At 38.9% G+C, this 417500-nt stretch overlaps 4 protein-coding genes across 11 annotated transcripts in view; 2 read left to right on the top strand and 2 right to left on the bottom strand.

Annotated features, from left to right (window-relative positions):
- The first annotated feature begins 57792 nt into the window (after positions 1–57792).
- On the top strand, positions 57793–60915 carry LOC123752540 (uncharacterized). The gene is made up of 4 exons (XM_069335035.1): positions 57793–57988; positions 59318–59447; positions 59586–59760; positions 60464–60915. Exons 1-4 carry the CDS (start codon positions 57793–57795, stop codon positions 60677–60679), a joined length of 717 nt encoding a protein of 238 aa, XP_069191136.1. The 3' UTR covers positions 60680–60915.
- A 33922-nt stretch (positions 60916–94837) lies between these two features.
- Positions 94838–363504, top strand: LOC123751257 (uncharacterized). 8 transcript variants are annotated; one of them, XM_069332835.1, is made up of 13 exons: positions 94838–95156; positions 95639–95973; positions 321353–321469; positions 326418–326564; positions 330771–330864; positions 338273–338435; positions 338801–338848; positions 349732–349956; positions 350704–350785; positions 353202–353234; positions 357610–357881; positions 360983–361191; positions 361539–363504. In XM_069332835.1, exons 4-13 carry the CDS (start codon positions 326423–326425, stop codon positions 361927–361929), a joined length of 1659 nt encoding a protein of 552 aa, XP_069188936.1. In that variant the 5' UTR covers positions 94838–95156; positions 95639–95973; positions 321353–321469; positions 326418–326422; the 3' UTR covers positions 361930–363504. The 8 variants fall into 8 exon arrangements, with proteins under 8 accessions (XP_069188936.1, XP_069188953.1, XP_069188958.1 ...); XM_069332852.1 differs by having other exon boundaries at positions 361542–363504; XM_069332857.1 differs by having other exon boundaries at positions 360986–361191.
- Positions 363505–380024: 16520 nt separating this feature from the next.
- On the bottom strand, positions 380025–397256 carry LOC123751217 (uncharacterized). Its single transcript, XM_045733320.2, has 5 exons — positions 397125–397256; positions 391904–392086; positions 390974–391141; positions 386182–386269; positions 380025–384851 (listed from the first exon to the last, which is right to left on the bottom strand). Exons 2-5 carry the CDS (start codon positions 392065–392067, stop codon positions 383706–383708), a joined length of 1566 nt encoding a protein of 521 aa, XP_045589276.2. The 5' UTR covers positions 392068–392086; positions 397125–397256; the 3' UTR covers positions 380025–383705.
- Positions 397257–409288: 12032 nt separating this feature from the next.
- Positions 409289–417500, bottom strand: part of LOC123751238 (uncharacterized) — a 26373-nt gene continuing 18161 nt past the window's right edge. The window contains exons 4-5 of the mRNA XM_045733340.2: positions 415795–415882; positions 409289–412950 (exon numbers count right to left, since the gene is read on the bottom strand). Coding sequence (XP_045589296.1) covers positions 411805–412950; positions 415795–415882 — 1234 coding nt within the window. The 3' untranslated portion in view covers positions 409289–411804. The remainder of the gene's footprint in view (positions 412951–415794; positions 415883–417500) is intronic.

A 417500-nucleotide genomic window follows, 5' to 3' on the forward strand; every position in this document is an offset into this window, starting at 1 on the left:
GTGTACTCTCAGTTTATATACACCATAAAGCAGTGTACACCTCACGTTGAACACATCTTTCGTCGAGTAGAAGTGAGAGAGGAAGACAATGTACGACAAGGGGAAAGGTGAGGATAAAGTAGGAAAGGAGTAAGAGAACACGTAAAACCTGTAAACAATCAGCCAGTGAAGCGGAACTATGATAAAAGTTAACGCACAAGTGACGAACAAGTATGCAGGCGATAAGTCACAATAACGTGGCTGAAGAATGTTGACCAGACCACACACTAGAAGGTGAAGGGACGACGCTGTTTCGGTCCGTCCTGGACCATTCTCAAGTCAATTGTGAGAATGAACCATTCTCAATCGACTTGAGAATGGTCCAGGACGGACCGAAACGTCGTCGTCCCTTCACCTTCTAGTATGTGGTCTGGTCAACGAGCAAGTAATAAATCCAACTAGAGTTCAACAATGCAATAATATAACACAGGGCTACACTAATACATTAAGAAACAAATTGAATTAATAGTTATACTTGACATTAATAAGACTGGCGTGCAGGAAGACTGGTCCTGCCATCCAAGGCGGGAGGAGACACTACTGGTATAAATGAGAGAGCGTGCAACATTTTCAACATTAAGCGTGCAAAATTTCACAGGTCGAGTGATGCTAAAGGGAGTCCACACTAAGGAGCCCCCGCCCGGAACACCAGGGCCGGTCTTCCTACAGAAAAAGCCTGAACATAGACTTTTTCCCTTGCTTAAAAAATATTATAGTTCCCGCTACTCAAGATGGCTTCGGTGTAATTTAAAGGTTCAGTATTCAACATTAATTACCCTAAGTATATATAGATTTTTTTAGATCTCTTTTCGTGAAAAATCTAAATTTAAAATATAAAATTATCTTATTTTCATAAATGTGTTTATAGATTTGGCCTGAAATATAATATGAAATCATGTGGATTTGTCAACAATTTAACGGGAAAATGGGAATAAAGTTAATAAGTATGTTTTTCGAAAGGAAATTTGTTACTGAAATATTTCGATCACAAACAAGCTTTTACCTGCTTGCTCGAGCGCACTCGCGCGCTCGCGCGCTCGCGTGTGTTTATTTACTATTTATATCTGCAGAATCGAGATACTGGCTCTTGTTCCCTGCCTTTCTAACCAAATTTATTTTTCTCCTACTATGTCTACTGCACATATTTCTCATGTACACGCGTGCGCGCACACACACACACACACACACAGGAAGCAGCCCGTAGCAGCTGTCTAACTCTCAGGTACCTATTTCTTGCTAGGTGAACAGGTACACCAAGGGGAAGGAAACTCTGCCCATTTTTTTCCGCCTAAGCCGGAGACCGAACCAGGGACCTTAAGACTACAACCCCAGAGCACTGACCATTCTGCTGCCATGCTCCGTGTGTGTGTGTGTGTGTGTGTGTGTGTGTGTGTGTGTGTGTGTGTGTGTGTGTGTGTGTGTGTGTGTGTGTGTGTGTGTGTGTGAGTAGGTAAATGTCCACTAGATTTTGTTCTGTTTTTTGACAACGGCTTCCCTATGCTTGGATAATTTTCCTCTCATAATGTTGTCCATCATTATCATGTTTGCCTCATTCCTAGTTACACCTCCGTCCGCCAAGCTCAGGTTCGAACCTTGAAGAATTTCGATGGATCTTCTCTTATTTACTTTTAGGCTTCTACTGTATCAATGAGTAACAGTATTTCAGCAACAGGTTCATCTTATGCAGAGGAAGACAGAGAGACAGATACACAGGGAGACAGACAAACAAATATAAATACAGAGACAGTAGCATTTTGTAAATTTATGTTTTTGTAAATTTATATATAAAATTTATATATTTCGATAATGTAGCTGGTGGGTACAGCTCTCCCAGGTACACACGCTGCTAATTACATTAAGCAAGAAGTAATGTAACACAGTATTTCAGTTTACTTGCAAGCAGCAGACGATGGACTTTTGCAACAGAGAAGTGCACTACTATATATAATACAAAATATATATATATTTAAATATATGTATATAATAAATTAGAAATTAATTCAATATATTTCAATAATGGTCTTGCACACACAAATTTGCTGATATCTTGCAAACTAGATAACAAAATATAAACTCTATATATATATATAAAGAAGAATTCATGGGTTATTGAGATAGAGAACTTCAGGTGATCATTGAGGACACGGGCCTTGTAATTACCTGAGGCAGTAATAACCGAAGTGGCCCAGGACTTGGGAAGACGAGGCAACAAGTCTCGTTACGAACCACGACCAATCAGGGGCATTGCTGCTAACGATCAGACATGCCGTTAATTGCTGGTAAATTGTGCGTTAGATGGCCCTTCGTATTTATTTCAAGGCTTTTAGGTAAGTAAATACAACACTTTAATAGAGGAGTACAGACTATTGACCAGGCGATACTGAGCCTTATAGGCTATATTAGACCAAGTGCGGGTTGGCACACTTTCTCGAGACATACATGCTATTTTAGACGAGGGATTAGTAATATACTTTCGTCTGTTGCAGTCTGTAAGGCTGTAACAGACCAGTTACACTTTTGTAACTGGTGTAGACAAAAGTGTAGTAACACTTTTGTAGTAACACACATTAATATGAAACATTCAATTATGAATTCGGGACATTAATTATACAAAAGAAACTCTATACATGTGCACATACTCTGAAGCTATACACCAAGAAGACACTAACAGACTTACCCTTAATCACTTTGAACACACAGCCCTTGTAGCAGGGAAGGGATTTCGACTAGCTTTAAAGTACTTGTCAACAAGTTGTCTTTCTGTGACAGTAATTTGTTAATAATGACAGGTATCCATCTGAGGGTATCACTGTTTTCCCTGCTGATATGTTCTTTACTGTATTTACTGTATCGTGTTGATTTATTGCACATTTATTCCCTTTATGTGGAAAGACATCATTTACCAGTGAATTTTTTTTTTCATTTGAATATTTGAGCATCAGACTGGCTCCGAGATTGTGCTGAGTGTGATGATTGGTTCAGGTTTGATTTGATATATGAATATCTATCTCCACCTCTCTCTCTTTCTCTCTGTCTATGTCTGTCTCTCTCTGTCTCTGCCTCTCTCTCTCTGTCTCTGTCTCTGTCTCTGTCTCTCTCTCTGTCTCTCTGTCTCTCTCTCTTTCTCTCTCTCTCTCTCTCTCTCTCTCTCTCTCTCTCTCTCTCTCTCTCTCTCTCTCTCTCTCTCTCTCTCTCTCTCTCTCTCTCTCTCACTTTGCCCCTGTGTGTCTCTCCCGCCTCCTTCAATGGTCACCAGCCTCATTATATATGCGCGGCAAGGGTAAGTATCTGTTTCATCTCTGGAGCGTAGAGTTACCACCAGATATTATGCTGCCACAATTTGCTGAGCACACGAACCCACTCACACACACACACACACCACACGGGGTCTGGTAGCTGAGTGGACAGCGCGCCGGACTCGTAATTCTGTGGCCCGGGTTCGATTCCCGGCGGAGGAGGAAAACAAATGAGTAAAGTTTATTTTACCCTGAAGCCTCTGTTACCAAGCATAAAATAGGTACCTGTGACCTATTTTATTTATTGATTGACAGTTGAGAGGGAGGATCAAATAGCCAGAGCTCAACCCCCGCAAGCACAACTAGGTGAGTACAACTAGGTGAGTACACACGGCTGTGTGAGGGAGCCTCATGGCTGGGTAGACAGCGTTCTGGAGTCGTAGTCCAAAGGGCCCTGGTTCTATTCCCGGCGGAGGCGAAAACAAATGGGCAGAGTTTCTTTCATCCTGATGGCTCTGTTCATCTAGAAGAAAATAGGTTCCTGGGAGTCAAACAGCTGCTACGGGCTGCTTCCTGTGTGTGTGTGTGTGTGTGTGTGTGTGTGTGTGTGTGTGTGTGTGTGTGTGTGTGTGTTAGAGAGAAATATATGTAGTAGAGGAAAAAGAGGAAATAGATTGGTTAGAAAAACGGGGTCCAGGAGCTAATATCTTGATTCTGCCGTCACAAATAGTAAAATACAAATAATAAATACACTCTAGTTTGCTACACACTAGATGAGAACAACTAGGTGAGTACACACACACACAGCACCCAACCTAGAAACCACCAAAGCGTAGACCGTCTGTTTTTCAATGTTTTGAATACATAATGGTCATTAAATCTGAACTACCTTGTTTAAAAGGAGAGTTTGCTATAGCGAGAGCATACAAGGACTACAGCCTCAGCCAAACTAATAACTACAGGAGACAGTGCATGCACCATAGTCATTGTACTATTGTATTATGGTTTTATGTTTACATATTTACATATAACATATATATAAGCACTGAGCTTAGTGTCTGAAATACCTGTTCTCTCACCTAATAGGTGGGCTTTTTATGTAATCGACCAATTCGTTCAAATTGCAATCTATTAGTAACAATTCCTGCATCATAGTTGTAGTAACGTATTATAGGTGCATCGTTTTCGATAGGTTAGGTTAGGTTAGGTTACTTGAGCTCGTTCGTCTCTGGTTAGACAAAACAATTGGGTATTTTACAGAGTGGCAAAGGGAGAGAATCAGTTGAATAAACAAAGTGTCCGATCACACTACTCACACGCCTCTCTGGTCACCCTGTTCTCTACATTTATCACTGTAAAATAGTGCAACTGTTTTTATCTAACCACAAACGTACGAATCAAAGCATCCCGTCCATTTTAGTGCATCCTGTGCTGTTAGTGCATTCTAACCTGTTGACGCAAATTCATAGAAAACGATATTATTACGGTGCTAACTATCATTAATGCATTGAGTTTTTACCTTATTGGATAAATCCGGGGAAAAAGTGACCCATTAGGTAAGAATATAAATAATTTTCATAGTTGACAATTGAACCAATTCCCGCGTTAATACTTCAATCACATAACATTACAAAGACTACAATTAACGCCTGTATTATACTGGAATAATCCTGTCCCGTTTTACATGATTAACGCCCTGCAAGACTATTAGTGTCGGCCAGATACATCACTAAAACTAGCAGCTCTCATATGTAAAGTAACTAGTTTTCAAATGCATATTTTGTTGCCTTGGTACTTAACCCCAACAATAACAGATTGTTCGGTCTAGACCTATGACGCCACAAGGTCCAGTAGCTTGGTGCTCCCAGTGACCGCCAGTAACAGTTTCCTTTAGGTTAAATTAGGTAAAAGTCATGTAAGGTAATTAAAATGAGAAAGCGCTAAATAATTACGACTATATAGCACAAGGAAGGGATATGTGAATAAGAATTTGGGAGTGGATGAAGAAAAGGAATGATGTCCACTCACTTGGGCAGTCGGGATTGAACGCCGTCTTGTAAGATCGAAGCCGTCGCTATACCGACCAGGTCAAGGACAAGTAAAAAATAATAAAGAATGGGCAGTTTGGTTCCTTCTAGTTTCGAGTTTCACAACGCCGGCCTCTTGCGTATAGCTAAAAGTAGTAAATCTTGTTATATGTGTTAACTTGCGAAAAAAAGGTTAATGTTGATATTGGAATAAACCTAAATTTTGCACAACATTAATACTGAAAAAAATAACATAAAATACTGTTATTCATAAAATACTGTAATTAACATAATACTGTTAACATACAAATTACAAAAAATTCGACAAATTTAAAATGAATAAGAGCATCTACCACCAGTGATGAGTGCTGGTGAAGATGGCTTGGTGAGTGAAATAATCTGCAGGTGTAATCCGACAGGAGTTCCGGGCGGTCCACAGCTGTTATTTTGTCTAAGTAATACAGACATGTCTCCCAATGGTCACTACACCACGAGTAATACACCTATACTCGGGACCTCTATTCCCGCCAAACACACACCGAAACTACGACGTTGGTACAACGTTCGAACAAGTTTTAACCTAACCAGATATAACAACAAATATAGCAAGTTGTAACAACGTTATAATACGTCATAAACACATTAAGCCAAGATGTAACAACTTTATTTCAAGTTGTAACCAGCGGAAAATAGAGACAGTTTCGGTTTGTTTCCAGGGTTGTCCCTTATACATTTCTGGTAATTTCAGCTACAACTTGTCCTACAATTGGCAGAACAAGAGGTGAGAGAACGCTAAGTCATTACGACTATATAACACTTGTAAGGGGTCAGGATAAGGATTAGGGATGGGACTTGTCCTACGAAAAACCTTTTGTACGTCGGTCACAAGGGTGTAGCGAATATGTTCTCGTAATTAGCGAGGTTTCACTTTTGTATATCTAAATGAATTAGAATGATCTATTTATAATACTCTCTACTGGAGGTGAGTGCTATACAGGAGGCGAGTGAGTCAGGAAGTAGTGTGGAGGCGCCGCCCATCCGGGGGGGGGGGAGAAGGGAGCACATCCCCCCTCAGGTTCACGCCCGCATCGTCCTCACTGAGACACAGTGACTGCTCACCTCCCCTATACACCACAATATACTTCCAAACACCACCATACAAGTTCCTCCACAGTAACTTTCGTTAAACTTGAAGTGGTTTTTCCCAAACTGTTTTCAGCCCGTTCTCATAAACAAATGTTAAATGACCGTTAATCTAGGCGTCAAACTCCCTTGTTAATGATTGATAAATGCTTTATACAGAACTTGTTCTCAGACCAGGCTGGTTAGGTTAAGTTAGATTAGGTGTTTAGGTTCTGTTGCCGATTATTTGTATTTGTAGTACGTGGGTGAAGCATTTATAGCGTTGTGGTTCGAATAAAATTCGTCAGTGAAACACTTGTTCCGGAAGTGTTCGAACGTCAACAGTTGTGAGTCGTGTGTCAACCGTTTTTCATTCATAAACAGGGAATATGGCGGCAGGATTAACGAGCAGTTGCCCTTGTTGTTGAGGACGGGCTGTTAAATTGGTAAATGCGATTTTGGGGTCTGTCACTGATGGAATGACCATTGGTTGAACACAGGTTGATGGTCGAACCGCACCTCTGTAACTGCTTCACCCGCGAACGACAAATGCTTATAGTATATAATAATGTTTATATATTAAACGTCGTTCTACCGTCCTTCCCAACCACTTGGGCTGGTCGGTAGAACGACGATCTCGCTTCATGCAGGTCGGCGTTCAATCCCCGACCGTCCAAATGGTTGGGCACCATTCCTTCCCTCCCCTGTCCCATCCCAAATCCTTATCCTAACCCCTTCCCAGTGCTATATAGTCGTAATGGCTTGGCACTTCCCCCTGATAATTCCTCCTCTGTTCCCATCCCCCCCCCATGCAGGAGAGAAGGGGGAGGGACCTGCTGCATGGGTAACAGCTTCTCCTCCTCCTAACATACCCTGGAGTGGCCACTCCAGACCAACAACCATATCGCAACTCCATAATCTCCTGAGACTGATGGATCCCTACCACTACTAATCTGTATATAAGAAAATGCTAGTTTTGATTACGCAGTTCACTAAAACTGGTAAAATGTGTGTTTGAGGTCGGCCGGGAATGGTCAAGTATTTTCTAAGTATAGGTGGTGAGGGAATAAGTGTACTGGCTGGTGAGACAAATATCTTATGGGTACTACACATGCTCGGACCTGAGACCAGAGACTATTTTGGCCTCCGGAGCGCTGTTAAAGATGAGTTCTCACAACTTGCTCTTTGTTACCGGTAAATCGAAGCTTTTGAGCCACTGATTGGTGCGGCCTGGGCTGATTGGTGCGTCCTTAGTTGATTGGTGAGCTCTGGGAGGATTGTGGCGCCGTGCAATGATTGTGGAACCCTGGAATTAATTGGTATGCTTTGGGCTGATTGGTGCGACCTGGGCTGAATTGTGCTTCCAGGGTTGATTGGTGCAATCTGGGAGGATTGGTGCGTCCTAAGTGGGTTAGTGCATTCTGAGGTGATTGGTGCCCCGTAGAGCTGTGTGATGCGCCCTAGGCCGAATGGTAGGCGGTGGGCTGATTGGTGGACAGTGAGGTGATCGGTGGGTGGTGAACTGATAGATGAACTCAGGGATAATATTTGCAGGTATTGTATTAAATGAGGTTTTTAAAGTGCTGCTAGGCAGATAATTGGCTCATTAGTAGGCGTGTCGAAGAATGGGCTGTAGGTTGAGTGACAGGCGGTGGGTTGAGTGACAGGCGCTGGGTTGAGTGACAGACGGTGGGTTGAGTGACAGGTAGTGGGTTAAGAGACACTTGGTGGGATGAATGAGAGGTCGAGGTATGTTGAGTGGCAGGTATTGGGTTGAGTGCTAGGTGCATGGTTGAATGAAACCCTATAGGTCTAGTGACAGTCGGTGGGTTGAGTGACAGATTGTGGCCTGAGTGACAGGTTGTGGGTTGAGTGACAGTCGGTGGGTTGAGTGACCGGTGATGGGTTGAGTGACAGATGGTGGACAGAGTGACAATTGAGTTTATCTTGAATTGAAACATCTCTGTTCTCAACATATTTATACCATTTCCTACCACATAAAAACACTGTAATTTATGTTCATTCAAATATCCTTTAATATCAATATAAAAACCCTTTTTCACCTTTGTTTGGATTAGTGTCCTAGAAAGAGAAAAGATATCCTCCAATAGTACATGTATTTACATAGGATATCTAACTGGTCACTTTGCTTCATATTATCCCATGAAGCAAAGTGAAATTTAGAGATAATAGCTCATCTGTTTGTTAAAAATAATTATGAAAATGTGGGCTCATTTAAGGTGAGAGTAAGTATGATCACACAAATACATGACTGAGAATATAAGTCCAATAGGTGCGAGTAATTGGCCAAAAACTGCAAGGGACTATGTGGTTAATTTCGACAGGGATGAGTATAAGGCTTCACAACGCCAGAGGAGGTTAGATTGTTCCCTACGACAAAAAAAGACAAATTGTTACAATGCAAGAGGGAAATTTAATTTGATTTCAATACGACAGGTTTGATATGATACCAATACGAGAAGTTTGATGTGATAACAATACGAAAGGTTTAATGTGATATGGTAAGAATATGGTACCAATATGGATACAATATGCCAGGGGACGAGGGGACATGCTAACAAAATAACAGGGGGCGAGAGGGTAAGGGAATACTACAGCACAGTTGTGAGATATGGTTACACAGCATTATATAAAATCTCCCTCTGCTCTCTAGATGAAATACCGCACATTAGAACACCAGACAGCCAACCCTTATGCAATAAATAATCCTCCAGTGTACTTAATAAAACAGATAAAACCAACCATGACTGGCTAGGACCTCAACAGAGAAAAATTTCATAAGATCTTATCACGCTTTAAAATTTTTATAAACGCTCCGGAGCATTATCAAACCCTGCTTGTATCCTGCCGGAGTTTACCAAGGCTGAACAGAACACTACATATCCCTTTAGATATCAGGAAAAGTGTGCTGGCGCTCGACCAAGACACAGCACGCTTGAGCCTTATCGCCGACAGAACAATATTAGGCGAATCTTAAACCTAATACGCCCCCTAGCCTTATAGATATTTATTAAACGCCTTTAATTCGGTCCCGGATTATAGAGCTCAGGGAGCGCTGTGCGGGGCGATGTTTACTTGGCAAACTTTCACTAATGTTGATGTTGTGTAAACACGACGGCGCTCTACTTGGTAATGATTCAGCGACACTAGTGGCGATCGCATCGAAATTGGAGAGTTTCAAACACTGAGTATTGGTGATACTAATTATACAATATCGGTGTACAAATGATTGGCGTAACTGCATTCACCAGGACTCATGTCATATAGGATGAGTACAGTGTTCAGAGTTCTTAAATGTTCTTCAAGTTCTTCCACCACTGGTCAGAGTTCTTAAATGTTCTTCAAGTTCTTCCACCCCTTCCTTCTCAACACGTCCTTCAGCTCCTCCCTGCCCTTCATGCCCCTTCAATTGCCTCTGGCCCCTTATGCCCCCTTCAGTTGCCTCTGGCCTCTCATGCCCCTTCAGTTGCCTCTGGCCCCTCATGCCCTTCAGTTGCCTCTGGCCCCTCATGCCCCTTCAGTTGCCTCTGCCCCCTCATGCCCCTTCAGTTGCCTCTGGCCCCTCATGCCCCTTCAGTTGCCTCTGGCCCCAACATATCGGTGTAGGCCGCGGCACCAGACGTCTGGGCTGGGCCAACATTAGCCTGATTATCGTCGAGGTCTCTCCAGGATATTGGCTTGATTCCCCTGAGTTATGTCACGTACCGGCAGTATCAGGACGATCAGGATCAAAGATTGGCTGTGTCAGGGCGAACAGAACTACAGCCGGGCTGTATAAGGACGATATTTCTCCAAAGATAGGCGGTATCAGTGCAACCCGCCCACATACGAGCTGTATCAGGGGGGATAAGGCTTGTAGACGGGCTGTCTCAGGGATGATCATCTTAAGAGATGCTATATCAAGATGATAATTGGTAATCATGCTCACCCTGACCACAGATAGACTGTGCCAGACTGAGCAGTTCCCCCAGACGAGCGGTCAGGGCTATCATGACCACAGACCACAACAGAGGTCCATATTAAACAGAGCTGGCCCACTGATTTACTGTATCTGGATGAATGACAGGGTGAACATGCGTGACGTATGGTGACATGTATGGCCACAGGCAGGTTGTATGCTGATGAGAATGGCCAGTTGGGCTGTATCAGAACTCTCAGTGCCACAGATCATTGCACCATCGCGATCTGGCCATGTAATTATGCCCGTTAGATTATCGTAATATGATGACATGTTTAAGACTTTCAAGTTGCTTCTTTGATGAGGTAAATCAGCCTGAAGTCTCCTGTAAGGTGATGCTCTCCTCCATTAAAGAACAATAATAATAACTCGTGAAAATAGTCCTTAAAAGAGCCTTACCTACTTTACTTCCAGCACCACCAGTTGTAATGAATACCTATGAATATATTGAACTATTTATATCTATTTCTAACATAGAAATGTTATATGTTACTTGCTCCTGTTATATCTAATAGCTATTTATATCCACCCGAACTCATTCATATATGGAAAAGCGTCAATAAATATTTGCCATCAGTCTGTATCACCCAATTTCCAAAATTTTAATAGACCATTTACAGACAAAATATATTGAGTTCCACTCAGACATAGCCCTGTGATAACGTGGTCAATCACTGGTACATATTAATTTATAACTTCCTCTGATCCCAGAGATAACTGAAATCACTTTATATATTATATGACAAAACATTATCCGAGGTATGAATTTTGAGAAAAAATTAACCTTAAAAATTGTTGGTAATTATAAAAGTCGTGATATTTTTTGTTTTTTCTTGATATTTGACCTTTATATAGTGGATTTTATATATGTTTGTTGTTTAACTCAGTTACCCAGTTTATTGCTAAGTTTTCTATTGATACGCTTGCTACGTCATCTCGTGTGACGTCATGTGTTGCGTCATCTCTTGTGACGTCATATGTTTCGTCATCTTATGTGACGTCATATATTATGGCATTTCGTGTTACGCCAACTGATATTACTTTATCTCACGTTATGTTATCTAATGTTACGTTATCTAATGTTACGTTATAAAATGTTATGTTATATAATGTTAATTCTTTTAATTTTTACGTCGCTTCCTCTTAGTACATTCTCATATGCTGTTACGTTCATATATTACGTCATATAGACCTTTTAGGTTATCGTCTGATACGTTATCTCCAGATACGTCATCTGTTTCATTTCGTCACTTCCTTCTGAAGCGTCATCAGCTACGTCACCTTCTCCATTTTGCCTTCTCCTGTTTCGTCTCCTCTTTGTACGTCATCTCCTGTTCTAGGAAAAGAGATTTGTAAAAGGAAAAGGTCTGAAAATCATTGCTATCGGCCATTCCCAGGTGAGGGATGTAGACCCTCACTTGTAGATGTTGATGTACATCTACATCTCACTTCTCTACATCACACATGCAGATGTAGATCTCCCTCACATTCCCAGGTGAGGGATGTAGATTCCTTTTGTTGATGGAATGTTCATAAGTGGATGAGAGTGTATGGTCTTGGGGCTGGTGAAGGAGATTTGGTGGGCAGGACGGAATGTAATTTGACAGTGGGATCAATCCCAAACTCTGACTTTCTGATGGCAGTACTGACAATATAATGGGTAGATGGAACTTATTAATAGGTAGCAGACAATGATTCAGTTTCATTGCTGTAGGTAAGAAATCTAAACTATATATTAGAAAATGAAGAAACGGCGAAGTTTCTTTCTGTTCTGTAAAATTATCGTCTCTATAATAGTCCAGGAGGGAAAGAATCGTAGTAGTTTCTTAATTTTCTTAGGTATGGTTTGAATATCTTATAAATAGATTAAATTTAGCACTAGACAGTATTAGAGAATGCGGAGGAGTTCCCATCGTGTGCGGAGAACCTCCAATGGCCTGTGCTGAAGGGTGTAGGGTAGTCAAGTGCAATTAGGATTAACAAGTGACATGAAAGGCTTTATTTTCATCACCAAAAAAAATCATCATTCAATAACAACTGGGACTTGTTCATTGGCCAAAACTCTATTTGAGGGACGGAGTTCATCTGTTTAGGGAGACAGTAGAGTACTTGTTAAAAGAAGCAAGCAGCAGGAATTTTATACTATGAGACATCGGCAACTTCCCACCTTACAACTGCAGCATCCTTGCCTGCCTCTGCTTAAACTCTCCAGTAATAACAACAACTGCAAAAGTCACAGTCAGTTACACATCCGTGTATACTCTGCCAGTAGCAGAACAAGGCATTTTATTCCTAACACAAACATTGAGTTTTGAGAAACAGTCTTGAAAGAGAAAATTTCTCCTAAAAGACATTCAGTTAAACAAACTGAAGGTGACAGTCGAAGAATGAAGCAAATTTTGACTATTTTCGTTTTAAATAAACAGTTTTCGTGGTTGATTGGACTGTGTGTGTCAACACACCAGGAGAGCTCCGTGTTGCAGGTTGTCACCCACGGGAGCCTCCAGTCTGTCCTTACCTGCCTGGTCCATTCAGCTCTTACCTTGAAGATGATTCCATTCAGTCCTTACCTGGATGATTCCATTCAGTCCTTACCTGGATGGTTCCATTCAGTCCTTACCTGGATGGTTCCATTCAGTCCTTACATGGATGGTTCCATTCAGTCCTTACTTGGATGGTTCTATTCTGATCTTTCCTAGACATCCTGTCCTTACCAGGATGGTTCCATTCTATCCTTTATTGGGTAATCATTTATCAGATTTAAATGTTTTTCAGACATGCATCGCTTATTTCAATATTATTTACACGTATATTGGAAAATAAAGTTCACCAATAATTAACCCAATAATTACTCCAACTTCCCAGATTTGTTTCAGAGGTCATATTAGTCTAAATAATATTAACAATAAACCCACCTCCCTTATCCACCCCCCACTCCCCCTCTCTTCTACTCCTCTTCTCTCCACCAGTTAATGTATCTGTTTTTTCTATTAACTATCTTCTTCACAGTAATCTCAAATGGTTGCCTTTATAATGCAAATCATTAATACTGTAAACTTTATTGAAGCTTGCTCCAAGCGTTTGACCTCAAACCTCTAACAAACAGGCATTCTCTCATATATATTTTCTCAAGTGAATTTAGATTTATATTCGCGATTTATTCCTCGCTCGCCCTCTCTCCCACTATATATATAAATATATATATATATATATATATATATATATATATATATATATATATATATATATATATGTCGTACCTAGTAGCCAGAACGCACTTCTCAGCCTACTATGCAAGGCCCGATTTGCCTAATAAGCCAAGTTTTACTGAATTAATATATTTTCTCTAATTTTTTTCTCATGAAATGATAAAGCTACCCATTTCATTATGTATGAGGTCAATTTTATTTTATTGGAGTTAAAATTAACGTAGATATATGAACGAACCTAACCAACCCTACCTAACCTAACCTAACCTATCTTTATAGGTTAGGTTAGGTAGCCGAAAAAGTAGGTTAGGTTAGGTTAGGTAGCCGAAAAAGTAGGTTAGGTTAGGTAGTCGAAAAACAATTAATTCATGAAAACTTGGCTTATTAGGCAAATCGGGCCTTGCATAGTAGGCTGAGAAGTGCTTTCTGGCTACTAGGTACGACATATATATATATATATATATATATATATATATATATATATATATATATATATATATATATATATATATATATATATATATATATAGCGAGAGGGAGAGGAAAAGAGCCCGAAAGAAATGGAAAGAGAGTGATGGAAAGCAACAGATATTGATAGAGGATGAGACCGTGTGTGTGTGTGGGCGTGCGTGTGTGTGTGTGTGTGGGTGCGTGCGTTTACACGTACAAATATATGTTTGCATAAATATTCACTGTAAATATACAAGAGCACTATTCCCATTTCTTCCCAAAATCAACCACCACACCGTGAAAGAGACTGATGAGATGGGCCGCGAGAGATATGCAGAGAAGAGAGCTAACACTCCTTGCATGGCTGGACCAATTGCAAAATTAGAATGCCTGCAATGTTTTATCGAAAGATATAGAGATGTTCGCTACAGGGAACTCTTGAACTGTCAGTTATCTTGCATATGTAACTTATGGAAGTGAGTGGTATGAATTATATATTTAAATGTTTTTCAGGAAGTTAATTTACAAAATGTAATAAAATATTGACACGTAAGACATTAATATGTGTGACAGAACGAGAAAAATAGAATGTGATAGAATGGATATAAAGTATTCACCAGATACCTGGTATAGTAGAGACGTCATAATCTCAGGATGAGACTTACTACAGTACATAAACCTGACCAAATGAGAGCTATGAGAGATGTACCATAATCATAGATGACCTATTACAGGTGCCAGAAATACGCGATGAGAGAGACCTGCACCTATTAATGTACGTCCATTTTCCTACGAATTTAAACCAATACGAAAGTTAGTTATTAACTTTCAGCAACCAATTTAAATTGTCTTCTTGGATTTTTTTTGTACAAATTGGAATGTATGAAAATTATCTTCACGCTCCAGCCTTCTACAATGACCGTCCCGTGACTTAAAACCAGGTCTAAGAACTGCCCAGAGAGAAGCAATAATCCTCTAGCGACTTACGTCAAGGAAAAAACAAGTCTGAGGTAGATACAATGAGGCTAAAATGATCTAAGCCAGTCCAAAGGCAATCTAGGTAGATACAATGAAGCTACAATGTTCAAAGCCAGTCTGCGAAGAGACAATGAAGCTACAGTGATCTAATTCAGGTTCAAACCTAACTCGCAAGTTGCCTATACCTTGTCGAGGACCAAACTGATGAGGCAACGAGTCTAAGCCAGGCCTTAAACTTGTCTTGGACTAAGCAATGAGCCTTAGATTTGTCCCTGACCTGTGAAGATTCACTGAGCCTTGGCATGGCCCAAGGACCGTCTCAGAAAGACTCTCAAGGGCCAGGGCCTTCCTCAAAGTCAAGTCTGGATAGAAACACTAATTCACTCGAGGCGTCAATCAGGTATTCATCCGCTGAATCAGGAAGTATTCTCGTACTTAACTCATTTACGTATTTCTTACCATTTCAGTCCAATTCATATGGATCGTCTAGAAACGTCTTGTTACACTTAATGCAAAACGAATTATCTATACGGAATAAAAAAATTTAAATTTGAAAGCTGCTCCATAAATGATAATGTCGCACGACTGGCAATCAGCATAAGTGCTCCACGAAACATGGCATTAGCATTTCTTGGTGATTCTTTTGAAACAACTTGCAAGGAACTCGAATAGAATATGTTCATAATTTACACGTGGATGATACTGTTATAATTATCACTTTTTATATATTAAATAATACGTTTCGTATTATAATACTAATTATTATTGTTACTATTGATATTATAGTGTAATCAGAATAAGTTTTACCTATTATTATTAATTTGTTATTATTTTGAAGAATTATCATTATATATAATATTAGTGTTATGAACTTTCTATTTTTATTACTAGAGAATTACAGTTATTTAGAACATCATTTACATTATTATTATTATTATTATTATTTTGGGAAATTAGTAATAGTCACGAGAGGATTCGAACCTGCACACTGGGTACTCCCAAACCCACGCCTTAGACTACTTCACCACAACATGGTGATAAGGAATACAACCATGGGTTCAACTAAATCCTCCGAGAGTCCAGCTCAGAAGCCCAACCTGAATTTCACACATTGTCCCCCAAACATTCTGGCTGAGGTCTAGGAGTTCTGTCTCCAACGTTTCTCTTCAAAGATTAACGTGATGAATCAATGAGAAAATCTGTAGGAGCCATGAGAAGGAGTCGAACCTGCTCTCTGGGTATTCCCAATCCCACGCTTTAGAACTGGGTCTCCAGTCTTTAGATATAATATTTTCCTATTATTTTTACACTCAAACGCGTACAGGTCTCAAGAATGGACATATTAGTTGTAATTTACAATGTCATTCTTGATTGTACCCAACTCCTTAGGACGAAGCTGTATCTTGCCCTCCTTCGAAACAAGGCCACATTTCATTGGTGTACGTCATAAAATATTCAGTTGCTTGTAAAAAAAACTGAGTATTTATGATTACACGAACTTGTAAATGAAATATTGTTTACTGCACGAACCTCTGAATGGATGTGTCTCATTGAACGAGCGTTACGAGCAAATATTGCTAATTACTCAGACTTTTTTTGAGTGAATATTCCTCAATGCGTGAATTTTAGTGACAAAAGTTAGACAAACAAAGGTCCTAATGTAACATAAGATAACCCCATGTACCGTGCTCCTTTGTCTTGGGTAAAAGTCAAAGTATGAAAGACTTAGTCAGCACGTATAATAATGTAAGCATGTTTTCTATCACCTGTTTGAATGTATTTTTAACAATTATAGTCCGAGCATAGATCGGACTATAATTGTTAAAAATATTTTTGCCCTTTTGCTCTACGCGAGGTTTCTGTCCACGCTGAGCTGGCCTTAGGACACCTGCATTATCAATTGACAGATGTACCACCCCAGTCAAACTCCCCACCTGATAATGTCCTCGGAGCGGATATATAATTGTTAAAATTCGAACGGCTCTTCGTATGAAGAGCCCTGTATTAATAGTTGTGAACTCTTTATTAATAAAAGTTTTTAAAAAAATTTACTAATGAATTTTGCTTCAACCGATTTAAATCATTCTTCCTCAGTTCATCCAAAGCTATTTTAGCCAATATTCCAACGCAATTAGTTAACACAATTTTTCAAAATACGCAAAAAATGTGCAACTCTCTCCTCGGCTCAACTCTAAAGACCATTACCAAGCTTGGGCAACGGTCAAAGCCACTGGGTAAGGATCGAGATCACCCATTTCCCTTCCTCCGTATACATAATGTTCGAACCCGCTATCAGAAACTTCACGGTCAGGTTAAAGTTGAAGCCATTGGCAAACGTTTTAGCATTTTAGTTCGCGTTTTTCCTTGTAATTTATTACAAGGAAACTTACTTGCACATGTTTTTATTTATTTGTGCTGAACTTTAGTATTCAGATGCTTTATTCGATACAAATTTATAGAATTTGTTACCTTGAATATATAAATTGAACAACATATAGTTCTTAATCTAGAAGATAACACACACACACACACACACACTATATGAAAGATATACCGTAGAATTCTAATAAGTATTTTAATATCAATATCTGTAAGAGAAAATGTCTGTACGTTTCACCGAGGTTGAAGGCCAGATGTCCTGGGCTAGCCTCATTAAAGATTTCAGGATTAACTATAAATTTATCATAAGTGGCATAGTGGGACTTGGGCGGTCCATAGTGCTTGGATAGTAATATAGGTGACAGGTTGCACAACAATTTTAATGAAAATGGGAATCAACCTATAATATGCAAATATACAGTTTAAATAGTCCATGACGAAACTCATTTAATACATGAAAATAGTATCGTCATTTCATAGAAAGGCGGAGAGGAGGAAGAAAAAATATGAAATTGTTAAAATTGAATGAATTGTTTACCGATATGGATACAAAGAGAGAGTAAAACTTGACTGAGCACAAATTACAACACGAAACTCAAAATTTATACTGGGAAAGTTCAGGCTCATGATGCAAACAGGTACTCGGGTTCTTAATAGAGTTGCAGTAATGTAGTAGAGCTACCAACACTAAAGATGGGCGAGGTCAACAAGTTCGTTGTCAAGTTGTAACCTGGGGATAAACACGAACATCCGTGGGAATGTTTACATATCAAAAACACCTGATCACTTTGACGTCTTATTAAAACCCCACCTTTAAACTCATACTTTTAATTGTTCACATCATACGGTTCACTTTCAGGACTTTTCTTGTGCTTTCTCACTGCATGTATAGTTACGGTTCACTTAGAATGGTCCCATTGTGGGTTGAGGCTTGAGTTCTCGCATTTATAACCACTCGTTCTCCCTCGGAAAAAGAGAGAACGCTACTCTCGCGTTCATTCTCTCTCGTTCTACTCTCCCCTCGCTACTCGTTCATTCAGGGAAGTATTCCTTAAGCATCATGGTCTTCACTAGCATATTTAGCCAGCACCGGTCTCATCCTCACCGCTTTCTGCTCTCGCAGCTTCCTGCTCTCATCACCTGCTCTCAAACCTACCTGCCCCCTGATACCAACCTGCCCTGACACCAACCTGCCTTGACACCAACCTGCCTTGACACCAACCTGCCCCTCACAGTCACCTGCTCTCACAACACATTCTGTGTTTGCAAGGAAATTTTTGGACACAATATTAAGGAATTTGTTATGATTTAGGAAAAAGTACCATAATATTTTAATCTAGAATCGGAAAATCTGTATTATAAGTTCATCCTCTCAAACGTCTTCCAGTTTCTCCAAGAAAATCCTAAGGTTAGGGATTCTAAACTGAATTAAATCTTAATTTTTAAGTTGAAGAACAATATCTCGTTTTTCCTGCGTCGCCTCCTTCATTCTCTGAAGAAGGAATAGCAAAGGCAGATGGCATAATTGATGGAAAATGGATTTTCTATATTTCTACCGACCATTATGAAGCCAGTATCGACAGCAGCTGTCTCCATGAGGGGAACAAAAAAGCAGTGATGTGTGTGCGTGCGTAGGCATGTGATTGTGCGTGCGTAGGCATGTGATTGTGCGTGCGTAAGCATGTGATTGTGCGTGCGTAGGCATGTGATTGTGCGTGCGTAGGCATGTGATTGTGCGTGCGTAGGCATGTGATTGTGCGTGCGTAGGCATGTGATTGTGCATGCGTAGGCCTGTGATTGTGCATGCGTAGGCATGTAATTGTGTATACGCATGTAAGTGTTTGTGTGTTTCCTTGTAAGCCCGTGCCTATTTTTACCTGCGTGTTGTTATGTATACGTATTTATTTTTAAGCATTTGTATGCACGCGAGTACAATTTTGTCCTCCCTACCATTCCCCACTCCCTAGTTCAATGCGTTCTTAAATGATTTGAAGTTCCCATCAGAGAAATGGGAACATCAAATGATCTGATGTTCCCATCACTGCAAAATAAGAAGAACAGTTAAAAATATGAAAAAACAAATAAAAAATAACAAAATATACTATACTCACGAAATGAACGGTATTGTAAACAACACAGCTCAATTCCGATGCAATGTCACACAAAATAATTAAATCAAATTGAAAATAAATCAAAATCTATGTAAATTAAATTTATCAATGCCATTGGAAACATTGAAATGGAAACGTAACATATTTAGCATTGAGAAGGTTGCTTTTACGAGCAACAGATGGCGCTATATTTCCAAAAAAGCATGTTTTTAACTGTTACAGGTACGGTATCTATATATATATATATATATATATATATATATATATATATATATATATATATATATATATATATATATATATATATAAACACGTGCGTATTCCAATGGAACATTGTGTCAAAATTTTAAAGCAATCGGTGAGGAACTTTTGAAGATTAGCGATTTTTGACAAACGAACATTTACATTTTTATTTATATAGATATCTGTGTGTGTGTGTGTGTGTGTGTGTGTGTGTGTGTGTGTGTGTGTGTGTGTGTGTGTCTAAGTGCTTTCCAAACAATGACGTGAAATTTAACTATTTTTGCCGCGGCTGTTAGCTTTTTCGTGATTGTAATGTAATTGTTCTGCCGTTCAAATAATTTGTCGAGTCTGTCCCTTAATTTGTTGACGTGGGAGACTTTAACTTTCAGTGTATTCCACATGTTGATTGCTCCAACACCGAACAAAAACTTCCACATAATTCTTCGATACATTTGCGTTTTGAGCATCCATTTGTCCTGTGTTTTTATCAGTTTAAAGAGGCTGTCTTTATCACCAATAATGACATAAAAACATGAAATTGGCAGTTTAAATACCTTTGGTTCGATAGTATTATTAATATATAACTAGTATAATTCCATTAGGATTTTTTTACCAAGAAAATGTGCAAACTTTTTCTGTGATTGCTCTTGATATCAACACATTATCTGTGTTGAGAAACATATGCTTGAGAGGACAATTGGTCTGGAAAAACCAGTCCATCCATTCAGATTTATTACAAGTAGCAAAATGTGGCTCAATTATTTTTCGTCCATCGATTCACGATACAATGTTGCAGGGAGCGTGAACACGAGAACAGGGCCGGTCCAGCAGGGAACGACTCAAAGTGTTCTTCCTTGCTTAGTCTACATAAATAGGGTGCTATTCTTTGTTTAATCTGCACTTGTAGTGCTGTTCTTTGTTTAATCTGCACGTGTAGTGTTATTCTTTGTTTAATCTGCACGTGTAGTGTTATTCTTTGTTTAATCTGCACGTGTAGTGTTATTCTTTGTTTAATCTGCACGTGTAGTGTTATTCTTTGTTTAATCTGCACGTGTAGAGTACTCACCCATCACACACCGACAATGAACTTCATTATCTTACCCATAATACTTTCCCCTATCATTCCCTCAAGGTAGCCTCGCTTTATGTAGGGTTACGTTCGATTCACGAATAGTCAAAGTGATTTATGATTTAAATATGAGCTTATATAAAATGCTACTGAATTTTCTCCTATTCCCAACTCACCAGTTTAGCCTTGTTCTCAACATCTGTTTATCTACAATTTACAATTTTCAAAATGCTATTTCTTCCTTTTTCTCAATACACACATTTATACCCTTCTTCAACACTCTTCTTTCTACCCTACTCTCAATACCCTCGTTGCTTCCCTATTCTCAAAACACCCGCTTCTACCCTGTTTCATCACATGGTTCTTCCAATTCATCCGTTAAAGTGATGAATGGCACGTTAGCATCACCTCTACATGATCACAGGTATTAAATCAACGACTGAACATGAGTCCGTTTTAGTAGCGCGAGAGAGGTTATGCGCACTGACATATTGTCCACTTCCACAGGATAATAGATGTAACTCTCTCCATAAATTTGATGCATAAGACTATTTATCAAACATATTGTGTGGCTGTTGGGGAATTAGTTTGAGATTTCTGACCGTATGTTGACCCTAGACAATCATGCGGAGGTCATATTTGATTCGGTAATGATGGAATTAAATGAGTGTTTGTGTGTTTGTGTAGTATCCTAGTTGTGCTTGCGGGGGGTTGAGCTCTGGCTCCTTGGTCCGGCCTGGACCAATGTACAGATTCCTGAGCCTCCTGGGGTCTATTATATCTGCTTTTGAAACTGTGTATGGAGTCAGCCTCCACCACATCATTGTCTAATGCATTCCACCTGTTAACCATTCTGACACTGAAAACGTTTTTTCTAACGTGGCTCATTTGGGTACTCAGTCTCCACCTGTGTCACCTTGTTCGCGTACCACCCGTGTTAAACAGTTTATCCTTAACTACCTTGTCAATTCCTCTGAGAATTTTGTAGGTGGTGATCATGTCTCCCCTTACTCTTCTGTCTTCCAGTGTCGAAGAAACTGGAAGATAGTGTGGTAGTATGGAAGACACTGGTAGCGTGTGTGGGATAGAAGACACAGATATGCTTTTTTCTCTCTCAATATATCTCTCTCTCTCTCTCTCTCCCTCTCTCTCTCTCTCTCTCTCTCTCTCTCTCTCTCTCTCTCTCTTATTTTTCCTTCCCTTTCATTCTCTGTCGAACACGTACATTTACGTTTACATTAGAGAGAAGGGGAGGGCTCACTGGGAAGTGTGTCAAGGAAAACCCAGCACAAGACGCCGCCAGAGCAGCAGGCGCCGGCCCTCTAAGGAGAGGAGCAGAGCCTTTGCCTCTCTCTCCCTCTCTATGGTTTGTGTGTGTGTGTGTGTGTGTGTGTGTGTGTGTGTGTGTGTGTGTGTGTGTGTGTGTGTGTGTGTGTGTGTGTGTGTGTGTGTTTGTGCAAGGCTGAGAATCTCTGTGAAGTTAATCATTTTAATTATCAAAAATTTACATTGATTATCAAGAGCTTGTTAAATATTGGATTAAAACACAATGAAAAAACATTTGACAAAACTTGATCACACATTTATGTTCTGTGAAAACCTTAATAAAGTTGAATTAGCTATAAATTATTCATTCAAAAACTGCGCATATTGGCTGATAATTTATATGATTGAGATTTATGGTCATATCTAAAATGACTTTGCCTATTAAAATAATAATAATAATAATAATAAGAACAAGAATAATAATTATAATAATAATAAATTATTATTATTATTATAATTATTATTATTATTATTATTATTATTATTATTATATCACATTGAGTGTTTGAAATATTGTAAAGATAAAATATTGAGACTATTATGTAATATAGTCAAAACCGTTTTTCCTGAGTTTCTATCTAAAGTTTCTATCTAAAATAAATATTTTAAAACATCAGAACCAATAGTAAAAAAATACAATTAACTTTAATTGCCATTAAATACATTAATATTGCTAAACGAATAAACATTGATGTGTATTATTTATGTTGTCATCTTCAAATGTCAATTAAATCTAGAGAATGCAACCAGGGATTATATATATATATATATATATATATATATATATATATATATATATATATGCATATATATATATATATATATATATATATATATATATATGCATATATATATATATATATATATATATATATATATATATATATATATATATATATATATATATATATATATAATACTTCCAGCTTCTAGGTTTAAATGCACTGAGCATTCTAGACTAATGTTAAGGGCTAGAGTATACTTGCTGGCAGGCTAATAATTTAGTGCTACGCCTTTGTAAACCGCTCGCAGGCTTTGAGCCAAAAAACAGCCAGAGAACGTGCAATTTCTTATGTTTTACAAGAATCTGTTCCTATCTTCCATACAGCTGATATTGCTTGCAAGCAGCTGGGATGCCAACGTTCGTGGTTATTCGTTTCAGGGGGAGACTCGCCGGAAGGTCCTGGCAAACGGTTCAAGCAGATAATTGAAGAGATGAAACAAAATCTTTCACAGCCTCAGAAACGAATCAGCAGTAGTGATGATGAAGATGCCTCAGATTCTTGAGAAACTTTACGTTACGCTTCGAATATAACGGAGGTACATAGGCCAATTGGAACAAAAATAAATAGGATCTATGAAGCGCATCTGGTTTACATAAAAATTACTTTAAATCATTAGTAGCTTCGGAAAATTAAAATGTTCACCTCAGGTATTTGGACTTAAGAGCGCCATATGTGTTGTATCAGACTTCACTGGTGTGCCACAGTCCGGGGCAGGATGACTATTAGTCTTACATATGTCCTATTGGAAATGGCTGGTCTATTTGTGTAATCTCCCATCCAGTCACAAATCAGACCTAACTGGGATTAACTTGCCTCAGCGAGCACCGGGCACCTCATTAACTCAAACACCCAATAATGTATGTTATATATTTGATATATATAATTAAACGTCCTTATATAAAGCCAAGAAAATATTTTTTACGACATTAAAAGCTTCTATATATTATTAATTTTTGTTATTGATAAAATGTTTTTCAGTTAAGCAAGATTGAGGGAAAACAGTGTTTGCCACACTCGCATCTCACCTGTCTCATCAACACTATTCAACACTGGCATTTATATTCAAAACACCTCAGTATAATTTCTTGTCGCGGCCACTTTAGTAATCTACATACTAATTATTTCCCGAAGCAGAAGTTTGCTCCAACTCATCCAGTCGGTTCTCAAACTTGTATGTCTCTGACCAAGTCTCTGCAGTCAGACATTTTAACTCCAAACCATTAATGATCCTCCCATCACTCATCTAAAAAAATTACCCCGTGAATAAATAAAGGTAAATACTTCTCAATATCGCTATGAATCGATCCCGGAATTACATGAAAGAGATGGAGCTCGGAGAGTCCATCTTGTAGGCCAAGTATTTACACCGTCACCACTCACTGGGGGGAAACCTTACGTCATAATATTTAGCTCTTCAGAAACTCTTGGATTTTAAATCTCTTTCAAGCAAGTCAATTTTCAGCAATCCCTAATGCACCTTCTCCTTTCGTCTCGCGTGAATAAGCAAGGTTTAATCATAGCTCGCAATCACTCAGGGATTCAGCTCACTTTTAAACTTGTCAGAATTACTTTGATTGAAAAAAAAAAATAGTTTTTACCTCCCGTTCTTTCTAACATTGGCGCTTAACAAAAACTGTGTTCTCCCTGCCCCAGAACACAGGATCATATTTTCCTTTAATTGCCTTAACATTTTTCTCGTGCAAGTAATTATTGAATATTCCAGTTTCGAGAGGAATTAATATTTACAACCAGGAAATATTTTCTGATTACGGCATAACACGCAGACATTGCCATTATCAGCATTTGAAACTTAATCCGCAACAGTTTATACAAATCACTACAACACTGGCTGGACTAGACAGCTGAATAACATGTAAATCAAACGTATATTTTTAGGCATAAAGTGAGTGAACATTTTGGTTAACAATTTGAATGATGATAAATTGTAAAGATAAAGTGAGGTTTAACATTAGAGCGATAAGACATATATTGGTAATACTTAAATAAAAGATTATTTTAAATAGAACTAATAAAAACTAATGATACCATGGCGTATATATTTGCAAACATTCAACATTCTTTCCCGGCAGATTATGGGGATATTCCACATGAAAATGACTCGGAACACACTGCTCATATAACATCAAAATGTCTTCAGTAGCACTCAAAAGGCCTACCAGCAATTCATCTCCCTGTTAAGTACTCTGTTCGTAATTCCAAACATACAACTGGGGATCTCCCTGCACTCTTTGCTTACTAGTTGTGTTTACTATCCTTTAGACCTGCTACGCCATTTTACATGTCACTCATTCCTAATATGTATCTCCTAACAGTTATGTTTATACTTATGGAACAGTAGTAGTGGCCAGTGACAAGTGAGTGCCTTGAAAAAGAGTTGACTGAGTTTACAGAATTGGTCATTTCTTTCAGAGAAAAAGATATCATTCGTTTGTGAATTATTTCCTCAAGTGTGAGTGTGGACATTAGGCCAGGTAGGAGATCGCAATGTGTGGGAGGATGGGAACCCAAGATATGTTTAGAACATTTCCTCCTTTCACAATCAAGCTTACTAAGGTCAGCATTTTCTATGCAGCATAGGTCGTATCCATACAAGCTTAGCCAATTATACTGTTAATAATTTATATAACTTTGCTTCTGACAAGGTATGATGATGACCAAATTCTTTATTGATGACGATTGTTCTGACCCTCAGGTCCTTAATAGAATAAAAAAATAGACTAGATGCCCATTGATTATAAAATGTACCCCAGTTCCTGATGAGAATAATTTCCTGGACAGTGACTACCTAGTAATTTTATAGTGGGAGCCAGTGAGTTAAAACCAACCGCAGCATATTTCGCACCATTAAACGTTAGGTTGTATTCTGCACTAGTTCTTTCACACATTTCAATCAAATTTTCCATAATATCTTTGGTCGGTGCGAGTTGAACTAGATCATCAGCATAACAGAAAACATTGGCCTTAGTACTTAGAAAACATAGACATAAGCTTACGCGACAGGCAGCTCTCCTTGCTCTTAACTCTTTTTAAGAATGGATCACAATAGCAAACAAAACTGATCATTAAAAGCACTTTCTTTGACACCCAATATTAGGAGAAATTTTCAGGAAGGACATTACTCCATTTCACATCGAACTTTAATACCCAATAAAAATACATCAAGTATTTTTAGCGATGTAGCGATGAGAAGACTGTTTTTTCTGATAAACAATTCTCTAAAAGGTTTGATACATTCAACTTTGTCAAGAGTTTTTACGGCAACCAGAACCAGAGAGAGAACATAGCTACTCTCTGAGTTGAAGCAATAATAATTGAGCTAGAGATCGTATATGCATAATTAATTATTGTGGACGAATTGAACAAAGACATTAAGCTTAATCTGAAGTTAATAAAAACTAAGCTGTGTGATAAAGTATATTTGTGTAATCTGGTGTGAAGTTGCGAGTGAATGATAAGTCTAGACTATGTATGATAATTGGAAATTATAGGTATAAATATACATAACTACTAAAAGTAAAAGGCTTCACCCATTGCATTCTTCGTAAGTAGCTCTTAGTGTTTAACGAACGGTAATCTCTGATTTCTAGAAGGTGAAGGGATGACGACGTTTCGGTCCGTCCTGGACTATTCTCAAGTCGATTGTGATTTGCGACACAATCGACTTGAGAATGGTCCAGGACGGACCGAAACGTCGTCATCCCTTCACCTTCTAGTGTGTGGTCTGGTCAACATACTTTAGCCACGTTATTGTGACTTATCGCCTGCACTTTGATTTCTAGTTGAACGCGGACAAAGCAAGTGCTAAAGAAGACAGCCGAGTGTTCTGAAAATAGGAGGATATGCTAAATATTTCGCCATAAACAGCACCGGTTGATTTATTGCTAGCAAGTGGAAATGCCAGGAAATTGCTTACTGGAAAAACTTGTCACAATGCCGCAGGTGTAAGAATGACCCAATATATGCGTAAGTGTATTGATAAGTGTATAACCAAAATAATTTTTGGATGTAAGGTGCACCTCTACCTCAAGGTGCTCCATTAATAGACATCGTTGAGATTATGCTCCCCTGGGGCACGCCAGAGGATGTCGAGGTTACAGATGAATGCTCAGTTATCCTGATTTTAGGGAAATGTGGGTCGGGGTCCGAGGCATCACTATCCCTACCTTGAACAACACAAGGTCTGTGCTCATATGAATTAATGTAAGCAGGGTAATGGGGTTTACCCCGCTAGCTAACGCTGGATATAGAATCGCTCCACCGTTACTAAACTATTCTTTTTCCCTTTAAGTCAGAATGTCTAATACTCGTTAGTAAGTGGAAATGTCATTAGCATCTCCTCCTATGCTGCAAGAATGAGCGTTTTCGAGTTTCTTAAAATAAAATAATCTCTGTAAAATTTAGTATATGCGGCTGGTATTTAAATTGTGAATATTTTGATAATATTTTAATGCGAAGCGTCACGTGAAATGGAAGAGATTATATTCCGTGTCAAATATTATTTTCAGTTATTTTTGGGGATGATATGAAATCGGTCGACTTGCATGAGCTGGATTTAATTTAATATCGTGATGGCAACATATTTGTGGAGTGATTGTTGATGTCTGTCATCCACACGTGTGTGTTTGTGACGCTCAAGCGCTGACATCAACACACACACACACAAACACACACACTCACACACACACACACACACACACACACACACACACACACACACACACACACACACACACACACACACATACACACATACATCTTGGACGTCTGGTAGCTGAGAGGACCGCGTGCAGTACTCGTAGTCCTAAAGCCCGGGTTCGATTCCCGGACCAAGCAGAAACAAATGGGCAAAGTTTCCTTCACCCTGAATGCCCCTGTTATCTAGCAGTAAATAGGTACCTGGTAATCAGACAGCTGCTACGGGCTGCTTCCTGGAGATGAGTGCATGTATTGGAGAGAAATATATATTATAGACATAATAGAAGAACAAATAAATTGGTTAGAAAGGATAGGTCCAAGAGCTAACAGCTCGAGTATGCAGTTGCAAATAGTAAACACAAACATTAAACACACGGCATGAAAGAAATACATGGAAAACAAAATAGAACGGAACTATGGCATAAATACGAGAGAGTGGAACTTATGAACATAAATTCGGCGAGAAGCAGAGAAGAAATATGAGAGCGATATTGCCTTCAAGGCCAAGGATCAGTCTGAACTACAGTATAGCCACACAAGGTGAATGAAGTCGGAAAATGAGCAAGTGATAAGACTCCACATAAATGGAGGAAGTCACACAAAGACTGGTTAAGGAAGTGTGTGACGAACACAACGGAAGTGAAGAAGTTTCTAAGAAGTCTCCGAGATAGAACCAGAGCTGCCCCCAGATCTACGACTCCGATGGAACAGGCGCTAACATTAGAAAGATTGATTGGAATAGAAGATACAACGGAGAAATTAAAGAAACAATTTCAGGAGCCTCATGCTGGCTCCTGAAATTGATATGGAGAATATGTTCATTTAAAGAACATGTCTATCAACGATCTCTCATTCCTAGGATGAATAACATTACAACTGAAGTTACTCGACACGTATATACGCATGAAATATACTTACTCGACACGTATATACGCATGAAATATAATTACTCTTCACGTATTTACGCATGAAATATACTTACTCGACACATATACGCATGAAATATAATTACTCGTCACGTATTTACGCATGAAATCGCGTCAATCGACCGAACGGACGCCTAGGTATTCACTTGGCTCCAGCTTCGTCCAATTACTAACTTGGAGTAAACATTAATGTGTATTCTTAATGGAAGCAAATAATATTCTCATCAAATAGATGAGTTTCTTGGATCAGACTTCAAAGGAGCAAATGTTGGACACGTTTTCATAGGTGGAAGTTTCATTAGAAATATTAATGCAATTTCTATGGAATCTGTCTTAGTTTAAAGCGAAAGAGACAGGAATATAAACCAACTCAAAAGCAACGTTAGCCGATACAAGGTTTGTTAAATACTTTAAACATAAACTGGCAATGATTATCACCAATACTCTGCGTTAGCAAGATGTATAAGAGCCGTCAAGCAAAGCAAAACCCACAATCATCTTGTGAGGGATCAAGTGATAGAGAGGTTATCTTGAGATGATTTCGGGGCTTAATGTCCCCGTTGCCCGGTCCTCGACCAGGCCTCCATCCCCAGGAAGCAGCCTGTGACAGCTGACTAACTCCCAGGTACTTATTTACTGCTAGGTAACAGGGCCATCAGGGTGAAAGAAACTTTGCCCATTGTTTCTCGCCGGCGCCCGGAATCGAACTCGGGACTACAGGATCACGCGCCCAGTGTTCTGTCCGCTCAGCCACCAGGTTAGCCGAGAGGGTTAAACCATCAGATGACAACTTTTCAGGGGAATCTGGCAGGATATCTTCTGTGCCTGAAGCAGCCCGAGCTGATGGGATATCTTCCTTGTCAGGCACGCCACAGTCTAATGTGATATATGATTTGACAGTGACAGGAGCGTTACAAGCTAATATCATATCTTCCCCTTGAAAGATAACAGCGCAACAAGGTAGCATGAAATATTCCTTCAAAGTGACATGTGCGTTACAAGCTAATATGATGTCTTCCCCCTTCGGTGATACCAGCGCCACAAGGTAGCATGGTATATTCCTTCACAGCGTTAAAAGATAATATGATTTCTTCCCCTTCAAAGATAACAGCGCCACAAGGTAGTAGGATATCTTCCTCCACAGGAACAGAAACGCTATCGGCTGGTCTGATAACTTCTTCGTCAGAGAGTGGCGCGTCTGGAGAGTTAAAAGGCTGCTGGAGCCCAATGTTTACACAATGGTACGCCAATTGTCTTGGCAAGCGCATGGGTCAGTGAGCACAGAAGAGGACTCACTCAGGCATTAAACACTAAACAAAAGCCAACGTTGCCTCAAATGCCGAACTCGATTCACTGAAGCGTCCGGAACACTCGTCTGGGGATAACATTATTCTGGAGAGCTTTGGTGGCCAGTTTACCTTTCGATATCATCGGGTCTTTGATGCTCAGATAACCCCTAATTGGGCTAACACGCCGCTCACTGAACGCCACAAGAGGATTTGGAATTACATGGGTAAAGATTTGAATACTCTAGTAACTTGAAGGTTTTCCACGGAACACAATACAAATTGCTATCATCCTTCGAATGAGGCGACTCGATTTCAAGATCTTAATAGTTTGTAAAGGCATGACATCGAAATCATTCAATATGTTCTGACAACTTCCATCCTTACAAAATCTTCATCTGCATTAATTTCTTGCTAGGAGAACCATGGATAATATTGGAGATGTGTAAAACTAGTTAAGCAAATAAGTCATTCCAATTCCTCTCGGGGAAAGCTGAAACCAATAGCTGACTTGTATCGGAAACAGCAAGATGCTCATACCCAGCAATCGTGATTTTGAACCAAACTTTGCAATATTTCGAGGCTCAAGGGTACGACGGACAGAGAGATGGTCTCACACTGATTCTAGTTAGAAGAAAAGTTGATGTACTTATGCAATGCTCTTTAATTAATTCTGAATGTACATGTGAAGTGTTATCATGATAAATGGGGATTGGTAAATATGTCAATGTTTCATGATAAATGGGGATACATACAGGTGAAAATGTTTCATGATATATAAGGATAGGTACTGGTGTGAATGTTTCATAATTACTGTGGAGAGGAACAGTTGAGAATAATACATGGTAACGAGGAACAGGTTAGACTGGTTATGATGTATAGTGGAAGTTAGTAGGAAATAAATGGGATAGGAACAAGTGAAATTGGAGCATCATAAATAATTAACTTCCAGGCGAGATTGATGTCATATAAATGGGGTATGAGCAGAATGTGAATCACTATTGTTAAATGGGGTAATATAACTAAATTAACAGTACAATTGCAACTGGATATGTACAGATGTGATTGTGCGGCTCAAGTTATAAAATATGCGAACATAAGAAAAATATTAATAAGTAACAGTTCAAGTTACTCTCTCAACCAAAAACTAACTTAGTTTCATACTTTTCCTCTCACTTACCCATACCTCTCACCAATCCTTCTCTTGTCACTTACCCTTCACCTCTCCTTAATTTCACCTTCCCACTTACTCAGTTATGACTTGCTAAGTGTATATGACGGACCAAAGAGTTGTCATTCTCACTTCATCTGTGTTGAGTTATGTGTTTTGAGTCACATTTGGGTCACAATCGACTTGAGGATGGTCCAGGATGGACCGAAACGTCGTCGTCCCTTCAACTTCTAGTGTGCGGTCTGGTCAACATACTTCAGCCACGTTATTGTGACTCATCGCCTGCATTTGGGTCACATTATTATGATTTGGTCTCTGCATGTATATGAATGCGTTTAGATTGATTTAGAGGCTGCATCGTATATGCCCTAATAGAGTACAATACTCTCACACTAATGAAATCCAATGCTCACCCTTAATGGCGTTTCTTCGGACAATACAACACCACATTTTACAACAGTACATTACCTCATATAAATATTAAACAACAACCATACAAAGTTAATGAATGAGTTATAGGCCAGCAATTATATTTTTTTCATAATATACAGAATTAACTTTTTTGATAAAGCTTAAAGGAATATCTTTTGTGAAGTAGTTGATTAGCAAATGAAGTGGACGGTATAATGAGCAACATCATTTGCAAATCCTGGCTTCCATATCATTTGCTTACTGTAGTTTACACTTCATTGTTCATCATGGCGCCACTTGCTCTTCACTTCGAAAATTCGTCATCCACTTTAGTTTCTAATCCTGTCTTCCACTTAAGTTGATGCCACATTAAGTAGCTAAATTGTAAGTAGCGCCACGACAAGTAAATGAAGTGGAAGTGACAATTAGCAACTGAAGTGGACAGCATACTTGTCATGGAAGCATAATATATGCTGAATTGTAAACAAATTAAATAGAAAATACCCATTCTTGTCATTACTATTTTAATAATTCCGTGATAAATGCTCCTACTTTGTGTTCTGTGACTGCCAAAGGTTTTCGATTCTAAACTTAAATTGTCAGCAAATAAAAATAGCCAGCAGTTGGAAGGACAAAGATGCTACAAGTATGTAAACTAAAATAGAATAGGAACAGATCTACAATGAAATTAATAAAGCTCAATCATCAGGGCCCCCTAATCCCGGAAGGGCCCCTGAAGTAACTTTAGTACACAACGTTTACAAATTTTGGGTCTTTATATCAGATTTAATACAAACGTGAGGTGTTGACCAGACCACACACTAGAAAGTGAAGGTACGACGACGATTTGGTCCGTCCTGAACCATTCTCAAGTCGATTGTGAAGAATGCTCCAGGACGGACCGAAACGTCGTCGTCCCTTCACTTTCTAGTGTGTGGTCTGGTCAACATACTTCAGCCACGTTATTGTGACTCCTCGTCTGCACAAACTTGAGGGGATCTGTGATGGAATAACCCCATACAGAAAAATACCAGCGTCTGCCTAGACCTCATTGCTGGTTGCGAAGGAGCTACCATGACAATTCAGGCTTCAGGACACAACATATGTTGTATCCTCAGCTGCAATAGGACTCGTGATGGATGAAACTGATTACGGTTCATCTTTCCTTACCTGGGTTCTTTTCCCCTCACATTGGATCACCATCTCTCACCTGATATGACATCATGTTCCCTCATCCAGGGGTTCATTTTCCCCACAGATGGCCTCATCTTTCCTCACCAATTCTCACCTTACCTCACCTGTACTCGTATTCCCTCATGTCGCCACATTTACGGGAAAACAGTACTTAATCGACCTGCAACAGGTCTCACAGATCTCTACCTGTGCCAGAGATAATCTACTCGCACAATCTTCCAGCTACAGGTATCATCTACCAATGCCAGGCATTAGCTACCAACACCATGGATCATCTACCAACACCATACATCATCTACCAGCACCATGTATCATCTACCAACACCATGCATCATCTACCAACACCATGCATCATCTACCAACACCATGCATCATCTACCAACACCATACATCATCTACCAACACCATGCATCATCTACCAACACCATGCATCATCTACCAACACCATGCATCACCTACCAACACCATACATCATCTACCAGCACCATGTATCATCTACCAACACCATGCATCATCTACCAACACCATGCATCATCTACCAACACCATGCATCATCTACCAACACCATGCATCATCTACCAACACCATGCATCATCTACCAACACCTACACCAGGCAGCCAGTTACCCAGTTTATCAAACTTATATGATACAGGTCATAGTCAAGGGGAAAATACCATTATGTTGGCTCTGTTGAAACTTCTGTTGCAACATCAACAGCTTCTAACGGTAGGATGATGTGGCCTCGATGTTCGATGATAGAGATATAATTACTGCCCTTCATATAGTTGTTTAAATAATAAGGCTTTCAAACAGCTGACCAAACACTGGGTAATTATCTTTTCAGATAATTGCGATTCAAGCGCAATGTAGCAATTTAAACTATGAACAACTAAGACTAGATGGTATATTTGTATTCACTTAATTCTTCAGTTGTGGCAAGTACTTGAACCTCCACTCGCGTGTTATAAAGACAGTGCTGTACCACAGTACCACCACACCACAAAGTGAGTGATGCTACACTGGACCATCACAACACATAAGGGACAGCATTTTTTTCAAATGACTAAAGTTTTTTTTTCTTGGTGGGCTTGGGCTACTTGGTCCGCTATCTTATCAAGTGTTATGTTCAGTTGCCTGAAACTTGGACTTGATGAAGGAGATGACCACGGAGCCAGTGTGCAGTCGGGTAAAGAGCTGAATTAGGGTGGGTAATATTCTTTTCCACTCTTGTATATATACGTGAGTCTGTGTAGGTGCTTAAGTAACACAGGTTCTTAAGTTCATTCAACCTTATGTTACATAGGTTCGTTTATTCTCTATGTATGAGTCTCGACATATTGTGTGTGTGTATGTGTGTACTCGCCTGTTATGTACTCTCCTATTTGTGCTTGCGGGTTGAGCTCTGGCTCTTTGGTCCCTCCTCTCAATCGTCAATAAACTGTTGTACAGATTGCTGAGCCTACTGGGCTCTATCATATCTACATTTGAAACTGTGTATGGAGTCAGCCTCCACCACATCACTTCCTAATGCATTCCATTTACTAACTACTCTGACACTGAAAAAGTTCTTTCTAACGTCTCTGTGGCTCATTTGGGTACTCAGCTTCCACCTGTGTCCCCTTGTTCGCGTCCCACCAGTGTTGAATAGTTCATCCTTGTTTACCCGGTCGATTCCCCTGAGGATTTTGTAGGTTGTGATCATGTCCCCCCTTACTCTTCTGTCTTCCAGTGTCGTAAGGTGCATTTCCCATGTGTGTGTGCACACATGTGTGTGTGTGTGTGTGTGTTTACTAGTTGTGTTTACTAGTTGTGTTTTTGCTGGGGTTGAGCTTTGCTCTTTCGGCCAGCCTCTCAACTGTCAATCAACTGTTTACTAACTACTTATTTTTTTTCCCCCACACCACACACACACACCCCAGGAAGCAGCCCGTGACAGCTGACTAACTCCCAGGTACCTATTTACTGCTAGGTAACAGGGGCACTTAGGGTGAAAGAAACTTTGCCCATTTGTTTCTGCCTCGTGCGGGAATCGAACCCGCGCCACAGAATTACGAGTCCTGCGCGCTATCCACCAGGCTACGAGGCCCCTGTACGTGTGTGTGTGTGTGTGTGTGTGTGTGTGTGTACTCACCTATTTGTACTCACCTATTTGTGCTTGCGGGGGTTGAGCTTTGGCTCTTTGGTCCAGCCTCTCAACAGATCAATCAACTGGTGTACAGGTTCCTGAGCCTAATGGGCTCTAATGGGGTCTAATGGGCTGTGTGTGTGTGTGTGTGTGTGTGTGTGTGTGTGTGTGTGTGTGTGTGTGTATTCAGCGAATTAAGACTAGCAATGATCAACTCCAAAATAAAAAATCTAGAGATATGATTGTAGTGGGTGCTGGCACAATCAATATATACGCTTCATTTTAAACTTTAAACTCCAAACATTCGACAGTAGAGTAAAACAACAAGCATATTCGTCTTCAAAGAGTTGAATACAAACAAAAATTTCCTAATTTCGTCGACATTGAGATGAAACAAACAAACTCACAAAAAAAACTAAACATGTCACTAACAGAGTCACACAAAATCAGACAAACACACGAAGTCTCTTTATATATAAACACGACACACGAATGAAATACTAATATGAACTAATCAGATCACAGAGACAAGTAGAAGTTTGATGTAAAATTGCTAATATAGACAAACTTATCTTTGTGTTACGTGTCATAACAATGTGTTAGATGCCATAATAGTGTGTTAGGTGCCATAACAATGTGTTAGATGCCACAACAATGTGTTAGATGCCATAACAATGTGTTAGATGCCACAACAATGTGTTAGATGCCAAAACAATGTGTTAGATGCCATAACAATGTGTTAGATGCCACAACAATGTGTTAGATGCCACAACAATGTGTTAGATGCCATAATAATGTGTTAGATGCCATAGCCATAACAATGTGTTAGATGCCAAAACAATGTGTTAGATGCCATAACAATGTGTTAGATGCCACAACAATGTGTTAGATGCCACAACAATGTGTTAGATGACATAATAATGTGTTAGATGCCATAGCCATAACAATGTGTTAGATGCCATAACAATGTGTTAGATGCCATAACAATATGTTAGATGCCATAACAATGTGTTAGATGCCATAACAATGTGTTAGATGCCACAACAATGTGTTAGATGCCATAATAATGTGTTAGATGCCATAATGTGTTAGATGCCACAACAATGTGTTAGATGCCACAACAATGTGTTAGATGCCACAACAATGTGTTAGATGCCATAACAATGTGTTAGATGCCATAACAATGTGTTAGATGCCATAACAATGTGTTAGATGCCATAACAATGTGTTAGATGCCATAACAATGTGTTAGATGCCATAACAATGTGTTAGATGCCATAACAATGTGTTGAATGCCATAACAATGTGTTAGATGCCACAACAATGTGTTAGATGCCACAACAATGTGTTAGATGCCATAATAATGTGTTAGATGCCATAACAATGTGTTAGATGCCATAACAATGTGTTAGATGCCATAGTAGTGTGTTAGATGCCATAATAGTGTGTTAGGTGCCATAACAATGTGTTAGGTGCCATAATAATGTATTAGATGCCACAATAATGTGTTAGGTGCCATATCAATGTGTTAGATGCCATAGCAAATTTCCAATAATAATTTTTCCGGTGGTTATCAAAGTTATGGTATAAGAACCTTAGCTTATAACTCCAGAAACAGTACAGAGCACTGTAGCACTTGTTCACAACGCCTCAGTGAACAACTTGTTCTCCCAATCAAAATAATTTAAGCCATGGTTGTAAAAGTGTTATGAAGTTTCCCCTCCCCCCCTCTTTCCCCTGCATATGTAGGCGATGAATCACAATAACGTGGTTGAAGTATGTTGACCAATCCACACACTAGAAGGTGAAGGGACGACGACGTTTCGGTCCGTCCTGGACCATTCTCAAGTATCAATCTCAATGGATTGTCTTCCATTCTCAAGACAATCGACTTGAGAATGGTCCAGGACGGACCGAAAGGTCGTCGTCCTTTCATTTTTTAGTGTGTGGATTGGTCCCTTGCATATACGTTAAGGTGACTGCGTATAGCGACTAAGCATGAGTATAGTAATATATGTATATAATTTATTTTATTTACTGCAAAATTTCGATTTTAATTGGGTAATTGGATTCTGGTACTGGAGCGTAGCGAACACAGCTATACTGCTGTGTTTGCTACGCTCCGGCTGCTATACTGACAGGTGAGCTATGCTACAACAGCTAAACTTCTGTGTACAGTAAACTGTGGCCGCAATATACTGACAGGGAATTTTTCCTGTGACAATTGACAGGAGCAATACTGAACAGTCTGTGCGTGTTCACGCTGAGTGGACACTCCTCACTTTTAATTGTATTTTTCTCCCGAATTCCTTTGTTTTTTGTTCTTTTAGTGTATTATACTGTGTGTTTTTGTGTATGTTTGTGTGTTTGTGTGTGTGTATGTGTGTGTGTGTGTGTGTGTGTGTGTGTGTGTGTGTGTGTGTGTGTGTGTGTGTGAATTCGCCTGCGACTCTTTTTTTTCCTATTGGTTTGAGATACACTCTTAGAACCCCGCCCTTTCATCCCAATCTTTTCAACTGCAATGAATTCTGACTAATTTCTCTATCATATCTACTTTCGAAATTAATAATAGAGTACAACTCTACAATCTGCTGCTGCTTCTTTTATTTTCGTATTCTTCTTACACTAAGAAAAAACCGCACGTATGTGGCTCATCAGTTTCTTAAACATCCATTCTCTTTTGTTCATTAAAAAATCATTGTTCATGTTTCCTCTCTATCTAAATTTTCTTAATCCTAGCGAAGTTAGTGCTGGATATTTCTTCTTTATTAATTCTCCATCCATGGCAGTTTTAGGTCGAGCCTCATTACAAACCTCTATACATTTTCAAGTTTCGTTATTTAATTTTTGAGAAGAAGTTCCTCTGACACGTGTCTCAAGTGGGAAGGAGAAAGGAGGCCTGGTTCTATATCCTCTCCCAGGTTTGGTTCTCTTGTTATTACAGGGAACAAGTTTCCCTTCCTTGTAAAGTCTTTCAGGTTTTCTGTCACCTGTTCCCATTTGATTCGCCTTACATCTGATGATGTTTAAATAAAGAAGTCATTTCTCGAGAAAAAAACTCTCCAACAAAGCTAACTCATTTTGGAGATAGATAAGCTGCAGATAGATAGTTCAAGATAGTTGAGCTATCCTGAGCAGTCCCGATCTTGTCATTTATTTTCCGTCGTCTGCAAACATCGACACAGAACCCAACTCCTATAGTTAGGTCATTAACATTAATTATTATATGTATGTGTGTGTGTGTGTGTGTGTGTGTGTGTGTGTGTGTGTGTGTGTGTGTGTGTGTGTGTGTGTGTACGTTTTTACGAACCCAATAATGTGTGTGCTTCTTTCAGTTTGACTATGAAAACGGCATCGACCTTACCTTTTCATTAAGCAGTGAAGAAAGTAGAAGTCCAATGGTGTCAAGGATATTCACACTCCAGTTGTCCATTATTCCTGCCTCTCGTTATTTTTCCTTGAAACTTTCACACGCGGAACTTCATTTAAGAACTTTTCATTTGCATAAATTAACATTTGATAAAGAGTAATTTCCTAGCTCACTTACACGACTCTAGTGTCAAAGTCAGATCTTCATATTTGAAAAACCCGAGTATAATTTCCTATACGATATACTCAAACTGTACATATTGTTTGGTATTGTATTTGCACTTTTATATGTATAAGTATATCATATTGTATATGATCCGTTATGTTCACTGTTTTCCATTGAGCAAGTATCAACATAATTCCTATAAGTATGTGACGAGGAAGTAGGTGGTTGTGACACCATCAACCACCATCACCACCATCACCACCACCACAGGTCAGACAGTCGTCACCAACACCACCACCACCACAGGTCAGTCAGTCATCACCACCACCACCACAGGTCAGACAGTCGTCACCACCAGCATCACCACAGGTCACAGTCATCACCAGCAACACCACCACAGGTCACAGTCATCACCACCAGCACCACCAGCAACACCACCACAGGTCAGACAGTCATCACCACCAGCACCACCACCACAGGTCAGACAGTCATCACCACCACCACCACAGGTCAGACAGTCATCACCACCAGCACCACCACCACAGGTCAGACAGTCGTCACCACCAACACCACCATCACAGGTCAGACAGTCATCACCACCAGCACCAGCACCACAGGTAAGACAGTCACCACCACCACAGGTCAGACAGTCACCACCACCACAGGTCAGACAGTCACCACCACCACCACCACAGGTCACAGTCGTCACCACCAACACACATGTCAGCTCAGAACTAAACTACTCACATCACCACTACCTACCACTTCTCTCTGTGGTTCAGTATTTCTTCAAGATTTTGTTAAATTTAACGATTTATCTTTCCTTAGTCTGTCTCTCAGTATCAGTTAAACAAAAGTTTTTAGAACAAGATGTTACGTTAAAATAACCAGCCCGTCTTTATTAACAATGGCCAAAGGCTCGTTAATCCAGCCGCCAAAGCCTTTGTCTTTAAATGAAGAAGACTTTACACACGAATCACAACAGATATATGTACTTGAATAGTGCTTCATTCGCGTCATCTGCTTGAAGCACACCTCTCTAAATGCTTCACCAACGAGCTGTAAATAACCCAAGTTTTTTCTAACCGTTCAACACATTATAATATGTAATAAAATTGCCATATATTTCAGGAAATGCAAAAGTATAATGTTCAGAACGTTAAAGTTGACGAATACGTTTTTGAGATCGGCCGCTGCCTGGACGAGTCTGGCCACAGGACAGGTAATAACCAAGAGACCCTAAACACCTAATCTAACCTAGACCTAACTATACATAGAAGTTCAATAGAAAACTCCTTCTGAAGATCTATTAATATACGAAAGTACTTAAGGAAATTCCTGTTTCAATTTCCCTCCGTGGTCTGACACTGTCATATTTTTAATCACGTGTTTATTTTCGTGATTTCCACACATAGAAGTTTAATGAATGTTAATATTAATTTACAAACTAACCAAATTTTAACTCCCAGTACGTTAAAGTTGACGAATGCATCTTGGGGTAATGCCGCCGCTTTAACGACCTTGGCGTGAAAACAGTTTGACAAATACAAATAATTGCCAAAGGTATCTAAACACTTGACCTAACCTACACCAAAATAAGCAAAATATGCTAATTTATAGTATTAATTTATGTTTAATAATTTTTTATTTGCAGGTCGGCGTTCAATCCCCGACAGTCCAAGTAGTTGGGCACATTCCTCCCCCCCCCCGTCCTATTCCAAATCCTTATCCTGACCCCTTCCAAGTGCTATATAGTCGTAATGGCTTTGCGTTTTCTCCTGATAGTTCCCATCCTTTAAGATATTTTTATTTATAATGAACAGCATGTATGTTAAAATTTGGGAATGTGTCTATGGGGGTCGGCCGTTGGATGGAAGAGCATTAGAGGAGAACCAGTGGAGACTAACCAGGAGCGAATGTTGCTACCTCACTCTTTATTTCAGGTATATGTAGTTTCGATGAATATATGACTTGTTTTACATGTAAAGTATATATGTTGTTTGTTGCCGAGAATATCTCACTATTCCTATGGAATATGAATCTGAGTGTCCGATAGCTAGTAAACAGAGAGTTTGAGAGTCACCCCAGACCAAGGACATATATATATATATACATGTAGAGTCTGAGAGCTGACACGTAAAGTGTCTGAGAGCTGACACGTAAAGGGTCTGAGAGCAGCAAAATACAGTGTCTGAGAGCAGAAACGTACCGTATCTGACAGAAAGTTACGTACAAGGTCTGAGAGCAGCAACAAACAATGTCTGAGAGCTGGCACGTACAGTGTCTGAGAGCCACCACGTACAGTGCCTGAGAGCCACCACGTACAGTGTCTGAGACCCACCACGTACAGTGTCTGAGAGCCGTCACGTACAGTGTTTGAGAGCCACCACGTACAGTGTCTGAGAGCCACCACGTACAGTGTCTGAGAGCCACCACGTACAGTGTCTGAGAGCCACCACGTACAGTGTCTGAGAGCCACCACGTACAGTGTCTGAGAGCCACCACGTACAGTGTCTGAGAGCCACCACGTACAGTGTCTGAGAGCCACCACGTACAGTGTCTGAGAGCCACCACGTACAGTGTCTGAGAGCCGTCACGTACAGTCTGCAAGCTGGCATTTACACAAAACGTTTGGCTCGTCGTAACTGGCACTGAAATTTCCGATTTAATGCTTCACTCATAATCAATATTGATTCTGAGAGCTGATCTAATAGTAGAGTGATGTGATTTTCTCTTTAATGGACACACCACCGCGGTCTCTAATTATGTTCTTAAAATCACAGTGACTTTAGTTTTCACCTCTTAGTGTACTTCCTTTCTCTGTCTCATAGACAGTACTGTGTGTGTCTCATTGACAGTACTTTGTATCTCCATAGACAGTACTGTGCGTTTCATAGACATTAGTGTGTACCTCATAGAGTACAGAATGTCTATCATAGAGTAAAGAATGTCTCTCATAAACTACAAAATGTCTTTCATAAACAGTAATGTCTCTCAAAGATATTAGTGTGTTTCTTATTGAGAGCAGTGTGCCCCTCACAGACAGCAGGGGTATTGTCTCTCATAAACAGTATTGCATGCCTCATAAACTACAGTCTGTATGTATCTCATTGACAATAGTTTGTTTCTCATTGACAGTACTATATGTTTCATTGATAGTAATGTGTCTTTCAATGATAATTAATATCTTGTGTCTTACAGACAGTATTGTGCCTGTCATGGAGAGTACAGTGTCTCTCATGGGCAATAGTATGTCTCTCATAGACAGTAGAGTATGTCTCATAAACAGTGGTGAATGTAAAATGCCAACCACACTATTGTGGATAATAACATTTCAGCCATTTGGGCACTAGGAGACTTGAACCGTGAACCCCAGTAACTTTTGTCTCCCGCTCCTGGTGTTGGCGGTTCTAGACACCAAGTGCCCAAGTGAATGAAACAATAGTGAATGTCTATGTAACAATAGTGTGTATGTGTATCAGTTACATTTGTGTGTCTGTCATTGACAGTAGTAAGTCTGTCATAGACAGTAGTGCGTCTTTGATAGACAGCTATGAATGTTTCATGGACAGTTGGGTATGTCTATGAACAGTAATGTATGTTTAATAAACAAAAGTGTGTCTCCCATTGACAGTAGAGTATTTCTCAAAGACCTCTGTGTATCTCGTAGAGAGTATAGGGCTTCTCGCATAGACAGTTATGTGCGTCTCTCTCTTGGACAGTATTGTGTCTCATAAACATAAGTGTCACCTAGACAGTAGAGTCTAATATAAACAGCAGTGTCTCCCTTAGACTGTAGAATATGTGTTTCATAGACAGTAGTGTATCTCATTGACAGACGTGAGTCTCTCATTGACCATAGTGTGCCATTGAGTAGTGTATATCTCATAGACAGATTTACCCGATTCCTTTACTGTTTTTAATAGACGGAAGTAACCCTTCTTTCTCTCTTACTCTCAAATACATGAAAATATATTGTCACTCTCACTTATAGGTGTATGTTTTTTCTCTTTGTTTTCCTCTACGAACAAACGAAATACATTTCTCCCATCGTCACAGTGAGAGAGAGGTAACCCTTCCTTTACTATCTCTCTCATGGATTGGTGAAACTGTTACTATTCTCTTTCTCAAAATCAGCAACCATCTATTTCACATATATGGTAATGTTTAAGTCACTTTCCCTTGACAGAGAGGAGCAACGTATGCCTCTTACACCTTAATAGACAGTGAGTATGTCTTAAATATAGTTCTAAGGTAATAAAAGACAAAGGTAAAATTTCCATAACAAAATTATATATCCAACTGATTGGAAAAACAGTTTTTTCGGTCATTCAGGGGCTGGCAAAAAGTTCGTAACTGTCTTTCATGGAAATTTATAGCTTTCCATTACTATATATTTACTATTTACAATTACTGTATATATATATATATATATATATATATATATATATATATATATATATATAATATATATATATATATATATATATATATATATATATATATATATATATATATATATATATATATATATATATTTACACAGGACGAATATTTCAGTCATTATTCCCCACAAAGAGCTTTTCGTCTCACAGACAATACCATCGTCATCACCATTACTTATTACTAACAAAGAAATGATGTAAGTTACAATTTAACATGATAGAACAATCATTCAATACTCTAACATAGTAAAGCAGTCCCTCCACCCCTTCTCACAGACAAAAGTTCCGCCACTCACCCACAAATAAGAGTACACTCACCAGAAATCCCTCACAGTCAAGAAAGACCGGACTACCACTCTCACTCAGTGCCCTCACCTTTACTCTCACAGAGGAAACAGCATCCCCACCACTCTCTCACAGAGAAACAGCCCCCCCCCCATCCTCTCACAGAAAAACAGCATCCCCATCCTCTCACAGAGAAACAGCATCCCATCACCATCCTCTCACAGAGAAACAGCATCCCCATCCTCTCACAGAGAAACAGCATCCCCATCACCATTCTCTCACAGAGAAACAGCATCCCATCACCATTCTCTCATAGAGAAACAGCATCCCCATCCTCTCACAGAGAAACAGCATCCCCATCCTCTCACAGAGAAACAGCATCCCCATCACCATTCTCTCACAGAGAAACAGCATCCCCACTATTCTCTCACAGAGAAACAGCATCGCCATCCCCATCCTCTCGCAGAGAAACAACATCCCCACCACCACTCTCACAGCCACAGAGTGATCCTCCAACTTTCTATCACCCTCAGAGACAATAGTACCTCGCCCCTCCCAAAACTCCCTCACGTGTCCAAGGGCACACTTTCAACCATATAATTTCTTTCTATCAATAGTACATGAAAGTTTTGTTCCCATGTCTGTCTGGATTAAAATATATTCGTCTGGAACAGGTTTTGTGGTGGTATACTTAAGAGAAAACCTCAACCAACATTTCACCTGGAGATAGACACGTACCGTGTTAACTAAACACTATTCAGCTCCATTATTATCTCGATAACAGACTCCAAGTCCTAGCATCTGGTGAGGGAGACAGATTCTTATCACAGCTGCGATAAAGTGAATCAAATCAATAACTAACGAGGATGCAAACGGATGTTTGGTTCATAGTGGGATATCTCCTTAATCCCGAGACTCTTGGGCCCTTCGAAGTGATGTGCTCAAGATCAAATCTAGCGAGAATAGGATTATGATTTCCTTTAGTTTACTAACTCTCCAATATTCAGTGTCTTCGGAAAAATCCACAGGCATCACGATTGTAATATGTACTGCATAGTCTTTCATCCATTCCAATTTATTTTCAATACACGAATATTTTCGCGGTGGCGAAAAAAAGCGTGATCGCGAACGCGAGTGAGATCACCGTGGACCCACCGCCAGCGAGGCGCACATCCGCCCTACACCGAGCCACTAGCACAACTGACCAGACTCCACCCGCCTCACCGCCGCCTCCGGCCTCCGACCGCAACGTGAGAAATTATTTTTTTGCAGTCACACTGCCTAGGCCTGTGGCACAAGTTGGGCTATTAGAGCCGTGATTTATGGCGGGCAGTACCATGCATGACGCCAGGGCTTTACTAGCCCTCAGTTTACACTTAAACACGGAATTACACCCAAGAACAATGTTGAGGTTGACGGCTGTATGGTTGAATGCCTTGCCCTGGTACACATAGGTATTGGGCACATTACTGCTGGGCATCACTGGGTACAGAATAGTACTGCCTCCAGGCAACTGTCTCGTGGCATACAGTCGTACAGTTAGTTTAGTTCATTTATTATGCAGTCTATACTAATCTTGTGGGCGGTAGTGGAAAGGGTTACAGAGGCACATAATGGGTTCAGGGACTAAACATTACACTTCATTTAGCTGAGCCATCTTGATGGGCTAGTTGCAAAATTTAATACACATCGTCGTACAGAGAATGTAATTTTTTATTTCAGTATCCATCACCTATAGCAGCTAAATCACGAAGCATGAATCGCTTTCTCATAATATTTTGCTTTAAATAAATTTTTTCGCTAGAATATAATACTTAAACCTTTGCCACTTTGAATCATATGAATTATATGAATGACAAATTATTAATGGTTGTTTCTATTTACCTCCCGAAATATACAGATAAGTAAATTCTGAAGCCAAAATTTCAATCATAACGTCCGAGAAAATTTACCTCAGAGTATCTTATCTTCTATAGTCGAGAGATAGAGTGCTTGCACAACAACAGCCAACACACACACCAAATTACACTCTGCCATTTCTGAAATCACGGCGAAACTTTCATTACAATCCCCAGCCATCATAGGAACAATAGAGATTGGTAAGCTGCTATGGACTTATTGGCCAATAAATGAGGTGCTTCACCTTTTCCTCATCTCAGACTTTATGTCCAGAAACATGAAACTTTGTAACCATTTGAACTCTGCCAATCATGATGTTAACGAGATTTAACGAACTCTTAGCGTCAGAACAAATTTAATTATAAAAATGAACTTTGGAGAGTTAATTTTTCGACTTCCTTCTCAAATGAAGAAAAATAGAGATGATTCGCGCTAGAATCAATGATCTCACCCTTTCGGTCACACACACACACACACACACTATATATATATGCATATATATATATATATATATATATATATATATATATATATATATATATATATATATATATATATATATATATATATATGCAGAATAACCACATGTGAAAAAATAGAAAATGCTTAACGCGTTTTCGGCTAATTCGCCTTCATCAGAGCAAAGTAGAATGAAGTTTTTCATTCTACTTTGCTCTGATGAAGGCGAATTAGCCGAAAACGCGTTAAGCATTTTCTATTTTTTCACATGTGGTTATTCTGCATACTTGGATCAGTGTTTTTGTGATCATTGTTGCATATATATATATATATATATATATATATATATATATATATATATATATATATATATATATATATATATATATATATACATATCTTATATATTATATATAGAGAGATATGATGAAATACAACCATTTTTGTTTGGTACATCCCCGTGTGCCCTGAAAAAGAAGGGGGAAGGGATGAGACCCATCCCCGTCGGTAATGCTCTCCGCCGCCAAGTTACAAGGGCTGCTTTGAGAAGTATCAGAATGGAAGCAGCCACCATGCTGCAACCTAACCAGCTGGGGTTTGAAGTCTTCCAAGGCTGTGAAGCAGCGGCCCATGCTGCACGAGCCTACATTAGTTCTCTTACTGAAGACCAGGCAGTAGTAACATTAGATTTCAAAAACGCTTTCAACTCGGTCAAAAAGGAAATAGTCCTCACCGCAGTCCAGGAACATTACACCTAGCATTCTTCCCTTTGTGTCAGCAGGTTACAGCATAAACTCAACCCTCCTGTTGGCAAATACGAAGTCACCTCAGCAGAGTGAATTCAACAAGGAGTCATACCCTTCAAGCTTTGGGCTGTTGTAAGATGGGGCGCACCTCAGAAAGTAGGTTAGTCTCGTAAGGAATAGACATTTAGTGAGGAGATAAAAAGCATCGTTTGCATCGATGTCATCTGTTTTCCATCCACCTGAGGTCTGTGATTTTCTTGTCGAGGATCTCCTCAATGGCGTTAGACCCGAGGAGGGCTCCAAGGAGAGTGCTGATGACAGCCCTAATGACATGAGCTCAGGGCAGGATGGATCTTATGCTAGCTATGATGTCTGGGTTGGAGGAGACTACTTCACACTTGGGAGGGTTTAGGAAGAGACCCAGGCTTACTTCTTGCTTCTTTATTTTTATGATGTCTTCCAAGAGGTGGTCTAGGGGGGCCAACTATAGTGCCATCATGAAAAAAACTGATGATTATATATGTATATATATATATGTGACCGAAAAAGTTAGATTAATAATTCTATCAAGAATTTTCTCAATATTTCTTATGTTTCTTTTCACTGTCGATGGTAATTGAAAAATCAGTTCTCCAAAATTCATTTTTATTTCTAGTCTGACCCGACACTTGAACGCGTTTCGTAATTTTTTTCAGAAAAAACATTTTCAATGTTATAAAAAATAAATGTTATGTACAGAGGTAAATTAGTGGGTATAAGCAGAGAGCCTGCATGGCAAGTGAGATGTTAGGATACTGTAGTGGATGAAGTGATAGGCCAAAGATTTATGTAAAGTGCAGAGGTCAATAAACAGCAAAATTGAGGAAAGGTTTTTTACGGGAATGTTGGGGCAAGTGATGAAGGCAGACAGGTGGGACGAGTAAATTCGAATGAATCTAGGGAGCAGGGAACGAGTGTGTGAGGTAAAGGGTGCGAGAATGTGAGGAAATGTGTAGTAAGAGTATGAGGGAGCGGGAAGGGAGTGTGTGAGGGGCGGGGAGGGAGTGTGTGAGGGGCGGGGAGGGAGTGTATGATTGGGCAGGGAGGGAGTGTGTGAGGGGGCGGAAGGGAGTGTGTGAGGGAGGCGAGAAGGGAGTGTGTGAAGGGGGCGGGAAGGGAGTGTGTGAGTGAGCAGAGAGGGAGTGTGTGAGGGGCGGGGAGGGAGTGTGTGAGTGAGCAGAAAGGGAGTGTGAGAGAGAAGGGAGTGTGGCAACACATGGGACATGGTAGAGTACAAAACTGGTTGGTAGCGAGTTTGTTTCCCAAGACGTTGCTGTGGTATCGTTAGAGGCAACATCGTGGGATGTGGTAAGTCCCACTGTTCTACTGAATTCAATTCAGTTGTAAATGAAGAAGTTCAGTCATGAGTCAGCTAAGTTTATCCGTAAAATATGCGTATTACTCATTAAATAATCTCTAGCTTTGTCACATTTAATTTTGTATATGGAATTAGAGTAAAACAAAAAACATACTAATTATACTGTAACCTTCCATCACTTTATATTAAATCACGTTACTTTTTCATTTATATTTTAATGAAGCTTTATGTTATACGTCCGTTGTGGCTTTATTCTAGATACTAAACTCACCGTTAACAGACGCTCCAAGTATTGAATGAGGAGGCAAGATCAGTGCAAAAGTGGGGGAACGGTACTTATCATTGAGTATATTTGGCTAACCGTTACTAGGCTTCCTTACCCGATGCTAAACAAACTAAACCTTTAGCTTTCTAAGCAAACAGCTACAGCGTCGAAATGATAAATTAATAACGTTTACAAATGTCGAGTACTGTATGTGGTGCGTTGTTTACAATATTGATGTGTAAACTGTTATGCATGAGCACTTGTTGATAGATCAAGTGAGTAATTCAGTGTTACGAGAGAGCAGCATTATTATTTCATAGCTTGGGTATTGATTTTTGTCCGCCACAACCAGAAGCAGAAGAGATTTCTTGATATATCTTGTACTGAAATGCCTGATACAAAGGCATTTACCAAATGGTTCTACTACTGTGAAGATACACTATTGCTTTCTGTTTACACAGGTCACAGCTTGATAATATTTTTTCTGTTCATTTTAATTAATAATTACGAAAGTAATTTGTATAATTTTTGCAAATATGTTTACAAATCTGAACATATTTACCTGAGGGTATCTATTATAGATATATATAATATAGATATATTATATCTATATTATAGATATATATAATATAGATATAATAGAGGCCACTAGATAGATAAGCCATCTATCTAGTGGCCTTATCTGGGACAGGAAGACGGTGGCTTATCACAGATGCCTAACCTCATTTTTTCCTGCTGATTTTATCCAACTGGATTTTGAACTGAACATTTACTGCTTCGGTGGGTACGCGGTTCCATGGATTTATAACCCTATGGGTGAAAAAGCATCTTCTATTTCCTTCCTACATTGTGGCTTCCTGAGCTTGGAGCTGTTGCCCTTTGCATGAGTTACATTTGACCTTTCAGAGACGTGGTCTGGATTAAAATCCTCCAACTTGTCCAGTGTATTAAAAACTTCGATGAGATCAGCCTTGTAATGCCTAGTTTGCAGTGTAGCTAACTCCTGTGGCCCTCAATCGTTCCTGGTATGAGAGTCGACTTAGTTCTGGGAGGATTTTTGGTGAACTATCTTGAGGTTATCTTGAGTTGATTTCGGGGCTTTAGTGTCCCAGCGGCCCGGTCCTCGACCAGGCTTCCACCGTCGGTAAGCAGCCCGTGACATCTGACTAACTCCCAGGTACCTATTTAGTGCTAGGTAACAGGGGCATAGGGTGAAAGAAACTCTGCCCATCGTTTCTCGCCGGAGCTCGGGATGGAACCCTCGACCACAGGATCACGTGTGCAGCGTGCTGTCCGTTCGACCGGCCGGTTCCCATGAGAAAGTTCAACTATGTTGAACTTTCTCCAGAGTAGATGTGTCCTTTAGAAGATAAGGCCACCGAGCTTCAATATATTATCGGGGAGCGCCAGATATTTCAAGAGTTGAATAACAACTTTCTTTTCATAGAAATCAAATGCTAGCTCGACTATTTCTAGAGTTTGGGTGTATTTTTTATATTTACTCCAGTCCTCACTTGCCCAACTTTCACTGGCTGGTCGATTGTGCCTCCAACGATCTTTACTTCATCAATCTTTTTCTCGTCAATATATAATACGAACGTTAGTCAATATTTGACCTATATATTCTTACTATATTAATAGTTAACGTGAAGATGCCAAGGTTGACGGCACTGTTCTAAACGCCACGCCCACTACCCCTTATTATTCTTCGTGTGGGCTTACCCCCCATTTATCGCGTTTTTTTCACCCTTTAAAGCCTTTCTCTTCACCCTTTAAAGTCTTACTCTTCACCTACATGTATTTGTCCGTACATGACCCCATAAAGGAATAAACCCAATACACTCAGCACAATCCATAATGATACCTTCTAAATCACAATAATTTGATAAACTAGACTCATCTTTATTGGACCTGAACGATGTAACTAAGCAAACCATTCCTAATTAAAGCAGATCGATCGTTACTCAATAACATATACCTGTATTAAAGCCAAATTAACTTCATTGAAACATTTTCACTGAATGAATTAAGTTATTCACTCGACAAAAACAAATCGTGTCTCAGTAAACAAAGGGACATTAAAGGTTAAAGAATGCGCCCGAAAGCACTGAAACTGCGTCGTGTGCAGGATAAATGGACCTAATTAAAAGAATAGAATGCAATAAGAGCCGCAGAGGTAATGAATTTATCCTTAAGAAGGTGGACGTTAACGAACGTACCAAGACAGTGGTCGTCAACGAACGCACTCAAGAACGAAAAGATCTTAACTTAATCTTCTCTTAATGGGGCTTCTGGCAATTCATCTCTAGCAAATTATTGTCAAAGGACAGAGACTTGACTTGGAGGCTGAGTGCACACAAGGAATGCTGGTAGCTGGGAGGCTGAGTGCACACAAGTAATGCTGCTAGCTGGAAGGCTGAGTGCACACAAGTAATGCTGCTAGCTGGAAGGCTGAGTGCACACAAGTAATGCTGCTAGCTGGAAGGCTGAGTGCACACAAGTAATGCTGGTAGCTGGGAGGCTGAGTGCACACAAGTAATGCTGCTAGCTGGAAGGCTGAGTGCACACAAGTAATGCTGCTAGCTGGGAGGCTGAGTGCACACAAGGAATGCTGCTAGCTGGGAGGCTGAGTGCACACAAGTAATGCTGCTAGCTGGAAGGCTGAGTGCACACAAGTAATGCTGCTAGCTGGAAGGCTGAGTGCACACAAGTAATGCTGCTAGTTGGGAGGCTGAGTGCAAACAAGGAATACTGCTCACTGGGAGGCTGAGTGCACACAAGTAATGCTGCTAGCTGGGAGGCTGAGTGCAAACAAGGAATGCTGCTAGTTGGGAGGAAGAGTGCACACAAATAACAGTGCCAGCATGGAGGCAGATTGCACACTTGGGACGCTGCTAGCATGGAGGCAGAGTGCACACTTGGGACGCTGCTAGCATGGAGGCAGAGTGCACACTTGGGACGCTGCTATCATGGAGGCAGAGTGCACACAATTAACACTGCTAGCTGGGAGTGCACACAGGGACGTTCCTATAAGCTTGTGAGATCTGCGTCACCGAGAAGTTAACGAACCGCACCTGGGAGCACTGACATGTCTTGTAGACAAAGAATCTTAACGATATTCAGTACTTGATTATGTATAACTGAGTTATGCATATCTTTAAATATCTTTGTATACCTGTTCTGCAGTGCACTTTAGTTTGAGAAGCACGACCGAACAGTTTAAGCTCAACCCCCGCATGCAACATTTGCTCAGTACACATCCACAGGACTCAAGCACACATGCAGATATACATAAAGGAAAAATGCACTGAATCACTCACGTCGGCAGCACCTGAAAGCAAAGCTTGCAGTCACTGCAGGCCTCAGAACGTGATGTAACCCTAACGAAATCAATTCAGAATGGAAGGGTCTTCTCTTAGTGTTAAAGTCCGGCCTCTCCGCTTACTGGCATTCGTCTACTATTGACTTCGTGGTATTAAATAATGTCTTCCAGCATATCTCTTATCTTGAGGTTATCTTGAGATGATTTCGGGGCTTAGCGTCCCCGCGGCCCGGTCCTCGACCAGGCCTCCTTTTTGTTACACATCCCCCCAGGAAGCAGCCCATAAAAGCTGACTAACTCCCTGGTACCTATTTACTGCTAGGTAACAGGGGCATCAAGATGAAAGAAACTCTGCCTATTTGTTTCCGCCTCTACCGGGGATCGAACGGGACGACCTAAAAGTTACCTTAATAACAAAGAACAGCACACTAACCGACCAGTAAGTTTTCTGGAGGACACAGAAGAACGCCACAGGTACTAACAGGCAAGGTACCCGGTGAACATAAAAGAACAGCATACTTAATCAAAGAGTTTACCAGGTGAAAGATTGAGAATACAAAAAAGTAAACCGTAAGTTTTTCCTAACTTTTGTTGAATATTGAGTTACTGTACTTTGCAGTTAAGTGCCTCGTTGATGAGCGCTGCAATGAATAAATTATTACCAATATGCTTCCGCGTGTGTCTTGCATGAAAATGTTTCTTCTTATGAAGCAAAACCCGTTTTCTCCTCAAGATTATATTAGATGCTAATTAAAGATTTGAGGGAGAACTTGATAAAACCTTGTAATTGGATCACCAAAGATGGAGGAAGAATCGTATACTGTGGTGTCCTCGGCATACAAGCTCAGTTTCGGTTCAAAATAATGTTTATGTGATAAGGCAGCTAAGAGAAGCCCAATGTAACAACCCAACTTGAGCAAATGCTGATAATGAGCAGAACTAACTTCTTGTCGAGGCGTGAGACAAGATTCTTCAGAAGTCAATATAAATAGTGTATATTCTAATTTAATAATAATCAAATTTCATAATTCGGGAAAAAATATGTGTTCTAGAATTATACTTGAATCTATCTCTATAAGAGAGAATGTCTGACTCTTTTCAACTTGTCTGCCTCTCCGGTCGGGAGCCGGTCGGCCGAGCGGACAGCACGCTGGACTTGTGATCCTTTGGTCCTGGGTTCGATCCCAGGCGCCGGCGAGAAACAATGGGCAGAGTTTCTTTCACCCTATGCCCCTGTTACCTAGCAGTAAAATAGGTACCTGGGTGTTAGTCAGCTGTCACGGGCTGCTTCCTGGGGATGGAGGCCTGGTCGAGCACCGGGCCGCGGGGGCACTAAAAAGCCCTGAAATCATCTCAAGATAACCTCAAGATAACCTCTCTGTGCCTGTCCGAAGTAGGAGACAAGACGCTTGGGGCTAGTCTCACTCAACTTTGCACTGGAAACGGTAAAGGGAACGGACGGACACAGGCTAGTTTAAGTCAGCCGAGGTATACTCGCAGTTTTATCAGAGTCAGGAGTGAAATATTTGGAGTGAATCCCATAGAGTTTTCAGCGTTAGAAATAATACATTTCCTGGATCTTTGAAACTGTGGAAGAATCGACTGCTTAATTAAGATAAAGTTTCTCTGGAGACTTGACAGAATACTTTCAAGTATTTCCTTCAGTTATTTCAATGACTCTCGGGGAGACTAATTTAAATTACCGTCATCTCTCACAGGTTCTAAACATATTAAACAATACTATATTTGGTTCACGAACAGCTGAATAAATTGGCAAATACTTTGGGATAAGAGGAACACTTAGTCATGCCAGCTGAACTCTGGTTTTCCAGAGGACAGCTTGACGTTGTCACTAAAATTATATTTTTCACAACTAAAAGATCCCGGGAACGAATTTTGCAACTGGATGATTATTACATTAGGAGTTCAGTCACATTTCCTTCCACCTGATCCCTCTGATCACCTAGCAGTAAATATAATTATTGTTTTATAACTCTAGCTTATCAATAGCCCAATCGAGCAAAAAAACAAAAAAGTCTGCCAGGGACCTCCGTCAAAAGAGGAACCGTACGTACACCACGGCCAGATTACGCACTTGGAGCAGTCAAGAATCGCCAGCTCCAGGCACCTCTTGACCAAGACGACGCCAGACACATTTTCTGCCAGAAGATCAAACCGGAAAAGCGAAAAAAAACTATCAACTTTTCAGTCAAGCGAAGTTCGCCAGGTGTTGCATCAATCTGCTCAAAATTCGTGACGTGTCCAGACAGTTTCCAGGCAGATCCGATATCTAGACGTCTGCTCGTCGTCAAAGTTCAAACAGGATTACCGGCTTAACGAAATTTCCCTAAAACGCAATGAAAAATTATCCGAAACATATATAATAATATTTTGCTTGGGTGTCCCTTCAAAAAATATATTTTCTTTGAGGTAAACTGCATATTCATTCTCTTTGACTAGAAACGCAGTAACTAATGAAAAATCGTTCGACTGAGATTAAAAAAAAACAGTTGTTTTTAATAATAATTAATTGTGCCGGGACAGGCAGCCAGTGCATATAAACATGTTAGGCTTATATCGAAGGATCAGAGGCGGCGTTGGCAGGGTTGATTGGTGGATATAAGGATGGGAGTATGTTAAAAGTCTCGGGAAGGGATGGAAGGACAGGTGAAGTGGATTAGAATGGAAGGGGGAAGGTGTAATGTTGGCACGTGATGAGAAAGATTGGTGTGGGAAAGGGAGGTGGAATGGAGTAGAGCATTGCAAGGAGGGAAAGAGGATGAGACATTAGGAGATAAGACAGTGTACTGCATGTAAGAGAAGAAATAGATGGAATAAATATGAGAGGGGAGAGGAAGGGTTGAAATATGTAAGAGGGGGGTAGGTGTAGGGGTTGATTAGGTAAGAAAAGAACAGTGATGGCTTGGGTATAGGTACGTCAGTGTGGTGTGAGTAATGAAGGAGGGGATGGAGTAGGTACAGAAAGGGCAGGGATGGTGTAGGATAGGTGAGGAGGTGATGATGGTACGAGGAAAGGTTTGTGTGTGGAAGGGGATGGTGTAAAGGATAGGAGTTGTGGTGTGGGTAAGGGAGAGCAGAGATAGGGCAGATAACGGGTGATATAGGTACTGAGGGAGATGAAGAAGGTATTTGTGAGTAGGTAAAGGACAGGGATAGAGTTAGTAGCAAAGTAGAAGGGTAAATTTTCGTAGGGAAGGTGATGGGTTAGAGTAGGTAACTGAATGGGAGGGATGGAGTGGGCAAGGATAAGAGAAATGGAGTGGGAAATTAAGGTGAAAAAGTGGAATGGGTGAAGGAGGTTGGAGTCAGAAAATGGGAAGGGTGGAATGTGGAAAGAGAGGGAAGGTAATCCTGCACTGGGAGGAAAGGTAAAGTGATTATGGGATGTGCTAGACGTGGTATTGGGAAAAAAACTTACAGGTAAATCATTAAGTATACTTTAGTCCTGAAACTGGTCCAGAAAGAAAATAAACTCTTAATTTATATACACCGAAAAGCATAATACTCCTCTTAGTGTACATGTTCCTAGTAAGTAGAGCTTAACTAGTAACGAAAAATACTAGTGGAGGATGGTCGGTGGTAATGGCGTAGTCACACTGCTTTACACAATAAAAATATTATTTTATTTACTTATATATTGTATTATTTATATATACAATATTTCTTACATTCTTGTACAGCCACTAGCATGCATAGCGTCTCGGGCAAGTCCTTAATCCTAATATACCCTGGAATACGACCAGTGAAATCGTTTATCAACCAGGTACCCATTTTACTGTTGGGTTAAAAAGACACTTCAGTTAAAGTTTTGCACGCAGTAAATGCTCCCTGGCCAGGATACGAACCCAGGCCAAAGTACTTGCGAAACGCCAGGCGAGCGTCTTACCACTACGCCACGGGGGTTTGGCTTATTGACTACGCGGACACTACTAATATTAGAAATACATTCTCAGGTCAGCCAGTCTCCTGGTAGTCGCACTTACCTATTTCATGAAATCTAGCTTTTTAAGTAGCATGTACTTGACAAACTTTTAATATAATGTTATTATATTATTGTCGGGTTATTTTAGAGTTTTTGATTGAAGTCATAGAGTCTTATTAAAGCTATACCGTTGATTGCTGTTGAAATTAATGGCTTTGATTGAGATCATTAATTTTAATTTATAGTGACTAATGTTCCTTGGTTTGGTTGCATTAGTGGCCCCTCTGTCTCATGGTCTTTACTGCTGTCAATTACAGACTTCGTATACACATTGCTCAGTTATTCCCACTCAACACGTGTTTAGGTCCTGAGTACCTAATGGCCTTCAAGTGGCACTCCAGGTGAAACAGTGTGATTGATTTTCTCGTAAATTTGTGTGTGAACTGGCAATCCTATTTTGCTGATACTACAAGTAAAATTTGATTATAGTGAAAACAACGAATATAGTCCGTGCTTTATTTGATTATTTATTGTTTATGTTTTGATTTATATAATAAAGGTTAATTATTTTTGTTTAATATATACTGAAGGAGGAAATAGAGGAACTTGAGAAAAAGGTGAAAATATTGGCTAATGTTGGTTCCTGGATTATCTCACTGGCCCGTGTGAAACATTTGGACGGGAGAGATGGTGGGAAGTGATGACAGTTGGAGGGAAAATTCGTAAGTGTATGACACTTCTAGTGGTGACAATGGTGCAGCTGGACGCTTGCGTTGGTGACGCTTTGTTCAGTCAGTTGTACTCACCTAGTTGTACTCATCTAGTTGTAATTGCAGGGGATTGAGCTCTGACTCTATGAGCCCGCCTCTCAACTTTCAATCAATCGACTGTTTTTGTTTTTTATTTATTTATTCCAAACACACACACACACACACACACACACACACACACACACACACACACACACACACACACACACACACACACACACACACAGGAAGCAACTCCCAGGTACCTATTCACTGCTAGGTTAACAGGTGCATCAGGGTGAAAGAAACTCTGCTTATTTGTTTCCGCTTCCGCCGGGGGTCGAACCCCGGACGCTTAAGACTAGAAATTCCGAGCACGGTCAACTCAGCCGTCAGGCCCCTTAAAGTTGTGTGTAGATAAGCCGTCAATTGTGTGTAGATAAACGTGTTTGTTGGGTATTGACTGGAACATTATTCCGAGTATTGTAATACACAGATGTCTTCAATAAAGTATAGGTTAGTGGGAATTAGTTTAGCTTAGCAATAATGTTGTTCAATGAATGATGAACATCTGTGACTACTTTAATGAATTCTAATTGCTGGCATAGAATGAGAGCCAAACTCATGTGCACTAACGTTAATGAAAAATTATATATTACTGATCCATTGCAAGTAACTTGGGGAGGCTGATATCTAAATAAGAAAACAAGCTTGTAGATAACATTTCACTTTCATTAAAATCCATTCATTAACTCATCTTGGAGCAGTTAGGGAATAAATGCTGTTAGTGTAGGAAATGATGACCCAAACAGAAGACTATCAGATCATCATGGGCCAACATCCCAAGTCAGGCACAACGTTTATATAACAATTCGTAACATTATATAACATTAGAGCCCACATAACAGTTGTTAGCCTTCAAGACCTATTACTTGCTCAAGAATAAAATAATAGATGGATTACAGTGTAAAAACAGAATTCAGAGTAGAGGTTAATTGTCTACTTGTTAATTGGTTAATTAACTCTGAGGGTTAACTGTAGTCAGTTAACTAGAAGTTAATTGACTAGAAGTTAATTGACCACTATGTAAAATTCAAAAAGTTTTTTTCCATGCCCCAAGATTATAATTCCTTCTCAGTCAGCAGAATGACCGATATTAATCATAGTATTAATATATTATTTTTCAGTTATGTTTCATAGTTCAATTTGAGTTAATTTAATATATTTACGAGGCCACTTTTGCTATCTCTGACGTTCATCTTATCACATCCATTTACAAGAAATTACAAAAATTAATTATAAATGATCTCTCCGAATTTGGAAATCAAAGGTGTTACATCTGGAGTAAGTTACCTGGTAGACAATAAACGTGGAATCGGGGATTGGTTTGAAGCGTTCGTTACCTATACAATATGGGGTTTGGGTGGATGTAACTTGAGTTGTCTCGTTTTGGCCAATAAAAGCTGCCTCTTATTGGTCAATGGAAATCCAGTGTTTATTTAGGCAGGAATTCATTGTTCATAAAATTTTAGATAAGTCACTTTTACCACCTTCATTCGAGCATGAGTTATAAACTAACAGTAGTGGCGACTGAACGGTTTGTGCAAATTGAGTACAATTTTAAGCTCTTTTCCCTTCTCAGCACAATTACATTTTTTTTAAATTACTTCATGAATTATATTAATACGCAGAATATTTAGAGTCATAGTAAGCAGTTTAATATTTGTACTGTAATAGATACAAAATTAAATGTTGACAGAGTACAGATTGGCAACACGGACAGTCTCCATGAACACAGGTTAAACAAAGCTTCTGTATCACGTCAAGCTGTGCACTAAACGAAAGGGTACTTAGGGGCCCTTAGTGACTTCGATCACTAGAGACGGCCGTTACACCCCCTCACTCAGGGTCCGTCACCAGCGCCGGATACACGCTGCCTCACTTACATGCAGATAGTGTTGCTACACCTGCAGAATTCCTCTGCCACCAGTGAACTCTGCTACCATGGGCTATTTGAAAGAAGCATGGATGGTCCTTTTGATTGGCGCGGGTGCGCTAGGGTCTAAGGTGGCTGTTGGGTTTGTGTCAGAGTGTGTCTCCCAGTACTGGACACCAGACCATCAGACGTACTCAGCAGTTTCGGAAATCATCTGCGCTTTCCACTGCTACAACAAGAAAGCCCTCGAGTACAGCTATGATGGTAAGTAATAATAAATGAGTAATACCTAAGTTGAGAAAAACATTTTTCTTAGCATTGATGCCTGATATGTAGCATCATATTAGTATGCTTCAATATAGATAATTCAGAGAGGACATACGCATCGATACATATATTCACAAACATATGAACATATTTTCTGTGTCTTAAGAGAATGTCCAGAACAAAGGGAGGCACTTAACAGAACCTCAGCACTTAGAAGAGCCAGAGAGATACATGCAGTGTGTTCAGTGTGTTATAATATAGTGTATCACACTGACAGGAGGGAGTAAAAGCTATCGATATAAGATGTAAATGAAAACGCAAAAAATGCTCAATTGCCGTCGACCTTTTTCAATAACCCCGCCCACATTTGCAGGAGAAATGGTCTGGGGTTCAGAACGGACGTAGGACCAAGTTAAATGCTAAATGTTAGAGTTAAATACTAGCTATTATAGACACCCCTCATGTTATTTTCATGAGGTCAAGTGTGAAATATGTGGTGAAAATATCTATAGAGTTTTTAATAATAATAATAATATATTTAGGATAAAACCCCACACTTGTGTATTTATAAAATTTATGTAAAGAAAATGCATAGTCTTTCGCATTCCCCTGAGTGATTTGTCAAGGTCTGAGTATGTGGTTAAGACGAGACTTACATCTCAACGTCTAATAAAATTATTTATTAGCAGACGATGAGTCACAATAACGTGGCTAAAGTAAGTTGACCAGACCACACACTAGAAGGTGAAGGGACGACGACGTTTCGGTCCGTCCTGGACCATTCTCAAGTCGATTCTTGTTATTATTCTAATAAATCATATTATTTATTAGACGTTGAAATGTATCTAACCGAATTGGCACCGGCGGCTCCCTAGACACACGCACTACCTATTAACCGACGACGATCTTAAGAAGCATGAGAACTATAAGTTATACTGAAATCGCATGATGATTGTAAGTCTTCCACCTGGAGGCCACAATTGAAGTTTCACATGATGGCTCTTGGCACTCTGGGGAAGGTAATGGTGTTTCCGCTGAAAGTTCAATAGAACTTCTAGTTGAAATAATTTTAAGTGGGACACCATATTATTATTTCTACGCACAATTTCGTCTCGAGTAGTCTGTTGCTATACATCACATAATATAACTAAAACTACCAACCATACTTCTGCAACTATTTCACTATAAAAAAAGTTTATTTGGCGAGTAACTTACGCGAACACCTGTCTGAATGTGCTTACCTTCACAATCATACTTGCACACACAAACCCGTTAAGCTACACAAACATACAAGAACTGAAAGGGCAATAAATTTACTATGTACAGAGGGGACATGCACGATAATAGGGGAAGGACTCGGCTCCAGCTCCCAAGCCGTCACCTACGTCGAGTCTCTTCTGAACGAGACGCTGGAGGAGATCGCTTACTCTAAGACGACATACACATGCGCCACTTGGTATTGGTAAATATTATTATTTTTGAAAATGCGTATCTGTTTGATTCAAAAGTGAATGTGATTTTGTATTGGTATAGATAAGTGGCTATTGTTTTGTGTTTATTATTAAAAAAAGAGATATTGGTAACTAATTCACAGGAAGGTTGGTAGTTTTGCTGTGGATGGCAGATTGGACGTCGACAGCATGTCTGAAAATGCTGATACCATCCTTTACCCTTGGTGGGTGGTAGACCTCGGCCAGACTCGCCTCATCAGTTACCTCAACATCTATACGCGACAAAATTGTTGTTCTGAAAGATTCCACGACATTGAGGTAAGTCTACTAGTCAAATATTAAAGTTTATGTAATTAAACATATTATCATCATAATTATCAGTTGCTTCAATGAAGGTAGAGAGGCATCAACCAAGAGAAGGGATGACTAGAGAGAGATAAAAACAACACTCATCGATTTACCAAAGGAAAGGTGTTAGGTAGAATTATCAAGAGAATACACTATTTATCTCCAGAACTGTTGATTGTAGCAGTGATCCTCGTGAATAATCATAAACTCTAACTATATTAATGTGCTTACAACCCGTAGCTCTTGTCTCCTACATCATCGCTTGTTCTGTTGTCTCTCAGTTACAGTTTCTTCACAAACTTATAAATTAAGAACCACACCAGTTGGTGTTAACATTCTGTAAGGAATGTGCAGTAGCAGATGTATGTTTTTGGCTCATTAAATCCGTCCTTCAAAAGTTATTTATCGCTGCTATTGATGGCTTATTCGAAATATTAACAGCTGTACACAAAAACTTAACCTATTGCACTTGTTAATTAAAGTTCTCTGAAGGTTTAACATAAGCTTTCTTCAGTTCCATTTAATCTTATATTCCTATGTCATCAAACTTTAAACGGCTTAAGGAGACAATTCTTAAGAAAAACATTTATATGAATTGGTTCCTATTGTCTCATAAACACTGTTAAATTTAAAAAAAAAATCGAGTTATTATTAATAGATTTCTATTTCTCAGATCCGTGTGGGCGCCACACTTGAGGCTAGCGGAAACTTCTCATCTTACACGCTCTTCTCCACGTACAAAGGTCCATACAGCACGACCCTCGGTAGTCTCTACTGCTTCAGGAAAGACGGGGTGGTCGGTAGGTTCATCAGCATCCAGCGTGTGACTCCAGAACTTGCTGATCATCTGCAGCTTATAGAAGTCTTCGTGTGGGCAAAGATGAAATAATTCATTGTACATATAAAAAAATTGATATCATGATTTTATGAAGAGAAAACACAATAGTTAAAACAAAGGAGGATTGGTTTTGTTTTCATTAGAACTTGTTTTTATTAGAACTTTTCTGATACGACCTGGTTATCGATATTTACTTGAAATGTGTCACGCTGTTATGGCTAACAACTTTCAGCCCATGTAATTATACTAAGAATTTGCATCAATTTAGTCTGCCACAGTTGGAGACATTCGCGGGAAAATATGTAATTTTTTTAAATCACGATTAAATATGAAATATAACATTATTTAGTTTGTCATTACTATAACTACTTTCACTATACACTACCGTCGTCGTTTCACTAGTCTAAGGTCATTACGATATGTCTTCTCTAGAACACTAAGCGCCTGACCTAGGCTTCAATATGTTCAGCCATATTTCACTCGCTTTAATAACACATAATTGGGTCAACTACAGGATGTGTTATTCCACAATTCATGAATGGTGAGTTTTCCTGGTCTAATAAAACACTTATGAGTTAGAACCGCTAAAGCTGTGTGGTTTGGTACATTCCTTATTATCCTACAAAAAAGTGTAAAATCTAGACTCTTTCCCTCCCCTATTATGGCTTATTCTGGCTAATTTCGTTAATCATTATTGGTCCTTTCCAGTATTTTCTCTTCTCTGCCTCATCTTTGCTATTATTGTAGGTGGGTCAAATTACTTTAGATAGCTTTTTGTTGTAATTACTTCGTTCTGACTACTTGAATTATTGATGAAGGGGACATAAATAACTGAATTTTTATTATAATAATCATCTTTCGGTATAACAGGTTCCTATATGTCACCATTAGGTCTCTGTATGTCACCATTAGGTCCCTGTATGTCATCATACAGGTTTCTGTATGTCACCCCTCAGTACTATAGTACTTAATGTTTGCCTTTATTTATATTAGGTACTGTAGCATTTGACTGGTTTTGCTGTCTCCGTCGTGATTGACAATATGAAGCCAAAAATTATTAGACAACCCATTGCCACTTATACCATGGTTAGCGTTAAACAATTTCCGTTTTCTTGGTATAAAATAAACAAAGAAAACGATCAGTCTTGTGTGTCTACGATCATTAGTTATCTACCTACTGGTCAATTAGATGTGCTGATGTGGTGTCAAACATTAACTCCCTTAAAATGCTATTCCAGATATTAATAAATCCTAAAATTTATATTACTTTTAAAATGGCTTATTGAACTCGCCTCAATTGTCATTGTGTTTTCATTCCGAATATCGTCTTTTTATCCACTGGCAAATCTACTCAATATCTTCAACAAAGATATATTTTTCCCTATTTATTCTTGCCTTCAGCGATGTTTGCTGATATCCTCCCCGACTTTCGCTATTAATGTGTCCCATCAGTATTGAGTCTTGTAAAATATTTATGAACTATTTTATCTGTTATTTGAGGCTCCAGGTCGGAGCTCCATTTCAAGTGCTGGTCTTACATTAGATAAATAATGTCTTCCAGTCCTCTTTATCAAGGAGCCTGAAAGTTATTTTGGTATTTTCCAATATGGCAAATTTACTTTTTTCTTTGTTCAAATGTGTTACACTCGCCAAGCTTTAGTTATGTGTACTCGCATATTTGTCTCACTATTAATCTGTAATGTACAGAGGGTAGGAGGCTCCTTCTCCTGTTGCTGTCCTAAATGTCTTGTATTTGTCAGGTCTTGGTCTCTGCCTGGCCTTGGTCGAGCACCATCGTCACGAGTACTGCACAACGCCTCCAATAAGCTACACTAATACAACTATTATTACTACTTATGCTAGTACTACTGCTGCTGCTAGTACAATAGCTACTAGTACTACTGCTGCTAGTACTTCTGCTGCTAGTGCTACTGCTGCTAGTACTACTGTTGCTAGTACAACTGCTGCTATTATTACTACTATTTCAACTACCATACCTGCCATAATTACTAATACAAAAAGTTATATAAATAATAAATTTATTAACAAAGCGTTATCTGGAGGGAAATTAGTGTGCTATTAATCACCCAGGACTCTTGCAGCGTGTCAAGGAACCTCAATCATTAGTGTTATATATGGATAATGCGTTGACTCATGAGTCTTAAACACTGATGAGATATATCTGTGGTTGTAGAACCGATGGGTTATATCTGAGGTTCTAGCACCGTGGATTATGTGACACTGATGGATTACGTTTTAGGTTCTAGTACTGATGAGTTATATCTGATGTTTAAGGAAGTTTATCGACATATTCTTTGTTTCCTAAAAGTTATCCAATGAGATGTAATGAGGGATATAAATGAGATATAGGGATACAATGAGATATAAACAAAAATTAACTTTCGAATAACAGTTTCAAAAGCACATACATACAACGGCAACCCATCCTATCAAAAATATAGTTCTTATGGCAATTATTTGGTCAAGCATAAAAAGAGATTTCTTGTATCCAAAAAGATCATATTTTGTATAATTAAAATATCGTAAATGACACACTAAAAATTTTGGAGTTTAACTGAAGAACCTGACCCGACCTGACTTGACGTAATTTAACCAGTTCAAGCACTCCAAGACCTGGTATTCGCTATCATATTCATAATAAAAACAATATATGTACTAATATATGTACCGTTGAAATATTTAAGTATGATTTTGGCTTATTTTCTTGTTGGCTACTGAAGTCTATTTTAGAATGTTGACTAAATAATTACTGTACATTGGATGTGCATTAATGTGGGTAAGTTCTATGATTGGAACTCTCTCAAAAGTTGGAATGAATATTATGGTAAAAGAACTTTGAAAGGAAACACACATACACAACCTGGCTGGTAGAGTATGTTCATGTTTAAACGTTATACCTAAAAATTATATGTCTAGTTAGTAAAAGTAGTAAATTACCGTGGTTCGGAGAAAATATTTCATCATCAGTGCTTTAAAATGAACTTGTTATTTAATTGTTAATCCTTTGGACATTTAGGATGAGGGAATGTGTATATTTAGATATCGTTTTCAAACATTATATATATTTCATTCTATTCGACGTCTTTGATTCATAATTCGAAAGATGTTTTCAGTAAATTGAATCTCACAACACCTTCTCACTTGCTACCCAGCCACTATTATAACGAATCGCAGTGCAGTCACGAAATAGACCAATAGAGCCAATGATTCCCTCAAGGTCATGCAATCAAACCCTATTTTAAATACACATAATCATATTATCGAAGTATCCATGACTGTGGGCACCAAGTGCTTTGATAATTTTGGAAAACAACGCCACTCTGTTCCCAGAGACCTCTGACAGTCCAGAAACAGACATGCGTCAGCAGACTTGATCTCCAGCCAGATGTTATGTCCCTCAGGAGCGTGGCCTGCACACACCGCAGAGGCTCTGAACGTGCTCACGAGCACAGTCCGCTGGACATGGGTTAAAGTGTGATATCTTATCTAAGATAAAGATATTTACTGTGGACTGATTGAAGATTGACACAACTCGATCATCGTATTTATTAAAATAATGTTTTTTTCTATATTCTGCTAGATATATTGTATTAAAAATATTCAACTGAATGTAATGTTTGTTCGACTGTCCAGGATTGGAGGCCAGTGGCTTGGTGCTACCCTTAATTAAACTTCTCGGGATTAAAAGTGATTTTATGCGGTCATTGGAGGTCGGAGTCTGGCCTAGTGCCTCTCTCGAAAGTTATGGGACGAGCGTCGGGGGTGTCTCTTCCTTAGCACACTCTTCACGTTTTCTGTGAAAGTGAAATATGACGTGCACAGTCCGTAGACTATCGCTCGTTTATTTCTGTTTTCTATCTTATTCACACTCGTGTTGATGATGATATCATCATAATGCACCCAGAGTTTGCCAGTGCAGTCTACATATCACATGCCTCTGTATGACTAACCATCTGTGTGATTTTTTTTAGCAACACGTAACTAGCTTTATTGACACACTGTACTCCTTATCATATAGTCTAAGGTAGCTGCACAAATGCAGATGTACCTATTGTCTTAAAAACAAAAACAAAATCCTAAATTTACATTTAAAATTTATGTTCATATGGCATATTTTCATTGTGGGTGCAAACCTCTTGATTGCAATGATAGGAGGAGAAATGGAGATCTCCCTCCCTTTCTACGATATCTCTTCCATTCTACGATATCTCTCCCTATCTCTACCTCCACCACTTGGGGTGGACGGTAGAGCGACGGTCTCGCTTCATGCAAGTCGGCGTTTAATCCTCGACCGTCCATGTGGTTGGGAACCATTCCTTTCCCCCGTCCCCACCCAAATCCTTATCTTGAGCCGCTTCCCAATGCTATATAGTCGTAATGGCTTGGCGAATCTGTAACCATTTGTATTATATTGTCTTCTTTACATTGCGCTCAATACAATTCCTATGACCAGTCATGGTCATGCTGACGCCCATCACAATGGCCATCAGCATGGTCATTTTCATGCTGACGGCCATCACAATGCTGCACCACTCACCACTAGAGGTCTCTGCACACTCTGGATGTAGTTAAACTGGTCCCAACCCATCAGGTTTGCTTGAATCACAGTTGGATGTTTAAGTTAGTTATCTTCCTCTGGCAAGGACTGGCTCTACAAATATTCTTCGCAGGAAACTATATCTTAGCTGCTCACTTTGCTATCTCTAACACTGGACTCTTTACTTCTAGAGTGGCTTCTTGCTTCTTGGGTGGAGGCCTGGTCGAGGACCGGGCCGCGGGGACACTAAGCCCCGAAATTATCTCAAGATCTCAAGATATTGCCACGCAGTATACTTCTTGCCACGCAGTATACTTCTTACCACTCAGTATACTTCTTACCACGCAGTATACTTCTTGCCACGCAGTATACTTCTTGCTACGCAGTATACTTCTTGCCACGCAGTATACTTCTTGCCACGCAGTATACTTCTTGCCAGGCAGTATACTTCTTGCCATGCAGTATACTTCTTGCCTCGCAGTATACTTCTTGCCATGCAGTATACTTCTTGCCATGAAGCCCGTCCTCCCAAGACAAAGGGTCGAGTGACAGTTCCCAGGGTCAATGAACTGCCCCACATCCTCCTCCTCCCTCGGGAGTCACAGCATCTCAAGTCTCACCGTGATGGACGGGCCAGAGTGAATCTCAGCAAGTCAGATCAAATACCAGCATCCGGGGCCGCCTGACCCCTAGCCCCGCTCTACGGTCACGAAGATCAGGCTGATGCGACGACACTCGGACTCCATCTATCTTGAGAGTTGGTTATCATGGGTTATCTCCATTGGTTATTAGTTATCTCCATATTTAAAATTTCTGACTAAGGTAGATCCCTTGTTATTCAAAAAGTTGTAGATTACACAATCAATTCATATACTACTGCTTCCTATCTACTTTTAACTGAAAGATGCTCCCACGCTTAGAAGATGCTTAGAAGAAGCTTAGGAGATGCTTAGAAGATGCTTAGGAGATGCTTATAAGATCCTTAGGAGATCCTTAGGAGATCTTTAGGAGATGTATGCATGTTTCCTGACGGCAGGAGAAGTATTATTACAACGACGGTACCCTAGCGGAGAGCAGGTGAGAAGGGTAGACTTTAGAAATGATGTACAATATCTGTAGTAAAAATGATTACATTGATGTGGGAAGTATGTGATTGGGGGAGATTTGGGATGCTGGGAGGATGCATGTGAGCAGGGAAGGGAAAGATGTGTGTGGGGAAGATTGGGAGGGTAGTTTGGTGGGTGAGGGCTAGGAATGTGGGTGGGGAAGATGGGGAGAGTCTCAGTTGGTAGAGGGACACGTGGGAAAGGTGTGTGTGTGAGAGGAGAGAGATGAGAAGGGTGTATGCTGGGATGGATACAGGGTGAAGATGTATACAGTAATGAAGACAGAGAGCTTGAGACAGATAGACACATCGATGAATGGAGATGTGTGTTGAGAGGCAAGGAAGGTATGTTTATTTGTAGGGTATGATGGGGAGGGTGTGTTAGGGAAGACCTGGGCACCCAGTCAATCAGGGCACTGATTGACTGGGTACCTCTCCCAGACCACTATATCTAAATGTTATATCTAACCTTACTTTCTTAAATTACAAACACCGTCAAGGAAGGATATTCGGTGATAATACTGTCATCTTATACACAAGAACCTCACAATAAAGTGATATGTGTCTACGAGAAAGTTGCATATAGTGGTCCAGGGGCTAAGGCGTGTGTCTAGGGTTACCTAAATCGTTACCCAGGATAAATAAGAGATTGGCTCCCTGCTGTTAACCCAACTACTTGGGCTGAACGGTAGAGCCACGGTCTTGCTTCATGCAGGTCATCGTTCAATCCCCGACGGTCCAAGTGGTTGGCCACCATTCCTTCCCCACTGTCCCATCCCAAACCCTTATCCTGACCATTCCAAGCGCTAAATAGTCGTAATGGCTTGGTACTGCCTCCTCATAGTTCCCCTTCCTTCCTTCCTTCCTTCCTTCCTTCCTTCCTTCCTTCCTTCCTTCCTTCCTTGCTGTTAGAGGCCAGACGGTTGTTGTTACCCTCACTTAGTTCCAGATATATTATTCACATGTATACTGAGTAGTTTCCATTTTAGTGTTGTACCTGGCATTGTCCCATTGTCATGACATATAATGAAATATGGCACTTAACAATACCTGTGGAAACTGAAATGTGGGTTTGATTGTCCATAGAGTGAATTACCAACTTGTTTCTCGGCAAATGTCGACATAGACTCATCGTCGATATCGTTGATTCAACGTCTATTCGACGTCAATTACGTTGATTCAACATCGATAATGTTAATTAAATGTTAGTTAAACGTTACTAGAGTGTGTGTTGACCACTAGAAGAGAACGAGAGGAATAAAAATATAGAAAACGGGATAGATGGGAGCAAAGATTGGGAGGTTGGCCCCCTTGGTAGCATTTTTACCTAAAATTATTGTATTCATCAATTTATTGTATACGCCAACATATTGCATGCATCAATTTATTTGATAAAATATATTGTATTCACAAATTTATATTTTATGGATGGAATATGTGCATCTTTTTATTCTTTCGTACAAAAAATCCTGAATTTTCCATTCCAGTACTTGAAATCGTAATACAGTTCCCCATAGTAAAGGAGAAGTATTGGTATCGTAATACAGTTCCCCACAGTAAAGGAGAAGTATTGGTATCGTAATACAGTTCACCATAGTAAAGGAGAAGTATTGGTATCGTAATACAGTTCACCACAGTAAAGGAGAAGTATTGGTATCGTAATACAGTTCACCACAGTAAAGGAGAAGTGTCGGGGTTGCGATGCAATTTACCTCACTAAAGAAGAAGTATTGGTATCAAGCCGAAACGAATTACAATTAGAATGATGTTTTGGAATCAATGGTTAATGTGTTCGTGATTATGTTAATATGTCCGTTACTCTGTGGTTGTCCCTAAGACTGCTAGAGGGTTCGGGATTCTGTCTGTTGATCTCTAAGTACTGTCCTAGTTGTGCTTGCAGGGGTTGAGCTTCGGCTCTTTGGTCCTGCTGCGATTTGTCTGACTAACATCAGCAGTTAACAATTAGTGTGTCTGACTAACATCAGCAGTTAACAATTAGTGTGTCTGACTAACATCAGCAGTTAACAATTAGTGTGTCTGACTAACATCAGCAGTTAACAATTAGTCTGTCTGACTAACAGTGCTGCTGTCAGTCTGTCAGTGAGGCTGTTAGCCTGTTAGTGAAGTTGATTTGTCTGTCAATGCGACTCTTCTTATGTCCCAGCCATCTCGGCATTTAAGTTACGTGGTGTATATCTCTAGAGCTTGAACGGCATTGCAGATTTGGATGAAGCTCCAGATTTACTATTGATTTGAAGATCCATTGCTTTAATACCTGACTTGCCGAAGCTAATTTGACAGTTGCACATATTGGGCAACTTGAAATACTAGTTTACTATTTATCAGTTACCGTTACATGACAGCAGTGAGGCAAACATGTGTCAAATTATCACTCCATTCTTCAGTTTATTTATACATTCTGATTATTTACTGATCAAAATTGGATATGGTCATTTTCAGATATTGGCTAATATGAAAATATAATGTTTATTTGTAATTGCTTAACTTTACAAATAATAGCCACGGTAATCAGATTTTTATCAACTTGATAAAAAATGTAATATTAGTATGATTAAATGAATGGTAGAAGCGCAATTAGTGAAAAAAAAATTGTGAAAAAAATTATAGTAAACAGCAGATATAGAAAGCAGGTGAGAGCTCCCGGTTCTAAAAATTTCGTGTAACTGAGATATTTAATTGATGAATTCACATTACAAGTAAATAAGTTCATAGAAAAAAAAAAATTGCCTCAACGAATAACAAACTCGTTGCAATGTAAGTTATTCTTAGTTATACATAGATGATGCGTTTTCCAATGGTAATCAATATATTTATTACAAAAGAACATCAATGACCGACCTTGAGAAACAGAAGTTGAAAAGTAGAAAATAATGCAAATAAAACCTTACCAAGGATGATCTAACTTAACCTAGCCAATCCTGACGCTACATCAACTAACCTAACTAACACCATCTCTCCCACAGGTCCCTGTGGATGGTCCTTGTACCAACATCTCACTAGCGACTTTCTATTTGAAAATGTTTCTGTTAAAAATCTATTTAGTAGCATAGTACCTAACGACACAATTACTGATGAGGGGACCCTCAAAGCGAGTGTTGTACTGAGAGCGTGTGAGTGCGAGTGCGTCCACACGAGTGCGTGTGAGGTCGCCCTCATGTCGAGTGGGCTGCTGATGGAGTGTAAGGTCGCTCTCATCCTTCGTCATATTGAGTGTGCTGCTGATATTGTGTAAGGTCGCCCTCATCCTCCCTCATGTCAAGCGCGCTGCTGATGGAGAGAGAGGTCGGCCCTCATCCTTCGTCAAGTCTAGCACGCTAGGCATCATCTTTAAGGTTGTACAGAAGCATGTTGATAGACGGTCCCCCAAGCGAGCATGTTTGCCTGGCAGGCCGACATTTGCAGACACGGTGAGAGGCGGAGTATCGACACTCCTTCCTCCGGGTTTCCCTCGTAACGTTTTCGCCGCGTCAGTCCGTAATGAATGACAGCATATTGGGAAATGTTCATCACACCATCTTCACCCAGCATGACCGACATTCACTTGTGAGCTGAACGGTAGAATGTGATGCATGCGCTTGATACACGCTTTTGGGCAAAAATGGAGTTCTTATATTTATGGTTCTTTGTCAGATTCTTTCACCTCCCAAATCTTTCGCTACTTAAAGTTGTCTAAACTGTCTGCAACCCTTCCCTTCCCTGTGGTCCGCCCGAGCCACATGATCAAATTATTCCTCCCTTGTATATCCTTCTCAGGGGACCTACTAACGTGTCTGTGCAATGAGCTTTACCTAGTCCATCTCAACACATAATATTATCAGTCCGTTCTCTCACATACATTCCCTGTGATATACTAATCGTTTTTGGGTGAGGTGATATGGCACAAACGTTTTGGGTGAGGTGAAACATAAGACAGAACACAAAACAATAGGATGAGAACATAAGAATGGATGTAACTGCAGAAGGCCTATTGGCCCATACTTCCTCTTGTTGCTTCCATATTGGTTCGGGGTCTTGAAGTGGGTAGATTATAGTTGTGCATTAATTGGCTGTTGATTGCTGGTGTTGACTTCTTGATGTGTAGTGCCTCGCTGATATCGAGTCTCCTGATATCGCTGTATTTATCGATGATTTTTGTGTTGCTTGTTAAGATTTCTCTGGTGATGGTCTGGTTGTGAGAAGAGATTATATGTTCCTTGATGGAGCCCTGTTGTTTGTACATAGTTAATCGCCTAGAAAGAGACGTTGTTGGCTTGCCTATATACTGAGTTCTTTGGGGCTTAGTCTCCAAGCGGGCACGTGAAAGCCCGCGTCGTCTATGCCTGAAGTCTGTGGCGTTGTCTATGCTATGAAGAGGAATAGAGGTCGAAAGAGGGAGAAGGGATAGGGGAAGATTGATGCGAGAAACTTTTCAATATTGACGTTTTTAAGTTGTGTAGTTTTTTTAGGGAGAGGACTAGTTGTTTTTAATAGTTTCTTAATGCTAATAAACTTTTCTTTGCCTAAATTACAAAATTTACATGTAAATGGGTGTTGTGCAAGAAGTCCTCATATATTCTTGATTAGTTCGTTGTCGTAATGAACAGAAGCTCAGGGTGGATGGTCTAAGGAAAGCAGGTGCGGACGGGTTCCTCTCTCCTACTATAAAACGTTCACAGCACACACACACACACACACACACACACACACACACACACACACACACACACACACACACACACACACACACACACTCACGCACAGGTATTGAGAGGGTAGAAAAATGTCAGCTATTGAGTATGGGAGGCACACAAAAATTGGGAGGCAGGTGGAAACTTAGTACCCAAATGAGCCACAGGGACGTTAGAGAAAATAGCTTCTGTGTAAGAGAAGTTAACAAATAGAATGCATTAGGAAATGGTGTGGTGGAGGTAGACTCCGTACACTATTTCATATGAACATTTGATACAGCTCAATAGGCTCACGAATCTGCACACCAGTAGATTGAGATTTGAGAGGCAGGACCACAGAGCTGAAGCTCAACTTCCTCAAGCACAACTAAGTGATTACACACACGAACAATGGAACAGATATAAACACACACAGTGTAAGAAACACACAGATCCAAGTGAATAGCATTACAAGAGGACACAAGAATCGACCCATACAGAAATATACACAGGCACAGACAGGCAATATACAGGCTTACACAGGTGGAAACTGAGTGCCCAAATGAGTCACATAGATATTAGAAAGAACTTTTTTAGTGTAAGAGTAGTTGATAAATGGAATGCATTAGGAAGTGATGTGGTGGAGGCTGACTCCATACACAATTTCAAGTGTAGATATGAGAGAGACCAGTAGGCTCTGGAACCTGTAAACCCCTTGATTGACAGTTGAGAGGCGGGACCAAATAGGCATACACAGGCACACACAGGCAACATACACACACACACAGGCAACATACACACACACACAGGCAACTTACACACACACAGGCAACATACAGGCATACACAGACACACACAGGCAACATACAGGCACACACAGGTATACAGGCACACACAGGGATACACAGGCACAAAGGGACACAGTATTCCATTCGACTGCTGTATTGCTGTCGTAATTGTGTTTCCCAAAGCTCTTTTTCCACGTTAAAGTGTCGAAAACACCCACACAAAAATTTGTTCGTGAGTTTATTCTGAAGAATGCTAAATTATCGCTGAATATGAAATAATGCAGGCATTGTGGCCCCTTAAATTCATACTAGGATACCTCAAACTGTTAGTGACTCGCACGAATCTAACCGGAATACATGTATAAATAATATGTGGGAGGCGGGTCAGCCTGGACCGGGGGATTTGCCTCAACTTTAAAGTAGTCAGGTCGATGACGAATAATAGGGAGGGTCACTGGTGTTGACACCTGCACTATTGCCTGCCATTGTCAATTACTTTAGCCTCAGTTCGGGTGCTGGAAGTTCACGAAGTTTCTTGGATATTCAATACTGAAAGCAGGTTTTCGTGGAGGGTTGGGTGGAGGAGAATATTTCGTCTGAAGTGTAAAGATGTTGGCTGTCGAGATCCAGCTTTAAGTCAATGTGCCCTTGGTACTGGCAACAGGTGCGCACGCAGGCGTTATGGTGGTGATGCTTTGGGGATTTTATTGATTTAATCAACCATTAGTTATCTGTTTTCCTTCATTCGGTGTTAGTGGGAAATATATATATATATATATATATATATATATATATATATATATATATATATATTACATTTTCAAAGACTTTAGTTTACACACACAACTATGTATATATATATATATATATATATATATATATATATATATATATATATATATATATGTCGTACCTAGTAGCCAGAACTCACTTCTCAGCCTACTATGCAAGGCCCGATTTGCCTAATAAGCCAAGTTTTCATGAATTAATGTTTTTTCGTCTACCTAACCTACCTAACCTAACCTAACCTAGCTTTTTTTGGCTACCTAACCTAACCTTACCTATAAAGATAGGTTAGGTTAGGTTAGGTAGGGTTGGTTAGGTTCGGTCATATATCTACGTTAATTTTAAATCCAATAATTTTTTTTTTACCTCATACATAATGAAATGGGTAGCTTTATCATTTCATAAGAAAAAAATTATAGAAAATATAATAATTCAGGAAAACTTGGCTTATTAGGCAAATCGCGCCATGCATAGTAGGCTGAGAAGTGAGTTCTGGCTACTAGGTACGACATATATATATATATATATATATATATATATATATATATATATATATATATATATATTACATTTTCAAAGACTTTAGTTTACACACACAACTATGTATATATATATATATATATATATATATATATATATATATATATATATATATATATATATATATATATATATATATTACATTTTCAAAGACTTTAGTTTACACACACAACTATAACTGAATATATATATATATATATATATATATATATATATATATATATATATATATATATATATATATATATATATATATATATATATACATATATATATATATATATATGTATGTCGTACCTAGTAGCCAGAACGTACTTTTCTGCCTACTATGCAAGGCCCGGTTTGCCTAATAAGCCAAGTTTTCATGAATTAATTGTTTTTCGACTACCTAACCTACCTAACCTAACCTAACCTAACTTTTTCGGCTACCTAACCTAACCTAACCTATAAAGATAGGTTAGGTTAGGTTAGGTAGGGTTGGTTAAGTTCGGTCATATATCTACGTTAATTTTTACTCCAATAAAAAAAATTGACCTCATACATAATGAAATGGGTAGCTTTATCATTTCATAAGAAAAAAAATAGAGAAAATATATTAATTCAGGAAAACTTGGCTTATTAGGCAAATCGGGCCTTGCATAGTAGGCTGGGAAGTGCGTTCTGGCTACTAGGTACGACATATATATATATATATATATATATATATATATATATATATATATATATATATATATATATATATATTAGTATATTTTGGTAGCAGTCTTTCCTGTAGACATATATTATTAAATATGATCGAAAAAGTAAGATTAATAATTCTAACACGAATTTTCTCAATATTTCTTATGTTTCTTTTCACTGTCGATGGTAATTGAAAAATCAATTCTCCAAAATTCATTTTTATTTCTAGTCTGACGCGACATTTGAACGCGTTTCGTAATAACTTATTACAGTTTCAAAGACTTTTGTTTACACACACACACACACACAACTATAACCTGCAAACACTAAACAGAGGTATTACTATGCTATGATTTAAACAACTTTCATTTTATTTTATATGGTGACCTCGAACTCGTATCTCTGGAGTATCAAACTCCTTAGATATGAGTTCAAGCCCAAATCGTTTCCACAGAATTTGGAATGTGCATTATTAATAAAAAACAAATAAAAGCTAGAGTTAAAAGTGTCAATTGAATATTTGTGATCTAATTACCAGTCCACAGAAAATTATATCTGTTTTTTTCTGCTAATGAAGATGATTTACAGCGAATTAATGAAAATAATTCTTGGAAAAAGTCCTCAGATGAGATACTCTTGGGATGAAGAGTTTTTCTAGAGATGAAAGAGATGATCTGAAGGCAATACTTAACAAGACACGCACCTGAAGAGGCGGCAGGAGATCTCAATTTTAATTAGTAAGTCATATATCTGAAATGTCGACTGAGAGCTGAGGATGAAATTCTCAAAATCATTTTTGAATATATCTGCCTCTTCTGCTAGGATGAAAGACGTATTTAATTAATTGTGTCAGAGGATAGGCAGCCAGAGTTTATTTATCCACGTTTGGATAAATAATAATAATAATAAACGTCAGCGAATAATTTAAGAATTCTAGCCGAGGACGAACACTTAAATAAGTGACATGAAATGAGATGTATATACTTAGGAGATGTCAAGTGACGCTAGCAGGACGTCGTGACCTCACTTGAGTCATTAGAGGTGATTGTAATTTGTTGATCTCTTGAGAAAAGTGAGAATATAGTTCCCTGTGTTAGTGGTGGAGCGAAGGCTGCTTGTTTACAAGTGTGAGGAAGCTGTTGGGGACTTAGCGAACCATTTCTCTGTGATTTAGATAATTAGAGGCGGCCTGGAAGTGAGTGTTTGGTCGAGCCTTTGTGGAACTCTAATTGTGGTGCTTCGTGAAGAGGAAGGAAGCAAGCAGGCGCTTCTGTTGTGGAGCCTGCTGGGCGACTCCATGTACTCAAGTCAGGAGCAGATGAGCTGTGAGACAGTCTTAAAGAAACTTTGTTGGACGTCTTAGAGGGCCAGAGTTGAACGCCCTCGAGCTACGAGTTCTGTGATAAGCTCATGTATCAGCTGTTATAGTGGTTGCCTGTGCTTGTGTGCCCAGGGATCATGGCAAGTGTTTATGCATGTAGGATATACATTTTTATTGAGCCCGTTAGCAAATATAAGGAATTAGAGTTGAGAGAACATGCTGGAGGGAGGATTGGTACATCCTTCCTTGCCGAAGGTCAAGTGGTAACTGAGGGGCGGAGGCCCCAAGCATCGCCCCAGGATCCAGCATCGTGTCAAGACATATTCACAGTGTGGACTCGTCCAGGAAGGGGGATGCCATCGCGGCGACGCCTCCATCCGAGATGTCGGATGGAGGCACACTCGATTCTTAATTCTACGATCAGGTGACAAAGATTAAGCAAGAAAGAGAAGGATGGACGGACTGCATTTTTTGGACTGTCGGAAAGCCTTTGACAAAGTACCCCATAAAAGGCTGATGCATAAGCTGGAAAAACAGGTAGGAGTAACTGGTACGGCGTTCCAGTGGATAAGGGAGTACCTAAGCAATAGGAAGCTGAGAGTTACAGTGAGGGGTGAGACCTCTATATTCGGAACTATCCTGTTTCTGGTATACGTAAATGATCTCCTAGATGATATAGACTCATTCCTCTCAATGTTTGCTAACAACGCCAATATTATGAGAAGGATTAAGACAGAGGAGGACAGCTTGAGGCATCAAGAAGACCTGGACAAGCTACGGGAATAGTCGAACAAATGGTTGTTAGAGTTTAACCCAAGCAAATGTAATATAATGAAGATAGGTGTAGGGAGCAGGAGACCAGATACAAGGAAACATTTGGGAGATGAAATACTTCAAGAGTCAGAGAGAGAGAAAGACCTGGGGGTTGATGTCACGCCTAACCTGTCCCCTGATGCCCATATCAAGAGGATAACATCAGCGACATATGCAAGGTTGGCTAACATAAGAACGACCTTTAGAAACTAATCAAGTATAAGACTAAACTGGAAAAGGTTCAAAGGTTTGCCACCAGACGAGTACCCAAACTGAAGGGTATGATCTACGAGAAGAGACTACGGGAATTAAACCTCACGTCACTGGGAGACCCAACAGTTAGAGGGGACATGATCACCACATACAAGATTCTCAGAGGAATTGATAGGGTAGATAAAGACCAACTATTTAACACGAGGGGCACATGCTATAGGGAAAACAGGTGGAAATTGAGTGCACAAATGAGCCACAGTAACGTTAGAAAGCATTTTATCAGTGTCAGAGTAGTAGACAAATGGAATACATTAGGCAGTGATGTGGTGGAGGCTGGCTCCATAGACAGCTTCAAGTGTAGATATGATAGAGCCCAGTAGGCTCATGAACCTGTACATTAGTTAATGGACATTACGAGAGGAGGACCAAAGAGCCAGAGCTAAACCCCCGCAAGCACAACTAGGTGAATACAACTCGGTGAATACAGTCACAAGTGGGAATTGCAGTAAAAAAAAATCCAACAAAAACCTTGGAATAGCAAAATAAAACTTTGACCTCAAGGAAAAGAAGGAAGTTATGCAAGTTGTTATACAAGTCTCTCGCTTGGATAATTTTATCCAAGCACGGAAGCCTTATCTTCAGAGAGACACATCTTCTTTTAAACACACTCCTGTTTTCCTTTCAGGACTCGACATATACTGGCAATAACCACTACCTCCAGAGCAAAAAAGAAAATACTCAATGATTAACATTTAAAGTAATTGTACGCTTATGCCAACGGAATTGCAATTGAAAGTGAAGACTTACAAGAAAGGTCTCAGAAAACGACCACATAATTGCAATGAGGAAAGCGAAATTGGGTTATAGATGATGTGATATTAGAGCGACGTCAGGATATGTGAGCGAAGAGAATGGACATGGGAGGAGACGTCAAATAACTGCTAATGAAAGAGGACGGGAATTATCAGGGGGGGGGGAATGCCAAGCCATTGCGACTGGGGTCCGGATAAGGATCTGGGATGAGACGGAGGGGAAGGAATGGTGCCCAACTACTTGGACGGTCGGGGATTGAACGCCGACCTGCATGTTAATGAAAGAGTAATACTAGCACAGGGCTTAGCTTTCAACATGAGAGGGCATTCACCTGTCTACTGAACGATACACTGCGGGGAAATGCCCATAGGGACCGAAACGTCGTCGTCCCTTCACCTTCTAGTATGTGGTCTGGTCCACATACTTTAGCCACGTTATTGTGACTCATCGCCTGCGAAATCCCCATATTTTTCCAAGTCATCAAAATAGCCGTTCATGCACTGGCTCCCAGCAGTGCCTCCAGCATCCTGCTGCCTCTCGACTCTCCCTACACTATGTGGGGACCGCCACGTCTGCCATGACACTCGGCGCTCTGAAAATAATTCACATATACACGCCTGGAAGTCAAGGGGGTTAAATGCCTGCCATGGGGTGGCGGGTACTAGTGGGATATAAATACTCCTAACGATATTTTGTGCCAATATAATATATATCTTTTACATACTTTCTTTTAGCACTAAATAACACTGTTTAAAGCTGAATTAGAAGCGCTGCGCTTTCACGAAGTATATTATGTGTTAAAGAATTAGTGAGGGAACTCTTTTATGTAGATGTGAACTGTGTGAGGGTAACGCCCTGGCCTCCTCCTCCCTCTGCTCTCAAGTGAGAGTCGCGTCTCGCGTAACTACAAAATTTTAGCAAATATTATTTTATATTTGGGCTTCATCGAAATATTTTAATATGACTAAATCTAATGACAAATAGTTGAAAACATAAATACAACGCCAATGACGTCAGTGGTGCGGTACAGAGGTATACACACAATGACTTAATCAACAGGAGAATAACAGTGGATATACCATAGAAGTGAAGTAAAATGAAGAATTATTTTACAAAAAATATATTGATTCTGAAACTTTAACTATCACTGCAAGCTGAACGAGGTGAGTTAACCGTGGTTCGTATGTATATTTGTATATCATCATACACACACACACACAGCTAGTCCCAGAACTAAGAGGCATGAGTTATAAGGAAAGGCTGAGGGAATTGCACCTCACGTCGTTGTAAGACAGAAGAGTTCGGGGAGACATGATCATCACATTCAAAATTCTCAGAGGATTTGACAGGGTGGACAAGGATGGATTATGTAACACAGGGGCACACGCACAAGGGGACACAGGTGGAAGCTGAGAACCCAAATGAGCCACAGAGACATTAGAAAAACCTTTTCAAGTGTCAGAGAAGGTAGTAAATGGAATGCACTAGGAAGTGATGTGGTGGAGGCTGACTCCATACACAGTTTCATATATAGATATGATAGAACCCAGTAGGCTCAGAAATCTGTTCACCAGTTGATTGACAGTTGAGAGGCGTCACACACACACACACACACACACACACACACTCACACACACACACACACACACACACACACACACACACACACACACACACACATACACACACATACACACACACACACACACACTCGAAACTATATTCTTATACAATTGTCAGTATATTGTGCAGCTTAAGATCCATTTCAGCCAGAATAAAGAAATTCATTTTCATATGTTTGACAACACAAGATGCTATTATTATTCTCCTAAAAACTTAAATACGTTTAACAATATTTCTAGCTTTTAAACTTCCTTGACACAGTCATATTACCTTTGGCGTGCAATGGACTGGATTTATCACCCAGCGGTATGTTGTTTCTGTGTTGATTAACCCGTCTTGCTGGCAATCACCTCAGGGTAATGTTTTCAATTAATCTGGTTCAACCAGGCCGTGGGAGCTGCGCCGCCATGAATCTCTGAAGGTGTGGAAGCTAGGAATGTCAATAAGCAACCCATCCCCGGGGCTAATGCTGGTCCAGGCTCCGGCCTACCTCAACCCATCCCCGGGGCTAATGCTGGTCCAGGCTCCGGCCTACCCCAACCCATCCCCGGGGCTAATGCTGGTCCAGGCTCCGGCCTACCCCAACCCATCCCCGGGGCTAATGCTGGTCCAGGCTCCGGCCTACCTCAACCCATCTCAGGCAATGCTGGTCCAAGCTGCGTCTTTTCTGGTTGTGGCTAATGCACGTGTCACTTCCTAAAACACGTTTCTTCCCAGAAGTGAAACTTGTTTCCTGTCGACACGGGCTTTGGAAGTCAGGGCGGTGAGAGTCCTTACAGAGAGAGATAAGATGTATTTCACGGCACTATCTGGTGCCATTAACATGATTCAGCCTCCTGCCGTTTAGGTGTGACCAAAAACAGTGCCTGGGCGTAGAGCAGCGGCCAGGCACTGTTCGACTCATAGAGCATCTCCACAACTCCATCCCAGAAAATAACAAGCGGTGTTGCTTACGGCTAGAATTTATTTTATCTTATTCAATCTTTAAAGATTAAATTTCAACATGAAAATAACATTCTAAACAGACACACAGGCTAAACCATTTTAAATAACAATATATCGTTTATCTTAATTATATGTTGACTGCAGAGGGAAGTGGTTGATGATGTATGGATAGAAGATCACTAGCTAGTATAAGCCATTTATACTTGATTATAATATACTGAAGTTTCCAACAGTGGCCGAGAATACTCACAACTTTAATATTTACAAAATAAATACAAACAAGACCCCCTTGGATAGCGTGGAAAAAAGAGTTCACGGTCGATGAGGCGGAGGCTGACTTAAATTGAGGTTCAATCTTCTTTCCTTTGTTGCCATGATCTACGGTACAATCGATGTCTGGGGAGCTGGAGAGGAGGCAAGTCAGAAGCCCCGAGGTGAAGCCAATTAATTTTAGGGATCCAACTTCTTGGTGTGGCCGAGGGGCAGCTACTCACACAAGGAGCGGGTGTTCTTGGTGTGGGCGAGAGGCAGCTGCTCACACAAGGAGCGGGTGTTCTTGGTGTGGGCGAGGGGCAGCTGCACACACAGGGAGTGGGGTGTTCTTGGTGTGGGCGAGGGGCAGCTGCTCACACAAGGAGCGGGTGTTCTTGGTGTGGGCGAGGGGCAGCTGCTCACACAGGGAGCGGGTGTTCTTAGTGTGGGCGAGGGGCAGCTGCACACACAGGGAGCGAGTGTTCTTGGTGTGGGCGAGGGGCAGCTGCACACACAGGGAGTGGGGTGTTCTTGGTGTGGGCGAGGGGCAGCTGCTCACACAAGGAGCGGGTGTTCTTGGTGTGGGCGAGGGGCAGCTGCTCACACAGGGAGCGGGTGTTCTTAGTGTGGGCGAGGGACAGCTGCACACACAGGGAGTGGGTGTTCTTGGTGTGGGCGAGGAGCAGCTGCACACACAAACAGCGGGTGTTCCTTGTGCCGAAAATGGCAGCTGGATACTCCTCTGATGTGAAAGTCTTTAACAATGCGCATATTACTACATCTTGATGCCCTTCTTGTCTTAACTGATTGATTGAGTTCCCAACTTATTTAAATAAGGATTTGGGTATATTACTCTTATTATAGTTCTCTGTTTTTTTCATTCGCTTTTACCCTTATCGTTTTCGTGTTAGTCTGTGATTGGATATCCTCTCTTACACAATATATCAAATCTTCTTTCTCATTGGCAGCAATTGCACTGCCTTTTATGTCTGTTCTGTCAACTTGATAGAGTTTATATTCTTTTGATTCGACGAGTAGGTCCCTTGAGTCGATATTGAACCTTGTTTCAGCGACTGATATTAAATCTTGCTTTCCAGTGAACATCAGTGCTCTCAGGTAACTCAGATCTTGTACTTCACTGCTCTGGAGTTAATATGGTGAACCTTTAGATATCTTTCAGTGACATTCTTCTAACAAAGAAATCCTTTTGTTTGCTCATACTGAAACGAAATTGTTTATTATGGTTTCTGCGACCTCTATAATTTCCATTTGGAGTTATTTTTTCTGTTATTTGTATATAAACCACTATCTATTCGCCATTTAAAGTATGTATATACCATTTTCTCCAAATGTATAAGTATATGTTGCTACCTTCTGGTGGTGGCAACCTTAAAAAATTGAAAACCTACTCCTGCCTCATTTCTTGTATTCTTGGAGGAGAAAATTTTACCTACACAGCATACCTGAAAATACTCAATAATCTATATCCTCATACCCTCGTTGTTGTGATATGCAGCTTCATACTTCAATGTTCAAGTTCTCTAGTGTGGTCCCATTCAAGTTCCCGTCCTATAAAACGTATAAATAGTTCAAAGTCTCAACCACCACTTTCATAATTAATTTGCTGTCCTTTGCCTTGGTCCAATCTTATCGTTTACCAACAATTTTTCAAGCTTAAACTGCTGAACGCCCTGTTTCACCTACACCCTCAGTGTAATTAATTTCTGACCTCATCACCAGACAGAGGTTGCACAGGCCTTTAGGTGGAGTCCAGACTGTGCAATGATTGATTATAGAATTATCAATTTTTCTTTATTGTTAAAATTGTCTATGGCGTGAAATCATTTTGGAGACTTATTTATGTATCCTGTTAATGTGACTCACCAATAAAGAACGTGTTTCATGGTCAGTTAACGTGACTCGCGGATATACCACGTGACTCGCCGGCATAAAACGAGATTTTATGTATCATAAGAGCATAAAACGTGATTTACTTACATAAAATAAGGCTCATCGGTATTCACCGTGATCTCCTCATATACACTGAGACTCGCGGTTATACTTTAAGACTCACGGAAATATATTATAAATCAAGAACTTGCAGCGTGACTCACGAGCAAGCAATATTACTCACAGGCCTATATTAAAAAAAGGTATCCGGTTTTTTAATCTAATTTACTTTATGAAAATAATGTTAAATTTATTGACTTGATGTCCGCTAGCAGCAAAACTATATAAGGAAGACAATCATCCATGAATATTCAGGATTTTCCAACCTGTCTTGTAAGGAACCTATTGGGCCTTAATTGATTGTTTTCGTTATCGACTGCCATTGAAGAATCCCGACTTTGAATCCCGGGCGGAACAGAAGTAGTTAGGCACGTTTCCTTTCACCGAACACCTCTTCACCTAGCACTAAATAGATACACTGGGAGTTATAACACTGTTGTAGGGTTATACCCTTGGGAAGGTCAGTAGTTTGACATTGGATGGACCTCTCTCTCTCTCTCTCTCTCTCTCTCTCTCTCTCTCTCTCTCTCTCTCTCTCTCTCTCTCTCTCTCTCTTTATATATGTTCACAGGCTGTATGTCCCCGGCCTACATTTGAACTGAATATTTTTCAGTGTATCAAAGGCTTCGGGAGAATACGGCAGTTCAGGGTCATCACAATACAATAGGTTGCAGAAAAATACAAATTCAAAGGTCCTCCACAGAATTTAAGAACTCAGGTTCATTGTAAGATTTGCCCAGGATCTTACAGGAGCTCTTACCATAGACATCAGACTTCATATGTTAGAAAACTTTGCCGGTAATGATAAGTTTCCTAACAGTCTCTAAGTAATTCTTTCATTAAGCATGTTTTGGATGACACTTTCACTAAACATTTTATAAATGACGTTTTGACTTAACATTCAAGGACAACACTTTTACTAAACATTCTAAGGACGACACTTTTATTGAACATTCTTTAGATGAAGCATACACTAAACATTCTTCCAAAACACTATATGAAAAACTACACAAATATTGACATAATATAAGTCAAACATATTTTCTGCAATAGTAAAGTCTTTTAAGCAACGAATCTCGGCGATTTTATATATGAAACTAGTCCAAAGGTAATTAGCAGACTCTTTGCTCAACCTCTTACAGGAACCTGATGTCAGTTTGGTCTCTGAAGAGTTCCTGAGAGATGCTAGAGGAGTCTAGTGTTCCTCTTGCTCTCAGATCAAAGGGGAAGAAGAGTATCAAGTATGTTTTGGGACTGATACACACACACACACACACACACACACACACACACACACACACACACACACACACACACACACATACACACACATACACACACATACACACACATACACACACACACATACACACACACACATATATATATATATATATATATATATATATATATATATATATATATATATATATATATATATATATATATATATATATATATATATACATATTAATATATTTTGGTAGCAGTCTTTCTTGTAAACATATGTTCTTGCATATGACTGAAAGGGTAAAATTAATAATTCTAACACGAAACTTCTCAATATTTCTTACGTTTTTCTTCACTGTCGAGGGTATTTGAAAAATTAACTCTCCAAAGTTCATTTTTTGCATTTTTATTTATGGGCTGACGCATGGAAGTGTTTCGCAAAACTTCTCACATTTTCAAAGACTGATTTTTATGAACTCCGTTTCATGCTTATATTTGTTTTTGGGTGAGGTGATAGGATACAAATGTTTTGGGTTAGGTGACAGGAAGCAAATCAATGGGAAAAGACTGAACAGGAAACAATGAGTATAAATGTGGTATACATTTTATCTGCTTGATTCTGTGCTGGTTTGGGGTCTTGAAGTGGGTAGAATGTAATTATGTGTTAATAGGCTGTTGATTGTTGGTTTTTACTTTTTGATGTGTAGTGCCTCGCTGATGTCGAGCCTCCTGTTATCGTTGTATCTGTCGATAATTTCTGTGTTGCTTGTTAAGATTTCTCCGGTGATGGTCTGGTTGTGTGAGGAGATTATATGCTCCGTAATGGAGCCCTGTTGATTGTGCATTGTTAATCGCCTAGAAAGAGACGTTGTTGTCTTGCCTATGTACTGAGATCTTTGAGGCTGACAGTCCCCAAGTGGGCATATGAAGGCATAGACGAAGTTGGTTTTATTTCAAGGCGTTTCGTCTGGTGTCTGGAGAGTTCTTCATGAAGAACTCTCGATGAAGTCGAAACCACAATTCACCACAATACCACCCACACGGGACTATTTAAAACAAGCTCTACACATAGAAGATTTACTTGCTCTTCATGTCCGTGCCACCTCTTGGGTGGCTTGATCATCAATCATCGAAGATACATCAACTGAACTCATCTTTGCTGAAACATCTGACGAGTCATCAGCTGGTGAGGTGCAGCGTGTTGAGGTCACGGCATATGAAAGCCTCGCCGTCTCTAGCGTGCATGTGTATGCTGCTGCAACATCAGTCTTTCCAGCAACAATGGGTCATATGTTTACATTCTGAAGCGTTGATGATCTGGGGTGTTGGTGATTGTATAGCATGATGGTGGACGGATTAGGGGGCAGGTAGATGATGGCTAGGTGGATGACATCCACTTAGCAATCTTCCACAGCCTCTCAACGTCTTTATTCTCTCTTTCTCTCTCTCTCTCTCTCTCTCTCTCTCTCTCTCTCTCTCTCTCTCTCTCTCTCTCTCTCTCTCTCTCTCTCTCTCCCTAGAAAGGACCTATCTCTCCTTCCCTTTCCACTACCCCCACTACCACTATTATTAGTCACTAATAACACAATAAGAACACTTTAGTTCATCAATACACAGCAATAAAGTCTTAGGGAAACTGTATCATCAAAGTTTTGGGGGTTTAAAGGTATCAATTATAATAATTTTAATAATTTAATAATATTTAATAATATTAATATTATTATTAATAAATTAATAATAATATTAATAATATTTAATAATTTATAATAATAAAGCTTATAATTTTGTTATTTTGGCATAATCAGCTCATATAGTTTTCTTATATGACAAAAATAATAATAATAATAATAATAATTAGAATATTAAAAATAATTCAGAGTTGTTATATAGTATTACGAAACTTTTGCCAGAGTCATGTTTTGCACTCTTTTTACCGACGCCTGTCCCGATCCGTCCATGTTGGACATGTCCCCAGCAGTAATTACAGACAGACAAACCGACTTTTCCCATTTATCGACCCCAAAAGATTGCGCCATTAAATGTTGGCGCCCAGGTCGACCCGGTGCATGTGTAAACCCGGTTCTGGGTAGGGAGAAGGAATGGACATGGTGGCAGATGAGATAAGGGGAGCTGAGAAAGCTTCTGGCTTGGGTGAGGGGAACAGCCATGATGCTAGGTGAAGTGAGGGGAAATGAGCAAGGGGCCAGATTCACGAAGCAGTTACGCAAGTACTTACGAACCTTGGGCTAGATTCACGAAGCAGTTACGCAAGTACTTACGAACCTGTACACCTTTCCTCAATCTTTGACGCTCTTCTTCTTGAGGTTATCTTGAGATGATTTCGGGGCTTTTCAGTATCCCCGCGGCCCGGTCCTCGACCAGGCCTCCACCCCCAGGAAGCAGCCCGTGACAGCTGACTAACACCCAGGTACCTATTTTACTGCTAGGTAACAGGGGCATAGGGGGAAAGGAACTCTGCCCATTATTTATCGCCGGCGCCCGAGATCGAACCCGGGACCACAGGATCACAAATCCAGTGTGCTGTCCGCTCGGCCGAACGGCTCCCTCTTGGTTACATTTATTAAACAGCTTACAAGCATGAAAACATCCTAATCAACTGTTGTTACTGCTATAAACAGCCATCCTGGTGCTTCGAAGCTGATTAACTCTTTTAACAATTGTAAACAAAGCCGCCAAAGATTGAGAAATGATGTACAGGTTCGTAAGTGCTTTCGTAACTGCTTCGTGAATCTGGCCCAAGGTTCAGGGAGAGGAGAGGAGAAATGACACTAGGTGAGGTATGTATGGAAGCAAAGGAACTGAACAAAAGGGCGTGGGTGAACTTCCGAAATACCAGAACACCAGAAAGCAGAGAGAGAGATACCAGAGAACCAGGAATGAGTATGTTAGTGTTAGAAGAGAAGCAGAGTAAAATTATGAAAATGATATAACTAAGCCAAGACCGATCCAAAGCTACTCCTCAGTCACATAAGGAGGAAAACAACTGATAAAGTGCAGATAATTTAACTTAGAACAGGTGAGGACAGGTATACAAAGAATGACAAAGAGGTGTGTGAAGAACTCAACAAGAGGTTCCAGGAGGTCTGCACAATAGAACAAGGTGAGGTCACTGCGCTAGGAGAGGGGGCAGTAAAGCAGGCGGCCTTGGAAAGGTTCGTAATTACGAGAGATGAGGTCAAGAGACACCCGTTGGATCTAGATGTGAGAAAGGCTGTTCGTCCAGACGGGATCTCATCATGGGTACTGAAAGAGTGTGCAGAGGCACTTTGCTTGCCACTCTCCACAGTGTTAGTAAGTTACTGGAGACGGGAGACCTACCAGAAATATGAAAGACGACTAATGTGGTCCCAATATAGAAAAAGGGTGACAGACAAGAAGACAGACAAGAAACACACACACATACACACACACACACCAAACACACACACACACCCACCAAACAAACACAGAGGCACACACACACACACACCCACACCCACACAGGTGAGTTCACACACACACCAAACACACACGCATCCCCACCAAACACACACACACCCACCAACCCACCAAACACACACACACCCACCAACCCACCAAACACACACACACCCACCAACCCACCAAACACACATACACACACACACCAAACACCCTCACACCCCCACCAAAGTAGTTAGTAAACAGTTGATTGACAGTTGAGAGGCGGGCCGAAAGAGCAAAGCTCAACCCCCGTAAAAACACAACTAGTAAACACACACACACACACCCCTACCAAACACACACACACCCACCAACCCACCAAACACACACACACCCCCACCCACCAAACACACACACACACCCACCAAACACACACACACCCCCACCAAACACACACACACCCACCAACCCACCAAACACACACACACACCCCCACCAAACACACACACACCCCCACCAAACACACACACACAGAGTCACACACACACACACACAAGCAGGAGAGTGTATATTATAGAAGCGGTGGGGAGGCAGGCCAGGACTGTGGTGCGGTTGCCGTTGTCAACATACAGTGATGATGAAGACAGCTTCACCACGGCCACCTCCCCTCTTGTCTGGTCCTCGCCAGGTGCTAGTTGCACTCCAGGTCTAACCCAACCTCCCTAAACTTAGTACTCTATTGAGCTTAAGGAGAAAATGAGTGTAGAACTTAGATCAAGACAAATATTGACTTGAATAAATACATTTTCGCTAATAGTTTACGTAAATGAACTTCATTTTAGTTTACGTCATTAAATATTCAGTTGGATTGTACGTTCCTTTCGTACAAGCCATTGTCCGGTAAACTATATATATTTAGGTATAAGATACATTTAGGATCATTACTCTACTCACATGGTTTGAAGACTTCTAGTGTTCAAAAGTCTGAAGACTTCTAGTCTTCAGACGTTAGTTAATTTCAGCATTCTTAGTTCTATATGCCCAGGCTTAAGGTCATCAGAATTTCGAGAGAGCAGAATTTATGATATTCCCGGATTTTTTTTCTAAATCTGAAGTTGGCCATTCCCGTGATTTTTCCCTGGTTACAGTCTCATTTTTTAAGTGTCACAGTTATCGCATTGGTAATATAATGTAACACTTGTTGACCAGACCACACACTAGAAGTTGAAGGGACGACGACGTTTCGATCCGTCCTGGATCATTCTCAAGTCGATTGTATAATGTAACACTGTATAACACTGTATAATGTAATAATGTAACACTTATTCCCAGAATGTATAAAAATATCGTGCAATATTGTCCAGTCGTGAAAAAAAACAATGGGTATTCAGTGTTTTATCCATTAATTATTAGATTAATTTTAAATGGCTGACTCTGAATAGGATAAATTAAATATTAACATTTTGCGTGCAGCTTCAAAATGTAATTGTTTGATTTGATATGTAATGTTCTTTTAATAATGATAAACATGTAATATTCTTAGTATGAATTCGTGCTGGAGAGGTTTTTAGTAAATGTTAGATTTCTTAGTAGCATACTTTGACACCGTGAAATACAATATATGACCAGTCAGTGACAGCGTAGCAGTTCACTGTTCAAAACAAAGCAGCATAAGATGTGAATAGGCCACAGTATGGAATTTCCTTCTCCAGTACCGCACGAACATTAATTTGACTCATCAATGCAAGCATAGCAAAATTGCCTTCCCCATTTTCTCTAACAGTTGTTAGTGGGCATTGTCTAGGCAATTTTACAAGTATTAATACCGGTGTGTTAATATTAGTCACCATATTACCTGTTGGTCATTTTTGTCTGTAGCTTATGATATTAACATTCTATTGGGGGGGGTAGAAATAGCCTAATACATCTCTTAGAGATGTATTTCTTTCTTGTCTCAATAAACATACTTTACGTTGAATAACATTATGTCTTCGTGTTCAGCAGTGAATATCACAATTGAATTGAGAATGGTCCAAAGGGTCTGGCCAATGGTCCAAGACGGACCGAAACGTCGTCGTCCCTTCACTTTCTAGTGTGAGGTTTGGTCAACGAATATCAATCGTTTATCTTATGTCCAACAACGTTCAAGATGTTACAGACGAGGCATTAAAACTTTGTCAATATGTTCCCGAGGTTATGATGGGAAATTTGGTCTCCGTAATTCACTATGAAATGTTTATCAGTCAGATGTTTACAGAGCATTTCTATTATGTTTAAATTATGTACAATTTATAAATATACAATATGAATATTTATTAATGATTTCCTCGGTAAAGTATTAATAAATACCGATACAGATACAGAGATTGTATCTGTAAAAATGATACAGGAATTGACTACTAACTACTGGTCAGCGAGATGACTACTAACTACTCTCTACGAGGTCAGAGTGTATTAAACCAAACTGACGCATGAAAGCTCACGATTGCTTCCCCATGATCGATGAACACTATCTGCTCCTCAGTGCTCGGCATCGATGTACCAGAATTTAAATAATTCTTTCACGTTCTATTTCCGCCTTCCTCCTCCATTCCTTGATGACCATCATGCCAGAATTCCTGCCGAATTCTTTAAAGGCCTCAGTAATTGAAAAACTTCACTTGAGACATTTTGTCTTGGCCTCCAACAAAGAGCCGAGAACAAAGGGTAATCAATAAGCAGGTTTGAGGTGTCGTGTGTGGATGAAAGTAAGGAAAGGCTGGCAGAGTTTCCTTGGGAACTGTTAAGCCATCCAGTGAGTCTGACGAAGGGATGCTTTCATACAGCACACAAGGGCATACAGGAAAAACAATTTAAACATCAGCTACGATGCCTAATTCTTGTCGCAACACATGTTCTCCAACAGTTCCAACACCTGCCAAAAGCTGCCTCAGCTGCTGCTTGAGCAAACAAATATATCTGCTGCTACTCCCGCCAACAGCAGCACCAACTGCTGTTCTTCCTACAAATAGCTGCCCAATAGGCTCCATAAAGAGATAGATTTCTCAGGTGATTCCCTTGCCAACAGCTACCTCTGCTGCTACTGCAACCAATAGCTGCTGGAGCCGATTAGCCAATAACTGATGGAGTCGATTAGCCAATAGCTACTCCTGCCAATTAGCCAATAGCTGCTCTAACCAATTAGCCAATAGCTGCTCCTGCCAATTAGCCAATAGCTGATCCAGCCAATTAGCCAATAGCTATTCCTGCCAATTAGCCAATAGCTATTCCTGCCAATTAGCCAATAGCTGATCAGTCAATTAGCTAATAGCTACTCCAGCCCATTAGCCTCGATTAAAAATATATGTATTGTGTTACCCAAGAGGACTAATGTATGTATGATATTCACATTGAGAACAAATTTATGTATGGTATTGACCCGGAGTACTAATTGTTGTATGATATTAGTCCAGAATACAAATTGATGCTTTGCAGAGCCAGGTGTGCTAAATGTATATATGATATTAGCTTCGAATATCATGTGTATGTATTGTATTAGCCAAGAGCTCAAACATATGCATGGTTTTAAACTAGTAATAATTATGTAAAGAATTTCATATGTATTGGTAACGCTTGAATTGTTTTACTTAAATGTTTTGAAATTATAAGACAAATGTTTCTAATTTGTTCGTGCAAATTTAAACTATTTTGTTTATAATCAATAATGCCATGTTTTTAGTTCATAAAATTTTATTATGCCATTAAATCTTCACATAAATTTTCTTCGAAAGACTGTGTATATTTACATCTATTAAATGGAACTATTAATGTACCATTTTGTCTCACGAAGAAAAATGCATGCAATGTTGTATTCCGAAAACATTTTGACTGAAGTGAATGAGGCATGTGATAAATAACAAATCGAATCATTGACCAATAAACCCAATGTTTCTGCTTGAATTTGATGATTCCTCAGTAGAACTACAAAAGATTACAGATGAATTCACAAAATAGATCATTAGATGCAAACAAATTTGATTATGGTAAGCTTATGCTGGTATTAATAATATAAAGCATGACTTTGAAAGGAAGTGATTGTTATTACAGCAAATTCTATAATTTGGAAAAGCTGCTCCATATGTATATTATATTATTAAAGAAAATTACCTTTGAGCAATGTTTGACCATCTTTGCCATTAATTTAAAAGGCATTTTGTTTCGATTAATATTAGACAATGCAGAATTCAAAAGTTTTGTGGTAATCAAAATTATCATAATCTTTGTCTTCAATCGTCTCTTATTCCTATCCTTTTACGACTAAACAACCTTAGCTTGTCAAGTGGTAGATATGAAATATAAGAAGAGGGAACTAAGAGGAAACTAACACCGCAAGTTAATTTAGATTGTTACCACTTAATAATTGCCCCATCCCTTCTACCAGTTCCCTCCCCCTGACGCCCCACCTCAACTACTCAATCATCTAAGTGAAAGTCAATATGTTTGTCATGTGAGAGACATGTTGACCACCAAGAGAAACGAAGAAACATACACAGGCAGCTAAGAAACTGGGCGCAAATCTGCTCTAGGACCATTATGTGTACTAACTCACTTGACTTAATTGCTCCATTAACAGAATGTTAGTTTATTGTTCATCAGGAGGGCAATGGTAGCCACTCATCAACGAAGTCAACACAATGTGATGAGGCGTATCTTATGAACCTAGGGTGAGATCCGAGTTCAGGGAACAGTTAATTATTGTTCTGTTTGTATCCTGATATACTGATGTTTTCATCCCTTTATATTGTAATGTTTTATCCCGTTACACTGTTATGCTTACTTCCCGATATATTGCTATGTTTATATCGCGTTTCATTCTTATGTTTATACGGCGTTACATTGTTATGTTTATATCTCGTTAGAGTATCGTGTTCATATTCCATTTCACTAGATCAATCTCACATTACATTTGGTCAATATCTCTTTAAATTTGGTCAATATTCCGTTACATTTGGGTCAATAACCCGCTACATTGGGTCAATATTCCATTACATTGTACATAGGACAGAACAATTTTAAATTCCTCTTCCCGTTCTCTGAGAATTTGCATGTTTGTGTGCTATGAAGTTAAACTGCTTCTTTATAGGCAGAGGACCGGGTGAGCTACATTGTCATGCTGGCACTGTTGGAGATGGGCCTCCAACAGCCAGCTCCTTGCTGACTGGAGACTGGCTGGTTAGGCGATAAAAGCAAGAGGCCAGACAAGGTCTTTGCATGTATCTACAATTACCTCGTAAACCCTCTTGGTACATACGACGAGGAAGGAGCATTGCACTAGCGTATGACTTCTATGTAACCGGCCATTAACTTCACGGTCTGTAAACTACGTCGCCAAAGTCGTCTCTGTGCTGGAATGAGCCTAAATGAAGCTAGGAGAGAGGGAGAGAGAGAGAGAGAGAGAGAATCTTTAGTGCCTCACGTCCCCGGATAACGAATGTTCAGGACGTGGGTACAGGATTGGTTTGAGGGGTTCCTGGTTCTCTATCCCTGTCTATTTCTGTCTCCGTCAGTCTGTCTCTGTATGTGTATGCACGTGTATGTTTCCGTATCAGTTTGTCGCTGATACGGAATTATTTATTTGTTGCCTGTCTGCAAGTCTGCTTGTCTGAGTGTCTCCATATATATACGGTAGCTAACGGTCTTTCTTGAAGACATATAGTATTTAATAAGACAGTATGGCTGAGAACATTGATTCTAGCACGAGTCTTCTTTATTTTCCTTGTTTTTATTCACTTGAGAATGAAGTTAAAAAATTATATCTTTAAAGTTGGGTTTGCAGTGTTAATATGGCCTGACGCTAAGAGATGCGTTTTATTGACCATTATTAACCTTTTCAATGGCAAATCACAAGTGAATGCAATTTTAGAACAGCAGAATATATGACTGGTAATGAAGTGAATTACTTCTCTTTGAGCCAATAGGCTCACTGCAGCTTTCCATTATCCTATGTTTCAATGAAGGCTGGGGCAGTATGTTGGATATCCCCTAGTCTACCCTACACCCCACAAACACTTCCCGGTTCAACCCACCACCCATATATCCTCCCCGCCTTCTGCCAAAACTCACATGGCCATTCCGTCACCTCTCAGCATACTCACACCCTTCTTGTCTCCTCCCAGCACCCCAGCACATAGTATATTCTCTGTCTCCTCTCAGCACACTCTTGCTCTCTCCGTGTGCACTCTCCCTGCAGGCCCTACAAGTCTCCATCTTCTCTTCACACGCATGCCGCCCCATCTCTACCTTTCATGTACACACACACACTCCCTGCCTCCTCTCTTCCAGGTCACACAAGGCCTGCTAATCTCCACCTTCCCAGCTCAAACACGCCCTTCCAGTTTCCACCTTCCCAGCTCACATACCTCCTCCCGATTCACCCTCCCAGCTCATACACCCCCTCCCGATCTCCTCCGATCTCCACCATCAATGTAACTATTTTGTCATATGCACTATATCAATCGCTTTAGTGAAAAGGTTTTGAAAAGAAGGCAAATCTCGTTTGAACACAGATTTTCTAAGTCTTTAACGGAATTAGTGAATTTCACGTTAAACTCTACGGACTTTAAAAAGAACATTTCACTTTCTTAGATTTCGTATAGGAGGGGCATTGGGGTGGTACTCACCTTGTTGGACTACTCTATTTGTGCTTGCGTGGGTTGAGTTTCGGCTCTTTGGTCCCCCCCCTCTCAACTGTCAGTCTACTGGTGTCAGTCTACTGTTGTAGATTGTAGACTGTCAATCCTGAGCTAATTGAGCTCTATTCTCCTCTATAAGGAATATTTTTATGTTCACGTTCCTGAGGTTATTGAGCTCTATCATATCTACATTTGAAACCGTAGACCATCTCGCACTGGACCATGCCACACTGGACCATGCCACACTGGACCATACCACACTGGACCATGCCACACTGGACCATGCCACACTGGACCATACCACACTGGACCATGCCACACTGGACCATGCCACACTGGACCATGCCACACTGGATCATGCCACACTGGACCATGCCACACTGGACCATGCCACACTGGACCATGCCACACTGGACCATGCCACACTGGACCACGCCACACTGGACCATGCCACACTGGACCATGCCACACTGGACCACGCCACACTGGACCATGCCACACTGGACCATATAACAGATCCCCTGACATATACCACCTCACTAAAGACCTCTGGAACCACAAATAAAATACTCTAGATCAACCACAGGATTAAACTACGTCTGGACAAATCATATTCCTATTTTCAGTGATAATATTGATCACTTGTTTAAACCACACAGATATTGTAATGTTCTCCTTCTTATCCCCACCTTACCCTTCTTCCTCCTCTGCATCATTCCTCACCCTCGAGACCCCAGCCAGGCAGGGAACACTGGATGGCCCGTGTGTCTGGCCCTCACTACAAGCACTACTTGGTCCTCCCTCTCAGTGGGACGAAAGCTGGGGAAAGTGATAGCGCTTGAAGAGACGTGGACAAAGTTTTGTTGAGAACTGCCGGTGGGGATGGAGTCCTCGCTACTCTCTCAGTGTCTAGCGAGGCTCCACGCTTCCCCCAGCTGTAGGCTGTTGTGTCTTACTGAGCGGGCTGCCAACATTCAAAATGAGAGTTATTCTTGTTGCTAATTTTGTTTTTAACATTCTTCAAGGTTTTATTGTTTTATGCATTCTATACACTTGTTTTGCACAATTAGGGAGTTCAGGAATTTAAATGAGGCAAATTATCTTGATTTAATTTATTTTGTTCAATTAATCTTGTTCAATTTTCCTATTCGTCAATAAACACATTCGATATATCTAGTTCTAAACATTATGGATCATAAGCTGGCATCCGCAACACAGAGATTATTCATTCATTGGCCGACTAACATTTCAAACATGTTCGCTCAGCACATAGATACACGAATAACCAATCCCTCTTTACTATACAGAGACACTATAGCACACTGATAGAGCCATCGTCATCCTCTTACTAACATTATTTCAACTCTACACTTAGTGAAGTTTATTTCTAATGGAAACAGTGAATAAGCTCAACTGACAAACGAGTTGCTGAAGTCACACTTTAGATGAGGTAATGTAGGATAGTCCCTAGCTTGCAGTTTTATGATGAGCATGAGCACGCTTCCTAATGATCTTTGTTCCTAGTTTATAAAGAAAGAGAGAGAGACAGAGAGAGAGAGAGAGAGAGAGAGAGAGAGGATGAGAGAGAGAGAGAGAGAGAGAGAGAGAGAGAGAGAGAGAGAGAGAGAGAGAGAGAGAGAGAGAGAGAGAGAGAGAGTGTGTGTGTACCCGTTCGCCGCCGCGTAGAATCCCACCCCCAGAGAGGGGGGCCGTCAGTATACTCCCCAGCCTGGCACTCCCAACTCTCAGCATCCCACAGTCTCGTCCGCGTTCCAGGGAGGGTCAGACGTCCTGTCGCCGGTCCTTCCGTTTTCCATCCCCTCTCTCAACGTTATTTTTAAATCGTCTTTTGTTGTCCTCAAGTGCCACTATTACTCGCTACTGCCTGTGTCTTCTCAGAAACTTCAGCGTGTGCAGTAAAGTGCTCAGTCGTAGAGTATGTGGCTCAAGATGTATCTGGTGGAAGATGTGCTTACCAATATGTGAAGTGGAAGAGGAATGGAATCTGTTATTGGTGCTAACGATGGCGTCATTTTAATTAGCAAGAAATGTGTTTTTTTCTTTAGTGAACTTATGAACGTCTATCTATGTGAGTATATATGTATATATATATATACACACAGACAAGCGTACACACACACACACTCACACACACACACACATACATACATACATATATATATATATATATATATATATATATATATATATATATATATATATATATATACATACATATATATATATATATATATATATATATATATATATATATATATATATATATATATATATATACATACGTATATATATATATATTCATATATATTTATTTATATATATATATTATATATTTATTTATATGACAATGTCAGACCACGAAGGAAAAATGAAACAGGAAATTTCCTTAAGTACTTTCGTATATTAAATACATCTTCAGAAGGTCTATTTTTCCTTCGTGGTCTGACATTGTCACATTCTTAATCACGTGTTTATTTTCGTGATATACACACATTTATTTATATATATATATATATATATAAATATATATATATACATATTCCTTTATAGGAATGTGTTGTGGGAACCGAGTTTTAAATAATATTATGGATTAACTTAATAATTTCTGACTGAATAACATACTCGAGTTTTTGTCATAGAAGAAACAAGCACATCGAGATACCCAAAATAATCGAAAAAAATAACTATTAAGAAACTTGTACATGTATCCATTAACAAATCTATAAACATAGACCTTTTGTGTCACAAACATTAGTAATCCACCCGCCAGCGTGTAGAAGCCTAAGACATATATCTTAATCCACCGGATAAGAAGAGTGAAGTTGAGGCATTAAGGAGGTGGCATATGGTGGGGCGCCACCTGCCATGACCAGGACCTAACACAGGTAGGTACAGTAGTAACAACATTGGCATATTGTGTTATTTGAAAGTGTAGGTGGCGCCAGCCGTCGGCGGCTCGTGCTTACTGGCCAGCGTGACAATAACTGCGTTTGTTGCTCACTAACGCTTGTCATCACTGTCAAATTCTCTTGAATGTATATCACAGGCATTTAGAATATGTTTCAACATGTACTCTAAACTAATTTCAGTTATTCATGCTCGTATTTCTTCACAATTTTAAGAGCTTTCTGATTTAACAGTTTATCATATTAATGATCATATATATGCATATGTGTGTGTGAGTGTAAACACACACACACACACACACACACACACACACACACACACATACGCACACACACACACACACACGCACACACACACACACACACACGCACACACACGCACGCACACACACACGCACACACACACACACACACACATATATATATATATATATATATATATATATATATATATATATATATATATATATATATATATATATATATATATATACATACATACATACTACATACATAGTAAGCACGTCTTGGCCTACTTTGCAAGGGCCGATTTGCCTAACAAGCCATGTTTTCCTAAACTTTATAATATATATATATATATATATATATATATATATATATATATATATGTCGTACCTAATAGCCAGAACGCACTTCTCAGCCTACTATGCAAGGCCCGATTTGCCTAATAAGCCAAGTTTTCATGAATTAATTGTTTTTCGACTACCTAACCTACCTAACCTAACCTAACCTAACTTTTTCGGCTACCTAACCTAACCTAACCTATAAAGATAGGTTAGGTTAGGTTAGGTAGGGTTGGTTAGGTTCGGTCATATATCTACGTTAATTTTAACTCCAATAAAAAAAAATTTACCTCATACATAATGAAATGAGTAGCTTTATCTTTTCATAAGAAAAAAAATAGAGAAAATATATTAATTCATGAAAACTTGGCTTATTAGGCAAATCGGGCCTTGCATAGTAGGCTGAGAAGTGCGTTCTGGCTACTAGGTACGACATATATATATATATATATATATATATATATATATATATGTCGTACCTAGTAGCCAGAACACACTTCTCAGCCTACTGGGCAAGGCCCGAATTGCCTCATAGGCCTAGTGATTTTCTTTATTTTCAATAAAGTGTTTAAAATAAGTTTACTTGAATTATAATTATTATATTATATTAAGAACATAAATTATTGACTTAATTGTGTTAGTTTAGGCTAGGTTAAGATAGGTTAGGTTAGATTAGGTAGGGTTGGTTAGGTTCGGTCATGTATCTACGTTAGTTTTAACTCAAATTTAAAAAAAAATAACTGATACATAATGAAATGGATAGCTTTATCAGTTCATAAGAAAAAAATATTGAAAAATATATAAATTCAGGAAAATTTGGCTTATTAGGCAAATCGGGCCTTGCATAGTAGGCTGAGTACGACGTTCTGGCTGTTAGGTATATATATATATATATATATATATATATATATATATATATATATATATATATATATATATATATATATATATATATATATATAAAAGAACTCTTTGACCCGACCACGATTCTAACCCCTGGTGCCCAAGATCACCCCTTGCTGAACAGGGAGTGCGTCAAAGGGTGATTACATAAGCACAAGGGAGGGGAAAGGTGGGATGGGGGTGGGACGAACAGTGAGGGGAAGAGGGGGGATAACTTCGGGGTAAGGGGAAGGGCTGAGGGCACCCAAGGCTCCGCTGGTTACACCCTTCTATTATATATGTAAAATAAAACTATATGCTGGCTTCCTCGACTTGTCTTTCTGTCTCTCTTTAGAGGCCAGGTATGCTTAGAGCAAACCTCACCCAACTTAACAGGGTGACGAGTCTGGGGTATGGGATGAACGTAAGCTGGTCGGAGGCACCATAACCCAAGAAAGAACGAAGCTTCACGATCACATACTGACCCCCATGACTCATTTTGCCACTGCCTTCCAGCATAATATTTGAAAAGTAATAAACTTAAACTAAAAATTTCTTTCATGTAGTAATAGGAAGTATAATGCATTGATCGCAGGAAAATTAATATAAGTTTTCTAATCATAATACTTCGCCTGTAGCAGGATAAAATAGACGAGCCTTCTACAGCCTAATCAAGCCCCGAAACTTTATCAAAGCCAAAGAGATGCTGTTAAAAATTTTAAGATTTCACACCTTCCTCCCAATGGCGGAGCACAATAATATGAAATATTTATATTATATGTGCATGAGAGAGAGAGAGTCAGAGTCAGCAAAAAAGACAGTGACAGTCAGAGAGAGACACAAACAGAATAAGAAAGAGACAGGGATATAGACAGAAGCAGAGTTTGACCTGCAGAGAAATCATGTCACTCAAGAAAAAGAGAGACAGATAAAGGAGGACAAGAACACACAAAGAAGCAGACAGAGTCAGAGATAGGGAGAGAAAGATGGATAACGGCGAAGAAATAGATGTTTGATGAAAGGGAAGGAGAACGGGAGGATGTTTGAAGAGAAGGTTAACAAGAGAGGAGAGATGTGAATGGAGATATTATAGGAGAATTAGAGGAGAAAGGGGAAGAGTGTGTGAGAGGAGGGAGAGACTGAGAGGAAGAGGGGTTGAGAGGTGAAGAAACCTGGAGAGGAGGGGGAGGGAAATGGAAAGAGAATGGAAGATATAGAAAGAGAGAGAGAGGGGAGGATAGTGAGAGGGGTGGAGAGGGAATGGGTGGAGAGAGACATAAGTGCAGGTGGAGAGTAGGAAAAGCAAATGATAGGTGAGAGAAGGTGGAGAATGGCAGAGAGGGAGTAGATGGACAACAGAGTGAAATATTTGAAAGGGAAGATCTTAAGTGTTACAAACAGAAATCACAATAGCGTGATGCATCAAATGAACAAATCAACAAGTGCCGTGACGAGGGTTCGAACCTACGTCCGAGAGGATCCCAGACGAGCCTTAATCGACTGTGCCACATCATGGTTAAAAGAAATGTTGACAGAGCCCGGGTGCATAGGGGAATTGTGTAAAACCGTGGTTTGTGTCTCGGAGAGGCTGCAGGCTCCGTGTGAGGTCAGTAGAACTCCCAGTTGCAATTCTCTCTAACCATGTCGTGGCACAGTCGATTAAGGCGCGTATGGAATCCTCTCGGACAAAATTTCGAACCGTCATCACGGCCCTTGTGGTTTTGTTCATCTTGAGTGCTAGTGGTGAGGGGGGGGGGAATTTTGAGAGATTGGGGAATGGGAGGGAGTGGTAGAAAGGGAAGATGACAAGGGTGAGGAGAGAATTGGAGCAAGAAGGGAGGGAGCAGAAGAGAGATGTTAAAGAGGAGAGAGAAGAGGAAAGAAACAAAGAGAGGTTAGAGAGGGAGATAGATGGAGAGCGGGGGAAAGATAAGAAGAGAAAAGTTGGATAGAGAAAGCAGGTTAAGAGAAGGAGGAAGTAGAAGAGTGGCTCAGTTGGGAACCTCTTATCACTGTAACGGTTCCCACTACACTATTCATATCTCTACTATACTGATGTGCCTAGAATGCAAACCTTCCATCTGAACATTCTTTTGCATGTATCAAAATAGCCCAAATATATAAACAAAGCATAAAGTCTACGGACTTTGCGTTTAACATTTCAGTTCCTCTGCGAAAGTGAAGTGGCCAGTTCCTCTTCAGACACCAATCACCATATGAGACTCTCCATAAGATCTACAATCACCATAAAATATTGCATGTAACCCGTCCTAAACGGCTGTAATAAATCCTTGGACAGACAAATTAGCTGACAGAAATATCTTGTATTGATAGTGGAGAGTATTAACCAGTGCCGAGGTCTGTCTGTCTGTCTCTCTACATCCCTCCCTCCTTCCCTCCCTCCCTTCCTCTCCCTCCCTTCCTCTCCCTCTCTCCCTCCCTCTCTCATTCATTCCCTCCCTCCACTTCTTCCATTGTCCCCTGCTTCTCTCACATTCCCTCTTTCATCACATTCTCACTGACCTAATTCATATTCTCTTTCATGTTCCTTCTCCCTCACATCCACCCACCTTGTATTCTCCTTCCCAGTTCCCCTTCCTTCCATTTCTCACTCCTTCCCTCCTCCCATTCTCCCTTCCTTTCCCCCTTTTCGTCCCAACTTCTCATTTTCCATTTCTACTTCCCTCCCATTCGTCCTTTCTCCAACTATCCCTACTTACATCCTCCCTTCCATACTCCCTCACTTCCATTCTCCCTCTCTTCCATTCTTTCTCTATCTATCCCTCTTTGTCTCACTCTATTTCTGTGTCTCTATCATTTCTGTGTCTTCTATCTCCCTCTACCTCTTCCTCTCAGTCTGTCACCTCTCTCTCTCTCCTCCTATCCTTCTCAATCTCCCTCTCCCTCTCTGATCTTATCTCTCTTTCCCTCTTTTTCCCTGTGTCCCATTCCTTCTGTCTCCTTCTGTCCTTCTCTTTTCCTCTCTTTCTCCTTCTCATGCCCACCCACTTGGGCTGGACGGTAGAGCGACGGTCTCGCTTCATGCAGGTCGGGGTTCAGTCCCCCGACCGTCCAAGTAGTTGGTCACCATTTCTTTTCCCCGTCCCATCCCAAATCCTTATCCTGACCCCTTCCAAATATTATATAGTTGTAAGAGCTTAGAGCTATATAGTCGTAACGGCTCTTCATCTCCGTCTGTCTGCCTCTCGCTCTTCGTTTTTCTCTCTCTCTCTCTGTCTCTCTCTCTCTCTCTCTCTCTCTCTCTCTCTCTCTCTCTCTCTCTCTCTCTCTCTCTCTCTCTCTCTCTCTCTCTCTCGCTCTCTCTCTCTCCCTCTCTCTCTTGTCTCCTCATCTGTCTTATTCTCCCTCTAATGCGTCTCATTCTCTCTCTCCATTTGTGTCTCTCTCTCCCTCTTCGTAAATGTCTCCCGTTATATCTCCCTCTCCCTCTCTTCCTCTCTCCCTCCTTCTTTCTCTTTCTTCTATCTCTTTCTCTCACAGTCACTCTTTCTCCATATAACTCTTTTCTTTCTCTTACTGTCTCTCTACACTCTCTCTCCAACCTCAATCTAGTAAGGATTATTACGTAACTATTGAAATAATCAGGTAATTCGCATTAAGGTTTTAAAAATGTTATCTCTAAAACGTTGTATAAAATACATTAGGAAATGTTTCATTAAAAAGTTATTGCCTCATATTTGATATCAGTGTTCATAAATTCTCAAAAACGTTCATGAAACCAAATATAAAGCACTTTTAATACAAAAAATGTCGCTTTTAAAATGTTACAAAAATACCAAATTTTTCTTCTAGGTTTATGTATAAACCTAGAAGAAATGTATAATTATCTGGTATGTATAATTATATAGGAAGTCAGGGTCAGAGGTATGTCTGAAGACCCTCTGACCAACTAGGTAAAGGAAGGTATCCACTTTGTGTCAGAGTCTTAATCATATATGAATGAGTTAGGTTAGGTGCCTGTTAGACGGTTGGTGTGAAATGACCCCAATGATGTTCAGTGATGTTGTCTCACTGATGTTGTGATGATGTTGTTGTCACTGTGATGTTGTCACCCCTTGAAATTCTAGGTTCAATTTACCATTACAAATGCCATCACAGACTCTGTATTCAATGTGTAAACAATTGATGAATGCATTTCTTCAGGTAATCTATCCATGTTTTGTTTTTGTTTTTTGAATAAGTAAGCTTTAAACACTAGAGTAAAGAACTTCTTAACTCTTACTGAATAACTATCCCCTAATAAAAAAAATGAGTAAATGATTCCTAAATGAGAAACTGCATCAATATGTATAAAATTATAAAATATTCTCAATTAACAATAAGTAGTGAATGTGCGCGGAATTTAAGTTTGTTGAAAGCCTTGTGTCAATAAAATTATTTGCAAAATTGTTGTTGCAATGAGAACTTCCGGTGAATCTTGCACTTTGTGAAGATTAAAAAAAACTCGAGTAGATGTTATCAGCTTTCGTTGTAAGTGAAGCAATTACACTGTCTTTGTATATGACTGGAATGAATTAAGAAAATTTTTTTGTGATTTCAGTGATGTTTTTTATAATATACTCATCAACACAAAAACATATTACACCTTTTTTTTAATTGAAAATATGTTATGAAGTGTATCACTTTCTTAATGAACTGTATATGTTCAATTTCTTCTTCAATTGTTTACCATTATTTACTAGAACCTGAAGGCCTAAAATCCTTCTCTAGCTTACGAGTTTACAAACCATTCCTAACTCAACAGTTTACCATTCACCTCTAGTTCATCTGTTTATCTTTCTTTCTAGCACAAACGTTTACCATTCTTCTCTTCTTCATAAAGCAGGTTACCAATATCCTCTAGTTCATCTGTTTACCATCTTTGTCTACCTCGTAAGTTAACAGTTTACAATCCTGCTAAAGGTAATTAATTTATCACCCCGTTCTAAGGCACCTCGCATATATATATATTTATATATATATATATATATATATATATATATATATATATATATATATATATATATATATATATATATATATATATATATATATGTCGTACCTAGTAGCCAGAACGCACTTCTCAGCCTACTATGCAAGGCCCGATTTGCCTAATAAGCCAAGTTTTCCTGAATTAACATATTTTCTCTAATTTTTTTCTTATGAAATGATAAAGCTACCCATTTCATTATGTATGAGGTCAATTGTTTTTTATTGGAGTTAAAATTAACGTATATGACCGAACCTAACCAACCCTACCTAACCTAACCTAACCTATCTTTATAGGTTAGGTTAGGTTAGGTAGCCGAAAAAGTTAGGTTAGGTTAGGTTAGGTAGGTTAGGTAATCGAAAAACAATTAATTCATAAAAACTTGGCTTATTGGGCAAATCGGGCCTTGCATAGTTGGCTGAGAAGTGCATTCTGGCTATTAGGTACGATATATATATATATATATATATATATATATATATATATATATATATATATATATATATATATATATAATGATATATTCATCCTAATAAAAGACCCAGATGGACTAATTGACTTAAAAAGTCATCTAGAGAGAGAGAGTCAGTACTCCGATTTACCCATAAAAATAGTGAAAATAACAGTCAACCATTCCTATACGAACTAATAAAAAAGGAGTATCTCTAAGCACCAGCGTATATAATAAGCCAACAAACATAGGATTAAGCCTAAACGGTAGGAGTGAGTGCCGCCTGTTACGGCCACTATGGGCCAGTAACCGGGGTTCTTGATGTTATAGCGTCTTTTATAGTATCCGACCCCAAGTCGGTAGTCTGATTTCCAGGGCTGGTAGTAGTGCAATACATAAATAAGAGGGGGATACACGAGACACGGTTCCTTTCACCAATATATTCACCTTCACAATAAATAAATATATAAATAGCTTTTTTCTACACTTATGTACAACAATGTCTCTTTCGCGCACGACACAAATGCGTTAGCAGTGTTCGTCAACTCCAGTGTTTCCACCGTCCCACTACCTTGTCCACTTGTACTGGAACTGAACTATATGGACGATATGCAACTGAAAACTAGTTTTCAGTTGCATATAGTCCTGGGGACCATTCAGGCTTGCTCGCATTTGTGTTCCTCACGTGTGCCCCAAAGAATGAGGTGATATAAAATGCTGTGCCCAAGATTACCATCCGAGTGCCGGCGGGGAAGTGGTTCAAATAGCTTCGGCTATCACTTCCTTTTTGTCCGGTCGTGATGGTCAAGTGGATTAAAGCGTCCTGTACATACCAGTTGCGTTGCTCCTGGCAGTATGGGTTCGAGTCACTTCTGGGGTGTGAGTTTTCAGTTATATATATATATATATATATATATATATATATATATATATATATATATATATATATATATATATATATATATATATGTGTGTGTGTGTGTGTGTGTGTGTATATCACGAAAATAAACACGTGATTAAAAATGTGACAATGTCAGACCACGGAGGAAAAATGAAACAGGAATTTCCTTAAGTACTTTCGTATATTAATACATCTTCAGAAGGAGTCAAGACTCCTTCTGAAGATGTATTAATATACGAAAGTACTTAAGGAAATTCATGTTTCATTTTTCCTCCGTGGTCTGACATTGTCATATATATATATATATATATATATATATATATATATATATATATATATATATATATATATATATATATATATATATATGTATATATGTGTGTGTATGTGTGTGTGGTGTGTGTGTGTGTGTATGTGTGTGTGTGTGTGTATGTATGTGTGTATATATATATGTGTGTGTGTGCGTGTGTGTGTGTTCAACGTTCTGTTGAATCCTCCCCCTTCCTACGAATCCAGTCTTAGCAGGTCTTAACACCTCCTATTAACCTTTGTCTAAGAATGTCTAACCACCAACCAACATTGTCCAACCATTACCAACAAACTTTATCTAACCTAACATCTTAAAAAATGACCAAAGGTTATGTCTCATTTTAGCACATATATATTCACTTTTCCAAAGCTTTACTCCCTTCAAATATTGTGACGAAATACAAGAAAAAACAGAAGACGTGGTTGAACGAAGAGACAAAACAAAGAGACGTGATGGAGAAAATGTTAAAACAAATATCTCAGTATAATCAGCCGGCCACCTGTGGCTGGGTTTTTGGAGGTTAGTCTCTCCCATCTTGTCGGTGAGGGAACACATCCACACACCAGCGGGATGGACTTGGGTGGTGGAGGCTCTCTGGCCTATCTTGATGGCTTTGCCCTTCTTCCCTCTTCATGGCGGCACTCTCCAGTTGATGGTGAAGAATGAGAGACGCAAATTAGAGGGGAGGGCTGGGTTGTTGGGGGAACTATCACTCTCCCTTCTTGACGACAGTGTCACTGGCTCTTAGCCAGATAGTGAGAAGTAAAAACCAACTATCACACACAGGGAAGATTTGGAACACTTTCACGTTTCTTCATTTTGAGATTGGAAGCCCACTCGTCTGAGTAGAAGATAGGGTTTTCGGGGCGCTCTTCTCTATTTCATAGTGAGGGAATAGTGTTGGAGTGAGTGATGACACTTTTGAAGAAGGTATCAAGCACTTATCCTTTGAACGATGGCACCTACACTCTCAAGTTCTCTTCACATTAGCTCTTTCTACTCCTACTTTGATTGGTATGTACAACAACGTTCTCGCAGGTCTCTGTTCGACTCCCGATGGTTCAAGTGATTAGGCATAGTTCCTTCGCTGCGTCCTCTTATCCCTTCAAAGTTCTATATACTCATATTGGTTTCACGTTTTAACCTGATAATTATCTTACATTTCAGCCCCCTCTCCTTCCTTCCTCCATCTTGCCTTCACCACCCTCTATCTTTCCTTACTCTGCAGGTTAAACATCACTCTGCAGAAACCTGCCTGTTTAACATCACTCTGCGGGGCGTCTGCATAGTTAAACATCATTAGTTACCGGTGAAGATATACACGCCTCACTTGGGGACTCACAGAGAAGTACCAAAAAATATTTTTGAAGGTATTTTCAAAGCTTATCATCACGATGAGACGTCTCTAAATAGCTGAACACTACTTTGGACCCCCGGAGAGTTCAAAGTTACTTTGCTGGCGCATATATAAGCATTAAATCTCATTCTTAGCAGACTCAAATCTGAGTTAAAAGTCACGCTTTGCAGGAGGATATAAGCATTAAACGTCACCCTTCGGTGGTGCATATCGGCGTTAAACGTCACTCTTTGCAGGAATATATCAGAAACAATTGAGATTCAAATACTCTGGAAGCTATGATTGGTGTAAAACATTACATAGGAAGTTCACTGTTATCTTATAGGGAACAATTCCTACACACAACAGGTAACATACAACAATTTGTTTATGTCTCTGATTCATGTATTCAGTATATGAAAGGTGAAGAGTAGATGTTCACTGCTGATAGTCAGGCCAGCTACAGTGACGTGGTCTGGTAGGTTACAGTGACGTAGTCAGGTAAGCTACAGTGACGTAGTCAGGTAAGCTACAGTGACGTAGTCAGCCCAGCTATAGAGTGACGTAGTCAGGCAAGCTACAGTAACGTATTCAGTCAAGCTACAGTGAAGTAGCCAGACAAGCTACAGTGACGTATTCAGGCAAGCTACAGTGACGTAGTCAGACAATCTACAGTGACGTAGTCAGGCAAGCTACAGTGACGTAGTCAGGTAAGCTACAGTGACGTTAGTCAGGCAAGCTACAGTGACGTCAGTCAGTCAAGCTACAGTGACGTAGTCAGTCAAGCTACAGTGACGTAGTCAGACAAATCTACAGTGACGTAGTCAGACAAGCTACAGTGACGTAGTCAGACAAGCTACAGTGACGTAGTCAGGCAAGCTATAGTGACGTAGTCAGCCAAGCTACAGTGAAGTAGCCAGACAAGCTACAGTGACGTATTCAGTCAAGCTACAGTGACGTAGGTAAGCTACAGTGACGTAGTCAGCCCAGCTAGAGTGACGTAGTCAGGCAAGCTACAGTGACGTATTCAGTCAAGCTACAGTGAAGTAGCCAGACAAGCTACAGTGACGTAGTCAGCCAAATCTACAGTGAAGTAGTCAGACAAGCTACAGTGAAGTAGTCAGACAAGCTATAGTGACGTAGTCAGACAAGCGGCGGTATTACAAACAACGATATAATGTACGTAACTCATTGTGAGTATAAAAATGGTCGCAAAAATAATAACAAACAATTTCGTTCCAGTAAAAGTAATAAAAAAAGTTTTGGTAAAAATATTAGGACGGCCGCGGCCATAAACTTAACACCCTATACTTGTACCACACAAACACTAGAGGTATAAAAACAAAACAGATGAATTAAATGCATTTGTGAACACAGTGCAATAATATCTATTGGTTCTAGCAGAAATAATAATGGGAGCAGACAACAGGCATATTTATACAAATTTAACACGTAAATTATTTCACACTGATAAATTAGACGAAAAACGGGAGGAACAATATAAGGCAAATTAAATGTTAAATGTAGTGTCAAAAAAAAGATTCGAAACTGAATCACATATAAACTGTATGGATAATTTTTTGGAAATAATGATAACTATAGGAATTATATACTGGACTAAACTTATGCATAATGGAAGGGAAGTATATATAAAGTTAAATATACAGAATCTCTATGTCTAAAATGTTTATTATAAGAGACTATAATTTCATATATTAAATTGGACTGATAAAACAAAAAATTGTTGAGACAAATCTGTTTATAATTAACTAAAGACAGCGTAGTGTGATGGGAGGTAAACATGGGAGATGAGCTGTTCTTGGGTCGGGATGTGAGTCTAGAAATGTTTTCTTCATGCCAATAAATTGTTGTACAAATTCAGGTTCTAGTTCAGGTTCATCTTATTTAAAAACATTCATAGTAAACGACAGAAACGTAATGCATTTTTTAAAGTGTTTAGGTTGGATAACAGCGACGCAGGATTAATTATCATGGATCTAAAGAGCTTTTTCAGAAAAAAGCTAAATAAAATAAAATTAAGAAGTATCTGGAACACAAATTTGTTCTGTTAGTATAATATGAAAAAATATAAATAAAAACTATAGAAAATTGTAAAGAGTGTAGCTCAGAAGAATGAAAATAGCTTCAAGAGGATCTATATAGGGTTTTAAAATGGACGAAATTCGGGCAAAATCAGTTTAATGTTGAAAAATGTTCCAAATATAGGCAATAATACTAATTTACCAGATATCAGCTGGAATATGTTGATATTGCGACAGCTGAATGTGAGAATAAATGGGGTCTTGATTAATAGGGAAATTAGGAGAATAAAAATCTTACATATATATGTATGGAATAAAGCTATCAGAATACCGGGAATTATTTCTAGACGTGATAACAGTGAAGCATCTAATGTCATCCCTCAGGTTTATTTTCCACTATAATAGACCCATTTACATTATGCAGCTGTTTCGGTCACCGAATTATTAAATAGACATAAATTCACTTAACTCGTAAAAAAAATGGGAAGAGAAAGGTAATCACAGGAATTAGAAATCTTCCTTGTTAAAACTATGTTATAAGAAGCATTTCTTTAATTTTTTGTACAAGGTGTCAATGACTGTATTATATGCTATCATCAATTAAAAACTCCTGCAATTAACATCAAGTTAACTAGCAGAAAGTTTGATGCAAGTGATTTACCTCGATTTATAGAAACCGTGACGCGATGTATTCCTTATGGACTCTGACAAGGGCTTTGTCTACTCTTGGGGGTCTGTTAGGCTATAATTTGTGTAGGTTAATGACTTAATATAAATGGTGCCTAGTTTGGGTGTTACATTCCAAAGTAGACAACTTTTCCTCTTCACTATGATTGTGGATCTTTGTAGCTGCAGGCAAAATATAAAGTATGTCTCTAAATAAATTCAAAATGCTTATTTAGAACACTTTCCAATTTATTGTCATTATTCCTTACTTGATTTTTTTTCAATGGGACATTCTTCTCCCTATTCTTCATATGATAAATGTATAATAACAATTTTGGACTTATCTCTGACTTGTTATATGAACGTAATAATTAATTTTAGCATTTCTTATATAAATTATAAAAAATCATATTATTTTGATAAATTTTTCTATATAATCCTTTCCATTCTAAATTCGTTTATAGTTTTTTCCCTATACGGTACATGAGTTTAATGTTTATTGATTTTTGCTCAATATTATTCGTCCTAATTGATATTTAATATATTACATTCTATACTACTATTTTAAATTTGTTAACAAGTTATAACTTGCATTTACATAATAAGACATAATAAGCTATTGTTAAATCACCTCCCAGTAGCATGTTGTCACGTTACCACCCAGCAAACACACAGCAAAACTACGACGTTGGGAGAACGTTCGAACAAGTTTTAACACCTCCTAACATGTTATAACAACCAATATAGCAAGTTGTAACAACGTTCTAATACGCCATAAACACGTTAAGCCAAGATGTAACAACTTTATTACAAGTTGTAACAAGCGGAAACTAGGGACTGTTACGGTTGGTATTTCCAGGGAAGGTCATCACATCTGTGTTACAAGGTCCTTACATCTATGTTACAAGGTCATCACATCTATGTTACAAGGTCATCACATCTATGTTACAAGGTCATCACATCTATGTTATAAGGTCATCACATCTGTGTTATAAGGTCATCACATTTGTGTTACAAGGTCATCACATCTATGTTTAAGTCCGTCCAAACCACGCTCACTTCACTCCCTAATCCCATACACTCGGCTCTGCAGTAATCTGAGCACATTAACTAAAATTTATCTCGCTCCATTTTTCCGAGCTATATTAAAAGTTACTTGTTTTTATGTTATTTATTCGAGCTCTTCTGTTGGCCAGCACTAAATATATATAAAAAAGTCGGTGTTGACTCCATAATATTCAATCTAGGGAAACAGCCATCAGCTGATTCTTAAAATATCTTTTGCCTTAGCCTTTCTAGTCATAATAATCCAGTTCATTCTACTAAATTTTTAGTAATCAATAAAACATGCGTGGTTAGACCTAAGTGCTCAAGACATTCTTTCCCATATATGCCTTTCTTTCATGCTGTTGAGATTAGAAGTTCTCTGTTTAACCTGTATTATTTTGATATTATTTGTATTTAATTATATCGATATTCCCTGTTTTACACTATATTATATTTTTTCTCTTACATATATTGATATTTCCGCTCCTCATCTAATCTGTATAAAATATATATATATATATATATATATATATATATATATATATATATATATATATGAAAACATGGGGGGATACATAAGGGATAAATGTGAGATGAAACATAGAGGCTGCAGAAGGCTTATTGGCCCATACGAGGCATCTCCTATCTAAACACAAAGATTAATCCAGTGTAATTGGCCTGTTATGTTGGACATTGTCTTCTGTGTTGGCATCGATATGTTCTTGTTTTCACCTTCATTGTATATATATATATATATATATATATATATATATATATATATATATATATATATATATATATATATATATATATATATATATATATATATATATATGTCGTACCTAGTAGCCAGAACGCACTTCTCAGCCTACTATGCAAGGCCCGATTTGCCTAATAAGCCAAGTTTTCCTGAATTAATTGTTTTTCAACTACCTAACCTACCTAACCTAACCTAACCTAACTTTTTCGGCTACCTAACCAAACCTAACCTATAAAGATAGGTTAGGTTAGGTTAGGTAGGGTTGGTTAGGTTCGGTCATATATCTACGTTAATTTTAACTCCAATAAAAAAAAATTGACCTCATACATAATGAAATGGGTAGCTTTATCATTTCATAAGAAAAAAATTAGAAAAAATATATTAATTCAGGAAAACTTTGCTTATTAGGCAAATCGGGCCTTGCGTAGTAGGCCAAAAAGTGAGTTCTGGCTACTAGGTACGACATATATATATATATATATGACAGTGTCAGACCACGGAGGAAGAATTGAAGCAGGAATTTCCTTCGAAGCAGGAATTTTTTTAGGAAATTTTTTAAGGAAATTCATGTTTCAATTCTTCCTCTGTGGTCTGACAGTCATATTTTTCATAACCTGTTAATTATCGTGATTTACACACACACACATATATATATATATATGTGTGTGTGTGTGTGTGTGTGTGTGTGTGTGTGTGTGTGTGTGTGTGTGTGTGTGTGTGTGTGTATGTGACTCGTTGGTACAGTAAAACATACAACTAACTAAATTACAGTTTTTCATTAAGCCAGTGAAAACACACACATGAACGGTAATTTAGTCGTTTCATTATTACCAACAAAAAATATGATTGAGTTAACCTTCAATGTCCCTACACTCCAACACACTTCTGTGGAGCAATTCATCCTCACTTTGACTCATCACCTAATAGACTTTTTCGCTGTTTATGGGTTGAACCTAATTTAGGTCTAAACTCTCCAGGGGTATTAACGTTGGATTACACACCCTGAGTAGTAACGCAGGGCTAAACATCCAGGGGAACTACTGTAGGTTAAACACCCTGGGTATTAACTAAGGGTTAAATACTCCTGGATACTTACGTAGGGATAAAGACCTAGCGTACTAACGTCGGCTTAAACATCCACGGTACTAACGTGTGTTAAATGCCCAGGGAATTAACGTAGGGTAAAATCCCACGGTATAAACGTCGGGTTAAACAACGAAGTTACAAATCTCATGTTAAACATACAGGGTTCAAACCTCAGGTTAAACGTCCAGGGGACTAACGTCGGGTTAAACATCCAGGATACAAACGTGGGGTTAAACATCCAGGGTACTAACGCAGGATTAAAATCCTCAGGATACAAACGTAAAGTAACATCGAGAATACCCCCGTAGGATTAAACACCAAGGGGGTACTGGAGTAAGGTTAAGGAACATCAATTACAAATTAGTCAACACTGTTGCAAAGGAGATGTTGAGGAGCAGATGAAGCGGTGAGGCAGCCACGAGACGCCCCACGGAGGTGATTAATATTCTATAAGGCTATCGACTTCCATATCTTGATAAAGCAAATCGCTTTCGTTGCTGCACTGGCATGCAAGGCGACGAGGAAGGCTCGTAGGGTTAAAGAGGAACCGTGTGAAGGTTCACAGTTCTGGAACATTCCCGGAGCAGTTCTCTCGCTTAGGAACGTGCATGGAGAGACACAAATCACACGCCTTCGAACCTGAAGCAATCATCTTATTTTCAATGGAAATCCATCGTCTGGGACAAGTGTGAGGTTGAGACGAGGTGACAGTTCCGGTAACCCCTTGAGACAGACTAGTTCTCTACAGAGATTGGTATCATGGAACAACCCGTCCTCTTAAAAATAACGTCACTTTTCGCTCGTATGCGCGCTATGGCCAAATTTGGACGTAATTTGAAATGAAATCGACTCACAAAATTGACCCATTGTCCCGTTTTCTGTTGGAGTCGTCCGGCTCACTCAGCAAGCTTAGAAGAGGAAACTTTCAATTAACGTTTTTCATACCGTTTTAAAACTTTATGAGAATTTCCTGCCCACCTAACCTATCAGAGGATCCTTAACTTACTGTTGCTGAAAAAAAAATCCCAAATTTATTTTCATTTTTTTTCCATTTTTAAATTACGTCCATATTCGGCCATACGGGCAAACGGCCAAAGGCGACGTTCTTTTTAAGAGGACAGGTAACTAAGGTTTTTGGTTCCCATGACTTATTTAATAAATACCAATATGAAGTGCATATTCAGTCAATATGCACTTGACTAAATATAAAGTGCATGGAACACTTGATAGAATCTTGATATTAACTGAGGACTAACATTGGTTGATCAACGCTTTAAAATCAAATATTAAAAGAACCCGTCACATCAGGAGAGAAGGCTCCACAATGCTACAGACTTGCCTTTACAACCAGCTGCGATATACACACAAATTATTCGAAGAGCGTTGAACAGAACACGTGTCCAATGAGGCACTGCTCCTTTGGATACAAACCATTCAGGCGATGTGCTATGTAACACCGGTCTTTGATGGACTACTCTATGAAGATATAGGCCGCAGTTCTAACGGATGTAAGCCCTTGAAATGTTGTGTTATTAAGGTCCTTGGGCAACTGCAGTATATGAGAAGATGCACTCTGGTAGAGCGTTGTAGGAATGCATGCTCTTGGAACCCTGAACGTTAAGTACAGTCTCATGGAGTTCTGCATCATAGGGGTACCGGTTCTTGAGGTTCTTGTGGTTCTGCCTCAAGAACCGGTATCTGTCTGATTGTGTATTACAAATACAGTACGAGGTCAGTAAATTTCAAAAGGAAATTCATAGGGTTAAAATAGATGAATAATAATTTGATCTTTTGTTAACGCTGAAAACATGGATTTATTTTCTGCATTTTGGTATGGAGCCACACATAATAATGTGTGGAACTCTGTTGTTGGAAGATCTTTCAATTACATTTCGTCTACCTTATGTGCAAGTCGTACCGGTCTTTGTTGACTGCATGTGACATTTTTAACCTATATACAGTCTCTGAACCTTGACCAAGCACATAATGGTGTAGTATTTTATATTATCTGACTGATATATTAAGATGTTTTGCCTCATTTAGGGATTTATCAGATACTGTCATGAAGTCGTTCTCTTTAATGTGTTTATTCTGTTACGGGATTGCGGAGAGTGCCAGTTGCCTGGATGTTCGTACTATACGAATAATATCAAGACATTTCTTCCATTATTCGGGTAATCCTTATTCACCATCTCATTAAGGCGTCATTCCCTTGTTGAAGGTCGACGGGTGGCCCCACCTTACTCGGCTTCTCCGAGGCTGGGTGGTGGAGGCTTAGCAGCAACATTGGAAAACCCAGTCGAGAGTGATAGTGTTGGCTTAAAGAAGAGCCACCAGGGAAGGCATCTCCGGCCTCCCGCTCCCTACTGCCTAGCAGCTGGAGTGGGTGATCTAACTCTCTTTGAGTGCTTGTGATTCCAATATGATTGAAGGTAGCTAGTGCGTGTAACCGCGTGACGCCTGAGTGGTTAACAGGGATTGGTTTGAGTGATTGTGATTGGTTTATAGGTGACCTTGGCGGTGTCCGGGGAATGTACGGCTCTTCCCCACTACTCCACAATTCCAGCTTTCCTGCCTCTTCTACCCTCACCTCGGCCCCTCTCTCGCCCTCGTTCCTCCAATCTCCCCAATTGTCTCCCTTCACCCCTTCTGCCCTATTTTACCCCCCTCCCTTTCTCTCACCCTCTTCCCCGTCTGGCCTCCGACCATGAGTGGTACCAGGTGGTGCCTCCTTTCCCCCCTATTCCCTTCTTTCCCTCCCCTTCCCTGCTTCACTCCTATCTCCCTCATTTCACCCCTTATCGTGACCTTGTCCTCTCTCTCTCACCACCATTTCCCTATCCTCCCCCTCCTCTTCCCTGTATTTCTCCCAGTTCTTTCTCCCAGTTTTCCTCGTCTGCTCCCCATCCTTAAACAGACACACATTTCCATAATACTGAATTCTTATTCATCACTTTAAGTTGAAGAATTGTCGGGACTCGGCCACCCCTCCTTTCACTGGCCTTGTAGGGGGTCATTATTTTGTCTTACTCTCTCTTATTAGGATCAATAGGACCGACACCGACCAGCCTATGTCCGTTCTGTTGTCCAGACTATTTTTCCAAAGCTGAGTGAAGCTAGCCCCAAGCATCTGGCCTCCAACCATGGACAGGCAGACAGACTGAAAACAAATAGGAAACTGACATATCCTTATATTTATTAAAGACAGTTTGTGGTGTGTGTATGTCCTCCTTTGACATCCCAGTGGCTAAAGGTGTTTCTCTGGGAAACTGTGATACTTGTATGAGTAATGGTAGTGTATTTAATGGTTCAGGGCGCCTTTAACATCTTAGAATATGATGGTACTTTCTCAGTGAGCTTCTAACACCCTAGAATATGATGGTACTTTCTCAGTGAGCTTCTAACACCATCGAATATGATGGTACACTCTTAGTGAGCTTCTAACACCCACGAATATGATGATACTTTCTCAGGGCGCTTCTGTCACCTCTGAGAATGATAGTATAGTATCAGGGATCTTCTATCAACCCTATAGATAATGCAACGTCCTCAGGACGCTTTAAACTGATTTAGAATTTTCATAACTTCTGATAGACTATACTATTGATAAATGCCTTCTGATGGATACTTTCAGTAGTTGGTTGTGATAATCAATTACATATAATGCCAGTTTCTGAATGGATTACAACACCTTTTTTCTGTGTGTTGTAACAGTCCCAAGCTGTCCTGTGACTCCGTCTGTGAGTCTTTTGCATTTATGTGTATTTTCACACTGACGAACTATCCAACAACAGTAATACTGTTACGCTTCCGTGATCACTTGTATCTAGACCAGGACTTTTGCCCAAAGGGAAGTTTCACTTAACTGTTCCTCTGGGAATTGATTAAGAAAAGCTTGTTGTTTTAATTTTCTAAGGAGAAATCCCCAAGCAGTAAAGAAACACCTTGGCTGAGACTTCATATATTTGTTTTTTACAAAAGTGAAAATAAGGGTTAAATATATAAACGAATAAGTGGGCCCCTAAACACACTTTTCACACTTTAAGTTCATGACAACATTAATAAATATAATATGAACCTTAAATCATAGCACTATTCCACTTCATGTTAAGTACAGACATATAATCAAATCAGGTCAAATAAGATAACATAGGTCGACTCACAGAAATAATAATAAAATATATATTACACTTCATTTGGCACGAAAACTAGACTAAAACTTTAATACAGTTAGAATGTCTCTTATTATTAACATTTACCTCTACATTTTCTAGCACTCTACATGGAATAACGTAAGGCGCTAAGCTGGACTGTAGGTGTAGTAAACTTCCTTAAATTCATACGCTTTTCAACAGATATTTCCCTCCGCCATTTTTGTTACGTATGTTCTGTCAAACACTGACACTCTTCCGAGAGTATGACATGTTTACGTTATTTTAAAATATGAATATTTAGCCTAATAATATATTTTTTAATAGAAATGAGTCGAATATTCGTTAATAAACTGTGTATAAATTACCTACATGTGACAGGGCATAGGCAAGAACAGGACAGGTACTTTCCGGTCCAGTTAAGGCATCGAGTATTTAGACAGGTACAGTACCTATTTGGCTAAGAGGAAGGTACTATTAATACACAGTTTACACAGTCACCGCCGAGACCTTGTCACTCACGCAACATAAAGAATGACTAAAATTTAAATGATTCTTGACTCACGATACTTAAGGGTCGGAACAGTTACGAGCACTGACGAGGTATCCAACATCTGTACGACGTGTTTTACCAATAATAACGAACCAATCAACAACTATCTGGCGATAGATATCGTCACAGGCGGTAGATATCGTCACTGGCGATAGATATCGCCACTGGCGGTAGATATCGCCACTGGCGATCTAAAGGGGTTCGGAGAGTAGAACTCTTGAAAACCACTTCTGTTTACGTATAGGTACAGGCAAACCAGTTGAAGAATAACGAGAATGTTTACCATCAAAGAACGTGGAATGTCTCGGTAAGTGAGTAGCACCATTAAGAAATTAAACAATGTCAACCACTCGATAACAATCATTAGGTCATTAGAAGGAAACTTATCAGGTGGAGGAACACTTACTAAGCTCAAATACCTTTTCCACAACTTTTAGGGAAGACATCGTCCTAGTTAAAACTTGGATAAATTGAAGCCTTTTACGTCTAAACTTTACGAGGTAAAAACAAAGCAATGCATTGGAAAACCTGAACAAAGTGTTTGCCGAGTTCTACATGTGAGTCTGATGGCTGATCTTCCAATCGGTTAAGCTGAACTGGAAGAAAATTAAACTATTGATTTACTCTCCGAGACCTCAAACACCAATTCGGTCATAAAGAAAATGTTGGGAGTAAAAGAGTGTAGCTTGGGTATACTTTGGAGCCTTTTCGCACTGGAAGATGTGACTGTTTGTATCCAGAACTCAGTGTGGCGCCTCTACACGCAGTTATGTGAAACACCGTACAACCTGGACCCAGATTCACGAAGCAGTTACGCAAGCACTTATGATCCTGTACATCTTTTCTCAATTATTGGCCGCTTTGTTTTCAATTGCTAAACAGTTAATGAGCTCCGAAACACCAGGAGGCTGTTTATACCAATAACAACAGTTGATTGACAACTTTTCGTGCTTCTAAACTGTTTAATAAATGTAACCAAAGCCGTCACAGAATCTGGAAAGATGTACACGTTCGTAAGTACTTGCCTAACTGCTTCATGAATCTGGCCCCTGGACTCGCCTTTAAACTCACTACACATTGACACGGGCGACAGTGTGTAGCCTGGACTCACCTTGCAACATCTATGCTCAAGGACCTGCAACAGACTGATACATGGAATCACCGTGAAACTTCTATGCTCTTGGCCGTACGAAAGCTCGCAGTTTTAGGACGTCTCTCTACTGCTTGTTACAAGTGGACGTTACTGGTATGCTTTCAATACTTCAAGTGAGAACTCTCAATAGGACTTGTCAAGAAAAGTTATCGAACTCATACACGCGAGGCAAACGGAGAAGACAGAAACAAATGTTTGATTTCGAGTTCACAACTTGTCAAGACAATTATATTTTCACTTGTAAATAGAAGATATAATAAATTAAATTTTTTAAAGAATATTTGCATCATAAACAAGTCACGTATTTGTAACATCATGCAGAAGTCAAACATCAATAGTCACAAGTCTTCACTCATAATATTCACACAGCTTCTTGATACAAAATTCTAGGATCAGGATTATGATACAAAAGTCAGCAGTCAACATTGTGAGGCACAAGTCAAGTATCATCATCATGAGACACAAGTTTGGTATCAACAGCATACGAGACAAGTTATTTATCAACATCAAGAGACACAAGTCAGGTATCAACATCATGGGACAAGTCACAAGACACCAATAACAACAACAGTTTATAATATTAATATGGAACATCCAAGGTATTTTTAATAACTTTAGCGGAGACTAGTTACACTGGTGCGCGGAGTGTGTATGTGGCTCATCTCTTTCACTCGTGTTTGAAGCAAATATGTATCTCAGTCTCCCTTCCACATCATCTTCTACAACAGTAATTCTCTTTGATTTCTTAACATGTTTACTTTGGTAACCAGTTTAATTATGTGAAGCTTGACATTTGTATAATTTACGTAATGTCTTATTGACAGACCCCCATAATCTTCTCCACCTCCACCTTCTCCTCCTCCTTCTTCTTCTCTTCCTACTCCTCCTCCTCCTTATACTCTTCTTCCTACTTTCTCAGATCCCCGCCACGTCACTCAAACACCTGTGTTTGAGTGACACAGTCATCTGGTGGTATTCATGGGGACTGTCTGGAGATATGCTCACTGATGGACCAAATGTCAGCCTCTCACTCTCAGTACCTCATTCATTTCCTCCTCCATCACCTCCTCCAACACCCTCTCCAACACCCCATCAATCACCTCATATAACACACCCTACATCAACCCTTATAACACCTCTAGCACCCCATACAACACCCCCTACATCACTCAATACAACACCCTACTCCAGCATCCCATACATCAATCTCTAAATTACCCCATACAACGCGCCATTCAACACCCCATTCAATTCGTCCTACATCCTACAACACCCTCATATCACAAGTACTTTTGACATTTCAATTCGACTTGAACTTGAAAATACGATGATTTAGACATTTCAACAGAATAAACACATCCTAAATGTGTTTATAGGCGTATATACAAATTTCTAAGCCTATGAATATTGTCTTATATTCTGGACAATAAAGTATGCATGTATAAACAGGATTTAACGATCATGTGCTGTTGTCGATAGAACTTCAGCCTTAAGACTGAACATTTCTTCAACATTTCACTCCTGACACTTTACCTTTGAAGCCCGAAAATTGACACCTAACGCCTGACACTTCACCCATGATGACTGACAGTTCACGCTTGACACCTGACACTTCACCCCTGATAGTTCACCCTATAAATATATATATATATATATATATATATATATATATATATATATATATATATATATATATATATATATATATATATATATATATATATATATATATTTATATATATATTTATATGCATATGCATATGAACATCTTGCGTTCACGACACTAAATAAAGTATAATCTTTCATGTTCCTCTTCTAGTGACTTCGTGGCAATTTTCCTTGCAACCTTTCCATTACATTTCTTCAGTTATGTAAGCGGTGATGGCTTCTTGAATTTTCAGTATACTTTATCAATAAATAACTCAAACCTTAACTTTCGCAATGTATATATTCTGCAAGTCTTTGAATGTAACTTCATCCTATGATCTGTACCGTTACTGTAACTCATTTGTTGCAATTTCAGCTGTGCTATAACACTTCACTTCCAATTTCAGCTTCACCTAGCCACTTCAGTTCTATTGTAACTCCCCTCCTGTGAGTACAGCTTTAGTTTCAGTAGTCCCTGAACGAGTTCCTGCAGTTAGCTCTCTCTCTGCCTCAGTTGCAACGAGATATTCATTGATATCAAAAGAAATTAAAGATCAAAGCATTTTAATATTAACACATTCTTCCATTTTCATAGTTAATATTTTCATCTAACAAGTACAGAGAACTCCACTACGGCTGGAGTGTGAACCTCAAACACATTTATACTTGAAGATGTAAACACAAAGGCAGTCAGAGCACCACACAGGAACCGGTGGAAGGGGCCGGGTATGCTGCCAAAGGTGCCTGGGTACCATTGCCAATTTGTGGAGGAAATGAAGTTTGAGCACAGGGAAATATGCACTGTGGAGCATGGTAGTGCCTTCCCCAAGGTGCACAGCTCTCTAAGCCCTACTTACCTAGATATACTCACTAGGTTGTAATCACCAAGAACTACTACCTTGTGAGGATCTCGCCTAGATATTCTCTCTAAGATGAACTAACTAAGATAGGTTTGCAGGGAAACGCACGACTTCTATATCCTTGTTTTCAAAATGTTCTTTACGTCGATGCTATTAGTCAGTTCCCACTCTTTTATACTTTTTCAGTTAAAAAATCTGTTGTATTAGCTAAACGACTACTTCGTCTACCATATGATCCTTAGTGATTACTTACTTTCTGACATCTCTCTAACTCATTTTTGTCTCTAGTTTCCTTGTGACCCATTATTCTGATCGCCATGTATTTGAACAAACCTTTCTTTAATTTTTAAATTTCTCATTTAATGTTATCTGTTCTCTTCTTTCGAGTGATGAGGCATAATTCTTATAGCCTTTCTTCTTAGATCATCACAACCTCTTTTGTCCAGACTCTTCTCAATAGTTTTGCATCGCCTGATTGCATTGGCATGATGGAGCCAATTTGTTCTATTAGGTTGTTCACATATATTAGAAAAAAGCATGTTTTCCAGCACCAATCTATGAGGTACTTCACTCATCAACTCTCTATTAAAGTCTCCGCTTTCACAACAATCTTTTGCGCCAATCCTGGAGGATGCTGTTTCACCCACCTTAGAACTCTTGCTGATCAATAAAACTGCTTCTTTAGTTTGATGAGGGACGGAACAGCAGGACAGCATCAAACGTTTTTCGGCAGTTGAATATGCAGTCTGCACGTCCTTCTCTCTGTCTCTCTTGTTTAATTTATACAATATTGTTGAAAAATTCAAATAAGTTGGTCAAGCAGGATTTTCCTTTGCTAAACCCATATATGACTGAATGAAAATGTAGTTCTAGTTGTTTTATTAGCCTGTTTCGGATCAGTCTTTCTAGAAACTAGCACGGCGGGTGCTTATTAATCAGAGTAGTCTATAGTTTAGCGCTTTTTTTGCTTTCCCCAATCGTTTATATAGAGACTGGAATTACCATTTACCCAAATTACAGGTCTCCTGTTTCCAAAGAGGAATTAAATATTATATCAAGGAGACTGCAAAATATCTCTATGGACCTCTTTAGTGCCCAGGATGGTATAATGTGTCATTCTACAGTTTTTGTCACATTTTGTTCCTGTATTTACTTTCATACGTTTTCTTATGGTACTTCCATTTGTGTGAATCTTTGCTGCGGGGAATCCGTTCAGCAACAAAATGATGCTGGAGAACTCGTATATGTAGTGGATGGAAATTTGGAAAGAACGAGTAGGTCCCAGTTTGATGGTGTGGTAAATGAAATGCTTGCAAAGATTGGGGTGGGGGATGAGATAGGGGGCTTGAATGGCGTTGATTATAGTGAAGGTTGAGTAAGGCAAGGTATGCAAATGAAAGGAGAGGCGGGACAATAGGGTTTAATGGGTAAAGGGAGATATATCTGAAGGGGAAGCGGAGTGTGGGAAGGGGCTCGGGCGGAAGCGGCTAGCCATTAACTAAACATGTTTTGTATATAATTTATGTAACGTTTTTATATATATATATATATTTATTCCGAATAGTTGGAAAAGAGTCGAGCATCTCACATATGTATGTTTAATAATAGGAATAATATTTTGCCAATTATTTTGGTATTTTAATGATTCTACAGCTAATATGAGAGTGAGTTTAATTCCCGGAGAATAGCTTTAAATTGTAATTTGTTAATATTTATGTTTTGTGTTCGGTTTAATAAAAGTTAATGAAAAATCTTCCTTTTATACATCTGTGCATATTTTACATATTTTTACATAATGTTAATTTTTTTTTATGTTTAACGATGTCATTCAAAGAACTTTCCCTTCCTTGCAATCCATACAAACTAATCAGGGTTCTGAGGCATAGTTGCCTACGTCCTCTAATCACAATCGAGTGAACTTAAATCAATCCCGAGGCAGGACAAATGTCCGCTTTCAATTAATGCCTCTTTTCTTGTAACCGTAAATAAGTGCTAGGGAGCTCAACAACTGTTGTGGTTTGCATCCCGGGAACCTCGATAACCCAGAGTGCAGGCTTCAACTCCCCAACAATAGGAAATCATATTACAGCACACTAGCAGTGGGATGAAGGAGTGTTCTGTTCTAATCTCAAGTTTGTAATGATTGTTTTGACGGTGTAGTTCCTATGCTTATTAGGCTTAGTTCTTGGTAATCTTGTATAGATGTTTGTAGTATCTGACGTTTGACTGTATTATTTATATTTAATTGTTTTTTGAAATGAGAGTAAAAATACCCCCAGTCACAATTACACGGCTCACGAATTCTATTAACAAGTCCAGTTGCACGACTCACTCTTTCACAGCTGCACCAATCACTGTCACTGAACTGCACAACTCACCATCTCCCAAATGCACCACTCACCATCAATCTCAACAGCTCATCTTTCACTAACATAATTCCACCGTGATTTATGGAGTGTACTCTGATCGTCATAGAAGGAAAACTCTCCTCCAAGGCTCCTCTGTTCGTTCCCAGTCACGTCTTATCTCCTGTTGAATCTGTCATCAGCATCCTTCCTCTATTCTCCAATCGCCAGAGAATCTCCAGATTTTTTCCTTTACTGGCCTGCACTGCCAGCATCCCATTCCTCGCCCAACCTTTTTCCCCGTTGTCATAATAAAGGTGATGATCTCTGCGGGTCGAGTTTGCCTTCATGCGGGAAAAGATCACTCGACTTCCAGGAAATCCTTAGATGTGGAGAATGTGGATGGCAAAATACCCGAAATAAACCTGGAAATAAACCACAGCTGGAAAGGTGGGTATGAAATATGCAGGTGAAACACGTCTGGTTCTCAGTGGGAGCCACAGGTGGAGGGGAGGATCACTCGTGAAGGAGAGAAGTGGGTTGGCAGAGAACACCTGTGGAGAACAGTGGGTGAAAGTTACATTGTGATCAGTGATCGTAGAGGTGGGACGTAGGTGAATATGATGAAATACTCATAAAGCAACAGGTTCCGAGGGTGAAATAATAATAATGATCGGATCATTAGAAATAAGGCAAACGAAATAGAGAAAGATATCACTCTAAGACTTGGAGGCAAGTAATATATCACTGTCACAGAATTAGACTTTGGAGCATGTCACATTTTGGGACTCTGATGGATATCTAACTGTTCAGACTCTGTGATTCAATATATCAAATAATAAGATGTCGGATTTAGTCGTATCACACTCAAATACTTTTATCTGAAACATTCTGAGCTCAGGGACTCATATCTGAAACGTATGACGCTCAGGGACTTATATCTGATAAGTAATCTTGGTCATGGTAATCTTGGTCTTGGTCATCTTGTTACTCGTGAGAATATATTATGATATCAATTAATCATAATATTCGTTTCGTGTGAGGTTCACGGTGAACACTAAGGATGTGGTAGAGGGGGCGCACTTCCACTCAAGTGTATGTTATCTTATGTGTTATGTTGTATGATATCTTGTTACTCCGCCGTAGAGCCAGAAAGGAGAGCATTGGTTATATTAAAGGGATGATGCTTGCATGATTTCCAGAAATCGAGATAAATATAACCTCCTAGATGTAAGTAATAAAGGACTAATCTCCAGAAGATGTTTTCAAAGCCGTTGTAAATTATTTGCTCACAGAGGACAAAGACGAGCAATTTGTGCAAGAGAAACCATCAACTCCTGTGCAGACGATGAGTCACAATAACGTGGCTAAAGTATGTTGACCAGACCACATACTAGAAGGTGAAGGGACGACGACGTTTCGGTCCGTCCTGGACCATTCTCAAGTTGATTGAGAATGGTCCAGGACGGACCGAAACGTCGTCGTCCCTTCACCTTCTAGTGTGTGGTCTGGTCAACACTCCATAATTATATATATATATATATTATATGAGAAATGTACCAAAACTCAGATACAAAGAATGAGAACTTTCATTTTCCGAGAGCGTGACGTAAGAGCCATTACAGAGTCAAGAAAGTGAGAAATGTCGTGCACATATTCAAAAAGGGGGAGATATATCTTGTTGAGGAGTCAGAACGAGAGATATTATGATCAGAAGCTGGGAGGGAAAACCATTACGCCCAGAGCGGAGAACGTATACAACTCTCAAACTCTGGTACAAAAGAAATAGCTTGTTTAAAGAACGTGAGTGAAGAGTTAGCTCATCACTTCATTCATGTTGTATAAGGGAGCTATCTTTTCACTCACGTTCTATAAGGGCGCTATCTTTTCACTCACGTTCTATAAGAGCGCTATCTCTTCACACTCGTTCTTATAAACGAGCAATCTCTTCACTAGCGTTTTATAAGCGAGCTATCTTTTCACTAGCGTTCCATAAGCATAATATATCTTCACTGGTGTTCTATAAGCTTGCTATCTGCTTATTAGCGTTGTATAAGCGTGCTATCTCTTAACCGGCGTTCTATAAGCGAGCTATATCTTCACAAGCGTTCTATGAGCGACCTAACTTTTCAATCGCATTATATAAACAAGAGAAAGCTTGCTTATATGACGCGGGTGATGAGACAGTTGGAAGCAGCTCTTGACCAGAATGCATAATATCAAACCCAAAGACTGGGCCGAGAGAGATAACGTATATGGGGAATGGAAACAGTTACAACTATAGACTGTAATAAGCAAGATAAACCCTCAAAAAAGTGGATTTCGACAAAAATCAGATAAAACTCTAAAACTTATATATAAGCAATAACGTTCCCGTTAGTTATGGCCTCGTTAAAGATGCTGGTAATCTCAATAGGAAAAATGGAAATTGAAAGTGACGAATGAGTTTGAGGGAGTTAGGAGACTCATGCTAGACCGAAAGTGAGATAGCAACAGACAAAAAATGAAAAGGATTTTGACAGTAAAATGAATATAAGGACACAAAAAAAAGAATTTGTGTTCAATATCTGTGTTCTTGTCTTGTGCCGGGGTTTTCGTACTAGGCGTGTGATTGTGTATTGTGCCTGGGATTTGTCCTGTGCCAAGGGTTTGTCCAGGTTCTGTGTTTGTGGTTTGTGCTTATATTTTGTCTGGGACTGTGTTTTTATTCTGTTTAAAAAAAATCGTGAAAGATTTTTTTGTCCTGTGTCTAATGGTTTGTGCTGTGTCTGATGATTTTCCCGTGTTTTCCCCATTTCTGGTACCTGTGTTTTCCCCATTTTCGGTACCTGTGTTTTCCCCATTTTTGGTACCTGTGTTTTCCCCATTTCTGGTACCAGTGTTTTCCCATTTCTGGTACCTGTGTTTTCCCCATTTTCGGTACCTGTGTTTTCCCTATTTCCCGTACCTGTGTTTTCCCCATTTCCGGTACCTGTGTTTTTTCCATTTCTGGCGTTTTTTCTTCGACTCTAATTTTGTCGTGTTTTTGAGTGTAATGATGTGCCCGAAATTTTTCCTATGCTCGTCATTTTGTACTGTGGCTGTGAGGTTGTCTTGTGTCTGTGCTTTTCCTCTGTGTCTCAGTTGCTATCCTTACTTTTGTGTAATGTTTCTTTAATTTTGACCTATAACTATATCTTGCTGCAGTGAATACCCATACATCCTGAACCAGTGTTCCCTTCGTTGTATTTTTGTCCTGAAATTGTGTTTGGTCCAATGTTTGAGCTTTTAGCCTCCAGCTGAACACGGAAACAGTAGCAACAGTGTGAGGGGCGGCAGGTCTGTGTAGGACGGAACATGAAAGCCCTTTCATATGCTCAAAGAGAAGTAGTAATCCACGACAGTGTTTGCCTTCTCTCCCAAATGGTCGCACCTGCCAACAAGTTACTAAAACCCCTCATGCCGTTCGCTGCAAATATACGATATTATTTCCTTACGTAAATATCTGCCTTTGCAATCTCGTCCTAAACAGGAACAGCTAAACAATATGACCCTTTAAACTCTGCTCACAGGTTAGATGTAAACCTTTAACTTTTGTTGTCCAAATACATGTTTGTAAGTTAAACATCTGTTACTTGGGGAAGAGAGGACCGTAAAGTTTGAACATGTTATATTTGTTCTAACTTTAACGGCTGAATATTATAGAAAAAATTATCAGCGATTTCAAAGACCGTCACAAAGGGTATGTGACACAGGTGTGACGTTTATGGTGTGATGTTGAAGTTGTGATGCTGATAATGTGACGCTGAGGATGTAAAGCGGCCGGATGTGAAGCCAAATGTGTACAGATGAAAGCGGAAAGCCGAGTGAGTAAAGTCAAGAGCTGAGAGTGAAAAGAAGTGAGAGTGAAGTTGAAGTTTTGATACTGAGGAATTAAAGCTGAGGATATGGAGCTGTGGGTGTAAAGCTGTGATTGTAAAGCTTAGGATATGAAGCTGCAGGTGTAAATCTGAAGGTCTAAGTTTCACGAAATCTGAGGAAGCAAAGCTCAGGAAATAAAAACTGATGGAGTAAATTTAAGGGAGTTGAGCAACATTGCTCTAAATTGAGCCAATTTTTCAATATATAAACGAAGAATAAATTATCATAAATCAAGGAAAAAGAGATGGATATGGTAACAAATAAATCAAGAAAATAGAGATATACATCACATTCGTTTTACTCAGTATTCAATGTTGATGTTTATTGGTGATTTATATCGCTGAATGATGTATTTCTGTAAACACCTTTAACATACACGATGGCAGAGGTAAAATGAATAATAATTGATTGATCAATTGATTGATGAAAATTAAGCCACCCAAAATGTGGCACGGGCATGAATAGCCCGTATGAATAATAATAGGTAGAGTTGTTGATATATATTCCATGAAGGTGAGAAGAGAAGTGGTTTAATGGTCGTGAGGAATGAGAAATCAAACAACATTTTCATTGATCGGCTGAAGCGGTCGGTGGAATGTAAACAGAGGCAGAACATAATATCATTATATAAGCAGGGCGACATAATCTCTCTTTTTTAGCCTTAGAATGCAAGAAAACTCCAGGAAATTTCAAAACTATCATTTCTACTCACAATTAGACCATCATTAAAGATATCCCGATTAACCAGAGCGAAATAATCGACAGATACAGCAACAAGAGATAATACATAGCAATGCGTATCACATTAAATACTCATGCCAAGTTATCAGACGCCTGCTAATACCTAGGTACCTAAAATCAACATGACTAGGAGAAAACAAATAGTTTACACAGCTAGTTCTCGTGTATTAAGTTATAATTTGTATACATAACTGTTATTTTCAGGAATCATCAAGCTTCCTCTCGATATACCAGTTTTTAGCTGTTTTCGCAGATTTATTATCTCTGAACTCTCTTGAATCAATCTCTTGGTTTCATTGACCCCGATGAAATTTCCAACAATTTCCAGGCACTCTCGCTGATTGGCGACATAGAGGCTCTAACAGCGGGTCGTTCTCTGTTTGTCAGGAATCTGCTTCTGCAAAAGAAAACTGTTCTGAAATTAATAATTTATTATCTGTGGCAACAACTAAATTTGTTTAATTTAAATTCTTCATCTAACACTAAATTATCTTCCAATATAGTAGCAAATTTTGAAAGATACTAAACTTTTACACACACAGACACTAACACTCGGTCATATCACTAATCGTCTGTTTCCATGTCGTAACATCCAATATACTGCCCCAACCATCATGGAAACATAGGAGACTGGTAAGCTACCATGGGACTATTGACCCATAAGTGAGGTCCTTCACCCTCACCTCATCCCCGGCTATATATCCGGCAGCAAAACAAAACCCCTTTCATCAAAAGGGGTGACGGGCTCACCATAGCCTGTGCTACATGGACATTTCGTTCCGAGTACCTCAATCTGAAACAACAACAAATAACAACCCTTCCATCAAATCATCACTGAAGATTACTTTCACCACCATAGCTGTGACCACCCAAGCTGCCACACAAGGTTTCTACTGCTTCGGCTTACATATACAACTCCACTCAGTAAAAGAGGAACGATACCAGTAGAGCCAGCAGTGCTTCAAGTGCTATGAGCTCTCCCACCCCACCAACAAGTGTCAGCACCCCGTTTAGAAGTGCAGCCTTTGTGCACTGGACCATCACTACTCCATATGTACGGCAACAGTCCATCGCTGCTTGCTCTGTGATGGCATTCACCTCTCAATATCCTACCGCTGCCCCCGCAGACAGGAAAGCATCAAGGCCCAGGTTGAAGCCAAGAGAAACAACCCTTCTACCTCTGCGACCAGAGCCTCAGGCGTTCAACCCACCACCTCAGCTCCCACCAACCGACCAGAAGACTTTCCAGCCTTATTAAAGAGTGGCTCCTCCAACCAGGCGACCCAGCCTTTACAATGGGGACCCAAGGCCCCCCACAGGCTCCTTCGCAGCCCCCCGTGCTTCACGTGGAGGCATTATTCCCAGTCTTATTAGACTAGCGGAGAGGCTTGCCGGACCAGACAACCACCGTTTTGTTAGTGAACTGAACATATTATACCTAGCCAATGGCCTGGACTCCATCATAGTCCCTGGCGCAAGTCTCACTGCCTCCACTACCACTCCGGAGACTACCACCAGGACGACGATGAGGTCGATTTCAACTCAGACTCCAGAACCACACAAGACCCAAGCGGTGCAAACAGAGGTAATTCCCTCTCCAGCTCCCAACACTCCCACCATCACTATCTCAGCAGCTGCACTAGCAGACGTGCTGTCTACAAATGTTAACAGCACCACCAACGCTCCTGAAATAGCTTCTACCACCAGTCCACGACACCTGAACCTATCTAAGGCTGCGAGGCGAAAGACGAAAACACCAACAACGGAGGTTATGGACTCCTCAGACGAGGAAATCTTAGCAGGAGCTCCACCGCCGCACCACAGGTACGACATCTACTTGATTCAAGACCTCCTCGTGGAGGCCACCTCACCAAACTCCAACGACAGCACGTCTCAGCCAAAATCTCAGGCAAAGAAAAACGGAAAACATAGATATCTATATTAACCAGCTCCATAACTGGAGCTATTGATACAGATAATGGCTCCAAAGAGCCTCCACTCACGGTTTCACCATAACCCGTGCTACTGGAACTTTTTATTCTGAGTAGCTGAATCTAAAACAACCACAACCCCTTTCACTATAGCCTGTGCTATATGGACATTTTGATCTGAGAAGCTAAATCTAAAACAACGACAACCCATTAAAAAATTAAGGCTATTCATGCCCGTACCACCTCTTGGGTGGTTTAATCTTCATCAATCATCAATCCCTTAAAATTTGCGAGCCCAAAGATCACATTAATTACAAAAATCTACCACTTACGGGTTATTCATGCCCGTGACAGCTCCCTGGGGACTTAATCTACATCATAACAACCCCCTTGACACCATTCAAACTATGCATATGATAATCTTCACAAGAGTTAAGGAAACGTATTACTTAAATTCATGCCAAATAAAATTGTACAAGAAACATTGGAAAGTTTATTTTTCAAATCCTTCAAAAGTGAAGAAAAATGTAAGAAAAAGTAAGAATCATTAACATCAGCCGTGACACAAGGCTCTCAGCCATCAACAGCCTCATGCAGGAGCTGTCTTTCTCATGAACAACGAGCACTCCATCAGTGATCATTCATTCCTAGGCTGACTCGCCTCTGGAACATTTTTTACCAACCTGCTCAACAGGTTGATACATGAGAGATCTGGTCAGCCGATCATATGAAGGCTCTGGTACACAGTTGACTACAGACTCACTCTATTCCTTAAGTGACTGTTACTTAGATTTAACAAAAGATTAAGATTTAGATTTTCATTCCTAAAAAAAATTTAAAGGGAGGTTTTAGATGAGAGAGAGAGAGAGAGAGATCCTGAGACAGGTAGTGGAAAGACAGATAGACATAGATATCTCCTGAAATAGGAAGTAGAAAGACAGTTAGACATAGATATCTCCTGAAGCAGGTAGTAGAAAAACAGATAGACATAGATATCTCCTGAAACAGGTAGTAGAAAGACAGATAGACATAGATATCTCCTGAAACAGGTAGTAGAAAGACAGATAGACATAGATATCTCCTGAAGCAGGTAGTAGAAAAACAGATAGACATAGATATCTCCTGAAACAGGAAGTAGAAAGACAGATAGACATAGATATCTTCTGAAATAGGCAGTAGAAAGACAGATAGACATAGATATCTCTTGAAACAGGCAGTGGAAAGTCAGATAGACATAGATCTCTCCTGAAACAGGTAGTGTGGGGGTGTGACCAGATAGAAACAGTAAGGGGCAACTCATGCCTCTGTGGGATAAGTCTGTCTCCATCCACATCATGAGTATATATCGTAGTGACGTCACTTTAGGACTTTTTAGATGGTCTTTTATAAATATTTATGTCCGCATGCACGTGCCTGGCTGGACTGGAGCGCTCTCAGCTCTACATTTGTCACTGTGAGTGCTTGTGTGTGTGTATTTACCTAGTTGTATTCATCTAGTTGTGCTTGCGGGGGGTTGAGTTCTGGCTCTTTTGGCCCGCCTCTCAACTGCAAATCATCCAACTGGTTTTTTTTTTTACACACACAAACACACACACCCAGGAAGCAGCCCGTAACAGCTGTCTAACTCCCAGGTACCTATTTACTGCTAGGTAATAGATAACAGGTATCTACTGCTAGGTAACAGATAACAGGTATCTATTTACTGCTAGGTAACAGGTAACAGATATCTATTTACTGTTAAGTAACAGGTAAAAGGTACCTATTTACTGCTAGGTAATCAGAGTGAAAGAAACTATGCCAATTTGTTTCCGCTCTCACCGTGGATCGATTCTCGGGCCATAGGATTACGAGTACCGAGCGCTGTCTACTCAGCCACCAGACCCCCATCACACGATTCATATCACGTGTGTGAATGAGCCTGTACTCTCCTATATGTGTTTACAGAATGAATAATAGGCTACCAAGCCCCTGTGCATTCAATGCAATGTCTAATGTTTCTCCGATCAAATTTATATTCAAAATTATGAATTGAATTTGCATCGAGAACTCTCTTATTTAATCCATTTAATTTATTTACGACTCTGACGCTGAAGGAGTTCCTTGTAACGTCCTCGTGAATCATTTGTATCACCAGCGGCCAATACGTCCCGTCAACTGTGTTCAGAGATGCTACGAGTCTGCTTCCCGGGGCACGAACCCTTCTAGATACACAAACCATAATGTAAAACCTGTTGATAATATCCCGCACACTGTTACATGGATTAAGACTATTGCCTGAAGTATTCCTCAGGCGGTGGTGAGAGGCCTTAATGAATCATGCTTTAGGTCGTGTTAAGAATGCTTAATGAATCATGCTTCAGGCGGTGATAAGAGTCCAATAATTAATCATGCTTCAGGCGGTGGTAGGAGTGCTAAAAAAATCATGCTTCAGGCGGTGGTAAGAGTACTTGAGTACTTAATGAATCATGCTACAGGTAGAAGTAAGACTGGTAAGAAAAGTAAGCCTGTAGCCCCAGGAAGACTGTAAGTGAAGCCTACAATAAACGAGGGTTATTGTATTAAATGACTTATTACTTATTACAGAATCTTTATTAGTATCAAATATACGCAATTCATCATAATTTTGGCTGGACTGAAAGTCACATCACAAAACATAGACTGAGTAACGCATATTTTGCATCTTGAGTGGTAACATATTATAACAAAGCATTACATAGAAACTGATTCATTAGCCTTACATCGGTTAAATTTATCTTCAAATGGAAGGAACGAAAAAAAAATAATATTATTTTCCGCCAAATATTAATATGAAAATAAGTTTCACATCGTAAGTTCATCCATGAACTAATATGCATCAAATTCGCTTTAAACACGCAGCTCATTTCACAGGGCGCTAGTTTCAATAGGATTTCTATTTTCAACAAACCACCTTTTTATGACAGAAACTTCTTCATAATATCAAGCATCTGGGGTAACTAAAAAAAAATGTTTGACTAGTTTGCTTGTTCCATCATATTACCCTGCTACATTATAATACATATGTCAATTATTCCTTAGTTTTCGATTAACATGAACCTTGATTAACATGGATCTTTTATAGTTTAAGAAATAGACTCTTCACGAGGAAAATGTAGCATCATGCCAGTGAACTTGTTGCATACATATTCAGAGATAGAAGCTTTCAAACGGGCAATTTTTGCTGTATAAGACCACAAAGGAAAGTGAGCAGAGATTCCAACAAGGGCAGCATTCATAGTGTTGGACAAATGTAAATGGGGCATTGTAGAGTACGCGTGAAGAACTGAGGAGAATACTGATTGCGGCTCCTTTGTAACGTTGCTTTTTACTTAAGAGCTATGGGTTGCAAAACGTTACGGCGAGTATGGATCGACGGTGAGACTAGAGAATACTTCAAGCTTTCATAAACCACTTCAGACAGTCCTTGGTGGAAGTGCAAATCGAAGTGCATTCGTCTGTCATCACGCTAAGAGGAAGTAGTGTATGGCATTGTAAGTACTATGATAAATATAAATAATAAGTAAATTATTAAAGGTACAGTTAACTGCGGAAGAGATTCACATATTTTGAAGAACGGAAATAGATTAAACAAAAAATGCCATGGGAGAATGGAAAAATCAAATAGACAGGGTTTTGGACACTAAAGAAATATCTAGAGCTACTGAGAAATCATTACTCTATTCCTAAAGAGAGGTGGATCAGAGTGAGGTGCGAGAGATCACTAGTGGAACAACCTTATAGAACATCTCCTAAACCAACACGTTAATGGCAAGCTAGAAAACGGTCTCCTTATACTTCCTAGACGGGAGCTAAGTCCCCAAAACGCAAAATAAAGATTAACACATCTTTGATAAATTATAAATGAGGGTTATTGGGCGACCGAGAAAATTATACCGACTGCATCGTCGGAAGAAGAAACTCGAGCTTCAGGGATTATGTTAAGTTTTAAGCTTAGTGACAGATGGAAGAACAGAGGAATACTCTCTAAGAATACGTATCGGCTCATAATAATTTGTTTCATATTATTAATAAGAACCGAGTAAAGGAAATCTTATCTTTATTGAAGATCAGATTAAGAACACCATTCATAATAAACATTGGCGTGTCCTGGAAACTATACTTCAAACATGGAAAAAAAAGACAATCAATTGTCTACTCCAAAGGTATATTTATACCATTCCTTTGGAGAAGATTATCTGGTATATCAGAGTATCTAGTGTAGTTAAGGTAGGAATAAAAGAGGTAAAATTTCTAACTGAAAACATGAAGATCTTGAATCGAAAAGCCTCCAATTTAGGTTATCTTCTAAATTTAGGTTAGCTTCATGTGGCCTTCTCTATCTGACTGAACCTTTTCAGAATGAGACCTTGGCTATAATTATAATCACCCTTTACGCCGAGGACTGGAGACGCAAGACAAGGCTGTCAACCATGAATCAACATAATGGTGATGAGAGGGAAAAAAGTGATATGTAAACTATGTAGTGTTTATGTAATGTGCCTGAGTTAGAGAAGTGTGTGAGGGGAATAACCAATGGAAGCAATCTATATGTAAATGATGGCAGAAAGTAAGTTTCCAGGTGAGATGTTCGTGTGATGTCATAAAGCAACCGCAGGAACATCGCAAGATGCAGCTGGTACCGTTATCCAGAGTCCTACATTAATAATAAATATAAATAAATGTTTATTTAGGTAAGGTACATACATACAAGAGATTTTACAAAGTTGGTTGGATTAATAGATAGAGCTAGTACATACAATGCCTAAAGCCACTGTTACACAAAGCTTTTCGGGCAGGTTCTGCTTCGGGCACATTCTGCTTCGTCTTTGTGAGTGTTCTTTTATTTCGCCTTCCCCTTGTTATTATGAGGAGCTCAGTAAAATCCTCTCTATCCTGACACAAATCTGCAGATCACCAAGAGACATGTCTGAAGATATCACCTTGAACACTGTTGATATTTTATTCCAGCCTCTCTCGTTGACACAGCGGGTAGGCTTGTACTTCCTGTTTCCGATTTATATTTAAAATTATTATCTCCATAATTATTATTTCATGGAATGCCGAAGTGTTCACTGAATGCTCGCATACAGTCATAATATTCACTGACTATTTATATTAATCACCGAATAGTTGCAGACTTTTATATTATTCATTGAATATTTGCAGACATCGAATTATTCACTGAATAACTGGAGACGCCGAATTTTTCATTGATTGCTTGTTAAATGTCCAATTTTTTAATCCGGATACATGTCGATTTACCGAATCTCTTCACATCCATTAGGTTATACATTATATTCTGTGGAGTTGTATTACCTCCTGTGATCAGCCAAAGTCTTCTTTGTTATGTGCTAATCCGGTCGTCTATGTACTTGATATTAACATAATTCAAAATAAACTTGTTATTTTTTAAAGTGTGATCAAGGTGTAATTTCAGTTAAATATCAGATAATGATATAATTTATAAAACTTTAATGCACGTTTCTCATTTTAATGTCACATTTAATATGTATTTGTCTTTCTTCTGTGATATATTAAGTGCATGATTCTATGCATGTTTAGCACAAATATTGAGGGGAATTAATAGTAGTAGCCTCGAATAGTCCAGTATATCTCTCCCTGTTTACTTTATTTTTATGTTCCAGAGTTATTTTATTAACTGACACTGAATTTTCTTTATATTCTGTTGAGAAGGATTTTCTTACAAAGTAATTAAAGGAAACATTTCCATTCAGATTTGTAATTTTAGGGAAAATCGGGGGTTTTCAAAAGTTTTCATGAGATTTTCGTGATACGCTCTGGTCATATTTTGTGAAACTAATATTATTATCACGTTTTGGGATTCTAAAGATTGTGTCTAGGTAATTTTTAATGCGCATCTGCTTGGTAGGTCAACAGAGAGCACAAAAGAAGTATTTATAAATTTCAATACCATTAAGATGAATCAACATATATAGCTCATATTTTATACATGTAATAAATACGAAGGGGACATGAACAGAGTGAAGAAAATTATCTGTTGATTAATTTAACAAAAAAATCAAATATATGGTAAATTTTAGCTCATACATAAGGATTGTAATTACTGAAATTTCAGCGACTAAAGTCAATTACCGGAAATGTAAACAAATAGGTTCAGAATTATAAAATAAACCAAAATATTATTACACACTGAACATGAAAAAGAAACAGAATTCGGGGCAATAAATCCAGTCATGAGGAAAACTGTGATTAGCCCCATAGAAAGTAATATAAAGAAATTAAGAATAAATGATAAAACAAAATTATTTACGAGGAAAAGTTACAAATGACGTGGAGAAAGGAAGAAAAGAGAGTACAAGACACGGACAATAAAGTTTGCATCAAGATCAGAGGAAAATTGCAAACTTTAACAAAAGGATATATGGGACGAACAGCTGAATATGTTTGGGTTGTGGGACGAGAGATGAGCTGTGGGAGGCAGCTGAGTCTCGGGGCTGTGGGACGAGAGGTCAGCTGTGGAGCAGAGCTGAGTGTTGGGGTTGTGGGGCTAAGGTTCAACTATGTTGCTTTAGGGGGGGAGGTCGGGTGAAGGTGGAAGACGAAGTGTTTACCGATCAATACACAGCGCAAGAACTGTGTGTTGCTCTCTGGAGCGTGACAGATATACCGTCCCTTGCAGACGTACAACAGTAACTAGCAGGAGAAGCGAGCACATATGGTAGTTAAGCACTGAGACTTGTAAACAAAAACATGCACACACACACACACACACACACACACACACACACACACACACACACACACACACACACACACACACACACACACACACACACACACACACTTACACACACACAACATGCAACCATTCCTGAACAAAATGCTTCTTCAAAATACTTCTTCAAGTGTTTCATAATGGCGCTGAAAAAATTCCAAATATAAATTTATTTTAAAATTATTTGTGAATTAATATACTTTTAAAACAGTGTCCGAAGGAAATTTTGACTTGCAAGAAAAATTTACGGTTATATTTTAAGACCGCAGCTGCATGGACGGCCAGTTTGGTACGTTAATGGAACATTCTCAACCTTCAATAAACGGAAAATTGAATCATCACATTCAGTTATGAATCCTCATCTAGTTTAACGTTGACCAAAGCAGAGAGTAATGCAGGTGTGTTTTCCTGCACCGTCCTTGCATGATTTACATGTTTCTGTAAGCTAAATCCTATGTTTCTGTAAGCTAAATCCTATGTTTCTGTAAGCTAAATCCTATGTTTCTGTAAGCTAAATCCTATTTTCTGTAAGCTAAATCCTATGTTTCTGTAAGCTAAATCCTATGTTTCTGTAAGCTAAATCCTATGTTTCTGTAAGCTAAATCCTATGTTTCTGTAAGCTAAATCCTATGTTTCTGTAAGCTAAATCCTATGTTTCTGTAAGCTAAATCCTATGTTTCTGTAAGCTAAATCCTATGTTTCTGTAAGATAAATCCTATGTTTCTGTAAGCTAAATCCTATGTTTCTGTAAGCTAAATCCTATGTTTCTGTAAGCTAAATCCTATGTTTCTGTAAGCTAAATCCTATGTTTCTGTAAGCTAAATCCTATGTTTCTGTAAGCTAAATCCTATGTTTCTGTAACCTAAATCCTATGTTTCTGTAAGCTAAATCCTATGTTTCTGTAAGCTAAATCCTATGTTTCTGTAAGCTAAATCCTATGTTTCTGTAAGCTAAATCATATGTTTCTGTAAGCTAAATCATATGTTTCTGTAACCTAAATCATATGTTTTTGTAAGCTAAATCATGTTTATGTAAGCTAAATCATGTTACTTCCTGCTTTCATTATTGTTCACTATATTTTCGGAAATTTGTGATATAGTTTTGATGATTCGGTAGTCTGCTCCTGTTAGTATTGCTTAAATAATAGTAATTACCAGTTATCTATTAAATGGAAGCTGCATATATTTCTCAATACCTGCTAAATGCATTAAGCTTTTAATTGCCAAACAAATAACAGCCAAAAAATTAATAAATTTAAAAAAAATAAAATAATTAAATAATTGAAATAAATAAAAAATTAAAAATTAATAATAATTTTGAAATGAAAAATAAATGAAATTTGAAATGAAATCTTGAAATAAAAATTAATTCTTTCAAGACAAATTCTGTAATTGGTTTCCATTTTCTGAATATAATATATATATATTATATGTTGTCGTAAATGCTTCTGATATACTGATATACGGACAGACAGACAGAAGAAAAAAGAGTAAGACAAAGGAGTAAGGAAATTTTAAGACTGGTGTTCCTGGAGTAAATCGAGCCACTAACAAATCATCGAGAGTGACAAACTTTATGGCTTTCTGGATTTAGTGTCGAAATGCTCTCCACTGAGCTTATTCCACCTTCAGGACTGTTGCAGGGAACATTGTTGCCAGATAGAACATGTGAGAGAAGCAGAAAATAAAAACGTATACAAACAGCTAGTTTGAAATTAATTATTGCGCCGTGTAAACAGGCGCACTATGTCTGTGTTATTAAAAAAAAATGTCCCTTTCTAATCAATTGGAGCTCACGAGGTTAGGAGCTCAGAAACAATGTTAATTTGCGTCCAACTGAGACTGTAAGGAATGATTTCCTTGAATGTAGAAACCATCCAATAGTGTCAGGATAACGACATATCCAGCTTCATCTTCACTGGGACGAAGCTGGAAGTAGATTTGCATGGCACTAGTGTCAAAGATGGGGTTGGGATCCGCAACCTTCAGGACCAACCGTGAGGTATTATTCTCCTGACTTTAAGGAGACTTGGTTTTCTTGGAGGATACAAAACCTGAGGAACACAGCAAATAGACAGAACATATATTCGTCAACCTGCAATCATGACGAGATTTGGATCTATCTGGCATGTGTTCATTGGTACAAAGTGGAGAGTAACAGATTCGATTTTTAGTCTCGAAACTTGTTTCTATTTATCTTCTCTAGTAATAATCCTAAGTATAAAGGACAATGACACGTTTATAGTTGTAAACCTCATGTCATACATGAGGCTTACTGAATGTTGTCACAAAATCCTAAAGGTTTCCAGGAGTTGACTGTTTGTTGCCGACATTATAGAGCCTAGAGTTTAATAGTATTGTTGCCTCTTTGAAAGAGGTCTATGTTGAATCTTTTAAAGTTAATGGTGAAATCTTGTCTAGGCCTTTTACTTTGTTTGCATATAATTCCTCCAGGTGATTATTTAACTTCTCATTACATAAATCTCAATCATCTTAATGGTTTAGACAATATCATCATCACTTGAACGAGCCTTTTAGTTTGGCTTGCTCTAGAAGACCTGGAATCTTTGTTGATTTCGCAAACTGGCATATAACTTTTGGTCTGAACGTTTATATATCTTTTTACATTTAATTCCTTGATAATTTACAGTGACATTTTTGATACACCTCTATAGTACATGCGGCATATTTGTGGTTTTAGTCTGTATTCCATTTTCACACAATAACTTTTTATCGCTCATGGTCCGAGTTTACTTATTTCAAGGCTTCATCAGTGTCCCGCTGCTTCGCATTCCCTTTCTTGCCGTCCTCGCATTATGTGTTGATCCATAAGTTAAAATTGCTCACCAGTGAATATTTCCCAGCAGACATGTACTTCCCGGTGGTTCTATGTATTTATATATTCTGAACAACCTAATTGCATGTGAACCCCTTGATTTGAGTGTGTGTGTGTGAGTGTGTGCGTGTGTGTTGTGTGTGTGTGTGTGTGTGTGTGTGTGTGTGTGTGTGTGTGTGTGTGTTTGAGTGTGTGAGTGAGTGTGCGCGCGTGTTTGTATCTGTCTGTGTGTGTGTGTGTGTGTTTGCTTATTTACTATTTGTGCTTGCATAATCGAGCTTCTATCGCTTAATCCCCGCCTTTGTAACCAATCTAATTTTCCTCTATTATGATTGCAACATATTTTTCTCTCTAACGCACACACACACACACACACACACACACACACACACACACACACACACACACACACACAAACATCCCCATGAAGTAGCTGTCTAACTCCTAGATACCTATTCACTGCTAGGGGGAGCAGGATCATCAGGGTGAAGGAAACTCTGCCCATTTGTTACTACCTATGCCGGGAATCGAACCCGGGCCCTTAGGTCTACGACCCCTGAGCGCTGTCCACGCACCTGTGAGGCCCCAAAGGAAAATGCGTGTGTGTGTATGTGTAGTAATATAGAAAAATATACATTCTAGAGTGGTGGAGAAAATAGAATGGTAGTAAATCTTTGCTGGGATCATTGTATATAACGTTTCCCTGCACCACCACCACCTGCTGCCCGCTTACATATCACACCAACACAAGCATTCCTCTCTCTCTAGTAGGTTTGTTTAACTATACCTACAGACCTTCAGCTCTTTAGGAATGGTGAAGATATTTTCACTCTCGTCTCTCTCTCTCTCTCTCTCTCTCTCTCCTCAAAATAAAACAGAAATTTGAGGTAAAATAATTCCTGTCACAGTTTCACAAAATGAAGAATTGAAAAGGCTGAGTATTATTAGGGAAACAGACGGCTGCCACCACGTCCCAACGGCTGTCTGGATGATTATATATGTTAGGGGTCCCCTGGATGGTGTCAGGGGCTATAGCTGCCAGGAAAGAGTAAAGGGGAAAAGGGTTAGGGCTGTCTGGACAGCTTTATTGAGAGATAAATAATACAAATGGAAGTTTCCAGCTTAAAATATAACTAATGAAAATGACACTATCAGATATAATTCGCTCCAAACCGCCAGGGTCGTGAATTTAAATCGAATCGTCAGGTCATTTGGCTTCCACTACCACTCAGCCACAGCTTCGTCATCAATCATCCTGCGCTTCCCATATGTCAAAATGAAAATGCAACAAAAGGATAAAAATTCCATTGATCCTGAAAAGATTCCCCAGCTTAAAAAAAAATTGCTTCATACCAGTTTCGAAATTATGAAAAATGGGATTTAAATTTCATTATATCACTATTCGCTCATTGTGAGAAACATGTACTGTGGAGGAATACTTTTGTGGTGTGTACAAAGGTTTTTAATGTGCAGAATATAAATGTTCACGTATGCTGGGCTCGGTGACTTAAAGGGGACGAGGAGCCGTGGGTGTTGCAATGTTCTCACTGCCATGTTCTGCTGTGGTGGTGGTGGGAGACTTGTTCTAGCTCTCTGGTTCTGCTGTGGTGGTGGTGGGAGATCTGTTCTAGCTCCCATGTTCTGCTAGCATAACTCACATGTTCTCCAGAAGAGGTGGGAGTTCTGCAACAATTGTAAGTTCTCTAGTGATGACAGATATATTATCACTCTCATGTTGTCCAGTGGCAGGTGGTAGACGTGCATCGTACTCATGTTCTCCGGTGGTGGTGTGTGTCATGTCTCAATCTCCCGTCTAACAGTAGTGGCTGCAGACCAGGAATCCCGTCCCGTCCTACAGTAGTGGTGGCCAAGCATGAATCCTTTTAATTTCCAATATTGGTGGTGGCAGACTAGTAATCCCTCTCACGTCTTACTTTGGTAGTGGCAGACCAGGAATCCCTCTCATGTTTCTAGAGATATCCTGCCTTACTCTAGTACCAACAAGTGTTGTAAATAATTCCGTCATTGTCTATTACTGTCTATTGGTTTATGAGGATCCGTTCATAGTGTACAGCCCTCTAGTGAAGTGTGGAGAATTATTCTCACTTTAGTGTCTTATCGTTGTGATGGATGTCATGATCTTTTACATGTCTTAAGTAACATATGACTTTTTCTTTCAATATCCTTAAATAATTGACAATAAGAAAACTTTGATCTGAAAAGCAAACATCTTTTCACAACATTTTATAAAATGTTTCTTCAGATAATGAAAGTTCGAGTTATAACTTGGCCTTAAGTTTAAATGATGAAACTTCCAGTTTAAATTTCATGCCAAAGTTAATAACACAAGAGGGAAATCCTAATGACAGTGAAGTTGACTCAGTTCTACTCTCAACACTCTGGCACTCTGGTGGCAACACTCCCTCTCTATAAATAAACAATACCAAACACGCCTTTCCTCTCACTTATACAATTATTTGCTTACCACGCAACTAATCTGCAATACCACTGGCTTGAAATATCATTGGATTCTAATACAATTGGCTTGAAATACCACTGACTTCTAATTAATTGGCTTGGAATACAATTGACTCGTAATGTCAATGACTTGTGATACAATCGGCTTGCAGTACAATAAACTTTCAATAAAACTGGCTTGTTATTCTGCTAGCATGCAACACAATTAGCCTGGGAAAGAAATGGATTGTAATAATGCTTTCAAAATCATTGGCTTACTGTACCTGTGAAGCGTAAAACCATTGGCTTGCAATACCATTGATAGGATTAAGGGTTTTGTTAGGTAGACACTAATAACGTGTAATTCTCTATTATTTTACGGCTGAGAGGATGAAAGTCAACAACAGTCTCACTGAACAAAAGTCGTGCGGCATGCGGCAAGATGTTTAGCCTTACTACGCTAGTTAGGATCCACAATAAATGGATTGATAATTTAACAAATCACAGGATAACCCATGATGTATTTATTATGTTCATAATGGTTTGACTAAAATTGGGTTACAGCAGCTGAAAATTTGAGATTTACAAAATAATGTTACAATGTCACGAAGCCAAGATTTTTTTCAGTAAAGAGGATTATTTAATGGAAAAGTATAAATTTGGCTTCACCTAACGTTTATTTCACATGTCACTTATTAATTTCTTGTATATATAGACTCCTCCTAAACACAGTCAAACAACTTGTTGTTAGTAATTACGTAATTGTATTAGCAAGTGCGATTATTTTTCCAGATCTAGAACTTAACGATCTAGAGCTCCCGATCTTTACTTAACTTTACGTTTTCTTCCAAGAGAAACGTTACGTTTTCTTCCAGGAGAAAAGTTCGCCTCCCACAGTGGAGAGCTGGGCTCAGTACCAAGTCCTAGTAGTTCATGCAGTGCCTCTTACAGTCTAATATTTTTATTATTTTTACTACCCCTGGCCTTAAAGCTGTTTCAGGAGGGCGGGGGGAGCAAAGCAAATTTTTACAAGGATTTTCATATATTTTCCCTATAATATTTAACCAGACGAGTGATGTTGACGGATCAGTTGAACAATGATTATATCTATTTACTACATATTTTCAGATCTCAGATGATTGATGCAATCATCACGTTAATCCCTTAATCACGCTAATCACGCCTTAATCACGTTAATCATCATGCTCGTCATGGATATCTGCATAGAGATATGAGCTTCGTTTCATAGGGGTATATACACCTAAAGTTTATTTCAATCTTGAAAAAAGTTTAGGAATGAAGTATACTTGGTAAATGACTAGTAAGTTGTTGTGGTGGCCTTAGTAACAATAAAATAGTTAACTGGCATAAAACTGAGCATTAAGCTACTCTCTGGCTTTGTTGATCTTGTTTGGAATCCTCCTTAGCACCTTAGTCTCCTGGCGTGTGTGATGGAGGGGATATGGAGGCAAGACAATTAAAATGTCGAGTTACCTTTACCTGCCGTGGGAAGTAGGGAAGGCAGGAAGGTCGTCAGGTTATCACCTTCGTCGCCTACCACGGGAGGAGGTGGTGGGAAATGGGGAAGGGGGGAGAAGTGAATTATCAGGGGAAAACACCAAGCCATTACGACTATATAGCACTTGGAAGGGGTCAGGATAAGGATTTGGGATGGGACGGGGGAGGAAAGGAATAGTTCCCAACCACTTGGACGGTCGGGATTGGAACACCGACCTGCATGAAGCGAGACCGGAGAGAAGGGGTAAGTTGTAAGCTCACGCCGCCACTAACTTCCCACTTCACGACCTGCTGAGCAAGGTAAACCAGATAAATAAAGTTCCGAAAGCATTTTCCACTGGCTGGGTAACTGGATTCTTTATTAATCCCTCTTAAATATTTAGCGAGGTTCACTTATTTCAGTAGTTTCTGAACTCTTTAATATTATCATACACGTCAAACTAATTTATTTACTGGTTCGAGGAATCATGTTCATGAAGTGTGAACATTCATGTGACTAATTAATGTTAAACTATAAATATTACTCTACAATTGAGAATGTCATATACATGTGAACAGATCCACAGGAGCCGTGACGAGGGATCGAATCTACGTCGAAGAGAACGTAGGTTCTCCAGCCTCTCCGAGACACAAACCAGGGTTTTACACAATTTACACAATTTACATAATTCGGAGAGGCTGCAGGATCCGAGTAAGGTCAGTAGAACTTCCGGTTGCAATTCTTTTACCATGTCGTAGCTCAGTCGTTTAAGGCAGCGTGTGGGATCCTCGCGATCGTAGGTTCGAACCCTCGTCACGGCCCTTGTGGATTTGTTCATTTGATGCATCACGCTATTGTGATTTCTGTGTGTCATATACATATATCTCAGACCTCGTATGTGTTTAAGGGTGTGAATCGTGTATAAACTATATATAATATTTATATATTATATTTATATAGTATAAACTAAACTATATATAGTGTATAAACTATATATTTTAATCAATACAATTATTTTAGGGATAAGGAAGTTATACATTGGAAATGTTAATTAGCTCATTGAAAAACTGATGTTATGGTAACATTTATTGTACGATCATATTATGAGAGCTCGTTATTGTACTAATCATGATATTTCTCAGGTGGGGAACACCTGATGCTCCGGTTCCTTTGCGTTTTTCTGCATCTCCTTCACTTAGAACGTCTTTATGTATTAGTTTGGAAAACAAATGATGTGTTCAGGCGATGAGTCACAATAACGTGGCTAAAGTAAGTTGACCAGACCACACACTAGAAGGTGAAGGGACGACGACGTTTCGGTCCGTCCTGGACCATTCTCAAGTCGATTGAGAATGAGAATGGTCCAGGACGGACCGAAACGTCATCGTCCCTTCACCTTCTAGTGTGTGGTCTGGTCAACAAATGATGTGTTTATGGGCATAAAAATATATGGCTTAGCGTAATTAGGCGTTCTAGTCTTTCTGCTTTACTTCTACACCCGGGAGCCGGTCGGCCGAGCAAACAGCACACTGGGCTTGTGATCCTGTGGTCCCGGGTTCAATCCCGGGCGCCGGCGAGAAACAATGGGCAGAGTTTCTTTCACCCTATGCCCCTGTTACCTAGCAATAAATAGGTACCTGGGTGTTAGTCAGCTGTCACGGGCTGCTTCCTGGGGGTTGAGGCCTGGTCGAGGATCGAGCCACGGGGACACTAAAAAGCACCGAAATCATCTCAAGATAACCTCAAGATAACCCCCTTTCACCTCTTACTACCACTTCCATCCTCTCTCTTCTCACTCGTCTTCCACGCCTCCTCCTGCTCCCATTCCACTAGTGCATCACACAGATGTTCAGACCCCTAAATTTTGAGTGTGGCTGTACTCACCTAATTGTTCGCACCTAATTGTGCTTGCGGGAGTTGAGCTTCGGCTTTTTAGTCCCACCTCTTAACTGTCAATCAGAGGGTGTACAGATTCCTGAACCTGTACAGATTCTGTATGGTGTGTCTGGCGTGTCTTTCTTATGTCTAGTGTGTCTTCCTGGTGTGTCTTGTGTATGTGTCTGGTACCTTCGTCAAGTGGAGACGAGCCTGGATGAAAAGGTGGTTTTTCACCAATCATGATTTTTACATAATTGAGGCAAAAATTGCACATTGCTAGATGATATCTCTAAAGTGTAGAAGACGTCTTCCACATTTCAGATGATTCCCTTATTTACATATATTATTTATTGAATGGATTTTAAATAATCGCTTACACCTTTTAATTAATTAGTTTATATTGCAATCTTATGTCAGGTTAATTTTCATCACTTTAATCCTGTACATCATATTAGATTGGCTACCCGGCAGTGTCCGGGGTCTCTCCTTCTCTCTATCTCAGAACTTTCACACTCAGAAAACACCCAAAGTAGCCACAACGTCATTTTTACTATTGTTTCTTTAATGCAACGTTGTCACAACTTAGTTAATAAATGTTGCATTTACGTTACGGGACGGGATGTTAAGGACGGTTCATTCCTGATAAAAACTGTATATATATATAGCGATTATAGAGAGTCTGGACATAAATTAGAATGACATCAACTAATATATTGTACAAAAACATATGAAAGAACAAAGAGATGGTTTTAAATTCGAAAACAAGGTGGATCCCTCCTACACTCCTAGAGCTTGGTGGAAGGAGCCTGACGGCTGAGTGGACAGCGCTCAGGATTCGTGGTTCTAAGGTTCCAGGTTCAATCCCCGGCTCAGGCGGAAATAAATGAGCAGAGTTTCTTTCACCCCTGATCTCCTGTTCATCTAGCAGTAAATAGGTACTTGGGAGCTAGACAGCTGCTACGGGCTGCTTCCTGGGGATGTGTAACAAAAACTGACCTGGTCGAGGACCGGGCCGCGGGGGCGCTAAGGCCCTGAAATCATCTCAAGATAACCTCAAGATGGGTACAGTCTCGGCAGGCCTCCATCCGTGGTAAGTGCGTCATCACTGTAAGCTCCAACACGTTCTTGTTTGTCGAGGAGTTTCACGCAAACTTGAATGTCGCGGCGTACTTTAATTTGTTTTTTTCTCTCGGTGGAATTATTTTAAACAGTTTTCAGTTTGTTTTACTGTCATCAAATAATGGGCTATCAAAGAGGCATTTTTGTCGCATATTGTCTTCAGTAGTAAAGTTCGGATAAATAATGACGAAATAGAGAGGAAAGAATTTTGATGAAACTAACGGAAACGGAATTTATTTTTTTGAAATATATTTCATGATTCTGCTTTTAATCTGGAAAGGCTTTTTTATATGGGTAATATATATATATATATATATAACTGAAAACTCACACCCCAGAAGTGACTCGAACCCATACTCCCACAACTGGTATGTACAGGGACGCCTTAATCCGCTTGACCATCACGACCGGACATAAGGAAGTGATAGCCGAGGCTATATGAACCACTTCCCCGCCGGCACTCGGATGGTAATCTTGGGCATAGCATTTTATCAAATCACCTCATTCTTTGGGGCACACGTGAGGAACACAAATGCAAACAAGCCTGAATGGTCCCCAGGACTATATACAACTGAAAACTCACACCCCAGAAGTGACTCGAACCCATACTCCCACAACTGGTATGTACAGGGACGCCTTAATCCGCTTGACCATCACGACCGGACATAAGGAAGTGATAGCCGAGGCTATATGAACCACTTCCCCGCCGGCACTCGGATGGTAATCTTGGGCATAGCATTTTATCAAATCACCTCATTCTTTGGGGCACACGTGAGGAACACAAATGCAAACAAGCCTGAATGGTCCCCAGGACTATATACAACTGAAAACTCACACCCCAGAAGTGACTCGAACCCATACTCCCACAACTGGTATGTACAGGGACGCCTTAATCCGCTTGACCATCACGACCGGACATAAGGAAGTGATAGCCGAGGCTATATGAACCACTTCCCCGCCGGCACTCGGATGGTAATCTTGGGCATAGCATTTTATCAAATCACCTCATTCTTTGGGGCACACGTGAGGAACACAAATGCAAACAAGCCTGAATGGTCCCCAGGACTATATACAACTGAAAACTCACACCCCAGAAGTGACTCGAACCCATACTCCCACAACTGGTATGTACAGGGACGCCTTAATCCGCTTGACCATCACGACCGGACATAAGGAAGTGATAGCCGAGGCTATATGAACCACTTCCCCGCCGGCACTCGGATGGTAATCTTGGGCATAGCATTTTATCAAATCACCTCATTCTTTGGGGCACACGTGAGGAACACAAATGCAAACAAGCCTGAATGGTCCCCAGGACTATATACAACTGAAAACTCACACCCCAGAAGTGACTCGAACCCATACTCCCACAACTGGTATGTACAGGGACGCCTTAATCCGCTTGACCATCACGACCGGACATAAGGAAGTGATAGCCGAGGCTATATGAACCACTTCCCCGCCGGCACTCGGATGGTAATCTTGGGCATAGCATTTTATCAAATCACCTCATTCTTTGGGGCACACGTGAGGAACACAAATGCAAACAAGCCTGAATGGTCCCCAGGACTATATACAACTGAAAACTCACACCCCAGAAGTGACTCGAACCCATACTCCCACAACTGGTATGTACAGGGACGCCTTAATCCGCTTGACCATCACGACCGGACATAAGGAAGTGATAGCCGAGGCTATATGAACCACTTCCCCGCCGGCACTCGGATGGTAATCTTGGGCATAGCATTTTATCAAATCACCTCATTCTTTGGGGCACACGTGAGGAACACAAATGCAAACAAGCCTGAATGGTCCCCAGGACTATATACAACTGAAAACTCACACCCCAGAAGTGACTCGAACCCATACTCCCACAACTGGTATGTACAGGGACGCCTTAATCCGCTTGACCATCACGACCGGACATAAGGAAGTGATAGCCGAGGCTATATGAACCACTTCCCCGCCGGCACTCGGATGGTAATCTTGGGCATAGCATTTTATCAAATCACCTCATTCTTTGGGGCACACGTGAGGAACACAAATGCAAACAAGCCTGAATGGTCCCCAGGACTATATACAACTGAAAACTCACACCCCAGAAGTGACTCGAACCCATACTCCCACAACTGGTATGTACAGGGACGCCTTAATCCGCTTGACCATCACGACCGGACATAAGGAAGTGATAGCCGAGGCTATATGAACCACTTCCCCGCCGGCACTCGGATGGTAATCTTGGGCATAGCATTTTATCAAATCACCTCATTCTTTGGGGCACACGTGAGGAACACAAATGCAAACAAGCCTGAATGGTCCCCAGGACTATATACAATATATAACTATATATATAACTCTTTGACCCGGCCAGGATTCGCACCCGAGTGCCGGCGGGGAAGTGGTTCATATAGCCTCGGCTATCACTTCCTTATGTCCGGTCGTGATGGTCAAGCGGATTAAGGCGTCCCTGTACATACCAGTTGTGGGAGTATGGGTTCGAGTCACTTCTGGGGTGTGAGTTTTCAGTTGTATATAGTCCTGGGGACCATTCAGGCTTGTTTGCATTTGTGTTCCTCACGTGTGCCCCAAAGAATGAGGTGATTTGATAAAATGCTATGCCCAAGATTACCATCCGAGTGCCGGCGGGGAAGTGGTTCATATAGCCTCGGCTATCACTTCCTTATGTCCGGTCGTGATGGTCAAGCGGATTAAGGCGTCCCTGTACATACCAGTTGTGGGAGTATGGGTTCGAGTCACTTCTGGGGTGTGAGTTTTCAGTTGTATATAGTCCTGGGGACCATTCAGGCTTGTTTGCATTTGTGTTCCTCACGTGTGCCCCAAAGAATGAGGTGATTTGATAAAATGCTATGCCCAAGATTACCATCCGAGTGCCGGCGGGGAAGTGGTTCATATAGCCTCGGCTATCACTTCCTTATGTCCGGTCGTGATGGTCAAGCGGATTAAGGCGTCCCTGTACATACCAGTTGTGGGAGTATGGGTTCGAGTCACTTCTGGGGTGTGAGTTTTCAGTTGTATATAGTCCTGGGGACCATTCAGGCTTGTTTGCATTTGTGTTCCTCACGTGTGCCCCAAAGAATGAGGTGATTTGATAAAATGCTATGCCCAAGATTACCATCCGAGTGCCGGCGGGGAAGTGGTTCATATAGCCTCGGCTATCACTTCCTTATGTCCGGTCGTGATGGTCAAGCGGATTAAGGCGTCCCTGTACATACCAGTTGTGGGAGTATGGGTTCGAGTCACTTCTGGGGTGTGAGTTTTCAGTTGTATATAGTCCTGGGGACCATTCAGGCTTGTTTGCATTTGTGTTCCTCACGTGTGCCCCAAAGAATGAGGTGATTTGATAAAATGCTATGCCCAAGATTACCATCCGAGTGCCGGCGGGGAAGTGGTTCATATAGCCTCGGCTATCACTTCCTTATGTCCGGTCGTGATGGTCAAGCGGATTAAGGCGTCCCTGTACATACCAGTTGTGGGAGTATGGGTTCGAGTCACTTCTGGGGTGTGAGTTTTCAGTTGTATATAGTCCTGGGGACCATTCAGGCTTGTTTGCATTTGTGTTCCTCACGTGTGCCCCAAAGAATGAGGTGATTTGATAAAATGCTATGCCCAAGATTACCATCCGAGTGCCGGCGGGGAAGTGGTTCATATAGCCTCGGCTATCACTTCCTTATGTCCGGTCGTGATGGTCAAGCGGATTAAGGCGTCCCTGTACATACCAGTTGTGGGAGTATGGGTTCGAGTCACTTCTGGGGTGTGAGTTTTCAGTTGTATATAGTCCTGGGGACCATTCAGGCTTGTTTGCATATATATATATATATATATATATATATATATATATATATATATATATATATATATATATATATATATATATATATCACTAAGAACTCTTTGACCCGGCCAGGATTCGCACCCATGCCGTCCAGGAATCCTGGACGGCAGAACCAGTTTATGTTTAAGTGAATTAAAAAAACAAATTTTCGAATTTAAACTACATCCTCTCTTAAGGTGTTTCATTTAATATTATGATCAAGTTTCTAGGAGCTTGTATTATTAAGTCTGGCAGAGCGCCTCACTTGGCGTCTATCATTAGACGTCGTAGTGATTGTGCTCCTCAAGGACTCGCTAAGGGATGTCCAATGTTGAGAAGAATGATGAAATATTCTGAGATCTGGGAACTGTGAGGAAGGTTCCACGGAATCACTATCTCTACTCTGAACATCACTAAGTTATCAGTGCTGATACGAATTAATAAGACTACTTACTTATGATTCCTTAAGAATAATTTTACCGTCAATCAGATCACCTTTACTAAAATATTTATTGTTTTTTATTGTCTATTTAGATTCTATAATTACTCTATGTATTAGGCGTCTCTCTTTGGTATTTGAGCCGTTATATACAATTTTACTATTATTAAAATCGGCCCTATGATTAAAATCCCAACAATGGTTAGCAATGGCATCATTCTTAGAAACGATTGTTACTGATTTTTGCGTTCGTTATCACTTTTCAGTAAACCACGACCAATTACACCAACGTACCAATTGCAATCATTACAATTGATCACTCAAACACCATTAACTACATTGTTCTTAATATTATTGTCATTATCAACATTACCATTGCTGCCTCTACCACCATTACCATTACTGCCTCTACCACCATTACCATTGCTGCCTCTACCACCATTACCATTGCTGCCTCTACCACCATTACCATTGCTGCCTCTACCACCATTACCATTGCTGCCTCTACCACCATTACCATTGCTGCCTCTACCACCATTACCATTGCTGCCTCTACCACCATTACCATTGCTGCCTCTACCACCATTACCATTGCTGCCTCTACCACCATTACCATTGCTGCCTCTACCACCATTACCATTGCTGCCTCTACCACCATTACCTACGCTAACGCCACTCCTGCATTATTAGTGTAAACACCAACATCAACGTTATTAACAAACCAACATTTCCATCGTTATTGCTATTATTAATAATTCTATTGAGTGTGTTGTGGCAAATCTTTATCCTGGTCGTATTTCGGAAATGAATAAATAGTTCAAATAAATATTTCAATACTTGCATTAAAGCAAACATAACTATCAGGCAATTGCAAAAAGAGTTAAAACATTAACCATAAAGTATGTTAGTTAATCAACAACAAATACTTACCACACACTTTGGAAAGCAAATTATCACTTACAAATTAACACAGTCGCAAAGTGTGTTCTAGGAAACGTTCTTCAGTTGTAAGATGTTGACAAAAGTGTGTGCTTCATCATGCTTTTATTTTGTCTCAAACATGCTGGAATGAACTCATGTAAGAAATGAGTCCGATATCCACAACCGATGGATCGATGCAGTCCGTGAACTTCAATATGGTGTTGGAGTGCAGGGCTGGTGACGTCCCCTCGGCCCCCACCGTTATCCCTCCTCTTCTCTATCCATTTCCTTACTATTTTTCCCTTACCTTACAGCTAATGAAGACTTCGGACTCCTGGCTTTGAAAATGGGGTCGTTGATTCACGAAATAAATGATGGAGTAATATAGTAGATATTGTATTGTGCCGCTGGATATATATATATATATATATATATATATATATATATATATATATATATATATATATATATATATATATACCAACATAAAACATTTGAAACTCAATTGAAGGAAGCAACGACATCACCTTAACGTATTCGATATATATAGGGGAGACGTGTTCGATGTATTCGATATGATATATATATATATATATATATATATATATATATATATATATATATATATATATATATATATATATATTTGTTTTTCTCGAGCAGGTGTTCTCTAACACATGTGAGACACCTGGCGCTGACAATGTCAACCAGGGCACACCAGATCTGTCTATTTGCTTTTCTATCGTTTTGTTTCTCTCTCTCTTTCTCTCTTTCTTTCTCTCTCTCTCTCTCTTTCTCTCTTTCCCTTTGTTTTGTATAATTCAGGTAATATCCCAGTCATGTAAGCATGTAGTTACATAATATAACATTGCTAAATATTTTATAACTATCTGAGCAATCTAACCTAAAGATTCCTGTTTACGGGACTCATAATGATATATTGACTAAATTATATTTCATTGTAATATAGTAAATATATTTCTTATATTTCCACCAATTAAAAATCACGAATAAATTATGGGATTGAGTCATGGAAATTGTTCACTGACGAAAGGTTACTCGGTCATTTAAAGATTAATTTCGAATTAAAATGCCAACATGGCATACAGAGCCCCACGTGGCGCTCTGGCGATGATTGTCATGCTGGCGGCAGTATCTAATATTACACTATTTTCTGTAAAAATTATTTATGAGTTGAATGTAACTGTGTTAACTAAATTTTTGGTTATTTTTTTAGCTCAGCACTACATCAGTACCAGGGTTGGGGGGGGGGGGGCTATATCAGTATCAGGGCTCGGGGGCTACATCAGTATCAGGGCTCGGGGAACTACATTAGTATCAGGGCTCGGGGTGCTATATCAGTTTTAGGACTCGGGGTGCTATATCAGTATCAGGGCTCGGGGGATACATCAGTACCAGGGCTCGGGGGTTACATCAGTATTAGGGCTCGGGGGTTACATCAGTATAAGGGTTCAAGGGCTCCATTAGTTTTAGGACTCGGGAGGCTATATCAGTACCTAAATCAGTGCTCGTTCATCAGCGGCATCTGAAGAACGTTGGGATGTCTCAAATTACGAGTGAAAACGAAGCAGTTTCTTTCTGCTACCTCACGGGAGCAGAAAGAAGGCTTCCCTTTCCACTATGGCTGCCCTTCTTCCCCGGCTTTGCGGGCTCACCATAGCCCGTGCTACGTGGAACTTTATGTTCCAGGTACCGACGTTATTGGAACCAGCTCAATTTTACCCGTTTATGGACGACGGTAGAGAGGCGTTAATTTTAATGGTGAATTTTTTGATCCAGTCACAGGGAACAGTTTTTTTTATTAATTTTATCACTGGATTGGGAGTTTTTAGAGATTAATAATATTTTATTTATATATTTTGTTATGACGACGATATATATCCCATGATTTAGGGAAAATTCCACTGTGATATTCGTTTTCTTTGAACGAGTTTTTAAATTAATTTATGTTAGTATTGGTTAATATGTTATTACAAGAACAGCAGCACAATTATATGCATGTTTTAACTGGAATTATTAGAGAAGGTCGGTTTTTTTCGACGTCAGTGCTCGGGGGCTACATCAGTATCATGGCTCGGGGCTACATCAGTACCAGGGCTTGGGGGGCTACATCAGTATCAGGGCTCGGGGGGGCTACATCAGTATCAGGGCTCGGGGGCTACATCAGTATCAGGGCTCGGAAGCTACATCAGTACCCGAGCTCGGGGGGCTACATCAGTATCAGGGCTCGGGGGCTACATCAGTACCAGGGCTCGGGGGCTACATCAGTATCAGGGCTCGGGGGCTACATCAGTATCAGGGCTCGGGGGCTACATCAGTATCAGGGCTCGGGGGGCTACATCAGTATCAGGACTCGGGGGGCTACATCAGTATCAGACTCGGGGGCTACATCAGTACCAGTAACATATGCTTCCCTTAGGAGTGGTCAAATAATTTCTTAGGAATGTAAGCATTCACGTTTCTAACAAATTTTAATAATCTCAATTGTTTGACTCCAAAGGTAGATTAATTACTTTAGAGAAACGCAACCACTAAAATTTTAGACATAATCCACAACGGTGAAAAACGTAATATAAACCATTAGCTTTATATCCCCCTGGGAAAGTTAATGGGTATCTTTCCCCAAACGTGCAATAAAAAAAGATATTGCAATTTCCCCATCTAGTTCATCAAAGATTAGAGCAATCAGGCGTCAGCCAACACGAGTCTCGACAGGAGTTAATAAGCCCTCAGAGCACAGCCTACAAAAATGTTACCTAATAAAAACCATTCTTAGCTGACGACTGAGATGCACTGAATAAATACAAATAGTGACAAATTAGGTTGTGTTAAGCATGATAAATAATTATTACCATTTAAAGTGGATTACAGTGAACAGCAAAATGCATCGCAAATCCGTGCTAATTGGGATATATATTCACTTAACTCACAGCTCATCATTCGGGGATATTTATCCATTTATCTTACTCCTATCTACTGGGATATTGAATATTTTACTCGCCCCACCAACAAACTGGATATTTCAGTTGTTTTTCCACTTGTCCATAAGGTATATATAGTTACTTAAATCACTCCTTGTTTACCATTGATGCGTTTAATATTTTCTCGTAGTTCCTCTTCACTTGGAGTCAAGGGCTTTACTTCTCCTTGATGAACCCAATTAACCTTGTCATATTGTCGCATTTCTACGATAAATAGAAAATAAGCACGCACGCACGCACGCACTCGCAAACACACACATGCGTGTGTGCTGAGGGTCTGGTAGCTGAGTGGACAGCGCCCAGGACTCGTAATCCTGTGTCCCGAGTTCGACTCCCGGACTAGGCGGAGACAAATGGCCAGTTTCTTTCACTCTAATGCTCCTGTTTCCTAGCAGTAAATAGGTACCTGAGAGTTATACAGCTGTTACGGGCTACTTCCTGGGGGATGTGTGTGAGTGTGTGCGTGTGTTAGAGTGGAATGTATGTTGTAGATATAATAGAGGAAAAGTAAACTGATTAGAAAAAGGCGGGTCAAAGAGAGAGAGAGAAGGTGATAACTCTGCTAGTGACACTGCCAGTCACAATGAATTGACAACATTCATTTAATTTATTTAAAATTAGGTGATTTACTTGCTTGTGTTAATGGTTCCATGACTGAGAACTCGTGGTGACACACACAGTGTGTCACCACGTTTACTTTACGTTTACTTTTTTCAAAGTAAACGTAAAGGTTATCACAGTGGATGATAACCTTTACTAGAGATTTGTGTTTTAATAATTTATTTAAGTTTTCAATGTATTACGCGACAAAGGATATTTCCATGGCCGTGTTATGGCAACACTTGCGTCCGTAAAACAAAGGATGCAATTAATTATGATAATTCCTTTCATTTTTTACATTATGATAATTAATTATTCAAACAATACCTCGGTTAATGTATTATAATAACTTATTGATGTGTTCGATGGAAAACAAATGATGATTAGTAAAGAATTGTATGAACACACGTTCACTATTGTCCGAGTTAATGATGCCATAACGGAGGCGCTGCAGCTGTTACCATGCAAGGTGGCGCAGCTGGATCATCATGTCTCTTTTTGTTCGATTGTGTCCATGAAATGGCATTTCCTACATCTCAGGTAGCAAGGTCTCGTCACTCGTGTCACTGAAAACCTCTTTTTCTCATTCAGAAATTTAAGTCTGAGATTTAGACTCATCCTGGAACCTCGCAATAGAGTCTGGAGGAATCCACTCCTTGTCCTCATCATATAATTTGGAATGATGTAGTTCCACTGGATATAACATTTCACTCAATTGGACCTAAGTGACACTCAACTCGATCCTGTGAAACAGGATACAAACAGACACATGTCCGGTCCTACATAAAGGGCTTTGATATCACACTGGAACTATTCTAATCTAATGTAAGGGAAGTATTAGGAGCAAACGCCAAGCCATCACGACTATATAGCACTTGGATATATAGCATACTTATATATATATATATATATATATATATATATATATATATATATATATATATATATAATATAACAGCCAGTCAAAGTGTGTATAATGTATTTTGGAGTGACTTGTTCGTTTCCTGCCTGACGTTCCTACCATCTCCGGATATTTTTTCTGGTCGGGGCAAAATAAGAATTTAGTTTTCAGCTGTGACATTCCACAGAACCAAAAACTGTGAAATTTCAAGACCTAAGTTTCTGTATTACATTCCATGACACAGGTGCATGTGTTACATTCCATGACACAGGTGCATGTGTTACATTCCTTGACACTGGTGCATGTGTTACATTCCATGACACTGGTGCATGTGTTACATTCTATGACACTGGTGCATGTGTTACATTCTATGACACTGGTGCATGTGTTACATTCTATGACACTGGTGCATGTGTTATATTCCATGACACTGGTGCATGTGTTACATTCTATGACACTGGTGCATGTGTTACATTCCATGACACTGGTGCATGTGTTACATTCTATGACACAGGTGCATGTGTTACATTCCTTGACACAGGTGCATGTGTTACATTCCATGACACAGGTGCATGTGTTACATTCCTTGACACAGGTGCACGTGTTACATTCCTTGACACAGGTGCATGTGTTACATTCCTTGACACTGGTGCATGTGTTACATTCCTTGACACAGGTGCATGTGTTACATTCTCGGAGCTCAACTGTCTGTCAATATATTTTAAGAAAAGATTAAGAAACATTAACTGGATCGTTACTTAGAGATCGAAGGCAACTGGCTACCACTATTGTTATGCATGACAAATAAAGTTACATAAACGTTATCATATGGACACACTTAATAACGTTTCCTAAATTGTAACGATCACTATGCACGCAAGTGACTCACAGATACCTGCATTCTATTGTATTGCAATGCAATATATTGCAAATGATTTATTAAAGAGCTTTTAATTTTATTTAAAAAACAAAACCTGAGAATCAGTTACATAATATATATAGGTGTAACGCTCTGTGTTTTCTGTCATAATGTGAAGTAGGTCTCTCAGTGTTTTCACTGTATTTTGCGATGATAAGTTCCCAAATATACAATACACCACCTCACATCCTGGGCGGTAAATTTTGCAGTAGGTAGCGGGCGTTGAGCTTAGGTCATGTGTCAATGTAGGCCAGAGGTCACTCCTCTCCTGAGGGTGGAGGGCTCCAGCATAACCATGCTGACTCCTCGCCTGAGGGTGAAACAGTCAAGCGTCACTATGCTGACTCCTCTCCTGAAGGTGGATAAAGGCTCAAGCATCACCATCCTGAGTCCTCTCCTGAAGGAGAAAGACTGAAGCATCACCTTGCTGACTCCCCCGAGGCGGGTAGGGGACACATTCTCCACAATAACATGACAATTGCGTGAGATATCAATGAGAAAATCTTTTGTAGGAATGCGATGAACTGGGACTCGTCTTGGGTTACCTCCGATGCCCTCAATACGCTCTGAATCACTCTAATATCCTTCATATGTGCATCACTCATTCTAAACTGTTTGATCTACGTTATTACCGTTCATAAGGGTAAATGTTTTTGCCACCATACAGTAATAGTTGTCATGTTTCCAAAAGGAGGAGTCCACCACGATGGTCACTGATGTTTCCTCGAAGTTTCTTCTCTTATTGATGTTTCTTTCACGTCTCTCTTGTTAATACATTACAGGTGAAAATTTCTACTTATTTTTAGTATTGACCCGTGACCTGTACCTTGCTGACAGGACGTTAAAGGGAGTTTCATATATGGTGACCTTTTCAACAAATGATTTTTTCTCTGTTTATGCTAAGGGGAAGTTGAACAAATCAATGATTAACTCGCGAAAACTGCCTTAAATAGCTAACTGTTATGTTGGTTCTTATATCTGGCGCTGGGAAGAGCTTGGATATGCAGACGATGAGTCACAAAAACGTGGCTGAAGTATGTTGACCAGACCACACACTAGAAGGTGAAGGGACGATGACGTTTCGGTCCGTCCTGGACCATTCTCAAGTCGATTGTGATCATTCTCACAATCGACTTGAGAATGGTCCAGGACGGACCCAAACGTCGTCGTCCCTTCACCTTCTAGTGTGTGGTTTGGCCAACAAGAGCTTGGATGTCTCGCGTGTAAAATATAAGGAACAATTATTACCAATGTCACGAATCAGAAGACCTTGGGTATATATGTCAGTGCTTCTAAAAGCAAGAATATTTGCTTCGCCATGTAAATACAATTATAGCTGACATGTTCGGAGGGAAGTCTGGAATCGTAACTTCGAAGACGGCAGATGGTGGTCACTATAAATGGACATCATCCTTAATTGGAGTGCTGCCGTGCGTCGGAAAGTGATCAATAATCTTGGAATTAGCTTTAACTCTTGCTTTACTGCGCATGCGTTTACGACGAGAAACGGTTGTAAGTGTCGATGAAATCACCAAACCTTGTCGAGTACCTCCAGTGGCAGAGATGACAGATAACTTCCTGAATAGAAATTTAACACAAATTCTCTCCTTGTCGTGTCAAGGAGAAAACAGACATTTCTAAAGTACGTAAACAGAAGACTATTTCAGAGGAAATATCAGTAGAGTGCTTAATATATCATCACAAAACGGAACCTGAAAAATCATAATAAATTTGATAAGTTTAGCCTTATAAAAGGCCTTCTTTAAATCTTGCTTAAAATAGGGTACTAGATGTACATGAGAAAAATAAGCAGTTGATGTAATATGAATAGATCGCTGAAGTGTTTCAAGCGTAGGTTAAATACGTAAATAGATGGATTGACTGGGCATAAATAGGAGCTGCCCTTCGTGAGCTCATAGACCTACTGCAGTTAATATTTTTCTTGCGTATTGTTCAAGGATACTTGACTGTCAGTCATCACTCAGACACTCGCTGCTGTTTTTAACAAATTAAATACTTGTTTGAACAGTATTAAGAATAATTTTAAAATGTACTTCCATACGCTGCACTGATCAGCACATACACGGAGTATATACGCCACTCTTACTTACGCTGCTTACTTATTAAAACAATCATTTACTGCAATACTTCAAGTCTGTTACCAGAAGAGCTGAAAAGACTGACAGCCGGCTTATAAATACATTAACAAATTTTTCCGTAAATTAGTACATATGAATTCAGTTAATATAATTTATTTCTTTATCTTTTTAAGCTCTAAATTAATTTACACCAGTGGCCATAGAGATAAAAGTTTTATTTTATTGAGTTTCCACATGATTTTTGTAGAGCACAGCACCAACTGGTGATCAAATCAACACAATTCTCCCCATAACTGGTGTTGAGAGCCCCACACCAGAGTGGGTTATTCTAAATAATCCACACATATTCTGTGTGCTCGGAGATATGTTAACGCCACTTCCTTAGCATTAGGTCCTCAGCCTTCACAGCGCTCTAGAGAAACGCTCATAATAATGTTTTAAGCAAATTTAATATAATTAATATTCATTTATTCAAATAAAAATAATAATGTCATTAAATTTGAAAGTAGTTTGTCAGCGATACTGGCCTTTAGCTTAGCGCTCCCTGCTCCTTCTCTGCCTCCCTCCCTCCCTCCTTATCTACTTATTATCTACTTATCTATCCCATTGTCTTCACATATACCTCCCTCTGGTCACATCATATTTACTACCTCTTAACGCTTTTGGTTGAAGATCTAAATATTTTCTCGAATCATTTTAATTTAAAGAAATTTTTTAGTCTATTAGCTTCATTCGCAAGCAAAACTATTTAGAATGTGTTCTGTGATGCATAAAATTATCTATTATTCATGTTGAACGTTGAAATTAGTACAGAACAGCCTTGTATACCCCACACTTTTCTATGCTGCTATTGCATGCGGTCCTCTGCCCTTAATCCCAACAAAATATCAATTTAAATTTCCACGAGAAATTTAAATATATTTTAAAACATTCGAGACAACATTCCCCAGCTTCAGGTGTTCAATCTCCTCCTACACCCTCCAGCTGAAGGTGTTCAACCTCCCCCAACACCCACCAACTCCAGGTGTTCAACCTCCCACAACACCCCCAGCTCCAGGTGTTCAACTCCCCAACACCCCCCAGCTCCAGGTGCTCAATCTCCCCCAACAACTGTGGTCTCAGTCTCTCCCTCACTGTACCAGAGTTTCACATATTTGCCACACCCATGTAGCAGGGATGGTAATCCTTAGCATCACCACAGTTTTAAAATAGTCTCTCACACTTTTGACATCTATCTGTACGGTCTTACACTCTTGACGTCTCTCCATACAATCATACACTCTTGACGTCTCTTTATACAGTCTTACACTCTTGACGTCTCTCTATACAGTCTTACACTCTTGACGTCTCTCTATACAGTCTTACACTCTTGACGTCTCTCCATACAATCATACACTCTTGACGTCTCTTTATACAGTCTTACACTCTTGACGTCTCTCTATACAGTCTTAGACTCTTGACGTCTCTCTATACAGTCTTACACTCTTGACGTCTCTCTATACACTCTTACACTCTTGACTTCTCTTTGCTCAACCTTTCACTCTTAATGATAATTAAATATATGACTTCACTTTCTTGATAGACTCAAAATAAATTTTCATTATATAAATGCTGGACGAGGTGGTTATCTTAAGCTGGATTAGGGCTTCGTTTTTTAATAAATGCAGAGAGCGAGTGGAAAATAAATTGCTTCTAAAAGGCTTTTAAAAATTAAATAAAAGTAGATGTCATATTAAGTTTAATGCTGAAATATGTTGGGTTTTGAGCATAGTAGATGATGATAGTTTCTAAATATAATGTGAACTATGCGAAATCAGAATACTACAAATATTTTAGAATTATGGTTATTTTTAATAACTCAAAATGGATACTTGGATTTAATTACAGAAGCGCTAGAAATAAGGCATCATATGTTATCATATGATGCCTCAAGTATAGTTCCAAGGAGTAAAGCTCTCAATGTGTTAATTCATAAGGTGTTAAGGGTGAAGGAAGCAGTGGAATAGGAGTTGTTAAAGTCTCTCAGAAGGAAGGTTTCTCCTTTTAGAGATAGGTTGATATTAAGGTAGAGAACAAGGTGAAAAAGAACTCCTAAAAACCAGGAAGGTTGTTGAAGGGGTTGAGTGCTTAGCGCTAATAGAAAGGTGTTTGCACTTGGAATGAGAGGGTGTCGAGGGGGAGGCGGAAGCACTTCAGAAGGGATAGCATGTGTAGTAACTGGCGGAGAGTGAGAATTGTGCTCGTGAAGGAGGCGAGGGCTGTTAAGGGTGGTCAAGACGGATCATGGGGCTGTAATTACAGTGTTGTATGATAGGTAGGTAAAAGGGTTATTAAATGTGTTTTGAGGAAGAAAATGTTATGTTTATTTTGTTGACCAGACCACACACTAGAAAGTGAAGGGATGACGACGTTTCGGTCCGTCCTGGACCATTCTCGACTTAGGAATGGTCCAGGATGGACCAAAACGTCGTCGTCCCTTCATTTTCAAGTGTGTGGTTTGGTAAACATATTTCAGCCTCGTTATTGTGACTCCTCGTCTGTTATATCTATTATTTATTATACAATATATATATATATATATATATATATATATATATATATATATATATATATATATATATATATATATATATGTATATATATATATATATATATATATATATATATATATATATATATATATATATATATATGTATATATATATATATATATATATATATATATATCGTACCTAGTAGCCAGAACGCACTTATCAGCCTACTATGCAAGGCCCGATTTGCCTAATAAGCCAAGTTTTCATGAATTAATTGTCTTTCGACAACCTAACCTACCTAACCTAACCTAACCTAACTTTTTCGGCTACCTAACCTAACCTAACCTATAAAGATAGGTTAGGTTAGGTTAGGTAGGGTTGGTTAGGTTCGGTCATATATCTACGTTAATTTCAACTCCAATAAAAAATTTTTTACCTCATACGTAATGAAATGGGTAGCTTTATCATTTCATAGGAAAAAAATTAGAAAAAATATATTAATTCAGGAAAACTTGGCTTATTAGGCAATTCGGGCCTTGCATAGTAGGCTGATAAGTGCGTTCTGGCTACTAGGTACGACATATATATATATATATATATATATATATATATATATATATATATATATATATATATATATATATATATATATATATGTCGTACCTAATAGCCAGAAGGCACTTCTCAGCCTACTATTCAAGGCCCGATTTGCCTAATAAGCCAAGTTTTCATGAATTAATATTTTTTCGTCTACCTAACCTACCTAACCTAACCTAACCTAGCTTTTTTTGGCTACCTAACCTAACCTTACCTATAAATATAGGTTAGGTTAGGTTAGGTAGGGTTGGTTAGGTTCGGTCATATATCTACGTTAATTTTAACTCCAATAATAAAAAATTGACCTCTTACATAGAGAAAAGGGTTGCTTTATCATTTCATAAGAAAAAAATTATAGTAAATATATTAATTCAGGAAAACTTGGCTTATTAGGCAAATCGGGCCTTGAATAGTAGGCTGAGAAGTGAGTTCTGGCTACTAGGTACGACATATATATATATATATATATATATATATATATATATATATATATATATATATATATATATATATATATATAAAACACATAACTTGTAATATATGTATTAATAAATTTGTTATCCGTGTTAAGATTAGATGTTTCATGAATGCTTGTCTAAGTAATGCGCATTAATAAATGTTGTAACATTGTAATATATTGCCAATCATGGTCAGGGCACGATGAGGTTCTCTCTCGCCAGTATCAAAACCATATTTTTTCCCTCAATCTTCTCGATCAAAAGACATGCCACCGCATTTTTGTTTTTGACTTCCCATAACACATCAGTCAGCAGCTCTCTCTCGACGTGTTGCCAACCTCAGGCAACATTATTGCCAACAGTATCACCTTTGGTTGACAGCATCCACGTTGTCAAACGAGAAGTGTTTTATTACAACTATCTATGGGGGTATATCTTGATACTTACCTAAAATATTTTACTAATAAAAAAGGTGGTTTTCTTAATATTCTTTCGTCTATACTTTACTTGGCGTAACATCTTTTTAATATGTAAATTATTTATTTATTTATTGCTTCGAAGTCTTTTCTGAAGCGTTTAATTCACTGAATCTTTATAATAACGGTATAATTAATAGTTTTTTCCAGTTATAAGCACACAGTAACGTTAAAGGAGATGGTTAAAAATGCAAAGCAATGGAATCGGTGTTTGAGCAGTAGGGAAGGTCAGAGGTCACGTCTGTGTTATCAAAGGTCAATCCTCTCACGTGTATTAAACCTGTGGCTGCCGAGGCATGATTCTGCAAGACTTTGAACCAAAGCCTCTTCTTCTCTAGTTATTGCAAACGTGCATATATTAACACTGAGAAGTCATCGTGGGAGACTTAATTGTTTATCCTCTTTCACGTTTGCTTAGCATTTTAAAAGCACCGAATCACCTTCTGTGGTTGATTGTTCAATAAACCCTTCAACTAAATGTTTAACACATCTCTAACCCTGTCCATGGAGGATAGAAGAAAATGTATATATGATGGTTAGCATTGTAAATGTGTGGCCACGTCTGTGGTAGAAAATAATAATAATAATAAAAAAAAATAAAAAAAATAGTTAACGATGTAAAGATAAACAGATATAAATTGCGTAACCTCTTCAGATAGTAAGGAAATTTATGAGAAATACAAATGCTAAACATTTGCTAGTTAAATAATGAATAGAGAACAATGACATAGATCACATATTCATTATAATGAGTAGTGTAGACTACAGTGATTTATTGTAATGTGTATTACAGGCGAGGGTGACATGCGCTACATATCCAGAAACTAAGCCACAATATCGTAGCTGAAACACATAAATCACATATGTAATGAAAGCGTCTCACTCAGTCTTGGACCACTTATCAAGTAGTAACTGATCAATAGTGTTGTTGTTGTTTTAGATTCAGCTACTGGGAACAAAAAGTTCCAAGTAGCACGGCCTATGGCGAACCCGTAGTGAACTTACCTGGCACAGGAGCGAGGCTCTAACTTGGTTCATCAATAGTGGGAGAAGAAGCCAATATAAGAGAAAGGGAAAGTGAGGTGAATGGTGGTGAGAGTTATGTTGAGAAGCAAAGATAGTGAGAGGTAAGTGGAGAAGTGAAGATAGTGAGAGGTAAGTGGAGAAATAAAGATGGTGAGAAGTGAGTGGAGAAATAAAGTAAAGCAAGGAAACCGGGCTAATGGCAATATTGTTGACAATGACAACATCGCTGGCAATTCCATCACTGCCAGCACCATCACTGTCAGCCCCATCACTGTCAGCCCCATCACTGTCAGCCTCATCGCTGCCAGCACCATCACTGCCAGCAACATCACTGCCAGCCCCATCACTGTCAGCACCATCACTGCCAGCCCCATCACCATCATCAGCCTCCAAGAGGTTTTCTCGGAGGCTGAGAAATGTTAAGAACTGAGAAGTGTGCTTAAGGGACACGGTGTCTTAATGAACTAAACATTTACCTTCGAGCTTCAGAAGGCAAAGTGATGTGTGTTGTCGATTTTACCACAATAGTTGAGGGACTGGCCTACTCACACTACTCTGTCTGTCTGTCTCTCTCTCTCTCTCTCTCTCTCTCTCTCTCTCTCTCTCTCTCTCTCTCTCTCTCTCTCTCATTTGGGCTGGACGGTATAGAGCGACGGTCTGGCTTCATGCAGGTCGGCGTTCAATTCCCGGCAGTCCAAGTGGTTGGGTACCATTCCTATCTCCCCGTCCCATCCCAAATCCTTATCCTGATCTCTTCCAAGTGCTGTATAGTCGTAATGGCTTGTCGCTTTCTTCTGATTCACTTCTCTCTTTTCCTCTCTCTCTCTCTCTCTCTCTCTCTCTCTCTCTCTCTCTCTCTCTCTCTCTCTCTCTCTCTCTCTCTCTCTCTCTCTCTCTCTCTCTCTCTCTCTCTCTCTATTCCCTCTGGGAGATCATTTACATATCAGGAACAGTATAGGTCCAAGAACTGATCCCTGAGGGACTCCACTGGTGACGCCTCGTTAATCCGAGACCTAACCCCCTCACAGTGACTCGCTGTTTTCTGTTGCTTAGGTACTCCTTTATAAGGGAAGTACCTCCATTGTACTCCTGCTTGCATCTCCAGTTTGAGCTCTAGTCTCCTATGTGGTACTGTATCACAGGCTTTCTAGCAATCCAGAAATATGCAGTCTGCTCGGCCCTCCCTTTTTTGCCTGATTTTTGTTGCCTGGTCATAGAATTCAATCAATCCTGTGAGGCATGATCTGCCATCCCTGAACCCATGCTGATGTTGTGATACAAAGTTCTTATGCATCAGATGTTCCACTAGCTATTTTTGCACAATCTTCTCCATCAGCTTGCATGGTATGCAAGTTAGTGACACATGTAGTTCAGTGCCTCCTGTCTATCACCCTTCTTAAATATCGGGACTACATTAGCCGACTTCCAAATTTTTGGCAGTTCACCTGTTACCAGTGATTTGTTATACACCATGGCGAGTGGATGGCACAGAGCTTCTGCTCCTTCCTTCAGGTGAGTATCCAAGGTGAGATCCCATCCAGTCCTATAGCCTTTGTCACTTCCAACTCTAGCAGATGCTTCCTCACCTCCCCACTGGTAATCACAGTCTCATTAAGTGGTGTTTGATTAGATATTCCCTCTCCTATCTCTGGGACTTTCTCTTGCTCTACTGGGAAGACATCTTGGAATTTCTTATTGAGTTCTTATTAATCTTATTTCATCTTATTAATCTTATTGAATTCCTCGCACAATTCTTTGTCGTTTGTAATGAATTTGTCTTCCGGTATCCTCAGTTTCATTACTTGTTCCTTCACTGCTGGGTTTCTCCTGATGTGGCTGTGCAGCAATTTAGCTTGAGTCTTTGCCTTGCTTGCTATTCAGTTTTCATATTGTCTTTCTGATTCTCTTCTCACCCTGACGTATTCATTCCTGGAGATCTGGTATCTTTCTCTGCTCACTAGTGTCCTATTATTTCTATAGTTTCTTCCGTGTAACAAAGTATACACAATAGCCTGTATATACAGACTATTGTGTCTTCGTAGAATGATATGCATATACTGACTTGTCTTCTCAGACTGTTGTTAAAAGGCATTGTGAGCATCGATGTCGTCACTGCTCTCGTCAATCCGCTTAACGGTATTAATATTCTTATAAAAAAAATCTTATCACTGTATTCAATCAGTAGAAACTCCTAGGAGTTTGCTGTCTTCTAGTTTATGGTATGTGGTTATCATATAAGACTACTTTACATGGTTAATGAAGTGTAGGTTGGAGCAGATTTTTTTCCATTTTGAAGGGTTGAGGGTAGTGACTTCATGCCCTTGAATTATTATGATGTCCTCTAGAAAGATATACTGAGAATCAGCCAAGGTACCTTCACCTTAAAACCGGATGTTAAGATCGCTAGACAGGCTTTCGATGACTTATTTGTATTATAAAGAGAAAGATGAGAGGAAGAAGAAGATCACCTATCTGGACACCCTCACATGTGCCAGTTTCATATTCAACAAATAACAACTTTAAGTTCTCACTGCAGCACGAATGTACGACTGGACAATGGGAAGGGAAATGACGTGGAACAAAGTGGAACAACGTGGAATCCTTCGTCCGTTCTGACTAACTTGAAGGCACTTTTAAATCGTCTTTCTTTAGCATCGAAATGCCCCGCAAATCTGAAACAAATTCATTAACACATTAATGAATTTGTTAAAAAGAGTGCGTTCGTTGCAATGTAAAGCTGTATATTGGATCTCCCTAAATCTCTTGAACTTGCAAATATTCAAACACCAGAATAGGTTTGAAAACTTAATTTCTGACATTTTTCATTAGTTTATCCATGGATTTACCTTTCAATTCAGTCCTCTCTTTTCATTGTGTCACACAAAAAGCATACTAATCATTGTAATGGACTTCCAGAATTTAATATCAGAATTTCAGTTCGTTCGCGTAAAAAGCTCCTGTCATCATCTGTGAATCATGCTACGATGAAGTAAAGGGTTGGATTAAATGGTGAATGAATGATTTGAGGTTTTGCTAACTTTTTACGGTTAATGTTGTGAGGTGGTGTATTAGCACATCACTGTTAGTATGGTGTATGCTGTGAGGTGTTGCATTAGTGCATCCATGTATCAGCACATCCAAGCTATGATGCTTGGTGTAAGATTTCCTACTAGCAGGTTCTTAATAGAGTATGAATTCAGCTTTCTTACTAACACATTCCTGCTATTAATGCTTCATGATGCGAGGTGTTCTATAAGCACCTTCCAGCAAGTACAGGGCTTGAGGTTTCCTGTTGCAGCATGACTGCTGCTAAGGGGCATGTGGTCAGTGACAGAACGTTTATGCTGATGTGCTTCTCATATGTTGGTATATCTTTTTAAACAATTTCCACAATGATTTATTAAAAACAAAACAAAAATACATCAGAGGTAAAAGCTCCTTTACAATTATCTTAATATTTTTTCTTCTAATTAAAATTTAATGATTGTAGACAACCGTTCCTTTGAAGTTTCTCTTACCTCCTGGTCTGTTAATATGATTGATATTTATTGTAACTGACAAAATGAAACCTAAAATTCAAGTTATTCTTGCATCCTTCACACGCGTGCGCGCACGCATGCACGCACGCACGAACGCACACACAGTGATAAATACTTTGTGGAAAAAAGAAAGATAAATAAATACTAATATACACAAGTCATTTATCAACACAATTATATGTGTTTTTCTCTGTACTCACGTATTTGTACTCACCTCTTTGTGCTTGCGGGGGTTGAGCTCTGGCTTTGGTCCCGCCTCTCAACTGTCAATCAACTGGTGTACAGGTTCCTGAGCCTACTGGGCTCTATCATATCTACACTTGAAACTGTGTATGGAGTCAGCCTCCACCACATCACTTCCTAGTGCATTCCATTTGTCTACTACTCTGATACTAAAAAAGATACTCTGTGTCTTGTGCTTAGCTGCTTGTATTTAAATGATTTCTTATTAGCGTGTATCAGTGATGCAGTATGATTCAACTTGTAAATATATGATGTACTATGTATATACTTAATGAGAATGAACGTATATCTGACGTACAAAATAATAACCCATTTCAATCATTCAAATCAGTTAAATATGCTTCCAAAACTTTCAGGTCTTTTACGCCTTGTATAGTGTAACTGCGAGGTGGGAATGTGAAAAGATCAGACATAATTTATTAGCCAAAAAAAAACAATGAATTAATATATAGAAAGGATAGTTATACGACATCTTATGTAATTTTTCAGCTTTATTTTGCACGTGTTAAACCCAATAAAGATTATACAGTTTACTTTTGGTCTCCACACTATTTAATGGACATAAATTCGCATAAATGCGTATAGAGAATAATGACAAAATAATCCAAGGATTTGATGCCACTCTTATAGAGATTAAATAACCAAATTTTCCACTCTCCTGTCTGCTAATAATTCGGGTTGGCATGATTGAACTATATGTAAATAGATGAAACGGCATAGCAAAAGAGATACTATTAAAATTTACAAATATCAACACCAGAAAAAAATACACGAAATAATGAATATATATCTTAGATTCCTCTTGATTCAGGGAACACTTGAACAAATGCTGATTTGGAAAGAACATTGATGATTTATTTAATTCAATTACAGAGTAAAAACAGAAGTGTATTTGCTGGTTTGTTTCAAAATAAAATTTAATTCGACATTTATATGATTACGTTTGGGTGAATACATATATAAATTTTGCTCTTTACATTAGTATTTTGCTCCTATATTGATATGTTACGACGTGAACGGTTTCATAAGCACAGGCTAATGTACCTACAGCAATTTCTGACCTCCCAGTAGCGCCCTTATACAGTTGTATTGACTCTCGCTCCTTTATACAATTGTATTAATTTTCTCACTACAGTCACCTAACAAGACATACGATATTTTTAAGACAATAAATAACAATGTTCTTGGTATCTTAGAGAAAATATTTTGCTGAAGGCAACTTATTACGAAGTTGAATTTTCTTATATCACGACATAAGTGTTAAATTATTCGTATCTAACCACATTCGATGCTCTAATTTGGTCCATGATATATATATTTATTACATGATTAATTTTTCGTGGTGGTCGACCCACCTGATAGGAAGGAGGCAATTTTGCTTACTGACGTTGCTGCTTAATTATGTATAGAGTTTTATAATTAAAATGTTGATGAGAAAATATTTTCTATAACAGTATTACAGCTTGCTGTACAGGTAACTTCTGGCAGTAAACTGACAACACCTGCCAGTACAGGTAACTTCTGGCAGTAAACTGACAACACCTGTCAGTACAGGTAACTTCTGGCAGTAAACTGACAACACCTGCCAGTACAGGTAACTCTGGCAGTAAACTGACAACACCTGCCAGTACAGGTAACTCTGGCAGTAAACTGACAACACCTGCCAGTACAGGTAACTCTGGCAGTAATCTGACAACACCTGCCAGTACAGGTAACTCTGTCAGTAAACTGACAACACCTGCCAGTACAAGTAACTCTGTCAGTAAACTGACAACACCTGCCAGTACAGGTAACTCTGGCAGTAAACTGACAACACCTGCCAGTACAGGTAACTTCTGGCAGTAAACTGACAACACCTGCCAGTACAGGTAACTTCTGGCGGTAAACTGACAACACCTGCCAGTACAAGTAACTTCTGGCAGTAAACTGACAACACCTGCCAGTACAGGTAACTCTGGCAGTAAACTGACAACACCTGCCAGTACAGGTAACTCTGGCAGTAAAATAACAACACCTGCCAGTACAGGTAACTTCTGGCGGTAAACTGACAACACCTGCCAGTACAAGTAACTTCTGGCAGTAAACTGACAACACCTGCCAGTACAGGTAACTCTGGCAGTAAAATAACAACACCTGCCAGTACAGATATTTTTACGTTGCTATTTCCCTCCACGTCAGTGCCACCCAAAGGGTTCTCCTCCCCAAATTAAGGCTCACCTCCTTCAGTTAAGGACCTCTCGAATTTAGTCTCCTTTTTCTGAGTTAGGGTCCAGGTGATTTAGTGAGACCTCTAATACTCTGTTAAGCCCCCTTTTCCCCAGTTGCTTCCCACATTCCACTGTCAGGGTTCTCGTCTCCCAATTAGTGTGCTCCATCCACAGGTTGAGTCATGTTCTGGCAAACACAATACTCCACACTCAGTTTGGGTTCTCTTCTTTCATTCAGGGTCTTTTTCGTTCAGTTAGGTGACTTCTCGCAGGCTTCCCCTACCTCAACCTGGTACCCTCCTCTCCTAGTTAGGCTTCCCTACCTCAGTTAGAGCTTAGCTCCACTCTCAATTTGGGTCAGTTTCCCCCTAGTTCAAGCCGTCTTGATTAATGCTTTTAATTATCACATAAATATTAATAAGATGATTTCGCTTAATGTTTTAACTAATTGTACATCACAGTAATTAACGGGATTATCTTTATCACAAGTTTTGTTTCTTATGAGAATATGATCCTTGTGGGTCAACTATCACCATATATATATAGTTTCTTGAATCACTATTTGATTCATTGTCAGATCTTTAACTACAGTACAATGGTCTGCACAGTCCGGTCACATCCAATGGTTCTTGGTGGTTGAATTCCCTCGTTAGGACAGAAGCATTTGGGCAACGTTTCTTTTCACCTCATGGTTCTGTTCACATAACAGTAAATAGGTATCTGGAAGTAGGGCAACTGTTGCGGGCTGTGGGACGCAGGTAGAATTTGACAAACAGAGTAAACTTCCTCTCTCTCTCTCTGCGACAATGGGAAACAATACTTAATTCTTAAGAGTATCCTTTATTGGTGTAGACCAAACTAGGAAATGTAAACATCAGAATAAACGTGTCCGAGGATTTCATATACGTCAATTGGCTTCGTTTAATGTTCATTATTTCAACCAAGTAAGAATATGACTCGAACACATTACTGAACTGAAGAAGCACCAATTTAATCACTATTAAAAACCGGGATATATTCAATGATTACAATGTTCTATTAAATAATTGCAATCTTTATTTTAAAAATAAATATCAGAACAACAGCTGTGACAATGAAAATATCTCTCACGCTTTATAAGAGTGACGTTGTAGGTTGTTGATGTTTTTAAGTGTTTTCTCACTCTATATGGTGTAGAGGGATCGGTTTCTAATGTGAAATCTTGAGAATCAAACCGCGGGGGGGGGGGAAGGAGACTATCAGAAGAAAGCGCCAAGCCATTATGACTATATAGCACTGGGAAGGGGTCAGGACAAGAATTTGAGATGGGACGGGAGGAAGGAATGGTGCCCAACCACTTGGATGGTTAGGGGATTAAACGCCAACCTGCATGAAGCGAGGCCGTCGCTCTATCATCCAGTCCAAGTGGTTGGGCAGAATGAAAGCAGATGAAAATGCATTTGAAAGTTCTGTTTCACAGTGTCACACAAAACATATACCACAATTCAGATCCCATCATAAAGAATGTGTCGACCGACTCTTTCACAAACCTGTAAAAAACCTCGTCAAGTTGCTGAGGTACGATGGCACTGACTCCAAGTTTAATACTTGTGCTCAATTTCCCTACACTGGCAGGTGCATCGACCCACAACCTCTTTACATAATCCCATAAAACGTCAAAGAGTGACAGGTCAAGTTACCTGACAGGTCACAAGATGGAAACCACATTTCCAATTTATCTCTCGAATATGGCATCCATAAAAGCGTGTGGGAGGTGTGTGTGGGGGGCAGAATGGGGGGACGTAATCCCCTCCCCTACTGGATGAGGCTCGGCTCAGCTCTCTCCCCTAGTTGTTTGTGGCGTTCGCTCTTATTGTGACCCATCGTGCTGGAAACACCATCACGCAACACCTGGAAAGAGAACTCGGGCCGCGACTCACTTGAGAGATTACGCCAACCATATTACCTCTTGCCAAGCCCCACTAATGGGGATGTATATGGTGTCTATGGTAATGGTGGGGTTAGCTTAATAGTGGTGCCAGAGGTGCACACCTGTGATGATAGCTTCACCAGGGATGTACACCTGTGGTGATGTACACCACGGGTTTTCACCAGCTGTGATAGCGGTACCAGTTCAGTACACCAGAGGTAGTAACGAAGCCAGTGGTGTAGACCAATGGTGCCAGTGGTTTACACCAATGGTGCCAGTGGTTTATACCAGTTGTAGATGACAGATCATTATCCATCTTCTGAACTTGAAGAAAAGATTAGAGGCATGAGAAATTGATGTATTCATCTACGTACAATCAACTCATCTCCTAGAGACAATTGTTTTCATCCTATACAATAATAATGACAGCTAATCAATCAGCATAAAAACTATATTCTTATATGATTGTTCATTTATATAGCTGATTCAGTCAACAGAATATATTTGGTACATTTCTCAAATGAACAAGAACAGGTCATAATTACTTCCTAACATGTATTCATTGTAGTTAAATACTGTATAAAAAATACGAAAGCAATTTATGATATGACGTTCAAAACATGAACAATACAGTTTTAAAAACTTTACTTTTTTTACAATTACATGGACGTTATTGGCTATATTATAAAAGACAGGGGAAATAACAGATAATTTATAGTTATTGTTTTTTTTTATGCAAGAAATATTGGATTCCGCACCTCTGTTTAAAAACATAATTTGAAAACATATTGGTGACAATTAGAGCGTTGTGAGTATATTGAAAAAGAAGGAATATCGAGACAATACTTATAATTCTAAATATGAAACTTAAAGACTATAACAAACATGAATTTCTATACAATTTCTATACATCAAGACCGTAAACGGTCTTGAGGCTGTGCAACGGGTTTGGTATACAGAGGCCTCAACCTCTGCTGTGGGCCTACCGTTGTAGAATGACTTCAGTAACAGCAACATTATGCTGATATATTTACACATTAGCTAAATCACATTTATTGCCAAATTTTCCTAACTGACAGTTGTTACAATATATTTTTGAAAAATGACTTTGACAAGAAAATGTTTGCATTATCAAGAATTTTGCAACATCCGTTCAGAAGCGCTCACGTCACCTTTACTTGAACTAAAGTTAGATGATCACCAAACTTTATGAATTATTGGATAAACTTCTCCATGACAGTCAGTAAGGGATAAATATCTTGTTCAGAATGAGGCGTGAAAAATCTGAAACATTATCGCAGGCTTATCGTCAAAGAGTTCCTCATGGCAATGATTTACCATTAAGTTACAGAACATCAACCGATAACGCATATCTCTGTAATTTTGATTAACATCTGATATACTCAAGAATACACAATCATGATACCAAAAATTAAACTGAATGAGATAGAAGGAGGTTTTACCCACTTAAAAAAACGTGTAGAGACGGCACACATATGTACGACCCACCCATATATATAATTTACCATACTATTGTCTCATAAACATAAAGAAATATGGGTATAGAAAGTGGCCACAGATGCACGTTAAGAACCTTAGTAAATCTTGATTTATTTTGATTATTTCATCCACTAAAAAACATTTACAGTGTCCTAAACACATCGTCATGTATAGTAAAGTTACAGAGGTTTGCTTTTGAAGGCGTGAAACCCGTTATAAATATATCTATTACAAAATGTTTTCCAGCGAGTATCGTAGCAGTTGTTGGTGTCAGTTGATTTTACTGTTTCTTTAAAAGATTTGCTCACTTGAATGTAATATACTTTTAGAGTGGGAAAAAAATCTTCTAATTTATAAATTAAATAAATGTTTAAATCCTTTCTTCAAAGCTGGAACGAGAAGAAAGGAGTACAGTAGAATTCTCTAGGGACCAGCTGATAGGGATGTGGTAGAACAGTATTGGGGAAGCTGCAAGAGATGTAGAAGAGCACTGTGGAGAGAAGCTGAAACACGTGTAGCGATCACAATGTAAAGATAAGCTACAATTGCAGGCGATGAGAAACAATAACGTGGCTGAAGTATGTTGACCAGACCACACACTAGAAGGTGAAGGGACGACGACGTTTCGGTCCGTCCTGGACCATTTTCACAATCGACTTGAGAATGGTCCAGGACGGACCGAAACGTCGTCGTCCCTTCACCTTCTAGTGTGTGGTCTGGTCAACAAACTACAATTATTAAGCTTCTGTAGACCGTTGGTCATTGAGGGTTTTGATGGAGAGGTTCAGACGCCAATTTTTTTTAACTGAGAGTTCATTTCCGAGAATCCTTCTCAACTTCTGTGATTTAAGAACTTGAGAGAAAATATTTCTCATGGTCAAATATGCTTTGTTTTCCCGACTCTGCCTGAGAGAATATAGAGGAGAAAGGTGCTTTGATACGCTGGAGAACAAACACCACGCAGTGATAAAACAGTTATGAGAGAAGGAAATTGTAGCAAAGAAATGCCTTTGAAGGTCCATTAGAGTTGGTGAGGTTGGGAGCGTCGAAGAGCGGGCATGTGGTGTCTGAGACGAATGCACCGTAATGCAGGGCCCGAAATGTTGTCGGGGGTGGGGGGCAGATTCACGAAGTAATGTACGCAGGCCCTTACGAACGTGCACATCTTTCCTCAATCTTTGACGGCTTGGGTTACATTTATTAAACAGTTTACAAGCGTGAAAACTTTCCAATCAATTGTTGTTATTGTTATAAACAGCCTCCTGGTGCTTCAGAGCTCATTAACTGTTTAATATTTGTTAATAAAGCCGCCAAAGATTGAGAAAAGATGGACAGCTTCGTAAGTGCTTGCGTAACTGCTTCGTGAAACTGGCCCCTGGGATGTTCAACACTGTATTGTTCAACCCGTTAATTGTATACGCATGCATGTTATCTCAAGGTCATCTTGAGATGATTTCAGGGCTTAGCGTTCCAGCGGCCCGGTCCTCAACCAGGCCTCCTTTTTGTTACACACGCCCAGGAAGCAGCCCGTAGCAGCTGTCTAACTCTCAGGTACCTATTCACTGCTAGGTGAACAGGTGCATCAGAGTGACGGAAACTGTCAATTTGTTTCCGCCTCCACCGGGGATCGAACCCGGAACCTTAGGACTACGAATCCCGCGCGCTGTCCACTCAGCTGTCAGGTGTTGGATATAAATGTGGACAGTGAATATTTTTTATCAAGAATATGTATCACGGGAAGATAGCAGCGAGAGGGTTGGGCCCCCAAGATATTAACCTCGAGATGTAATGCCCAAAACAACAGTTATAGTATAGTAGTCACGGAATGGCTACAGGAAGACACTGTAGCTGGTCTTGTGTGGACTAGCTACAGGAAGCTGGTCCTGTGTGGACTAGCTACAGGAAGCTGGTCCTGTGTTGACTAACTACAGGAAGCTGGTCCTGTGTGGACTAGCTACAGGAAGCTGGTCCTGTGTTGACTAGCTACAGGAAGCTGGTCCTGTGTGGACTAGCTACAGGAAGCTGGTCCTGTGTTGACTAACTACAGGAAGCTGGTCCTGTGTGGACTAGCTACAGGAAGCTGGTCCTGTGTGGACTAGCTACAGGAAGCTGGTCCTGTGTGAACTAGCTACAGGAAGCTGGTCCTGTGTGAACTAGCTACAGGAAGCTGGTCCACGATGTAGTCCAAGATGGCCCAGGATGTAGCACACATTATAAAGACCTTTGGATGCAAACCATAATATTTTTGGACCATTAACGTCATTCCACTGCTCCAGTGGTGCAGCCACGTGATGTGGCCCTCGAGATGTTGGTCACTGAAGATTAACCATGCTATCTGGGCCACGAGATGAGTGAGCCAAAGCTTCGACCTCGATTCACTAAGACATGGAAGTTATGGGGATGGAACATTGGTGATGGCGTTATGGTGATGAGGGGTATGGTGATGTAGCACTGATGTTGGAGTTAGGGTTATGGAGCCCCTGGTGTGGGGGGGGGTAATGCTGAACCATTGATTAGAGGTCAATAGTTATAAAATACTTTATACAACAATTAAAAAACATTGATGAGAGAACACATGGTATGGCACAGGTGTAAGAAATCAGGAAATAAGAAACAAACAATAAAAGAGAAGACGCAAACGGGCCAAGAGAGAAGAAGGGTCTCTCACGTCTACTTAAGTTCCTGCAAGAAATAGAGAAGAAACTACCCTCATATACCAAGTAATAATGTAACTGTATTTAAGAGCGACGAAGAGTTGATTGATAAAGAAATCTTTTGAGCAAGGAAACCCAGAATATGTTAATTAGGGGAAGATAAAGAGACGGTAGGGTGGATTATCTTGGGGAAGAGGGAAAGACCAGAGGCACTCAGCGGAAGAAAGAGTTGCAGATAAACAGTTGCCAGGGGAGAACGGTGATGGAAGGGGATAGACGGTAATGGAAGAGGATGGGCGGTGATGGAAGAGGATGGACGGTGGTGGAAGAGGATGGGCGGTAATGGAAGAGGATGGGCGGTGATGGAAGAGGATAGACGGTAATGGAAGAGGATGAATGGTAATGGAAAAGGATGGACGGTAATGGAAGCATGACGTCACAGGTAGCTTGCCAAATAGCAGAATTGAACAAGTTAGTAGATAAGATAATCGACTATAGACTAATAAACCAATAATCATCATCTATCGAACTAACAATTCCAAACGTAGCATTAGTACATACAGTCTATCAGACACATACAAATCTGAAATAATGCAAGGCGAACGTCCACAGGTAACAGCTGTCTTAACTTGTTTCTTATTTAAGTCAGGGCTCAACTAGTGCTATTTCCCACGCTCTGTAATTGCTTTTATTTCTGTCAACGGTACTAGAAGATTACACTCAAATGGCGACAGATAATCTTATTTAACAGGTGAAGGAATTAAGTAACTTTCACATGATATAATTTATACACAGAGTATGATTTTCTGAATAATTGCTTTGTGTTTGTGTCCATTGCTCAAATGATTAACCATATTCCAGTCTGTCAGTAAACTACTCTCTCATTACATGTTTGGATTGCAATAGAAAATATGCAATGTAAGTTAGGATGTATAAATTTGTGTAATCAACTTGTTATCCGGATTTTAAAAATGTACATATATATATATATATATATATATATATATATATATATATATATATATATATATATATATATATATATATATATATATATATATATATATATATTTCGCTGAGTCCTGTCACAACAATTTTGTACGTGTTGATGATATCATCTCTCGTTCTCCTGTTTGCTTGATATCATGTATTTGACGCCTCCAGGTAGTCTCATGGTTCCTCGTTCATTCTAGGCTCGAAGTCCATTTGGTAGTATAGTTTTTAACCTGCTCTTTTTTATTAAAACTAATAAAACAAGCTAGATTATTTAATTCTCATAAAAAGTTGTCAAAATTTTTATGTAAAGGTCATAAGCAAAACACATCATCAACATAGAGAAGCCATGTGATATTAGAAGGCTAAATTAAACTTAATAGTCTAGTTTCAATGAACTCCATTTATAAATTAAATAAAACTGAAAAATGAGTTACCCATAGAGATTCCAAATTTTGGACAATTGAATTCATTATTACAAACAAAATTATATACAATAATGCACAGTTTTATCTATTCAATTACCGTAAGTACTTGAATTTTGTTCTATTTACTTTTAAGGGAGGAAAGTATGTGTAATGTTGTAGTTGTTATTCCACTAATGTGTGCCTCAGATGTTGGATATCGAGTTATATCTACTCCTATCTTTGTCTTTTTTCAGAAGATGGACTTCTCTTCATCCTGTACTGAATTTGAGGCTTTCTTGTCCCCATGCTTATCCTCATAACCTTGCATATGTCAGGGTTATCGTCTAGTAGCCACGTTTCAGACCATCCCCAGACCACTGGACATTGTCTAGTTCATCCTGTAATGTATTACAGTCCTCACTTTTGATTTATGTCTTAAGTTTATACTCGTCAGCAAGAATTGATATGAATGAGCTTTCTTCTACGAGTCAATCGTTTATATATATATTAGGAACAAGATAGTCTTTAGTACCGACGCTTGTATGTATATACCGTGTATGTTAACGGCGACCAACGGCCCTATCCTATGCAACGGCCATCAGAGTCTGTCTGATCAGGCCTGGCTGGCGTAATCAACCCATAACTCGTTAAGTCCTCGGTCATCGTAGTCTGCTGCGATGTCGACTGATTTTCTCTCTCGGTTAATATATGACGAAAAACCTAAATTACAAATTGACTGCAATCTCGCTTGCAGATTTGCTGGCTTAGATCTGATAATCAGACCATTAGGCATCTCCTTAACGAGATTAGTTTTGACGAGCCGAACCTTCTGGCTGGAACATTCATTTGCAAGTCATATTTGGAATGCATCCTATCAACCTTAATAACTAGACGGCCAAAGAATATTTTGCATTATTTTGTATTTGTTTTTTATCTATTCACGTGATAACTAAAAAACGTAAAAACCTGTTTTTATATATATTTTATTTGATGTTGAATATGACAGAGAGGGCGGGATCAAAACGTAGACAGGGTTGGAGTGGTTATATTAAAAAATACTACGGTGGTCGATAGTTCGAGGCTCCGATAGTGCAAGTGAATGATATGTTTATTCCACGTTTACTGTGATCCCAGTGATCATTAACGGTGTCAGCTAAGCTCATCTTTCAGCTCAGTACGATCACGGGAAAATCTATTATGAATAGTAAAATTATTGAAAACAAGACGAAATAAAAATATTACAGTATAACTCTCTAATATTCACAAACAAACCCTTCCCATAATGACTCGTTAAACTTACCATTCAGGAAATATATGCAATGTTGAGCTAATGGATAGTGTTTGAATACACAAAGTTTCAAACAATTCCCAAGTCCAAGCTATAAGTCACGTGCTGACTTGTGAACATTTTAATGAGTCAATATTGGACTTTAACGCTGTGAATCCGACGGCCCTTTGTTTTGATGATGGGCTGCACACTGTGGTAATGGAGACGAGTTGACAATTTACGCCACAGGTGACTGGAGCCTGAGGTAGCAATAACAGGTGCAGGACCCCCGGCCTTGGCCCCTGTGTGGATCAATATCACTCACCTGCAGCTGTACACTTGTTCACTCCAGCAAGAACTGTTCACTCCAGCAACACCTGTTCACTCCAGCAACAACTGCTTTGAGTCAAATAAATATTTTACGAATTAACCTTAAATCGAAATGATGGAGTATATATAAAACGATTTCGTGTTATGAAATTATTAAGATTTTTACTCGTGTAAGTGAATAAATGCTTTAAATTTGTTAAACTGAACTATAAATGTACAACTATATCAGAATAAAGTTCTTAATTTGAAATTTAACTTGCATCATATAGAGTTGCGCTGACATCACATTAATTTCCTTATTCCTCTTTAATATAATACCTGACAAATCTAAGAAAAAAAGTAATAACAGAAAAATTAGGAAGAAAACTTAACAAATGACATTTTGGATTTACGCTATAAACATGTTTGACTAAATTAGCACATATAAACAAACTTGTTCTCCTGTGAAGGAAAACATTTAGAGAACAACAGCATGTCTATTGATAAGGGAAAGAACAAAAATCACCATTTCCCTCCCCTCAGGAAACAGGAAGGTAGGCAGGGGCAGCACAATTGGAAACCTTCAATATTGGAGGCAGCTGCAGTGAGCCATGACTTGAGGCCTTTGCTACTGCCTACACCAGGAGCCCCGACGACTGTGACCTTTCTGCCTCTAACTTTGAACACTAGACGACAGCCATGCTGGAAAATGTTGACAGCCACGGTAGTCAATGTCAGATATTGCAGTGACTGCGAAGGTTAATAGATGTTATGATGTGGATATTAGAACCTTTTCCATAACAGAAAAACTGAAAACGGTAGTGAGAAAGGGAAAGTGAGAGAGAGGAAGCTTCCAAATGAAGAGAATGTCTCCCATTACCTAGTTTGTCAACATAATGTAAAGAAGTTTGTTGACGTCAGTCTGGCCATTCATAACAGACCTGCCGCAATTTGTCCTCGAAACACCGGAAAGTTTGGCAATATATCTATTTACAGGACGGACACGGTTTTGTGCCTCACTTCTTATAACTGCACTATGGAGATGTGAACCATTTCTCTAGCAGTTGTTAAATTCTGAGGCGCATATATTCGAACTTTAATTCAATAATTAAGAGTGAGACATGTTGAGGATGGGACACGCTGAGTGAGGAGTGGGACACGGTGTGTTGAGAGAGGGACATACTGTGTTCGGAGAGGAACCAGTATGCTGAGCGTGGCACACGATGTGTTGAGAGGGCTGTGTTGCTGATCTGATGTGTTGTGTTCGGTTACCTATGTGTAGCGGGTCATCAACGTTGTGTTTCATGCGAACACCGAAGTGTTGCGGGCTTTTAGCCATGTGTGGCAGTCGGTTAACGATGTGTTTCATGCGGTTAAAGAGCGATGCGTGCGGTCTAAAATGTGTTTTATGCGGTTAACTGTGCGTTGTGTGCGAAAGGGAGACACATTTGTTGCTTGTTTAAAACTACTATGAATGGCGTTGCAATAAACTTTGTGTTAACAGTTTGAGTAAACAGAGCGGTAAATTTGGCCGCGGTAAAAAAGAAAGGCTTGCTATTGGTCCATGCTAGAATTCAACATTGTTTTTCCAACATTCAAACTACATATAAACTCAATTTTTTACTTTAAATTATATTTATTTCATTTTTTCTGCTAAACTCCAATATTAGCAAATTAATTGATTAAACTACATCTCACACAGGAGAAAACTTCCCGGAATAAGCAGAAACCAGTCCATTATTATGAAAAATCAACCACACACCAGAAAATGAGACGACGACGTTTCGGTCCGTCCTGGATCGTTATCAACTCGATTGTATTGATAAGACGGAGCGAAACGTCGTCGTCTCCTAATCTTCTGGTGCGTGGTTCAGTTCTCACATACTCAAGCCACGTTACTGTGACAGTCCAATGTTCATTGCCTGCGATAAGACTCCCCTTAACGTTGAAAACTGTTTTCTGAAAAAGCTTTACCCTAAAAAAGTATATAACAATAACGAGGGTGTTATCTGTTATTCATCCGTGCGTGGAAAGTGATCGAGTCAGTATACCGAGGTGACATGTTATATATACCGGAGTGATGTATATATATATATATATATATATATATATATATATATATATATATATATATATATATATATATATATATATATACATATATATATATATATATATATATATATATATATATATATATATATATATATATATATATATATATATATATATATATATATATTCCTCCCGACTTTCAATCCTTTTAACAATCTGCGTCATTGTTAAGTGATTACCGTACTGGTTATGTTAGTGTGGGATGCACCTGACTTTCTAAGGTTCAAGTCTTTCACAGGGAAAGAGTTCTTTGTGTTTTATATATATATACCCAATGAGGGATTGAAAAGCGTGCATAACAACACCTTCTCTTCTAAAGAAACTCCTCCCTCACCACATTATCCAAGATAAATCAAGATTCCTTTAATGTTGATCATCTTGTGTTTGGGTTCTCGTCCAGCCATCCGGATTGCTAACTGCGGATTCTTGAGAATTCTGTGACACGAACAGCGATATATAGCCTTAAGGGTTCATTGTTTTCTTTCAATAACGGTTAGTTGCTATCGCAGTAATATACAAATATAATACCTGTGAGAGCCGGGTACACGTTGCTGACGCGGGCGGCGCTGTCATAATGGCAGAGAGGCCTGGTGACACGCCGCCTCAATAACTGAGACACTTACGTGCCAGAGTCATATTGGGCGGGCTTTGATGGTGAACGGTGCTAATATGTCCTGCTGGTATATTGCCTTTCCTGGCCTCTCTCTCCCACAGTGTACCCCCATCCCCCTGGGCCTCTCTCTCTCCCACAGTGTCCCCCCCCTCCCTGGGCCTCTTTCCCACAGTGTACCGCCTCCCTGGGCCTCTCATCCACAGTGTACCCCCATCCCATGGGCCTCTCTTCCACAGTGTCCCCCCCCCCCTCCCCCTGGGCCTCTCTTCCACACAGCCTCTCTTCTCCCTAGGCATGCCTCCCACAGTAGATTAGATTCAACAGATTATTGTTAGAATAAAACAACGTATTTTTATTGTTGAAGAAATCTTGAGAACTGCCTGCGACCATAGCACTCTTTCCTCTTTATTAACCGCGGCCTTGTAGACCGCGGCCTTGTAGACCAAGGCCTTGTAGACCGCGGCCTTGTAGACCACGACTTTGTAGACTGCAGGCTTCAAATATTACAACTTCATTGTTTCTAACCGAAGCTTTCATTGCACTAGCTACTTTTCGTCTGTGATATTAATAAATTAATATTTCTAGCAAATGCGTTATCATATATATATGCCCTTTACCGCTTGCACTCATTTTTCCATGTAAATTGACCTGGCTCCTGCTCCTCGGGTACACCGAGCTGGAGCCAGCAGGAGGCAGCAGGAGGCTCGGATAAGACCACAACTGACTGAAGGCGCTGACGCTGCACACTGCAAGATGAGTATTTTAACGGGTCACTGGCCGATTTTCAGCTAGGCTGCCCGGGCCAAGGATGAGAGGATGAGAAGGACATGGTTGAAAAGGCACGTAGTAGAGCCGATTCACCGAGGATTGGAGTCATTTATTCTCTACAAGTTCTGAGGATTTTACTTGTTCGTTATGAGGGATTTACGTCCCTAGCTGAGTCTAAACTCAACAGACCAGTAATGAACGACTTGTGTAGGTGATTAGAATGTTGTTATTCAACTTCTGCACATACAAGATGGCATCCTGCCACAGTAGTAAAGTGTTAAATTATCTGTTAATATTATTACTAAGTGAAGAGCCTTGAGGAATGATTTTAAAGGAATAAGCTCAGAAAGTGTCTAAGAGGGGCAACAGGTAAACGTTCTGGTGACCGTGGGATGTGGGGTAGTCTGGCTATACTGTGTACTAGGCCCACTGTGTACTGAGAACAGTGAATACTGAATACTTTGCGCTTACTAGGTATATTTAGGATATTATGAGTATACTGGGTAAAAATGAGGGTAATAAACACACAAGGTATATTTGGGAATTTTAATTTACTTGGTGCACTGTATATACACACATTTGGATTATGGGTACATCTGATATACAAGGTATACTGGGTATACAGAGTATACACTGCATTCGTTCACCTCAGGTAAACACTGTATTTCTCTCTAACACACACTTCACATATGTCGTCGTGTTCCTAAGTTACATAAAATATTTTCTGATCGCGCAAAATTAATTAAAGTTATATTTTATGAACTTTATTTTTATTTAAAGATATATCTTAATTATTTATTTTATATATATTTATGGTAAAAATGCACACCAGAGTATCTATGAAATATTAATCATGTTTCATCTTTCAATGAGATGATCCACAGTACTGGGAACAGTATTGTTATCAGCACTGGTGTCAGTACTGGAGTCAGCACTGGTGTCAGTACTGGTGTCAGCACTGGTGTCAGTACTGGTGTCAGCACTGGTGTCAGTACTGGAGTCAGCACTGGTGTCAGTACTGGTGTCAGCACTGGTGTCAGTACTGGAGTCAGCACTGGTGTCAGTACTGGTGTCAGCACTGGTGTCAGTACTGGAGTCAGCACTGGTCAGCAGTCTTACAACTCCGTGAATGACATCTTTACCGTTCCATTATATGAAGCACTCAGCCACGTGCATTGTATGATCAATATTACTCACGCCACGAGCCGTGTTTGATCAATATTACTCACTCATGTCCCAGTTATCTATTGTGTATCACATCAGCACAGGGAGCCCCTCGCCTCGTTTACCTAAAATCCGACCAAATCCTTTTCATTTAATCTAAGCCATAAGGCTGATTTTGGGAATTAAATATATAATATTATCTGTATGGAGAAGAATGGTTAACAAAGTGTTTAGAAAATTGTTAAAATTTATGCCATGGTTAAGTGAATAAATATGTGAGGATTCGGTTAAGACTTGAGATTGTATTGACGTCACAATTCATTTTGTTATTCAATATAAATATAAAAGAGGAAACGACTGATTTGTTTTCTTTCGTTATGGATTTTCATGTTTATTCATTAGTATTAATTATTCACGTCGTGTCTTTTAACGATTGTTGTGTTTAACTATTGACAATTGTCAGAGCTCTGTCCTGAGCAATTATTTTACGCAATTTAAATAATTGGTTGATACTCATAAAAGTATTTTGGTGAGCTTGAGTACGAAAATTATTCGCGTTTTGAAAAATTTTTGAAATGAGGCTTTGTAATGAGGTTTTTGAAATGAGTGTGTTTGACAGGCGGCGTGGCGAACCTTGTTCCAAATTATCCTCCTTGACGCGCCGTAATATGGTTCCCCACACACAGTGACGTCTGCTCGACCAGCAGAAAAACTCCCGAGGTTATTACCTGTCAGAGAGGACAGGTGGACGAGGACTGACACGGGCCTCCGGCAGTGCCTCTCCCTGTTAGCGTCACCCTCTAGCACGCGCACCAGGGAAGACTGCCGCCCAAAATAGGAAAGTGTTCTGTGTTCTGTTCTGAGTGAAGTACAACACGAGTTAATGGTGCTCTGAGTGAAGTACAACACGAGTTAATGGTGCTCTGAGTGAAGCACAACACTAGTTAATGGTGCTCTGAGTGAAGTACAACACGAGTTAATAGTGCTCTGAGTGACGCACAACACGAGTTAATGGTGCTCTGAGTGAAGCACAACACGACAGTTAATGGTGCTCATTATATTACATTATAATTGGATATGTGAACATTGCTAGATGCTCAGGTATGGTGGCACAGCAGGTTGAAGAGGGTTGGAGGAATATGCTTCATGACAGAGTGGAGGTAGTTTGAGGGTAATGGTGTAGTGGTTGAAGCATGAGGTGGAGTGTGGGATGCGAAAGTTTATTAGGGAGGGGAATAATAAGGGTTGCAATGGGCAGGATAAGGTTTTTAGATGCCTGATATAGGTCAGAGGTTAGAGTAGCCTTTTGTGTTTACATTTGTGTGTGCATATTTGTGTGAGTACCTCTGTTTGTGTCCACTAGTGGGCTCGCTTATGCATGTGCGTGTGTGTGTGCGTGCACATAATTACTTCCCTGGTACCTTTTCATTGGGAAACAATGAGAAAACACCTTTTTCCGCAGTGTACACAAAAAGGCCGCTGTAGCCCATAGTTTTATTCAGGCTGGTATTGACGCACGAAGGGAAAACACAGCACCATTGTCACCGAAAACAATCATTTTGTTTTTTGCCAAATTGCATAAACATTATAATTGGAAATAACCACTTCAATAGCTTACAATATATATTACTGGACAACAAACATTACATCAGAGCAATGTATATTTTTCGTTTATATTAAATTCTTTACATGTGAAACACCAGAGACTTATTGGCATGTGAAGAACCCAAGCTTGCACGGATGTTCTGTTTAGCTAATATTCTGAGGACAAGTAAAAGTTTAATGCAGTGACGGTTCACTTACCTAATCTGGATCCCACAGGATCCCACACACACATTCCCAGGAAGCAGCCCGTAGCAGCTGTCTAAGTCTCAGTTGCCTTTTTACTGCTAGGTAAAAAGGGGCATCAGAGTGAAAGAAACTCTGCCCATTTGTTTCTGCCTCGGCCGAGAGTCGAGCCCTGGCTTTTAAGACTACAATCCCGGAGCGCTGTCTACTCAGCCGCAAGGCCTTATTTGTCTGTGTGTGTGTACTCTCCTAGTTGTAATCACCTAGTTTTGTTTGCGGGGTTCAGCTCTGGCTCTTTGGTCCCGCCTTTCAACTGTCAATCAACCGGTGTACAGATTCCTGAGCCTACTGGGCTCTGTCATATCTACATTTGGAACTGTGTATGGAGCCAGCCTCCACCACATTATTGCCTAATGCATTCCACCTGTTAACTGCTCTGACACTGAAAAAGTTCTTTCTAACGTCCCTGTGGCTCATTTTGGTACTCAGTTTCCACCTGTATCTCTTTGTTTGCATACCACCCGTGTTAAAAAGTTTATCCTTATCAACCCTGTCAATTCCTCTGAGAATTTTGTAGGTGGTGACCACGTCTCCCCTTACTCTTCTGTCTTCCAGTGTCGTATGGCGCATTTCACGCAGCCTTTCCTCGTAACTCATGCCTCTTAGTTCTGGGACTACTCTAGTGGCATACCTGTGAACCTTTTCCAGCTTCGTGTTGTGCTTGACAAGGAACGGGCTTCATGCTGGGGCCTCATACTCCAGGATTGGTCTTACGTATGTGGTATACAAGATTCTGAATGATTCCTTACACAGGTTCCTGAAGGCTATTCTGATGTTAGCCAGCCTCGCATATGCCGCAGACGTAATTCTTTTTATGTGGGTTTCAGGAGACAGGTTTGGTGTGATATCAACTCCTAGATCTTTCTCTCTGTCTGTTTCATTAAGTACTTCATCTCCTATTCTGTATCCTGTGTCTGGCCTCCTGTTTCCACCGCCTAGTTTCATTACTTTGCATTTACTCGGGTTGAACTTTAGCAGCCATTTGTTGGACCATTCATTAAGTCTGTCTAGATCATCTTGTAGCCGCCTACTATCATCCTGTTTCAATCCTCCTCATAATTTTTGCATCATCAGCAAACACTGAGAGAAACGAGTCTATACCCTATTAACCGAGACCACATATATAACATAACTGCTAAGGTGAAGTACACCATATGGGCAAATGGGCTTTCTGTTGGTCTCTGATTCTTATGTTCTTTTGTTAGCTTGGGCAGTGTTTGCTGGATGTCCTGTCTTTGTTTCAAGGATGGTAGAAATCTAGCAGTTTAAGAGCGGGAACTGGCAGTTAATAGCTGGTTGCGATTGACTTGTAATGCTTCGACGATGTGCTATCTTTTGTTGTCGTTGTATTTGTCGATTATTTCAATGTTCTTGCTCAGGATATATGTAGTGATTTTTTCTTATGTGTAGAAATTTTATGTTCTTAGACGGAGCCGGATGTTTGTGTATTCTCCGGCGCCGTCAAAAAGATGTTGTAGTCGTACCTTTTTTTTTTTACTGCAGTAGATTGTCAGACCGCTAACATTGTCAAGAAAAACTTTCCAGACATCAAACGAAACGCCTTCAAAGAGACGAATGTCGTCCATGTCTTCACATACCCACTTCTCTTCATCTTTATCCCCTCTCACCTCATCCCCCCTCTCCCCTCATCCCCCCCCTCTACCCCAACAGCCCTACTCTATTTTCCCCTTTTCATGCCCTTCTCCCCCACTACCCACTCCCCCCGTATCCCTCACAAATCGTCCATTTTCTCCTTTTTCTCAAAGCCTCTCCCTTATAAGGATAAGGGAGAGGGCAGCTTCCCTTCCCTTATCCAAGTTTCTCTGTTGCTCACCATCTCTATGTTTGTTTACATGAGTGTGGGAGGGAGATATGAGATAGGAGAGTGAGAGGAAGGTGTGGGCATAGAGCCGACCCGAGCACCGCTGGGTACCACATCTATATTTATATTAAATAGTGAAGAACTATTTCCATAATACCTGAGAGAACACTATTGGTATTTGTCTCAAGTACTTATAATTAGATATTAAGTCAGTACACAGGACGACACGTGATGTGAGGTCACCAGCTATTGCTTTCCACGGCATTCTCCGCCAGGTCGGCACCACTGAAGTTAAAGGTCAGAAAATTAAGGGTTACCAGCAAGCAACATCCCCGAGGGAATGGGTCGCTTTGCACTTAAAGGTGCCACAGGTAAAGGTTGGCACGCCCTTATAAATCTCATATATTTTATATAACAAAAATAATTTAAAGCAGGTTCGCGGAGCTTAGATTATTGTTAAATTGTTTAAAATATGGTGTAAAAAATGTATATAATCTTCGTAAATAGCTGGTAGGCATATATAAGATTGGCACGCCCTTATAAATCTCATATATTTTATATAACAAAAATAATTTAAGGCAGGTTCCCGGACCTTAGATTATTTTTAAATTGTTTAAAATATGGTGTAAAATATGTATATAATCTTCGTAAATAGCTTTGTAGCTATCAATACAGCCTAAAGAAAAGAAATCAAGAAAACGTGTTGCACTTAGACAACCAGTGATCAAGATCACTGGTTGTCTATCAACGTCTATCAACGTTGTCTAAGCTTAGAACCGTTTACTGGAAAGTTCGTGTTACGTTTTTCACTGATGAATTCGATCGAAAAATTGTTACGTTTAAAAATCATATTTGCTTACTGAAAACCTTCCACACCAGAGAAAAAATACGCCTTTTCGGTTAATTTTTATTTATGCAGTTTAAGAAACAGAATTACACAATTTAATATGATAGATGATTAACATCTAAGAAACATTACCAGTTACATCAGAGTTCCGATATAGTCGATGAAAGATGTTATAGGTTGAAGCAAAGCACATATCAGGCGTTACATAATACTTTACTTTAGTTTGAATAATTTCTCAGACAATTTTTCAACTGACTATGCTACGAAATGAATGATCTTCCTGCAAAAGCAGTCAGAACATTGAGATACTTTCATCAACAAGATGAAGATTATATTGACTGTGTATTATAAGATATTCCATCACGTATAACATAATAGTTCAACACGGCGAGACAGAAAGTGAAGGGAGACAGAATCGAGGTATTCAATCGAGTTCTTAGAGCCTTAGAGACACGGTTCAACAGCGAATATACATGTTTGGGGAAGATCATGAAGATATTATATGAGCTCAGCTATCGTAACAATACATTGGAGGGATTCATATTTAAGGAGGAGATGAGGGCTGTACCGGTATGGCAACAGGTAAGTAAATGAGCATAATTAGCTGCTGGTCAGCAGCATTAAGGGTAAATAGTATTGTAAGCTTTAAAAATAGTCTCAACGGGTACATGGGGAAAGACGGGGTGATCTAAATCCGTACCTCCCAGAACAGGCAGCTGCAATGTCTCTCACTTCTTACGTTCAGAGGAGTGTGTATTCTCAGTGTTTTTACTACTAAACTGTCTGCTAATTTTGGCCGCAGTCTTGTACTAGAGTGTGGAGCAGGAGGAGCCACGCGTAGACAGAGTAACATGAGCGTGTCCAGTGTCTTGTGGGAGCGTTGTATTTAAGGGTGTTAATGGGAGACAACTGTGGGAGTGGTGTTAATGGGAGACAGTTCGTTTCATGAACAAGAGGCAATGTGTCATACATGAGAGTCCATGTGCTATACATTAGGGGCCATGTGACATACATTGTGAAAAGGTGTCATACATTACGGGCAAAAAATCATACATTAGAATCATATGGTGTCATACAAGATGGGCCAGGTATCATACATTTTACGAAAAGTGTCATACATTAAAACTTGGAATCATACAATAGGGGCAAGGTGTTGTACATTAATGGTAACATGTCATACACTAGGGACAATGTGTCATTAGGGGCAAGGTGTCTTACATGAGAGTCAAAGTGTCAAACATGAGGAGGCATGCTTTCATTGTTGAGTGCTTCTTAGAGCCTAATAATAATATAGCTGAAAGTGGTTTACATGTGTTACGACAGGAAAGTATTTGAGCTGACCACACTGCCAAGGTTTACATAAGAGCCGGCACACTGCCAAGGTTTACATAAGAGCTGGCACACTGCCAAGGTTTACATAAGAGCTGGCACACTGCCAAGGTTTACATAAGAGCTGGCACACTGCCAAGGTTTACATAAGAGCTGGCACACTGCCAAGGTTTACATAAGAGCTGGCACACTGCCAAGGTTTACATAAGAGCTGGCACACTGCCATGAATTACATAAGAGCTGGTTCACTACCAGGGTTTCTATAAGAGCTGACACACACACATTTTAATTTCTTAATTATATGACGAAAACTGAAAGGCAAATATCTCACTGAATGACGAATGCTGGAGTTGGCACCCGTAAGAGAGAAACGCAGGAATGAATTAACAAATTTATTTAAAGTTAAAAGAAACATTGACAATTTTTGTTAAATTTTTTAAACTATTTTATAATTCTGATTATCAATGACATGTGAACTTAAATCTGTGTATTAATTGTTCTAATAATCAAAGAAATTATACAATTTATTGCCTGGATTGAGGAAATACGAAATACAGTCGAAAATGGTGGTAATTAAGCTCATGATATGACAGAGGAGATGGTATGTATTTCATTGGTCTTGACGTGAATACCGTGTCTTTCAGAGTGACATGAGTCTCTGAGAGTGACATGAGTGTCTCTGAGCGTGACGTGAGTGTATCTGAGATTGAAGTTAATATCTTGGGGGTGTGAAGAGAGTGTAATGAGAAGTGATGTCCCTTCGAAAGTAATGTGAGTGTCCTTCGAACAAGTGCACAAGACCACGATACTTCCTTCTGCAGCTAGTAGTGGTCGACAATAGCCCCCTATACATGCTTCTGCAGCTAGTAGTGGTCGACAATAGCCCCCTATACATGCTTCTGCAGCTAGTAGTGGTCGACAATAGCCCCCTATACATGCTTCTGCAGCTAGTAGTGGTCGACAATAGCCCCCTATACATGCTTCTGCAGCTAGTAGTGGTGCAAATGATCACGATACTTCATTCTGGAGCTAGTAATAGTGCACAATACCCACGATACTTACTTCTGCAGCTAGTGGAGGTGCACAAGACCACGATACTTCCGTCTGCAGTTAGTAGTGGTGCACAAGACCGAGACGCACAGGTCGTGTTAATTCACTTACTCAGAAGAGCCAGCGGTTGTGTGTGTGAGGTTGTTAATTGAGTTTCCCAGTGCACATTCCTTTGTGAATAATAAATACCATAAGGATAAAATTTCTGGAATTGGCAGGTTCACAGGATATATCTAACACCGAGCCGGGAGACTGGACAGTATACATTGCTTAATTATGTCCAGAATGTACCCTTCGCACTACATTAATATTGCCAATTAATCATATAAATATATATATATATATATATATATATATATATATATATATATATATATATATATATATATATATATATATATATATATATATATAATATTAATCATATGGGGTTCTGGGGTGTGAGTTTTAAGTTATATATATATATATATATATATATATATATATATATATATATATATATATATATATATATATATATATATATATATACACATATACACACATCCTTCTGAAGATGTATTACTAAATACGAAAGTACTTAAGGAAATTCCTATTTCAGTTCTTCCTTTGTGGTCTGACACTGTCACATTTTTCATCACATGTTAATTTTCGTGATTTACACTCACACTCACACAGATATATATATATATATATATATATATATATATATATATATATATATATATATATATATATATATATATATACACATATGTATGTATATATACATATGTATGTATATATATATATATATATATATATATATATATATATATATATATATATATATATATATATATATATATATATACATCCATACATATATTCTATTTTGTCATCTGGAGGCATTGGCCTTTCTTTTGGTAATTTCTCCCATTCTCACACTGTCTCTAACGGGGCGTACAGCTTGTTCCCGAAAGCATTCTCGGACAGTGTACCTTCCGTTTAAATTTGGTTATTTTACATATTTTGAAATCAGTGTTTTTTTCCTTTTTTGCTTTTAAATATTAATATGCGTACGACCAATATGTTTATTAATATACATGCAGTATATTTAGGTTTATAAAAATTAATGTCGCGCTATTCTTTTTAATAGTAGAAAACAAAGGAAAAGCTTAAAATTCAAATTTCCTTGTCGTAGTGACGGCAAGTTTGGTCTCACTACGGCAATGATTTGTTGAGAGTATTTTAATCCTTAACAACTGTAGATACACAAAAATAAAAGCGGCACTTTTCCTGCACAGAATGTTCATAATTTCCACTTCATTGCTTTATTTTAAACTTTCCACCAATACACGGATAACATGCTTAATTTTTTGCGAAATCCTTATAAGTAGTTCGCAATTAAGGTAATAAGTAGTGTCTTTCCCACATCCATAGAATACAAATAGATGCATAAAATCCCCCAAAAACATTTGCGCACGTATCCTCTCTCCGTCCGTTGCCTGCACGACACATCCACCACAGGGACAGGTAGTGTGTGTAGCCAGAGGACCCGACAATATCTCTCTGTAATTGCTAAAGAGATCACGGGAACATTGTGATCACAGTGTCATGAAATTGATTTCCATAATTTAAAATATTTTGGACCATAACTTGTAAAATAGATGCTTATTGTACCGCCTCTCCTTCCAGCTGGATCAATATTACGCTTTGCGTAATAGTGGCTTTAGGCATTGTATGTACTAGCCTTATCTATAAATCCATCACTCTTTGTAAAATCTCTTGTATGTATGTACCTTACCTAAATAAACATTTGATTTGATTTGATTTGATTTGATATCAAGTAAGGCGCTGGACATGGGTACAAAAGTATTGTGTTGAGGTGCAGGAACGTATTCATCACAAGATGAGGTGAGGTCGAGGGTCGGGGCTGATATATGCACGGGAGGAATATTCATGTAAACAAGAAACAAACGTTGAATATATTACAAAAAACAAGCGCTGAGTAAAATAAGCAGCAAGGCGGTCGGTGGTGTTGAACTGAAGGTCTGTCAACCTCGCCGGGGTTACTAAGGACACACGAGCACTTTCTGACCAACCAGCAAGACTATTTTAATCCTGGACATTGCCCAGATCTATAGTGAACTCTGTTTAAATACACCGAGGAGCGGCGTGCATCACTCGGTGAATACAGCTTGCATGGGATGCGTTGACTCATAAAACAGGCAAAGCGTGAAAATAAACGGGTGAAGAGCGTTGAGGTAAACAATGTTCAGCATATATATGAACAGAGAACGCGTATATGAACAGTTCATGAGGAGTATCGTTCAGAGACGCTGATACTTAACATAATAAATCAGAAACACCGAAAGTGAACATAATAGATCAGAGACTCTGATAGTGACCGTAACAGAACACAGACACCTATAGTGAATTTAATAGATTAGAGACACTAATGTAAATACAATACATCGGAGACCCTAATGTAAATACAATACATCGGAGACCCTAATAATTAATACAATAGAACTCAGATGATGAACATGTTAGAACAGAGATAAACTCAAGTTACGAATTTAACATAATTATAATCATTCATCGTACTTTGAATTTAAATTTTATTTAACATAAATAAAAAAATTAGTTGTGCTCTCCTTACATTTGTAATTGAACAAAACTCCAATAGTTTTAAACGTGAAGTATAGCTACTTAATTCCCCGCAAAATAGTTCTATAAACATTTAATCGAGCTGGAAATCAGAAATGGAGGCGTGATCACCCTCTAATATCCGTTTTTGCCACACAAGTGAACTCTCCTCTTCAGCAAACTAATTAAGGGGATGGCGGCTGCTGGCAGAGGCATTCCGGGGGCTTCAGGTTGGTTGGCAGATATTGTGATGAACGAGAAGTTGCACGGGAAAGTGTTTGCACTATACGAACACCACGAATTTCACAACTTGAGGAACAGTTAGGAAATGAAACATTATCCCAATCCTCACAATAATTTCAACTCAACCTAAGGATATATAAGACAGATTGGAAGAAATATGGGAGTCTCAAGATAAAGTGGAGGAAGCTTCAGGAAACGGATGCAGGGAGACAGAAAAAGATTCTGAGGGATCAGATAGCTAAAAGGAGCATCAGCCTGAGAGACCTGATAGACGCACAAGTGAGAGAGACGACATAGGCTTTTAGTTGGGTACACTACGCCTTTAAACTCACTCACCGCCCGCTCCGACCCTCGCCCACGGCGTCAATTATACGTAATTCTTAGTCATTTATTGGCATTGGTTAATGTGGGGAGGAAACGGTTATAGCGCTGACAGGTGTTTCGGTTAACTCTCATTATTATATAATGATATAAGAGTTATTTTGAAATAGAAACTCATAAAGATAATGTATTATCGATAATTAGCCTTCAGATTCAGCATGAAGAAGTGTGCGTGAGAGCATTTTTGTCTACAATATATATATATATATATATATATATATATATATATATATATATATATATATATATATATATATATATTGTAGAGAAAAATGCTCACACGCCCAATTCTTTAAGCTGAATTGAAGAATTATATATATTATATAATATATATAATTATTTGGGTAAAATGAGGTGACTTGAACCGACGTTCTGGTGATGCCCAGACACCTGCCTTAACCCACTCGGCCACGCTACGACAAAAGGCTATCAACCCGAAACTCTAATGAAATCACTGAGAGTTCTGGAGGCCCAAAATGTTGCCCCCCACCATAATTTTACAATGGGCCCCACCTTCACTCTGGCCTGTGGTTAATGGTGTTCACAACTTTACGCTCTTCCTTTAGATCACAAAGAAATCACAATGGCATCATATATCAATGAGAAATATGAAGTGGGTAATGTACATGTTGATATTTAATTCGAATGCAAATAGTTTTGAACCAAGTGTAAAGTGTCGTTCAGAAACTCGTAGCGTCGACTGCCTTAAGGAGCAGGTTGCTGTATATGGTTTGATATTTCATATAATCTAACCTCTCGTCACATCTCATCTTCAAAACTTTGACTAAATGAAAATCTCCTTACAAATGACTCCCAACTGAGTTGATAATTATATATATATAGTTTCAATAGAAACAGAAACTTTAGTAAAATATTACTTTGACCAAAAAAGTCAATGTTGACTTTCGAAAACGCAGAATTTAGAGGGCTTTAGTTGCCGTAGAGATATTATGGCATCATATGTCATTATATATTCTAATGACTTTGTTCTTTTTGTGTGTTTTTATATTGGGAATTTTTCAGGAGACTGCATAAGTGTATTGATCAGTTAATTATATGTTTACTAATTTGTTAGTTGATATATAATTTTAAAGAAAAACTTGGGCCTAATAATTATGTTTTCAATTTCAAGAAAATTAATGATTACTTTTGTTCATTAGGAATTTTTACCTATTATGAAAATATACTGAACATTTCCTCAAATTTCTAATTAAACTTGGTGAAAATTTGGTAATAGACCAAATTTCAGGAACAACAAAAAATTCAGGTTAAAAAATGGTTCTAGTAGACTGTGCGATGTCTTTTACCAGCTGGCACCTGAGTGCCATTTACCAGCTGGCACCTGAGTGTCATTTACCAGCTGGCTCCTGAGTGCCATTTACCAGCTGGCTCCTGAGTGCCATTTATCAGCTGGCTCCTGAGTGCCATTTACCAGCTGGCACCTGAGTGTCATTTACCAGCTGGCTCCTGAGTGCCATTTACCAGCTGGCTCCTGAGTGCAATTTATCAGCTGGCTCCTGAGTGCCATTTACCAGCTGGCTCCTGAGTGCCATTTATCAGCTGGCTACTCAAGAATTGCCTCATCTTATTTTCAAATAACTTGATATTTGCCTTTTCATAGGCAAATGCCATTTATTATATATATTATTCCAATGTTCTTAGGGAAAACGTCCCCATTGTGCTTATAGTCAATGTCACATTCAATAACATTGCCAGATTATCTGTCACCTACTGTTCACTGAGTATCGTCATGTGAACACCTGTGTTCTCTGGTCATCTACGTCGTCATGTGAACACCTGTGTTCTCTGGTCATCTACATCGTCAGCTGAACATTTGTTTTCCCTGGCTATTTAACTCACATGAACACCTGTATTCCCAGATTATTTACATCGTGATGTGAACATCGGTGTTCACTAAGCTATGCACATCCAGCATTTTCCCTCAGACACTCCAGCGCTATCAAGAGATCTCCTTACAAACGAACACTAACTGACCATTTGATAAATACTTTATATTGTGACGTTACCAACCATTTCTGTACATCAGAGTGTCACACTTCCACTTTACTCTTCAATATTCGCATCCAGAAGATTTTTCCGTGTCTCTTGTCTTCCCCCGTGTCTTCATCGCCACTCTACTCTTCCTCTTGACTGTAAAATATTACACACGCTTCTCAAAGGCCTCCGGCACCGCGCGTGGATGCTATTGTATGCACACAGGAGTAATTATTTCCTCATGCCTGGAGAGTGTGGGTCTCTTGTCTCAATTCTATCGTATTAAGCGACTTTTTCTCTAAGGTGGCCATTCGCTTGAATTTGGCGTCATATCAGGATGTCTGTGACGATTTATTTATTATCGTGAGTGGAAAATATTAATCATTTGTTAGTGTTAATCATTTAACAGATGAATACTATGGTGTTTAGAATATCGTTTTGTCCTCCACAAGTCAGGTGCAGTTGTTGAGTCCCGTAAACACACGCGGAGATTTATATGAAGATTTAACTCACCATTCTGTCTGGCAGCGACGCCTGCACGGACGCTCGCAACATTGATATCTTTCACGAAATTGTAACAATTGTTGTTACAATCAATTTATATATATATATATACTAGCTGTACCCGGCCACGGGTACAGCTAGTATATATATATATATAAATTGAGCAACGACACAGTTTAACAGTAGGGTAAAACTAGCCTGTCTCACGACGGTCTAAACCCAGCTCATATATATATATATATATATATATATATATATATATATATATATATATATATATATATATATATATATATATATATATAATATATATTGTTTCCGAGTTTTCAGTTGTTATATATATATATATATATATATATATATATATATATATATATATATATATATATATATATATATATATATATATATATATATATGTATTATATATATATATATATATATATATATATATATATATATATATATATATATGTGTGTGTGTGTGTGTGTGTGTGTGTGTGTGTGTGTGTGTAATACACGAATCTCCATGTTCTCTTCCCAGAAAAAGTCGTGACCTGAGAATGTTTCCTGGCTTTTTGCTGAGCCACTGCCCTCGCTAATATAATCAGCCAACCTCTCTCTCCTCTCATTTGCTGAAATTCACACGCGAAGTCTCTACTACCTTCCGTGTCTCCCTTCTTTTCCTATCTTTTTTTCTCTTGGCTCACTCATTTAGCCATATTTTCCTTTACGTTCGGTTAGATGAACCAAAGTTAACAGATGTCTCTAGCAAGAGTTTCGTGGATTATATGGTAATTTTTCAATGAAACATAGACTTCCAAATATACATAAGGGGTACCATCTCTAGTTGTGCTTGTAGAGTCCCTCAGCCTCGTTGAAGAGGATACTCAGCACCCTGGGTAGGCTTGTCGAATTACCACATTGTCTTCTCCTACAACCCCTTATATATTGTAGTTTTTGTTTAATTAAAACGTACTTACAAAATAATTAGTTACAAACGTAATTACATACTAAGTACAAAGTTGTTGTTATAGGTTGTCTAGTTATCCAGCTCCTCAGATGGCGGGCAGGAACTCTGAATGCTATGTTCATTTCCCTTCTCTCTTGCCACTCTTAGGCGCTGCAAACCAATGCATCATTAATCGAAAAAAAGGATGTTTTGCCTGATATGCATATAACTAAACCTGAAGACAGCACACTTCTAGGAGCCCCTTGGGTTTGGCCATCGATGAGATCCTTGATAAGAAAATCACTGACCTGAAAAAGATGGATGGGCGGATTAAAGATATTAATGCTCATGAAGCACTTTACCTCATCGCCAGATGTCTGTCCCTCCCATGATTACCCTTCTTTCTGAGGGGTGCACCATCCTACCACAGGTAAAAAGCTGGATGAATCTGGCATTTTACTGAAATCGCTATTTGAAATAAAAATCCGTCAACCTTCTCTCGATGACCTACAGAGGAAACAAGCCTCTCTTCCCGTCTTACTTCCGGGGGACCTCGGAATTCGACCAGCATCGCAAGTCGCTGTATCACCCCTTAAGTTGTCGTCCTCGTCGGCGTCTGATAACATAGTAAAGACAATCGACTTGAGAATGGTCCAGGACGGACCGAAACGTCGTCGTCCCTTCACTTTCTACTGTGTGTGGTTTGGTCAACATAGTAAAGAAAATTCTACCTTACTACTTAGGTCAGCTGGCTGGGGTACAAGATACACTAAGGATACACAATACACAAAAGTCAACACAATACACAAAAGGGTGCAACTTTATACACAGTGCCACCGAGTGGGCCTCTTTTGCAGGTACAGCACCCAAACCTCACCAAAAGCCCACAAGCAATCCAGCTGGGATGGCCCTTTGTAGACAGAGATGCTGCAGAGAGCCTGGGTGCTGCAACAACACAACACGATATTGCTCACCTCACAGCAGCAGCATCAGCCCCACATGCAGGAGACGTCCTGTTAACAACCATAGGGTAATAGTGCCACAATATTTTTGAAGGAACTAAGTTCTAGGCTAATGGAAACAACAGACCCTTCAGTATAGCTGCCAGGTTTCTTCTCTCTCTCTCTCTCTCTCTCTCTCTCTCTCTCTCTCTCTCTCTCTCTCTCTCTCTCTCTCTCTCTCTCTCTCTCTCTCTCTCTCTCTCTCTGTATATATATATATATATATATATATATATATATATATATATATATATATATATATATGTGTGTGTGTGTGTGTATATATATGCATATGCAACTGAAAACTGTTGCAACAGTTTTCTTCTTCCTGGAAGATTTCCAATGGGTCTAAGCAGCGCTCCCAGTTAGACTCAGTGTTCCTGGAATATTGAAGATAATATCAATTGAATTGCCTGCATCCTTTTCCTCGACCAGTACTGCGAATAGGTAGAGACGTAAGGAGGTAGTGATCGAGATATGGAAGGATTGAGGGAGAAAGGAATGAGTAGGGAGGAAGGACGAGGAAAGGAGAAAGAGATTAACTTACGTCAGGCTTCAGTGAACGGAGGTTAGGGATGGACGTGGGGATGGATGGAAGAATGGAAAGGATGAGGGAGGGAATATTTAATGAGGGAGGGACGGAGAGACAGAAAGAAGGAAACATACCGAAGCAAGGAGGAAAAGAGAAAGATGGAGAGAAGGATGTTGAATGGGAGAGGGGAAGAGAAAGAGAGAGGGAGAGAAAGGAGTGAGAGGGCCGGGAGGGTCGAGGGAGGTCTTACTCTCCCTGTAACAATGTTTACACAACCTTATTATACCTGGCGGCCAGTTTGTGCTTCCAAATACAAACTTCTTTCATAATATCCTCCGGTCTGTCTTGACACACACACTCTACCCTGCTCTAGCATTTATCTCGCTCTCCTCAACGCTTTATTTGTCCTATTATTTTTCAAGTACAATTTAAAAGAATTATGGACGTCAAGGAAGAAATTTTACTTGCTGACAACAGGAGAAATAACTTGATGCATAGTTTTCTTATTCCAAAATATCGTAAATCTGCCATAAATGAAGGACAGGAAACAATTTTTTTTTTATAACGGATTACTTGACCGATATCAATATTCCGGTGATGATAAAATAGTTTGATAAAATGTGGAACAATGTTATCCTACATTGTTGTTACTCTCACAGCAAGGCCGGAGAGCTGCACAACAGTCACGAACTCACCTTAACCAGCATCATTTTTGTATATATATGTCAAGTGATTAAAGGATGTGGCGAACTTTATTCTGTTAAATAATCGCTATAAAAAACATTAATTCAATACTTAGATCAAGCTGTGGAGGCTGTCTTTCTTTTATCAGAGCTGCATCTTGACTTTTTTTAAGTTGTTTGCTTCTACAGTCTTATCATCCTGGTTTGGGGTAAAGATATATCCTCAGAGAAGAATTAATGCCTGTCCTCAGCCGGCAAGCTACAAGAGTTTGTGTTCACCTCTAACTGATACAAGATTTCTTCTTGTTTCTGATTCCTATTACCAATAAGAATCATTTTTTAACTTTCCATCTGACGATAAACGCATCTGTGAGTCATACTATTGTGAACCCAGAATCGTTAACTAAACCCTGATTGATGATATGATGATATGGTCACCAAATGCAAGTGAGGAGTATACTTTTGCTAGAAATTCAGTACGTGATTGGTGAAGGCGTTTGGGAGTTTGTTTTACTGTTCAGGTTACTTAATAATAAGAGAATTCAATCCGTTTCTCCTAGCTCTGAGAGAAGTGCTTCCCCCCTTCCCTTAAGCTATACACAACCTGCTAGACAGCTAAGCCAACATATACCATGGGCTGGCTTTGAATTATGCTTGCAAATACCTCAGAGATGAAAGGTTATTAGAAAGAACCTGAGATATGAGCTGAAAGTTCACAAAATTGTTTTGCCCGAAAACTGGTAATTCATCAAACTCCGTCTTTATGACATACTGGTTGAGGTCTCCCACTACAATAATGTGCTGACAGTCATGATGCAATTCCTGGAAATCAAGATACTCCAACTGGAAATTTACTAAGAACCCGGCCATTGAGGTTTATACACGCGGCACAACAGTATTGAGTCTCTGAAATTTGTACGAGGATTAAAACATCTCTCTCTCTCTCTCTCTCTCTCTCTCTCTCTCTCTCTCTCTCTCTCTCTCTCTCTCTCTCTCTCTCTCTCTCTCCTTTTCTTTCTTCTCCTTCTTCTCCTTCTTCTCTTTCTCTGTGTTTCTCTAGCGTCCAGACTCCTGCGGGTAGAACATAACTTACCGTTGGCCCATAAGGAAATAACTTTCTCCAGCGCCTCACCAACATCCTTAACGGAAGCCAATAGCTCCTGGCTGGGGAAGTGGCGTTTACTGGACCTTGTTAGGCACTTTACAGCGGTTCTTGTGAGAAGAATTGGCGCCCGCCTGCTGCGTTACGCCTCAGACCTCGCCGTGCCATCATCTCATGTCAAGTGGGGTCATGTCTAAGGTCAAGTGATGTCCAATCACTGACCGACGATTTCCCGTCCTTGACCAATGATGTTCCATTTTAGACCAGTGATATCTCGTCTTACACCAGAGATGTCTTGTTATAGACTAGCGGGGTTGTGTCCTGTCTTAGAGCAGACGTGGAGGTTCTAAGACCAGCCGTGTCTAGTCTTAGATCTGTGATGTATTATCTTATGCCAGCGGGACCCAGTTTTGTACAATCGGTGTCCTTAGACTTAGGACTCAGACCAGCAATGTCCAGTCTTAATCTTAGACCAGCTGTATCCAGACTTAGACCAACGGTGTCCAGTCTTAGACCAAAGGTGTCGGGTCTAAACCAACGTAGTTGCCACATGTGTCACACATATTCAACAGTTATCATATATGGCACACATATTCAAGTTACCATATGTAGCACATATATTCATCAGTTGCCATATCTGGCCAAAATATATTTAGTAGTTACCAATTCTCGCATAAATATTAAACAGTTGTCGCTCACGAGCATTAGTTGTCACACTCCGGCAACAGTTGTCACACTCCAGCAACAGTTGTCACACTCCAGCAACAGTTATCACACTCCAGCAACAGTTGTCACACTCCAGCAACAGTTGTCACACTCCAGCAACAGTTGTCACACTCCAGCAACAGTTATCACACTCCAGCAACAGTTGTCACACTCCAGCAACAGTTGTCACACTCCAGCAACAGTTGTCACACTCCAGCAACAGTTGTCACACTCCAGCAACAGTTGTCACACTCCAGCAACAGTTGGCACACTCCAGCAACAGTTGTCACACTCCAGCAACAGTTGTCACACTCCAGCAACAGTTGTCACACTAGAGCAACAGTTAGAGTCCCAATCAGGCTGTACAAGTCATGGAGAATGTCTCGTGGAAGATACATTCTGATCAATATATTTTCCGTGTTAATCAGGGGTTACGAATGTCAAATGAAGGAGCTACATAGCAGAGAGAGAGAGAGAGAGAGAAATAAAGAGTTAGAGAGAGAGAAATAAAGAGTTAGAGAGAGAGAGAAATAAAGAGTTAGAGAGAGAGAGACAGACAGACAGACAGACAGACAGACAGACAGACAGACAGAGAGTTAGAGAGAAAGAGAGAGTTAGAGAGAGAGAAAGAGAGAGTTAGAGAGATAGAGAGAGTTAGAGAGAGAGAAAGAGAGAGTTAGAGAGAGAGAAAGAGAGAGTTAGAAAGAGAGAAAGAGAGAGTTAAAGAGAGAGAAAGAGAGAGTTAGAGAGAGAAAGAGAGAGAGAGATTTTGTTATTAAATTATGATGTAAATTAAATAAAAAACATGACTTACGGTTCAGGCAACATTGAACCTCGCTGCTTTTCATCTTAACGATGGCTCAAGTTCCACTTGAGAGTGAATTGGTTAATATCATAAATGGGTTGTATATTCAGGCAGAAGAGGAGTTGGGTTCCCCCTGAGACCTGAGGCAGACGGGTGCAATAATACACGATGCTCGGGAAACGTTATAAAAGGGAGAGTATCAGACGTTGGAAGCAACTTCTCATCGACTGTTATGACTTTTTTGATGTTGAGTTTTCCATACTCATATAATAATTACTGAAATCATTTATATATAACAATAATTTTCACAAGTTATATATCAGTAATAGTAAACGTAATTATGAATAAAATTATGTGATCAAATGTTTCTCTACTCTGCACATTTCTGATCTCTAAAAATCATATCGTGTAATATCAGGCAAATGTTTCCAGAGCTCGTTTCACTTTCGGTACACGTTTAAACTAATCCCCAGTTAGTACAGCTTTCCATACATTTTAACAATTTATGCAACATACTCAGTTAGTAGATAAAGACTCATCCTATATGCTTGCCTCATGCCCAGAACTGCTTCTCTGATTAGAAGGAAAATTCCAACTGCTATTGAATGGAGATAGTTGAGCCCTAAATTGAAATTCTATTCAGTAAGTACTTGAAGAGTAGCCAATCGCTAGCAAAAATTCACGAACATACTCACCAAGTTTGAATCTCTCTATGAATTTTAACGTGAACTCATGACTATCATCTAGGCCTTAATACCAGGCCCCTTATACTTCTCATCAGTATTCACTAACCTGGTTATCTGAAAGAATGAGGCGTTGATGAGATAGTTAAAACTGAAACGAAATTCCCGTAGAGTTTCCAAATAAGCTGTCTCCAGATAACGAATCTCCCAATCGTATATATATACTGTATGTGAAAACTCTGTGAACGGGAAATTCCTCGTGATCTCACACAGTATATTATTGAATGTCCAGTTAGACCCTTCGCATCTGCCGGCATTGCACCTGGAACCTTTCAATCATATTAACTCTCATTAATAATATGATCAGTTGCCAATACAAGCTACTGATAACTTGTAAGATTAAGTTTAAAGCATTAAAATCAATACAAATTCTTTAATTCACTTAGGTTTTTTGCATTACACACCAGCACACAAATTTACTAAAGTTTTGTTTACTAACACTATTAATGAATGCAGTCAGCGTTTGTTATTGTAAAGCCGTTCATTGAACTGTTAAATGCGCCATATATCATCTCGATTCACAATGACTCGTGCTACAATATTAATTATTATCATGACTCTACTGCCCATAATAATTAATGATCATTAAATGTCATTATTTACGGGAACATTATAATTAGCGCATAATATTACCTAAAATTTTAAGTCACCTTTTTAAACTGTCTCTAATGTATGTAAGTCACTGTACCACAATGCCTGCCTCTTGCACTATACCTCACTTTAAAACATGGTCAAAGTAATTCAACCCAATTACCATACACAAATTCTTCAGAAGTACTTGAATATTACCACCAGTTCACTTTAGTTTAACAAACCATAAAACTATAAATCTCTGATTCTTATTCAGTCCTCTCCATGGCCTCTTCATAAATTAATTAGGTCACCAAACAATCTTCTAATTACTCAATTGGGTCACCAAACAACCTCACAATTACTCAATTGGGTCACCAAACAACCTCACTATTACTCAGCTCTGTTATCACATTACTTCAGAGTAACTCAATTAATTAACTTCACGACTTCACTATAACTCAATCATTGTATATATGACTGCGTAGTCAACGTCATTGTTTGGCGCTATAACAGAAGCAAGTTTTGATCCGTGGCCGTTAACAGCGAGGTCAGTTAACTGCGGATTCTCTTCCAGAACGATTGAAAACCCGAATTTTTTTTTGGATCAGTTCTCCAAAATGTCATCTTGCTTTTCCATCCGCATTCTGACGAAGACAAAACAGTTCTCACTCGGCTAGAGTCGACCACGCAAAATTTCACATATCGGATTAATTGAAATCAATCAAAGCGTACATGCTATATTACCTTGAGGGTGACGTCAACAATTAATTAATTAACAATTAATGAATTATTGTACTGAATTAATATGATTAATTTACCCTGAAGTAACCACTGCTTTCTTACTGATTGGTCAAAAACTCTATCATCTCTGATGGGTGGTTGGTAGAAACAACTCACCCCTCCCCAACTTTAATATCGACTTTCAGAACGAATTTCCATATATTATCAGTAGTTTTCAATTGTTCCTCTACAAAAACTGGCTGATTGAACGGAATTTTATGGATTTTCGCTCCACGTTAAATTATAGTTGAATAAAGCGCCTATTATTCGTCAACCAGGCCTCCTGATTGGAGGCCAGGTCTACCAGGCTGTTTGACGCCTCTAGTCACTCTCTGACTTATGCATGCAGCTCTCCTATCTTTAAACGGGGATATTTGTTCTTACTGCAATGCTCCTTGTCTCAGGAGGTGTTATTTCCATTTACAGACTTAGAATCAGTCACTCTAATTTTTGTACTGTTGTAAATTCATATGTATGTCTCCTCCCTGGCTCCTGAGAATACAGATTTTGAAATCTTGAACGTTCGTTATTATTTAAATGTAAATTAACTTTAAACAGTAATATTTTACTAAAAACGAAGAGAATAAAATGACCTGAATAAAGTTCATAATTAGATGAATGGGGTATAACAAGGAGGGGTACACATTATGTTTTCAATATATAAACACGTAATAGATCAATTACTATTGATCAATGCATATATATATTGCATATATATATATTGAATAACATTATTCCTGAAAGACCTAAGTAAGTACTGTGCTGGAGATTGATTTGTTGATATATGAAACAAATCACTAGTAGCATAAAATCCTCAACCGTCAATCAACTGGTGTACAGATTCTTGAGCCTACTGGGCTCTATCATATCTACATTTGAAACTGTGCATGGAGTCAGCCTCCACCACATCACTGCCTAATACATTCCACCTGTTAACTATTCTGACATTGAAAAAGTTCTTTCTAACGTTTCTGTGGCTCATTTGGGTACTAAGTTTCCACTTTTGTTCCCTTGTTCGCGTACCACCCGTGTTAAACAGTTTATCCTTATCTACCCTGTTAATTCCAGTGTGTGTGTGTGTGTGTGTGTGTGTGTGTGTGTGTGTGTGTGTGTGTGTGTGTGTGTGTGTGTGTGTGTGTGTGTGTGTTATATTACCTACGCATTTTTAGCAATATAATATTCTTGATGTGCGATTAATCTCTAATCATAAAAACATTATATTTTTTTCATCTCTTTCTGCCTAAGAAAATGTTTTTCATTTACTATAATTTGTTTACTTAATTTATTTTTTTGGGTCAGAGACAATAGTTTACTTAATTGTTGACTTCTACACGAGATGAATGATGACCAACACGCAACACTCTAGAGCATTATAGTGTGTGTGTGTTGCACCACAGAGGATGGACGCTGGAGACAAATTGGATTTACTCGCGTCTGGCTGAAATATGGTCCGACACCACCGTCCATTTTCCTATTTTCTCCAATCTTTTTTTCCTCCTAACAAAATTTTCATATCCAGCATTTTTTTTTTTACAATTCTTTTCTAAATAAATATGGATTCCTGTTATCATGCAAGAGTTCGAAAAGTAGCAGTGATAGATGTTTCGCGCGTTATATTAGTTTTTGAGTTCTTTCGATTTTGAGTCAATTAGTCTCTGAGTTTGTGCGTCGTATAGTTTGTTAGTTTGTCTCAGTGTGTGAGTCACCAGGACTCTCACACTAAGTTATGGAGGTCCGTAAGTCTCTTTTTAGTAAGTGAAGTCTGTTAGTTTGGTATTGAGGTCTGAGAGTCTGTCAGTTAGTGACGTCTGTGTGTCTGTTAGTCAATAGGATTTGTAAGTCTGTTAGTGAGTTGTGTAAATCTGTTAATCAGTGAAGTGTATGCGATTGTTAGTCAATGAGATATATGAGTCTGTTAGTCAGTGAGATATATGAGTCTGTTAGTCAGTGAGATATATGAGTCTGTTAGTCAGTGAGATATATGAGTCTGTTAGTCAGTGAAATATATGAGTCTGTTAGTCAGTGAGATATATGAGTCTGTTAGTCAGTGAGATATATGAGTCTGTTAGTCAGTGAGATATATGAGTCTGTTAGTCAGTGAGGTATATGAGTCTGTTAGTCAGTGAGATATATGAGTCTGTTAGTCAGTGAGATATATGAGTCTGTTAGTCAGTGAGATATATGAGTCTGTTAGAAAGACGAGTGAGTCTGATTGTCCTTATTTCCATCTATATTCAACGAACATGTTTTCTTCCCTTGTCATATTCTTCCGGTGTGTGAGGTGCGAAGGAAGGTTCCCGACGGAGCGGTTCTCCATCACCAGGTTTTTGTCTTGTCAACAAAGCCATTTTTTTCTCAGCGCGGCCAACCTTAGCTGCCCCTTCCGATGTCCTTCTATATGATGCTTCACTACATTTTCTCCCTTTCATATCTCCTTCTCCACTCTGTCACCACTTCTTCCATTCTATAACCACTCTTCGACCACATCATGGACTCTGTAACCACCTAATCCACTCTGTTACCACCTAATCCACTCTGCCACCACCTAATGAACTCTGTCACTACCTCTTCCCTGTGCCGCAAACTCCACTCTGCCTCCACCTTCACTTTATTTGTGTTTCGTCTCCTAAGTCATCACCAGCCGCTAACATCACCATGCTCGCTGCAACACGAAGTTGAAACTGTATATATATGCATGTTAAATACGACTTGTAAGGCACTTCAAACACTCGTGGTTTTCAGTACTCTACCGCAGATCTCTACACTGAGTCATACACCAGTTTTCTAACTCATTCTCTTAAGGATAGACAAACTTTCCACATGTTGAGGAACATTGTGACTGAATAGACATTCTAGTGGTTGACATTCAACTAATAAATCGAATTCTCTCTCTATATTACACTGTCATCACCTAATATATAAACATTGTAGTCAAATCCCTGTTGTACTTGTATATTTTGGTAAATATGATATTATTAGTATTAGTATTATTATCAGTATTATTATTGTTGTTAATTCTTTAACTAGTATTATTATTATTGTTAATTATTTAATTAGTATTTTTATTGTTGTTAATTAATTAACCATTATTATTATTATATGTGGAGGTGACCTTCATCATTCGACCAAGCTCACCAGGAGAAGAAGATCTCAGCCAAATGCCAAGATATATATGCTTTCCTTACAGTCGTAAAGGCAACCACTAGGCAACACATCCTGATCTCAGGTGACGCAACACATCCTGGGCTCAGGTGACGCAACACATCCTGATCTCAGGTGATGCAACACATCCTGATCTCAGGTGATGCAACACATCCTGATCTCAGGTGATGCAACACATCCTGATCTCAGGTGATGCAACACATCCTGATCTCAGGTGATGTAACACATCCTGGTCTCCAGCGACGCAACACATCCTGGTCTCCGGTGACTCCGTGTAGATAAAGACAATTTATTACCACAAGGGAAACACGCAAAAAGAGACACAGGTGGAAACTGAGAACCCAGATGAGCCATAGAGATATTAGAAATAATTTAAGTGTCAGAGTAGTTAACAAATGGAATGCATTACGAAATGATGTAGTGGAGGCAGACTCAATACTTAATACAATTAATAGGCCCAGGAATCTGTACACCGATTGATTGACAGTTGAGATGCAGGACAAAGGAGCCGAAGCTCAACCCCCGCAAGCACAACTAGGTGAGTATATCCTGGTTTCCTCACAAGAAGCTTTACAGTCAAACATCTATCAGTCCAAAATTACTTCCCTTCTTTCCTGGAGCACAATGATGCACTACATCGACTTCTCTCCAACGTTCATAATCTTTGTATAGTTGGCGGATGGGAAGACTTTTATAACTGTTCATGGAGCGAGAAAGGGAAAAGGTATTTATTACCCCTTATACTTAAATATATCATACTTGTATATAGCCTAGTGGACCAAACTCTCACAAGTCAAGCCTGGCCTCGGGCCGGGCTTGGGGAGTAGAACTCCCAGAACCCCATCAACCAGGTAACCAGGTATCATATACTATATCATATTATATTATATAACATACTAGTACACGGCAGGCAATTAGTCCAGAGGTGTGCTGCAAATTTCTATATTTTCTCTTTTCATCAAAGTCATTAATGGCTTTTTCTGATCCATTTAGTGCATCAATATGTTCACGTTGTGAACACAAGAATGGAAATAGTGACTTCAGTGTATATAAAATGGCAAATATTGACCCTTTGTAATTGATAAAAAATTATATACTGCCTCTAAAGTATAATGTTCCTAATCCAACGTTTTTAATGGGAAAAGTTTTAATTAGCCAACACAAAAGCATTTAGCATGCCTTTTTGGTGTGGAAATTTAATTTGGATTATCTCCAAACCTGAAAGATATTATTTAAATTTCATGCGTACTAATATATTCAGGTAACAGAAGGTCACAGAGCTTAAATTATATATAATTGATCAAAAGATTTCTCACAGTAAAAGCCATTAGAACTTTATGGGTATAAAAAGCCGTTATGGGTATAAATGGATCTCATATGCTTCTGTCCTGTCCCCGGTGGCACACTCAAGAACTGATGTACCAGTGCCACAGTGCCACAAAAAACTTAAACGCCTACAAGTTCCGGAACAACCGTGGACATCTTCAAGAGAAAACTAGATTGTTTTCTTCAAGGAGTGCTGGACAAACCGGGCTGTGGTGGGTATGTGGGTCTGCGGGCCGCTCCAAGCAACAGCCTAGTGGACCAAGCTCTCACAAGTCTGGCCTGGCCTCGGGCCGGGCTTGGGGAGTAGAAGAACTCCCAGAACCCCATCAAGCAGGTTAAGTCTCTAACCATACTTCAGTATAATGTTATGTGTATAAGAACTCGTGTACTTGACAAGGTTAACATTCGTGGCAAGATTGTGGTAATAAAGCTTGCGTAGACAAGTAAATGTGTTTATTGATATAATCTTACTAAAAATGACAAACATGAAAACTGTATTTTAACTTCACTAGGAAGTTGCAAAACAACTGCAAGTTGTTATCTCACTTTCGTTGCTATTCTCAAATACTATAATATACCATACTTAACAAAAGGTTACCGCATACATGCGGTAACCTTTGATACAATGAATTATCAATTAACCTTAATACAATGAAGTAAATCTAGGAAGCCATGTTAAACACATCAGTAATTATCTACACACCAACAAACTATATAAAATCTGGACACAATTTTAATCCCTTCTTTAATTAATACTGTATACACAATGACTGACCAATTCCCTCTAAGATACCAAGAAATCATTGGCGTCAGCAGTGTTCAGCTTACACAATGAAAATAGCATTTCTCCTACTCTAAATAATCATGCTTGTTAGCTACTTATATACTAAAAACACTTCACTTAGGGATCAATATATTCCTCAGTAATTTCACATAAACCAGTGTCAATGTACATTAATTACTTCAGCACCTCACCTCAGTGCCCCCCTTGGGATTCAATAAATAGTGTGTGAAGACTTTTTACAAAATAAAATAATTCACGCGCAGACTTATGGTTGCCTCGTCTATAACCATGTCAACGACATATATATATATATATATATATATATATATATATATATATATATATATATATATATATATATATATATATATATATATATATATATATACAGGATGACACCATTTATATCCAATATACAAACCAACTAATAAGTGAAAGAAACACAGATTACTTCATAATTTGGTTGCCTGTGTCTCGCTGCCCCCACGGTGCCTTAGTGGAAACCTTGCCCCGGTACCTTAAGGGGGGAACCCTGCCCTGAATGTCTTCACTCTGTTCCGATTAAGTTTTGGTTTCCCTCCATCTATAGTCGTAATGGCTTGGGGTCTTTGCCAAGCCATTACGCGTTTTCCCCCCTTGACAGTTCCCTTCACTTCCGTCCACAGACATGTTCTACTCACAACGCTCTCGTATATTCTCTTTATCAATGTCACCAACACTGAAGTATCTGAGTGCCAAAGCCGTCTCTGAGAAGCTTACCTCCACTTTCCACTTGCTCTTGATGGTCTCCACAACACCTCAGGCAATACCTTATTTAACACATGGTTCATTTTGATGCACCTGGATCTTAAATGTGCAGGTAAATCACCAAATGTAAATGACACTGTATTTGTACTATCCTTACAAAAATATTTTAGCGTAAATGAATTTTAAATAAATGTTGTACAACTATTTAAACTATCACATTTGCACTCCTTTACTTAGTTGCATATTTCAATATTGCTACTCTAAATAAATACTATACATTCACTCCAATTGCAAGTATTCGAAGCGTCCTATTGTTAAGGACATCATAAAATAAATTTATTAAACTAGTAACAAGCTGTTTTTTACATCTACTAATATGAAATCTAACCTAAATTTTATAAGATGAAATTTATATTATCAGACTTTATTTTGTAAGTGAAAAATATACGTTTGTATCTCTCCCTTTAATTCTTTCTCTTCTCATCACGAACCTAATGGCAACATTGATGCCATTGTCAGATGGGAAATAAAACACAGTATTACTGAAGGCTCGTGGGGCTTCCTTGGTAAAGTCTCATATGAGTAAAGTCTGGCTGAGATTATCACCGGCAGCGGTGTTTAACATCAGACGTTTACCTAAACACAGCGCATATTACTTTGCTGTAAATACCAGTTTTAGCAATGAAAGCACAAATTATCCGTTTATTTTTTTCTGTTAGAACTATCTGGCTGGAAATTTAGCAAAGAACTGCTTAATTACTGCCGTTTTACCTCAATTTCCGGCCATTAGCGAGAACTCTCAAGTATATAATTACACGTCGCTCACAAGCTGTTATATATGAGCTCGGGGTAAAAGCGAGTCATTATGTAATCAGCGACATAGTAACCAATTTTTACCTCCACTTTATACCTTCAAAGCTGACATAGCAGAGTTAGGCATATATGCAAATATTGGTGGTGATGTGACACAGTTACCGTTGATGTGACACAAGGAATGTTGATGAGACACAATAACTGCAATTGTGACCAACTGACTCCCTATGTGACACAATGGTAACTCGTGTAACAAAATGATTTGTGATGTGTCACAGTGACTGTTGATGTGAAACAATGAGTGTTGTTGTGGCAAAATAATTGATGATATGGCACGGTGGCAACTGAAATGAAACAATGACTTACACAATGACTTACAGTGTTACACAACGACTGTTGATATGACAAAATGACCGCTGTTGTGATACAAAAGAGCTGATGTAACGAAATGACTCGTAATGTGACATGAGTTACTTTACTAGCTGTGACTGAAGTCTTTCAAGAAAATTGTGAGACCCAACATATATGCCACAGTGGACAAAAATTTGAATTTCCTAATGATTAATTTTGTACCATTAGAACCTTCCTAGACGATTATCAAGACTCCTCCACTATGTCTCAAAATTTTAAATTCATAAAAAATAAAAAACATGAAAGAAGAGAACGGTAGACAGAAGAGAACAAAGGGGACACTAAAAGTGCCCAACCAGAGCCACACTGAGAACAGTGAGCTCTTAAGAGAGCAATGAAGGCTTCATAGAGGTAAACAGTGAGAGCCACAGAGAGAAGAATAGTGAGGTGCTTAAAAAGAGAAGAATAGTGAAGTATTTAATGAGAAAAATGTGAGCTAAAACAGGAAAACAGCGAGGCACAGAGAACAATGACAATAACATCAAGAAGAACAACGAGGTACTGAAAGAAGAAAATAGCGAGATCCACATCGAGGAGAAGAGTGAGATCCACAGGTGCTTATAGATGAGAACAGAGACAAAGAGAAGACAACAATGAGAGATACAGAGAGAACAGTGAGGTCCTCAGAGAGGATAAGAGTTACAGTAACAGAGAGCAGAAGTGTGTGAGGACCACAAAGAGGAGAAGAATAAAGTGCAAGAGGAATAACGAATAAAATAAGAAGAATAACCATATTCTTTGTTCTGGAAGTTTCTTTAGTTGTGCATGAAGATAATGAAATTAATGTTGGATTTATGATAATTAACAACAACAATTAAAATCCTACAGCAACATTACATTAGCACCATAAAGCTATATACACAAAAATTCATGATTTAACATGTTTTTAGTTATCTAACTTTTTTCCACGTAGCTTCAGAATATACAGAAGGCAGATATTTAATAAGTATGTACTTCGGTAGTAGTAGTAGTAGTAGTAGTAGTAGTAGTAGTAGTCGTAATAGTAGTATAGGGCAGAGTCAGCACTTGAAGTAAATCCCCCAATTATTATAATATGTAGGGCAGTCAATTATTATATGGCAGTCAATTATTATAGGGCAATCAATTATTATAATTAATATAAAATTAGGGCTGTCAAATTTTAACAGACACCTACTTCGGTAGGTGTCTGTTAATTTGAGTGCCCTAATTTCATAGTGTCAGTCATGAAGGGTCTTGACAACGCGACGCGACACGACGACTCTTTCCGAAAATAGATTCCTGTGAAGTTTCCGAGAAGGGCTGTTGAGGACCAAGGTGGCGGGTCTCCACACTGGTGGCTGCCGGTGTCACCTCGTATATACACAGAAGTTAATTAAGGGCATGTACACAAACACACCCAAACGCACACACTCACACACACACACACATATATATACACACTTACCACTAGGGTGATCTGGTAGCTGAGTGGACAGCGCGCGGGAATGGAAATCCTTTGGCCTGGGTTCGATTCCCGGCGCCGGCGAGGAATAATGGGCAGAGTTTCTTTCACCCTGATGCACCTGTTACCTAGCAGTAAATAGGTACCTGGGAGTTAGACAGCTGTTATGGACTGCCTCTTGGGTGTGTGTGTGTGTGTGAAGGTTTCATTGACTACATATCAGGTCCCATAGCAACTGGAGGACATAAAATTATAGTCGTAGACATATATAACCCATCACAAATGAGAGAAGACCCAGACAGAAATATGATAGAAACAACATGGCCACCATTAACATAATAGAGAGCGCAGCTTCTCTCAAAAGCAGGAATGGATCTGGACTTCTAATAATAGAGGATTTCAACCATGGGAAGATAGATTGAGAGAACGGAGACCCACATGGAGGACCAGATACATGGAGAGCCAAGGGGTATATGAGTGGGATATAAGGGAAGTTAGGTTGGAAGCACCCTTGGGAATGAGTGATCACAGTATATTGATCTTTGAGTACCTGGTAGAGCTAGGATTTATCTCGAGGAGAGACTACGGGAATTAAACCTCACGTCGCTGAAAGACAAAAGAGTTAGGGAGGACATGATCACCACATACAAGATTCTCAAAGGAATTGATAGGGTAGATAAAGACAGGCTCTTTAACACAAGGAGCACACGCACTAGGGGACACCGGTGGAAATTGAGTGCCCAAATGACCCTCAGAGATGTTAGAAAGAACGTTTTTTAGTGTCAGAGTGGTTGACAAATGGAATGTACTAGGAAGTGATGTGGTGGAGGCTGACTCCATACACAGTTTCAAGTGTAGATATGATAGAGCCCAGTAGGCTCAGGAACCTGTACACCAGTTGATTGACAGTGGAGATTCGGGACTAAAGAGCCAGAGTTCGACCCCCGCAAGCACAACGAGGTGAGTACAACTAGGTGAGGTGAGTACAGTTCCAGTTTCCGATATTCCTAATGAATTAAATATTACTCATGTTGTTATGGGGTTGCCATTTACATAACGTGGATGTGAAGACCTCAACACGTTCATCCCTCAGTAGCCCAGAGGAAGTAGATTAGTAGTCCAGTTGTCCAGAGGAAGTAGATTAGTAGCCCAGTTGTCCAGAGGAAGTAGATTAGTAACCCAGTTGTCCTGAAGAAGTACATTAGTAGTTCAACAGCCGAGAGGAAGTAGATTAGTAGCCTAGAGGAGATAGATTAGTAGCCCAGTTGCTCACAATAACTATTGTGTTGGGTGGATACCAGTTAGGTATCTCTGAGATTCTTACTTATTGTGAGATCATCATTGAGTAGTTATTTATGCTACGGGCTCTCGGGGTCCCACTTTTGTTGTGCCCAGATCAGTGTGAAAACCCGTAATGAAAGATGAGGAATGCCTCTGTGGTTTCTCACCGTTAATCTGATCAGCCATATAAATTAATTTTGAGAATTTTAATCTTACTGAAACCCGTATGACGGAGAAAACGCCGAGCTGCTTCCTGAGGTTGTGTAACGAAAAGGAAGCCTGGTCGAGGACCGGGCCGCGGGGACGCTAAGCCCCGAAATCATCTCAAAATAACCTCAAGATACTCTTCTATCGATATTAAAATACATATATTATATCTTCTCAGATCCCAGGAAACTTTGCCTCATATTAGTCCCTTCCCACAATACGGCAATCCTCAATATCCACCATTTTTCTTTCATTCTGCTTTAGTTATGCTTAAATAAACCTATCCCAAATTCCCTTTTCATCACTATATCTCTATTATCTATTCCTTCTCTTAACATATTCCTGCTTCCTACTCGGAAATCCTCACTACATCTTTTCCCCCAACAAACCCCAGCAATTCACTTGCGCCTCAATAAATCTCCACAAATTTTTGCCCAGTTAAAAGTTCCAGTGTGGTTGGATAGAAGGACCTCCCTACCGGGGCTTTTCCATGGGACCTCCGTAATCCTGAACCCGCTCAGTGTTCTGCCCACCTGTGACTAGGTTTCACTAACTCATTATTTTATGTTTTTCCACCAAAGGAAAGAACAGTGAATGATATATATATATATATATATATATATATATATATATATATATATATATATATATATATATATATATATATATATATATATATATATATATATATTTAGGGGTACCACCACTGGTTTAATTAAAGGGACCCACATCCTCGAAGAAGAAAATAAATAGTGTTCAGAGAAGACCTTGTGGATTCTCACTGAATACTTTAATCTTTTCCTCTCCTACCACCCCTAGTTTATATATATATATATATATATATATATATATATATATATATATATATATATATATATATATATATATATATATATATATATATATTATATTTAATGCATATATATATATATATGCATTAAATATTGAGAAAATATTAATATAGCACCGACAACTCTGTGAATGCAGTGTTGAACACTTGTACATGTATAGAGCCCAACTGTTCACAATTAACCTTCTACCGGCCAATTTTAAGCATGTCTCTCCGGCTAGCTATCATCCTCACTGACATATAAACAATTAAAAGACATTACTTTTTATCCAGGTGTCTAAATTCGCCCATAATTGAATTATTTCTCTCTCTGAAGTTCATTATGACTGCATATAAGGTAATTAGCAGAGGCTTTGTAGGTATAATAAGGACTAAATTGGTTTAAAAGTGTTTTACATGATCCTATTTAACCACTAATTTGAATTTCTGATCAGGAAATTTTACGTCTTGAGCATTAATTATCATCAAAGCATTTTGGCTAGATCAGTAAATGGATGTGGTTGATTGCGTCAATCTTGCGGTGATTTAGGTGTTTGAAAAGGTTTCCTCCTACCATGATTACCACCATCAACACCCCCTTCACACTCTCCCCTACCACTACTACCACCTTCACCTCTACCACTACCACCACCTTCACACTCACCCCTACCACCACTACCACCACTACCACCACCTTCACACTCACCACTAGCACTACCATCACCACCTTCACACTCACCCCTACCACCACCGTCATCACCACCATTACTACCACCCCTAACGACTACCATCATTACAAACACCAACTAACTCCTCAAGTCGCCTAAAGACCCCTTACAAGAAGCACGCAGCAGCAGCAGCAGCAGCAGCAGCAGCAGGAGCAGGTCCAGTGCTGCAACAGCGTACAATCCCCCAGGTGGTGCGGAGCTTCCCAGACGCTGCCTGGGTCTGGTGGCACTTATCGTTGGTGATGGGATAGGAAGAGAGATAAGGAGGCACCTCCACGTCTTCCCTCCGTCTCCACTCACAGATTGTCCCATAAAATGGTGAACCTGCCAAGTACGGAGGAGGGCGACGCTTGGGGCGTCCCTCCCAGCAGCCCCAGATAAGAGCTGCAGTTCAGAGGATTCATTGTAATTAATCACATATTAATTTGATACTGATATGCAGTCCTGCGTGGGTGATGTAGGCCATGCTGTTAACCATGATAAGCCTTTTAACATGGTCTAGTTGTCTAGTCCATGCTACAAAGTTTGTTGTCAGAATTTTTAACATGCTAGCCCATGTTGAAAGCGAGAACCTAGACCACTCTGACCAATGGTCTTGGTCAGAGTTTTTAAACACAAATTTATTTGTTTCTCATGACCGCCTTCCGAGCTTCATCAACCTGCGTCAACTTATGCTCGCTGTTAGCTGTGAAAAACGTTCTATTTCACTTTCTCTGTTTCCCCGTTTTATTGAATAAACTAACAATAGCAATAAATTATTTGCAGACAATTGTGTAGTGTCAAACAAAACTCAATAGAGACAAAAAGTGCCTGTTAGCAATACAAGGGCCTGTTAGCAACACAACACTATCAAAAATATTATAATTGGCTGCATATTCATTGTGATCTCTGTGGCTGATGCAAACTTGTAGGCTTTTTAATATCTAACTAGAGTGTGTTTAAGAACATTTGAATAATGGAAACTACAGAAAGCATATACGAGCCTGTTAAAAATAAAGAAAACTGACCCCCTAACAATATCAAGGCTGTTACGAGTTTTTGTTTATAATAAACCACATGACTAAAGCTACAATCAACACACCAAAAGTTTAAAAAGACATAAAATGTCGCTTTTTTCAGAGCAATGTAAACCTGCCAGCAAAATCACTTCTCATCCAGCAATTATGTTCTTGATTTTGAACTGTCTTGAGACACTGTGGTTCAATGATCTATTCTTACAATGCTGTCAGATATAACCACATTTGTCCGAAATGCATGCACCAAGCACTGGAATATTTATGTCCAGGCGGTCGCTCAGTCCAATTTGCATTTTCATCCCGTTCCCACCCATTTGCAGGACAAATATTTTCACCTGCAGTTGTGCAACAAGCTGTCATTTCATCAAAGCGCCTCAACACTGATGAGCTACACAAAAAGAATGACCTCAGTATTTCCATTTACAATGATATATGATACTTCAAATCACAACAGACACTGTAAATAATTTAAAAGTTTCGCCAGTATTATGTTGCCTGCTCACTTGTATGGTTGTCTTGGAGTTGCCAAAAGAAGCAAGGGAACCTTAGTCTACTATTGCTGCTCTTTCACGAAATGTTTAATTTACTGTTGGCCTTGTTACGAAATAATCGTACAATCTTTCTAATAATTTAGGTATTTGTCCCTCTTTTTGTGTATTAATTTGGTAGTAGCTTACATAACCGCAGCATACACAGTAGCAACTCACATAACCGCAGCACACACGACAATAGCTGACATTGTCGCAGCTTACATGGCCACAGTTTATATGGTGGCAGTTTACATGGTTGCAGCTTCCATGGCCAAAATACATGACTACAGCTTTCTTGATCGTAGTTATATAGACCGAGCTTACAAAAACAGCAGCTTGCATGACTACAGCTTACAAAACAGCAGCGTGCATGACTGCAGCTTACAAAACAGCAGCGTGCATGACTGCAGCTTACAAAACAGCAGCGTGCATGACTGCAGCTTACAAAACAGCAGCGTGCATGACTGCAGTTTACACCTCCAACTAGCACATCACTCTCTCCCACAACATGCACATCAGATGTAGCACATCACTCTCTCGTCAACAAAATACATCAAGAAAACCTCCCTCTCCTCTGAGGAAAAAAATCACATCTCCGCCAGGGGCAAGAGAGGCTGAAGCAACACCGGAAGGTCTGTAACTTTTTCCACTGAAGGTGGAAGCCAAGGTAAGTGTCTGGGAAGTTTGTTCCTGTGGCCGGCGCTCGGAGAGGCATGCAAATATTCTTCTCTGAAGCGAATCCGTGTTTGACGCCTTTGCAACTACGTTTCATATTGACAAAAGTTATAATGGACAGTTCGTGCGTGTTTGGCTCTTGAAGAGTGAGAGGTGAACCACGTCCTTTGTGTCAGGGTCACTCTAGGCTCTCCAGGTTAACACTTACTTAGCTCTATGTAATCATAGCCCTTAAAACCTTTAGTCGTTTCGTCAATTTCTCTTCAATATGTACACCCCCACAATATATACCCCTAGGCCCCACAATATGTACACCCGACCACCATAATATATACATCCGACCCCACAATATATACACCACACCACCACATTAAATATACCCCGCCCCCACAACATGTACACCCAACCACCACAATATAGGCACCACACCACCAGAGTATATTCACAACCAGCCAACACAATATATATTCCCAGTTAACACAATATACACACCAGACCAACACAATATATATTCCCAGTTAACACAATATACAGACCCAGCCAACACAATATACACACCCAGCCACAACACAATATACACATCCCACCACTACAATATACACACCCAGCCACCACAATATACACACACAGCCACAACACAATATACACACCCAGCCACAACACAATATACACACCCAGCCAAATGTTAAACTGAGACTTGTTCGTAGGCACTTGACCCAAGGCACCCATTGTCTGCCAGGCAAATGTTACCTTATTTCTCTCCCAGTTCTTTGTGTACATAAATATATTTTAAATATATATGTTCCTACATACATATCTACATTGCTGCTCGTTTCATCGTCACTAAAAATCCTTTTCATATGATATGGTGACTTACTAGCCGCCTTTCCTTAGCCAGGCCGGACACAGCAACGGCTCTCAGTAACAATAAAGGTAATTCTAAGACCGTTCTACTTTCCTACCAACCACCAATTTGCCCTCGAATTAACATTACCGGGCTTGTGTTTGCCGTCGTTAAGGCTCGTTACGGCTCGTTAACGAGTGAACAACGTGATTACTGTCAGCCGTCCGTTACTGCAACTGCAATATCCATTGTGCGTTACTTGGAATAGTGAATATTTTCGTTGTGTAAAAAACTATCGTATATTCTTTGCTCCTAATATGTAGCACTAGATATACTTTACATTTTCATTATAATGGGATTTTTAGATTTCGTCATCAATTAAAAAAATATTCGTGATTAACACACACAAAAATACACTTAATAACAACCAAATGAATAACCAAATATGTGAGGTCACAGCTAATGAAGTCATACAGAGCTTTATCGCTTCTCTCGTATCGTCATGACGTCTCTTTACTGGTAGACAACCAGAGATTACGTTAGTCTCCGCGTCCTGAATTACTCACTTTTATACTTTCATCTCAACGACTAATCGTCATTAGTCGTTGAGAATGTAAGTCTTGTCCTACTCACACACTCAGACCTCGACAAAGCACTCAGGAGAGTGAGAAAGGCTTGGTGTAAATCATTACGTAAATCATTGTAAATCATTGTGGGTTTTTATCCAATGTTATTATGTGTGAGAAGACCTTATAATTACCAATATTATTAGTAACAACGTTATTAATATTTGTATTAGTATCCGCGTTATTAACAATATTGTTAGTAACAACGTTAATTTAAGTAGTTTTAGAAATTTTAGAAACCACCGTTGTTAGTATCAGTGTTAGGAACCAATGTTGTTAGTAACAAAGTTAGCATTAATGTGCTAAGCAACAAAAGTGTTAGTAACCCACGTTTAACACAATAGTTATAATCAAAGGCCTTTGATATTGTTAATGTTTTTACCAAACGAACGTGTGGACCTTCTGGTATTATGTTACCAAAATACCCCAGAATGTTGTGAGAGGAGATTACCAACATTCCCTGTTAACATTTTTCATAAGTTTTCTCCAAACTTACAGTTCATGTTTTAAATGTTATAACCAAACATCCCCCGCTAGTCTTTGTATGGTGTTACCAAATAATCCTTTTCCTGTTTAAATATATTATAATGTTTGTTAATGACTGTACCAAAAACCTTAATTTTTGGTTAACGATTTAACCAGCGCTTCCCTTCTGTTGAATTTTGTTAATGAAGTTACCAAACGCCCCATTGATGTATTACTTTCTATAAAGCTCGTGTTGATGTCTCTTAATGATTTTATCAGGAGCCTCAGTTCATATTTTTAAATCCTGTTAAAAAAAAAACTAGTTGATGTATTATGATATAAGTTAATGCAATTAAATGGTCTACTACAAAAGCTATTTGATGAAATTATAAAGTCAAAAAGATATTACTAAATATATATTCGTGATCCAACAAAATTCTATTTAATCATTGGTTGTTGTGGCAATAGGAAATACATAAAAACTTTATTTGTTGATCATAATTGTGATTGTTTTGTGTCAACTGACGCGCTGTGTGACTAGCACATCTTTAATCTTATCAATACACGCAGATTCAGGTGACCCATAGGCTCTGATTTCTCTCTGTTTACGTTCAAAACGAGAAATACCATTTTAAAGAGATAATACCTTGAGCTAAATGTTTACTATTTCTTGTTGATGGAGTGTGTTTAAACAGTTCATATAAAAAACTATTATAAATAATAAGAGTAAGATCCCATAAATAAACTATTACTTTTTTTCCAAAATAATCAATCTTAACATTACTATTGTGCAAATAACGTTTAATTTGTATGTGCCAATTGAACATAACGTTTTAATGAGCGTTGTCAGTGCAGATAAACACTACTGAAAGAATCTTAGAATATTCAAAGTCAGGGGAAAAATTACCAGGACTCACCAAGTCAGAGGTAACAGCCTAAGGACTCACCAAGTCAGAGGCAAGAGCTCCAGGACTCACAAAGTTAGAAATAAAAACTCACAGGACTCGCAACGTCAGAGGAAAGAGCCAAAAGACTCACAAAGTCAGAGGAACGAACCTCTGGGTTCTCCAAGAGAGACGCAGCTACTTCAATATTCCTCTGTCAGAAACAAAGTCTGAAGATTCCTTAGATTAGTAGCAAGTGTCTTGGGATTCCCGTAATAGTCAAATACATTCTGATTCTCAAGACCAAAGGCAAGTACCTCAGTACTTATTAGGTCAGTGGCAAGTATCTCAGTAATAACCAAGTAAGTGACAAGCACGTCAGGAATATTAAGGTCAAAGGCGAGCTCTTCAGGACTCTTCAAGCCAAAGACATTTACCACTACACACTGAAGGTAACAGGCAAGTATCTGATAATTTTCCAGGTAAGAGGCATGTACTTCAGAACTCACAAGGACAAAAACAAGCACCTCAGAATTTACCAAGTCAGAGGCAAGTACCCGAAGATTCACTTCAGGGCCAAGTACATAATGACTGTTAGGTTCATAGTCTAGTACCTCAATACTCTCCAGAGGCGAATGCAAGTACTCGAGAGCTCGTCAGGGCAGAAACCTTTACCTAAGGACTCGCAACTCAACTCTCTCTTCAGGTCAGAGACATGTAAATCACAACACTCTGCGTCGTCGGCAAACTTCTACTTTTTATTATCAAGTGGATTGGTTTCTTGAGTATATATGTGTTTTTTTTTTTGCTTCTGTTCCTGTAAACACTGAAGTGGATTTGTTACTCAGAATATTTAATTTCTTATTGCTGTTGACAATTATTTATATTCCTTGTGATAATTCTATTTATTTTTGGTTTTAATGACTAAAAAGAATAAGTAATCATATAATTTATGATTACTTTATATATATATATATATATATATATATATATATATATATATATATATATATATATATATATATATATATATATATATATATATATATAGGAAGGGAGTACCACCTCTAGCTGGAAGAAGGGGGACCCATAGCCTCGGAGGAAACCACGCATAACGCATTAGAGGGAATGTTTAGATCCCCTCCAATACAGTTTCTGTGTGCTTTTCTCCTACCACCCCCTTCCTTGAATATTTTTTGTGCTTTATTATGCATTTGATGGTTACAAGATATACATGGGTTGATACAAAAATAATAATGCAAAAAGGTGCTTAAAGGTTATGGATCTCTTGAAGAACACAACAATGGGAAACATTGATGAATGTCACAGACGGGTTCGATCATTGTTGCAAGTCAAACACTTCTTCGAAATCCTCTGAAGTTGGACTAGTGCCCAAGACGCAACAGGCATTTCCCCTCTGAATCGCAACACTGAGGCACTGGAACAAGAAACTTTTTGCTCTCTGGTCTTTTGTAGCGCTGATCAATTTGTCCCCCAATTCCTTCAGGAACTTCAATGCACATTTTCCCCACGAACCGAGGGTCTCCGAGCCGATCGGAACAAAGCTGTAGCAGTGTGCTAGACCTCTGTATTTAAAATATAAATATATATATACATATATATATATATATATATATATATATATATATATATATATATATATATATATATATATATAACATCTTTATATATATATATAAAAGTTGTAAAGGGTACGACTTCTAGTGCAAGTGTAGGGACCCATAGCCGCGGAGAAGAAAATATAGAGTATTCAGAGAAGACCTTGTGGATTCTCACTGAACACTATAATATTTTCTTCTCCTACCATCTCCCATTCTTTTGTATATATACTTATATATATTCGTTTTATTTAAACTTTGTTACAAAAATGGAGGTACATCAAGGGTACAACGATGTTTATCATAAGTTCCCGAGTTCCTGCAGCTCCTCAGATGGCGGGCAGGAACCCTGAATGCAGTGTGCATTCCCCTCTGTATCGCCACGCTGAGGTGCTGGAAAAGGAAGCTGGTAGCTCTAGGGTCTCTTGTTGTTTCAACTAGCCTAGAACCGAGTGCTTTAAAAAAGCTGGGGGCACTCTTTCCTCAGGCGCTGAGTGTCTCAGAAGTCATGGGGACAAAATTGTAGTTGTGATCCAGTTCTTTGGACTTACGGGATTTGACTGATTCCCGGTGAGTGGCAGCTCCACCCGGTTGTGCAACACTGAAGTCAGTGTAGAATTGTAGATGTTAGCCAGGGTTGTTACGCACATATAGTCCCATACCAACTGCTTGCCATTCTTCCAGGGGTTCACTGTGATACCATCTGGGCCACCAATAAGAGCATCAGAGTTACGGGGCGTTAGGTAAGGGGGCTCTCTCTCAGTTGGGCATATCGCTGTGGTGAGGCTCCTCTTGATGATGTCGTTAACTTCACTGTGCCTCGAGTGCCATCCCGCTGTACTTTGGCAGAGTAGGCCCTGTTGGCTGTACCTGTCGACCACCACCTCGCCACACATATGCCTATATTTGGTGTGGATTGGAGTAGCAAGGCGGAGGGCCAAAGTTAAAATACTCAAAATCGATTTTGGTTTTCGCGTTTAGTGAAGCAAAAAGGACGTTCTACAAACAAGCTCCCAAGTCTAAGCCAGAAACAAAAAAGCTCGTCTGTATTGCCATATTTTGAAGGACTAGTAAAGCTTACTCCAGCCCTGAAAAACCTTAATATTAATCCAGTGTTCAAAAATAATAATACAGTTAAGTCCAAGTTAATTAAGAACTCGCCCTCGTCTGTAGCAGGTTGTGTGTATTCCATCCCTTGTAATGAGTGTGCAAGTGTTTACATCGGTCAGACTGGTAAATCTCTTTCCCTCACGTTTAAAACAACATTCATATGCTATTCGTACAGCCCAGCACTCCAGTGCATTGTATTTACATTCCAGTTTACGTGACCATTCTATCGACCTCAGAGGGGCGAAATGTATTGTTAAAAGTAAGAGCTTCGTTGGACGAAATGTGATCGAGTCCGCTCTTATCAAACAATGTAGCAACAGCCCTAATGTGAGCCCGGGTTGGAAAAATTAGATCCCCATATAAGCCTCAATATGGCACATCAATGCAATATAGCAACCATTTAACCCGTTTTTTGTCCCCCTTTTATTCGTAGGGATCCCCTTTCTTATTCTTGTATATAGGTCAATAGGTCTTTATTCTTATATTCTTGGTGGTCAGGTAACCTGCCCTGGCGGACATAGGTTGCCATTCACGTTTCCTTCTTCGTTCTAAAATGCTCTGATGAAGACGAATTGAGCCGAAAACGCGTTTAGCATTCTCTGTTTTTCACATGTGGTTTTTATTGCATACATACATATATATATATATATATATATATATATATATATATATATATATATATATATATATATATATATATATATATATATATATATATATAAAACAGAGTAGAGCGCTTCTAGAGTAATATGAAACATGTTGGTGACGATAGAGCCTCAACATCAGTGTTCACCTGCTGCTACAAGAGTCATGTGAATACGAAGTGTTCATCAAACAAACACGGAAAAAAAAACAGAAAACATATAAACAGAGATATATTAAGACTTCTTGTTCATGCAAGTCCTCGCAAGATGTCTTACCACAAGTGAAGGGTTTGATATCGGCTAGAAAAACTGCCTCAAATAGGTTGAGAAATCTTCACTTCAGGCAGCTGCGTTCGTTAATCATACCTAAACAAAAGGTAAAATTTAATTCGAGGAACAAGAGGCTTTGTTGTCCTTGAACAATGGGAAACCTTGAGAAGCATTTGACTATTCTTGTCTCGAAAGACTGTGTCCAATAGTTGTTCAGAGTACTGATTTTTCCAAGTTTTCGTACTCTGTATCCTCAAGACACTGAAACTAGCAAGTACATTTCCAGTTTGCACTGTAATGTACATCAGTAATTGGGAAGAACTGATATACTGAACCCATCTAAGATTGATAGGAGAAACAAGTCATGAAAGCCATCGCACAGGCGGCACTTGAGCTCTGCCGTGGAGTCCTTAGCTCTGCCGTAGAGTCATAAGTTCTGATGTGAAATTGTGAGATGTGCTCTATTGTGCAGACGAACAAATCCACAAGGGCCGTGACGAGGATTCGAACCTGCGTCCGAGAGCATCCCAGACGCTGCCTTAATCGACTGAGCTACGACAGGGTTAAAGTCTATTCTATAGTCTATAGTGTAGAGCTCTGCAATAAAGTCTTGAACTCTTCCATGATGTTATGAGTTTTACTCTCATTTAGAATTTTAGTCATGAGCGCTGATGTGAAGTCCTTGAACCTTCAATACAAACCACCATACTGCCCGAATCGACTTAATAATGGTCCAGGACGGACTGAAACGTTGTGGTCTTTTCAATTTCTTGTGTGTGTGGTTTGGTCAACATTTTTTCCAGCCAGTGTATTGTGACTTTTCGTCTGCATACCACACTGCTCGTTGTTCTAATATAAATTATTGGTAAAACATCCTCTGCTTGGAATAAATGTGGAAGTATTAGCTGCTCAAATTCATCTGAACATAACTATATTAATTATAAAAACAACAACTCGTAGATGTTAAATATTATTTCGAACTACAAAAGTTATCACCCTGAGCATCAGGCTGAAAGAAACATTTTGCCCATTTGTCTCCACATTCACCCAGGATCGAACCCGGAACCTCAGGACTACGAACCCGAAGCGCTGTCCACCCAGCTGTCAGGCGCGAGATAATATACAATATTATAAATAATACTAATATAATAATAATATTATGATAATACAATATTATTGTATTTTCTTACAGATAGTGTAAATGACCTGTTTTAATAAATTAGTAAACGAATTAGAGTCATATTTGTCAGCGTTCACGAACAGCTGCAGCAAAGTTACTCTCATACCTTTCTGTGACCAGTGGAGAAGGCCCAGCTGGGCCAGAAACTTTCTCAAGCTCTGAGTGTTGGAGAGAACAAATAATGAAATCTTGAAGTTCCTGAGTAAACCTTAGAGAAAAGTGGGAGTGAGCCTGAGGTAAGAGAGGGAGTGGGTCAGTGATAAGAGAGGGAGTGGGTCAGTGATAAGAGAGGGAGTGTGTCAGTGATAAGAGACGGAGTGTGTCAGTGATAAGAGAGGGAGTGTGTCAGTGATAAAAGAGGGAGTGGGTCTGTGATAAAAGAAAGAGTGAGTCTGTGATTAAAGAGGGCGTGGGTCTGTGATAAAAGAGGGATAAAAGATAAAACAGCGTCGACCAGGGGGGGGGGTAAAGAGGTGCATTATTCCAGCACAAAGTGAGCAAGGAGACACGACGGCACAAACGCTGCCGGTCTGGAGAGCTTGGGATCTGTTCGGGGAAATAAAAGTCAATCATTTTCTTAGTTACCGATAAGATAAACGATGTTAGGAAAAATGTATTCACTTCTTACCACAAAGCAGCAACGTTGGAAGAAACAGAGTAAGAAGGGAACTTGCACACCTGGAAAACTTGCACAAACTGGAAATTTACACAGCAGGTAAACTTGCACCGCTGGAAAATTTGCACAGCTGGAAAACTTGTACAGCTGGAAACTTGCACAGCTGAGAAATTTGCACAGCTAGAAAACATTTTACTCCTGGGAACCTTGCACAGCTGGAATCTTGAACAACTGGAAAACTTGTACAGCTGGAAAACTTGCACAGCTGGAAAATTCACACCTCTATCAAACAAATAGATGAAGCATCATATTTTCATTTGAGATAATAACTTTACATTGACTGAGAGTTGAGCATTCTCCACTAATGCTCCAGACCTTCCAGTAGCTGTGGCATGGATGGGGTCAGGAACTGGAACCTAATGCCCTAATAAGATGCTTATCTTAACATACTAAGAAGGTTAGGTAAGGTCGGTGTTTTCTATGAAGCTTTCCAAGGTAAACTAGTATGTTTAGTATGTCACATATGCACGTATTTAATAAGTCAATATTGACTATACGAAAGTGCGAGAACGGGTTGTTGAGGAGACGCGAACCTGCAACAAAGGGAATGCAAGCTGCATACTCTACCACTGTACCATTGCTGACTTGTGAAAGTCATACAACCGGATTTCTACTGAAATCAGGGTGTAGGGTCGTACGGGTAGGACCATTTGATCCTTCCACCCGAGTGCTCGTGGGTCATACGTAAAACTTGGACTGGCTTTTGTAGGGACCTCCAAACTTTTACTAGTCAGCAATGGCTCAGTGGTAGAGTATGCGAGTGACAATGCCTTGGTCGAAGGTTTGCACCCACCTCACAGCCCTAGTGGATTTTTTCATTAATATATATCACGTTAGTGTGATTTTTGTGTCAATATATATTTGTGTCCAGTTACATTTTATTTGTATTTGTCATGCTCCGGACACCCATTCAGGTTACAGTCACAGAATTGACAGCCACATACAGTCGAGTCATATTTCAAGTAATAAGACACCCATAGAGCCGAAAGTCACAGACAGTAGACAGTCAAGTGATTAGTTGCCAGTTGACAGTGTGTGTACTTTAGTTGCTGTCAGTAAGTAGTTGCCCTTCCAGACAATCCTTTCCTTAGTTACCCTGCACTCAGGTAGTTATCTCTCAAATTGACTCCACTCAAGCAGCATCATTTATGTTTGGGTGTGCCTTAAATTTACAAAATTTCCCGTTTTTGACGCTTCATTTAAAGGCAAACAATTTGTTGCAAGATTGCAGAATTTCTAGCTTTAATACTTGTTGAATTGAATAAATAAAATATGATTTAAACAAAGAAGGATTTTCAAGCTTTTCCCATCGATATTTTATTTTTTCTTTGTGGGGGAAGGAGAGGGTAAAAGATTACTTATTATCATTAATGTATCTTTTTGCAGGTGAGCGCTGGGCACTAGTTTTAGCACAGAGAGACACCAGTGTACAGATGGTAGGTTAAAGGGACTGTTCGTAGAGCCTGGTCTTCATAAATATACACCTGCTTCATGCTTGTACCTTGTTGTGTCACTACATCAACACACCAAAATATAACGAACAGTGTTTCACTTATAAAGTAACTGTTGTCGAAATGTGGTGGACCGCTCATCTTAACAGTCCACCGTTATCGTCATCATTCCACCGTGGCGTCATCATTCTCCTTGTGTTAACCGATTAATACAAGGAGAATTATCCCATCTGTTTAAACTATTTGGAAGAAACGGTTAATATACTAGTTTAACATTTCAGTAATGTTAAATTATAGTTTTCAACCTTGTTACACTTTGGAGTCCCTGTGCTTTCTTTTACCAACTTCGAGGTAACCTCCGGAGCTGGAGCCAATCATATTGGCGTTTGCCCTACCACTGGAGATTTTCGCCGCCGTGGAGAGGCGGGGTACCTGCTGCATGGGTAACAACTTCATCCCCCCGTATCAACCTACCCAGGCTTTGCGCCCTGGAGAGGCCACTCCATACCGACAACTAGAGCCCAACTCCATAGTCTCCTGAGACTGGTGGATGCCTACTACTAATTATTTCTAACACTCAGAGTATAACAAGGTTGAAAACTATAATTTAACATTAGAATTACTGCCGTAGTCGATTAAATATACATCCACTTTTTTGCACGAAATATTTGGTCGAAACGAATGGCCTGACATCACAGGAGCAATCTATCTCTAGACATCAGCCTCGTCAGGTCTTAATTCTGACTTTGAAGCGCTAGAGTATTAGATATTCTGGGAAGTTAACAAAGTTGTCGACTTAATTGGAGACTGTCCACGTAGAATATTAACACACTGTTCACTCTAATTAACTATGTGGCGCATGGGTGGAGAATACAGAGTCCGGCAACGGGATCCTTACTCACTGTGGGAGAGGATAGAGTCCAACAACGGGATCCTTACTCACTGATGTAGAGGATAGAGTCCAACAACCGAATCCTTACTCACTGTTGGAGAGGATAGAGTCCAACAGACTTAAGAAATGACAGAGTCTGGCAGTGGGATTCCTATTCACTGTCGCTAATCAAGTTTTCCAATTCCTCTCAATTTTCACTGTTTTTGTCAATATTATCTCACAGCTGATTAAATTCCAATTAAAATTCAATCAAAATTATTTATCCAGATTTTTATCCATATTATTTTGAAAAAAATGTTTGTTTTCATAAGTTAAGGAATATTACAACAGTGTCACGGGCTCAAAAGACAACTTATAAATTGATCAATTTAATGAGCTCGTGCTATTTGAAGGTGTTAACATCTCATTATAATTCACAATCAATGTAAGTAATATTTTAACTTGAATTTATAATCCTAATTCACCAAGAGATAAAATGAAGATAAAATTATATATATATATATATATATATATATATATATATATATATATATATATATATATATATATATATATATATATATATATATATATATATACCATATATAAGGTACCATAACCACTTTGTGGTTTTTCTGCATACGCACACACAATGTGAAAAATAGAGAATGCTATTTTCTCTTTAGCAATCTCTATTTTTCACATGTGGTTTTTCCGCATACTTGGGTCAATGTTTTTGTGATTGTTGTTGCATATATATATATACCTCATCCAGTAGAATATAAGTACGAAGAATTTGTGTGTAAACTTAGTCTTTGGAAATGTAATACGAATTACGAAACGCGTTCAGGCGTCAGACAATTAAAAAATGAATTTCGAAGACTTGTTATTTTAATTACCACCGACAGTGAAGAAAAACATAAGAAATATTGAGAAGATTCGTGTTAAAATTATTAATCTTACCTTTTCGGTCATATTCAACAACATATATATATATATATATTTATATATATATATATATATATATATATATATATATATATATATATATATATATATATATATATATATATATATATATATATATATACGTATACATATTGTCTACCACAATGATCCTCACACTTAGATACACAGACACACACACAATGTATGATTATATGCATATCTAAATATTATATTAGACAATAACCCTGTATTAAGTATCAATCGGGAAAGAATCAATGTTTACAAAACTGAGTATGGCTGATAGAAATAATATCTTGATGTTATAACTTCCCAAACTCGCTGGTCAATAACAGGCCAATTAACCAGCCAGCCCATTCTCGCATTGCTTGTTATTGCATTCGTGAACCGCAAAACGGAAATATTTTATAGGCGACGATAGGAACATTTTTATTTCGTCATGTGTGCAAAACTTGTTCGGTACACAATGACTGGCCAACCAGCCACACAAAACATGATTAAAAAAAGAGGGAAGACTGGAGAGTGCGGGCACGCGGGGGATTTTATGAATAGTTCCAGCCAAACAATTACTGCTATTGTCCTCGCTGGCGTAAATTTTGCCTTAAATTTGGAAAATACATTTGGCTCGTAACAGAGTTATAATTGATTAAATATTCAGGAAAGTTCTAATTTCTTTATGTTAAGACTAAGCGTTCATAGATAGTTAACAGTAGCCTGAAATCGTTATTGATATTTATGACAAGTCAATTATCAAGTTCTGTCAATTATTGTCTATTGTTTAAGCACCACATAGTGTAGGTGAGCTGAACTCTCCACACCTTCAATGAGCATCACCTTTGTACCACGCTGAATACTCAATTGAATTTTTAGATGTGTCCATCGTATCTCACTGAACCTTAAACTGCCTAGTTAATCAGGTCATTGTCAAGACCTGAGTAATGAACTGAGTCATTATTAAGGTCATTATGCTACCCTGATCAAAAACGGACTTACCACACGAGGTCAATATAACACTCTGAACATTCTACTGACTTACCAGATTTGGTTATGGGAATAATGGCTTCAAGTGGGTGTGGTACCAAAAGGTTGCGCCAGTAAAGTGTTGGAAAACTTTTACAACCCGGTACCCTACTGGAACTGGATCCCAGGTACCCCTATGACAGGATCTCTCTCTCTCTCTCTCTCTCTCTCTCTCTCTCTCTCTCTCTCTCTCTCTCTCTCTCTCTCTCTCTCTCTCTCTCTCTCTCTCTCTCTCTCTCTTTCTCTCTCTCTCTCTCTCTCTCTCTCTCTCTCTCTGTATATATATATATATATATATATATATATATATATATATATATATATATATATATATATATATATATATATATATATATATATACCGTCTTCCCTTTCAGTTCCAGGTTTTCCCCGTCTCCTCACCCACTCTCTTAACCAACCATTTCCCTTCCCTTCAACTTCGAACAGACATATATTTCCATTTACTTGTATAGAAGAAGGGTCTTCTTCCCCTCCCCTCCCCTCCCCCCCCCCCCCCCCCCACTTTCCATCTTTTACCCTTACCTACTTTGTGGAGATTCCGGGGGTCAAAGGCCCCGTAACCCGGTCTCCGACTAGGACACTCTCCCTTTTGGAATGGAGTTCCTATCGTCTACCATCGTCCGTTCCTCTTTCTCTCCCCCCCCCCCCCCCCTGTTTACCCTCTCCTCCACTGAAAAAACATTGAAACAACTAAATGGGTCTATTGGATGCTCTCTTTTCAGTTCTGTTTTTATTGTATTTTTCTTCGTTTTTTTCAGTGAAACATATACGGAAACCACACGATATATTTCCCACTTGACTCCATATAAATGGCCTAGGGGTTTATATCATTCCTAATATTTATTAAAGTAATTTACTTTGGCCTATCGCGACCTATGTTTGTCCGCCCCCACACCCCAGACCATTCCCCCTGCAAATTTGGGAGAGGCTATTCCCATACGTCTATCCATTCATTTGTTCATTTATCATTCTATATTCCAATCATGTATCCATCCAGCTTATGATCTATATATCCATATATCTATCCATCAATCAATCGATTTACCCGTCTATCTATCTATCTATCTATCTATCTATCTATCTATCTATCTATCTATCTATCTATATATCTATCTATCTATATATCTATCTATCTATCTATCTATTTATCTATCTATCTATCATCTGCCTAGCCATCTATAAATGGAGCTATCAGTCTAAAAATGACGCTATCCATCTATACACCCTTTTATTCATCTATCAAATCTACTGTCTGTCTCTGTATCTGTCTCTCTCTCTCTCTCTTTTCGCACATTGTCTCTCTTTTTGATAAAAGCGCAATTGTCTAATTTGTGGATGGTCGCTAGTGATAGCTAAGAGGCATAAAAGACTAAACAATAGAATAGTTACAGTTTTACTCTGAGAAAGAGGCATGACAGACCCCCATAGAAGTTGTAGGAGGATCGTCTGTTTTATGCGACTACGAGCAAATTATGGATAGCAGGAAGTTGATCGTAATTTTCCACAGATCACTGAATAAGGATGTATATTGCTATAAGGAAGAAAATAGCTTTGAAATCTTTATTTTGAAAATATTTAGATGTGTAGCCACCGTGTAGTGCCAAAAATTGTCATTGGGCTGTAAATGTGACCCTGGTACGATGTCTCTTTTTAAATTCTGGCGACACCGACCAGCCTATGTTTATCCCATACCCCAGCCCATTCCTTCTGTCAGTTTGGGTGAGGGTCTGGCCTCCATCTTTGGCGAGATAGACAGACAAAAAAACAACAGCTAGACTAATCAACGTTTATTTGATTTCAAAATTCTTAATGGCAGTTAACTTAACCTTTCATTTTTCTACGTCTAATTCCAAATGTTTCTAGTATTCATTGTTAATGCCAGAATGTATAAGTAATTGACTGCTTAGATGTGAAGGGAACTATCAGGGGGGAAAGTGCCAAGCCATTACGCCTATATAACACTTGGAAGGGATCAGGATAAGGATTAGGGATGGGGACGGGGTAAAAGGAATGCTACCCAACCACTTGGACGGTCGGGAATTGAAAGCCGACCTGCATGAAGCGAAACCGTCGTTCTACCGTCCAGCCCAAGTGGCTGGGCTGCTAAGATGTGAATGTGTGTCGTATAGTGAGACTCAACCCGGGAGGAGGTAGTCGGAATATGACTGTGAAACTATTATGGACTCACATTACACCTTCAAGACGACTTCCTCCACCACCTTCCAAGACTGCCAGCTGGCCACCATCACACACTACCACCAACCTTCCCAAAGTGCTCAACACTGCTCAACAATTCTCTTAATGCACATAGTGAATAATGACAATTATTTGACAATTCTTCATGATATTTCAGGAGCCAAATTCAAATAATTATAGTGAGATACGAGGGAACTACATATTTTATTTTCAGAATTGTTCGTCTCGACAGTGAGCGAAGCCTAAAGGTGCTGCCTCTGGCTTCAGAAATGAAACAAAGGCCTAAAGAATCAATATGGGGAGACACGCTGAGATTCCTCCTACCGGCGAACAACTCCAAGTTTTGAGAGGAAAATTTCTTGACATGTCTTATATTTGGTGGTGGAACTCTTCCGCCATCTTTATTACACCGTCACATTCCTATCACCACTCACTCTCACTCCCTCACTATCTCCGTCCATCACTCACTTTCCCTTCAGCCGCTACTAACCACCTCATCCATCTGTCATTATTCCTAATCACCATTCACTATCAATATTCTCTCACTATCTTCTCTCTCATTTTTCCCTCTAACTCTCACGGTCCCTCTCAACTCCTCAGTGTCACTTTCCACCCCTCACTGTCACTCCGTCGCTACTCATCATCCCCCTAAACCCCCTAACTCTACATCTTCATCCTCTCACCATCCCTTCATTTTTCATCTTTCACTGTCCCCAATCAAGCCTCACTGCCCATCACTCCGCCTCACTATCCTCACCATCCCCTCACTATCCTCACCATCCCCTCACAGTCCTCACCATCCCCTCACTGATGTCTGTGATCCCTCACAATGAATCGACAAACTCCCCGAAGCATGTACCAAAGAGACACCATTCCTCAGCCCTGAAGATCTCATGTATAAACTAGTGGTTGATGTCTCCCCTCGATGTTCTGTATGCGAATTTGTCTATGATAGTTGTCAATCAGCTTTTCTTGGCTGCAGCGGTCTTGGAAATGATTAACTGTTTCCATACTACAGTCTGTACTAAGGGAACAAACTTACAAATAGGCTTTAATGCTAGTAGTAAATGCCGTGACTGGTATATACAGCCATTAGATCGCCCTTCATTGGCCCAGAGAGGAGATGCTCGTGGGTTTAGGTGACTGTTTCGTGGTTCACCTGAACCTGTAGGTCGACGGTCGTAATAGCGGAAGGTTCACCTCGTCCAGGAGTGAACTTTCCTGTCAGAGCTGCACTCCGATATGTTGCATGTTGCTCAAGTATTCACAGCTGTCTCTTGCCGTGTTTAAAGACACATATTTCTCGTACACTCGCACAGACACAACCACATGTCTCATATTTGGTGGTGGAACTCTTCTGCCATCTTACTTTATTACACCGTAACTTTTCTATCACTACTCACTCTCACTCTCCACCCCTCACCTCTCTCACCCCTCTATTCCCTGGGATTCTGGTAGCTGAGTGGACAGCGCGCAGGGCTCGTAATTCTTTGGCCTGTGTTCGATTCCCGAACCAGGCAAAAACAAATGGGGTACAGTTTCTTTCACCCTCAATGCCCTTGTTACCTAGCAGTCAATAGGTACCTGGGAGTTAGACAGCTGTTACGGAGCTGCTTCCTGTGTGTGTACTCACCTATTTGTGCTTGCGGGGGTTGAGATTTGGCTCTTTTGGTGTGTGTGTGTGTGTGTGTGTGTGTGTGTGTGTGTGTGTGTGTGTGTGTGTGTGTGTGTGTGTGTGTGTGTGTGTGTGTGTTTACTAGTTGTTTACTAGTTGTGTTTTTACGGGGGTTGAGCTTTGCTCTTTCGGCCCGCCTCTCAACTGTCAATCAACTGTTTACTAACTACTTTAACTGTTTACTAACTACTTTAGCTACTGTGTGTGTGTGTGTGTGTGTACTCACCTATTTGTGTCTGCAGGATCGAGCATTGGCTCTTGGATCCCGCCTTTCCAGCCATCGGTTGTTTACAGCAATGACTCCTGTCCCATTTCCCTATCATACCTAATTTCAGCCGCTGATGATATCCTTTTGATGAGGACCTCTGGGGACACACATATGTGCATTCATCTGTGTGTGTGTGAGTGTGAGTGTGAGTGTGAGTGTGTGTGTGTGTGTGTGTGTGTGTGTGTGTGAGTGTGTGTGTGTGTGTGTGTGTGTGTGTTCAAATGTTATGTCTTCATAAGAGCACCTAATACCTAATCTGTCATCATTAAGGCTCTTATTGACAGTGTAAACAGTGTGTCTAGTCATCTGTCCACCAACAGAGTCATGTAACATGTGCTTCTGTACCGCCCTAAATTTTCCATGAACTCCTTTGTTCATTATTGGTCAAACTTAGTTAAATTACGCCACACTGAAAGGGGAACTTTAATATCTTATGAAGTGAGCTTCAAGAATCTAAGTTTTTTCTTTGACGGTCTGATTAGCAAGTTACAGATTTTTAGAGAATGTTAGAGTTGCTTCAGGAGTTTCAAGCTGCGAGAGGAAGTACAAGTTGTATTAAAGAAGCCTTTATGAGAGAACAGGACTTCCAAAATGAGTGTGAGCACTTCTGAGTAAATAAACATCTAAATTCGTCTATTATGAGTGTGTGAAGCTTTGAGCTCATGAAACTCTTATATCTGTGTGATATGAAGACGTTCTATACTTATACTTCCCCATCTCAAGATATCATCTCAAGATAACCCCCGAGACATGATACAGAGACAGCAGTTATCTAATAATAACACGCTTTGTTCAGTCTGAAGTAACTTTGTAAATAATAAGACAATGTATCAACTGGTTGTAAATCATACATTATTTCCCATAACAATTACATACATTTGATTAAACTCAGTATGCAATGTTTGTCGCTAATGGCTCATTGATTTCAAGTAAACATTTTATGAAAATGTTAAATGTTATCTGGAGCATCATAACATGTACATCGGAAACATATTTTACTTAAGTTCATTGTTATTCTTATTAAGGTAAATTTTTTATTTTGTTAGGAGTATATGAAGGGTGGGATGAATTAGTAGGAGAATGTAGATGGTGATGACGATAAGGAATGAAAGGGAGGATAGGGAAGCATTGAGAGGATAATTAGCAGAAGGAATAGATGTGGGATGGAGAGGGAGAAGATGTAAAGGATAGTGGTATAGGCTGAAGAAGAAGAAGAAAGCAGAGGTAGGACACGGAGACGAAGAGGGAAAGTGAAGAGAGCTGGAATAAGTAGCATTCCGAGAGATTAAAGAAAGTGTGTGTGTAGGGACAGCTTAGAGAAGGGAGAACATAGTGAGATAAATGTAGATTAAGTTGAAGTAAAGGAGAAAGGACAAGAGTTAGAGATATAGAGATGTGTAAGGAAAATTTCGGAAAAGAGGAAGAGAGGACAGATTACTTCGCTCCACTCTAATAAGGGCAACTGATAATCTCTTAATATATATATACGTTAGAATGTCTACAGAGGCAAATGAACCAAATGTCAAACCGCTGCTGATACACCTTTTAGCACCTACTAAGGCTATTCTGCTGCTGGTCTCTCACTTAGATCCTACTAAAGCTTGTCTGTTGCTGCCATTTAGAACCCAATGAACAATTTACTAACTTCGGAAGGGTATAAGTAAAATGATCTGGGCAGAGGTCGAGAACTTGACCCAAAGACATCACATGATGAGAGGAGCGAGTTCTCGTATTTGAAACTCATTAGATCTTGCAATTAACTTCTAGCATGCAAAGCCTTCCTTAATTGTGACCGAAATACGGTGTTTATGAAGAGGTGGGGTAAGGGAGGGGAAGTTGGAGGGAGGGGGCGGTAGTTGGAGGTGGGAAGAGGTCAGAGAGGGGAACGTGGGGTGAGGTAATGGAGGGGAAAATACAGTGAGGTCAAGGGGTGAGGTGTCTTCACGACCAAATATCATATTCACTCCAAAACAAATGTACCATAAATCTATCATCTGCCACATTCATGCCCGTGCCACCACTTTGGTGGCTTAATGTTCATCGTATAATCGGGGTAATGTAAGTGAAGTGGAGGGAGATAGAAGAGTTCAAGGTGGAGGATGAAGAACTATTTAGCAACACTATTTTCTGAAGGATAACAATGCAGGACTTTCTTTCATTCTGGTGGATGGTTTTGTTGTGTGTGCTGGCTGCACACTATGTGATCACTTATTGAGATGTTTTTTCTTTGATGATGAACCTAACTCACCATCAAAGTTATGTTTTGCCCTCTGAAGTGAAATACTAGAACGGGAAACCAGAAAATATTGGCCCATCAATCTTTAGTCATCCCAGTAAGGCACTAGTTTAATTTCTTATTTAATTATGTTGAACTGGTTAGCAGATTTTAAAAGGTTACAATTACGTATAGTGATGAAATAGTAAATTTAAATGTTTATTAGAGTGTGTTAATATTTTAAATTATCTATCAAAATGTTTCATAAATAATTATAACTTGCATCTGGGCTTTCCGACATTATTACCAATCTTATAAAACATGAAATCATCTTTTTTAAGCCGAGTTCCATTTTAAGAGCTCATGTGCAGTTGATTAAACAGAACCTTCGTGAGTCGACGTTACGTAAAATACTCCAGAAGAGTCACATTGTTCGGGATTCTTTGTTATTAAAGGCATCTTTGCTTCGTTTCACATTTCCTCGTGAGAGGGCATCGTGATTTGTTTACCTTAACAACAACCGCACCGTGATAGAAATTATTTTAGGGCACAAAACAGTATATATAATATATAGACCACAATGACAGCCGCGAGTCACTAATGGCAGAACATTATATTACTATAATAGAACATTACTAGAAATATTTGTTTGTTTATATCGACTTTGGTTACTGAGTGTTCTTAACCCAAATTTGATTGGAATACATTTAAAAAAATTATCATTGAAAAGACTAAGAACGTTGTTTTATATGATCTTATCCATTATTTTTGAGGGAGAAGTGTCATAGTGTTTTATTAATTCTCATATAAGCATCGAGATTCTTGCAGTTGCTGCATCCTGTCCCACTTGAAGTTAAAATATATAGTGATAATAGTTTGATTACCGTGCATCGTAAGATGGGGGGTTACAGCTCTTACGTCACCAAGAACTCTATCTCGAGGTGTCTTTCTTCAGGGCCGCAAAACCTTGAAGATTTTTGTCGGAAGAATTGTGAAATTTTAGACTTATTTAAGTCTCAAATATTGCACTATCGTAAGTAAGGGAATGGAATTATCCGGGGAAAGCGCCAAGTCATTACGACTATATAGCACTTGGAAGGGGCTCAAGATAAGGATTTGGGATGGGACAGGGGGAAGGAATGGCGCCCAACCATTTGAACAGTCTGGGATTGAATGCCGATCTGCATGAAGCGAAACCATCGTTCTACCGTCCAACACCAGCGGTAAACCGAAGTACCTTCGATCGTTGGGAGTATGTTAAACGAACTTTAAACGACTTTAAATAGCCTGGCCGGAGATGTCGATGAGGACGACGCTGGAGACAGCAGCCTGCCTGGCCCGGCCGTCCGTCAGAGACAATTATGGTCTCCCAAGGGCAATTAAGAGTGAGAGCCCGTCTCAGCTCCGGCCTGCCGCTCCTCCACGTTCAATATACTCGCCGACTGGCTCACCTGCCAGTTATCCCAGCGATCTGATTTGATGCAGGCGCTTCCTATGATGCGCACTGACAGGCTCCTCCATTTACTCATTGGTTATCGGTCAACGTAACACTCTCCAGAATTTATTTATAACTGAGCCGGTCGGCCGAGCGGACAGCACGTTGGACTGTGATCCTGTGGTCCCGGGTTCGATCCCGGGCGCCGGCGAGAAACAATAGGCAGAGTTTCTTTCACCCTGTGCCCCTGTTACCTAGCAGTAAATAGGTACCTGGGTGTTAGTCAGTTGTCACGGGCTGCTTCCTGGGGGTGGAGGCCTGGTCGATGATCGGGCCGCGGGGACACTAAAAGCCTCGAAATCATCTCAAGATAACCTCAAGATAACTGTCTAAATTCCTAAATATTTCTCTCTAACACACGCACGCCCACACACACACACACACACAGGAAGTAGCTCGTAGCAGCTGTCTAACTACCAGATACCTATTTACTGATAGGTGAACAGGGAACGTACCCGGGCTCATAGGACTACGACTCTCGAGTGCTATCCACTCAGCCGCTTTTGACAGTTCCCCTGTTACCAGTGATTTGTTATACACTATGGAGAGTGGCAAGTACTGTGTTTCTGCTCCTTCCTTTAGTATCCAAGGGAAGATTCCATCAGGGCCTATAGCCTTTGTCACATCCAACTCTAGCAAAAGCTTCCTTAAATCCCCACTGGTAATCTCAAACTCTTCTAGTGGTTCCTGGTTAACTATTTCCTCTCTTATCTCTAGAACTTCTCCTTGCTATAATGTGAAGACCTCCTGGAATTTCTTATTCAGTTCCATGCACACCTCCTTGTCGTTTGTAGTGAATCTGTCTGCCCCTATCCTCAATTTCATTACCTGTTCCTTTACTGTTGTTTCTCTCCTGATGTGGCTGTGCAGCAATTTAGGATGAGTTTTTGCCAAGCTTGCAATATCGTTTTCGTATTGCCCTTCAGCCTTTCTTTTCATACTGACATATTCATTCCTGGCACTTTGGTATCTTTCTCTGCTCTCAAGTGTCCTGTTATTTCTAGTTTCTCCACGCCCTTTTACTTTTCTGCTTAGCTAGCCTTCATCTCTGATTAAACCATGGGTTTCTCATCCGCATTTCGTTGTTTTCCTTTTGGACCGGGAAAAACTTGTCTGCTGGATTCTTAAACTTCGGCTTGATGTATTCCATCATGTCTTGGGCCGTCTTTCCCCTGAGCTCTGTTTCCCAAGTCATATCTATTAGGAATTTTCTTATCTCCACATAGTTTCCCTTTCGGAATGCCAGTCTTTTGTTTTCAGTATCCCTCCTCGAGTTCTTTAACCTTCTTCAACCAGATACTCAAACGTCAGTACACTGTGGTCGCTCATTCCTACCGGGGCCTCAAACAGATGTTCCCTATGTCAGAGTCGTTCAGAGTGAAGACTAGATCAAGTCTCGCTGGTTTTGATCGTTTCCTCTCATTCTTGTGGGTTCCCTGACATGCTGGCTTAAGAAGTTTCTTGTCGCTACCTCCAATAGTTTAGCTTTCCATGTATCCTCACCTCCAAGTGGTTCCTTGTTCTCACAGTCTATCCTTTTGTGATTGAAATCCCCCATGATGAGTAGATGGGATCAATTTCTAGGACAACATTGGGTGCCCTCGCAATTATAGTGTTAACTGCCATGTTGTTGTTATCATACGCTTGCCTGGGTCTTCTGTCATTTGGTGGAGGATTATATATCACAGCTACTACTATTCTTGGTCCTCCCATTGTCATGGTGCCTGTTATGTAGTCTCTGAATCCCTCGAAGCCCGGGATAACCATCTCCTTGTGTGTGTGTGTGTGTGTGTGTGTGTGTGTGTGTGTGTGTGTGTGTGTGTGTGTTTGTGTGTGTGTGTGTGTGTGTGTGTGTGTGTGTGTGTGTGTGTGTGTGTGTGTGTGTTTGTGTGTGTGTATGTGTGCGTGTTTGTGTGTGTGACTTTAACAACACAATGCATTATTGCAGGCTGAAAGCTGAGCTTCAATGCGACTCACTTGAACGACATGCCTGAACTGCATCTAATCACTCACAGTAGCATAAGCCGAGGGGATAAATCTTGATATTGAAGATAATGAGACACAAACATGTCCCTTGGAGGTCGTTTGCAACAATCTATTGCTCAGGAATTACCTTAACCCATCTTCCCAAATTTTTAATATTTTCAGATATGGTAACTCCTATTTCAAGGATCTGCCAACATATGATAAATATTTTTTACTTTTATATTTTATTTTCTATTCATTTTTTAGCAGTATTCTTGAAATTATTATTATTTTTATTATTATTAGGAGTATTTTTTGTAGTATTTGTATTATTATTAATTAAATATTATTTTATTATTATTATTACTTTATTATTATTATTGTATTATTGTTTTTACTTTATTATAGTTATTACTTTATTATTATTATTACTTTACTCTTATTATTATTTTATTATTAATATTATTTTAATATTATTATTTTATTATAATAATAATAGTAGTAAAATTTGCTTTATTATAGTTCTTATTGTATATATTATTCTTATTACTAATACATTTTGCTTAACTCTGTAGCATTAGGAAATGCATTTTTAACTACGGAGATTGATTCATAATGCAGGTGGGGTTCGTAATAATGCAGGTGGGGTTCGTAATAATGAAGGTGGGGTTCATAATAATGAAGGTGGGGTTCGTAATAATGAAGGTGGGGTTCGTAATAATGAAGGTTGAGTTATGGGGTACGGACATGTGAATTCAGTGATTTTGTTTATTTCTCTAACACATGAAGGCCTCTTCTTTTCACTCTATATTCCTCATATTTCCTTTTTTCTCCTCCCTTTGTTCTCATTGTCTTGCATTTACCGAGGTTGAAATCAAGTAACCACGAATTAATCCAGCTATTCAGCTCGTCTTCGTTGTACCATCTTGAAGCCGTCAATCGTCCTAATACTTTCCATTAGTTTCACATTGTTAAAAAAATCATTTACATTAAGTCATCTTTTTGGTTCACAAGAAATCCTCAAACAAATAAAAAAAATCAAATCAAATGTTTACTTAAGTGAAGTAGATACATAAAGGGGTGATACAGATTTTGATAAATTTATTGATAGAGCTAGTGTATACAATGCCTAAAGCCACTATTACGCAAAGCGTTTCGGGCATACGAACATAGTTCCATCAAGAGAGGAAAATATCCTAAGCCCCGGTGATGACTGAATATTCCTCGAAACAATATGAATTGTTAATAAATGTATTTGTTTTTTAATATCACATATCCAGAGCAAAATGACTTGGTGTTTCCTGTGCAGCGATGCGCTTTAGTTACTAGAGTCATCATGTTGAGATTAATTTATAACTTTTGGTGACGATTGGAACGGGTATCATAGAAATGAACTGGTATTTTTGTCATTAAAAAACTAAATCTTCTTTGAATCTCAGTGATCTATAATCTTCCAGCAACCTTTAAAACAAAAAGTAAGGTATTTGTTTTCTTGTAACACTTTTATTTACTCTGTCGTTTGATCTGCATTTTTTTATGGGCGTACTGATGAGCACATTTGTGATTGGCTAGCACACGGCTTCGATTTCTTCTCTTATTATGCATGGGTAAGATCTTGTCTAACCCCTGTAGGCCTTTGTCGTATCTAGATCAAACAAACACTTCATAAATGCGCAATTTAATAGTCTTTCAATGCCATTTGATTTGTCATTTTCTCTCAGTTATGATGTTTCTCGTGCAGTCCATATTGTTCCCTGTGAATGTTCACACCAATTTAATAGTTTCTTTAATAGTTTCTTTACAATTATTGTCATTCTAATGTGAATGTATTGCCGATATGTTGGAGATCATTGTTTTATATGCTGTGTTAGTTCACATATTCTCTCCAGTCGTATAAATTTCTGTTTTACTTCTGCATACCATGATAATGACTGCAGCAGTTCAAGAAAATTCTGAGATATTTATCAATGACGAACTTGGAGCATCTGTTAGTTTAGACATTCTTGGTCATTCGCTGCTGCCCGGATTTTGGTCATCATATTATTCTTTAGACAAATTTTAAGATCTTTTGAGTGAGTGAATATATCGCTACGGTTCCTGTGATAAAATAAAAGTGGAATAATTTTATTTTTGTACATTGAGAATTGAACTGAAACATGATGGAAGTTTGTCAAGTTTCAAATGACTGATGGACTTTTATACAGTAAGCTGAGAAGTGGTCGACTGTTGACAATATAAAATGCGTGGATGAAACTCATTATTCTCCAGGCTTGAATTTATTGTAATCTATCATTTCAGGGAGTCAGCAGTCTTACAGACACAATACACCAGCTTGTGACGCAGATATACTATTAATCTTACAGACACAATACACCAGTTTCTGACGCAGATATATTATTATTATTATTTTTTTTTTTTTTTTTTTTTTTTTTTAATCTTACAGACGCAATACACCAGCTTGTGACGCAGATATACTATTAATCTTACATACGCAATGCACCAGCTTGTGAAGCAGATATATTATTAATCTTACAGACACAATATACCAGCTTGTGACGCAAATATATTATTAATCTTACAGACACAATACACCAGCTTGTGACGCAAATATATTATTAATCTTACAGACACAATACACCAGCTTGTGACGCAGATATATTATTAAACATTTAAACATTCGTAGCGGTCATTACTTCTCATGACATATCAGTCATAGTAGAACAGTGTAATGAATAACAATTGTAACTAAACCTTAAATTTGGTTATACAATTTTATGTTTATTAATAATGAATAACGTGCAAATTTTTACTTATACTTTTAGCAAACTGTCCCCATAAGCTCCCAACTATTTATGAAATGGCAGCTCATAGCCACCGTGAACTTGGAATCATTGTACTACAAATGAACTAAAAAGATAAAGGATCTGGAGTGATCTCCAATGTTATATAGTTGACTTAATATTGGGTTCTTAACAGTAACATTATTAAAACTGAACATTAATAAGAAAATTATTGAGAGAAATCGTTTTAAATTTAACATTTTCATAATTAACACAAAATAAATAATGGATGATGATTAACATTTATTGAAAAAATTAAAAAACAATTTTGCCTAATCTGAGTAATTCAATTAGGTCTTATTACAGTGAGTGCTGCTCGTATTCACTGGCACACAGGATGAACGATCATACACTATTCAATAGATCTAAGTAGATTGAAACATATAAATAATGCAAAATCTTTCACCAAACTACATCAGAGCACCGACAGGACATCACTGAGATATGATGTATTTCGATTTATCCTTTAATTTGAAACGATTAACAAAACCCAATTTTATTTGTATAATAAAATGCTTAAAGTGATGTAAAAAAAACTTTTGCACAATTCTGGGAAGTCTAATAATAATTTTAATGGTAAATTTGAAAAAGAAAATTATTAATAGTCAAAATAAAACCGTTTAACATTGGTTTCTTCAAAATGTTTCAACTCCTCACTTCTCCATCACACACCAGAACCGCCACACCTCATCCAACACACCTGAACCGTCACACCTTCTCCAGCACACACCAGAACCATCACACACCTCCTCCAACACACACCAGAACCATCCCAACTCCTCCAACACACCTCCATCACACACCAGAACCATCCGAACTCCTCCAACACACACCAGAACCATCCCAACGCCTCCAACACACACCAGAACCATCACACATCTCCTCCAACACACACACCTGAACCCTTATCCTCAACACCACATCAAGCAAGACAAAATTCACGCATGATTTACAATAACAGGAAACGAATGGGAGGTCTTGGGAGCGACACTCAGCGCTTCTCTCTAGTGTTTGGGTCTTTATGGTTGCTCTGCTGGCCAGTATATTTCAGCACCAGAGGGAACCTCGCCTGTGTGTACAAGGAGAGTGCACTTACTTCAGACGCAGGCAGAATACATTTTCTTTTCAGACTTCCAGACGGAATCTTTTATAACAATGTTGTCAAGGCAATATTCTTAAACGCTCAAATATTCATTGCAAATGTGCAACGCAAATTTGATTTGTTCTTTTATGTATTATTTACATATTTTGTGTGGACAACTAAGGGAATTTAATAACGCTCTTGGTTTGAATAATTAAAGTAAAATATGTTTGGGATTTATTGAATCCTGCTCAATCGTATGTAGAAATGGGACTGAATTAAATTACTGATGTCACTGAGAAGGTTATGAGCTTTTATTGACGACACTACGCACACACACACACACACACACACACACACACACACACACACACACACACACACACACACACACACTCACACACACACTCACACACACACACACACACACTGGAAATTTGGAAGACGGCAAATGTAGTCCCAATATACAAGGAGACCAGGAATGATAAAAAGAATACCATCTGCGGCATATGCGAGGCTGGCTAACATTAGAACTGCCTTCAGGAACCTGTGTAAGGAATCATTCAGAACCTTGTATACCACATATATAAGACCAATCCTGGAGTATGCGGCCCCAGCATGGAGCCCGTGCCTTGTCAAGCACAAGACGAAGCTGGAAAAAGTTAAGAGGTATGCCACTAGGCTAGTCCCAGAACTAAGAGGAATGAGTTATTAGGAAGTAGTTATAAGGACAACTATTATGGAATAGTTATAGATATATTCACACTAGCTACAGCAGGAAAACTTTACTTGTCTCCAAACGTCGAGCCGAGAGATCCAGCAAAATATCATCAAATTTAATTTTAACGCAAATATCTTAAGGTTATCTTCAGATGATTTCGGGTCTTAGCGTCCCGGTCTTCGACCAGGCCTCTTTTTTGTTACACACATTCCCAGGATGCAGCCCATTTCAGCTGTGTAACTCCCTGGTACCTATATACTGCTTGGTGAACAGACGCATCAGGGGTGAAAGAAACATTACACATTTGTTTCCGCCGGCACCGGGGATCGAACTCGGAACTCCGGACTACGAATCCCAAGCGCTGTCCACTCAGCTGCCAATCTATATATTTCAGCACAATTTATTCCAGTCTGATCATTACAGCTCAAATTTAAATTGTCACGGAAATTTAACGAAGCAATTAACGAGGACACGAAAAACTGCGTAAGATATGAGATTTTAAATCAAATTATTGTTGACTTCCTTCTCTCTCTCTCTCTCTCTCTCTCTCTCTCTCTCTCTCTCTCTCTCTCTCTCTCTCTCTCTCTCTCTCTGTCTGTCTGTCTCTGTCTCTCTCTCTCTCTCTCTCTCTCTCTCTCTCTCTCTCTCTCTCTCTCTCTCTCTCTCTCTCTCTCTCTCCCTCCCCTCACGCCTCACTCTCACACCTTATCCCTCCCCATCCTCTTCCTTTGTCCCTTCCTCCAGCAAAAACGTCTCGAGAGGCTCCGCCCACTCGCTTGTCAGGAAGACAGACGACATTTGGGTTACAGTTTCTCTTCCCTTCCTCAAGAAACCGTAAGATAAAACCCGACTTCTTCACAGAAATGGCCGCGACGATGTAACAAAACACCCAACAGGACCGTAGAATATGGCCCCGCAGATCATCTGTCTTCTAATTAAGTAAAAATGATACTTAACAATCAAGCAAAAGTAGAAAGATTCAACTCAAGGATTTAAAACACATGTTGAGGAAGATGGGCATCTTGCACGAGGGCCGGAATGACGAGTAGGGCAGTTGTACTCACGTTGTACTGGTGGTTATCTTGAGGTTATCTTGAGATGATTTCGGGGCTTTTTAGTGTCCCCGCGGCTCGGTCCTCGACGAGGCCTCCACCCCCAGGAAGCAGCCCGTGACAGCTGACTAACACCCAGGTACCTATTTTACTGCTAGGTAACAGGGGCATAAGGTGAAAGAAACTCTTCCCATTATTTCTCGCCGGCGCCTGGGATCGAACCCAGGACCACAGGATCACAAGTCCAGCGTGCTGTCCGCTAGGCCGACCGGCTCCCTGGTCGGGGGTTTAGTTTCGCCTCTACACTGTCAATCAACAGATGTACAGGTTCCTGAGCCTCTTGGACTCTTTCATATATACATTTGAAACTGTGTATGGAGTCTGCCTCTACTATATCACGTCCTAATGTATTGCATTTGTTAACAAGGACACTGAAAAAGTTCTTTCTAACGTCCCTGTGGCTCATTTGGGTAGTAAGTTTCCACCTGTGTTCTCTTGTTCACGTACCATCCGTGCTAAATAGTGTACCTTTGTCTACCCTGTCAATTCCTCTTAGAATTTTATAGTTAATGATCATGTCTCCTCTAAATCTTCTGTCGTCCAGTGTCGGGAGGTTGAGTTCCAGTAGTCTTTCCTCGTAGCTCTTACCCCTAAGTCGGAGAATAGCCTGGTGGCATTCCTCAGAACCTTTTCTAACATCGTTTTGTGTTTGACTAAATATGGACTCCGCGCTGGAGCCACATACTCCAGTATAGGTCTGACATACGTGGTACACAAGGTTCTTAGTGATTCCATACACAGGTTTCTATTGCCAGTGTTTGCCAGCCTTGCATATGCCGCTGGTGATGATATCCTTTTGCTGTGGGCTTGTGGTGGTGTGACAACAACAGGGGAAATGTGAAGGGAGAAGGGGAGGGGCAGAGGGGTGATAAAAGCGCGATAGCGCGAGGGGATGATAATGAGAGTGAGGGATGAAAGAAGAAAGAAGAGGGAGAAGGTAAAAATTAGAGAAAAAGGATGGACAGGGCGAAAAGAAGGAGAGAGGAGTGGGAAGGAGGAAAGTGGGAGGGAGGAAGTGAGAGGGACGAGGTAGGAAGAGGAGAGGAGAGAGCAACGGTAGAAAATGGAGGGAGATGGGGTAAATTAAGGGGAAGAGAAGGGGGAAGTTTTAAAATTGGGGAAGAGGAGCGAAGGGAACGCGGATAGAGGGAGAATTGAGAAATGGAAACAGGAGAGAGGAAGGAAGAGAGAAGAGGAGAGGCAAAAGAGGGAATTTGGAGGTCAGACAGGGAAGATAGAGAGAAGGAAGGAAAAGAAGGAAAGAAAAAATTGGGAGATAGTGATGCAGGGGTTGGGGGGGGGAGGTGGTGATAAGGGAGAAAATTAAGTAGATGGGAGGGAAGAGGGGGAGAGGGGGTATTCAAGAGGGAGCACCGAAAGGGGAGAGAAAGAGGAGGGGGCAGAGAAGGGGAGAGAGACAGGTAAAGAGGAAGAGGGAAAGCAAACCGAAGAGAAGTTGGGAGAGATGAGAAAGACGAGAGGTAGAATGTGGAGTGAGAGAGAGAAGAGACAGACTCTCCGAGACCCGCGCTGGATATCCCTTCTACAATATTATAGTTACATTTAGTCTCCACTTCCTCCAAGTGTCCTTAATTACCCTAATCACCACCTGGCCTCCCGACGGTCCCTGACTTAATTTCTACTCTCCAGAGATCAGCTTGACTCTCACATTATCGGTCCAATACTGGTTAGTGTATTACAAGACACGTTCTACTCACGATTACTCACTCCCGTGCTGTCATGTCTCATCAGTCAGCTACAATGGGAGATAATGTCTTGGCAAGATTGAGACATATTGCTATTGGGAATCGTATCTATGACTTCCTTGTCGACGCCTTATAGGGTTCAGGGTCAGATCAGCTGTAGCCTCGTCATTATGCCAAGTCTCCTCTGTCAACACGAGTGACACCTTCGCTCGAAACCCTCATCACAAACTCTCCACGGTGCCTCAGTTGGCTTAAAACTCTTCAAGTCAAGCTTGAATGTTCCTCGAAGACAACATGCATCAGAAAACTCTTGACCTGTAAGGGATTCGAACCTGGTCAGTAAAGGCCACCATGCCGCTTGGCATGTCCCGTACTATAACCACTCAGCCACAGAATGTTCGAAAAGTATTGGGAAGATATTTGACTTATAACTCCAATATCCGGCACCGCTCGTGACTATTTTGGGCACTAATATATATATATATATATATATATATATATATATATATATATATATATATATATATATATATGAGAGAGAGAGAGAGAGAGATTATTATGTCTATTATATCGTCACTTCCTATACGACACTTTCCTCTCTCACGTCCCGTACGACTTTTCCCCTTGCATCTTTCCTATACGTCACTTTTCCTCCCTCCCTCTCTCTCTCTCTCTCTCTCTCTCTCTCTCTCTCTCTCTCTCTCTCTCTCTCTCTCTCTCTACATATTCGCCACTTTCCTCACCCCCCTTTTTATGTAGGTCACTTTACCCTCCTCCTCTTCCTGCCTGTCACTTCACCCTCTCACTTTACATGTACGTCACTTCCTGTGCATCATTTTCAGGTCGTCCCATCGACCACCTTATCTCGTGGAGTGTTGCTTCCAACTCACTATCTCCCACCTCGCCGGGGTCCTATCAGCCATGCCTGTCAACCTCATATTTCTCAGGGATCTAATTTCGTGTGCGTAAAATATACCTTCAAAATTCAATATTTACCTGCTTTCCCGCACCTGAGTCGACCTCCTCCACCGCCCGCCTGCTCCACCCGCGACCCGACCGCTTCTGCTCTACTTCTCACATTTCTTTACCTCACTGAACGTTTTCTCGAGTATTGTTCTGTTGCTGTGAGGGGTTTTGTCCTCCACACACGTTGTGTCTTCCACACCTGACGTGTCCTCTACACCTGGCGGGCCTTCCATATCTGACACGTCTTCCATATATGTCGTATCCTCTACACCTGTCGTGTTCTCTACACCCATACTCAAGTGGTACTTCAAGTGAGGTCTGAAATCTCAGTTTAATACCAATGGCGTGTCTCGGAGATTATTTTTTAGTGTGGGTGTTCATTGGTGTGGGAGTAAGAGCTCTGTGCTGCAGCTTTTGTGGTCCGTGGTTTGAGGCTCTGATGGCCTAAGTGAATATATATATATATATATATATATATATATATATATATATATATATATATATATATATATATTATTTACAATGCTAGTCATAGTAACATACAAATAAAACTAATAATAATTACAATAATAATAATAATGATAATGAAAATAATGATAATAATGGCATTAACAACGATTTTTTTAATTTAAAGTTTAATTTTACCAAATTTATGTTCCTAGAATTTCCTGAGAATTCACAACATTTTCTGCTGGCCATTTTGGTGTGTGACAGGTGCAGGGGGAGAGGCACGTCCTGCCTCCTCCAGCAGCACGCTCTCTGTCCTGGCCTCCTGTGACGGGACTTTTGTATATTTGACATTTTTTTATATGTATAATTGCGCGTGTGTGTGTGTGTATTTGTGTGCGTTTGCCAGATTCTACTTGATAGTTCTTACGTAATTTTATTTGCAGAGATTGAACTTCATCACTTAAATCCTGCCAGTTAACTTATAAGGTACTGATATTGAGGTTTTCATGTCCATTGGACTTAGTCGTATGCGTATTTAATACTGTGTATTGACGCTGCCTCCACCTCTTCATTTCCTGCTGCATTACATGTGTTCACTCTTTTGGCATTAACAAATTCTAATATTTGCTTGGCTCATTCTGGGTTCTCAGTTTTTACGTGTCCCTCTGTTCGTGTAACACCCATCTTCATAATCTGTCCTCTTCACTCCTGTAATTTGCGTGACGTGAGATTAAATGTCTTCATTATTTTCTTAGTAATTAATACTTCCAAGTTCCGGTGAACAATCCTCGTTAACTTAATTAACAGATGGCAGAAACAAACACCTGGCAATCACACTTGCCCATCTGATTGCTTTGTAAGTCTACCCTTGTAAGGTGGACCTCTGATCTCCTTACCATCATCTCCAAAAACCTGAGATGAGCAGGTAGAGAGCTACATTCGCCTGTCGAAAATTAATTAAAATTGGACGACATATAGACTGAGGAGTACTTGACATCACTAAGAGAACACCATTATGGGGTATAATTTTCTTTCAATAAAATTAACTTATAACCTGGCGATATTGTTCTTATTGAATGCAACTGATCAAGGTCTAATTGTACGTTAAGTCGAGTAATCTTAATTCACCCAGACAGTCAGTTAAGGTCATGTCAAAAGGAAATACGTCTCTCAAGACTGTAGTAAACTATAGTCGTAAGAGACGTATTTTCTTGAGAGAAAAACTCTGAAGACTATTAAAAAACACTTAGAGTCATTGGGACAGACATAATCTGGACCCTTCTATCTCCAAAGATTCCGACACGACACGTCGCCGAACAACTGGAAATCTGTGCAAAGGAGTCAACAAATAAAGTAGCATTTTATTAATTTTTCCTTGCGGAGGGGTAATGGATGGTAAGTTCTTTGTAGACACAAGGACAGACACAAGAATAGACACAAGAATGGGCCCAAGAACAGACACAAGAATGGGCCCAAGGACAGACACAAGAATGGCCCCAAGGACAGACACAAGAATGGGCCCAATTTCAGACAACCAGAACGACATGCAAATGGATACAAAGACAGCTAAGCGGACAGACTCACAAACAGAAACATGGACAGAGAGATAGACATATTTACACATATATATAATTTCTACTTTATAAGACATTTCATATAAAGTTCTCGAAAGTCAAATAATATAAATGCTTTACTATAAAAGCTAGGTTTATGTTTGATGGAGTTTTGTCTCCTTTACTATTTTCTCTTTGGCTTTTATGTGGCTGCCAACCCACGCTGCCCACACCACGAGTCTTCTCCGCTAGGAGATGATGCCGTAAACCCACACTGTAGGATTTTGTCGTATGTGATTTCTCTCGTAAACCCACAATATAAGTTTACAGTGGGAGCAATTTATCCAGTGTCCCAAGACCGCCCACACTGTGATTCAGCACTAGGATATAGGACTTATATCCTGGACGCACACTATGGGTCAATATCTTGAGGTTATCTTGAGATGATTTCGGGGCTTTTTAGTGTCCCCGCGGCCCGGTCCTCGACCAGGCCTATACCCACAGGAAGCAGCCCGTGACACATGACTAACACCCAGGTACCTATTTTACTGCTAGGTAACAGGGGCATAGGGTGAAAGAAACTCTGCCCATTGTTTCTCGCCGGCGCCTGGGATCGAACCCAGGACCACAGGATCACAAGTCCAGTGTGCTGTCCGCTCGGCCGACCGGCTCCCTCAGGTTAACATAGAACAGCAACATTTGTGCTTAGAATTTTTGCCAATGGTCTCCGTCCTAATTTCTTTTTAAACTGTTTTTGTATTTCTCTTTATTATATTATCAGAACTGATATTCATTTAATAATTTGTTCCCGAGAAAGAGCAATAATAAAAGTTTTATTTTTCTTTCAAGTTTCGATTGAAGTTTTTGTCGCCGAAACAATAATTGCCTTTGGCTATTTAAAGCATAAAAATATGTTGATGTCATTGTTTGCTAAGAGTAAAAAAAACTCATTTTGCTGTGAGGAATTTCACAGTGTTGAGATCTGTGCTAATTTTTTTCCGGCCCGATGATTTTATGACTAATGTTCTTTTGTTTGTTCCCTCCTCCGTTCCTCTTAATCCTGGAGTCCCACCCCATCCTTTGTCGACTCTCTTATTTGGCCTCCTGCTTTATTCACTGTGTATTTATACATTTAAGCTAAAATTTTCCTCCTCTCCCATCCCCCTATCTCTCTCTCCCGCCCTCCTTCTTCTTCTCTCTCTCTCTCTCTCCCTCTCTCTCTCTCTCTCTCTCTCCCTCTCTCTCTCTCTCTCTCTCTCTCTCTCTCTCTCTCTCTCTCTCTCTCTCTCTCTCTCTCTCTCTCTCTCTCTCTCTCTCTCTCTCTCTCTCTCTCTCTCTCTCTCTCTCTCTCTCTCTCTCTCTCTCTCTCTCTCTCTCTCTCTCTCTCTCTCTCTCTCTCTTTCTCTCTCTCTCTCCCGCCCTCCTCCTTCTTCTCGCTCTCTCTCTCTCTCTCTCTCTCTCTCTCTCTCTCTCTCTCTCTCTCTCTCTCTCTCTCTCTCTCTCTCTCTCTCTCTCTCTCTCTCTCTCTCCCTCTTCGTATCTCTTTTTCCTTTCTCAGAGTTGAACACGAGTTGAGGATTAAAATCGTGCTCATAACCCATTCCCAAAGCTTATAATAAGCTTTTTCCTGGAACGTGACCCACCGCTCGGTTTACTCCCAGGTCCCCATTTGCTGCTGGGTGAACGAGGGCGAACAGTGAAGGATTCGTTCCCAGTCAATCCTCCCCGGGTTTAACACTGGCGTGAGTGTGTGTTTTGTGTGTCATGTTAGCAATGTGTGTTGGCAAAATCTTACTGAAGCGACCATACGAGTCATAAATACTCATACTCCGCCCAAGTAAAACAGAAACAAGCAACACTTAGTGGGCCAGCCAGAGGCTTAGGGCCCGCGCAGTGGGCCAGCCAGAGGCTTAGGGCCCGCGCAGTGGGCCAGCCAGAGGCTTAGGGCCGCGCAGTGGGCCAGCCAGAGGCTTAGGGCCGCGCAGTGGGCCAGCCAGAGGCTTAGGGCCGCGCAGTGGGCCAGCCAGAGGCTTAGGGCCCGCGCAGGAATATCCCTGCAAAAAAAAGCAATGTGTGAACTCACCTATGTGTGCCTGAGGATCGAGCATTAGGTCCTGCAACCAGTTTTCCTATCCGCCAGTGGGTTCATGTCTCCTGTCAAAATTATATCTACTTTTCAAATTATGAATTGAGTTTGTTTCAACAACCCACTTCTTTAGTTAGCTTCATTTTCAACTACTGTTACGCCGAAATAAAAATTTCTAACATTTCTGTAACCCATCTGAGTTTCAGGCTTCCATGCATGTGGAAACCAGAACTCCATCCAACGCAGAAATCAGTAGAGTTCTGGGTTTGTGAACTTTTGTACCATCGTGGCTGAGTCGGTTAAGGCAGGCGTCTGGGACTCTCCATAATACGAGTTCAAGTTACTCCTTGGCTTCAAAATGATTTCCATCTATGTGCTATTGTTATATATGCATTCATTGTTAAAATTTCTTCATTTTGTCATTTTATTTAATATGTGAATGTACTCACCTAGTTGTACTCACCTAGTTGTGCTTGCGGGGGTTGAGCTTTGGCTCTTTGGTCCCGCCTCTCAACCGTCAATCAACTGTTTCTACTACTACTACTTCTACTATTTTTTTCCACATCACACACACACACACACACACCGGGAAGCAGCCCGTGACAGCTGACTAACACCCAGGTACCTATTTTGCTGCTAAGTAACAGGGGCATAGGGTGAAAGAAACTCTGCCCAATGTTTCTCGCCGGCGCCTGGAATCGAACCCAGGACCACAGGATCACAAGTCCAGCGTGCTGTCCGCTCGGCCGACTGGGGTGCTGAGAGCTGCTGAGACCACAGGTCTAGACAGGGCATATCTAGAGCTGAGATACGTTTACATACATCCTTCGCTGCCAAGTTCGTATTATAAATTATACATAGGATGGGAGGAAGTCATCCAAGAGTGATGCATACTCAACGTCTGAGCAAACTTGCCCGACTCACAAAGTTCTCTCTGTCTCTCCCTCTTCCCACTTTTCTCTATGTTTTTTCTTTTGGCCAAGTATTCTTCTGCCTCTCTCTCTTTCCCAGATGATTATGGAAGTTCTGGAGAGAGCTAGGTGTTGGTGGAGGTGCTGGGGGAAGCCAGGTGTTGGTGGTGGTGCTGGGGTGAGCTAGGTGACAGTGGTGGTGCTGGGGGGAGCTAGGTGACGGTGGTGGCGGAGCTGGGGGAGCTAGGTGACCTCACACTCGCTCCGTGATATCACCTGCTACAGGAGATAAATAATCCTGGGGGGTTCTTCCCCCTCCCTGCCAGGGGAAGGGGTAGGGGAAGGGGAAAGGGGCTTAGTGTCAACATGTTTATCATCAAAATTTTGTATTTTTCTATTTCGTGTTTTCCTACAATCTTTTTGTTTTAATATCTACTCTTCTACTTTTATTCATCTACTTTTTTTAATCTCCTGATTTCACCTTAAACTCTTCTTCTCCTTTTGAACTCTTCTTCCGTTTATATTCTCATTTTCCTCTTATTTCTTCTTTTTCATTCAACTTCTCTTCAACTTCTCTCTTATTCACCTCCCCTCTTCTCTGTTTAACAGTTCCCAAGACATGGAAAAGCAACAGATAATTGTTTATTTTGTCTGGTGATAATTGTGTATTATTATGGCTAATATTATTGTTTATTCTGACTGGTGATTGCATATTATGGCAGGTGATAATTGGTTACTTGGGCTTGGGATAATTGTTTATTATGGCTGATGATATTTGTTTATAATTACTCGTGATAATCGTTCATTATGACTGGTGATAAGGGGTTTGTTATGGCTGGAGGTAAATGTAAATAATTGATGCAGATAATTGAAATTTATTTTTTCATTTGAAATAGAGAAGAAAAGGATTTGTTTTCTTATTTATATATATATCTCTTCTTTATTTTATAGATTTATATCTTCCTTATTTCTCTCTCTCTCTAACCTTGCATTCCTCATTTCATCCAGACGCATTATAGAGTCGCATCATGGAGACGCATTATAGAGACGCATTATAGAGACGCATTATAGAGACGCATTATAGAGACGCATCATACAGACGCAACATACAAACGCATCATACAGACGCATTAAGAAAAACATTGTGAAGAGTAGAGGGCGTAAAGTTTTCATGCACCATATATGTGTTTATGATGACCATGACCGGAGTGAGAACCTCCTCAGGGAACAGTTGTGACCCCTCCCAGCCACAGGGAACAGTTGTGACCCCTCCCAGCCTCAGGGAACAGTTGTGACCCCTTCCAGCCTCAGGGAACAGTTGTGACCCCTCCCAGCCTCAGGGAACAGTTGTGACCCCTCCCAGCCTCAGGGAACAGTTGTGACCCCTCCCGTCACTCGTTATCTTCTACTGTATTATTCTTCTCTACATGCTCCCCCTCTTCATCCACCCTCAGTTTAATAAACATATATTTTGTTATATCTATCTATATCTTGTTATTTGAGCTTTTATATCTAAGTTGATATCTACTAATTTTCTCTAGTTTCTTACCTGTGGTAAATGTGTTATAATTTGTCATGCCGTTAACAGTAGTGATCTCCCGGAGTGTTTCATTTGGCAAGGGTATGAAAACGATTAATTGAATGCCAGTGTAAATAGTGCCAGTGTCGAAAACTTGAGTTCTGGAGTGGATATCATAGGATATACTGGTGATGTTACGGCTGCTGATGTTCGTCTAAGAGGCAGAGACTTGTTAGGTAACGCTTATTAATCTAGCAAGATGCAAAAGTTAGAAACTCGTGTAAATACGAAAATATTTCTAGATGTCAGAAATGCAGGTCTAAGATGACTACGGCCGGCGGAGTGATCCGGAATAAGTTTAATATTCTTGTCGAGAAGGATTTGTAGGAACCAAATATCATGCTTGCTGGAGAGGATATTTGGTTACTTAGTCTCTTCAATAAGGAAAAGGAAAAGTTGACTCTGGAGGCTCACAAGGAGAAGGAAAAGGTGGCTCTGAAGACTCAGAAAGAGTATGATAAGTTGACTCAAGACAGAGAGGGAGAATTGTGAAGTGTGTAAATGAGGTGGGGGGGAGGGTTTGTACTCTCTTTATTATGCCAGCAGAGTCGAGCACTAGCAGGAGTCTAACCTCTAGCAGAACATAAACTCTAGCAGAACATAAACTCTAGCAGAACATAAACTCTAGCAGGAGCATTAACGCTAACAGGAGCATAAACTCTAGCATAACATAAACACTTGGAGGAGGAAAAACTGAAGCAGAAGCTTAAAGAATTATTTGGAGCATATAATAAAGAATTAACTTTAGCAGAAGCATGAACTCTACTAGGAGCATAAAATCTACCAGAAACATAGACTCTAGAAGAACATAAATTCTAGCAGGAGGAAAGATTCTTTGTTTATTGTAATGGAGGAATATGATGAATACGGGGAAGAAAACAGGAAATGCATCGATAAAAGGAGCAGAAAATAGAAACGAAAAAAGATAAAGAGTAATGAGGGAGGTAAAAGATGGAGATCTTTTAGAGAGGGAAGTCGGTAGGGAACGCCCCAACTCCAACCAACTCAACTACCCACCAATTATCTGCTAATTAAAATCTCGTCTCTCAGGGGGTTCAATTTACAGGCATTTAAGGATCCTTCGGGGAACTTGTACCCACCTTTCGCATGAACAAATGTTCGAGTTCTTTCAGTATAATAATTACAGTGTAATTTACAGCCACTAGTGGTGCTGAAAACAGCAATTATTTTTCTTCATCTACCTTAACCTAGATGATGCCTGAGATCGTCATTAATCAATAATAATCATAGTTCAAAAGATTATTTTGGAACTGAAATTTTAAGCTTAAATAACCAAATTTGTTTTCATTGTGTAATAAATAGAGATATACAACATTCACACAGAAATCCCAATAGCGTGTATCAGTCAAATGAACAAATCCACAAAGGGCCGTGATGAGGGTTCGAATCTACACACGGGATGTTCCCGTGCACCTAATAATGACTAAGGCGGAGCTGGGAATATCCCGTCCGTAGGTTCGAACCCTCATCACGGCCATTGTGGATTTGTTCATATACAACATATTCTTTCATTAACATAGAAGAAGATTTATTTTTAGATTTCATATATTAATGATGAATTATAAAACTGAAACGACAATGGTGAACTTGTGTGCTTCAGGAGATGAATGGAAATTAGCCTTTAAAGATACGACAAGTTATAATTTTCGTTGTTTTCCTAGAATAAAAGTTAGGGTATTGAGTGCGACTTGTGATAAAAAGTTACAATTGGCAGCCATACTTAAGAGTCAGTAGTATGCAGGTATGATCCATTATCTTTGGATCATAATCTATCGTTCCATTATCCTTCTCAGCAGTCACTAGGAGAGCCTAGTGACTGCTGAGTGCACAATCGACTTGAGTATGGTCCAGGACGGACCGAAACGTCGTCGTCCCTTCATTTTCTAGTGTGTGGATTGGCTACTGCAGTGTCTTTTGTCTATTGTTGTTTCGAGGAGCCCAGCTCCCAGATCCTTGGGTAAGAATCCTTGAAACTAACCACAGGGCAAATTTCCTGTCCTAAAGTTTTTTACTCTAAACCCGTTAGCGACATCAACCTTCCAAGAGCATCACAGAAAACGGAGAAAGGAATGCTAATGCATCAACAGAGCCTACATAAATAACTGCCATGAGTTGACAGAGACAACTCATTTATTAAGAACAAAGCTTCTTGTAAGGGAAATTTCTGTCATGAAATTAACTGAAAAACAATAAACAAGAAAGAATGGAATGACTTATGGTGTACGCAGCTGGTAAAATTTGCAGAAACAGCATGGGAAATAGAACTTTAAAAAACGATAAAACATTCTTAGCTTTATAACAAGCTGAATGAAGATTGATTCTTTCTCGAAGAGATTGAGGAGTTTCACATTAAGGTTTGACTTGCAATGCTTGGAGGGAGGATGGAGAAGTAAGAAAGCACGGAAGATATACAAGATGCACAGAACAGAGATGAACCACAACATATGTACAAAATACAACGGAGTCAACACAGAAATTTGGAGATGATCCAAAGCGATCATGGAAACATTAATGCTGTATCTGATCTATAATGGCTCTTTACCATTTTTTATTGGACATATTTTCGCCCGTAAAGCGTGATACTCGCCACATAGTCCTCAGAACAGCTACAATAACACACTCTTTTCGTTCTCAGCTTCTGCCAGGAGTCATGACACAAACCAAAGAGATGGATGCCAACATATTTTCATATTTTATTGTTATTGGTATTTGGGGCTGAAGAGTTGCACATGAATACGCTCCTTAAAGGAACATATGTTGGAAAAACGGCAGCGATGGGAACTTATACAGGAAATTGTGCTTCTAATTCCTATGCTTCTTCGTTGCTATTCCGTGCTTAAGATTATTTTTGTAAAAACCCATAAAGACTGAGAGAGAAAGAGACAAGAAAAGAAATGCATGAAACCCGACTCACAAAAGATAATAGATGAATTCAGAGAGAAACAGACTATTTCATCAAGTCCTTGGTTATGGCAAGATTATGCTGGTACAATCTAAGACGTGGAGTTGAAGGTAAGTGTTTGTTAATTATATATGGTGATATATACGCGGTGTTACACGGAATAAAACAATTTTGTAAGTTGTTTCACACGTTTAATTTCCGAAATTTAGAGTGACCGATTGGAATAAATATATCACTTATTTCTGACATTCATTGTTCAGTTCAGCCTCACTGGAAAAATTAACTTTGTCATCCTTATCTGCACAAGATCACATGAGTCTTGCCATTGTTATGTTTTATTTAAATTATACCGTTCAGTTTTGGTATCCGTACAATAGGATGAACATTAATGGACTCAAAGCGTACAGAGAAGGATGGCAGTATTATTCTAAGAAATTGGAAACAATCTTTATGAAGAGAGAATATAAAACATTAATTTGCATTCTCTAGAAAAACAAAGAGTGACATGAACCCATAAATCATATACGTTTGATTCACAATCTAAATCCTAACTGTGTAAAGAGTGACATGTTTTATGTATTCGAGTATATCAAAGTTTATATGTATAATATTTTTAATATATCAACACAACATAGAATATGAAACAAAAAATTCTGAATTGAATAAGTTATGATTCATGAACGACTTGGGAATTTACTGGATTAGAAACAGAGTTGTAGATTCATTGTACAAATTACTGGGTAACATAATTAACGTGTGATCCCTCGATTGTTTTAAGCATGAGTAATATATATATATATATATATATATATATATATATATATATATATATATATATATATATATATATATATATATATATATATATATATATATATATATATATATATATGAGTGAGTTTGGGTGGATATAAATAGGAGCTGCCTATTTATGAGCTGCACTACCATATGGGAAAATATGCCTTCTGCAGTTTCCTTTATTCTTATTTTTATCATCTGCTATTCACACACAATCCCCGCCTATTCATACACTAAGCTTTTCCCCGCATGATTTTTCTCTTTTATTCCTACTTTAAATTTTACTAGAATGCAAATTTATTCACCATTTTATCGTTTTCGTCTTGTGACTTACCGACTTTTGTAATTATTATTCCGTGTGATTATAATTCCTTGCTCTATGTATCCTCTGAACAATATTAATTGTAGAGTAATTGCTTGGATCGATCGAAGCAAATTTATCATCATTCTTTTCCAGTATGTTTAAAGCAGTTGATTCTGTACCTAACTGAAGACTCTTTAGAAAGCCATAGGGAAATGGTATTGTGGAGGCTACTGTAAGTTGGACAAAGGTATGACTGCTAAATAGGAAACAGAAGGTTAGCATCAATGGAATTAACTCCTAATGGAAAACCATTGCAAGTGGAGTGCCCAGGAGCACTAATATTGTGACCTCTCCTGTTTACCATATAATAACAAATCATGAGACATGTTTGGAGAAGAACATTTCTAAATTTCGGAAAATAAATTCTGAAAACTAAAAATAGCGAGAAGATTATTTAAATCTATAAAATAAACGAAATAACTGCGGACATTATTTGATCTTGCTAACGCAGGGGTTTGTGACCTGGGTACGAATAAGAGAGTTACCAAATATCAGGTATCAAGAAGAAGATACATATCGAGAAGCGTTAGCAAACATACATATAGTGTTTTCTACTTTAATACCACTGACACTATCCCACTGCACTACCACTAACACTATCCTACTGACACTTACACTGTACTACCACTGACACTATCCCACTGACACTACCCCCACTGTACTATAACTGACACTATCCCACTGACATTATTACACTGTACTATCACTGACACTATCCCACTGACACTATTACAATGTACTACCAATGACGCTATCCCACTGACTCTATTCCATTGACGCTATCCCACACTAATTCCACTGACATTATCCCATCGTACTACCACTAACACTCTCCCACTAAACGCTATCCCACTGTACTGCCACTGACGTCTCTCCACTGTAAATGTTACATGCAGGGGGAAGAAGAGGTCAGGTTCTCTACCTGCACGCTTCACTCTCCTCTGAGGTGCGATTCAGACTTGATCCTCTTTTCCAATCGGGTTTTTCGATTCAAATTTACCACCTTTAATATTTGTAATATCGGTCCCCGAGGAGAAACTGGATATTGTAGAGTTTATATATATTTGTTAATAGATGTGCAGGTATAATACGTGTTAACAAATGTTAGTATTACATCCATTGATAGTGTAATAAACCTAACAAACTCATAGGAAAGCATGAATAACATCTACTGATAATTCCTCAACTATAACAGCTATTGATTTTGTCAATATTGTTATTTTGTATAACATCTATTGATTGAGTCTTAGGTATAACATTTATTGGCAGATCCACTGGTATAACTGCTATTGACAGAGTCGCTAGTATAACCATATATAACAAACTGCCACTAATATAACATCTATTGATAGTACAGCAAATACAACATCAATAAGAAGTCTTGTTTCTCTAGTAGAAAGTGATAATAATAGAATAAATTGCAAGGTTAACTTAACTGCTGATAAGCTTTCATTAATAGCTGATAAATTTTCATTAATAGGACAGCCCTCATATTTGCAAATAAATAGTATCTCATTTCCCTAGACACCCAGAAGGATCAGTATCAAAGGAATAATCTTCAACTCTAATGAGCTTAAGCTGGGATCAAGATTGAGTATTTGCAACTCGAACACCGAAAGGTTTGGGGGAAAATATTTGAGCCTTACAGATTTTAGGTGGGTGTGAAGATTCTGATTCAGTGATTACCGAAATGGTTCAGTCGCCTAATGAATGTTGAGGTGGAAAGAAAGAAAGAGCGAAATTTGGAGAAAGAGGAAGAAAGTTGAAAGAAAGGGTGGAAATGAGAAAATAGATTGTGTTTAATGTAATATTTAGTCTTCATTTGCTTAAGCACTAAGAGGATATAAGTAATTGAAATATTAAATGTCAAGACAAAATACACTTTGTAAAACTAAGTAATTTCAAATTTCCCTCCTTGAAGGTCCCTTATGTAGGGAAAGTGTGTTCATGTGTGGCCTAACTAACTGCATATAGCCGGCCTTAGAACGGCTATATGCAGTTAGTGTGAAGGGACGTTTCTTTTCTATAGGGATCACCAGGCTACCGAAAAGTGCATATATGGAAACCCGGGGTGTTGGCTGCGTGTTTACAAATTAATCATCACTAATGTGAGAATTATATATTTAAAAATAATTGTAGAAAAAACAAGAAATAATGTGTAAATAATGTGTAGATAGGTAAATTATAATATTCCAAAATAATGATGACAAACTATTGGAACTTCTTGAGGGTAAACAAACACTATAGGAGAGTGGCCCCCTGGTACTGTGTAGTATCTGGGAGTGACTGTGACCGGGCTCTGTTACTGTGGGAGTGACCCTAGTACTGTGTAGTGACCTGTACTGGTGTACAGATTCCTGCGCCTACTGGGCTCTATCATATCTACATTTTCAAACACACACACACACACACACACACACACACACACACACACACACACACACACACACATACACACATACACACACACACACACACACACACACACACACACACACACACACACACACAGATGAGCCATAGAGACGTTAGAAAGAATTTTTCAGTGTCAGGGTAGTTAACAAATGGAATTCATTAAGTAGTGTTGTGGTGGAGGCAGACTCCATACACAGTTTCAAATGTAGATATGATAGAGCCCAATAGGCTCAGGAATCTGTACACCAATTGATTGACAGTTGAGAGGCCGGACCAAAGAGCCAGAGCTCAACCCCCGCAAACACAACTTGGTGAGTACAACTAGGTGAATACACACACATTTCTCTGACTTAAGGGAAATCGGCTTCGAGGCCTCTGTGGGTATGAGCGATCACAGTACTCACCTAATTGTACTCACCTAATTGTGCTAGCGGGGGTTGTGCTTTGTCTCTTTGGTCCTGCCTCTCAACTGTCAATCAACTGGTGTACAGATTCCTGAGCCTACTGGGCTCTATCATATCTACACTTGAAACTGTGTATGGAGTCAGCCTCCACAACATCACTTCCTAGTGCATTCCATTTGTTAACTACTCTGACACTGAAAAAAATTCTTTCTAACGCCTCTGTAGCTCATCTGGGTACTAAGTTTCCACCTGTGTCCCCTTGTTCGTGTCCCACCCGTGCTAAAGAGTTTCTTTTTGTCCACCCTGTCAATTCCCCTGAGAATTTTGTAGGTGGTTATCATGTCTCCCCTTACTCTTCTGTTTTCCAGGGACGTAAGGTTCAGCTCCTTTAGCCTTTCCTCGTAGCTCATATCTCTCAGTTCCGGGACGAGCCTGGTGGCATACCGCTGAATCTTCTCTAACTTTGTCTTGTGTTTAACTAGGTATTGACTCCAGGCTGGAGCTGCATATTCCAGGACAGTGTACTGACGTTTGAGTATCTGGTCGAAGAAGGGTTAAAATACTCAAGGAAGGCACCAGAAAACAAAAGGCTGGCATTCCGTAAGGAAAACTGTGTGGAGGTAAGAAAATTCCTAACAGATATTACATGGGAAACAGAGCTCAGGGGAAAGACGGCCCAAGACATGATGGAATACATCACGCAGAAGAGTAAGGAGGCAGCAGACAAGGCTCGTGAGCGGGATACATATATATGTGACTAACACTACCGGGAGGTGTCAAAACTAGTTACCTGATTTAACTGCAAAATCATTCCTGATTGCATATATACTATATTCACTTTTGACCCCATTAGTCCTGGAAGGTCGTGAAAATTAATTTCAGGCAGCTCTGACAAAAGACTTCCTGCGACTCAGAGAACTCTGCATATCTTCTACAAAACTCTTCATGATTGCATATGCTTTTGCCAAAGTATATGCAGTTGCTGGAGTTACTACACAGTATTACACAGTAACCGAGGTATGTAAGAAGCTCCAGGTGTGTAATGGTCCAAAATGTGTTGCGGATATTAGCACGATGGTCGAGTGAGTCCCCTTGCCATGCCTCGCCAATAACACAGAAGGCTAATAATTACTCTTTGATACAAAGGACGGCTTTATGTGCTTCTTAATAATGGTTTGCGGGCGAGTGTGTTAGAGAGAACATGCAGAGTGCACGTCGTGTTCCCACGGACACACACTCCATACACATTAATATTCCTGCACTCTAGTGAATACTGATTTAAACAAAAATCAGTTATAACAAAAATATATAAAACATTTTGTGGTGGAAAACTTATATCCAGCACTAAGTGGTACTCCACTTTTATCCAGCATTAACTGCTGACCCACTTTTATCCAGCAAAAATGGTGTCCCACTTTTATCCAGCAAAAATGGTGTCCCACTTTTTCAAGCCCAAGTGGTGACCAACTTTTATCCAACACTAAGTGGCGACCCATTTTTATGCGGCACAAAGGTATGTCTCACTTATATCCAGCATTTAGTTCTGACCAACTTTTATTCAGCACTAGTGACCCATCTTCATCCAGCATTAAGTGGCGACCCATTTTAGCCAGCACTAAATGATGGCTCATTTGTATCAGGCACTAATTAGCGAAACTCTTATATCAAGCAAAGCAACACTGCTTACAACTCAAACCAACTAGACTTAGTCTGCAAATGTTGATATTTGATTCTTGAGTTTCGCTCTAATTACCTTAACAAATAATATCTAGTTTCATTCAGAAAAGACGAAAAAAATTAAACTTCACTAGGAAAAGCATTCTGCTAATGAGCAATTAAATCTCACTATCAAAGTCCAGATAATTACCAACAGTCCACATGACGTTTGAAGTCTCGTAACTTCAAAGGATAGATAAAGACTGTCATTCATAATACTTTTCACCATCTGGACAGCTAATGGCCATCCATTTCATATGTGAACAATTTCAAGCTTGCTGAATCTCTATGTATTGCATGCATTAAATATGAAGGTAAGAATGTTGCTTATACGATTCTAAAGTTTGAAGATAAATAGTGCTTTAATATAATGTTTGTAATCAGACAATATTGGTGGCAAAATACAAAACATAATAATTTTAGTATTATGGCGGTGCCCAAACAGTTAGGCTTCAATATATGTGAAAAAATATTAAGGTAATGACAAAACTAAGAATTTTCTACAGTAGTTGAAATATGAAATATGCATTTGTATGCATATGGATACTCTCGAAATACATATAATCCAAGTTTCAATTATTAAATCACCTCCAAATATTCACAGCATGTGAGTATTGCAAGATAAGTATCATTATACAATATTCTCAAGGACCTTAAGACTTGGCAAACTACATGAAAATAGACAGCTTAAAAACGCAGGGCAAAGAGTTACATAAGAGAGCTGTAAGAGTGTCCAGAATCATCAGTAGATAACTTCTGGGGAATTATAAAACATTTAGCTACATATAATCTTTATCCAACAGCATAAATCAAAACATTTTTCTCCTGACGTTTAAACGAGGGGAATATGCTGGTTTAACTCTTCCAAGATTTGGGCATCTTAATTTCACTTTAATATTTTGGACAGAAAATGTCACCTGAATGCGGAATTTTGGCAGGAAATCCGCTGCCAATTACTGGAGTGGACTGGCAGAGTTTATGTGCTCCCTAAGGAGCGGGTTATGTCAGTCTGGCTTCACAGGCCTGGACCAGGGGAAAATTGTCTCCCGTGTTTTGATGGTTCTGCTGCCGGCGTAGGGCAGAGCATCTCTTACAATCTGTGCTCAAGTTAAATTTCGTTTAATAGAACGTTTTTCTTCTGGTTCTGGGTTGAATGTTATTTTAATCATAATAATAGGCTGCTACTTATTCAGAAAAGATACTTTAGGTAAACTAAAGCAAATTTTTAGTGTATAAAATCCAAGAGGTGACGTATATATATATTTTGTATTTTTCTGTTCATTTTTCTGTTCATTTTTATAAACATTTTTATAAATGTTTTAATTTCTGCGTGAAAATAGTCTTAAAAATTGGGTAATTATGATCTAACCGTCCCGTCATCTTTAGACCTAATTCTAACAACATTGTTGAGTTGAATTTTTTTCTTTCGTGACATTGAAGAAAATTCTCGCCGGTAGGGCCTTTTTATTTCGTGAATTTCACATTAATTAAAGTATAATATTCTAATCTAAGGACTTATCACCGGAACAAATGTTTTAGCTGAAGGAATCATACACTGGCAAGTTTCCCGAAATGTTGTGACGACTGTAATCAGGCAGAGAGACGACAGTTCCAAACTCTTCCTTTAATTGCTGTTATTTTTCGCTTTATGTGTTTACTTCCACTCGACATCTGCGTATTTTCCATTTTCCTAAATACTCTCTTAACTAAATGAGGAACTCATTAGTTTAACATGTGTATGCATGGGGGTTAACTGGTGCAAAGTTAACGATTTTTATATAAAGAACTGCAAAACACAAATATATATACACACACATATATGTTAGACCAATCCTGGAATATGCAGCTCCAGCTTGGAGTTCATACCTAGTTAAACACAAAACAAAGTTAGAGAAGATTCAGCGGTATGCCACCAGGCTCGTCCCGGAACTGAGAGGAATGAGCTACGAGGAAAGGATAAAGGAGCTGAAACTCACGTCCATGGAAAACAGAAGAGTAAGGGGAGACATGATAACCACCTACAAAAGTCTCAGAGAAATTGACAGGGTGGACAAAGACAAACTCTTTAGCACGGGTGGAACACGAACAAGAGGACACAGGTGGAAGCTAAGTACCCAAATGAGTCATAAAGACATTAGAAAGAACTTTTCAGTTTCAGAGTAGTTACCAAATGGAATGCATTAGGCAGTGATGTGGTGGAGGCTGACTCCATACAAAGTTTCAAATGTAGATATGATAGAGCCCAGTAGACTCAGAAATCAGTACACCAGTTGAGAGGCGGCCATTCCCCACTCCCTCGTCCGATGCCTTCCCACCATGCCCCCCCCTCCCTTGTCCCCTCGTCCTCCCACACCATCTCTCATTTCCGTCTCCTCGTCCTCCCCACCATTCCCCACTCCCTCGTCCGATACCTTCCCAAAGAAAAGGCACCACGACCCCCATATACAGTTTGAGAAGGAAAGAACCCGGTTGCTGGATAAGTGAGGCAGTAACACCGCTCCTACAATATTGACAACACTTGGGCCCCTCATATTCTCCAGATACAATGCTTGTCAGTTCAATCATCGTAAGAGGAAGGTCTTGAAATTTATTACGTAATCCGGGCTCCGGAAATTTGCATTCCATTCACGTGACGGAAATTTAATTCCGTACGTAAATATCTCTTAACAACTCGCTAATGAACCAGAATAATCGCAATTACAACCGAGATGAAATTTTATGGCTTGAAATATTAGAGGTTAAATTGGGCTAATTAGGTTTTGTGTCTCTGTAATTGTATTGATTTCTTGAAATTCTTTAGAATTATGATATATAATTACACGTTCAACAGAAAATCTGAAATTTCTTAACGATGTTTTTTAAATATTTTTCATATATTTTATTTTAATATTAGTTTATGAAAACAAAACGGAAAGTGAATGTAATCTTGGAGATTAACATAACGCGTTATGAACAAATCCACAAGGGCGTGACGAGGATTCGAACCTGCGTCCGGGAGCATTTCAGACGCTACCTTAATCGACTGAGCTTTGAGATGATTTCAGGGCTTAGTGTCCCCGCGGCCCGGTCCTCGACCAGGCCTCCACCCCCAGGAAGCAGCCCGTGACAGCTGACTAACTCCCAGGTACCTATTTACTGCTAGGTAACAGGAGCATCAGGGTGAATAAAACTCTGCCCATTGTTTCTCGCCGGCGCCCGGGAGCGAACCCGACACCACAAGATCACGCGTTCAGTGTTCTATCCGCTCAGCCACCGCGTGGAGCAAGACACTACAAGCTTAGATCAAGACGTAATATTTATTCCACGAAGGTAATGTAATATGAACAGGAGTGACTAAGAAGTAGTGTGATAAAAATCACTCGTATGGATCATTAACTTTTACCTTTAAATTTTAAACTCCAGCGGCATGTGTTTCTATATTTACACACTAGCTTTTCACTGATATAAGATAATAAGTTGATATATTATCTGATATTCTATAAATAACTGATATGTTTATTACATTGATGAAACCATTTACAACGTTTTATGGCAATGTCAGACTATTGTTGCTAAACAAATCCCAAATGCTGATTATATTAGTGAGTTCTAATATACCGTTTTGCTTACAGAATAAACATGACAATTCTTTACAATGCTAAACAAATCCCATGTGCTGATTACATCAGTGAAATGTAATCTACCAATTTGTTTAATGAATAGACAAGAATATATTTTACAATGAATAGATACCGTATAAATTAGATGTAGATATACACGAAAATACCTTTACTAGATAATTGAAAAATCTTGCAGATAAACATTTCACGAAATTTGCATATATAAGGAAAATAGCATATCACCTTGATAGTACCATGAGAACTTCCTTATCTTAATCAATAACATAAAAGACTGAGACAGAAATCTAATAAGAAGTAAACTTAGTGCATGGCAAATATTCCTAGACTCTGTAACAGAGAACATGGGGCTGGGAGGTGTGTGTATTTTACGAGGTCCACAAAATACTTTTCCCGTCTTCGATGCACTGTTGCTTCCTCTCTCAGGAATATACTACCAACGAGAAGCACCACAAGTGGCTATGAAAAAGAAGTTTCCTCTGCATGAGTAGCGCAATTTCGATGCTGGTAGCATCCTAAATAAACAATATTATTTAACTGAACTCTTTTGCAACAGTTCGGCGATCCTAGTAAACAGTTGCACAAAAAATGCAAATCTTTACTGTACGACAGAATGTCTGTTTTTGTCTGTCTGTCTATCCAAAGTTGGAGGCTAGGCACCTGGGACTAGCCTGAACCAAGTTTGCAGGGGAGCGGGGGGCAATGATCTGGGGCACAAGACGGACATATGCTCGTTGGGATAGGCCTAAGTAAAGCTTTCCAAGAAATATTGGCAATTATGAACACATTCAGGCCATTTTCATGAAGTCTTTCATGGCATCAAGTGTAAAATATGGAGTGTGATTAACGTAGAGTTTCACATCAAGGTTGTTCTTCCAAAACAAAAGTAAAACGGTACAGTATAGTGCAGACAACTTATCACATGGCTCTGTATGACTAACCACCCTACGTGATGGGGATTTTAGCATCCCGTAGCTATTTTTTGACACGCTGTACTCCCCTTCATATAGTCTAGGCCAGCTGCACACATATGCAGAAGTACCTAAATGTGTTAATAAAAAAAATCCAGCCAGGCTCTGAGAAAGGGAAGAGGAGAATAGCAATCTGAGAGACATACAATTATTTCAGGGCTTTATGAATGGGTGGAAGAGGGAGAGACCTAGGGGATGGGGACTAGGGGATTAGAGGAGAGATAGAAGAAACCGGGGGAAGAGTGGATAGAGGTTGGGCGAGACTAGGAGAGGGTGGGAGAGAACGAAGGGAAGGGCGAAGCTGGGGACTTAGGGATGGGGAGGAGTGAGGTGAAGGGAATGTTGGGGGAAGAGAAAGGAAATATCTGACTTTTCGAGGTAGATGGGTGTAAGGGAGTCACAGACCATCTCGACAACCTATCTATAGATAGAGAGATAGATAGATAGATTGGTAGATAGATAGATACAACAATGATCACAAAAACACTGATCCAAGTATGCGGAAAACCCACAAGTGAAAAAATAGAGAATTCTAAACGCGTTTTCGGCTCAATTCGCCTTCATCAGAACGAAACAGAAATCAATTACAGACCATTACATTTGCTATAATTTAGTGATGTAATTTCTAATTATTGCGAGGTATTAGAGAAGTAAAAACTATTTAGTTTTAGCGAGACAGGAAACACGTCCCATCTGATTTATACATTTTCCACCAAATGCAAGGAAATCAAATACAGTAATGGATGCAGGTTTCACAGATTGATATTACTGCAGCAACAAACAGGGAAGGGCACAAAAGACTGAAGTAAAAGATGAAGCGACCTGTGGTAAACGGAAATATTCAATGGATATTCTTGAGAATAACTATAGGAATCGAACCTCTCAGGTTGTAATCTAAAGTTATTTTCTTAGCAAGCACGTCATAAAAGCCATTGTATCCCATGAAACTGTGATCGGTTTAGTTCTGCAATATCTGCTTTTATGACATAAGGTTTTTCGTTCAGAATATATATAATATTTATTTGCATATTTTTTATTACATATTACATTTAATATGTATAATATATATTTAAATTATTATATGTAATAAAATGAAATGTGTTACTATATTTATGTCAACGATGTTCAAATATAATTATATATATATATATATATATATATATATATATATATATATATATATATATATATATATATATATATATATATATATATATATATATAAGCATCCTAGCAGTATATCACGGTATTTACAGATTGATATTATTGTATATGATTATTAGTATATGATATAGTATATGATTCTCAGAGAAAGTTGAATAATATTATATTGGACTGCGATATCGAAACCTGCTGCCTCGTACTCTCTCGTGTTCCTTCAATCTGTCTCTTCGTACACACATTACCCAATTCTTTAGATAGTTCTCTTGTTATAATTTATCTATTTTTTTCTGTTATCTCCAATGTATAGGTTCACAGCCTATTGGGTTTTGTCATATTCAAGCAGTGTTCACTTTTGAGCATTCCATTTGTTTAAAATATATTTCAATTTATTAATGATGTCACTAAATGTTTCGCGAGGACAGCAGTAATTGGGATGTCACAAAATCTTTCCAGGACCAAAAGAGTAACAGTGATGTCAATAACTTGAAATGAGACTTGTTAGTTTTGCCGGCATGGTAGACAGCTCGAAGTGGTTCGTTAGTGGGTCGTGGTGGCAGGCGACGGGATGACACCTCAAACAACGTCAATGGGGCAGCCAATTCGAGAGTGACAAGTCAATTACCCATTTCCACCATCTAATTCATGCTGCTAATAGCTCCACTCCAGCAGTTAATGGGTCGCCACACGCTGCTTCCACGACACTTACTTTACCATAAATATTCACTTGTAATTTTAGATGATGTAAACCTCGGTATTTCTTGGGGGTAAACTCTCTCACTTCTCACTAGTTTAATGAAGCAGAACAATAATTACTATGAGGATTTAGACGAAACAACAGTCACATGTTCTGATGATAATATCTTATTTCCATCCCATTCCGTCCCATGATATATGAGATAATATCTCATATCTTATTTCCATCCCATGATATATGAGATAATATCTCATATCTTATTTCCATCCCATGATATATGAGATAATATCTCATATCTTATTTCCATCCCATGATATATGAGATAATATCTCATATCTTATTTCCATCCCATGATATATGAGATAATATCTCATATCTTATTTCCATCCCATGATATATGAGATAATATCTCATATCTTATTTCCATCCCATGATATATGAGATAATATCTCATATCTTATTTCCATCCCATGATATATGAGATAATATCTCATATCTTATTTCCATCCCATGATATATGAGATAATATATCATATCTTATTTCCATCCCATGATATATGAGATAATATCTCATATCTTATTTCCATCCCATGATATATGAGATAATATCTCATATCTTATTTCCATCCCATGATATATGAGATAATATCTCATATCTTATTTCCATCCCATGATATATGAGATAATATCTCATATCTAATTTTCATCCCATGATATATGAGATAATATCTCATATCTTATTTTCATCCCATGATATATGAGATAATATCTCATATCTTATTTTCATCCCAACCTCCTGTGTAGTTAGTAGTTTTTGTAGCTATGTGGACCATCGTACATACATAGACGTAATGGACAACTAAATAGTAGAATTTTGTACTATTCACTTTATAGAATCCGAAAAAGCTAAATACTAAACTAAAATATTCTAAGGCCTAGTATCACAGATATATGTACTATATTAGGCCTCAGATAACGTGTATAAGGCCTAGGAATATTAGATAAGATTATTTTTTCTTTTAGCAACATCAGTTCAAAAACATTTCTAGTTTGTCCAAATTCAACAGTACCGATTTCAACTTTTTAATTATCTTTGATGTCAATATATGTATGATGGGACTCATCGCTATCATAAGTATTACCTAAACAGGAGGATGCGCTGCTTTTTTCGCAATTACTGTTGACAAGAAGCACGTACAGCTGGGAAGGGGTGTTATACCTTACTAACCACAGATAAACTACAAAGTATAGCTGACCAGAGGTATGTTACATAGAACAAATCAGACATAAGTTTCACAGTATAGCTAACAAAAGGCAAGCTACATAGTATAGCTGAGCATAGGTAAGCTCAGCACATTAAACCTGACCAGATGGGGCTACACAATTTATCTGACCAGATGGGGCTACATAATATAGCTGACCAGATGGAGCTACACAATATAGCTGACCTGATGGGGCTACATAATTTAGCTAATTAGAGTTTCCACAAATGGCGAATACACAAAGAACTAGAATCACGTTAAAGAACTCGGCCAAGCTCCTGATGTAAATGATGAAGACTCTCTCTTACACAAGACTTGAGTTGCGCGATAGTAATCATCGTGAACCATGATTAGGACTAAAAGAAAAAGGTGGGAATACTTGAAGAATAGCAGATGTTTGTAAGTTTGGTGAGCCATATCGAATATAGACATTTACTTATGAAAAATAAATCAGGATGTATGTGTTCGTTCGTATTTGGAAAGAAAAATGTAGTCGGTAAAATTACTCTAATTACAAAGGAACCCATTAAAATTGTGTAATCTTTTTTGAAAAGTAGCTTAAAATATGATGTTGTCCATGGCATATGGAATCAGCTGTCACCGGGAGAAAATCTGTAAAACTAATGCAATATCATTTAATGATATATGATACAAATACTTTACTATATATGATATGTATGCTTGGGATGGGTTACTTCCATCTTAGCCAGGGTGGCAGCCTTTGCTGTTTATACAGCAAAGGCTGTAGAAACTGTGAGTCTCACCGAGAGCCTCATAGAAGCACGACCCAGACGTAAGTCACAGAAACAGTAAAGTGAGAGCGTGTCTCTGACCGTGACAGCTCCACCAGACTGCTGACACGTTGCTCCTGTAGGGTGTCTGGAGCCATGTACTGTCTTGGGAGAACACTGTAGCTTAGGTGAGCTCTAACAGTGACTCACTCTAAAATACGCTGTTTCTCAAGACGTTTAATTAAACTAGTTTCATTTTAAGTTCTCGTGTAAGAGATAGAAGTGTTACAATAAATTTAATGTAAGTTGAGTGATATTTTCTGCAACAACATTACAACACATATCGTTAACACTTATGAAACCAAGTGCTAAGACTGTATTATTAACACTATCCTTACGGTAGGAATATACTCTGGTTGCAGACCTTAATCCTCCCTTTAATCCACTCTCATATAATACATAATATAATATAATATTTCTTGGTAAAAAAATAGTAAACTATTCAACTTCAGTATTTAGTGAGACACCAAGGTATTCATTATCTTATATTTTGGCACCAGAATGTTTATTGTAATTCCTGCTCTACATCCTTTATCTATACACCAAAGCAAAAATTAAATGCAATATTCCTGACATATCAGTAAACCTTCCGAGCAGATTTCACAAAAATCAAGATAACTGTTCTTTACGGCCACTGAATAGGATATATATTTAATAAAACCTGGGTTCGATTCACAGCCCAGACAGAAACAAATGAGCAGAGTTTCTTTCATTTGATGCATTTGTTCACTTAATAGAAAATATGTACGTTGTACTGGGAAGTTAGACAGCTGCTACTGGCTCCACCCTGAGGATGGGTGTACTAATGTAAGTTGAGTAGACCTAGTTGTGCTGTCGGGGGTTGAGCTTCGGCTCTTTGGTTCCGCCACTTAACTATCAATCAACCAGTGTACAGATTCATCAGCCTATTAGACTTTATCATATCTACATTTGAAACTGTGTATGGAGTCTGCCACCACCACATCACTTCATAATGCATTCCATTTCCAAGTGTGTGTGTGTGTGTATGTGTGTGAGAGAGAGAGAGAGAGGGATATGATAGATAAATATAAGTACTATATATATCTTAAAGGAAAATATATTGGAAGTGAGTACATTAAACAACCAACTGTTATAATGGCGAGGTCCAAGACCTAACAGCTCAATCCTACTGCCTCAAATATTAAATACACACGCGCACACACCTAATAAGAAAGGAGCCATTAGACACTACACAATAGACTTCATGACAAGTAATATCCATGAAAAACTCCTCAGAAAGCTTGCCAAACAGTATGAACTGAAAATTTGTCGAACACATAGTTGACATACGTTCGTGGAATGTAAGTCTTCATCGTCTATCCTGTTAGTGATCTGTGTAGGAAGAAATACCTATACAATACCTATTCAACATCAAAAAGTAACCATCTTTAAAATACCTGAAATGAAACAGTGGTGTTTTACGTGTATCATTAATATAATGAAGCCACTGACAGAGCTAAGAACAACATTGGAGGAGTCGAGGTCTTGAGAATATATGTCTACTCTCTGTGTATTTGCATTATCACTATTATTGCAACAAGGGCTGTGTGAGGCTTAATCATCAGTAATCTTGCTACACCACCTCTGTGATGTTAAATCATCACCGTTACTGTCTCTTCACTGCTTTATTGATACTCATCACCATTACTGCAACAACACCTCTGTGATGTTAAATCATCACCAGTTCTAGGATGAAAATGCTGCAATCTATAATATAATATTCCACAGAAAATACTTCTAATTCAGAGTGGGAATAAACTATATTTTACTAATATTCTTGTGCTGCATTTAGCATACATTGAATGATGTTTTATTTGTACAGGCAGCGAGATTAACTAAACTATTATACTGATCCTGTTAATCCACCAAAAGCAGCAGTATTTCATTCACATCTACTGTTAATTATTTTAGCAGATGTTTTTCCTGTTAAAATCTGATAACAATGTGTTCATTTTCATTCATGAGTACAGAGTGTTCATTCATTTTGAGCAATCACTCTGGGGCGGTTGCCCTGAGTCAGGTGTTGCTGCGAATATATTTTTTTACGTATTCCATTGTTTCTGATTAGTTTCAGTTTTTTGCTTTTTTTAATATTGAATATTGAATATATAAGATTTAGTCCATATATCTAATGTTTAATGAATGTTTATAATCTAATGTTTATAATTTACATTATAAAGGCCTTAATTCTTGCCTTTATAATGTAAATATGCTTTCTTAATCTCTATTTATATGGGAGGTTATTTATTCCTAAAATTAATTCTGTGATATTTCCTGTACACTTTCAAATGAATATATATAAATTTTACAGTAAATTGAGGAAAACTGAACTGCATAACCTAAGTGGAGCTATCTTGAAGTTATCTTGAGATGATTTCGGGCTTAGCGTCCCCGCGGCCCGGTCCTTGACCAGGCTTCCTTTTTGTTACACACCCCCAGGAAGCAGCCCGTAGTAGCTGTCTAATTCCCAGGCAACTATGTATTGCTAGGTGAACAGGTCCATCAGGGTGAAAGAAACAATGCCCATTTGTTTCCGCCTCCACCGGGGATCGACTCCGGAACCTTAGGATAACGAATCCCGAGCGCTGTCCACCCAGTCATATATATATATATATATATATATATATATATATATATATATATATATATATATATATATATATATATATATATATATATATATGTGTGTGTATATGTGACTAACCCAACAACCAGCAATCGTTAACTTTGATGCGTCTCTAGGGTGGCGCTCGTTAAGAAGAACACGTAATAATTCGTTTACATATATTTGGAAAGCAATATGAAAAGCATAAAAAACGCCTCTACATTCAGAGAACTGACAGGAAGGGAGAAAGAGTGAGCTGTTTGGCTAGAAGGTATTCTGAAATCTTACCCAACACCTGAGTTGGTCTTCAAGAGACTCTCGGCGGCCATCGACCCCCAACATGAAAGGGATTTCACAGGCTAATTACACGGCTGCCTCGAGCGCTAACGACACTGCCATGTCCGGGGTCCAGGGATGTCCTTCAACAGCTCCCTCAGGAACTCCTCACCTGGAAATAACATCCACGGAAAAAAAAATAGATAAGAACCCGAATTACATTTTACCTCACTGTCATCATCTGTGCTTCTACCACTACCACCATCAACACATCATCGCTACAACCACTAAAACAGTTAATATACATCAATACAAACACGACCGTTACTGCTACTACCACCATCAACATCCAGTCTCGGCAACCACTTCATTAACACCATCTCTGCTATCACGACTGCTACCATCACGACTACCACCTTTGCTGCCATCACCAACACTACCACCACCTCCTCTGCTACGACTCCACTATCACCATTGTTATCACCAATCCCATTACCACAACCTTTGCTGCCAGCAACACTACAACTACCACAACCTCTACAACCACCACTACCTACACCTGTCGTATCACATCCATCAATATCTACCACCTCTGGTATCACCACCAATATCAACCACCTCAACCTAGTACCACCACCACTACCACCATCATTATCCCCAACTTCTGTTATTACCACCACATCTGCTACCCCCACCACCACCACCATGTTGGCTGTTATCCCGACTATTACCTATTAAAACTGCTGATACGACTGATAGAGCTTCTACTTCCACCACATCACGATGCTTGACTAAGCAGAAACGTTACCTTATAGCTAGTTTGGATAATTTAAGACCAGCCACCTGCTGTAATGTTATATGTGCTAAGGTAATGAGTTTGTACTTTATTATGTTAAACATAAGGTATACTTGAACTCTGGCAAGATTTACTTTCAGCTGCTATTTAACTACACTAGAATACACTCCCTTATCCCCAGTTCTGCCGAGTTAAGCGTTTATGAATTTCCTTACCTACCTTAAAACTGTGAAAACAAAGGTATTCAAAGGTAAAGGAATACAAAGGTAAAGGCATACAAAGGGACCTGATGCAAAGGTATCTGTGTAAACTTGCTTATGTTGGAACAAGAGCATGGACCATCATTCGTTAGAACGTGATAAATCCTTCATTGTAGCCTTACATGTATCATTATAACCAGGCTTATCCAGCATTATATCCTTGCTTATCCTTCACGATAACCTTCGTTGTCATGATTGTCGGAGCAATATTTGCAACATGGCGTTCAACATCGGAGTTGAGAAAGTCTCGTTGAAGAAAAATATAAAACTTCTTGAAAATAATCAGTGAAAACAAAAAGACCGGATTGCATGATAACTAAATACCAGGTTGCCAGGTTAAAGACTCGGTTACATGATAAGTAAAAGACCAGGTTACATGATAACTAGATAACCAGGTTGCATGATAACTAGATAACCAGGTTGCATGATAACTACAAGACCAGGTTACATGATAACTAAAAAGACCTGATTACATGATAACTAAATGACAAGGCTGCTTGACACTAAAAGACCTGATTACATGATAACTAAAAGACCTAGTTGCATGATGACTAAAAGTCCTAGTTGCATGATAACTAAATGACCGGGTTGCATGATAACTAAATGACCGGGTTGCATGATAACTAAAAGACCCCAAGTTACATGATAAATAAAAGACCAGGTTACATGATAGCTAATAGACCGAGTTGCAAGATAACCAAAAGACCAGGTTACATGATAGCTAATAGACCGAGTTGCAAGATAACCAGAAGACCAGGTTATATGAAAACTAAAAAAATAAAGTTGCATACAAAACGCCAGACAATGTTCACACTTCCTCAAAAAGTCATTATGAAATTTCATAAACATTTCCTTTTTATCTAGAATTATTTTGTAGGTCAATGATAGCACACTTTCAATCATTCACAACTGTGGGAGCGTCAATTTTAAAATCATTCTAGCTATGCTCGTCCAGGCAGTGACCGACCCCAGTGACACAGTCATCAATTTTATCATACTATGTATGCAAAATCTTTGTATTTATATAATGTAAATTATTATTTATGTATATGAGAATTTTGTGCATAGTTTAACCTAGATTGGTTTTGTGTTTAGGTTTTGTTAGTAATTGTTTGTATTTGAATCCATCCTAAGCATAGCTGCTGGTACTGTGGCACGGTGTACTGTGGTGGCTGGTGGTACGGTGTACTGTGGTGGCTGGTGGCACGGTGTACTGTGGTGGCTGGTGGCACGGTGTACTGTGGTGGCTGATGGTACGGTGTACTGTGGTGGCTGGTGGCACGGTGTACTGTGGTGGCTGGTGGTACGGTGTACTGTGGTGGCTGGTGGCACGGTGTACTGTGGTAGCTGATGGTACGGAGTACTGTGGTGGCTGGTGGCACGGTGTATTGTGGTGGCTGGTGGTACGGTGTACTGTGGTGGCTGGTGGCACGGTGTACTGTGGCGGCTGGTGGTACGGTGTACTGTGGCGGCTGGTGGCACGGTGTACTGTGATACCTGTTACTACTCCAGTGGCTAGAGGCAGTGTGAAACTGTGGTGGATGATGAGAGCTTCCATCAGTGTTGATCGCATGAATGGTAGAAGGATCACGTCAAATGGTTGAAGTTGATAATTGCTTTTAGTTTCTGATCTAAATAAGAACGACTACTGATGTAATATCTCTATATCAATGCGATGGGACAAGTTCCAGATGTGTAAAGTGGGCGATTCTGGCTGGACGAAATTAACAAATTGAAATAAAACTGTGGTCTTGATATTTCTGATGGGTCTGGTAGCTTTAAGGAAACCCTATGGTTACCTGTGATGGAGGGTAGTAGCAGACGTGGGGAGTTTAAGGCTGTAGAGAGAAACTGGTTAGAAAATGTTTACCACAACTCTGAGTTGATCCCCTGCCACGACCGACGTGTGCCTGGGTTTTGCCTGCTCCTGGAGATTACTGTGGGGGATGTTGGGGGCGAGATTTAGCCCCAGCTGCAACATAATCCTTAGCAACATGTTCTCTACCCAGCCCTCCTCATGGGGATTACCCAGGGGAAGCTTGCCTCACTGCTTTACGGTTGGGCCAAGTTTTGTTTTTCAATCCCCTTTTTTGGAGAGGGGAGGGAAACTGCCATGCAACGCTGCCTGGTAGTTGGAGTGTTGGAACACGTATGGGTTTTTCTCTTTTCGTAATGAAATTATTTGAAATTTTAAAATAAAATAAAATAAAGCAATGTTTTGAATTTTTGTCAACAGAAAACCATTGCGTTTGTAGATAGAACGTTAAATCACAAGAAACACGAGTAAAATATAACAAGTTTCTATTCCCAACATGAGTCTATTGTTAATTTTTATTATGTATTACAATCTAATTAAATTCTTTATAAAAATTTCACGTAATGTGGAGCCCAATGCGTGACTGTGTCTGGGAGAACTGAAGAGGAAATCTATGGTTTGAGTAATAACGTTTGAACTTTTGATATCTCTGTAAGACGCGTCTGGGACCCGTTCAAGGTGCTTTGGGTGTATGTTTCAGGTATGTCTTGTTGTGCGTGAGATAACTATGGGAGGTGAAGGGACAACGACGTTTCGGTCTGTCCTGGACCATTCTCTAGTCCCCGGTTTTCAACCTTGACAATCGACTTGAGAATGGTCCAGGACGGACCGAAACGTCGTCGTCCCTTCACCTTCTAGTTTGTGGTCTGGTCAACATACTTTAGCCACGTTATTGTGATTCATCGTCTGCATAACTCTGTATAGCTGTGTGGCTCGCCCACTGTGGTGTTTTAAATATATACAAAGTCTCATTTTCTGTTCAGTGACAGAAAAAAGGCAGTTGTAAGTCACCTATTCCATCTACTAAAATCAAACGTAACTAAACCTATTTTAACGTAACCTGATTAGATTAACCTAACCTAATTAGTTCAACAAACCATAACCTAATCTAACTTAATCTTGCCAAACTTAACACGACAAAATCTAACCAAGCTTAATCTATTAATTTATTTAATAGATTAGCTAACCAGAATCTAACTATTCCTGACCTAGTAAAATGCAAGAGTTTGGAGATTAATACGTGAAAATAGGTTTGGATTGCGCCGTGATCAATCTGCCAGTTGTGTGTTCGTGCTAATATAACCCAAATGCTGGTCAGAATCGTTTTGCTGAAAAGTTAAGCAGGACTTTTTAGAGCAGGATATAAGGAAGTCTGACGGGCTTTGAAGCAATAGCAGAGTTTGTTATTCAAATGTTTGGGTCACTTCAATACAGAATCTTTAATACAATATCGACTTGAGAATGGTCCAGGACGGACCGAAACGTCGTCGTCCCTTCACCTTCTAGTGTGTGGTCTGGTCAACATACTTTAGCTACGTTATTGTGACTCATCATATTTAATATTTATTTATATTAATATTTAATATTTAATACAAAAATTTATTAATGACTCCGTGAAAAATGAAAGTTGTGTTCGTCACTGAAAACTAGTTTTAGTAAAATTTTCACTGACATATATGATAAACACTTTAATAAAAATAATACAGCGCATATCTGGGAGAAATGAACTAATTTTATGTGATATTATGAATTTTGACACGCAAAAATATATTTTAAAATTTACGTGCCAGAAATTGGCTGATACTGATTAATTATGCACCGGAAATTTGAGGAAGTCTGAACGACAGATAATTTTTCCCAGATCGTTAATATTTAACAAGTTATAAAAATAAACAAATCTGCTTGATGACTGGAAACTGGCGAACACCCGATGACTGCAAACTGGCAAACACCCGATGACTGGAAACTGGCGAACACCCGATGACTGCAAACTGGGAATATTTGATTTCTTGAGGATATTCCTGCCATGCACTAAGCCTCTGGCAGCCTTCAAAGTCTTACTTAGGTGGTGGATGAGTATTTGCGACTCTTATTTCGGCTGCAGGAGTTATCGACCCCCATACCACATGGGGAATGTCTGTTTTCCTTTGATTTAGTATTCTTGTACCCCAGTATACAGCAAAGGGAAGCGGTGAGAAGGATAGCCAGCTTCTTCGATAGGAACAGAGGAAGGATTGGACAAGAGCTTAAACAAGCTGTTGTCTAGACAACCCCCTTCAAAGAAACTATGGCCAAGCAGTGTAGCCATACCTGAAATTTTTGTGCATGTAGTCTTTGAAACAAAAAGACTTCAGGTCGCTCCGGCTCCTATCCTGTACCAAAGATATATAGATGATAATGTCTCTGGTATAATGACAGGAGGCAGACAACACATAAACATGTTCTTCGACTAGACGAATACGGTGCTCGGGAACCTCAAGTTCACTCTAGCAGCCAGAGAAACCAGCCTCACCTTGCTGGACACGCTCATCTACTTGGATGAACACCGGGTTCTGCAGACGACAATACACAATAAACCCACAAACCTCCACTCGTATCTTCTTTAATCGCCCAGCCTCCACCCAGGCCTCTAGAGGTCTCTACACTACTCTCTGTGCATTCGATTTTAGAAGATAGTGAGTGACGACAAATTCCATGAGGCGCACGCAGTCCTGTTGGAACCCATCTTCCTGTTTGGATAGTACGTTTAGTAACTATGTTTACCATAGTACATATATTGACGTAAAAGGCCATTAGATAGTCGAATTTGGTACTATTCCCTTTATAGAGTCGGAAAAAATAAAGCAAAAAATCAAACTTAAATATTCTTAGGCCTAGTACAGCACATATATGTACTATATTAGGCCTCAGATCGCATGCATTAGGCCTAGGAGCATATTTGCAACATATATATAAAACCTTTACCGTTCGTCCAAATTCAATAGTAATGATTTTTACTATGTATCTATCAATTACGTCATATATGTACAATGGTGTTCATCGTTACTACAAGAACTAACTAAACTGGAGGATGGGTTGCCTGTGCAGGTATTTCAGACGCAGGGGGATACCGTGAAAAGACACTACAAGACGTAAATCGGTTGGTTAGCCAAAAGTACAGAAGGACCATGTTACAGGGCACGGACAGAAGAGTGACCTCAGACAGACTAATACTTCCTTCACTCAACATTCCGGACATAGCTGCTTCCCTTACACTTATGGTTCAAAAAGCTATAGTTTTGGCTAACGGACACCTATAAGCACCACCCAGCCTGACAGAGGGACCCCTGGCCACCCTCCGAGGGTTGAGTGGAAACGTGGAACGCCACTAAGAGACGTCCTGGTAAGGGCTTAGTTCCCCAGGGACGACTAGCCCCTTTCCAGGCTTTTGCTAGTGTTGAGGAAGTCCAACACTGATCAAACCTTAATACTGATATAAGAAAATAGCAGCGAAGAAAGCTTGCAATATAAGATCAACAACGCTAGGAATGCGGCCATATTTTACCAAATATGTTTAAAGGAATGCCTGCTGCCCAAGTATCCAAATATATATATATATATATATATATATATATATATATATATATATATATATATATATATATATATATATATATATATATATATATATATATAGAATATATATATATATATATATATATATATATATATATATATATATATATATATATATATATATATATATATATATATATATATATATATATAGAATAGAGCGGCCTACCATGAACACCCAAATCACGGAACTATTTACTCTACCCACCATGAGAGTAAGGACAAGACAAGAACATATCGATGCCAACACAGAAGACAATGTCCAACATAACAGGCCAATTACACTGGATTAATCTTTGTGTTTAGATAGGAGATGCCTCGTATGGGCCAATAAGCCTTCTGCAGCCCCTATGTTTATCCCTTATGTATCCCCCCATGTTTTCACCTTAATTATATATATATATATATATATATATATATATATATATATATATATATATATATATATATATATATATATATTACATTAACACACCCACACATAGACAGCACTGGGAGGTCTCTCCATGCAGGTGAGAATGAGAGCGCCGGGAGCTCTCTCCACGCGCGTGTATATTGGAGAGCGCCGGGAGCTCTCTCCATGCGCGTGTGTATAAAACATTCTGTTTGTCAAAATTACAATTTTTGTTGACTTAAATTCTAGTGTGTGTGCCAAGCGGCCTTGTTGGTAAACATTAATTATAGACCATCCTGCGGCGTTTGTTCCATTCAAAACTTGTATGAACACCAAAATTGTTCCACTCATCAGCAGGGTGTACACCAAGGTTGTTCCTTTCATTAACTGTATATACACCAACATTGTTCCATTCATCAGCAGGGTGTACACCAAGGTTGTTCCAATCAACATGAAGGTTATTCAATTATCAGCTGTGTGTATATAGAGGTTAATCCATTCATCAGCTGGGTGTACATCAAGGCTGCTCAGTTCATCATCTTGGTGTACACCAAGTATGATACATTCATCAGCTGGATGAACTTCAGCTCCTGGCCCCACTTTGCGATTGTGAGGAAGTGAAGTTCAGCTCTTGGTCCCACTGTGCGAGTTTGAGGGAATGAGTTTTAGCTTCTTGTCCTCAGCAAAATGCTCGTCTGCTTCATTAAATTTTCCTTCTATAATACAAAAAAATAAATTTAGTCCTATATATTTTTCAAACTGTCACCGTTTCCTCTACTGTTACTGATAATTATATTGACAAATTCTTCTTCTGCCCTGTTAAACGCTAAAAATGTTTTATATATCTCTATTCTGTCTTCTCTCCATCTGTCATTCTTTAGAAGCAAGATTAGGTTCAACTTGTTCCGTCTTCGAATCTTATCTTTCGTAAATATGAGACGATCTTCAACATAAATCTCTGTACCTTTACAAGTTTTCGTTTGATTGTTTTGACCACAAAGCTCCAAGATGAGGCTGACCGCTAGAACTGACCACACATCAGTGATCTGAATGATTAAAGTGTTATGAATATCTCACTTCCAAATCTCTGAATGATGTTATGATGCTCACCAGTTAGAAAATGCTGGTAGCGTTATACTATTTGTAAGTGCCTCTGGAGCACTAAGTCAGGGGCATTATGCAACTGGCGTATCTGGTACCTTAACCACCTGACCAAACGTGACCGTACAAAAGACGATGGTAGCAAAGGCTACTTTCCCCACTGTAAGTGGGGTATTGAGTAGAATTTTAGTACTGGCAGTGGGTGCACATTCCTCCCCTGACGCCTCGACATATGTACGAGACGTCTCGTAGAAGTGTTGCGCACCTCCCTGCTTGTTACCACAAAGATGTACGAAACGTCTGGCATCAATGTTGCACTTCTCTCTGCCTGCTGCCGCAAACATGTACGAAACGACTGGCAGCAATGTTACACTTCTCTCTGCCTACTCCAAGCAATATGTACGAGACGTCTCGCCAGTAATATGTTCATTTTACGAAGAGTATCGCTTTAAATAAACAAAAATAAAAAATTATTATACTTACACATTTTCTGATATTTATTATAAATGAATATGTAAGATAACTCCTGATCTCATGTGAAATATTTACAGAACATACATCCAACATTCGCTTCTGAAATAAATGATATTTTGAGTTGTTTGCAACAAATTAATTATGCACAACTAGTTAAACATACTAAATCTCTTTATGTTTCAAGCTTGAAAGAATGCTCTCAGCTATTTTGTGTCGAGCTAAAAGAATGTAGCTTATTTTTTTATATTTTGTTGATACTGTGTTTGTTTATTATCCTCACGTCGATTATTCATGAATATATACGTACATTATATAACGAAAGTAATATATATATATATATATATATATATATATATATATATATATATATATATATATATATATATATATATATATATATATATATATACTTTCGTATATTAAATACATCTTCAGAAGGTCCTTCCGAAGATGTATTCCTTCCTTCCTTCTGAAGATGAAGATTCCTGACCTTCTGAAGATGTATTTAATATACGAAAGTACTTAAGGAAATTTCCTGTTTCATTTTTCCTCCGTGGTCTGACATTGTCACATTCTTAATCACGTGTTTATTTTCGTGATATACACACATATATATATATATATATATATATATATATATATATATATATATATATATATATATATATATATATATATATATATATATATATATATATATATGTCGTACCTAGTAGCCAGAACGCACTTCTCGGCCTACTATGCATGGCCCGATTTGCCTAATAGGCCTAGTGATTTTCTTCATTTTCAATAAAATGTTTCTAGTTGGTTTAGTTTAAATATTTTGATTATATTATATTAAGAACATAAATTATTGATTTAGTTATGTTAGTTTAGGTTAGGTTAAGATAGGTTAGGTTAGGTTAGGTTAAGATAGGTTAGGTTAGGTTAGGTTAAGATAGGTTAGGTTAGGTTAGGTAGGGTAGGTTAGGATCGGTCATATATCTCCGTTAGTTGTAACTCAAATTTAAACAAATTAACTCAAACATAATGAAATTGATACCTTTATCACTTCATAAGAAAAAAATAGAAAAATATTGTAATTCAGGAAAACTTGACTTATTAGTCAAATCAGGCCTTGCGTAGTAGGCCAAGAAGTGCGTTCTGGCTACTAGGTACGACATATATATATATATATATATATATATATATATATATATATATATATATATATATATATATATATATATATATATATATATGTATATATATATGTATATATATATATATATATATGTTGTTGAATATGACCGAAAAGGTAAGATTAATAATTCTAACACGAATTTTCTCAATATTTGTTATGTTTTTCTTCACTGTCGGTAGTATAGGAAATATTAATTCTCTAAAAATCATTTTTATTAAAGGTCTGAAGCCTAGCAAAGTTTCGTAAGGACTTCTTACATTCTCAAAGACTTGTTTGCACTTAACACCACACTTATGATACACTTGATACAATATGTATGATACATTTGACCTAAATCTTGCTTTTTATTCGTTTTGGGTGAGGTGGGTACATGAGAATGGAAGTAAATACAGAGGGCCTATTGGCCCATACGGTGCCTTGAAGTGGGTAGAATATAGTTGTGCACAACAATATATATATATATATATATATATATATATACGCAGAAGGCAGGTGTACTGCCTACCTGAGGTACGGAGCCTTCTGGCATGTAATTTTTCCCCACCAGTGCGGGTTCTGGTTCCCAAGTTAAAGGTTAGAGTGTAGACCGCTGACGGCCTTATCGATTTTGGGCAACCGACCAACTTAGAGTTGTGTACAGGATTTGTTTAGCTTACGCCATAGAATATATGTGTGAGCTGGGATCACAGAAGCGGCGAGGAATGCATAAGCTCCGCGCCTGGCTGAACACGATAGGGGGAACAAAAATATGAACTTTACTCTCTTCAAAGCAATAATTTCGAAAAGGCACTCGTTTTAAGGCTGAACTCTGCGTTAGCTGCCGGCGGTGTAAAGGAACCGTCATCTTGAACAATGACACAGAAGCGCTGAGACAGGGAATTTATAAACCTTGGAGCCATGTTAAACACAACCAAGGTACTGCGCACCTTGCTTCAGTAACCAGCAGCTTGTCGTCCTGTGCATTATACCAGCGCCCACTCATATCCCAGGTGTACTGTGCACTGTGCTACAGCAGGCAAGTTCTGCTCATCCACCATTTGTACTGAGCACTTTGCTTCACCAACCTGGGCCTGCACATCTCTAAGGTGTTCTGTGCACAGTGCTATAGCAAACTGCGACTGCAGAGCAATATAATTAAGACGAAATTTTCTTATATATTGCTTAATAGAGTGCAAGATCATAAGATTTATTACTGAATACGTATATATATTATTTCCATTAATTTCAAATTCATGATTGCAATATTAAGAGGTTTCAAAGCTCAGTGCATTAATTCTTATTTTATTTATACATTCACAGACTTTATTTGAACAAAGTAATCGTTATTTTTCATAATGACTATTACAAATATTACAATTAGTACTAAATAGTAGTACTAGTACGTAAGATACATTACAAACAGTACTCCAGGAAGACTGGATTGCTTGATCAGCGGGTAAGAAAATACAGCAAAACAAAAAATTTACGGTACACAGGAAAAAAAAAAAACAATTATGCTCAGCTTAAAGGAAAGTGATTTGATTATAATACTCGCAAAGAAAGATTAAACTCTTGTGACATAAATCTCACTGAGTTGATATAAGCGGATTTGCCTCACTAGCGGCTCATGAAAGAATTGACTAAAATGAGCATACGAATGTTAGAAAAGTGTTGATGAATCCAGGAAGGGACACTAAGCCAGAGAGTATCTAGCGACATTTGCTGCTCTTGATGTACTGTGATAGTGTATACATGGTAAACACAGCTCCTTGTGTCGCCGACATGAGCCGCACGACTTTTTCAACGCTTTTGTTCAGACTCTTTGAAGTTAGCCGTCAGGAGGGTGTAGAATAGTGGCGAGATGCCTGGTTGTCATGGGCTCCTGGGCACAGTGCAGTGCTGTAGCCCTTATATTGAAATGTAAGTCAAATATGTACACAAACATATATATATATATATATATATATATATATATATATATATATATATATATATATATATATATATATATATATATATATATATATATATATATATATATATATATATGGCGTACACTACACATAAGGGGCATAACTGGCCGACCCCTCACAGTGTTCAAAAGAGAACTGGATAAGCACCTCCAAAGGATACCTGATCAACCAGGCTGTGGTTGGACGCTCTGGACGGTAGAGCGACGGTCTCGCTTCATGCAGGTCGGCGTTCAATCCCCGACCGTCCAAGTGGTTGGGCACCATTCCTTCCTCCCTTCCCATCCCAAATCCTTATCCTGACCCCTTCCAAGTGCTATATAGTCCTAATGACTTGGCGATTTCCCCCTGATAGTTCCCTTCGTTGTTTTTTGTTTTATTGTTACTCTCATCCATCGTTCTTCCAACACACTAACGTTAACAGAAAACGTTGTGTGTGTGTGTGTTGGGACATTAAAACCCGCTGACGAACAGAAGAAAATTCTCAGGAAAATAAAACCACAATTCCAGACTATATATTGGTCGCTAGGAGTCACAACAGGAGCCGGCCCTTCTTAAGGAGGGGCATACGGGTCGTCTGACAGCCCTAATCCTCAGGCACTCCATACTAACACAGATTATCAGGCGAAGTTGCATAAAGCTTGCAATAAGTGTTTAACTTCCAATCTTGATCAGATATTCCATTTATATATAAAATATATAAATTAGTTGTTTCAATCTTTAAATACTAATATAAACTGTTATGTTTTATTGAATAAAAGACTTTAAAATATCTACAATCATTTTGGAATGAAAACAAAATCTAATCGTGCAACAAACTTGCACAGCAGATTGCAAAACAAAGGGGTCTTGACCCGGCAAGTGTTGCCCGCGATGTTTACCGAGTGCAAACCTTCCTTCAGCGTCCCGGGCCGAGGCTACGAGGTAGGCAGCTGTAAGACGTAAACACAGGAGTGGCCGCCATGCCAGACCTCCCACACGGCACATGTGGGGGACGGGGATGAAGGTAGAGGCATCTACCTGCTTCATGACAGGCAGCCCTCCCGGCCCCTGAAGGCAGCCCTCCCGGCCCCTGAAGGCAGCCCTCCCGGCCCCTGAAGGCAGCTCTCCCGGCCCCTGAAGGCAGGGTAGTGCAGTCCCTCCCGGCCAGTGAAAGCAGTGTAGTCTGCTGGTGTAGTGCAGTCCCTCCCGGCCCCTGAAGGCAGCCAGGGGAGGGGGAGACATGGCAGTGAGCATACTGGTCTGCTAGTGTAGTCTGCTGGTGTAGTCTGCTGGTGTAGTTTGCTGGTGCATTCTGCTAGTGTAGTCTGCTGGTGTAGTCTGCAGGTATAGTCTGCTAGTGTAGTCTGATAGTATAGTCATCCAATTGGGTCCGTTAACGTGGTTGGTTTAATGTGGTTTGATGAAATTTTTATTTTGGATCTCATAACCTTCGTTATTTTCATATCATTATATAATATTGTTTCCGTCGTGAGTCCGAGAAAATCGCCATGGAATTCAATTTATTTTGTGGCATATATTTTCTTTTGTACTGAAAGAGAAAAGTATTACTTTGTTCGTGTTTTCTCTGTTCTTACGATATCCTGGGTTTCAAACCGTCAAAAATTAATGATTACTTCTACCTTGCAGTATGTATTGTCTGGTAAATATCATAGTGTGTGTTGTAATACATTGTTTAATCCTCAAAAGGATTTATTAATTACACTTTGCTTGTAGTATTGACGAATAAGTTTTTTATTTTTGCAAACTATGGTTATCTTGAGGTTATCTTGAGATGATTTCGGGGCTTTTTAATGTCCCCGCGGCCCGGTCTTCGACCAGGCCTCCACCCCCAGGAAGCAGCCCGTGACAGCTGACTAACACCCAGGTACCTATTTTACTGCTAGGTAACAGGGGCATAGGGTGAAAGAAACTCTGCCCATTGTTTCTCGCCGGCGCCTGGGATCGAACCCAGGACCACAGGATCACAAGTCCAGCGTGCTGTCCGCTAGGCCGACCGGCTCCCTACGAAGATAGCAAAAATATATATATAGTTAATCTGAGGTTTATTAGATCTGGTTGTGTGACCAGATCATCACATCTTGACAAACAACGCTGAAATGATTGACAGGTATGACGACAGCAAAAGACTGGACATCAGCGAGGCGCTATATATCAAGAAGTCCAGACCAGTAATCAACAACCACCCAACACATTATTACATTCTACCCACTTCAAGACTCAGAGCCAACACGGGATCTAGTGATCCTACCATAGTGACATAAGCTGCCCATGTTGATATTTTAATTCCCAATTAATATCCTTTATGCTATGCCATTCAACCACCTGTTCTTTACCACCTCACCCAAAGACAATATAATCCGGTGCTTCACACGGTAAACTTGTCTTTGAGAATGTAAGGTGTATCTTGCAAAACGCATCCCTAGGCGTCAGACCATAATAAAGTGTGAAAATTAACTTTGGAGAGTTATTTTTTCAACTTCCCTCGACAGTGAAGAAAAACATTAGAGATATTGAGGAGATTTGTGTTAAAATAATTAATCTTACCCTTTTGGTCAGATTCAACATTATATATATATATATATATATATATATATATATATATATATATATATATATATATATATATATATATATATATATATATATATATATATATATATATATATATTGCTGGTGTTGACTTCTTGATGTGTAGTGCCTCGCAAACGTCAAGCCGCCTGCTATATATATGCAATATATATATATATATATATATATATATATATATATATATATATATATATATATATATATATATATATATATATATATATCATCGGAGTTTTTCTTATTTAAAAGTGTGTGGAAACGTATTTTTTTGTTCCTTGGTTTCGCTGAAAGTGAAACGTATATTTTAATTTGCTTTTACTCATTAGCCCTTCAAGAATGTTTGCCATTGAAAATATATATTATTGGAGTAAAGATAAACGCAGTGTGCTCCGTCCCTTAAATAATTATCAACCGACATAGTCGGCATATTCAACAACTCTTCAGGGAAGAGGTTCAATCTCCCAAATGTTTCTCATGGCAGAAGATATGATGAAAAGCAAAGCCCTCATGCAGATTGCTGCAGCTGCGGCGTCACTGAGAGTAGAGGGTTTATTCTTTCATTACTTAAGTGACTAGAGTTAAACAAGACCACATTAGTAGGCCATACTACCAGACCTCACTACCAGACACACTACCAGACCTCACTACCAGACACACTACCAGACCACACTACCAAACCATACCACCAGACTACACTACTAGACCACACTACCAGACATACTACCACACTACACTACCAGACACACTACCAGATCACACTTCCAGACCACACTACCAGACCACACTACCAGACTACACTACCAGGGCCACACTACCAGACCACACTACCAGACCACACTACCAGACCACACTACCAGACCACACTACCAAACCATACCACCAGACTACACTACTAGACCACACTACCAGACATACTACCACACTACACTACCAGACACACTACCAGATCACACTTCCAGACCACACTACCAGACATACTACCACACTACACTACCAGACACACTACCAGACCACACTACCAGACCACACTACCAGACCACACTACCAGACCACACTTGCAGACTACACTACTAACCTTACTAGACCACACAACTAACGTTACTAGACCACACAACTAACGTTACCAAACCCACAAGTGCTGTGGCTAGGCCACATACCACATACCACTAACACAACCCTGTAATCGTACCATGCTACTGATATTACCAGATCAAGCAATTAGCGTTACGAATCATCCTTTGTCCGTCAAACTGCTTCAAGTTTATCTGACACCTTTGCAGCTCTTTTAATTAGATTTCAGTCTTCATAAATAACCAACGTTGCTCACAAACCCAGCGTTATCAGTACACTAATTCCTAACCTTACACAAATTAAAGTCCAGACTCACAAAACTCAAGCTAGCAGTCCACAAAACTAACTTTATCAGCACACATACAACTAGCATTCCGGTTGTTAGGAAGCATCAAGTGCCTATGCTCGTTTCTGCTAATCTGATACTCAAACTGATGATCTCCGTAATATCTAGAACGAAATTGGTATACCATCTGTCAATTTAGGTTAGGATTACGATATTTTTGGATATTTTATGTTAATATTTTATTTCCATTATGTATTTCTTAAAAAAATGGAATACGCTAACCTGCTAGAGGCTTCTATGGACGTGTCACTTAATAATTATTGCCAATCAGATGAGTACTGCCACGTGACAATAAGTCATTGAGTCTAATGTCAGAAGTATGGTGCTAAAACTAATCGGATTTTTGTTAGAAATCCGTAATTGGCTCACACGGACAGTGAGATACATATATCCTTATGAGCATTAAGTAAAGTGCTTCAAGCAACGATCTGGAAGAAGTTTTTCTAGTTCGTCAAAGCTAGTGGATCTGCTGGAAGATTACACAGATCATAGTTTTTATATACGACTTCTTCAGGAAACGCTGCTCACTTCCATAGCCAGATATGAAGAGGAGACAGAAAAATCTACGTCAACTTGAAGGTTCATATCGTGAAGGGTTGAAATCGTCTTTGAATGAACATAATAAAAGGTGGAGCTCTATCAATGTGGAAATTTTGTTGGAGAAAACAAGTGCTTTTGAAGTGAGAAAAAGTGAATCAAAGGAATGATTCTTTCCTTTGAATCAAAGGAAAGATTCCAAGAGCGAAGTCTCTTTCTCAATCATAGCACCAGGTGGGAGAAAATTTCAGTTGCAATATAAATAGAAACTGTTGCACACTGTCATGAGCTGATGACATCGTCACTGAATAGTGCTTGCTGTCTCAGCGTATCTGTCATCCACAGAGTATGTGACCCACCAATTTCATCACAAATTACTATTGCCAGTAAGCTTATTCATTGCCATTATGTCATAAATCTGACCTTCAGTGCAATTGTATAGGTTTAAATTTAACAGATACTGGAGTTCCGTTGAGCAGGTACGCTAATGTTGTGATAGCTCAGCTTCTTGGCTGTTCCTACAGCCAGGAAGACAGATGTTATCATATCTAAACACAGATAGAATTTATTGAACGCATTCAAAACATTCAGTAAAAATGTATGTAATAAATTATCATCTAACAATTATTGAATGTATTGCATCTATTTCGTGTATATTGAACAGCAGCAGCAGGTATGTCAGGTTTCTATTATAGGATTGCGGATTCAAATCATAATTTTCTTACAAATTTAATTGCAACAAGCAAATACAGAAAACGATGGCTGTTATGTTGCAAATGTACTGACTGGGAAGTACTGACTGGGAAGTACTGACTGGGAAGTATTGACTGGGAAGTGCTGACTGGGAAGTACTGACTGGGAAGTACTGACTGGAAAGTACTGACTGGGAAGTACTGACTGGGAAGTACTGACTGGGAAGTACTGACTGGGAAGTACTGACTGGGAGTACTGACTGGAAAGTACTGACTGGGAAGTACTGACTGGGAAGTACTGACTGGGAAGTACTGACTGGGAAGTACTGATAGGGAAGTACCGACTGGTACGTAATCTACTTCATGCATTCAAAATATTGGAAGAAACCAACATAAATTTAATATATTCTAATTTCAATAAATAATAATGCCCCTCGGTGGTTCTGAAAGAGAACACATTATTAATATATATTTCAGTTCAATCATTAGGATCTTGAGAGAGAATTTTCTTCCCAAGTTGAGCTTGAATAGAAAGCTTGAATAGATTGTCCTGTGCAAATACAGCTTAAATAATTTTGAACGTGTTGCTAAATATTATAAATCAACAGATGAACAAATCCACAAGGGCCGTGACGAGAATTTGTTCATTTGATGCATCACGCTATTGTGATTTATATGTGTAATGAATCAAAAGGTTTCATTTACTGCCTTCGGCTATTAATGTCTGATACCAACTGTTTAGACAATATCTGTACCCCAACCAGTTTACTGCTAATGGCATCGATCTTGGCATAGATCAAATGTCTATTTAGGTTTTCTTCTCTTCTTCGTTCCCTGTGTCCCTCACCCATTAACTCTACGTTTATCTGTGACCTCACAGTGTATTCGGAGAGGTTCCTGCTAGCCACCTCTCGTGATACAGCCAAAAATCATAGATACCAAACCCCCACTCGGTTCCCACATTCCGTAATCCTCTTAACTGCTTTTTGTACCACATATGTAGGTTTTGTTTTGAGGAAAATCATCTCTCTTTGATAGCAGTACAATACGTGGTTCTAACTAGGGTTAAAATATTCCGAATACTTTCTTCCTTTTTGTATCATCAAGTTGACCAGACATATGCGAAGAAATGTCACCATGAAAGTGCAGCTTTAAGCTCGGCTGAATTTACAAGTGGTGCTTGAAATTGTTCTTTTTTCCAGAATGCTTTAAGCGGGTTCTTTTAACAGCTGTTCATCGTTTATGTTAACTATGAACAGTTTTATATAGGTCTAAAACTTCTTAATGTTTTCTGCATTCTTTTTCTTTCATTTACAAGTATTTCGATCCATTAACTGTAAAACTAATTTATTTCGTGATAGAAGAAGGGATATTGGGCGTGAAGGTGGAGAGGGTTGGAGAGTGGGAGAGAACTTTGGAGAGAGGGATTCAGGAAGGAAAAAGAGATAGGGAAAGAGAGATCAGAGAGGGGAAAGTGGGGAAGGAGGAGAGAGAGAGACCCGGACGCAGCCGGGTATTCCCCCATTAATATCCTAATAAACTGTGGTATAACCTTTTTCAAGACATATGAACCAAACCGATGCAGGAAACAGTTTTGGACTGAAAGTAACCTAGGATGGTTATCCAGCATCTTGCAACACATAAACGACATATGAGATTAAGAAAAAAGTAGTGTATTGTGAAGACTAATAATAAACAGAAGCTACCCTATGGCTCTGTAATATCTCCTTTGGTCAAACTATTATGTATTAGCGATAAGACCTACCATTAATGTATAATGACTTACTGTAAATATATAGCTCATGAAATAGCACTTTCTCTGTAACTAGCTGACATTGTAACTATAAGGTGTGAAGGATAGATGAAATTGTTTATGTAATAATCTAAGATGAGGTCTGATAAAGACCTTTTGTGCCCTCTGTAATGCTTTTTGCGCTACCGCTCACAGGATGGGTATAGGATGAACAATAAACTAGCTGCCTCTGGCGGCAACAACAAAAAAATCCTCTTGCAACAGCCCTGTTCTGAAGGTAACCTAGAGTGGGTCTTCAGCATTATCCCAGCAGCCCTGATCTGAAGACAACCTAGGAGAGTTCTACAGCATCCTACAACAGCCATATACAATTGTAATCCTCGATGATTTACGTCAGCATTTGTCTGGCATACAACAGCTCTTCATTTACAGCGAATACTACAACTTATCTTGTACATCCTGAAGCTGAGGAGTAAAAATACAATGGATATATCAGAGAAAATACTCACAGTAGTCCAGAGTTCATAGAGTCACTGAAAAAATATATGCATTTCATTACAAAAATTCTACGTAGAGGTAAATGTTTTGTGTGTCAGTAGTAAACAAACAAAAAAAACTGAAATAACTTTTTCCCCTAACAAAAACACAAAATAATTATTTTTTAATATGAAACGTCTTTTGCTAAGTGATAAAATGTTTAACGTAATACGTTTCTCTATAAGGAAAGCACCTACACATATATGTGTTTCCAGGATATTTCAGAACTCGAGCTGTCTGAATCAGGCGAGCATCCGTTGTTGATATTCACAACAATCTCAACTCGGAATTTGAAATGTTCGACAAGTTTCCTCTAAAGTGGGTTTTCCGTGAAGACCATCATGCATTCTCAAGCATTCTGAAAGACTTTTTTTTTGCCATTCCTATGCCGTTGGGTTATTTTTTCATTTCTATTTCTTTGCATTATCTACATTTTTTCTCAGTCCAAATTGTTTTTACGCTTAAACATTCTTTTACCTGCTGCCGCTTCTACTTACAGATTCGTTCCTTGTTTTTTCGTGAAATCGGTCTCTTTTTCCGTTTAGTTTTTCTGTTTTACTTTTTTACCGCCTTTGTCTTTTTTCGTCTCCAAAGAACCTGCTTTCCGTCACTGTCTCTCTGTGTCTCTTTGTTGTGGTCTTGAAAATGAACTCTTATATTCTTGGTGTTCATCGTGTTCATCGTTTAAAGCTCATTTGACAGTAATATATATTGTATTTACATTATTATTTTTTACAAGACTGCATTTTTACCTAACAGTTTTGTTTGTTATTATTACTATTTATCATTGTGAGTTTCTTATGTTATAATTCTGTATCAGATGAGATATTGGCAAAGTAACAAATTACATTTTGTGATAGTTAAGCCTAATGTAGTTTTGTTGGTGGTCACAACTAGTATTCTTTCCTTGCATATATGCCATTACATTTTGTTGGAATAATTCCATTGTTTCACTATTTTCTGCTCTCATGTTTTAATTACAAATCTATATACACTTTGTGGTAAAAATATCTCCTTGTATTGATTCACAGTTCTAAGTCGGTACAGTATGTGACCAACAGAAACTTCTGGTCATTTTGCATTCTTATGACTGTATGGCTGTTAATGTGTCTGTGTTGTTATATAACTAGTGAAGGGTCAGTCTGGTTGGACAGGACAGAAACGATCCCACGTGGTCTGGTGTCTGTGATGGTCCTACGGGGTCTGGTATCAGTGGTGGTCCTACGTGGTCTGGTATCAGTGATGGTCCTACGTGGTCTGGTATCAGTGATGATTCCACGTGGTCTGGTATCAGTGATGGTCCTACGTGGTCTGGTATCAGTGATGGTCCTACGTGGTCTGGTATCAGTGATGGTCCCACGTGATCTGGTGTCTGTGAAAGTCTGGTAATTAAGCCTGAATATGAAGACCCTTTGACCTAATTTCCTTTCCAGTGAGATTTATCGCGTTTAAATCTATTCCTTATCCATTAATTTATTATTTCAGTGTAAGGTGTCATCCCTTAAAAGCTCGTTATCATTAGGGATTAAGTTTCCGTATATTTGTGTAAATATCTACAAGGCGACTACTGCATTAGGTATCGGTAAATACCCTGTTATTAGAGTTGGCAAAACACGACGATTCCTGGGAGATAATACATCATTCTAACTCTGAGAGACAGTGCAACTTACTGAGTCTTCAGTGTGCAGATAAGAGTCTCGTGTGAGACAGTACAGTTCCTCGACTCTTGAAACAGCGCTGCTTTTGAACTTTTAAGAGAGTGCATCTTCTCGTCTGCTAAGAGATAGAGCGTCTCCTCTCGTGAGTAATAGCGAGAGATCTTGGATTTCTCTTATCAAGAGCGCACTGGAGGCCCTCCAGGGAACTCTAAGGATCACTTCAGGTCTGCTGCCTTCCCTCCAGAGGAAGTTCAGGTCTGCAGAACGGAGGAAATAGGAGAGGAGGGAAAAGGAGGCAACGAAGGAGGAAGTGGGAGGTGAAATTAGATGCCCAAGGCCCGGGCTTGTTTGACAAACCACTCACTTGCAGGGGAGACGTATGTGTTTATGCCTCAGCTTAAATCAATTTCCCTGTTTCATTGGGCGAATGAATCATATGAATATTTTTTTTAATGAATTACACATTGATGAATTGTGTTTAGTATCTGATATTTTTTAGTGAATGACTTCTAAATCCTAAACTGTCGATATTGTTGTGTTATATATATTTTTGATGACTATGTGTTTGTGAGTGAATATATGTGTACTCACCTAGTTGTGCTTGCAAGGGTTGAGCTCTGGCTCTTTGGTCCCCCCTCTCAACCGTCAATCAACTGATGTACAGATTCCTGAGCTTACTGGGCGCTTTGATATCTACATTTGAAACTGTGTATGGAGTCAGCCTCCACCACATCACTGCCTAATGCATTCCACCTGTTAACTACTCTGGCACTGAAAAAAAATTCTTTCTAACGTCCCTGTGGCTCATTTGGGTACTCGTCTTCACCTGTCTCTCCTTTTTCGCGTACCACCCGTGTTACAAAGTTTATCCTTATCTTCCCTGTCAATTCCTCTGAGAATTTTGTAGGTAATGATCATGTCTCTCCTTACTCTTCTGTCTTCCAGAGTCGTGAGGTGCATTTCACGCAGCCTTTCCTCGTAACTCATGCCTCTTAGTTCTGGAACTAGAATAGTGGCATACCTCTGAACTTTTTCCAGATTCGTCTTCTGTTTGACTAGGTACGGTCTCCATGCTGGGGCCGCACCTCTTGCAGGATCGATCCTGCAGGATCGAGCTCTTGCTTTTGGACCCAGCTTTTCTAGCCGTTGATTGTCAAAGGCAATGACTCCTCGCCCATTTCCCTATCATACCTGCTTTTAAAGTTATGAATGGAGTTTGCCTCTACAACCTGCTCCTTTAGGTCATTCCATTTTCTTACCTCCCTAACGCTAAAGAAAACTTTCTAGCATCGCATTCTAAAACATAGCTGGCGGAGAGGTTGGTTACCAAAGAACCAAAGCTAAACCCCTGCAAGCACATCTAGGTGAGTATAACTATGTGAGTACATCTTAGACTTAAGCTTCCGTCCGTACCCCCCTTGATCTGTTGATAGTCATTGTAAACATTACCTCTGTTTACACCCTAGCTACCCCTCTAAGTATTTTATACGTCTGTATTATGTCCCCCCTCTTCCTCCTACTTTCTAACGTCGTTAAGTTTAGTTCCTTCAGTCTCTCTTCGTACCTCATTTCTCGCAGCTCTGAGACTAGTCTTGTTGAAAATGTCTGCACCTTTTCGAGCTTCCTCATCTGATTATTTAGAAGGGGCTCCACAATGGGGCGGCGTACTCTAAGACTAACCTCACATAGGCGGTATACAGTGATCTAAAAGCCTCCTTATTCAAGTTTCTGAAGGATGTTCTGACTTTTGCCAGAGTAGAGTATGTGGCTGACGTTATTCCATTTATATGAGCCTCTAGAGTTAGGTTTGGTGTTATGTCCCCTCCCAAGTCTTTTTCTTTAATTCATAATTGTCCTCCATTGGTCCAGAGGAAAGATGGAACACCTGGCGAACAACAAGAAGCCAAAGTCAGGCAACAACCACCTCACCCTATCCTTCGACGCTCCCTACGATTAAGGAGGTTAGGTGGCAGCCCTCTGACATCCTGGTTTAAAATTGTGGTTTATGCAAGTGTGTCGTATATATGAGGCTCGCGTTTTCCCCAGTAGTGACTGCTTTGATGAACATGTAAACGGTATATGTAAACAACCGAGAATAAATGATATTACCTCTTGTAATTTAAACATTTTCCACTGCTTTTGTCTCAACTAATTGTATAAGCATAGTTCGTATGAATGGCAGAATAACACATGTAAGCTTCTTAATATTCTCGGTCTCCTAATGCGTCTATTACAGACGTTCTTACTGAATAGCAACTTTTCTATACCTGAAGTGTTTTCAGAGCTCATGTTGTTGATAAGCAATAACTCTTTAGTACAGCTCCTGACCAACTTGAATAACATTAATCAAACATCAAATCAGCTAGAATATCATGATCAGAGTTACTTGCCATCCTGAATATTAACATTAGAACACTTAATCTTGAATATCTTTGTTAAAATATCCCATCATCTTGAATATCTTCGTTAAAATATCCCATCATCTTGAATATCGGCATTTAGAACACACCATAATCTTGAATATCATCACTGGAAAGCCTTGCCATCTTTAATTTTAATCAGAACATCTTATTTTAAATCTTTATGTGAACACCTTATCATTTTGAATCCTCATTAAAACACCTTATCAAGAGTTCCTTCATTAGAACACCATATCAGTTTGAATGTCAGCATTACAATACCTTTTCATGATGAAGTCTCTTATTTATTTATTTATTTATTTATTTATTTATTTATTTATTTATGCATATACAAGAATGTACATTGGGAATGTGAGAATACATAATATGGTAATTACAGTCTTGTAAAGCCACTAGTACGCGCAGCGTTTCGGGCAGAGGACAGAACTTATACAGAACATATCAACTTCATTAAAAATACAGCCTTTTAAGCTTGGATAAGATCTGTTCTAATGCAATTGCTTCTCAGTTCTCCTTGCTATCTCGGTTAATTAAAACTGAACGATATTTAAATTGTGCTAGAAATATTGACCTTCGTTTCTATAATACCAGTGGTATTAAGTCTTAGGTCTCAAGAACTAAGACTCAGAACATAATCTGTCTCCTTATATCCTATGGATATAAGGAGTAACTAAGTTGTCTGTCCACCACAATTCTTCTGTGAGAAGAGTTGTGTTACAAATACTCTTTCAGGAAGCAAGCGAGAATGTAATATATAATTCTGATTATCTTATAAATGCAACACACAATGAGCGTTAATTAAAATTCAGATACCTATTTTTAAATGGTGATTTTTACCCCTGAAGTTGAAGGGGTTTGCTTGACTCAAACTGCGCATGTCATCTGTGTACATGAGTGACGCAGTTAATAATATCTGATGTGAGAGCAACATTGATTTCCTTTCTCCAGTTTCCTTCTTCACAAGCAAACCGACTTTTTGTGCGGCTATCGAGTCGCTGTATTGTGAAGCGGCGTAAAGATTGCAGGTTTTATGCACTGTATTGGATGGGTGCAGCGTTGGTTACGGCCCGTCTGATACGGCGCTTCCCGACCACTGCATTAATTTCCTTCATGTGATGTTCGCCCCCGAGACTTTAGTGAAATATATATTTTTATTTACTATATATTGCTCTTCCTACACTCACAAGCGTGCACATGCACTCTCTCTCTCTCTCTCTCTCTCTCTCTCTCTCTCTCTCTCTCTCTCTCTCTCTCTCTCTCTCTCTCTCTCTCTCTCTCTCTCTCTCTCTCTCTCTCTCGCACACACACACACACACACACACACACACATGCGTGCACTCTCTCACACAAATTCTTATACACGCGCACACACACACACACACACCCACACACACATTCCTTGTGTATCATCCATAACCTTGTATACCACATATGTAAGACAAATCCTGATGTATGCAGCCCGCCAGCATGGAGTCCGTACCTTGTCAAGCACATGACAAAGCTTGGGAAAGTTCAGAGGTATTCCACTTGACTAGTATCAGAACTAAGAGGCATGAATTACGAGGAAAGTCTGAGTGAATTGCTCCTCACATCGTTGAAAGACAAAAGAATTCGGGGAGACTTAAACACGGCATACAAAATTTTCTGGAGAATTGACAGGTGGATAAGTACGGATTATTTAACTTGGGTGGTAATTGCACAAAGGGAGACAGATTGAAGATGAGTACCCAATTAAGCCCCAGAGACATTAACAAGAATTTTTTTAGTGTCAGAGTTGTTAATAAATGTAATGCAATAGTAAATGATGTGGTGGAGGCTGACTCCACACAGTTTCAATTGTAGAAATGATAAGAGCTCAATAAGCTCAATAGTCTTTTCACCAGTTGACAGTTGAGAGGCGGGACAAAAGAGCCGAAGCTCAACCCCCCGCAAGCAAAACTAGATGAGTACAACTATTTGAATACATTGTTTATGTGTATGTGTGTGTGTGAGTGTGCGCGCGCAAATATTTTGAGAGGTAATGATACTTTGATAGGCATCTACATAACTTGTTCCAGATTATGTACATAAACTTGTATGTGCTTTTTTTATACAGTGAAATATGTATTTATCCTATATATTTTGTAATATTACAGCTATTGATACATCATTCTTTGCATTCTATGGTTTTGTATTCTGTTATTTTTATGAAAATTTACCATAAACCAATAATGACGTCGAGCGATCCTATGTATAAACTGACGACGGTCTCCTAGTGATCAGACCAAAGTGACTATCAATATGAATCTTCCATGTAGGTCATCCGGCAGCCGGGCGTCCTAGTCCCATCCCAGGACGTAACTCACTTACCAACCCATCACTACACCCTAACGCTGTTTGCATCTTGGGACCTCTAGGCGACTTCATCACTCATTACTCTATCATATTGAGCTATTTGTCGCGTCAGCACCATGTGAGTGCATTCGTGTATGTTGTGCACATCATCACATGGCTTACAGTCATGTGCTTTATTTAACATTCAACAAAAATCGACTTGAGAATGGTCCAGGACGGACCGAAACGTCGTCGTCCCTTCACCTTCTAGTGTGTGGTCTGGTCAACATACTTCAGCCACGTTATTGTGACTCATTGCCTGCATTCACCAAAAACTTTTTTATCTCCATCCAACAAAATACTCTCCAACTTGAGCTTCATGGAATGGATCGGAAAACTTTTTACAGTTTCATACATGTCTCTATAGTAGATTAACAGGAAGGATTCGATATCATGAAATGCAAAAATCAAAATGTATGCCAACCACATTTTGTGAAGCACTGAACACCGAGGCATTATGTTAAAATGTAGTTTCTTTGGTATGGAAGAGCACATCTAGTCATTAGTAAAGATAACTCCAGTATCAGACACAAGATTCAAGCACAAGCAGGCGTCCTTAAAAATATATCATATTCTACGGTCATTTGGAAGGAAGGATTTACATAAGAGTAAGATGACTGTTGATTGTTGAATGACAATGTTTAATTTTTAATGTTTTCAGCGTTTTATGCCCGAAACGCTGCACGTACTTGTGGCTTTACAAGAATGTAAACACCATGCTGTGTATCCTCACAAACCCAATGTACCTTCTAGTATATATATATATATATATATATATATATATATATATATATATATATATATATATATATATATATATATATATATATATATATATATATACGTCTTGTATTTCTTCGTTTTCGAAAGTATCTTTTTCGAAAGTATCTTTCTTTATGGATGAAAGTTTTTCGAAAGTATCTTTCTGGAACTGCAATTTTCAGTTTGAATTTAGCGTGATATTTTCTAAGTATTGGGATAATTACATTACATAGTGAGGTATTACACTCTATTGTCAAATATATATGAAAATATTAACATATTTTCCAGATTCATTCAATTAACACTGTAGACTTAAGTTTAATTGTTTTTGCATGTATATTATGAACATTTCAGTACATCAACTACACTACATACTTCCATATTAAAGTCAAGAAAGCATGAAAAGAAAGCCCTCGACAAATAAAAACAAGTGAGGAAATTCTTTGTGGGTTCAAGTTGTGCCTAAAGGCTTATTCCACAATTCCTTTGAGTAATGGACGCAATAGAACTTTCCTTATTGTTTCCCAAAATGCTGGAGTACAGGTGAAATTTTACTTGCGAAAACAAATCTTTTGATAAATTCTCTTGAAAACTGGACGAGAGTAAAGAATACGTGAGGTTCAAGTTTTAATATTTTTCTATAAGTTGTCAGGAATAAAAATGACGGGAGAGAGATACTGGAACTTAATAAGACAAGACAAATTGAGAATTATAATTAGATAGATTTTTAAATATATTACACACATGAACGAAAGCTTGAATGGTCCCCAAGCAATAAATCACCAAGATTTATATTTCCCGAAGAGTGTTGCCGGACCGATAGGAATCTCCGGCTTTTGAGTGCCCCCTTCGCCTCACCCAATACTCCTTCGACTCTTTCACATGTGTCCGCATCACAGGATGTCATGACATCCTGTGATGACCAAACTTTACATCAGAAAATGAAGAAGCGATGACCATTTCGGTCCATACCATTATCTAGTATGGACCGAAATAGTCGTCGTTTCTTCGTTTTCTGGCGTGTGGTTTTGTCCTCAAACCTTCAGCTACGTTAATGTAACTCATCAGCAGTACGTCTTGTATTCATTCTTACCCTGTCGATGTTCCAGAGAGAAATGCAACGTTGTTGAACATGTTGGCCAGTCCACATACTAGAAAATGAAGGGACGACGACGTTTCGGTCCGTCCTGGACCATTCTCAGGATAGTCGATTTGAGAATGGTCCAGGACGGACCGAAACGTCGTCGTCCCTTCACCTTCTAGTGTGTGGTCTGGTCAACATACTTCAGCCACGTTATTGTGACTCATCGCTTGCTTGTTGAACATAATTCCATCAGTAATTAATCGAGTTTCTTTAGCATGAATTTTGGTAACTTTACAGCTATTGTTTATACTGACACTAACTAAATAATTGACAGGGAGACACGAACAAACAGAAAGACAGTGAGACAAACATAAAAGGAAACAGACAGGAAGTCATACATGTAGCTAGACTGGAAGACATACATGGAGACAGACAGCATGGAAGAACTCAACCTTCACAGGCATGACCAACCGCTCCTGCCTCATTGTTCACAAGTCAGGTAAACATTTCTCCATTTTTTGGTCAAGTTGCCCTCCACTCAGGTTTGTATTAGGTCATGATGCCGGGCTGAGTTGATGAAATTCCTCAAACTTGAGCTGCATTCTGCACGAGTTTTTGGGGTTAATATTTCCATTTTATTTAATTATATATTTCATTTAACTCCAGTCAACTTACATATGCCTCGTGACTCAAATGTGAAGATGATTAGCTTCTTCGCATTGTGTTACTCACGTTGTCACAACTGCGAGGTGATTCGATGAAATATCTGTACCCTAAAATTGACCACCGAGTGCTGTTTGGGGTTTGATTAAGGGTCTAACTACTTCCAACCTCTTTGTACAGTTTGTGTGGTCTAGCGGTGGTCTAGCAGTATAGTATTGGAAACGCTAAGGTGCATGGAGCCCTCGCTGTCTAGGTTCGAATCCTTCGGCGGTGAGGAGTTTTCAGTTATATATTTATGTATATATACCAGCTGTACCCGGCCACGCGTTGCTGTGGCTCAGCAACGCATGTGTGTTGCTGAGCCCCAGCAACCTTTCCTGTCTCCCAGTCCTCCCCACCATACCCCCTCCCTGTCTCCTCGTCCTCTCAACCATTCCTGACTCCTCCGTCCTCCCCACTATTCCCTCCCTCCACTGTCTCTTTGTCTTCCCCACCATCCCCTCACTCCAGTATTCCCTCATCCTCCTAGTCATTCCCCACTGCACCGTCCCCTCGTCCTCCCCACCATCTCCCTCTCCCCCGTCCTCTTGTCCTCCCTACCATTTCCCACTCCCCCGTTCCCCTCGTTCTCCCCACCATCCCCCACTCCCCTGTCCCCTTCTCGTGACCACAATTCTCCATTCGCCTGTCCCCTCGTCCCCACCATCCCCAGCTTCCCTGTCCCTTCGTCCTCCCCACCATTACCCTCTCACCTGTCTCCTCGTCCTCCCCCTCCATCCACCACTCCCGTCCCCTCATCTTCCCCCACCATTCCCCACTCCCTCGTCAAATGCATTCCCAAATGATCTGATGTTTCCAACAACATCAAAGTGATAACATCAAAGGATCTGATGTACCCATCACTGAAATATAAGAAAAACAGTTAAAAACACGAAATGAAAAAATGAAAAATGAAAAAATAAACTATATTCACGAAATGAACGGTATGGTAAGCATCACAGCTCAATTTCAATGCAATGTCAAACAAAATAATTAAATCAAAATGAAAATAAATTGAAATCTATGAAAAATCATTTTATCAATGAAATCGGAAACACTGAAATGGAATCGTGACATATATAGTATAGCATGTGTTGCTCTTAAGTGCAACAGATGGCACTGTTTCTTAAAAAAAAAAGGTCGAGTCTTGCTGGTTCATCGTTTTCCCTCACCCTTGTGGGTTCTCTGACATGCAGGCTTAAAAAGTTTCTTGTTGCCACCTCCAATAGTTTAGCTCTCCATGTTTCCTCTCCTCCATGCGGATCCTTGTTCTCCCAGTCTATCCTTCCGTGATTAAAGTCCCCCATGATGAGCCAATGGGATCAAATTCTACAGGCAGCAGAGACTGCCCTCTCAATTATATTGTTAACTGCCATGTTGTTTCTGTCATACTCTTGCCTGGGTCTTCTGTCATTTCGTGGAGGGTTATATATCACTGCTACTACTACTCTTGGTCCTCCCATCGTCATGTTGCCTGTTATGTAGTCTCTAAACCCTTCACAGCCTGGGATAGCCATCTCCTTGAAACTTCATTCCTTTCTCATGAGTAGGGCCACTCCACCTCCTCCTGTACTCTCCCTCTCTTTCCTTATTACAGTGTATTCCTGGGAGAACACCACATTTGTTATGATTCCTGAGAGTTTTGTTTCCGTGAGTCCAATTACATCTTTGTTTACTTCTTGTGCTCTTTCCATAAGTTTCCATGGGTCCCAGAGCCTCCGTTCGGCTGATAACACTCGGCCTCTCCAACAGTACGTCGCAATTTGAAGCAAAAGTTCCCTATGGCCAAAAACTGATGAATTAAAATCATAGCGGCTCGCAAAATTTATATAATGTCCCTTTTTACATTCGTGGAACTCTGTTAGAAATCGGGTTATATAGTAGGTCAGTTTGGTGACGTTGGGAACACTCAAGAGGACGAGCTAGGCTGTGACACAGTACGGCGGAAGGTAGATGTGGGCTCTTCCCTAAAGGCCAAAGTGTTTAGTGAATATTGCAGTGAGAAGCCAAGTTTGGGGGCCTGAGGGCTGAGTGGACAGCGCTTGGCATTCGAAGTCCTAATATTCCGGATTCGATTCCCGGTGGAGGCGGAAATAAATTGGGCAGAGTTTCTTACACTCTGATGCCTCTGTTAACATTACAGTAAATAGGTACCTGGGAGTTAGACAGCAGCTACGGACTGCTTCCTGGGGATGTGTACCAAAAACGAGGTCTTGTCGAGGTCCGGGCCGCGGGGACGCTAAGCCCCGAAATCATCTCTAGATAATCTCAAGAAGATGGACTAAAGGCTCATTAACCGCATGTGGACAATTAAGGCCATTATAATAGCTGACTTACCAACCAGTATGATTACGAAAGTTATCTCTAAGTAAATATTCCAAAGCTGGATACATGCACCTCTTGGCACATTTATACAATGTTACCCGTTTCACTGGAGTGACCCTTTAAGCTCAGAATATAACTCTAGTAATACTATCCTAAATAATATGCATTTAATATTTCTAAATACCTAAAAAACATCTCGATGTGATTATAGAACAATTTTTATTTAGGGCTGGAACACATATATTATGTGACTCGAGCGATTCATGGCAGAAATAGGGGTTTATACATACAAGAGAATTAAAACAGAACAAAATGAGACATTTTCTGTTTTATACAGATATTACCTGAAAAAATAGGAATGTCGTCCAGTCGAGTAAAATGTTCCGAATATCATGCGAAGGACATATAACTAATCCTTTACAGAAAATGCTCTGAACATTTTATATATTCCATTTCTGATGCCATGTCTCTCTGAGTTGTAAACAAGATGAATGAACTATTTTTCCCATTATTTTATTGAATGTTTATTACTCAAGAATTCGCTGTGAAAGCATGAATGTACATGCTCTGTTAAAGGTTTCACACACACACACACACACACACACACACACACACACACACACACACACACACACACACACACACACACACACATATATATATATATATATATATATATATATATATATATATATATATATATATATATATATATATATACCAGCTCACTGTTCCACTACCACCTCACTATACCACTACCACCTCACTATACCACTACCACCTCACTATACCACTACCAACTCACTATACCACTACCAGCTAATCAACACACTCCTCAGTTACTGTTCTAATATTAGTTTATGAAGCAGCTCAGCTGAGTGATAATGCCTAATTTTAATTAATTTTTTTAACTATGCAAAATGTTAGAGTATCCATTGAAATTTCTAAAAAAAAATATTCTGAACTGTTGCATGTCAACGTTATTAATTAATGTGTGGCTATGTGAGAGGTCTCCAATGTTTGCCTGAAGGACCCAATATTAGGAGAGACAACATAAGGTTACCCATCGGTCTAATAGTTTATGGGGTTAATGTAATATGCTCTGCTTTAGTCTTGTGAACCTCATCCATTTGGCCGGTGTTTGTAAGTACTGGTCGAGGTGTTTTGTCCTAGATCATATTCCTGGTTCACCCCCGAGTCCGCCTTATAATCTTTAATCGACAGGTGGAATTGTTTTTGAATACTCTGAGTTGTTATATCTGAATCTGTGTACGGAATCTGTCTCCGCCACTTCGCTCTCTATTGTTTGATTTATATATTTGCTCACTTGTTAATTTTGCATGTCGAGAACATGGCACATCTCCTATGTTAGGTGTGGATGACAGACTCGCCATATGCCGTGTTGCTTGAAGCGTTTTGTTCCTAGTAGCTGGATCTAAAGCAACAACAATAATAACGAGAACATGTTTTTTGCTTCTTCTCTCCTCCAATAACGTGAGATTTAAAGCCAAATTAGAAGAGTGATAAAAGACTCGACAAGGATCCAAGAGCTTCCAGGCCCCAGATGTCCCAAAACCAAAATGCTTCAGACCCAAGACGCTTCAGACCCAAGACGCTTCAGACCCAAGACGCTTCAGACCCAAGACGCTTCAGACCCAAGACGCTTCAGACCCAAGACGCTTCAGACCCAGGACGTTTCAGACTCAAGATGTTTCACAACCAAAATGTTCCACACATCCAAGATGTCCGAGACCCCAGACGTCCCATAACCACGATGTTCCAAATCCAATGTTTCTCAGACCCAAGACCTCCCAGACCAGAGGAAGGGAACCTATTGCCTTAACGTCGTATGCAGCTTTTTATGGTACTCAGTGCGGCTTTTGGAAACAATTTAAAATTCATGAGAAATGCAAGTAAAAACCATGTAAAATGTATACTAGTAGAATAATAAAACTTGCGGGTAAACTTTCTGTGTAAACTTAGCCAGACCTTAAAATCGAAAAGCTATCCTTAAATATTATTCGAATCGGTAAATATTTCTCGTCTCTTTTTGCCATAATACAGTGCATTTAATGCGTAAGGTTGTTTGTTGTTTAAGATTCGCTATCTGGAACAAAAAGTTCCAAGTAGCACGGGCTATGGTGAGCCCGTAGTGGACTTGTATAATGCATATGGTCTTTTGGCAAGACAACGATAACTTGCAACATATTACTATCCTACTCTAAACAATGAGGTCTTATGATATCTTCACGAAGTAAAATATGGGCTTCACACGACAAGAGATTCGAAACCCTTTGCCAGACTAACACACTATCATTCCTCCGTGAAGGAACATAAGCTTCGAATACAACCTTAGAAATGACGGATTTTATTTGAAATTTCTTAAGGACATGTGGTACCTCATTTCAAATTATATTTTAATATCACTTCTGAATAATTTTCATGAATTTACTTATAGGGCCATCATCTCTAGTGGGTTCAGTGGTGACAGGAAGATGGCGGCTAGGTAAATATTTTCATTATTCATGTTGAAATTTGCAGCTTAATTTTGAAATTGATTGGGTAGGTGAAATTAATTAGGTTTTGGTTAGTAACCGAATCCTCTACTATTCGGGTACTATATTCTAATATTTACATTACTCTAACATTATTGGGCTTATTACCTTATGGGTGAAAAAAAAATTGTGCTTTGTGTCCTCACTGCGGCTTTTTGAATAAAAGCGGTGAGTAAAAAAATGACAAAAAAATTAATAAAAATAATACAGGCATTTTAATACGAATCATTGTTAGAAATTTAAGTTAATCTTATGAAGGTACGTAAAGTGTGTTGTAATATATTTCTTAATGATGTTCTTCGTAACCACAATTTAAACATAAATAATGTATCATAAGGAAATATAAATAACCAGAATTGAAAATAATTGAATATCAGAGGCTGAGAGATACAGAATAAGAAATCTTATTCAGAATAAGAAATCATTTTACAACACGTAAAATGTATTGTAATATTTTTCTTAATGATGTTCTTCGTAACCAGAATTTATACATAAATAATATATCATAAAGAAATATGAATAACCAGAATTGAAAATAATTGAATATCAGAGGCTGAGAGATACAGAATAAGAATGAGGTCACTATACCTGAACAACATTCCTAGACAAGAATGGGATCAATACAAGATAATGTGAATATTCTGACCTTTTATGAGGCATACACAGACCCGAGGTGAGGACTATACAATACAGATCCTCTGTCAGGAATATACAGATAGTTTGTAAGGACTATACATTCCATCAATGAGAAGAATTAAGACCTTATGTTATTAATGAATATACAGGACCTCTGTGAGGAATATATTGCCAGCTTTGAGAAATATGTTGGCCTTCTGTGAGGAAAATATTGACCCTTTTAGGTCGTCATCATTATCTTAAGAAACTTTTGTTGCAGCATTTAAAACTGAAAAAAAATCTAGCAACCACATCTTCAGGAGATAATCTGAGAGATAATGTATAACCAATTTATTTTCCTCAAGGAAATATGAAGAATTAACGAAATATTTATAAACTTTAATTTTTCTTGAATTTTCGAAATGGAGCAAGACGCTTCAGTTATTTCCCATTCCAGGTTTCCAAGGCCTAGCACACAGCTGGGTGATGGTGTCCCAAGCCAATGGTATCACTTAACACTTATATTCTCCCTCACCACTAACAGTTTTTATTGGTACCGGAGCAAGGTGCTTCACTTAAGCCCCATTCGAGGCCTTGGAACCTGGAATGGGGCTTAAGTGAAGCTCCTTGCTCCCTCACCACTCACATCAGCACATCCCTTATTATTTTACAATAAATTTCAATATTTACAGTGATTACAATAAATTTTGGGACTGCCATCTTTTTGCCCAGTAAAGATTGTTGTGGCAATTAATAATGGATATATTTTTTGACCTCTCAAGAGCACAGTACTGCACCCAGACCATACTCTGTGTCGCTGTCGTACTCGTAAAACTGCTTGTGTGTGTTGTATTCACTGAAATGCCATTTTTAAAGATAAATGTATTGACCTGTTTTAATTAGTATGCATGAAATTGAGCAAGATTGATAGGGATTGCTTCATGGCGAATCATCAATAAATACATTGTACAATGAACAAGTGATAATGAATCCGTAACATCAGGAATATGTATATTGAGAGGTGTAACCCAAATTTCGGTTTATATACACTTAGAGCTCATTATTCACCTTAACTATATTGAAGGCTAAAGTATACTTGTTATAGGTTGGTAAACTAGTTTCACGGTCTTGAGTTAATAGATCTGAAGCCAAACACAACACTGAGGAAGTCGCATTCTCATTCATTACTTCCTCATCGAGTGCGTTAGTACTTGTGTTGAACTTATCTCTGAAGGAACATTCATCGAGACAAGCATTATAATCCAACGTTATGAGATTCTCACACGTTTGAGAAGATAATACATTATGCAGGATGTCTCCTCATTACTCATAATTAAGTCCCATAGATCACGATGAGAATCTATTCCTATAATGGGTTTCTTGTCTCATTGCTTTATACAAAATTTGCAACATTTTGCAATAAAATAGTCATCTATTATTTTGTATTGATTACAGTTGCTAATGAGGGGAAAAAGTTATTTAATAGTTCTTCTTATTTTTGTTCAATATGACCTCCAAGAATCGTTTGTTTTCTAATAGGTATCTCGATTAGATACTTGTCTGTTGTTCTCTAGAGTGTAAGTTTGATAACCTTTCAAACACTAAGGCGAGCCTTCGTATTGTCAATCTCCCACTTGATGACCACTTAGCATGAGCAAAGTTTTGTTGCATTTTCAATTTTTTGTTGTTTTTACATTTAAATATTGACGCGTATTTTTCCGCCGTGATCACGACCATTTGAGAATTTTTTGTCGTATTACTATTTTGAAAGATTTTGTTCAGTTTATCTCAGACATCCAGCAACGTTTTCTGTTTAATTGTTGTTTTGATGTAACTTATGTTAAAAATAAATAAGTTTAATCCTTATGAGGATTTTAACTATATGTATGTTTAAAAAAGATGAATTTTCTACTCTACTCCCGAAACTGTATTCAATCACGAAAGAGCTCAGATTTTTGTTAGTTTTCTGTATATGGATACTTACGCAAGAAGGGAGATATAGTGTCATAATATAAGGGAGGAAAAGAGAAGAGGGGCAAACAAAAGAACATATACAAGGCTTGACTGTAATGAAATTAACAATCTCATCGCTCATCCCTCACGTCTCAGCTCTTGACATATCGTCCAAACTTTTCTGCCAATCTTTCTAAATAATAGAAAGTTCTTATCCCTTCTTCTTTTCCCTGATGTTATCTTGAAAAAAAAAACACACCCAACCTTCCTGATGCTTCTCTCTTCCTCTCTGTTATTCTTCTCCCTGCGTACCTCCCTTTTCTTCCTTCAGCCTCCCTGACTTTTCTTCTCCATCTTTCCTTATTCTTCTTCCATTAGCCTGACTTAATCTTCAACTCCTAGCCTACCTGGCTCTCCTCCTTGCAACACCCCTGGCTCTTCTCCCAGCAACACCCCTGGCTCTCCTCCTTGCAACACCCCTGGCTCTTCTCCCAGCAACACCCCTGGCTCTTCTCCCATAGCCTCGGTAGTATATTTCTTAACTGAAAAGCTTTTTATCTCCTGCAGCTTCCCATGGCCACCTGCTGAGATAGTTTTGTTCCCTCATTAAAGCTTCTGACATAAATTTAATTATCCTTCAGTAGTTTTTAGGTTCGGCGCCAACATATTAATAACGCAACCCAACCTAAAATAAAAGTGTTTATAGAAGCTATTTAGTTAAACGTTCAAATATGTACTATTAGATCCATAAAACGTTCAAGTTTTGAAGTGTTTATTTTACAGAGTACGAGGTCAAACTTAAACATTCCTCGGCTTAGGATAGTAAATATATTATATTGCATTATATGTACATGAATTATATTGCATTATATGTACATGTATTATATTGCATTATATGTACATGAATTATATTGCATTATATGTACATGTATTATATTGCATATTGCATTATATGCACATGTATTATATTGCATTATATGTACATGAATTATATTGCATTATATGTACATGTATTATATTGCATATTGCATTATATGTACATGTATTATATTGCATATTGCATTATATGTACATGTATTATATTGCATATTGCATTATATGTACATGTATTATATTGCATTATATGTACATGTATTATATTGCATATTGCGTTATATGTACATGTATTATATTGCATATTGCGTTATATGTACATGTATTATATTGCATATTGCATTATATGTACATGTATTATATTGCATATTGCATTATATGTACATGTATTATATTGCATATTGCATTATATGTACATGTATTATATTGCATTATATGTACATGTATTATATTGCATATTGCGTTATATGTACATGTATTATATTCCATATTGCGTTATATGTACATGTATTATATTGCATATTGCGTTATATGTACATGTATTATATTGCATATTGCGTTATATGTACATGTATTATATTGCATATTGCGTTATATGTACATGTATTATATTGCATATTGCGTTATATGTACATGTATTATATTGCATATTGCATTATATGTACATGTATTATATTGCATATTGCGTTATATGTACATGTATTATATTGCATATTGCGTTATATGTACATGTATTATATTGCATATTGCGTTATATGTACATGTATTATATTGCATATTGCGTTATACTCATGTGCAATGTATGTACCTTTACCTGAATAAAGAATCTAAATCTGATTTTGAATAATAGGCTCAAGATAGCGTGTATTAGGCCTTGGACTGCCTCGACGGGGGTACGTTAGTTACATTTCCAACAACCCACACTGCCAGTTGTGCAAATTCAATAATAAAATACGTAAGGTTTTGGTAGTCCAACAGTACTTATTGGTGCGTTTAAGCGAGTAGTTGCTATATGTACTAATATTTTAAAGGGATGAGCTGTAATATTGCTAGAATATTCTTTTTAAGTGTAATTTAACATTTTCACAAGTTTATTAATGTTAATATTTTCTTCCGAGTCTTCTAGAGGTTTCGGGTACTTCATGAGATTGTAAATTTTCAATTAAAAATTTAACAAATATACAAATAATGTTGACCAAACCATACACTAGAAAGTGAAGGGACGACGACTTTTCGGTCCGTCCTGGACCATTCTCAAGTCGATTGTAACCTATCAACACCTGGACTTGAGAATGGTCCAGGACGGACCGAAACGTCGTCGTCCCTTCACTTTCTAGTGTTTGGTTTGGTCAACATATTCAGCCACGTTATTGTGACTCTTCGTCTGCATACAAATAATATTGCCCATTGTTTAGAATCAAATAAAGACGGTACCACACCATAAAGTAAGCCTTGGAAAATATATACAAATCACATCGACTATCCCACTCTTCAGCTGTAAACTGTAAGCTACAATCAGGGTTGAACATCTCGTGTCGTAAAAGAGTTTCCCAGTTACAGCTGCATTACAGTTCTATTACAGTTGTATTACATGAACATTGTAATGCTAACCCATCAACACTAAACTACTATATTAACGATTATATATATGACTATAATTTGCATAGATCCATTACAAAACGTAATCCATATTCGTGCTTATAAATACTAACAGCGTAAGTCAGGTCCTAAGCCGTCAACTTCGAGCAATTTCACAGCACCAGTCTGGTCCTAAGCCGTCAACTTTGGGTAATTTCACAGCACGTCAGGTCCTGGGCCGTCAACTTTGAGTCCTGTCACCTCACCTGGTTGAACTGCGAAATGAATGTCAATATAATTTAGTGTAATAATAAACTAATAAATATTTTGTTGTAACCTTCGAATCCCATTATTAACCGTCTATTACACTTATGAAAGATGAAAGTTGACATCAAAGGGACTAATTACACGAAACGTAAAGAGTTAGTGAAAGGGATTTCTAATGGTTGTCCATTAATGCCTGATCGAATATGTGTTTATAATGTGTATATATATATCCAGGACCATATTTGACTGCATGTATAAAATATTTATTTAAATTTCATATACAACACGATACATACACAGCAGGTCAACCCCTTATACTGGTACATACCCAACAGTCAACCCCATACACTGATACATACCCAACAGTCAACCCCATACACTGGTACATACCCAACAGTCAACCCCATACACTGGTACATACCCAACAGTCAACCCCATACGCTGGTACATACCCAACAGTCAACCCCATACACTGGTACATACCCAACAGTCAACCCCATACACTGGTACATACCCAACAGTCAACCCCATACACTGGTACATACCCAACAGTCAACCCCATACACTGGTACATACCCAACAGTCAACCCCATACACTGGTACATACCCAACAGTCAACCCCATACACTGGTACATAAAAACTCCTCAACTCCATGATCCTGTAAAAACAATGTAGTTAATTCCATGTACCGCTACACATAAGCTCACCAACACAATGATCCGCTACTAAGCTTATATTACAGCAGTGCTGTAGCTGGTAACAGCGTGTGTATTTCAGCAGTGCTAAGCTGGTAACAGCGTGTGTATTTCAGCAGTGCTAAGCTGGTAACAGCGTGTGTATTACAGCAGTGCTGTAACTGATAACATCGTGGGTATTACAGCAGTGCTGTAACTGGTAACAGCGTGTGTATTACAGCAGTGTTAAGCTGGTAACAGCGTGTGTATTACAGCAGTGCTGTAACTGATAACAGCGTGTGTATTACAGCAGTGCTGTGGCTGGTAACATCGTGTATTTCAGCAATGCTGCGGCTGTTAGCAACATATGTAACACTGCCAATATAAATTCAATAAACATGAGCAAAAAATAAAAATATAAAATGATATAAAAAGTGTTTTTTTACCTGTACCGCCAGCAGTGTATCCGACCTAACCAGTATTTTGATCCCCTTCAAATTGCAGTAAAATTGAGGTAGACACCACCATAAACATTGAATATTATGTTTTATTAAGTGATGTAAACACAGAGAGGAGAAGCGTGTGTTTTATAGTGAACTTTGGAGTCAGATGTTGTCTAGCACATCAGTTTAAATTGTCGATATTCTTTAGGTAGTGTTCTACGTTATCTGCTTTAAAAAATATATATATATGTATATATATTAGCAAAGGTTGTTGATGCATGGGCGAGCAAAGCCATCAGAGGATTTCCCAGCGCTGTTGCCACGCTCATGTTATGTGGTACAGTGCTGGTGGGATATATCATGCGTGGAAATCCTAATAAAATTGTAATATATATTCCTATAAACACAATTTATATAGTGTTTAAAATATTATAAATAGTTTTAAGTTATACAATGAGGTAAACCAAATCATATTAGACGAGTAACTTCGGTATAGACTTTCAACAGTTTTGGTAGACATGGGGGGGAAAGGTTGTGGGGTTTTAGCTTCTCCCTTGCAACATTTTGCAAGGCCGCGTCATGGACTCGGAGCCGCTGACATATTGCAAATATTAAAAAAAAAATTGTCCAGTGATGACAGTTTCAATTCCAGTTGACTGTGGGAGCAAGTTTTGCTGCTGTTTTTTTAGAAACATTGATTGTCATGCTTATTGATCTCCTAGGAATATTGTACTTCCTGCCTGGCTCCTGGTCAGGCTCCTACTGACCTGGCTACTGGCTAGGCATTACTAGTAAATATATATATATATATATATATATATATATATATATATATATATATATATATATATATATATATATATATATATACATATATATATATACACGTACAATTTCAGTTATTTCCTTCCAATTATTTCAGGCAGGAAATAATTGGCCTTCCAGAGGTAATCTCCTACATCGAATATAACAACCCGATTGCCTTTCAAAAATGATTAATATTTTACTGCTAGATCTCCGAGAGAAGAACGCAAGCAGATGAAGTGAGGAAGGTGATAACTTTTAGAGATTTGGCTGTGACTAGCAAACAACGCAGCACCAAAAATACTTGCAAACTAAAGTATATCATGTTAATAATACAAATTTTAACGAGTCTGGTGAAACTTAGCCGATCCATGTTAATTAAGGATCAAGAGAAATGAAAAAAGGGAAGGCCAAACCATGAAGTTTTTCTCTGAGGGAAGGTAGAGGTTTACCTCAGATGGAAGGTACAGGTTTACCTCAGATGGAAGGCACAGGTTTTCATTCAAACCAGGACAGGGTTTCTCAAGAACATGAGGCACAGATTTACTATAGACTAGAAGCACAGCGTTGACCTCAGACCGGAGGCAGGGGACTGTTTCCAGGATTCTCTTGAACGGAAAAGATATATACAAATCATGATATAATTTAAAAGGACCATGTGACGACGCTCGAAATTACCTAGTCAGTTACGACAACATTTTGAGAGTACTTGACAATACTTGGTCAGTTATGACAACACTGTGAGGGCGTTTGACAGTACATGGATAGTATTGACTAAACTTGGAGGGCGCTTGACAATACTCGGTCAGTTATGACCACACTGTAAGTGCGCTCGTCAGTACACCGTAAGCACACTGTGTGGGCGCTCAATACCGTGACAGGTGTAACTACCAAAACAATTAATACTTAATGAACAGTGTGGTATCTAGAGATCGCGGGAGGCAACAGGGAGAGAAATATGGTGCAGGGTTCTTATCTCTCTTGGGGGAAATGATCGACAAGCGATATAAATTTCCTTGAACATACCGCCACTTTTCGTGCACCGGGACTGAGAACTCATATCTCGTTCTGACAGGTGATTGCATCTCACTCAATTTATTTCTGATTCTGACGAGAAAATTTAACTTGTTGAGTTGCCTCAATATAAATTGAGGTTAAAATATTTCACTGTCATAATATTTCGTTTGATATATAATTGCTTGCGTGAGGGGATGGGCGTATTCGAAGACATTAAAATTTATAAAAAAAAAAGTTAATTAACATGTAAAATAATAACCAGTTTCACATAATGGGAAATATGGTGCCTGCCGTCATCACATGTCGGCGTGTGTCGCATGATGGGAACTTGGCCATTAGAACGTAAAATATCATAATACTCCAGCAGACAGTGGCAACTGTGACATAGTGATACATGTGACACAGAAGCTACAACACATAGTGGTACATGTGACACATAAGCTGCAACACATAATGGTACATGTGACACAGAAGCTACAACACATAGTGATACATGTGACACAGAAGCTACAACACATAGTGGTACATGTGACACAGAAGCTACAACACATAGTGATACATGTGACACAGAAGCTACAACACATAGTGGTACATGTGACACAGAAGCTACAACACATAGTGATACATGTGACACAGAAGCTACAACACATAGTGGTATATGTGACACAGAAGCTGCAACACATAGTGATACATGTGACACAGAAGTTGCAACACATAATGGTACATGTGACACAGAAGCTGCAGCATGAATAAATAAATGCAACACCCCCTCCCCCTTAACAACTGTATAAAATATTCCATAAACAACTGCAAGCAGCATTCCTCTAGCAACTGTATGCAACGTTCTCTGTAAATATGCATGCAGCATGCATTCAATCGCTATATTCAGCATACTCTGAGCAACTGTATATACCATTCCCAGTACCATCTCGTAATCAAGTATATTCCAGAACAATTACATGCAGAACCCTTATAACTATTGGGCAATTTACTTTGCACACACTCACTGCAAAGTACTAAACAGGATAATCACGTGGAACTTGTTTAGTAATCTGCAAAACTGCAAAACAATCTATAAAACAGGATGAAACTATAATCAAGGTGCTCTCTGAAAATCTGGTGTTACTAGTACGTTTTCATTTCTCACTGAGAAGAAAGGTTTATTAAACTTGGAGAGACTCTGCTTCCATTAATGTCTAGCGGATCCAAGCTAGTAACACATTCCTTAGTAAACCGAAATTCTATATTTGTATTTGCCTTTATTTGACATGGACCAACCTCACTCCCTCTATTTTATTTATAGATTTATAGATTTATTTATAGAATTTAATTCACCAAAGAAAATTATGAGCATAAAAACTTACGCAAAATTCAACACCATACTTAAATTACAAATTAATATATATATATATATATATATATATATATATATATATATATATATATATATATATATATATATATATATATATATATATATATATATATATATATATAAAACTCACACCCCAGAAGTGACTCGAACCCATACTCCCAGGAGCCACGCAACTGGTATGTACAAGACGCCTTAATCCACTTGACCATCACGACCGGACAAAATGAGGTGATAGCCGAGGCTATTTTAAACCACCCCACCGCCGGCACTCGGATAGTAATCTTGGGCATAGCATTTTACCAAATCACCTCATTCTTTGGGGCACACGTGAGGAACACAAATGCGAACAACGTGTGCCCCAAAGAATGAGGTGATTTGGTAAAATGCTATGCCCAAGATTACTATCCGAGTGCCGGCGGTGGGGTGGTTTAAAATAGCCTCGGCTATCACCTCATTTTGTCCGGTCGTGATGGTCAAGTGGATTAAGGCGTCTTGTACATACCAGTTGCGTGGCTCCTGGGAGTATGGGTTCGAGTCACTTCTGGGGTGTGAGTTTTCAGTTGCATATTGTCCTGGGGACCATTCAGGCTTGTTCGCATATATATATATATATATATATATATATATATATATATATATATATATATATATATATATATATATATATATATATATGGAAACATACGAGTGACGAATATTATACAAGTGACCTTGTATTTGTCTGTAATTGCCTCTACATTCATGTTCTCATTTTACCAAAGCATCTATGTCTGATAATGTAACAAGGGTTGAAACGCTACATCAGTGAGAAAAGACAAATGGATTTATAACTTATCTGTGCAAATTAAAATATAGTTAAGAAGACATTAAAACCTATTGGAAATATTAGTAACATCCATTCCATCTTATCGTGCCTAATCACATGGGCTGGACGGTAGAGCGACGGTTTCACTTCATGCAGGTCGGCGTTCAATCCCCGACCGTCCAAGTGGTTGGGCACCATTCCTTCCCCCGTCCCATCCCAAATCCTTATCCTGACCCCTTTCAAGTACTATGTAGTCGTAATTGCTTAGCGTTTTCCCCCCTGATAATTCCCTCTCTTCCCTCCATCTTACTGTTCAAATAAATTGTTTAAAATTAAACTTACATTTATATATGAGTTGCCATTTGGAATTTCTACAATCGAAACTCTTGCTTTGTTTTACTGCATTTTGGTTAAAAAATTTACAATTTGTGGTTTTGTTGTGTTTCTGAGAATCTTCGTTAAGGTTAAGAATTGTATAAATAGTTGGATAGTGCAAGTATTAGAGGGTTGTTATTGTTGATCATTATAAGTTTGACTTTAATAATGTTATAATTAGTGTTTACTGAAGAAGCTGAGGATAGTTCCTCGTGCGTTGGTGTTCATGCTATTGAAGAGATATTTATAAAGGGTGTAATATTGGCATTTTATATCAATTTATATTATATATATTCCTACAAACTTTAGTAAAAATTACTTGCTTTGTATGTGGAAAGCAGAATTTTTTTTTTATTTTAGATACATATTTAATGTAATTAAATAGAGTATACATAAATACTGCATTTAATTACATTTAATACAGTATTTATGTATTTAATGTAATTAAATACATAAATATCTCTACAAAAGGTATCGGGGCCAGCAGGAGATCTGCTGAGTCTACCTAAGAGAAGGGCCACTGTGTCTACCCAGCAGAAGAGTCAGTGTGTCTGCTCAGCAGGAGAATCAGTGTGTCTGCTCAGCAGGAGAATTAGTGTGTCTGCTCAGCAGGAGAATCAATGTGTCTGCTCACCAGGAGAATCAGTGTGTCTGCTCAGCAGGAGAATCAGTGTGTCTGCTCAGCAGGAGAATCAGTGTGTCTGCTCAACAGGAGAATCAGTGTGTCTGCTCAGCAGGAGAATCAGTGTGTCTGCTCACCAGGAGAATCAATGTGTCTGCTCAGCAGGAGAATCAATGTGTCTGCTCAGCAGGAGAATCAATGTGTCTGCTCACCAGGAGAATCAATGTGTCTGCTCAGCAGGAGAATCAATGTGTCTGCTCAGCAGGAGAATCAGTGTGTCTGCCCAGCAGAAGGCCAGCTCGCTGGGCTCCGTTTTCCTCAGATTTGTGACATTCATTTGTCTCTCTCCACTTGACGCATGGGTGGCGACTTCCCTTCTTTTCTCATATTTCGCTTTTTTTTTCCTTCCATTCCTTGTTCCTTTTCTGTTTTCTTCCACTTCTCCCTTCTTTCTGCTTCTTAATCACCTCTTCTCCTTCCTGGTTCCACTATTCTTTCTCTCTCCTCTCTTCTATGTCTCATCTCTCCTTCATCAACTCCTTATATATCTCTTCTATGACCTCTTCGTTTCACTTTCATTCAAAGATTCACAGATATTTCATCTCCCCGCATGGATTCTTCATCAGATTCTCGTAAATCAATTACTTCTTTTTCAGGTCAGAACCTGTACTCTCGTCTCATAACGGGTTCGTGTAAGATGGACGGAGATTATGTAAGTTTGACGGATGATTGTCTAAGATAGACAGTAGTCTAAGATGGACGGGGGTCGCCACACATATTTCGTCAAGAACCATGCATATTGTCTCTAGTCATGCATGTTCCACCTATTCTAATCATGTTGTACCTGGTACCATGCACAATGTAATTAGCACCATTGGTAGATAAATAGAGCTAATCACCATATTAAGGTTAATAAGATTTCATACACCTGGATAATCTGAACTCGAACCGCCGACCACATTGGCAGCAGCCAGCCGCTCTATTTACTGACCCAACAATAATCCTCAAAAAGAATTCCATGAGTACCAAACTGCTTCCCAACTGGAACTTTGGTCCTTCCCGTGGGGCGCCACTTTGGTATGTAGGCGTGTTGGTGATAGATAATGAACATCGTTGTCATATATATATACCACCATATTGTGGGTAATAACATTGTTATTAAGAACCACTGAAACACTCTGAAGATATATTATTACGAATACTAAAACTCTCGAGGAATCACACCATATATTTCTCACTTAACTCCATGAAAACTGCCTGGGGTGTTTGTAAATACTAATATATCTTAAATGCTTTATCTTAGACCTGTCCTTACCAGCCTATGTCCGTCCTATGCTCCGTACCAGCTTTAGACAGACCAACAAACGGATGGAGTAGTGGAAAAACAGACATTTTATCTCTTATAGTATAGATATACATACTGCAATTTGCGTATTTGCTAAAGAACATTTGTATTGTCGCATCAGGATAACATTCCCATTGTTATCCTGATGCATATGTTAAACAATGGGTTAAAAAAAGATAATGGATAAACAGTAGAATTTAAGACCCATTGACTTCAGGTGAGGTCACTCCGTATCTGGCTTGGCCTCGTTAGGAAAATAATGTGAAAAACTACCAGTTAACTTTATTTTTATCGATGAAACGAGTAATTGGCATTTGATGTTCCAGGTGAGATATCAACGAAGAGGATAAACTATAAGTCGCAATAAAACCATAAAGTGGTAACGAAATTGTTACCAGGTGTCTAGAGATCAATAGCGCAAAGGACATATCCCCTGTAAGCTGCCTCGGGTGGTGTTCTGTCCGTTATTGTGTTCTGCTGGCTCTCTACACCACCACTGAGCTGTGTATGTCATCATACAGGCTCTCTACAGCACCACAGAGCTGTGTATGTCATCATACAGGCTCTCTACAGCACCACAGAGCTGTGTATGTCATCATACAGGCTCTCTACAGCACCACAGAGCTGTGTATGTCATCATACAGGCTCTGTACACCACCACTGAGCTGTGTATGTCATCATACAGGCTCTGTATACCACCACTGAGCTGTGTATGTCATCATACAGGCTCTGTACCGCACCACTGAGTTGTGTATGTCATCATACAGGCTCGGTACACCACCACTGAGCTGTGTATGTCATCATACAGGCTCTCTACAGCACCACTGAACTGTGTATGTCATCATACAGGCTCTGTACACCACCACTGAGCTGTGTATGTCATCATACAGGCTCTGTACAGCACCACTGAGCCGTGTATGTCATCATACAAGCTCTGCAGAGCACCACTAAACTGTGTATGTCATCAATAAACTTATTTCAATTTCAATACTTGAACTCATATTACATAATGATACCCTTCAGAGAAAAACTATTTTATTTTAATGTACGAAACACCTCACGTATGCACTCTTGGGTTGAAGAAAGATTGTTTGACATACACAAGTCTATTGGCGTCATTTGCCTTGTTCGTTTCTTCCTGAGTAAAACTATAATTGTTTCTTGATTTCATTATTTTTGTGATCATATTAACGTTAGCTAAATCTAGTCACTTTACTATATGTGACTCTGTTAGGTTCTTAAATATGAAGTTGAAATATTTAATGAGACTTTCTCTGACAGGTGTGAGCGAGGAGACGATGGTTGGTGTGGCTCCGTCACCACCTCACTCTGAGCACCGACGCAACCTCTACCTGGCCCACTGAGGCCACAGCTACCCTCTCAAACACAACACTAACGGTATGACATTGAGAACTACCATTAGGGCACTGGTGGTATGACAGTGAGAACTACCATTAGGGCACTGGTGGTATGACACCGAGAACTACCATTAGGGCACTGGTGGTATGACACTGAGAACTACCATTAGGGCACTGGTGGTATGACACTGAGAACTACCATTAGGGCACTGGTGGTATGACAGGGAGAACTACCATTAGGGCACTGGTGGTATGACACTGAGAACTACCATTAGGGCACTGGTGGTATGACAGGGAGAACTACCATTAGGGCACTGGTGGTATGACACTGAGAACTACCATTAGGGCACTGGTGATCTCACTCTTAATTGGAGTTTATAAAAATAACTCACTTAGTTAGTAACTGCAGTTGACCAGACCACACACTAGAAGGTGAAGGGACGACGACGTTTCGGTCCGTCCTGGACCATTCTCAAGTCGAATATTATTATTCGACTTGACTAATAATAAATATTATTATTACTATGCCCTCTACTACACCTTACTTTCCTCCTCAGCTCTCTCTTGCCTATTTATTGCATGTCTTTACTTCCTCATCACAATCGACTTGAGAATGGTCCAGGACGGACCGAAACGTCGTCGTCCCTTCACCTTCTAGTGAGTGGTCTGGTCAACATACTTTAGCCACGTTTTTGTGACTCATCGCCTGCAGTAACTGCAGTTATACCTTGAACTTGTATTCACAACACGTTCTTAGGCCAGCATCGGTAAAGCTGAGTCCTTTCTCAACCGTCCCATCCCTCCATGACGCATTCATCATTTTTTAACGTATTGTGTATTAGGAATAGGTTTGTTCTGATTTATATATTAATATTAATATATGCAAAATTTTCATGTATAGTTAAGCGTAGGTTAGTATAGGTGTTTAGGTTCTGTTAGCAATTATTTTTATTTGAAGTACCGTGGTTGCAGCATTTACGTCATTGTGATTCGAACAGTGATTGTCAGAGGAACTCTATTCTAAAAATGTTCGAACGTCTTAAGTTGTGAGTCGTGTCTAAACAGGTTTTCATTCATAAACAGGAGCTTTGACGACTGGATTAACGAGCATTCACCTCTATTGATGAGTGATGAGTGATGAGTGAACTCACTATACTTGAATCATTCACATGAACTTGACAAGATAAAGACTACTGCAAACTTGCATGAGTAAGAGAAAGACCATTTTAACTAGTTATTCTATATATAAGAATAACCATGTTATTCTTATATATATATAAGCCATGTCTTTCCCAACAGATTCAGCAGGGGGCTTCACAGGATTAAGACCCTAGTACATCAAACAAATGCTGAATCCGGTGCTTGGAGAGGCCGCAAAGGATCTTTTAGCGGAACTTACCAGACTCTCCAACATGTATATGGCTGGCGGCATCCCTGAGGACATCAGGCCTCTCTTTTGTGGAGTAGCACTCTGTGCTCTAAAGAAAAAGGATGGGGGATCCAGGCCCATTGCCGTTTTCAACACCCACCGACGCCTCGTAGCTAAGGCTGCAGTGAGATCTATCAGCCAGGAATCAGCCACCTTGCTGAAACCTAATCAGCTTAAGTCTGGGATCCCCCTAGACTGTGAAGCTGCAGCACATGCAGCGCGGGCTTACATTGCTGTTCCCCTGGCCCAGAAGGCACTAGTAAAGCTTCACTTTAAAAATGCCTTCAATCAAGTCAGAAGAGACGCTGTCCTCAGGGCTGTACACAACCATTTTCGTCCCCTTTACCCATTCATCCGATCGTGCTACAGTGGGGATTCTAAGCTTCTTTTTGGGGAGTTTGAAATAGACTCCTGTGAAAGAGTCCAACAAGGTGACCCCTTAGCACCCCTCCTTTTCTGCTTAGCTATCAAAGAGGTCACTGACAGTCTGACAAGCGAGCTAAACATCTGGTACCTGGATGATGGCACTCTCGCTGGAACCCCAGATACCATTTTGGAGGATATAAGGAAAACTCAGGAGCAAGGAGCAGCCTTGGGCCTCATTCTCATATATATATATATATATATATATATATATATATATATATATATATATATATATATATATATATATATATGACTGAAAACTCACACCCCAGAAGGGACTCGAACCCATACAGCCAGGAGCAACGCAACTGGTGTGTACAGGACACCTTAATCCACTCAACCATCACGACCGGTCATAAGGAGGTGATAACGGGTCCACATTACTGTGAACCCGTTATTGTGAACGCATTATGGTGGACACATTACTCTGGACTCGTTATTGTGAACACATTATGGTGGACACATTACTGTGGACACATTACTATGGACCCGTTATTGTGAACACATTATTGTGGACACATTACTGTGGACCCCGTTATTGTGAACACATTATTGTGGACACATTACTGTGGACCCGTTAGTGTGAACATATTATTGTGAACACATTACTGTGGACCCGTTATTGTGAACACATTATGGTGGACACATTACTGTTGTCAGAAATTGTGCTTTATTGTTTTTGAAAGATGAACAAGAGTAGGTTATTAAAAACTGTAAATGTCACCCAAAACACGGTTCTAAATAATTAACCTGTCCAAATTGTCAAGAGCTTCAGACCTAAAATTAATTTTCATGCTAAACCAAATTTACTGACCAGCCTCCTGTCACAGGATTTACAATAGGTTTGGAAAATATATATTTATAGCATTAAGGAACAAATATACTAAAAATCTTCAGTACCTTATGTTTATTATATCGTGTGCATTGATTGCTTAATTAAATAATAAACGTCTTTGGAGTAAAGTAAGTTGAAGGTCATGAGACTCAGTATAATGTGGCGTTTTACGTCATCTAGTAAAGGCATCTACCATCACTCCATCTTGTAAGGGAAACTTAGCACGGAAGTCGTTTTCAATGCAACCGTAAGCTGTAGCAAACGCTGATATCGGTACCAGCTGATACTGTTTGAGTTCCTGGTTAATGTAGCGTACGTGTTAAGCGTGTTACATTACATTACATTACGTGTAGCGTGTTAATGTAGAGTACCTGGTTGATGTAGCAAACGCTGGTATCAGTAAAATCTCACACTGCCATCAACACAAAAGAACCAAGCAGGAGTCCAAGAACCCAGCATCCTGTGTACCATACAAATGCTTCAAACCAGAGGCAGAAACGGCACACAGAAAGAGTAGAAGAGAACATCGAACCAGCGAAGAAGTCTCCCGACTAAACTGCTAAAAGAGACAGACCCGGGACACCTAGCCAAAAGGACCAGAAACCATGGCAGAGCAGGACACTATGAGGCCAGAAGGATCACCCTGCCAGTAAAAGTCTCCAGTTTTGACAAGACTAAAAGCAACAGTTGAACTTGAGAGTAGATGTAGGAATGTTGATGATAAGTCATCAACATGCCTACAGTAGGCGTTAGGTTCTAAGTCCATGTCAACAAGGACTTTCTGTTCTACAGTATCCATCTAAAAGTTAGTCAATAGGAGATCAAGGGGGGGAAAGCCACAGTGACTCCTTCTGCTCGTTTGTCCACGCGACCATCAGGGCTCAGTACTCAAGCCTTTTTAGTATATACTTCAAGAAGCTTCTTTAATGAGCCTTCTGTGATGTCAACTGGAGTACAAACGTAATTTCTTTAAAGTGTCCACTATTATTTCAATAGTTTCATTCACGGTCACTTTTTGGTCAAAAGCCACTCAACATTCAGAGATGATCTTACGCCCGACGCCTGTGTTACTAGCAAAAAGTTGACAAATTCCGATCAAATACATTCCGTATCGTTTTTCATCCTTCTTATAGAACTGGATAAAAATACTTGTTTATAGAGCACTATAATGTCTTTTCCTTGGGGCTCATTATCCTCAGTGGCTTATTGTCTTACGATTTCGTTGAAGTCGTTATTACTGTAATCATGATTAGCAATTTTATTTAGTTTTTTCATCTTACATTGAACGATCTGTTTTATAACGTACTATAGTTTATACCAAGGCAATATATATGTTAAAATAATATTTATACACTAACAAGTTTTTTAACAATAAAGAGAAGTATAATTTAATATATTAGTGTACACAAACAGTTTTGATAAATGAGTCTTTCGGATGATATTTGCCAATCAACTGGTTGTGATCTTCAATGTCTTAAATGTGATCTTCAATGATCTTCAATCTTCAGTGTCTCCTGTCATACATGCACTTCTCTTTCTCGTGTGTCAGTTTGTTTCCGATTACGTATCAACTAACACATCTACATAACAGACAACTTTTTAAAAAAGATGGCTTATAAACATGATTGTCAGATTACAAGAAAAGGTAACGAAACAGACTCCTCTCAGGCCTGGTCATGCAAACAACTTTGCACCTGAAATGGTGGTTGTCACCAAGGAAATCTGAGAAGTAAAAATCAATCAATACAACTTGTTTTTTATAGAAAAATTAATGTGTTAATTTTTCCATCTAAGTTCATAACAATACTTGATGCATGGCGATAAGTCACAATAACGTGGCTGAAGATATGGTGACCAAACCACACACCAGAAGATGAAGAGACCACGACGTTTTGGTCCGTCCTGGACACAATGGATTTGATAATGGTCCAGGACAGACCGGAACGTCGTCGTCTCTTGTTCATCTGGTGTGTGGTTTGGTCATCACAATACTTGATGTATCATTACAGTTATAATAATGACTTATTGCTTCCTCTCAAAAACTATCTAGAAAACTCAGTGATACTGATCTCACAAGTATCATATTGACCTTTATACATTCCTTAAACGTAGCATAAGAAACCCCTCACCACACTCTCCATATTAAGTTTGTTGTCCCTCAATTGGAATACTACAACAGTACCGTTTTCTAGGCCACATAACAACTGTACGTAACCCTCAAGTACCAAGGATAACAACTTGAAACCCGTTTGCAAGTACCATCATATACCACTATAACACTCTGCTACTCAATGACAGGTACCATGATGACGCTAGTGATGGGAGGCGCAGTGGCGGAAAGATTCATTGGCTCGGTAATTGAGGACAAGACCAAGGGGACAGGACCACATCCTCCCGGGGTCCAGACCGGCAATTCCAGCAACGTCCATCCTGGTCGATCCGATGGTGAGTTTATCATCCCGCCAGTTCTGAGTTAGTCCACTCGCCTGTCTTTGCTGAAGGTGGAATATATTGTCGGTCGTGAGTGATCCAGGGAGACATGAGATGAACAGTTAACCAGGTCTATGTGATGCAGGTAACCGAATTTTGGTCAAATGTGTTCCAAATGACAATGTGAATGTTCTAGTCAGTCTAGTATGGTACAGTTTGTGTGTTGTTTACCTGTGATCTAAGTACCCCTAATGCAAAAGTGTGAACTAGGAAGTTTAGTGTGTAGTGTATTATCTGCATTCTTCTGGGCAGTTGCATTCCAGATGATTTCGTGTATGCTGCCTTTCTTAGCAGCATACTAAGTTTTCTATATGACATTGTATATACGGAAAATTTAAAACCATATTGTCATGTACTCAGAGCCCAGATTTTGTTCTGAATACAACATTTACCCAATTATATATCATTAGCCTCATGAAATAATTTATTTCAACCAATCTTTTTTTCTCCACCTAGACCCTTGAGGCGTATCAATAGATTTGTACTGGCATTCACATGAGAGAACAGACGAAAGGTGATTAAAGTCCGTCGGTTTTTCTAATTTAATTATATAAAATAGATTCTGACAAAAATTAACAATATAACAGATCCCTCTTGGTTAAATTTGCTTCCCTTACCAATAAACATACTGGACCTACCTGGCCACCATCTACAATTCATAACTTCAGTCTAAGTCCCTAATTCCGAATCATCACTACAACACTTATACTCGGTTAGTCTCCCATACGATACTCACACTCACTACACACTCGACTCGGGTCAACATGATCACATCGAGTCCCCACATCGGCTTGAATTCTCTTCGTCGCTGCCACAGGAGGATTTAGAACCACGGTTTCCACAAGACTGCCCTCCACCCGGCCAGCCTTCACCACCACCCAACACCGTCCCAAGCACATTATAATCAGATTAAATGTAAATCTCCTTGGTTCCAAGAATATTGGATCGCCCTTTGTGACCTCTTGGCTGTAACATTGGCTTGGGCGGGCTAATGCTGGCTTAATCTCATTGTCCTCACCTCGATGCGTGAGCACAGTCTGACTGCTCACATGCACCACCACTCTTTCCAACCATCATTAAGTGTTGTAGTGCTTGATTCACTAGCTAATACTTACCCAAACTGTTGACCAGACCACACACTAGAAGGTGAAGGGACGATGACGTTTCGGTCCGTCCTGGACCATTCTCAAGTCGGCAATCGACTTGAGGATGTTACTATGTTAGATTATCTGTTAGTTATTATGTAACTAGCAATTAGCGATAATTTAACACTTTCGTCTGACCATGGGTTCATCGTTCACTTTCACATGTATATATATCACATGTATATATGTATATATATATGTTGTATATATATATATATATATATATATATATATATATATATATATATAAATATATATATGTCGTACCTAGTAGCCAGAACGCACTTCTCGGCCTACTATTCAAGGCCCGATTTGCCTAATAAGCCAAGTTTTCCTGAATTAATATATTTTCTCTAATTTTTTTCGTATGAAATGATAAAGCTACCCATTTCATTATGTATGAGGTCAATTTTTTTTTATTGGAGTTAAAATTAACGTAGATATATGACCGAACCTAACCAACCTTACCTAACCTAACCTAACCTATCTTTATAGGTTAGACTAGGTTAGGTAGCCGAAAAAGTTAGGTTAGGTTAGGTTAGGTAGGTTAGGTTGCCGAAAAACAATTAATTCATGAAAACTTGGCTTATTAGGCAAATCGGGCCTGGCATAGTAGGCTGAGAAGTGCGTTCTGGCTACTAGGTACAACATATATATATATATATATATATATATATATATATATATATATATATATTTATATATATATATATATATATATATATATATATATATATATATATATATATATAATATATATATATATATATTAAGAAAACTCTTCCTCGTGAAAGTGTTCGAACCTTAGACCCCTTCCCCCAGGAGCTTTCAAACCAAGCTTGAATAGTAACCAGTTTGAGTAGTAACCAGTGGCCTGTACGTACCACATCGCAGTGGATCTTACTTCCGCTACTTTGGCTCTGTGGCGAATTTTGATAGTTGGGAGTATTTTCTTCTTGATTTGTTAATTAATCTGTGAAAAACTTGGAGGCAACTTGTTGTAACCTGTACAACAGAGAGAGTAGTGGCAGTTTTTGCTAGTGAGTCTGCCTTTTCATTACCATCTATGCCAATGTGACCTGGTATCCAGATTAGGGTGATTGACAGCCCTAGAATGTGTACTTCTTTTCTTATATGTAGGATTTCTATGATGAGTTGCATATTATCTCTGTGCTGGCTGGATAATAATGCAAGGAGAGAAGATTTAAAGTCGGTATGAATAATGACATCATGTAAATTATTCTCAATTGCATAATTTATGGCCACCTTCAAAGCATATAATTATGTTTGCAACGTTGAACACACACTATTCATGCTCCAGTAATCTTCATTGTTATTAGTGTAAACTGCTGCCCCAGAAGAATCCCTTTCATGATCAACTGATCCATCTGTGAAGATGTGAGTGATTGTCGGTCTGGAGATGGTTTTCATTTGATGTTGTATGACTGTTTTGACACTTGCGAAGTCACATGCTGATTTTTTTAACTGGTAATCCTTCAATGATTATCTTTAGACTCAATTCTTCCCATGGAGGAAGCTCCGAAAGTGTTGATATGGTCTACCTTCTTCGTTTTAATGTTCCATTTCAAGTTCACTTTCTCTAGCATCTTGACCAGATTATCCGTACATGCACTTGTTCTATATTGAAGGTTTCTGTGAAGTGATCTGTGTATGCTGTCTTTGATTGACAGTCAGGCGGTGGTTCCAACAAGTTTTGCTGTTATGTTGGCTATTCTTTGTTTGATCCTGTTTTCTAAGGTTGGTAAATTGGTTTCCATTCTTAGATTTTCTCAACGATGTTGTCTCCTGGTATAACAACGATGTTATAACAAGTCTCTGGTATATTACCCGTGTGTCGTCCCTGGTATATTACCTATATTATATATATTACATATAAATACAACAATGCTCCCAGCATTGTTCTGAAGGCATCATTTTGTGACAAAGATTCTCCCATTGGATATCACAGACAGGAGGCCAATCACAGACTAAAAAATGGCCAATAAAGACATTCAAACAGTTTCGTGTAATTAATGCTGCTCTTTTAAATTCCACTGTATAGAACTCATGTTATATCTCATGAATTCAAGCCGCTAAATATAATAGCAAGTATCATATTTATGAGTAAAAACAAGTTTAAAAACTGGAGATTCCATTCCTCAGCCGCACGGTGAGCAAGCATATTATGGTATATTAAGCTGGAAGTCTGAGAGAGACGTAATTAGTACTCATACCAGTAGCATTCCCCGGAAGCGAGAATCTAAAACTTAGCCGGTTGCTTCTCCGTCTGGCTTCTTCCTACAAGGAGAAAATGGCTTCGTAGAAACAGTTTCTATTACGTTTTCGGTATTACCTTTCTTTTTTTTTTTTAGTTTCTTATATACAGTTGCAATACACACAGAAATCACAATATCGTGATGCATCAAATGAACGGGGTATTACATCTTTATCACCATTTGTGTATTACTTTGTATCACCCTTTGTATATTTTTCTGTATCACTCCTTGTGTATTGAGTGTCTCCCACCAAGGGTGTATTACCTCTGTATCACTACTTGTACATTACCTTTGAGTAATGTACAAGTACAACCCTTTGAATTACCACTTGTGTATTATCTGTATATAACCAAAGATTTATTACCACTGGTGTATTACTTGTATATCACCACTGATGATATAAAGGTGTATGCAAACTATATATTACCACTGGTGTATTACCCCTGGATAACTAAGGGTGCGTTACCACTGGGTGAATTACATATATATATACCCATTGGTATATTACCTGTGAGTAATCAAGGGTGTATTACTTGTTTATCTCCCCTGATGTAATACCAGCGCATCGCCACTGGTATTACACGTATATCACCACTGGTATATTTCTCATGTATAGTCCCAGGTATATATTTTACCCTTGTATCGCCCCTGGGATGTTACATTTGGATTATTAATTGAGCGTTACTACTAGTATATTTTTGAAAGGTTTATTTTTTATTAGAGTTTCCTTCTTCCTGCAGATGGCTCTCGCTTGGACAGCTACGTCATTATTGTGGCTCTGGTCAGCACTATCTTCCCTCTCATCTGCCTCATTCTCAGCCTCGTTATCGCCAGGTAAACGCAGTATATGTGAGTCTGATTAGCTCTGATTGACAGTTTAGCAACAATCAGTTTCGGTATATTTTTTTGGACGTGTGTATATATTACTCTGTTTTTATCACTAGGGTCGCTCTGATGGCATGAGCATTGATATCATATTTATAGTTCGGGTCATTATGAAGTTAAAATCACCGGCGTATATTGCCCTATTGTTTTTAGGATTTCAAAGACATTTATTTGATCGATTTTCCCTGCATGGACCATCATCACATCGAAGGCAAGGATACTTATTCCCCTAAGCTTGTTATAGGGTCAGAGATTCTGTTGTCTAAACTTCTAGTTAAATTGGCAGTTTATTATATAAAGCGTTTAACATGTAAACACTTTCTTTCAAGCTAACTAATATGTAGGAACAACATTTCTTATATAAAATATTATGATCAATAAAGTCTTCTGCGTGTATAAACATTGTCAAACAAATAGTTTAACATTATCGGGACAAAAATCCAGTGAGGTTTGTCGAGGTCCTTCTAGGACAGGGAAGTGTTCAACCTTTTTAAGTGTGCATGCCAAAATCCACCAAATCTTTGATGCCACTTGGGCTGTACGTTAGAGCGACGGTCTCGCTTCATGCAGGTCGGTGATCAATCCCCGACCGTCCAAGTGGTTGGTATTACCGTTCCTTCCTCCCCGTCCCATCCTAAATCGTTATTCTAATCCCTCCCAAGTGCTATATAGTCTTAAGGGCTTGGTGCATTCTCCTGATAGTTCCTTTCTCTTTTATGCTAATTATTTTCACGTGCCAACCGAAATTCTTGGGAACATGTTATTATTTCGTGTCTCATAAGTATTGAAAGAACATTTCAAATATTCAAATATTAAACTAGAGCGGTAAAATCACCGAATATTCTAAGAGTGATTATTGTAAACCAAGTAAGATTAAATGAATGTAAAATTTAGTGACGGAATTTTTACTTAAAGCTCGTTGTACCCCGTTGATAGCGTGGGTAGTTTTTATTCACCTTTAAGTGTAATTCTTGGGGCCCATATACAGCCACACAAATTAAAGTAGCAGTTTTTAACATCAGAAGAGCGTAAACAATGATTCTGATTATTTGTTTTTGTTTTTATATCAGATCAGACAGCCATAAGTTATCAAGTTTTCATAATACATTACAGTGCCAAATCTCATAATGATAATGACTATTATAATGATAATGTTCATTTAGACAAAAGTACATACATACAAAATGAGTTATACACAGAATGTAGGATTTCTAGATAGAGCTAGTACATACTATGCCTAAAGTTACTAATGCGCGCGACATTTTGGGCATATTTGTTTTACTTGGCTAAAGCACAATAAAAGAAAACAAAATTGAAGAAATTTATTTACAAAAATTTCATTCCATATGAGTAATACATAAAAATTACCCAACTCAAATAATCTCATCATAATCTCTCTCTACATATACCTGCCGAGTTTCACGATCCTAGGATAAGCATACCAAAAATTAATACAATAATTAACTTACCTAAAATTTTGGTAAATGAATCACGAGACATCTGGCCGCCTAGTGAATAAATGGGCCGAAACTAAACTATATTGTGCGTCTGTGTGTCGCGAAGACAGATGACTTAGACATAGTATGTTTGTTTCATTTTGTGTATTAATTATTCTTACTAAAACAGTTGTCAGTGTCTGTTTCTTTATTGCATTTTATTTGGTATCGCTCTACTTAATAAAATTAATATTAATAAAATCTGCTTAATAAAATTATATTGTATTAAGTTAAAATATGCACCTCAGCGAAGAAGTTGAATATATATTTATTTCATAATTATTTAAAGTGAACCCTGGATTTCGCGTGCCAGATTAAAGTCATTTACGTGCCAAGTTAGGCAAGCGTGCCATGGGTTGCCCACTCTTGTTCTTTGGATAACGACTGACCTTCCCCAGGACGAAGCTAACTCCCAGGTACCCATTTACTACAAATGTGAACAAAGATATCAGATATATGGCATTTGCCCTAACATGTGCTGTCAAGGATTCGAACTCGAGTTTTATTTTTTTTTTCATGGATATTCCAGCGCGGGCCCTAAACCTCTGGCTGGCCCACTAAGTGTTGCTTGTTTCTGTTTTACTTGGGCGGAGTATGAGTATTTATGACTCGTATGGTCGCTTCAGTAAGATTTTGCCATATGTGTTTAACAACTTCTTCTGCTCTGTTAAATCTCAGTTGAAATCTTAATGGGTTTGTAACTGTGCACTGTGTTAGATTAATGTTCCAGTGGTCTGTCCGGCAAAACTCGAGCTGAATTGGTAGTGAGCCAAAAGATCGATGTTCTCTGATACCTATAATGATATTGTTCTAACACACTATTAAAGCATTTTAATATATATTTATTGTCTTTCTAACTGACGAACTAGACACTAATGACTTTCAATTTTAATTCAAAACTGGTTATTCAACACAATTTTGTATTTTCGTGGTAAAGAAAATTATTCAGTGTTGCAAATCACTGGATAACTCTGTATCTCTGTTTCTTGATGCTTGTAAAGTTTTACAAGTTGAACAGACCAAACATTTTAAAGAATTGCTTAGCAGAAAAGTATGTCCTCTCATCGCTAGATGAGAGGACATACTCATTGATATATTTATGAGTATGAAACGTATAAAATTAATATATATGAATGAGTATCATTTATTTATAAATGAGAGGATATATTTCTTAACAGGTATGAAAATTAGTTGAGAAATGGAGTAATGTTTTCTCTAAAAAATTTTACTAAGAATGAGGTCAAACAAGGTGCAGTCTTTAATCCTATATTGCTTACTATCTATCTTGATCAATTGTTGCAACAGTTTAGAATCAGTAGAGCTGGCTGTTGCATAGACAGAACTAAGGCCAATGTTTTCTGATGTGCTGATGATCTAATTCTACTCGCACCGACCGAAGATTCTATGAAAAAATGACAGAAATATGTAAAAGACAGTGCAGAATACAAACGTAACGTTCAATCCTGTTAATTGTGTAGTAATTAATTTTAACTCGTAGAACTCGTTCTATCTTGATCCCAAACTTATGTGACTAGGCAGAGACACTCCGGTAAAGTATTCTGACAACATCTGGAGCTTATCATATCATCAAAGGCCCACTTGCAAATTATTCGGATGCTATTAAAGACTTGAAAGGTCAATATAAGGGAATTTTGGTCATCTGGATGACTAAAATCAAGAGTAAAGTCATTTATCAGAGACCACCCTCATATCCACACCTACACCTGAAGAAAAACTAAAAACAAATGATGTCCTTTTGTATAGAAGGAATCCAGCAAACTCAATCAACTTTTTTTCGGGAACTCACCTATCACTGATCTCTCCAACTTTCTTATAAATATATATTTATTTGTTAGGAAATCCAACTTAAAAATGATTGATATATGTAACGATGTGGTAGGACAGCAAGATCAAATAAAACAGCTATAGCCCGCAAAGAAAGCCCCAGCTGGATCTTTGGCATTATGAGAGGAACCAATTTCACATAGAAATGGCCCAGTGACAGGCATTTTGAATCCTACTGAAGTCAGATCGATGTTGTAATAGCTGTCTGTTGGCATTGATTTTGAGCATGGATAGCTCCAGAGTTTGATGTGAAGGATGAGTATATTTCAATAATTTCATTATAATATTAGTATATATTAGTTCTCCTTTAAATATCTGTCTCACCGCTTCAATGGTAAATTACATTTCATTTTTCCAACTATTTATCACCTTTCAAATTGTATGCTAAATATTACTGACTTTTTGCCGTAAATGTGTTTAGTCCAGCCATTAATGCAATCATTTAAGTAAGTTCTTACGAATAGTTTCTTATATTGTTTTCGATTCTTATCCAGCATAGTGACTTCGAGTGTCCTCAGTCTTTCTTAAAGTCCAGGAACCAGTTTTGTGACAAACCTCTGAAATTTCTCTTATTTTTCTATTTGAATTTTTTTATGTGTGAATTCCACACATAGATTACATATTCTAGTACTGGTTTAACATAAGCAATTTACAACATCCTTAAAGCGCCAGTGTTCGAGTTTCCTAAGACTACACGAATGTTTGACTGCTTTTTAAACAATGCTGATGATATCATGATATTAAGTGCCTCCAGTCACATGCTAAGGTTATATCCACGTGAGTGTGTGTTTCGAGTTTGATTTAGCACCCTAACATTGTACCGAAAGGTAAAGTTTACTGGGTCACGCTGGTCACTCTTAAAAAATATATAGTAAAATAAATGTTTGTATGGAAAAAAATAGTTATACTAGAAGTTCAGAAATGAAGTGTGGAAAAGCCCTTCTGAATAAAACAATTATATCAGTCTTTGGCAGACCCACTGAGGGGATCCACAGAATTTCGCAATTTGGCAGATACAGACAATTTCAGAACAAAATTTAGATTTAATTAAAACTTTCCAATCACACAAACACAATCATTTAAGATTTTGTGTTTAGCCAGAATCCACTGTTCCTAAATTAGGGTTTCTGCTTTCATAAAAGAAGATAGTGAGCGTGTGATAGTACACTTATCTAAGCTTTATACTGCAACTAAAACTACTCGTTATCAGTTCGGCATTAGTAGCCCTGTCTCCAGACACCACCCTCACCGGTCTCCAGACACCACCCTCACCGGTCTCCAGACACCACCCTCACCGGTCTCCAGACACCACCCTCACCGGTCTCCAGACACCACCCTCACCGGTCTCCACACACCACCCTCACCGGTCTCCACACACCACCCTCACCGGTCTCCACACACCACCCTCACCGGTCTCCACACACCACCCTCACCGGTCTCCACACACCACCCTCACCGGTCTCCACACACCACCCTCACCGGTCTCCACACACCACCCTCACCGGTCTCCACACACCACCCTCACCGGTCTCCACACACCACCCTCACCGGTCTCCACACACCCCTATCTATCTCCCTTCCCCATATTTTCAACCCACCTCTCTCTCCACACCCCACACCATCCCACCTACCACTCAACTCTATACTACTTCCCTCTCCACCCTGCTCTCCATCCTGCTCTCCCCCTCCCTCTCAACACTCCCCCCCATCTACCAATTCTCCCTCATCACTGTAACCAGATAAGTGTTAGGATCCCAGACAATACAAATATACTATCAGAATATGCGTTTTCCATATCAAAATTAAAATTTTCAGTTATTAAAAACAGGTCATAAAAATCTATGGACGAGCTGCTTACAATTTCGTCTCCACCGACTTCGTGGGTGTCGTCATGACTACCCTTAGAGTGGATCAATGGGGACCGACCCCTATTTACCCATGTCTGTGACGTAACATCCTCCCGTCACCCTGCAAAGTTTCACGAGACTGGCCCCAATTGCCTGGCCTCCAATCACGAACAAACATTCATTCTCTTCTTTAAACATAGATAGTTATATCTCTGGCAGACAGTCTTTCCCTGCATGTAAGATTATATAAATATATTTATATCTTTAAACGAGAATGTCTGACTATCCCAGGATAGAGGACAGACCCAAACCCTGTGACGCCTTAAATAGGGGTCGGCCCGCTATTCCCTTCACGAAGTCAGTGGATATAAAATGTGCCTCCCAAAGTTTGTAGGGTTTAGCATTGTTTTATATATTAGAATATTCAGATATAGACTTGCTTAATGTATAATCAGATGACAAATTTGCATTCTGCAATCAACCTTTTGGTTACTGTGATTGATATAGTGTGTGTGTGTGTGTGGGTGTGTGTGTGTGTGTGTGTGTGTGTGTGTGTGTGTGTGTGTGTGTGTGTGTGGGTGGGTGTGTGTGTGGGTGGGTGTAGTGAAAATAGTTACACTTGTCGGGAGAGAACTGGCAGAGGTGTGTGTGATGGGAGACGTGTATGGTGTGAACATTTTTATAGTAACAAAGACAGTGTGCATTGAAGATGGTTGGCGACGGAGTCGGTATGTGTGTAGGGGAAAGAGGGGGAAAAGGGAGAGAGAAAAGAAGGGTGAGTGTGGCGTGAGAATGGGAGGGTGTGTGTATGGGAGGAAGACTTGGGATGATGTGTATGGTCCACCTGTCATATGGTCCAACTGGGCACCGCCAGGAACCCCATTTAGTATATCCATAAGATATAGTGACTGTCTGAGGTTAGAAGCCAGGTACTTGGAGGAAGTTTCATCTAATTTTGCACCGTGATTACTGTAGGGTACGTGCCCAACATGAGCAGATTAGGTATGGTAAGATTAAAATAAGCAGAACGTGTGACGATCTCGTACTGAACCCAATGACCATCCTTGATTTGTCTACAGACTCGACATTCCGAACAAAATGTAAAATTCCCTGCAATATTGTAAAACTTTAAGCATAATATAGGGAAAATAAAAATATTTAATTATACTCATCATAACTTACCCTTACCTAACCAAATAAATTTTAATGGTGTTCAATTTCATGACGTCACTCACGCAGCTGCGATTCAGACCCACCCACAGTCCATCCCACACCCACTTTGACCCAGCCCCTCCCCCCCCCTCCCCCCACTCCCCCCCCCCCCCCCCCCCGAGCTCCCTCACCCACAGCCCAGTTTGCCGCAGCCCTTGAAAGCCCCACCCCCAGCCCCCTCCCAGTCCCCGAGCCCGCCTCTTTCAGCAGCTTCCCCGATAGTTCTCCAGGTGTCCTACCCATTACTCTTCAGGTTTTCTACCCATTTGGTTTTAGCTATTTTTTCTACTATTTTGACTACCACGCTTGATAATGATACAGGTCTATAATTTGGAGGTTCTTCTCAGCTGCCATTGTTACAGATTGGAACTCTGTTTGCCTTTTTCCATATATCTGCTAGGATTCCTGTGCACAAGGATGTCTGGAATATTAATTAGAGTGGAATGCTGAGCTCAGTTGCACTTCTCGCAGCACCCAAGGTGAAATCCATATGCAGACGAGGTCATGATAACGTGGTTGAAGATATAAAGACTAAATCATACACCAGAACATAAATTGTGTTTGTCCTGTTTTCTGGTTCTGCATCTCTGTTTTGGTATGAATGTTTGTTTGCATTCATCATATTTTGCACAAAAGTATGTTGTCTTACTAATCAAGACATTGATGCTCACAATAAAGCAGGATCCTAGAAGTACCTAATTGGTGCCCAACTTATATTTCAAATCTTCTCTGAAGTACCATGAACTAATTCACCCTTTCATCCATTTCAAATAAATATATTTCACAATACTGTACTTTGTTCAGGACTAATGCGGTGGTCTTAATAACTCTCCAGAAATTAATAAACCCTAATTAGACCCAATACCAAGCCAAAAACCACCCGAGTGCTGCTAACTTTGTCTCTCTTTCTCTTTGCCTGTCATCACACACACACGTTGAGCGCCGCTGGTGATGTAGGAGACTGTGGGTGAAATACCGGGGCGAAGGTTATGCCGGGAAGGTTGAGCGTGAGGACACAGCCCAGACCTCACTCAAGAGCCGAGATGGAGGCTCCAGGAAGTCGTCACGAGCCTCAAGGGTCACAAAAGACCCCAACAGTCGTGACCAGCTCATACCACAGGTGAGACTACACCTCCACCACTTATCCTTTCTATTCTTCTAGTACACCACCTTAGAATAGCTATTTTTAATGCAATTTTGTAATTTTTCTATCTCACTGGAAAAGGATAAATGTGTGGTAAGCCCTTTTAATAGACAGAGTGTATCTGCGCTACCTGACTTGTATTTCATCTATCGGGAGTCTCAAGATACTAAATGATACATTATTATGTTGTCATTCATTCTATGATAATGAAGTTTCGATGCAATTATCTCTTATACTTCAGATTTGCTTTTCCTGATCCTAATGCAAGTGAAGAACACTGTTTTTGTACATTGTACATTTTATGAAAAGTTCATTCTAGCCTTAAACTCTCTTACTGTTAGGGATCGCAGGTTGAGGAGTGCAACTGTCATGAGCAGCCCAGAGTAAAGGTAGGTATTCCGACCCCTTAACAAGCTCTTCATCTTCATTATTGTTCATGATTTCGTAACCTGGGAATACGAGGATCTTAATATCAGCAACGTAGAAATGAGTTTTACAGTAGTCAAAATGACTGAATTTATTAATTTTAGGCTCTGTTTTACCTAAAGTAAATTAGGTGGGTCTGTGCTGATGTATTTAACAGAAGATAAAATGATATATGTACATGTGTTCTCTAAGATGTGAAATATTTTTGTGAGAAGGCTTCGTGATCAGCATTATATTATTTGGCTATTCGAATTGTTTATATCAATTAAGTAGTGTTCATAAATTGATAAATGAAAGTACTAGCTACCATAACGTACACTCCAGTGGAAGCCACAAATTAATAAAACTACCTTAGTTAAGAACAAATCCATAAAGGCCGTGATGAGATATCCCTAGATATCTCTTAAGATGTCTGCAGTATACAGGAGCAGAATAACGAACGTATATCTATTTTAAATAAATCAAATTAAATGGAAATCCAGTCTAAATACATTCGGTGTATGGGGACAGTAGGGCATTAAAGTTTCTGTCATCTTGAAAACATGATCATTCTACCCGAGAATGTATGACTGTAAACGAGCAGTGCATTTCAACCAGTAATGTTCAAAATGTCAAGTCCCCCTTGAGTTAACATTGTGGGACCAATACGTAACCCGGCCAAGGATATTTCTCATTTCCAATATTGGTTTCATATGGAAAACTTTGGATATGGACTACATATGATGAATCAACACATATAATAGATTGTTGCCAACAATCATTTGTTTCAATGATTGCACAGAACCATATGTGAATTTCAGGGATGAAATCCTGAAAAGAAGATGTATGTATATCCTCTATTCAGTATATTTTGTATTTAGTATGAATAGAGGATTAAAATACAGATACTATGGTATACTCGCGGAAAATCACATCAATACGTATTTTATATACGTGTATGTATATATATATATATATATATATATATATATATATATATATATATATATATATATATATATATATATATATATATATATATATATATATATATATATATATATATATATATATTTATATTTACCATATCACTGCACCATTGATCGTTGACGATCAATGGTGCAGTGGTCTCGGTACTGTGTACGTTTGGGGATGATCCTGAACGTCATGGGTTCGAATCCTGGTCGGGTCATTTAGAGTTCTTAGTTATCTATAGCTTGCGCGTTCCTGCAGCCTTTCTCACATAAATATGCATATATAAACTACGGAACCTACTCATAGTAGATTTTGTAGTAGAAAGAGAACTTACGGCAGCATTAATAAGGAATTTTAATATAATGATAATTATATTAAATTGATAATTATATCCATATAATTAAAGCTTGTGAGAGCGGCGGGAAGAAAGCTTATGAGAATATAACGAAATATTTACAAGCATGGTGAAGCCTTGGCTGGTGATTTAGGTCTGCAGTGACTATCAAGAGACTGATTCTATTGCTTGTCTATCAGTCGTTATTGATAACCGTATAATGCATAATAACTTGAAATAATTTTGGTGAATTTGGGAAAATATGTTAGAAGTTGCATACATATGCGACCCGAGTCAACGTAGTGGTTGAAGTAGGAACAAGAACTGAGTCTTGAAGTACTTGTTGGGCAGAAAGAGATTCATGGACATTGAAAGTAGTTTAATATGGACGTCGAAATATTCAGGTACACATGAGAGAATCGAGTAAATGGTATAAAATAAGGAAAAACTGTAGAGATTTTTCACCTTGACCTTTCATAAGATAATTCAACGATATAGATGAGAGTATTAATAACTGAAAAAAGGAAATAAAAACTAATTATTATTTTGAAAGTTAAACATACTGAAATGAATGAGCAATGTAATTAAAAGGATTTAAGGTTAATATGTTAACTAATACTTTATCATACTTGTTCATTGTATCTTTGGTCAAGTATATTTTATCCACAAATATTCAGTACATTTTAGATAGAAATAAACAAAATAATAAAATTGATACACTATTAGTTATCAAGACCATAAATGTGTTAAAGCTATGTAAATGAGTTCCAAAGTAATATTGACTTTCTAGCAAAAGTTAGAAGATGCTTGCAACATCTTTCGGCAGAGGTCTGAACAGGTAAGTTTGCTATCAAGACGTCCATTGTAAAGAGCGTGAACAAAATTAACAGAAAATGATAAATACATTGCTACATGCCCAGCTTTTCATATTTATTTTTGAACCAGCAGTGATGTTAACGTTCCCTTATTTCCAGGTTATTCTCCATTTCTCCTTAAAAGTCTCTTTACGTTCACTTGAGCAATCACAGTTCATCTCATAGTCTCTTCCAGATAACAGAAATATATGACATATATATGTAAACATAGTTGGAGATGAGTGACGTTGTTGATTAATGAGACCCACCAGATCGCTGCCTTCCCCCCTACAGGACCAGACTGACTCTTCGTCGATATATCACAGCAAGTGTTCCCTTGTGCCGCCCCCACCCTCGCCTCAGGCAGGTGTATAACCCTTTGTTGACCTCGTGACCTCTTGACACTACCTTCCTCCACTCTGTCTCGTAGGCGAAGATTTTTGGTGCTCTCCTGACCTCCTTAACTTAAAATACAAATTTTTGTCTGCTGATACAAAGCCCATGACATCAGGTTAGTTCTTCCAGGGTGCGACAGGAGACACCGAAAATAACGCCTCTGTTGCATTGTTTTAGCCATTCTTCCCTGACTATATCAGTTATTACATCTCCACCGCCTTGCGTCTCCCATTATAAACCCTCGACTAGTAAACCTGTATTAAACTTGCCTCATCCATACCTGTCCAACGCTTGTCTTCAACGTGTATATCGTTTCCCTCGTCACAGGTGTAATACATGTTCTTCGCATGTCTATATCATCTGTTGTATAACATATTTTTAAATACCTTTATCCCCCTCGTATATGTAAGTTGAACCAGATATGGGCCTGTAGGCCTACTACAGTGTTTTTTCTTCATAATAAATTTGCTACATTATAAGCCAATCTCTCAATATGTATCTCCTTGCTTTTCCTAAAGTGTTATGGCGCTTATTTGCGTCGTAAAGTCTTGAAACACATTATTATTTCGACTTAATTTATGTGATGGGTTGTATATTAAAGTAGGAATACACTAAGGGTTGTGCCATACACTCATGGCACAGTGTATTTATGAAAGGCTCGAAAGTATGTTGTTCAGTGTATGTATGAAAAGGTCGAACATTATGACAGGAGTGCGCCAGGGTTGTGTAATTCACCCAAGGGTGCTCAATATATGTATTAGAGGGATCATGAGGGTTGTCAAGGTAATAATAGATGAGAGGTGTAAAATAATTGTTTGGAAAACATTACGGTGTAACTGGAAAATCTCATGTAAGCTCCGGTATATATATTCTAACATAGACAGATGATGCAGTTCTTTAATCCAAAAAAATAACACAAAAAATATATTGATAGTTCAAAAATAAATTTGTGAATGAAAAAGAAGATTGTATGAAGTGAGCGATACAATTAGGTGACGGAGGGAAAGAAACTTTGCATATGAAACGGAGGTATATGATGTAGAAGTCCTAGAAAAGCTAAATACCCCTGACTTAGTAATTGCCAAAAAATAATGAGTTTTGAAAGAAAAACTGAAAGTTGAACGTCAGAATTGGAATCCCGCCGAACACACAACGAAACTACGACGTTGCTGCAACGTTCGGCCAAGTTTTATTACCTAACAAGTTGTATCAACTAATATAGCAAGTTTGTAACAGCGTTCCAATCCGTCATAAAAACGTTATTACAAGACGTAACAACTTTATTACAAGTTGTAACAGGCGGAAAATAGGAACAGTTACGTTGTGTGTTTGCAGGGTTGGTAATGGTTACATTTTTATTGACGCTGACGTCGTAGTACACAAACTGGAGATATAGAACTACTGTTATGCGTATGTGATGATAATAGCATAAATTAAAGTATACTCACTGGAGGCACATTGTACCTAGTTATGTGAAGAGATGGGTCTCTATTGCTGTGAATGGTCCGCTGGCGGCTGTCGTGGCTTAGAATGTGTGATGTTGTTTACTGTGAAAGATTACCCTATGTTGTGTATTGTGAAATATTACCTTATGTTATGTACTGTGAAAGATTATGTTATGTTGTGTACTGTGAGAAAGATTACGTTACGTTTATACTGTGAAAGATGACGTGTTGCTGTGTCCTGTGAAAGATTACGTGATTCTGTGAACTATGAAAGATTATATTCTGTTTTGCACTGTGAAAGACTGCTTAATGATGCCTATTAAAAAGCTAAATGATGCTGTGCACTGTGATACACTTAGTGATGCTGTACACTGTGAAAGTGTGCATAATATTGTGTACTGTGAAAAACTATTAGATTGGACGAATGTTCTTTAGATTAGGTTTAATTAACTTGTCAATACTGCTGTCTTTTGTATATCTTTCTTGGTTGATGTCCCCCATGGCTGATGCCTCCCTTGCTGATGTCTCTCTGAATCATGCCTTTCTGGCCGATGTCTGGATAAAGTCTCGTTGGCTGTTCTCTGGCTGATGCCTCTCTAGCCGATGCCTCCCTGCCTGGTGTCTCTCAGGTTGATGCCTCCCTGCCTGGAGTCTCTCTGGTTGATGCCTCCCTGCCTGGTGTCTCTCACGGTGATGCCTCCCTGCCTGGTGTCTCTCAGGGTGATGCCTCCCTGGCTGGAGTCTCTCAGGTTGATGCCTCCCTGCCTGAAGTCTCTCTGGCTGATGCATCCCTTTCTGATGCCTCGACCCCCTTCGTCATGAAAGTGGGGAACTTAATGATGATTAGATGAGTTACGAATTAATGTGAATTATAAAACATATAATACATTTAATATCAGTATAACGTTATTTTTACAAGACAGTCATATGAACAAATCCACAAGGGCCGTGACGAGGGTTCGAACCTACATCCAAGAGGATCCCAGACGCTGCCTTAAACGACTGAGCTACGACATGGTTAACGACTGTCATATATTAGAAAATAAATTAAAAAGTCTTTAGTGCCTCTTATGACTGCAATCACTCAGTCAGCTCAAGCACAACAGTGGAAAAAGTGACAAGATATTATACATTTTCCATTACTTACATGGACCGGGGGAGCCGGTCGGCCGAGCGGACAGCACACTGGACTTGTGATCCTGTGGTCCCGGGTTCGATCCCGGGCGCTGGCGAGAAACAATGGGCAGAGTTTCTTTCACCCTATGCCCCTGTTACCTAGCAGTAAAATAGGTACCTGGGTGTTAGTCAGCTGTCACGGGCTGCTTCCTGGGGGTGGAGACCTGGTCGAGGACCAGGCCGCGGGGACACTAAAGCCTCGAAATCATCTCAAGATAACCTTAAGATAACCTACATGTGAGTCTTCCTGACACATGTAGATCAGTCGATTAAGGAAGCGTCTGGGATGCTCTCGGACGTAGGTTCGAATCCTCGTCACGGTCCTTGTGGATTTGTTCATGGGTCTTCCTGGTTATACCATCAGGCGGCGTGGTTTACACACTAGCTCCCTCTTCCCCCTTCACTCTCAGTCTGCTAAACCTGTAAGATGTATGAGACAGCTATTCGCATGCGGACAAAAATGGATTTGAGTTCTTATTTATCCTGCTTCCAGAACTGCGTCATAGTACGGAACCTTCAACATTTTTCTTCTGTACTCAGGTTTCAGCACTCATTGACGACTGTGAAACATCAACACCTCTTTTCAACTATCTGGCAGTGTCATCCTTTGACAACTGTTAAGCACCAACATATTTTGACAATTGTCAAGCACCAACATTCCTTGACAACTGTCAAGTACCAACACCCTTTGACAACTGTCAAGCACCAACTTTCCTTGAGAGCTATAAACCATCAAAATCTCTTGACAAATGTCAAGCACCAACATCCCTTAACAAATGTCAAGCACCAACATTCCTTGACAAATGCCAAGCACCGACATTCCTTGACAACTGTCAATCACTAACACTATTGACAGCTATCAAGCACCAACATATATTGACAATTGTCAGGCACCTCTTGACAACTGTCAGTCATCCCTTGACAACGTCAGTCAACAACATCTTTTAATTTAAAACTGATAACTTTCATGATGTCTCAGTAGGCCAACCATACTTGTGAAATCCTTTTCTTACTATCACTATTATTGCTCTGGCTGTCAGGTTTAAGGTGTATGTTCCCTTACTTGGTCGACGGTTTAGTATTAATGTGTAAACAAGTTTTAGGTGGTCGCGTCTTTCATTATCTTAACGTTGAAATGTGTCCTCAAGTTCTCTATCTTACCATGATATATCATAGTATATCCTGAGAAAGTCTACTAGAGCAATAAGGTGAATACGAACCTACGACTTTAGACATAAACAAGTCACAGTGGTTTAGTGGTAGAGTATGCGGCTTGGCAATGCATAAGTCGTAGGTTCCCGCCCACCTCATTGCCTTAGTGGATTTTCACATTGATATTTATCAGGTTAATGGGATTTCTGTGTGTTTCTTTATAGTGTATAATTTTCACCCTGGGTTTCTGTATAATGGATTGTTTTCTACCTATATTGCAAAGCATATGGCTAATATAACCCTCACTTTGTATTCTGTCATCTGAAAAGTATTGATAGGTTGTTTGTATATATATAATGTATATGGAAGTGGGATTTTGAGATAAGGATTGTGTCTTAAACGAATATTGAATTAAAATAAATTATAAAACCAGTCTTGAAATACACCACTGTAGTTAGATGAACGACTTTATCATCCTCCACAGCCGGAGGTGGGCAATATTCGTGTCCTGTACTGACGTTAATGAACGAAATTCGTATTCTGTACTTCTTGAGTGATATTCGTGTCATACAATGCTGTCAGACATTAGTGATATTCGTGTCCTGGACGATACTGGTTTCCTGTACCGCCGTCAGTGGACGATATTCGTGCCCTGTACTCACGTCGGTGGACGATATTCGTGCCCTGTACTCACGTCAGTGGACGATATTCGTGTCCTGTAATCACGTCAGAGGACGATATTCGTGCCCTGTACTACCTTCATTGGACGATAATTGTGTACATATTCTACCATCATTGTCGGAAAATCGAGTTTTGTAGTGTGTGATATTCAATGCTATACCTCCCTTAAACAAATATATTCCTGCTCTGCCCTCAGTGTAGTATAATAGTATAGTATAGTGAATATAGTAATCAGCGAACGATTTTCGATTCTTCTACTACTGTCAGTGAACGATATTCGTGTTCTGTACTCCTCATATATGACGATATTCCTATGTTTTTGTAAAGACACGTCGAGGTAGAACGTCAGTGTTGACGGTCAGACAAATATTGATTGCTGTTTCTTGTAGATATGATAACGTCGGATGATTGATTCCGTTGCTGTTGTTGCAAGATATACGTTTTTATATGGTTGTGGATATCGATGTAATTTAAAGTGAATTTGTTGATCGGATGTGAATTTTTTTTTTTTTTTGATGGACTGGAGATATTTACCCAATATTGTCTACTTGTTCGTGTGCCTAGTTGGAGGCCTCTTAATATGTGTTCAATGTTGAATATCACTTTAGTATGATTGATGCCTGTTTGAAGATTGTTCTGGCACTGTAATGTGGGGAAACAGTCTAGGAGATAATGATCTATTGCCTCTGAGAAGTGGCAGTGAATGCTATTTGGATGTTTCTTTGTCCTGTATTTATAGTTGAGCGTTGTTAGTTCGGTGTGTACCATCAGTAGTCTGATCATTGTTGTATCTTCTCTCTTTATGTGCTTTGTGTGTTCCCACGCTCCCCGGGTTTTCTTCATAGCTCATATTATGTTAGGAAATATAATGTTTTCCATTTGTCTACAATTTTTTTGTTATAATTTATATTGTTTGAAGTGTGATATGTTATAGCATATATTGTACTAATTCTAATTCCTAGTAAATTCACTTAGGAGTATGCCACATTGTGCTTGCATCTATGTCTTATCTTTTCCAGTTGTATTAGGGGAGAAATTTAAAGCAGCAGTATAATAGCTCTTTGCATCTTTTCGAACGGTGTGTGATGGCTTGGCTATTCGTGTCATTGTAAATTATGAATTCAACAACTTTAGTGGGGTTATTATTGTTTGGGATTGGCATAGAGCATGAAATTCAGCTGTCAAGGATTATCTCTGCCTGAAATGATAAAGAGGATTCATAATCACTGCTGATAAATGGTTTGTTATTGTTCCGTTTGCGGGATACGTCTGTTCGAGTTGCTGTTATGTAAAAGATTTCCATCGTGGAAGTGAAGGTTGATAGTATTATTGAATATAGGTTTATGTTTTATCAAGAGGTACTGTTTTTTAGGGGGGCAATGTAGTAATAATAGGGAACTGAGGCAACTAGTTATCTTGCACGGTTCTGGAACTTTATTTGTAACAAGGTTATATGTGATTCGTGTTAGGAAGTCTCCTGGAAGTCTTTTATATACTTTTATATTTGCTCAAATACGATTTGTCTGAACTTTCTTTTATTTCTCGAACCAGATTTATTAAAACATCATATGGCAAGCCACATAGTAGGGACCTTTAGGGAACCATATACTGTAAACAGTGAAAGTGCAATATGTACTGTGAGAATCATATACTTATGACCGTGACGGAGCCATATATTGCGGATCATGAGGGATCCATATACTGTGGACCGTGAAAGAGCTATATTTTTTAGACAGTGAAAAAGCTAAATACTATGCACAGCGAAAGACAGTACATATACTGTACTATAACAAAGAAAGCTATACATTGTGGATAGTTTATTTACAAGAGGTGAAACACCAGAATTCTGAAGTTAAACCCACTCGCATGAAAGGAATCTAATTACATTATACAAAATATATTGATAATAACAATAGGCATCTCATTCAACAGCTGGCAGTGTTATTTAATTATTTTTTTGCGTTAAAAATCACATTGAGTGCTGTGACATCAGCTGTCACCTCCCATCGTTGAGTTATCAGGTGTCACCTCCGAGCGCCATGACACCAATTGTTACTTCCGAGCCTTGAAACATCAACAATAATCTTTGAGTTCTACGACATCAACTTTCCTATCCGAAGCGTTGAAGCATAGACTCTCAACTCCGAGCATTCAGACATTAACTGTCGCCTCCGAGCAATCAGATATCAACTAACCATCGAGCAGGGAGACACCGAGTGTAACTTCCAACAATCACTGGGACACCAATTGTCATTTCCTATTGGTGTTGAGACTTCGACCATCACATCCTCCAACCTCTTGCACACGGCTGTTAGTGAAAGAGCAAGTCTCCAGGCCTGATTTAACCATGATTTCAGCTTCCTCACTTTTTGTTATCATTGATATTGAAATATTTAACATAATAAATGGCTTGATGAAGTAATCATCTCTCCAGCAGTATGGAGTAAACTTCCTATATATATTCCACTGTTCCTTCTAACAAAACCAGCTGCAGGCTCTTGCAATCGCCAGACCTTGACCAGCTATTGGTCCAAACCAGCTACAGGTTCATCCCAGCTGAATGCCCTGGCCAACTGCACACCCTGGTCAGCTGCAGGCTCTGGTCAGTTGCAGATCCTAGCCTGCTACAGGTCCTGGTCAGTTACACACACTGGCTAGCTACAGGTCCTGGTCAGTTACACACACTGGCTAGCTACAGGTCCTTACCAGCTGCAGGCCATCTTCTGCTGTTAAATATTTGTATCTTAAAAACACAATATTTTTTTCCTTGGGGCGGTGCCCCCTTTATTTAGAGCGAGTTTCTGTTGGTCGTTGTATTTCATGTCTCGGCCTCTTACACTTGTTTCCTACAGTGTTCTTTACGCTGAAAAAATCATCGATAGAAAAACAGTAGTTTCTTCTCCCTTTTCCTATAAGCTAAAATTATGTTTTGAAATTACCTAGCAATTTATGTTGTCATCAAGATCTCTATGGTAAGAAGTGAAAAAAAGAATGGTGAGACTTCCTCCTGTGTCTCGAGTATGCAGATTAGCATAAAGCAGAAAGCTTTTAAGGTTGGAACACACATACAAAGCAACAGATGATCTTTATAGACCATAGTTACGGAACATCATTTATAATCATAATTTTGCATGACATGAAAGATTTATATCAAATTATTATATATAATAATAATGTTTCCTTCCTGTGATTTCATTATTATAGACACAGTACAGTATTATGACCTGGTAACTGGTTTTTTTACGTGAGTCCTTTCAGTACTTACTGGAGGGCAGAGTACGAGACAAGTGGTTGCCTCTCTTCTGATACAATATATCAGCGCTCTGTTCTCACAAACATGTTCCCCTGCTCATATAAAAGTAAACTGCTTATGTTTAAACCCCCTTACCTTAATTTTTGATCTTTATTATCACTCCGTCACACTGAAAATTGCCTATAAAAAGTACACGCTAATTTGACCCTGCTCTACATGGATCTAAACTGTTAAATATGGGTCTTTGATGCTGTTATATAAATCTCCCTTCTACACACCGGCAATAAAGTATAGAATAATATCTGTCGTGTTACCCCTTTCATGTTTCTATTGTATTTTTGTTAAAGAATATTTTATATTTTTTAAGAATATTAATTCATATGTGTTAAACAGATTATGTAGTAATTATTTTCTTTGAGTTTTCAAAGCATTCTTGGAATGGGCTTGAGTTTGAAATATGGATATATTTAAGGTTACACTATTGAACATAATATGTATCATATACCTGGCCATCAAACGCTCAGCATCATAATCCCTAAGACATGAAGGCAATTCATTTTCCTGAAGCTGCTCTCTCTCCATGAGAACATTGATGTTACAGGATAGCGTGATAACCTCTCCCTCGGAAGGGCCAGTGGAGGAGGAGGGCGAAGATCAAGTGGAGCAAATAGTCGTAGGAGAAGTGCAAGATGAACCCAGTGAAGTGACATCGAAAGTGTCAGTATCCATGAAGAACCATAACCTGGTGGTGGAGGTGGAAGGTGCTCCTAATATCTCAGAGACTCCCTCTATAGCTGAGAACGGAAAGACCCATCATTTGACCGAAGTAAGTTATTCCATTGTTTCTCAAAGGAAAATGAAAATACACATTGGAATATTACTTTGCACCAGTTTTCTAGTTTTTTCGGAAAAGGAAAAAAGGAAAATGTGCACGATGATGTTGCTTTCAGTTGTGTCTATCTATATTCACTTGAAGTTAATTTTGTTTTAGTATATCAATCTCTCTATCTGCCTGCTTCTCTCTCTCTCTCTCTCTCTCTCTCTCTCTCTCTCTCTCTCTCTCTCTCTCTCTCTCTCTCTCTCTCACTCTCTCTCTCTCTCTCTCTCTCTCTCTCTCTCTCTCTCTCTCTCTCTCTCTCTCTCACTCTCTCTCTCTCTCTCTCTCTCTCTCTCTCTCTCTCTCTCTCTCTCTCTCTCTCTCTCTCTCTCTCTCTTTCTCTCGCTCTCTCTCCAATTGGTTTATTTGAATTAATCTTATTATATTATGTCAAGAACATGAATTGCTGATTTAGTTATGTTAGTTTAGGTTAGTTTACGATAGGTTAAGTTAGGTTAGGTAGGGTAAGTTAGGTTTGGTCATATTCATATTTCTACGTTAGTTTTAACTTAAATTAAACAAAATAAATCATATATTGAATTTAATGGAAAGCGTTATCATTTCATATGATAAAATTTTAGAAGGCTATATGTATATATATATATATATATATATATATATATATATATATATATATATATATATATATATATATATATATATATATATATATATCAAATGTTTATATTCACCCAGGCACAGGTAGAGCCACGAATCGCCACTATAGGAGGAGACATGCTGAAGACCTTGCACCTACCAGGGACTGGTGAAATCGGCAGTAAGTAGCTTCCTCAGTATAATCAGTTAATTGTATCAATGCCGTCCATTGTCAGGTGGTTAAAAGCTTCCAGCAGTATTTATATGAATATAAAGTATTCCACTGACGCTCAAAAACATCCTGAGAAATGACGGTTATGTTTACTCAGTCTCTATAGTCTGGCATTGTGCCTTTCATGTTTTATTTTGTGAATGCTTCCAGGTATTCTGTTATAGTATTTTCATATATTTTAATAGAGCTTTGTAATTATTTTTTAGTTTAACAGTATTTAAAATGTTCAATCCCAATTGGGAACTAACTCAAGTTTCCTTAACAATTATGTATTATTAAGCCGAAAAATCTTCATTTAAATTTGACGTTTTAAGCAACTGTATGGGTTTGAAGAACGGACCTGACTACATGTCAACAAGCCGGAAATAAATTAATAATATACACGATTAATGTTTCTAGCAACATAAATATTGTTCTTAGATTTCACAGCATCCAAGTAACCCATCCTCCTGAAATGACAGTACTTATAGTAACTATTTGGTCGAAAGTACCAATATGATATATGAACCTCCAGTAAAGCACTTTTTGTACCATTATTTTTGCAGAGTCCGGAAAAAATGAAGCTGAAACCAAACTTAAATATTCCTAGGCCTAGTATAGCAAATATATATATGTATTAAGCCAAAGATACCGTGTATGAGGCCTCGGGTTGATGGAGGGGTTAGGCTCGGTGAGATTAGGTCATATATTTATGTTGTTAAAAAGTTTCTGGATTTTTCCAAATTTAATAATTCGAAAGATAACTTTCTGGTGATCCATCACAACATATTGGTTCTTTTGAATCAAATGTAAGTACTTTCATCTTTAGGAGGATTGACTGCGCCAAGGATGTATGTACCTCCTATAGTGCTAACGTAATGCGGGGACGTTGTCTTTCCTACGAAGAGGGCAACGAATGCTATTCAGTTTACAGAGTTAAATTAAATGGCATATAAAACCCATATGAAAGCATTTTTTATCAAATTCAACTATAAAAAGTTAAGTTACCATACGTACATATTCAGAAAAACATACATACAGTATAAGAACTTCCGTTAGAAATCTGAGTAAGGCACTATTCAGTACTCTATACATAGCATGTCAGCCCAATCTTGGAATATGCGACACCAGCCAGCAGTCCTTATTTTATCAAGCAAGATGAAGTTCGAGAAAGGTAAGAGTGAATGCACGAACAAGCATAAAAGAAGCATCATCAATGCATATATATAGGTACATGCTCTTCTTGGCTGTTCTTGCAACACGAACTTGAACAAATCCGCCAAATTATTGTGAACATCGATTAGAACAATACAGAATACGACGAAATCATAAGTATGAAACTAGGCAGCAATCTGACTGAGGATAATCAGGCCTCAGAGGTGGAAAATCGGCCCTCATGGGAAGACATTATAGTGTACAAAAAAAAATTTTTACTCAGGCATATAAGAAGGATGAAAATCAACCCTTGTACAGCTCTCCTCATTATGAGAAATAACATATCTGCCTCCTCTGACAAACTGAGGTGTACTAATGTTGTGTATCAATAAAAATGTACTAATGTAGCGCATCAAGCTCTGGAGACTGTGCGCTCAGAAATATATGCAACATTGGACATACCAAGAATACACTGAGTAGACGTCTTACTCTTCATTTGCAAGAGTGAGGTATTAACCAACATCATTCTCAACACAACACCATCGTGAATCGCCAAGGCACAGTGAAAAATATGACAATAATGACACGCACCAACGACCGTAAGTGATTTCGTATGCTTGAGGCTGTGTTTGTTCGAGAGCTGACACCAGTACTCAACATCCAGATGAATTCGAGTTCGAGCATATGGCTGTTCAATGGTCCGCCATTAATTAAGCCTCCATGGCTTAATCTTCATCAATCAATCAATCTTGCAAGCTCAGTGTTCCTTCCTGTATTCCTGAAGATGCCACATTGCTGACGAAACGTCGAACACTAATATGGAACGATTAAGTGATTGATTGTTTCTTCACCCTCCAGATGGTAGAAGATATTTGCGCAGATTGGAAAATATAATTAAGAAAATTAACAACAGCATTGTGATTATTGTTAATTTTCTTGTGTTTAACACACACATACACGCGAGTGTATGTGTGTGTGTGTGTGCATGTTTGTGTGTGTGTGCGTGTATGTGTGTGTGTGTGCGTGTGTGTTCATAAATTAACAATTTACCACGTTATGAATTATGTGTAAATTATTTATTGCTCATATTTTCGTTTTATTTGGAATTATCATTATATATTAGGCTTAAAATATATAGGTATTTTTTTAAATTTGATGCCATTTATTGCATTTTTTTCCCCATTTTAAAAGCCGTCATATTGTACTTTCCATTTTTATGCATATATTTCAGTTAACTCCCTACTTCAGAAAGGAGTAATAACAGGTGAGCCTGCACTGCTACTGCTCTAAACCTCTGCGACCAGAAATGACCTATGTGCCTAGTCCCTATTGTAAATATTTCGTCACATATATTATTTAAACGATTACTTTTAACAAAGAGTTTGTTGCCAAATACAATACAGATATATATATAGGTACCCCTTCTAGGTAAAATAAATATATATATATATATATATATATATATATATATATATATATATATATATATATATATATATATATATATATATATATATATATATTTTAGGTTATCTTGTTATCTTGAGATGATTTCGGGGCTTAGCGTCCCCGCGGCCCGGTCCTCGACCAGGCCTCCTTTTTGTTACACACCCTCAGGAAGCAGCCCGTAGCAGCTTGCTAACTCCCTTGTACCTATTTATTGCTAGGTAACAGCAGCATCAGGGTGAAAGAAATATTTTGCCCATTTGTCTCCGCCTCCACCGGGGATCGAACCCGGAACCTCAGGCCTGTGAATCCGAAGCGCTGTCCACTCAGCTGTCAGGCGCCCTAAGGATTAAGATAGGATTATAGGATTCAGGATTAAGATAGAAATTTCCTTCTTAATTACTTTAGGAACTGTTTAAGGAAATTCCTGTCTTAATCCTTCTTTCGTGGTCTGACACGGTCCATTGTTCCACACGTGTTAATTTCTTTGTGATTTTCACGCACACACTCACACACACACACACACACACACACACACACACACACACACACACACACACACACACACACACACACACACACATTGTGTGTGTGTGTGGGAAACGAACAAGGAGACACAGGTGGAAACTTAGTACCCAGATGAGCCACAGAGACGTTAGAAAGAATTTTTTCAGTGTCAGAGTAGTTAATAAATGGAATGCCCTAGGAAGTGATATGGTGGAGGCTGACTCCATTCACAGTTTCAAATGTAGATATGATAGAGCCCAATAGGCTCAGGAATCTGTATACCAGTTGATTGACAGTTGAAAGACGGGCCAAAGAGCCAAAGCTCAACCCCCCGCAAGCACAATTAGGTGAGTAAACACACACACACATATATTATATATTATTACCAATATTTACAATGGGAACCTGCTGCATAGGTCATTCTAGCTATGTGCGTCAAGACCTGACGTCAGAGGTGGGGGACAGTAGCCCCTGGATGTTGACGCTCTTGTCCTTCAAGATTTTAACATCGTGTATCCCGGAATTTTGTCCTCCATCATCCTTACGTATTTTTTAATCTCTGTATATCTAAGAAGATCCAAGCACATTCACCTTTCCTTACATCTTTGATATATTCATTTTTTGTAGAGTACCATGGAAGGCCTAATGAATTTTTTGATGTAACTTATTTTGAACGAAGAGATTTTTTTGCCTCTCGTGAGTTTTGAGGTCTTCCAACATATGTGGTTCCTTCCCCGTAGTTTGATGGCTCCGTGAATCGTCTCATGCAGTGCCTTACATGTCTTCTCACACACGTCCTCACTGCTATTATGTTCTTGGTGTCTTTAGTCAACCTTATATTTAGATACATCTTCAATTTTTGGTTGTTAATTTGGAATAAATTTAAGGTGTAATTGGTCAAGCGTCCCACTAAATGTATTACGTGTCCATCGTTCGTCTTTATTAGGTGGCCAACTAGCCTGTGTAGAGTTTGCAGTTCTATACGTTAGACAGACAATTTTGTGTTTCAACAACTGAATGTGGAATGATACGATTAATTAGAATTTGTTTGACATATTTTTAGAGTGTGTTTCCATAGAAGTTATTGTGTATTCCACAAGAATGACACGAACATAATATCTAATAATTGTTATGTAAAGTCAGTATTCATTTTAATCGGGTTCTGGGGCCAGATTCACGAAGCAGTTAGGCAAGTACTTACGAATCTGTACATCTTTCCTCAATCTTTGACGGCTTTGGTTACATTTATTAAACAGTTTACACGCATGAAAACTTCCCAATCAACTGTTATTATTGTTATAAACAGCCTCCTGCTGCTTTAGAGCTCATTAACTGTTTAATAATTGTAAACAAAGCCGCCAAAGATTGAGAAAAGATGTACAGGCTCGTAAGTGCTAGCGTAATTGCTTCGTGAATCTGGCCCCCTGGTCAGTAGTCTTTGAAGTCATTACAGCGCATATGTTCCTTAGCAACCTGTCCTCAAGTTTGGTCTCGTCCAAGCCTCGGTTATGCCCAAAGACGATGTCTTCAATAGTAACGAGCTGCGTATTCAAAATTTTTAATTTCTCAATTATAATTTAACATTTTGCGTATTAAAATAAGTTGAATAGTTAGGGCTAACGTAGGTTAGGTTAGGTAGTTAGGTGCTGTTGGATTTACAGGACGTGGATGAAGCGTTTAGAGACGTGCGTTTTGAACAGAAGAGGTGAACGATGAACTATTCATGAGGAGAATATATATACGTCAAAACCCTGCCACATCAACTAAGGACAAATGCTCCTTAAACCAGCCGCCAAACTCCACGTTTATAAATTAAAAACGGTTTACAAACAAAACGACTGATGGCATTCGGGCCTTTTCCGAACAGTGCTTCGCTGACGACCTCTGTCTGAATCGCAACGCTCAATAAATGCTTCACCCACATACTGCAAATACAAATAATTTCCAACAGAACCGAAATATCTAACCAACGTTAGATATTTAGATATATAGATATCTAAATATCTAACCAACGTTAGATATTTAGATATATAGATATCTAAATATCTAACCAACGAAATATCTAACCTACGTTAACTATACATAGAACTTTAATATATATATAGTAATATTAATATATAAATAAGAGTAAACCAATTTTTAGTAAACAGTGCGTTAAAATTGATGATTGTGTCTTGGGAGACAGCCGCCGCTCTAACGAGCCTGGTCAGAGGACGGGTTGCATGCCATCAGTTACGAGTCATGTGCAAAGTGTTTTTTCATTCATAAACAGGTGAGTTTGGCGGCTGGATTAACGCACCTTTCGCTTTTGTTGATGAGGACGGGTTGCGGTTAGGGGCTCAATTGCTCCGATAACCATCGATTAAATTATTTATTTTAATGTAATATAATTATATAATATAATGTTAATATAATAACACTTTTCAAGTACAAATGAGCCAATTGTTCAGAAACATAAACTGTGCTCAAGTTTTACCACCATAGTAATAATAATATAAATGATTAGAATGATGTTAATAATAAATAATTGTAGTAATAATAATAAAGTAAGAATATGTAATTGATACAGCTAGTTCTAATAAGAAAATAGAAAATTAGTAATAAATTAATTTCGCAATCTGTACAAACGTGTTCGCACCGCCCTAAGTTTAATTAGGTTACAACGATCATTGCTCAAACCTTATGAGACCATAATGTCCGATATATAAATTTAATTAATGAATTTGTCCATTAAAAGAGACTCCCGTTCAGAGGCATCCACGTAACCCAGTCTTTAAGAAACAGCCTCACCATCTCTAGCCTGCCATATCTACCTGTCACCTGGCATCACCTGGCGTCACCTGGCATCACCTGGCGTCACCTTGTCATATGTCACATCTACCTACCCACCTGTCGTCTGCGGCCTGTCGTCTACAATATTTCATATACCACCTGTATCTACCACCTAAAGTCCATCACTTATACCTACAACCTTTCGTCTACCACCTGTCATCTGCCACCTCTACCTACCACCTGCCAAATCTACCTGTCAACTGGCGTCTGTCACCTCTACCTACCACCTGTCGTCTGCCTCCTCAGCCTGCTCCCTAACTAATGGTGACAAGGCTGACTCAGATGAGTCGATCAGAAATTAAAAAATTAAAAAAATTAAATGAGTCATTTAAAAATCATATATATATATATATATATATATATATATATATATATATATATATATATATATATATTATTAAGTACACTAAGAACACGAAAGCCTCGTCCATAATGAAAACGAGAATATTCATATCAATGACGTTTTGAGCTTGGGTATATCAAAGTACAAAAATATAGATCACTTGATTTCACAAATACAACTAATTCACACTGGAAAAGACAATCATTATTACATATAAATAGGTCAAATTCAGGCGATGTGACTACTCAATCAATGAGAAGCGACTGCCGCTCACGTTATGAATAGATAGTAACAAATTTATCGATTAAAGCAATTCATTTTATTTTGGGTTATATAAATGTAACCGAATGCTGGATTTATGAATCTGTTCGACTTTTTTTACTTGGAAAATATATTATCGCATCAGGATAATAAATAGTTTTCGCGAATTCAGTTCATTCTGATTTTGGTTGTAGCGGTAATATAAGCATTTGAGTTGGCACTCTGACATGATTGTCTCTCCTATCTTTAGTGTACCTTAAGCGTAGCAAGAGCGAGAGAGTCCGGCCCAGGAACACCCCGGAGGAGGGAGTGGCAGTGGTGGAAGGTGACTCCATAGTTCACGTCTCCCCCCGTCCTCACCACCGTCGCCTATCCATGGGTCATCACCCACGGGCTCCCCACCACCCAACACCCCAGCGACTCACCGTGGAGCCTGAAAACGGCAATTTTGGTCTCTCTACCTCCGACCTCAGTCTCGACTCCAACAGTTCCTGCAACCCAAGCTACAAATACGGTAACCAGGTGAGTAGGAATTGCATAGACAATTAAGATCAGGTGAATATAAATTGCATAGGCATCTGTGACCAGGAAAGTGGGAATTGCATAGACAATTAGGACAAGTGTGAATGCCAGAGACAATTAGGACAAGTGTGAATGACATAGTCAATTGGTACTATGACCGGGGGAATCACAGAGATAACTGGAGCTAAAAAACAGAGACGGCCTACAATTATGCAGTCAAGACTGGCCCAAGGCCAGGCTTGGGGAATAGAAGAATTCTCAGAACCCTCCCCAGGTAAGATCCAGGTAAGATACCTGAACACAAATGTTATCTGGATATCATCCAAAACAAGCACACACTCTGTAAGATTAAGCCAGTGTCTACAAGCACATGTAATGTTACTGCAACACTTTCCTCGGCTACCTGTCTCCAAAGGATTATCTGTTCAACTAAGGCCTGTTCCTCGGCTACTCTTTTCATGCTGTTTGTAGCTCTTGAGGTAATGAATTAGCCCAACTGGCCTTCATCATCCAAACTTCTAGTACCAGCATGTGCTCGTTGATAGCCCTAGGACCTAACAGACCTGCTGTGTCGAGCACTTTGCTAATTTATGACAGCAAGTTTCTCTTTGCGACTATACAAGGGTTTACTGGCACAGACTTAATGGTTAGAGATAGCTTTGATATTCCATCCAACACCCGATACCTTTAAATTTTGAGGTACGAAATAATCAAATAATCTTTTTATTTTTGATTATTTGAAACATCACTATTGGAGAGCCATGATTGCACTTGCATATAAGCTGTTATGAGTTCAAAATTTGCCTCTTCATACAATTATAACAGATTGGCTTCACTGTTAACAATCCCCCTAACATTATCTATATATTGATTCTGACTAATTTCAACCTAAGGGCTGTACGAATTTTTCAAATGTGTATCAAATGTTGTTTGTAACAGAAATGGAGAAGATGTAGCCCTGAAGAAGACTGATGCGAATTTATAGGTTACAATGTGACTGCTCTCATCTTAAGGGTTCTCCATCCCTAAAAATTTGGTAAAATTTCGGTCTTCTTCCTGAAGGTCTACTCTAAGGAAAACCTTGCTTATGTTTGCTGTATAGGCAAATTGGTTTGCCCTAAACTTCAGTTAGACATCATGTAGTTTCTGCATAAGACTTGGGTATGAAATTAATTATTGTTTAGCCACCGCATGATTTGGTAAATAATGGCATTCCCTTTTCATTTCGATCATTCATGACCTCTTGAAATTATTGGCCTTTTGCTGTATGGTAATCTCATGGTACAGTTTCAAGTAGTCAAGATTTTCCACTCAGTTTAGCAATTTGTGCTTTAACCATTACCCTGCGCAGCTATTAATAGCAGACAACCCCCCCAACCCTACCTCCCCAGTGCTCAAGGAAAAAATTTAACCAAATTTGTTTCCTTCTAATATTGTTAAAATGTTTTCCCCTGATCATGAACAAAAAATATATGTGAAATATTTTGCCTGTGATTAGGAGAGTAAGTCTAGCAAATACAGGCACGGATTGTTGACACCAGTGGCGGCTAGTTTATTGTACATCCCATACGCATCCTGTGAGTGGTACATAAAGGATTACAGAGGACACAAAAGGCCTTTATCAGACCTCAACGGAGATTTTTACATTAACAATTACATCTATCTTGCACACATAATAATTATAATGTCACCTAGTTACAGTGATTGCTCCATTTCAATAGCTATGCATTTATAATTAATCATTATACATTAATGCTAGGCCTGTTCGATAATACATTCCTGTTTTAACAATGGAGGTATTACAGGGTCATAGGAAAACTGCTGTTTATTATTGATAGTTTTCATGCTACACTGTTCCTTAATCTCATGTCATTCATCCACTGCTAGCGAAACACGGATACAGTACAAGGATTTCAGGTAATTTATCCTTAGTAATATTATGTTTTGCCATTTCATGCAGCGTGAGTTTAGATTTATCTCTAAATGGTTCAATTTTATCACAGTCTAAGATGTAATGCTCTAGTGTATGTCCCTGACTTTGTCCACACACTTTACACCTTACTTCATCCAGATCCCAATACAAGCCGAACTTCTAAAGATACCTGTAACAAGTCCCTAGCCTAACCCAAAGTGACAGAGGAAATGATCTTGGGTATTGGATGAACAACCGTTTCCTTTTTAAGCGTAAAAAGTTCCATTGCTTTAATTCTGGGAAGTATTTAGGGTTTTTCACTATTTCCCGCTATCCCCATAACTTTACATTTGTCTACGTTAACTAAGGCTAGTATAATTTGTTCAAATGACCTCTGGAAACTGGTTATTTTCATTTGAAATATGTCAGAGATATCCTTTGATCTGAATCGCCAATTAGTTTTCCACATCAGAAAATATTGATATGAATGAGCTCGAATCCTCTGTTAGATCATTTGCATAGTGTGTAGAGACGATGGGACCCAGTATCGACATTTGTAGAACGCCTCACATTGTCTCTCTACACTCACTCTAGCTCTTGGCCTCTTTCTTGTTAAGTGCTTCTCATCAAGATTCACTAGCCAGATTTTTTAGTTTAAGTTGGAGTTCGTTGAGAGGGGATTGTGTCGACAGGTTTCTGACCAATCAAGGAAGATACAGTGTGAGTCAATCAAAATGTGTGTGTGGTTAATACGAGTAGTGCAGGCGTGATTGTTAGGTAATTACCGTAGTATAATTTAAACTGCAGATTTTAATACTATTAAACTGCAGATTTTAATATTATTAAACTGCAGATTTTAATATTATTAAACTGCAGATTTTAATATTATTAAACTGCAGATTTTAATATTATTAAACTGCAGATTTTAATATTATTAAACAGCAGATTTTAATATTATTAAACTGCAGATTTTAATCATATTTTGTTCTATTACTTGAGCAGCATATTTTCTACAGTAATACTGAGAATTGCAACTGTACGACCATCGGTGTTCCATTACTCGTGCAGCAATTCATTCTTACAATACTCGACTCGAGCAGTATTGGTATTAACTCAAAACAAAATATAATGTAAATTTCATTACAAATTGATACAATTACTTTCAGTAATATAACATTCCTTGCGCCAGCAGGTGTCGTATGCAGGCGGGTACTACGGGTACCCGGTGAGCCAGGGGTACCCGGTGACTGATCGAGGCAGCAGAAGGATGCATTTGGTCGTACCACGTGGAAGTGGTGGCGCCGAAGACGCACTTGGTATCCAAAGGGAGAAGGTTGATCGGAAAACCTCTCTTCCTAACTCTATTGAAAACCAACAAATGGAAACGAAAACCGTCAGGTTAGAAGTTTTGTATATATCTCATTGATCAAATCCATTTGGTTATTATATATATATATATATATATATATATATATATATATATATATATATATATATATATATATATATATATATATATTATTTTTTTTTCAATTACTGTTTCAATTTTCCTCCTTGGTCTGACACTGTCACATATATATATATATATATATATATATATATATATATATATATATATATATATATATATATATATATATATATATATATATATATATATATATACATATGTCGTACCTAGTAGCCTGAACGCACTTCTTGGACCATGTTTGTTGATGGTATTCATCAATGTTGTTTTGTTGCAGCAGTTTGTCGCCTTCGAGGTCAATGTCAGTGTCCCGTGGTGCCCTCAGCAAGCAGTACTCCCTTCCTGCCAGCGCTCGCAACACACGCTACATGCCCCGTCACCGGCACTCCTTCCGCCACGACCGCCCGCAGTACCAGCACCACGACCACGCTTTCGACCACCCGCACGTCCGCACGCACTCCGCCTCCCTTCACGCTCCCCACGAGCACCGACCACACGTCACACGCGAGTTGCACTCCCCACGCCACGAGAGCCCTCACTTGCCGCGCGAGCTGCACTCACCGCGCCTCGAAAGTCCTCACCTGCCCAGGGAGTTGCATTCACCACGCCTGGAGACCCCAACCGTTACTCCAGTCATTGTGGACGAGACACAAGATCAGCCGACGTAGGGACGGAGAGACCCAAGCGTCCTGTACGTTATCTATGAACTGGATGAAAATACTGATGATATTTTACAGGATGTTCCTGTAGGGTACCTTAAGGAGTCCGGTGGGAAATATTTTGGAGGAAGAGCTGAAGTACTTCCCGGCAAAAGTGGAGAAGAGTATTACGGAGAAAGTGTTGATGAATATCAAGGAGATTGTGCTCAGGAATATCATTTAGACAGTACCGATGAATACCATGGAGAAAGTGCTGATGAGTATCGTGAGGAAAGTGCAGATGAATACTATTGGGATAGTGCAGACGAATATTATAAAGAAAGCGAGGTTGAGTATCATGGGGAGAGTAGTGATGAATATTATGCAAAAAGTGTGGATGAATATCCCGTAGAAAGTGCAGATGAACATCGTGAAGAAAGTGCAGATGAATATCATGGAGAGAACACGGTTGAAGTTCGAGGAGAAAGCGAGGAGAAATACCACCAAGAAAATGCACAAGAAAATCAAGCGGAAAGTGTACATGATTATTTTAGTGAAAATGCTAATAAATATCCTGAAGAAATTTCCTTAAAATTTCACGGGGAAACTGCTGTTGGAAACTACACAGAGCAGTATCCCATAGATTATGAAGGTAAACTCCCAAAAACACACCAAGTAAAGTATCCCGAAGAATATATGGAAGTATTCCAAGAGGAATACACTCAGATATTCAAAGAAGAATTTACAGCGTTTTGTCAAAGTAAGTACCCACATCAGTATCCTGTACGTCCTCAAATAGGATATCAGCCGCATTATCCTCTAAGACCCCAAATAGGATATCAGCCTCAGTATCCTCTAAGACCACAAATAGGATATCAGCCACAGTATCCTCTAGGACCACAAACAGGATATCAGATTCAGTATCCTATGAGATCGCAAATTGGATATCAGCCTCAGTATCCTGTACATCCACACGTAGGATATTCGACTCGGTATCCTATGCAACCCCAAGTAGGATATTATCCTCAGTATCCAATGCATCCCCAAGTAGGATATCATCCTCAGTATCCTATAAAGTCGCAATTAGGATATCAGCCACAGTATCTCGAAGGATACTCTGTGGAATACCCAAATTACGCAGTACAGTTTGTAGAGGAATTGCCCTTAACAAACTCTACTGAGCAATGGATAGTATCAACAAAGGAAACGTAACTATAATCTAACAAAACTTCTAATTGTATGTGCTTAAAATATTGTGTATTGTTGTCTGTGCTTATTACCTTGTAATTACTTCTTTATGGGACATAAAAACATTAAAATACAATGCTGCTTACAAACAGATTCGTAACTGACTAAACTACTCGAGTACAGTTTCCCGCCGGCATAAAATAAGGTATCGTTTGTGCAAATTATTGAAGAGTGCAATGAAGTGGGATGCTAATATAATAAGTACCAATTTGTTTACAACAAAATCTACATGAAGAAAAAAGTATTTTAAAAAATTTTAGTTACAGTGGTTTCAATATCGGACAACTAATTACATTTTCTGAACTTCCAGATGTAAATTGGTTGGTAAACAATATGAAGTTAAAAAAGCAATACTGAGCTGTAAGTATTATTGTCCCGCTGGTTTGTTCACTGAGAGCGATCATTTGTTAAGAGGCTTTGTAACTTACCAGCGGTCCTTACTTCCCAGCGAATGTATTGCAGTTTTGTAATGCAAGTATTTTCTGCAAGAGATGGTAATAGTTGGTGGTCCAGGAAGCTTTCTGTCCAGCATTTGGTGGAACGTGACAAGTATGATCAATGGTAATATCAAAGAAGAATCTCTATCATTAATTTACACATCACAACTTCGGAAAAAAGGAAAGAAAACATCGAAATAGATATGCATAGGCACTCTTCTTATGCATATGCAGATGATTTTAATTTAAATAAAACAAATGAGTAACTAAACAATATTTCCTACTAGTATCCCAAAAGGATTCATTATAAGTGAGAGTATATATATATATATATATATATATATATATATATATATATATATATATATATACATATATATATATATATATATATGTCGTACCTAGTAGCCAGAACTCACTTCTCAGCCTACTATTCAAGGCCCGATTTGCCTAATAAGCCAAGTTTTCCTGAATTAATATATTTACTATAATTTTTTTCTTATGAAATGATAAAGCAACCCTTTTCTCTATGTATGAGGTCAATTTTTTTTATTGGAGTTAAAATTAACGTAGATATATGACCGAACCTAACCAACCCTACCTAACCTAACCTAACCTATATTTATAGGTAAGGTTAGGTTAGGTAGCCAAAAAAAGCTAGGTTAGGTTAGGTTAGGTAGGTTAGGTAGACGAAAAAACATTAATTCATGAAAACTTGGCTTATTAGGCAAATCGGGCCTTGAATAGTAGGCTGAGAAGTGCGTTCTGGCTATTAGGTACGACATATATATATATATATATATATATATATATATATATATATATATATATATATATATATATATATATATATATATATAACTAGCAGACTCGAACCACTGACCCGAGGAGTGTGAGACAGTAGCTTAATCAAGAGTACTATGAACAGCTTTATTAAGGAAGGATTCCGGAAGCAAGCCTTCCCTGGCTGTCACTAAAGCACATATTAATTAGCAATCCACACTAACGTCATACCGTGTCAACCACACTACCGTGGATAATAAATTTTTATTTCACCTTGGCACAAGGAGATTCGAACCACCGACCCCAGGAATAAGAGACAGTAGTTCTATTAATTGTACAATGGATAACCTTAATACATTTAGTACATAATACAGAGAGCGGCAGAGACAGAAACAGGGACAGACAGTTGAAAGGTGGGTGGATAGATGGATGAACTCGTGGATAGATTGATGGATGGATAGACGGATTAATAGATGGAAAGATGAGTAGGTATATATTTTGATTGATAAAAAGATGAGGAGGTGGCTATATGGATGGATAGAAAGATGAGTAGATGGATATATCTGGATAGAAAGATAAGTAAGTGGATAGATAGAAAGATAGAGGTATGGACAGATGGACATATAGATAGATAGATAGATAGATAGATAAATAGAAAGATAGAGGTATGGATAGATTGATATATATAGATAGACAGATAGATGAATGAATGGATAGATGGATGGATATGTTGGTAGATATTGTTACAGGTACAGAAGAGGAAGAGTATCTTGTTGAGACACACAGGTGACACTCCATCACTGAACTCCGAAGTATCCTTATCTATTCTTTGCACTCCGCTACCCTCGTATTGAAGTCAGCACTTAACCCCCATGTGTACCAGTCAAAACACAGGGACCTCAGCAACTCCCCAGAGGACGCGGTAGGTTCGCACTCTGTCCTCAAAGGGGTGGGAGATAGGTGTCAAGGTGTATGTGTGCCAGTCTTGGTCACTTGGTCACCCTTTTGCTTCAGTAATTATAGGGGCTCTCGCCTACGCCCATTGCCGAAGGAAAAGATATCATCTCCCCGCATTCCACAGTAGCTCTCTAGAGTATGAAGCTCGGCTCCTTGAATTCAAGTTTTTCTTTCCTTACTCAGTGGCTAATATCTCAATACTAGGTTTTTCACAAATAAGCCAAACATGGCATAAATCGGAATGAAGGCTAACGGAAACACGGCGTTTTAAAAATTTTAAAATATTTACTAAAGAACGATGTACCATGGATATGATATCTTGCTTCAGCAAGCCACGTTTAAATTTAAAGCAAACAGTTACTCTCGACTATCATTGAGACTAATGTTACTATACTAAGTCGACACAAGGTTACTTTACCATTCGAATGCAGTTTACATAAACAGAGGAGGGTTAGTAATTAATCTCTATCAGTATTGCAAAATATCTGACACTGGTAATAATCATTCAAAGTTGTCTAGGCTACGCTTCGCTAAAAAAAATAATATTTAATTATCTCATATATATATATATATATATATATATATATATATATATGTCGTACCTAGTAGCCAGAACGCACTTCTCAGCCTACTATGCAAGGCCCAATTTGCCTAATAAGCCAAGTTTTCATGAATTAATTATTTTTCGACTACCTAACCTACCTAACCTAACCTAACTTTTTCGGCTACCTAACCTAACCTAACCTATAAATATAGGTTAGGTTAGGTTAGGTAGGGTTGGTTAGGTTCAGTCATATATCTACGTTAATTTTAACTGCAATTAAAAAAAATTGACCTCATACATAATGAAATGGGTAGCTTTATCATTTCATAAGAAAAAAATTATAGAAAATATATTAATTCAGGAAAACTTGGCTTATTAGGCAAATTGGGCCTTGCATAGTAGGGTGAGAAGTGCATTCTGGCTATTAGGTACGACATATATATATATATATATATATATATATATATATATATATATATATATATATATATATATATATATATATATATATATATATGTCGTACCTAGTAGCCAGAACGCACTTCTCAGCCTAATATGCAAGGCCCGATTTGCCTAATAAGCCAAGTTTTCCTGAATTAATATATTTTCTCTAATTTTTTTCTTATGAAATGATAAAGCTACCCATTTCATTATGTATGAGATCATTTTTTTTTATTGGAGTTAAAATTAACGTAGATATATATGACCGAACCTAACCAACCCTACCTAACCTAACCTAACCTATCTTTATAGGTTAGGTTAGGTTAAGTAGCCGAAAAAGTTAGGTTAGGTTAGGTTAGGTTAGGTTGTCGAAAGAACATTAATTCATGAAAACTTGGCTTATTAGGCAAATTGGGCCTTGCATAGTAGGCTGAGAAGTGCGTTCTGGCTACTAGGTACGACATATATATATATATATATATATATATATATATATATATATATATATATATATATATATATATATATATATATATATATATATATATTGTCAACAACATTAGGCATTCTTAACTTAATTATTCTCAACTTAATAGTTATTTAACATCCTTCAATAATTATGCATTCTTATTAACTTAATAAGTATCACTTTATCGCAGCGGTGGCGCCAGACATTGTTACCAAGTTTTCTCTCGTGTCCGCCAAAGGGACTCCGTCTGGAGTCTCGAGAAAAAATATTTGAATAAATTCCATTTTCTATCCGAGCTACTTGGGGATAGTTTACAAATGTTTGCCATGATATGTACGTTTTTTCTAATAGCCGAAGAGCTTATTTGGGAGAACGGCATGACATTACATCATCGTGGTTAAACAATTGTATTATTGACACGAGGAGTATAATCGACGTAGTTTTTTATTTGTTGCCGGTCTAATGCATCCTTATGTGACGTTTTATACTTATGTTCTTCTAGAACATTCTATTGCGAACACATTGGTACAAAAATGAAATACGTACATTGAAAATTAATGTCAAAACAGTGAAAAGAATAAACACTTTTCAATGCAGGTTTCACCGATATGCTGCCGCAACCCGTTCTCGCACTTGCTTATAGTCAATATTGGCTTATTTAATAAGTGCATATGTGACATACTAATTGATTGTGAATATTTTAGTTTACCTTGAAAAGCTTCATAGAAAACACCGACCTCACCTAACCTTCTTAGTATGTTAAGATAAGCATCTTATTGCTTCTTATTTACAATTATTACTTAACCTATCAATGGTATAGGTTAAGTAATAATTGTAATTAAGTAGCAATAAGATGCTTATCTTAACATGCTAAGAAGGTTAGGTGAGGTCGGTGTTTTCTATGAAGCTTTTCAAGGTAAACTAAAATATTCACAATCAATTAGTATGTCACATATGCACTTATTAAATAAGCCAATATTGACAGTAAGCAAGTGCGAGAACGGGCCGCCGCGGGTAACACTTCGGCCATTTCCCACACTCTTGTGGGTGGGATGCGACATTGATTCTATATTTATATGCAAATGTCCACGTAGGAAATTTTACTGCGATTTCAGTGATACCAAAATTAACGCTGTAGGACAAGTGTGGAGTTGACAACCCTGAAGATAGTAGAAACATTTCGTTGCTGTCTGGCGCTCATGGCTAGTGATTGACGTAGTTTTTTATTTGTTGCCGGTCTAACGCATCCTTATGTGACATTTTATACTTATGTTCGCAATAGAACATTCTATTGCGAACACATTGGTACAAAAATTAAATACGTACATCGAAAATTAACGTCAGGACAGTGAAAAGAGTATACACTTTTCAGTGTTACCGCTCGAGCGCCCGAAACGCCACACGCACAAGGGGCAAGTTTTTTTTCACTACGTCGAGAGCGCGAAGGTGTTTAATAAGTTAATAAACACCAGGACTGACCTATTTTTATAGACAATCATATAGTGGGGCTACCGTGTAGGTTTACGGGGTGATCCTGGACGTCGTGGGTTCGAATCTTGGTCGGGTCATTTAGAGTTTATATATATATATATATATATATATATATATATATATATATATATATATATATATATATATATATATATATACATATATATATATATATATATATATTGTAGAAAATCATTTTGATTTTGAATACAATAATTTAGCGAGTATGCTATATATATAAATGATGACTTTTCAGGGAAGTTCCATTAGTCTAGTTGACAGCAGTGACTGCTCGTGACGCTGTCTACAAGTTCAGCTTCTGCGGGTAAGCAGTAAAGTCCTGTTATTGTATTACACGGGCCCATACAAATCCAAAGGACGAAAGGAGAATAAGGAGAACGTTTATAATGTTTTCCTTAAATAGCGAGAAAGAAATTCAGTACATCTTTTAGTTTCTAGGACGTGCAACTTTTGTACGAGCTTATAACATTTTTATATATATCTTACTTTTAAGGTGAATATTAACTACGTTTAGTTCAGCTTTAGGAGAATCAAATTAAAACAAATGCTCCTTAATTAACCTTCGAAGTATTCTGTCAGATTCTCTATGTATCGAGCTTAATGGTCGTTTTAAACGACCTCTCATTTTTCGTATTTTATTGATTCCCGTCTTTAAAAACACTTATCACATATCCAATCAATATGTGTTTTTCTCTCAAGCCTTATCTCCACATTGTGAAAAAATTAGCCTGCTTCAGGCAACTAAATACTGTGCTCATCTCATCGTCTACTTCCGTAACCCACGGCATCGCATCCTTGAAGAATTGTCATGTATAAATCTCATTGTATGTTTAGCACTTCTTTTCGTTTTTCTCAAATATCTCACCGCCTAAATCATTTGCCTTTTTTCACTTTCCTTACTTTTAAGTGTCTTCTTTGTCTTTCGATATTCCTAACAAATTTTTAGATTATGAGTATCTCAATTTATCTTTTCTGGCATAATATTTTTTTACTTTTCTCTATTTTATTTATGAGTTTTTAAATGGCCCTATTGTGGATTTAATCGTTATCTCATTCTCTTTGTAAATAACCTGATTGTTCTTATTCTCCCTATTCTTGGGTGTCACCCTTCCACTTTTCATGGTGGCTTAGGATGTGTCTCTTAACTATCATGGAAGCATGTATTGCCTGCCCTGTAAATTGTATCAGTAATGTTTCTCACTCTTGATTTTCAGCCTTCCTCTTAATTTTGTATTCATGTTTATTTTTAAATGTTGATGTCACACTAGTTCCTTCTTTCATCCACTCAGCTTAAACTTCATGTTACTCATCTCTGTCATCCAAACCACCGTGCCTCATTCACTGTTCTCGTGATTTACCCACTCAATATCGTTTCATCCAGCATAACATAAAATACAGAACATTATGAAGGTCAGTTCACTATTAATTAAAGCTCCGCTCGAATCGAACTGTCGTCAGCACTAAAGGGGGTGACGATAGGTCATGGCTCTAATTTACAATCTATGTATTCCTGTACAAACCCAGATCAGGCAATGAACAGAAGAGTCTCCGCGAGCAAAATTTACATACTGAGAATTATCATTTTCTCATTTTTATTCGATAAATTAAAATCTGTTTACATACTCAAAATAAAACATTGCTGATTATTCTAAATATATTGTGATCAGTGCTGTAAGTAGAACGTTATGATAATTTCTGCCTGTTTTAAATACCTGTCAAAGAAACACTTGGAATGTATAAAAGCTTAGCTAGTAATACTAGAGCCTCGACCTTGTGAGTTAACGAATAATCAACTCTGACTAGACATCCGAGTGTCTAGACGATGACTTTTAGCATTACTGAACTGGATTAAGGAGTTCCATCAAAACTTTTATGAATTGAGTCTTTTTCCTTATTTCTGCCCATTGTAATTTCAGCAGATAGTCTATGATTTTTCTTTAATGCCATTATAAGCAATATTTGGGAAAAAAAGTGTATCTTTGATGTTTAATTTAGATGATTCTTTCTTATGTACAGAATATGTTGGTGGCCTTAATGCAGGGTCTGGCGTGAAAGTGGAGTAGCTTTCGTGAGAGTTCTCTCGATATCTGGCTTGGGAGTAATATCTGCACACGAGGAATCATCCGAGAACTTTCAAATGTTTAATGGTTGCGTTTTAACTAATAATGTTCAGTTTTAGTTCCCTGAAACACTAATATAATTATGCACATAATGGGTTAACCTATGTCTAAATATTGTTTTAGCAAAACTCAACCTGACAGTAATCAGTTTTCTTCATTTCAGTGTACTGAATATCCACTGACGGTGTACTTGCCTACAGACTTCCAGAATATTGCTTTGAATCCACGATGTGTGCATGTATCTAGAAATTTTGTGTGTGACGTCAATGAACATTTTATATGGTTACGTCGCGAACCGTTCATCTCAAACAATGCCGGCCATGGCCGCACGCCCCATAATTCCTCCTGTTGCCTTCGCATGGTTCACGATATACATGCATTCCCTTCGTTGTCTTTTGCTACTGAAAATGGTTCATCTTTTTTCTCGACTTACCTTGAGCTATATGTGTCTCTGAAACATCAGAACATGTTTCCTGACCAGCCTAGTGCATACCTTTACGAGAGTCTTTGCTTTAGAATCGAGGTTTTAGTTAATAGCCTCACAGCTAATGAATTAAACTAGACCTAAGAAGGATTATATTTAGGTAAATCATAATATAGATTTTTTTATTAAATCAGACAATCATTTTGTACACAGCATCTGTGAAAACCAGAAACAAGGTCAGACACCTAGTTTTGGTGTAGTGATAGAGACGTCCAAGTGTCTAGTGAGGATTGCAGCATAGCTTTTGTTAATATCTATAGAAAAATAACAGCTGCTGAAACAACCATGCCAAACACATGTATGTCTCACATAATTATATTGATGGAGGGTTTGAACTTTAGCTCTTTGCTCCTGCCTCACACCGCAAATCCACTACCCCATCACTTAAACTTTTGCGTTTTGATATGAATATGACTAACTCGGACTGACATCTCATTTTTAAACTCAAGTATTGTGCAGGAAATCTATTAATATATTTTTGCAAATATATTTACACTACACTGAAAATTATCAGTCGATTTCATATGTAAATATAATGAAACGATGCGCTACAAGACTCTTATTACTTTATTAAATTTTCACATTGTATTTAAATATCTTCAAGTATACATTTATTAAAATCTAAATCGATAGACCCAATATTAGGATTTCTATCTACAATAACTTTCATCTGCAATGATATGCATCAGAAACTTTGAATTCTCATAGACCCACCATCGCTGTATATATCAATATCTGCAAAATACCTACACATTGTAATATAACCAGCATCATGTATAGAAACAGACCCAAATGCTGTATATAGCCTAAGCCTTTTTCGTGCAAAATTTATGTATGACAATTGCGAGATGAAATCCTTTTTTTTACAAAATGATGGCGGTATGGAAATATGTTAGGATATATTTGTACAATACTATATGCATACACTATATTGATGTGATGTATCATATTACAGGCAAGGAAGTGGTTCTATGGAGGTTTTGTAGTTGTAGGATAGAGCTTATCAGACTCAGGGTAGAGCGTTTCCGGCTTTGGTAGTGTAAAGTTTCTCAGGCTCACGGTAGGGTAGAGAGTGTCAGGCCAATAGTAAGGTATAGAAAGCCCCAGGTTCGAACAGTTTGCCAGACCCGTTATTGGGTAGAAACTGAGAGCCCAGGTTTAAGGTAAAGTCTGAAAAGCTCGGAGCAAGGTAGAGGCTTACCAGGCTCGGAGCAAGGCAAGTCTGTCAATCTCGGGGTAAGGCAGAGCCTACCAGGCCCGCCGAAGTGTAGAATTTACCAGGCCTGGGGTAAAGAAGAGTCTGCAAAGCTTGGAGAAAGGTAGTCAGTCATAGTTTGCCAGGCTTGGGGTTAGGCAGTCTGCCTGGACTGACTCTAGCACACAAGCTGACTTCGTGTGGTTACAGTAGCGATGTGAAAAAGATTAAAGCAACACCTGCCCCCATTTTCTACCTCTAGTATAATCCTATTTGTACCATATCCCTGCCAACTTTGCATTACTGTATATAATTTTTTTATCAGTTATGACTATTCCCACCAATTTGATAAATTAAAATATTGAAAAATATCTAAATATATTATTTATATATATATATATATATATATATATATATATATATATATATATATATATATATATATATATATATATATATATATATATATATAGTATATTTTGGTAGCAGTCTTTCCTGTAGACATATATTATTAAATATGACCGAAAAAGTAAGATTAATAATTCTAACACGAATTTTCTCAATCTTTCGTACATTACGCTTCACTGTTGGAGGTAAATCAAAAATCACTTCTCCAAAATTCATTTTTATTTCTAGTCTGACGCGACACGGGCACGTTTCGTAAAACTTATTACATTTTCAAAGACTTCACAAATACACAACTGATTAGAACTTGCGTTTCTCTGATTTTATATCTACATTTGAGTGAGGTGGGAAGGGTGATGTGGCATTAACACAAGACAGAACAATAGGGGATATTAATAGGGTATTAAAAGTATCAACACAAGACAGAACAGAAACAATGGGTATTGAATAGAAGTGTTTGTAGAAAGCCTATTGGTCCATATTTCTTGATGCTTCTATATTGGAGCGGAGTCTTGAGGTGGGTAGAATATAGTTGTGCAATAATTGGCTGTTGATTGCTGGTGTTGACTTCTTGATGTGTAGTGCCTCGCAAACGTCAAGCCGCCTGCTATCGCTGTATCTATCGATGATTTCTGTGTTGTTTACTAGGATTTCTCTGGCGATGGTTTGGTTATGGGAAGAGATTATATGTTCCTTAATGGAGCCCAGTTGCTTATGCATCGTTAAACGCCTAGAAAGAGATGTTGTTGTCTTGCCTATATACTGGGTTTTTTGGAGCTTACAGTCCCCAAGTGGGCATTTGAAGGCAACGACGACGTTAGTCTCTTTTAAAGCGTTCTGTTTTGTGTCTGGAGAGTTTCTCATGAGTAGGCTGGCCGTTTTTCTGGTTTTATAGTAAATCGTCAGTTGTATCCTCTGATTTTTGTCTGTAGGGATAACGTTTCTATTAACAATATCTTTCAGGACCCTTTCCTCCGTTTTATAAAACGGAGGAAAGGGTCCTGAAAGATATTGTTAATAGAAACGTTATCCCTACAGACAAAAATCAGAGGATACAACTGACGATTTACTATAAAACCAGAAAAACGGCCAGCCTACTCATGAGAAACTCTCCAGACACAAAACAGAACGCTTTAAAAGAGACTAACGTCGTCTATGCCTTCAAATGCCCACTTGGGGACTGTAAGCTCCAAAAAACCCAGTATATAGGCAAGACAACAACATCTCTTTCTAGGCGTTTAACGATGCATAAGCAACAGGGCTCCATTAAGGAACATATAATCTCTTCCCATAACCAAACCATCGCCAGAGAAATCCTAGTAAACAACACAGAAATCATCGATAGATACAGCGATAGCAGGCGGCTTGACGTTTGCGAGGCACTACACATCAAGAAGTCAACACCAGCAATCAACAGCCAATTATTGCACAACTATATTCTACCCACCTCAAGACTCCGCTCCAATATAGAAGCATCAAGAAATATGGACCAATAGGCTTTCTACTAACACTTCTATTCAATACCCATTGTTTCTGTTCTGTCTTGTGTTGATACTTTTAATACCCTATTAATATCCCCTATTGTTCTGTCTTGTGTTAATGCCACATCACCCTTCCCACCTCACTCAAATGTAGATATAAAATCAGAGAAACGCAAGTTCTAATCAGTTGTGTATTTGTGAAGTCTTTGAAAATGTAATAAGTTTTACGAAACGCGCCCGTGTCGCGTCAGACTAGAAATAAAAATGAATTTTGGAGAAGTGATTTTTGATTTACCTCCAACAGTGAAGCGTAATGTACGAAAGATTGAGAAAATTCGTGTTAGAATTATTAATCTTACTTTTTCGGTCATATTTAATAATATATATATATATATATATATATATATATGCAACAATGATCGCAAAAACACTGATCCAAGTATGCAGAATAACCACTTGGGAAAAGTAGAGAATGCTTAACACGTTTTCAGCTAATTCGCCTTCATCAGAGCAAAGTAGAATGAAGATCTATATCTTCATTCTTCTTTGCTCTGATGAAGGCGAATTAGCTGAAAACGTGTTAGGCATTCTCTATTTTTCACAAGTGGTTTTTCTGTATATATATATATATATATATATATATATATATATATATATATATATATATATATATTGATACATGTATGAATTAATAAAATGTACAAACCTAAGAATGAGGTGAGATCATCAAATTACCAAAGAGATATCTCTTAGATTTCTAAGAGATTTTAAAGGACTAGAACCTTGGTCAGGACGTTTTACACCCTGAGTCTTCGAGAGCCAGGCTGAAGTTGAAGTAAACACAGTTGTTACAGTGTGTTCATACTCTTTCCGTGCTGAACGTAAACGCGCTTTTTAATTAACACGGAAGGTGAGGACATGTGGTGTTTGTCGTAGCATTTAGGTGCATAGGCTTTTTTTTATATCATCCTGCACAGCGATAAGGAGGAGCATCTTTTGTACTTTTTCTTGAATTTAGATGTCGTCTAATCCTCAGGCTAGGAGGAAACAATAAATATAAATATTTTATCATGACATGCATATATTTAATTGCTAGATTGTACCATATTCAATATGCAGGTGCTAGATCACCTCACATGAACAACTACTTGTCTTTGTCGACGCTTTGAATTAAAATTTATATATATGCGAGCGTTGAACCTGGTTGTAAAATTAGTTTTTTCATTTACTTGTAATTTACAAATACTACAATGAGCTGAATTCTTCTTAAGTTAGTGTCTGGCTGTTTAGACTGGTGCGATATAGTGTAATAGATACTTTCTGTCTCATGGTTTGCATCTGGGGGGTGGGAGGGGTACTACGCTGCATCTCATGGCATAATGCCTTCAATATGTGCCACCGTACAAACTTTAGTGAGCTAGTTATTGAGAGGCAACACGAAGATGTTATTGCATATTCTTCTCCTATTAATATGAATAATTTCAGTTACCATTTATAAGGAAGTAAATCGATGTGGTGCCTGTGCGTCTGCTATATTTTGTAAACAGCAAACATTTAGCGCTCCCGTCTGCTTTATTTGGTAGCATTGTGTTTGTTGTCGTACAATATACAAACAGAAAGACATTATTCGTATATATTCTTAAGTTCACCTTATGAATGAAAAAATAAAAGTGGCGTCCATATGTTGAGACATCATTCATAACTCAGCATTATAATAATAATGACGGTTCTCATAAGATGCAATATCAGTCTCGAGGTTAAGTATAAGCATCATTTTAGTATTTATATGACTACAAAAAGACATTATTAATCCAAGAGAGCAGAGACAGGTTCGTTGACGTTGACTGAGTTATTTGACGTCAATAAGCAACGAATATACCTCACTTCATGTATGACCCGCAATAGTACCCACTTACTGCTGACTTTCCTACTGCTGACCCTATACTACTACTACCCTCTTATTGATGATGCATTTACTACTGACAGTCTCACCGCTGATCCTATTCTACTAACTTTCTCCTGCTGACCCACTTGTTGTTGACTCTCAACTCCAGATCCTATTTCTGCTCATCCTCTACTGCTGACACTCTTATAGTGCCCCAGCCTAATGCTGACTATTTAATGGTGACCGTCTACTGCTTACCCTCTTACGGCTGACCTGCTTTTTATCCCCTTACCACTGACCCCTCTATAACTACTGACTCTTACTGATATCTTTCTTTTACTGAGCTGCTACTACTGACCTGCTGTTGAAACTCTTGCTGACCCTCATCCCTTAAATTATTTGAAAATATATCTGGATGCATTAGATGTTATTAGAAAATTTGTTAGATAAAGAGATATTTTAATAAGACTATAGAAAAAACTGGGATTGCTGGCTGAATTTTGTGGCCCAAATATATTCGAACAAATATTCATATATTGCAAATTCATCTGAAAGGAAACAATTAAGAGTTTTTTTTCAGTGTTGTAAAACATTATACCTGGTGACTTTCATAGTAAATGGGCAGTTGATCCAATAAATTAATAAATAACCCACACATATTTTGTAAAAAAAAGTTACATTATTTTTATGGATTGGTGAGGTTGGGGTTAGGGGGGGGGAAGGTGACCAGTGTTGCAGATGATTTTTTTGTATTAAGGAAAGATGAAGCGGGCAGTATTCCGGTGAGCTGACCAGTGGTGCAAGTGATCTGGTGGTGGGGAAGGGGTGAGGTATCCACTGTTAGAGATAGTCCAGTGTTGAGGAGGGCTGTGTGTTGGAAATGGTTCTGTGATGAGGAAGAATGAAGTGGCCAATGCTGGGGTGAGGTGGCCAGTGCTGGGGTGAGGTGGCCAGTGCTGGGGTGAGGTGACCAGTGCTGGGGTGAGGTGGCCAGTGCTGGGGTGAGGTGGCCAGTGCTGGGGTGAGGTGACCAGTGCTGGGGTGAGGTGGCCAGTACTGGGGTGAGGTGGCCAGTGCTGGGGTGAGGTGACCAGTGCTGGGGTGAGGTGACCAGTGCTGGGGTGAGGTGGCCAGTGCTGGGGTGAGGTGACCAGTGCTGGAGATACGCCCGTAATGGTGACAAAAGGAGAGAGAGTAAGCTTTTAAAATTATTGTACGTGATATGACCGTATTTTCTTTGTTCAGCTGAAATAGCCACTTGCCGGTAGTAGGGGAGTGGCATCTCTCTCGCATCCCTTTAATGTTTCCATCTCATGTTAGGAGCCTCCCTCACCGCCTACTGTCTCCACCACATGTAGGGAGCCCTCATCCACTCCATATCTGTCCACACCTCAAGTCCCCTTTACTATTTCTACGTAATAGGAGGGGATCTTTATCCTTTGATTCTGTCCACTACTCCTGTGAGGGGGCCTCTGTCACCTCTTCCCCCACAACTGTTCTCAGCTCACCATCCTCTAATATGAGGCTCACCATCTCATCAATCACTTGGCGCAATATAGCACAGAATATCATTTTATCATGTGATGTCCTGCTGCAATAACCAGAATTCAGTTAAATCGGATGAAGATCGGGACTATTCAAAGGTTCAATATATGGCACTTTCTTGTGTTTCCGTCAACCTTGGCCAGCCCTGAGTAGCCAGGTGAAAAAAATTACCTAGCCATTGTTACTTGGCATTATAAAGCAAATAATAAAAATGATTAAAGCTTAGACAAATAGGAAAATTAAAGTAATCTAAGAGATTGGATGGAAATTTCAAATATTTGAAAAGATTGTTGCTCCTTAAAGGAGTTACACTGACATTGTTCACAGTCAACAGTTATCATAAAAAGTTCTAATCATCTTGAACGTTCACTATGTAATCTACATATGCTAAGCTGTGAGTCACGAAGCTTCATTGGTAATTTATTCACTTAGGCTTATCCAATGGACTGTATAAAACTGAATACATTTAAAATTAATGCAATGCATTAATAATTAAGGAGCTCAGTACAACTTCACACAGCCTCTTGAGAATTTAAGTTATGTGGTATAATCAAAGTAAGGATTGTATTTTCCCTGAAGGATATAAGAGCTAAGCTCTGATCTAAGATTATGTCTGACAAATTTTGTTTCAATAAAACATTGTTTCCTTGTATAGTAAATTCGTTGCCTACTGGTATCAAAGTATTTTATTATCCTAAGCTTAATCTATATTTCAAAGTTTTAAGTATTTAATTGATATAAATAGTTTACGATATCCATCAATAAATCGTTGCGATTTGTTTTTTATTTTACTTTTAATGGTAATGACATATGTTGGAGTTATAGCATTTGTAATCATGTATAATAAAGTATACAATAATAAAAAAGGGGGGTGGTAGGAGAAGCAACAACTGTTGCAACATATCACCTCACCCAAATGCGAGTATATAAGACAAGCTGTTCAATGTTAGCATTAAGTAAAACTCTGTTTAGTGTCTTCAGGTTACAGTTGTGTATGTGTAAACTAAAGTCTTGGAAAATGTAATAAGTTATTACGAAACGCGTTCAAGCGTCGCGTCAGACTAAGAATAAAAATGAATTTTGGAGAATTGATTTTTCAATTAACATCGACAGTAAAAAGAAACATAAGAAATATTGAGAAAATTCGTATTAGAATTATTAATCTTACTTTTTCGGTCATATTTAACAACATATGTTTACAAGAAAGACTGCTACCAATATATATATATATATATATATATATATATATATATATATATATATATATATATATATATATATATATATATATATATATATATATATATATATGAATTATGGGTGCCTGGGGTTAATGTGCACTTAAGTTTTTAGAGGAGGTGGGATAAGACCTCATTGGGAAAACTAAAGACTCAAGAGCGGCCAGTTTCCTGTTCCATCGCCTCAGTGTCGCAGTTCAGAGGCAAAATGCGTGCTGTATACTTAATGCGCACCCAACCTCCGAGGAGCTGGAAGAGGTCTTCAAACACTGATTGTTATATTGTTATATATCTGTGTGTGTTCTCTGTAAACTGTAGCATTGCAATAAAATTAAATAAACTAAAATAAATAAATAATAGGGGTGGTAGGAGAGTAAAAGATTAAAGTGTTCAGTGAGAATCCACAAGGTCTTCTCTGAATACTCTTTATTTTCTTCTTCGAGGATGTGGGTTTCTACAATTGCACCAGAGGTGGTACCCCTAATATATATATATATATATATATATATATATATATGTCGTACCTAGTAGCCAGAACGCACTTCTTAGCCTACTATGCAAGGCCCGATTTGCCTAATAAGCCAAGTTTTCATGAATTAATTGTTTTTCGACTACCTAATCTACCTAACCTAACCTAACCTAACTTTTTCGGCTACCTAACCAAACCTAACCTATAAAGATAGGTTAGGTTAGGTTAGGTAGGGTTGGTTAGGTTCGGTCATATATCTACGTTAATTTTAACTCCAATAAAAAAAAATTGACCTCATACATAATGAAATGGGTAGCTTTATCATTTCATAAGAAAAAAATTAGAAAAAATATATTAATTCAGGAAAACTTGGCTTATTAAGCAAATCGGGCCTTGAATAGTAGGCCAAAAAGTGAGTTCTGGCTACTAGGTACGACATATATATATATATATATATATATATATATATATATATATATATATATATATATATATACATATATATATATATATATATATATATATATATATATATATATATATATATATATATATACATGTTTAAGTAATATTAACAATTGTGTAACTAGCTTCACACGATTGTCACTTGCTTAGCTAAATGAACTATTGGGTTCAGTTCCTGAACCGATTATGTACTTCTATAACCCTTTCCGCCACCGCCCACGGGATGGGTATGAGGTGCATAACAAAAAAAGAAACTGAATATAGTAAAAAAAATGATCAACATACTTAGGTATACACAACAATATGCTGCTACCCCTATTCAATATGAAAGATTATATAGTATAGATCAAACATTAGTTGTAAGTTCATCTAATACCCCCATCTCTCAGGATGGTTAGTCATACATAGACACAAGAAATAACATAAATTGCGAACAAACTATTCTCAAATCTTTTGAGTTTTGCTTTTATTATTAACAAGCTTAGAAAACAGCACATTAGTGTGCTGCTACTCTATCCTATATGAAAGATTACACAGTGTCAATAAAAAACTAGATATAAGTTCAGAAAATATCCCCATCTCACAGGATGGCTAGTCATACATGGAATCAGGAGAGAACATAAAATGTAAGGCTTATTAGCCTCCACTAGCAAAATCTGGATACAGCTCAAGAATAGCTTCCAATATTCCTGAGTGTGTGTAGTAATTACAGAGCTCAAAGTACCTCATACCATTTGGTTTGAAATCACTGATAACAAGAGCAATCACAGATAGTGTTAGAGAGTATGTCTTAACTCATGTTCACATAGTTTACAATTGGAATGTTTACCATTGGGGGTATTCATTATCTGCAGCCACCTGCCATATATATCGATATCCCAGCCTAATTCTGCTAATTACAATATTACACTCTCTAGAGGATGTTTTATGCTGTTCGTACATATAATTCTCGGTTCTAAACATCTCATAGCTCCTTATACTCCTGCTTTCTGGTCATTGAGTGTCAATAACTGCTCTTCTGTCTTCCCTAATTTTCTGAAATATTGTGGCTTTTACAGCAGAGATTTGAATGCACATTTCCAACTCAATTTCAGGCTTATCACATGCAGTTTTAGCTGCCGTGTGTGTTTCATCATGCTGGTCAACACTTATGTGAGATGGTATTCGTACAAAGGACACTCTGAAACTCTTGTACTGTGCATTAAAAATGTTGTTTATAATGGATGTTACAACTTTTTAGTATTTGTTTTGCATTTTGGGCTTTTAGGGGCCGGAAAAGCTGACTTTGAATCACAGAAAATTACTCCTCCACTGTTCTTCAGTGAGTTAGTGGCAAGTTGTAGTGCAGCTAATTTTGTGGCCTTCAGAGGAAAACAAGTCTCACAAGCTTAGCCACTAGAGAGACGTATATATGTGCCAATAATCTGTCACTCTGTACCACGGCTCATCCGACACAGATAAAAGCTCTTTATTTCATTTTCCGATAAGCTTTTTATCTCATTTACAGATAAAAATGAACCCAACAGTCAGCCCACATAACCCCAGCGTCCCCACCAATCACTCGCAACCTTTTCTTACACGGGCCATAAATAACCTCAGTATATACCTCACTTTACTCCAAAACTCTGAAACCCAGCTTACTGTTCCCCGTATTCCACCTTGGCTTTATGCAACCCCTAAAACATCAATACAACTGGAAGACAACATTCCAAAGTCTGCACCAAACTCAGCCATAGTTTCAGTCTTTGCCTCAACAATGAAAAATTGCTCCCTAAATACCACAGTGATTTACACAGCTGGATCTCGCATCCTCCTGAACAACGCACCATCGGTCACTAGCGCTGTATGGATCCCACAATACTATCTCAAGCAGGGATGGCGGTTACCAAACCTACTATCTATTTTCACAGCTGAATTATATGCCTTATACCAAGTCCTCCAAATAATCCAAACATTACCAGTTCGGATATATACAATCTGTAGTGACTCCAAGAGTGCGATTCAAGCAATTACGTACTCTTCCACAACATGCAAAGAGTTTGTTTACCCATGCTTTCAACTTCCTTATGAACATCGATTGAACGGTTATGATATTTCTATCCAATGGGTCCCAGCACATTGTGGTATACACCACTATGAACTTGTAGATCAACTGGCCAAAGCGATGCACAACACGCCTTAAATTTCCCGTCATCCAATTCCTCGCGTAACACGGTAAGGAGCCTTCGAAGATACCATCACCCAAGATTTTGTAATGAAATGGAAAACGTCATTCTCATCCCTGTACAATGGGTCCATAAAAATAAATGGTAAACTTGGAAACATTCATGATATTAAAAGCAGATAAATTGATGTAACGATGACCAGATTAAGGCTGGGACACACACCAAACTGGAAGCACACAACTCTAAAAACAGAACAGTCATTAACGAACATCCACTGGCATGTGTCAGAAACAATCTAACACTACCTCCTTCACTGTTGCCGACATCATAGTGTCAGATTAAACTTCAGACAAATACTTATCACACTTAAAAAAACCTTTTACCATCGAGCACATATTAGGAGGAGGAGACCTCTCGTTACACGAAAAATATCAAATAGTCTAAGCACTGGCTAAATATCTCCAATCGATCAACAAATTAGGCCATATTTGACCTGTGTCACATTTATACCTGTCGCTACCAACAGCCAAACACAGAAAACAACTGCCTCGTCGCAGCACCAAGGATCAGCTGACGCCATAAACACAACGCCCCGCCCTTCAGCGTGACAAGTCTCCCTCTAACACGCGCCTCTCTTTACTCGCCGCTTCTCTATCTACACCACAACACAACAAACACTTGAAACCTTGTCACTCTCAACATTAACACGTCTCCCAACATTTGTACACGTGCAGTCATTGTAGAGAGTAAACCCTTCATGCAAACTGCACCTTCCATCAAGAAGAGAGACATCAGCGTAAGCATAGTGCTCGTGAAGCCGTAAGTTATTTATAAGGAATCAATGGTTTCAAGTGTTATGGCATTCGGGAGTGCTGGGTTTGTCCTTATAATTTTTACTGATGGGCGTGTATTTCAGGGTACAGATATAGTGGAATATTATTGACTAGTACGTTGCATACAATAGGAATATTCAGTTTAATGAGATTGGCAACACTTTCACTCAACCAGCTTGAATATAGGTTGCTCGCTGGTGAGTTGGCAACACTTTTCTCCCAACAAACAGCACTAGTAAATTTTTCTCTGACTACTGCTTACTACTTGACAAGTATTAAGGGTGATGTTGGGTCTCTCATCACCCTTACAAAGAAGGTAGTATCGAGCTACTGAATTCTTTAACATATGGTTTCAGCATCATAATTGGAGTCAATCTTATTACATTTCTAATACGAGAAAGGGATTATTCCGGCAATAAGGGTGCAAAAATTGATTGTAGAATCATAAATAAAACCGTTGAGATAAATGACAGTTCTCATATGTACCGTTAACTATAATGAAACTCACAATACTGAGAGAGCCTACAGGAAAAAAAATCCAATGCACAAATTACATCCCCCCCCATTTTTTTACAGATCTCAATTCTGCAATAAACGTATATTGTGTAAAAAAGAAGAAATCCTAATGATCATTTTACCCAGTTTACAACCTCAGCTCCTTCCTTGTTGTATCTTAAAAGCTTGGTCAAGGTCATTATATAATGGAATACATAAAGCTTTAGAGAAAATTAAAAATGAAGCTATGAGGATAATTCTTGGAGCTCCCAGATGCACAAGAATCATCAACATGAGGATGTGTGTCAAAACAACACAAGTAAAAAATAGTTTTGCGGTTTGTCCAACTCCATAGTTCAGATTTCTACTTTCTGATTTCGTTGTACGTCGGTATACTGTGGTCCTCATTGTTACTGTAAGTACTCCCAAAACAGGAGGAAGGGCTGGATAATGACACTTTAAGCTTTGAGAGCTCTTACTATCTAGTAATGACTTGCTGGAGCTATTTTTACATTACACATAACAACGTCATATATATCGAAATTTTGTAATGTAATTTGGGTATTTGAGCCTCAAAGTGACCCACTCTTGTCATCTATGATTTCTTGCAAATTAAGGTATTCCTTGATCTGACATTATATATTTTTACAAATTTCACTGAAGACTGAAACAGTTTTGTCAATAATATTTTGTGCTGTACTTTGTGTTAATCCCCGTGACGAGTAGCGGACATCAAATTGGACCTCTTCACGTATTTTGATTAACGTGCACATGAATGCAGCATCAAGAGCCTGAATATTTGCAATATTTCTCATATCTGTTAGCTGAACATGTTTACCTACTCCGTATGTTCTTAAAAGAGGTGTAAACATATTTAAAAACAAATAGTCAAACGTAATAGGTTGTGGTTTTGCAAAGAATTTCTCAGGAGAAAAATCAGCTGGCCGAAGCATTCTATCAATGACCATATCTTCAATAAATAATTTGTTCTTCAAGTTATTCTGAAACTGAACATCATACTGCTTTGCATACATCCAGAAATGATCTTTGACATTGTAAGGTGTTGAAAAGTTCTGATACATTGGAGCATTATGGAAGCCCATAGGGAAGGACTTGGAGTAACCTTTCATGTAACGACGCATATCAATGGGAACACGACTCCTAAGATTGTAGGCGTCTCGTGTCAAGCCGGCCTCCCTTACTACGTCAACAAGAGCCGTGTTAATTACATTTGTAAATCCAGCGTTGAACGATATATTTTCAGACTGACATTTGGCATGAAACTTATCCACGTCTGAATTATTCAGAAAAACATTTTCCAAGTATATTGTCTCAGCCTGAGAGGGTTCTGATGCTCCAAATGCTTCAATGAGGACTGAAGTGGCCGGCTCTTCTTTTTTAAGTTTAAGTAATGAACTCAACCGCTCAGGATCATTTTCAAGAGCTGATTTTATTTGTTGGGTAATTTCTGATGTCTGACTGTGGTCTGCAATTTGACCAAATTGCGAATCATCAATGGGCTTTCCGCTGAGCATGTCATCAATGATCTTATGGAACCACGCGACAATCATCGCCATATCAAGGCCATCAAATGCTGAATGTTGGAACTCAAATATCACTGTGTTCCGATATGGAAATTTTTTGTTTATCTCTGGCCGAACAGGAAGGGCGTCAGGGGTAGATGTCAGAATTCGAACGCGCCACAGAGGTCCATCGGTCAAATTTGAGGGCATGTTTAACACTGACTGTGTTTCCTTAAGTGGATCTGACCCTTCAACAACCTGAGAGATAAAGCAACAACAATTAGTTCAGAAATACAGCCATATGAAGCAAAGGCTTAAGTAAGGTAATTCAGATAATAGAGCCAGGTATCAATTACTCTAGAAAAACTTGTTTTATTATGGAGCCTGAGTTGTTTATAACAGAATGAGCCAGTATAATTTGACGAATTAACTAGACCAGCCCTTCACTAATTAACCCATTGACCACTAATACTTAACCTAAATATTAGTGTAAATTAACGTAAAAGGACAGTCTCATCATAATGTCACTGTTGGTTAACCTAAACCCTCTATGTCCGTTGACCTTAGTTATTAAGTCATTTGTTAGTTAACCTTAAGTGGATAAAGCTATAGTCATTTGTTAGTTAACCTAAATAATGAAGGTGAATTGAACTCATAAGGTCGAGCGCTTGAAGACTTAATGGGCTCAAAAGAGCTTCCAAACTTCACTTCATCAATAAATCTCAGTAATGTGTTACATAAATTACTGAGTGTTTATATATATTACTTACATAAATTAAGTTTTTATATTAAATACTTAATTTTTAATAAATCAAGACGCTATAAGTGAAATATTCACCTTAACATTTGATAACTTATAACTCAGTAGTGTCAGCTATAAATAATCATAATTTATCAAATATACTGAGCAAAACAGGTATGTCTTACCTTCAATGCCCATTGTTTCGTGTTCTGCCTTGTGTTGAAAGTTTGTTTTCAGCTCATCCAAAACTGTTGTAACATATCACCTCACCCAAATACAGGTATAAAAAATCGAAGATGTTTAAGCTCTATTCAGTTATAGTTCAGTTGTGTGTGTGTAAACTAAAGTTTTTGAAAATGTAAAAAGTTTTACGAAACGCGCTCGTGTCGCGTCAGACTAGAAATAAAAATGAATTTTGGAGAATTGATTTTTCAGTTACCATCAACAGTGAAAAGAAACATAAGAAAGATCGAGAAAATTCGTGTTAGAATAATTAATCTTACTTTTTCGGTCATATATATATATATATATATATATATATATATATATATATATATATATATGAAACAGGAAATTTCCTTAAGTACTTTCGTATATTAAATACATCTTCAGAAGGTCTGAAGATGTATTTAATATACGAAAGTACTTAAGGAAATTTCCTGTTTCATTTTTCCTCCGTGGTCTGACATTGTCACATTCTTAATCACGTGTTTATTTTCGTGATATACACATATATATATATATATATATATATATATATATATATTCGGTAAGAGTATATATATATATATTATATATATATATATTCGGTGTGTTGGTGACACACAGAGTGTGTGCAGTGCTCACCTGGAAGTCGATGGAAGGTACTGGCATCTCACACAGCCACCACTGTTTGTCACGGGGGCGGAAACAGGTCCTCAACAGCTGAACCTTACTGAAAACCAAACAACTTGATTAATCCTTTTCCTGCCGTGTTTCACTACTACTTTGTCGCTTATATGTTGTTAGGAAGTATTTTACTAATTGAAAATATTTATAAAATAAACAAATGTTGTCAAATAAATAAGAAATATGGTAGACGCCCATTAGAAGTTAATTTGCCAAAAAAAAATTCACATCCCATAGCCAAAACAAACCGTATTTACCAACTTATAAGACACTTCATGTTAATTTAAGTGCATTACAAGGAGACCTCTGATACCTGGTCATTGTGCTAGAGTTAGCGTTCCTTAAAGCCATCAATAGTGCTCATATCAAAGCTCCTGAAATCCCATCACGGTGCTTGGAGCTCCGTGAGGAACTAAGACAATGCATCATAAAGAGAGTGTTAAAACACAAGCAAGCAGATGGCGAGCCTTGTTGGTTTCACCAGAGGAACGGACAAGCGACTTGTGTCTTCTGCTACATGAAAATATTAGATGAGCCACGACCTGCTAATTAATATGATAGTTCAACAATTACTTATATAAATCACCCATGATTCCCTATGGTCAGTAATGAGGGTGGTTATACCTTATTGGTAAAGGCAGCTGCTTCTCGATCTCAAGGTTTGACGCATTTATTGAGCCTTTTTTTATTAACACATTTAGGTTCATCTGCATTTGTGCAGCTGCCTTAATCTATATGAAGGGGAGTACAGTGTGTGTCAATAACTAGCTGTCCTAGACTATATGAAGAAGAGTACACAGTGTGTCACGAACTAGCTGCCCGAGACTTTATTTATTTATTTATTTATTTACTAGCTGTACCCGGCCACCTGTTGCTGTGGCTCAGCAATGCATATGCGTTGCAGAGCCACGGCAACCTTCCTCTGTCTCACATTCCTCCCCACCATTTCCCCCTCATCCGTCCCCTCGTCCTCTCCACCATCTCCACTCCCTCGTCCGGTGCATTTCCAATTGATCTGATGTATGTATATAGAATAGTGGTCTTTTTTGTTTTGGTAGGGACGCGAGTCTTATTTTCCTCGGCGTCACCCCTTTTATGCTGGACTCACGGAAATATTCCCTCACATTGGCAGACCAATATTATTCTTCCTATCTTAAACCAGGAAAAGACCCATCCCAACCTGCATTATACAAATCTATCTCCTTACTATCGGTGAAGAACTTTCGGAGATTACAGCCTGTTTTTTTTTTTTTTTTTTTTTTTTTTTTTTTTTTTTTTTTTTTTTTTTTTTTATTTTCTACCACAGACGTGGCCACACATTTACAATGCTAACCAGCATATATACATTTTCTTCTGTCCTCCATGGACAGGGTTAGAGAAGTGTTAAACATACAGTTCAAGGGTTTATTGAACACTCAACCACAGAAGGTGATTCGGTGCTTTTGAAATGCTAAGCTAACCTACATACGTAAATACAAAGATACACAGATTTACGTACGCCCTACATAAAGTATTAGATGTGTCTTTTACATAGTGTCATTAATGTACATTCACAAAGGTGAAATGTAATTCTGATCAGCTTCCATATTTGCTTTATACCCATACATATACATACACACACACACATACACATACATATATACACACATACATGCATTCACATACATTTGTCTCATTTACCCTGACAGGGTGAGGTAGCTGATAAAGAAACTAGTGTGCAATTAAGCACTTAATCACTGAAGGTGATGAAGGTGCTTTTACAAGCTCAGGTTATATAGTTACATCACATACATACATTGTATGATTGATACATTACATGGTCAATTTTGGATACAAGTCCAATATATCATCAAGTGTTCCAGTACTCATATAGTAACTACAGAGTTCAGCATACCTTAGCCCAGGAGGGCGAAAGTCAGTCAGTATGGGACATTCTACAATATAATGTTCAAGAGAGTGCATGTTTTCTCTTTCACAAAGTTGACACATTGTGTACTCGACATTTGGGTTTTGAGAAAGCTGCCAGATACGTCTATATCCCAGGCGTATTCTGGCCACTATAACATCACATTGCCGGGTTCTTGTTCTATTAGTCCCATATGTGAATGTCTCCTCACGATATCTATCATAATATTTAATGCTACAACTTTCAGGTCTTTGAGAATTTGTTAGGTCGGTGAGATTTTCATTAGATATTTGTTTAAGTATTCTCTTTGTCACTGCTAATGAAACACCCATATCAATTTCTACCACTGGTTTTCTGCAAGCTGACTTAGCAAGCATATCAACAGTGTCATGCCTTGAGATGCCAACATGTGATGGTATCCATAGGAATTTAATCTCAAATCTGTTTTCTTTGGCAGCTAAAACATTCATTCGAATATCACTGACTATTTTCTGGGTGTCACTACTATGTGCGTTCAATGCCAGGAGTGCACTCTGCGAGTCACAGTATATAAGTCCACTGCCTTTGTCTTTTAAAAATTCAGTGGCAAGGTATATGCCTGCAAGTTCGGTTTGAGTTGTACTTGCCCAGTCATTGACGCGCTTCATTGCTGTATGTACGAGAGAAGATTGTTCAAATATGTTACATGCACATCCGGTACATCGTCCACCTTCTTCTACAGAGCCGTCGGTATAGCACTGATAAACATCGTTACCCATACTCTGAGTACTTTCAGTGATGCTTTTCAGTGTTAACTGTTTTAATAATGTAGTGTGCACACTATCTTTCTTGGGCGCATTTACAAAATCAACTGATAGATCCCAGTTATCCCATGGAGTAATTGGCTGATTAATCATTAGTCGAGTTGGGTACATATTTAATATTTTGATGGAGTTGGCTACCTTGTAGAACCAATATACATAATCAGATTTCGTTCTTCTTCTATAGACCTCAGGTGAGTGCAGCATATTAGAAAGTTTAGCTTGAAACTTCATGTGTTGTCTAGATCTACTCAATGCCTTCACGCCGAAAACTGTGCTAATAGACAAGATTCTCTCACTTATGGTAGGTAATTTTAACTCTGCTCTCATGTTAACTATTCTCGTGGACTTTGGAGCCCCAAGGATGAGACGCATAGCTTCATTTTGCAAGGTTTCAAGAGATTTCAGCTCTTTGTCAGTATACAGTGTGAGATGTAGAGCATTGTAGTCAATCACAGAGCGTATAAATGATACATAAAACATTCTAGCAAGTCTCACATTAAGCCCATGATTGACACCAACAAGGACCCGCAAGGGCTTTAATCTCTCCCAAAGTCTTCTCTTGAGAGAAGAAAGGTACCCAGGGTCGTTAATGGGGACACCAAGGTATCTGTAAGACTCGCAGTTCTCAAGTGCTCGCCCATCTATATGATAATTGGGTGGTGGAATACCACATGGAATGAGGGCACGAGTTTTCTGTACAGAGATAAGGAGGCCACATTCCTCAGCTCTAGTAGCAAAAGCGTCGAGCAGAACTTGCATTCTAGGCTCGGTGGCAGCCTGTAAACATATATCATCAGCATAACAAATGACAGTGTCTTCATTATTAGTTGGAAGATCTTTAATAAGTTTATGCATCAGAACGTTGAACAATAAGGGACTGAGGACCCCTCCTTGTGGAGTTCCCAGTTCAAAGTGTTTGCTCTCTGTGCTTTTAACACCATTAAACAAAACATATGCTGTTCGATTAGACAAATAGCCCTTTATCCATTTCAGTAATTTTCCTTGTATTCCCAGCTCGGCAAGCTGTTCCAGTATGATTCCTCTGTTTGCTGTATCAAAAGCTGCTGCTAGGTCGATGAAGACTGTTTGGAGGGAAGCTTCAATATGTGCGAAGTACTCAGCAAAACAGTGTTGTGTACTGAGCCCAGGCATAAATCCAAACAGTTGGGGTGACAGGTGCCTGTGTTGCTCTTACGTCCAACAGATGGCGCTGTTTTTCAAAAAAGAATGTTTTTTCCTGTCACAGGTGAGACATAGTAGGTATATAAAAACACGCGCCTATTCGAATGCAACGTTGTGTCAAAATTTCAAAGCAATCGGTAAAGAGGTTTCGAAGATTTCCTTCACATGAAAAACACATGAAAACACAGTTTAAAAAAAAAATCCCGTCACAGATGTGACATCGATATAGTATGTATATAAAAACCTGCTCAGATGCGAATGGAACGTTTTATACAGATTTCAAAGCAATCGGTGAAGAACTTTCGGAGATTTGCGATTTTGAACAAACGAACATTTACATTTTTATTTATTTAGATTTTACTTCTTTTATTCTGGCACAGCTGAGCATAGAAGAGGAACAGTGTTGACGTGTTCTCACAGGTACGACGTTGACGAAACTTGAACCACGACGTTGATGAACCATGAACACAACGTTGATGAACCATGAAACACGACGGTGATAAACCATGAAACACGACGGTGACGAACCATGAAACACGACGTTGATGAACCATGAAACACGACGGTGATGAACCATGAAACACGACGTTGATGAACCATGAAACACGACGGTGACGAACCATGAAACACGACGTTGATGAACCATGAAACACGACGGTGATGAACCATAAAACACGACGTTGATGAACCATGAAACACGACGGTGACGAACCATGAAACACTACATTAACGAAGCATAAATATGTTATATATATTTTAGCAATTTGTAGTCTTTGCTCGAGTTAGTTCATCTAATAATCCAAAAACAGCATTTGTTAATGTTTGTTTTATACAAAAGAAAGTTGGGCTCTGTACTTACTTGCACAGATGAGTAACAGCTTTAAAATATTGTTGTTCATCAAATGGTTGATCTAAGTGCAAGATAAAATATCCGCCCTGAGCCCAAGTGCCGTGGCTGTTCATGGCCATCATGTCCTCTACCCTGTTATCGGCTGGGAAAAGCAACTTCACCTCTTGCTCTTCATTCCTGAGGAAAAATAATAATTAATTTGAGGCATTATATTATGAGGGAGAAACTTTGAAATCAAATATCGTTCCACAATGAGAGTAATTGTTTAAACTTTCAGCAGAACACAAAGGTCAAGATTTTTGACATTTTTTCTTCTTGAAATAAAATCACATGTTCATCATGTGGCAATGGAACATATTGTATGTTGTTGTTGGTGATGCTGTTGTTGTTGTTGTTGTTGTTGATAGTGTTGTTCTTGTTTTTTTCTTACATCTCATACACCTTAATAATTCCTTCTTGAATATTTTGTTCCTACAGTCATCTTGCTCATCGTCGACTTGCAACATCTTGCAATATTCATCTTGGTATTTTTAGCAACAAACGTCTTCATCATCATTATCTTACAACATTCGTCTTGCACCATTTCAACTTGCAACGTTGCAACAATCCATATCAAGTACAAGTTCAAGTATGTTTATTGAGACAAGAAAAAAAAATAGAGGTGAGAGAGGAGGAGGATGAAGGAACCAAAGTGGTGTGGGAAAGGGGAAAGGAAGGAAGGAAGAAGTAGGGATAAAATACGCATATAGTTGTTTCAGTTCTTCCTAATAATATATCTTGAGACAATGGGAAGAAGGGGAAAAATAGATGGGGGGGACAAAGGGGTGACGGGAAAAAGTTCAAAGTTACTTTTAAAAGACTAAATTTTATAGGCTTACATAAGACGTTTATATGCCTAATATTATTAAGTATTGATGGACAATAAAGCATATATCTTACAATTGGGGCTGGCGGTGGGAGCTCTGCATTGCCATAGCTGAGGAAAAAGGCCTGAGACGAGGTGTGGCCCGTTGTTGACTGAGGCGCTGCAAGATGGGGCACACCGGACGCCACACCCTCGCTGCTGACATGCTTCTTCCTACTACATGAAGAAGCGAAGACATGTTGCTTACGCTACGCTTTCTGTAAATGTAAAATGTTTTCTTTTGAGATATGTCAAGAACTGACGCAGAGCTGACTCGCTTTTTTAGTTGTGGTAATTGTGTCTATTTTTTACCTTGCTCGTGTGTCTTAATTAAATGGGTCGCGAAGACCTCTTTTAGAACTTTTATTCAATAGATTTTTACACATTAAAAGTTTTATTTCTTTGGATAAATTATATTATTATTATTATACAGCTAGGTTATTTAGAATTTGGTGTAACCAAATTCATATATACTATATGAATACTTTAATACTTGATGATGTATTGGACTTATACCAAAGATTGACTATGTAATACATCTGTTATACAATGTATGTACCTATAACCTGAGCTTGTAAAAGCATCTTAATCACCTTCAGTGGTTAAGTGTGTTGTATCACAATAGTTTCTATAGAAGCTATCGTACCTTGGCAAAGTAGAAGAGACATACGTGTATGTATATACATGTAGATATGTATATATATATATATATATATATATATATATATATATATATATATATATATATATATATATATATATATATATATATATATATATATATATATATATAGTGCTGTAGTGCTTTTATAATGCTAATATAACCTATAAACATTAATACAGATTTACGTCTGTCCTATAAATAAACAGTGTTTGAGGTGTCTTTTTACATAGCGTCATTAACGTGCGTTTACAAAGTGGAAATGCAATTCTGACCAGCTTCCACATACCCTGTATATAAATACACACACACACATATATATATACATATATATATATATATATATATATATATATATATATATATATATATATATATATATATATATATATATATATGTATGTATATATATATATATATATATATATATATATATAATATATATATATATATATATATATATATATGTATATATATATGTGTGTGTGTGTGTGTATTTATATACAGGGTATGTGGAAGCTGGTCAGAATTGCATTTCCACTTTGTAAACGCACGTTAATGACGCTATGTAAAAAGACACCTCAAACACTGTTTATTTATAGGACAGACGTAAATCTGTATTAATGTTTATAGGTTATATTAGCATTATAAAAGCACTACAATTACCTTATGTGGTTGATTGTTCAATAAATCCCTGAAATGTATGTTTAACAGATCTCTAACCCTGTCCATAAAGAACAAAAGGAAATAAAAATACAAACAAATACAAATATAAATATATATTCATGTAAAGTACATACATAGATACAAAACGTTGATGGATTTATAGATAGAGCTAGTACATACAATGCCTAAAGCCACTATTACGCAAAGCGTTTCGGGCAGGAAAAACACTAAGATTAAAACTTAATAATAATTGAGGTTAAAGTATAAATTGTTTTGAGAAAATAAAAAAAGGGGGGGGAACATGGCAGAAAAAATAGCAAAAATACAATTTGGACAACAAACAGCATTGTTTAAAATAGTTGACATGGGTTGACATTTTGGGGGGTGAGGTAGGTTATGTGGAGTTAATTTGGTAGTACTTAGTTTTTATCTTAAACTGGTTGAGAGAGAGATACAATCTTTAACAAGATTGGGAAGGTCATTCCACATTCTGGGTCCCTTGATTTGTAAAGCATTTCTAGTTTGATTAAGTCGTACTCTTGGAATATCAAATAGGTATTTGTTTCTGGTGTGGTGCTCATGGGATCAATTACAACCTTTTAAGAAGCTTTTAAGGTCAGGATTGACATTACAGTTCAGCGTTTTATATATATAAAATACACATGAGAGGATATGCAGTGACTTAATATCTAATATATTCAGAGATTTAAGGGTACCGAGTGATGTCTGGGGACAGAGTTGGATATTGTCCTAATAGCAGCTTTGTGTTGAGTAATTAGAGGACGTAAATGATTTTGGGTAGTAGAACCCCAAGCTCAAATACCATAGTTGAGATAAGGTTAGATGAGAGAGTAATAGAGTGTCACCAGGGCAGGGCGAGGAACGTAGTATCTAATCTTAGAAAGAATGCCAACAGTTTTTGAAACTTTTTTTATATATTTAGAATGTATTTTATATTATATTTAAATAATTATATTATATTATTCTAATATCTAATAATAATATCTAAAATAATTATATCATATTATATTATATTTAAAATGTATATATGCTGGTTAGCACTGTAAATGTGTGGCCACGTTTGTAGTAGAAAATAATGCAAAAATAACAAAATAAAAAATTACCCAGAGACGTGACCACACCGACCCAGACTCAACAATTTGCAGTGTGAATATCCCAGGCGTCACCCCTGGTCCCAGAGTGGCGGGAAGTGGCCAGGGTGAACCATCTCAGCAAACACCCATCAAACAGGTGGGACGGCAGTGTGGAATCTTCGGTTCTGCAGTGATGGCAACACCGAGACTCTGAGGGGCTCATACAGTTATAGTAGAGGGAGGGGGTGACCCTGTGCCAGACAAGGGGGGGTGCCTGTGCCAGACAAGGAGGGTGCCTGTGCGAGACGAGTGCTTATGGGAATATCCTTGATAAAGAGATACATCAGCTCTCGTGAAGCAGTTATCGTGTTTTAAATGCGTCGACCTCACAGTGAGCCAGATTACAAGTGTATGATATTGTGCAGTTGTTGTTGTTAGAGATCTAGCTACTTAAAACAGAAATTTCCATGTAGCACGGGCTATAGTGAACCTGTAATTGAGTTCGGTTATTCGCGTTTCTGTGATATTTGGATCAGCGTTTTAAACAGAGGTGGGGTTTCCTCCTTTTCTCCCATTTCTTTTCCACTTAATTCGGTTTTAGCGCACTGGTTTTAGTCTTTTGTTTTATTAATATTATCTTGGTGGCGGATATATTGTGCAGTGATATACCACGACATTATACCAGTGTGTAAGTGTCACCCCTTTCTTCTACCCTCAACTGTGAACTGTCACCCCAACCCACAAGCCGAGAGGTAAGCATCAATGCTTACCACACACCCACAGACAGTGCTGCAGACTCAGATACAGAATCCCAAGACTCAGAAGAAATCCCAATCAAGATCGAATTCTTCTTGACAAACACGACCAACACGGGTAACCGCAAAACCTTCCAAGAGCGTATACAAACTCAGCAAATAAAATTACGACACAACATTCCCGGTGCTAAAACGAGGGACGTCTACGGGCATATAATGTTGCAAGCTCGCAGCCAAGCTGCCCAAACCATTCAGCAGATAAGCAGCAATATGATTAACACAATGCGCAACAGACACGCATCGATCCCAAACAATCACGGTGTGGTAGAGACCCATCAGTTTCACCATAGCCATCCAGTCATTAACAATAATTCAACACAATGTTACACAGTATTCATCTGTAGACATCCATATATGCTGAAACACGTGTGATGAACCTCTCACACACTCACAGCTCCCTGACAAGAGAGAGCAAGCTTAGCATAGCTGCCAACACCCACACATCGTGGTAGGAAGGCAGACAGCCCGCCTGCTTTCATAACTCTCACTGTATTTCCCACTTCTAGACTTCCCTTCACCTGTGCTTCTCCATCTCCTTTACACCCCCCCCCCCAAAAAAAAAAAAAAAAAAAAAATCCGGGAGGTGCCGGCCCTCTCACCCGCCCCACCCCCTCCAGACTCACCAAGTGAGCCTCCTGCTACCCCACCTCCTCAGCCACCCGGACAAACGGGCCGGCGGGATGATGGGGAATTAGCCTTGGCTACCATCATCTTTTGTCCGGTCGTGATGGTCGAGAGGTTAAGGGGTCCTGTGCACCAGTTGCAAAGTGTTCCTGGCAGTATGGGTTCGAGTCACTTCAGGGGTGTGAGTTTTCAGTTATATGTATGTATGTATGTATATATATATATATATATATATATATATATATATATATATATATATATATATATATATATATATATATATATGAGCTGGAGGAACTCTACAACTTGTGACAAGTAGCTTTGTACCCTCCTGACAAGTGGAATCTTGGAGTTATCTTGAGATGATTTCGGGGCTTAACATCTCCGCGGCCCGGTCTTCGACCAGGCCTCCTTTTTGTTATACACCCCCCAGGAAGCAGCCCGTAGCAGCTGTCTGACTCCCAGGTACCTATGTACTGCAAGGTAACAGGAGCATCAAGGTGAAAGAAACTGCCCATTTGTTTCCGCCTTCACCGGGGATCGAACCCGGAATCTCAGGACTACGAATCTGAAGCGCTGTCCACTCAGCTGTCAGGCCTCTACAAGCATGTAGGGCATGCTTGCAAGCATGCCCCTACCCTGCATGAAACCAATGTTGTAACCCTTTTTGTGTAATGAAATTTTAAAATAAAGTTAGATAAATATAAAATATATATATTTAAAATAAAGTTAGATAGGGAGCCGGTCAGCCGAGCGGACAGCACGCTGGACTTGTGATTCTGTGGTCCTGGGTTCGATCCCAGGCGCCGGCGAGAAACAATGGGCAGAGTTTCTTTCACCCTATGCCCCTGTTACCTAGCAGTAAAATAGGTACCTGGGTGTTAGTCAGCTGTCACGGGGTGCTTCCTGGGGGTGGAGGCCTGGTCGAGGACCGGGCCGCGGGGACACTAAAAAGCCCCGAAATCATCTCAAGATAACCTCAAGACATACACACACAAAAAAAATAGGGGTGGTAGGAGAAGAAAATATCACAGTGTTCAGTGAGGATTCACAAGGTCTTCTCTGAGTACTCTTTATTTTCTTCTCCGAGGCTTCTCCGAATTATGATAGATGTTCCCTTCAGGAATCATAATTTCAAAATGAATACCAAACATCTTGTTTCAGATTCAAAAAGATTTATCTACAAGTGACATATAAGGTACTGGTTACGTGAGACGGATTGCAGCCCAAAAGCATAACCCCACAACGCTTCTATATGAATGAATAACAATGTGTAAAATAAAAGAAACCCATCGCCCCTACCCAGAGACCGACTCATACAGTGGTCGAAATAATTCTTCATAATATTATAACAGTGAGAGAGAGCGGATACTGACGACGGCAGTAGCGTGCTTACCGGTCCTTTCCGTAACTGTGTCTGGCCAAGAATGAACCAGGGAGCTGCCCAGAGAAATCAGTACATGCTGCCTATCTCCCCACCTATATACTCAACAGTGACTCAGCTGGTCACGCTCTCCATTATTGACACGTAGTCCGTGAAGGGCGCAACTGATACCCAGGCACTCGAGGGAAAACCCAATTGCTACATCTCTTCATTCGAGCCTTATAATCATAAAATGTGAGGACTTTTCACTTTTGAAAGAGAGAGAGAGAGAGAGAGAGAGAGAGACAGACAGACAGACAGACAGACAGACAGACAGACAGACAGTCAGACAGACAGACAGACAGACAGACAGACAGACAGACAGACAGACAGACAGACAGAGACAGAGACAGACAGACAGAGACAGAGACAGACAGACAGAGATAGAGGGAGAGAGATAGAGAGAGAGAGAGAGAGAGAGAGAGAGAGAGAGAGAGAGAGAGAGAGAGAGAGAGAGAGAGAGAGAGAGAGAGAGAGTGTACTCACCTAGTTGTACTCACCTAGTTGTGTTTGCGGGGGTTGAGCTCTGGCTCTTTGGTCCCGCCTCTCAACCGTCAATCAACAGGTGTACAGATTCATGAGCCTATCGGGCTCTGTCATATCTACACTTGAAACTGTGTATGGAGTCAGCCTCCACCACATCACTTCCTAATGCATTCCATTTGTCAACCACTCTGACACTAAAAAAGTTCTTTCTAATATCTCTGTGGCTCATTTGGGCACTCAGTTTCCACCTGTGTCCCCTTGTGCGTGTTCCCCTTGTGTTAAATAGACTGTCTTTATCTACCCTATCAATCCCCTTCAGAATCTTGAATGTGGTGATCATGTCCCCCCTAACTCTTCTGTCTTCCAGCGAAGTGAGGTTTAATTCCCGTAGTCTCTCCTCGTAGCTCATACCTCTCAGCTCGGGTACTAGTCTGGTGGCAAACCTTTGAACCTTTTCCAGTTTAGTCTTATCCTTGACTAGATATGGACTCCATGCTGGGGCTGCATACTCCAGGATTGGCCTGACATATGTGGTATACAAAGTTCTGAATGATTCTTTACACAAGTTTCTGAATGCCGTTCGTATGTTGGCCAGCCTGGCATATGCCACTGATGTTATCCGCTTGATATGTGCTGCAGGAGACAGGTCTGGCGTGATATCAACCCCCAAGTCTTTTTCCTTCTCTGACTCCTGAAGAATTTCCTCTCCCAGATGATACCTTGTATCTGGCCTCCTGCTCCCTACACCTATCTTCATTACATTACATTTGGTTGGGTTAAACTCTAACAACCATTTGTTCGACCATTCCTTCAGCTTGTCTAGGTCTTCTTGAAGCCTCAAACAGTCCTCTTCTGTTTTAATCCTTCTCATAATTTTAGCATCGTCCGCAAACATTGAGAGAAATGAATCGATACCCTCTGGGAGATCATTTACATATATCAGAAACAAGATAGGACCGAGTACAGAGCCCTGTGGGACTCCACTGGTGACTTCACGCCAATCGGAGGTCTCACCCCTCACCGTAACTCTCTGCTTCCTATTGCTTAGATACTCCCTTATCCACTGGAGCACCTTACCAGCTACACCTGCCTGTCTCTCCAGCTTATGTACCAGCCTCTTATGCAGTACTGTGTCAAAGGCTTTCCGACAATCCAAGAAAATGCAGTCCGCCCAGCCCTCTCTTTCTTGCTTAATCTGTGTCACCTGATCGTAGAATTCTATCAAGCCTGTAAGGCAAGATTTACCCTCCCTGAATCCATGTTGGCGATTTGTCACGAAGTCCCTTCTCTCCAGATGTGTTACCAGGTTTTTTCTCACGATCTTCTCCATCACCTTGCATGTGTGTGTGTGTGTGTGTGTGTGAGTGTTACGAGCCCGACAACATCGTCGCAGTAGGGAGTAGCGACGTCAGCTCCATCTGTGAGTCGGCTCTCTAAACCCCCACGGGTTCAGACGTAATGTGGACAATACCATCTGGTGGTGGCTGTCAAATACCTGCAAATGGCTCAAGATTTCGGCCTTGGTCAGCCAGAGGGGTTGTTGTGGGTGACCTCTGGTGAGATAACGAATCAAGACCAGCGCCACCTAGGGTGTGCTACAGAGCACAATGTCAACTCCCCAATGGATTAGGGCTATTTCCTAGTTTCACCAGTACCGGCAAGATAATTGATGACGTTTTTGTGTCCACAGAAGTGACGTCTGGGGGGGCACGTCTGGGGGGCAGCGGTACTGAAGACGCAGTTCATCTTGGGCATTCCACGGTCTCCCGACGTGGTCCTGGAGAAGCGACCACGTAAGCTGCCGCCGTTCTGAAGCAGTGTGGTAGCTGCTAATTACATGGTATTGAAAGAGATCGACGTGCCTCTAGGACTGGCTTAAGGGAGAAACTGACGGCAGGGAGGTGTCTGTTGAGTAGTGCTGCTAGCTGGACGCTAGAGAATGCTGCCAGAGGATCGCTACCCCTGTACTGTAGCACCAAAAAAGTAAAGCTGTATGGACTCTTTTCTCTGGTATGTTGCCAGCTAGGCATGTGTGGAGAATCTAATTATTTCTACCAGAAAGCCCTGTGCAATGTCTCCCAGTGCATGGTTGAACATTTGTTTGATGTGATTGGGTTTTAGTCCTTTGAACCTGCCTGCTGATACTGGAGTGAAGGATAAAGTTGCTTTATGATCCACAGATTCGGCCACACATGAATCTGTGTGTGATTCGTGTGTGGTCGATAGCATCTAGTAGGTTCTGCTCGGGTGACACAGACTGATGGAAAACAGACGTCACGTGGAGCTCTGGGTGGGTGTTTGTCTCTCAGGGCATGTGCTGTGTTGGCATCTCTGGTGGCAACTGTGTCCTTGCTGGTAATGGCTTGCATTGTCCCTACAGTGTTGCCTTCTTTTATTTTCTTGTTGACTGTTGCTCTGATGTTGAATGCCTCGTTTCTGTTGTTTTCTTTCCTGCAGTGGGTGTTTTTGGCACGGGTGGGGAGGGGTGCCTGGTTGTCCTCTCCAGGGAAGCTATTTATAGCCCTAATGACTGAGAAAGCTATAGTGATTTGTCTATCCTTGCAGGGACAGCTAGGCACGTGTTACCAAACAGGAGGAGGGTGCGCAATGCTTGGGTGGTTCCGGGAGAGTCATTTACCTTATTCAAGAGGCTGGATAGTTTGGTTACTTCTTAGGGGCGGGCAGTTTTGGGGGTTGTGCTGCAAGGTTCTAACCGATGTTGCTTTAATGGCTTCTAGTAGATGCTATGTCGAAATCCAGCTGTTGGAGGTGTTTTCTCTGACTGCTGATGTGGGGTGTTGATTGATACTCTCTTTTGGAGGACACCACGTACCCGAACATTGGGTTCTGTTGTAGGAATGTTTGCGCATGTCCTCGTTGTTTTTGCGATTCCACACACTTGGCATGTGCCTTCTCTGCTGCTGATTTTTTTTTTTTCTCTCTCTACCACAGACGTGGCCACACAAAACCTTTCATCTTATCACAGTTTATCATAGTATGTATCTTTTGTTATATCTTATGCAATTTCTCTTCACGATGATAAACCTTATTTCTCAATGCCGTCCAGTTGGGTGAGTGTGGAGCAAGACTAGTAACTGCTTGATTCACCATAGATGTCAAGGTGCCTTGTATAGTGACTGTTGTGAGCATCTTGTTGAATCATGTGTAATATAAAAAGGTTATTGACATGGGTATTAATTTGTGTAAATGATTTTGTGTGTATACATATATGGACATATGTATGTAACATTAACAAATGTGTTACTAACGTCACAAGATTGTCACTTGCTTAGCAATATGAACTATGGGGTTCAGTTCCTGAACCCATTATGTGCCTCGGTAACCATTTCCACCACCGCCCACGAGAGAGGTAGAATAATAAAGAAATAAATAAATTAATTTCTCTGTGATTAATATTCCCCAATTCGTCCTTAAGATAAGCAGTTTTAATCAGCGTCTCAGTTAGCCAATGTTAAGTCTTTCATGTTGGTGTCTCTGGTTGGGTAGATAGTTGCGTTTGAAATTAGTTTATGACGATCTTAAAAAAAAAACTCCTTCGCTGAAGAGTTTTCCATTTTAAATGACCATTTTACTTACTAAAATTACAGTATCCAACAATGAAAAACATTACTATACTTTGATGCCCTGTGGATTTCTGCCACTATAGGCGAAAGTTAAATTTCGTGGAGATATGGCGGTCAGTATAATATACCGTTCAAAAAATTCTCCTTACTCGCAATTGCAGCTGGATTAATAGTTTATCCAGCTATTCTGGACATTTCTATTCTCCCTCCAAGACTCATCTAAGGTTTGGAGCATAAGAAGTGAATGAACTGTTCTCAACACTTGGGTAGGCCAGGTGAGTGGTGTCCAGCAGCACACCTGGGTCAATATTAATAATGTAGGGAGGAGGGGAATAGGTGAGTACCTGGGGGGTTATGTACGCTTCAGAGGGTGGGGCGGGGGAGACAAGTTTTACTAATAAACGAGAAGCGTAAGGGGAAAATATGAATGCCAGTGGGTGGTGGGATACTAATAATAGTGTCTATGTATATTCTCATGAAATAAATGAGTTTCTAGGAGCAGGCTTCAGATGAGCTTAAGTAAGATAACAGCTCTTGCTTGCAGTTTCACTATACACATCATTTGACAGCCTTAATGAACTCTAACCATAGTTTTTAGGAGAGAGAGAGAGAGAGAGAGAGAGAGAGAGAGAGGTGGAGAGGGTCTACTTATGTATATGCCATAATGCTAAATATGTATGTATTTCCAATAGGAACTTTAATATTAGAATATTGGAGCATAATGGGTGCTGAAACCGTCCTTTTCTAAACTTAGGAGGACTCTCGAGAAATAAATCATCATTTTCATGAATCAAGCCGTAAAATTTAAGATCCTCGTAATAGTGTGAGAATTTCTTATTTTTGCACTAATTCACTTGTGATGCTCAGTCAGAAAGGACTGCACAAGCCAACACATTAAGTGTTAGTTAAGTGAACATTTTACTTTAAAATTGAAAATAAAATGACAAGAGCAATGGCCGATGTCCACTTCCTTGTGACATCTATCCACTAGGTCGTTTAACTCCTCAATTGCTAGGGGCAATGTTAAGGGTAACTATTGGGATCTCGGACCAAATTTGTATTTGGTGTGTGTGGCTATGAATCGGCTTCGAATCCAGAAGCAGGCCTTCACTAAATACAATAAATAGTTTAGTTTGTTGCAGCATGAGTTTGGGGGTAAATATCTTTGAAAGGTATTGATATAAAGACACTTCTTTCGTTAACAACAATTTATTCTAGGACTTAATTCTAATACAAAGCACAACCATTTAATGTTACGCTGACTGTACTGAGTGAACACTAATGAAAACTATTCAAACAGACGTATAGTATGGGATCCTGTCCATACCGCTCTTGGCTGGTATAATGAACTAGACTGAACGAACAGCTGCTCAATAATGAGGCTCTGGGAGGCGCCTGTGTCTCTTAGCATAGACACGGTTTTCCACTGGCCATTTCCACACCGTATTTGTCCCACATGAATATAAAGTTTGTAACCCTTCAACCCTGGGGGTTGAGCGGGTAGGAACTGAGAAGGTCTAGTTGTCCTTCCAGTTCTCAATATACAACCACTGGTTTAAGAGCGGTGTCATGGGTTGTGTCAAAGAATTTTGTCATAGTTGTGTCTCAGAGGCCTGTCAAGAATTCGGTGGTGGTGAACCTTTAAAATGTTGTCTAGGGAAATAGATAATTTTACTTGAGCCTAGGGGAAATCAAAGAGTAAGGAAAACAGCCTAGTACAAAGACAAATTTATATGCATAAGATAAAAGATAATATATATTCAACAATGTGAATTCCTTACAATTCAAGGTCATGCTGTAGTAATATAACCCCCCAAGCGGGCTCTGGCTACCCTATGGCTCACAATTTCAAACCTTGAACCTTGCACACAGTCACCACACCTACCAACCGATGACACACATCTAGGAAACCTTGACTCTCTCTTATAAAACACCTTCAAAGTCTGCATAACTACTCTACCCTATCTTGCAACCCTGATAACTGGTAATGATTGGCTTATCTGACTGTACGGTCGGAGAAAAACTCTCAGATAGCCCTAGGTCTGGTCGTCAGCGATCCACCTCCCCTCAAGTTCTAATTACAGCAAAATTCTAAATTCTTATTATAGCAAATACATACATTTACTAAATACAAATACATTTAGCAAATACATATGCTAAATATATCGATATACATTCTAAATATAGCAAAAAAAGTTTCTTAAACTGTTGGCATTCTTTCTAAGATCAGATATTATGTTCCTCGCCCTGCCCTGGTGACGCTCTATTACTCTCTCATCTATCCTTATCTCAACTATGGTATTTGTGCTTGGGGTTCTACTACCCAAAATCATTTACGTCCTTTAATTACCCAACACAAAGCTACTATTAGAACAATATCTAACTCTGGCCCCAGACAACACTCGGTACTCTTACTCAAATCTCTGAATATGTTAGATATTAAGTCACTGCACATCCTCTCATGTGTACTCTATATATTTAAAACTCTGAATTGTAATGTCAATCCGGACCTTAAAAGCTTCCTAGAAGGTTGTAACAGAACTCATGGGCACCACACCAGAAACAAATACCTATTTGATATTCCAAGAGTGCGAATTAATCAAACTAGAAATGCTCTACAAATCAGGTGACCCAGAATGTGGAATGGCCTTCCCAATCATGTCAAAGATTGTACCTCTCTCAACCAGTTTAAGATGAAAACTAAGTACTACCTAATTAACTCCATGTAACCTACTTTACTTCTAAATGTCAACCCATGTCTTATTTTTATAAAAAAAAAATGCTGTTTGTTGACCAACTTGTATATTGGCTATTTTCTAAAATGTTTCCCCCTTTTTTTATCTTTTATTATTTTTTTTCTTTCAACGTAATTTATACTTTAAGCTCAATTACTATTAAGTTTTAGTCTAGGTGTCTTTTCACCACCTCGACTTGCCCGAAACGCTATGCGTACTAGTGGCTTTAGGTATTGTATTTACTACCTCTATCTTTAAATCAAACTTAATGTTTGTACTGTAACTCTGAAACTATGTATGTACTTTTCCTAAATAAATTATTATTATTATTATTTATTTTTATTATTATTATTATTATTATTATTATTATTATTATTATTATTATTATTATTATTATTATTAAATACTACCTAATTAACTCCATGTAACCTACCTCACCCCCAAAAATGTCAGCCCATGTCTACTATTTTAAACAATGCTGTTTGTTGACCAAATTATAATTTTGCTTTTTTTCTGCCATGTTTTCCCCCCTTTTTTCATTTTTTTTCTCAAACACAATTTATACTTTAATCCTGATTAGATTAGTATACTTTAACCTCAATTAGTATTAAGTTTTAGTCTTAAGTGTTTTTCCTGCCCGAAACACTTTGCGTCATAGTGGCTTTAGGCATTGCATGTACTAGCTCTATCTGTAAATCCATCAACTTTTTGTATTTCACCTTGTATGTATGTACTTTACCTGAATAAATATTTGTATTTGTAAGTCAAGATGGCGTCCCCCTCTCTTGCGTCATTGCCCCATCTCCACTCTATTCTTTACATTTGCAGTCAAACCCTTTATTGACTTTATTTACCATATTCCCTATGCATGTTTTTTGATTGAGTCCATTTTTCCCTCATATAGGCGATACCAGTTCGCATTATTCCTAAAAATCCCCAGCTGAGAAGGCACTACTTTGCTGGGCGGAGTACTACTGGTGACTCGCGGCCTCCCTGATATCAGCTGTAGATTTATTCTAATAAGCATTCAACAGTTACCCATCCCAGGTGTGGATGTTATTTTGGGTAATGATGTGGCAATAAATCATAGTGTGGGGGAAACTGATCACAGTTTGTTTAAACGGTCTGTTGCAGAACATGTTTATCCTGCCTGTGCTGAGTTTAGTTCCATGAGTGACCAGTCTGTTGCAGTGGAGAGTGTTAAAATCCCTGCCTGTGCTGAGTTTATTTCTGTGAATGAACAACCTGTTGTAGTGGATGGTGTTGTCCACCCTACCTGTGTTGATGTCAATACTATTATTGATCCAGTTGTCAGTTCTGATATTACTCAAATATTTGTTCCAGAAACCAGTACCCCTTCAGAGGAGAAGTGGGATGTGGTTGTTCAAGATTCATGTGTGGCCAACCTAGTTGTTGAGAGTAAGCCTGGTACTATGACCCCGCTTTATTCTAATCCAGTGGACGATTTGGGACACGACGTCCATGTGCCATTGTCTTGCCCGCTCACTACGAACATTGTGGCAGGAGTCTAGAGAAACTTAGATGGCACGACTCTATTGTATTCTAGCCAGGTGCAGGGTTTAGGACAAGATGTCGGGTTGGCAGAAGTTTTCCCGCTCACTCCAAATTTAGAATCAGTTGACCCAGAATCTGATGTCGGGAGTGAGAGTGTTGTAGTGGCCCCGCCTCACCCTAGTATTGTTGGTAGTAAAGGAGAGGAGGCCAAATTACCTGTTACTTGCCCACTCGCTTCAGATTTCAAGTCATTTAATTTTTGTAAGTTGAGTAGAACTGACCCCAAGATTTCAGCGAATAGCTGTACAGACAGACTACAGTACAGACCAGAGGATCAGCTTCTGTCGAGTAGATGGAGACCCATTGAGCCTCCCTCTTCAGTTGTCTATGAGGATGTGACCCCAGCTTGGTAGTGGTATTGATTGTGAACAGACAGTATTCCAAGCAGCTCCAGATGTCATGGGAGGAAGCTTTGGTAAATCGTGTGTAACCATTAAGGGTGGTAAAGTTTCTTTAGATCTAAGTTGCAGAGTTTTATGGACTGTGATTCGTATTCCATGGGGAGTAAGTATTTGTCATTGTGTAACTTGAGTCAGAGTGTTCGTGGGATGTTCTTGCAATTTCTTGTTATTCCGCAGAAGCCATTTTCCTTTGTAGAAATTTACTGTGGAACATCTTTATCCAGCCTTGTTGCTGAACAGAGAGAGCTTACTCCAATAAATTGTGCATCCAAGTTGAGAAAAGTTGTGTGTAGGATGTTCTTGCAATCTATTTTTATTCTGCAGGAACCATTCTATCTTGAAGTAATGGACTGTGGGACATCTTTGTCCAGCCTTGTGGTTGAGCAGAGAGTTTATTCAAGTAGGTTGTGCATCCAGTTGTTCTGAGGAAGTGGTGAGTCATACTAGAGCAGTGTCTCTACTTTCAGATCCAGTTTATTTTGCTGTACGAGTAGTGAACAACATGTATGTTCCACTCAAGTGTTGTGTTGACTTTCAGAGTCAAATTGGTGTTGAAGGATTTTATCAGACTTTGGAGCAGATGTTCAAGGTTCCAGGTGTGTGTTTCAAGTTGGGGACAAGGTTGTCCCACTTAGTTGCTTTAATGAGTGTGAAGGGTTACAGATTGTCCTTGGGTGGTTCCCAGGTAATCTGCTGTGCATCTTCAAGATGATAAGACCCTTAAACCTCTTGTTTGATTGTTTGTCACCAGAAGGAAGTCATTTACGGAGTGAAAGCCATGGTAAGGGTTGTCAAGGTTTCAGCATGTTTTTGTTATCTTTTTGGAAGACCAGAATGTTTATAAAGGTGTGAGTTGTATTCCAGTCCACCATCAGAAGGTGTGAACTTGTTTTTGGTGTTATGATTGGGATATGGTGCATAGGCATAATCCTGTTTTCTTTCGCTGATCATTATGACAGAGTTATGAAGAAATTGACTTAGGTGTTCCTTGAGTGTCATCTGAGTCATTTCGATCAGGTAGTCTTTGCACTAGTCTTTGTGGGTTGTATTTGTTGGATTGGAGATCAAAGGTTTGCTAAGTCGTTGTGTTGTGCTTCTGAAGGTTCTACGAGTGAAGAAGTTTTACATGTATTTGTGAGGTTAAACTCTATTTTCTCTACTTTTAGTATCAATTGGGCGAGGGTATGTGTTCCACAGAAGATCACGTGTGATGGGAAGTAAATGTCCTTGTCAGGGCATACCCAGGACAAGTTCCTAAACCAGTCAGTCAGCTTCAATTAAGCAGTTCAGCTCCAGAAATAAGGAGTAATGGAAAATGGAATCTGTCTTGGAAAATTTCCCCATATAGAAAATAGATAATATGGAAATATGGGACTGATATAAGATCAATAATAGAAACAGAAGGAAAGATAATTTGTGGTATCGACCTTGTGAAAGCAGTTACATTTATTGACAGTTCTATTCATGAATATAATAAAATAGTGTTGATAGGAGTGTGAAATATGATCTAAAATTAAGTGAAATTAATGAGATCGTACCCTGAAGAGATAAATTTGCATACTCCAGAGGAACAGGTGTGATTAATTCAATACATTTCAAGTGTCATACACACTTGGCTGATAGCAGGCCTGGAGTCACCTGATTTTGGTTAAGTGTCTGTAGTGTTGTTTCTGTATATTGCCGTAGTAGAGTTTATTATCGGGAGTACTGCCTTATTATATTATAGTACCTTATATTGCCATCCAGTTTATTGTGATTATATAATTGAGATACTGATTGAAATATATTATATATAATTTTTATGAATGTGATTGATTTAGTTACCTGGTGAAATAATAATAATAATTCGTGTATGGTACTTCTGATGAGGCACCCTGGTTGAACGCATTAGAAAGAGGGCTTATTTTGATTACCCCAAGTCAACGTAAATTCTTGCCCCTGTAGTTCAACGAGCGGTGTGGACCAGAGGTAACATGGTCCAGAGTAGAAGCAGTCATATCAGTAATTCTAGTGGATTAGTGATGAAAGGTATGAGCAAGCAGGAATTCATACAGTTGGGGAAACTAGCAACTTGAAGGTTATCAGACTCACAGAGGTCAATATATCCCCCTAAAATTATTAGTTGTTTTTTGTTAAGTTTGTTTGCTAGTATTAGATTTCTAAGGTTAGAGCAGAATTCAGCAAAATCAGTGTTGGGAATTTTGTAAACTGCTCCCAGTCAGGTCAGCCTCAGCACCCTTGATTCTGAAATGGGCAAAGATATGTTCATCACAGGAGTCTCTAGTTCTAATTACTTTTAAGCATGTCAGTTCTTGGTGGTAGTAAAGAGCAGTGTCACCCACCTCTATGAATTTTTTTTTATTTATATTTTTATTTATTTATATATTAATACACCCACCAATGGGAAGAATACACCCACTGAACTGCATCGCTGGGGTGCAGATATACTAACCCAGCTGGCGACCTTGTTAAGAGGAAGATAGAGAAGGCAGGCGGGAAAGGAATTCCTGCAACCTTTTTGTCTGGCAGGCAAGACTCAGGGGAATTTATTGTTATAAGGTAAGCCTGAGTCTTCCTTCACTCCTCCACGGGTCTAGGCCGGAACTGCTGATAGCAGTTTCCCCGTGGTTGACTGAAGGGCTTCCAGGGTGAATCAGTGGCACCCCCTTCAGTGGTGGAAGCAAAGACCTGCGGAGGTGGGCATTGCTGGTCCTCTCCTGTGGGACCAAGGAGACTCCGGTGAATCCCGGGTGTCGGAGGGGCTGTGTATTCTGCCTTCTGAGCCCCTAGCAGCCGAGTGCTAGCGGAGCCCCGGCTCACCCTCCGTGACACTGCTAATGTTTGACTTAAGGCACTAACTTCATCAAAGTGTTTGCTTAGAAATCTCACATTAAAGTTAATTACAGAAACATGCATTAAAATGTATTACAAACTTTACAGTGTATTTTGTAAATGATAGTTATCACTACGAGGACTATTTTTAAGTAATACGTTTCCAATTATATTTTAATAATAAAACACCACATGTAATTCAATTTTTTTAGGCCTTGACAACGTTTTCAAGCCAAGTAAAAATGTTCGCCATGCTGACTTTGAAATATTGTGTATGGTGGGACTATCTTCATTGTGTCAATAGTATAATGTGAATGAAATATCAATTTAAGTCTCTATCGTAAATTTGAGTGAGTTTTTTTTTATTAACAAGCCTAGGTTTACACAGTATTGTGCTGCTACCCTATTCTATATGAAAGATTACACAGAATATATCAAACATTAGCTGTAAGTTCATATAATATCCCCATCTCTCAGGATGGTTAGTTATACATGAAATCAGGAGGAAACATAAAATACGTGAACACTTCTCTAATCGCTTAAGTTACTTTTTTGTTTATTCTTAACAAGCTTATGTATATACATCAATGTGCTACTACCCTATACTATATGAAAGATTACACAGTATAGATAAAAGAAAACTAGCTATAAGTTCATAAAATATCTCCATCTCTCAGGATGGTTAGTCACACATGGAAACAGGAGAGAACATAAAATGCGAGCACACTATTCTCTAATATTGTGTTACTTTTTTATTATTATTATTATTATTAACAAACTTAGGTATATACATCAATGTGCTGCTACCCTATTCTGTATGAAATATTACACAGCATAGATAAAAAATTAGCTATAAGTTCAAATAATATCCCCATCTCACAGGATGGTTAGTCATACATGGAATCAGCAGAGAACATGAAATATAAGGCTGAACTATTAGCCTCCACTAGCAAAATCTGCATACAGCACTAAAATATCTTCCAATATTCCTCCTCTATCTACACCACAACACAATAACACTTGAAACTTAGTCATTCTCACCATTAGTGCGTTTCTCAACATTTGTGCGCGTGCAGGATAAACCCTTCATGCAAGCTGCACCTACCATCAAGAAGAAGAAGAAGAGACCCATCAGCGTAATCATATAGTTCGTGAGGCTGTAAGTTATATATAAAGGAATCAATGGTTTCAAGTTTTGTTGCTTTCAGGAGTGCTGGGTCTTCCTTACTCTTTTTGCTGATCGGCGAATAAGACACCTGTATTTCAGGGTACAGATATAGTGGAATATCATTGGCTAATACGTTGCATACAATAGAAATATTAAGTTTAATTAGATTGGCAACACTTCTACTTAACCAGCTTGAATATAGGTTGCTCGCTGGTGCGTTAGCAACACTTTACCGCCAACAAACAGCACTAGTCAGTTTTTCTCTGACTACTGTTTACTACTAGACAAGTAGTAAGGGTGATGTTGGATCTCTCATCACCCTTACACAGAAGGTAGTAGTGAGCTGCTCAAATCTTTAACATATGGTTGGGAGTTTCAGCATCATAACTGAAATCAATCTTATTACATTTCTAATACGAGAAAGAAATTATTTTGGCAATATATGTGCAAAAATCGTTTGAAGAATCATAAATAAAATCGATAAGATAAAAGACAGTTCTCACAAATACCGCTAACCATATTGACCCTCATGATAAAGAGAGAGTCTACAGGAAAAAATACAACTCCAGTACACAAATTATCTCCTTCCCCATCCCCACAATTTTTGTTTTGTTCCAGATCTCAATTATACAATAAATGTACATATGTAAAAATAAGAAATCCTAATGATCATAACGAACCAGTTTAACCAGTTTACAACCTCATCTACTTCCTTGATGTATCTTTAGTGCTTGGTCAAAACTCATAAGCCTAATTATACTATAAGGCCTATTATAAGTTTTGTGGGACCCATTACCTTAGAGCTTTCTAAGTGGCTCACCAAAATTTTGTCCCCGCTGTTTGGTATTATTTCTAGTTCGCATTTGACTAGTTCGGTGGATTTAGTTAATCTTCAGTTAAATGATCTTTAACAAATTAAAGAATGTTTCAATCATTTCTGAATATAAATTAATTGCTTTTGATGCATGTTCTTAATTTACTAAAATTCATGTTGATGTTTTTCGACATTACCTTGCTCATGAATTAATGAACGATGTATATCAGAAGAACCTGCCTTCTGATATTATTGTTACTATCCTAAAGCTATGTATAAAAGAAAGTATATATACTTTTAATAATGACTATTATCTACAGACTTTTGGAATGGCACGGGGAAATCTACTACCTCTATTTCTTTCAAATTTGTATATGAAATTTTTTAAAGAAATTTATTTGAAAAATTACACTCAGAATTATTCCTTGGTTTAGTTATGGTAATGATATTTTGTGTATTTGGTCATCAAAATTAAAATTGAAATGAATTTAAAGCAAAACTTAATGATCAAGTCACCTCTATCAGTGTAAAAAATGCTAGAATGTTCAACATGATGTCCATTATGTCACTATCCGACTACAGTGCCCTGCACCTTATGAGTCTCTCTAGCAATAGAATGAAAGCTTTAGAGGAAATTAGAAATGAAGCCATGAGTATAATTCTTGGAACCCCCAGATGCCCACTAATCATCAACATGAGGGTGTGTATCAAAGTAACACAAGTAAAAAAATAATTATCCGGTTTGTCCAACTCGTTAGTTCAGATTTCTACTCTCTAATTTCGTTGTACATATATACCAGTGTCCTCATCGTTACTATTAGTACTCACCAAAAGAGGTGGATTGGCTGGATAATGAGGCTTTATGTTTTGAGAGCACTTACTATCTATCACTGACTTGCTGGAGCCATTTTTACATTACACATAACTAAGTACATTTACGTTGAAATGTTACAGTAAATATTGAATTGTAATTTGGCTATTTGAGCCTCAAAGTGACCCAGTCTTGACATCTATGATTTCTTGCATATGAAGAAATTCCTTGAACTGACATCTAAACATTATATATTTTCACAAATTTCACTGATGATTGAAACAGTTTTGTCAACAATGTTTTGTGCTGTATTTTCTGTTAATCCCCGTGATGAGTACCAGAGATCAAATCGGACCTCATCACATATTTTGAGTAAGACGCACATGAATGTAACGTCAAGATCATGAATATTTGCATAACTTTTAAGATCTGTTAACTGAACATGTTTACCTACTCCGTATGTTCTTAAAAGAGGTGTAAACATATTTGTAAACAAATAGTCAATCGTAATAGGTTGTGGATTTAGTAAGGATTTCTCAGGAGAAAAATCAGCTGGCCGAAGCATTCTATCAATGACCATATTTTCAATAAATAATTTGTTCTTCAAGTTATTCTGAAATTGAACATCATACTGCTTTGCATACATCCAGAAATGATCTTTAACATTGTAAGGTGTTGAAATGTTCTGATACATTGGAGCATTATGGAAGCCCATAGGGAAGGACTTGGAGTAACCTTTCATGTAACGACGCATATCAATGGGAACACGACTCCTAATATTGTAGGCGTCTCGTGTCAAGCCGGCCTCCCTTACTACCTCAACAAGAGCTGTGTTAATTACACTCGTAAATCCAGCATTGAACGATATATTTTCAGACTGACACTTGGCATGAAACTTATCAACGTCCGAGATATTCAGAAAAACATTTTCCAGGAATTTTGTCTCTGTCTGAGAGGGTTCTGGGGCTCCCAAAGCTTCAATGAGGACAGACGTGGCCGGCTCCTCTTTTTTAAGTTTAAGTAATGAACTTAACCGCTCAGGATCATTTTCAAGAGCCGATTTTATTTGTTGGGTAATTTCTGATGTCTGACTGTGGTCTGCAATTTGACCAAATTGCGAATCATCAATGGGCTTTCCGCTGATCATATCATCAATTATCTTGTGGAACCAAACAAGAATCATCATCAGATCAACACCATCAATAGCTGCATGTTGGCACAGAAATATCACTGTGTTCCGATATGGAAATTTTTCGTTTATCTCTGGGCGAGGAGGATAGGCTTCAGGGGTAGATGATAGAAGTCGAACGCGCCACAGAGGTCCATCGATCAAATTTGAGGGCATGTTTATCATTGACTGTGCTTCCTTAAGTGGATCTGACCCTTCAACAACCTGAGAGATAAAGAAACAATAATTTATTCAGAAATACAGCCATATGAAACAAAGGCTTAAGTAAGGTAATCCAGATAATAGAGCCAGGTATCAATTATTCTAGAAAAACTTGTTTTATTATGGAGCTAGAGTTGTTTATAACAGTATGAGCCAGTATAATTTAAGGAGTTAACTAGACCAGCCCTTCACTAATTAACCCATTGACCTCCATTAGTTATCCTAAATATTATTGTAAATTAACGTAGAGGACAGTGTCTCATCAAAATGACACTGTTGGTTAACCTAAACCCCCCATGTCTTTTGACCTAAGCTATTAAGTCATTTGTTAGTTAACTTTAAGTGGATAAAGCTATTATAGTCATTTGTTAGTTAACCTAAATAATAAAGGTAAGTTGAGCTCATAAGGTCTAGCGCTTGCAGACTTAATGGGCTCTGAAGGCTACCAAACTTCATTTAATAAAACTCAGTAATGTGTTACATAAATTACTGAGTGTTTATATTTATTACTTACATAAAATAAGTTTTTTATTATATACTTAATTTAATAAATCAAGAAACTCTAAGTTAAATATTCACTTTAACATTTGTTAACTATAACTCAGTAGTGTCCGTTAAAAATAATCATAATTTATCAAATATATTGAACAAAACAGGTATGTATACACCAAGAGTATCTATTGTGGCTACAGTGGGGCCCTTCAGACGATGATTGCCCTTAAGATAAACACGAAACCAAATTAAATTTAATGCTTCTGATTAAAAGACAACCTTTATGATTCTCATTAAAGAAAGATTCCACAACGTCCAAAACACTCAATTGTTTGCAATAATTTATTCTCAGTCTTCATAAAAGATTAACTTATTAGTTCTTCCTTAATCATTTTCAGTTTTCAATATGTTCCAGTTTTTTTTTTTAGATGATTCGTTCGCTTGAGGAATCTGTAATCATAACCGGTAAATATATTCATATTACAGCTTCTCCATTTGAGTGAACTGATCACAGAACTATGCTTGCTAATTTGCAAAATTCATTTGCAGCCTCTTGAAGGGCCCTCCTCGGTCTTATGCTGGAATGTTATTGAGGTTCATCACACCTGTATAAACACGACACTGCTGCTTAAATACAACATACAGAATGTCCAAATTAGTATAAATTTGTCGATGAAACGTTTTCACTAAGAAACAATATAGGAAACTCTGACCTACTTGTGCTAGCAGGGTTGAGTTCCCGCTATTGCTGGTAAGGGCTAGTGGTCCGGTGTGCGAGTGTTTTGGGGATTAAGGTCTATCTATTTGTGGAGGATTATTAACACTTAAACTGCACACCATAACCAGGGTTGTTTCATTGATAGTGCACACCACAACCAGGGTTATTTTAGGCCTATCACAAAATTGTAAACTCCCACGCATACATGAGGCTCCCATTAGCTTCCTCAGGCCTCCAGTAACCATCCCTCATTAACAACAACAAATACTCCTGTATCGCTCACTTTTCTTCTTAGGCCTTAGCAGGAAAATGAGGCCCAAGCCTGGTACATCACCATCCAGTGTCTGGACGTGCTGGGCGGCCACACTAGCAGCCATTAAACTTTTACCAACAGCAAATAAGTGACTACCATGTATATATTTACAGGCAAACTGTGTGGTATGCGCAGTTATAAGATTTAGGTTTTTAATTATAAATATATGTAAATTAATATAAACAAATACATGAAGTGCATGTCTTTGACACATGTTGAAATATGAATATTTAAAAAACTACAATTGGTGACATTTTACAATTTACATTTTCATTTGAAAATGTAAACTTGTCAGTTTATTAAAAAAAAAAAATTTGTGCTCATGTTACGATGTTGATTCATTAAGAAAGAAAAGTTGGGGCATTTACCATTTAGACTATGTACAAAAAAATTAAAGAGTTTGAGGAAGACTGAGAAACCGATTTTCAGGCCCCTGAAGCTAAAGAAACAATTTTGTTTTTACGGAATTTTTTCAGGCCCTTTTAACTTATATCCCGCATATAAGAGTCATATCATCCTGATTTGTATATACCCTGAAGCATGGGGAAGAGATTTTGTACATTTAAGGAGTAGCATAAACTGTCGGTTGACAGTAATTATGATTTTCGTTGTTTTGATTTTCGTTGATTTTCTAAGCCTGTGAGCAGTGAAAGACTACGATTTGTTCTCCAGTTACATTAGCAGTTCTGAATTAGGCAGTACAGTAGCCCAAGTGAGCATAGACAATTCCAGTGGTGTGGCAGAGGTAGCCCTCCAGCAGGAGCCACAGTTATCCAGCTACGAGTGTTGAGAGGTAGTCTCACAGTGAGAGCAGCTCGAATTCGCAGTGTCGCGGCACGGTGAGCACCTGGGGTTCTCATTACGTCACTTTCACACTTGTAGTCCTCGGCCAGGTGATCACAGGCGGGTTTGACTCATCCCTAAGCATCAAGAAAACATTCTGCGAAGAGAAGAGCAGTGTGCACTTCTCTTCAATGATCACCTCTCTAAATGCACTTCTAGACATGGAGCAGATATTTCTTCTCTCACTTGCTGTATTTGATATTTATGATTTTGTATTCTCCGTCAAGTTCGTATCTGAACTGAAGACCAAACTATATAACAGTACAAGATGAGGAAATTATATATTACCTGTTAAACGTTCGTTTTAGAGTGCTGAGTACAAAGTGTTATTCGCTTCAATACAAACACTGACCAGTTCTTTTTCCCAGGAGCTCGTGGTTCAGCTTCCCAGGAGCTCTGGGAAGAAGAGAAGGTAAATCCTGAAGAAGAGACGGTAAGAGAGGAAGGTGTTGGTGACACACAGAGTGTGTGCAGTGCTCACCTGGAAGTCGATGGAAGGTATTGGCATCTCACACAGCCACCACTCTTTGCCACGGGGGCGGAAACAGGTCCTCAACAGATGAACCTTACTGAAAACCAAACAACTTGATTAATCCTTTTCCTGCCGTGTTTCACTGCTACTTCGTCGCTTATATGTTGTCAGGAAGTATTTTACGAATTGAAAATATTTATAAAATAAACAAATTTTGTCAAATAAATAAGAAATTTATTAGACGCTCATTAAAAGATAATTTGCATAAAATGTTTTCCCATTCCATAACCAAAACAAACCCAATTTATCAACTTATATGACACTACATATACATTTCTTGAGTGTTCTAAGGAGACCTCTGGCGCCTGGTCATTGTGCTTGAGTGAGCGTTCCTGAAACCCATTCATAGTGCTCTTATGAGAGCTCCTGAAACCCATTCATAGTGCTCTTATGAGAACTCCTGAAACCCATTCATAGTCCTCACATGAGAGCTCCTGAAACCCATTCATAGTGCTCTTATGAGAGCTCCTGAAACCCATTCATAGTCCTCATATGAGAGCTCCTGAAACTCATTCATAGTGCTCATATGAGAGCTCCTGAAACCCATTCATAGTGCTCATATGAGAGCTCCTGAAACCCATTCATAGTGCTCCTTTGAGAGTTCCTGAAATCCTTTCACGGTGCTCGGAGAAGAGCTCCGGAAAAACAAAGACACGCTGCATCATGAAGAATGTGTTAGAACACAAGCAAGCAGATAGTGAGCCTTGTCGGTTTGCCCGACAAGGCTCACTCAAGGCTTTAAACATGTACACAGTCCATGTAACAGGGACATGTACACAGTCCAGCCTAGCACCATAACTACAACAGCCAATATTCATATACTAATAAACTCAACAATTTTTATTATAAAGGTATGATATATATGAATATGCAATTAAATTACCTTAAATTAGGTCCAAGTGCTGTTATCTAAGAACAAGAGATTATATTCAATATAATAAACTTATATGATAAATTAAAGATAACTAAGTAAGCAACTGATAACTAATTATATATATGATCAATTATATATAGATATATTCAATTTATATGAAGAGTTTCAGTTAAGCTTGACTTTCAATGACTAAAGTTGTGTACCTCATGAGTGTTAGATAAATTGGAAAGGTTCAGTTGTTGAAAGACTAATCAAAACTTACTGAAATATGAGGCGTCGCCTCACCCTGTAACGACAAACAGACTTATTGGATATATCAAGGTTGTACAAGCATGCAATTGGCCAATCAGCACACTGCAATAACAATCAATATACTAATATCTGAGTGGCGGGTGCCATCTGACAAGTTGCCGGACTGGATCTCTGTAGAGCTTAGGCACTATATTTTATGTCACAGCTTTGCTGTTTATTATTCTGGTAGCGTTGCTAATTGATTATGCCTAAATTGCGTTTGCAGTAGAATAAGATAGGTGTGGTGGAGGCGGCGTCACCTGATGAGCTCCACTCTACACTCTTATTTAGATAAAGTACTAGGATTTTTTCCTTATAGGTATTGTTCAGGTACTCCCCCAGTTGTAGCGAGTAATCACTGGTGATAATGAGTTAGTATGGTGTCTATTACTGATAAAAGTTCGCAAGGCACCGTCACACGTTTTCACTCTGTAAACAACACTTTCCCGCCTCGGGCGGTGTTGGGCGCCCAGCCCTCGTCTCCCCATGC

This window comes from Procambarus clarkii, chromosome 4 (genome assembly GCF_040958095.1).
Source record: "Procambarus clarkii isolate CNS0578487 chromosome 4, FALCON_Pclarkii_2.0, whole genome shotgun sequence".
Lineage (NCBI taxonomy): Eukaryota > Metazoa > Arthropoda > Malacostraca > Decapoda > Cambaridae > Procambarus > Procambarus clarkii.

What these genes read in the sequence shown, in the direction of transcription:
- LOC123752540 (XM_069335035.1), top strand. Translation starts at nt 57,793, where the DNA reads ATGGGCTATTTGAAAGAAGCATGGATGGTCCTTTTGATTGGCGCGGGT. An exon ending in CCTCGAGTACAGCTATGATG is followed by an intron (nt 57,989 to 59,317) that starts GTAAGTAATAAT and finishes TACTATGTACAG; the next exon opens with AGGGGACATGCACGATAATA. An exon ending in ACATACACATGCGCCACTTG is followed by an intron (nt 59,448 to 59,585) that starts GTATTGGTAAAT and finishes ACTAATTCACAG; the next exon opens with GAAGGTTGGTAGTTTTGCTG.
- LOC123751217 (XM_045733320.2), bottom strand. Translation starts at nt 392,067, where the DNA reads ATGTCTTCGCTTCTTCATGTAGTAGGAAGAAGCATGTCAGCAGCGAGG. An exon ending in TCCCACCGCCAGCCCCAATT is followed by an intron (nt 391,142 to 391,903) that starts GTAAGATATATG and finishes ATTTTTCCTCAG; the next exon opens with GAATGAAGAGCAAGAGGTGA. An exon ending in GCTGTTACTCATCTGTGCAA is followed by an intron (nt 386,270 to 390,973) that starts GTAAGTACAGAG and finishes TTTGGTTTTCAG; the next exon opens with TAAGGTTCAGCTGTTGAGGA.
- LOC123751257 (XM_069332835.1), top strand. Translation starts at nt 326,423, where the DNA reads ATGATGACGCTAGTGATGGGAGGCGCAGTGGCGGAAAGATTCATTGGC. An exon ending in CCATCCTGGTCGATCCGATG is followed by an intron (nt 326,565 to 330,770) that starts GTGAGTTTATCA and finishes TTCTTCCTGCAG; the next exon opens with ATGGCTCTCGCTTGGACAGC. An exon ending in ATGGAAACGAAAACCGTCAG is followed by an intron (nt 361,192 to 361,538) that starts GTTAGAAGTTTT and finishes GTTTTGTTGCAG; the next exon opens with CAGTTTGTCGCCTTCGAGGT.